The sequence below is a fragment of the Camelus dromedarius genome, chromosome 1 (assembly GCF_036321535.1).
Source record: "Camelus dromedarius isolate mCamDro1 chromosome 1, mCamDro1.pat, whole genome shotgun sequence".
Taxonomy (NCBI): Eukaryota; Metazoa; Chordata; class Mammalia; order Artiodactyla; family Camelidae; genus Camelus; species Camelus dromedarius.
Genome location: NC_087436.1, coordinates 46,158,531 through 46,699,911, shown reverse-complemented (window position 1 = coordinate 46,699,911; position 541,381 = coordinate 46,158,531). Strand labels below are relative to the sequence as shown.

General features: G+C 37.0%; 3 protein-coding genes, 1 non-coding gene and 1 pseudogene across 4 annotated transcripts; 2 read left to right on the top strand and 3 right to left on the bottom strand.

Annotated features, from left to right (window-relative positions):
* Positions 1 to 12,569: 12,569 nt before the first annotated feature.
* On the top strand, positions 12,570 to 23,430 carry OSTC (oligosaccharyltransferase complex non-catalytic subunit). Its single transcript, XM_010981059.3, has 4 exons — positions 12,570 to 12,775; positions 16,811 to 16,904; positions 18,420 to 18,617; positions 22,848 to 23,430. The coding sequence occupies exons 1-4, from the start codon at positions 12,637 to 12,639 to the stop codon at positions 22,864 to 22,866; spliced, it is 450 nt and encodes a 149-aa protein (XP_010979361.1). The 5' UTR covers positions 12,570 to 12,636; the 3' UTR covers positions 22,867 to 23,430.
* Positions 23,431 to 68,235: 44,805 nt separating this feature from the next.
* On the bottom strand, positions 68,236 to 84,457 carry ETNPPL (ethanolamine-phosphate phospho-lyase). Its single transcript, XM_031467979.2, has 13 exons — positions 84,257 to 84,457; positions 81,585 to 81,703; positions 81,156 to 81,315; positions 79,383 to 79,457; positions 77,877 to 77,967; positions 76,848 to 76,964; positions 75,275 to 75,357; positions 74,445 to 74,670; positions 73,357 to 73,511; positions 72,646 to 72,735; positions 72,278 to 72,408; positions 70,805 to 70,872; positions 68,236 to 69,443 (listed from the first exon to the last, which is right to left on the bottom strand). Exons 1-13 carry the CDS (start codon positions 84,310 to 84,312, stop codon positions 69,315 to 69,317), a joined length of 1,500 nt encoding a protein of 499 aa, XP_031323839.1. The 5' UTR covers positions 84,313 to 84,457; the 3' UTR covers positions 68,236 to 69,314.
* A 28,376-nt stretch (positions 84,458 to 112,833) lies between these two features.
* Positions 112,834 to 527,917, bottom strand: COL25A1 (collagen type XXV alpha 1 chain). The gene is made up of 37 exons (XM_010981063.3): positions 526,886 to 527,917; positions 525,754 to 525,823; positions 312,740 to 312,784; positions 310,716 to 310,723; positions 283,680 to 283,697; positions 264,294 to 264,320; positions 264,123 to 264,149; positions 232,816 to 232,887; positions 231,966 to 232,073; positions 229,605 to 229,640; positions 214,649 to 214,675; positions 212,545 to 212,589; positions 192,946 to 192,999; positions 190,955 to 190,981; positions 188,294 to 188,338; positions 180,982 to 181,014; positions 180,516 to 180,551; positions 175,795 to 175,839; positions 162,829 to 162,891; positions 158,897 to 158,965; positions 158,047 to 158,091; positions 156,446 to 156,490; positions 155,438 to 155,515; positions 149,478 to 149,501; positions 148,831 to 148,875; positions 145,331 to 145,375; positions 143,028 to 143,108; positions 142,093 to 142,155; positions 141,411 to 141,461; positions 139,293 to 139,319; positions 131,572 to 131,625; positions 126,937 to 126,990; positions 125,473 to 125,499; positions 124,464 to 124,517; positions 120,112 to 120,189; positions 118,251 to 118,289; positions 112,834 to 114,414 (listed from the first exon to the last, which is right to left on the bottom strand). The coding sequence occupies exons 1-37, from the start codon at positions 527,180 to 527,182 to the stop codon at positions 114,412 to 114,414; spliced, it is 1,965 nt and encodes a 654-aa protein (XP_010979365.1). The 5' UTR covers positions 527,183 to 527,917; the 3' UTR covers positions 112,834 to 114,411.
* TRNAG-ACC (transfer RNA glycine (anticodon ACC)) lies at positions 116,138 to 116,211 on the bottom strand. Its single transcript has one exon. It is a non-coding gene; the product is annotated as a tRNA-Gly (tRNA).
* LOC105089920 (small ribosomal subunit protein eS1-like) lies at positions 504,135 to 504,992 on the top strand (annotated as a pseudogene).
* Positions 527,918 to 541,381: the final 13,464 nt, after the last annotated feature.

The following is a 541,381-nucleotide window of genomic DNA, read 5'->3' as shown; positions in this document are numbered from 1 at the left end:
TTACATAGCAGTATACCACTAAAACAGTGGTACAGTGCAATGGTCTTTAATTTTTTTTTTTTTGCTTGCATATTCCTTAAAGAATTTTGAAAACCTCTGTAGACTCATGCACATTTTTAGATTACCACCCCAAACTTTTCATTATAAATTTAAGTCATTGCAAAGGATATAATTTCCAGCATAGTAAAGATATGAATAATTTTTTAAAAAGCTGTTCTATCGCTTTTTAAAAATATCAAGGAAACTCCAGTGCCCCTTGGGATGTCTTCAGGCAACCTTGGAGATTAAAGTATGAAGTACCATGATTTGAAGATCCCTGATACTGTAGGAACAGTATTACACTGGAAGCAAAGAGATTTGGACTACAGCACTTGTTCTGCCACTAACGACTTCTGTTATCTTAAGTCACTTACCTGCTCTGGAAGTTTGGTTTAGTGACTTTGAAAGTCTCCCATTCATGGATTCATTACTTCATTTCACTGTCCTGGTGATGAACTGGGCATCTACTAAGCTTCAGGCACTGGATGGGGCTCTGAGGGTGAGTATGATACCACCAGTGCCTTCCAGGAGCTCACAGTTTAGTTCAGCTACTCATGACTCTTGGTAGATTAGTTTAAATCAGTCTTTCAAGCTGAAATGGCACCTAGGGCATTTTGGAAATTTTGGGAGGCATTGATGCTACACTCTGTAATATATAGGGCATCCTGCTCAGCAAATCATCCTGAGTCCTAAATGACTTTCCAATACCCAACCAGATTTTCATATAGGTGGCAAATCTGTTTATTGTTATCTCAGCCTTGGTAACTCCATTTAAAAAGAATATTTTTTGCATGGTTTTAATAAATACTAAAATTTCCAGGAATGCACTATGTAAAACCAGGAAGATTATATTTTTCTTCTGAACATTATCTGGAGAAATTTAGCATTTTGGAAAAAAGAAAGAGCAAACCATAAAATTTTGAATTTCTGCAGGGTAATCTAGGATTCCCAATTTTTAGAAAAAACTACAAATTTATGGGTGAATGTGTTGATTTCTATTTTTTTTAAAAATCTTTGGTGCTAATGTTGTTTTCACAAAATCTGATTAACAGTAAATTAATTTGTCATTTAATACATAAATCTATCACATTCTGAAAAAAAGCACCATGATTTCTAAGCGCTTTGCTTTCTGAACAAGTTAGAGAACCACTATTCTGAGCAATCAGGAGACACCAAAGGCTTTAAGTACAGTGGCATTTATAAAGTTCTCTTTGATAGCATGAAGAATTGATATCAATTCATTCAACAAATAACTGCCCTGAGTGTATACCAGGCTCCATGCTGTCACAGCCTGGGGAGAATTTCTGGAGTCTCCCATCTCCCTTCCTTTGCTCCTCTTCCCACAAATGCAGGCATGTGTCTTGATGTGGGCAAAGCATAAACTCCATTACTGTCGTTATGTGGCCTTGAGAAGTTGCTTAAATTCTCTGAGTTTCTGTTTTATGAACCCCAGAAATGGGTGTACAAATACCTATCTTCCAAGGTTTATAAAGATTAAGTGTGCCTGGCGCCTAGCAGGTACTTAACAAATGTTAATTCTGGGCCCCTCTCCATGTCTCTTTAAAACCTAATCTCAGAATACACCTGCCCTCAGTCGTTGTGTGAACCATGAGTCAGTGTCTTCCCTCTAGAACTATTTACATTTTAGTTTTAGAATTTCTAACGGTGGGTTGAAAGACTGAATTCCGCTTAAAGAATTTTGAGCAAGGGAAGCTGGTAGTTCAACCTGCTGGGAGTCAGGATCGTGCACACTATTAATATAAACACAGAGCTAACAGGTCATGCCAAGGACATGGTCAGTGGTGAAGTGTGCACTGGGATTGCCACCTCTTTACAAATGGTCATCAGGGGCTCAAAGGAGGTTTGTCGTGTGAAACTTCCCTTTCTGTTTTAAAAATCTGAGCATTACCATATAGACAGAGATTCTCACACTCCAGATTCACTTAAGAATCTTCTGGGGAGATGTTTTAAATGCAGATTCTTGAGCCCCACCTAAGACTTTCTCAATCAGAATCTCTGAAAGTTGGGCCAAGAACAATGCATTTTAACAAGATCTCCTATCTGGTTCTCACAGAGATGGATTTTGGACGGTCCTTTCATAAGACCTGGAAGAAAGTACAGTTGACCCTGAACAACACAGGTTTGAACTGTGCAGGTCCACTTATTTGGAGATTTTTTTCAATAGTAAAAACTACAATACTACAGGAGCTGCAGTTGATTAAATCTGTAGGTGCACAACCAAGGATACTGATGGCTGACTGTAAGTTATGCTCAGATTTTCTTACTCCCATTTTTTCACTGTTGGCACCCCTACCCTCCTGCATTGTTCAAGGGTCAACTGTATGTACAACTGGGTATTAGACAGATAAGGGTTTAAATCTTAAGTCCACCACTAACCAATTAGGCGACTTTGAGCAAGTTTCTTACCCTCTCTAAGTCTTAATCATCTCACCTATAAATCGGAGACAATATAACTTAAGAGGTTCTTAGGATTCAATTAAATATCCCGAGTTATCCACACCACAGACTGCATGGCCTTTTCCCGCTTCAGGTACAAAAACTGCCTTCTCATATACTTATGGAGAAACAAGCCCAGTGCATCCATCCAGATGGTCATGATGGAGTCTTCTCACTTTAAATGATTAAAGACAATTGATAATGCTGGAAATAAACCAAAAAGCCAAATGATATCTTAACCTCTTCTATCATGTTTTACTCCCGTTTTCGTCTTTGTTTTTTTTTTCTCTTTGTGAGGAATTACATACATACACACTCCCTGCCTGAAAGTGCCGAGCTGTATTTGATTAGTTCTGGGCAGAAGCACGTTAGGGCATCTGAAAACCACAACTAGAGACATCTATTCTGATGGCCAAATGCTCTGGGTATTTCCTTTCAACCGAACTTGGTGGGGGGAAGTACTTTGATATAATGTACATATGGAAATATTTTACAACATTCTTAAAAAGTTAGGTATTTTATTCAGTATATATATAAAACATACTTTTCAATGTGTGCAAATATGGGTAAATCAATGTCTTAAAGGGTCCCTTGTCATTTCCAAGCTAGAATTGTTTTGTTTTGTTTTGTGAAAAGGCCAAATTGACAGCCCTGGAGACAGTGGTCTTTTCTCTGGGCTTCTGGCAGACAGCAGGAGCAGCTGCTGGTCAAACGTACCCCAGATACCTTACCTCTGGAAGGATCATTTCTGGAGGTGAGAAGGCACTTTGATTTCTTATTCACTCCAAAAAGTGTCGGCGGCGGGGATGGTGGTGTTTTGGTGAGCCAGTTACTCAAGCCTTTGGTTCTGGGGCCATTGCCACATTTCACATGTGCAACCAAATTACAATCTGCGTTCTGGTTCAGATTCTTTTGAAAAGATTAAAGCCTGTTGTTTTAAATGCCATTCCTAATCATGGGGTAACATATTCCTTGGAAAATGTTCTTCATCACAAGAATTTACTAATCATGGTTACTTTCAGAGAAAAGGAATAGAGAAGGGAAGGAGATGATAAGGGGGCGATGGCATTTGCTTTTCATGTTTTTAGCCTTTGTACTGTTTGAATTTTATAACTGAACAGGTGACCTTATCTTTTAATCAATAAAATAAATGAAGTAATTAAAAAATAGGAATCCTCTGTATGATGATGCTGTAGGCCACTTTTGTTATTTGTTCTTAAAAAATTTCTGTATTAAGAAACAAAATCTAATAAGTTTACTTTAGAAAGTTTAACTAGAAATTCTTCTCTTTTTTAAGATTTAATAATGAAAACTTGCCAGACAAGTACACATCTCTCTCTCTCTCTCTTTTTTTTTTTTTTTTTGCTTTTATAAGTCTATATTACTTGCAAAGCAACTAGATATAAAAGAAAATATCCTGGGTTTGATATTTTATTCATCTGAAAATATTGCTTTCCCAAGATTCTTCTTTCATCATTAAAAGAGTAAACCATTTGCATTTTAAAGATAGGCTTGCCAGCATGAGAAGCAGCCTTTTCCATTTGTGTAATGTTTCATTGCACTTACTTGATCATAGCATTGAGGCAAGTTTCTTTTAAATAAGTTTGCCTTTTTATTATAGGCAATATATATGGTGCGAATACAGCTTATAAATCTCAAGGTATCAAAAATACATTTTGCTGCAGCTAAAATTATACAGGGCTGTAATTTTTATAAAAGAGAACTCCTGCCCTGCTGTGGCCACAGAAAGGAATTACATAAAAACACAGTTACTGAGTTGAATTGCAACAGCTTTGCAGGGAAGCTAAAACTGTGCAGATTTACAGTTATTTTCCTTAAAAAAATTTAATGTAAAAAGGTGTGTATATATATTACATATATTTCAGAAAATTACATAGGTAATTAACTATGTATTAATTAATTAAGTTTTTAAAAATCTGGATCCCTATACTACATAGTAACCGGCTGTTCGCAGCGGCTGTCTCAAAGTCTTTACCTCCTCTCCAAACCAGCACTCACTCCAAGTGATCTAATAGTATCTGAAAGCATAGAAACCACTGGACATGAACTTCTGCAGCTCCCTTCCCCTCTTTGGCACCTCAGAATGTTAACGCTCATAAAAGCGTGGGCTTTGGACTCAGCAGGCCAGGGCTCTGCCGCTTTCTGACTTTGTCAAGCAAGTTGACCATGTTTGTCAATCTCTATAAACCTCAGTTTCCTCATCTGAAAAATGAAATCACTAACACCTATGAGATGGTTTAAATAAGACAATCTAATATAATTCCTCTGGGTAGACTCTCAGTGTTTTTTGCCTTATGCTTCTAATCTTCTTTCTGCTCTCTTTCTTTAGAAGATGGCTCAAATCTCTTCCAAGGTAAACTTCACCCCTGGTGAGCTCCATCCACACACTCTCAGCTACTTAACCTTCTTTCCTTCTGCCATCTTCAGTCCCCTCCCTCTCCGCAATTTTCTTCCCCATCTTACCCAAACGTACCCAGGTCCCACCATCTGTATGAACCTCTCTCTTGCCACCTCAGCCCTCCTCTTCCTTTCATACCCAGCTGTGTTGGGAGGGATAAATCCTATATTAATTCACTACTATTATTTTTTAAATCCGCATTCACTTTTCTCTGCACTCTGGCTTCTCCTGACACCATGGTACTGAAATTAATGAATTAATTCACCAAACATTTACGAGTATTCATCATGATACCATGTTCCAGGACTGTGCCTAGTACTAGAGTCATATCTGTCCTCAAGTCACCATAATAATATACTTACTGGCTAAAGGTGACCAATGACCAATTGTCAAACCCGGTGGCTTCTGTTCAGTTTCACTCCATGTGGCTGTGACTTACTGGAAACTCTGCCTCCTGAGCTTTCTTAGCTCCTGCTCTCCCAAGGCTCTTCTGCTCCTTTGATCTTGCTGTATCAACTTTGCAGTATCCTCTGGATCATGTGGGTGATTCCCTGGGCATCATCTTCAGCAATCTTCCCTCTCACTCTTTTAACTTTGCTCTGTGAACCTCCTATAATTACAGCCACAGTGGTGGGTATGTATGGGCATTTTTCTGAGAAGGGAGCTCATAGCTTTTATCAGCTCCCCAAGGACATCCATGACCTTCCCAAGCAAACCCCCTACCTGCTCCAGCTCATGTTTCAGCAGTTCATCCACTGACATGACTCTATCACCCAGATGCTGCTGACTCCTGGATCTCTAACCCTGGCCTTTTTCCCAATCCCACCAAGGTCCGCTCCTGGAGGGTCCTTCTAGAATAGTAGCTCTCACCAGGCAGAGGGCAGATCCTCAGCCTCCCGCTCTTTGCATCTCCCTCGGAGAAGACTTGTGTGGGATGGAGGTGATGGGCAGGGTGTGCACCGAATCACAGTCTCTGGGGGGAAGAAGCTCTTCTCCGACCTGCCTCTTGTATCCACTGAAGCATTGCTTGAGGCTCCAGGAAAAGCCTTCTTCTTTGGTCCAGCTCCTGGACATAGCTGCCCAGTTGCCTAGGGCCATTATTAAACAGTTCACTTTCATCAGAGTCCACTCTTCCCGAATAACCCAGCCTCATATCTGTTGATCAAATTCAACTGCTTCTACCTGTGAAAGGTCTTTGTAATCTATTACCACCAACCTCCCTGCTCTCCTCATTTCCTCAGGCTATCACAGACCCTCGTCGTCTCTGATCTGGACTCCCACATCAAGGTCCTAAACAGTCTATCTGCCTCACATCTTTCTGCTATCCCTCCATGTTCCAACACACAACTGCTTATTTCAATTTAAAAATAATCCTTCAATTTTTTTTATTGTCCACATAATAAAATCTAAATGCGTCATGAAAGACCCACTTAAATCAGGCTCTCTCTTTCCTTTTTGAGTCGTGTTTCTAGCCATTCTTCCTTTCCTCTCTGTCACACACAACTGTTCATCTTCCCTTGGGCTCTCTCACCTCTCTGCCATTGCTCAGACTGGTCCTCATGCCCGAAAAGCTTTTTCCTGACCCTGAAGGAATCCAGCTCCTCCTTTGATGCTCAGCTCAAACGTGACCTCCTCTGTAAGCCTGCCTTTTCCCACCTGAGAGAATGAATCACTCCAGGACTCTCAAAGCAATTGTCCAAACCTCCAGTAAGCATGCATTGCTCACTCAGCTCTGCCATTCACAGTGTGTGTGTTTCTCTCCTGATTAGAATGACAGCTTCTTGGGGGCAGGAATCAGGCACGGTTATCCTGGCAACACGGTTGCATAGAACAGTGCCTGTCTCTGCTACATGTGCCGCAAATGCTCGATGGATGAAGAAAGAAATGAATGGCGAACATTATCATCACCAGCACTACCTCCTGCCCTCATGGGTTCCCACCTCTCCTGAAGAGAAAGCAGATGCTTTCAGAAAATACCCACAACTTTCACAAAACAGGTATTAAAATATGGAAAGGATCTATGAGATAGAAAAGAAAGAAGACAGGAATGAATGAAAACAAACCAAATTTTTCTTCTGGTGCAACTGCTTAGTTCTCTCTAGTTAGCATCTTGATTGGCGTATTGAGATGTGTTCAGTTTCTTAGAAGGAGCACCCTGGATGCAAGCTGAAGGGAACTGGGGCAGGAGATGATGTCTAGACTACAAATGGTAGTGATGGAGAGGAGGGAACAAACCAAAGAAACATTAAAGAAATGCCATTGTTAAGATGACACATTGAAGGGTGAGATGGAAGAGCAAGGATTTGTTCATTGATTCATTCAACTAATAACTCCTACTATGTGCCAGCACTGTGAGAGGTGCAGGGAATTCAGTGGTGAAAAACATATTGTCCCTGACTTCCAGATGCCAAGTTTCTGATACTGCAGTGGACTGTCTGATGGTGCATAGTAGTAAACATGCAACAACTCTTACTTAGGATGGAAGCCAATTTGGGAAGCATTACTATTTATCTCTTACAGAGTACAGCAGTGAACAATACCTGGGTACAGAGACAGATATGCCGATGATGAAACACCAGAGAGAAGATATCTGTTGTGTTCCAACAAAATGTTATTTAAATTTTTGATCTTAATTACAAAAGCAATATATGTTTATTGTAGAAAAATTGGAAAATACACACAGTTCCAAGGAAGGGAAAAAGATCTGTAAACTCATCACATAGCTATTATTTGTGTCCCTTCACACTTTTTTCAATGTACAACGCTCAGAAAATGCATACAATAACCACTGTGCCAATACCCTACATAGATCTTGTGGTCTGACTTTCATCACTTTAAACCTATTGTGAACATCTGTCCATTTCAGAAAATAAAATTCTACCATATCATTTTTAATGGTTGTATAGTATTCTACCCTATGGATGCTTCATAATTCATTTCATTAATCTACTATTTTCAATTGAGTATTTTAAATGTTTTACAAGTAACTGATAATAACACTGGAAATTTATTTGGCTAGCTTAAATAAATGTCTCGAAAATGATAGTGTCTTTGGGGCCCACAGTAATTCAGAACTATGCAGTGAAGGGATTCTGGGAAATAGTTTCAGCTTAGCTAAATTGATATGATACAAATCCACCAGTCTATCCTTTGTTAACTTTGTATCCAAGTTGATCTTTTTAAAACCATATTTAATTTAATTTTCAAATAAGGTCAATAGCAACACTATACTTCTTCCTAACATAATACAATGACCTCTCATACAACTATAACATGCTCTCTCCAAAGAGAAAGCAAAGACCTTTTATCCATTTTGGGACGGTAATCATCTGTCTTTTGGATAAATCATATTCCTTCTTTGATATCCAGTATCTTAAATACTGAGAAGTTAAATGCTATCATCCAATATATTATATATGATAGGAGAATGGGAGACAAAAATAGAAAAAAATGGTTAATATATACAAAAATATTCATATCAAAATAAGAAAAAATACTCATAACTATTACAGTGCTTGTTTCTACAACTGCTCACATGGACATAGCTGGGATTTATCACTACAGTCTTCCACTACCCATTCCATCTTCCTTTTACCCTCAGAAAAAACCTCAGCTGGCAGTGGTTCCTTGCCTGCCAGACTGACCTAAACCTTATTGCATTGTTAAGTTTCCCATAGACTTGAATCACAGAATATGGAGGTACTAAGGCACCTCAGGAAACCTCCTTCATTCTGGACACACTCTTCTTTATTGTCATTTTGGGGTGATAATATAATTTCCCCTTGATTGTCAGGATCAACCCCCCTATTCAATACAGTACTCCTTACTTACTTTTTGATTCAATGGCATGAGGACACTGAAGGGGCAAGGTTACAGTCTCATCTCTATGTAATGGAACCACTGATGTGTCCCTTGGTGGAAGGATTCCTCCTTTTAGGACTAAAACTTCTAGACCAGAAGAGCCCAAAGTTGTAGGAAATGGAAGGCAAAAATTCCACTAGTGGATCACTAGAAGTAGCAGTAAGAAGAGTCACTGCCACCTTTTATACCTGATTCCTGGTTCTAAGAGAAACATCATATATTGACTAATTTACAGCACATGCTGCATCTTGGGAGACATTGTCCCAGCCCCAAAAGGTGTTGAAATTAATCTGGCATCATAACTGAATTTTCCAAAGGCCATTCCACCATTCCACACAGTTGCTTCAAAGTGATGGCACACATGCTACGACCAGTGAATTCCATGAACATGAATCCACTGCCACAGTTCATTTATTGTCAAACAAGTTCCTTGGCCAGGAACAATGCTGGTGGTACACTACAATGCTGAGTAAGGCATTCTTCAAGTCCACACAATAGTGATTTTGGTAGCAGCATTGTGGGCAAGGAAGGAAAATTTGTATCCAGTGTGAATATCTATTTAAGTAAGAACCAAGTGCCTACTGGAAGTGCTGCTATGTGATTAACCTGCTACCAAGTGGGTTGCTCACCCTCCTGGAGAATGGTGCCAGATTGTGGGCTCATTGATTTCTGTTGGTGGGTTGGACACTCAGCAGTGGCTCTAGCCAGATCAGCTATGACAAGTGAAAGTCCATGTGTAACCTCCATCTCTGCTGCCTTTGTTTGTGGACCCTTTGGCCCAGGACACAAGTGACTGGGAGGAGAGAATGACTCATGTCCACTGGATGGGTCATCTTATTCACCTGAGTATGTATATTCTTCCCTACATAGATTGCTCTTTGGTAGCTATTTACGTGGGGTACAAATAGCTTCACTTTTGTACCAGTACAGAGAGGTTTATCCACATGCCTTTCTATTGGACCTCCTCAACAACTTTCCAATCGTGTTCCTCCTGACTCCCTGGCCATCCATTCAGCCAAATGATTAGCACTGCCCATGAATCACTATAGATCTGCAACTCTGGCCATTACTCCTTCCAGGCAAAATGAAAAACCTGGTACAGTGTTAACATTCTGCCAGTTGGGAAGATACCCCCTCATCACTTGCTTCAGGTGAGGCTTCCCCCAAGTGAGGCTGTAATGCAAAGCCATTTGCTTTCAGGTAGTGTCAACACATTATGCAGAACTATCTGTAAAACAGGCGCCCATTTTTTCATCTTCAGTTAACCTATCATAGGGCACTCTCCATAATGCCATATGTATAGGCTGAGAGAGAAGAGGCCGTGTGGCAGGAATGTGGGCCATGTGCATCTGGATTGTTTCTTATGCAATTTACATGTACCTTCAGGACTGACTCGAGCCTGATCTCCTGCATAACACTTTCATTTGATGATGGAATACTGCTGTGGACACCCATGTTTATGGGTTGATAGGTCAGATGATGCCAAATTGGTGATGACCGGTCCATGTTTCATGGTAACTTGTCACCCTTGGTCAATAGCTTAGTCTGTACTAAGCAAGCCAGAGGCTAATTTCTCAAAGGAAATTATTTATCTGCAGAGGATGGCATAGGTCTGCGCTAAAACCCTATGGCTCCATGCTGTAATTCACCTAAATGGACTCATCAAAAGCTTCATAGAGCATCCTTATCTGCCACAGACAATGCAAATGATATTGGATCTGCTGAGTCATATGGTCCAAGTGACAGAGCAGTTTGCTTGGAAGGCTGGACCTATTGCATAGCCTTTGCTTGTACAGGGTCCTACTCAAAATCAGCAGGTTATTGGATTACTCACTAAATGGATTGGAATAACATGACCAAGTGAGGTATATGTTGTCTCCAAAGTCCTAAGTGTCTCCCTAAGCATTGTGCATCTTTCTAAGTGGAAGGAGGAGTTAGATGCAGCAACTATCCTTTACCTTGGAAGGAATAGCTCACATGTTACAAACTACTAGACCCCTAGAAAATTCACTGAGAAGCCCTTGATCTTTTACTGTGCTTATTTTCCATTCTTTGTCAAGTGTGTGTCTTACCAATGTATCTAGTGTTGTTGCTACTTAGATCACTAGGTCTAATCTTCATAATATTAATGCAGTGGTATAGTGTGATATCCCGTGAATGAAAAGGCAATAGAGTTTCCCACAAATCAAATTATAACATAGGGTTGGAAATTTGATATAGTCCTGAGATAGGGCTGTGAAGTTGTACTGCTGACCCTACCATTTGAAAACAAACTTCTTCTGTTGGTCTTTACCAGTGTGTAGATCAAAAAACATCTGGCAGATCAATAGCTACCTAATGACTATTGGGGATGTGATGTGCTCCAGCAATGAACCCATGTATGGAACAGCAGCTGCAGTTGGAAGCATTACATGACTAGGTTTACATTAATGCACTGCTATTCTCCAAGATCCATCTTTCTTTCACAAGGGCCAAATTGGCTAACTGAATGCAATGTGGTAGGAATGGCCACCCTGCATCTTTCAAGTCCTTGAGGGTGGCATCAACCTGTGTAGTCACTTCTGATTTATCATTTTGGAGGGAAAGGCAGTTCTGTTGGCTCCATTTAGCCTTTCCCACCACTAGAGTCCTCACTCTGTGGGTCAGAAACCAAGGTGGGGAGTCTTCTCATATCTGAGGATGTTTATTCCAATCATGCATTCCAGAGCTAATCCCAGTGTCCTCACTACCTCTGGAAGGAGAACTAAAGTGAGAGCAGTGATGAAAGGGAACTTGTTCCATGTGTTCTCTGTGGTTACAGTGGGCATGTACCTATGTTTTACTTGCAAATTTTAATTTTAAAAGTTTAAAATGACAATAATAACGACAAAATCCACAACTTAATATTGCATCTGAAAGAGTTTGTATAGATCATGAGACATAATAGTACCTCACACAGTGCCTGGCATAGAATTACCCCTCAAAAAATACTGGTTGAGCTGGGGAAAATAACATAGTCCTGCTTATAGGAAACCGAGAGGAAAACAGCATAGTTCAAGAGACTGTCATCTAAACTGCAAAATGTCTTTGGAAACAAGTCTAGGTTAAAACTGTATCTTATTATCTGACCAAAAAAAAAAAAAATTCCTCTCTACTACATACTTAAATGTAGATATAGCATTTACGAAAATAGGGGAAGACACGGGTTATTTAAAATAGTATTTTGGTCACATCAAGGTATCTGCTTTAGGCATCTTGTGGAGATGATCTGACATTTGCGATAGATCTAAACTGGGTACATATTTTTAAATTTTATAATATATTAATTTACCAATTATAAGTGACGATTGTTATCATTACTATCACCACTATTTCTTCAGGAAGGAAAAGCTCAGCAACATAGGACTTTCTCAAGCTCTTGAAAAATCCGGTAACAAAAAAGGCAGAGCTTTCCAAACGTCCCCATTCATCCTCCCGCTCTGGGAACCTAGAGCATCCCACGTCCAATCAGCTTCCAAATCCCCACCGTCGCAAGTGGGAGGGGCTCAGAAGGATTCGATTCCTCCTGCTTCTCTAGCTTGGCCACGTCTGAAGCCCTGTAGGTCCTTGAAGGTACATAAATCACCTGCTTATACATTGGCAATAACTGAGCTTCTCATTCAAATTAATATTTCGCAAGATTCAGTAGTACATAGTTTGAAGTCTCATCACTTATCTGTTTTTATAGTTTCTCCCTTTTCTTCTATCGGCATATAAGCTGCTTCCGAGCGTTGCGGACCTGCAGGTCCCTTCCCTGCGCACGCGCCGGCGAAAGGGAGGGGCGGGCCTGTTTCCGGGTGGCGCTTGGGGCTCCAGGCCGAGCTGCCCCTGCCGCCACCGACATGGAGAGTTTGTACCGAATCCCGTTCTTAGTGCTCGAATGCCCCAACCTGAAGCTGAAGAAGCCGCCCTGGGTGCACATGCCGTCGGCCATGACGGTGTACGCTCTGGTGGTGGTGTCTTACTTCCTCATCACCGGAGGTAACGGCCTGACTGGGTCCCGAGAGGCGCTGAGGCGCGGAGAGCCGGCCCGCGCCGTGGGCGCGTCTGCTCGGCTGGCTCTCAGCCCGGGAAAGCTTCGCTCTGCTCTCGATCTTTTCGGAGGATGGAGGGAAGTTCTGGGGTCCCAAGTGTTAACGGCCCAAGGGTTTACTTGCCCTGCCGCCCTGTCCTGTATCTTGAGAGGACTCGTGTTCTCACTCCCTTTGCTCTCCCTCTCCTAATCTTTTAGCCAAGCGATCCGAGTCGAATAATGTCTTTTTCAAGCCCAGATTGTTGCTCTCTTTTATTTATTTATTTTTTGCATGCCATAAGTTGTTTGACGGAGGTCCTGGGAAAGTCTTTTCTGGCCCATTCTACTTCCACAGTTGGTCGAGAGAGTGTGGGACTCTCTTACCTTCTCTTTGTCTACGGACCCTGAATCCTTGAAAGAGAGTTGACAGTCCTTAGGTTTGAGCTAACTAACCTAAGGGTTTGGTGTTGCTTTTGCCCCAGTCAACAATAAGTATGAATGGGAACTTCTGAAACCACGGTTTGGATAAATATTTGAGACTGAGGATAGATTTGCGGAAGGTTATCTTACTTCAAAGAGCGGAAGTCGAGAATTTAAAGAATAAGGAAAATAGCATTATTGTTGAACACTGCTGCACTATCATCTTATCCTGTCCCTTGCAGAAGGGGCGTCTCTTTGTATAGTGGTGAGCTGGCAATCAGGCTACAGTCTTTTCATAGCCACCACCCTTTCAGGCCGCGGTTCTGTGATTTACTCAGCTGTGTGCTACTGCACTTTTAGATTTTGGGAAGTGGGGTATTTAATTTGTCAATTATAAAAATAGATTAGGGAAAGGAAGAGCAGATGGTTTTACTTTTAAGGCAATAGTCATAGACATCTTCATTTTCATAGATGTTTTGTGAGAATAGTTGGCACTGAAGAGACAAGCGTCAGAAATTATGTGGGCTTAGTTCTAGGGTGTACCTTTGGATTTACCCTCCTCCCAAATCTAGAATAGTAACAGTTAACTTATTTAAATGAATTACATTTTAGATATTTTTTTACGTTGGTAAGATATTATCCTAGCAGTGCATTAGCATTAACATCTGCTTGGCACATTAATAGATGTTGTATTGAATAAACAAAATTTTAAGTGCATTTAAAAAAAATAAGTCTTCATCTGCTAGAAATCTTTTCTGTAACTCTACCTCTCTTGGAGCCAGGGCCTTTGCTAGAAGCTTCACAGTTTTCATTCTGGCCACTTTCCCCCTGGATTATTGTAATGGGGAGATTCTTTGCCCCAATTTCCAGGGAAAGTAAAAGGAAATCTTTTAGTGGCCAAGCTGTCTCATTCAGGGAATTGGTTTGCCACTGGAAAGGAGTCTCTTGTAAAAACTGTGGGTATACCTTTATAAATAAACAATATTTATTACTGAGAAATATTCAGCAAATAGTATACTGAGTCCTTACTAAGTTCCAGGCACTAGGTACTGGGGACAACAGTGAATGAAACAGGTAAGGGCCCTGCCCTTCTGAAGCTTATAATGTCATGGTTGAGACATGTTAAATATCACATACATTTTTTTCCATTGCGAACTTCCACAAATGCATTAAAGGAAAGGAACAAGAGGTTATGAGACAATAATGGGAGTTGGGAACATCATTTACATTGGAGTGCGGTTCTGAGGAAGTGACATGTTAGCCAAGATCAGAAAGACTGGGGGAAATGGTATGCTAGGCAGAGGGAAAAGTATGGACCTATATAGGACTGAGAGACCAGTTAGGTGAGTTTTGTGGTTCATTTATACTAGACGACGTTGGTGGCAGCAGAGATGGAGGAAAATTTAATGAAAGATATTTTGGAAGTAGTTTCAGTAGATCTTTTTATTTGTTTGTTTTTTTAATGGAGGTACTGGGGATTGAACCCAGGATCTTGTGCATGCTGAGCATGCAGTCTACCACCGAGCTACACCCTCCCCCCAAAATTCAGTAGATCTTGATGATGGATTGATTGGATGTAGGAGGAGAATGAAGTGTGAAGGAATCTTATTGGTGTCTGATTTAAGCACAAGTAGGTGGAAGTGTAATTTTCTGAGACTGAAGAAATGAAGTTTTTTTGGTGGGGAATGGTGAATCCAGATCTTTTTGGAATATATCATAGTTGGACATAGCCAAATGTAAATAGTTGGATATATCAAGTTTGCAGATAGGAGTCTAGAACTGAGAAAAGAGGTTTATGTTAGTCAATAACACATGTTTTCTGAACTCCTCACACAAGCCAGATATTGAAGAACATAGACAAATTTTCTCTTCTTAGGTAGCTTACAGCTAATTTTTAAAAATTAAGGTATAGTTGATTTACACCATTATATAAGTTTCAGGTCTACAACATAGTGAGTCACAATTTTTAAATGTCATACTCCATTTATAGTTATTATAAAATATATTATAAAATATAATTTTAATGGTGCTAACATTATTTGATAGGTGTTGGCACATTGAGAGTTATTAGAGTTGAAAGCCTGAAGGAATAAGTTCAACTGGGGAGAGAATGTAGGAAAAGAGGACAGTGGATCAAGCCCTAAGGAATGCCGTACACTTAGTGCTTCCCTAGAAGAGAAGGCTCAGTTAGAGAGGTAGCAAGAAAACATGGACAGGAGTGTCACAAAGGCCATGAGAAGCCATTTTTTTTCCTCCAAGAAAATGGCCTTAGTAAACTGGATCAAGTCCTGCTGGGAAGCTTCCTAAGATGAGAGCTGAAAAGTGTCCTTTGAATCTGACAATATGGAGGTCATTGGCCACTTTGGCAAGAGTAATATCAGTGGTGACAGAAGCCAGATTGGAGGGTGTTGAATGAAGGGTGAGAATGTGGAGACAGCAAATTTATGTTTTTGTTTTTTTCCCCTGGAAGGAAACCTGCCTATTTTTCAGAAAGGAAGCATAGAAATGGGATGTTAACCAGGAGGATCTAGAGTCAAGGGAATGTTGATGTAGGGAACAAGAGGTTGAAAATACAGGACTGAGGTATCCAAAGGAACAAAGTCTCTGAAGAGGCAAGAGGGGACCGAGTCCTGATTATTGCAAAAAGGATCCCACATTGATAAGGGGAGGGACTCTTCCTGTGTTGTAGCTGGAGGGAAGGAGGTGAGGCTGGGTGCAGATACCACTTTGTAGGTTTGGCGAGGGGGGGGGGGGATTAGGGAATCCCTATGTGATTGTTAGTCAGGGCCAAAGGAGACAGTCTTGCTATGCTTAGTGAAAGCTAGAAGTGAGGATGGTGGAAACTAGTGGAAAAGATAAAGAATAGATGTTGACAGTGGAAGACTGGGAAAACTGTTAATGTTGATGGACATTAATATTAATAATCATGATGATTACGACACAATGATGGATATCAACATTAATGATCATGAATCTCTAGTATTGCCAGTCTGCCTAATGGTGTGATTTTAAAATGTCTCATTTTACTTTTAAGCAAGATTTCTCTAGTTACCTCTCAATTTATTGAAACAAATCCAAGCATATGTGGAATATTTTCTTGAACTAAAATGAACTTAATGTTAAATCTCCTTTATTGTGGAGTCATTCTTGAGTTTAGAAACAGTTACTCTGGGGGAGGGAAATAGCTCGGTGGTAGAGCATGTCCTTAGCATGCATGAGGTCGTGGGTTCAATTCCCAGTACCTCCATTAAAAAAAAAAGAAACAGTTACTGAATAAATTTCTTTTATGAAATACCTCTTTTAGAGATAGTATTGTTTAAAAGTCATTCTCAAATACTTAGTTGAATATCATATTGTATATCAACTTTACGTCAATAAAAAAATAAATAAAATACTGAGTTGAATTTCTGAGTGGTTTATCTGAATAAATGGTTTATCAGGGATAAGCTGGGCCTCATTTGATGACAATAATACATCATTGCAGTCCTATTTAAATATAAATGAACCTTTAGAGACAGATGAAAACTGTAATTCTGTGTTATAATTGGAATCCAATCTAATATATGCTGTTGTCTTTCACACAGGAATAATTTATGATGTTATTGTCGAACCTCCAAGTGTTGGCTCTATGACGGACGAACATGGGCATCAGAGACCAGTAGCTTTCTTGGCCTACAGGTAAAAGATAACATTCTGAATGATTTGGTGCTGGGAAAGAAGATTGCCGGGGGATGCCTACCTATTTAAAAATACAGTGAGACCGCTTGGGTCCATCTGTATTTAGACAATAGCTAAATTTAAAATGCTAAATTCAGAGATTGCAGGAAGTGGACAAGAACAAGAGTAGAAGTATATTATTCATTTACTCATTCATTAGGGAATAAAATATTTCACAGTGATTGGCATGACCACGTATATAAGGGAGGGTATCAGTTTAAAATACATTTATAGATTATTCTGGGGCTCATCAAACCACTGGTACCTGTTTATTTGTAAGTCAGCCTTTATTGGAATTAGGCACGTACATTTGTTTCTATATTGTTTATGGCTGTTTACAAGCTACAGTGGTTAAGTGTGACACAAACCATATGGCCTGCAAGCCTGAGATATATACAGTCTGATTATTTAAGAAAAAATTTGTAGACCCCTGAATAAACTGTTAAATGAGAAAACTGATGTTTGAACCTTGTGTGTTCTATGTCAGCAATGAACACCATTGCAGTGTGGTTTGTTTCATCTGAGAAATGCTTGTTGTATTGCCTTCTAAAAACTTCTTGGTAATTGTCTCCCTAAATGTAGCTGTATATTTGTATTTACACTTACATTAATGGTATTCCTTGCGTAGAATATTCCTGGAAGGATTACTGTGATTCTCTGTGGAGGGGATCTCGATGCCAGGAGATCTTGTTGGTAGGGAGACCTTTGACAGTGTCATCATTTGTTTGGATTCTGGAACTGCTATATGTGTTGGATTTTCAGTTAATACAATTAGTTCTTCTTTACATATGCTGATGTATAAATCATATCTTTAATAGAGTGATTTGCTTTTTGGGGTCCATGAGCTCCAAGAATTTTGAAAGCTTTTCATCCCTAGAAAAATCAGATACATATATATGCAAAAATTTGCATATAGTTATAAGGCTTTATAGATTGCTGGAAATCTTTGTGGGGTTCATAAAGCCTCAGTTAAGAACACTTGCTTGTAAAAAACTTCCCTTTGAAACAAGAGGCTTATTTATTATCATAAAATTCAGGAAACATTTCTAACCAATTCAAAATTAATTTGAAATTGATAGTAGAAATTTAAATAGGAGAACTTTTAAAACCTAAAGTTCTGGTTAAAGGGTCATACAATAGTTGGCTTTTAATAAGTTTTAATTTTACAGAGACAGTTGCATTAGTTGAAGTTTTAAAATTAAAAACTTTTTTTGAACATAAGCTCCATGAAAACAAAGATTTTTGTCTCCTGATCATTGTTGTACCCTCTGAACCTAGAACAGTGCTTGATACGTAATAGACTCTGCATAGATGCTTGCTGAAATGATATCCAGAAATAGAAAATAGTTGTAAAGGTAAGAATAAAAAATAAGCACAAACATTTTTAGCAGGAATAGGAATTTCAATCTAGGGAAAATTTTTAAAATTTTTCTGGGAATTTGCATTTATTGTTTTGCTGTGGTCTTTCTTTTTCAGAGTGAATGGACAGTATATTATGGAAGGACTTGCATCCAGCTTCCTGTTTACAATGGGAGGTTTAGGTTTCATAATCCTGGACCGATCCAATGCACCAAACATTCCAAAACTCAATAGATTTCTTCTTCTATTCATTGGATTCGTCTGTGTCCTATTGAGTTTTTTCATGGCTAGAGTATTCATGAGAATGAAACTGCCGTAAGTTGTTAAGTACTTTGTGTAATCAGCAACTTAACCTGAAAACTGGTAAAAATAATTACCTGGATCATATAAAATCATAGGAGACTTAATTTACCCCTCATTTAAACAGATGAGGAGTTTGTGACTTGCTCAGGGTTATAGGTAGAAGTAAAATTGAGACCAATAGGTCTTCCTGACTGTTATTTCCATACATGTTCATGAGAAAATTCAGTCATTTTATTGTAGCATCAGTGACCACTGGCTGGAGATGTTTCTCCAAAGTGCTTTTTGGTTAATCTGTGACATAAGGAATTCCCATATTAATACTATTAGCGGGGAATATTTTCAAGCTATTAGTTGCTGCTGCTGTTTTTTTTTTTAAATGTTTCAATTTTTTAATTTTTTTACTTTTTAGTGAAGTACAGTCAATTACAGTGTGTCAGTTTCTGGTGTACAGCACAATGTCCCAGTCATGCATGTACATAGATATGTTTATGCTCTTTGAATATTGATGTGAGGAAAACCCATTAAGCCTTGGACAAGATGGAGAGTTACTGACTCTTCAAAAACTGAGGAAAGGATTTCATATATATAATGATTATTTTGATTCAGAAAACTTGCACCATCTTTAGAACAAAAGTAAATCGATTATATGGCAACTTTTATCATTCTATTTAAGATCATTCATTTGAAATATGGACAGATCTGATCATATTTCCCTATACTCTGATTTCACCTATGGATACATTAGTAACTACAGGAACTTTGGGCAAACATAAAAAGGTTAACTCTTAGAAAGTTTATTTTTTAGGGAATATGTTAAATATCAAGTGGGAACTATACTTTATTTATTAAAACTGATACTTTCTGATTTTATTGTAAGAGATAAGAGGGAATACAAGAATTTGTTTGAATTTCACAAGTTGACTTGTTCTGTGGCTTAAGCTGTCTGTGTCCATAACACATCTGGGATAGAGGGAACAGGCTTCCCCTGGAAAGTCAGGAGTATTTATCCTGCACTCGTGTTCCCGTCTTAGCCCTCCAGGATGGGAAAAGAGAGCAGTGTTCCTTGTCAGCTGATGATCTGTGTGGCCATGTGGCTCTTTCAGACTCTTCTGCCAATAGCTCTTATTTTTGTCCCTGGAAAAGCTTTGGCCATTTGCTAAATTGTTTGAAGACTGATTTATTCCAGCCTCCTCTTTTTGTTCCTCTTTGTTCTGCCCTTGTTGGAAAAGGTAGACTGATAGGAAGAGACTGAAGTTTTTCATAGTGAAACAAGAAAAGATATCCTCCCAGAGAGCATAAAGAGGCTATTAAAAGTTAACAACCAAAACAGAAGGAACCTTTGGAGGCATATAGCAGAGCAGAAGAAGTGGGCAGATTTGCTCACAGAACCAGATTTGTTCCCATTCTACTTAAGCTTCCTATTCTTCCTTAAGGGTTTAAGTCTTAGGATGTGTGTTTTTCTTTTAGTGCAAGCATTTGGCTTTCAGGATAACAGCTATCTGCTGCTCACAAAAAAGCTCTGAGAAGTGTTTAAATCTCTGGATTGCTTTCATCTTACTTTTGCAATTATTTACGTAAACATTTATCTTGTCCCCATCCTATAGGCCAGTGTCTGAGATTGTTAACTAAGATAACAATAAGAAAAAGAGTATACTCTCTGGGTTTTAGGTGTAGATTATGTGTAGATGTAATCAAAGCAGAACAGTAGTCTAAACAGAGAATTGCTGCTTTCTGTAACTTGTTGTGCAGCTAAATCTTAAGATTTAACTTTCTAAGAAGAAGGGATTTATGGTCCCCCTTTTTTTTTTTTTTGGAGGGGGGCTAGCGGGAGGTAATTAGGTTTATTTATTTTTTCAGTGAAGGTACTGGGGATCGAACTCAGGCCTCATGCGTCCTAAGTGTGCACTCTGTATGCATTCTATCGCTGAGCTATACCCTCCCCCACTATGGTCCCTTCTTTGGTATGATTTCTCATCTATAGCTCCTAATGCCTGGTGTCTTGGGTATGGAGTGGGGAGAAGCAATGGATAGTTTTGGAAAATAAAGGGAAGCAATAGTGTTGTATTTTCTGGAATATTTGCAGGCCTCAAAAGAGCCTAGTGTGTGGGCCTCCATATTGCACATGATAGGGGTGTGGTTAGTACCACCAGCAAGGAGGGGAAGTGTCTTTCTTTTTGTGCACACATTCTCTTTGATGTCCCAATGTATATAAGCAGTTTAATATATACGTGGAACAGCAACGACAACAAGAAGACAGTAACCAGTAACCATGAGTTTTTTCCCATCAAATAAGCGGCTAGCATCCGAGATAAAGGATGGCCATGCTAATCGATGCATCATGGTAACCTCCAGGGATGTATTCTCACAAAGAATCTGATACCATCTTTAGCAAGAGGTGCCTTTAAAAAGGAGAAAGCAGTAGCAATGGAGTGGTACTACTAGCTGTATGTTTTCTGTTGTATGCTTTTTTAAAGACCTGACATTTCCCTGAAGATACAATTGTACAAATTAAAACATGGCTTTGTTTGATGCATAAGTAGAGGTCATACACTAATTACAAGGAAGAATACCACAAACATGTAGCTGTATCAAGAGACTGATGTCCAAAAAAAAAAAAAAGAGAAAGAGACAGATGTCCAAAAGTCAGTGTTCACATATCAGCAAAAGCCGATGACAACTGTCCCTAGAGTCCTCAGGACTTTTGTTTCACTGTGGAAGCCAGCTGTTGAGTAATTTCCACTGGTGCAGGTATTAGTAGACACTGACTTAAAATCTTCTCGACCCTTTTTTCTTCTTGTTAAACCTTTTTTTTTTTTTTTTTTGTCTTGTGAAGCTTAAGTCTTAAAGTAAGCTTTTTGTGAAGTAACAGGCATTATAGTAGCATATTTATGTGGAGGTCTTCAAAGCCATTAGGTACCCTAAGAGCCTTTTTATTGTTTATTCAATTTTGAGGGGGTGAGTAGAGGTGAGAAGTACTGGATTATATCAAAGTCATCATGAAGGCGGTTGTGTGAGATGAAAGTTCTCTCTGTACTCAGAGTGTGGGTTGGCCAGGCTGATAAAGCAGAAGGAAAGGGGCTGATGAGTTCTAGGGAGATCACGTTGACTGCAGGTGGATCCGAGCCCTCCAGGGAGTCGGGGGAGTCCAGGAGCTGGAAAGGAGGAAAATCACATTGTGTCTGCTGATACGTCAGGCACTATAGTAGATCTCAACCCTCTGGAGCAGTTTGTAATCCCCACCTTAGAGATGAAGAAACTTGAGACTCTGAACTAATAATAGCTAACATTTGTCCAGTGCTTCTTACCATGAATGGCAGTTACTGTGTTAGTAGACTCTCTTATATAATCCTTCAAACCCTTTGATGTAACTCCGTTTTACAGATGAGGAAACTGAGTGAAGTCTGCCTAGGCTTACCCACAAGTTTTAGAAGCAGGGTCAAAAGCAGAGAAGTTCTAAAGGCATCAGCGGAGACAGGGTGTATTGAATCCTTTCTTAATGTGAATAGCTTTACACAATTTTTCTGTTTTTTTTCCTTGATCCTGCAGATCTTTAATTAATAATAGGTTGCAAGGATTTATTGCAAAAGAAAGGATTTGGAACTTTATAAAAGCAAACTTAATGCTTTAATTTGAAGAGGATTTCAGGGCCTAAGTTGTACATTTCGAACAAGGATCTCCTGTGTGATTAGTGTGAAGTTTGACTTGCTCAACAGCTACAGTTAACACCCCTGCCTGCTGTCAGGATATTTCCTACAGAAACAGAGGTGCAGGGCAGATGCTTCTGCACACTGTTTCTGGAGGGGTCAAGGGCTCACCTCCCAGGCATGAACAGCTTCTGATCCCCCTACCTTCTTTTTTGGTAATATTAGGGTTTGTAGGAAATCCACACCAACTTCTTCCCATAAAAATGTTTATGCAGTTGTGAGAGTCCAAAGGAAATTGATTCCAACTCTTAACTTTAACTTTCACATAACAGACATTTCCTTTACTTTTTCCCCTGCATCCTGTGTTGTTTAGCAAATTGGTTTGTAGCTTTGTCCTTTGAGGGGAAAGGGTAATGGACCCAAGGCCTAGCAATGTATATATTTATTGAGGAGGGTGGTGGGGATATGAAATACGAACCATGATGAGGTATCACAACTATATTTTCAGATTGTCATTTGATTCATCATAAAATTTGTTTGGGACAATTTGAAATGTTGCTTCCTTTTCGTTTTTTGTGTTTATAATTGTTTTTTACAGGGGCTATCTGATGGGTTAGAGTGCCTTTTGAGAAGAGAACCATGGATATTGAATTTGCTCCTGTTAATGATGTTTTAAAGGCTGTACCAATCCTCTGATACGAAATATGGAAAAGGATGAAAAGCAGCAGAAAAGAAACATCTAGTGAAAACATAGGAAGCATGGTAAAGCTTGGACTAGAAGGTCGTCTTAGTATCAAAGAGACAAGCTTATCAGTATTTCTTCCTGCTGGCCTGTACTGACATACCAACGATGTTACGCGGCATTTTCTTCTTCGTTTTTTTTTTCCCCTTAAAGAAAATATACTTCATTTCTACAGCAACAATATTGAATAAAGTGATTATTTTTACAACCCCCTTAACATTTTTTGGAGATGACATTTCTGACCTTCAGAAATTAATGTAAAATCAAGAAGCGAGAGCCCATAAGCTGAGAACTCTGGACAGCTGATCAGCTTTCCCTGTGGTGCTTTGCCTTTAAACAGAGCGTGTGGATAGCACGTCATTTCAGATATGTATGTAAGACTGTTTCCTGAACAATAAGCTGTATGAAAGGAGCAGAAATAAATAATTTTTCTAATTAACACCTTTTAAATTTGTTTTTTAATTGACTGATGGTATTATTCTTTGGTCTATAATTACTCAGTCCCATCTTGTGACTTTCTTAGCTACAGTTGGTAGCCGAAGCCTCCAAGTGTAGTGGGGAGGATGCCTTACGTGGGGAAGTTCTAATGTCCAAGCACAGGCTGCACGTCTGTGTTGTAAATGTGATAGTGTTAGATGAAAGTTCCTTTCAGGTATTCATTTTCCGTAATTACCACAACTTTGAGCACATCTAAAACCACCTCGAGCCAGTTCTTCTAGCCAGGCCTTTGAGTTCTCCCCAACTGGCCATGAACTTCACTTCTCTAGTGCCTTGATTAATTCTTTTCCTAAGATCTTTGTAGTAAAATTTTCTCTTGAGGATTTCTTTTTTTTTTTTTCTTTCTAATTACAAGACTGGTTTTGCTGTAGCTGTTCATTAAATTTAAAAAGATTCATTTATTTGGAGTACCTATTATATGCCGGGCAGTCCTGAGGGTTATGGGGATAAATAAGACAGATAAAATCTCTGCCCTCATAGAGCTTGTGTTCTTATAGGGAAGCCAGATAATTGAAAGATAAGAAATGTTTATAAAATTTCAGGTACTGATAAATACACAAGAACAAAGCAAGACTTGTTAATAGTCTGTCCTAGAGTGACTGGTGTGGGGAGAGGAGGTTGCTATGCTCCAAAGCTCTGAGCAAGGAAAACAAGGCCTATATGTATGCACCAACTTTAAGGGCTGATTTAGCTTTAATTGCATTTTTTTGTTATTTGGTCATAGTTTAAAACCTTGATTAAATCAGACGGACAGACAGTAACACAAAGGTGTTAAGGTTTCAAAAGATCTTTTCCTGAATGACTGAGCAGTAAACAGTTCCTCTTAAGCACCACCAGATGGTGGTGTTAAGGTTTGGTGTGTTTTTCTATGTCAGCAGCTCTTAAAATTTTGGTTCGGTTTTGGTTTTTGTTTTTATAGTAAAAGAAACATATCCTCACTAAATACAATGGGATATATTTAAATAATTTCGCTGGTAAAGTTGTGGTATTTTATGTGAAGAAAAAAAACCCGTACTTTGTGCTGGACTTAAAATGTTTTGGGGACACTAAGCCAAAATGTCACAGCTTGATAAAAAGCCTGCTAAGCATTTTAACAGCAGAGGTTAAATAAATGAAAGAGAGTAAATTAATGGACTAGACTGGAAACAAACTAGTCTTTGGTCTTATCACAGTGTTCTCCAGGAAATGGATATTAAAATGGACTTAGAATTGCAAAATGGCTTAGTGGAGAGAAACTCCAGGGAGAGGTAAAGGAAGGATGCAGAATTAGCCAGGAGAAGCTGTCATTCTGTGGTGCACAGCTAACAGGTGCTGTCAGCCCGATGAGGAGCTCCAGCAGAAAGAACGCCTGTCAGAAGAATAGGTTGGGTGGAAATGGCTACACCCTTGGACCACTTGCTACCTTGTCAGGTCTCTGGCCTGGTGCCATCTTGAGATTAGCATGATCTTGGCTAGAAAGCTGAGGTGAACCCTGACAAAGCTAACAACTGGAGTCTGTCAGCCAGCCCTGCTCCGTGCAGCTAGGCAGCAAGTCCACCAGGGGATCTGAGCAGCCCATCTCTGTTTGCCACAGATTTTATAAAGAAAATATCCTCTTTATAGGATTAAAATGAGAGGCAATCCTATATATCTTGCTTATGAAAGGAAGATTGTACTATGATTGTTGTTAACATTCATTTGAATTGGGAAGTGTGAGGTAACTTAGGTTCTTAGTAAATGGTACATTCCTGAAGTGTAAAGCTGGAATAAAGGTTATTTCCCCATTTTACTAGTAAGTGAATTTCTTTGTTAGAGAGCTTGAACTAGAATCCAGGTCTTCTGCAAAGCAGGCCAATTATTCACATTATATACTGCTATTTTCTGATACAGATCAGTCTTTGAATGTAGTAATAAGTATATGCTTAGTCATAAAAGATGGAATGCCAGATACTAGGTTACATCAGGAAGAAAACTGCAACCCCTGAAATTACACATGTGGAATGTATAATCTAGTGAATAGCCACTAATGCATGGATTCTGTTTGCTATAGGAGTGCGTGGGAGGGGCACCTAAACCCAGACTTGGGGTGAGGGAAGCCTTTAATTTGTTGTTGAAGCAATGACTACTTACCTGCCTAAATGTTTCAAATACAAATGCACTTTTTCCCAAGTCTCTTTTACTTGTTTTCCTTATGTACTGTAAGACTTTTTTGTGCTAAGATGTTTTTTAAAAAATAATTTTTGTTTCCTATTTTTCCCATTGTCTTTAATTAAACTTTGTTTTAAAAGTGTATTTCTTTTTTGGCGCGGTGGTAGTGGGGAGGTAATTAGGTTTATTTTTATTTTAATGGAGGTACTTGGGATTGTACCCAGCACTTTGTGAACGCCAGGCATGTGCTCTACCACTAAGCTCTACCTTCCCCACCCCAACTCCTAACACTAAGACTCCTGAGTGAGAGAAACTGGCTCATTGTCTTAAGCAAAGAGGGTAAATTATTTGGATACTGGCATGTCACAATACACAAGACAGGGATGCTGGGCAGCAGGAGTGCCAGAATTGAGGGTATGATACTGTAAGGACTCCATTGTTTATTTCTGATACAGTCTATGGGTCTGCTTCATGCTTTTTTCCCTATAAAACCAATAACTTTTATTACTCTAGTTCGGAGTAGAGGGAATCATGGCTGCCAACCTATCTTGATCATTACTTGACAGCTTCAACTTGGCTGAAGTAATGTAACTTTCTAGGAAATTTCCTTGATTCAATAATAGTTAAGGGCACCTCCTCGAATGGAAACTCCTACCTCTTCCCTTGTCTTTGGCCATTCCTCCCTAACTCACCCCTCTAGCTCTGTGGTCTGGTTCTCTTTACAAGGTTACCCAAAGCCCAATCAAGTTGCCAAGTTTACGGAATTTAGTTCATATAATTTGTTACAAAGTTTGTGAGATAACTCAAGTCCTAATTTCACTATCCACGATGAGGTGTCCTCTAACTTCCGCTGAACCTGCTAATGACAGGAATCTTTTCACCTGTCAGGGCAGCCCATGCCATCTTCAGATCTCTTTCTCTTTCAGAAAGCCATTTCCTGTTTTGCTTTAGTTCCTCGGTTTCAGGTCCACCCCTTGTGTTTACATCTAGACATATCTACCTGCACTATCTAATGGCAGCCAGCATTTCAAAGAGTAAAATGCTCTCCTGAGCTTCCATTTTTTTCAGGCTTACCACTTCTAGCGTTCAGGCTCCGAAATGTTGGGTCTGATTCCTTGATGGTCACTCCTCTCCCACTGCACTGCCGGTTGTCTATAGTCCTTTAGAAATACGTTCCCCGAGAATTTGGGAGCATTCTCACTGGTGACTTCAATAACTACATTTCACCCTAATAACTGCAAAATCTCTGCCTTATACCTTTTAGTCTTCAGTCTGTGTCTCCAACTACATAGTAGGAATTTCTACCTGTATATAATAAAGTCATCGCAAACTTTAGATTACCAAAATAAAATCCACTTTATTCCTTCCCTCAAAAATAAGTTCTTCAAAAGATTACACATTGCACTTGAGGTGCTTATACTTAGACTGATAGAGCCATTTTGGTGACTACATCCTTCTGATAAGCTGTGTTAATATCAGGGTTTCAGCAATGGTGACCATGGACCTAGATGGACAATATTATGTGTTACTGGTTGCCGTATCACCATGGACAAGTTGCTTAGATTCTCTGAGTCTCGTTTTCCTCTAAGTAAAATGCAGTTAACAATATCTACCTCATAGGGAGGTTCTGAGAATTAAATGAGATAATGCTCGGCCTCTGGAACATAATAGGTGCTCCAGGAATGTTAGCTCTGAACTTCCCTTTGGTTCTACTTCCCTTCACATTCTGTAGTTTCATTTAATGCACGATTGTACATTCTCTCCCGGAGATGGGAGTGATGGAAATGTGCACACAGGCCTGTGTGATAAATATAGTTGAAGCACGGAATGTCTGCTTTTATTATGTCCACTTAACGAAGTGTTTTTATGATTGATGTTTGCCGTTGCCTCTGGGAATGCTTTCTATGCGGCGCCCAGCAGAACGCCACCCCTGGACTGACGGCCAAGGAGCTGCCTTCCGTTAATGGACGGCATCTTCTCGTCATAAAGTCCATTTCTTCAGACGCTTCCTGTCGAGGATGAATCTTCACACATGCCATTAAGTGCTTATGTTGGCAGTTGCTCCGCTTCAGAAAAAGAATTTTCTCTTGACAGCAGAGCGTGGGCGCCAGTCTAAACACAGAGCTCTCAAGGTCCCACCAGGTTAATAGGCTGAACAGTTGTAATTCAGAGTCTTCAGAACTGTTGTACTATTTTCACTGAGATGATGGGACATTCTCTGCCAATTTTAATATCTAACTGTATCTTTTTACATCACATTTTATATTTGTATAACAGCATATTTCAACTTTTAAAAGTGCCCTCACACCTCTTACTTCATTTAATCGTAACAAGGACCCCAAGCATCTTCTGGGTCTCTTAGTGTCATAAAAAGTAGCAGGCTGAGTCAACAAGGAAGGTACCATTCTGGCTGCTTGATCTGCATTATTCCCAGTCCTCACAACATTTCAGTCTAGTCGCTAGGATCGTCTCCATTCCGCAGGGACCCGCTGGGTTGGACTAAAGCGTCGAGCTCTAAAGCCTTTGTACTTTCTCCTAGAACATTTACTTTTTGTCCTATATTTAATTTATTCTTTAAAACGCGACCTTGGTATGCATTTCCCTCCTGATTAGCCATGTGGAGCACCTTTTCATGTACCTGCTGGCAGTCTGTATGTCTTCTTTAGGAAAATATCTATTCAGTTCCTCAGCCCATTTTTAAAATCAGGTTGTTTGCTTTATTGTTGTCGAGTTGTATGAGTTCTTTGTTTATTTTGGATATTATTCCTTTATCAGATATATCATTTGCAAATATCTTTTCTCATTCAGTAGATGGCCTTGCTGTTTTGTTGATAGTTTTCCTTGCTATGAAATTTCTTTTTAGTTTGATGTAGTCCCATTTGTTCATTTTTGCTTCTGTTTTCCTTGCCTTAGGAGACATATCCAAAAAAGTATTGCTAAGACCGATGCATACTGCCTATGTTTTCTTCTAGGAATTTTACAGCTTTAGGTCTAACGTTTAAGTCTTTAATCCATTTTGATTTATTTTTGTATATGGTGTGGAAAATGATCCAGTTTGATTCTTTTGCATTCTTCTACGATTCTTTCGTAGCCATCCAGTTTTCCTAACACCCAGCAATTCCACTTCTGGGTATTTTTCCAAAGAAAATAACACTAACTCAAAAATATACATGTACCCCAATGTTCATTGCGGCATTACACAATAGGCAAGGTATGGAAGAAACTAAATGTCCATCAATAGATGAATGGATAAAGAAGATGTGGGGTGTGTGTGTGTGTGTGTGTGTGTGTGTGTGTGTATGTGTGTGTGTCTATATATATCAGCCATAAATAGAGAATGAAATTTTGTGATTTGCAACAAATAGGGGGGATTAGTAAAATAGGTGAGGGAGATTAAGAAGTACAAAATTCCAGTTACAAAATAAATGGGTCACAAGGGTGAAATGTACAGAAAGGGGAATATAGTCAGTGATATTGTAATACCTTTGTATGGTGACAGAGGTATAGACTAATGGTGGTGATTATTGTGTAATGTATAGAAATATTGAATCACTATGTTGTGCATCTGGAACTAACATAGTGTTGTAAGTCAATTATATTTCAATTAAAAAATAGTCTTTCCCATGATTTAAGAGGTTGAGATAGTGGTTACTTTGAGAGGTGGGGATACTAACCAGAAGGGAACATGCGGAGAGCTGCTTGGGTTTGCTGGTAATGTTGTTTCTTCATCTGGGCACTACTTTGGTGGGTGTGTACATTTTGGGGCAATGCATTGAGCTGTACACTTACAATCTGTGTACTTATGAATGTTACTTTCAATAAAATGTTTTTTTTAAAGCCAGCTTTTCTTTTGAAAGTATGAACTCTATCCCCCAAATCTATCACTGTTTGTTTGTTGCAATGGGCAACGTGAGCTCATGTGCGTTTTGCTCACTTACAATAAATAAATGAGAGCCAAACACACAGAATCAAGGGAAAAAATGGCTTCTTCTAAGAGTGTTGCTTAATCTTTTGGGTCATGGGCCAATTGAGGATTTGATGAAAATTATAATAAAAGAGTAATAATCAGAGCATACACATTCTGTATCCAGAGCTGTGCCAAACTCTTTGTATATATATTATTTCTTTTTATCTGTACCATAGCACTGTGAGGTATGCATTATTATTCTCATTTTACAGATGCGGGAACCAACTCTCAGAGAGATAAGCAACTAGACCAAGATCACACATGAAGGGATGCTTGATCCAAAATTCAAACCCAAGTTTCTCTGCCTCCCAAACCCATCCCCTTAACTAGTGCACACTGCATATCTCTAGACATTCTTGTCAGAAGAATGGACTCTTCCCTCCCCTCCCTGCTCCAGTACACACACGTGCACACACACACACAGACACAGAGTTTGCCTGCTGTTTCAGGGAGTTCATGAACCTTTTGAAGTACTTCATCCATAGACACAGTTTAGGAACATTTTCAGGTTGAAAAAAATGACAGAGGAAATTTTTTTAAAAAGGACTGAACCGTGGGAAAATACTCAAATCATTAACTTAATGAAGTTGTAGTTTTGATCTGTTACATTCTTTTGTTTCCCCTATAAAGCTTGATTCATGTCATTTTTCATATTAACAGTTTATTATATAATATGTAATATATTCAAAGGAATACATGACACAAACATGTGAATTGGGAAGCATAAGAAAATGAATCAAGTCACTGGGATTCATACCCAGCATAAGAATGAAAATATTACCAATGCCTTTGAGTCTACATTTGTCCTCTGTCCTTGTCCACATCTCTGCCTTCCCTGAAGAGGAACCTCCTGCTTTGAATTTTGTGTTTATCACTTCTTTGCTTTTTGAAAAACAGTATTACCACATTTGTATGACTATTTCAATGATATATCATCTAGTCTTGCTTGCTTTTGAGTTGCTGCTTAGCACATTGATAATTAAAATTATCTTTTACTATGTTTGTAACTTTAAAAAATATTCTTTCAGATATGTTATCTTTCAGTATGATCATAGCTTTAAAAACTATTTTCAACTTTATAAAATTTGATTGTCATATCTTTCAGGTGGATTGAAGCTTTCATCATTATGTGGTGACCATCTTCATATTTCATAGTGATTTTTTTGTCTCAAAGTCTACGAAGTCTCATGTTAATGTAAGTAACTCAGTTCTCTGCAGCTTAGACTTGGCGATGTATATTTATCTACCGTTTTCTTTCAGCCTTTTCTTTGCACTTACGTTTTAGGGGTGTCTGTGTAGCATGAAGCTTTATTTATTTGTGTCACTCTGATAATCTTTGTCTTTTAATGAGCAAGTTCAGCCTATTTTCAGGAATTGTGATTATTACATACTTGGACTTTTCTCTATGTCTTTACTTTGCACTATTTATCTCACTTTTTCAATGCTTCTTTTTCCTCCTCTTTCACCTTTTTTGGGTTGATAGAGTTCGTTTGTTTTTTAAATCCTTACACGGCGTATTGTAGTTTCCAAATTTGGCAGCGACAACGGCTCTTACTCCATTCATTTTGTACAAGGTGACCTTGCGAGGCCCCATGACGAGGTGGCAATGACTTCCGTAGCCCTTGCTGCTTGGCCAGCCCTGTGACTGCTTTAACCAGCAGAAGAAGGTGGAAGTGAGCCTGTGCCAGCACCGGGCGGTTTTAAGCAGCCTGGCACCTCTGGTTCCTGCCTCTGAGAATGCCAGCTCTTGGGACGCACCCTCTTGGGATGCAGTTGGGAACCCAGCTACAAGATCAGGAGAAGCCCAAGTCACACGAAGAAGCGGCCACTCCTGTCCACACCAGCTGAGCTCTGAGCTGGCCACCATCATCAATGCTAGTTCTGTGAGTCAGCCCTTGTGGACATCCAGCCCCAGCTGCCAGCTGACAGAAACTGCTAGAAACACCCCAGGGGAGAGCTGCCCACTAGCCCATTCAGCCTAGCAAACCTTGGGAAATATTAATAAGCTATTGTTTTTAGGCAATAAATTTTAAGGTGGCTTTTTCTGCAGTGTAGATGACTGGGATGGAAATGTGGCACTGGCTTTGGGACTGAGTAATGGATGGAAACAGACAGGGTCTTGAGGAGGTGGAGAATTCAGGCTAGAAAGGCTTCGAGGAGACCACAAGTGACAGGTGACAGTTCCTCAGGGAAGTGTTGACGAGGGCTTGAAGCCATTGAGAGAAATGATGTTGGAGGCTGAAAAAAGGCAGCAGGTAATGTAGAGAATAGAAAGAGCACCTAATGAACCCATGGATCTAACTGGGGCCTTTTCCAGGCAGAAACTAGAACGTGTCAACTGGCTTCTCCTAGCTCAGGTAGCATATAATGCAATGTGAGAAGAGAGAGATGAACCAAAGGAGGAATTGTTCAGTTTTTGAGCTGAGTCTAGAGAAGTAGAGAGCCCAGAATAGTCTTTCCAGATAGTAAATGAAAGCTTGTGTTTTTAAAACATAGTTTATCAAAGAAATGTTCCTCATTCTTTTTTAAAAGATTTTATTGTTAAATTAATGATTAAAAATGTAATCTTTTAAACATCATCTCTGTGTCAGAATTGACAACTGTAACTTTTAGTTGCACTGTACGTTTTCACTTTACAAAGAACTTTTATATACATTACCACAATCCTGCTACTCGATAAGTAGGAAAGCTATTGTTAGTCTACAATGTAGCAATACCCACGGCCATCCTTCCTCCTCCTCCAATTTTGGGGTTCCAACTGCGTGCCCACTGTTACGCTGTAGATAGGTGATCTCACATCCTTAGAGTGGGGTATTAATGCACAACTTAAGGATGAAGGATATTAAGCCAGAGAGGCAAATATCTCAAACCACAAAACCTCAAATTCAAACCTTAATTTGACTCTAAATCCAAACTCCTATTTCACCGTTTTCCTTGAGAAGAATAGGTTGAAATTTTAAACCAGAAAGTATCTTCAATATGTGGGCTACTTTCATCTTATAAAATCTCATACTTCTTCTCTGTCTCACAGTGAGTATTTTTCAGACTAACTCTGATTTGTAACTTTGGTAAATTATTTGACTTCGTGCATTTCTTTTAGTTAGGAATACACCAGTATTGTAACAAGCTTCTTTATTTGTAAAATAAATGGGTTGGATCAGATGATCTCTAACATCCCTCACCTTTGATACTCCTTTTGTCTCTTCTATTTTTCTGACACATGGGTTTTCTGATTGGTGTCTGGAGGACTGCAAATGAATTCTATTTGACCAGCAGATGGGGCTCTTGATACATGAATAAGAAGAAGCATTTATTGAGTGCCTACCATGTGCCAAGCCTAGGGGCCAGGCTTCAGAGTTGTTTGATGGTGTTCTTAGGCCTGTCTCAAATTCTTGTTTTCACATGTGGTAAAGCTTTCAAAGGAACACTTACCATTTTACCAAGAAGGAACTTTTCTCTGTAGAAAATTGATTAAGTGATCACTGAAAAGTCTCCCAGTGCTAAGTGCCCAGATTTGAGGCCCAAAATTAAATGACCTTAGGAGTCCACGGCTCCCTTGTGAAGGAGCTGATATGTCTGATCTTTGGTAGCTTTGAAAGATCTCCCAGGGACTCAGGAGCTAGAAATTTGGATCTTATTAAGGCTTTCATGAGCACAGATAGGATACAAACACCACAGAGAGTTCAAGAATATTTTCAATTTATACATATATTTTAATACTTAATATCCTTTATCTATAAAGGATTAATAATACTAATACCATCTTTTTTCGCCCCTAGGTACTAACTATATGATGCTTCAAAATAGGAAGTAGAATAACCCAAATGTTTCTGAAACTTTGTTTTCTCTTTGTTTTTCTTGAAGCTCTCTTCTGGTTTCCCAATATCAATCATTATTATTTTATAAAGAGCCACAGTCAATTCTAGGCAGTGTTGACACTGCACTTTCCCATTTCTGAGTAAGAGAAGTCTCAAGATAGGAGCTGCAGTGCAGCCGGCAATGCCACTTAAAACTGCATCAACGATCAAAGAAAAGTCAAATATTTAAATAACCTCTCAAAGGCAGGCCAGGACAAACCACTCACTAAGCTCGGACACGCGTCCCTGCGTGAAAGGTCACGTGCGCGCTGGGGGTAAGCGCCTCTTCTCTGCGGCATCCCGGCCTTGAGCGACCCGTGCGGGTCTCCCAACAAGCTGGTGCCATGTCGGGACCTCGTGGCTGGGCGTCCTCTGCCCTGTGCCACGCCTGGTTAGTCCTTTGAGAAGAGCAGACAGAGGTACCAGAAAAAAAAGAATACTAACTGTACCTCTGGGTCTTTGGGGTCTCACGTGTGAAGATCTGCTGTTTCTTTGCCCCCTCTTCCTCCCAAGACCTAAAATATCACATGACCCCACTGTTACTAAAGTAAGTCTTAGTGAGGAAATTGCCGATGTTTCAAGAAGGCTTGTTGTTTTCCTTGTCGTTTGAATTCGTCTTGGATCTTTTCCTCTGAGCATGTTAATCAGTGTTTCTGAGCCAACAGGGAGTAAACAAGGAAAGTGCTGATTCACTAGCCTTAGTACACACTCCATTCTTTTGGAGTTTTAACCTTTTAAATCCCTAACTCTTGTCCTGGAGAGGACTTTCTTTTACTATGAAAAGCTTTGTTGTTCCAGGAAGGGGAGGTGTGGAAAATAGCTAATATTTATTGACAGCTTACGGTGTGCCTGGCGTTGTCCCCAGCATTCTTCACATGTCACCTCACAGCAACCTCGTGACAGTGCTGTAACGTAGGACTACTTGGCCCATTTCGTAGATGAGGAAACTCAGAGAGGTCAAGTCACTCCTGAAATGTTGCACAGACAGTAGGTGATGAACCCAGAGCCTGTGCTCGTTACCACGATGGAGATTCCAGGAACGTGTCCTTATCTGACCTCAGAGAAATGGGAAACTCTTAATACTTCCTGAAAAATGAATCAACTAGATTGGAAACTGCTTGAGTTCCAGGTCTGATTTTATTTCTTATTTACTTCTTTATAAAAATTTCCACACCATATCCTATTTATATGTTCATATTCACCTGCTGCAGCGCTTAAATACATTTTGTCCATTTAGCCTCATTCATCTGTATCTGAAAAATGTACCCAGTTCTCAGCATATAAGAGGAGCTTAGTTTATGTTTAGGGGCTTAAGCAGAAATAACTTTTGGAGACTGTTTTAAAGCTTACAAAACACACGTCCATTGCTCCGCTTATTACTAATTACAGATATTTCACACGGTCTTCATCTAGCTGGAATTTAGAAAAGACTGTTCTTGTACAATTTTTATTTGACAGCATGTTAGTTAATTCTACATGAATTCTATGTACCAAGTTATATGTGTATACCTTACTTCCTTTTCATAACATAGCTTCTGCATTTCGTTTTATTAAATTCATGCCTGAGAGTGGAGTGAATCAAGACATTTGCTCACGTAGGGGGTTCATGTCTTCAGCAATGAGGAGACCTCTTAGGAACTTAGAAGAATGGGGAATGAGAGCACTCATTTAATGAATAGGAAATTCCATAATAGAGGTAATTTGTCACCTTGGATTATGAGTCAAGAAACTGCAGATGTACAACTAAAAGTTTGGGGACACCAACTCCAGTCAAGGTGGTCTAGGTGTCATCCCTGGATACTCATCCACTTGTACTGTGGCTGATCTGCAGGTGGACAAGGGAAGAAAGGGGCAGGATTGACTGAGCCCATGAAAAAAAAAATCCCCAAACCAGTTGGCAAGATTTCTCCTCTGCTGTCAAGAATATTAGAAGACTATGGCCAGCAGACTTGAATATATCTACCTATTTGGCAAGATGATTTCAATAAAGGAGAAACGTGCTTCAGACTCTTATTAGAGGGCCATTTTTAGGGTGACCCAATCACTGTAAAACTATCTCCATCTGACACACTCCTGACCGCACCTACTATGTCCAGCTTCTCTCCTAGCCAAATTTTTACATTTTAAAGTAGTATACTTGAGCACAGCTGTGTCTTTTCCAGGAAGAAAATGAGTTTCTTTACTTTTCCTCACATCCCAGGGCACACAAGATAATAAATATTTGTTCTCTGTGACTAGTCCTGGACACTGTAAAGTTAGGTTAGAATAGCATTTCAAATCTTAATAACAAGACTATTTCAGTTAACACAGGACTGTTTCAATTAACACAGTACCAACCAGGCACCTAGAACTTGAACCCCCTTGGATTTTCCCTCTGCCTCTCTTGAGGTGTTAAAGCCCACTTGGGATTTGCTTGCTTTATTTCCCCCACTGGGACTTCAAGCTCCTTGAGGCAGAACCTGGTCTCACACACTTCGCTGCAGGCAGTATAGTACTGTGTCCAGGGGTTTGAAAATCTGTGTAGAGACTGTTTTATTATTTGCTTATCTTTTCACTTTTGTTATGGAAATAAATATAGACAAAGCACAAGCAGAAGAGGAATAAATAGGGAAATAAGCCTCTCCTCACCCATTGTTCAGTCTCACCTATTATAAACTCAGGGCTAATTTTGTTTCATCGCTAGCCACCCCACTCCCCTTCTCCCATCCCAGATTGATTTGAAGTGAATCCCATATAATGAGATATGTATTTGTCTGTAAACAAATAAATCTTTTTGAATAAATAAATGTATTAGAATATAGTTAATAGGCCAGGACTACAGCATTCATTTGGGATTCCATAGACATCAGCAACCACAAATGAGAAGGAAGTCGTCTTTTTCTTTTTAATTTTCCATTTTTTATTTTTGCAAGTTTAGGAGGAATAAATAATAGCAAAGCAGATTTTTCGGGGAACTCGTCTTCTATGAGTCTAGCTCAAATACCATAAATCTGATCCTATTTAAATTCTATCACTCTTCCTCTCTTGACATGTTTACTTGCAAAAGTATTACTGCCCAACTGTAACACTTTTGTATCCAGCAACTTGTGTCCTTTGAAGGTTTTGTGTTGACGGAGACATCCCTGCAGATTTGTCCTCTGAGACAGTCTTGGCGTGACGGTTCCAACAGACTGCAAGTGGAGGGAGCCTGACACTCAGGACCTCCACGTGGGGCAAGTTTTTCCTTGTTGTTTATGAAGAGCTGATGGCTTATCTTTTGGAAAAGCATGAATCAGCTTGAGTCAGGAGGTCCTCTTAGTTCACATTACAGCCCACTGGGCCACCACTGTGCAGGATCATCCGTCTTAACTTCCTGAGGTGCTGGTGTTTCATCAGTTCAGCAGAGGTTCCCGGGCTGCACTGGCAATATGGGTCTCTTGAACCTGGCCATGGCCCCTGATCAGATATGGTTTTGGATGCAGTGATTGCCATGCTGTTCCTCTTTCAAGGATTGGGGCGGGGGGCAAAAGTTGTGCATAGCATCAGTTCCAAAGGGAACAATGACTTTATTAAAAAAAAGAAAAAGAAAGAAAAACAAAAAAAACAGGTCTGAGTCTAATTCACAGACGCAGGGGCTGAAAGGAAGTCTTTCTTCCCGGAGCCCCCCGGCCGTGGGCCGAGAGGCAGTAAAGCACAGTGGCAGAGCGTGGGGATGCTCAGGTCAGACCTCCACCACCTACTGTGTGACCTTGGGCAATTGACTTGACTCAGTGCCCAGTGTTCTTATCTGAGATCAGAGGTAATCAGAGTACGTATAGCATAGCTTGTTAGGGGATTCAATTTATTTATTCAACCAATATGTAAAGAACACCACTAATTGTCAAGTATTCTTCCAGATGCTGGTGACATAACAGTGAACAGCATAAAGAGCTCATCCTCACGGAGATTATATTCTGGAGGGGGAATCGGATCCAAACTAACAAATACATAATGTCAGGTAGAGAAGTGTTATGAAGGAAAACAAATCAGAGGAAGGATGGAGATTAAAGGAGTTAGTACAGGTGAAGCTCTCGACAAACACTAGTTATGATTGCTTCCCCTAGTCTGGGTCCAAAGGAGCTTAGCTAAGGAGGAGCTGATTGTATCTAAAGACTCTACCTGTGTGATTGTATACTTCAGAGGAAGGGAATGGTCATTCACGTCTAAGTGTGACTCTGTACTTGGCCTTGTGCTCAGCACTTTTAAATCCTTCAAACAGTACTGTCAGTTGGGTATTTTAAACCCAGTTGTTAAGAAAACTGAAGAAGATAAGGAACTTTTTTGCCCACTTCATGCACTTTCAAAGCTCTTGTAGTTTCTTCCACACCATCTTTCTCAAGGATGCTGTTTTTCATGCAACGGTTCAAAGAAACCAAAGAGCTGGAAACTCTGGGTACTGGTCAGTCCATTTGGTCTGCCATTCACACCGCCCCTCTTCTGAGGTAAGTGATTACAGGCAGTTCTTTATGCCCGGTTCTCCGTGCTCTGGGGCCTGTAGCTCAGCTGTCCTGAGCTCAACTGATCTGCAGACACTCCTTGAGCCCAAGGCAGCTATCTAGAGACTGACCAGTGGCCTATATCAAGACTAACAGAAGTGAAATATATTAGGTGGTGGAAAATGATGTAATTGGATATTTTTAACTGGTGGCTGGCAGCAGCAAGGAAGGAAGGCAGCTAAAGTCTTAATGTAAGCAGGCAGAGGGGAGGGAAACAGCAGTGGTAACCAAGCAGAGATGGCTTGATGACCCAGACTCGGGAAGTGTTGGCCTGCCCGTCTACCATGGCATCCTGAGTGGCTGCACCAGGCCCACTATTGCACTGCTAGAAGGGCTTCCTGTCCTCCTTTCCCTTGTACTTTAAGATAACTCTCTATGAACTGAAGCTGAAAGAACCAAGTGTCACTAGAGGAAGCTGGTCTACACGCAGCTGTCAATATTTTCTCTATAAATTTAGAAGCAAGTGGCGGGGGGTGCAGGAAAGACAAAGTCCTGAGCAGAGAACATGTCATTCTTTCCAACTGCCTTGTTCTAGATCAGGACAAACTCGGGGGAACCTGGTTCAATGAGGAACTACTGGGGAATCTGAAAAAATCTTCAATGCCGAGATGTGATAGCTTTTTTCTTTGGTTGGTTTTTGGTTTTTTTTAGCTGAAGTATAGCTGATTTACAAAGTTGTGTTCATTTCTGGTGTACAACATAGTGATTCAGTTATGCATATATATGCATATTCTTTTTCAGATTCTTTTCTATTACAGGTTACTGCAAGATACTGAATATAGTTCTCTGTGCTATACAGCAGGCCCTTGTTGCTTATCTGTTTTTTTTTTTACATTGAAGTATAGTTGATTTACAAAGTTGTGTCAATTTCAGGTGTACAGCAAAATGACTCAGTTTTATATATATGTATAAATCTATTCTTTTTCAGATTCTTTTCTATTTCAGGTTATTACAAGATATTGAATATAGTTCCCTGTGCTATACAGCAGGCCCTTGTTGGTTATCTATTTTATATATGTTAATCCCAAACTATTTTTTTTTTGACAAAAGGGAATTTATAGCTTTATTTGACTAGGTAATAGTTTTTACAATTGGCGTTAGATACTGGGACCTAACCATCTTTTGGCAATCGGTGTAATCATTGCCATCAAGCAAGCTAGGAAAATGTTTATATTTCTTCCTTATGTAGTTGCCCTCTTCCTCCTCTTTTTCTTCTTTTTTTTTTTGATACTGACAAGTGAAGGTTGTGCTAGACTTAATTTTTTTCTCTAGCTTTTCTTTGGTAGCTCCCTTGGACCTGATCACAGCTTTTCAAGGCCTTTATGAAAGTTTAAATGGTTTGCCCTTTTACACTTTCTCAGGGAAATGTCATATATTGTAATGTTTTGAGAGTGATTGTCTGTATGTAGGTAACACTGTGTTGATCTTAAACAAATAGATTACCAGTTATTTCTCCAGCAAAGGTAGGTTTATTTAGGGTCAGCAGAGAATTACAGTTGGAATCTGTAACCTTAATTTATCCCTCCCCCGCCTTTCCCCTTTAATAACCATAAGTTTGTTTTCTGTGTCTGAGTCTGTTTCTGCTTTGTAAATAAGTTCATTTGTATCATGGCTTTTTTTTTTCTTGTTTTAGAATCTGAGATGTGATAGGTTTTAACACCCCAACAAAGACCTGGGTTTGGAGTTTGAGTCGCAGCCCTGGAAAGCCAAGCTGAAGCCTCTTAAAAGGCAGCACTATGGTGACTCAAGGACTGCTGTGGATGTGGGAGGTGGTCAGTTGGACCTCTTGGCGCTGGTTCTCCTGGCTATACAGGCTCTTTGCAGCTAGAATGTCGAGTGGGAGGGGAATAGATCAGAACAATGTTGCCTATTTTGGGTCTGGAGAGCCCTAAGATTGGCTTGGAAAATGCAGAAAGTAGGTTGCAAGAACTGATTCATTCACTTGATATGTGTTCAAATTAGATCGTGTTGAGAGACGGGTTGACCTATGTCACCAGGCACACTTGGGGAGGGCGGTGCCCTCTCCAGATCCTGGCTTCCTCAGCAATGGGGAGGATCAAGTTTGGGCAAAGCTAGTCTTTAAAGTCACAGCTCTAACAGTTTGAGTCCAAGGTGGACAACCTACCAAGTAGGCCCCTCAGATTACTTGATCCTGTGGTACTTGATTCAGTCTGAGGATCGCCACAGAGGGGGAATTCCTGGGGATGGATCAAATGACATGAATATGAAACATACACAATTTTGTAAAAAAAAAAAAATCATTTTTAAATGGAGCACTGTTCAGGCTCAAGACATGCAGAGGTGACTCTCGTTTTGTGTCATATTAGTGGAGGGATGACCGTGTTTGGGGAGGTCTCCTGCAGTGATTCTGACGATAACGCACCTTCCCTTTTCAGCAAGCACCTTCTCACCCTTCAAAGCTCATTTTTCCCTGCAGACTCCCTTGCTCTCTGCTCAGTGTTCCCATAACCCTTTGTCCATTACTGGGCTTGTAACGTTGAGCTGAATTCATCTATAAGTCACCATCTCCTTCTCGACTTTGATCTCCTCAAAGGCAAGGACTGGGCCTTATTTATTTATTTTTGCATCCATTACACTGTGCTTGGGACTTCGTAGCTCTATAAACGTTTGTTGAATGATGAATGATATCTTACTTAAATGTTTATGCTCGGACTGACACTGAGAGTCAAACTCTAAAAGTAGAACAATCATAATACAGCCAGTTTCTTAAGAGTTTAATTAAATTGGAAGAGAAATTATTCACCAGTTGGATTTGGAAACAAAACTAAGAGACAAAAGCCAAGATTAAGACCTGATAACCTAGTAGGATATTGAAAAAGGACAAAATCTTATTTGCCTCCGATGATTAGTTGACAGCGATAAGCTTGACAAACTCCTTCTGGTGAAGAGCCAGTCCTCTCTGAGCATCCCGAGCTTCTGCAAGGAAGACGGCTGTCATCCCGGGCTGCTGTGGGGCTGGGATGAGGGTCAGCCTGCCGGGGGCTTCCTCAGCCCCACCAGCGTACCGGCACATAGGTGGTCTAATCCTCATCAAAGAGGTGCTTTGATGCCAATATTGCAATTTTATTTTCCAAACAACTTATCAATGATGGCAAGCTGATTTATCTATTTGTTTCATTCATAATTTATTCAGCAAATATTTATATAGAATGCTTATTATTTTCCAGACATTGTTCAAGGCACAGAATAAAACAGTAAACAAATAGAGGAAAAAAAAGCAGACAAGAAAAATATAAGCTCATGGAGCTTTCATTCTAGTGTGTAGGACAGATAATAAACATATGGGTAGATATAAGAAATGCTAAGGAAGAATGAAACAGAAAAGGGGACTATTAATTGGGGGGGGTGCTTATGATTTCTGATAGGACGGTCACTGACGGCCTTACTGAGAAGGCAACTCCTGAGGGAGGAAGAAGGAAGTGAGGGAGCCAGCCTTGAGGCAATTTGGGGGGAGAGTAGGAAGAGTAAGTACAAAGGTCCTGAGGTCACAGTGGGCCCAGAGAGTTCCAGGGCTCAGTAAGGAGGCCCAAGTGGCTGGAGTTGAGTGATCAAGGGGGAAAGTAGCAGGAGAGACGAGATGATGAAGACAACATAAAATTACATTACATTGGGCAGCAAGCACTTTGCTTTTACTTCAAGTAGAATAGGAGGCCCTTGGAGTGTTTTGAGCAGAAGAATGACTCAACGACAAGTTTTAACAGGATCAGTTCGGCTGCTGTGATAAGAAAATCTGGCAAAGAGTAGTTGAAGGGAGCGCAGTTGGGAGGGGAGTTGCAATAATACAGGTGAGGGATGATAGTAGCTTAGACAAAGCTGGGGCGGTGAGGGTGGGGCTAGAAGTGATATTATGTCGAAGGCAGAAACAAAGGGGGTCTGAGAATGAGCAGCTAGAACAGAGGGAAGAAAACTAGGCCAAGGGGAATTCCTGGAAGCTGAGAGAAGAAAGTATTTCAAGGAGGAGAGAGTGATGCACTGGGTCGAGTGCCTTCACTAGGTTAAGTGAGATGAGGACTGAGAAAGACCAGTAGTTTTAGCAACGAGAAGGTCCCTGTGACCTGGAGAAGAGCAGCGTCAGCAGCGTGCTGGGGCACTGGCGATGGAATAGGAGCAGGGAGACCGGACTCGCAGGCATGTGCAATATCTTTAAAGACTTTTACCAAAACAGGGTGGAGAGAAATGAGTATTAGCTAAAAGGACAAGTTGGGTTTAAAGTGTTATTTTAAGATGGGCAAATTGGCAATGTACTTAGGTGCTGATGAGAATAATTCAAAAGGAAGAGAAAGATGGATGATACAAATGTTGGAGAGGAGTTGATGGTGCAGAGTCCTAGAGTAGGTGAGAGAGGATGCCCTTAGCCAGGAGCGCAGGTGGTTCATCCATCTTAGGAAGCCGGGAGAAGGCAGAAAGTGTAGTGAAGGGGGGCACTGGAAGTTCTCTTCTGATTTCTCCAATTTCCTCAGCAAATCAGGAAGCAAGATTGTCCACTGGACGAGGATGGAGGCAGAGTTGGGGATTTCTGGGGAGAGGAGACAACATGAAACAGCCCTTCACTGGCAAAAGGAGGAACTCTCTACATGTTCGGAAGTTTGTGAAATGGAACAATCAATGGAGAGATTTAAGCATAGGTAGGATTAACAGTTATCAGTGTCATCCTGAGGGAATTCAAGCATCCGATTGAGACGGTAGTGATGGTTAAATGTTCCTTTCTCAACTCTTTAATATTTATTCTTTCAGAAACTTTGTCTGGAAGAATTGTTTTTTTAGTATTATACATAAAACCACTGGTGTGGTATTGAAACATAAGTATTTATACACTTATATAGACACATATACGCACTTATACATATACACTCTAATTTACACAAGACCTTCAGAATTCCATCTCATCAAAACAATAAAATGTTTAACAAAACTCAAAAAAAAAAAAAAAGAAAAAGTGAATTTACTACAATCTGAAAAGTTAAAATTAAGAATTCTCATCTAATAGCCTGAGGGAAATGTCTGCTATTTTACAAGCATTGGAAGTCTTCAATAATCTTGCAATAATAATTTTCATACACTCTCAGCACTCAAAGAACTGCTGGGAAATTGCCTCATTAACCTTTATAATACCCTTGTGGGGTCGGCAGGAATTTGATGAGATTTCCATTCTCTATGGTGGGCAAATGGAGACAGGGAGATTTGAAGAAAGTTGTAGACATAGCTCAAATATAAGTAAATCTTACGTTGAGTCCTGTGAGAGTCATCGGTTTAGGGGCATAAGAATGAATTAAAGTCTATTAATCACCTTAAGATGAACCCGTCGTTTTTAACTTGGATCATAGATTTCAAGAATGGAGGGTCACGTTAGAAGAAATGATGAGAGTGAAGGGAAAAGCAAAGAAAATGGATCGAGCACTTCCTATTTGGGTCTTTTATACTGTCTCCAGTCATAGGTGTTGCAGAAGCAAAGACTCATTAGAGACAGCAAGAAGTAAGAGAATAAAATGAATGCTCTGAACAAAACCAGGAATTCTGGAGTTGCTAAAATGAGAGGGAGGCATGAGAATGAGGTGAAACAGAAGAATGTTGCATGAGATATGTAACAGAAGGAAAAGGAAAAAGCTCTGAAAATCTCAAGTCTGGGAAAGCTCTGCTGACTCTAGCTCACATGATCTTGAACTGAAGTGTCGAGGGTTGGGGAGGATGGGGGGAGGTGAAAAGAATTGATAATCTCCTAAAATAGCATTCCTAGTTTGACACCCCAATGAACTTCTGTTAGTAATAAGCAGCTGCTAACATTCATTGAGAATTTACCACTTTCTAGGCCCTCTCCTTAGCACTTTACATGTATGAATTTAATTCTCATCACATATCTAGGAGGTGAGTACTACCATTATACTCATTTTGCTGATTAGCAAATTAAGGCTCAGAGATAAGTAACCTGCCCAAAGTCGGTCATTACATGGACCAGCCTAATAATCCCTTTCAGGAGTTTGTTATCTACCTGCTATGATGAGCGGCTGCATATTAGGTCCAAAATAAATACCTATTGAATGAATGAATGAATGAACCAGTAAATAAATGATCTGGCAGGGTTCAGTGCCAGGCTGAGACCCAGGCAATACTCAAAGTACCTAAGGTTCTAACTGAGGAATCTGCCCACTTTTTGATCATTTTTTTCTTTCCTATCTTCCTCTGAGTCTCCCCTTCCAACAGGACTTCAAATCCCCATTGCTTTAATCCTTTCCCCAACTCCCTGGGTGTTTCTTTCACCCACTGTTTAAGTTGTACAATCCATCAATACTCTGAATCCCCTTTCTAGTCTCTCCTTAGCTAAAAATCAAGATTGTTGATATTTTAATCCTTAATTCCTGTAGTCAAAATATGTTTACTAGAAGCGATTTTCGCTTGGTAGGAATAAATGTGGAGATCCTGGAAACATGTCTTCAACTAGGTCTTTCCTGGGGATCCTCCTTTAATGGTATTAAAACCACGGGCTCCTATCCTTATACTCTCGGGATGAGGAAAGCTTTTAATGCATGTCTTCTGTATAGAAAACCTGGAAGATAAGTGTGGAAACTTGGACCTTCCATAGGTAGGGAACTTGTCAAAATGACAGCCAGTATCCATAACACACAGCTCTTTGTTATCTTTTCTTTGCACATCTTGAAAATAATAATTGCAGTGATTTGTTGATTGCCTACTATGGCCCAGTCATTCTGCCAAGCACTTCATATTTTTTTGATCATATAATGTTCGTGACGACCCTGAGGGGTAAGAAAACAGGCTCAAGGAATTACCCTGACTCACACAATAAATAAGTGGGGAAGCCAGGATCCCAGCTTATTCCGCCTAACTCCAAAACTGGGGCTTTTTGGTACTTCCGGCCTGGACCCCATTTACTGTCTACTGGTGATAAAGATGGAAGCAGGCCTGGCCCCAGGCTCCCCACAGCCTCCCTGAGGGGACCTTCATAGTGAATGCTCTTCAGAAAGCAGTGAAAGCTTCACTCATCTGTTGCAGTAATTACAACATTTATTTTCTGGAAACTCTTCTAAGTCAAGTCCCAGAGGCCCCAGGGAGGGACACACTCCTGCTGCGGATGTCAGGCAGGGAGCGTTCGCTCTGGCCCCATGGCTACTCCTGGTCTCTGAAGTGACCCTGAGGAAACCACAGGAATGCTTCCCTTCTCAGGCCGCACCACCCTGGGTGCTGGCGAGGAGAAGAAAATAGACATTCCAGGGGTCGGGGTAGAGCTTGTGCTTAGCACGCATGAGATCCTGGGTTCAATTCCCAGTACCTCCATTAACAAAAAATAAGAATTAAAAAAATAAAAATAATTAAAAAATAAAAGTAAAATTAAAAACAAAGAAAGTAGGCATTCCCACACATTCCAGAGTCTTCCTAAACTAGAATTTTAATCCTTTTTTTGAGAGATTTCTTCTGTTTGTCCTTTCCCTTTTCTCCTCCACCAGACAGGAACTTAATAAAGGTGTGTTGGTCTCAAAATGCTCTTGAGTTGTGACCTCATTTCATAGGATGAGTTTCAAATCTCCCTCAGGGTAAGCCCTGTAAGGACAGGGACCTTGTGTTTCTTGGTCTTGCTGTATTCCTGTGCCTACCTCTGTGTCTGGTATACAGTAGAAACTCAATAAATGTTGGCTGAATGAATGAATAGGTCAAACTCCACTAAACTGAGGAAAAATAGCCAACTACCTTAACATGCTGGCCCTAGGGTATTTAGGAATTTTGCAAATACAGATTTCCAGAGTTTGCAGAAACAGAATCTGTGTAGCAGGAGCGTGGGGAATTTGTATTTTTAATAAAAACACCAGATGCTTCTTAAACTAGGTACATTTTGGAAACATGGCCCTGGGGTTTTGAATAATGTGCTTCAATATGAGTCTCAAAGAGTACTTTTAACGCTGATTTACTGAGCAACTACTACAGAATTTCTGAGTCAGTGCTAAGCATTTGTCTTTTCCTTGCTATGTAACCTGGTTTACATTCCCAGGCTGTCTTTAGGTTAATTAAGTCTTTCACTTATTTATTCATTCAACAAACACATATTGAAAGTCCATCACAGGTGAGTTGTGTCCAAATATGTTTGGTTGAAAGAAGAAATGTTCACTGAAGTTATGTCTCTGGGTCACTGTTCAGCTATTTTCACTGGCTTTGACAGGAAATTTATGGTGATGGTAGAGAATTGGGGAGGCCGGGGAGGCAGGAAGAGATGTGGCTTGGCCCTTTGTCAGTATTACGACATAGTTCTGCCCTTGGCAGTGAACAGACTCTGAGGGACTGTTCGGATTCCTTTATTGGCCACAAATGTGGTTAGATAAAATATTATGTACTGCTGGGGCTTGGTAATTACTACTTTTTCAATACAGAGATTTGGGGGGCAATGGTATATAACTTACAGGGATTTTCTCCTGCTTGTACAGAAAGAGTCACTTAATCTACAAATCTCCTTTGTTCTTGCCACGTTGCCTATGGTCTTTTCTTTAGAGATGGAATCCTTCTTGCTGGACGGTACTATTTATTAAGCCGAGGTGAAATGCCAGCTGGAGTTGCAGGCTTGACCCTCTGCAATTTTATGTGTGTTAACGGATGTTTTTATTCATGGGTGTCAAAACCAAGTTAAACAGAGTAAGTGTGTGAGCAAGAAAGCACCTTTGTGCTCTGGAGACCTGTCTTTGGGACTGGAAGCCCCTGTTGTGCTATCTGGGCCACCATGGTGGCTCTGCGGAAGGATACAGTCTTGCCGTCTACTTCCCACCGTGGACTTTGCCCTCTGCCTCTAAACCCCCATCTTCAGGGTTTCTCTTCATAGCTCTGTGACATCAAATAGGAAGAAAGGCTAACAAACAAGCCCCAAAGACATAGGAAGGGTATCCCTCAATATTTTTGACCCTTCTCTCACAGTCAACTTAATTATTACTCACTCAATTAATAATTATTTCTCAATTATTATTACTCAGTTATTACTATAGTTCCAAGTCTGTCCTTCCTTCTTCCCTCCCAACCTCTCTCTCCCCCTCTCTCTAGTAAATTTTTCTTCAGCATCTATGTTGGGAGCGCTGTGCTAGGGGAAACAGTATAGTTGGGACACTTCTCAAAAGTGGTCTGTGAACCACGTTCATCAGACTAACCTGGGGAGCTTGGGAGAAAGACTTGAGCCATCTAAACCTGTTTAATTCCATCGCTGTGTGATAGGGCCAGGGAAGGCGTTGTTAGCAGCGCCCCTGTTGGCCCTGATGCACACGAAAGTCAGGACGACTGGTGTTCAGGAAAGACACAAACGCTGCAGCTTAGGGGTTGTTTGTCCTTAGTGGAGTTACTTCACCTGACTTGTTAGCTTCCTCACCTAGAAAAACTCCACGGTCACGGTGAGGAACAGAGATAACAAATGTAAAGTACAGTTCCTGGCACACAGCGGGTGCTGAATAGATGGTCGTTCCTTACAAGGTGCTTTGGAGAATAAAAAGATCGGTCTACATAATTCTCATCACCTTGGTCTTTTCCTAAAGCCTGCCCAGTTTCCTACTGACAATGTTTCTCCTCTACGTCCGTGGTTCTCAGCCTTGGCCGCTCATTAGAACCATCTGGGATGCTGGGACATTTTAAAAACCATGATGCCAGGGCCGTAAACCAATTCCATCAGCATCTCTTGGGGGTAGGACCAGGGCGTCATGATTTTTAAAATTCCCCAGGTGATTCCATTGTGCACCTGGCCTACATCCCCTTCATCCCCTACCCTTTCCTTGCGTCCAGTAGCCCTCTTGAGCCCTCTAGTTCTTTTTTGGACAATAGCTCATGGCTGTCATGCCACCTCTAGCAATTGAGAGGAATTGCGCTTTTCTGGTTGTTTTTAAAAGGGTCAGGTTCTGGTGCCTATTATGTTTATTGTAAAAATGGGCACCATATGCTAAGACTGGGATTAGGGTCACACGATAGTGCTGGTGAGACCTGTTATTGAGCAGCCTTCAAAGAGCACGGGTGCAGGAGCTTGAAGGGAAGCAATGGGAAGAGCGGCTGTAACAGGGACAGGCACTGAGGGAAGCTGGGAGGCTCTGCTGGAAGGATTGGCAATGAAAATTCACTAAGTTTCACTGTAGAAAAAGGGAGGACTTTTCCTTTTAAATCCCCTTTCCACATTCAAACTACTTTAAGACAAAAACCAGCCAATCAACCAACTAATCAACCAGTATGGCTAAGAATGAAAAGGATTAACAGGACATCTCAGCAACTCCAGGACAGGTGTGCAGGGAGCTCCAGGGGGGGCTGGACGGGGGACTCAGCAAGCCTCACAGCTCTTTCTCTTAACCTTGTTTTTCTACTTCTTTCTCTGCCACGTCGCACTGCTCTTTCTCTGGTGGACAGATTTCTCTGCTCCTCTGGGCACAGGGCATACGACTCCCTCACAGCTCCCAAGTTGATGTGTTAAATTTCTGGCTAAACAAAGAGACTCAACCCACTCTTTGTTCCAATTCCAAATCTTGCAGCAGAGGATCTAATGGCTCTCAAGTCAGACACTTTTTTTGACCACAGGCAATTACTTTCTCTAAGGCACCAAAGCAGCTAATTTTGTGTGCAGTTGGAAATTTTCTTTCCTTCAGATGTAGGACAATTTGGCTGCCAAATGCACTTGTGACAAGTGGGGTAACAAGGTGTGTGCTCATCCTCCTCCATCACCTTATTTTTACTATGATAAATTCATACTCAGTGAGCCAGTCGGAGCAGGACACTTACCATGGTTCTTCATTACTGCTCTGATATGTGGCCACCAGTCAGAGAAATGACACAGGTTGGAGAACATACCATATTGTGACGGTCATTCATTGCAGACATAGAAGACGTGGTGTATGAGCCAGTTTGTATGCACGAGGGTGTGTGTTTAGCCACTACTTCAGTCTGTAACTTGCCGTTATACAAATTTAGATGCACAGCCCAGGTCTCCACAATTTGCTAGCTGTGAGACATCGGGTGAGTCCCAACTTCTCTAAGACCCTGTTTACTAATCTGTAAAATGAGGGCTAAAAATGGTACTTATTATCATGAGAGGATTAAATAAAAGAATTCACCTGAAGTGTAAGCAAAACGAATGGCAGGTATAGCAATCACTCAAAGTACCTTAACCATGATTGTTTTAACTTTTGTTACTAAGGGACTAACCTTGGTGCCTCACTCATAGGAGGTGCAAGGGAAATATATATAATATAAATAACACAGGTGCTCTATGGCATTATTTTAAAAGGATCTCAATTTAGAATGAATTATCCCCAAATAAAAAATTTTTCAGATAATAATAAGTTTTCTGAAAAACTCCACCACCGCTCACCACCATTTGCAGTCTGGTGGTGCAAAGGCATAGGGGTCAAAGGCTACAAGCTCCTGCTCTAGAGCCAAGGACAGAGTGAAAGGGGTGGGGAGAAAGCCCACTGCTAATTGGTGATTCCGCGGAAGGCTGGTTTAGAGATAAGAATTATTGAACCAGCTTTACTTTGCCCTACACCTAAGGTGATGAAACTGACAGATGTCATGATTTCCAGAAAGAGCAAGTGATAACCTCACTGTCCAGTCAACATTCCTTTTGTACAGGACAGAGAGCAAGTCCAAGGCTGCATGCAGGGGACTCCTGAATACATACAGGGTGTTCTCTCATCTCTGGCTGATTTGACTAGAGATTGCCCAGGAGCTGGAAGGAAATTAGCATTTTTTGATGATCTACTATGTGCTTAGCATTGTACTGTGTGCTGTTTTCAATGCTGTAAGAAGAGATAAATCTATGATGTAGGTATGAGCTCCATTTTACAGATTAACAAAGATTAATGTAATAACTAGCAAGAAGCAGAGTTAGAATTTTAAAAATATTTTTATTATGACCTATACTACAAAAAGTAAGTAATCATAAATACACATTTTAATAAATAATTATAAGGCAGACACCCATATAAGTACCATCAGGTCAGGAAATAAAACAAAGGCTCCTTATGTATCCCTTCACAATCACGGCCCTTACTTCCCTCTTAGAGGTAACCACTCCACTGACTTTCGTGGTAATCAATTCCTTGCTGCATTTTAAATTCATCAATCTCTAAACACTATAGGTTAGTTTTTTGTCAGCTTTTAACTTTATATAAATGGAAGCATATTATATGTATGTCAATTCTCCCCAAATTGATTTATCAATTCAGCAATCCCAAACAAAATTCCAAAAATTACTTTAAGAAGCTGATTCTAGAGTGTATACTGAAATACAAAGGGCCAAGAACTGGTGAGGCAGTCTAGAAGAAAAATAATAAAGTAGGAGAACCTGTCCTACCAGATACGAAAACTTAAGACCCATGCTGGTTAAGACAGTGCAGTATTGCTCCAGGGATGGACAGACAGAACAATGGGACAGAATGGAGCCTGAAACAGACTCACACTCATGTGAATACTTGATAGATGACAAGATGACACTGTAGACCACTAGAGAAATTAACATTTTCAATAAATGTTTCTTGGACAATCGGGTAATCTATGTGCGGAAAAAAACCCCATATACAGAAATCAATTCTAATTGGATTAAGTATTTAAATATGAAAGGCTATAAAGCCTTTAGAAAATATATTGAAGTATTTCTTCATGACTTCAAGGTTGGGGAGGATTTTTTAAGACACAAAAGCAGAAATAAAACTAGATTGGTTGGCCCCAAAGTCCATGCTGTTTTGACTGTAATATGCTTTGGCAGAGGAACAAATCTCTCTGTCCTGTGGCATTCCTTGATCCTGCATTTATATTTCTGGAGGAAAAGAGGGAGAGAGAGACTTGATAAAAAACTTGGAACAGCCTTAGGAATAAGGCTATTCCTTAAAAACAAATACCATCAACTTTATGCACATGTAACTAACTCCACAAAATAGTATTTCCTGACTGAATTGTGTGGACTGAATTTACTTATTTATTTTTATTTTTTTTATTTTTAATTTTTTTTGAGGGGGAAGGTAATTAGGGGTTTTTTTCTTAAGAAATTTTTTTTTTAATATAGGTACTGGTGATTGAACCCAAGACCTCGTACATGCTAAGCATGTGCTCTACCACTGAGCTATACCCTCCCCACTGGACTGAATTTAATTCTGCTCCCCAGCAGCTGCAGCTGGGTGGGGATGAGCACTGGCATGAGGTTCAAAAGGTTCTAGAGCTTGTCTCTGCTAGATACAGGGCCTAGGGTCCCCATATTTGAATGATTTGTCTTTGACTTGAGTTCACTGTGGACAATGCTATGCTTGTATAATAATGTACCAGCTGGGACAAATAGGCTATAGTGGACACTTCTGTGCCCTGCCCATGTCCCCTGGGACCTCACCATTCAAGCATGTGTGGAAGGCGTCCTCCTGCACGGACTGTGTATCTGCCTGCAGGCTCACTCTTGGTCCAAGTATGGGGCCAGCCAGTGGTATTGGCAAGTGAATCCTCCAGAAACAGGCATCAGCTAATGTTGATTGGGAATTGCAAGAGAAATAGACTTTAGCTTCCTTGTGCATTAGGGTGGGAAAAAAGAACTTTTATATACATTACCCCAATCCTGCTATTCGGTAAGTAGGAAAGTTATTGTTAGTCTACAGTGTTTTCTCACCCTCTCCCCAAGTCCCTGGTAGGATTGAGCACCAGGTGTCCAGAGTGATAACCCGCTTCATAACACATACTTGGTTAGCTGCCTTCTGTTCCCTTTCTTACTTCCCTGTTTCCCGGCTAGGACTCATTGAGATAAACTACTTGCACAAATGCTTTTATCCAGGTCTACTCCTGGGGAAACCAACTTAAGACAGGGGAGGGAGGGGACACCTTGGAGATTAGGATTTAGGCAAAAAGCCAATGACTGTCCTGAGAAATGTGGAACCAGGGATTGGAGGTCTATAACCCCGGCTCTGTGAGGACAGCAGAGGAACTGTGGTTAGAGAATGTCTACTCCCAAGCAGGAGACCCAGAATTAGCTAGGCTTTGCAGAAATTTCCATAAGGACTGATCCAAGGACACACGGAGACTGTGACAGCAAGTAGTCATGATGATCTCAGACAGAGAAAAGGAGAAAGCAGCAGCTGGGCCATCCCAGGGATGATCTGGGGGAGTAATTCAGATTGCCAGGCAACTCAGCTGTGATCTCATCCCTTTTTATACACATCCCTGTCAGGTGGACATCTTGGTGCTCTCAGCAACATCCCTTCCATGCTACATCCTTCTGGATTCACAAAAGCAGTTCCCAGTCGCCACTCTGCCAGGGTGTCTTCCACATCCAGTGAGAAAAGGAAGGATCAGGCAGGCTCCCTGCTTGATGGCCAGGAGTGCAAGCAGAGAGGGTCATCCTGGCAGCCACATCTACTCACACTTACTGAAGAGGATATTAGTCTTCTTCGACTGCAAGTAATAGAAGCAAGTAACTTGAACTAACACGAAGGGAAAGGGGGTTGGGGGTGGCAGAGACATATCATGGAATCCAAGAGCAGGAATCAGCTAAGCTCGATGAGTGACTGGAAGAAGGAACTAGAAGGCCCCAGGGTTCACTCTCTTTTCGTGTTTTTCTGCCATTATCTGCACAGCTGCTTCAGTCTGCTGACCCATGTCTCTGCCCCTTTGTGCACAGGTACATGACAGTGTGCCTCCTTTTCACATTCTGTGACATTTTCTAGACAGGCTCTTTAACATATTTACAAGTTATATTGCCTGAATTTATAAGTTATATTTCTAGCAACATAAAGAGTTTTGAATCACCACCTAATGGTTTCAAATATTGAAAGATGAGTGACTGACATAGCTGGGTTTACACCCCTGGTCCACTTACTTACAGCCAGTGGGCTAAGTTCACAGAACACCAACATGGCTACAAGGGAGCAAACTGTGTCAAGGAAAACTCCCAGAGAAGGTGAAGGGAGGTCATTGGCTTATACCCTGGACAGATCCACCTAAACACGTCTACTTCAGAGGGGGCTATATGAGCATGGGCACATCCCTTAACCTTCCTAGGTTTCCATTTTTTCCTAAATAACAAGAGTGGTTGGGACTAAACACTTTTTGCGGTCAGTTCCAGCTTCAGTTTGAGCATCTATAAGGTCAGTGGCCCTCCTTTTCACATTCTATGACATTTTCTAGATCCCAACCACCATTTCTGGTGACTATGAGGGGGACATTTTACAGAAGAGCTGCCACCTTTTAGCCAAGACTCCCCTTCCTCTCCAATTGGTCAGCATTATTTTCCTTCTGGAAACTGGGAGCAGACTAGGGAAACTAGGAAGGTGGCTCCGGGGACAGGGCAGGACGGGGCAGGCAGCCTGTTTTGAGCCCTTCTGCCTCTTTCAGTCCCTGACATCGTGTAGGAAGCAGGCGGATGATTAGAATTGATGGACCGCACTTGCTGGTGAGCTTTTCCCTTCCTTGCAGCAAGTCTTACCTTCCTGCCACGTGACAATAGATGGTTCATCCGCTTTCACTCTGAACTTGACCCTGGATAATAGGAGCAGGTAGAAAGTGGATAAATAACCTTTTCCTCAGTTGACCTCTCTCCTGGCTCTTCCCAGCCCGGTCAGTTATTTATTCACTTACATGCCCTAACGTACATCAGATTGTTTTCAAACACTGCTCACATCTAAGTCACATCACACTTGGCGCTGCTCGCACCCTGGTGCAGCTCCAGTACCACGTCTCCCCCGTCCGTCAAGCTTGGAGAAGCGTGTAGGGCACCGGAGCCCCTCCCACTCCCCGGATGGCTCCGCCCACCCCTGGATCCCGGTGCTACCCCAGGTTCCTCCCACCCCAACCAGCAGCTTCTGTCTTTTCTGGGAAATCATTTCAGCGAGTACAACCACCGCTGGCCTTCCAGATCAGAAAGTCACACGTTGCTGTGTCCCAGGATTTCCCCCAGAATTCCTGGGCCTCGCGACTGTCAGAGAATCCCTCCTGGCGCGGATGGATGAACACAGGTCCCATTTCCAAGCCCCGTGTCTGGCAACTGTTGTTAACAATAGTAATAGCAGCATACTTATAGGGCACTTCCAACTTTCACCCACTTGCCCTCTTCTAATTTTCTCAAACAACCCATGTCAGATAGAGAGATTTTATGGGTGAAGACCCCTGCCCAAGGGCTCACAGTCAGCTAGAGGTGGCAGTGGATTCCGGCTACAGAAGAGGCTGCAGATCCTCAAGATTCTCAAGGCAGTGAGCTTTCAACTTGACTCCACTCCCTGCTAATAAGCACCCAGTAGTCATTCTCTTCTCTCACATCCTCTGATCTCCCACCTCTCAGTGCAATCAAGGTTGGAGCAGGAGGAAAGCAGACTTTTTAACAATGTGTGAGGAGACAGACTCTGGAGTGACTGGAGAAAGAAAGGGAAAGCAGTTACTCTGGGGACCCACCTATTCCACACACACAGACACACACACACACACACACACACACACACACACACACACACACGAATAATGTGTGAATTACGTTGCTCTAACTACAGCTTGCTACTAATTGTCAACATAGTTATTTCTAAATAAACATTTTTTTTAAAATTAAGAGCTTTTACAAATGGGTTTTCACATGGTAGAATTCTTCAATCTTTTCTTCTTTGACTTCTGTATTGTGTAACACATTTAGAAAACTTTCTGCACTTTATGATTTTATATATATATGTATATATATATTTAAATTATCCCATAATTTTTTCTAGTTTTTTTTTTTTAACACTTTAATCTTTTACCTAAGGGAATTTAACCAAGTATGAAGTGTGGACTATGGTTCTAACTTCATTTTCCTCCAGAAGGCTGCCTAGTTAAGAAATAACCCACCACTTATGAACAGTTTAAAGACCAGATGTGTGGGGTCCTATAGTTTGTAAGTGAGTTTTTGCCTGTGTCTTGCTAGCCGTGTTTTATATTATTGCTAGGGGAGAGTAAAAAGAAAGGTTTACATACATAAAGTACTCAGGAAAAAAATTTGTTCAATATGCTTCGATATATTCATAGTTATCAAATTGTGCCTTTAGTGAGAAAATGGAGTGAGGACACAAGAATGAATAGTAACATTTCATTAAAGTAGTTAAGATGGCAGAAGTAGTGGTTAGCATATATGAAAAGTCAGCAGGAATTTTAAACCCTTAAAAAATGATATTTGGCGCTTTCTTCTGAGAGTCAGAGTAAGACAAACTGACAAATCAAGCAGAACAGCAGGACAGATAAGAGGCTGGGGAAGAAGTTGAACTCTTGGAGGGAGGCAGTTTTGTAAGGGCTTTCTTAGGTCAAAATGTGGTGGTTAAGGCCAATTCTGTTATTTTGGTGGGCTCAGAAATGCTCAGTTCCCTGCCTCATATGGATATTCATAGAAATGGAGAGAATAAAATTGAATTGGCGACGTAAGAGGGTGAAACGCTCTACCCCTTACATTCTCCTTCATTTGAGATATGTTCTCGTAGTTGTCTTTAAATATAATTATAAGTAACCTGGAGACTGCATTCCTTTTCAGTTCTACAATCGATTTTTTCCTATTTATTTATTTATTTATTTATTGACGTATAGTCAGTTTACAATGTTGTGTCAATTTCTGGTGTACTGTATAATGTTACTATTGATTTTTACCATTTATTTAATATTTGATTACACTAAATGATTTTTAGAAAAGGAGTGAGGAGCAATCTTTGGGCAAATAAAGGCAACAAGGAGTGGCCTTGACACCCTTGTAATCCCCACGAGTCCTGCAGAGACAACTCCAAGCTCCAAAAATCTAAGGAAAAGCAAGGTGCTTACCTTGCAAAAACTTCTCCAAGATCGGGACCCTAATTCTCAGCAATCTGATTGGGATTGCTGCCCCTTCAACCCTGCACCTGGAAAATGGTGTTTCTATATCTCTATTTGATATATATAATTCTAAAGTTATGTGCCCATATTTTCCTAATTATGCCAATGCCCAGGGGGGAAAAAAAGCAGATATTTTAATGAGATCAACACTCAAACTGTTCTGAATAGGATAAGAAGAATGTTGTAGTGAAAGTATTTTTCTTGTTATCCATTTATGTGTTCACATTCATACACCAAGGAGTGACTATGTGCTTGTTAGAAAATGTTAGCTTGCAAAAATAGAAAACCCAATTCGAATTAGATTAATGAACAAAAAGGATTTATTGGCTTATTTAACTGAAATGTCCAGAGGGAGAGCAGGCTTTACGGTTGATTTTTTTCAGTGGTTCAACAGTGTGCTTCTCTTCATAGAGGTATTACTTTTATCCTCACACTGGCTGAGTGTCTATAGAAGTTTTAGATTCACGTCTCAAAGCAGGAGAGCTCTTCTGTTCCAGCATTCACTCTGCTGGGAACAGCTTAAGCCAATAGTCCATGGACTGTGGGCCAAGGAATGGAAAATGCTGACTGACTACATCGACAAGTGAGTGTGTGTGTGTGTGTGTGTGTGTGTGTGTGTGTGTTGGGTATCTATTTGAAAATCCAGCACAGTGAAGATGAGGGAAGGAGAAAGACATGCTGGGTGAGCAGACAACAAACATCTAGTGTAGAAAGTGTTTTCCACTCCATAGGAGATAAAAATATGAATCAGAGCAACTAGTGCTCTCCAGGACCTCAAAGAGAAATAGCAGAGATAACATCTGTCCCCAGAATACCTACACATCAATGTGCTTTCAGTATGACCTGAATTTGATGCTGTTATCCAAGTCTCAAGAGAGACAACCATGTTACATGTAACGTGGGCACTGCCACCCTGGAATCACAGCACTTACATAATGAAAACACACACACACAAACAAACAAATGTAAAGAAAGCATTGGATAAGAAGAGGAAAAAGCCAGAACAGCAAAGATGCTAATTCCTTTTGCTTGACTGTATACTTTCATTGTTTGTTAGTAATAAGTTTCTCATTCCCCATTGAAGAAAAGAAAATGAAACATTATATTCTTCCTTCCTAGAGCTCTTTTATTTTAGGATATTCCCAGGTATTTTAGGGGTTCATTTGACTTATCTCTCACTTGGAAACTATCACTGTAGTGGACTGAATAACGGCCCCCAGGAGATGTCCTGTCCAAATCCCTGGAACTGTGAACGTTACCTTATATCCAAAGGGACTTTGCAGATGTGACTAAATTAAGGATTTTGAGATGGAGAGATTATCCTGGATGATCCAACTGGGTCTGATGTAATCACAAGGGTCCTAATAAGAGGGAGGCAAGAAGGTCAAGGAAGGAGGAGAAGGGATGACAGATATAGAAGTTGGAGGGAGGCACTTTCAAGGTGGAGGAAGTGGACCAGGAGCCAAGCAATGCAGGTGGTCTCCAAAAGCTGGAGAAGACAAGGAAACAGATTCTCCCCAAGAGCCTGCAGAAGGAACCAGCCCTGCCAATACCTTACTTTTTAACCCCTTAGGATTCACCTTAGAGTTCTGACCTCCAGAATGCTAAGAGAATGAATTTGTGTTTTAAGCCACTACATTTGTGATAATTTGTTATTGCAGCAAAGGAAACTGACAATCCGAGCACCCCTTCCCCTGCTTCCAAACTCACCTCTTTGCTCTCTACCTTGTAGTCACCTTAGAGAGATCTTTATATAAAGCAAATCTGTTTGCTTAAAGCTCTTCACAGCCCCCTCAGAGTTTAGAAGATAATGTTCAAATTTCGTTATCAATTGCCTTGGTCTCCCTTCACCACCCACACCTCTCTCCCTCCTCTTGCCCTCTCTCTTCCCTTTCTCTTTCCTTTCATTGGTTCTCACTCTAGACCTTGGGCTTTTGCAGTGCTCTTCCTTTGTCTGGAAGGGGGTGTCTCCCTTTGCTCTCTGGTAAATATTTTTCTTCCAATGTCTTCTGGACTCTGAAGACGTCAGTTCTGTCCTGGACAGAGGTGACTGCTCCCTTTTCAATGTTTCCAACACACTCCCTATGCACCTTGATGATACAGAGCACGCATTGCCCTGTGTTGTTGTGCCGGTCACATCTGCTTCTCCCCGCAGGCACGGATCCTGGGCAGCAACACCTGAAGAGTCCAGGAAATATTTGCCAAGGCATTGATGGTCCTGCCTGTGTCACCCATCCTACCTCCCAGTCTCCAGGGAGTCATGCCTTCTCTCTTTCCCCATGTAGCATAGTGCAGATGGGCTTTAAATGGTTCCTCTGAGTCGGCATTTACCAGACAGACCTACATCTTCATAGGTTTTAATAGCCCAGAAGTCATAGGCTTTCAAGCCAGAGAAAAGCTCCAGAAGAGGCAGGGGTGGGAGGCTGGTCAAAGGGTGCTCTTCGTTTGAGTGCAACTCTTGTACATATGGACACAAACACAGGAAGAGCAAGCCCAGCATGGGAATATTTTTAGAAGAAAAGAGACAAGAAATCCAAATCACTGGAAGTTACAGTTAACCTGTAGCCTTTAACTAATGATTTCAAAGTACTTTGGAGAAAACTCCTACACGAAGATGGTACTTCTCTCATTACTGTTTCTCTGCCTTCCCAGGCTCCTGTTCCCCACTCCCTCATGTCTGCTTCCTGGGATTACCCCCTAAACAAACTATCTGCCCTCAGGTTCTTCTCTCATGCTCTATTTTTAGGAAAACTCAAGCTAAAGCATTGTTTAAAACCACATGGTTACACACTGAGGAAGCTCAAGACTTTTATGGCTTAATTATGGGGATGGAGCTGAGAAACTTTCCCTGCCCCTTCATTCTGAAGCCTCACTGCTTTTTCTAATCATCTGGTAACTCTGAGAATTCTCTGCTTCTCTTTCCCCCAGCTGGCAGGGACTCCCTCTCGAGGGGCCATGTCAGCATGCACCCCCAAGTTATAACACCCAGAATCAAGCCAGATCAGATATAACACTATGGTAGGATTAGCTAATGCAAACATGCCATTTAAAAAAAAAAAAAAAGACTGTTTTCTATCACTCTTGACCTGTGACGCTTTCAAGGAGACACATGGAAACAATCACAATGAAAGGATTTCATGCACTTTTGGAGCAAAGCTTATTTATTCAAATTATCTTTATATTTGGATCCCATCATATTAGAGGACTTTAGAGAAACTCTTAGGTTTCATTTTCAGAGCTATAGATTTTTTAATTTAATAATTTATTATTATTATTATTAGGTAGAAATAAATTGACTCAGTTTGAGGGCTTAATTATAATTTTGTATTATTCACTGGAGATTTTTCCTATTGAATATGTAAATTGATTCTTTTGTTTGAGGATCCCAAAGCAGTTCTTGGTAACAATGATAAATCTTCACATTTTCATGGAAATGCCAGTTACATATAAATTACCAGCTATAGAGGCTTTACTCTTCATTCAAATGTATCAGAACCATCTTGATTTTTTTGAGTTTTACTTCCATAACTTTTGAATATCAGAGAAAAATCATCGTCTTGCTCCTTTTAAAGCCGATGCACCAGGACCTCAGTGGTTAGAGAAAAGAGGATTAAATTAACCTCGAGTTGTCATGCATCGGACTATGGACTCCAAGAGCTGGGAAGGTCCTGATTTTCTGAAGAAGGGATTTTGGCTCTTGACTCATAAGAGTCATGTGTAGTCTCAACCTGGCACTCTTTGACCTGCATAAGGGTAAGAAAACACTTAGCTCACTTGTTGGCCACAGAAACAATTGACCCTCATATTTTCTCATTAAGGCTTGATATATAAGCATAGCGTGTCTCTGAGTGTTTCTGTAGAAATAGGAGATTCTCTACCCTCCCAAATCCATTATAGGTCTGAAGCTGAGCCACTCCATGGGTACAACCATGGTGCCTGGAATCAAACACACATTGACCGCAGACCAGGAAGAAGGAGTTTGGGCTGCTTCTGCATTCTTCATATATGTTTGTCAAATATGAATATACTATTATCAATCCACATACCTTAAAAGGTATTTTTTTTACTGTGTATAAATTATACTTCACATATAATTAAACTTGAATTAAAAAAATAGATTCTTGGGAACAGGTTTCTATGAGGAAAACCTGGAATAAATGAGTTTCTTTAATTTAGAAAAGATAAATTTGGAAACAGTTTATTAATATTGGAAACCCAAATGCCAATTTTCCCCTCCACCGTAAGGGTCACTCTGTACCATTATATTTTGTAAAAAGGGAAAAACTTAGATTCAACCATGAGTAATTTACTTGGCTTCAGGATGGGGTGTGGTGGGCTTTGGCATGCCATTCCAGAAGACCCACAGAGGACAGTTACTGGTCCACCCAAGTCCATTCTTTTTAAAGGACTCTTTGCCAGGGTGACTTGTGCAGATACACTTGTTTATTCTTTTTAAGTGTCCATGAGGTACCTGCTGGAAGATAAACACACGCACGCACACACACATGCGCGCACACACATTCACACACTCTTACATGCATCTCCCAAGGACCAATATAAATTCTCAGAAATTATATGCACTTAACACATAAAAAGGACGATAATCATTTCTCTAATTGAATTCTAATTACAAGGTTTAATCTGTCCACAATAAAATTGGTTCTTAATTGCTCCATTACTGACCCCTCTAATGGCAGCTCCCTTAGCTACATGAACACCCCTCTTATTTCAAATCTTTAAGCCAATGTTTCTCATAATATGATCCTCAGAGTACCTGTATCAGAATTATCTAAGATGATTGTTAAAAATGCAGATATCTGAAAATGAATTTCTAAGGGCAGACTTCAGGATATAATAGGGAAGAAAAAGTCTTGCTCTATGTTAGACCTGTTTCTTTTACCTTTGTATTCTATTGGTTGGTAATCATAAAAGGGATGTTGCCTAGGAGCTTAAATTGTACATAGTGGCCCATCTCTGGGAACCCTGCCTCCCACGTAATGAGCATTAAGCTAAAATACCTTTCTTTAGCTCACAGGAAACATTCTGACCAGGCCCACCTGTGAATGGCTGCAGGGAGGAGGAAATTAACACATCTCTCTGGAGTCTGGCCAGGACTTTACCCCTTCCCCTTTTAGTATAAAAGAAGACTGCATTCAAACTTGGAGAGCATGGTTCTCTAGAACATTAGTCCACCATCTTCTTGGTCTACTGGCTTTCTGAATAAAATCATTATTCCTTGCCCCAAAACCTTGTCTCCCAATTTATTGGCCTGTTGTGCATAGCACAGAACGAGTAACAAAGAATCTGCATATTTTAAAAGTCTCCAGGTGATTATTATACCATCAGAATTTGAGAAAACCTGTTTTAACTGCTGTTATGAAAGGATTAATTCTTTTTTCTGTTTGTACAGGATACAAAACAAGAGCAAACTCTCCCTGCTACATTTTAATTTTGGAGGTTATCAGTCCTAGGAATGGATTGAAACCTTGAGTAGTTCATATATTCTAAAGATTTTTAATAGAGATCAATGTCCATCTTTCTGAAGTGGTATGAGGGGGCAAAGCATTAAGGGATGGCACACAACCACCCACCCACGTCTGTATATAAGGCATTGGGCTAAGGCACCGTGATCAATGATTTGTGTTAGTGGATTCTTCCTTCTGTCTATCTTTCCTTCCTTCCTTCCCTCTTTTCTTCCATTTAAGACATTTCTATGTAACCGTGTATAAATTTGAATTAACGAAACACTAAGTTTGTAATATAGCCTCATCTTTGGCTCATGCATGGCCTTTTATTTCACTCAGTTATTTAATTTGATATATTTAAATAATGCAATAAGTACCAGAAAACATAACCCTTAAATGAAAAGCTAGGACTTTGACAGTAAATGACAATTGACCGCATGGTACCTCCTATCCAACCATCCTTTGTCATCCCTCACCAGCCTCCTGTATTCATCATTACCTTGTTTTGCTTTCTGGGGTTAATGAAAAATATTGCCGTATCAGTAAACAAAGGATATTACAGTCATCAAGCTATCACATTGTGGCCGGTCAGACCACATTGTGGTCAGTGAGCCCTGAGGGAACTCAGGATGGAAACAGGATGCCTGCCACCAAGCTCTCAGCCAGTGCTGCCACTCCCAAAGGTGCACCCTGAGGAGACTAAGGATGGGAAAGCACAGGATACTGGCCCTCCCTAGATAGCTGAGGTGCATATCAAAGAAATGATTTCAATGAGCCTAAACTTTTGCATGTTCCCAGACATAGGAAAGTGCTAAATTCCTTACCTTGAGATACCTGGTTTTCTTTAATTAACAGTAATGTTTTGATGTTCCAACTAGCTGGTCTTTTGTTGCACAAACTCCTTTATTACCTGGCTCCCTCTTACCTCTTGGAGCAGTCCCTTAGAGTGATCTGAGAGGTTGTCTTGGGGCTTGAAGTCCTCAGAATGTCTGCCAAATAAAACATAATTCTCAACTTTTAAGTTGTGCTTTTTTTTTTTCAGTCAACACTAAATACTTTTTTTTTTAGTACCGTTATTTCCCCATATTGATCAGGATCAATTGCTCCCATGAGTTAAAGGAACTGCCTTCTTTGTCAGTTGATTCAGTGGCATGAAGAGAAGGGGGAGCCCAAAGTGGCCAGGTGGCACCTCCATTTCTAGGAGGGATCACTGTTGTGTCTTCTCGTGGAAGGTTTATTCCCTTTAGAACCAAAACTTCTAGACCAACAGATCCTAAGGTTGTGGAGATAGCAAGCAAAACTTTTTCTAGAGGGTCACTGTGCTTAATAGTGAGAGGAGTCACTTTCCTCTCCAGCCCTTGATCCCCAGCCCTGTGAATCCTGGCTGTGGGAGAAAGAGCACCATATATTGGTCGTGAATTTAGATCATGTACTGCATTCTGGAGGGCATCTCTCCAGCTCTACAGAGGCCACACACCATTCTTGTAAGCTAATTGCTTCCAGATGACGGAGAACGTGGGAAGACCTGTGAGCGCTATGATCCCCGGCCCTCTTCCACATTTCATGTTCTGCGGAGTGAGTTCCTCAGTCAGAATAGATGCAGTATGTGGTACCACGTCAGTTGAAAATGATTCTGTAGGTCCACAAATGATGGTAGAAACATTTCAGGCAGGAAAGGGAAATTTGTATCCAGAGTAACTGTCTCCTTCAGTAAAAACAAAGCACTACCCCTTCTATGATTAAAGCAATATAACGGAAGCAACCTGTCACGAGGTAGTTGGCTGATTCCCTGGGGAATGGTGCTGTATGGGAGTGTTAGCACACTGGGCACTCAGGAGTGGCTGCTGCCTGGTTGACCTTGGGGAGTAGAAATCCTTGTTGCTGAGTCTATGCATAACCTCCATTCCTGCTGCTAAGGCCACTTTTTTCATTACCCCATTGGGCAATAACAGGAGTGACTAGGTGATTGAGTCTGATGATCACTGGGAAGTTAGTGTTTCTATAAAAGCAATCTGTAGAATTGAAACCCTTTAGAAAAGAAGTATAAATAAAGGAGCAGTTCAGGAAGGAAAAAAAAAAAAAGAAACAAATTGGAAATCCCAAGATAGATATCATAGGTTAGGAATCTCAGGAATATCACAGAGCAACATTTTGGGACTAGTGAAGAATAAAAGCAAATAATTGAATAGATGAAAGGAACGAGTGATTAGTTCTATCTCTCAATCTTCTTTGTTTCTACCTTTTAAATTCTTTTTGCAGCAAGAAGAATATAAGTATGTGTGAGGCATCAGGGGGTCTGCTTAAAACCAGGGAGTCCTCAGGGTGTTCTGAAGGAACAAATGTTGGGGGACTGTGGCTCTCTGCAAATCGTTTTTGCTTTCTAAATCTGTATTTTCTGCTCCCACAGCCCCATTTCCACTTCAAATCCTGTGTTATTATTGCAATTTTCTTCTCTCCAGGGGATGGAAAATGCATTCTGGATTTCTACTTTCCTCGGGGTAGCAATTTATTTCAGTTCAGAGATGATATTGTTATTGGTATAAAAAGTAGCAAGGATGCATAAGCCAGCATTTGGTGGCCAATGTCCCATGATATTCAGGTCAATATTACCTAGTAGGATTATTGTGTATTTGTTACTGCATCACTTGGGTGGGTTTTCCTAATTAATATTTTTGTGTCTGTCACTGACTGATAAACTGTGTTTTGCTTTTGCTTGCTAGTAGTTCAAAGCCAATTTATCAAAATGACTCATTTCACAACATTTCACTAGCAGATTTAACCATCTATGTCATTGATTACTCTTTTATGCCTCTGACCCCAACATTTATAAATGATGTGGAGGAAAAAGCACTGGCCCAGGAGTCAGAGTTATCTTGGTGTCACTCCCAGCTTTGCCTCTAAAGATGTGGGCACCTCATCCAGTAACTCAGCATCTATGGCCTTCAGTTTATCCATCAAACAAGGAAGCTGAACCAAACACCCACCCCAAAGAAAATACTAAAAGGGTGTTTTTCAAGAAAAAAGGAAAATCATTCCAAATGGAAGGAAGAAATGAAAAGCAATAAAAAGTGTGTATATAAAGCTATATCTATATGCCTAAGATTATAGACTTAACATACAAAACAGTAACATTCAGAGGGAGACATGAAACAGAGATATTCTGAAGTCTTTGCATTGACCAGAAAGAGGATAAAAATCCCAATCAATATCGCAATGTTGGATTTTAATGAATACGGGCTTGGTTTGCCAGAATTTTGTTTAGGATTTTTGCATATATATAATATATAGTACATATATAGGATAGAATATTATATATATAATCTCTATATATAAAGTAATTCATTATGAACAAGTTGAGTTAATTTCAGGTTAGTTTCACATTTGAAAATAAATCTGTATTTATCACCTATGTAATTTTCCTGCCAAAAATGTTTAACATGAATTTAATCATGAGGAAAATTATATAAATTCAAATTGAGAGACATTCTTCAAAACGTCCAACTGGTAGGACTCTTCAAAAATATCAATGTGACAAAAGAAAAAAAAAACAAGGAAATAGTTTAGATTAAGGGGACTAAGCAGCAGTGACAACTACATGCTATGCAGAATCCTGGATAGGCGTCTGAAGATTTAAAAAAGGCTATTAGGGACATTACTGACATAATTTAAAATTTGAATATAAATTGTAGATTAGGTAATGTTATGAATTAATGTCAAATGTTCCTAATATGATCATTGATTTGTAGGAGAATGTCTTTGTTTTGGGGAAAGGCAAAGTAAAATATTTAGGATGAATTGCCTTAGTGTCACCAATTAAGTTCCAAATGGCTCAAAAGGCTTGGCCAAAGCCAAAAAGTTCATGTGTAGGTACATAGGTAGAAAAGTAAATGGGGCAAAATATTAAAAATTGGTGAATCCAGGTGAAGGATACATGGAATTTGTACTCTTATGAGAAGCTCTCCTGAAAGTTTAAAATTTTTCAAAATAAAAACGGGGGAAATTATATAGAAGATATTTAAAATACAATAAAAATGATATAACAAAATATAAAGTGGCTATTGATGTGGAGGAAATTAACAATGAAATCCAAATGATAAAGTGGCTTTAAAAAAATACGTAATGAAAGGAACTCCTCAAAGAGGACTGGAATCATTGATGGGCAGTTAGTAAGAAAGGGATCATATACTTAAAAAAGAATAAAGAGATCATTAAAATCCTCACATTGACAGAACAAAGGAGAAGATCTTATAATCATTTAAATAAATACAAACATCCTTTGGTAAAATTCATGGTCCATTGTCCATTCATGAGAAAAACTTGTAGCAAAGCAGGAACTGAAGAGATTATGCCTAATCTTATTAAGGTATTCACACACACACAGACACACACACAGTCTACAGCAAATATCGTGCTTAGCGGTAAAATGTTGAACACTTTCTCTTTGAGACACAACAATACAAGGGTGTCTGCTCCTATCAGTTTTGGTGATGCCTATATTAGATGTCCTAGCCCATGGAGTAAAACAAAAAGAAAAAACAAAAGATATAGAAATCACAAAGAAATAAATGCCACTATTCTCAGGTGATATGATTATATGTGTACAAATCCAAAAGAGTTGACAATTTGTGGAATTTGCAAGTGAGTTTAGCTAGTTTGCTGAAATCAGTTAATTATGCAAAAATCAACTGAATTCTAAACACCAAGAACAATTAGAAAATAAAAATTTTTACAAAGATACTGTTTACAGTGGCACCAAAATGTACCAAATACCTCTGAATAAAACCTAACAACATTTAGATTCAGCAAGGAGTAGATCACTTGTTTCAGAGCAATTAGGAGATGGTGTTGAATTCTCTCCTCTTCTACTTTAGCTTGACGTCTTATCTTGGAAACAGAGCTTTTCTCCTTGCTCTCCCTGAGGAAGCTGCCACTCTGATAGGGCCCTGGAATACCTTTCTGAAAGAAGGTGCAGCTGAAGCTCAGAGGTAATACTCTGCAAGAATAGGGTGCCATCCTTCAGAATGCAGTTCTATTCAGGGACCTCTGCAAGGCACTGTGTCCCAGTAGGATCCTGGATCTAACGGGTGAAAGCAGGAATGGCCCCATTGCCATCAACCACTTAGTGGAGAATTTTGTTCTTGCCATTCCCACAACTTCGAAATCTGCAGGGTTGCAGGCCCTGGTGCCCCAAAGGGTGCAGTTTTGCCAAGGGACAAAGCAGGAGTCCTATTAAAAAACAAGATACAACTGACATCTGAGCACCTTGGACTCGCTGCGTCTAGGAAGCAGCCGGTGGTCACTGTACTGGCGGGGTTAGTAGATCATGGTCAGCAGGAGGAGGTAGGGCTGCTGTTCCCCAGTGGGGGAGGGGAGGCGGGAACATGCGTGGAACTCAGACGCTATGCTAGGTGTCCCGTGGTACTCCTTGCGTAATAGAAACTGTAAACGGACAAGAGCCTCACCCCTGGCCTGAAGAGGGCCTGGCTGCCAGGGCTCACACTCCTTAGGAATGAGGGCTTGGCTCACACCACTACCAGGGCAGCCGGAAGTCAGAGCTGAGGTGAGCGGCACTTCCACAGTAGGGGAGGGTGGGGAGGATATAGCTCAAGTGGTAGAGTGCCTCCTTAACACGCACAAGATCTTGGGTTCAATTCCCAGGACTTCCTCGAAACATGAATAAATAAACCTAATTACCGCCCCCCCCCCATAGTAGAGGAGGGAGATGATGAGGACCAGTTGTGGCCCTGAGACTCTTTGAAGTGACAGGAGTCGGAGTTTGCTCCATGAACCTCACTCAGAGGAGAGAGCCATGGGAACCGAAGAGCGTCTCCCCACGACACGGGGGCAAGCGGATCCACGCGGCACCCTACGTGAGCTGTGGCAGGCCTGGGGTGGGCTGCTCAGCCCTCCCTTCAAGTGGGAACCTGTGGTGAGGAGGGCGGTCGGCTGGCAGACTCCAGCCACGGCAACTCCAAGATCCACCGAAGCTGGGTACGTCGTCCCCGGGAGCTCCCAGCCAGCGAGTCACACCTGCGCCTGCAGACCGGCCCGGCACCGGAGCTCCCCCACCTGCTGGCGGACTTCCCAGGGCTGCACCTCCGTCTGTGGCTCTCCCTCCTCAAGTCTCCTTTCTGGTTCCTCTCCTTTCACGGATGTCAGGCCGGAAGTGTGTCCTGGTGAGCCCTTTATCTTCCATAGGCATCACCCCCCCATCCATCTCTGGCACTTCTGCCTTGGTGTTAGCTGGATCTTGGGACTCTATCTTGAGTTCCAGGGGACCCAAACTGACACAGCCTCTTATTTTGACACCACAGAAATGAGGCAGCTCTCAGGAACCTCACACACAGGCCATCTCTGTTGTGTTGAGGAAGGAGTCACTTATTTCTCTCTCCTTCTTATTGTAAAAATCTAATTCTGGGGAAAGGGGAGGGAGGGATGAATTAGGAGTTTGGGATTGACAGATATACACTACTGTATCTAAAATAGAGGAACCAACAAGGACCTTCTGTATAGCACAGGGAACTGAATCGCTTTGCTGTACACCTGAAACTAACATAGTAAACCAACCACATTTCAATAAAAGTTTTAAAAATTTAAAAAACGCTAATTTTTATGTAATGAAGAAGAGTGAAGTACGTTGAAGAGAAAGCCTTACTTTTCCATTTTCTATTCCTTATACTTGGAGAACTCAGAACACAGCTCTGGGTCTTCTCCTTCCTGTCATGAACAGTAAGAGGAGACAGGCACTTTCTGAGCAGCCCCCCGGGGAACGCTCACAGGTGGGCTGAGCTGGGGCATGGCGAAAGGCCTGACTGTCTTGGAATTATCTTGTTCCCTAGGACCAAACCACAGAGACCTCTAGACTCTCTCCTCTTCGCCAGCTCCTGGGTACCAATCTCAGCGCTATCCAGTTTGGATCCACAGTCAGTTACATGTTAATAAAGAGACCTTGCATTTTTGATGGCATTTTGAGTTTATGACAAACTCAGAAAGACAGCTTTTTACGTTTAATTTTCTTCCCAACATCTTTCTCAGCTATAATGAAACAGCCACAGCAAAATTATTTCTTTTTTTTACAGAACAAAAACCAAAACACAAAGTTTAATAACTATTAGGAGAGCAACAGAGATAATGGAAAGTCAAGAAAGTCAAATTTCTTCCACTTTCTTCCGCCAAGTGGATGTTTCGTGGAACCAGCACGTTTAATGACAGGCTCGTACCGTTCAGGCTTCCTCACTTCCCTTTGCCAATCTCTGGCTAGAAATGTGTGTATCTGTGTGTGTGTGAGCGGGGTGCACAGGCGATCAACTCGATGAGAAGAGGAAGATGGTAAGTGACTTGGCAAGGCGACACCGTCTTGAGTAGCCAGAACCCAGGTCTCCTGACTGAACGGTGCTTTGGCTCCTGCTGCTGCTCCAGCCGCATGTTTGAGTGTTTCTGGGTATATTCCTGTTCCCTCCCCCCACCCCCAGCCCCAGTCCCTGCAGGACCATGAGTAACCTCGTTCCCCAACAGAAGCCCAAATTATTCACACACTTCTTCATATTTGCTGCATGTGATTTTTCCCAAATGGCTTTGATTTTGCCACTCCAACCCTAATATTCTCTGCAAGAGAAAACACTTTTCTAGTAAAATTTTTTTGGTTTACATCACCTTCTATTTTATTACAGTCCATAAATATGTATAAATTAAATCATTAAAGAATTCATATCTTATGGCACTAACTCTTCCAAGTTCAGGAACCTACTGTACTTTGCTTTTTACATTCAAACATGAGAAGTAAAACTGCCAACATTAAGTCAACATTCAATGTGACGCTGAAATTTAGTAGAATAAACAAAGTACTTTCAGGAATCTCAGCTCAGGAATTAGGCTAGAGGCTGAACTAATAATCTTGACATGGTTTGATTATCATTTGGGTTATTCTTATTACTCGTTCACCTTTTTATTTACACATCTGAGTGGAATGCAAATTCTTCCTTTAGAGGGTTCAAGAGAGCTATTAACAGAAGGGACCCTTCCATTCATTCTCTGTAACTCTGCTCATTTATGTCTCTGCACATTGCATCCTCTCATGTCTTGAGCCTCTTACTGAGCAGAGAATGTTTATCTGTGCACAATCCATTTCTCTTTCTGCTGGGATTTTCTTTGGGGTCCAGGATGCCATCGCTGAGCGATTCCAAGTGTGCTTCGTCAGACATCTGCAAGACAAGAGCACAAACTCCCGTGGGCACCCCACCTCTAACCTACCCAGCCGCCAGCTTCCACAGGGCTGACTCCCCAGGCCAACAGGCGACATGGCACACAGGAGAACACAACACAACACAGCACAACACTGTCAGCTGTTCCTCCCCAACCCTGATTGGTATCATCCAGTATCTTCCATAGAAATCTGAAATGCGATGTCAACATAAAATCTGGGACTCTAAGCCAAAATTTCAGAAACATGTGCTAACTTTGCTAACCCCAAAGTGGGACTTCCAGTGATGAACTCCCTTTTGTGTAAGCTTTGTCTAATGCTTGCTCAGTTCTGACAGCTGTGATTCCGTGCTAGACCCCACAAGTCATGCTGAGAACAGCAGACAGGAATTGATTTCTAGCACTGGTTTGTGCTGTACCAAGAGACAGAAGCATTCTGCTAGCAAATCATTTGCTTTCAAAGGGCCTAAAGTTTTTCAATCAAGAAAGGGACTCTGTTGACTACACTGGATGAGCAGGCGGGCTGGAGGCACTGAGTGTTCCTTTAAGCATCGAAGTCATAAACAAATAACAAATTATGCAACAAAGCCTCTCAAGTTTTTGCCTTGCAGTTTCTGACCCCGGGAGCGTTTTCTCACACCCTGGGCAGCTCAGGGAGAGAATGGAGAAGCCTCTGCTGGAAGCACATCAAATGCAGAAACTAGGCCACTCCGTGCCAGACAGTTCCCAGGCCCCGGCTGCCAGTCAGGGCTTATACTTCACTTCACTTCAGCACCACACTCTGGCGTTCCGGAGCCATGCTGCCGATGCTTTTGCTGATTAAAGACAGTGTGTGAGACTTCGAGGCAGGGTCAGGTGGCCCTCCGACACACAGGAAGGAACTCAGGACATTTGCTATTGTCTCTCTATATATTTTGAAGGCCCCCTTTGCAATCTTGAGGGGTCTTATTTGGTTTTGGAGTTTTTTGTTCTTGTTTTTTTGGTATGGGAATAATCCTGTACGAATGGTCCTTCGGCTTTATTCCTTTCAAGTGGTATGAGGGGGGAGGGTATATAGCTCAGTGGTAGAGCACATGCTTAGCATGCTTGAGGTCCTGGGTTCAATCCCCAGTACCTCCTCTAAAAATAAATAAATAAAACTAATTACCTCGCCATCCCCAACAACAACAAAACAGATTGTCAAGTGGTATGACACTTACCTGGAAATTTAATTCTGCGCTCAAAACTGCAACAGTAAGTCAACTCTAGCAAAGGTGCGTTTTACTCTAAAGGTCATTGTACAATTTTTAAAAATTTGCATTCTTTTTTCTTAAATTCCCCCAATTTTAAACATCTCCCTAAATATTAAGTAACAGACTCTTACCTTGGTTCTGCATGGAGTATTCTCAGTGATCACACTCTCAGTTTTATCTCTGATGGCTTCTTCTAAACCTATATCAAGGAAGATACAATGGGTAAGACAGAAAAACATAAAAATCTTAAAAAAAAAAAGCATTTTGGTAACTATAGGAATACCCTTAACAAAGAACAGAGTTGGGGGGTGGGTATAGCTCAGTGGTAGAATGCATGCTTAGCACGAACAAGGTCCTGGGTTCAATTTCCAGTATTGCCACTGAAAAAAATTTAAAAAATAAATAAACTTAAAAAATTATTATTAAAAAAAGAATAGAGAGGTACCTGTGTTTTAAAAATGTCACTATTAAAATAGCTGCTTTTAAACTTTAAAAAAATTCTTAATTGAATTACATTTTTTAAAATTGAAAAATGAATGGTAGAGATGGCTTTTATTTTTTTATTTTTTATTTTTTTTACTGGAGGTACTGCAGATTGAACCCAGGACCTCACACATGCTAAGCACACACTCTATCACTGAGCTATACTGCCTTTCCTTAGACTTTCATTGTAGCGTTTCATCATTGCTGAAGCTGTGTTAGCTCTGCTTCACTCACTTTATTCAAAAAAAGTTATTCAGTCCCACCATTAAAAATGCTCAAGCTCTGAGATGATTTTTAAGTAATAGTGACAGATTTGCACCAACCCATACTCTCTTCCGCCTGGCCTTTCACAGGACCGGAGGAAACACAGGTGTGTGAGGAACACTGGCCAGGTTAGGGTGTGAGCGTATTCTTGGTCCAAAGACAGTGATGGTACTGCTAATAACTTGGGGCTGACTCTCAAGTTTCCAAATACTAATGATCTATGTTGTATGCTGTATGGATTCCTGGCTTATCAGCCTTTTCCTAACCCCAAGAGGCTGAAGAGGAGCAGAGAAGTAGGATCTTAAAAACATAACTAAAGCAACATCAAAAATACTCTAACATTTGACAGAGCTTTATGTTTTTTCAATATGGTTTTACAAACATTGCTAACTTTACTTTCTAATCTCAATTTATGCTCATAACAGAAAAACAAATTAACCTAATCATTTAATGTAAGTAAACAAAAGATGAATTCCTATGACAGGCTATAATTCTGAATGACAAACAAAAGTCTTCAAAAATTAAATTGTAATAAGTGAAATATACACAAAGTCAAATGATTCAGCATAAAGCAAATAACTGTTAACCCACAGCCAATAATTTTTATTAATAATGTTTCATATATTTTCATGATACAAAGCTGAAGGACTACACTGCCAGCATTTGTGGTGCAGAGCACAATAAAGACAGGCAGGTTTTTTTAAAAAGTGAAAATACGTAATAATATAAATGTACACATTCATTTCCACCCTCCTTCATCTGCCACGAATAGCAAGACACACTGCTGTGCATGACCAGGGTAAGGGTTGGGCAGCAGGGGGCGGGGGAGCTTCTACTTTAAAGATCTCTGGACAGACCTGTTAGAATTCCATCAAGATGGTCCACCATAAACTTGGCATCTTCTTCAGTGAAGCACATAGGTGGTTTTATTTTAAGCACGTTTCTATAAGGTCCGTCAGCACTGAGAAGCACTCGCTTTTCTTTCATCCTAATTAGCACAGGAACATGTGCATACAAGTGATAATTAAGGTTATTTCAGAAGGATGTGAACAGCAGAGCAGTTTAGTGTTTGCATGCAAGAAGCCCACATTTACAAATTGCTCAAACTTTTTAAACTTTCCTTATTTGGGGAGATGAGAGGAAATAAAAGAAGCATTCAAGTGGGTGGGCATCTTTCAAGCCGAGATACCAAATGAGATACCAAACAGGTGAGGGGTGCATTTACTTGTAGATGATGTGTTGAGCTTCGGCTGTGGCGGGGGTCCTTTTCTGGTGGTCCTTCACTAAGTCAATTCCGATAAAAAGGCCAACACCCCTGCGGGAGGTAAAGAAAGGAAACTTGACACACTCTATCAAGCACTGCACTGTCCTCAAACTTCAGTTTGATTTGAAGCTGAATGTGATTCTCTTTAAAGCTTAATTGTTACTGATTCTAATTAATCCAAGGTACCAATCCAGTGTCTACAGGACTTCCTATAGTTTTTGAATCAAGCTAGTTTTTCCATCCATTTTTTTCTCCAGTTAATTATAAAAGAAAAAGGCTTAAAAACAACATTGTCATGTTATTTAGCGTCTCAGGACACTCGTAATGATAAATCTCTAATGTCTATACGTATACTTATATGAAAAATACCGAGTTTTCTTAGATGTCATTTTAAATAATTCTTCATAGATCATTTAGAGTTACTTTAAGTTCCTTCTTTTCATCCTTTAGCTGCTGAGATTATCCCGGCTTTATTTTTTCAAAAAAGTATAAAAGTCAGGAGAGATATATACCCAAATTTAATGGTGGGTTAGATATAGATACCTGGGTTCTGGATTAAAGATGAGGGTTGTTTTTCGCTTTTCAGTGTTTTCTACATTCAGTTTATAAGATAAAATATAATCAATTTTCATTTGGACAAATGACTACACGACAACTCCATGGTAAATCTACCTGACATCTCCTATCAAAGTGTGCTTGGCCTTCTGTTTATTCAGTAACTCAGTAAGATAATTCCCTACTCTTGTGGCGTTTCCTTGAAGGTCTTCATTTTCAATTACATCCAGGACGGCCAAACCAACAGCAGAAGATACTGGATTTCCTCCATACTGCAGAAAAAAGTTAAATGAGAAAACATAATAGTTAAATTAGTGGTATTGCTTCATTTATGAGAAATTTGGCTTATACATAAATAAAGATATAATTTTAATAAAATTTTCCCTTGTTAAGGGCACTAAGCGATTAGTTCCTTAGATTTAGAATATAGCGTGATTCTATTCATTTAGGATTGAGAATGTAATTCCAAATTATATATATATATATATATATATATATATATATATATATATATATATGCTGCATAACTGGTATGAGGGACTATTGGGGAATTTATTAGTTCATCCAAACCAAAACCAGACATTGTGTTGGGAATTAAGGATTTCAGAGTGTGGTTTAGTTAGGGGGATATGGGTTTCAGCCCTTGAATAGCTGTGTGAAAAAAGTTAAGCAATGACATTTTCTCCAAATAATTTATGTCCTTAGATTTGAATCTTACTTTTAGCTGTTACAAGCCCTAGTCTACATACTGCAAAAACGATAATAATCTTTCCAAGCTTAAGGCTTATAACTTTTGTGGGTAAAACCAAGGAAATAAAATTTCTCAAAGATAGAAATTTAGTATCTCCTATGACAGTCATGTAACATTTATAGTATTGAATCATCTAAACACTTTAGAAGGGTTTTGGGAATTTAAATGTGATACAAAACAAAAAAGATCATATCATCTGTTAATGAAATATCCTAACCTCCAGAGTTTAGCAGGGCAGCCATCTATCATTGGAACAATGAATAGAAACAGTAAAGATACACAAGGAAAAGTACAAGAATTGTGCCAGATAGAATGAAATATGGCTAGAATCAACATTTGGCTAGGGTCTTATGGTGGTTATCTGGCAATAATGAGATTTATTCTTTACTACATTGGCAAGAAGAACACACATTATTTTTCCATCTCAGCATTAAAGTAGGAGGCCCAAATTTACCGTATTGAAATACTCCATCCCAGAGTTGCTGAAGGCTTCTGCGATTTCTTTGGTTGTTACCACACATGCCATTGGGTGGCCATTGCCCATGGGTTTTCCCATTGTGACGATGTCTGGAACAAAGTCTTCACCAAGCATCTGGAAGCTCCAGAAATGTCTCCCAACTCGGCCAAAGCCTACCTGAACTTCATCCGCTATAAACACACCTCCTGCTCCGTGTACATATCTGAAAAGCAAAATGGCAGTCTAATGGCTTCAGGCTCCTGAGAGTCCCCAAACCCTCCCACAGAGATACAGATTATTGAGGACTTAAAAAAATGCTGTTCACCTGAAGTCTATAATCTTTGTTACAAACATTTCAGTGTTCAGATCCCCAATGACATCTACGTGATGCCACTGACTTTGCAATACAATCACTTCATTTCTAGATTAGATATATTCAACATTGTTTGGGTTTGTGCTGCTTAAATAAGCTCTACTGCAGTATTTCAAGTGGGAAGAGAAAGAAGTGAACAAGAAGTAGTGTTTAGCAGGGTTAATCTTCAAATTTTCACTAATTAGTAAGGCTTGGACACCAACCAATCAGAGAGATGCCAGGTGTGTAGTGGAGCAGAGTCCTGGAGGCCCCTCTGCTGGGCCATGTGCAAACCCTTTACTTGCTGGACCTTGGGAAGGAGGAGGGGTTCCAGGAGTCCTGGGGGGCAGGCACTCAAAAGTGGCTATTTACCATCCTGTCTGGAAGGACTTCAATATTTTAACAACCAGGATGGCCCTACAGAACTGTCACATTGCCTTCAGTTTGATCAAGGATGCCCAAGTCAGGTACATACTCTGCCACTTTCTGGAAGTAGCCTGCTGGAGGAATTATTTGTCCGCCACAACTCTGCATGGATTCAGCAATAAAGGCAGCAATCTATACAAGAGAAGATGGGGTCAAAGTCCATTAGGTCCCCCTCCCATATCTCCTAAAAAAGAGGACTTCTTAGAGAGCAAGTGATTTAAAAAATGGTTGGGAATGGACCTGTGGCAAGAGGCAAACTGGCAATTTGATTAAAAAGAAAAGAATAGATGTCTGTGCTGAAAAAGCAACTGATCCGAGGCATTAGTTTCCGAAATGTTAGGGTACCAATGAAACTACCACGAGAAATGGTGGAGACGGTGCCTTCCATTTCTCCGTAATTAATTTAAATGCAGTGTGTTCATTAGGATCAACTGAATAAGACTGATGTTTTGATCAGTCTTTGATATGAACTTCTAAAAAATTACCCAGGTTCTACACTTACTACTGTAGTGCCTGTTTCCTCAGCTTGCTGAATTAGGGCTGCCCGAGCCCAGAATTTGCACCAAGGAGATAGGACAGTGACTTGTGGTCACAAACCTTAATTATTATGCTGTATTTCTGGTTCTTGCCCTGAACCAGGCTTAACTTAACAGAATTAGGCAATTCAAAGTAGAACTACTTTGTTCTAGAAAGAAGAAAATAGAAAACAGGTAACGCTAAATTAAAGAGGGAAAGCATAGACACAGTATGAGGTAAGTGGTCAAGAGAACCAAGGTTCTAGTCTAAACTATGTCCATTAAGATATGCAAAACAAATGGGATGGGAAGAAAAAGAGCAAACAGTTAAGAAATGCAAAGACTCTCCAGTCATTAAGATAGAAATATTTGAATCAGAAAACACAAAGTCTTCATTTTTATCTCAGTTAAGATTTTTTATTGCCATGTTGATGCAATAAGCCAGTTTAAAGGCAAAGCATGTGTCAAATCACATTCAAACTCTGAGTAAGTAACCCCTAAATGGGCTGAATATTTAACGTTAAGCTGTAGACAGTAGGGCGAAGACTGAGAAAATGGAAACTCTTTTTCCTATTTAGGAGGATTCCGGTTTGTCTTAGAAGCAGGCCCAGGCTGGAAGAACATTTTCCTGCCTTGGCTTACTCAGGCTGCATGGCTTCAGGAAAGCTGAACCAGTTCTAGGGAGGTGTCAAGGCTCCCCGGATCTGGGAGCCTGCACTGGTCCTAAGACCCCAGGGCCACTCTGCCTCTTCCCTTTCCCACCTTGTATTAGCCCCCATGCTACTCTCAGTTGGAATTTTGTCTTTTTTAATCCTCTCCCCCATCCCTTTGGACCAGAGTCTGCCTCCCACTGGGAAGGCCAGCATTAGACCACCAGTTCTCGAACAGGCATAGTAATTGCATTTCCAGGATAAATTAAAATAGATGGTCTTAGAGGCATGAATGTAACAATGCACTTGTTGAAATATGAACCAAGTGAACGTGTAACCAGAGAAGAACAGAAAGGGGGCTGAGATCTAATCGTCTTCCACCTCTCCAACAGATCACAATGATTTCAATCCATCTTATATAAGATGTTAAAGTGTTTCCAAAGCTATAAATACAAACCTTCCTTCCACTGTTATGAGCCTCATCAATAATCTTCTTCACTTCACTTGCATAAGCGCTGGCCGGGTCTGCATGGTCTTCTCTGTATTTCCCTCTGTAAATATCTGGCGCTGGTGCCTGAAGACATCAAAAGTAATAGTGTCTCATGATTTGTCTCTTGGACAAATGAGCTTTTTAAAAAAGGCACTTCCCCGCAAGAGCGTATCAGAAAGATGACCTGGGGATTTAAGTGACTCTAGGTTCTTTTGCTCTTTTTCCTTAACATTTCTCAATTCTGTGAGAATTGATATCTTTGTCCCAAGAACAGGAGCTTAGATTTGCTCCTAGACTCTTATAAGTGAAGACTGCATCCCTGTTCACATAAGGAACAAATTCAAACAAGTGTGATTTTATTATTTGAAAATTTCAATGAAGGGGAACTACTAACTATCCTAAATTAAAAATAAACCAACACTTACTAACTATATAGCAGGCTGTACTCATTCAGAAAACTAGAGTGCTTTGGCACTAATTTCAGATCTTAAAATTTTGGAGGAAAGTATTAATAATTCTCTTTAAAAAGTCTACTGATCCTTAATTAAGCCAAATGAGTTTTACTGGTTCAACTATTTGATTGATTTCTTTATTTTATTTCATTTACGATTTACTTTACTTAATAAATCTATATAATAATTTAGCAGAGAGTAATTTAATTTTAAGACAGTCACACACACTTGATGCAACTCTGAATTTTGACCTGATTTCAGTGATAGAAAAAGTAATTAAAGATCAAGGGGCCAGAAAAATAAAATGATAGCTGTAAATAACTGCTATTGCTACGACTATACTAATTTGCCCATTATGATACTCATCGATGAATTTCAAACCACCTCCTGTCATTAACTAGCTCTTTGACTATAGCACGCCACACAACTGCTCTAGATCTGAGTTCCTTTTCACGGTTTCATTTCAATGAAAGCACTGGACTGGATTACCATTAGGCACTCTTCTAGTTCTAACATTCTAATTGTTGAATTCCAAGATACTTACCACATGCACAAATTCCTTCTTGACGTCTTTGCCCTTGCGAAATTTATATGGACTGATCTCAATTAAAGATGATAAGTGACCATGGTAAGCACTGAAAAGAAAAAAACAGTAACCAGAATCATTCACAGAAGGATGCTTTTCTGGTATATGAAAAATAGTACTGCATGTCATCCAGGGAGAATCTCAACATTGGTGCCAGATTCAACTATATGGAAGCTAATATTTCATAAGTCTGGCCATTAATTTGTCCAGCTCTCCCAATTCATGTAATAAAACACATAGAAATCCAAGTATGTACCCCCATAGACAGCTACTTTTCAGCAGGGAAAAAAACTTAATTTCTTTGGATTGTATTAGATCTGCTAAATTAGATTATCTAAATGTAAAAAAAAATTATTTTCTATAGCTTCATGAGAAACTTATCTATGTATTCTTCAAGTGTATTTGATAGTTACATTCTAGTAAGTTTTAAAAACAACTTTATATCATGGAATGGGCTGTGTTTCTGCTTGGGACGGTTTCTAAAAGATGTCCAGTTGCACATATTGGGCAAATGCAAGTTAGTCAGGAACAGGAGGAGTCTTTTCAAAAAGAAGGAAGATTGAAGGGGTGGGTATATCTCAGTGGTAGAGCATGTGCTCAGCATGTGCAAGGTCCTGAGTTCAATTCCCACTACCTCTATTAAAAACAAAACAAAACAAAACAAAACGAAAACTGAATGGTGATCAAGTGGCTAGGAAATTCCTTTCTCTCACTTAAAATACAGGTGGCTATGATATTCTCTTTTATGTGTCTTGCCCAGAGGTATATAATTGGAAGATCTGGAAAAGAAATTATAAATGGCCCATGAACAGATAAAGCAAAGAGGGAGGACTTCCCCTACTATAAATTAAAACATGCTACAAAGCCATAATAATGAAATTAGTATGGTATTGGAATAAGAACAAAGAAATGACTGGGATAGCAGGTGAACTCAGAGACACAGCCATGCATAATGGTAACACAGTGGCCTCCAGGTGGATTCAATATGAGGAGTTATTATAAAAGTAGTGGAAGAAAATGAGGAAGAACATCTTTCTGATCTGGGGGCTGGGAATGGGTGTCAAGGAGAGAGATATTAACACAACTTAGAAAATGCAAACCATGAGATGAAAATGGCAACAATTTGATTTAATCAAATGAAAGATTTTTGTTGAAGGATATCATGAAGAAAGTTAAAAGACAGATGATAGATTGTGAAAAGATATTTGAAATGCCTCAAACTAAAAGTAAAACCTGCTTCATGCAGAGCCCATGAAACCATGACCACAGCACCCAAAAGAGCCTCCAAATACTTGGGGTGTCCTCCAGGCCTGGGCTGGCCTTGAAACCTTAATACATAATAAAAACCCTTGTGCCATATACCCAGCCTCCTCCAGATGTGCTTATGGTATTAGTCAGATAGGATCAACAGACTTTCATCTCTGAAAGAGCTTCCTGCTTTGAAGCTTTGTGTCCAAGACTTACTGGTCAAGAGTGATCACGTCTTGGTGGCCTCTGAACTGCCGAGCCAGGCGTAAGGCTAAGTCATTGGCTTCAGAACTATTAAGACAGTAGAGAGATAAGGGACAATGTGACATAAGCTCTTTTAAAAATCTTTCAAAATACTATTTACCAAAGTTGAGGATTCTAATTATTTAGGGCTAGATAAAGAAATAAGTTGAGGTCCTCTCTTTCCCCTCAATCTTGCCCACCCAGATATCTCACTTCATCTTTCTAAGCCCCCTAGATGTCTTCAATAAACAGTGAGACAGAGAGAGCTCCATACAAATTTGAGGATATTATGCTTATTTTAAATTCTAGCCCAATTCAGCCACGTTGGTAGGTGACTAACTTTGAGGAGACCAGGAAGCTTGATCTCAATGGGAGGAATGGGAGTATGAGGGCCCAGTAACCTGGCTACTAAATTATGCTATCCTGACCCAGTACATGGTTAGTTCCTTATTTATAAAATGAAGATCATAATTTTTCTATCTGGATTAAGAGAGTTTAAATAATCATTTGTGGAATGTTTAGTACATCAAAAATCATACTGAGTGTTTTGCTTTTATTTACTTTCATAACTACACTGTAAGGCAAGTTTTGCCATCTCCTTTCTATGGGTGAAGAAACAGCCTCAGAGAGGTTAAGTTGCCAGAATAAGTTCTCACAGCTAAGAAGAGGTAGAGCCAGCATTCAGACTGACACCTGTTTAACCTCAAGGTTATTCCAGCCTTTATCACCTCCAGTCTTGGGTGACAGTATTCTCTAAGGCTAATCTCTCTTTGACAGTATAGGTTCTTTAGAAGTGAAAGTCAAATATTATGATATTTAATGTACTGAAAGCAAGAGTGCTTTAGAACAACACATTAGATCCTAAAATATCTTAATTCTTTACAAAGAAAAAAGAACGATCTTCTGTTTACAAATTTGGTTTTAAAATATTTCATTGAAAAGAGAAAAGTGAACCACAGAATCATGTAATAGAACATCTGCAGAATCTCTAATAGTTTTAGTACATATGTACATATGTATCATTTTAAAATGAGCTTATGCTGTATATACAGTTTTCCTCCCCGTATAACATTGCACTGTGAGCTTTTCTATAGATACAGATATTCTGTATCTATATGGATAAAGAATAATTTAAATTTACAGAATTTAAAAGTTGTGACATATCTATTCACTTAAATTTACTCCTTCCTCCCTCGTGTTTGTGTTGGGAAAATACATTTAATTGCCTAAGGAAACAAATCAATTAAAAATCTTACAAAAGTTATATAGCTTGTTTAGTAGAGTTCTTTCTTTGCTTAAATTCTTCATTTCATGCTTTGAAAGAACTATCTAGGTTCATCTAGAGTCCTTAGCTATTTACCATTTGACTAGCCAGGTTTTCTCACGTGGTTACAACCCGAGCATCTATCCTTTAGGGATACTTAAGGGTGTGCTTTCCCCATCTTTCATTAAGGAAGCCAAGGCAATTAACAGTTGAGTGGTGTGCACTTGTTAACCGTCAGGCTATTATTTTAGTCTGTGTCGAGAGCCTCGGAACATGCTGTCAGTGTCTTACTACAGCGGGCTGGCGGACCAGGGCAAGAGAACCAGAAAGGTCAGGTCCCCTACGTGGGGTCATTAGTAAATGCAAAAATCTTAGGAAACCTTTTAAAATATCTGTACCAGGAATCAAAAAGAAAAGATGTGTGAGAGAGGAGACGAAGAGGTTGGTGGGAATGAGGATGGGTGGGAAACCTCGAAACATACCCTGAATTTGTAAAATAGCAAACAGAGAGTTTGTCCGGCAGGGTTGCTGACAGGCGCTTGGCATACTCGACAACGTTGTCGTGGAGGAATCGAGAATTTGTGTTGAGCAGTTCCATCTGTCTCTGGGCAGCCTTGACCACTTCTGGGTGGCAGTGTCCCACTAAAATTTAGAAGACAAAAGCCCCCCAAATGAGTCACAATTCTAAATGCCTGGGAAGTGAGGGAGATTCTGTAGCAAAGAGGAAAAAAAAAAGTTGATCTTTCTTGTTCCTCTCCACATTTCGCTCTAGCTCGTCCCTGCCTAGGACTATGGGTCCCATTCAGCCAAGTAATGCAGCCACTGCAATTCCTGAGACAAATATTAATGGTGCCAAGCCCGGCTGACCCCCAAGATGTATTTTTCAAGGCACAACAAAGACAGTACATTACCATGGGCGACGTTGTTGATGCAATCCAAGTACTGTTCACCCTTCTCGTCAAACATGTACTGCCGCTGGGCTCGCACTATTTTGATGGGATCCGCAGCAAAGAAAACTTTGCATGACGGCCTAGAAATAAGGAAACACTTTTGTTTGGCAGGACTGCTCCGTGTTTTTACTTGTCAGTGAAGGTCACGATCAGTGGAAAATTACAATTACATAAAGGAAAGGGAAAACACAACTGAGGTGGCATACTTTTTTTTTTTTTAATTTCATATTAGCCTAGAACCTTTTACCTTAATCCCCCATCCATGACACTGCTCACATGTCATGCTTCTTGTATTAAATTTGCCATGATTTGACAACTCTTTTTGGAGATCTGTGGATCAACTCTGACAGCTGTAATTACACAAACCAATAACCAACTTGCCTCTGGGAAACTTTGTTCTACCAGGAAAAAACCCAGACTTTTTCTTTCTTTCTTTCTTTTTTTTTTTTTTAAGGCTTACTATGTGTTAAGAACTGCCAGATATTACAAGTATTATCTCATTTAATCCTCCCAACAATAATATATAATAGGAGTTATTATTATTCTTATTTTCATAAGTGAGGAAAACTGAGGTACAGAAAAATGAAGAAGCTTGATCAAGGTTACACAGAGAATAAATGAGAAAACCAGAATTGAAAGTAGACTGTCTTAAACTATAGCCCAGAATACAGCTTGCTTGCTAATCTAATCTAATCTAATCTCTCCCTCTAATCGAATTTGTAAAGAAATGAATAGGACTAAAAGCTAAATACAAATAACTCAGTCTTAAGTACCATGCAGGTGATTTTACAGATCATTTTCATGTCTTTAGACTGGTACTTGTCTTGCATCAAATGGATTTTCCATCCTTAAATAATAAAATCCAATTATTCTTCTAACCCTTTAACCCAGTCTTTTGAGCATATAATAAATCATTCATATTTTTGGTTATTTGGATGGTTGTCTGGAGTATAAATTTTAGCAACATAGAAACATCACAAAGATTTCTGAATTGGGCTCTATGCACATTTAGAAACTAAAACAAAATTTATTATTTTTATTTTGGTGATGTTGCATAACACATGCATTGGAGGTAGTTTACAAGGTAATTAGATACTTATACATTAAATGAATATGCAAATGTTTAGAAGGTATTGTGATTATTGTGACTAGGTAATCTTGAATTTTAAAACTAAGATTAAGCTAAACTAACCTAAACTAACTAAGATCAGCTAAAATGAAATTAATGTTTAATGAGATTTTCTTATTGGTTCAAATTCAGCTGTTAGTTTACACCTATAAGTTAAAATCAGAAAAACCCTGTGCTGTGAACATGGGCTGAAGACTGCAGCTTTCACCGTGTCTCCTTGTTAGTGTACTTTCCACCTCGCCACTCAGACTTCAGGTAAAATTCTTTCGGTCAGTCCTTGGCTACCTTTCCTCCTTTCACAGAATTTGTTCTGCTCACATCAGAAATCATTAGGCTTCCACTGGAATTTAATCACATAGGATTGAAAGCGAGCAGAAATGAGTGGTGATTACGTAAGGGTGAGGAGGTGATCGGGTAATGAGGAAGGAATCTGACACTATTGCCGGGTTGACAGAGATTTAACTAGCCTCCTACACCTCCTGGAACATCCTGGAACCTCCTGGGTTGACATTAGGAGATCAAGTCCTCATAAACCGCCCAGCATTGCTCCGAAGAGGCGCCAGGGTATCATTTTCTTTCTTAAGCACTACCCCTCTCCCGGCCCGCTCCCCGCAGTCCTCTCTCGGGCCCACTGCTGCAGCTCTTGTTAGTCACAGGTAAGTACTGGAGTGGCTAGGGGTCGCGCGTGGCCTCAGCTATTTACATGTAACTTTTAAAAAGCCAGATCACACGTATTAATCTCACTTGCTTGCTCTTGTGAAGTAGAATGTCATTCCTCCCTTCCTAGAAGAAATTAAAGTAGCTTGACAGAGGTCACAAGGTAACTGGACACGCTACTAGGACCACAGCCCAGGTGTCACTTCAGGTTCGGCCCTGTACTCACCAGTATATTACTAAGTCGTTTATAATACGAGCAAAACAAAGCAGACCGGAGAGAACACTTTAAACTGAAGTGAGGGCACAGATGGGCAGACCAAGGTAAGTGGCATCTCACCCTTAAGTAAGTGGTTTCAAAGTTTTTTGTTTGTTTTATTTTGTTTTGTTTTTCAAACTGGCTGGATTAACCTTTTACTTCTTAACCAGGAGTGCAAGAAGAAAAAGTTCACTTTAAACAAGAATTGTCAGAATTAGTTTTCATAGTCATCGTCAAAAATATTTCTGAGTTCATACTTTTGAAAAACTTTCTTGTTGGCGGGAGTGGGAGAGCTACCCGTGGCTCTCCTCCCGTGGCTATTTCAGCCTCACGGTCAATCCCCCCAGCGGGCCGGCAGCCCTCACCCGCTCCGGGGGCTGCAGAGCGCGCGGACCCGGCGGGAGCGGGCGGGGAGGCGGCCCCCTTGGGCGGAGGAGCGGCGGGTCTGACCGCCCGGGGGCAACCGCCCGCCCGGAGCCTCCGCGCGCCGCCGGCTCGCCCGCCGGCTCCCCGCCCCGCTTCAGCTCTCCGCCCCCTGCGCTGGTGATCCCCTCTTCTCTGTGCCTTTCCTCAGGGCTGGGGAGCCCTTACCCGATGTGCTTCCTCCTCAGCGCCAGGGTGTCTTGCTTGCTGTACAGCTCGCACATGGTGGCGGGGTGCCGGGCGCTCCGGGGGTCTCCCCTCTCCAGTCCGTGCGCCTCAGCGGCGGCCCTTTCCTCCAGTTTTCCCTTGTTGGGTTCCCTCGCCCTGGGCGTCGGAGGTCACCCGCTGCATCAAATAGCTAGGGTCATCCTCCTTTTAAACCCCAGCCCTGCCTTTGCCCTTCGCCAAGCCCCACCCTCCTCCTCCCCTCCTCCGCCCGCTGCCTGCCTGGGGAGGCTCTGGGCTAGCCACTCGTTCGCCACCCACCGCCGCCCGCAGGCTAACTGGCTCCGGTTCTTCCCTGCTGCCCACTTCCCCTCCCCATCCCTGTTACTTCTTCTAACTCGCCTTTATTTTCCTAAGTTTGCCTTGCCATGGCCTTTCTTCCTCCTCTGCCTGTGAATTCCCACCTTCCCACTTTTTCTTTTAAAAATTTCTTTCTTTTGGTGTGTATGTCCATTATTTTCTTGTAAACATTCAAACATAGGCACTCTCTGGAGATATCAGGATTTTTGTTTCCATTCTCACGTTGAGTGTAATTCCAATACCATAATCTAGTCAACAAAAGTAACAAGTCACATGCCCTAAGGGTAAATGACAGGGACTCAGCCTGCTATTTGTTGGGAGTGATAATGTATACTGTGTTTCGAACATCTGCTTTAACAATAATTGCACTTCTCGTTTCTCTGGAACTGTACGGAGTACAACACATTCACTTGCTGTATCTGGTTCAGTCCTCAAAACAACCCTGCTGGAGATGAGCGTGAGAGTTGCCATCCCCTTTAACATATGGGAACAGTGAGGATATTATACCCTGTTCGGTGATTACAGATCTACCTGGCGGTGAACTTGGAATTCGTTCCTAGGTTTCTTGGCTTCCTTTAGGATGATCTTTTCGCACTGATCAAATTTGAAGTTATTAAATATGTGGACAGAAGGAAACCTAATTAGCTATAGCATTAAATCGTACATTATTCTGATAACTAGAGATCATCTGGTTCAGCCCTTCTGTTTTGTAGGTAAGAACAACTGGGCACAGGAAAGGTAAAGTCTAATTCAAGGTCATGCAAATACTTAGCCATAGAATTTAGATCATTTCATTCTTTCTGTGTTTCAAAATGCAGCTGAGAAAGTCTAATTTACCCATAAGAATGAATGCACTTGGTAAACGTTTATAACTGACCTTTGTCTTGAATAAAGTTGTTCTTAATTAATATTAATGTCCTGCAGGAGTAGTAGAATTACACTGCCTAAGACAGGTTAAGAAATGGAGTTCTATGAGGAACAGCGTGGTGAGAATTCTAGGTGTTATCAATGAAGGGCAGCAGACACTTAGGAAACTTGCAAGAAATCCCAATCATGTAATCTTGTTCTAGTTCCATACTTGAAGGGTGTTGCCAAGGGTACATCTACTCTCAAACCACCTAGGGTTGGTGAAGTCACAGTTAGTCGTGCTCCCTCAGTAAACCTCCATGGTCACTTGTTAGTCTCGGTGCTTTAAAATATGTTCTTTAAGTAGTAATGGACTAAGAGCCTTGGGTTCTCCATCTGGTTCTCCCATAAACTAGCTAGATTTCTTGACCTTTTGGAGGCTAACCTTCTTTAAACTTTTTAATTTTTTAATTTAAAAAAACACCAATCTTTCTGTAACTCAGAGCATTACAAGTAGGGCTAAAAAGAGATCATGATTGTGGAATGTGAGTCAGGATTATTGTTAAGACTTCAATGCTCCTGTCTTCTTGGTTTTTTTCTTTTTTTCTTTTTTTTCTCCACCAGAACTTTCAGCGGGGTTGACTACTCCTTTCTCCTTGAGACACTTCCTCTTTCGATTTCTTGACACCACCATCCTTTCCTGATTTTCCTCTTCTGTCACTCAACATTTAAATGTTGGTATCTTTGAGGGAGGGATCCTAGGCTCTTTCTTTTCTCTGCACTCTTTCCCGAGGTAATCCACAATGATTTTCTTGGATTTATAATCCATCAAGATGCCAAATTTATAACTCCACCCAGATCTTTCATCTCAGTTCCAGATTCTCATATTCACTTCCTTTCTTGCCATCTCGACTTTGAGGTCCCATAGACACCACAGACTTCATGAGTCCAAAATGGAAGCTTTGAATCCACCCCCAAAACTATTACCTGCACTAAGCCCCTACCCCCATCACCAGGCACTTGTTCATTCATTCAAAATATATCAAATGCTCACTGTGTGCCAATGAATGTTTCCTGTTGCTGGAGAGAAACACTGAACTAGACTGAATGGACTAGCCCTCAGTGGCTCCTATGCTAGATTTGCACTGTCCAGTATGTAGCCACCAGCCACAGGTGATTATTAAGGACTTGAAATGCAGCTAGTCTGTAATGAGATGTCTGTTGGTATAAAATGCATATTGTAGTTTGAAGACTCAATACAAAAAGAAAAGTAAAACCTCTCATTAAGTTTTTATATTATTTGCTTATTGAAATAATATTTTGGATATTTTGGATTAAGTAAAATATCATGAAAATTAATATCACATCTTTTTAAGTGTGACTAATAGCAAATTTAAAATTACATATGTGGCTTGCATTACTTTTCCATTGGACAGCATTATTCTAGATGGACAGAGTGAGTAGAGAAACAAAAAATTAACAAAATAATGGCTTAAGTTGTTTTAATTGTTGATAAGTGCTTTGAAGGAAATAAACTGAGGGAAATGATCCCAAGCCAGAAACCTAGGAGTCTTGGATAATTCTTATTTTTTTCTCAGCTCCATCCCCATGTCAAATTATTATTATTATTATTATTATTTTCTTTTTTTTTTAGGGGAGGAGCTACTTAGGTTTATTTATTTACTTATTTTTTAAGTGGAGGTGCTGGGGATTAAACCCAGGACCTTGTGCATGCTAGGCAGGCACTCTACCACTGAGCTATCTTCTCCCATGTCGTGTCAAATTATTTTTAAGCCCTGTTGCCTCCACTTCAAAATACAATTTAAATCTATCTGGTAACACCCTATCTACTTTCAGCCTGTGTAAGCCTTCTGCCTCTCGCCCAAGACCTATGCCAGCTCGTTCTGTAACTCATTTCTTTGCTTCCCCTTCCTGCCCTGGGGAGTTGATCACATCCTCTCCCTCCTTAAAACCCATCAATGACATCCAGCTTTCTTCTCTAGGCTCATTTTGGATACTTCCTCTCCCACCCAATACACACACCATACCCGTAACCCCCCCCCCCTTTTTTAAATTTCCATGTATTTACTTTATTGAATTTGTTAACGTTATAGAGTTCTTGCAGTGCCAAACCATGCCTGAGAATTCGGAGAAAGAAACAGTACAACAGACAGCCTCACCCACCCACCATACAGTATATTAAAATTTGATTCATGTGCATTTTGATAATTTCACAATCTTTTAAAAAGTTATAACACGGGTTAGGATTTTTAAATCTCCTGCAGGTCTTCAGATTTTTAGGACAGTATGCCATTAAATAACATTTCCAGATATTCATCTCAGTTCATTCCTTAATAACATAACCGTCAACAAAATTTTGCTGGAAAAAAGCACATTACTCTTCAGGGGAAATATATGGCTCAAGTCCAACAGATTATTTAAGATTTTAGATTCCCAAATGAAGTCTTCAGTCTAACCAAGAATCCTTGGTTTCTCAATCATACAGCCTCTCCTTGGCTGGCTCAGCCACTCACCCAAACACACCAGAAGGTAGGCATCCTGCCAGCCACCTCAGATAATGCTGACGTTATTGCCCAGGCACGGCTGGCAGGCCCTGTCAGGTGGCACTGTCACCCTCCTGGGAGCGCACTGTGCCTTATATCAAGACTGAGCTCCTAGAGGAAACTGCTCCCACATGAGGATGGCTTTACTCACCCATCTGCTTCACTCTTGCCAGCAGCAAGCCTGCAGCTCCTGCTTTTGGCAAAGGGATTTATTATAGAGAAACCCAGACTCTGCATCAAGTGGTCACATGCCACTTTGAAATATTTCTATTGAACCAACAATAAAAAACTAGGAAATTACCAGACTGTCTCATTAGATGGAGAGACTTCTCAGGAATCCTGGGTAGCTTCCTGGATCCCTTTTCAGGACTAAAAATTACTGGATAATTCAAGCTGTAATTATTAAAAACAGAAGTGCTACATCACCTGTCTTTTGCCCGCAACTCTCTGAATGAACAATGTAAAGACACCCCAGAATGTTGATAACAGAGCTACGCTGGGCTGTGTCCCTTGTTCTTAATCACTTCAAAGTCTGCATTTACTTCAGTATCAGTTTAAATATTACTGTCAGCCTCAGAGTGGTCATTCTTGACTATTCTGTCTCAAATAGTTCTTAATTAATTAAAAAAAATGAATCTCTACCCTGTTCCTCAATCTTAATCCTCTGTTTGGTCTTTGTCTGTCTTGTTCATCAATGCACCCCAACACTGGCACAGCCCTTGGCATATGGTAGACTGGTAAATCTTTGTTGACTGACTGACTGACTGATTGCAAGGGGAAGCCCATTTAAAGACTGAACACCTTGTTTTGAAGGTGAAAGTTCTTATGAGACATATAGCCCTTGCCTGTTGACTGCAGATTACATTTTAACCATTTCTTTAGGAGAAAAATACTTAGACTCATTATCTTTCATGGGAAAGCAAGTTACTGTTACATAAAATATCGTTTCCCCATTGTTTGACTTATTTCACAATGTGGAATATATAATATTAACTAAGTACCAAAGGTGGTCTTTAAATACAAGACAGACATGTAAGAACACCAAAATAAAGGAAAATAAAGTCAACAGGTCACCTTGTGCAACACTGTCAAAAAAACAAAGATTTTTGATATATTTTCTCATGTCCTTCCCCATCATACGACTATTTGGTAGAAGTGGGAACCGGGGGACCTCTCCTCCCCAGAAGTTGATGTTTATTCGCTCAGTTTTGGTCCTGACCCTATTGATTGGCTCACCTGGTTGAATGGATTCTGACCCGAAGGTCACAGATTTCTCAACCATCTATGCTTGGTCAAACAAACTGGTGCATGACTGAAATGAGAAAGCATAGCCCACAAGAGTTTGGGACTTAAAGAAGTCCAGTCAATAGTTTGATGAGAAGAGTCTAACTGGCAGGTTTTAATTTTTTTGTCGGTGAGAAGCAAGAAGAGAGGAGCGCAGTGTATGCCCCAGCAGCAGAGGTTCTCCGGCTGTTGCTGAACCCAAGTTCTTGTGTCTGATGCACAGTAAGGCCAAACTGAACTGTCAGAGTTTGGAGCAAAAAAAGCTTTATTGCAAGGAGAATGGGCGGCTCATGCTTAAAAGACCCGAACTCCCTGGTAGTTTTCAGGGAAGAGTTTTTTAAAGGCAAACTTTTAGGGAGAGGGCTGCAGGATCGGTGACTCTCTTCTGATTGGGTGGTGTTTCCAGAATCTTGTGCTCAGCTTGAAGTTACCATCCTCCACCTGGGAGGAGGCCTTCGTTCCCACAGAACTCAGAAACGTGCATGAGATTGTTACATGTATCCACAGTGGGGAACTTGGTCTCTGCTTTACCGGGGCACTGTTGTTTCTTGACTGCTTTTCCTTTGTTCCTGTGTTCCTCCTTCCCTAATCAGTAACTGTTTGCATCTGCCCCTTAGGACTCAGGGAAGGCCTGCAAACAAGGAACAGGGGACAAGAAAAGGCTCTTGTACCTGGGAGTACCTAGTCCCCCTAAAACTGAACTCCTCTGCTGAGTTTATGATTAACATTTCTACCCCAAAGGTGATTCCCTTTCTTGTCCAACACATGTTCTCCTCAAGACTGAGGGATATCAAAGAAAAGTGGGGACTGAAACAGAGTAAGACCCTGTGGGGCCCTCCCGGGTACAAATCCTTTCTGTGTCTCCTGTTTCTTGCTTGTAGGAAATAGGCTTCCTTCAGTCTCCTTGACCGTCCCTGAGTTCCAAAGGGCAGATTCAAATAGTTGCTAATTAGGGAAGAGGGAGAGTGCTGAAGTAAAGGGAGAGCAGTCAAGAAACAGTAGTGCACAGCAATGCTTTTGAGTTTTCCTGTGGGCACTAAGGCCCCCTCCCTGGTGGAGGATGGTAACTTCAGGCTGAGGACAAGATTGCTGGAGCATCTCCCTGTTACCTCACCGCCAACCAGTCAGAAGAAAGTCTGTGCACAGTAGAGAATAACAAAGACTCTGACTGCCTCCCCAAATGATTTCCCCTTTAAAACTTCCATGGTCCAGTAGAATTGCAGAGTTCGTTTTTGGACATGTGTCTTCCTTCTCGCCAGGTTGCTGGCCTCCTGAGTAAAGCCACTTTTCCGTTCCAACTAACATTCGGCTCTTGAGTATTGGCTTTCTAGTGGCGAGCAGTCGAACCTGAGTTTGGTAACCGCAGAGCCTCCCAAAAGAACTCAACTATCACAGATCTTCTCCCCAGAGTTTCACAAGCAGGGATGACTGATTCTTCTCACCTGGATATGAGACCACCTGAACAGACACAGTCATAAAATTATCATAGCTGCCATTTGTTCCCCTAAGTGTCATTTACCTTTCCTAAAAGTCAGTTGTTTTCCCATAAATGTCATTTCTTCTTCTTCCTTTCCCCTGTTAAGATGGTATATAAGCTCCAAATTCTAACCACCCCTTTGAGTCACATTTTTCAGAGTGTTTCCCCATAAATGAATAAAAATTTATCTTTTATCCTATTAATCTGTCTTTTGTCAGTTTAATTTGCAAGCCTCCAATGAATGAACCTAAATGGGTAAAGAAAAAAATTTTCCCTTTCAGATAGTGTCAACTTTCGAGTTTGTCAAGATTGAAAAACTAAGACACATGGGCCAAACTGCCTATTACTTGTTTGTTTTTGTATGGCCCATGAGATTAGAGTGGCAAATATATATATACATTTGAGGTAAAGTTTATGTACAATATTATATAAGTTTCAGGTGTACAACATAGTGATTCACAGTTTTTAAAAGTTATATTCCATTTATAGTTATTATAAAATATTGGCTATATTTCCTGTGTTGTATTGTATATTTTTCTAGCTTATTTATTTTATACATAGTAGTTCATACCTCTTAGTCCCTACCCCTATCTTGCCTCTCCAACTTCCCCTCGCCCCACTGGTAACCACAACTTTGATCTCTGTATCTGTGAGTCTGTTTCCTTTTTGTTACATTCACTTGTTTGCTTTCTTTTTTACATTCCACATATAAGTGATACCATACAGTATTTGTCTTTCTCTGCGTGACTTATTCACTAAGCATAACACTCTCCAAGTCCATTCACATTGTTGCAAATGGCAAAATTTCATTCTATTTTTTATGGCTGAGTATTATTCTGTTATTTATATATATCTATCTCACATCTTATTTATCCATTCATCTATTGAGGACACTTAGGTTTCTTCCATATCTTGGCTATTATAAATAATGCTGTTATGAACATTGGCGTGCATGTATTTTTTCAAGTTAATGTTTTGATTTTCTTTTCAGATAAATACCCAGGAGTGGAATGAGGTTTTACATTTTTAAATGGTTAAAAAAAGTCAAAAGAAGAATAATATTTCACAACACATGAAAACCATGTAAAACTCAAATTTCAGTGTTCATAAAATTTGATTGGAACACAGCCTTGCTCATTTGTTTATGAATTATCTATGACCGCTTTTGCTCTGTAATGGCAGAGTTGAGTAGTTGTGGCTTACAAAGCTGAAAATATTTACTTTCTAGCCCTTTACAGAAAAAAATATGCCCACCTTGCTTTTTCCGTTTCTATGTTTTTGTCTCATCATAGCACTCCTCACTGTCTCCGCTTTTGTTGGCCTGATTTGTTGGCCCCCACTAGAATGGAAGCTTCCCAAGGACAGAGACCTCATGTCCTTGTGTTCTGCATGCCCAACACTTTAACCGTGGTACCGTACACGTAACGGTTGCTTCGTATGAAAGGGTGGATAACAGTAGACAACATTTACTGAGCACGTACTATATGCCAAGCACATGTGTTAGGTCTTTTAATCCTTACAATGGCCATAGTGGATGGATATCATTTTTACGGGCCGAATTGTGTCTCCCTCTGCCAACCCCCCACCTGGCCCCATCCAATCCATATGTTGAAGTTCTAATGCACAACACCTCAGATTGTCACTGTATTTGGAGATAGGGTCTTTAAAGAGATAAAATAAGGTCATTAGAGTGGACCTCAATCAAATATGTCTGGTATCCTTAAAAGAAGAGGCGACGAGGACACCGACATACACAGAGGGAAAAAAACGCGAAGACACAGGGAGAAGACGGCCATCTGTAAGACAAGAAGAGGCTCAAGAAGAAACCAAGCCTGCCGACACTGTGACTCAGTCTTTCAGCCCCCAGAACTGCGAGGAAGTGCATTTCTGTTGTGGAAAGCCATTCAGTCTGCAGTACTTTATTATGACAGACCTAGCAAACTAACACTCCGTAATCATTTTATTTTTCAGATGAGAAAACTGAGGAAGATTAAGTAACTTCTCTTTATAAGTAAAAGAACCAGAACTCGAACACTGGGGGACTGATTATTAAATTTGTTCTCTTACTCATTGTGCTGGGCTGCCTGGGTGTGAGTGGACTGATAGGTAACCAGATAGAGAGAGTGCAAAAAGCTTCTCTTCTACTCCACCTGGATCACATACAACTAGGCTAATTCTAAAAAGAATTTCCCAAGGACAAAATCCATATAAGGTCTTGATTTTTCCTCTGTAGGAGCTAGCAGAGATTGGGGGCAAATACCAGAGTCCCAGGTCAGCAACTGATGGGCTGGGGAGGTTCAAGGAGATCTGTAGGACCTGTATAGGATGCAGGTTGAGCTAGATTCTCACTCCATCCTTTGCTCCTCACTCCTGCTGTTCCTGGAAGTTTTGCAGGAAGGTCTGTTTCTCAGTGTATACTGCAGGGTAGCACCGGACAAACTGGCTTAATGAAAATAATCCCTCAGGAAGTTTGTGTAAAGTACAGATTCCCAGGCTCCGTTCCAGACCCACTGAAATGGAATCGCCTGCATTGGAGCTTGGGAACCTATATTTTTAACCAACATCATAGATTTTTTTAAATGTATATCAATTATATGTGAAATCTAAAAAATACAACAAACCAGTGAACATAGTAAAAAAGAAGCAGACTTACACATACAGGGAACAAACTAGTGGTTACCAGTGGGCGGGGGGAGGGGCAATGCAGGGGTGGGAGTGTGAAAGGCACAAACTGCTGGGTATAAGATAAGCTCAGGGATGTCTTGTACAACATGGGGAATATAGCTAATATTTTGTAATAACTGTACATGGAAAGTAACCTTTCAATATTTTAAAAAGTTTGTTTAAAAAAAACCCCTTAATTTGTTATATTCAGTGGGTGCTGGAAAACAAAGCCATTATTTTGAAGACTGATAAATAAAGGGCAAGAATGAAGCATTTTTCTTGCCCTTCCTTTAAGATGTGTACCTCAGGTGAATCAGACAGGTGATGGGGAAGTGTCTCTTCACAGAGGTACTCCAGCTGGTGTGCTGCTCCGGTCTCGCTCCGCCTCGGGGCGGGGGCTGGGGCACGGGAAGCTGTTTTGTTTCCTGACCACTCTCTGTACCGCATCCTGACTTCTCTTTTTTACCTGCCTGGAATCCCCAACTCCGGGTCCGATGTCTGATTGTCCTTTCTCTTCTGGGGAGCACCTGGGCGCTGAGCTGTGGCCGCGGGCTGTTGACGGGTCTTCATTCACATGGATACTTTGGATGAACCGAGCTAGGCTTCAAGGCAGAAGGACATTGCCAGCTGGGCAGCCAGTGGGCGCCGTGCAGGCAGCGGGTCATGGGAGGCTCTCCTCTGAGGGCAAGACGCGCGGCTCCCAGTCTTCCTGGACACAGGTGAAAGGTGGCATGCTCTGGGGGTGTCCCATGATCCCAGGAGTTGTTCCGCCTCCTATGCAGAGCGGGAGCCCGGAGAGGATTTCAATTCCACAAACATCGTAGATTCTTAACATCAGGCAAGTTTGAGAAACATTCTAATAGGAGACAGGCTAGAGTCACAGGGCCTTTTCAACATATCTCTGTAATTCCTAGTCTAAGAGGTGACCATCTCTCGCCTGAATGATACTAACAGCCTCTTAATTACGGCAGGCTGCAGGTTTCCTCTGGGGTCCTCCAGTGCCGGCCCTCAGAGCGGCCAGAGTGACACGTATAACTGAAAGCGGCATCACCCCACACCCTGCAAATGCTTCCTCATGATTTCCCACTCTTCTTAGGAACACGATCCACGATCCCGAGCCAAGCTTGCCGGCCCAGTGTTCCCAGCCTCATCTCTCGCGATCTCCCTGTGTTTTGCTCCGGCCAAGGCGCACTGGCCCTCCTGGGAGCCGCCTCACCTGCGGCCCCGGCCGGCAGTGGAGCCGTCCTGGCGCCCACCCTATGCCCGCCGCTCCTGCCACGCAGGTCGCAGCCCCAACGCAGCTCACTGGCGGTGGCTCCCACCCCCATCGCCCTCCCCATCCCCCCTTAGGAAATCAACGCTAGCCAGCCTGTCTTTGTTCTGTATTTTCATAGCATCCCATACTTTCCCTTTGTAGCACTTTTCACGATTGTAATCAATAAATTAGTGGGGTTAAAACTTATTTTTTCCACCCCCAGATTAAAGTTCTGTGGGCCAGAGACTGGGTCCGACCTTTTCCCACTGTATCCTTAGTGTTGAGTCCAGGGACTGGCACATAGTAGGTACTCAAAAATATTTTAAAAATAAATATCAAATTTAGTAACCAGTATAATAACAATTCAGCTACTCCCAGCACACCATTGGTACATGCTGCGTGCTCTGACTTACACCTCTGCCGTCTTCATACCAGCATGGTGGATAATATTATCTTCGTTTTCAGAGGAGGGAAGTGAGACCCAGAAGGTCCTCTGCTTGGCTCCAGGCCACAGAGCTGCTCTGGGGTGGACTCAGGCCGAGATCTAAAGTTGGTGCCCCTTCCATTCTGCCCTGCTGCTGCTGTGGTTACCTGCCTTCTTCTCAAAACTCCTCTCTTAGGAGTTTTGTGTTTATTCTCTTCTTAACACGCCAAGCCAGTCTCTGCTAACATGGACAGCACCTTGCAGGTCTGGCTGGAACGGATAGCATCAGCTGCTTTTCCTGGAGAAAGTCTGTTTGAGGGTTACAATTGAATGCAAAAAAAATTTTTTTTAAAGCCATCAATGCAGCAATATTAGGCTGGTGTCTTACTGTCCTCTAATGTGAAAAAGTTTGGAAATGTCAGTCTCTTGAGGTGACTGAGTACAGATCTACTGGATGACGCTGCAAGAATAGACAGGGGACATAGGAGTGCCAGGGCCTCCAGGCAGGCGGCCAGCAGGCAGCCTCCCTGGGAACTGGCAGGTCTTAGGAGCCGCGTGGCTGCCGGGTGCTCGGCCAATGAGATTCTTTTCTTCCAGACTTGCGGCTGAGACTGAGGGATACGGTGCTGACCAGGCAGCAGAGATTATGTAATCTGTATGTTCAATTTTTGAAAATGGAAGTAAAGGGATGTCTAGTTTGATATTATATGCTTGATACTATAAACTTCAAAAAAATTAAGTATGTTGAGGTTTTCATGACATTCTGTTTTTGTTGCCTTGAAATTCCTCCCCAGCCCACAGTTTTCTTGCTACAAAGATCTGTGGCGGGTTTTGTAGTGGGGGTGGTTGCTCCTATAAAAGCTGGAGTCATGTCTCCTCTGCAAGTGAGAGGTGCCACGCAGAGTAACATGCCTCGAGGAGCTTTCTGGATGTGAAATTGTAGGCCTCGGGGAGGGTCTTGGATCTGAGGGGTCCTGGGACTGAATTGCCTGGGAAAGTGGGAGGAATTCTTTCGGGGGTGCAGGGTTCAAGGCGTAGAGAGGAGGATGGAGAGAGAGAGGATAAGATGCAGCCCGTGTGAAGAAGAATAGGCCAAGGAAAGCTTTTTTTAAATAGCAGTGTTGTCCAGTGCATCTCCCCCTGGGGCTGAGTTCCGGAGCCGGGTCCACAGAGAAGAGTGGGAAGGAGGGTTCAGCAGAGGCAGGAACTGGAGGCAGGGATGTTGGGGTGGGGGCTGAAACAGAGCCCTGGGCCACGCCTGGGACTTCTCCCAAAACGTACAAAGGGGTTTGTAGACACGATTTCAAGGGGCAGGGGAAATCTCGGCTGACATCTGGTTTGCGTCTGTAGAGAGTTCATTTCCCAGACCTGTCTCTCGTCTTCATTTTTGGCATCTCTTTTCCTTTCAGGGAACCCGTGGTAGAAGGAAAAGGAGTTTTGGAGACAGACTGACCTGAATGTGAAACTGAGCTTTGTTTCAATTGTTTAACCCATTTGAGCCGCAATTTTGTCAGCTATAAAAAGCATCTCAGGGGACAGGATTACAGGGAGGCTTAAATTAAATGACATATCATACATGGGTTAAGAGTTTAGGTGCTGGAGTCTGGACTGCTTGGTTCAAACCCTGGCTCCCCCGTTTGCTGGTTTTGTGATTTTGGGGTAGCGTATTCAACCCCTTTTTATGAAAAGTAAGGTGAAAAGTAGGTTGTTGGGAGGATCAGATGAGATTATACAGTAAAGCACTTAGAACATTGCCTGGCATTACAGCAAGTGCTTAGTAAGTGTTAGCCATCATTGTTGTGGTTCTTATTATTATACATGTAGAATGTCTGGTCTGGAATGGACATTGATTAATGACTTTTGCTCTTTAATTTTATAGAAATACAAGATCTGAGAATTCCCATGCTACCAACCCTTCTTTTTCCCAGAGGGATTAACTAAAAGAGAATCAACTGATCACTTATATCAGTTATGAAGATTATAGACGCTTTAAACATTTTTCTCCTCACTTTATATAAAGACCTCTGGCTAAGAAAGTTGAAAATGCCGTGGATACAGAAGTGTTTTTATTTGGGAAAAAAATGCTGTCTGTCCTAAAACATATACTCAGTGTTTTCCTTCACACGTCAACAGTCCCCTTGTAATCTGACTTGCCAGTCCTCTCCCTGTGGAGACTCTGCTCTGCCTCAGATGCTCTTCAGCTTTCTTACACTTCAGTGTGTTTTCCTATTATTGCTTTTGGTTGACTGTTACCAACTTTCCATTATATTTGCCAGCACCCATCCACCTGCCAGGCTTTGAACGCCATACTAAATAAAGGGTTTTGTAAGGCACGTCCTGGAAAAGGACTCTCTCCAGCCCCCCATCACTGTGGAGCAGAAATATTTCCTGCTCCAATTGTGTTGACCCCACCTGGGATAAGCATAGCTCGGTGGGGGAATCAGACGCTGGTGGTAGAGCCTGTGAGTTCAGGGCCTGGCTCCGAGCTGTCAAATCACTTACATGTTCTCTTCTTTGGTTTCCTCAGGCAAAGCAGGGTAGCTGACTCTGGAGGGAGCGAGAGGAAATAAATTATCTACATAGTCCTGACAGATGGTAAATGTCCCACAAGTGTTGGTTTTTACTGTAAATGGCGAGGATACTTTAGTCAAGTTTTCAGGCCCCAAACCGGGCCCTTTCCCATCCCTGACTCGGGGAAGTAGTGCGATCTAGTAGCGCTGAAATCCCGGGAGGGGTTTGGAGCTGGTGGTTGGTCATACTCCCCAGCCCAGAAAAGGCACCTCCCTACACACTGTCATAAGCTTGAATAAAATGGTTCTGAGTCTCCTGACAGCAGCATCGTGACTCCTCATTACTTGGCAGCCTCAGCTCTGGCGAGATCTTCCCAGGTGAATGAACCCCTTCTGCCTGGGGCAGGATTCTAGAACCCTCATCACCTGGGGGAGAATTTATAGTCACTTTCCCCAGCTTGTCTTTATAGATTCTATAAGAGTCAGATGACAAGATCAGTGCAAAATGATCTTTAAATTGGGAAATGTTAGAAAAACATGTTCTTTTGTAACAAGTTGATGATAATGGTTATAGTAATAAATACCCAGGCTTATCTGGAGCTTGTTTTTTCTTCTTTTAGTCATAATGCTGGCAAGCTTAGCCATCTGGTTCCTTTCCTTACAGTAGTGGTAACGTTGAGCAAGGTTCTGTACACAGGAAAGGTTGTGAAATGCATGTTAGTCAAATTTTGCTAACTATTAGCCACAGTGTATGATTTGAAGGAGAAAAACAGGGATTGTGGGGGGATTATTGAGTGGAGTTAAGCTATCTGTGTGCTTTAAATTTGGATAACTTTGGAGAGTGCAGAAGGGGCTTATTTTGAGGCATTATGTTATAGATCACTGCTTTCAAGCTCAGAAATGAATGGAAGTACGTTTTCCTTTATTTCCAAATGTCTGCTCTCTTTGGAATCCTCAGTCTACCTGCTCATTTGCACCTCAGTGAACATACCGAGTACTTAGTGGAGAACACACTGTTCCCCTTAGTCTAATTGTGTTCTTCCTTGTAACATTCGTAAGTTTGAGTAGGACTACCAGCTGCTCCCTGTGCTGGGAAACCCCATGTCGAATTCCTCTGACTTTGAGGGTCGCCACCCCTGGTTTCAGGGACCAGCCCTGGGACTCAAATCCGCTCCCTTGCAGGTTCCTGCTCTGCCTATACAGTGTCCATCAGTAATGTGAATATTTCTATTTCTATCCTTGCTTATACAAAAGATTTTTATATAAAAGTCCCATATGCAGAAACAACCTCATTTGCAAGTGTACCGGAACATCTGTTTCACTCCAGTCAGAATGTCTTCATTTGCTAAGAAAAACCTGATTCAGGACTTTAAAACCATGGCTGTAATAAGAAAGCACTTTTCTTCTGTTTAAGAACTGTGAGTTCCAGAGGGGTGGGGGGCAGTTGTATAGCTCAGTGATAGAGTGCACGCTTAGCATGTGTGAGGTCCTGAGTTCAATCCCCAGTTCCTCCATTAAAAATACAAATTGAATGAAAAGATAACCATGAGTTTGAGAACTACTGAGTATTTCTTTTGGTTTCCCCCACAACACTTTGTGCCACTGTTACAGAATTTACTGTCTGCCGCCTGGAGCTTTCCAATGGGTTGATTTTGTCCGTCTAGACTGCACGTACCTTGAAGGCAAGGGGTCTTGGTTTGTTTATCTTATTCTGAGGCTTTGTGTTGTGTGCTAAAGTGTTTTTGACTTAAATATCAAGTGTGGAGATGGGGAAGGTAGATTGAGAAAGATTGAGAGAGAAAAGCAATTTTCACTTTTTGAACTTAATCAAATTATTTTATATTAATTAAAATTTTAGAACTTGCTATCTAATCAATAAAGGATTTTATAAAAGGTAATGTTACTGTTTTAAATTGTTACTGTTTAAAAAAAGAATTTAAAAATTCATTTAATTTTTTTTAATTAAAAAAATTTTGAGGGGAGAGATAATTAGGTTTAATTTTTTTAACTTTAGTTTTTAGTAAAGGTCCTAGAAATTGAACCCAGGACCTTGTACATGCTAAACATGTGCTCTATCACTGAGCTGTACTTACCCCCTTAATTCATTTAATTTTTTAAAGTCAAGAATTTATTAACACTCAGGCAATTTCTTCCTGTCAGTTTTCAAATAGATGGGCCCTTCTGGGGCAAATATTTTGTTTACAATTTATTTATTTTAACTGAAATATAAATCTTTATGGTAATTAGCCCTCAGATTTCTCATTTTTAACAAATACACATCTTTCCTTGGGTTTACTGGAAAAACCCGCTGGCCGTATATGTAAGTTTTATTCTAATACTTGTATTATTTGGATTGGGAACTTGTAGAAACATGTGGTTGGCTTATTTGTTTGTTTTTTGATGCTGATTTCTTAAAAACAAGAGGACTTTATTTGAGAGATAAAATGTGAATTAAATTTGAGGTCATCAATATAACCAGAAGAACGAGCAGTTAAAATTCTTTATCATGTGAGCTTTTAAGGAAACTGGGCCCAAGGGCATTTAAGGATACATAACTTTTCTGGGCATTCAGGGTCTGCCCTCTGTTGGTGAGATGTGCTTTAAAAAACGCCTTTATTGCTTAGAATTCTGCAAACTAGGTTGAATTAAGTTTTATTGATGAGGCATAGTTGGGAAGTTGGGTATGAATAAAGTAGAAAACACTTCACTCACTCAAAATCAGATTATAATTTTTTCTTAATCTGGGACCTGCAGTTATCACAAGAAGAAGGATTGAGGGGATGCAAAAGAAAATAGACAAATTAGGGACAATTTTCGTTTTCACATTTAGAAGAATATTCACTTCGAAATCTTGAATCAAATGAAGGATCGGACACCTTTACTGAAGCAAGAGTAACGTCCACTTCACTTTCCTCCATGTACCTGATACACTACAATTTTACATAAATATGTCTTAATTCTTTTTATAGATCTGTTCCTCCCTAATGGTAAACCCAGTGCTCTTGTTCGTTTTTAATGAGACTCTAAATATTTTGAGATACACAATTTTCTAGTTCATTGTGGAATTTAAGGCTTTCTCATTTACAATGAAGTTATAGCTTCATGAAACAAAGTTATAATATAACTTCATTAAAATATTAAAGTTTAATGGATCATTAAGCAAAAAATAAGATTCTGTGCTATTTTGTATTAATCTCTTATGTGGTCTTTTCTTTCACATTAAAATTTACTATACGTGAGAAGTCTTGGAGAAGGAAAACACATGTAATATATTACTTGTTGGAGCTAAATGAGCGGGCTCTGGACCTTCACTGGGTTTACACATTGACACATTCATAATTTAAAAACTGCCTTTAGTAATGACTATTCCAAGTTGTAAATTATCTACCTCTTTGTCCCAGTTGTTTAGCTTGTAGACTTTGGTGCAGTTTGAAGTATATGTAAATTCCTGTGTCAGCTACCTAAAAATCTGTTATTAATAAGCAAACTTAATACCAAAACCAAAGTTTCTTTATTATGAAGCCCTCTCTTAAAAAAAAAATCTAGCAGAAGCAATGCCAGCCGCTTTATTATTACAGTTTCAGCACCACCCCCAGAAAATGAAGTTTCACAGCAGTTTGCTGGGTACCATGATCTTTGGGGTAGAAAAGCCAAGCTCCCGGGATGGTGCCTGTTCTACCTGTATTCAATTTATTATTATTGTTGTTGTTGTTGTTGTTGTTGTTGTTTGTTCTACCCTCTTGTTACGGGTTGCAAAATTATGTCCCCCCAAATGGTGTTGCATTTCTGACTCCCAGTGCTCATGGGCACGGTCTTACTTGGAAATAGGGTGTTTGCAGATGATCAAGCTCAGATGAGGTCCTTAGGGTGGGCCCCAACCTCATATGATCTAATATGACCGAGTCCTTGTAAAAAGGAGAATCTGTCACAGAGACAGATGTGTAGGGAGGGAAGACCATGTGAAGACACAAGGAGAACGGCACCTGCCAGCCAAAGAACAACTGAAGATGCCAGAAACCAGGAACCCTCTGAACTGTCAACATGCCAGCTTTCTGTTTGATCTGTTTACTTTGTGGTTCCCTGCATGTACCCCAACATCCACTCACATCTTTTACCTTCCGTTTCCCCACTTCTCTGTGAATCAGGTTTTTGATTTTCTGAAAGTCTGAATGTTGCCTTGGTTAGTGCGCTGGATACACTGGAAATCATTCCTGCTTCCGTTTCACCGACACGATATTGCTTTTCCGCAGGTGTGTTCTGCTTACTTAGATTTTGTATGTGAAGGTGCCCTCAGCGCTTCAGAAAAGAAGTACAATATAAAATTTAAATGTAGTTATTCTTAGGAGACACTATACAGAAAGTGCTCTGAACCAGGGAGGACTGTTAAATGGACACTTTTACGATAATTACCACCCTCATGTGATCCATTGCCTTACGTGTGTACTTTGATTCTTGTCTTTTCCCTGGGAAAAGACTGTTGATTGAAAAGAATCTTAGAGTCATTCTATTATGAAATGTTCTAACTCAGAATATTTTAAGCATTACCTACATTTATGCTGACAGTTTTGTCATTACCTGATTCATGTCTCTTATTAGTGATTTTGGTATAAATGGTTGCATTTTCTTAGAGTAAAGTAAGTTTAACAAAAGCAGAACCTTAAATATGTAGTGTTCTTGGCTCATTTTTTTCTGTCTTAATTTTATCTTTGTATGTTTCAGAATATGAATCAGTGGCTTCTATACCACAGGATTGGTCCTTGTGTTTCCTGCTGTCCTGAGATCCCAAAGTAAACACCTATGTATTTATATACAGTATTTACATTTATACTTACATGTGTGCATTTGATGCCTGGGTCCATAGTTGCATTTGAAGTTTTTGTCAGTTTAACCACCATAATTGACTTCTTTCTGCTTTCAGATTTATTCTGGCAAAGAAATAGATTATATTTTATAGAAGGAATGGCATATTGGACTATGGCTAGCTTTTGGAAATGGAAACTCATCACGAGACAGTGACCCAATTTACTATGGGATTTGATAGGCGTGATGGAAGGACAGAAATCCTTTTTAGCAAGTAGCGTGATTATTAATTTTGGTTCTGGTCTTAGAGAGGAGTGGGGTGTGGACCCTCCAGTTCCCAACTGTTGGGAGCAGACCTTTGGGAGTCTTCCTATGAATCTAGCCACATCCCTTTTTAGCATCCCTGAGTTGTAGAGTGAGAAATGGAGTTGGTTTGGCCAAACATCTCTTCTTTGCGCCACATCGTCCCCTGAACACACCTCTAACTTTAGTTTCAGTGTTGTGGGTGTGTGTCAGGAACCAGGGTGCTTAGTTTCAAATTCTGGCTCTTCTACTTTCTAGCCATGTGAGCCTGGAGGAAATTACTTCAGGTTTCTGAGTTTTAATTTTCTAATAGGTAAATTGAGAACAATAAGTATCTAACCCACAGGGTGGTTATAAGAAATAAAGGTGATAATGTATGTGATGGTATGTGGTCCAGGCTCACTCAATGACATCAATTACTATCACTGCTTTACCTGTCGATGATGAATTCCTTTTTATAAAAAAATTTTTTTTAAAGTTTTAAGTTTTTTTGGGGGGGAGGAGGAGGTAATTAGGTTTTGATTTATTTTTAATGGAGGTACTGGGGATTGAACCCAGGACCTTGTGCATGCTAGGCATGCACTCTACCACTGAGCTATGCCTTCCCCCTCATGAATTCCTTTATGTCTTATTTCCACAGACTTTGGCAGCAGCCCTCTGTGACTGTTGAGCTGGAGTTTGGTCATAGTGCCCACAACATATAGAGCTAAGGAACCAGTTAGATTTGTGTGTGTTGGTGGATCACTTAGATTCATACCACTGGCCTCAGAGGACCTTGAACAAGAGCATTTTCTTGGTGCATTGCAGACCTATCACTTGTGTTTTTAGAAAACAGCTCAAGTGCGTGTGAGTGAGAGGCATCGCCTCTGGAGAGGAAACATCATGAGATTTACCCACTGATTTCCTGCCGAACTTCAGGTGCCGGCTGGATTTTAGTCAAAATGCAAATGTCTTTAAGAGAACACAACCATGCACTGAATTTCTGTCTGACAGAAGAAAAAGTGCTGCCGTTGTCCGTGCCAATATTTTTATGAGTTAACCTTTATGGATCATCAATAAAATTCTGTGCTATTAACTTAAGCAGGAAGAGACTAATTCCTGGAAAGCCCATTACCTTAAGCTAGGTGTTAATAATCTCTTTGTGTTTGTTAATATTACAGTACGCTGTGTCGTACCAGATTTGGAACACAAAAGCTCAGGGTTGTGTGTGTTTGGCATGTGGAACTCCTTAAAAAAGATGCTTGCACTTCTAGCTTGTCCAGTGGTTTGACTGGATTGTGCATACAGCATGGGTGAAAATGTAGCAAAATGTCTTTACTTCAGTGGTTCTTAATACAACTGTCTTTTGATGGCCTTCTCTCTAATTGCTCATTCCTGAGAGTCCCAAATCTTTCTCCTGTCAATAATTAATTTAACTATCTTTGCACAAGGAAACTTGCTAAGTATCTTGGGAGGTAGTGACATTCACTATTTTTGAACTCAACTTATTAGAGGAAAACTACCTGCAACATTATTTACAATAGTCAAGATAAAGAAACATCCTAAGTGTCCATGAGCAGATGAAGGGATAAAGAAAATGTGATATACATACATATGCACACGTGCGCGCGCACACACACACACATATATGGGGGTAGAGGAATATTATTCAGCTATTAAAAAGAAGGAAATATTGCCATTTGTTATAATATGGATGAAACTGGAGGAAATTACGCTAAGTGAAATAAGCCAGATGCAGAAAGACAAATACTGCATGATGTCACTTATATATGGACTCTAAAAAAGTTGAACTTATAAAAGCAGAGAGTAGAATGGTAGTTTCCAGGGGCTGGGGAGTGGGGGAAATGAGTGCAAAAGGTACAAAGTTTCAGTTCTGTAAGAAGAATAAGTTCTGGAGATCTAGTGTATAGTCTCATATACAGTCTAATGACAGTATTGTTATTAGTTAATAATTCTGCATTCTCACCACACACACATAAATGGTAACCACATAAGGCAATGAATATGATAATTAACTTGATTTTGGTAATCATTTCACAGTGTATACATATGTCAAAACAACATTCTGTATACTTTAAATGTATACAATTTTTATTTGTCAATTGTACCTCAGTAAACCCGGGAGCAGGGGAAGAAGACTATCTTTCTCATTAGCTTTTCTCTCCGTATATACAGATTCTCTTGTGATAGTAAAGCCATCACGGAAATGCAAGAGAAAGGATTTAGACTTTAAGAACAAATGCCTCTCTGTCTTAACACAGACTGGACCCTTCTAGTCACTGCCATCTTTCCACTAAGATAATAGAACGCAGGGCTTTTGCTCTGCAGAGAATAAGAGCTCATGTTCCCTGAGTGCTGACTCTGGACCGGCCCTGACCTGAGTGTGTGTACGTATTGACTCACTAGATACTTGCATTAACTGACACCTTGAGGTAGGTACTTGTATCATTCCCATTTTACCAGCCAGGACACTGAGATGAGATGAGTTGCCTTAGTAAGTGGTCAAACAGGGATTTAAAAACAGGCCATTTGCCTCCAGCAACTCAGTTCTTAAACACTAAACTACTTGCCTTTGGAATGCCAAGAAAGACTTTGCAAACGTTAGTTGAAAACATTCTAGAAATGATTTATTCCTAATATTACCACCTAAAGGAAAGAGCTTAAATCAGAAGAAAAATGACGAGACTTGAGAATAGACGATTCCCTAGCTCTAAACATCTCGTGGAAATACAGGTTAAAAAGGCTTTTGGAACACTGTGGGTAGTGAGGGTTTACATGCTCTGTTTCTTGGTGGTCAGACAATGTTCTAAGACTTTGGAGACTCTGGTTCTATGCTCTGCTATTAAAAACTGTGTCATTTGGGCTAATCTTTCTCTTTGAATTCTTTCCTCAAATGAAATATTAAGATACTGTTATTCATCATATTTAGTTACTATAAGAATCAGATATAATTGTTATGACAATGATTTAAAAATACAAAATGCTATGGAAATATAAGGTGGTATTATTGTTGTTTATCATCACTAGTCACACATGGAATCATGTCATCTCAAAGTTGGAAGAAATGGTAGAGGCGCCGAGTACCTCCCCCGGGGGCAGAGAGGTAAAGCCGTACCGTGGTAGAACTTTCTGGAGCTATAACGTTTGTCCTGGATTAAGATCCTTGCTCTGTCACTTATTTTCTGGATGAGCACTGATCCAACCTCTCTGAGTCTCAGCTTTTTCATTTGTAGGAAGAGGGAGAATAATGTTTACTTCTCAGCATTGTGAGGCGCAGTGTGACAGTGTGTAGCAGCAGTGTCCTGTCGCATGCTCTTTCAGGAAATCCTCAGATAGCTTAATGTTTTGAAGATAAATAGAAGTCAAGAAATATTGAAGTATTACCATGATGAGAAGAGTTTCAAGTATTCTTACTAGTATAGCATGTGAAAGGTATGAGATGTAAATGGCATTTTTATTTTGTCAAAAATATCACTGCTTGTTAACTACTTATAATTTGTACAGGCTGCAAATACTATAAATTCTGATAATTTGTCATTTCTTTAGGTTTCTCTATATACAGAATCAAATAACCTGTGAATAATGGCAGTGTAGGGGGCAGAATAACCCCCCCCAAGGATATCCGTGTCCTTATCCCTAGAGCATGCGAATATGTTAGGCCATATGCCAAAGGTGAATTAAGGTTGTAGGAAAACTGTTTGCTAATCAGCTGACTTTAAATTAGGGAGATTATCCTAGATTATCCAAGATGGTGAATGAAGTTACAAAGATCTTTAAAAGAGGAAGAGGGAGGCAGAAGAGGAAGAACCAGAGAGATGGCAGCATCAGCACTCGGCCCGATGTTGCTGGCTTTGAAGATGGAGGAAGGCAGCCATGAGCCGAGGGATGCAGGCGGCCGCTGGAAGCTGGTACTGATTCTCCTCTAGACCCTTCAAAGAGGAATGCTGCCCTGCTGACACCTTGATTTTATCACGGTGAGATCATTTTGGGCTTCTAAACTATGGAACTGTAAGATAATATATTTGTGTTGTTTCAAGTCATGAAATTTTGGTAATTTATTGCAACAGCCTTGAAAAAACAAATACAGGCAGTTTTGTTCCTTTCTTTTCAACCCTTTTACTTTATTTTTTGTTTTCTAATTGCATTGGCTGAGACATTCCATACAATAATAGGAGTAGTGATAGTAAATATTCCTTTCTTGTTTTTGATTTTAAAGGAAACATTTCTAACTTCTTGCTGTTAAGAAAGATGTTTGTAGATGGTGGTGATGGTTTCACAGGTGTATACTTATCCCCAAACTCATCAAGTTGTATATGCTAAATACGTACAGCTTTTTACAGGTTAATTGTACCTCAAAATGTTTTTTTAAAAGATGTTTGCTGTAGGTTTTTAATGTATTTATCTTTATACCAGGTTAAGGAAACTTGATTCTATTTCAATTTTTATCAGGAGTACTTACTGAATTTTCTCAAATGCTATATTTCAATTTCCCTATTCTTGTATTATGTATTACCTCCCTCCCCCTTTTTTGTATCAAGAACATAACATAATTAGGCTTTTTCCCCTTTCTTGTATTTTTGGGAAAGGTGGTGAGTCAGGGAGGAAAGTACTTTTTTAAAATCAATGAATCCTTCAGCCCTGAAAGTAGAAAAGACACCTTTACTGTTGTGGCATTCACAGAGCAGCACTAAAATTATTAGATGAATTAAAAGAAAAAATTGAGAGCTAATTATGGCAATAAATTGTGGACAGTAGATTATGGGCAGTAAGTTTAAAGCAGCAAATGGTGCAAAATATGTAGCTGAAATTAGCTAAAGATAAATTCTCTTGCCAGTTTTACTCAGTTTTTCCATTATCACTTGCTTTTGCTTATATTTGTTTTTATTTTATGATTTTCCAGAACAGTCTAGGAAAATCATAGTTATTCAACACCATATGGCTGTTTGATACTTTGCCCACCTACCAGTCATTTCAGCCACAGGTGGAGTCAACAACTATTTCTTCCACAGTCTGACAACCTCAGCATTCCTTGCTGCTCAACCTGTGACTTGATATTTAGGCTCAGTATAACTGTGGCTCACCTGCTTTTCTGGTTCTCATAGTCCAACCTCCCCTTCAGTTTGCAAGTACAAACTCATAATTTAGCCAGAAAAGTTAGCTTTGCACTCTGCTGACACACACTTCCCAAGTGGGACTTTCTTACTCTTGGATCTTGTCATTGCCTTGAAAGATGGATTTGGGTCGACATTGAAATCACATTCCAATTCCGGTTAAGAAGTGAATCCTAGTACATTTTAGGATGGCGATATGAGAGGGGGTTGGGGGAGCAATGGAGATGAAAAGGAGGAGTGGAAACAAGTGCCAAAGAGTGAGGTGTCGCCAATGAAGACAGCTTGGAATAGCGTCACTCCTTGGAGCTGCTCCTGTGATAGGAATGCCGACCAAGCAAAAAGGCGTGAGGCACGCTGGCTGCCTGCACACCCGAGCTGTGGCAGGTGTTGACTGAATTAGATCAAATAATACTCTAGAGCAGCATTTTCCAAACTGTGGTCTGTGGAGACTGTATCCTTTATCCCTTTGATGGGCATTCCAGTACATATTCTATACTTAATGATTTTATTTGTGGACTACCCATTATGATTTCATAGCACATTTGTTCTCAAGGGAATACAACTTGGTCCAAAAGAGGTAAGGAATCGCTCCCCTAGGTCATTGTTGCTATCACTATTTGATGTTGAAACTGATTTGATGTAAATGTTGTAAGAGAACAGAAAAGAACATGCCTGTAGAATTATGTTATCATTTCTGAGTCAATGGAGCAGTCATGCAAATTTTCATAAGGATTATATGCTCACTGTTGCATATTTTCACACCAGTTACTTATATTACCCTTGGATGGCTTGTTCTGTATCCCTCTGAGTAATTGCTTTCATTCACTTATTTATTCAGCAAATATTTATTGGGTGCCAACTCTTTGCTAGGCATTGTGCTGGACATTAAGAACATAAGAGCAAACAACACAGCCATACCTCTCCATGGAGCAGAACCATGAAAAAGCACTGCGATAAATGAAATCAAGATGCAAAGGGAACTCAGAAGCAGTGATGTCTAAATAGAGACACAGAAGATAGGTAGGAGTTAGAGAGGTAAAATGGGTTTTTAGGTAAAGAAGGGATGAGAAAGTGATAGAGAGAGGATCTGGAAGTGACAGAGAAGAATCTGGTTGAAGAACTGAAAAGCAAGGGCAGGTTGTCTAGCACAGGGAACTATATTCAATTTCTTGTAATGAGCTGTAATGGAAAAGGAACTGAAAAAATATATATGTATGTATGTATATGTATAACTGAATTGCTTTGCTGTACACCTGAAACTAATATTGTAAATCAACTGCATTTCAATAAAAAAAAAAAGAATAAAAAAGTTGACGAAAAAGAAGAGAAGAATAAAATTCTTTATGGGCGGTGTTTAAATCAGAGAAAACAGACCAAGGTGTTTGTGAACATCAATAAAGCTTTATAACAATACAATTCATTACCATTGTTTGGATTAATATTGTAATAATTACACACTTATTACATTATGAAAATAAGTCATAAATAGTGTAAAAATAATTCTGAAGATCAACTTCTCACAAACTAGGAACCCTGAAATCAAGTTTATAAAAGCAAATAAAAACAAATTAGAAACTGAGCAGAATGCAATTCTCTCCAAGCTGCAAATCAAAAACCACATGGGTCCTTTGATTCAGCAATGTCAGCTGGAGAAGTTACAATGAGATTGAAATAAGAAGTCAAACAGGGAGAATTCAATCTTTCAATTATTTACACTACTGAGAAAAACAGGTTTGTGCCATATTTACAGTGATAAGACACAACACATTCTTAGAATAATCAATTACATGAGACTGGCCCACAAAACGTTAAGAAAAATATGCAGTGTAATGCTTGCCAAAATATTTTTTTTGCATTTTTCTCTTATTTTGTATTTACGTGATTTTTTTGGCAATATAAAAATAGCTGCACATAGAGATGAACTTTAAAATGTAAAAAATACAAATAAAAATATAATATTTTCTAAAGGAAAATCAGATACATACATCTTTTAAAAATGTTATTAGATTGCATGAAACATTTACAACAGTAAAAAGAATATTCACATAAATGTCAATAATATGTAAGACATTCTTTTGTGAATCCAATTTATTAATATTTCTGAGATTATCCACAGCATTTTGAGAAATGTTGGTACTTTGTTATCAATAAATCAAACATAACAGATCAGGTTGAAAAAGTCTTCATATTCCCACAAGGACAGTTCTGTCTATAAGCAGCAAAGGGAATCTTATGCATTTAAATACATTTAAAAAATCAGAAATGCCATTAAAATGCTTCTGTGTTGGATTACCAAAAACAAAATCCACTAAGAATATAGGGTATCTCTGCCCTGGTATATAGTAAATTCAACCAATACAAAGATATTTCAATAAAAATGGGGAAAAGTAGGGACTGAAAGTCCTTACATTCTAAAATATAATTTAGCAGGATCATAATTGGTCAAGTATGTTAATTCCCCTAGGAATGAATTGTTTTAACAGCCAGAATCACATGTGATTGTTCTTAATTACTGTTTTTGAGAATATAAGATTAGTTTGCTTTGGATTCAACTTTCTAGAGATAGCAAGGTTTTTTTTGTTTGTTTGTTTTGGTAGAAATTAGAAAAGTTCATTTTGCATAATATTATTTATTAATCTAATGTGATTATCAAAAAATGGAGAAAAACAAGGTTTCAAATATCAATATCTGCATGTTTCTATGATAACTTACTGGAAGATATCAAAACACCACCCACCTTTCAAGTATAACTTATTTCTGGGTAAGATTATATATAGTGGCCAAAAAAATAAAAAAAAAGTATGAAAAGTGGTGTTAACTTTTTATGCTACAATATGAACATTAAAAATAAAGCCTTGGAAAATTAAGCATATTTTCTAAGTGATAAAAATATAAGATATCAGTTAATTTTTCCATAGGTACTGACATGCTTATTTGACCATTTCCAAACTAGCAGATATATATGCATAGTAGACAAAGGGCATACAGAATGAACTACTGGATGCACAAGAGTCCTTACTGTCCCAACAGAACATCATGTACAGGATTCAAGAACAGATTTTTTTTTTTGGTGGAAATTCAATACATTCTCATGTTTTCTATGAAATCAAATGAGAAATAAAAGTCCCTCAAGACTGCTTTTCATAATGAAAATGAAAACCAGAAGAAAAGCTTAGGCAAATTTATGTGTCAGGTATTCTACGAATGTGTGCAGACCTATCTGACGTTGATTTTGTCACGCTTAATCAAACCATACAAGCTAAAAGGTGAGAATGAATGTTGGAAAAGACATACGGCATATGAAATGAACTAGAAAGAAGAGGATCCACAATCCAAGTAAACACACAGCATCTACAGGTACACCGTTTTGTTTTCCTTTACATTAAGAAAGACTGGTCATTGAACCATAATTATAAATCCATGAACTTTTAAAATAAAATCACACGCTAACAGCTTAGGAATGCTATTAAACAGAGAAATGAAATTATCCATAGTAGAGTTGCATTGCCCATAAAGAAAAAGAAAAGAAATACATTAGCAAAAACATAAATGGAAAAGAATTTTAAAGCTAAAACACATATCAATTTGGCATCCTTAAAAGATGCTTATCAGACATAGGACCTGATCTTGACTTATTTCCCATGTGTTTTTCATGATTTTTTTCTTAATCTTTTATCCAATAATATAAATTAAAAGAAAGAAATCTTTAAAAAATGTATCTGCCAACACATGTATCAGCAGACACTTTCATTAGTTCACTAGGGAATTATCTGAGGATTCTCTATATTGATAACAAAATGGATGATTTAAAATATTTCAGTAACACAAGCTGAAGATTATGCATGACGGTTAAGACCTAGTAATTCCATGGAACAAAGAGGAGTATCACAGTCCTTTTGTATTCCGCAAGGAAATAAACGTAATGGAAGATTACAGCTTCCTTTAATCATGGAATAAAAGTCAATACTGTCAAATCAGTTATTGAGCAAAATCTCAATATACACATAGGACAGAACAGTATTTTTAAAGGGCTGTGTTTAAAAAATATACATATATTTTTTCACATGAAATGTTTCTCTTTTGATGATGAGGTATTCTCTTATGAAGCTGTGCACGTTTTAAATAGTGATCCATCTCAATACCTCTTTCTACTAGAGGAGTAAAAGGGAAGATAGATAGGAAGAAATATAGCCACCAGATTTTTCTCAAGACACTACTGTTTGTTTTCTTGAAGAGACTGTAGTTTTACATGCTTTAGTTCATTTTTCCAAACCATTTAAGACAAATTGTTTCAGACATTGAATAATACCTTATCCTGACCAGGTCATACAAGAGATGGGTAGAAAATGCCCTCTGTTGTTTTAAAAATGCTAAACTGGTTTTGGAGTGTGGAATGTTACTAGAAATGTTACCAATTATATTGACAGATCAGTTCAAATATCTTTCCATTGTTGAAAACTTAATGGAAACAAAAAGAAGGCATTTTGTAAAACTGAGCATTTGGTTATATGATGTGAAAGAGACCATAAGGATCTTAGGATCCTTGTCTTATAATCATATCTTAACTGTTGTCACCACAAGCCAGTGATGAGGTAATTTCCCCTCTGGTGGTGAAAACCTATACATGAAACCAGAAAATTTCCCACAAAATTGCATGAAATCAGAAATTATATTGTCCAATGGGCTGAAAGAGTGACTATTCCTCATCAGTGATGTTTCTCCTAATGTACTCCTTCCACTTAGAAGGAGTCATTTCAAAACATGCTATCAACTCTTTCCTGTGCAAAGAAATGCTCAGTCTAATACAATCAGGTAACTTTTGAGCAAGTAGTTGAAAAATATCTCTTTATGGTGACTATATTTCACAGCTTTCTGAGATCTCAGATTTGGTCTGTGCATAAGACAAAATTTAGAAATGTAAAAAAGATAAAGAAATCTAAATATAGACAAAACTTAGATCTAAATAGAACTACAAGAAATAGAAATGAATTAATACTATCAAATGTGACCAAATCTTGGCTTTATGTTAACTGATAATCACTATGCATGTTATAGTCATCATATGAAGAAAATCAAAAAGTACTGAAAAAATTGCTTAACTGGGATGCTTTACAATGACTGAACTGAAAGTGGAGCTTCTTTTATATTCTCTTTAGTTACTTAAAACAAGAAAGAAGTTAGCAGAAGTTAGCAAAAGTTAGCAAAAAATATTGACTGCTGGTACCAAGTTATTAGGATTTGAAGACTTTTCTTAAAAAATTGTTCAAAATAAATGTGATAAAAGCAGAAAAAAAATTTTTTCCTGAATATTCCTGGGACTAAAAAAGAAAAAAAAGTAATAAAAAGAATGGGAAATATCTTTCTGTTTCTAGAACTTTGTAGAAAATGTTTTACATGGGTTGGCTCTTGGAAGGAAGAGAAGCTCCCACATCAGCTTCGGTGGAGATTGTAGGGTGAGCTCTCCCATGTCTTCGGGAGAGGCCATTTCAGCCAGTCCCTTCCTGGGACGTGTTATTTCTTCAGCAACCTGAGTTTCGGTGGGATGTGTACATGCTTTGTCCTCAGGAACAGGGGCTGCCATTCCAAGAATCTCCTACCCCAAAGAAATGCTGTGTGCCTCTGTCATTTTCGAAAAGCACCCATATTAACACTTGTTGGAATTCTGTTTATTAAAAAAAGAAAAGTCTGCTGTTTCGGGTGCCCGCCTTTGTAAACCTCTTTCCCACTTGGTCACATGAGAGACAGCACAGGAGGCTGAACTGGTCCTCTTTCCTTGTCTTCGTTGCCAAAGGCAGCCCAAGGAAACCTGGCGGCAGCAACCGGCTCAACCCCTCAACATTTCAAGCAAGGAGGCCACGTGAGCCCACAGAAGTTGTAGATCTGCAGTTGGCTCTGCAACTCCCTCAAAATACAAGACCATTTGTGTGTGTGCTCTCCGCCACTTTATCTCTTTTTGGCAATAAGCCATGGTGTAACCCCCTTGAGATGACAAAAGAAATAAAAGCTCAGATGTGATCAGAGGACTCATTACGCAGCATGCTAGCATCTGAAGTTGCACAAGCAGGCTTGGCACACGGTCATGCATTTTTAGTCAGTTTCAATGGGTGCCGTGGGTGTGAATAGCAAAGGTGAGTAGGGATGTGACGGTAAACTCTATAATCAGTCAGGATAGTACATTTCCATAGCTTCGAGTCCATATTTGGTCACAATTTCATGTAAACTATCTCATGGCACTTTTTGTCCATGCAATTAACAAGCCCGAAAGTAAGAAAATAGCAAGAACAATCAAGCTCTATCACTATGTCCATATAAATACATATCTTCACACAAGATAAAGAGATACTGATCAATATTTTTTGCAGGCTTCTCACTGCTTTCACGGATTGCCCATTTTCAGATGTAAGTGAAGGAAAGATGGACATGTGTACTACTGCAAACAGGAAGAAGCAGCTATCTGTAAACATATCTCAGACTTGTAAAATCTGCAATTCAGTTTCCAACTATAAATATAAAAAGTAGACCATTATACACACAACTTCATGCTCGGAAGGTTAGATTCATCACTGCAGAGAAACAAACAACAAAAAAGACAGATATATAGAATTAGTAGTCTAGGATAAAAATTCCAAAGTAACATTTATTTTAAGAAAACTGGTAGAACCCTGAATAGAGTCTTTTTTTTTTTTTAAATCAGTGAGCCAATTGATATGTCCAATACATTACTTTTCTAAAACTCATCACATTTTTCATCCTAGGTTTAGCCCACAATTTACTTTTGCCACCGAGAAGTTTGTGGAAAGTGTTTGTCTCAGTAACTATTCTGGGAAAGCAGAAAATTAGGATTTTATCACCTATGTGTTGTAATTAAAATACATGTCCTATTCATGGCTTATGTCACCTTCTCCAAGCATTAAAACACAACTACAGAAAAGGCTGAGGAGTCTGACCTCAGTGGCATTGTTCACTTCATCGACGCCTGAAGTCTCTACTCTGCTTTAGCTCTGGTTTCCCCCTTTTGGCTGGCCATGCCCTGCTGTGAATAGCGTACAGGGTAGACCTGTCTGCCGGCTGTCAGGTCTGCAAGCTGCCTTGTAGGTTCCATGGTGATCTAAGAAACTAGAAATGTCTGGTTCCTTGTTTTGAGCTGCAATCATGATTAAGGTTTTCCTAGAACTGAAGTTAAGTCTGAAAGAACTGAGGAACGGTGGTCTTTGAGGTGTAACTTACAGAGCAGAACTTGGTGACAACTTTGACTTCTGTGCAAAGAAAAACCAGTTAGAAAAGTAGAGTGTCCAGAGGAGGAGAATGATACAGATCTCCTCATCTCCCCTGCACAACGCGGACTCACCTCCACAGTCATCTCTCAGTTCAATCATTAAAAATATTTGCTCTTCTCTCTCCAATAAAAATAGACACTATATTAAATGTACTTAAGAGGCTGGGTGCTGTGTGATCTTTAGAGACAGAGTTCTCTCAACCTTCATGCATGTCATGTCAAGGCCAGGGACTGTGTCTGTAGGAAGTAGTCCTTTCTCCAAACTCCCACTTATCTCAGATTTCAAACAGATGCATTTTTTTTTTTGAGAAACCAGTGTTTTGCAAGTAATCTACAGAATTTTAAGCTTCTCCAACCCCCCTAACCCCAGATTTTAAAACTTAATTAAAAAAATCTGTCCCCTTGCTTGTGGAAGGTACTGCTGCAAACCTGTCAGCCCTTTCTGGAAAAACAAAGTTTAGTGAAACATTAAAAAATAAGAAGTTTCACAGTATTTTTCCTATTAAATAATTTTTAATCTCTGGATGAGAATGGGTGGTAACTAATAGCCTGTATTTTCCCAACCATAAATTCTGCTCTTTCTTCACTGTATGAATTACAGTATGAATTGGTACATTATCATTCTTCAAAAATTTAGAAGACTGAACTGTATCTAGGAGGAAAAGTAATTTAAACAAAGATCAAATGGTTTTACATGGAAAAGATTATTATTGAGAGGAGCATGAGCAACAGGACTTGTTCGCTAATCACAGTGATTTTCCCTGCGGACACAATCTGAATTTCAGGTCATTTACTCCCGTGCTCTCAAGACTACTAAAAATACTGTTTGAAAGAGGAGTCCCCTAAAACAGGACTAAGTCATCTACAGGCCTTCTTTTTTCTAAATTTGTCTGTTTTTAAATGTTTTTTTAAATTCAGCTTTTTTTTTTTTTTTTTTTGGAAGGGGGAAGTAATTAGGTTTATTTATTTATTTATTTATTTATTTATTTATTTATTTATTATTTTTTAAATGGAGGTACTGGGGATTGAACCCAGGACCTTGTGCATGGTAAGCACACACTCTACCACTGAGCTATACCCCTCCCTACTCTACAGGCCTTCTATTTGAAATATCATTTAAAAATTAATTTGATTTGACTAACAGTGTGTTTGAGATACCTAAGCTGACCACATAAGAGATTTGAGAACACTTCATTTTTCTAATCGTTTCTTTCTTCTTTTTCTTCTTCTTCTTTCTTCTTTTTTTTTTTTTTTTTTTTTTTTGGCAGGTGGAGGTGTTGGGAGAGGATGAGCAGTAGGATTTGCATTAGAGTGTATTGGGGAGTGTGGTAGGCAATAGTGAAGTTTAATCACTGAGTTATTATTCTTTATATAAGAAGATGCTAGATTTTAAGAGATCTTCACTCTTATGTAGAATTCTTAAAGGGTAAATTTCTGATTTTCTGATGCTATTCATGTTATTACTAGGTTTGGCTAATTTGTGAACCCAAAAGACGATGAATCCTTTGCTTGTTGCCATTATGTTTTATGCCTTCACCAAAAGGAAGTGATCTAGAAGCAGCCAAAAACGATGTGAACCCAAGTTCTGAGTAGTGTCAGAGGCTGGATAAAGTAAGCCTTTGACATCTCCCTCTGTGTAAAGTGTGCCAATGACTGGATTAAAAAATCATTATAGTATTCAATTACAGGGCAAAGGTTAAAGAGCAGACGGTAATTCCAGCTCAGGGTGGTATTAACAATTCTGAGAACGGGGGTTATGATGGTGAAAGGATAGTTTTCTCAGGTGAAGAGGAATGTGGTGATAGGCTCATTGTCCTGAGGACCGCCTGACCTCAGCCAGGATGGAGCTAATGATCCGACAGGCTGAAAGGGGAGTGTGGGAAGCTGTTAAATAAATGACGCTACTGGGAGAGAAGGATTTGCTTTCTCTGGCCAAGTAGGGTGAGAGCAGTTAAGCAAGAGAGGGAGCTTCACAGAATCTCCACACCCACGGAGCTGATGAGAGGAGAGGCAAACAAAGAAGCCCAGCCTCTCCTCACCCTTCTGCAGTCCTACATAGCTGCGCTGCAGCTTTGCCAATGAAGCGTGCCTGTCAAAAATGACTAACTAAGCCACAAGATGTTAAAGAAAAAAATTCAAACTGATGAAAGCAGCATGGATACTTCCCCCTAGCTCATTTTCACATCAGTGGAATTCCTTTAACTTTCGGTAGCACACGCAGTCTTTTCTAATTAGGTTCTCACTGTTATTGTGTAAAGGTTTGGTATTCTCTGAACAGCGCAGCCCATACAGATCTCTTCCCTACTTAAAGTTCTGCCATTGCTTTCCAGTGTCTGCTTCTAGTTCTGTTATGTACCAGTTCTGTGCCCTTGGAAGTTCCTTAACTTCTCTGAATTTCACTTCCTTCATCAGCATCATCAAGGGTAATAATACCCTACAGGGTTATTATGAGGATCAAATAAAGGGATGTCCCCTACAGGAAAGGGCTTCTCACACAGCCTTTGTACACAGACCCTTCTCTATGAAGGATAAGTTCTTTTTCCTGCTGAATACATACACAGTGACTGTGGGTGGCCACATGTAGAGGCTAGAGTGAACCGATATCATAAAGGACACTGACTTAAATATAGCCTGATTCTCTGAAATAAATCAAGACATCATGGAAGGAAAAAAAAATCATGCCCACATTTTCTGCTTTCTGAGCTTTGTGACTAATATTGACAGGGTTCTACCATGGATTTGCACATTATTCTAAGTAATTGAGTATATATAGAAAAAGAATCACAATTAAGAATAATTTTGAACAGTAGGAGGACAAGGAGTTTGAGAGACAAGCAAACCATTGTCAAGATGCACTGCCCCTTTCCACTCCAAAGAAAGGATTAGATAGGGAACCACGAATTACTGTGTTTGCTAAGAGCTGTTTTCACTCATCAGTTTAGGAAGAAATCAGCACTAAACACCATTCAAAGATATTCTGGAGATGGAATCTTTTGCTTTTTAATACCCAAACAACTTGAAGGAATGTCAAATTCAAAAAATTCTGTTCTACATGGAAAAGGCTAGGCTGGGTGAAGAGGAAAGGGAGAGTGCTTCTTTTAGAAATAATTCTGTAAAGCCTACCTTTTGCCAACAGCCAGGCATGGGTAATCCATCCGGCCCCTATTTTAAAAAGAAGAAGAATTTCTCAGGTTCCACAAAAGTGATCATACTTCATAATTAACATGCTCAGAGGCTTAAAAATGGATTTCTACCTGTTAAGGGGCTTTAGTTATAAGCATCTTTTACTAATTATCAACTTTCAATAAATTACCCAGTAGTTAGAAATGAAGAAAATTCAAATGTTTCCCAAAGTGAGTATGCATTTTGAAAATATACAAAATACAGAATGAATTACACCTAATTTTGAAAAAGTAATTTACAAAGCCTAGTGGTCTACTTAATTGTAATTTTATATAATAAGTCTACACTATTTCTCCTAACTTCATTAAAACACATTTTACAACTATCTTTATCCAATACACTGAAATAAGTTCTCTTCCTGGTCACTGCATTCTATGGCTGTGTGCATGATAATGATGAATAATCAGTGATGAACCATTTCTATCTGAAGGTTATAGCTCTTCAAGTACCAGTATCTTTCACTTTTTTATACTGAAAGCAGATATAGTAAAACATATTAAATTGATTGATTTACAAGATAGGCAGCCAGTCAATATCTAAAATGTTATCCATAGCATTTGTCAATATTTTAATTAGAATTCTTCAGATGCCAATGAACAGATTCTGGATACATCAGAGATTCTTAAATGTTGAAAAATTTATTGTCACCTAAGGTGTGAGCACTCTTCAGATACAAATGATACAAACAAGACAGGAAGAGTTGATATATTATGAAGCATGCTTGTGTTTTCCTCCAACAAAATGACTGTAAAATATTATTCATTATCAATACCAAGCAAACAAAATAAAAGACTGGGCACATCATATTAAGATTTTCTAATTGTAATTATTGACTGAATAACATTTTTTTCTATAAATACAATCTCTTAAAAGACTTGAAAAACATAAATTTATCCTTACAGAATCATGCTTAGTACTTAAGAATAATATAAGAACATGCAGACCAAGTATAACCATCAACATAACCATAAAAAGTTTTCCTTTATACCTCAGAAAAGATGAATATACTTCCTTTTTAAGTGTTAAAAAAAAACTCTGAAATAACTTTATAAGATATTTGGGAAAAATTCAGTAATGCCAGATTGGTACAAGGGGAAGGATCACCCGGTAGAATTTTAGATTTTAGTATAAGGAGGATTCTGAGTTCATGCCAATGGAGATAGGGGAGATCTGTCTACTTCAGGAAAGTGAGTTTCAAAAGGAGAGACCATTAAATTGAAAAGGTTATGTGACAAAGAGGAGGGTTTGGGCTGCAGACTATTATTTTTAGAAGCTCCGAGAAGTTTGGTTTTCTTCCTTATGGTCTCTTAACAGCATTCCCTTGAAGGGGTTAACTCTTGCCCACAGAAGCTTACCTCTGTAGGTTTGGCTTTATTTTCAGCCTGATAGAAATTTAGTGGAAGAGGCAAAAAAGACTTTATTTCTTTTAATGAAAAAAAGGCTAAATTTAGGGGTAAAACCCAAAGTTACAGCCTAGCAGGACCTTTACATAGAAGATTTTCATGTACTTTTAATGTCATCTTGAAATAGTTATTCAATAAACTGACATTCCCAGAGCACAGACATGGCAGCCGTGTCAGCTGTGAGAACATCGTCAGTAGGTTAATTTGCAGTCACTGATGGAAACACGTGCTTGTTCTCTTCACTCTGCAGAGCCCCCGAAGGCGCTGTGCATGCACATGCATGTAGTGTGTTCATCACGTAAAGCTCGCTCCACAAGTACCACTTTACGCTGATAGAGATGAATATGTAATCAACAAAGGAACTGCATGCAGGGTGGTAGGAAAGAGAAATACTGTACCAATTGGCAAGGGGCATCCAGCCCATCCAGGCCAGGCTGGCCTGGCTCCCCTTTTTCCCCCTTAACGCCACGGAATCCCTGTTTGTAAAGATTAACTCATAATGTTACTAACAGAAGAAATCACTTAAGCACACATTCTGCTAAAGAAATAACCACTGTAACAAAAGGCTGGGAGAGGAGCAACTCTGAAGAGAAAAGTAACAGCCAGTGAAGTTGGCCAAAATAAAACAGTTTGATGGGATCCTGTAACTAGGGCTTGACCAGAAACAGGGATGGCTCTCTGGAGCGGCACAGAGGAGCCCTGGCTCCTCCTTGGATTCTGCATTCTTGTCCTGGATACACATCAATACTTGAGTGCTGACAAACTAGGCAGAGCTGGTGGCCAGAGACAAGGTCTGGAACACACCAGGATGAGCTGAGATGGATGTTTCTGGTACCTTAAAGTCTATGCTAAAAGACCCGAGTCAGAACGCCCGCTGGTACCCCCTCCAGCTTGCTCCTCTCCCAGCTCAGCCCTCCACACGTGACATCTGGAGACGGTTGCAGGAGTCAGACATACCAATGGGCAGGGTGCATCTAATCCAGGAGCACCCTGTTCTCCTTTCTCCCCTTTAGGCCCCTTTTTGCCTTTCTTTCCCTTTTCCCCCTGTGGATACAAGGGTTTAAATAAAAGACAGGTTTTATTTGAGGGGGAAGTAATGGTGATTCAAAAGATGGTTGAGCCAATAAAGTCTGGAAGAGCATTTACCACTGTTTTCTGGTTTAGGGAAGGCATGATATTATGAAAAATAACTTAGACTTTCAGAGTGGCAATGGATGCTGGGCAGCAATATGTGGAGTTTTATTAAAAGTACTTCAGATGAAAGAAGGGGAACTTAAAGGCTGATGTCAGAAAGGAAGGTCAGTGCTGACTTAGACCCCAAGGCTGTGGTCCTTGTGAATGAGGTGTTTCTGCCACCGATCTGGTGAAGATGGTGGATACCAACTGTATTGAAGACACCAGTGGCAGTTGAAGTTCAGAGGAATAACAAAGACTTCTCCCGATTTTCAATACCTGCCAACTTGCTTTTTTTCCTAATCCTATAACAGATGAAAGCTACATTGAGCTAGAGGAAGATGAAAAAATATTAATAGTTTCTATATTTTTGAAATGTATCTAAATTTATGACATAATGCTTTGTAGCTCTCATTAAAAACATGTTCAATGTGTTAAAAAAAATACACGTCTCTTTCTTTGAACATTCTTTTTAAGGAAACTGAAAGCAAATACTTTCCTTAAGTCAGATAAACAAATTTTAGAAGTGCTAAGATTTCTCAGCAATGCCAATTGGAGAAACAGACTAATCTATAAACCCGAAGATGTTCTTTAATTCACCCTTATTGATCTCATGCCAAGTGTTCACAATGGTAAATGGGTTTCCAGCATACTCACAGGTAAAAAAGCCAAAAAAAAAAAAATTCTGTTCAAGAGAGGAAAAGCAGTTTGGATTCAGTTGAGCTAACACTAAAAATGAAGTAGGCAGGATAATTACATAGTGGGAATGTAGCCATGGAAATTAGTATTTAGGAATCAAGGTAAAGGTTGTGGAAATCTGCATGGATCACAGGGATGGAGGAATTAAGGAAAGGAGGCAAAAGGAGGAGAAGGAAGGAATGCACCTCAGCTGTTTCACATTAACATAAATATCTCTGCATATTTATAGACAAGAAGTTGGTACAGTGCAGAATACAAAATACCATGCAATACATATTTAGTGTATTCATTCTGCAATCAGGATGGCAGATACAATAAAATGGAATAATTTCAGAAGCGAAATAACATGAATATTCAAAGACATACACATAACAGACATAGATGAGATATGCATTCAAATGAACGCATCCATTCTGACGGTGTGAGTGAAAGCTCCATGTTCATCTCTTGTGTGCCAAAAAGACTGCATCAGAAGGCTCGGAATCAAAACCACGTGGGTTTCTCTAATATCAGGGAAAGAGAGAATTCTGTGTGGTTTAGTTGGTCATGATCAAAAACAAAGCCCCGAGAAGCCAGGGAGAAATGAGAGCAAGTTCAGTGATAGGAAGTGAGCCGGGAGGAGCTTCCGGGGTAAATGCTCAGTCATACAAGATGAACCAACACTCTTCCTCAACAAACAGCTTCAGTGCCGTGACGTCAAACTGATTTAAACTTGTTTGGGAGGCAGTGGACTCTTCTTTGCAAGGCTGTGACTGACACCAGATGGGTTGGGTATTATTAATTTAAGACTCCATTCATTTTTGGATTGGCTAATCAACTCAGATTAATCACTCAACAGAAAAGTGGTGCCAAATGAATGCTGACTGTACAGGCTATGAGAATCATTTTTCAGTAATATTTTAGTGACCCTCAAGCTTTATGGAAAACAGACACTATTGTACAAAGAGCAATGTGTCAGTGTTATTATTCATCCGCATAGTTTTGTAACAGCTAGTGATTCCCTGTGCCAGATAAGACTATCTGTCATTGTGGGCGTGAGCACATGAGGGCTCTTGCTAATTTTTCTCTCCCATGCCAAAGAATAATATACGTAAAGTATTTACATTTGGATTTAATTTTCCTGAATATAAAACTTCTAATCATGGAATCTGAAATATGGAAATACTTTTGTGGGGGTAATTAACATTATTCTGAGGATTAAATGTATAGCTTTAGGTTTTCATAAGTTATAATACTGGTAACTTCTTTGTTTAAAAGATCATTAAAATGAATGTCTTCATAGTGGTGACATACTTTTGAGTGGATAAGGTTTTAGATGCATACAATCCATTAGGTAAATATAAAATAAATGCCTATAATTTTTTAAAAATACCTATAAAGTACACACACATCTTGGGTTAAAAGCTCACATGAATAATTTATCTCCAAACATGTATATTTTACAGTTAGAATGTACAATGACGAATAAAAGAACTTTTTTTTTTTGGTTTGTTTTTTGGGGGAATTAGATAATTAGGTTTGTTTGTTTGTTTATTTATTTACACGGAGGTACTGAGGATTGAGCCCAGGACCTCATGCATGCTAGGCACACATTCTACCACTGAGCCACACCCTCCCCACTAAAAGAACTTTTTTAATGCCTCAGTTTCCTCACCTGTGAAATGGGGACATAGCACCAACTTCAGGGAGTTGTTATGAGGATTAAAAGACTTATCATGGGTAAAATTCTTAGAAAAAACACATAATAAGTGTTCAATAAACATCATGATATTGGTGAGGATGGTGATGGTGCTTTTACATGAACACTCACATGAGCTCTCCTAGCAATGGGAAAGCTTAGTAATGTTTAAGGCCCAAAGAATACACAACAGGCTTAATCACCTTTCTTTGGCAACTCTCATTTGGCCTTGCTTTTCAACAGTTGTGAACTTCACTGTTAAAGAGAATTTATAGGGTTTTGAAAACAGTGTGTTAAGTAGAACAGGACATAAATTAATCTGAGAAATACAATCGGTTTAAATTCGAACTGTGAAAGTACATATTCAGCCACATTAAGATTTTCATTATTCTACTGAGGTGCTGAGGGTGTTTTTCCTTCTTTAGTTACGTCCAATATAAAAAATTATTCTTCAAAGACCCAAGCAAAGGGGAGCGGAAAGGAAAAAGTGATTTAAAAAATCCATAATCCAAATTTTCCTTCCAGACATAAAACCATTTTGCCCGATACTGGCTCCTCTATCCCCTGGAGCTGATGGTCTTGAGATAGAACCTGAAACCAGTCTCATAAAATACACTAATATCTTCATTTAAAAATATCTACAGTATCTGCAGGCAACAAGTCCTGATCCCTATATAATGGACTCACTGGGGTTTATCAGTCACACTGCTTGTGTTTCATTTCCCAATCAAAAAAATCAAGATACAGGACATATCCTCTGACCCTCCACTGGGGATGCTGGGAAGATAAATGAGATGCTGGCTGTACAGGGCTAGGTGAGCTCTGCCAGAAGACCGTTGCAGATCTGTGCTATTTAATTTTACTTTAATGTAATAAATGCCTCCTCCTCACCCTGATTTTCAAAACCCCCTGGAAACTACATCATTGATTGTTTGGTGTCAGGCAGCAGAAAGTTTGCAGCCCTGCTATGTGGGGATTGTGGTTTTTTTTTTTTCTTTTGTGCTAACTGTGCCCTTGTTTCTCGCCATGTAGCCTTCTTTATTCCTCTGCGAAGGCCTGGTTCCTCAGATCAGACATCAGTGTGTTTTTGGAGCACAGGATGCAGAAAGATCAGACGTATGAAAGAATTGGACAGGTTGAACAGCAAAGCAGACAGAAGCAGGAAAATCAAACAGGCACATGCTAGGATGGGGAGGTCACCTTTTCCCCCTTTTCTCCCAGATCACCCTTCTCGCCTCGTGGACCAGGGAAACCCTAAAGGATAAAAAGCAAACCAAAAAGATCTATTGATGTAACTGTGGCAAAACCACATCAAAAAAAAAAAAAAAAAAAAGTAAGATTTCATGTATCTGAATGCAAATATAAAGAAACATGGCATGCCCCTAAATCTCAAAACTTAGATGGGTGAAGTAGCACTTAGAAATAACAGTTTCCTAGCATCTCAAGTATCTATAAACAACAGATTCCTTTTTTTGCCTAAGAATAACAGGATCCTAGTTTGAATCCTGGCAAGCTTTCTGATTTGTGTGGCCGCAGACAAATAACCTCAGCATTTTAGTCCTTTGACTGTAAAATGAGGTTAATGATATCTGCTACGCACACAACTGCTGGTGTGAGTGTTAAATGCAAATGATTATATATGAAATACAGAATGACATCTGCACACAACAGGTGCCCAATAAACGGTAACTACTATTACTTTTGTAACTACGTAATACAGGATGAGAAGTAATCATCTTAAGAGAGCTTGACTTTTGATTTTCTCTATTTTTATAGAATTATGTTACTATAAGATATATAGGGACTTGATGCTAAAAAGAGAACTACTGCATAACAGCTTTGAGAATAAACATAATAAACCATTCCCTAATGGTAGCATATGATAGAGATTTCAATTTCATGCATATTTTAAAATAAGTGGTTCGATTGCTGATGTTGAGTGTCTCTAATTTGGGATAGTATTTTGAAGTGCCACACTGTCACCTGTTGGTTATTAATTTCATACCAGATAATTATGGTTTTTGCTTTTACATCTACTTCATGCAGACGCTAGTGGTGTATTTCAAATTGCTGTCCGCAGGCACAGCAGTGCATGCAGTGTGCGTAACTATGTGCACAGAAAAAAACAGAAGTATTCTTGCTCTTACTGATGATGGAGACCATCAGCATCTATTATAATGGGAAGATGTTTGTTGTACACATTACTTACATCAAGACCAGGCTCTCCATCTTTCCCCTGCCAAAGAATCATAGTAGCTACATTAGTGTTCCTAAGTTCCATGAAGAGGTTATTGTTTTATTTAAGGCTGCCTGGACATGCAACACTAGTATTAGAACAACTACTTCAGAAATGTGAGGAAGAGTCCTTACTGATTAGTAATACAAATTTCTTTCACTAAATCAAGTGAAGTGACTGTTAATGTTGCAGTTAAGGGTCATGAAAATGTTTTATTATATATCAGGTTAAGTAGTCTGATATTTTGCTGAAGTTTAATCCTTGGTATCCAAGTTATCAATCCAGGAGTACGCTGAAAACAAAAATACTGTTTAGTTAATATAAAAACACACCAGCACTAATAGAGTATGCAAATCAATGCTACTTTAGTTTGACAACTAAATCTAGTAGTTAGCTCATGACTGAGTAAAGAATGTGAAAACTGTCTATTACATATAATTTTAATTTGGCTAGATGTGTACCTTGTCTATTAATATTGAGGGTCTGAGGATCACAACCTAAAAACTGTTTGTAAGTGCACGACCCCCTATTATAAAAAGAGTAGAAAACTTTTGTGCAAGGATGATAAATTCACCCCCGTGGTGCAGATTTTCAGAGCAGTGACGAGTGTCAGCCATATAAGGGATCTACCAAAAGTTAGAGAAGTCACTTTGATTCCATCAATTAGATTTCAAAATCAGCACCTCTTTAAGCACTCAAATAATCATAGTTTATTATTTCAGTTCATAAAAACTGGCAAGTACAGGTACGTGGAAGGTAAGTAGGGGTTGAAAACATAGAGACAGTATGTGCTTCCACAGCAGACCTACCTACCCTACTGAGTCATTGAGATATTGTTCGGAAGCGAACCTGAGGCCTCAATCTGAAGCAGGTGTAACAGAATTTTCAGAAGACAGAACACTATCAACATTCTCTGCTCTGAAAGATCACTGGCCGTCACAGTCATTTAGAAAGGCCAGAAACATCAATGTCACCTTAAACGTCAAGTTGAGAAATAACTTTTATTAGCAAGAGCAGTGTTAGTAAGTAACCTGTGAGAACAGATAAAGTCTGAAGAGCTGTTTTCAATAAAGCTTGCACACCCACTGCTGGTACGGGGACCTCCCAGGAAGGGCCAGTTAGGGGTCGGACGGACGGCCTAGGGAGGGCGCGACTGACAGCCCGAATCCCGCCGTCGGGTGAGCCCTGTCTGTCTCTCGGACAAGCTCTGATTCTCAGTCTCGTGAGGTGTGTGGGTGGTGTCTGTACGCGAGCGCGACAAAGCGACACGAATATGACCCGTCTCTGAAGGACACGGTTAGGCTGGGTTGTAGAGAGTTAGTGGATGGTTCCTTGTTCCTCTAGCGGGATTAGCCTCCATGCGAGGCGAGGGTTAACTGGAGAGTGACGGGCGTCTACACATGCGGGAGGGGAAACTTCGCCAGACAGAGAACTCACCGGCAGGCCGTATGGTCCTCGGGGTCCCGGCTCGCCCGCAGCTCCCTTTTCACCCTGTGATGAAAGGCGAAAGTTCAAATTATACACAAATGCCTATATTCACACACTTTCCCTAATGGCCTGTATCTAAAACCTCTGTTTGAAGCACCATTTGATTAAAATTCTAAAGAGTCAGGCTCTTCCAGGGTCGCTGTCAGAGATACAGCAAAAGAAATCCACATTAACGTTTTTAGAGAATCACCTTTGAAAAGACCGTGGGTCAGACCACTGCTGCACAACTGTGCGAAAGGGTCTGCATATCTAGGATGCTGTGCTTGGGTTTCTTTGGTATTAGTGTGAAAATTTATTTGTTACTGCTTATTTTAAGTTACTACTCTTTTAAAAAATAGAAGAATAAACTGCTTTTTGTCCCCCTATCAAGTGTCTCCTCTTCAGCAAGCTCTTCCTTCCTTGACGGTCTCCACCCTTCACTGAGCTGTATTTTACTTCATGGTGCTCACACAGTGGGAGACACACCCACGTTTTAACTTGTTTATTCTCTGCTGAGCCCCTCCCTAGAAGATGCACATGAGGGTGCCCCAGCTCTGGCTTCCTTCCCTTCTGCCTCCCCAGTTTATAATAGTGTCTGGCACATCAGTATGTATTTGTTGCATTAATAAATTAAATCAAATCAATACAATCATGTACGTTTTGCTTCCTTTCTGAAAAAGAGGATTTCAAAATGTTTATGCCTTCTCCTCAATGCCTGATAAGGTAGGAACTGATTACTTTCATCACTCTCTTTCCATGTACCTATTCAAGTAGAATAGCTGGTCCCTGCTTAAACGATAATCTTGAATGCTTATAAAAAAGTAAATGTAATTGGAGGTGGTCCCAGGAATATGAAATAATTGTGATAATAAAGAAAGAGATGTTTGGCATTTCAAATAGTGTCTTCTGCTGCTGCCATCTCCAAAATTAAACTGTCAGTATTTAGCATGAAAACTTCAGGAGTATGATGATGTTTATAGGAGGGGCCAAACAGAAAATGTTACCTTCTTTTATCACACCTCTGAAGAAGTTTAAAGGGTCCCAAAACCTTTTCATGGGTAAAATGCCAAGTTCAGCTGTTAATTGCATGCAGATCCAAGTATTATGTGTGTTTCTCTCTCTTGCAAATTCCCATGTGAGCAAATTTCAAGTCACTGTTAACATTCTTCTTTAATCTAAATTTAGGGGTTGTTGGTGCCAATTAGCACTGTCTCTTAGAGGCACATATAATATAGGGAGATTATGGGGAATAAATACGATAAAATTTGTTGAACTTTTACTCATTATTATTTTATGTTTATTACTGAAACAGCAGGAATTGCATTTGGTAAAGTGACCAGGCTTTGAAATGCAACAGACTTACATTTGAATTCTAGTTCTGGTGCTTACTGGTTGTGTGATCTTGGGTAACTTTCTTAACCTTTCTGTGCCTGTGTTTCATTGGTTGTAAAATAAGAATAATAATACATATTCTGCAATAATTTGTCTGAAGATTAAATGTGATTATAAAATATACAATGATATGTTGCATAATAAAATGTCCATAAATAGCAGCTATCATCATTATTGTACAGTTAGAGGTCTCATATTTAATAAAAAGGGCTTGGCAACCCAAAGAGCACCAATTCAAAATAAATTTCTTTCAGTTTGGTCTGTTATTTATGATTTTTCTAAATGGTGGTGGTGCTGGTGGTGAGTGTGTGTGTGTGTGTGTGTGTGTGTGTTTGTGTGTGTAGTGGGGGGTGGGGGTTTAGAAGGAGGGTTCATAACCTGGAATCAGTCTAATCTGTAAAAACTCAATACATTAGAGTACGTCTAATTTAAAAAACCTCCACAGATTATTTTGATATACCTCCTCCCTTCTTCCTCATCTGACTGAGTGTCTCAGCTTTATTTTGTTTTTAAAATAAATATACCATAGCTTATTTGAATTAAGCTGTCACTAAAGCATTTGTCTGTGGAACTCCTCTTACAGAATTGTCCATTCCAAATAATTAAACTAATCATGACAGTTCATCTCACTCGCCACTGACTGCTTCAGAAGTGGAAATAGGACCCAATTCTGGTCCATGAGGCATCGGGGAAGTCTCTGGGACGCTTTGGGGAAAGTTTCCTCACTGCTAAGGAAGATTCAGGAGAAGACAGTCTCCATGTTTGTTTTCTGCTGAGCCCCCTCCACAGGGGATGTTTGGAACCACTGTGACCAGCTTGCCTGCTGTCAGAAGACAAAGCCAGCTCATAGAAAGGGCACAGAAACAAAGCCTAGAGATCCTCCTTTGAATATTTTGTCAGACAAAATGTACATTTCTTTATTATTTAAGCCATTTTGTGTTGGGGTTCTATCACTTAGAGCCCAAAGCATCCTAATGGTCCCAGTTCAAACGCTTTTAAGAATGAAATATTAACACAGGGCTTGGAATGTGCAACTTCTTTTCCTGGATTAATTAATTCCAAAAGACCTTTTGAGCCTCTCAAATTTAACATAAGCTATCGAGTTCCTAAGTAGTTACAAGGCCAAGATGGAGAAATCAGCTGAAGGCAGGGACCATCTGCTCTGGAGAGCTGCATACCAATGCTGTCAGTCAAGTCTTTGACAGTTCTTGAATAAAACTGTCTGTCAAATGCCTGGTTTCTTTTGGTCTGGTCTTATTTCATTCAGTCTCTTCAATTTGCACATCTACACTGAGGAATTATTCTAGAATGGCTCCCTTTCTTGATTCCTGCCTCTTTAAAATTTAAAACTTTTTCAAGAGACTCCAGATGGCACCTCAGTCAATTAACTTTGAGAATCACTCTCCAGTTTAGCTCTTAGGGTGAGGGGCACTTGGAGAGTCAGATACATGATCCAGTTAAGATGGTTAACAGGCTGCGTAAATACAAGTGTAACACTTACACTGCACCATTTGACTTAAACTATGCCTTCACAAATTCTTAGCCATTTCATTTGCTCTCCTGGTTAATCTACCCCAGGGCTGAGACCTGATACTCTTGTGACACTGTGGAGCTCTCGGAAGTAGCAGCTGATTTACCAAACGGTAAACCCTCTTGAGCCCCGGGGCCTTCTGCCAAAAGACTACTTGAGATTTGCTGCTCCATTTTTAGTACATGTGCTGGGTTTCTTGATACAATGCTTGAATGCATCAGCAGCGTGAGGCTCTTCGCTTTTCATTATTTTTAATTCAGATGATCTTTGAAGGTCTTGGTTTGACCTTAGAATTAAGACAGTTGCAGATTCAGATAATTCATTCTTTTAGAACTCACCTCTTTCCAGAAGTATTCTTGGATAAAGCCAACCTTCCTTTATCACTGAATGCACAGCTGGTACTAATTGTATTTATTTTGGCCTCCTTATCTGGTTATGTCTTGCAGATTTTTTTTCTCTGCAATTAGATTGTAACCTTTTCTAGATTCCTTTTCTAGGGAAAATAGCTGCTTCCTTTACAGTATTGAGTAAATACACACAGTGTATTAATAAAAGGTTGAGGATGACGAATCGATTATAATGATATTATTGAATTCACTGGAGCAATTAGCAAAATAGAATCCATAAATGGGTGTAGAGTGTTTCCATTTCACACTAGGAGTACACCGTGTTTTGTACATTGTAATGTGATAAATATTTACTGAATGAATGAGTTCACTTACAGTGAATGTGGAATTATGGGATTGGGATGTATGCCAAAGAAATCACCATGTGGCCCTGTATTTTCAAGCGAATTATCCCAGACTGATGAAACTCTAGTTTTACAAGACCACAAACTTGCACAATGAATCATTCCAACATTTTGAAGCCCTCACTATTAGGATAATTTCTTTACATCCTATTCTGGATGGTGGGGAAATGGCTGACACAATTCCACTCAGAAACACAAAAAACCTCCTACGTTTTCCAAGGTGAGGAAAAGAAAAAGTGGGAGAAAAACAGAGAAAGAGGGAGAGAAGTTCCAGACAGATGACCAGCTGCTGCTGCTGCTGCTGCAGTACATTTTTTTGTGGCAGATATTTATCTTCCACTCTGGATGTCTTTTTTTTCCCCCAAAGATATGGAAACATGGCCTAGCAATAGAGAGGTTTGTGAAAGGTTTTTGTTTTGTAATGCACTGAAATTATTTCCTTATGGTTAAAGAAAGACAGACTATTTTTCGGCTGAAAAAAAAAAAAAGAGCATGTGTAACTTAGGTTTTGTAATTTCCTTTAAAAAAAGTTATAACTTACTCCGAATGAATACAGTAGCTTTATATAAAAGATTATCAACCAGAAAACGTAGTCCTGGAAATTTTAGCTCCACTGACTTCAACTTTCTGGATTAAGGCCAAATGAAAATATCTTCCTTATGGGTTAAGAAGGAAGAGTCTGAGCTATTTCTTTTAGCTATGAAAATGTATGCATTGTTTTTTATTAAGGCAGCCATATTCTATTTTAATATTCTGTTGTTCTCTCAGTGTGAGGACTCTTAATAGAACCTGAGACGGTATCTATTTCTATGCACTATTAGGTGGCCCTTTATTTCTTCTGGGAAGTGAACAGTTCAGATCAACCCAAATGGAAAGGCCACATGCTGTGTTTTCTTTAGATCACAGCTTAATAACTTCAGGAGCAACTTACTCTTTCTCCTTTGGGACCTGCAGGGCCATGGGGTCCCACAGGGCCATCTGTACCCTAAAAAAGATAACAATAAGATAATATGAGACATATCCCAAGGGCTGTAAGGCAAGCAGTTATAATTTATCCTGGACTTTTTCCTGGGTGAATGATGCCTTAGAATGTCAGCAAGACAACACATCTCCTTTCAGACTGCTTTATGCTCGATTCTTTCAGGTCAGTCGTTTTCAAGAAACTCATGCAAAAGGGATGAATTATATAACTGCATATTTCAATGAAAGGCACACACACACAAAACCTGTATACCATATTTAATTAGATATTTCCTCCCTGACTAAGTGGAACATCTTCACTTTGCCTCCAAAATCTTAAGAAGAAAAATGTCATTGTCCTTCTGTCACATCATCTCTTGTTTACATCCATTCTCTGCCCCCACAGTTACCCCCACTCTTCTTGGCCACAAACACTCTGAAGCCTTGTTTTCAGCTGTTTAAGAGGCTCGAACAGTTACACAAGTCAAAAAATATTTTCGTATAAATGAGAACAGTGTTTAACTGTTTAAATTTTCTTCAGCTCTGTGGGAAGCAGCAGGGGGCTTAGAAGGAAGGATTTATTCTTACAGGTTCTGCTGCAGTGGCTCAAGTCACTGAGCTTACAAGGCACAAACCAGGCAGCTGGATGATTTAATGACACAATTGCCCTCTGGCCTCCTGGTTCAGGATTAGGATTTCTGTGGCAGACGAGGTAATAGCTGAATGAATATAATGAACACTGAGGTCCAGTGAAAATAATGACCGCCTGAAGCAGGTTTTTAGAACTGAAGAGCTTGGAATTCTTTTTTGATTTGTAAAAATGTAGCAGGGAATTCAAGTATATTTGCTCATTTTCAGGAACACTAGGCTTAGATTTGCAAATAATTTATTATGATATTTGCAAACAAAGGAAGTATCCCAGCACGAACTTTATAGTATTCCTACTTCTTTATACTATTGTTTTTTATTCTTAAAAAATTTTTTCTTGGGGGGGTAATTAGGTTTACTTATTATTATTTTTTTTTTGTGGAAGTACTGGGGATTGAACCCAGGACCTTGTGTATGTTAAGCATGAGTGCTACCACTGAGCTATACCCTCCCCTCCTTGTTTATTCTATTAGAACCTTGTGATATGAAATAATTCAGGGCTTTAAACTCTTTCTAATATTGGTGAATTATCATCATCAGTTTGATTTTTTTCACTGCTTGAGCTCAAAGTTCATCTTCAGAAGACTTCTAAATATTGAGGATCTGAAGCTGAAATGTAAGAGATGGCACTGTTAAGAACCATGGAAAAGAGACAAAATGACAGAAGACAGACAAGTCATTTTGATGAACAGAGATTTGAAAGTTAGTTCCAAGGAAGAAGTTACATTTCTAATATGCACATAAACATTAAAAGGAAAAGCAAATTCAAATAAATTCACATGACTTTAATTCCTTCAGAGGGCCCCTATCATGGAATTGCAGGAAGTGTCCATCAATTATGGAAAAACCTGTCTGGGATTCTAAGACAGTGAAGCCAATTAGACTGGTCATTCTTCCCACCTTGCAAGTTCTCCAGACTTGAACCTGGGCTTCAGAAAGATGTTCTGTAGTTTAGGCTGGACGTCAAACAGAGCTGCCACCCAGACTCTGTCTACCTTTCCCTTTTCTGTCACTATCTTTGTCCACCTTCTCCTTTCGCTCCAGTCCTGTGTAGCCCTCATCATTTGATGAGAGTCTGTCCTGAAGCACAAAATTCATAGCCACAAAACATGTTGGAGCAAGATGAGGTACTGACTCACCCGGGATCCTGGCTTCCCGTCTAAGCCAGATGCTCCCTGTGTGATTTGGTTGGTAGCAGGGTTGGTGGGTGTAACACGAATGACAAGAACAGAGATTAGTATGAGGTACCAATGAACAAATGTAACACTTCAAACAACATAATACGCAGTCACAGGGTTCTGGGATGAATATCACATTGTTACAAATTGTTAGTTTAAAAAAAAAAAAAACACATGACAATAAACACCCCACAGATGATGGCATTTTAATCACATTTCCATTCGACAAATTCTTACTGAGAAATCAAGTTAATGAGGTTTATAAAGTGGGCTTTAAAATAATTACCAGTAACAGTCTGGGTTGCTAATTTCTATATGAAATTCATTTCAAAAGACTGTTAAAATATATTTCACAATATATTTCTTTATGTTCTGAAGAAAAAATAATGGTCAGTCTCCTAGGAAAGGGCTCATTATAATCATCAATCAAGGTTAGAATTTCAGAGGAAAAGAAAAGAGCTCTAGTTTTACTTGTTAAAAGAGCATTTATGAATAACAAATGCAGAATTTTAACATGTCAGGGTGACTGTGGATTTCACATGAACAATACTCATTGTTTTCTGGGTTGCTCTTACTGTGTTCACATTAGTCACCACTAGGGGGACTTCTAGGAGCAGGAAAATGCTGGAAAAATGTCATGCATCCAAACAAAAAAATAACTGTCCCAAACAAAATTATTCCTCAGTTTACTTCAAGTAGTCAAGCATCAAAGTCTAAATGGGAAATGCTTTAAAAACCTAATGTTGTTTTCAGGCAACGAACGTTTTTCTTTACCTTGAACTCTAAGCTATGCATAACGTATGATTGATAGATGACATTTTCAATTCTTGTTTCAAGAATAAGCGCAATTACTTTTTTGACATGGCTTTTATATCTCGAAACTCGAATGTTTATTTATAGTCCTTTAAAAATGTTGATTACAGCAAGGAGTATTTAAGAAAGACAATGCACTAGTTCTATACATTTTCTTGGCAAGGTTGCCAAACTATTTCCCCATTTAATGCTTCAGATGTAGTTAATAATACAAAATGCAAGAAAAAAAATCTATTCCAGCTGCATACTCTACCAATGTTGCTATAACATATTTTTTTTTGAAGGGGGGGTACTTTAATTTTTCATTTTACAATTCCTTCTGTATAATCCTGAGTCAGATTATAACTGAAAGATACATCTTTAGTTAGCAATGATTAAAACTTTAAAAAATGTGTGTTGTTTGTTTGTTTAATGCTAGCATATATAGAGCTTTGGGCTAAATGTTGCATAAAAATTATCACTAGTCCTAGATTTGACATTAGGGCAAACTCTAAAAAATTCAGATTGAAAGTTTAAATAAAATAGAAATCCCAACTTTGTTTTGCTCTTTGATACTTTCTTCAGAGTCATCATTATTATAATATTTAAAAATAATCAGGAGATGATAAGAGTTTTGCACTGATAATATTATATTATATTTACCTGAAATGTGAATTAATGACTTACACGTTATAGAGGTTTTAATGTGTGTGACATGATCTAATTGGTGTGATTTAACCTATGCTCTAAGGCTTGTATCATTCATTCAATAAGTGAATACACATTAAGCACCCACTACATGCCTGATCTCTGTGAGGCATTTGCTATCAAGAGGAATACTTCAGTACTTAGAGTACAGTACCCATGGGAAAAATTTTAAAAAAGTGGTCACCAGCGTTTTTAAGCATAAAATATGTGTATAAACTATATTCTGTTACCAATTTCATGTCACATTTTAAAAATGTAATCTATAATGTCTTTTGCTGACTTCTGTTTGCATTCAGTGAATAGACAGCATATTAAAAGCTTGAAACTAAAACCTTCTATTTAATAATTTCAAAACATCTTTTTAGTTGTGGAAAGGAGACTAGATAAATTGTACGAAAGGTGAAAATCTCTTTTTGTTAAAAGTAAAAAAAACTCGGAACAGCTGCAAAATACTGCTTCCATACTCTCCATGATTGCCCCAAGAACCTCATAAGAGGGCATTTCCAACACAAACGACATACAACATGTAGACCACGATATGACTGATTAATGTCCGGAGCCACCGCACTGACCTCACGCTTTCAACAATGGCCAGCTGCACACCTGCCACCAACAAAGGGCTATGGTTTTTGGTATCAAAAAGAAAAAAAAAATTGGGGGAGGATTTTAAACAACCCTAAATTATAAAAACATTCGGGAGAAATGATGAAATAATCAGCACAGCACTTCTTTAAAGGGGAGGGTGATGGGAGAGACTTGTCAGCCTTAAAAGAGGAAGGTTGGCATGTATGTAATTGAAGGACAGGGCACTCGTGGCCTTGTTTGTTATGGGGTCTTCCTCTGACACAAGAGCAGACATCAGAGAAAACAAAACTGGGATGAGCTCTGCTCGAACACAATGCGTTTCCCAGTTATGGAAGTCTTAACTGTTATACAGTCACCGAGGAAACCAGAGTTTGCTCCTTAGGGTAGAAAGAAAAGTGAGATTGGCACTGAAATGGAAAGTTTTCTTTACTTACTGGAAGGCCAAGGGGTCCTCTGTCACCCTTTTGACCTGGTTCACCTTTCAATCCTTTAACACCATTTAACCCTGGTTCACCCTAAATGCAAAAGCAAATGCCAATTTTGGTTGCTATCATGGGTGTTTCAACTGCGAGAGAAGAGAGCCAGTCTCTGAAATGGTTGCAGATTCCAGTTTTAGGTAACAGCAGAGTCAGGCTAGATTTGTCTTCCATCAGTTCAAAATTAATTTAAAATATTAAAAAAATGAGCAAACAAATTGACAATTAAATAATGTTCTAGGAAGCAAAACTCCTGAGAAAAAGTGCTCCTCACAATCAAAATGTATACTGCTGAGTACCTGAATTTTTCAGTTCTATCTTAAGGAAACTGGTGGAATCCTACATTGTTCTGACCAAGCAAATCAAAGACAGTCAGAGTGGAGGATGCTCAGGGAGGTTCAGCAGGAGAGACCCGCTCTGCTGGAATGGAAAACTGGAATATGCAGGACAGGTTATATACAGATATTTTAAGCCTTTAAGCATTTTGCCCAGGGGAATGAGCCAAAAATGTAGCAGCTGATGTCTGAAGTAATGCCAGTTAGCGAATCCTCACTCACTGACATTGCCAAGTCAGGTCCCTACATGGATTAATCAATAGAATACACAACAAATAGCCAATCCTAGAAGAGAATGTGAGAGAATGTGAAGATCCACAGGACTTAAATGTGGTTTTACAAACTACATTTACAAATTGTCTGTCTGCCCAATATTAGAATAAAGGAGGTTTGAATTCAACTTAAGGTGACATTACAAACGTCCTGATAAGTGATCAAGTCTGCTGACTCTGATTTTTAAAAACCTAAGAATACAGGACACTCTCTTCTATCAGCAGCAGCAGAGAAATAGAGTTTTGTTCTCTTTTCAATTTTTAAGTACAGATGTTAATTTCATCAAGAAAATCTTGAAAGACTTGTGAAAGGAAGATGATTTCAGTCTCAAATGCCCTGTAGAGCCTTGCATGTGGGGTCTGGAGGGGAGAGAGATTATGCTTACATGGCAGGAGGGACTGCTAACCTGGGCAGTATTTCTCCCCATTTGCCTGATGATGAAAGTCAATGTGGTACCTGTCAAAGAGTCCAGGGTCCCACCTAGACCATAGCAGCACAGGAACGGGTATTTTTAATAAGCCTCTCAGGTGATTCTTCTCATCCAGAAATTTTTGGAAATCGTGAGATAGACTTATCCGTGCAACCATCCTATATATTTGAACTTTGTTTTTTGTTTGTTTGTTTTTTTTGGGGGGGGGAGGTAAATTAGGTTCATTTATTTATTTATTTTAATGGCAGTACTGGAGATTGAACCCAGGACCTCATGCATGCTAAGCACATGCTCTACCACTGAGATATACCCTCCCCCTTGAACTTTCAAAGGGGTCACAAAATAATAAACACATTGGCACGACCTAGTGGATTTTGGTGATAGGAAGTTTGCAATGCTGCCAAATGTGCTTTGGTCCATAAACTATGATTGTGGGCATGTCACAGAACTAGTGTCGATGTGAGATTAAGGCCAAGGCTCAGTAATCAACTTCAGTTACCTGGTCTAAACGAGAGTTCTGGCTTGGCAAGCATGTGGACTTTGATTCAGCAAGTGATCTTGAGATGATGGACAGGCATGGCAGCCTTGGTAAGCTATGAAACTTTTTGGTGAGGAGTCGCACACTGACGGAAGTGGGCATTAATTGAGAAGGTGAGTTTATAAACAATCAGATTCTGCGGCAAAAATTTTAAATTTCTGCTCTGGTCCCTAAATTCACATCTCAGATCTATCATTTAACTAGCAGTGTAATTCAAGGCAAATAACTTAAATTTCCTGGGCCTATAGTTTATCGTCTATAAAAATCAAGGAACTAGCATAGGTAATCTTTGAGGTGTTTTCAACTTTATAATTCTCTGTGATCTATGGTTTAAGTAACAATTGAAGTTAAGTGCAGGCAAAACAGACCACTGCATTGTAGATATCAAAAGGACCTTGGGCACCTATGAATCTAATGGTGATGGGGTAACTGAGCACAGTTTTGGTGGCTTTGATCTGAATCATTACAGTTAGTCTCGTCTTTAGTGGTGGAAGAACAGAGTCATGAACTCTTCCTTTTCTTGGATGAGTCACCTGCTTCACCTCGGAAAGGACACTCAGATTCCTGCAGTCAGACCAGTACCTCCATCACCCCTAAAGCTGGGTAGGCCAGGGGAATCCTCAGAGGAGAGAGGGGACTGCCTCTACACTTTCTGATTCTTAATGCCAACATTGCACTTATGTGTTCCCCCACCCCTCACCATTTAAATGCACCAACTCACTACTGAGGAGCTTTCAAGAGTCCTTGAACCTTGTCTAAAGCAGGCTTGAGGACTAGCTAAATTTTCCTGTTCAGAACAAAGCATCAAAACACAGGAAAACAACAACAACTGACATTTAGTGGGTGTTTATTAACAGCTGCACCAAGTATTTTGCTAAGTGTTTTATAATCATATAGTCATTAAATCATCACAACGCTCTGAGGCAAGCCACCTTGTTGTATAAATGAAGGATCAGAGAGTGTAAGTATTCTGCCCCATGTGATACTGCCTGTCAGTGGTAAAGCTGACATTAGAACATGGGTCCTCATCACATATGCTCACTGGAAGATGAAGCTCACCTTTCAGGGCTCATTTTAATCCTCCAAGATGTCCTCTTGGGCTACACAAAGGCAACAACAGGTGAAGACTATCTTCACAATACAAGCTGCACTACTTCTGACAAGGAAGGGCCAGTCTCCATAGTTCTCTTTTTAATCCAGAGTATGGAATACATGTGATGTAACCGTCTCTTCACTATAGCACACCTGATACACCCTACCCCATTCTAGACTAGTGACCTCTGGGGGAATAAAAAATTAAGACATGGGATACCGAAAGTGTTTAGACACAGCAGCGCTATATGACAAGTAAAAAGTATCAGTGAATAAAGTCTGAATATACAACTAAAGACACCATATTAAGAAAGAGAATTTGGACTAGTCTGAGGCTCTCATCAGATTCACTTCCAAATGGTTGATTCTGAGTATATTATGATTAGTAACCTAAGAAACTCACTTGGTGACAAGAAAAAAAGGCAAAATGAGGACTAATTCATCTCCAGGTGATACTACTTAAATTTGTAGTAAGTCGTTTGTTGTTGTGAGATTTAAACATCTGGATACTTAAAGGCTTAAAGATCATCAACATCACTTGACAAATAAATAAGACAGGACAGACATGCTTCCACCATGCTTCTCCATGATTAACAAGGAAACAGACATCAAACAATCAAGAGATTTGTTGAATTACCTTTGGTCCTGGAAGTCCATGGGGTCCCTGGAAATGAAAAACACAACTTTAAATTAAGAATTGATTCGCTATTTCCCAGCAGAAGTGACTATCATACAGGGTAACAAAAGAGATGTAAAATAAGAATCTTTTTGTTTGTGCTGTAGTTAGAGATAGTTGATGTTAATACCTAGTGAAAGTTCCTTCCGACTCTTGGATTGTTCTGTAATAAGAAATTCATTAATTGCAATCCTTTCTGCTAAGTACCTATGAAAGGGGGGGGGGCAATACGCCAGGGTTATATGTAAGGAAAAAAAAAACCCGAAAAAAAAGTATTTGTGAGCCCCACTACTCCTATTTTTCAAATCTCTATTTAAAAAAAACTAGGTGGAATATGTGAGATACATTACAAATTTATATGAAATAGAGGTAGGTCTTAAAAGACAGAAGTTTGCCAAAGAAAGTTCCAAAGTTTAAGTACCAGTGAAGAGGAGACTTTTTCTACTACTAACTCCTGTAGACTCAAAGTGTTCAGGAATCTAAAGGAAGAGGAAATGAGGAGATGACAGTCAAGCTTGGAACTTTGTTGCATAGTTTCTTTAATTTAAGGCTAAGGAAAGGATTCTATACAGGGGCATCAAGCATTATTATTCATAATGCATTTATTTTCACAAAGATGAATTCGTCAAGGCTCTTATAACAACCACCAATGGAAGGAAGTCATAATACATTCATGAGTCAGGGCCTTTCCCCTGCTTTTTGTGGAAAATCTAAATATAGAGACTAATTAGCCAAACTGAATTAACTAAAGGTTACTGTGGATTGCTTTAAACTTTTCAAGTCATTTAAGTAAACTATTTGGAGATAGGAGTATTTAAATACTCATCAGCAAAATCATATAACAGTAGGAAAAAGCTTTTTTATTTTTTTATCAAGGATTATGTAGATATTTGTTACATATGTCTACTTTGGAACAATATTTTCCCTTTACGTAAGTTGTGGATACACATTTTCAGGAAATGGCCATTTTATCAAGTATTCTTATTTTACTTTAGTAATGGTTTAAAATTTATTTAAACTAATTAATTTTATGATATAAATGGGTATAGCATTTTAAAATTTAACTTTCTAACTTAAAGTGGAGGGAGTATAAAAAAGCCAAAAGTATGCCATTTGCTTAATTCTTAAAGAACTGTTTAGTTTTAAGAAATAAGGTTAATTATAATTGTTTTGTGGTATGAAACAGAAATGGCAGTTAGTAAGAAACAGCTGACTGGGTCTGGGGCTATGCTCTGTGGTTTAGATGATTCCAGTGATGCTCCTTCTTGGACCACAAAAGGAGGAAAGAGTGACCCACAGTTTATTTAATCTCTGTGATTGAAGTCACGTGATTAATTGAGATTGTCTTCTAGATGAATGTGACCCTAGAGGCTGTGTGACTTGTTCCCATCCTGGCCCAGTCAAAAGCATTTGAAGCATTCTGCCTTCTACAAAGTTTTAGCTTTAACACAACTGCCATTAGGCAGACATTTGAAGAATTATGCTGGATTAGTGGCTACCTTCTTCACTGAACGTAAATTCTATGAGGACATGGTGACCGTCTTCACTGATCACCAACAGATACTTGTGTAAACATTGTATTTACCGAAGTACGTACAAGTGAAAAGAAAAAGATCCAACAATATATGTCATCTGTAGCAGTGAGCTTCAATTTTTATCATATTATTTTATAAATGTTCTTATTGAACATTTCATTAAAGGGTCTTCATCCTCAAAGTTGGTTAGAAACATTCATTAATGGCTACAGTTATTAACCTTGTTATGTTATGAATGGCCTAGAGTGGTGATTGGTTAAAACGATTTTCCAACGTTCATACTGGAAGGGTGGAGTAAAGCTTGCCAAATCTGTTTGTTTTTCTTCGACTTTCCTGTCACAAAACTACGCTCTCTCTTTCCAACGGATGTGTTTGGGGGAGTGAAAGTCAAAACTGTAAAATCAGAAAAGCGCCTCCTATCTTCTGCCCATCGCACAGAGAGTAGTACACAATACAAGCTGGCTGTTTTGAGGGGGTGTTCCTGTTTTCTCAGATAGCATGCTTTTAAATAAATGACTACAGTTTGGAGAGAAGGAAGACTTACCATGGGGCCTGGTGGGCCATGGGGACCTGGTGGGCCTGGTGGGCCTATGATCTGCATGTCCGAAAAATAAACATGGATTTGGTTACTTCATTTAGATAAGGCAATTAGGCTTGAATCTCATGCTGGGGCTCTGCTAAGGCCATTAATCGTTGTAGAGGAAGATGGATACTGGAAGAAGTGATGCATTTGATTCTCTACATTTACAAATTCCTTGGTGAGAACAAAAAAAAACTTAAAAAAATACAGTTGTTCTACAAAAGCCAGAATAAATCAAAAGCACATTAAAAGAAAAGGAAGCAACTGATTACCAAGAAACGCTATAATGCTACCACCACCATTAAACTCTCAGATATTTCACTAAACAACAACAGGACTCTGGAGGGAAAAAGAACGTAGGTTCTACAGCCACAGAGCTCCATCCGCAAGTGGCGTGGGAAAACCACTGATTTTCTCCTCAGGGTTAGACAGTCCTCTGAAAAATTGCTTCTAACTCAGACCTCAGAGACACTTTCATCTCTCGCTGTACAGGGCCGACAGATATTTCTTCTACAGTTTGACAGACCAAAAGGCTCATGGTCTTTCTACTGTTGATAAGCCATCTGGCATAGGCTGCCGCAGGTGAATAATAGGCCCATGTTAGAGTGTTTTGGGAACCATGCAAGTTCAGCCACCACGGACTTACGGAAGGACCCTGAGGACCTGGCAATCCCGAGTCGCCTTTTTCTCCTTTCATTCCATTGGCACCCTACAAATAATCATCAAGAGGTGAGCTGGTCCAGTTACTTTCAAAGTGTAAGAAACAGCTGAATTTTCTCCACAAATCCATCATCCTCTTGACATTTTTATAAAATCATGCACGTGATATGTTTTACCCCCTTGCATTTTAGCCTCAAACAGCAACCTTCCTCAGGTCCTGAGGATTGTGGGTGAGATGTGAAATAAATTAAAAAGTGAATGAAAATTAAGCTATGCCTGATTGGTTAAACTTATACAAAGCTAAATATATCAGATTATTAATGTTATATTTTTAATAGTGGTGCTCACTTTAAAAAGCAAAGGTCACTCCCTTAACTTAATGTTCACTGACATTTGTTTATACATTTCCTTGTTTTAAAAAGTGATCTAGGGCAGTGACGTTTTCTACACTTTTTTCCCCTACATTTTTCTACATGTCCCTCTCCAAATTCTCAGTAAAAATTATGGAGAAAACCATAAAAACACCATCCCATAATATTGTACACATAAAGGGAACACTTTCCCAAGTAATTTGTTTTTTAATTATTTTACGTATTTTGGTTTTTTTTAATTATGGTTTATTTTTAAATGATCAGTTACCACCACCTTATGCATACTAAGTTAATGGCCAACTATATTTATTTTGCTATCTTCTAGTGAAAATAATTGAGAAAAGCATAGATGTTTATTTTATAATTTATTTGGTTGGATGCTTTAAAATTTGTCTTAGAGGCTTAGTTGTAGTAATTAACCAATACCTCAAATATTTAAAAATAAAAATATTACATGAACCATTAGATGTGACCACAGCTAATAATACAATTATTTTCTGATTATTTAATTTATCTTAATATGAACACATCATAAAAAGTATAAACATACCGGTAATCCAGGAAGTCCAATTCCTCCTTTTTCACCTGGCATACCTGGGTCCCCCGTGTCTCCCTTGGAGCCTTTGAGTCCCTAAAAATGATTCAGTTTGCATTTAAGAGTTATACTGACCAATGATAGTTACATCCTAGGGAAAACATATTTTCAGATCAATTTTGTCATTAGGTGGGTCCTATACAGATATGATTCTGATTTTCATTTTTAGGGGGAGTTATCTCCCACAGCAGCCTTCTACATTGATCAATACTATTTCCCCTTATAAAGGAAGGGGTTACAGTCTATCACTTAGGCCATTTATGTATGAAAAACATGAACTTAGGTGTTCATGTCATTTTTCTCAATTCTATATTTTTACCTGGCAGCTAATTCTATATCACCAGTCCTGAAAACAACTTATTGGATTTAATCCTCAACAGAACAATACACATTTTGAACCCGGATCTAGCGTTATAATAACAAAGGTCCAAATAAATTTCTCCCATCTCCACCCACTAAGTCCACCCCGCATAAACGCAGGCAGAAATTCCAATCACTATCAGTTTCCCATGGTCCAATCTACAGATGGGTAGATCATTCACTGAACACAAAGGCTCAATTAATGCTTAGAAATACTTCCACTTTCCCACAGTGTTCTTATTTTGTTCTCATGACATCTCTATGAGGCGATCCAGGATGTAATTCTTTTTTCGTTTTACAGTGAGGAAATAGATGTATGTGTATTCTGAATGCAAGCAAATCTGAATTTTGTGACACTAATACTGAGATTAATTTATATGGTTGAGCATTTTCATCCAAGAAGGCTCACTGCACTATGACCAGATGGCCCATTCTTCAGCAGAGATGATCATAGCTATTTTAGTTCTAGATCTGGGGCTCCCTGGCTGCACTAACCTGTTCATCTTTTTTATACTAAAAACTACTCAAGGACAGGAGCATGTTCTTTCTTTTTACTTATGCATACTTCACAGCATCTACTTCAGAATCACCCACTAGGTGCATGAGTGGGTGGGTAGGTACCTAAATAGATAAGATGAATCTTAGGGTTAATCAGGCCCTGGTTGGTTTTAGGAAACCAGTGATAGTGATCAGCAGAATAGCCAACCCTCTGAAGAAGAAGAGCTTGTAAAGCCTATAGGAAAAAAATTAAGTTATTACATATGTAGGGACCATGTGGTATGTTAAATTATTCATAATGACTAACAGTGGGAAAGATAATACACCCAGATTTTTACATGCTAATGTGATCTCTGATGGATACAGCAGATCATCTAAAGTCGTCTTCCTTTTTAACCACCACAACTTTATTTAGTGTGACGTTATATGATTTCAACATACAGCTCTGATATTAAAGTAACCCTTCTCTTAAACTTAATCTCTTAAACTTAATTTTCTTATCTAATACTATCTCCTGAGGAGTATGTTTCACAAACCAGATCACGAATCTCCTTGATTTCTTACGATCTTCTTGATTTTAGCCATTTCTTGGGTAAATAATGGAAGCCCAGAAACATCAAATACCTTGAAACTAATCCTTGTGATTAGAATCTGAATTCTGAATACTGTCCATATTCTCCTGGTCAGATTTTTTTCTGCCAGGGGTGGGCAAACCACGGCTTACAGGCTAAATCTAGCCTGGGGATTATTTTTGTACAGCCTGAATGTTTAAAAAAATTTTAAAGTGGCATTAAAAAAATGGGATAGAGACTGTACATGGCCTGCAAAGTCTAAAATGTTTACTGTTCCTTTATAGAAGAAGTTTGCCAACCTCTGTTATCCAGGGAAACCCTTGGAGATACTAACAAATTCTGCAAAGCTACAAGGGCCCTGCTTATTTCTGTCTTTTCTAATCTAGAAAATTAGGTGTAATCTTTATTTGGAAAAAGAAAACATTGTCAAAATAACCCATATAAATAATATCTAATTTTGTAGAAACTATAGTCACGGATTTTAATCTTGAATTATTTGGATTCACTGAAATTAGGCTATCCTTACTTAATTGGTAATGATCTTACAAGCCTATTAAAAATTCACAGAGATGTCATTGGTAGATTGATGGGGAGTATTAAAACAAAATTAAAGCATCATATAGCTTGTATGTTTCGACAAAGAAAACAGATGTCTAATTTAAAACCAATTACTTTTTTAGAGTTAATGTAGTCTCTAGAAGGACAGAAAGTTAAAAAAAAGAAGAGGATACTATATATCAATACTCATGCCATTTGGGCTTCAAACCTATAATCAAAGTGGTGATAACAATGATTCTTTAAGTGACAGTATATATTTTTCAGTATTACCTGCTCTCCATCGACTCCTGGGACTCCTGGAGATCCTGGCTCTCCCTGTTAAGATAAAAATTGATAGTAGCTTCTATTTATTATTGGGAGCATAGCATACTAGACAAAAATGATGCTAGTTGGTAACAGTACAATTTAACTTTTAGCAAATGCAACATAGCCCAAGAGTGCATTCTACATCATGTCAAATAGCTATAAAAAGTGAAATAACATTTTTTGAATATCATATATAATACTACTTGTATGTAGCTAAGATCCAGTGTTTTTATTTTTTCCCCATGTGAGATGCAGGCTATAAAAAAAACTGGTAAAAAAAACTGATATCATTTGATGCCTGACCATATCCTATAGCAATAACCTATATTCCTCAGTCAGTTTTTTTCTCCTTAAAAAAAAATCTATATGATTTCTCTTATTTTCAAATTTGAGAAAAAAGCAAAACATGACAAATTAACTTTAAGGAAGAATAAAATGCAAAGCCCCATAAGTTTATAATATTTTAACTGCCATCATTTGAACAGTAAATACAAATTCATGATTGTGAATGTGCTATTTCCAGACAAGCCTCACTGAAGGAAATAATAAATCAGATAATATCTTAATCCTCATAAAATTACTTTTGGATCAATTCAATTTCCTATACTATGCTAGGAATGAACTAAATTTACTATTAATATAATGATTTATTAGAACCCTTGACAAACCCAAAATATACGGATTTATTTTTTCTTAACTGAAGATGTTCCACTGAAAACAAATTTAAACAATGTGCTAGAGATTTACTCAAACAACGAATGTCTAATTACCTTTTGGTCAGAAAGGTACTGAACAAACCAACTGCTTGAAAGGCAAGATATTATTTTATATCAATGAGTCATGTGTAGATCCCATTATAAACATTTTTGCTTCTCACCCTATGGAAACTTAGCAAAAACAGGTCTTTTGAGTGTGAATGGCCTGCCCCACAGACAGATTTCCAAGGGAGCTGACTTGAGGCTGCATTTTTCTAGAAGAGCTTGCTTGATGACGTTATAAACCACAATATTGAAATGGCTAGAGCTCCTTTCCTTGGTAAAAACTTTAAGAACTATTGGTCACAATGAAATTTGAGCCTTCCAAATGTTAAAGGAAGGCATGAGAAACAAATGAAAAAAAGAAAAAAAAGACCTTTTTAAAATTCCAGATTTCCTGCTCTTTGTGGTAACGACAACGTTTATTTTGTCACAAACAAGTCTGCTGAGGTTGAATGAAACTGGCTAAGCCTTAGGCTCATTCAGTATGAATACTTGTAAGCACTCTGGGTCCAATAATAGTTGCTTAAGTTTATACCTTCAAAATGTGACCCACAAATGTTTTAAAGAAAAATATAATTCATGAGTTATTCATTTATCCTTCACCCACCAAAAATATTGTTAAGAGTCATTTGATGTATAAGAAGTCAAGCAGTCCTTGTTTGATAAAGGAAGGAGCAACGCTAATTGAAAAGGTGCCCATTCAGTCTGAGGCTGGGAGTCCGGAGGGAGACTGGGTTTTATATTTGACTCTCGCTGCATCTGCTGACTCCTGGTCACATCTTACCTTGATTATCTCAACCTTCTCAAGGAGTGATCATGGAAAGCATAAAGGACTATACCAACTGACCCAAGATCTCAATTACACGGTCACTGCAGGGGTGTGAGGTGGGGTAGACTGATGGCACAGTGGGAAGTGGCAGGGGTAAGAGGTGAGGTAGTGGGACTAAGCCCCTCCTCCCACCCCTTTTGTCTAGACATTCATTTGGCCAATTACCCCCTGCTTCTCAGTTTCAGCTCAGTCATCCTTAACCCCAAGACTGAGAGAAGCTTCCATATGCATCTTAACCAAAGCACTCACTCTATTCATTAATAATTATGCATTTGCTTGCCTTTCTCCCTCTGTAGGCTGAAAGCTCCTTGTTGAAATGCTTTACTATTTCCTAGTATCTTTACTAGATATAGTACTTATCATGAAATAGAGACCCACAAATTAATTATTGATAAATAGAATTAATAAGTGAATAGCAATTGCATTATAAAACACAGGGGATGCAGGTTTTAATGATACAGCCTTCTTGGCTAGGTAGTCCTTCTTGCCTCTTTTGGCTCAAGTGTCTTTTGGATTTCTGTAGGCCTTTGGGCTGCAAAGAAGAGTCAAGTCCCCAAAGTTTTTGAGGTTTGTACTGAAAAAGGTACATATTTAGCATTGAGGACAATTTTGGTTCTGGAGACTTAGTCCAGTGAGTGGGAAAAAGCAAGGAACTTATGTCTTGGTTGACTCCACACAGAAGAAAAAGGAATCTGCAGATTTCCTTCTGGGTTTTCTAGCCCAGCTGACCAAGATATTAAAGAATAAGGATCCAGGCCAACTTGCTTGCCAAGAATAAAGACTGCATTTGAATGGAGCATCTTTTGGGTTATATCTCTCAGGGACTAGAATTTGGTGGAGAAATAGAAAGTAAAAAAATTCCCCCAAACTTACATTAATGCTGCACATGAAATGTGTCTGAATTAGAGTCTATGTTCTAAATATATCTCTAAATATAGCTGAAGACCTCAGTAACATTCTACTATACATTCTTTTTTATAACAGAAAAATACTTGTTTCTATATGCTAGCATTCTATTTTAAGTATCTTGAAAGAGAAAGGTACAAAAGCTGGTGTGTGTGTGTGTGTGTGTGATAGACTTGGCAAATAAACTGCTATAAGAGACATAAACAAAAGATGGATTTCAACACTATTTGAATCACCTACAAAAAAACCCCATGATGAAAGTCATATTTCAACACGTGTAGCTCTGAAAAGCCAGTCACTGGCCATGTGTTACTTGATCAAACGTGGTTGAATAATCTTTAGTTTGGAGAGATAAAGTTAATGCAACCAACAAACTTCAGATATACTCAAGTAATTCTAAGTTTCTACTGTTCAGTGTTTTTATGTTTTATTAGATGAAATTTAAATTGTGGAATAGTTGAATGTATGTAACAGGATGTGTTATAAAAATGACTGAAAATGTTTCCTAAAATTGTCATTTGTGAATGCATCATGCTAAGGCTTTTCTTTTCTTTTCTTTTCTTTTTTAATTACAAAAGAATTGAAAGAAAGGGTCTTTTTAGTGTCAGAGTAAATTTTCCTTCAATCCTCCTCTATTTAAATATTTTCCTTTTTCCATACACCACCTTTAGTGTTTCTTTACCTTTATGATTTCTGTGAAACTTGTTTTTCCCTTGTTTAATATTCTGTTTTCCTCTCTCTAAATTTAATGCCATTTCTATTTCCCTCCCTTCTTTCCTAATTTTTCTTTTTTCTGAATCCCTCTTCCTTCAGCCCAGACCTCAATTTCTATTCTAAGCTCTTTTAAGCAATATTGGTGATTTCAGCTCCTTCAGTATTTTATAAGATTGATTTTTCAAAGACACACACATTTAATATGGAATTCTCTGCACCATATGTTGTAAATGGAAACAAGTAAAATAAAGAATAACCTTTGGCCCTTGTAGTCCTTGAGGTCCAGGTGGTCCAGGGGGACCCTAAATTCAGAAAAGACAAAGTTTTAAAAAGTAGCAAGTAAATGTATTAAAATGTATGTTTTAAATAATAAGTACACTACACATCTCCCTAATTTCTATCATAATCAAATACCCTCTGGTACTGATTTTCAAAGAGGAAACATTTCACTGGTTATAGAATTATAAAAACTACCTACTTACATGCAAAAAACTGCAACACACTTAGGTCAAAATAATGCTTTAGAGTTGATCTGTAAGACAATGTAAAATTGCTGCTATGTCCCACCCTCATCTTTTCGGGTTGAATTAGCTTCCTAATATTACCTGTGTTTCTAGAAACACTTCTCCCCTCCCCTAACAAAGACTTTGATTTCCCAAACACTAAAGAACAAAGCCATATTATTAAGATAAGGCCAAAGACTTTTAAGAAAAATAACATTTTTTCCTGACTTTTCACTAAGCAAAGTGATCCAACTGGGACAAATGTTGTAAAAGGTTACTAAAATAAGAAAACATAAAATTAAATCTCAGATAAAAACAACTGCTACATTAGTACCATTATACCAGCATGCATCAACACCAAATACAGTCACAAACCACAGAAATCATGCAATAGGAGTTACCGTGACAGTTAAGGTGGTAATCCTCTGTTGGGAAAATGTATTGATAAAGACAGAGTTACCTAATTTGTGTGCCAAAGGACAAGTATACATTTCTGATATAATCAACGTTTTGACTATGTTTTGGCAAGATTGATGTCCGATAAGGAACTGACAAGATACTGAGAACATATTATCCTATCTTCAAATAAATACCACAGATTGTAAAGATTCTTTGAAAAATTATTTTTAAAATTTTAAAATCTATGGATAAAGAAAAAAGAAATGTCAAAATTTTCATTGCCCTTATTTTTTAAAATTATGTAGTAAAATAGCATATACACTAGAGGTTAGTCAATTTGTGAATTTGTGCATATTTGTGAATATCGGTTAATACCATTACTTTCCCTTCTGGTTAATACCATTACTTTCCCTTCTAATATCCCAATCCAATTTCTAATTCAAGTTGTTGATACTGTTTTTTATTTTTCTTGTAAAAAATTATCTTATGTTATCTATCTCATTTCAAACACTCGAGTTTTTAGTGACATGGTGTCATCCTTAGAAAACAATGCATTTATGCATGTATACAGATGGTTCATGTTTGTATTCTGCAATAAAATCAGCCACGGTCATTAGAGCTTCAGAGAAAACAGGGTATGAAAAAACAACCAGTGCTTCTAAGATAAAAGGCAAAATGGCCACAAACTGGGGGCAAGAATAGTTAAAAAACCAAGGCCCAGATTTTTATATCATCGTATCTATGTAACAGAAGATCCCACTTACTTTCCTTAAGGATTCACCTAGAGCAAGAGTTGAATTTATGGTTAAGAGAAGGTTACTTCTTTGCTCCTATATGGGTAGATGAGTCATTTAAAAAAGGCTATTAGAACTGTAGTGTGCACTTAAGAATTTGTTAAGGGGGTAGATCTCATGTTAAATGTCCTTAACACACAAAAAAATAAACATTAAAAAGCCTATTAGAAAATTATAGAGTAGAAATAATTTCTTTATTATTGCCTTCCAATTACATATTACATTTTTAACTAGAAAGCAAAATCATAAAACCTTAGAAAGGGAAGGGGTTTAAAATTCGAACTCTCAAAGATTTTTTACCCTGCGCCATACATGATTCATTTTCTACCTAAATACAAATCTAGTTTGTCTTTTCTAAAATTTAAGCGTAGCAACATTTTTATAATGAATTGCATAAATAAAAGAATATTATTATTGGTAACTGAAATATCTAACAGATGGAGTTTAAATAATCTTGTTAGATAAGTATATTTGTGAAATCTGAAAATTACACAGGGCAAGTTTCACACTGTTAATAGAAGAACAAATGACAGAAAACTAAGCTAACTTCTCAGAAACATAGTTTTTACTGCTATCCTGAAGAACCAGTGTGCAGACACTCAGAGACACCCTAAAGATGTTGGCTCATTCTGGACTTCTTGTATCTGATTCCTCTACATAAACTCAGCAGGATTCTCTGTTGAACTTCAGTTATGATTTGAAAACCAGAATTTTTGGTAGTGATGGAGAAAGACACGTTATTCTCCACTGAGGGGTGATGTGAAATGGGAAGCAGGAGTTAGAGCAACTGTAAATTGGTTGAGGGCTAGCAGGCTGCTTTGTGATTTTTTTTCTCTGAGATGCTTATGTGAATCTCTTTAGAATTAAAGGTTATTTTCTTTCACTTCTCATAATGATGCAAGCTTAAAATCACCCATGATTTGCACTAGAGAACAGGTTTGGTTTATATGTTATTGAGAAATTTTAAAAGCTTGAGTTAGGAAATGAAAATGTTTTAGTGCTAATTGTGGAAACGTAACCACCTTAAATAAAAATCAAAATAAATGACTTACAACAAATGTTCATGTAAATACACACATACCTCAGAGATATTGTGGGTTAGGGTTCCAAAACATCATAATAAAGTGAATATTTTAATAAAGTGAGTCACAGAAATTGTTGGTTTCCCAGTGCATATGAAAGTTATGTTTAAACTGTAGTCTACTAAGTGCAATAGCATTATGTCTAAAAAAAGTACATACCTTAATTAAAAAATACTCTACTGCTCAAGGACATATCGTACAACAGAGGGAATATAGCCAATATTTTACAGTAACTATAAATGGAGTAAACCTTTAAGAAGCGTAAGTCACTATATTGCACACCTGTAACTTATATAATACTGTATATCAACTATACTTCAATAAAAAATATTTTATTGCTAAAAAATGCTAACCATCATCTGAGCCTTCACAGAGTCATAATCTTTTTGCAATAGTAACATCAAAGATCGCTGATCACAGATCACCATAAGAAATGTAATAAAAGTTAACAAGTTTGAAATATTGTGAGAATTACCAAAATGTGACTCAGAGACATGAGGTGAGCAAATGCTGTTGGAAAAATGGGACCAACAGACTTGCTAGGTGCATGGTTACCATAAACTTTCAATTTGTTAAAAAAAAACACATTATCTTCTAAGTGCAATAAAGTGAAGCACAATGAAAGGAGATACACCCGTAACAATTTTCAATAGCGGTATCAGTGAAATTTTATGTTTTTAATGTGATATTTTTATAACTGTAATATACTTTTATTTATCTAACTACCCCAGATTCTGTTGCAGATTTTTTTTTTTTTTTAAGAGGAGGCAATAGTGAAATAAAATCAGCAAAACTGTGAATATCCATCACTGGTTAGAGAATTAGGAGAACAAATGTCTATTACTTCCTCTCAATCTAGTGGCTATTTAGCTTAATTTATTTTGTTAGGGACTCTTAATCCCCTAGACAACTATGTTGAGAAAACAAATAGTTTTGATGTGAAAAAAATTACTATAGGTATTTATTTATTTATTTATTTATTTTTCTATAAGCTATTTATAAGCACAGCATATAGTTGCCTAAGCAACCTTATAAGAATAAATCTTTAGGTTGAGATATAAACATAAACTAGTTGACAGTGATGGATACTGACTAGTTTACATTCATACAGAACTTGAGGTGAAAAAAGAAACTGAGCACATCTATCCTTTCATATCAAGATGTAAATGTGAGATTTTTTTTTTTTAAAGGTCAGTGTGCTTAGGCACATCAACAAAGAGAATTCAGAAGTTCCTAAAAATAACCCTAAGCATAATATTAGAGTTTACGGACTCTTAGAAAAAAATCTATTCCAAAAACATCCTCATTTTACAGATCAGGTCAATGAAGTATAGATATATTAAGTGATATCCCCCAAATGACTCAGCTAGTTACTAGCAGAGGGGGAATCAAAACAGATTTTGGTTTTAGACTAAGAGTAGCTTGCTTCATGCAGGGCTTTATTCATGCAAATGATGCTTTAAAACTCTTCCACAACTTCTCCAGAATGGCCATGGCCCATAACATTGGAGCAAAGCTCGGAAGGTAAGAGAGTGGATACCTCTTAAAGGTGGTAGTAAGAGTTATGGTGCCAATGGAAGCAGTTTAAGGGAAATTTACAATATTGCTAATGAAGTTGAAAGAAGTGTCCCTATACTTTTTAAGTAAGAACTTTGACAACATCGTAGGTAAACAAAACTTCTTGTTCTTTCTCTCTTTCTTTACACACACAGTTATCAACTTGTGGAGAAAGGGAACAACTTAGAAAACTGGTTCTAGAACTTGACAATAGCCCAGAGGCTACTGCTTGTGTCTAAACAAACTATACTGAGGAGTAGTAACTCAAGCTGTTGACTGAACATACTGCCCACGCAATGTTTCTCCAAGCAGTAAGCATGCTTTGCTTTGTGCTTTACCAGAAGAAAAGAGAAAGAAAAGAACAGAAAAATAGGCTAAGCTGAAAACAGATTCTGTAAAAACTACTTAATAAATGCTTTACTAGTTAAAAATGATAGTTGTAACAAAGAACCCATAGAACTATAGATCTACCATAATTAGATAATGGTAGTGAAATCATATGGATGGAAAAAAACATTCAAACAAGTGCAAAATGGAAAATATTTAAAACAACAAATATAGCTTTCAAGCAAAGAAATGAATTGTGCATATGAACTAAGTATACTCACTAACTCAACCAGTAACAGTTTAATTACTATTTAGATGTCCAGACCTGGGTGGGGCACATTGGAGGATGCAAATAAGCATAAGACATGTTTCCTGTCAACAAGTAATTTACACTCTGGTAAGGGGCAACATTGAAGTAAATTACAGTATTTAAGAATAATTAAATGTTAAACTACTGGGCCCTGACTGCTAATTGTTTAAAAGGATTAAGAACAGGAGCTCATCTGGGTGGCAGCAGGGGATTGCTGGATGGGATTTAGACGGATGAAAGAAAGAAAGAAAAAGGATGAACCAGGAAAAAAAAAAAGGGAGGATTTTTATGAATATGATAAATATAGAGAAATAAAAAAATTCTATTCAGGAAAGGCAGGATTTTAGGGCCTTGAAAATCAGATGGAGAAGTTTGGTCTCAATAGGGTAGGCAAAGGGGTCACTTAGGCTTCTGAACAGATTAGAGTCATCAAAAATAGTGATAGTTTAGGAAAATTAGCCATGAGTGATATTCAGGATAGATGAGAGGAGTAAGGAGGCACTGGGGGTAGAGGAAATGGTTAAGGGCTTATTGCAACATTAGACCTGAAATTATCAGGATGCGGACCTAGTTGGGAATGGAAAGAAGGAGGCAACCTTGACAGATACTTCAAAAAAGGCAACAGTAGCTTCTGTGAGATACAATGGATGAAGGACTAAGAATAGTTTAAAAATGACTCTGAAGTTTCCACGATAATAAATGAGAAAACTTATGGTGTCATTAACTGGTGAATTAGGAAAGGGAGTCATTTGGTAGGTGGGAAAGGTAACCAGTAAATTGTGTGTACTGGTGGAAGTTGACAAGGCAGTGTTGCACTCACAGGGGAAATATTCCTGGAAAGGTAGAGTGTCTGCAGATCAGGCCTGGAGATGATAGACTTAACACGAGAGAACACTGAGGGAGTGACTGTACCAAGAAAAGATCAGAGACTTGAGGATTCTCCCAATTAGGGAACAGGCAGAGAAACTGGGAATACTAAAACAGAGTGAATCCGTCAAAGAAGAAAATCGGAACATGAGAGTAGAGGGTACGAAAAACCAGAAAGAAAGATTCAAAAGGAAAGTGGTTAGTATAAATGTCACATAAAACTCAGGAGTGAGGAGTACAGTGGGCTTGACCTAGATGTTTATTGCTGACCTCTATAAGAGAAATTTCAACAAAATGATGATATAGGCTAGAACATAAGGATCTAAGTATGAAAAGGATGATTAGGAAGCAAAGGTGATGAGGACAAGCCACGCAGTCTATGGGTTTTTTCTTAATGAAAGAAAAAGCACTGAATGGCAGCAGTCATAAGAAGTACTTACAGAGGGTTTATTACGTGCCAGGCACTGTTCTAATACACAGTATGTATTTAGACATTTATTCCTCACAACAGCCCTATGTGTGTTTTGAGGCAGATACTGCTGTTGTCCTCATTTTCAGATGAAAAAACTGAGGCACAGTGAACTAAATAACTTGCCCTAGCTCATGCACTTAGTAAGCAAGAGATTTGAACCCAGGCAGCTCCAAGTCCAGAGCCACAGGGCTCTAAATGGCTTTGCTAGGCTCACTTTTTAAGCAAGGAGACAAAGATTGGCAAAACCAATACAAGATTTAAACCAGAAAAGACTAAAGAATAACCTGAAGGTAGAGGGGAAAGAAAAGAAAAGATTGTAAAATGCCAAGATATTAAGAGGATAAACTGGGGCAGGGAGAAGATGGGTTAAGGAGTTCAGGGAGAAGGTGTGCTTTGAGCAGTGGAGTGCCTTTGATCTGAGGTGGGGGGACGAAGCTGATATTAACACACACTACATGGGTCTCCTCAGCTTCATTGTCTCTGTGTGTGTGTGTGTGTGTGTGTGTGTGTGTGTGTGTGTGGCTGGCGGTGGGAGGGGGGAGCGGTCACTTGCCTGCAAGGCTTCGTGGAGGTTGCCATTGTAGTCTATGATCTCGGTGGCTCCCTGATCCCCCTTTTGACCAGGTGGACCCTATGAAAAAATCAACCAAGGGAAAATCATAGGGGTTAGATTAGGAAATATAAGGGACAAAAACAGAAATAGCAACATGCAGCTCTCTCTGACCATCAATTCTCAACTAATTCCCAACAGCTCCCAACTGCTTTTTAGAATAAGTAATCGTATTCAAAGTTTGTCCTTATTTCAAGGAGGCAAACTGCTTCTAACTTCCTATCTGTGGAAATTAAAGATATTAAATTGGATTTAAAAAAAGATGGTTCAATCTTGAAAACTACTTTCTGAAAATTATAATATGTAGGCTAATCTGATTTGACTTGTAAGATTTTGTTGGCTTTACCCATATTTATTAAAGCAACCCCTACCCACTTTCTCCCCATCTACAGCTCATAGAGGGCTTCCTCATTCTTCAAGAAGACAGAACACTGCATTGTAGGAAATGCTTGGCTTTCCCAACAGTAACAGAGTTCCATCACAACTGAACCAAGTAGAGAACAAATATTTTCAAGATGTCTACCTTACTCAGTAACTCTGCCACTGAATTTCCATTAGTCTTGTCCTGATTCCCTGACTGTGTTTTTAAAAGGCTGAAAATGTGGGCTATTGCTTTCTTTATAATTGGGTTAACTGAAAAATGGAAAGTTCTATTAGGTGGATGGCTGTGGGCCTGATATTGCTCATTTACCAGGGGGGAAGTAGATATAAAGAGTTCTCCAGACCTTCTTCTTATGAAGCTTATCTCATGTGTCAGAATCTACACACTCTTTGCTCTTGGTGACTACAGTGAAAAATAAGAAGAGGGGAGTAGCAGGAATAATCACAGAGGTCCACCTCCAGTGCTATTACTGGGTACCATTACTGCGAGTGCCTTGTGAAAATCCACATAGATACATACTTAAAATCTAGGCTTGTTGGAGGTGAAAAGCATAGATGAGACACACTCACCCTTGGTCCCAGGGCTCCAGAGTCCCCTTTGTCGCCACGATCACCCTTTCCCCAGTGAAAAGAGAATAAATCTAATTAGCAGTGGGGCCAACAGTCTAGAAACATCTTAAATATAAGGATGCATTCAATGGCATACAAGCAGCACCTTTAATATAAACTTCTGAAGTGGAAGATAACAACCAGAAGAAGTACAATAACCACTGACATGGCAAATGCTTCTTTAAGATGCACCTTAAAGTGAGTTAAATTTCCCCCTTCAGATGACAGAGTATCTTGAAACAACAATATATATGGTAACTTGCTTACCAGGGATCTTCAAAAGCAAAACAAGTAGTTTCTATGACACCCAAAGTAAGCTTTTACCTCTTAGATTGAGCCTTCTTCTTATCTTTATATGAAGAGATTTGGGGCAAAGGGACAAGAGTCAACAATTAATTGGGTTCTCTGAGAAGAAAAATGTAGGTAATCAGGACAGGGAAGGAATAGAGAGATCAATGGAGAGCTCATTCTAAGGAGACTTAGGAGGGAAAGGTCACCATTTGGCCTCCCTCTGATGATAAGCATCTAAGGAAAAGCTCCCTGTAGGTACAGACCTCTTAGCCCTCAGGAAGCGCTGAAGTGGACAGCAGCTACATGGACCAGGTTGGCAGGGCTGAAGGTCAAGAGCAGGGCAAACTCAGCTCTCTCTTTTTTTTCAGTGCAGTATGAAGAGTCTCTAAATCTCCATTTATGGTGCTATTGCTCCCCACCCCCACCCCTGGAAAGACACCAGGAATCGTCTAAGCCTCAAACTGCACATGCATCTCTCTGAGAACACTCAAAATTCTCAGAAGTCTAAACAGGAATTTTGGAGAAGAGATTTGAAACTGTGTAGATTTTGAAGGTTCTTTAAAATAGCCTGAAATTTATAGAGCCCTTTTCCTAAATAGAATACAAATCATTTTTATACATCTTTCTAAATATTCCTATAAACTGGATAAGGACCAATGAAGATAAGCAGGAGACGGGATTATAATTTTTTCCATCCACGTTATGCTAATAACACTGACCCTAATAATTAAATTTGCTGTGAATGGGGAGTTAATAATTTCTACTCTCAGCTTTCTCCACTTTTCCATATTATTAGCTAAAAGCATCTTAAATAACATGCTTCTGCTACTAGTACATGTATATATATGATTATAGGTACTATAGAGAGCACAATAAAGGAGAGAATTTAAATTGGTGGTGAAATTTTAATGCACCTGACTTTAAAGCAAAGCATAATTTGAACATTTATCACAAGGATAGCCAGGAAATAAAAAATAAGATTATACTATTCATAAATTAAATATTTAATTTTTTCTGAATTAGCTACTCTTATGAAACAGGAAATACAATTTCTCTTAAAGAATGGTCTGAAGCACAAGAACACAAAAACAAACAGATGAAATAAACAAATTAATTGTTTGGAGATATGGAGATATCATCATAGGGACGAAAGGACTGCAATTCCAGCGTGTGAAAGAGTTTAATCTAAAACATGATCCTCTGCGGAAGAGGCAGAGAACACAGCTCTTGAAGGCCTCCTGTTACATTAAAATGGTTACCCAGTTACTGACCTTTGACCCCTTTGGGCCTCTAGTTCCTGATTCACCTTGTTTCCCCTATTATAGAAGAACACAAAGATGAAAAAGAGAAAATGACAGAGGGAGATAAGAACAGAAAAAAGAAATTAGCAGTGACTCAGAATAGTGAAGAAAAATGGAAACACTTTAACTGCCTCAATATATGGCTGTATATAATGTAGGCTGTTGTAACATTAAACGTAAGTATTACCACCATGTCATTAGTTCATTCCCTGGTCCCTCCACCAAACTCCATTCTATTATAAGTCTGAAGACTGTCCACCCATCAGTGGATGGGAAGAGTTCTGCAAATAATTCTCATTAGTCTCAACAGTGTTTGCATAAATTTCCTTTACATCAAAGAGTAAATCATCTCCTGTGTCTCTAGGATGAGTTACTAAAATAAAGTGTTACCATATTAGTTTGCAGGATGTTTAGAGGAATAAATTGAACAGTCAAATAAATCCTTAGTGCTCATATTTTCAAGGTGTTACACACCATCAAGTTACCATGGAAACGAACACAGCACGTATCCACATTTTCCTCGGTAGGTTTTAATATACACTGAGTGGTAACGTGTTAATGTGTCAGTACCTCCCTCTATACAGTGAGATGTGTTATTAAATTTGTTGCCTGGACAGAAGAGAGTAAAGTGGAAAAGCTGAATTGTAAAATCCCTTTTAGAAAAGAAACCAATTAGTGGGCATTTCAACAAATTATTTGTGATTTTGGCTGTTTTAATACCCGTTGAGTAATTTTATTTTAGTTTCATGTTCTAAAGAAAGTAAAAGTAAGCACACTTCCAAACCAAAGAATGTTGTTTTTCAATGTAAGAATCACTGACCTTTGGTCCTGGGGCTCCAGGTTCCCCTCGATCCCCTCTTCCAGGAGGCCCTGCCTCTCCACGTTCACCCTGTCACAAATTGCAAAATAGGTCAATGGCAACTCCCCTTCCTGCCAGGGTGGTCCCTGTAGATAAATGAGTGAGCTGAATAAAATCAATGAAAGCAGAAAGTTACCATATATCTACCATGTTCTCAGCATCGCATTAATCTCAATAGGGATCATCTCACTGAATAATCAAAACAATTATTCAATGTTTGTATTTTCATTTCCATTTTATAGACAAGGAAATGGTTTGGTAAATGCCTGTCAGATACCTATGTTCTGGTAAACAGAAAGACCTTTAAAAAGAATTGATAAGGGACAGGAATGGACATAGTTCTCAGCAGCCCCCTTTTTAAGATCTATCAAGAAGAAGCATGGTGAGATGACTAACTGCCAGGCTTGTAATTTCACATCCTGGCTTTAATCTTGTTACTTACCAGTTCCTTGTTTTGGGGAAAGTTAATTAAGTTCTGAAAGCCTCAGTTTCCTCTATAAAATGGAGAAGATTATAGTACCAATTTCATAACTTAGAAACGAAAAGTGCTCAGTGTGGTACAAGATGCTTAGGTGTTAAAGCTTTTACTGTTTTTATAGCTCTGGGAAGGAAGATCACGGTCATTGCCCTCAAGGAGCTAGTGATCTAATTAGACAGATAAGATCCTCATGAACAAAACAGTTAGGAATTAAGGTGTAACGTAAGGCCATATGTGAGAGAAGAGGAAGCCCCGTAGGGTTTTCAACGGTTCATACTGACTTCTGGTTGGTCACGTCCTAAAGGATGGGTAGGGTGTATTTTATAATTACTACTGTTTATGGCTGTGTTATTTATTGATGAGTGCAGGAACTGAACAAAACACTTTAATTATCCTATTTAATCCTCAGGACAAATGAGAATGGTGTTAATATCCATAGTCTACAGATAAGGAAACTGAAGCACAGGGAGGTTAAGTAACTTTCCCAAAGACTTTAAAGTAGGAGAGCTGTAATTTAGAACTGATTGCACTCGGTTTTCAATTTTTGCATAAATGTTTTTGTCTGCAAATCTTCTGCACATCTCTTATTTTCTTAGGATAAGTTCCTAGTTGGGAAACGGCTGTGTCAATAGTATAAACATTTGAAAAGCTTGCCAAAGCGTCCTCCAGAAAGACAGTGCCATTTTGCACTCCCTGAACATAGAGTAGTGTCCAGCTTCCTGCATCATGGGTAGAATTTCAATAATCAAACCAGTTTTGATTTCAGACTGATGATGGCATGTTTACTGATAAGGGAGGCCCCCTCCTCACTGAAGGATGATTCATCTTGGAAAGGAAAAGAAAACAGGATTGGGTCTGTGGTGGGTGATGTAGGGCTCTCAATCCCAAGATCTTTATCTGTATCATGCCCACTCTGGGAAGCCTTTGTGCTTTTGCAGGGGAGGTGGGATAGGTTAGTGCCAGGATTAAAGAAGACTCAGTAGGCTTCTCGGCATGATCCAAAAGGGCGTGGGAATTGGAGAGGCTGGGAGAAAGGTGAATGACTTGGCTGGATGCAGGTGACGGAAAAGATGCTTCCAGGAGGGACTTTCCAGGGGTTAGAGACTGAAGCGCTTCTGTTGGTATATGGAATTTTTATTTAAAATATAGATACCACGTTTGGTGTGTCTCTTAATATTTTACAGAAGAATTCTAAAATGGTAACTATAATCTTATTTTAGGGAAAAATGAAAACTTTAGAAAATCATTTCTCTGTAGTAATTACCACAGGAGTGGAGTCAATAAATATTTACCTAGAAATCATTTATTAAACCACGCCCCTAATTAGTTGCTTATTACCTTCTGGAATTACATTATTTATTTACTTTTTTCTTTTCTTTCCCCCCTTTCTCACACATACTGCAATGTAAGCTTCAGTAGAGACTGGTTTTGTTGCAATTACTCTCCATTCTCAAATACCAGAAAAATGTCTAGCAAAAAATGTGTGGAATTAATGAATAAACAATATTATTCAAAGTATTCTAAATTATTTGTAATAAAGTCCTATTTCTTTAGACAGATGTAGGTTCTCCCCAGGCACTGAAACAGATGCTGAGAATACAGCAGTGCATAAAATAGATTTTTAAATACCATTAAACCATTTTCTTCATTGTGATCTCTCTTCACTGTGTTGGGGGTGAGACATACAGTTAGTTTATTTTTTAAATCTGAATTTAGTGGTACAAATTCAGACTGCCTATACAACTGGAAAAAGACTAGTATTCGGCTGAAAGAGATTTTTAATAGTCATGATTTTTCCATTATGATACCGTATTCATGACAGATAAGTAATTCGGCTGAAAATTAACTTCAAAATATTGTTAAATGGATTTCTTATTCACATGCCTTCTCATGGAAATGCAAAACAGTTACAGACAGCACAGCCTTTACTCTCATTGGAGGTTCGGAGTAGTACCTCTTATAAAAATATCTGGTCTGTAAAATCAGGTCAGGTTCTTGAAGAACAGTAATTAATGTTGATTTTATGGCTCTACATTTGGATTTTTTTTTTTTTGACAAGAAATAGTTTAAAATAAGTGAGCTAAAGAAAAGATATGTAGGGATGAACTCCGCTCTCCACGGTCTACATTTCTTCTATTTTTCTCTTGTTTAGCAAACAACATGCCACAAACATTTAGAGATCCTGTGCATGCCTGGCCCTCTCTGGCACCAACCAGGTTTCCCATTTCCTTGGACTTACTCACCACGCTGCCTTTCTTTCTCTACCTGGCTCTGAGTCTGTAAGCCTGTATAAATACAACAGTTCTGATGGAGACACAGAATGCTCATTATTCTCGTGTTCTTTCTTTTTTTTAATTCCAGAAAGTGCATTTCTTGCTTAAATCTGTTCAGGCCAAAATGGGCATTCCTCATATTTTGTTAATAAGCTTGTCAGCTCATTATGTGAAAAAGAAATTGCTTGAGAAAACAGCAATTTTGCATACGTTTGACCAAGTTTTAGTCCCCCTTAGGCCACACATAGTTTCCATTTACTAGGATTAGAGCTGTTTTCTCGTGACCAGCGGAAATGAGGACTTCTCTTCAGAACAGACCATGAACATATTTCTCTAGCTCTTGGAAATCATCCTGGCTTATTTCTGGTGAATGTAATGCACACTGAGGCAAAGACTGCTATGGTTTAAAAGTAAAAGAATGTAGTTTGATCTAATTTTGCTCCTTCTTTGATTCATGAGTCTGTCATGAATAAAGTTCCATCGTCAGAGCTGTACGTTTTTATGTCTTACTGGGTAGATAAAAAGGGAACTACGGGTCTGACTGTATCCGCAGCAACATTTTTTTTTTTATATGGCAGCATATAGATTTTGCTTTTAGGGTCCTTTCTCAGGTTGCCAAGGAGAAGATCATGAGATGGTTTTCATTATAGAACCTTTCTGTAGACGTTATTCAGGATAGATCCTTTTGGGAGGAAGCACTTAGGAATTTATATGATATCAGTACTTGCCTTTGAAATCTAGGGGTTGATGGGGGAATAGTAATAATGTTTGATTTACACGTATGTCTTAAAATTGGTAATGAGGAACAGGAGTTAATGAGTTCCACCTCTCCTCCTCAAAATTCCCTCACTTTTCCATATGGCAAGGAGACTAAATAGCACTGTACTGATTTAGGTGCAATTTGGGGACAACTGGAGAAATGAGTGTATTCTACCATACTGTTTTCTTGTCTAAGGCTTTCTGGAGTTAACTTCCTGTTACTCTATTTAATTTAGATTCCCATTTTAAATGTTAGTGATGAGTGGTAAGCTGCTTTAGTTCTCCACTAAGCAAAAATATCTGGTCACATAAATAACATAATGAACTAAAATTATATGACAAAAAATTTCAGAAGGAAAGGCAGGGGAAAACACTGTCTTTACCTTTGTTCCTGGTAATCCTGGTAAGCCTGGTTCTCCTTGAGGACCAATGAAACCTGGTTCTCCCTTGAGAAAAATGGGCATATGAGATCATTATTTATTTGACAGTAAATATGTAAAGTTAAACTGATTTCCTTTTCTTGGGATTTTACTTCTTTGATTATATACAGCTTTCTTGCTGAGACCTAGCTACTGACTATAAAATGAATCCGAATTGGTTTTGATGAGTGAAAAAACTTTGAGCAAAGCTTTGGAGAAGCTTCAGAAAGCAAAAATGACAAAGAAATCAGATAAAAGTCTTTACAATTTCCTTTCTCATCTGTTGTCCAATGCTTCTTAATATTTACCAAATTAAGATCCCTTATATTTGGCTGGATGTGGTAGGTGGCCTCTAAGAAGGGTCTCAATGATCCCACCTCCTGGTATGCATGCCCTTGCATAACCCCTCTGCTTGAGTGGGCACTGGATTTACCACCTCACCTCTAGTGAACAGAATGTGGCAGAAGTAATGGGATATCACTTCTGAGACTAAGTTATAAAAAGACTGTGGCGTCCATCTTGGGGCAGATGCTCCAGCCCAGTAGACTCTTCAGATGAGATCACAGCCATGGCTGATAGCTTGACTGCCTTATCATGGGACATACTGAGCCAGAGGCACCCAGCTGAGCCATGCTCAAATTCTTGTTCCTCCAAAACTGTGAGAGAATTGTTTTAAGCCACTGTAGTTTGGGGGTTATAGGGTGGGCAGCAATAGATAACTGATACAGTGGATGTGGCTGGGGAAGAGATTCAGGAATGCTCAGTACAGAAGGAAAAATACCTCTCCTTGCCATACTTCCAAAATCTCTTTTCTAAAGAAAACCCAGTTGTGGTAGAATAAAAAATATATTTGGTCTTGTTCCTGGTTCCTAAAACCCTTGGAATTTCCTAATAGTAAGAGTAATAGGAGCATCTTTTGTTATTCATAACAAGTCCCTTTCAAACATGCCTGAGTTTATGCTAATGGGGTGATTCTTGATGGGCCCTTAGACAGCTTCAGGATGGCAGGCTGTGGGAAGAAGGTTGAAACTTCCAGCCTTTTCCCTCCTCTTACCATCTCCAGAGAAGGGAAAGGGACTGGAAAGTGAGTTTAATCACCAATGGCCAATTATTTAATCAGTTGTGCCTACGTAATGGAACCTCCACGAACCCCTTAACCAACTAGGATTGGAGAGCTACTGAACTGGTGAACACATCCACGTGCTGGTGGGATGCTGCACCTCAACTCCACGGGGACAGAGGCTTCTGCGCTTTGAACCCTTTTGCCTTCACCCTATGTACCTCTTCATTTGGCTGTTCATCATTATTTTTTTCTAATAAACTATAATTGTAAGTATGGCATTTTCTTAAGCTCTGTGAGTCATCGCAACAAATTATCAAACTTGAATTGGGGTGGGAGTGGCTGTGAGTACCCTGGAATTTGTAGACAAGTCAGATAGAAGTGCAGGTAATGGGTAGGAGTGAGGTTAAGTCCTGAACCCTTAAACTGGTGGAATCCGACGGTAACCCTGAGTAGTTGGTGTCCCAGTAGGACTGAATTGTAGGACATGCAGTTGGAGTCAGAGAATTAGAGTTGGAGAACTGGTGTTGGAAAATACACCATGTATTCAGTGTTAAAAAACATCTGAGACCAGTGTTCACATATAAACTATAAAGTTTTATTTTCTTCTTAACTATGTGGACTCAACTGTAAAAGTCTTAACTTCCTGAAATCTATAATGAAGTTTTAAAACAAAATTAAACAAAACGTAATGGCTGTGTTCCCATATGTCTTGGGGTTTGTTTGTTTACTTGTTTTCCACTATTGGATATTTCTGGAGCAGTTGCTAATGTTGTTTGATACATTTGATTTTTTTCTAAGGTAGCTATATTTCAACATTTCTTTTTTTGGAGCTGAGCAGAAAGATACAGAGGGGATATTTAATAAGTGGAAGAATGTCATCAAACATTTTTGAAATAAGTGAGTTTTAAAAATATGCTGTATAAAACCCTGGGTATTTGGTAGGGAATGAAAGGATTTCAGCACCACAAAATGTATCCTATTGATAAATAACTCAAATGGATTTATCTCTAGCTCTGATGCTCATGGTACTGGTTTAAGAAAAAAAAAGTGTAGGGGAACTAATGCTTTAGGTTTATTGTTTGTGAAATTTTTATAATTCTATTCTATCTGTCTCTGTACTCTTCCACATAACAAGAGGAAAATCAAACAAATAATTTCGATGGCTCTCTTAATGGTCTAAAATGAAAACCAAGCACATTCAGAAAAATCTATGATGGCCATTCTACTTCTTGTAAAAAAATTTTAACTCGTTATTTTAAGCAACAACAGAAAAAATAAGAAATGTATTTATTTACAAATAAGATAGTTCTTCCAAGAAAATTGATATATGCAAATACATAGTCCCTCTCCACCCACAAGAAAAAAGCTGTATTAAAGTCAATGCGTATCATCAGTAATGACTTACTGTCATGAAAATATAATGCAAGTTAATAGGCTGAAAGTTTACAGGTAGACAAGGCTCTTGCATATCTTCAAGTAGAAACAAAATGATTTCACTGTTAGCAAAGCAAATAGAAGCACTGTTAAAGCATACTAATAGAAGAAAGAAAAAAGAGTAAATGTTGCAAAAAATGTATTTCTTATTCAGGTTAGTGTTTAGTTTATAAAAAGATGAAGCATGCAGTTTCATAATTCACAAATAAATAAATAAGGCTTTGTGATCTTGGTAGCTAGACAAAAGTGTTTTTTTCTTCCTTCTTCAAAACAGAATATATAGTAAGTTCTCCTGAGTTAAATGTAATTTCCTTTAAACAGAATGTTTGGGGTGAAAATTTTTATTTCAAAAGACAAAATTAGCAATGCATTGGACACAATAATTTTAGCACTATTAATACTGGCTAATTCTAAAGGTTTTGGGTGTGATTCGTTATGCCTTATCATGCCACTTTAAGAAAGAATCTACCATCTCCATACATTCATTTCTTATTTCAGTTTTTTTCAAGGAGGAAAATAGCATACTTCACTTTAGGATCACAGTTTTATGTTTATTTAATTCCAGGGCTCTCAATTACTTTAGAGACACTGTCTCCATCCTGTCTATATTTTGGCAGGATGTGGAGGAAATAATAATTGCTCTTTTCTGTCTCAGGGTTGAAAGACAATTATTAAAATAAATAAGGCATAAATATGTCTACTCATGGTATAGAGCTGGATGGGCTGTTTCTTACCTTCCTAGGCTTATACCAGAGGTTCTCAGAGTGCCTTTCCACTTATCCTAGTTAGTGTACAGAGGAGGAAAACTTCATTGATATAATTTCAGATTCCACATTGTACTTAATCTTTAAGTTAAAATTACCACTTGCAGAGATTGGGGTAGTATCAAAAAAAGACTATCCACAATTTTATGAAAAGGTTATTAAAATAATCTTCCCTTGTCCATTTACATATCCATAGGAGGCTAGTTTTTCTTTATATACTTCAACCAGAACAACAGACTGCAATAGATTGAATGCAGAAGCAGATATGAGAGTCCATCTGCTCTCTATTAAGCCAGACATTGGAGACACTTGAAAAAAAAAAAAAGAAAACTGTCACTCTTCCTGCTAATTTTTAAATTTGTTTTATAAAATTCAGTTATATTTCATAAAAAAAATTATTTAATTAACATATAGTGGGTTGTTTAAATTTCTCTGTCTTAATTTCTACCACAGAAATATCAATCGATATAAACTATATAAATGAAAGCTCTTTCAATCCTAATTTTTAAGTATGTAAAAGGGTTTTGAGTCAAAAATCTTTGAGAACTGTTGGTACAAAGGTACAGAATTGAATTAAAACTTGACTTTGCAAGCTGGAATCTTGAGGTGCCAAATGATGGAAGATTCTGGTGTCATTAAGGAGTGGCTTAGTCATGTCTTATTAGACAGTAATGCAAGCAAAGCACTCAGTGCCATCTCTAGAACAAAATCAGTGAACAATAAGTATTGTTATTACTGTTGCTCTTACCTTATAGGCTCAAAAATGCTAGCTATCATCATCATCATCATTATCATCATCATCATCATCATCATCATCATTAGTAGTAATATTACATCTCTGCAGCTAATTAGTGATGTCCATGGCGACTCCTTAATTCTTTACAACCTGAATGGAGCTACACTCAATACCCCTTCAACTCCTTTCAAGACGTAACTCTAAATTTTCTCATGTGAATATATCATCATTTTATGAGACAATATCCATCTGTCAGAGCATTTAGGATTGCAAAACCAAAAGTGTGTAAAGTAGAGAAATGACAGGTTTACTAAGAATGAGTTTTCTTCCTGTAAGAAAGGGAAAGGAGAAAATGATCATACCTATTAAATTTCCCTAAATAAATGTAATCCTTAAAAAGAGTCCTGCCTCTTTGACAAGGACTGATGTAGAGTTCAAAGGTCCTAGAATCTCCTAAAATGTCTAGGAGAAACCTATGACCACCTATGGTTCTAGAAATACTTTAATGTGATTAAAAAAAATAAGCAAGTGATTATTCTACTTTAGTCACAATTCTAGTTAACCAGGCTAAATGAAAGAGACTGAGTCAAAGGAAAGTATGGGGAGGCAGCTGAAATATGATTCAGACACAAGGCACTTCTAGGAAATCATCTCTGAAGTAATCAGACTATACAAAAATGAGGTTACATAACTTTTCAGGACAATAAACTGGAGGAGTAACTGTACTGGACTGTATGATGCTTCTCAAAGCTGTTTTTACATATCTAATCTTATTTAATCAATGGGAAATAGGAGATGGCTAAATTGGAAATTATTCACATGTATTGCTTGAATAGACAAGGTAGGGGATAGATGCAACAGAGGGAATTGGGACAATAATGGAGTTAAGCTCTTACGATACTTTTAATTAAGAAACAGTTTAAATCTAGCATTTTTTTCTTTTTCTTTTTTACAAGGCCATTACTTGAATTAGAAAACCCAATTATAATTTCAGTGAGCCACTGTAGGAATAACATGGGAACGTAAGGCAGAGAACTTTGAAAAGGGCAGATGCTGCCGGTCATAATCAGGGGCATATGGATTTACACAGGTAAACAGCAAGTGAAATAGCTGTACTGTTGAAGTGAAAACAATAAAATACGACATTTTCTGAACACAATATTCATCTTTTCAGTTTATGACGTGTTAGTGCTTTTTAAAAAAATGACAAACAAAAAATGTCTAAGAAAAATGCAGGAAAGACAGAGGCTTTAAACATTGGTTTGTCATGAACACCAGGGCACCCATGAATAGCATAAAAGTAAGGTGAGAGCACTGATTACTTCAGAGCCACTATAATGTTTTTCTCATTTCTATATATTTATTTCTCTCATTTCATATATATATGTGTATATGTGTGTGTATATATATATATATATGTATATATATATATATATATACATATATATTCTAAGTTTTCCTTCATCTCTCTACCTATTCACTCATTATCTCAAGGGAGATAGCATTTTAGGTTTTTACTTTTGTTATCATTGAGAAAAACACTACAAAGCAGTTGGGATTCCATTCATAGTGAAGGCAACCAACAGACAGAGTTTAAATGTCATTGCCTTCAAAGGTCAGGCTTCCACATAGGAAGAGAAAAAAGTAAAAAGAAGGAAGAGAAGGAAGAGGAGAAGGAACCGTGGAGGGATGCAGGGAGGGGCAGCAAGAAAGACGGAGAAGACAAGAGAGGAGAGAGGAAGAGGTGAGAGGAACAGCATCTTAAGGTGTTCTGTGCCTCCGCCATGACCATAACAATTCAATCCAGGATAATCTGCTATTTTTGTTGTTGTTTTGTTTTCACTTGTCCTGGGAATGTCCAATGAGATCTACCCTTGTGACAAACAGAAAAATATATACGAGGTAATACCTAACTCTTAAAATAAATACAGGGCTATGATTTAAACAGAACCTGGAAATAGAAAACATACAACTCTATTTATCAGAATCCTTAATACAATCCAAAATTTTGATTGCTGAAACACAATTCATGACTGGCACCAAATTCTGCTATCCAAACCACACACTTACCAGTGATTAAATGGTTGTCAGAGAAATAGAAATCTCAGCTCTGTTAATGCTACGGTAATACGGCATTAATGCAGTCTCAAATTTCAAAATGAAAAAAAAAATTAGTTTAACTTTCTGGTCTTGTCTTAGATATTGCACTTGATTTCTTCCTGAGTTGTTTTATGAGTTTTGTCCTCTGTTTATTCTTAACAGTAATTAATTAGCTCACCACCAATGAGTTCAAAAACTAGGTCTCAATACCAAGATTGTAACATGTTTTCCTTTGTTGAGCTGGTGGAAAAGGTGAATTATAGAGTGGCTGTGGTTTTGGCAACTAAACTGGGATTCAAGTTGGGCAGAAGAAATACACAGGATAAAGCACAATTAGGTAGGCCTGGTAATAAACTGCTGGCAGCAGCAGCCTGTGAACATCCGACACAGGCTGCTAATTTGAATGAAAGCTTTAAATAGCCAGGGCACTGAAAGGTGGACAACCAAGTCTACGAAGAATAGCTATAGCTGAAATCAAAGGCGTGTCTGTATATGACCCACTTTGGAGGGCCTAACGGCCTCACGCTGATCTTTCCAACTATAGCTAAGCACTTCGGGAGCCACGACTTTGATCTTGTAGTGCGAAGCTCAATGAAAATAAGTCACAGTAGCTAATACAGGCTACATTTGAAAAATTATCCTGTTTTTTTTTTTTTTAACTAAATATAAAGTTCCCTTATAGATTAGAGTGTCAGTATTGGAGTTTCTCTCTTTGCCTCTTTGTTTTCCTCTGCTTTCTTTCAGGAATTGGCAATATGTACATAGAGAAATGAAGTTGGCTACAAGAAGATTTAGCCATGGGAAGGTGGGATCTATTCACTCTGTTACGATAAAAGGAAGATGCCTCAAAGATAAGATTTTTGACTGAAGCCATTTTTGCTAAACTCATTTGATATTACTTTTTAAAAATTTGAACAGCCTATTGAGATAGTTTAAATTTCGTGTATTCTGGCCAAAAAGCCCTGAAAAACAAAACAAAAAACCTCCAAACAAGGCAAACAATTATCATCTTCACTAACCAAGAGGGCAAAAAACTCCTGGCCTTCTATATTACAAAAAGGCAAGGGGAAGCTAGGAAGTTCTTTAAAACCATGATCTTTTTGAAATCTAACAATGACTATCAAAGGCCTCATTAAGTCTTAGAATTCCATGATAAAATCTGGACTGATTTTTCCTCAAACCCACATTTAATACATGGCAAGAAAGCATTTCAGACGACCTTACTTTATCTTTTAAATGGCTATTGGGGTAGTTCATGCAATACTCTTTTTCCAAATACGTGAAGGATGTCCTTCATATAGGTAAGAAGAGTCAGCAAATATGTAGCTGGAATTACTAGTCAAGGTAAGAATCAAGAGACAGCCTCATGTATACAGAAATGGCTTACCAGGTGTTTCCCTCTAAACTTCCAGAACCTACCATCTGTTAAATGGAATGGTGGCCAGAAAGTCCTGATTAGCTCTTGCCCACAGAAAAATCTCTGGTTTTTCATTCATTACCATTTGTTTTATTTTTATAAGTCATTATCAATTAAAGGAGTAAAAGATGTTATTTTTTTAACCTGTCTTAAAAAACCTCTAATATACCAGCTTAAACCAAGTCATGTTTTCCATGGTATTTATTACCCCAAGCAGATCGAATTTTCACTGCCCAAAAAATAGTACAACAGAACTTGAAAAATATGTGCTGATTTGCCTGGGTGCTAAAAGCATCACCAATAATTTTGATTAATGTGTCTTGACACTGAATGCATTAGTTATACAATATTCTTCTTGCTTAAGGGATAATTAGAATTCAAGTCAGCATGATACCTACTTTTGAGGATTACAGCAAGAACATTTGTTGTAATAAGAACCTCCAGGCAGCCAGTTTTGGTAATGATTGATTTGTAAAATTATTGAGGGGGAAAAAAAAAATGAGAAAGTAGAGTCTGTCCCCAAAACACTTATTTCCCTTATGGATCACATTTGAGTATAAATTAAAACATCTTGGTGGCTATGATGAGAATGAACTACAATAGCAGGTTTATTTAAAACCCAGAAAACATAACTTTCTGATTTTTTTTTTTTCTTAACAGGATTACATCATGAAAACACACTCAGTGTATTTATTCGAGATTTCATTACGGCTGCTAAAAATCTCTGATTTCTGTTGTATGAGTTTCCTAATTGGACTCTTAAATTACTCAACTGCTCAGATGCACTTTGTGCAAGCAGGAAATAATTATAAGTAACAATAACACAATGTTATCCTTTTAACCAGTATTTCTTCCTTTTCTTTTTTCTTATAGGAAGTCATTTAACATTCTATGTTACTTCCAAAAACCTTCTTTGGCTATTTTTTAAAATGTGATTTGATGTTTTTGAGGAAGGAACCTCATCTTCAGCAGATTTAGAAGCTAAGTTTCTATAGATTACTGAACTCTATACTTAGTCCTAAGAATGCCAAAGTAATGTTTTTGCCATCTGTAAAAATATTCGTCCTTATGTGATTTAGTGTCAAGGATGATTTTATATAACGAGGTCTATAAAGAGTTAGTTGCTGTCTCCTGATCTTCAAGTTGTTGATGTGAATGTCAGATTTTCACTAATGTGGAAGTCAGAACAAAAATATCAAGTTTTGAGGGAAAATACTGTAAAAATTTCTTTCACACCTAAATGATTTTTTTCCTGATTTGATGTAATTTTTACTGTATTATGTCTCCGTATTATGTCTCCCTACTGCATTCATTTTACTGTTGATGTAAATTTTTTCCAACTTACTTTCTGAATATGATGTGATAAACTAGTAGTCAATGTTGAAAAGAGAAAAGCAAGCATTAAAAATCCATGTTTGTAAAAAATATCTTGGGCTAGGCAACACTATGACTGGGGCCTAGAGATTTCCATCACTACATGGCAAGTTTTCCTTTTGCTTTTCCTGTGAACAGTGTTGGGGAAGGAGAACTTAGTACCACATCTCCAAAACGTTGTGTTCCCTCATCCTTTGTTTCTGGAATCTATTGGGTTATCGGAAAAGGCAAATAGTGTGATGTTATGTTTCAAGAGAAATTAGGCTATCTTACTGCTTTTAAAGATAACATTCTACCATCACTGCAAAAGAGTTTTCAGAATTTACATCTATGACCCTGTGGAGTATAAATGGCTTTATGATCTCTAGGTTGAAGTTACTCACAAGAGGAAAGATTACATGGAATAGGAGCATAAACAACGTTCCTAAAGTTCTGAGTTGCTCCTACAGAAATCACAATAGCTAAGGTTTATATAGCATTTACTATAAGCTTGGCAATCTTTTAGGAGCTGCACCTATATTAATTCATTTAATCCCCACAACAATCCTCTGAGTTATGTAGAATAATAATTCCCATTTTACAAGGAAACAGGAGCACAGAGAGACTATGTAACTTACTCAATGTCATGATATAGCTTCCTGAACTGGTGCAGGATAGAACCAGGATCTACACACTGGTGGTTTCGTTCTAAAGTCAAAGCCCTTGATCATTGCTCTGCATGACCTAATTAGCAGGATAATGTAATCATAAAAGGGGTAAGCAATTTTTCAAAATGTGTGGAAAGAAAAAATGTTTGAAAATAGGATCTTGGACTCTTACTGTTTTATGTGATACCAGAAAAGCTGGTCCCAATAAGTTTTACCCATGAAAAATATATTTAAAGGCTTGTTTATAAAAATAATTTTCCCAGCTCAAATCTTATTCCAGAAGACCAGTATTTTCATGGTACATTGTGCATAATTTAATTTTCCCAGTTGAACATCTTAACACTATATGAACCATGAATACATGAAATAGGAACTCCAAATGTCTTCCACATGGCGAGAGCACTCTCCAATACTTGCTCAGGAGGCTTAAGTGTAGTCTGAAATTAAGTGATGCCCGTTCTTAGTGACTTTTATGTAGGCCTAAGGTATTAGCACTTTTGTCTGAGTGGGACCCTGAGGTGAGAGACAGATGAGTCTGTTGTCTGTATTTAGGCACTTTGCTCATTTCCGGAGAACTGTGTGGAAGGCATGTGGATGCTCATTAAGTTTCCAACCATTCTCCGAGAGCAACAGGTGGCAAATCAAAGCTTCCCGGCTATGTCATGGCTGGTTTCCTCAACGTCTTGGAAATAACGGATGGCATCTGCACACTCTCTGTAGTACCAGCCGATAAGAGGGAGATGAAGAGCAGGAGGAAGTATTTCCAAAGTGTAAACAAACACACAAGTCGGGGGAGGTTATGACTAATGCTTTTGCTATCACACATTCTAAATCCATATATGGTGGTTTCTTTTAAATACTATTACTCAGAGGGAGGGTATAGCTCAGTGGTAGAGTGTGTGCTTAGCATACATTGAGGTCCTGGGTTCAAACACCAGTTCCTCTATTAAAAAATAATAATAAGTGAATAAATAAACCTAATTACATCCCCCCCAAAACCAAATAAACATTACTCATTCAAACTATGAAATCAAGATTAATTGTCCCAGGGTTAGCTACCTAATAGAAGCAAGGTATATTAAAAGAATAAAGGCTATCCCAAATTAATGAAGCTATACCATAAATTCATAAACTTTTAACTCTACATTTTAAAATATCCAAAGACCACTAATGACTATGATGTATTCTTAAACTGTCTCCTTTACAAAATTACTCATTTATACTGAGCACCTACTATATTATAAGGCAAGCTTATCACTTACATCCTGAACTAGAGAGAGAAGACAGAGCTTATTGATTCAAAAATAGAATCTGTGATTTAAATAAAATACTGGATAGTTATCCAACAGTACTTGATAATTACATAGAAAAGTATCTCTAGTGAATGACTGAAAGGTTTCTGTCAATTGACAGCTTTTTCTCACTATAGTCACTAGTCAGATTAGAAAAACAAAGGAAAATGTCAGGTTTAAGATCTTGACAAAAATTTGTCTGGCAATTTCCTATAACCTTGGGAATAAAAACATTTACTGGGGGTGGCAAATCATCAACATCCTTCCCAATGTTGAAAAAATTCAAAACCTTCAGGCTAGTCCACAGATGACCAGGAAATGCCCTGGGACATTTTTCATGGTGGAAGACATAAAACAAAAGTAGTAAGGAGAAATAGTAGTAATTGCAATTGTTCTGTTTGTTTGTTTTGGATGGGAAAAAACCCAATACCTTCACCCTTAGGTGCTCTCTCTCACCAGGAAACCTCACGCTCAGGAGAAAGGGCAACTGGATTTCCACACCACACAGAGATTCCTGCCACATGACCAGGTGGCGGCAACACAGTGCAACTAACCTACAAGCAAGTTCTTTTAAATGCCTTCCCCCTCATTTATAATACTACCAGGTTCTTTTAAATTAGTAATGCATATAATTTTCTTAAATTTGTTTTAAAATCTGTGATTTTCCAGTTATCTGCAAAACGTTTTTTTAATGTGTGAGATTACTCAGGAACTGCTATAAACGCTACAATATGAAATCACATTAATAATGAAGTTATTTTTGCTAAATATCAAATGATAAGGAAATGACTTTGACTCTTGAGTAAACTGTTGTCATAGAGTGTACTTGTTCAATGAAGAAGCCAAAGACTAAAAATATATTAACAGAAATTGACACAACACTGGTAAACTGACTATACCTCAATAAAAAAAAAAAATAAAGAGGAAGACAGAAGACTGGTCTCTCAGAATCAGGGGAAAAAAAATATTTAGAGGACATATCCAAATATCTATGATACTAATCTGGAAACATCAAACAAAAAGCAGTATCAAAATTTCTTAGTGCCAACCTAGAAGCCATAGCTTTCATGTCTGTTAATTATAACAAATATATTCATAAAATACTACATATGATACCATTGGATGTCTGGCAAATCAATAATTTCATATCTTTATTCTAAAATCATATTAATTCATATAAACAGATACTGTTTATATTAAGCTGTATGTAATCATATTATTTCATATCACATATTTCAAACACAACCTTCATAAAGCAGTATATATAATCCTCTTACTGAAACTAGGAATATAAATTTTAGAATGGTCTAATGCATGCTAGAGATTAATTCAAAATTCTTTAAGATGACAACAATGTAAAGAAAAATCTACTTGCATTATGCTATCCTGTCAAACAGTTCTAGAGTTTAAAAAATATTTTAAAATAAGAAGCTGAATTTAAGGGGGTAACTACAGCTAAGCCAGTAGAATTTTTAAGCCTTTTTAGTTGCTACATTAAAAAACGTAAACAATTAAAAAATGTTTCTTAACATTTTTAGATGATTTAAAATATGTATAACAATGTTTTCAAACAAAGCTTTAAGCAAGTATTTCAAAAAATACAAATTTTATGGGAATAGTACGTGTCAATATAGTTTAGTAATATGATTTGTACCCTGCAGTGAGAATTACTGACAGGAAGTGGAAGCACAAAACATTTTAGAGGGATTATTATAATGGGTAAATCACAAAAACAGCTGCTTTAATGTTAGATTTATGGGGATGTTAAGATTCTAATTCTGGCCAAAATCTGATAGGATCTTAAGAGTAAGATTCAAATGTGAAGACAGGCATTCTAGACTTTAAATAATTCCTATGACTTCAAGTGAAATGACTTTTACACTTATTTAAGTGGCAGAGTAGGTTATATATGGAATAAACAGTGGATACACAGTCCAGATAGCCACGGCAAACTTTAGAAATACCTGCACTTCATTTTTAATTAAAAAGTTTAATTGATTGAGGTGGTTGGTGAGTATTTAAAGAACAGCACTCTGTTTTTAGTTTTCATTTTTCCATTTTTGTGACTCTCACAATTACAGTTCTGTGAAGCCAAGTATTTACCTTTATCCCCGGAAGTCCAGGAAGCCCAGGAAGCCCTGGTTCACCCTACGTAGGAAAATCACACAGCATTATAGAGCAATACTCACTCAGTCACAGTATCTGAGAAAAACATGGCAAATGTAGATGAATTCTTGCTGTATGTGTGTATATAAATATGTCTATTATATACATACTGTCTAGTTTCAAGACGTTTGGTGAGATTGTATAGTTCAGTCAACTCTTGATTCAGGGATTGGTTGACCATTTGGCAGATTATTCAGAATTTTCCCTTTTGCTTCCAATTCACTGCCCATTATCATCTCTACCAGAAGGTGAGAAAGAGGAGTAAAGGGAGAAGGAACTCCTATGTTTTATTACTTCCTGGCAAATGATTTGTTAAGGAGGCTGAAGCTATTTGCTGAAATGAGGATTACATGTGCATTTGAATAATGCATCCTATTCCGGTGCTCTCTTACCTCAGATAATCAAGAGTTGGCTGTATGAACAGATGGTCACATCGAAACAATATACATTAAAAGTCTTGCTCACTTAAAAGTATAATAAGATTTCTTTTCCATTCCTGAATGATGAGAAGATAAATGCATGGTTAAGATTATACTTAACTCCAGTCCGTATATCTGACAATTGTTGAGTCTGGGTAACCCTGCTTAGCAATTTAAGGGCTAATGGTACCATGCAGCTGTTTCTGAATACAGGTTTGAGATTAAGTGGGACATTTTGGGTGAGCACACTGGAGTCAAGCTAAATCTTCTCATTTTCACAGAATTGTCCACATTATTTTAAGAACAAAATATAGCGACAGGAAGTTATATTGCTTAGAAAAATCTGCTGAATTCCACTAAAGAAGCATAAAGGGATTGCTAGAGAAAATAAAAGTCCATCCAGTGTTGGACTGAGGTGACTAATATTTGTGGAAATAACATTTGAAGGTAAAAGGGTCACACTGTTTCATGATGATGTCAGTGCAATGACAATTATACCAAAAGAGATAGAAGCATCAAATTTGCAATAAAAATGGTAGAGGAGGGCACTTTTTAAATCTAAATGCTTGAACAATCCTTATTCCAAGGAAAATCTAAGATCAACTAGACATTTTATCTTTCATATTATTACTTTCAAATTGTGGAAAGCTATAATTTGCTCTGGGATTGTCACACAATGACTTCAGATATTGTTTATATTAAGCTATATGGTTAAACATAGAAAGAACAATGACTTTCCTTATGGTTTAGGTCAAAGGTGCTTCAGGAATGCAAAAGAAAAGCTATTCTGTCTGAAACTATTTAAATGAAAGTTTGCATTGGGAACAAAAAGACTAAGATGAGATTAAGCCAGAGAAGAAAGAATGAGTATTAAGAATTTGGCATTTCACTCAAAGAACACTTGTATAAGTAGGTTAAACTTTACACAGATACAGTGTAGTACATTTGATTTTTATTTTTCTTTCCCTTTTTCCTTTCAGTCAATAAATTTAGGAAGATCTAGTAAAAAGGGTTTGTATTTATACTTCACTAAAGATTCTCTTTTACTAAGAAAAAAGTATAAGGCCCTTGAAAACACTGTATGTTGCCGCAGAATATACAATCAATAAAAGTAAACATATTGGTGACAAATTTATAGTTTTGTATTGTTTTAGAAAAGCCCCCCTCCCCAACTCAATAGATTCTATTAAAACCATGTGTGGAAGGAAATATACAAGTTATAATACTATTTTCCGAAAGGAGCTTTTACTATAGCCTTCCCTCCCATCAAATTAAAAGGATCCTCTGACTACTTTAAAGTAAGATATTTATAAACATGTGCATGTTTTCTCATAATAAGAAAGATGTATAAGACATTATGGAATATTTTGTAATGTAGATTGAATACTTACAGAGATTTTGAACATTTAGCTATTCCCTACATCATATGTGTATGTATGTATGTATATGGGTTATAAATGTACTTTTTAATGAACAAATATTTCAGGAATTCCTATTCCATAGTTCTATATTTTTATAAATTTGGCTTTCCAAATTTATGTTTACTTAAAAGTTGACATAATGAGAGGTTATAAAATATTTAATGTTACCTTCTGTGAAACATTTCAGCATTTTTACAAAGATATTTCTTCTTATATAAATTCTCTGTCTCTACATTATGAAGGCTTATCTTCTAATTAAGAGATAGCTTTTCAGTGAATTTCTCCATTCTTGCCTGTTTCTTGGAACTGAGCTGAGTTCTTGGGCATCAACAGCCCAAGGTCAGATCTGGGTCATAATTAAAAATTGGTTTGTTATTCTATTCGAAGAATACTTGTCCAAGTAGATTAAACTCCACATTGATACATTATACTTCTGGTTTTCTTTTTCTTTCCCTCTCACTCTTTACTCTCCAGTATAGGAGACCCTTGTCTACTGTCAAAGTCAGTTCTCTGCTTTTACCCCATGTCCTCTTGAGAGTGCCTGTATTTCTAGATATATTTCAACTGTGCAGGTCGCTTCCAATGGGAGAATAAGACCTTTTAATGCCTCTGAAACTAAAAAAATATATTCTAAAAAGATACGGGAGAGTTAGGAAGAAAAGAATTACATGATGAAACACAATACCTATTTTATAAATCTACACACTCCCTTTACAAACATATATACCCTAACTCACGTATCAAACACACAATCTCCTGTTGAGTCTATAAAAAAGAAAAAATAATGAAATCATTCTACATTATCAATGTTACTCTAAATAACAAACTTTCATACTGCAAAATACCAGACAGTGGAGAGCTAATCAGTGCGCTTTTCGTACCGTCGGGATATTCTCTACTTTTCTGGGAATGTCCCTAACACAGGAGCAGAAGTACCAATGAACCCACAGCACAGATCTGCAATGGTGAGAAAAACGTCACAAAAGATCTCTTAAATGGATTCTGTACTCAGTTCTGCTTGTCTTTTTCCAATTGAAGTAAGCAGCAAGCAAGGAAGCACTCTACTTCTAAATCATTTATGGGGTATGTTTTGCTAAATCCAGATATTAAACAGAGGAAGACATAAATATTGTGGGAAAGTGAGATTGCGTCAAAGGGCAGAATCTGGCCTAAATATTAATGAAGATACTGCTAATTTCAGGGCACATTTTCTTTCAGATAGAATCCACGTTGTCTCCCAATATAATTTAAAAGAGGCTTTTAGTGAAATACAAAAAAAAAAAAAAAAAAAGCCAATGATTCCATATGTACACCTATAAACTTCCAGAAATGAATCTAAAATGTATTTTAAATAATCATGATAAAGTTTTATTAACCAGTTGAAAATCAATTTGGATCTTCCACTCTGAAAACCGTGGAACCTATATGAAATGATAGCAGATTTGTTTTGTTTTTTAAAAAGACATAACAGTTTTGCAGACATTTCTTTCAGCTTATCACAGATTTGGAGAGCAGTTTAAATTTAGCCTTTAATTTTTAAACACTAAGGGACTTAAAATTAGATCAACTGAGAAAATTAATTGCTCTTTCAAACCAAAGCAGATCATGGATCTCTGTGATATTGCTAATTTCAAATTTCTTACATAAAGAATCAGTAGGAAATCTCAGGAACTGAATAGCAAAATTTGCAGAGTTCTGCTGGACTCTTTGGTAAAGTCTCAACTTTACCTGAAACAGGGCCTGATGAATTATTACTCTTAGATTCTTAACTTCAAGAGAAAAAAACCTATTTTTAAATTAGAGAAACATTAAAAGAATATGAAAAATCTTCTTAAAAATTACTCTAATCCTATGTGCTTAAAGAAAGCAAGGCTCCTCTCAATGACTTCAAGAATGTGGGAATATTTTTTTATGTTATATCATATTTTAAAGTTCCAAAGTACTACTATAGGATTTATTCTCTTTCCCTTTATAAAAACCAGGGATATTCTATGTTTTTATTCATATTTTTTGCCCTATACCATCAGCTACTGCTAGACAAAGGCAGAGTCATGATCTTGAGAGATTTAACCTAATGTGGAATTCACATTTACTTGTTAGCAACAATACATCTGTTATCTAAAATCTGACTGCACAGGGCATTGATATCCAGATGCTCGACGATAAACTACTAACAGTTGTTTCCTGCTTCAGACTCAAATGAGACTATGAATCTAAACATATCCACTGCCTGTCCTCTAATTTATCACTGAAGTAAAGCACAAATGATAAAAAAAAATTAATGTATGTCTCTATGGTTTGGCTACTGTCTCCATTAAAATTTAACTTATGAACAAATCTCTTTGTACAACATAATATTCACTGCATAGGTAGATATTCACATAAAAATTATCATTAGGGAAGTGTTTGAATTGAAAGGAAGGGAATATAATTTTAAAAGAACTGTCCATCATTCCCTATTGAGGTAGTTTAGTAAGTACATCATTTCTTCTCATGAAAGATAGAAACATGCAGTGTCTTTAAACATGCAAGATAAGTTGTTGGCATTCTAACCCAAACGATCTTTGTTAGTCTCAAACAGCTCAATACGTGCAGACTTTAGTTCATTAAGCGTCTTTTCACATGTACAGAGTGTGTTTTCACTTTTGCTGTGGTCATCAACCCTTTTAAAATGCAAAACCATCAATAACATTGCATACAAAGCATGAAAATTACATCATTTTGCAATAATCGATTTCACGTTACATAGTGGATAGTAGATATAATGGAATGGTGACTATGAGACAGTACAAAGAACACACTAGGAGAGAGAGATTACCTTTTGCCCAGGACGACCAGATTCTCCGGGTTCTCCCTGGCCAAAGAAAACCAAAAATGAAAAGGACAGTCTTACAAGAATTTTCCAAAACCCTTAGGGCCCTGGGCACTTTCACAGAGATGGTTCAGCCTCCCTGATGACATGCATTTCGTGCACTTTATTCTGTTACTCTGCGTCTTACTAGACATAGGAGCATTTTTTCCCCTGCTGCAAATATACCTAAAGCTCACATACAAATCCACATTTCCATAAAAACCAATCAGAAAGGGAAGAGAAGGCAAGACCTCTCATTTAAGCCTTTGTCAGATTTCCAGCAGATGCTGCCTGTTGTTTGGAAGCTGATTATTGCAGGAGAATAGGCACAGAGTCAGAACCATCAAAGTTGGTAAATGGGAAGAGAAACAAGAGGCTTATAAAATCAAAACTGTAACTCCTGGGGTACAAACACTTGTAAGGCTATAGTTACCTTAATTCCTGCAGCAGACGATCCAGGGTCACCCTAAAATAAAACCCAGGAGAGATGATTCCACAAGTTATAGGAACAGGAAACACACAAACATACTGAGAGCCATTATGGACAGGAGCACTCAAGGAAACTCCATGACTAATGGGCAAAACACGCTCCCTAAGAATTTGTATCAATATGTCAGCTGTTAAGATGTCAACAATTCCAAGATAAACAACATATTTTCTAAAACTATGGGTTTACTTTGAATGCAAAATACATAAGGACCACATTCCTGGAAATAAATACATAAATATGGATCTAAAATTGTATTCTAAAGCAACACATTATCATTAGCAGATCTGGAATTTTAGTTTTCTCTATTTCTGGAATTTATTAATGTCACTGGCTATCATTTACTAGGAGTTCCCTGACCCTTTCTGACTTCAGAAAGTCAGGGTTCAACAGATGAAGTCAAAGGGTTAATGATGTTGAGTTGGAAAAAGCCACGCAGCCAGTCAGTTTGTTTTCCTCATGAAGCTCCATCACAGTTACGACCGGCATGTTTTTTCTAGCTCTACACTTATTTCATTGTAAGGCAGTCACTGGAAAGTTGCAGGATGATGGATGACTTGTGGGTGACAGGGACACGTGGAAGATCTGAGAGAAAATCTTGAGATGGAATCTGGTTTTCTAAAAGGCATTGTAGTCCACCCTGATTTCACGGAGGGTGACTACATTCCTAAGGCAAGTCTGTTCTAAATGTGCAGACAGGGACAAGCAGACAGGAATACAGAAGGTGGCTGACGATGTTGCTTATTTCTGAAATGAGGCCAGCCCAGGGCCTAGATTTTCAAGTCCTTTCTAGCCCTCCGCCCCACAAACATGCTTCTAGGAAAATAAAAGGGAGAATATTTAGTCATTTGAGACCGTCCAGAAAATAGAAGCAGCCAGAAGGGGGAAGGCACATATTGGGGTTTCCTCAGTGGTCCTACCTGAGCGGTGCAAGCACTCAGAGAGCTCCAGGCGATGAGTTCCTTGTGTTAGATTTAAAGAGTTTCTCATCAGTCTCTCAGAGACAGAGATAAGGCCTCAGGCCTCTGTTCATGAAGCACTTGGCCCCTCCCTCCATTCCTCTCCCCTCTTCCCTTGGCTGGCACCTTTTCTTTCTTCAGATTAAGAAAAATATTAGGGGGGGATATTAGATTTTTGATTATTCATTTTTTAGAGGAGGTACTGGGGGATTGAACCCAGGACCTCGTGCATGCTAAGCACATGCTCTAACACTGAGCTATACTCTCCCCCTTCTTTCTTCAGCTCTTAAGTGGCTTTACCTCAACTCCTCCCCGACCAACCTAGACACATGCTTTCATGTGCACATCTTACCCTGTAGCATCTGTTCATGTCCTGCAAAGCTCACTGTGTGCGTATCATGTAGGTATGTTTTCTGCCTATTCTTTTTTTGTCCCTATTAGACAATCAGCCACAATGTGGGCAGGTTCAGTGCCTATTTTTAGTCACTGTCTGAATAAAATATGCTCAATACATATATGGTGAATGAATGAACAAATCTCAAAAATAATGTTTTAAGCAGGCCACCAAGAATCAAAATGCAAAAAAAACTTTAGGAAGAAAACCAAAAAAACCTCAGGAAGGAGAAGGAAATAATAAATTAGCTTATTTGAGGAAACATACATATTCAAGTTTTGTTGACATCTGTTACTGCTATTGCCTGAGGAAAAATTAAAACATAAACATGACGAGACGTATTGAAGAGGATCCCACATACTGTCTTATTGTAAGATGACACTGGTTTCTTTTCCCCATCATTAACATTCAGTTGAGTTCTGAATGGAAAGTGAAATAAATGTGGCTAATAAAATAATACTTACTTCTATTTCTACTACATCAAGTCTGAAAGCCATCTACACCAATGAATGAAATTTGCAATATTTTGCACAAAAAGACCTTTGTTTTCATTAAAGTAATTTCGACTTTACCAACTCCCTTTTTCCATCTTATTTATACCTCACGAGATTCCCAAGAGATAGGACAGATAGTACTATTTTCACTTAATAGATGAGGAAATTGAAGCAATTTGAGGCTAAGTGAATTTTGGACTTCCTAAATTCTATTGCCATATTCTTTTTATTGGAATAAGAGAAGAATTATTGGTTTATTTTATTTTAACACCCGAGCATAATGGTGGTAGTAAAATTGTAAATAAAAGGAAGTTACTTGTATTAACTTTAGTTTAAAAACTTTTTTTTTCAGTGTTTTAATAGAAACTGACTGGATAAATCCACTAATGAGAGTAAGGACTAAATTTAGTTCTCACAGAAAGCGGACAGGAAGAAAAGGAGTTTCCTGAAAGGCTGATTTATTTGTGGAAACTGGAGCAGTTTCATTTGATGGACAACTATGAGTGATATTTCAGTTTTCTTCTCGGAAATTAGAACTGTGAAATCTCAAGGAATTTTTACAACTTTTAAATGGCAAGGCAACTGTTGGAAGACATTAATAAGTTAAACATTTAAAAGGATAATACTGCAAGTAGTGAAAATAAAATAGTCTGTGTTTATAATCCTTATTCCTTCAAAAGTGAAAATGAATACAGGATTAAAGCAGGGAAAAAACCCAACTGTGTCTCTCCAAGTATACTCTTAGCTTCATAAATCAGTTGGTTAGGAAGCAAACGTTTCCACAGGGTAAATCATAAAGCGAAAAATACTTTGAGAGGATACCTGAGGTAAATGAATTCGACTTTGCTATTGACCATTCAAGTACGGAGTTTTTGTTTTTGTCTGTGATTATTTTCAAACACAACACTTGGTATGCACTTATATGTATGTGTTAATAAAGTCTACGTGGATAAATGAAGTGAAGGTGGTGACATTTCTATCCTTCATTAATTCATTCCATAGATTTTATTGAGCTCCTGTTCTGTTCCAGCCTTGCTCTGGATACCGGGATTCTAGCAGCTAGGGGGACAAAGTGAACAATGCAGTTTCAAACCCTGCCCGTGTCCTGTGCTTCTGACACAGTCACCCCTCCGTTTCCTTGGGTTCTACATCTGCGGTTTCACCCAACCTCTGATCAAAAATGTTTGGGAAAAAAAATTCCAGAAAATTCCCAAAAGCAAAACTTGAATTTCTCCATGCCTGACAATTATTTACACAGTAGTAGGTATTATAAGTGATCTAGAGATGCTTTATAGTACAGTTGACCTTTGAACAACACAGCCTTGAACTGCAATGGTCCAATTATATGCAGATTTATTTTAATAATAAATATTACGATATCACATGATCCGCAGTTGGCTGAATTTGGCGGATGTGGAACCATAATACAGAGGAAACAGGGATATGAAGGAACCATGTATAAGGAGGGCTCATTATAAATAATACCCCGATTTTCGACTGTGGCAGAGTTTCAGTACCCCTAAGCTTCACATTGTTTAAGGGTCAACTGTATATGGGAGGATGTATGTAGGTTATATGCAAATATTATGCCATTTTATATAAGGAACTTGAGCATTGTAGGATTTTGGCATCTGTGGGAATCCTGGAGCCAATTTCCTGGGAATACCAATGGACTACTGCAATCATTTGTATATGTGTATGTATACAAATATATATATTCAAAACCATTATTGATTGAAAGCATAAAAGATACTTTCTTTTTCTTTCTTTCCATTTACAAAAAATCTGGGTTAGGAAGAAATTGTCATGTTGGGAAATTCTGTGTCACTGTATATACACAGAAAACATGCTAAACAAATGCCTGGTATAGGAAAAATTTCTACCATTCAATGAAAATAAGAAGCAGGTGAAAATAAAAAAATTATTTTTTTAAAAGGCAGTTCACTCAATAAATATTTATTATCTTCCAACTATGTGCCAGGAACTTGGATTGGTGTTGGGAATAGAACAGTTTGGTAACATACAGTCCTTGTTTGTGTATTTTTTCTTTTCCAGTGAGCTGGATGCCCAATGAAACAAGGAATTACAATAAATTGTGGTAAGGGTTATGAAAGGGATCATAAAAAGTGCTCTGGGAGCACACAGCAGGTAACCAAGCCAATCCACAGGAGACTGAAATGACTTATCAATTCAGGTTTCAGTGGACTGAAGAATAGGATTAGAATGTGAGGAAGTGGACAGAGAGCAAGAGAATTCTAAGCCAAGGGAATCAGCATGTGTGCTAAGTTGGAGAAGGCCCTGTGCCCACGGAGATAAGCCATTCTGTGTGATCTTAAGAAAAGAAGACAATTTGGCGGGTGGTTCCAAATATGGCTGTGGCTTCTGAAAGGCTCAGAGGATGCAAATCAAAGATGCTCTGTAGGTAGGTGTAAGGAAAGAAGGCAGCGTATTTATAGAAATGAAGATTGAGGGAGCAAAGAAAATGAAGACACAGACAGGTAATACCAAGAAAGTAAAGCTTCTGAACGAACAAGTAACACTGTGAATAATAGAGCGGCATTCAGCGGTTGGCACCAATACTTACTTGCAAGTTGGGGGAAACAGTTAAAGAAATCCATTTCTATATTTGTTGGTGGGATTAACACTCTAAAGAGTAGAACATAATCTTTCCATAGTAACTCCACACATGATTGAAATCAGTCTTTGGCAGGTCATTCTTAATCCTAGAGTGCATCGTAGCTGCTGGCCACAGAGAGAACCCAGCCCAGAGGTTTTTACAGTGCCACAGCATTTCCAGATGACCAGTCTGGAAAGGCTTAGGTTGTTTTACCATTTAAAGGCACTGAGTTGGATCAAAAGGAAAAAAATCCTATTAAAGTGAATCAGCCAATGACATAATTTACTACATCAATGGCAGAAAAGAAGCAATTTTTGATTTTACATCTCAGTCTTGGTAAATGATGAATGAGTTTCACATACTGAACTCAAAGGCCATGAGAAGTGTTTCCAACATGCTGGAAACAAATTATATGACAGAAGCAGGAAATATTTAAAACACATCAAAAATTATATTCCAATTACAGCATTCCCAGGGATGAATGCTACAGGTCAGATTACTTTTTATATGTTACAGATTCCTATTTACAGTTCCCTGTTTAGACCCATTGAAAGTTTATAGAAATGATTTCCATTTTAACCAAAGCATTTCTTGTACTTAATTTCAGTTTACTAATAAAACTTTTTGATAAAAAAGAAAAATAAACCAATCTAGTTGATTTCAACTTCCATGTGGTAAGAAAGCTAACATTTATTGAGAGTTTACTGTATGTGAGTTGGTATGGTAAATGATTTACATTAGTATAAAAAATAAGAATAGTATTCCTTTGAGATGAATTTAGCCTTTACAAACAAAAAAAGTTGCTTTACTGTTGCAAAACTAAAATTTTAAAATGTGTGATTAAAGAAACAATTATTGGCTAATGTTCAAAAAATGAAGCTGTAAAAATACATCTTCTAAAACATAAAATTCTCTGCACAAATCTACATAAGCATAGTTCAAATTTGGTGTATATTTTTTCCACTTGAAGAAACTGCTCTCTGTTTAGAAGATTTCTTTCCTTAAGCAGAGGCTGGCAACTATGGTCTGAGGGTCAAATCCAGCTAGCCACCTGTTTTTGTATGGCCCATGAGCTAAGAATGATTTTCACATTCTTAATGGTTAAAAAAATCAAAAGAATAATTATTTCATGACATGCGAAAACCACATGAAGTTAAAATTTCACTGTCCAGAAATAAAGTTTTATTGGAATACAGCCACTCTTGTTTGTATACATATTGTCTATGGTGGCTGTCATGCTATGATGACAGAGTTAACTAGTTGTGACAGACACCATATGGTCCACCAAACCTAAAATATTTATTTTTTAGCCCTTTACAGGAAAAGTTTACTAACTCGTGCTTTTAAGCAAAAACAAGAAAGTTAAATATACCAGTCATGTTTATAGAGCTGGGGTTTGAAATTTTGACTTCATGACTTAATACAGGTATACGACTGGTCCTGTCAGTATTAAACATATTCAAGCCATGTTGGATTGCAGTGTGATACTTAAATTTGACAGATGAATAAAATGGGTTTAAAGCAGTGGTTCTCAATGAGGGATGATTTTGTTTCCTGGGGACAACTGGCAATGTCTAGAGGTAAGGTTGATTGTCATACTCGAGGATGCTACTGGCTTCTAGTGGGCAGAGGCCAGGAAAGATGCTAGACATCTGACAGCCTCCCCAGGAAGGATTATCTGGCCCAAAATGTCAGTAGTGCTGAGGCTGAGAAGCCCTGGTCTACAAGAAACTGGGAGTCCACTCAAATTTCTAGACTGCTCTTCGAACTACAAACACAATTGCTACTTGGTGACATTAACTTATTCCTACCACCCAGGCCATATTGGTATTAATATTTATAAGAATGAGAAAGATAAATTTCTTTTTATTTTATGGGTATGTTTTTATGACTAACTATTATCCACCTGTAGTGTAATAATTTTCAAAGTAGAGTATTCTCATTCTCAATTATAAGCCTAAATGAATCACTTTTTAAAATCACTTAGTCACTTAGCTTGACTAAAATTAAAATCTGACTATACTATTTTTAATTTCTTAGAAGCTCTTTTTCTTAATTCTTAACATATAGCACAAATGAAATAAAAATTTCTTTATATGTCAGAGATGTCTGAGAAGTAAGAATCCAAGCAGAAAGCTGTGATGGACTGGGGAAAAAAGAGGAGATAGGAAGATGAACCAAAGACCACTGCAACATAAATGCCAATAATGGTTTAAAAGACAAATGATAATAATAATAATAATAATAATAATAATAATAATAATAATAATAATAATAATACAAAGGCTGACAAAATATCTGAATTTAGAGATTTCAAGTTGAGGCAACTCTTCAAGACTGCATTAGAGGCTCTAAGCGACTGACATTAACTTATTATCTAACTTTGACATCTGATCCCAATCCTCTGCAATCTTCTGTCCTAAAACTGGGACAAATGCAATCATTTTAGGAACTCAATTTTTATATCTCTGTGTATAAAGGGAGTATTCATTTACACATGAATAAGTGTCTTTTTTTCTTTGAAAGCCATATTACGGGAAATCTAACTTCACATTTTCTAGAATTTTTGACATAACACTTTACTTTTAAAATATTTAAATTTGTAGCTAGAAGCTTGTGGAATAATCATCTTTTATAAATTAGATATTTATGTTTCCTAATCCTGCAGAATTATCTCTGATCTTGTCATATTAAGCTACTACCACTCACTCTCTCAAAATCTGCCATTTTCATATACACGAAAACAATATTGCTTGCCCATACACATACTCTTTCATGTTTCACAACACTGTACCTTTTCGCCTGTGTCACCTTTGGGGCCATTCTCTCCAGCATCTCCCTAAGGAGGGAAAAAAGCAATATGTGTAAAATATATTGGTGACATTAAGCAGAAAATATGTTTCATTATTTTTTCTTCCATAGGCACTATATATCAAAATCTGTTGTACATGTCCTGTAGAGCTAATGGACTGTTACTTGACCAGCTGCCTGATATCAAAGGGTCCAAATAAATTTTATTACAATGAATGCAACTGAACAGTTTTAAAGTACTCCACAATATTAACAGAAAGCAATTTCTCTGACTTCTGATAGCTTTTTTGGCACTTAGAGCCTCCTTAACTCTATCCCTTTTCTCCTCTGCTCAGAGCTTCACTTGTAACAAAGACTTTCTCCTGACTCTCTCCTTATGCCACCATCTCTGTCTCCTTCCTCCCGCCATTCCTGCCTCCTGGACTCCTGTCCACTCCCTTCCCATAACTCTGTATAAATCCTAATCTGTCTCCTAGTCCATCTCAAATCTCCAGGCCCTCAAAGTCATGACACAGCCCTCAAAACTGGTGCATGAATATTGATTTATTTGGCCTATATGTTTTGCATTTGTGAAATAAATGTTTTCCATTTTATTAGAAAACCTAAAACAATCATAGTAAGATAAATTGAGGAGTTTATACTTCCTTTGTTATCTTTGAGAGTTTCTCTGTCTATTCCCTTCACTGAGCTCTCTTTTCTACATAAAGCAGTGCATTAAAAAAAAAAAAAAAGTCATTGTTTGTTAGCCATGTTTGCTTCCTTAAATTCTGAATTCTCGAAGTCTTACAGCATGTTCCAGTGGAAAAATCATGAACTTTGGAGCCAGAGAGACAGAGCCCAGCTCCAGTACCTACTGGGCAAATGAAATTCTTTTCCCATAAAATTTCTCACTTGTGTAATGTAAGGGCAAGAATATATTATGGGGTTTTAAGAAATAAACAATTCTTGTGTCTAAAGCAACTAGAGAAGTTATCTGACACATCCGAAGCTGTTAATGATAGCCATTAGCAATACAATGCATCATTGTTCATACATTCCATAAGCTGGGATACCCTTCTGTCTAGCTTCATAAGAGCTCACTTTTCTATCATTTAAAAATTTCCATAAAATCACAGAGACACTATTGGTATTAGTTTCCCTGGGAGAGGGAGGGATGAAGAGGGAGGGAGATTTTAACTTTTTCTCTTCATTTTCTTTTCTCATTTCAAATAAGCATGAAGCTAAGATGCTCAGGCATTCTTTTATGGTGACAGGTCCACCACCGTGGCCGGGGAGCCTGAGCCACTGTATCTGATGAGTGCCTGGAATGGGGCTGGCATTGTTCCTTTTCCCTCCTTAATTTCTACACAAAAGAGCCATCTGATGACTAATGAATTTCAAATTAATTACCATGAATTGGCTGGATGCCAAATAAATGTACTGATCACCAGTTGTGAGGGGTCTTTGAAGGCAGCCCATTAGCACACTTTAAAAAATTGCTTGGAAATCTCTTTATTAGAAAACAAAACAAACAAGACAAACATTCTTATTAGGAAAACTGGCTCAGAGTGGTCCTGAGGTGAAAGGTTTGACTGAGCTGCCCCTCTGTTTTGCTCTCCTTCCCTTTAAATGAATGTCTTTCTAGTTTTGCGTTACAAAATACAAAAATACATTTACATTCACGAAGTTTGCTGGATCTGTAGATGTACTTCTTTGGGGATTAGTGGTGATGAATACTGATTTGTCAGAAAGATCGTATCACTTATGAAGAGCATTATGTGATATCCTGGTAGTTTCCTACACAGACAGCACCCTTCTCAAACACTGTGAAAGGAAACAGCATGAGACCGTCCCCCAAAGTAGTAAGAAAGAATGTCCATCTAAGAGAAATTGAACATATGCACTCTACTACTCCTGCTGTTTCTCTTTCTGATTTTTATGGGAATTCTTTGTGGGGCAACTATCAGTATATTTGCTGCAGGTAAACATCTGTATCTCTTTAACCCAGTGACCTAAGAAGCACTAGAGAAAGACATGGATGCTTAGAAAAGTTTTGGAATGGCACTAGCAAATAGGTAGAATAGAACTTTTGCAGGCCTAGGGATTTTTGAAAGCCACTTAAAAGCCTGACATAGAATGTTTAAATTTGCTCCATTCCCCTCCATTCATTTAAATCTTTTTACCCAAACTTCTGTACTCACATACGAATTATACTATTTTCTCCTTCCACTAATTAACAATTTGAAAAAAACAGTGGTCATTATATTTATCTATATCTATATATATAGGCATACCTTGTTTTATTGTTTTGCTGTATTGCACTTTGAAGACACTGTGCTTTTTACAAATTGAAGGTTTATGGCCACTTTGCGTTGCATTATTTTTTGAATTAAGGTAAGCACATTGGTTTTTTAGACATAATGCTATTGAACACTTAACAGACTACAGCATAGGGTAAACACAACTTTTATAGGCACTGGGAAACCAAAAAATCATGTGACTTGCTTTATTGCATTATTTGCTTTATTGCAGTGGTCTGGAACCCAACCTGTAATGTCTCCAAGGTACTCCTGTATACCTCTATCTACGCGTCCATACTTGAATAAAGTTCACTTTGATACCTCTTTGGGGGAAAATAGATAAAAATACGCAGACTCACTCTCACCTTTTCTCCTAGTTCTCCAGGTTCTCCCTGGGCAAAAGAACAAAGATTGGATGATATATTAAATTATAAAATGCCTCATTAAGCAACACCAAACAAAACGAGATATTGAACATACTAGATAAATTATAAGTGACACTTTCTATTTTGGGAATGTATAGTGGCTATATAAAAGCAAATGGTAAGATGAGCTTCCTGGAGAATTGAGTATGGATATCCATAGCAAATGTAACCTTTATTCTTTGCTTTTGAGGCTAAAGAAAAATATTTAAGATTATCAGGCAACATTTGGCTTTGGGACCTACGGAGAACAATGTTGTGGCTATTCAACGTCTCGAGAGGCTTCTGAGATGACTTTTTATTCTGCCCAAAATCAGACTCAATAAGGTGAACAAGCACATCCTTCCACAAAATCTTATTCAAAGCAATCCCTGGTGCATGGATTATTTCAGGGGTCCAGAGTACCCGTGTAGTTCGCCTACCTGTCTTCCTCTGACATGACCATAAACGCTAAAGCCTGAGCTTGGGCCCCTTCCCAATGTTGCAAACTGTCTTCAACCTGTTGTTAACCAGCATGTACAAATCAGGGGTCCTTTATTAGACACTGATTCTTTCAGAAAAGATAACAGAATGGGGCAGAATCTAAGAGAGTTTAGGAGAAATGTCTTTACTCAAAATGATGACCATGACAGTATGAGGACTAAAATGCAAAATTGTGTTCTGGAAAGGATCTCATTTTCACTTTACCCGTGAAGGGACAGGGGACGGAGTCAGAGAGTTCTAAAGCAAATCACACACATTGTAATAATAATTCTCTCAAGGACAGGTTAAGAAAGCATTGTAATAAGATCAGATTGCTTTAAGAATTATTTTTAAGGTGGTTACTGTGTTTTTTAAAATTATAATCCACTCTAAAAGTCAGTTTGAAGGCAACACTCTTTTCACTCCCTGAAAGTCGGCCTGACCCTTTGGCTTTCTGAATTTCTGGTTACCTTGCACTGCTCAACATCCGTCCTGATGGTCGCTAGGCAACAGAAGAATAGTACTGAGAACATGCATTAAGCATTAACGCCTATCATTTGGCTTTTTAGCGTGGAGCTAGAGAGGGAAGAAGACAGGAAAATGGCTGTAGTCCCAGAAGGAGTATTTTCTTTCCTCTCCTGAAGGACAAAGGACAGGTCTATAAATTTTAAGTCTGTCTTAGGTGCTTGTCAATAGCAATGTGATCTGAAAAATCAGCTGACAGGCATCTGTGGGTATGGATACACACCAGCACAGCTGATGGGATTAGACGTTAGTTTTGTACTTCAAGGGATGGTCACTCATCAAAGGATTTCGGATTTGTCTGCCTGTTTGGTTTAAACTAAACTGTCACCAATCTTTTTATATTTAACAGATTCATTTGTTCTTTCAGAAACAAAGAAAACTTGGAATCCAAAAAAAAAAAAAACCCACAAATCCTCATTACATTTTTTCCCTGCTTAGTAATTCAGGCTACATCCATTTTTAAATTTCAAACATGCCACATCTTTATTATGCTTTTCATTTGATTAACTGGTTATGTTGTGTCAGTCCTGGAGGTGGCCAAATCTTGAGGAAAAGTCACAGAGGCACTGTGAACATCTTCTTCAGTATGTCTTATAAAAATCATGCAAATTTTGGCAGTATGGACATGGCCTACGTTTTAATATGCTCATTAGGTGGTAAAATGATAACAGTCATACTTTAAACATAGGCTTTCTCATATATTTAAGTATACCAGAAATAAAATTTTGGAGAATCATATCCCATTTGTTTCTCTACAATCTTAATGCTAATGAGAATTACAAACTTAATTTATTCTTTAGTCACAAAGTTTTACACTATAGAATACTACATTATTGACAAAGATTCCATTCAAGTAAAACCAGTGGGATATAAAAAAGTTGTAATAGCTTACAGCATCATGAAAACTCATGTCTCAAATGATTCTGCTTGGTTTTCTTGGTACTAACCTTTGGCCCTGGTATTCCATTCTGTCCAACTGCTCCAGGCAACCCGGGCTCACCCTCAAATTGAAAAATAGATACTACTAAATAAAATGGACAAAATCAACACATTATATAGATCATCAGAGGATATAACCATCCAATAATGCTCTGGCTGCACACAGAATATAAGTGGTTACGTTACACAAGTTAGCTTGTTTGGTCCAAAATTTCATGTGCTGGGACCAAGGGTACAGCAGGGTTAATTTCCTGTATTCAGTCTTCTCTCACTAAGAAAGGGAAAGCAAATTACCAATGGAAATTAATAGCTAGCATGGTGCTAGGGACATCAAATAAGTATTTGTTGACTTAGTAAAAGATTGAATAAAACTAATTTGGAAATTTAAGACTTTCTTGATGGAGAACTTTTAAATGATTCATCAGCTTAGGAAAATAGAGACTAAATCATTATATTTATTAGACTTCACCAAATGAGCATCTCCAAATCTAAATCTTGAAGAATATACACATCTCTGAACATGTATTTAATTCATTTAGACACATTTGACACAAAAGTGAAAAACGGCTTTGATTTCTCTTTCCAGTTTCCCTGTAAAGACAATTAAAATAAACCTCCAGATTCGTGGTTTCCATTGTCATAGAGTGACAGGCATTTGGGGAAAATACGATGGCTATTAGCTAGAAAAATTTCCTATTTCAGAAAGATGGTGATGTGCATCAGTCTTTCTAGACTCTGAACCTGCAGTTGTCTTCCAAAGAGGGAAAGTCCCCTGAAGTGCTCAGAAGTAAAGGAAAGGTAGTCTTCACCCTGACTGAAGTTAACAGTACTGTATGGTATATTTGAAAGATGCTAAGAGAGTGGATCTTAAAAGTTCTCATCACAAGGCAGAAATTTGTAACTATGTGAGATTTTGGATATTAACTAAGCTTACTGTGGTAATCATTTCATAACATATACATATGTCAAACCATTATTTTGAACACCTAAAACTAATTCAGTGTTATATGTCAATTGTAGCTCTGTACAACTAGGAGAAAAAAGAAAGACATTGTGGCTTTTAACAGTTTCATTTGGCTAAACTTACAGCAACTAGAATTTCATTTTCATTCAAAAATATTCCCAAAGCCATTTATTATGCACTTCAACTCCTAGACAAGTTTCTTTCCACTGACAGTTAAAAAGTTGCTCCTTTGTTGACTTTTAAAAATTAGACTTTATTTTTTAGAGCAGTTTTAGGTTCACAGCAAACTTAGTTGACTTTTAAGAATGCTTTCTAAGTTGCCTGGAGGGCAAGAGTTGTGACATTTTAATATTTGTGCTCTTACCTTCAAAAACATATACATTAGTAAAACAGTAACATTTCTTAAGTGCCAGGAACTTTACGTTCACTAACTCAATTCTCACAAATTTCTCTGAGGCAAGTACTATCTTTATCTCTATTTAATAGATGAAGAAACTAAGGCACAGAGAGGTAAAGTAATTTTTCCAGATTTATACAACTCTGACTTAAGAGCATTGTGCTTTTAACACAATGATGCACTGCTGGATGAATGAATGCATGTAGAAATTGGGAGTCGATGTTGAATATTTCTATCCTCATTGTCATTTGGTTTATACTCCTCATTTATAATGACCTTTCAGAATGTACAGAAACCTGAATTAAACGTAACTTACATAAAGATGATTTTTGTACACCTATCAGATAAACTAAGCAATGTGAAGCTTGCAGTGTCTTTCTAGAAGAGCAAAAAATATTTTACTATTATACTAGATTATTGTAATTGCTGAAGTCTTTACTCATGGAAGAAACTCTGCTTCATATATAAAGTTTAAAAAGTTACACTGTAATCATAACTCTTGCACGCTCCTTGGTAAAATGGCAAATATGTTGACTTGGAGTAACGATGGCCATTATAAGAAAATTTTTGATGTATCATTTGTACAAAACCAAGGGTCAGAACTCCATTGGAAATTGAATACACCCTGAAAGACGACTATCATCTACTAAGCGGCCAGAAAAAGAGCTTTCTTCAAAGAACTTGCAACAGGATGCACTAATATCATAACTCATGGTTTAATGCAAACAAGAGATGCTGCCAGGGAACAATACACACTTTGTTTAGACTTTCAAAGAATAGCTATGGTAGCCAGAGTTATTTAAAAAAAATAGTTAAGCCCCTGGAACGAGACGAAATACATGCTGAGATTTTGAAGCAAGGAAGACAAACGTTGCTTAGGTATCTGCATAACATCCTTCTTAAAATATGAACATCGAGGGACTAAAACTTGATCCTTTTTTCCCTTTGATTTCATATTTTGTTAAAATAATCTTTCAACATAAAAGGAAACAAAAAATTGCATCCATAATCCCATCACTCTATAATAACTGTTTTCATTTTGTCCTATTTCCTTCTAGTCTTTTAAATTTATGCTTACATATTTCAAGCAATTGTAAGCTTATTACATAGTTTGACATGCTGATTTTTTATTATTTTATACCACACATTTGTTTTTAGACAGTATTTGTCATTGTCTTGTGAATAGGTTATCAGCTATCAAAATCAGGCATGAACATTTTGTAGTTAATCTGTCCCAAATCACTGAATACTTAGGCTGTTTCTAATTTTTGCTACTAAAGATAAACTAAAATAAACACCTCTGTAAATATTTCTAAATTGCTTTCCAAAGGGGATCTGAATTTTATCTGCTTTTCTAGACCCTTACTCTGTTACTTTTTCACAACTTCGTCAGCATTGTATATCACAGTTTTAATTACTTTTGGGGCTACTTTAATAAGCACAAATGAGAATTTACTGGTGCTCAGTTTTACATTTATCCCTTGGAAGGTTAATAGGTAACTAGCAAGATTTTAAAGCTAAGAAGTGAGTAAGGCTGTTTCCTGAGTGAGCCCAGGGAAGATGAAAAGAAGGAAAAATGACTCAAAGCATTTTACCTTTTCAATAAATTATGTCAAGAAAAATACATTCAAATTCAGATTAGGAGGTTGTGGAACATTCTGTGATTGTTCAAATGTAGTTTCCCAGGTTGTATTAAAAGAATGTTAAATAAGAAATGCTATACAACTCTGAGTACTAGGGCCAAGCAGTGGGATTCTGGAAGACGTTAATTTATTCAACTAACATTTAGTGAAAATTTATTATATGTTTTACTTTGGGCTGAGTGTTTCATGGGACATAAAGATGAAATAGACATGATAGGTGCCTGTGCTCAGAGAGCTTATTTTTGATTGCAAAAAAAAAAAAAAAAAGATATCTGCATAAATAACTTAGGAGACATCTAAATGGGATGGAACTTTTTACTTTGAGCAAAGTTTTCTTGCACTTTATAAAGAGGCCCAATAAACAGAAATCAAAGGGAAGTCTCAGTGAAGAATGAAGCATTTGTCATGGAGGCATGAATATTTTCTGGTGTAAGAGGACAAAATATTATTATGATGCCTCTTCAAATAAAGTTACAATGATATAGTACCACACAATTTAGTAAAAATGTACACCTACAGAAAGATATATCAGAAAAGTACAGAAAAAATGAGAATTAGATTGTGTGTGTGTGGAGAGCTAGTCTCATGTTAATTGGATAATCTGTTCATCTATTTCTGAATACATCTCGTATTCACAAGTACCAAGGACATTCCAAAGATAGGAATAAAGAAAAACAGCAGTTAACCTTTTAACTACAGATAGATTGACGGGGTTTTCTGTACTATGCTTTAAATTCTAAGGCTATTCCTAGTGTATTAGTAACAAATGACAAGTTTTGCATTTAAGCTAAAAATAATTTGGACGGACTTTTAAGAATGATGCTACTGCTTTCTTTCTTTTTTTAGATCAGACATTCTTTAGAACTCTAATGTAAAACATCACTCAGGGCTCTTACAATTATTTCAGGTACTGCTATTCATGTGCAGCTTGAAAGAACACTTAAAGATAGAAAGGAATGTAGTTTTTTCACGAAATTGAGTGTTAAAGAGAAATGTCTTTAACAGTAATATTGCTCACTGTTACTTCAATCACAATTGCTTTCCATTCTGGTGATGGGAATTTAAAATGGTTTATAGCTTTAAATGTTTAGCATAGTATAATGTTATATTCACCTTGCCGATACAGATTTGTTTCTCTTAAGCACTGCATTTTCAGAAAGCACTCCTCTAAACAGAAGACGAAAATAACTACAATTGTCCCCACTTATCCTCAGTTTTTGCTTTCCTTAATTTCAGCTATCCGTGGTCAACCAAGGTCTGAAAATACTAAACAGAAAATTCCAGAAACAAAGTATTCAGAAGTTTTAAACTGTGCACAGTTTTGAGTAGCATGATGAAAACCAGTGCCACCCTGCTCCCTCCTACGCAGGACGTGATTCATCCGCCCTTTGTCCAGCATATCCTGCACGTTAGTCACTTAGTAGCCACAGCTAGGTTATCAGATGGACTGTCACAGTATCACAGTGCTTGTGTTCAAGTAATTCCTATTTCAGTTAATAATGGCCCTGAATGCTGGCAATTTGGATGTTCTCTAACTGTACCTGGTTTCTCAATTAAACTTTGTCATAGGTATGTACGTATAGGGAAAAAACATAGTATGTATAGGGTTTAGTACTGTCCTTGGTTTCAGGCATCCACTGGGGGTCTTTGAACATATTCCTGGTGGACAAGGCACGGACTGCTCTATAAGGAACATATACCAGCTGCAGACGGAAGGAGTGATACTGAGCATAATATGGTATCAGTCTTAAGGTTGTTCTCATACCTCTGGAGTGAGTGGGGTTGGTCTGTATGTATAATAAAATAGACTGAAGATGGTCGCTGATAACTCTGTAAAACACTGGGTGGACTGGGCCTTTCTTCCCGACAGCGACAGTGAGCAGAAGGATTGCAGTGGCTCGAGTGGTGAGCAGGACCGGCTGTTAGTCCCTCCTCTTTTGCAGGCGGGCATGGTGGGGAGTGGGGCGACCCTCTGTAAGGTGTCAGGGCCTCAGAGGCTTTGGCAGCTACTGGGTAAACAACCCTTGGTAGAGGAGGGGTCTCTGAAGGCAGTGAGGCACCCACAGGGGCTTTCAGATATAACTATTTGGGAAGAATCACGAAAATGGGGTTTCTGTTCTCCGTTCGTACTTATTCTCTCTCTCTACTTAAGTTGAGTTTAGGCTTTCACTCTAGCTCCATAACGGCAAGTGTGTATGAACATAAACTTGGGTGAAGGCAGGAGGCAGAAAATGACCAACATATTTTACCTTGAAATTTCTAGAAACGTAGCATTTTACCACACAAAAATATAAACTAAGAATCCTAGCCCCAAACTTAGTGTCATCAATGCCCTGGATAATCCCTTTGTCTTTTTGTGCTCCTGCACACTTCCATGAGCTCCCAGGAATACACACCCGTAGTTTAAGAAATTTGACTTAAGAGAGATCCAGATTATTCCATTAATACTACGATTTAGCTCCACCATCTTTTTAAGTTTGTGTGAGTTGGCCCGCTGAACTAATTCATCCTTAGAACAGTTTTGTCTGTATGTGTTGTCTATATACAGACGTGACATCTAAAACACAACCCACCGGTATTTTGGAGATTGCCAATCACTGCATTCAATGAGAAACAAAATCTTTGTTGATGTTACAGTTAAACATATTTAGGACTGTGCAGCTTGGTATTAAGTAGCACAAAGTAGAGGGACAAGTTGGAATCAAAAACCAGAAATCGAGCCACATAGCCTTAATAAAAGCAGAGTAGCCCACAGTAGATTCTTATACTGTATAAATAAACTGAATAATCACAAAATTGGTCATCTATTTTTTGTTGGGAATATACACCATTTTATAGATGTCTAGCACCAATGTATTTAGAATTTATATGAAAAAATGCTCTCAGTCTTACATTATTTGATTCCATTTGTTCTCTGGATGATTGTCCCACTTCTCCTTGACCTTCTGCTTCCATGCCATAAAGACTACACATGGGCTAACCCTCGAAAATGGGCAGAGTTTAAACCTGTATTGTCTAATATGGTACTACTAGCCACGTGTGGATTTTGAGCCCTGGAAATGAGGCTCATTTTTGAGATGTGATGTTTTAACATAAACTGATTTTGAAGACTTAGTTGTTAAAAAAAAAAGGTAAAATATCTCATTAATGTGAATACTATTAATCTTGAAATACTGATTTATATGATGTTGGAATGATCGTTTTAGATATACTGAGTTAAATAAAATATAGTCTTAAAATTAACATCACCTGCTTTTAAAAAAAGCTTTTAAAAAATGTGGGTACTAGAAAATTCACAGTTACATATGTGGCTTGTATTTGGAGCTTGTGTTATATTTCTATCAAACAGCATTGGTTTAAATGATGAAATTCTATAATTATTAGGAGATGTGATCAACCAAAAGCCTTTAAAAGCAGGGAAGGCACACAATCAGTATTCAAGCAGGTCAACATCCAGTGAGACTTCACCATGGAGACACCACTGTGGAGTAAACACCCACCACAGGACTCCAAGGTAGGTTAATGGGTGTGAGGTCGAGAGCAGAAGACAGCTCTGGAGTAGAGGATGTTGAGGGGCCAAGGGAGCCACAGTCGTGCAGGTTAGCAGCTGACTTTAGGGACCTCCTAACCTGTCTCCTTGTCACCCAGCCATCTCCAGCATTCTCCTAAAAACAAGTCAGTCTTAGAATTCCTTCACTCAGTTCTCTCCAAGTCTGACCCATTGCACTGAGAAGGTCAAAATCCTCAGCAGGGCCCCTGCTAGTCTGGTACCTGCTGCTTCTCTGAGCTCACCTGCTGCCACTTCTCTCTCACCCACTCCAGCCACACTGAACTCTGTTTCAAGATGCTAAGCAGGAGCCAGCCCAGGGCCTGTGCACCTGGGGTTCTCTCCCGCGGAACATCGTCCCTCAGATATCCAGGGATTTACTCTCTCACCCTCTTAGCTTTGGCTCAACTGTCCCCTTATTACAGGGGTTGCCTGGAATCCACCCTGCAACCGCCACACACACAGCACCACTCCCTATGCCCACTATCTTTGGTTTCTTTATTGCGTTAATTACCACCTAAGGCAGAATTTTTTGTTTCTTTTCTATGTCCCCCAGTAGGATTGCTAGACTTGGGAAATAAAAATGCAAGACACACAACTAAATTATAATTTCAAATAAACAAGTCATTTTTAGTTATGTATATCCCAAATATTGAATGGACATATCATATTAAAAATGATGGGTTGTTTATCTGAAATTCAAATTTGATTGGGCATTCTTTGTTTTTTTTGGCCACTCCATTTCCCAGCCCCACACCCTCTCCACCACTAGAATATGAACTTTATTTTGTTTATGCCTCTTTCCACACTACCTAGAAACCATACCTTGCACATAATAATTGTCCAGCACATCTATGTTACAGAAATGAATGAATACAGGAGAGGCAAATACATGAAGCCCTTATGGCTCTGGTGAGAGATGAAGATGGCAAGACTCCTCTACTGGGAAGTTGGAAAAGACCTATAATTTCAGTGGCAAGAGATGGTTCTGTGTCTCAGCTGTGGCAAAAGACAGTGGTGGGAAAAGAGACAGGGACCCAGGAAGAAGATGGGAGAGATGTTAACCCCGCAGTGACGCATCCAAGTCCTGCAGGTAACACCGAAACAGAATTGAAAAGCAGAGGTAAATGAAGGGTCAGGGTTCGCTGGGGGAGGAGCCTGTGAAAGGCAGGATGCTGGGAATGAGCAGAACGTTCGTTATTTCCGAGGAAAAGCCCTGAGTCATTCCAGGACTATGTCAGGGGAAGAGTGTTTGCCTAGAGGACTAAAGGTGCAACAGCTGCCCATGGGTACAGAGACCCGGCCATTATAAATATTTCCATACATTTGGTTTTCTCCCCACCTCTATCTGCCCCATGTGCCTCGGATGAAGGGTGAGCAGTAGCTGGGGCAACACTGGCTGTGTAAATGATCACGTCATCTCAAGTTCCCCACAGACCCTTTCAGAACCTACATGCGTCACCATTTACCCCATGAACTCATTTTGACACCTGCTTCTCCCTAAGCAGAAGCACTCACAAAACAGGGCAATGTTTTAGTTGAAAGGAACCAGGCCAGTCATTCTTAATAGATGAAGAAACACATTCAGAGAGGGGAATTAACTTTTTCAGAAGCAAAGAGCTGCAAAGAGGCAGATGTGACATTAGAATCCAGGTCTTCTGATTCTCTATCTTGTGTTCCTTCTGAGTAATTGCTTCTTAAAAACTCCTTCATACTAATGTTTCTTTTGCCTTTAATTTTCACATAAAATAGGAAAGCAGCTTCAGGAAGCCTCCAGTCTAATCCCAGGTTTTTCTACTTCTGGTCTTGGGACACAGCAAATTTCTTGAGCTTCTGTGGGGCATGGCTTTTATTCTATGCAGTGGGTAGGGATAGATTAAATGCTAGCCCTCTCCCAGCTCTAAAGGATTAAGATTTTGTATTATGATTATGATTATGATTAGTTGTTGTTGTTGTTGGACTAAAGATGTCTCTGGTGGCTCCTTATTCCTCAGACATCTGATTAAACTTGCCTCAAGTTCTAATTCCACAGGATCCTGAAGTCCAGGACCTGCTCTCCGGGCCTCTCTGCTCGAGTTCTTGCATCTGTACGAATCATATCTATTTGTTCCAGACCAATTCAGATGGGTCACTCAGGTCTTCACCAGTTGCATCAAGAAATCCACTCTCAAAAGTACAAAGCACTTAAAATACACCAATAGGTGATCATCCAAGCAGGTTACAGTTAAGTACATCTACACTGTAGAATGCCATGTAGCCATTAAAGTTAATGTTGATATCTATTTATCAATATAGAAGTATATCCACTACATATTCTTCAGTTAAAAAGGCAGATTACAAAAATACTTTGTATAATCTTATGCAAGTGAAAATTCAGTATCTAATCTATATTTGCACATAGGCAAAAAGAGCTATCTAAATGTCACTAAAATGTTAGCAATAGTTATCTCTAAGAAGCTGATTGTGAGTGACTTTATTTTTCTGGTTTATGCTTTATGAATTTCCCAAATTTTTTCTATAAAAATATATTACTTTTACATCAAAAAAAGAAAGAGACAAAATCCACTCTCTTCAGGCTTTTTATGAGCTCAAGGTTGAATTCTGGTGTCCATGAAAGTTGTCCCATCATGGAGCATGCAGTCTCTTGTCATGTCTGCTGTCTCCTCTCTCCCCTTCCATCTCCCCTTCCTCCTTCCTTCCCTCCTTCCTAGGCTATCCTGGGAATTTAGCTTCACTCTCTCTAATGCGGAGCAATTCGGTCATTTTTAGCTCCTCCTTGCATACTCAGCACCTAATGCTTTTTCTGTTTCATTCCTGGAGGCAGAGTCTTCATAACATGGTAAAAGAGAAACAGAAAACCCAGCCTGGGCAGTTAGGTTCGATTACGCATCAGAGAACTGGTATCCCTGCAGGGGAGGTTGGCTTCATTTATTCTATCAGCAAACTCCTTCTCTAAAATTAAAATCTCTTTGTCCACATTGGTAATATAAATAATAATTAGCAGAAAAGCAGACAGCTCTATTAGCCAGAAACTTAATGAAAATATTTCATTTCAGATAATTTACTGAAATGGGTCTTAAGCTGATTAAAGTAATATCTAACTAAACCTAATAACCAAACCTTCATTATGCTTTTTTTAAAAGTATAAATGTATAAAAATGTAAAATAAGAAAACATGATAGTTGTATCAATAATACTACAGTGTGGACTATTTCAGAAATAAGTCTGCTGGTTAATACTTCTTATCTGAGTTTTCTATACTTCTAATGTAGACAGAAATGTACAAAATATAATTTGAACAAAGAAATTCAAATGCAAAGAGATAGTTAAGCATTTAGAGGTCACAGGAAATAGCTAAGTTGAGCTTATTTGGGTGAAATTTACACAAATGAGAAGAATTACTGCCTTGAGGACATCTCCCTTAAAAAGTGAAGGTCTGGGGAGAAGTACTCATGGATGACCTCCCATCTCAACCCTCCCTGCCTCAGTCCTCCCTTCTCGTCCCAACCACAGTTCTCCGATTCATGAGGGAGGGCCTTGGGGGTTGCGTGTTGACCCCGCAGCCTGCAAGCTCTGCCCACAGCTCCCACCAGCAGCTGCTCCAGGACACCCGCAGGTGTACCAGGGCACATGCCTGCTTTGTGGTTCACCTGGGGGAAAACAGATCTGGGGGAGAGGCCAATATAGGCAGTAGAAGTGGACTCAGCACAGTGGAGGCAGGAATTCTTGGGCCCTGGGTACCTGGGCTGTGATCTAGAAGTGGGGAGCTGGGCTTTGCATGGGCATGTTTTCTTGGCCCTCTAGACTCCTCACCCCATGGGAGGGTCACACCATAAGAGGGCTTAGAGATGGCAGAAGAGGAGCAGGGCAGAGGAGGGTCTAAGGGAAACACTGTCCAGTATTTCCCTTTTAAATAATGTATAAAAGGCACAAAAGTCAGCAAAAACCAGCCAGGGAACATGATGCCACGGTGAGGTGGAGGGCTTCTCTTTTCTGTGTAGCAAAGAAATTGTTCTCTGTGTGTTCTCTTATGGAAAAAAAAGATTAAGAACAAAGACTCATGTTTTAGGAAGACAAAGTAGCAAAATGGATGAAGGACGTACGTGAAATGAAAAGTCTGTGAGGACTGGGATAAGTCAGCAACAGCACACTCGTTCAGCTCCCTTGTGCTACACGACTCTTCTAAATTAGATAATTAGTGTTTACTGCGACTTTCCGCATGACTGGGGCTGCTGGAAAAGAAACTGCAGTGGCAGCAGCTAATCAGTATCCGACATTCATTCCCCCAGCAAGGGAAGGAGGGAGAGGCGGTGACCCGTGTGTATCCAATGACAAAGACACTCAAAAGGAGTGTCGGATGTTTGCGCAAAGACCCTCATTCACTCTCTGGACGCAGACAGGAAAGAATGAAGCCCCAGGTGGATTGGCAGCCACCTTCCAACCAAGAGGAGAGGAGGTTTAGGATGGAGGCAGCAATGTGGAAGATGGAGTGAAGAGATGGAAGAACCGAGTTCTCAGTGGTGAGGTTTAGGTGCCAGGGCAACGCAAAGCTGAAGCCTGAGTCAGGGCTGGAGTTTCAAGTTACTTGGCCAATAAATACCTTTATTTAAAGACTAGTTCTGTTAAGTATTCTGTGACTTATAATGTGCCCTTGATAATATATCTATTTTTAAAGTTTAAAAACCCAGCTAATTTCTTCTTTCCTAAGGTATAGTTCCTAGTAGTAGATCTATGTATAGTTTGAATGATAAATTACTCTTTTCACATGGGAAGAGAATGTGCCTAGTTATTCATAGAAATGTTAAATAGTTATGTCTAGCTGGAAAAATTTGAAAGATCAGTGAAGAGTAGTAGAAAGAGACAAAGGTTCTTACTAACACCCACTCGTACACCCAGGTTTCTGAGTCATGGCGTTCTTAATGCCCCCAATTCAAAGAGGAAAACAGTCTGTTCTAATTTAATAATGTCTTTTAATAAACAATTACATTCATTACTTCCTTTGTTTTGTCTGATTAAACTTTAAAGTAAACATTATAATCTTCATTTGACAAATGACGATACTAAGACTCAGAGAAGGAAAGTAACTGCTCTGAGGTCATAGAAATACTGAATAGCAGAGCTGGGATCTTCTGAATTTAAAACCTACACTCCTTAACAGTTGGAGCAGACTGACTGGCTTTCAAGTTGAACTTTACCACAAGCACCTAGGTGACCCTGGACAAAATATTTATCCTCTCTGTGCCTTGGTTTCCTCATTAATAAAATGTAGATAATAGCAGGACCCACTCCACAGGATTGCTGTGAGGAATAAGGGAGGTAACAGGCACACAAAACTTAGGACAGTGCCTGACAGTAAATGCTGAATACACGTCAGTAATTATTACACATTGCACTCTTCTATTCTCTGCATCGTGCAGAGAAGACAGAGAAGAAGATCCTGAAAGAAATTCAGTTTCTCCTAAATTAACTCCACTGATGCTGTTTCACAGTTGGATAATGGTTCCTACCCCTTGGCAACTTGGCCTGGTATCAAACGGATGGAACTGGGTAACGTTAAGCTGTTCTGATTGTCACAATAAGTTATTTCATAGCAGCCTCATATTGAGTGCAAAATTCAGAATCAAGAGTGTCATTTAGAGATCAGATCTAATGATACAAGAACAGGCTTTGTGATTGATATTGACTTACTGTTTTAGTTGTCAGAAACTTGGAAAGAAAAGTAGTCCATGATGAATACAAAAACCTTACAGTGGTTCATAATATGGTGTTTTAGAAACAAAACGCTAAGACCAAGATTGTCTATGTTAATCTGTAAGTACTGCAACATAGTAATATTTCCTCTTCCCTTTGCCAACTGCCGTTAAATGTTTAAGTCTCACCTAAAATCACCTATTCAGGGAAGCATCCCTTGACCTTTCTGCACCAGGCCAGGATGCCCTGTGCTTCTCTGCTGTAGTGCTTAAAAGCACTGTCATTTAACAGATTTTTAGTATGACTGTTCATGTAATATTCCTATCCCACAGTTAGCTGAAATTCCATGAGGGCAGAGACAGCTTTAATGTCAGTGCTCAGATGGTGTCTTGGACTTAGTAGTAAGGGCTGAATAAAGATTTGTCGAATGGAAGATTGAAGAAATTGGTAGATGAATCAATGAATACATTTAAAGTAAGTTTTAAAAAAACACCAGATTTTTTTAAAATATGTAATTTAATCAGATTTAGTAAATAAATATTTTGGTGATCCTGTCTATTAAATATAGTGTCTTTTCAGTTAAAATGGAAAACAAGTGGAGTTGGTGATGTCATAATTCAAATACATTTGCTTTGTTGTTGCAACAGCCTGTGATCACTTTCCTTCCTCTCAAACCCCTTCCCTTACCAATCTCATTTCCTCAACTATTTATTCTTCCCTCCCCAATATTTGCATTTAGTAGAATGATAACTCGTATTAAATATTATAGTAACATGCCCAAATGAAGTCAGGGGGAAATAGGTTTTTTTAAAAAACCTGCTAGAATTGTTTTATTTCAAGCCAGCATTACATTACTTCTTTCAACCAACTTTTTATTCCTTTCTAAAGGAACTTAAAATTAATTATATAAAAGATATATATATATATTCACTTAATAAGTAAAATTGAGTGAAAAGTCCCTTTAAGAGTAAGCTTGTATATAAAAATACCTGATGATGTATGAATCAAACTCAGAGATCATGGGATTTTACTATATGAAACACTCTGTATATGGATGGCCAACAGGCACATGAGAAGATGCTCAACATCACTAATCATCAGGGAATTGCAAATCAAAACCACAGTGAGATATCACCTCACACCTGTCAGAATGGCTATTATCAAAAAGACACATGGTAACAAGTGCTGGTGGGGATGTGGAGAAAGGGAACACTTGCGCACTGTTGGTGGGATTGTAAATTGATGCAGCCACTACAGAAAACAGTTTGGAGGGTCCTCAAAAAATTAAAAATAGAACTGCCACATGATCCAGCAATTCCACTTCAGGGAATATAACCAAAGAAAATGAAAACTCTAACTTAAAAAGACATCTGCACCCCATGCTCACAGCAACGTTATTTACAATAGCCGAAGCATCGAAACAATTCTAGTGTCCATCCACAGATGAATGGATGAAGAAGTTGTAGTGTATTATTCAGCTATAATAAACAAGGAAATCCTGGTATCTGCGACAACATGGATGGATCTTGTGGGTGTTATGCTAAGTGGAATAAGTCAGACAGAGAAGGACAAATACTTTATGACCTTAACTTTATGTGGAATCTTAAAAAAACAAAAGAAAATGAACAAAAAACAAACAAAAACTCATAGAAAAAGGGATCAGACTTGTAGTCACTAGCGGTGGAGGACTGGGGGTTTTGTGTGTAGGGAACTGAAGGAAGGTGAGCACTTCAGGAAGATGACCTGCACCAAAGCCAAGAGCTTCCAGTTATAAGATACTAGAGATGTAATGTACACATGATGACTATAGCTACCATTGTTGCATGACAGCTATGAAAGCTGTTTATAGAATAAATCCTAAGAATTCTCATTACAAGGAGAAATTTTTTCTTTCTGTTTTACATTCTTTTTATTGTACTATATGATATGATAGATGTTAACTAAACATATTGTGGTAATCATTTCACTATATATGTAAGTCAAACCTTTATGCTATACACCTAAAAATCATACAGTGATATATGCCAACTATATCTCAATAAAACTGGATAAAAAGAATACCTAGTAATAGGAAGTGATAGTGTTTCTTCAAGAAGAAAGATATCATCCTATTACCATAGTTACTGGAGAAAAAAAGTCATGCGTTCTTAGAATTCTTATGTGTACAGTCACTAACTTTAAAAGGTAGAAAAATTAATAAAAACAGTTTAATTCTCAGCTTTAATCCCCAAAGGATTAAACTGCCGTAAGATACTTTCCCTAAACTATTAAACTCCTCTGAAATAAAAAATCAATCACTTCATTTACTCTAGATATCTTTTCTTAAAGTCAAAAGTTGGGAAGTTATAAATATATTGGGTAATAGATCACTGGGTAAGTTTAAGCTAATTAACCAGAAAATAAGAACTACAACATATTCAAATCCTTCAGGAATTTAATTCAGACTTTTTAATGATAAAGCCAAGGCAGCAAAAGAAAAGAGTGTACTTAGTGGCTAGAGAAAGTGAATCAGGAATAAAAAATACCGAGTTTATTGCACACAGCCCACCGTACAGGCTTGAATAAGCAACTTGACCTTTGGAAGTCTGAGAGCTTCCATTTATCTGCTCTCTAAATATGCTTATGATAAAAATGTCATTAGAAGTATGCTGTGAGGATTAAGGTCAGCGAAGAACTGTGAGATTCATGGGTAGGAGATGAAAAGGAACTCTAAATACCATAACTATAAACTAATAAAATTTTAATGTTACTTAAAAATCACATAGCTATCTGGGATAGATTCAAAGATGATACACTAACATCAGTATTTCATTTACATTGTATTTTGGTTTTAAATATAATGAAACTCCAGAAAGTATTTGGAAAATACATGAAAAAAGATCATCTGATATTTATCTTTTGCTTTGGAAACAAACCGTTGACTCTGGGTCCTCAGAAAAATTCTAGCTTGCTTAGACAAAATAATTTGTTTTTAATCCTGAAACTCTTTATTTAACATTAAGGATATGAACTAAGAGCTGCACAAAGTAGCCCTTTAATGTGCCTTATCGCTATTCCCAGACCTTTTCTTCTATGGTGTCTGCGCAGTGCTGGACACTGCTTGCTATTCAAATACAGGGTCATTGTAATGATTTATTCTTATGGATGCCAATTAATGTGAAAATGTGGAAAAAGCAGAAAAATGCAATGTTCTAATAACACCTACTAAGAATTAAAATTATTAAAGTTCTGATATATAGGTAGATATATGTATATATGTGATATATAACCTATATATCACATTTGTGTATATATATCATATATATCTGTATATATATATAAATACAAACAAAAATTATGGACAGCATTTAATTTTGTCAAAGGATTCTTTAGTCTAAAAAATGCTTCTACCACAAAATTATTTTAAAAGGCCACTTCTCCAGTATATCTGAGAAGTATGGTTTTAATTGACAAATATTCAGATATACATCTCAGGCACGTGCCTGTGTGTGTGTGTGTGTGAGAGAGAGAGAGACAGAGAGGGAATGAATCACAGAGCACAAATAAAATGTTTATTATACCTCTGAATCAACTAGATCTACTCATGAGAATTACAAAAGTTTTTGTGCCCAATAATACAATTAGTGAGAGGCAAAGAAAGCAATATTTCATATGTTTAGGTAAGACCTAGTTTTAAATTTGCTCTAAATGCTTTGGCTATTGGAAACAAGTCCAAATTTTGGAAACAACTGCTTTCAGAATTGGGACCAGAAGATGCTAGAAACTGGTTGAATTGGAAAAAGACATGGGTGATTTTCTGTGAGTGCACCGTATCTCTTAGAGACTTAGAAAATAAATTAGTAAAGTCCTTTCTCTCATTTAAAAATAAAGCTGCCTTGAGCCCAGGAAGGAAAAGGAACTTTCAAAAGCTGCACATAAGGTGGAAGAGCACAGAGCATCCTGACTCCGGGACAGCGCTCCTATGTGACCCCACACTGGTGACTGAGCTTTATTGTATGTAAAATTGATAAACAACAAGGCCCTACTGTACAGAACAGGGAACTAAATTCAATACCTTGTAATAGCCTATAATGAAAAAGAATATGAAAAATAATATACATATACTTATAACTGAGTCACTTTGCTGTACACCAGAAATTAACACAACACTGCAAATCAACTATAACAAAAAAAGAAAGAAATAATATGACATGTTTCTTTCTCCTTCTCTTTCCCTTATCTATTGTACTTGAATTCCAGCAACTGAGAATGGGGTGCTTGAGTGGGGAGAGAGCTAGGGGACAGAGAAATATTGCACTTCATGTGTAACTGCATATTTATTTTCTTCCAGTCATAAATTCAATTTGCTTTGCTTCCTGCCTGAGCGTAAGTCTAGGGCTCATTTGTTGAAATTCTTAAAGTGTGTTAATACTACTACAGACACTTGATAGTATTTATTGAGCGCCTATTGCATTATGTTCACTTTAGATACATTATCTAGTTAATACTCCAAAGTCTCTATTAATATTTTACTCCTGAGCCTTAGAAACATTACATAACTTGCCCAGGGGAGGACAAGGACTTGAAGAATTCTCTCTGACTGCAGAGACCATGTTCTACACCACCTTCCACTTCCACAGAAGGGTGCTTAGTAGCCCTCGATAGATTGTGAGACCAGAAGAAGCTAGACTGGAGTTTAATGCCATGTTACTGCTTATGTGAGTCTTTTTTCCTAACATGGTCTGAGGAACTGGGGGACCATTACAAAAATAAGAAATATTCAGATCAGTAATCAAGTTGACCAAAATTTAAAGGAAAATAGGGTAAAAAATGTTACCACCAAGTTATTGGCCAAAACCAATCACCAATTTTATCAATCTGAATGGATAAAAAATATTTTAATAAAAAACAAATACCATATTTGCTTAAAACCCTTTACTTTTCTTTCTTTTTTTATAATTGAGGAATCTTTTTATTTCTGGCTGTTATTTGTCATGTTTCTGATAGCTTAGAAATCATATCCTACCCTAACCATTATTTGAAAATTATCTTCAAAGCATCTAAAGTACTTCTTTGGAAAAGTGAAATTGTAACGTGCAAAAAAAAAATTTTCTCAAGACAGTTTAAGGACATCGAGGTGCTTTAAAAATTACTAATGTCATTGTAAGCTCTCTTTCTAGAAAAATAAATTCTAGAGAACCAAGGCACATTCCAAAGCTCTAAGTATAGAATGATTACTCTATTTTCAACTTTTTTTTTTTTACTACCTAGGTGTCCTGCTGTTTCACTGAATTGGACTCATGTTTTTTACACCTTATTTTCCTAAAGATGCTACAACAAATATTACAAATGTTAGATAATGGCTAGGATTAACAGAAATTCCATACACAAAGTTTTAGGTTAAATAGGAAAAACAAATCTTGAACTTCATTTTGCTGATACCTTCATAAAAGTATGAAATCATTTAGCTTCCCTTGGTTTTACAGAAAACACTTTAAAATGCCATAAAGATGTATAACAAGACATAAAACTGCAAGTATTAACTGTCTATTTCCTTGAAATATAATTTAAACTTGGTGACTAGGACAAGAAAATGTCACATTCCTTTCTCTTGCTAAGGAAATTGCATATTTCCTTTGCAAAAATAAAGAATATGCAGTCTTCATAAGTATATATGTGACAGTTTTAAAGTTGTTTTGTTTCAGGTTAAAGGTTTCTATAAATTTTCATGATTGTCTCAGTGTTGAAAAAAGAAAAGGAACAAAGAAGAAAAAGCAAAATGTTAACCTTAGGCGTACAAGGTTTGTTTTTCATCAAATGTTAAAAACAACATTTATGTTATATCCATGTTTTGTCCTTTCTAAATATCATCTTGGATTATATGATGTTCAAATCCATCATAGAATGAATACACTTTCAAATGTTTGCTTATGTTTCCCTCCATGGTCTCCAATGTTCTAAACAGAAAGTTAATCTTCTGTCTTTACCAAGATTTGTGAGGCAAATGGGTATGCGTTTCACTAAGTGGAAAATAGGGCTGTGACATGGGCATTTAACTACTGAGGAGTGCCCAGTGTTTGACTTGTGGACTACAAGCTACCTCAAGATTTGGTTGAGAATACTAATTTCACTTGGGAATGGAGGAATTCTGGAAATAGAGCATCTCTCAAAACAGAGATCAATCAAATTTCCAGAATTTCAGTAAAATGAGATGAAGGAAAATTTAATAGTAATATTAAACATGTAATAAGGGTTTTATGCCTAGTTCCTCATTTAATCCTCACATTAACCTTATTAGGTAGGGATTGCTATTGTCTCCCTTTTACAGATGAGGAAATAGAGGCTGGAGAATTCAAGGACTTCACCAAAATTCACATAGACTCTAAGTGGCAGACTCAGTAGGTTTTGAATGGTTATTGTTTACATCTCATTGCAGAAGAAAAGATGGACAGGATGGAACAGTTCACCAGGAGGTTTATTCTATCCGGAAGGGTTGGACTCCTCATGAGTTTAGAATTCAATTCAGAGTGCATGAATTTAAAGTCCTCAGGGAAAACAAGCTGATGAATCACAGGAGTTCAAAGGGCCAGTCCAAAAGCTCTGAGGGAGACAGGAAAGTCCCCAGCTCAGCTCTCTGGCTCCTGGCAAACTGGCCCAGATAGTGGCTTTGGTAGCCACCACAATGGCTTTCCTGGTCTCTGTAGAGGTTCCAGATTGAAAAGCCAATCAGCACTATCAGAGAGCACAGAATACCAGATCCACCTGTGGGATAAAGCTGGATGCTTTGTCCAACTGGTAAGTATGTTGCAAGAATAAATGTACATGGGCACCTAGATATGTCTATGTAGAGCTGTTGGCTTTTTTTTTAACTTTATTTTTCCCTTCATTATAAACAGTACAATGAAAGTGTAATACCAGAGCTTAGCAAGTCCATTTAACTCCTAATTTTGCTTAACACGGAAAAAGCCTGCTTCTGAACTCACAAGATTCTAATAGAGTCCTTCTATAGGAATAACTTTCATTAATGAAAGAAATAATACATATTACTCAGCCATAGCAAGAACAAACTAGAACACATATTATTTATTATAGTTGATAGTAAATACAGCATTTCCCATACTCCACATATATTTATGAGAAAGATAGTTATATCTCATACATAGCAAAATAAAATGGAGAAATGTCTAAGAATTTCTTGCTATTTAATGCATTAGCTTAAAAGTTAAACTAATTTGATCATTTGCACCATAATTTTCCTATATTTCAAAAGTATATGTAATATTTTTATAAGCAGATAAACTTATTGCCAACATCACTGACTAAAATAATTTTTTGATTTTTAATCCCCTCCAAATTATCAAAAATAGCATTTTTGATAGAACTCACCTTTTGCCCATTCATCCCTGGAATTCCAGGTGCTCCAATAGAACCCTAAGGAGACATGATTATATTAAATTGATATCATAATCACAAAATATTTCAATTCTAAATTTATATTGCGTTAGTTATATCAGCCATAAATTTACTTCATTAAATTGCTAAAACATGTCTGGGAGGCTATGTTTTTCAGACCTTATCTGCTGTGTTCAAGTACACAATAATGTAAGCAAACAGATTTATCAAGCTTTTCCAGAAACCATGAAGTTAAATTTAAACATATTTCTAAATATCTACTTAATCCTACTATGATTTTAAAGAAACATATCATAAATTGAGATCTGTATCTATCAAAAGGTCACATGACACTAAATTTGGGTGCTTTTAAGAATTAAATAGGCTTAGTTTCATCTGGAAAAAGCCCAACAGTAGCAGTTAACTCTTATGGTTTAAATACCATAAAATGAAAGGTAACTAAAATAACAACCGCTTGTTACATAATTAGTTAAATAAGGAACCCATGTTGTAAACTCAAATTTGTTGTATTTGAAGCATTTCTCCCAGACTCTCAGGGAGTATATTTAAACCACATGAGTGTGAATAGATCTTCCAAAGTAGACTAAAAAGGATGCTACAAATTTTAAACACTGAGTAGGAACAACACAACTTCTACACATAAAACATTATGTTAAGAGTGTGTGTGTGTGTGTGCACGCGCATACCTGCTTGGATGTGTGCACACATGCACTAGGGTGATTAGAACAGTTGGACATATGTGGTTGAACCGAGAATGAGAAAGCTAATTATTACGTGAGAAAATCTGACATTCAACTGGATACAGAAACATTAATGAATGTTTTCAAATAGTGATGTCATTTCCCTCCATACAGTTCCATTTTAGGTTCTGGGGAAACCGTTTTTAAATAGAATGTGCTTCTTTTTGGTTTAGCCCTAGAAAACAGATATTTTCTTCATAGATGTATGATATGAAATTTCTTTAATAACAATGGGAAAAAAGTTAAAATAGTAATTCTAAATTTAAAACTGTTCCCCAAAATAAAATCTGTTAAAATGTAGTCATTATATGCAAAGCAAAATCAGATGGCAAGTTCCTTAGTGCTTTCTCGGTGATTATATTGAGTGGGTCATTAAAGGACTTCCCGAAGCCTGAGGCAGTAATTTTATCCTGGTGGCATGTGGATTAGGGTAGCTTTACAATTTCACACCATGCTTAATAGAGACATTATTGCGAAGGACAACGTGTTCCTATACACAAGTTGTCTCACAATGCATTGGCTCTTACTTGGTTTGTAGGATTATGTTTCAACAGATGCCACATGCCCAAGCTTGGGGGATAAAAAGTCTCTATCTTTGATGGATTCCAAAGATAAAGAATAATCACTTTTCCACCTGTTGTAATACAATTGTTTTCTTTAGTTTTCCGCAAGTTAAATATCCTTTTTTGTCCCCCTTGTCGGGTGGGAGGTGTGATGGGGAATGGGGACTTAGTGATATTTTGCTGGCAAAGGGCCATCTTCCTGCTATTGATAGATTCACTACTATAGGACTGATGGAATTTTAGACGTGCTAGACCCTGTCCATCAGAATGCAATGGTCAATTCTGATGGCAGTGGATAATGTTGAAATGATAATCAGGAAGCCACTTTTCAGGTTACCTCAGTGAAGGAAGACACTAGCGGGCCACTTGAATACAGCCACCAAGCACAAGTATATCCTTTGTTCTGTTATGTTTAATCCTCATTTGACAATCACATATTGTGCAAGACCATGCATTTAATTTGCGATGTTGTATGACCCTTCACATTCTAAGTTTTGTCATGATGCTTTACCAGTCTTTGAATTAAAAACTCCATAACTTACAAGTTGAGCAGACAGCTTATTTTAAAGAGTGTGCTCTGGATTTATTGGACTTTCTATACTGGAATTGATTAGAAATCTAATGATTCACATTATATGATTGTATTTTTAGAAAGCAGAATGCACAAGCCAGACTGCTTCCCCGTGGCTTACAGTAGCTAATTCCATTCCCCTCTCAGGTTAGCCATTAGGAGATGGGAGTATAATTACTTTCACAGTATTGTTTATACTCTACCTTTTGTCCTGGAGGCCCCAGAGGACCCTAAAAAAAGAAAACCAATTCAATTACCATAATACCATAACCATTTAAACTCAAATGATCAATTAAAACTGTCCTATTCTGTAAGGTTCTCTTTACCACGCTGAAATATTGCTTATGTTTTGTGCATCAAGGAAAATGAAGATTTTCGGTTGGAAATACACAGTGGATCTTTTCTCTTATTCTCTTTTTTTGTTTTCATATTCTTTTTCATTATAGATTACTACAAGATATTGACTATAGTTCCCTGTGCTGTACAGTATAAACCTGTTGTCTCATTCTCTTTTGAAGAAAATTAAGCATATGCAGTAGGATTCTGATTTATCCTTTAAAAAGAGAAAGAATCTTTGCTGCTTCAGCGCATCTGTTTCTTCAAATACCTGCAAATCTATCACATCAATCTCATTTAGAAGGCTGGAGATGTTGCTGCCAGAAGCACTTAAAATGCAATGCAGTTCCCAGCAAATGGACGTGTTCTAGGACATCTGCATCTGCAAAACTTCAGTATGCAGATTTGCAAAGGAAATGATTGAATGGCATTACAAAGAAACATGTTTTGTTCTATTCTTCCTCTTAGGAAACGTGGCCAATTGACTTGCACAAAAACTTGTTTACAAATTAGGGGGTGCCAAGGTCATTTGTGACACCTAGTGTGCACCAGAAAAGGGAACAAAAGATGCTGTCAGCTGTTGCATAAACTATGACACTGGGGCCAGAGAGGGAGGGGAAGAAGAAATATAATATTTAGGAAGATGAATGGGAATATTTACATTTAAAATGAAAATGTGGCAGTTCTGAGATTTAGCAGTTTTTGACCACAAAGTCAGTGTTGGGATTCTGTTGGCTTTATTTAGAGCAAGGCACACTTTGGAAGAGTGGAAAAGAACACAAAGAGAGCTATAGTTCTGACTATTGATGTCTATTTTAAAATAAAAACATTAAGCACTTTTCTTCCAATTCTTTAAAAACTACTTTTAATTTTAGTATATTTAAACAAAGTTATAGATTCCCCATCATCCCATGTAAAAAACTCTTTATTCCATTACACTTAACTAATGGCTAACTTATTTTCCATGTGTGACATTTCAGTATAATCAGCACCTTACATTTAGACTCTGCCATAAAATAAAGTACTAGGGTGATAATTAGAGGAAGAATTGGTCATGCAACATTTTTTAAAAATTAGAAATACACAACATTTAGGAACATTCTGAGAATCTGTTCCTCATAAATTATTTCATAATCTTCACAGGAAGACTAATAATTTCCTCATATGGTCAGATTTAGGTTATTGAAAGTACACTGCACAATATCACCCTTATATATACTCCTTTTGTATTTCCTCAACCAACCACCTTCTTAATGAGCTTGTGATCCAATATATGAGTAGTCTGACTTTCTCTTCACTTATCTCACTCCTTCCATTTAAAATTCTCCCTGTTTAAGATTTTGCAGAGAAAACAGAGGCTTTCAGGTATAAATTCCCCCGACGTCATGTCTCTCATTGATTCAAACCCATGTGGACCTCCTCACTACATCAGAGGAAGAAGATGCTCTCTTTCCAGACAGGGCAAATGCATCCAGTCCACTCTGGAATTCATCTTTGCCTCCGCCCTCAGGGATCTATCTCAACCAATTATCCCTGCATCTGCATCAGAACCTTCTGCTCTCAGCTAATTCCTTCCCCTTAGCATATAAACATGTTTAATCATTTCCTCACTTGGGTAAATTGTTTGGGAAGTGAATGTTAATGCTAAGCAAAGGCAGAATTTGGAAATTGTAGTGATAGGAGATCTGAGAGTGAAGAAAAGACTTGGGTTTTATTATTGTCTATGATTCCATTTTTCCAAGCGTCTCCAGAGTATTTCACTTCTGAAAATGTTGATGTTAGAAAGGAAACCATATAACCAAAAGTACATTAATTCAGTGTTTAGACTGAGAATGTATATGTTCAATTCAAAAAGGTTTGCTTCCCATTATAAACCTAACTGTCACTTGAAAAAATATTGTTCACTAAAACTGGACATTTCATTATATTGATGTATAACCCTTGAAAGAAATATTTCAGATGAAAATAAGAGCAAATTTTAAATCAAATGTTTTAACTAGAGACAAACATCTGGTATTTTTTAATTAGGTCTTTGTTGCATGATCACAGTAAGTCAGAGATTTAGAAAGATTACTTACAACTCTGAAATCTGTGAAATTACATTAGTTGCATATTTTAACACTATATTTAATAAAAGTCAAGGGATGGCTATTAAAAAATTAATATACTATATTTATCACTGTTAGAAAACTATTGCCATTCTTTGCTAAACTCCAAAAATAAAAGCAGATTTTAAGATATAACTTTAATTTTGCATTGTGAATACACATATTGTTCATAACTATGTTGCCAAGGATATAGCCTCAGCTACCAAAAATGTGCATATGCTCCTTTGATCCCACTGGCAGGAAAGATGGTAGCAAGCCAAAGACAGTGTCAGCCATTACTAGGAAGGAACTGGGAAAAAAGTGATGTTGAACATAAGGCACAGACATACATTCGAGTTAAAGCACAGACACACACAAACACACACACACACACACTCACTCACTCACTCTCTCTCTCCCCAAAGGGCTATTTTACTAATCAATATTTTGCTTAAATGTATTTTTTTTGAGTATCCACTGATTAATAATCCCATTATATATCTGTGACATTGCAGTCATTAGATTTAAGCTTACAAATGAAAGCTTCACAGATCAAAAATTGATTTTAAGGTTAGAATTGTCACTACCAGTTGGTTAAGATACCTACATTTGATTAGTTTTCAGTTTCTAGTACAAATACAAATTTATAAAATAATGGGCAAATGCCACAGAACCATTCACTGGCTTATCTAATCTTAATCGTGTATTTTCATCTTAATCTTATATTCTATCTTATCTTAATCTTATATTCTCAGCCTGAATAGTGACTTGAATGAAGAATGTCATAAACTCATTATTCACCAGTCAAGCTAGTGCTTCTTATTATTCTTAAAATTAAAACCAATTGTTCTTGTGTTCTAATATTCTAAAATAATTCTGTTATTGTTATCCCCATGCCTTAAAAAGTTTGAATCAAATAGTTTTTCCAACCAAAGAGTCAATCTTTTTAGTCCATTTTTATCAATCAATGAATTGTTCTTTCTTAGGTATTCTCTTGACGGGCACTTTTATATCTGCATATTCTTTGTATACAACCAATTAAGATGAGAATAATCTGGTCTCCTTTATTTTATGTAATCATTTCTTTGTATATGTCTTAGGACTGAGAACTGTGTAACATATAAAATCTCACCATATTAAACTAAATTTCTTTCAGTTTAACTCCATAAGTGTTAAACTACCATTTAAACCATGAAATATACTCATTTCAGTATAGGTCCTGGGAAATGTAGAATGTATTAACTTTTTCATTAAAGGTTTTTTGCATAATGGCAATAACTTTCTTCAAAAGATAAAATCCAGATGAGCCACTGAAAAATTCTAAGTGTGTAGTAACATCCCTTATCTGCAGATAAAATTTTACATCTAAGATTTCATGATCTCTCAGAAAAGACCATGGAGAGCTATAGAAAGTTAAAAGTTGGAAACAAGTAAGAAATCATACAGTGCACTGATTTCCTTTCCTGTCTTCCCCTGCCCCTGCTGGATTTCATTTCTAAACATCATGTAAAATATTGTGTAGAATATGACAAGCAAGTAAGTTAAAGAAATATGAGAGTTCCTATTTGGTGATCGCCTTTATGAAAGGCGTGTTACTCGGGCCTGAGAGCGATCCTTCCTTCACGCCTCCTACTCCGGGTCCACCAGATCCTGTACTTACTCAGCATATGTCTCTGATCCAGCCCTCTTGTTCAGCTGAATTGCTGTGCTCTTGTTCAGCTGCATTGCTGTGCTCTTGTTCAAACTCTCTTTCTCACGGAAGCTAATGTGACACCCAGCTAAAAAGCCACTGTGTTTTGAGTCCTCTTAAGTCCTTTCTGCACAGTGCTGCCTGAGAGAGCTTTCTAAAAGACTAATCTCTAAAAGACATACCCTTCCTGGGCTGGAAAATCCTTCCACAGCTTTCCATGGCTTCTGAGAAAAGCCCGAGCTCTTGCAGTAGTTATGGTTCGCCGCATAAGACACCTCTGCCCCTCTGCCCCTCTGACAGTCTGTCCCTTTAGTAGGCTTTTCCTGTCTAGTCCTCCCTCCTCCACCCACTCCATAACTCAGAGCTCAGTGCCCCTGCCCCTGGGGTTAGGTCCCCCTCTTTTGTTCTCCAAAGCACCCCTATGACAGCACTTCTTTCCCAGAATTTACCAACAGTTTTGTGATTGTCGGGTTACTTCTTTCTGTACCCTAAACATCTTTTCTCATGTACTGGAGCTGGCATAGAGTAATTGCTCAGTGAATCCTTTTGGGGTCGTTTATGAATTCACCCACTTAGTTTATTGAATGCCCATTGAATTTCAGGCAATGTTTTAGGCACTGGGGATACAGTAGTGAACAAAATAAATAAAAAGCATGCCCTCCTGGACATCCTATTCTAGTGAATGGGGAAAGACAGTGAAAAAATAAAATAAACAAGTAAAATATAAAGTTGTGTCAGGTGGCACATGGGGGTAGGGACTGGGAGTAGATGTGGCGATATTTTAAATTAGGGGCTCACTGAGGGCTTTAGGATAAAAGTGACTCCTGGATAGAGCTCTGAAAGAGGTCAGGCAGAGAGCCGGACATATAGAAGGGGGAAGAATGCTCCAGGCAAGGGAACAGCAAGTGCGAAGGCCAAGAGGCAGGCACATGCTGAGTGTGTTCAAAGAGCACAGAGGACGCAACAGGTAGATATTAGAAGATGGGCATGTGGAGAGGGAAGGGCGATAGTAGAATGGCCTCGTAGGTGCTTGTAGGCACAATGGTGCTGACTTTGAGTATGATAAAAATTATAGGAATGAATAATGAACACATAGAGTAAATCAAGATTTTCCTCAAACCTTAGACAGTGGTGTCTCAAGATAGGAATGACAAGATTTTTCATGAGCATTCACTTGAGTCATCCTAGAGCTACTGTCCTATCCTAAAGGCCTCGAGATTATCTCTCAGTACAAGAGCCAGTGGAGGAATTCAGTTCAGGACTTCTGTATTAAAACAGCAAAGCAGAAATCATCTTAGTTACATGGTCTCATTAACACGGAGCGTGTTGTAGATGTGGATGTAGGTCTAAGGTTTCTAATGCAGTTCAGAAAGCCATTATGAAAAAAGTAGGTCGAATTATCAATCCATGTTAATCTTCAAAGCAGGCAGTTAGGAAATGGATGTTGCTATAACCATTATGCATTGGCTACACTTCCCAGTTTGTAAAAATAACATTTTTTAATTAAAAAAAAAGTCTTTTGCTTGATAGATCATGGAATGGGAAAAAATAATGAATTTTTCTGACACTACTGATGTTAGCACAAATTTGATTGAGGTATTAATTACTTAAACAGGATGCAGAGTTTCTAAATGATGTGCTTTAGGGCGCCTCTTGGGAGGTGTTTTAAGGCAAGTTCTGGTTTGTCTGCTATTAGGAAATGATGCTCGTGTGAGCAGGGGGCGGACATAGTTCCTGTTCTGTCCCTGATGGCTAACAGTAAAATTTGAAGCTGTGAAAGCTGCTGGTCACTTCTGCATACAAGAATATACAACCAGCTTCTGTAATAAAAGACACAGGGAACGAAAAAGAGGTGGCCCATCTGTGAAGGTGAAAATAAAAGCCCCAATCTATTAAGCCATTTAAAATTATTTCCTTTCTGAGTTAAGAATTTTTCCATGATTTAATAAAAGCTAGGCAAAATGAAGAAAATACTTTTAAAAGTCTGTTTCTATGGGGAAAAATGATAACACATGTAATCTAACTTATTGGAGTCATAAAATGTGAGTATCAGACTTTCTCAAGGGTTTGGTGCAACAGACTTTAATTACAACTTTTTGAAAGCTATTAACCTTGTCACAAGATCAGAAAATACATAAACTTGGTTTATAAAGAGTAAGAGGAAATTTGAAATAAAGACTGGAAATTTGTCTTACTTAAGAAAGATTCATTTAAGATGTACTTATATAAAATTCCATGTTCTCCTTGGATGTTTGATGAGGGAAGGTCAAGAAATATAAACTCTAGCCCCTATTATATGTATGTCTGGAGTATAATTCAACAATGTTTTACAAGATTCAGATTTCATAGCTTAAGTGTGTGGAAATGCTAAACTAGCAACTATTGGGAAATGTTTAGAATATAAGAGAGTGTGCTGACATGTTTTCAGTGTAAAAGCCCATGATTTAGTTGAACGGGGTATGAAGGAACACAGCATAAACAAGAAAAGAGTGGGATCGTGCTGAGACGGGAGAGCCTCATCTCTGGTTTCGAGTCTTCTATGAACTCTGTCTTCAGTCACCCTGAAGCATCTGTATTTTCCCAACCAGTCTCAAATTAATCTCCATGTAAAGGTCTTAATCATTCTTCGAGGCTCAGTGGCCATAACTCACTTCCTTTGTGAACCTTCTCCACTGCACCCAGACAGGGCTTGTTTTTGTCCTCCATGTTTCTCAAGCACATTTTTAACTGGCTGTATTTTAATATATTTGCATATTTATAAAATCTGCTTGACTAGGCAGCAGATTCTTCAAGCCATATATTTTACATCCTCAGCACCTAGGTCAGTGCCTAGCAAATAAATAATTATGACTACATTAAAACAATGAATTATTGAATATGAAAATTACTCAATTCTTTCTGAATTTCCTCCATTGTTTTGCCACTCAAACTGTCATACTTCTCATCACTGGAAGGAGTTCCTACTTTTGAGATGGTTATTTCTGTTTAAGTATTTGGGATTTTTTTTGTTGTTCTTGTTGTTTCAATAAGATCACTCCATAATTTCTATTATTTGAAGAAGTTCCTCTAAAACAGGTCTCCTTTAGAGATTGTCAGTTAGATGACACATTATTATGTTAATTCACGAATACTTGATGAAAGAAGTTTTAAATGCAGTAATTTTTTTTTAAAAGAATAAATTCTTTTTGACTTTTTTATCTCATGTGCTGACTTTCGGGGAAAATATTAAACCCAGATGATTTATTTGTTGGTATTTCTCAAAATCATGCTCTGACCTCTTTAAGAGAGGTCTCTTAACATTCAGGAAATTAAAGAAGCTATTCATTTTTCTTACCACTTGACAAAACCAGGACCCCAGACTAAATTTTGGACATTAACTACCACCAGCAGATTAAAGACAGATCTAGGTATTTGAGAATCTATGTTCCGATTAGGTCCCCAAACAGATACTCTGTCACCTCTCACCAGATATCCAGGGCTGAAATTAGCTCACTCCATCCCTTCTAAATATTTAATAAATTGTTTCTCACTGCTGCATCCAAAATGGAAATGATCCGGAAAGTAAGAAAAATTAACAGGCTTTCTCTGCCCTCTGTGATTAAGCATGCTTCCCCTAGCGCGCCATAAAGGAAATAAATTTGTGGTTTGCAAAGGTCTATCACCCTACATGATGCTCAGTAAAACATATTTCTATTGAAGAAAGTGTAAGTGCTTTTCCTATTTTAAATCAGTAATGCTAAGAAACATTAGCTACTAAAATGTAAATATCCCACAACAGGTAGAAGGAAGACTGAAATTTAGGACCATAACATACACTTATTTACTATTTAGATCTGTTTTCTATCTAGACCAGCACCAACAGAACTTTCTGGAATAATGGAAATGGTCTGTATTGCTCAATCCAGTATGGTAGCCACTAACCACATGTGGTTTATTGAGCACTTGAAATGTGGCTAGTGCGATTGCTAGGAACTAGATTTTAGATTTTGTTTAATTTTATTTAATTTCAGTTTGAATGGCCATGTGGGGCTAATGGCTACTATACTGAAAAGTGTAGATGTAGGAGCTCTAGTCTGAAGAATGCATAAGGCTACAGGCAGGTGAACTGGACCCCATTCTGCCACTGACTACTTTGTGAGCTTGACCAAGTTATTTATTCACTTTGATGCTGTTTCTTTATCTGTGAAGTGACTAACTAGATGATTCCTAAGATTTTTTCTAAATCTTTTACACTTTACTGTAGAAATAGCCACAGAGTGTGACTAAAAATTGACACACTTTTCCACTGTCCCCATGAAAATCAGTCTCTTAGTTACACCGTATATATTCATAACACACTTATACTTTAAATAATCTATAATACGTGAATGACTATACAAAGATGCAGAAGAAAAGGGAGTTCTGTAATTGGATTTATCCTGCCTAATCCTACTCCTGGTGTGCAATGATACTGGATGAGAGAAAATATAAACCGGATTTCCTTGCATTAGTACCTGATGTATTGATTTATTGATTCGTGTCATTCAGTTATTCAGTTTACTGAATACACTAAGAACCAAACACAATATATGATGTGATAAATGCTGCGGAGGAGAGGAGAAGACAGCTTCTATCTTAGCTTGGAAGAGTCTGCATATCTGTGAATGAGTGTATGTGAAGCTTTTTCCAAGGATGTGATCAAAATAGAAGTCTATTTTTTTGAGTCCCTGTAGACACATGGCCCAGTACTGTCCTTAGCCCTGACAAGAGGGCTCTTGCTTTGGGGCCCATGCTTTAGGGCACTCTTCCTTGGCTGCATTCCTCCTCCTGTGGGAGCCCACCCCCACCTGAGACTGTGCTTTGGGCATGAAGGACCCTGGAATGCATTACCCCAGTGACCGGAACTCACTTCAAAGACTGTGAGTTGCCTTTTTCCCAGGTTTGTTCTTCTGAAGGAGAACCACACTGCAGGTGTGCAGGACAATAAACTGGAAGATGGGGCAAAGAGGTGGGCATTTTGAAGCGTGTGGATGGAGTTGGATCCTGTGAGCATCCCAAACGTCTACATGAGAGCTCGAGTCTCACAGAGATGTGGGTTGGAGGGAGGTGTGAGGGACCAACGGAGCAGGCCACAGCCAGAAGCTGGGCTGGTTTAAGGCTCTCTTCACAGAGCCACACTCTGGTCTGGATCTCCAAGGAGTGCAACCATTCTGCATTTGAACTTTCTGAGTCATTATGAGGACATGTCTCATGGTTATCCTTGTGAGGACATATCCTCAAGGTTAGAGGAAAGAATGTATTTTACGTACCATTTAATTCATTTGGTTTATGCCTTTTGAATATTTAGACTTACTGTATAAAGATTTCCATTTGTACTCTTGCCCTGAAATTTGTACATTTGCCCTTAATCTGCAGGTATAAGGACTAACACAGACCCAGCTTTATTTTGAAAAGTTTCTTCTTAATCTAGTGAAAAGATACGAGAATTTGGTAAAAGAGATTAATTACAATTTCATTAATATTCTTATACATAAGTGACATATTTTGCATTAGTTTAGCTACAGTAAGTTGGATTCTGTTAAAAGAAATAATAATTAGAGACATTGGTTATAGATTTGAAAGAGACAATTTTTAAGTCTTTCTTGCATTAAAACTTAATTATGACTGTATTCATTGCATCTAATTATTTATAGAATATAGTGGTGTACATATATAACATGGACAAATGACTATCTAATATATGTCTATGCTTTTATAATGAAAATATAGTTGGATAACAAGACTTTAGAGCTGGACAGGGCTCAGGTGTCATTTAGTCTCACCACTTTTATACATGAGGAATCTAAGGCCTAGATATATTAATATGTCTAATATGATATAGCTTATTAGACCTTTGACTGAAACCAGTGAAAAATATTAAAAATAGAGCTTATCCACAGCCTGGAAGTTGGTAAGAAAAACAAAATGAGTTAGGGAAGACTACAGACAGTCATCTATTCAGCCTTTTAGACTCTCTTTTCATATTTGTGTTACTTGACTGTGTTCTTAAATTGGTCCTGACAATGCTCCCCACAAGTCAGCTTTTTATTTCTGAAAGACTAAATCAACTTTAAAGGAAAGTCAAGTGCTCCTCTCTGTCCCCATACTAACGCGACCTTGAGACACCACTACAGAAGTTCACGTGCACACAGGAATCCACCAGAGCTGAGCAACGGGACGGGGCAGTGGGAGAGCAGCAGAAGGGGAGGCGTTATTCTCCACTTGGAAAACCAAGTATTGGAGGCTCTAGACAAAAGCACAAGCAGATCTGAAGGGCTCCGTTGATGCGGCCGTTACATGTGCTTCATGGACAACCAGACTAAGTGAGGATAATGCAGCACCAGAACGCTTGCCAGGGCGTCCCAGCGGGCAGCGCGCACAACTCAGTTAACGTAGTTTTAACAAACAAGATTTCATTGTTAAAATCTAGTCTAATAACGAAATATCCTAAGATAATTTGGGCTGTTTTGGTTATTTGTGATTTGAAGTTTTGTTTTCTCCGCCAGATTAAAGTCACAAAGGGAAGCCTGCTGTTGTCTCCGATGTCTGCCATCCTGCTGATTAATATGGCTGGCAGAGCAAAGCACAGTTAAGTAAAATCATTAGTTTTATCAAATCTCTGGGCTAGCAATGCATTATAACTAAATATGATAAAGTAAATCTTCATATATTGGTTAATTCAATTTTATCTTAAATGAAGCAGAAGCAACTATTTATGCTTATGTTATTAGCTAACATAAAATACATTATATTCACTTGACCCAAATGTATTCAATGTGTTTGCAGGCAAAATCAAAACAAACTAAAAAACATCTCTAACCTCTTTGGACACAATCCAAATTTCACTTTAAGGAGCAATAACAGAAGCATTTTTCTGAGTTTTGAACTCTCAGACACCACCAGGGCCCAATGAGTGACAATTTAAGTACTCATAATTCAGAAAGAGACGTATGGATTTGCTATGGAGTTTGCATATATTTGGGGGGAGGGAGAGGAAGGAAGGGTTTCAGAGTAGGGAAAGTGATACGGTCTATGAAATCTTGGTTATAGACACTTTGGGTGAAAAAATAATTTCCAGGAAAGTTGGATTAGTTGGTATGTTGAATATATATCATCTATGTTTTATGCTTTGGGGAATTTCTACTAATTTGTCAAAGAAAGAAACAGTAAGAACATGAAAAGGAAAGATACTTTCAAAAATACTATTTTAACAACTATTAACAGCTTTAGCAGCATCATTATCACAAAAGTGGAGGTAGGGATAAAAAAAATACTATTTTAACAACTATTAAAATTTCTGAAGAGCTGAAAAATAAAGATCATTCCTGCTAGGGTTCAGAACTTTAGCAGTTCCAGTTGTGGGTTAGTTCTTGGTTTGACTTTTGAGTCAACTTTTATAAGCCAGAGCAATTCTCTCCTGATTTAGATGGAGTCCAGTTTATTTTAGCTCAAGATTCTGCCTTTTAAAATCTCCTCCAGAACTTCTCAGAAAACCTGAAGGTCTTGTTTACGGAATAGAGGCACAGCAGGATTAAATAAATGTGAAACTGCTTGAGAGGCAGGACCTCTTTTTCATTCTATCAGGGATGCTGCTAATCTTCAGATGACTATTTTTGCAGTATAAAATACACAGCCTGGATTATGAAAACTAATTCCCCACCGGACACACTCATAAACAGTTTTGTCAGAGCTAATTTTAGATCATTCCTAGTTTTTTCCATCATTAGAGACAATTTAAATTTTAAAGCATTCTCCAGTGCCTCTCAAGATCCTCAAGTAAGCAAACACTCCTCCACAACACAAACCAATAAATGTAATGGGTTTTGTACATCATGGAAAAGATGAGAGCAGTGATGCTTATTATTTTTCTTCCCTTGTTCGAATTGGTGGATGAACAGAGGTGCGATATGAAAAGCTGATAATGTAAGATGATGTGATATACAGAAAGCCAAAACGATGGCAACAAACAGGACAAAAGGAATAAGCTGCACTACCAGTCGCAGTATTTGACACACTCTAATTTAATTGACAGATATTATCACACTGCTGCCGGCCCTTATAGAGGTCTTTCAGCACACCAGTTTACGCCATCTGGTGTTTCTGTCTTAACAGCGATAGTTCTCATTTATGGAAGTCTTCGTTCCACAAAGCATTTTCATATTTTTATTATTTCACTTGCTTCTCACCATATTGCAGGTGAGATAGGTAGAAGAGGAATTACTGCCTATATTTTATAGATCAGTAAAAAGGATCACAGAGTATAGTCACAAACTCCTAAATTGTTCTGAGGCCAGGATTACTGATACAATGTACTTTTCTTTCTACCAGACTTAGAGCCAAAACACACACCCCCACAGACACACAAACACACACGTAATATTTGAAAGAAAAAAGAAAATTTCTAAGAAAAATTTTCTCCTCCTAACAGCTGTGACTATATTTGCAGTATCTTCCTGTCTCTGAGATGGGTTAAAATATACAGGTGCTATTTAAGTTAACAAACATAGTGATATTTTTAAAATGATACTTTTTAAAATAATAGAAATATTTCACTTTAAGCAAATATAATATATAAAAACTCAGTTTTGCTGGAAAGAGAAATTAGGGGATTACATTGCTTTACAAAAAGACTCTGAATAGGACTGCTTTAATAGCAAAATTCCCCAGCACATTTAAGATATGTTGATTTATGAAAATCTGATTCATATAGAACTTTACAGGAATACATCTGTTATATAAATCTGTGCTCACCTGTAATTTATTCTAGAGGGAATAATTGAGTGATGATAATAATAACATACTCATGTAGTTCTTCATTATATATTTTAAAGTGCTTTCTCCTAATTTATTGCATTTGTCTTTGGCAGCCGTATAAGGGAGGCAGAGAGGGTATTACTATCCTTTCTTTACAGATGAGAAATTGAGAGGTTAAGTGACTTGCCCAAGGTCAGACAGACTATTCATTCATTTACTGCTATTTGAGTGATGTAGTTTTAACAGGGTAGTCAAGGAAGTAAGGTTCTTCCTCTTAATTTTTTTTTAACCAGCTGTGAAGGCTATTAAAACAGAGGTGGATGATCTCACAAATATAATGTTAAACGAAAGAAGCCAGACACAAAAGTTACATGTATGATTCTATTAATATAAAATTCAAATGCACGCAAAATTAATCTACATTGGCAAAGGCAGAAGAGGGGGTAGTGACGGAGGGTGGGATAAAGGGGGTTTCCTAGGATATGATAACTTTCTATTTCTTGATCTGGTTTGTGGTTACAGTTATGCTCACTGTGAAAATTCACTAAGACGTATACTTATGATTTGTCTACTTTTCTTTATATACGTTACAAATTTTCTTTTAAAAAAGAATTTTTTATATAATTAAAAACAGTAGAGTGCACTTTAGAAGATCATTACATTACATAGCCTTTGAACATTTGTGATTTCAATTGAGTTTCTTAGCTGCATTTTTTGAAATGAGAGTATGAACTAAATCTGACTAGTTTAAAGGGAGAAGAAAAAGTTTAGAGAAAAAATATCCAGGATCATCTTTACCTGAAAAGTTGCTATATGAAATGGGAAATTGGAGCAAACTAAGATAATAAGATAATTCATTTAGGACTAGGTGGACTCTGCATGCCTGGGAACGAACGAGGGCTCCTGAGAATCCCAAGTAGCCTTCAGTGTAAGGAAGTATGGGAGGAATATGGTTTGACCATTATCCACGATAGAAACTACAGGTGCATTCAAATGCTTAAAGCAATTTCAAAATTTATATTGTCATTCTCCCAAAATCCTCCACCCACTATGATCCTATAACCCTGAGAGCTAATGCTGTACTTGTATGTGAAGTTACCACGGATGACGGATTTAATTTTCACATATGGTCCTTCTGTTATTCTTTTTCTTTCATTTTATTCTTTTAAAAGAGAATCCATTATAGCACCCCTGATTATCTCTGTCAAATATCTATCTTGATACTACAGGTCAGGAACAGAGAACTTCCAAGCGGTAGGTCAGGTTGGGTCCCAGGATGCTTTCATTCCACCAGTGACGTTTCGAGGGGAGCTACCCTACAGCTAAGACTGCAGCCTGCTGAGTGTCTCCCCAGGAGGGCTGTTGAAGGCATCCTGTGCGGGGAGAAGCCTTTGACATTTAACCCAAACACACATTTGTTTTAATTCCTGACTGACTAGCGTGTTCCTGTGCATTCATTTCACTAGGACTAGCTAACTATTTTTTAAAAATAAATTTTATATCCTGAACACCTGCAGGCTGCATGCCACGCATCGTGTGGAATGGATGTGATCAAGCCAGTTGTGATCACTGCATCCAGACAGAGTGTGAGATATAGCTGTCCTCTGGAATTCGGGTTATTAGATAGGATCACTCTGTGTTCCCCAATATTGTTTATGGCATGAAGAAAGGTGGCCCCAGAGACAGAGGGGAAGAGACAGGGAGAAGTTGGTGGAAGGAATTCTACTCTTTGGGGCTCAGTCAGCTGCCCCAACTTCTCTTTCACTGGCAAAGGACACACAATCCTGAGGAGCTGGGACCTGCAGGTCTACGGGAAAGCCCAAGAGGACTCACTTGATGATTTTTTGTAATGACAGGGATCAAGAAGGCACAACTGTTTCTCTCTGGCTGTAGACCTTCAGCAAAAGAAAAAGAAGATGTGCTGTACTAATGCACAGGTAGTCACTCCTGGATCCTTTGAAAACTCATTTTTGTTTAAGCTAATAGGCTTATCCCTGAATTTGTAGCAGAGTCTTCCTCAGAGTCTCTCTGTTACTCACTCCACCTGGAACCTCTTTCTGTTTCCTTCCTGTATCAGTTCTGCAGATGCATTGTCATGTGATCCTTACCATATGATGGACAGGCCCTATCATTTTTAAACTTTAACTAATTCTCATTCTTTTTGTCATAGGTCACACGACAGACACATTTATTACACAAAATCTTGACCACAGTTTTGAGTAACTTGTCTTTCTATTCATTTCAGTGTAGAACAAGATAAATTGAAATACTTGCCATCAAGCCTTGTTCTCCTGGTTTCCCTGGTTCACCCTTAAAAAAGAATAGTGATAATTTTATTAGTGCTGTAAACAGTAAAAACCAATTTCAATCTTTTTTTTTCCTTTTTCAAAATATCCACTTGGGTTCATGAACGTCAAATATATACTTTTCAGGCTAACTAGAGGAATGCAAACGCAATGAAAATTAGAGCGAGCTGATGTTCTTTCTCCAAATGCATTTTATAAAATTTTAGGATTTAACAAAATGAGTTCAGATTACAGTAGAGATTTAAGAATTATGCTAAGAAGCTATTTTAAATAAAGCTAGTAGGAGATAGTATATTGGAAATCAACAAATGGTCCTAGAAAATTAATAATGATAATTACAGTAACATTTCATTATTATGTTCTGTTTATGATGACATAAAGATGATGACATGTTCTTTTTATGAGAAATCAGAACTACCACATTACAGGAGAGAGAGATAATTGCTCTTAGTGCAGGAATTAAATAATAAAATGAGCAGAGATTGATCTTGAACTTTGATCCTCCTGGATTAACAATGGTTGAAGTAACATGTTTTATTAACATTGATAGAGAAAATTCTGCCATGCCATATTGCTATACTAATTCCTAACACTCAGATTAATACAGAATTCATATCATGTTTCACTGTCATCTTATTATAATGGTAGCCATTGGCTTCAGATATTTTTTGGAAAAACTATGCTTGTAATGCCAATACATACAGATGTTGCTGGACTTTATAAATAAGTACTTCTCAGTTTATTTTTATAGAATCTTTTTCTAGTGGTTGTGATAGTGCATACAAATTAACTCTAAGACCATAAATCCAGTTCAAATTATATCTGTGGAATTAAAAAATATTCACGAACCTTTTTAGAGTCATTTCTCACTTAAATGAATAAACTCTATTCCTTTGAAGGGTGGTATAATATTTGGATGTGTTACAGTTTGTCATACCTTTTACCTTTGTTTCTTAAAAGTAATTTATGCCTTGAATTTCCTGTGAGGTATACAATGCCCAAGGATCTGACTGATTTTGTACCATCACAGTGGTTTAACTATTCTTATTTGAAGAAACACTCATTCTATCTTTGTTGGCAACCAGCAATCAACTGGAGAGCTTTAAGTGTCCTTGAAGCTACAGCTTTCTCTGTCTCTTGGGGTCTCATCCTGAGAAAATGTGAGACCCTAGAAGGCAGTTTTAGGATGAACCCACTACCTTGGATAGTCCAGTGAAATCAGTCCTAACAACCAGCAGATCATGTGGAAAGTCAATTCCTTATTTCACATGACGAATTTACGGCAGCTTTAAGGGTGGGTGGGGAAGGGGCTTATAAAAAGTTTTGTCTCAGAAAAGTTTTGAAGTACCCTATATACTTAGAAAAGAATCACTCAAAATACATAAATATAGGAATATAAAATGAAATATACCAAAACATTAATGACTATGGCTGATTTTTTTTTCTTTTCTAGTTGTCTTTATTTTCAAATTTTTCTACTTTGTAGATAAATAATTTCACTACTACTTTTGTATTACAAAAACACTACTGAAAATCATTTAAGTTAAAGCAATACATTAAATAATTTAATTCAGCAATAAACCTGAATTTCAAGTCCTAAAGTCATAATTGAAGTGTACAAATTTTTGACATTTTCCATGTATTTCTTTAAATTGCTGAGTTGCCTCCAACAAACCAAACCATTTATCTAGTGTCCTCTGTTGCTCTATTATTGACACTTGGCCAATCTTAGTAACTAAGTAACTTGAATCTAAGCGCTGAGATCACTTTTAAGTCATTTCTATTAATAAACTTCACATATAAAGGACAAATGATATTCAAACCATACCCATTGATGTTTTAACCATTAATTTTACTGTTTTATCAGCAATTTAGAGGGTCAAGTTACTTACAAGGGATTACATAGTAGAAAGACTTACCTCTTTTACTTTCCATAAATTGCATGGGACTATATTGTCTCTGTTATTGATCCTTTGGAAAATGTTATCAGTCTCCCACCTAGTTTTACACCAAAGGCACTGAGGTACACTATGGTACTCAGGTCACAAGTGAGACCAGTCACCTCCAGTGGAAGACTTCTTGATCCTGACCTGGAAACCAGGTCAGTTGCTGTCTCCAGGCCTCTCTTTGTGGTTGGCGTGGGTGCCCCGTGGGGTGGGTGGTAAAGCAGAATCCTTCTGGCAGTGCCCTCTGTGCTTGGGGACTTTCTTATCATCCCACTTCCCTCAACCCACTCCACTCTGCCTCACCCCCCCCAACTCCATCCCAATTCTCAGCACTTAAAATGAAACAAAACCCATGAGAACAACTGATTCAAAAAGCAACTCACAGGCACTCCTGGCATTCCGCGGGGGCCGTCCTTCCCTGTGTCCCCAGGAGGCCCTCTAGGGCCTGGAGGGCCTGGAGGGCCTGGGGGCCCCGCCTGTCCTTGGTCGCCCTACAGTGGAGGAGGGGACAGACCAACAATAACCATGAAAGGTAAAGACCCAGGTCTTCTTTCCAGCACTTTAAACTGTATTATCTAATCCACATTTACACGATGAAAAGAACCAGAACAACCAGAAACGTAAAGGCTGTAGGCAATTTGCTTGCCAGCGGGGAGCAAATAAATATTCATGCTGGTGAGCGGGGCAGACGCTGTTAAAATCAAAGCCGCTCAGAAACCAGCTCTTGGAAACAGTGTGTGTGTTATCATCACACTCAGAGCTGGTAGAAAACTTTTGCATAACTTTATCCATGACAATGCTGCATCAGTTATATTCATCTTGCTTAGTAAAGTGGCTGCATTTATAGTCGGACAAATATTTACTTTTTCATAACCTATAAAATTAAGCATACAAGGCTCTTGTCATGCTGCGTAATAATTTATAAATTACCGAAGCTAGAGAGCTTAGAGACTGGATCTATCACTGGATATAACTTTAAAGCTTTTTTTTTGTTTTTGGTTTGTTTAAGAAAAAATTAGATAGGCTTTCTCTACCTATTGATTTTGATATTTTCATATATATTTCAAACAGTTGCAGCTCATTAGACATAATTTTGCTCTAGGATATTTTAAGATAAATGCCCACTGCCCACACCCCATCCCTCCCCATGAGAGGTAAATGGCAAAGCAACAGTATACAGAGTAAAAATTGAATGCAAAGGAGAAATCAGACTCGAGCAAGAATAAGCACTACCTTAATCAGGCGGCGTTTAATGAGCTGCTGATCAGCAGAGAGAAACCCATGATTGATTTTAGGAAACACCATCTGATCAGTCAGGTGAGGTCAAAGGTTGGAGTTCAGAGATGAGAGAGTTGAAGAATAGGCATCAGAAGGCCCCAAGAAAGAAATAAAGATACACATTAGACTTGTAATAACCATCAAACAAAACAGAACTGGCACTTGTGTCTGACATCAGACCCTCTGGCTCTTCTTGAAAGGAATACAAACCTTGAAACGGGAAGGTGGAACCAGATTTTTAGTTAGAAATGAATCTTTTTTGCTGTGGGTGTTGGGCCTTTTTAGTGCCATGTATTAAAGAAGCAGGTAACCTTGCATCACCCGCCTCCTGCACTCTGAGCAGAAAGTCCAGAGACAAAGCGCCAGTTCAATTTCCGTCAGCTCGTCAACCAGCATAATAGGGCACGAACGCCATGGCCATTTTATTGATGCTGAATTCCAGAGTACTTAGGATTACTTAATCGACTGAAAAATATCACAGAGCACTACCATGCATGCCAATTAAGCCACCACGGCGTGGCACAGTCCTAGAGAGCTTGCCCGCCGTACCTCATTGCTCCTGCTTGACTTCAACATCCTCCTCTCTTAATATGCTCAGGATTCTTCTTCTTAATATGCATTTGACCTCATCCATGTAGCTAAGGTCCTAAGTGCCCAATAGCCTGATGTTCTGCGTGAGGAAAGGGAGTGACTGGACTCTGCAAGCCAATTTGGCTATTCTTGCTCACTCTTATGCTGATTGCGGGCTCGGACCGAGCGGGCATGGGTGCCAACCACAAACCTTGACGGTGAGGATCTGATTACTGTGCAGAGCAGCAACTGTGGGGAAGCCTGGCAGACCCTATGGACACAGCACAGCACCAAAACAACACGACACAAAACGTCACACAGACATTCCACTGGCGGACAAACAAAACAAGCATGTACCTAATGCCACCCCATCCCGGCTCTAAGTCCTGCCTCGTTTGACACACCCTAAACAAAACCAGACGCATGAAGCCCCCAAGCCAAACGCATTCCTTTTAGGGAATGATCAGGCCGAGAACTCAGGTACATCGGGCTCCATGCATAGACCCTTAAGATTTCTGGACTCTTACAAACAAAATGTTAGTACAAAATGGAGATAACTGCAGACTCTGTTATAAACACAACACTGTAATTTCCCTCTCTTCAGATTCTGTTTACGACTCAGGACATACAATACATGTGTTAAATCTTTTTCTGGACAACAGTGAACAGAATTTTGCAGTCAGATCAGACGTATTCCTCAGAAGAAATGCAGTATGCCTCATAAAATAGAATTTTACCACCCACACATCAAAATTTCTCTCTCCAATCATGTGATGATTCTCAGGTCTTTCCTGTTTCAGGAATTCCTGCAGAGGTGGCAGATGGAAACCTGTCTCTTATAACATGCGGATTCCATGTCAGAGGGATTTATGGTCATACTCTGCAGTAATCACTTGTGTCACGTAACTTTTCTGAAAGAACTTGACAGTTCACACACCCCCTTGAAGCAGAAAAGTGGTTTAGAATTTCCTCACCGAGGAGAAAAGGGGAGAGATGGTACTTCCCCAGCTTGTACTAACTCATCCCCACAGGCATTATCAATCGCGTGGGTCAGAGAGAGAAATTTTGCCTGTGTTCTTTCTTTTCCAACAACGTGTGATTATCAGAGCCTTTTCTTCCCATTTTTTTCCCAAACTGAATACGTTTACCGTACAAAAAACCAAATAGCAACCACAGCAATACATGACCTCGAGTGTCTGCAGGCTTCCCTCCTGTGTTTTCTCCTCCTCGCTTTCCTTCCCCCTTTCCCTCTCAAATTTTGAGGATATATTTAGAAAAAGCCAGAAATTTTCTTGTCTTTAAATTTTATTAGTTCTAGTGTATTTTTCTCCCTTTTTGCCCCTTATTAGGGATATATTTTTCTTTTTAAGAGAGCCAAGAAAATTATGTTTGTAGTTGGAGGCACCTCTTCAGCCACAATGCCTTTGACTCTTGTTCTTTAGAGCTGGGACTTCTCAGGAGGCAAAGCTGAGGGAATCTCAACCCTTTTGCCAAATCCTTTCTGATAAGGCTATGAAGAGGCCGGACAGTTTTGAGGTGACCTGTACCCTCTTTTTCTTCTCCCCAAGCAAAAGTGCCTTAAACATTGACTCTCCACCAATTCAGAAACGCTGCAAGTTGGAAAACAGATGTGTACAATTTGCTTTTGTTTTACTATGGAATATGAGTTTAAAATGTTATTAGATGGTGATGTGCCAGCATCTTTCCATCTGTGACTCATTAGCCCTATATTACACAGTCAGAATTTTATATATAAACCTCATATTTATGTAACAAAGAACAAAAACAGATACAAACAAGAAGTCTATGAGGGATCAGAATCTTGATTAGTGGCGATAAATCAGTGTCACTTGAAACAGGATTATCTAACAAAAATCATTTAAAAGTAAAAACCTTTTAACAGCACACATGGCAGGCCTTACAAAAGTTTTGCAATTTGCATGTATAAATAAGTCACTTCTCGTACTCATATCTGAGCATGACCAGCTTGCTGTTTGATCATACCTTCTGAATGCTCACATACACATCCAAAAAACCCCATGAAGTTTAAGAATTTAGTTTGGCTTCCAGTGTTAATGAGACCTAAGGAGAGAAGTGGGTAGGTAATGCTCATCTCAGATAGATCTTTTTTCTCAAACAGAAAATCTCTGTTTGAGGAAGCTGATTTTATAGTCCTCAATCATCTTAACTGTGGACATGTTACCAGTTAGGTGCTTAGAGAAACATTCTAAAGATTCATTAGTGAGCTAGCCAAAAAGACTTCAGGAGTTTACATGCAGCAAAGTAGAAAGAGGACAGCTGGACAAATTCTTCTAAATTCTAACAAAAATCCCATGGCCTGGGTGGCAATATCCTAAGACTCTGTGCTTTTTCAAACTAGGGTAATGTTTGAACAAGGGCATATGCCAGTGTCCTGGGGAGCGTTTAAACACAATAATAAATATGGTACCTCTTCCTTAAGAGTCCATTTTTTTTTCAATAGAGGTCCTGGGGATTAAACCCAGGACCTTGTGCATGGTAAGCATGCGCCCTGCCACTGAGCTATACTCACCTCCCTGGAGTCCATTTTAATTGATGATACATAACTTGAAGCCTTTTTTTATATAAAGCAAACATTGACATAACTTGGGGTAGAATGCAAAACTTGCACAAACCTTTAAAAATGTTACTGTTTGATGGTGGTGGAGAACCTCACCTCACAGGGGCTACCTCCAGATCGCACAGAGACACTGAACCGACTCTGCTCCCTGCAGGTGGTCTTTGGAGGGTAAGCTTGAAAAGCATCGGTGCTGAGAACTTGTCTGTGTGTCTAGGCTCTGCGTGGCCATAACTGCCAGGCTGCCCTCGCTGTTCACGCAGGGAGTGAGCTTTTTCATTAACCATGCCATTTTTCCCAGTATCATTTGTCATAGTCCTTTCTAAATAAATGGAGTGGACATATTTCACTTGGTTTTACATCTCGGAAAACTTGCCTGGTACACAGATGGTTCGAGTGGGTGTGGAAAAAAAAAATTGTCTCCAGAAAAACACGGAGACAGAGTCCAGGAATAAGCTATGTATGTATTTTCACCCCCAAATATTTTGAGTTCTTAAGAAACTGGATATACAAGAGGATAAAACTGCTTTATCCTTAGCATGAAGACCCAGATAACTTCACGAATCCTCCCCACATTCTGTGAAGTAGGTAACCATCCAGGACCAGTGTTTTAACATCATTACAGGAGGAACTCTATCTCCCTTCACTGCCTTTTGGAAGGAAAGATGCTGGCCTACCCCAAAGGGACATTGAACAAATAAATAATTCCTAAGAAATGCTTCTAACTACTTGGGACCATAAATTAAAGATGTTATCGTCATTTTTATTGTATACTCAGTAATGATGAGTGTTATATGATTACATTATAGTGAGAAAATTTCATGTTTTGTCAAAAATATTCAATAGGGCACTGAGAGAGCCAGAAACTTAATCCAGGAGTTCTAATTCCAGACGTTGTCATCATGAAATTTATGTGTTTATAATTTCTTTCTATTTGTTTTATAGCTTAAACACTAGAAAGCTTAAAAATTGACTAACATACAACAATATTTAAGAAGTATTTACTGAATGCCTTCTGTGCAGGCTTTACTGGGCCAGGCCCTGGGGATTGAACGGTGAGCTAGACCCCTAGCTCACAGGGTTTAACGTGTGGTGGGGAGAAGGTTAAAATAAGCAGGCAGTAACGATCATTAGTGACCCCATTATGCTGGAGAAGGGCAAGGGCTGCACAGAAATAAAGCATGCACCTAGCGTGAGGTTCCAAGAGCCCTGGAAGACCCCCTAGCCGGGCGAACGAGGGGATGCGGGCCAGCACAGCAACAGTAGAACCAAAGAAAGACCATTCAGGAAAAGGTTACAGTAGTCTAGCTGAGGGACCGTGTCCTAGAACTAGGGGAGGACAGATGCATAGTTTCCTGCGGTATTAAGGAGGTAGGATTCACGGGACTTGCAGCTTGGCTGGGAACATAAGGGAGGAAGAGGAGCAGAGAGCAGTCCCAGGTTTCTAGCTTGAACAGTGGAAGGATGGTAGGGGAACACTAGTACGCAGGGGGCTTTCTGGGGGCAGGCGGGTGGTTTCAGATGATGAATTCAGTTAGCTTGCTGAATGTGAGGTGTTTATGGACAGCCAAGGGGCCACCATTGGATATGCGTTTAAAAAGTCAGGAGAGAGGTGGGAGCCACAAATCACGGGGCCGCATGGAGTCACCTCGGGAGGCTGTAGAGAGAACAGACCTAGGAGGGGACCCCTGGAAAGACTCTGACTTAAGGGATGAGCAGAGGAAGAGGCAACTACAAAAAGGGTTAATAAAAAGTGGCTGTAGAAACAGGAAGAATGCCAACTCTCCTCACAAAAATTCTACACAGGCGAATGACTCAAAATGTTAGACACATACTTGACTTCACTGTTTATTGCACCATTAATTGTGCTGAATAAATGTACATAAATGACCCAGAGTAAGAAAGGGCAAACAATGGCCAATGTCACTGATAATGGATGCTCACTAATAAGCATGTGGGAGTGTCCCTGAGGTGGTAGAGGTCTGGAGGAAAAAATAAACAATCATTTTAATCACAAAGGTGGTTAAGGGGCCCCAACGGCAAATCGTATTGGAAGAAAAGATACGTGTTATGCTGAGAAATAAGAATCCTGAGTTTCTCCATAATATAAACAGTATCATAATTCTGTTTGCCCAAAATATATCATGCATTGCAATACAGTCATTACAGTGAGTATGTGTGCAGCATAAATAAAGACGAATATTCCTAGAAGTTGATAAAATGATTTCTAACTAAGAGAGACCAGATGGGGAAATATTCAAATAGAATGCAAAAATATTTAGGTAAAAGAATAACTTTAGTTTAACAGCAGGAACTCTTAGAAGGCTAAATAAGGGGAAAAAATTAAGAGAAAGAGAAAGAAATTTGCTGCTAAATCATTCCATATTGCAGTAGATGGTATAATCTATCTGAATAGAAAAATCAACTGTAAGAAGCTAAATAGCTAAACGAATCCTTTGAACAACCAAATAATATGAGCAGTGGAGCCTGTGAGAATCAGAATTTATAGCTGACTGAAAAATGCTGTCTTATGATGATTATGGAAGGAATAAACTCTCTAGTTAAATAAAATACTTGGCTCAAAAAGTTAATTTTTCTTTTTTATAGATACTTGAAAGTCCCATGCTGTTGTGTTCTATCATGAATGTTAACCCCAGTCACTCCAGGAATTACCTTTTTATATGTAAATGATAAAGGTGAATTCATAAATAATTGCGGAGAGAAAGAGAACAATGCAATCTCTACAGAGACAAAGTCACGTCATTAAATACTATATCTACTGTAATGCTAAGGAAGCAAAGGCAAACTGCAAAGGACCCATGCTACAAATAAGCAGAAAGATGGTGGATAAACTCCACCGCTGACAAGTTAAAGAATTAGAAAAACTACATGAATTACACATACTGAGAAAGGCTCTCCCTGTTACATACGATCTAAGAAGGGATTCTAGGGGGGGGGGGGTGTCAGGTTTCCTAAGGATGTACAGCTAAGAAATGCCAACAAAAGATGTGACCCCGAGAAAAGAAGTAGGATTCCTGGAGAAGTACTGCCCCAGCCTGATGGAACCAGAGTAGTGTAGGTGTGGGATAGAAGGAAGAAAAATAAAACAACCTCGCAGTATGGGAGATTGTGCAAAAATAACATTATTTCAATTTTATGTATATAGACTTTGCTATCTTTGGACCAGTCTTGTCTTAGGGTTTCTTAATAATAATGAGAAAACAAATAGTGATGATGATGGTACTGATAGTGGTCAACAGTCATATGACACTTACTATGTGCCTGGTATAGTTCCAAGAGCTTTATAAATGTTAACTCTTTTGATCCTGACAACAACTATTTGACAGATGAGGAATTGGAGGCACAAAGAGGTTATGGGTTTCACACACCTAACTGTAAGTAGCAGAGTCAAGATTCACAACCTGGCCATCTGCTCCAGAGTCCACCTTCTTAGCCATTAGGTTTTCCATAAATCCTTCATGGTCTCTGAATTTCATTCCTATTTATTCATTCACTTATTCAAGAAGAATTTATACTACTATAAGAATTTATGTTAACTATAAAAAGGGAATATTTGGACATTGAGATCAGAAAGCCTTATCCCAGGCTTCATGGAGCTTAGACTATAACTGAGAAAGGCAGACATTAAACAAGCAATTACAAATGTGACTGGGATCTCTTTTCATATACCTATCTATGCTTTTTCTCTCATACTCTTCCATTTCCTTTGCCTCTCAATCAAGCTCTTTGTTGGCCGTCTGCTATTGCCTCAGAAAAGGTATGAGACGGCAGGATGGAAAACAAAACTTGTTTGCTGACATAGCTAGAAACCAAAAATATCTAGGAAAGTATGTCCCCAAACTGAAAGAGAGGAAAGAAATCTGTGGTCTCCAAGAGCAGAGGGAGCCTAAACCCTACTTTCCAGTAGCACCTTCCAGGAAGACAATATCTCAAAGAAGAAATGGCTATGTGACATGTCTAGATGCACAGGATCAGGGGCAGCCTTACAAATGTGTTCTCAGTATGAAGTGTAGCACAGAAACAGCAGAGAGTTCCCCATGTCCCAGAGATGCAGCAGTGACACACTGTCTCTGAAGGGCCATGCAGGTTAGCCAGGCCATGCTGCCTTCTCAGCAGCAAACTGTGTGGACTGGCAACAGAAGACCGGGTGCCTCTCTATTCCCACCTCCTGACCTTTTGATGCTACAAGACCCCAGGAATGTGAATCGATCCAAAAGGAGGAAGAAAGTGTGGAAATCCCAAGAAGACTGATGTTTGTTGTTTTGTCAGCTCAGAAGAATGGAGGTTTAGATTCAGAAGTCAAATTGCTATAGAAAATTAAATCATATTTCTTACTCATCTGAGTTCTTGGACTGGGAATCATATTCCCAATGTGAACACGATGACTGTTAACAAGACAAAAGCTATGAGAGTGCACAGCAAGGAGACCTGACCGAGGTCAGCCGGTCCGGGAGGACTTCTCCAGGGAAGTGATGTTTAAGTGGAGACCTGCAGAACAAAGTAGCTGATAGTGCCTGCCAGTCTCAGACAGCATGACGCCTTCCTTCCTGACAGTATCATCAATGTGAATACTGGAACCAAAGAGAAAGTGTATTTTTCTTTTCCAAAGAAATGCTGAATCAAAACCTGTACACAAAGATTGAGTCCTGTTCAAGGTGTGCCCTTGAGGTCTAGACCTTATTCTCCACTTGGGGAAGGTTAGAATAAGGGCAATGGCAATGACTTTGGGGCGTGGGATTCCCATGGGAGGTTAGATTTATGAGATCAAGAGAGATTAACTAAGACATTCACTCCTTCATCTAACTAACGACTCTTAAATACATACTATAATCCAAAAGGAGTGAAAGAAGCTGTAGGGGTTTAAACCTAGTGGGAGGAGAGGTTATCATACGAATAGCAATTCAAATGGAAAATAAATTAGTGCTGTATTTAGAGGTGCAGGCAGTATGCTTTTAAAGCACCTTCTGACTGGGGAAAGGAGCAAGGCTTCTATAAAGATGGGATGTGAGACGGGCAAGGAAGGAGGAAAAGGATGACAGTATCTGAGGTGGGATGTGGACTTGGGGGTCTCTGGAGGAAGGCATTCCAGTCTGAAGTGTAGTGAGCAAGGAGGTGGAAGGTATACGTGGAAATTGTTGGTAAGTTGAGCTGGGTTGGAGTGAAGCACATAGATTTTAGGGAAGAGCCTAGAAAAATTGATAGGGTATGGATGTGGGAGGTCTTCCAAGAAGCCTACAGGGGGAAGTAGTGGGAAACCATGAAGATGTTGACACAACGAAGGTGCCATGGAACGCCTGGGTGTGAGGACCACAACCCTGGCAAGACTATGAAGAACAGATTAGAAATCAAGATGTAGTCCATGATCCTTTATCTGCAATTCCAAAAGCCAAACACCCTGAAAATAAAATCTTTCTTCATAAGTTTCACTAAAGATTTTTCTAACTTAGGAGCAAATTCATTTGGTGGCAAACAACATATTTGAACAGATGTGAGGCTATTTATGGTCACTAATAATCCTTCTTAGTGTGGACACGCATGTGTTTCACTGAAGAAATTGATGGTTTGATTACAGGGTGCCTCAGGCCTCTCTAAGTCTGTCAGACAATACGTGGTGTATGAACAATATTAACTTTCTAATGCCTACACTCTAAATTCTGAAACATATTTGACTTTGAGGGTTTCAAGAAAAGATTGTAAGCTTGTTCCAAAGTTGATGAGAAAGATCCCTTAAACAGAATTAAAAATTATAGAAAGAGTAGTAAGTTTTGAAGTTAAGGCAAGGAATTTTATTTTGAACAATGAAACTTGTTACTATAGGCCATGTGGCAAATGGCCTCTCTAAATACATGGTAATCTGAATTATACATTATAATTTATGGTAGTTTATAGTAGTTATAAATAAATTTCAATTTATGATTTCAATTTTATATATTAATCAGAACTAGCCTAATCAGCTATTATCAAGTGTCTTTTAATTAATTGCTTTAATGAATAAGCACCTTGTAATCAGCATATATGTTTTGCAAGTAAATGCAAAAACAGACCCATGAAAATTTTGTTCTTTTAAGAAATTTAAAAACATCTAAGGGGGGAGGGTGTAGCTCAAGTGGTAAAGCACATGCTTAGCATGCATGAGGTTCTGGGTTCAATCCCCAGCACCTCCTCTAATAGTAAATAAATAAGGAAACCTAATTACCTCCACCCACCAAAAAAAAAAAAAAAAAAAAAAAAAAAAAAAAATGAATGAGTGAATGAATAAATAAAATTCTTTAAAAAAAATCTGTAAGTCTTGTTTAGTACATCAATTTGATTACTAAACCCTGCATAATACTTTGCTTAACAACCCCCCTTTAAAAAATAAATCATGCAAAAGCAAGCTTTAATTCCACCCATCTGATTTTCATGCAATTTGCATCTGAAATACAAATTCTGAATTTTGAAGCCCAAACGAATAGTCTTTTAATTCTCCAGGAATCTTCCCTCAAAGATGGTACAGTATCATGATAACATACAATACAATAATATTTTGCACCTATACTTCTATAAAACCAAGGGTGCTTTCTAGTTGAGGCTGCCAGGTCAAGGGCTTACCTCACTTTGAATATACTCTACTCATTTTCTGGAAGGAAGGAGTCTACATCTGGGTGAGGAGGCACAGTAGGAACAGGAAAGAATAGCACGAAGCAAACAGGGGATTCATTTGCTGACAAGGGCACCATATACTGAAGGGGAAATCGGCATTTGTCCTGTGACATAAGCTCAACTTTTTTGCCTTCTTAATTCTGGGAGAAAAGTGGAAGTACCCTGGCATTCCCTAGAGACCCTTTTTAGTGTTTGGGTTAATGGATATTTGCTAAACTTCCTTTGTATGATATTAAATTGAGTTGACTCTAAAATTCCTTGGGCATGCTCCCTGGTTGTTAGCCTCCCTTCTCCTTCTACAGAAGAGGCAGGTGGCTGGAAGCCAGCCTATAAAGAGCTGGTGAGAGTCCCCTTGGCCTCACCTATAACAAGTGCACAGTGATCCTTGTATTTCCTAATCTACCTCTGAAGTTCACCCTCCCCCATGAATAAACTTGATCCCATAGGAAACACCTGATAGCCCTCTGGGACAATGGAAGTCTTCAAAAATGAACTTTGCAACAAAAGATAAAGGAGTGTTCGGAAGAGTTCACCAGAGAGTAATGTTACTTGGAGTAGTACCACTCCAGGTACCTTCCTCCACTGGTTAACTGGTTCTATTCTCTAATGCCCCCCTTTAGTCCATATGCTAAATTTTAATGTTTTCCCAGCGTCTGTTCAACTACACAAAACTAAAACAGCCTGTGGCTTGACAGCATCCCTGAAATTTTGCATGTTTTCACATGAAACTAAAATATTGATTGCAATTTAGGACACGTTTGAATGCCGTATAATTATCTTTATGTTTTATGTCATTTGTTGCATATGGAGTGAACTCAAATGGTGACAAGGACCAGGCAGATAACATAAATAAGGGAGCAGGTTTAAGACAAAAGGAAGTGGGGAGATTTGGCTGAATAGGATTCAAGCTGGGGCTAAACGAAAACAAGGACTCGATTTATTTGGCCACAGGAGAGAGCCTATCTGGTACTGCTACATCTTCACAAGCTTCAAGAGAAGCCAGAAATCTGAGGGTTTTGTTTTGTTTTGTTTTGTTTTGTTTTGTTTTGTTTTGTTTTGTTTTTTAAATGACTGCTTCATATTTTAAACATTTGCTACCAATTCAAATTTACTTTATTTTTTTTTATTTTTTGGCAGAATTTTTTATTTTTGGGGAATTAGGTTTATTCATTTATTTATTCTTAGAGGAGGTACTGGGGATTGAACCCAGGACCTCATGCATGCTCGGCTTGAGCTCTACTACTTGATCTATGCCCTCCCCCCTTCAAATTTACTTTAAAACATTTTATAGTCCAAATGAAAATACATTTGAGGGGACAATTTGGCCCACAGGGCCCCAGGTAAAGATCTCTGATCTAGCGCTTCTGAATGCTTAACTAGAAACAAGATAAGTGTGGAAGGGCTTTGCTTCGGAAAGGAAGTCATGCAGTTAGTTCATTGCAGGAAGTTTATTTTGTTGCCGTAACATTTGAAAAAAAGGGCTACAAGTTCTCATTGCATCAATCACCTGTTGTAATTCAGACCACTGGTTCTTCAATCATAAAACCTTCAAAATACAATTGTTATACAGGACTTCCAGAGGGAAGGACAGAACAGGGTGTAATTCCTTCTTGAAAAGGAAGTACTCCATCCCATAGTGATGCATCCGTTCGGGAGAGTCCCATGATTTGAGCCCCTAATGAAAGAGGCTGTTGTAATCTATGTCAGAATTATGGTTTCTTTGGGAATCTCAGAACAGAATTTCCTGACTTCTGTACAATTAAATCTAAACTTTATAATGATATGGATATTAGAAATCATAATATGAACTTTCTACTTTTTGGTTTTCATTTCCTGGCTGTGGTTGGTGATGATGTTATTGAATGAAATGCGATACATTTTTAATATTAAGTTGTAACATACTAGGATGTTTATTATATTTACTCTTTAAAAGTGATATTCATTTGCACATCTAATTTACCTGAAATAACTACACTGACGAAATTCAGACTCTTTTTTTATATCAAATTGCCCTTTATACCTCCCAATTTCAAATAATTAGTTGATAATAAGCCAATCAGAAATGTTAAGAGTAAATATTAACTTGTCTTGGACAGTTACTGAAAATGAGAGCTCAAAATAAGCTGTAATTAAAATTTCTGGTAGGATCAATTCTCTCTTTATTTAAGTGTACTTGGTATTCCATGTATCAGAGGAACTTGCCACATATAACAAAAGCAAGATTTTTTCTTTCTATGATTCTAAGAATTAACTCAAAGTGTTACATTGTCCTTTAACTTAGTAAATATTAAATAAAATGTTTGCCTTATTTATTAGAAAATAATAGTAAAAAAGAGAGAACAGTGAATAACTGTATTCTGTGTTTGAACCCATGAAATGATGGTATTATACATAAGCAAAATCAAGAAAAAATATTTCTCTGATGTCTTACAAGATAAAAGTAATAGTCCAGTTTCCAAAATAAAAACAGTTTTATTTTTAATTCAGTGGGTCTCCAATTTCAGTACCCATAAAGAATAAAGTTTAGATTTTAAAAACCAGGGAGCATCTGGTATACTCAGATAAGTAACCAGTTCTACCACCTCATCAGCCTCAACTTTTATGATTCCCATATGTGACTAAAAAAATACAAGATGTATGCCTATCATATCATTATTGAAATTGAATTACTTAGTTACTCATAAGGCACTGTCAGCTCTTCTCCTCGTGTGCTATGGAGTATCAGCAATTATGGAACAAAAAGTGAAGAGGAATAATATACCATTTTCCAGCTTTGGGATGAAGCTTCGCAACATTACCTACAGTTGAGGTGAAGCTTCCTAAATATTAACAGTACGACTGTCCATGTTTCTTAACTTGTGAAACGTTTGGAAAAATTGTTAAATGTTGGGAAAATGCCATGAAACAAATATGACTAAGAAAAAAATTATTTTCAAAGAAATTGCTCGAGTTGACTTTTGTATAAGGACTCATTAACAAATTTGTGAATTATCAGGGCCTTAATTTCCCTTCTACTCTCCTATTTTTTGCAGGATTTCCTTTGTTTTGACTATCATACCTAAGTGTAAGGAAGGGAAGGAAAAAGGACATGACAGTTAAAGTAAGGATTAACATAGAAGAGTGGCCTGGAACAGTAAGGTCTGTGTCAGGAATACTAAGGCCACCTTGGGGTCTCGGGGAAAACACGAAGGCCAAGAAGAGCATTTGCTGTTAGAATCAGAAAGAGAAGAATAAAAGAATAGGCCTTCCTCCCCGCTTCGGTCAGCTGAGAGTACAGTGTTAATAACTGACAGAAGAAGTCAACAGCAGCCAGTTCCTATTTAGTTTCTAATTAATTCTCTGTCAAACAAAACAAACATAAATATTTGGATTAAAAATGGCACAAACATTAGTATAAAATGCCAAGGGAAGAGACTATAAGTGAAAACTTATCTTAAGTTTTAGATAAATTAGTTTGAAGAAATGACTTTCAAAATACTGAGCATCTAAGTTAGAAGAAATAGTTTCAAAATACTAAGCATTTGACAAAAAAATTTACCAAACCATTCAGATTGTTTTTCAGAAACTGTAGAAAGCAAGAGAAATAATAAAAGGAAAAAAACAAAAGAGAAGGCTAATCTTGCAAAATATGGACAATTTGGTAGAATTTTATTGATTTAAGAGTAGAAAAGATTATTAAAAGGTTTGTTAGTGAAAATTTAGAAAAGTGCAGTTTAAAAATACAATCTTACTGCCTTTTTAAAAAGGGTTATTAGCAGATGGATGTACATATATAACTGGATATCAGCAAGAGGTATGTCAATCTTATATTATTCTTAGATACCAAATTGAGAAATAGGAACTGAAAGCTAATAAAAAGGGGGATTTATAACTGGTTGAACAATTTACCTTAGTAATACTGCTTAACTGGTCCTACAATTCATGTTCAGTTTTATTCCACTCAACATTGTATCATGGTTTGAATTAGTTTTCTCAAACTTTGGGTCTGAGAATGGTTTCTCCTGATGTGTGTATATGTTTCTATACTATGGCTCAAATCTTTAGAAAATGGGACAGAAGAGAGATGTAATAATTGCTGGGTGGCAAAATCAGACTCCAGAGAGGCTCTCAACAGGATGGAGTATAGTAATAATGTGGGAATAAAAGTAAAGGCCAGTGTTTGAATCCAATAAACAAGCCATCTAGATACACAACTGAGGAGCTAAGGGCTAGTAACAATGGGAAAAAAAGACTTCAGAATTTAAGTTGATAATAAACGCATGACATGATTGCCAATGTGGTTTAAAGCTAATCTAATTCCAGGCAATATTAACATAAACAGAAGCATAAGCAGTTAGGTTCTGTCTCACTTAGGCCAGCCTACACCTGAATTAATATGTTTAATTTCTGAGAGTTACCCTTTAAGGAGGACATAGATAGAAACATACATAGAGGACAACCAGGAGAGAACGAAGATACAAAAGTGTCACTTGAAGAGGGAGGGTAATAGCTCAGTGGTAGAGCACATGTTTAGCATGGTTCAATCCCCAGTACTTTCATCAAAAAAAAACCAAGTGTCACACGTGGAATGGATGAAGGAGCTGGGGTGGGAGCGGGAGGAAGTGAGCTGGGATGGGAGAGCTAATTTGAAGAGGCTCAGAACTGCCTGGGAGCATTACCACCACCACCATCACAGGGAGTGTCCAGGCTTACGCTGTACCATTGTTTGTTGAGGGAAGTAAGTTTTGGACAAGCAGGGCTTTAGGGTTCATTCCAACCCTGAACCTCATTCAGTGTTTCTATAAAATTACGAAAGGGTTGTCATGTGGAAGAGGAATGGACTAAGACTGAATGACAGGAAGTAGAGAACAGCAGGTGTTAATTCAAAAGAAGGAACAATAAATATTTGTTGAATGAATGAATGATTATATTACTTTGTAATATTTAGAACTGTCCATAATTAGAATAGTCTGCTTTTCAAGAGAGTGAGTTCCTTGCCACCAAAGGTGTTTGAACAAAACTCAGGAACCATGAACTTAGGATACCCTGAATGAGTTTTTAGTCAACTGGCTGGCTATAAAATGGGTTTATTTTGCAGTTATAAGAGAAAATTTAATAGAGCAGTAAGTGAATTTCTCTTACCCATATCATCTCCTCCCTCACCACCCTTTTAGAATAGGACAATCAAGATTTATCAGAAACCCTTTCTGACATTGCCAAAAGATTTTATAATTCTAATGAAAAGTTAATTTTTCACTCCTATATTATCCAACAGCTAAAAACACTATAAGAAAAAAAATGTTTCCAATGCATACAACTCTTTTGCATAAAAGGAAATATGATCTACTTTATGGGATCCTTTTTATGATAAATTTTTTTTAATTCTTTGAACAACACCCTCAAATTCTGTATTTGTTACACTCAGAGAAATCAGTTTTCAATTTATTTTTACATCAAGGAGGATACAGAGAACAAAGGATCAAATAATACTGACTCAAATTAATTCTTTTTCTTAAGATATGTCAGCATAACTATAAAGGACAAATCCAAACAATTTGTTAACTTATTTTTTTTATTGGTGCTCCATAAGGGCAATTTCCTTAGAAAGGTTTATAAGGGGAGATGTTTCCATTAATCTAACCATACAACCAGAACAACAAAAACCCAGAAGAAATACAGAGTGCCTTAAAGTATGAATGTTTCTAGAAGTATACTGACTAGTATTATAAAGGAAATTATTTGGGTTCAATAAAAACATATGGAACTAAATTTGTATTATGATTCTAAATATCTATGAACTTTGGCTATAACCTGTATAGATGTCTAAGCTAGATCATCTTAATTAATAAACCAACATACTACATGCTTTTAAGAAAAACCTAGAGGAAATTCTGAAATTAGGGGCTATATTTTTCCTCAAAGGAGTGACTCTGAAGAGCAAGACTTTAACAAGCCTTCAATGTCTGTGCTGTTTCTAATTTTAAACATATATAACTAAAGGGCTAAAATGTATCTTTTAAATATTATTTGCATGTTATTGAATTGCTATTCTATTCTATATACAATGGGGTAACTTTTCAAAAATTCTGTTATTTACAATTCATATTTCATAAAAATAGCATCAATTATATTGACATCTTGATATAAAACTATCAAGTTTGAACTAGTCCTAATTTATCCTTTGAACAGACTTGGTGTACTAATAAAAAAAAATCCTACAATACCACAGATTGACAATCACCAGTGCAAGAAGAATTCTATGTAATTTTAAAACAAATTATATGTAAATTAAATTAAAGACAATAATCTAGTCTTCTTCCTAGAAGATAAATGATTTGTCATTGTTGTTTTGTTACCTGGGTCCGCATATTTTGATGGACTTTGTCATCATAATATCAGAAGCAAAATTATCTTAATCTCTGTAATTCACACACTGGAAACTCCAGTGCTGACAGGGACTGTGCACTTATGTAAATAACTGAAGTGGGCTGCGGGGGGTCACTGTGTGTAATGTGGAATGTATGCCCCATCTAAAGCAGATAGATTCCATCCATCTTCAGTCAACTGAAATTATAAAGAATATGTACCCAATGGTGTCAGGGCCTCTGATTTTCCAAGAGGAACTAAAAAAATAAGATTTTGTATGAAACTGCCCAATATTAAAGTATTAGCAAGTAATTTGGTTGAGCCAAATAAAATGTGTCTACTATTGGAAACTGTCCACAGGCTACCAGTTTGTAGCTTCAAATTTGCCTTGTGAGAATTATTGATTCAAACAAAACAGAGAAGGAAGACTGTACAAAATAGTGTATGACATTTCAAAAATAAGGAAAAATTAAGACATTGACTTCCTTTCCCCAGCTACAAGCGAGGGAGTTATTCTCTACCCTCAACAGAAATCCCACATAAGTTGTGACAGTTTCTCAAACTACAGGCCTGTTGGCACATGCCATTTGACACATTCTAAAAATCTTGAGTTATTATAACAGTTACTATATAAAATTCTGGGTAGATACCATGACTCAAACTTTGCATTCTTCTCTGACACATTTTATTAGAACGACAGGGCTCCAAAGTGTAAGTAATAACAAAGACCAGTATAGAGTTACAGCATTAATATTCAACATTGTACTGGTGACATAGAAAGCTTTTCCCATTTCGATTTTGTTTGACTTTTCTGCCTAAAAGTGTAAAATGAAAGCTGAAGTTGTAAATCCCTACATTAATTTTCTGAACAAATCCAAAATGTCTAATAGATCTCTGAATACTCCCTTCTTCCTGTTACTCCTCAAAATTCATTTCCTTTTACAATATTATTGAATAATTGTGAGTGACTATGAAACAAAAGGTTATGAGACTGAAAAGTAATTTTATAATGAGCCAAAAAGTAACAAAAATGGTTTTATAATGTTATACTCTAGAATTTCCTAACACTAAAGATTCTTTAGAAACTTCACTTTGTCAAAGTAGGAATAATTTATGTTTATCTATGCCAAAAATGACAGTAGTGTGTGTAAGAGGTGAAGTTCTTAATTTAAACACAGTAGTTACCTACTTGGCAAAGAAAAAATAACGTTATAAAAAAAGGTTAAGTATTCCTTACTATTATTTTCATTATCAAGCTTATTGTGATTGTCATAGAGATTATAAATTCTTTAAACAAGACATAATATCAAAGAAATTAAAAATAATAAAAATGGTCAAATTATAGCTAGCAGTTTTTGGCCAGATGATGTGTCCCATGCTGTGCTAATCATCAGCCTTGCTAATGAAGACAAAAGAGTTTCCGATTTTCAAAACATCTGATGAAACTATGTTAATGATTTACAATCTTTCCAGCATTTACCTTCTCAAAGAACTTATCTCAGTAGGATAAGAGTAAATTAAAAGTAAGGAAGAATCAAGGCTGAAAAGTTACAAGGTGCTGCTATGACTTATCTTAAATGCCAGGAACATGTTCGAGTCCCTTCCATATGGAAAAGTTTATAATCCGAAAAGAAAATTCTGGTGCTGGCATTCTAGAAACTTCTGGCTTCCTCAGCCACTAAGAAATATAAAGAAATAAGATAGCTAGTAAGTGGTAATGAGTTCTAAACTAGGTCTCAAACTTTTCTCTGATATTCAAGTTGAGACAAGTATTTGCCCCTCAAAGGTGATTGTTGAAAAGCTTACTCAGTAAGTCAGAGCCAATCTGATATGATAGTCAAGGACCGTCACCGTGATCATTTCCATCTAACTTTGCTAAGGAACATTGAAAATGGTGTTCCCTGCAGGCAAAGTCATACACAAAGAAAAATTAAGCACTAAATTTTTAAAAGTTAATCCCTATTCTCTTTAAACAATTCTGAAATTCCGTACTGAACACAAAAATGCTTTTTAAATGAACAGTTAAGGAAGATATGTCAACTTTATCCCCCTCCCAAAACTTAACAAATTGCTTTGAATATTTACCCATCTTTTCTTAATAGGAGGCAGAGTATAAACAAGAGAAGGTTGGTTCACGTTGGAACCTGTTTAGGTCTTGTAGACATGAATACTAATCTATACCTATGGAGAACTCTTTCATTAAGACAGTATACAGAGTGTAATTGTAAGCCAACATCCACACACATATGTGTATATATCTATCTCTAGAGATAGAATAATTCCTGTTGAGGAGAATGGTATATGTACTAACATCTACATACAGAATGATATACTGTATAATATTTTCAGCAATTGTTTGTGAAAAAAGCAAGTGTTTGATGTGAGAAACCACTTGTAAATCTGGAAAAAGACAAAACAACACAACCCATGTAACTTAGAACTAGGTGTGTTTTGGAAGACTCTCTGGTGTGTTCTGGGTTTCGGCATAGCTCCTTCAGTCACATCCTGCATTCCGTACTTTCTACTTCACCAGTGAAAGAACTTCCTTTCAGCAATCCAGACATCTCACATGGTGATGTCCTCCTCTAAGTCACGATAGGGTCAAGACTTGGGTGTGATATTTCAAAGTTGGGCCACAATTTCAATAGTCTAGAAAAACAGATTAACTCAACTTCTAAAAATAAGCCTGATGAAAGGCCCAAAGAATAAAGCTATTTTAAAAAACAATTGAACGTATTCTTAATTAAAAATCTGGTGGTGTCTCCTGTAGCCTTTTTTCTCACCTGCCAATAAACTTGAAATATTCAGGCTGATGTGTTCTTTTGAAGACATGGTGAATGAGGCAAGAATTGCCACCTGTTGTCCCCTTGTACTTCCTAGGGTTATACTTAGTTCCTGCTAGTTCACATCACATCACATAGGCTTCGAGCCAGAACAGCAGTGACACTCTGCAGCGTCAATTTCTCTCTCCTCTTGCTTACTCACCACCATTTCCCTAACTTAATTCTTGATTCTAAAGAATTCCTTCAGGCCTATAGCTAACTATAGTTTCTGTCATAGCAAGAGAGCCTGATGCTCCTAGTTCTTTGGTATTTTGAGTGCCTTCATTGGAGGGTTTTGATATCATCTTCTCTGTCACTTGGACTTCTTTTTTTTTTTCTTATCAACAGATTCATACTGAACTACAAGGTAATAAAATATGGTAAGAATGCCCAGAAGTTTCCTTGGTATGTGGAATATAAAAACAATAGTGCTGCATTGTTATTATTAGTATTATCATTCAAAAGTCTACTTGTGCTAGTAAAATAATAGTGGTCAGCAAGGGTTCCTCTGAATACCAACATTTTTCAGACAAAATTTAACTAACTTCTAAGGAATGAAAATCAAAGCTTCCTGACTCCCTCCAAAGCTGCTTTAGAACAGCATGTGAAGTAGGACGGTGCCACTGACGTCTTTCTCCTACAAAGCCAGTCCTGTTTGCCACTTGTGATTTACAGGCTCTGTCTGCTACAAGGAACTGCTGGACACATTAGTGCAGGTATGCTTATGAAAGGATGCTGCTGTCTGGCACTAAATGACTTTCCAGAGACCCATATCATTCAGACCTGCAGGAACTGTTCTCCCAGAGCATGATCTGTCAATGCATAAGCCATTATTCCACTCATTCTAAAGGGATGAATCAAAAATCCAGTCTTGCATTCTAGTCCCTTCTGCAAATCCTGATGTACCATCAAAAATCTGCTGTTTCATACTTTCTTGATTCCTATTTGGTTAATCCACCTCATTAACATTTTGTTGCAACTATAATTCTGCATTTGGGAGTGATAGAAAAAGAATGGTGGTAATTGTGTTGGATTTTGTTGGCATAAATTGCATAGAAATTGCTGTATTTCCTATTAGCAGTATGCTTATTATTTATAGATATTACCAACTATAGGATGTTGGATTTTTTTGAGGCATTTCAAATACAGATTTTAATATATTCACTTAAAGGCTTATTTCCTCTTTCTTATATAAAGTCACCAACCCCACATCTGTCTTTCCCTCCACATTTTATTATACGTTTCAGTTGCAGGCAAAAATGCAAATCATAGCTCCACATCATATGGATTAATAAACCTAACTGAATTCATGCGTAAACTATCTTGTTTAAGTATGAGACAAGAGAACAAAATTGTCTGTATAGCTTTGTGTTTGAGAAAAGATCATTATTTTACTAAGGAATTATTTATTTAGAAAACATTTCACAGATAGTAGCACTTGCAAAATTCAAACAAAGAAATATAAATGGAGTAATATTAAATATATATACATATTTTACCTAAAATCTTTCATTCCACTCATTTTCAAGAAAAATATGAAATGGTGTACATTAGCCTGAAAAAACTATAAGGTATATATCCAGATATATAAATCACACACAAAAAAGTGAAATAAGTAAAAAGAACAGTGTAATTGAAATGAGAAATGAGTACAAAAGTGTGGACAAATGAAATCTTTCCCTTATTTCATAAAATATAATGAGTAGCTATTTTTAACATGAAGGTCAGTCCATTAAAAAGATTAAAAGGAAATCCAGCCACTATTTAAACTAGCTGGCATCATTCTCCAGAATTCTTTGTCAGAGGATATGGTTGGGGTTGGATCTTGGTTTTATTTTAATATATCTAAGGTCATTAATAGAATTTTCAGTTGAGGGTTCAAATTTCAGGCTTCTGCCTATTGTGTGTGTGTTTTTCTTTTTTAAATATAAGGGTTTTGTGAAATGTTCACTCTAACTTCCAAATACTTTGTATAAAAGCTTATCCTGCTGGATTACTATATGTGTAGATTCCCTTATATAATACTTTACATTAGACAAAAATGTCAAGATTTAAAGTGATGTAAAATAGGTAGAGTCACTTCCTCAACTTTTTGTAATATCTCTTTTTCTTTTCCTTACTGGGTTCATCTATACAACCAATAATTGAGATATAATTTGCAACACCGAATTCCAAGGGAAGTATTGTCTACACATCAATGGTTGTTTGCAAAAATAAACTATTTTTAAAATTAACCCACATTAGGACAAATTTATAAATGCTCCTGGCTCTTAGTGGTTTGAAGTATGACAGAACACTCAAAAGAGAACGTTGATTATGAACTATAACAAGAACATTTGCAAATTTTAACGAGCTTGCTGTTTCCATGCCAACTTCTGCTGAATCTGGAAATCATTAAAATAATTTTCTCACAATTTAGTTCTTTCCATTGTGTTATAGCCATTCCCTTTTCACAGGCAATACATTCAGCACCAAATGAGTAGTGTATTCATTAGGGCTAAAGAGAAAGGCAAGGGTTAAGTAAATAAGAACATCAAATTAATATCCAGACCTAAATGCTTTAGCAGAGCCAAAGAATCTGTTTAATCATTCAAGTCAACAAAGGTTAAGATAATAAAATAAACTTCTAAATGCTTTCCTTTTCTGGAACTTAATCTGTCTTGCCGAAGATGTTTTTAAGATGCTATCAGTTTTGGATAGTCCCAGCTGTTATGAAAATTTACTTGCATATACTGGAAAGAGAAAAGAATTTTATGAAAGTATTTAAGCAGAGCTCCTGGGTGGCTTACTGAAACTGTGAGAGCTCAGGACTCATTTAAAACCAGCTGTTGTCTGATGATGTTGAGACCAATAACCACTAAATCTTTTATCAGGCCTCTGTGTTATTTGGCAAGGTGATGGTAGCCAACTGATTAGAAGATTAATTTATGGTCAGAAGATAACTTCATGATGTTTGTTCATCTTATTGCCTAAGTTTGATTAACAAATTTACCACAATTTCTGAACAACATGATATTCTAATTTAAAAAGACAGTATTAAACATGAAAATAGCTTTGCTTATTTTTAAGGCTATGTTTTTAAGTCACTAGGATAGAGAAAAGAAATCTTAGCCATTAACATTAAAGCCCAGGGCTGTGGTTCATGATGAGAGCAGAGGCCCTTATGAACTAGGCAACAAGTCCTCTTTCATTAAGAAGAGAGTGGTCGTAGCAATGGGTGCAGATGACAATGGGAAAATCCTGAAAAGTTCTGAGCGGTTTACACTTGACATTCTGGTTCTGCTACGAATCAAGAAATGTACTTCAATCTTTTGCAATGAGAAGCTCAGAATAAATGTAAAATCAACAAAATACCTTGTAGACCATGTAAATGACAGCATTATGAACAGCAGAAAACAGACTTTATTCATCTGATTATCCTAAAGAAAAAAATCACTAATAGCAAATATACCAGGATCTTGATATTTTACACTTTTCAAATTGGTGCCCTTGAGGGGAAACATGAAACTGTATTATAACAAGCTAATCAGGTGTTCTGATGTGCCTTGGACAAGAATCAGCATTGCCCTGTCTCCCTACGCTCAATGTAGAGAGGTTCTAGGGTGTTACTAACCAGTATTCATCCATTCTTTTGTTTGCTGGAGGGTTGACAGTGCATGAATTGTAAAGACTATGACTTTCATGATTGCAAGGAAAATGATTCACCTATTTTTGTTTGTGCTCCTCAGACTTTCCAAGCTGATTCAGAGGCACAGAATCTTAAAGTTGAGAAGGGTCCTACCAGCCATCTGGAGGCAGCCTGGCATTGTGGAAAGAGGGCAGCTTGACATTTGTGCTTGAGTCCCAGCATTGTCTTTTGGTAAATGTGTGTGAAAGAACTAGAATAAGTTACTTAACCTGCATGACCTCAATCCTCATCAGAAAAAAAAAATTGGTCATGTTAGAATGTGTGGTACTATCTCATTTTTGAGTTACTTTTGAGGATAAAAGAGGGAGCCCATGGGAAATGTAATTTGTAAGTACTGAGGCTCAAATCTTGGCTCTGCCACTGACTGGCTGTTTTTTGGACAAAATATTTAAATTTCTTAAATCTTGGTTTCCTCATCTATTAAATGGAAATAATAAAAGTATCTATTTCATAGAGCTATTGAAATAATACACCTCTTCATAGAGTGGCTGGAGTTCATATTTAAGGACTCACAAAGAATTATTTATTGCTATTATTGATGTTATAAACTGAGCCATGGAAATTTTGGTAACCTCTTGTGTTCCACAGTGAGGTTGATGACTATACTAACTACCTTACTGATAGAGAAGCAGCATGATCCCCTGGGAGAAGCACAAACCAGAGGCTGAGAGAGCTGGGCTTGAATCCCATTCTACCACTTAACAACTTAGGTGAACTTGGGCAAGTTACTTTACTCCAGATTCTTCATGTGAAACTTGAGAAGAATAACTAGTTATGATCTATTGAGGGCTTATCACAGATTTTTCATGCATTATTTTATTTAATCCTTCTCATAACCATAAAGACAGAGAATGACAGAGTTAGAATTTGATCCCTGTCCAGCCTGACCCCAGCCCATGTGGATATAATCATCTCACTCTATTGCATTCACTTTTCCTATTTTTCTTCCCTAATAAGCTACTTTGCTCAACTGTTGTAAGGCTTACGGATGATGTGGGTAACTTACCTAGAAAGATGTTCTGCAAGTTGTAAGACTCTCAGTAATTAGTAATTATAATTATTTTGTGAGGTATTGCTTCTCAGTCCAACTTTTGTTCAGCCTAGGAATCCCCCTACAACTCCCTTACGGCGGGTCTCCAATCTCTGCTTGAATACAGAGTAAAGCCTTAGCCTCAAAATTCTGAAATACAAATCTATGAGGATGAAATGAGAAAACATGGTAACTGACAGCACAGAAAAAGCACCCTCCTGACCATACAGCCAAAAGGCCGAACTGCTGAAGTGCAGTGTTTGATGGCAAAAACGAATCGAAGATTAATGGCAAATCTGTAACGATGTCTCCCTAAGAATCAAGGACAGAAGTGCAATTCTCATGTCAGGATGCATTCATCTACAGAACTCTAACACTCAGTGTCTTGTAGAATAAAAGCAAATGATATCTATGGTTGTTATATTATACCTAAAATTGTAGGCTTGAAATTGGTTCAATGTATACTGACAGAAAGCTCATGCCAAAAAAGTTAGCCATTTCTTCTGCATTAAATCATATGCTATCAACAATATTCAAAGATAGTCAACTTTCCTATTATTTACATTTTAACTTCTTGCCATCTGACTTACACTCTCACGGCTGAACACAATGCATCCGTTAATATCCCAAGACTCCAGAACATCAAATCCAAGAGCTTTTTATAGGTCCCATCCCTGTGAATTTCTTTTTATTAAGAACATTTTGTTGACCACCCTCACTTTTTTTTCAGTTGATCTGCTTTATTGTTCAAACATGGCAGTGTCCTGTTTTTTACTTTGAATGCTCACTCTCTTTTCTGACTCTCCTTTTCATCCTACTCCCTAAATGTGGATATTTCTAAAGTGGTTCTATCTTCACTCTTTCACCCTCCATTCTTCTACTCCTATGGTTTCAATTCTTACTCTGTGACAGTTCAGCTATGTAACTGTTACCTCCAGGTGTGACACCACCTCAGAATTCTAGTCTCGGGTTTCCAACTGTCTGCTTCGTGAATCCAATGCAATAATTCATCAAGATCACAAATTCAACTTAACTAAAATTCAACTTATCATTTATCTTTCTAACTCTCTTCTAACCAATAAATAATCAAGCCAGAAATCTCACCTCTATCTTCTTTTTCGACTTCAGCCCCTACATCCAAATAGCTATAAGACTTGTATTGAATTTTCATCTCAGTATCTTTTTTTTTAACATTTTTTATTGATTTATAATCATTTTACAATGTTGTGTCAAATTCCAGTGTTCAGCACAATTTTTCAGTTATTCATGGACATATACACACTCATTGTCACATTTTTTTCTCTGTGAGTTATCATAACATTTTATGTATATTTCCCTGTGCTATACAGTGTAGTCTATTCTACAATTTTGAAATCCCAGTCTATCCCTTCCCACCCTCCACCCTCCTGGTAACCACAAGTCTGTATTCTCTGTCTGTGAGTCTATTTCTGTCCTTTATTTACGCTTTGTTTTTGTTTGTTTGTTTGTTTTTGTTTTTGTATTTTAGATTCCACATATGAGCGATCTCATATGGTATTTTTCTTTCTCTTTCTGGCTTACTTCACTTAGAATGACATTCTCCAGGAGCATCCATGTTGCTGCAAATGGCATTATGTTGTTGGTTTTTATGGCTGAGTAGTATTCCATTGTATAAATATACCACCTCTTCTTTATCAAGTCATCCATTGATGTACATTTAGGCTTCTCCATGTCTTGGCTATTGTAAATAGTGCTGCTATGAACATTGGGCTGCAGGTGTCATCCTGAAGTAGGGTTCCTTCTATATAAATGCCCAGGAGCGGGATTCCTGGGTCATACGGTAAGTCTATTCCTAGTCTTTTGAGGAATCTCCATACTGTTTTCCACAGTGGCTGTACCAAACTTCATTCCCACCAGCAGTGTAGGAGGGTTCCCCTTTCTCCACAGCCTCTCCAGCATTTGTCATTTGTGGATTTTTGAATGATGGCCATTCTGACTGGTGTGAGGTGATACCTCATTGTAGTTTTGATTTGCATTTCTCTGATAATTAGTGATATGGAGCATTTTTTCATGTGCCCATTAATTATTTGTATGTCTTCCTTGGAGAATTGCTTGTTTAGGTCTTTTGCCCATTTTTGGATTGGGTTGTTTGGTTGTTTCTTATTAAGTCATATGAGCTGCTTATATATTCTGGAGATCAAGCCTTTGTCTGTTTCATTTGCAAAAATTTTCTCCCATTCCATAGGTTGTCTTTTTGTTTTACTTATGGTTTCCTTTGCTGTGCAGAAGCTTGTAAGTTTCATTAGGTCCCATTTGTTTATTCTTGCTCTTATTTCTATTGCTTGAGTAGACTGTTCTAGGAGAACATTTTTGAGATGTATGTCAGATAATGTTTTGCCTATATTTTCTTCTAGTAGGTTTATTGTATCTTGTCTTATGTTCAAGTCTTTGATCTATTTTAAGTTTATTTTTGTGTATGGTATAAGGGAGTGTTCTAGCTTCATCGCTTTACATGCTGCTGTCCAGTTTTCCCAACACCATTTGCTGAAGAGACTGTCTTTATTCCATTGATTAGTTGATCAAAAGTTTGTGGTTTCATTTCTGGGCTCTCTATCCTGTTCCATTGGTCTATATGTCTGTTTTTGTACCAATACCATGCTGTCTTGATGACTGTAGCTCTATAGTATTGTCTGAAGTCTGGAAGAGTTATTCCTCCAGCCTCTTTCTTTCTCTTCAGTAACGCTTTGGTGATTCTAGATCCTTGATGGTTCCATATGAATTTTATTATGATTTGTTCTAGTTCTGTGAAATATGTCCTGGGTAATTTGATAGGGATTGCATTAAATCTGTAGATTGCCTTGGGTAGTGTGACCATTTTAACAATATTGATTCTTCCAATCCAAGAGCATGGGATATCTTTCTAGTTTTTAAAGTCTTCTTTAATTTCCTTCATCAATGGCTTATAGTTTTCTGTGTATAATTCTTTCACCTCCTTGATTAGATTTATTCCTAGGTATTTCATTACTTTGGGTGCTATTGTAAAGGGGATTGTTTCTTTACTTTCTTTTTCTGTTGATTCATCGTTAGTGAAAAGAAATGCAACTGAGTTTTGAACGTTAATCTTGTAATCTGCTACTTTGCTGAATTCTTCGATCAGCTCTAGTAGTTTTTGTGTGGACCTTTTAGGGTTTTCTACATATAGTAACATGTCGTTGGCATATAGCGACACTTTTACCTCTTCTTTTCCAATTTGAATCCCTTTTATTTCTCTCTCTTGCCTGATTGCTGTGGCTAGGACTTTCAAGACTATGTTGAATAGGAGTGGTGATAGTGGGCATCCTTGTCTTTCCTTTTCTTTTTTTTTTTTTAAATTTAATGTGGTCATGACTCCACCCATGGTCACAGATTCTGGATGTAAATCCAAGAGAGATCAAATTCATCTCTCACCTTCCACTTCAAGATTTCACTTTTATCGATTTCTCCTCTATTAGTCCCTGTTTCTCCCTCTTTGCCCAGGTTTTTGCTTGGTATTTGTGGTGAACCCTATTGGTGAGATGATCCAACTTCCCTTCTCAACACCATTTAAAACATAGAGCTTTTTTCTAATGTTTTGGTGACCCTTTTGGAACTTCTGCTTGGCTCACCAATTTAGTCCCTCTCCACTGCTGAGCTTCTCATTCTGCCACTGAACTTTCTGCTCAGTATGGCTTGCACCTCCATGATACCTGATGCTCCAGGTTGAGCCAGCTCATCCCCTCTGCTCACCTCTCCACTGAGGACTGGATATTATCCTTATAGCCCAGACTTTCATGACCTTGTCCAGATGACTGACATAGTTTTCTGCCCTATTTGGTATCCCTGCTTTCAGTCTCTTTGAACTTCTTTCCATATTGGACACTATTACAGTATAGATTTTCATAAAGAACATTTGGTAATAACACCAAGTAGTCTGGTGGTAGTATACAGCAAATTATATACTAAACAATCTTCAGTTGTTCCTTATTGTCCGCCACACAAGAACTTCAAAATGTTCCATAACTTCAATAAAAAATTTCAGCCATATATGATACAATTTTTCTATATTTAACCCATTTCCTTGGCAAATGCAATATTATTGTCCTTCATTTTATCTTTTAAAGATTACCCATTTATCAAATCCTAGCTCAAGTGTTACCTTTTCTACAGTCTCCAGTGATTATTTAAAATGGAAGTATGTTCACTTATCTAGCATCTCTTAGAGCTATTTAAGGCATATAACATACAACCACATAGTTTTCTTATTCAGGCACCCGTGAGATTATCAGCTCCTTGAGAGAAATAATAATGAAATAATATTTTATTTTATTCAACAAACATTTATTGACTCCTCACTGTTCTAGGTGTTGGAGGCTTGAACAAGACAAAGTCCTTGCTCTCATGGAGTTAAGTTCTGAGGAGTAGAATGTTTTACAGATAAGAAGCAAGTAAATAAATAAATAAAATAGGATAATCTCAGATTTAGATTGGGTTTAGAATAAGGAAGTTTTCACCAAGGATGTATTTAGGATAAAATCTCAATGATAAGAAGAACCCAATCACAAGAAGACTAGAAAAGAACAAATGGAAAGTCATCAAGTTGGGAGTGTGCTGTATTTAAAGAACACCTGGAGGACAATGTGGCTGGAGTGCAGTGGGTGGAGGGGAAGACTAGTGTGATATGAGGGAGAGGTAGGCAAGGACCGGATCTTGAAGGTTCTTGGAGACCAAGCAAAGTGGTTTGGATTTCATTCTAAGGTTTAAATCAGAGAGTAACATAATCTGATTTATAGCATAAAATGTTCTCTGGCTGCTGTTTAGGAAATGGACTGTACAGGATAAGAGTGGAAGCAAGATGAATTGGGAGACTACTGCAGTGATCAAGAGCATGAGATATTACTAGGCTGAATTTGGTGGTGGTAGAAGAGAGAAAGAGAAATGAACACATTTATATATAGTCTCTGCAGTATTAAGCATGGTATCTGGAACATGGTAGATGCTCAATATATATGGATAGGGGAGGGTACAGCTCAGTGGTAGAGTGTGTGCTTAGCATGCACGAGGTCCTAGGTTCAATCCCCAGTACTTCCATTAAAAATAAATAAATAAATAAATAAACCTAATTATGTCCCTCCAATAAAACAAACCAAATATATATATGGATAAATATATGTCCCAGTGTTTCCAGATAATTTCATCTTCTTAATTTCTATATTATCTTCAAATTTTTCCTCCTTTGATTCACATATTATGGCTTAATATATTCCTGTCTGGCATTTGGGCATGCAAAAATTCAAAAAGGATCTCACATTCAAGAAAACAGTATAGATCCCATAATGGAAAGCCAGCTAACAAAGAATTGAAATGATTGAAGATCAAATTGTTAATTATGAAAAGAAATAAATTACTTGGAACAAATGATAAAAAGTGGAATTCAAAATCTATGATAGGGTGAAAATAGACAGGGTATTTAAACACAAAGATCTACATTTGAAAAAAGAAAGCCTCTGTCAGCATCAGCTGGAATAGTGTGCCCATGGAGGATGTGGGTAAAGTTAATTTTTATTAAAATTGAAGAGTTTTCCAGTTCTAACTAACTTATGACTTTTCTGGAAATATAAAATCTTCATTTTCTATCTTGGTATGTGAATTTCCTAATAAGTAGCTAACAATCCTTGTATTAAAATTCTAAGATCACTGTGATCTGCCTTGTTTCTAAATTAAGAATCTGAGAAAAGATAGGCAATTCGATAAGTTTTCATTCTCACATTCACATGTACTTCCCATGACATTTAAATTTTTATCCATAAAGATTCATCCGGCATTATTAATTCAATCCAAATTCTTTCAATACAAAGAAAAATCCAGAAGAAAATGGTATCAATTTTTGTCACTTCCATCTGAAATGCTAAGTGGCCCCTGAATCGTGTGAAAGTTGGCCCCAGTCAGTGTGAAAACTGGCTGAAATCTATATGAAAGGCAGTCTGGGTTTGTTAAAGTAGTTCATGAACTTTGGCCAAACTTGCGAAGAACCTGGTCCAAGTTTTAGTTTGTAATGCAACATGAAACCAGGTGAATTTCACATGGTTTCGGGTTTCATCCTAAAAATTTGGCCTCGCTTTATAATCAATCATCACTTTTTGGAACGATGAAAGCCAACACACCTTTTTGAAAATGAGAATTGCATGCATACTGATGACAGCTAAGCTGTGAACCACCCCTTGACTTCCTTTGCCAAAAGAAGATTTCTCAGAATGGAAACAGTTTCCCTCTTACCTGGAAAGGGCAAGTTGAATGATTTTGATATTGCATGTAGAAAGAAATGATACTCAGTACATGGAGACATGCCATGTGAAGTAATTACCACATACAGAGTAAGTGGCTACATTCTAACCATTTAAGGTTATGATCATTCTATTCTATTTGCATCCATGACAGATATCATAATGTTTAATCTTCTTGACCACTGAGATGAGCTTTTAACTAGTCATCAGATAGAATAACTACCACAGGAAACAGAATGCTCTGAGGCATAATCATTATTTCTATTTGAAGAAAAGAATAGAAAGGAAAGTAAATCACAGCATAACTTTCACCTAGTTGAATAAACATGAGGGATAAGACTTTAAACTTTTCAAGTTTGCACTGACTACATCTTTTGCAACAAAACCTCTATTACAGTGTAAATGAATTCAGTAATTAACCCCACAGAGTGCATTTTACAAAAAGCATACACAGGGCCTGTTTTCAACCTGAAAGTTTTAAATGTGCTTTTCCACTATAAAAAATGACCCTCTTCAACCAAATACTCGCTTTTGTGCATAGTGACATGAGAAAATTGAGAGGTATGTCTGCACGGAGCCACTACATCATTGGAACAGTATGTCTGAACATTTGGGTAATAAGGCACAGATGTGAAGCAGAGGACTTGGCACTACCAAGGTAATAACAAAGCATTCACCATTGTGTTATAATGGTTAAAAGAGCCACAGTTGAGAAGAATAAAAGAATGCCCCTCCTCTTTGGAATACTAAATTATATTATACCTTTTATCTGCTTAAAAATCTACAAAGAATTAAAAATTCAAAAAAATATTATTCAAACTTATGATGAAAAATTAAAATATAAAATGCATTAATATTTTTTGTCTATAATACAACATATTTATGCAATAGCACATAAAGTTTAACTGCAGAAAAATTCAATAGGAGTCCACATGACCTCTATATTACAAAACAGAGCGTACAAATCTGAAGGACCCAACAGCCAATGGAAAGGTGATTGTTGTTGACTTTTAGTAGTGATTCTGGCCCTTAATGAGTAGGGCTAATTATTGCAGAGTCTCTTGTTTACAGGTATCAAGTTAAGATAATGCAACAAGATATAAACATTAGTTATAATTAAGACTATTTCAGTTATAAGTGGTATTGTATTTTTGTCAGCCATTACTAAACCACATGACAAAACACAGTTGTGAAGCCAGGGCTATTTTAATGCAATGAGTTTGGAGCTGAAAAGTAATTTTCTGCCCAGGACTGGAAGAGTACAACTTACCCGAGGTCCCTGATCACCTTGTTCTCCCTGTAGAGTTGGAAAATGAGAAGATAGTTTTAGCACAAAGTCTGTAGGTAATGCTCATTAAAAAGATAAAAATATTACATAGTATAAGTCATGCCAGTATGGATTTCCACTAACTTAATTTGTTTCTGCTACATATTTTCTTACCTTATCACCTTTTGGACCAGGAGGGCCCTGAAATAAAGAGAAAAAAATTTTTAGTAAATTGAAAAAACATTGTAGCTTGAATAGATTAGCTAAGACTGGTCACAAGATTCATACAAAGGACACAGGTTTACAGCTGTCAATGAAGTTTCTCAAGGAATTTTAGGTTCTAAACTATAATATGGTTACAATGTGAAAATGGTATTACATATGTGTGTGTGTGTATATATATACACACATATATAAGCATAAAAGTATATGTGTCATAAGTATATATCACGCTGAATTGATTTTCACAAACTGAACACACTTAATGCAGGTAGAACCCCACTAAAGAAACCCAGAAGCTCCTGTTGTGCCATTTCCTTGTCACTACCCACCACCAACAGCAATCACTATTCTGACAGAATAGATTAGTTTACCTGCATTTGTACTTTATATAAGTGTACTAATACAAGTGGAACCATCCATCATGTGTCTAGTCTCTTCTGCTTAGCATGTGTGAAATTCATGCCAAATTTTGTGTGTGGTTTTAGTAGTCTACCGTGTGAGTGAAGCATTGTTTATTTATCCTACTGTTGATGGCTGTTTGTTTCCAGGAGTTTTAAGGTCTTGATTATACAAATAGTGCTGCTAAAAACATCCCAGGGATATCCTTTGGTGAAAAATTGTATACATTTCTGTCGGGTGTATATCTAGGAGTGGAACTGCTATGTTATAGAGAATACACATACATTGAGATTTAGTAGATTTTGCCAAATAGTTTTTCAGTGTGGTTCTAGCAATTATACTCCCATCAGCAATGTATGAGAATTTTCAGTTTCCCTATATCATCACCAGTACTTGGTATTTTCCATCTTTTTCATTTTAGACTTTCTGGTGGGAGGTGTAGTAATTTCACATTGTGTTTTAATTTGTACTTCTCCAATAATTAAGCTGAACTCTTTTTAAATAAATGTCCTGGCCATTTTGCATCCCATAAAGTATCTGTTCATATCATTTTCTATTGAGTTGCCCTATTATTTACTAGGGTTCTTTATATATTATACATTGTATTGATAGGTAGATAGATGAAAGTTTCTTACATATTCTGAATGAGTCTTTTGTTACAAAAGTATATTTATTGCAAATATATTCTCCCATTCTGCATATTGTGTTTACATTCTCTTAAAGGTGTTTCTGATGAACAGAAGTTCTCAAGCTCAATTTAACATTTTTTCTCCTTATAGTTACCTCTTTTATTGTTCCACTTAAGAAATCTTTGCCTGCTCCAAGGTCATAAAGAGGTTCTTCTATGTTTATTCTAAAAGTTAAAAGCTTTATTATTTTATCTTTCATATTTAGATTTGAATTCATGGAGAATTGATTTTGGGTAGGATGTGAGGTCGAAGTCAAGATGCTTTGTCTTCCCATGTGGATATCAAATTAACCCAACACCATTTATTGAAAATGCTTCTTTTCCTCATCATAGTACACCGTACCTTTGTCATAAATCAGATGACCTTTCATAAGTGGATCTTTTAAGGAATTGCTATTTTGTTGGGCAGCTTTCTATTCTTGAGCCATAGTAAGATTTTCTTTGTCTTTGGACAGAAATAGTAGCAGAAAATATGAACTCTAGAGGCATCAATATATTTTTTTCTGGCTCTTGAAGATGAAGTCATGTCTCAGGGCTCAGCCTACCTGAGGAATTGGAGCCTTTCAGAGTTACCTTCAATCTCTCACCTTCGTCTTTGGCAGGGTCGGGGGACAAGGACAAGTCTAGACAGGAGTAAAGCCAAGGTCCTAGCAAAGTACTGCTTCTGAGTTCCCAGTGGAGAGTGCTTTGTCACTTCAGGTGGGAATGTAGGAGTGCTCCACCTACCAAAACATCTGCTGCTAATACCAGCTACAGAGGAACTGTACCAAATTCCCATTCTCGGTTGCAGCATGTCTGGTAACAGTTGTGAGGTTATCATGATATTAATAATAGCGACAACATCATGTCATATTTTGTGTATTTTGCCATCAACTAAGAACTTTCACCTGTTACTGCATTTAATCTTCTCCCAAACTAATGAGGAAATTATTATGATATTCCTTTTATAGATGCCAGAAATAAAACTCAAAGATTATCAAGGTTAGGCCTCTTGTAAGTGAGTTAGCCAGGACTCTAACCTCATCGGTGTGACTGAGTGCAGTCTAAGGGATGCTAAGTGCTGGGATGCAGTTCCAGAACTAGATGCTCAGAGAGGCTGCTATCCGTGTACCTCGTGCCTGCTCTCAAATGCCCCCTGGTTGCATTTTTCATGGTGTCATGGACAGTGGCCTCAAGATCGCAAGTTCAAAATCAGAGAAAGAGGAATTATAGAGAATCTGGGAGACAGAGAGGGGGCTAGGGTAATGGAATCAACTAGACAAACTCTTTTCTTTCTTACCCTCCAAAATAATTTTGCCATTAAAAAAAGGGAAGCTAAGAAAATGATTTTTCTTAACATTTTTATTAATGTTTTCAGTGAATCAAGTAGTGAGTAATGAGTAGTCTGCACACCTCTGTAAAATTGTTTAGGAAATTTATTTGATCATTTTTAACACACACAAAATGCTCACAAATGCCCTACAAGTAGGATTTTATTTTAGGTGGGGCAGAGGAAACCCGAAGAAAAGAAGGAGAGGATACTAACCCTCAAGTTTAAGAAATACAATGGTGATTCCAGTCTTGATTTAATTAAGTAGCATGTTGTTTAACTCTAATTAGATTTTTATATACATTTGGTGAATGCCTATAAAGAGTTTGGCAATGTTCTATGCACTGGTGGAGGATATGGTGGGATATGCTGATTTAGAAAAACTAAACAGTCTGTTCTGGAAAAGCTAACGTCAGACACTTCTATATACTAGTGTTAAGAAAAATGACGCCTAGAAAATCCAGCTACTGTAAGGTCACTCACAGTTACTGTGGACCTGTCCCCAGCTTCCCCTCCCTGGAAAAGCTTCTCCTCTTAACATTTTGTTTTTGCTGGTGAGATTTCAGAGGCCAAGCTTCTTATTGTATCAGTCCTCTGAAGGCACTTAGTTAGGTGATATGGAATGTTTGAGGTCAAAGCTTTTACGAAACTATTTTAAGGAGGACAGAGAGGAATCTTTTCCCCACAGTCCCATCACTAATGCCAAAGCATTAGTCCACTAGAGCCCTAAGACAGCTTGCCATAAGCAAGGACGCTTAATTCATGAACACATGAAAATCTGCATTTGCAATTGAGCAATAAAGACTGCTGCTTCAAAAGGGGGTGTTTCTGAGCAGACAGAATGGCGTCCTGGCACCTGCCAGCCCAAGAGAGAACGGAAGCAGAGGTCAGCCTCCATTCACAGCTGTGGCGGCTGCTTAGGACACTCCAGACCGCACTTGTGCTCTCGGGATTAATGGCAGGTGTTTTCTTCTGCTCTGACTGAAATCCCACTCTTTTTTCAAACTGGACCCTCTTCACTGCAAATATGGGTTGAACATGTAGAAAAATGTTACCTTAATAAACACAGTATTTCAAAATTTAGGAGCCATGATTCTTTTTCAGTCAAAATATTATAATCAAAAAAAGGTATCTTTGATTATTAACTTTTAAACTTAAAGCTGGGTCATGATTTAAGTTACTTTCTTTGTCTTGCAAGAAAACCACCCCCCTATGCTTGGGATAGGCAGCTATACAAATTAATGAATTATTTGAATTAGAGAGTATTTAACAATGGTGTTTTGCTGCTTCCAACTACACCAAGCTAACAATCTAATATTTAGTGGACATATATGTTGTTCAGGTATTAGTGTCAATGGCTGGTTGGTAACTATTTGAAAATAAAAGCCCGTTGCTAAAACTGGGTTGAGATCAGTGGGAAAGAAATATGGTAAAATTACTGGTTATAAATATGTGAATAGTGAGTCAGAGTTTCGTAGAAGGCTTCTTTTGGGATTCCTGTCCTTCTTGTCTGGTCTAGTATGTTGCAGTCAGATATTTTATAATGTCCACTTTCATAAATAAATAAGACTATTTGAAATTATATTTCTAATTAGTTTTATGTAATTAGCTCTAATCACACACAATTTGAAGGTGCTAACAAAGTCTTTATTATTAGTGTTGTTACTCAGTAGTTGGAGCGCTTCTTTTAGAGCATTGTTAGAGTGTTATTCATTTACTACCAATGTATTTACAAATTTCACTGGCAAATTTCAAATTAACTCCTATTCAAATGACTTCAAGTACAGAACTTACAGTAACTGCCTATTTGTAACAAGCCTTTAACATGGGTCTGTAACAATTTAAGTCTCCCAAATTCTATTTCTGTCCAAATAACTAAGGTTTTAGCTCTTTTTCCATGCTCTATTATCTATTTCAATTAAATGATAAAAGCAAATTAAAAGCACAATGAATAAGAGGCACAATAAATGCAATTCAGGAAAATACTGGATTTCAATCTACATAAAAGTTATTGAAATATAGCTGGAAAGGACAGATATATTCATAGGAGTTGGATATCTCAGTAAAGGTCTTTTATTCACAAGAACCGTAAATTTTGCTTCCTTTGAACTGGCAAAAGCTAAAGAGGGAATGATTTTTAAAAGACAGCAATCAAAAAACAAAGTTCAATTTGCTAGAGGTAGAAAAATGGGAAAGGAGCAAACCTTGGAAATTCTTGGCAGCCACAGCTGTTGAAATAAGAATAGGGTCATCATTTCTATCCCAGAAAAGTGTAGATCATTTTTATTTCTGAAATCTAACAAACCTTTTTCTGATTAATCTTTTCATAACTATAGAATTATAAAGACAAGCTAGTTTCATTTTCTAAGCATTTATGGCCAAATATGAGCCAGGCGGTGTGCTCTGAGTCTGGAGGACAGACATGCAAATATAATTACAACTAGTGGAGTAAATGCCGTGTGGTGGGAGTACAGAGAGGAATAAAGGTAGGAGAGCTGGAGTTACAAAGATGACATTGGAACTGGCTCTTGAAAGTTGTCCAGGGATAAGGGGGACTGGGGAGGAGTGAGGCAGTTCAGGCAGAAGGAATGAACATGCAGATGTGTGGAAGGCGTCCTGGATCAGAGAAAGATGAGGAGTTCAGAGTGGTCAGAACATATGTGGTGTGGAGAGTCGTGATGGGGAATAGCAGGAAAGAGAGATTTGGGAAGACTGGCTAACAATACCCAGGTCCCTGGGCTGGATTCTGTTGGCAATTTAACAAGGAGGTTGTGAGATCAAGTGTGCTTTATGGAACTCTGAGAGCATGGAATGCTGCTCTTCTTCAGAAGTTGTTGCCTTGGTCCAAGAACGAGGTGGCAAAGATCTGAATTAAGATCACAACAGTGGAGACACAGGGAAAGCCCTAGATTTAGGAGGCATTTCTGAGGCAGAACGAACAAGACTGGCTACCTGATTGAATATGGGGGCCATTGACAGATGATCAACATAGTTTAAGAAGTCCTATTCATTTGAACCTCACAATTCAGTGCAATTGAATAAAAGTGTTGGCCTAAGCTGGTTCAACCCTGGTAAACACAGTAGCTCCAGAGCCCAGTGTAAAATCTAGTTTTAGGGATGCGTTTCAAATCCAAACAGAGGGCTGGCAGATTTGGCTGACCTAATCAGAAATAGCTGAGAGAGAGAGAGAGAGAGAGACTGAGAGAGAGGAGAGAGAATTCTCTGTCATCACTCTTGGGTAAAAGCAGCATGGATGATGTACGCTCGCCATGCTGTGCTGCCACCACACACAGGCCATCCTTCTATGTTAACTTATGAACAAAGTACATTTCCCTCACTCTACTTTTTCCACTGTAAACTGAACATGGACTTACTATATTTTAAAAGCTATAATTTCCTTCTTCTTTTAAAGATAAGGAAGTCAGAGTGTGCTGCACAGCTGTCCTCTGGGAGCCCAGCACAACCTCAGAGGTCACTGCATGTTTGATGTCCATGTGCCCAGGCACTCTTGCAAACATTGCTTTATCAAAGTTCACAGTCTCCCAGGGAGGAAGGAAACACGAACTATCCAGTGTTCTCTTGTTCAAGTACGATATAAGCCTCAATTCTGCTGATTGTAAGATTTCCGTCTTCTCCCTGACTCTACCACTAACTTGGCCCACTGTGCCAATTGAGATAGATACTCAAACCGTACAGGCATGAAGAAACTGAATTTGGTATTGTGGTTCTTAGCATGTATTGGACACTACACAAAATCATATTGCAAATAGTATTAATCATGGAAAAATCTAGTATTTACATGTGGATAAATCTACCTTGTTACTGAATAAAATGTTTTATGCATTTAGCATAGGTTCACCTCTAACTAAAATGTGAACGTGTATTCTTCGAAGTATACACCTCAACACTGAACTCATATACATCATTTTCTGCTTTACTAGCATAATATATTTTTAGGGACATTTCCTCCTCAAATCATCAATCTTTTTTTTGTTTGTTTCATAGACTCCCAACTTTGCAAATAACTTCAGCTAGTAATTTGGAAGTTTAAAACCTTTTATGGAAAATCTGATGTAAAAATGTAGGCATTCCTATATACAGGCATAGGTCACTCTGTGTGTGTGTGTGTGTGTATGTGTAGATTTATGTATAATCTCTTTTAAAATGCTTCAGAAAAGAGTAAAAATAATAAGGAAAAGTATAATTTGGGGGAGTTACTTAAAAATAAAGTTCATAAAATGAATTATATTGGTGATTAAGAGCTCAAAGTTTGAAGTAAAACAGATCCAGACTGAAATCTTGGTTGTGATCACCTGTGTGATCTTTAGCAGGTTCATTAAGCTCTTTGAGCCTCAGTTTCTTCATCTGTAAAATGGGGAAAACAATGCTTACTGTTTAGCTAAAATGGAACACTGTCCACAAAGAAACTTGTAGAATGCCTGATTTACCGATGGTAATGATTATGAAGCACACACTCAATATTTTAAATATTTAAATCATGGAAAACACAAAATAAAATTTATTTTTCAAATACTTGACCTGAGGATTAAGAAAGTAAACATATTGATTTCCTAAACTCAAAAGGCAATGTGGTGAGAAATGTATGAGGTGAATGATCAAAAACTTTTAGAGAATACACAGGTTTAATATAATTTACTTCAGTGTTCAAGGACTATTCCCAAACAAAACAAAGCAAGACAAAAACACTTCATTGTCCTTTTAGTCACATCACTTTAATGACAAAACAAGACTAAACTTTAGGCCTTAGAACTATCTAGTCATCCCTGGCATATAGTAGGTGCTCAATTCTTGCCGAACTGAAACACCCAGAAAGAGAAGAATGCCATAAAACTCAGTGTTCAAAGCAGCAACATACAAAAGAATTATACAAGAACCAGATTCAGTGTTGCTGCAGAAGAACCGTGTTTATTATAGTGTCAAACTCTGCTAAGCCAGGGAAGGGAATTATAGCTATAAACAGATTTATAGCTTCAGACTTTACACCTTCCGTTTTGTATTGAAGATTAAAAGAAATCCAGCAGAAAAGGGGGTCGGTATAAACACAAACTTAAAATCTGAAAACCAGCCCCACTTATTGCAAAACTAATTTTTACAGCTCTTATTTTCTAGACATTTTCTGTAGTAAGATTGTAACTATAAGTTCTCTTGTGATGTCAGTTTGAGCCTTGGACAAGGGACTATATGTACCCATGATCAGTCTTAAATCATAAGCAGCTGCCATAAGGAAACAATTAGTGAGGGCTAGCACTAAAAGAAAGTTTAGAAAAACCAAACATTAAAAAAGGTCTCTCAAAAGTAAGGCTGATGTAGCTCAATGGAGTTAAGGGCTTATAAAACAGCAGGAATCAGGGAAGCTCACTCTGGCTTTCTTTTCTAACACAATACAAATTAAATACAGCCAAATTACGGCTCCTGCCAATCAAAACCAAGAGGTCCCTTCTTTGTAGAACCATTCCTTACATCTAAATATTTTAAGAGATTGCTAAAACTATTTTTTTGTTGTTTAACTTTGCTTTTTAAAAAAAAAAAACTTATTTTTAAGAGGTCAAATAAAATGAACTCCATGGTGAAAGACTTGGAATCCTAAACATTCCTTGTGTTGAAAGAAAGTATCAACTTGCTCTCTAAATGCCCACAGTAGCCCCTGTGACTTTACAGCTAATGGTGTAAACTATCCTACAATACCCTTAGTGTCCTCAATATAATTCAAATGTATTCAGAGGTACAGTCATCTTTAAACGATGGGTTTAATTTGCAATTGTCTATTTCTGCATTTTTCCTAATATAGTGTCCCCAAATAATTTTGCCCACATTATTTAAGAAAGCCTGGTTTGAAGGTTACTTTGATTCTATGTTCACTGGTAGTATCTTATAGAGCAATATTGGTTTTGCGAATGACAACTGAACACAACCCAGGGATGAGGATTAGGATATCCCTTTGAGTCTAAGGGGATAGGCAGATGGAATGGAAAAAACAAGGGCTAGGTTTGTCTGTAGTTCTCGAGCTCCCTGTGTAAATTAGAAGCCTGATCTCCCTCTTCCTCAGCTGATGACTAAACAGATCAAAAGCTTTTAATGCAGGCTTCTACAACCACCATGCTCTCCATCTCCAGATTTTCCTGTATCCTTACCTCCTCTCTCGTGGGACTGGAGGTAATGTTGGTACATACCACCCCACCTCGCCCTGCTCTTTATCATTGTTCTCACTTGTCTCTTCAACAATTACGGGCCCCTTGGATTCTTCCCCCTGGTCTCCAAACATGTTCATTCACTCCCCACTAAAGTCAAAGGGAAGAAAAGTTGTCTTTGCCCTCTATACCCTCATTCTAAGTTCCTAACTTCTTACCATCTCCATTAAACTTCAAATAATAGACTGGTCATAGAAAGAACAGAAATTGAATTTGAGCAAAGAGGAAGGAGGTAGCAGAGTAGAAGTCCTATTTTTACATTCTGGTTTGGGGAAAAATAAAGTAACATGAGTTGAAATACATATTGGTCTTGAGGGCATTTCTTTCCATTAGGAAGAAGAAAGCTGAGCTATGGCAAGGGAAACTGCTGAGCCAGTGGACGGGGCTCTGGAAAGGAGTTACCCTGGGCTAAAATAAAACTAAATAAACTAGAGCTTGGAGGAGGGAGGGCTGACAAAGCCCATAAATGTCAGGATTGCCCAAATTTGTGTCTAAACCTTTTGTCTTTTCACTTTACTCCCTTCATCAGCTATCAAATATACTATTTGGCTTTAATTATTACCTGACTTATGTCCTAAATTCTTTTCCAGGCTGCAGTCCTGCATTTACAACTGCTTACCAGATGTCTAAGCCAAGATACGCCATCATCAGCTCAAACTTCCCAGTTTCTACTGCAAGCTAATCATGCTTCTGACTTCCATATTTTTGTTTAACACACTGCTGCTCCTCCAAGCCTAAAGCCTCAATGTTATGTCTGGTTCAGTAAATGGAATCCTATGCAAGTCCTATAGATTTTATTCTCCCTCAAATCCCTTGAATCTATCTTTCCATGTTTGTTGCTAGCACCCTTGTTCCTGGAAAACAAGAATAGCCCACCATCCTCTTTCGTCTTCCCTTACTCAACTCCATCCTACATACTTCTTGTCAGGCTATGTTTTCTAAAGCGCATTTTTGTATATCATTCTTCAGCTTAAAAAATGTCAAGGGCTCATTTGTAATCTGCAATGAAAAAGTTGTTACAGGCCATGATCCTCCATGGATGCAACAGCTAATAGGTGACACGTTGTGGGAAATCTGCCTGTGTCCAATGTCCTCTATAATATGCTTCTAACTTTCCTTTTTTGCCTTATCTCTAACCCACTCCTGCCTCCTTCCTCATAAGGATCCTCTCCTCCAGTCAGCCTTGAACACCAGCTGTTGTCAGAATTCCCCTCATCACTTTCTGTATCTTTGCTCATGTCATTCTTTCTGCAGAATAAACATCATCAATTATCATTTTGCTTGGAATAATTTTAGCACACTTTTCTTGAAACATCTTACCTAGCAACCTGAGCTACGGAGCTAATTGGAAAAAACCACAGTAAGAACTTGAGTTTCTGAGAGAAATATTAGTCCCTGCAGTAAAAGCCCCATCTCCACCTCCTATACAATCCCTATCATTACTGCCAGTCACTGCTGACTCACCTCAGTGACCTCTCTGGCCTAAGCTTTACTTGACTCTCTTCTGGGTATGTTTTTTCCTCATTTTTGAACTCCTTAAGCACTTGTAGCTCTTTATAAAAAATTAGTGCATGCTTGCTAGGTTTAAGATGTATGCTTCACACTGAACTACCAGGAGCCTTGAGGGCAGGAAGAGAGGTGAGGTATACGTAAGAGAGGGAAAGGTAATAAGCACCAACGTTGGAGGCTTTAATATGTACTAGCACGTGATCTTTGGCAGGTCACTTAACCTCTCTGAGCCTCAGTTTCCACCTCTGTAAGATGGAAAAAACAATGCTTACCTCACATGGGAATAGTAGGATGTAATTAAAAGAACATATGGTCTTCTATAAATATTATTTCCCTTCCCCTCTTTTCTTCCTAATTTAAATGTGTAGCCTTGTACCTTATACATGGTATGTGTCCAATAAATTTATTAGCGTATTTCCCACAACAGAGGTTTCTAACAAGACATCAGGGCTAAAATTAATATTCCCCGAATAGCCTGTAGACAATCAAAAATTCAGACATTTTATGTCCAACACACTCCCAATTAATGCTTATGAGGATTTATTTGACTTGGGCTTGAAATTGTGCCTTTCAAGGTTACTACCATTTCTCATTTGTTGACTCAGATGACTCTAGTTCAGAAGAGTACAGACTAATAGCAAAAGGAATCAACAACTTCACACAATCTCTTCAAGATGAAATGAATGCTATTCAATGAAAGATTTTTTTCTCACATTGCAAACGCGGGCAGATAATTTTGGCTCCTTTCTCCCTTCTGCCTGTGACTCCAAACTTTTAGAAAAGGAGTACTCTAATTTCACTCTCCCGACCTTTTCAACACTGAGTTACTCCTGAAACCACGGCAATACTGCTTTGAAACCACAGATGACTAAAGTTACTCACTGACCTCCCGATTGCAAACCCAATGACAAGAGTTCACATGCGGACCACTCTTCCTTCAGCTTCTTGGCAAAGCTTCCTGGGTCTTCCACTGTCTGATAGGGCTTTTTTTCCTCTTCCTCTCCTGTACTTCATAACTAACCTGCCCCACTACCGCCCCACGACTTCTCTTCCCCTGGGCATCTCACCCATTGCCACAGTTTCAGCTACTACCTATCTGTCCACCCTATGCCCAGCTGTGGCTGCCCTCCAGGACAACGCCTTCTGCCGCCCACACATTTCCTCCTGGATGTACAGCTCTCATCTCAGATCATGACGCCCACCACTAAAACGCTGGTTAGTTTTCTTCAGACTAAACTGCAGGCACTTCATTCAGAGTTCTGATGACCCAAACTGAGACTTTGTACTAATTAGATAAGGAGGCTTTCCTCCAGGCAGATGCAGCCCCCAAGAGGGCACACAGCCTTGGCAAGTGAAGCATGAGCTTCACTTTGAGACCACACCGGCCCCTTGGCCGAGTAGCCTTGTGCAGTGCACAACCTGCACAAATGTAAATGGTGGCCCTGAGTTTGTTGCAAGGAGTAACATTTCTTTCAGGAACTCAAAACCTCACTGTGTTAATTTTTCTTTTACAGATAGCTCCATAGCTCAGGTTGCCAGGTAAGAAGTTTCAGGGAAGCTGTGCCATAACTATTTTAAGCAAAATGATAATTGATGATATTTATTCAACTATATCAATTGAAGATGTATCACCTTTGATTTATCTTTAATTCCATGTATTTTTTTAGAAAAATATTTCCTGAATGTAAATTACTGTGATAGATTCTGCCTGGTTTAAGATCTCAAATAATTAATACTGAATGAACTGACTGTAAAAAACAAACCTGAAATGCAAAGACTTACATTAACTTAGGCGGTAGTGAGGTCTCCTACAGTCATTGTTAAGACTAGGTTTATATGCGGTTTGGATAAAAGAGAAAAAATAGAATAAAATGTTTCTGGAGCTATCCTTCTACCTACTATTTTATAGCATTCCACTGTTTTAATCTCTACATGAACAAAGGAATATATTTTGTATTAAAAATGTGGTATCAATTGAAATATGACTGGAGATATTTAGGGAGAAAATAAATTTAGCCAATTAAGAATTCTGCTGGATATCAAAATTACCAAAGAAATCCATAAGAACATTATTTGTGAAATTACATGTCCATATATAATAAATTTGAGAAAATTTGTAAACAAAATTTTAAAATTTGAAACACTTCAAACTGAATTAGTTTGAATTCACTGAAGAACAATATTTCTAACTAAAACTCTGATATCTTTAAAGAGAATAAGATACACATACAAATGTGCACATAAATGTTTGTTTTAGATAGAGAATCTATACAATAAGTATAAGAGTGATAACACTTTTTCATGAATTTCTTAATTTTAAGATTGAATTACTTATCCTAAATCTCTGTATGTTCTGAGGCCATTATTCTATAGGCTATCTATCCAGCAGAAGAAATATTACTATAAGGTAATATGTCTTCATGGCTCTGTCTCAGTGTGAATGCATATGTGAGAAGGTATGTATGTAGGTGTTTATATGTGCATGAATACATGTTTAACAATAACACCTTTGTGTGCCATACCCTGTTCCAAGTGCTTCATTAAGTCATGTATTAAGTCAAACCATCCATCCTTATTTTATATTGAAAAACTGAAGGAAAAAAATAACTTGCCCAAAGTCATACAGCTTCCAAGTGGTAGACCAGCATTTAAGCCCCAGTGTCCACACGTGGAGCCCACCCTGCCTTAACCCTATCCAATGTATTCCATATACTGCCTTAAAAATGAACTCTTAAAAGCTGATATTTTCAGTTGTTTCAGTCATTTCATCACCAAATGAATATAAAATTATCTTTAAATCTGAATTGTTAAATATATACATTTACTCATCAAAACCTTGTGCATTTTCTATATATCAACACTATTTAAAAACTGAGATACAAAAATGAGTTAGTTTGGGAATGATAACATCTTCCACATACGCTGATCAATGTCAGATTAATTATTCATGAAAGACTGTATGTTATTCACCTCTATTCAGATAGAATTTAAAGGAATATATTTGATAGAAAACAAAGCACAAAAAATTGGCAATAGAAGGTCTTCAATTAATTTCAGTAGAAAAGAATTCTAAGCTAAAATTAAACTTTGAGATAATGTTATACCAACCATTTCAATATACAAATGACCATGTAAAAATAAAGAAATATGGATTATAGTAAAATAAATAAGCTGTTCTATTGTGTGTACTCTTTAAGATAGAAGCTATTTGGAGTACAGTGGAGTCTTTTATATCATGTTAACCATTTACTTAATAAAATACAAAAAAAAAAACCCAAAACGTTAAGACATTAATAATCATTCTCCTCATCATATAACCACCACATCAATTATTTATATGATATACAGAGAATGATAATACTTTATTAAGTCTGACACAATTTATTCAGGATGGAATACATTACTAGTTTAATATGGCAGTTCTATTATGTGGTAAGTAAAATAAGGACTTTCTTTACACACACACACACACACACACACAGGCACACGCACATACACATGCACACACCGACACATGCATTTTAAATTTCTTGGAGAGTGTATTTGTCCTCTCCTTGCCCCCAAGTCAGATTATATGGATCTGACAAAGGCTGGACTGGAGCACAAACATGAAATATGGGAATTGCTAAAGTGTTAGGTTAGAAGGAGCTTAATATATAATTTAAAACATATGAACGGAAAGTTAAATACTGCCACCAAATGTATTTTTTTCAGGAATAATTCCTTATAAGGCACACAGAGCTTGTTTTTTGTAAATTTTAGTAAAATGTTGTGAAATGGCAACAACAATATCAGAACAACAACAAAGTAAAAAAGGATTTGGGGAAAAAGGCAAAGTGATATGGTCCACTTCTTCTCAAGTGCATCTGAACAAGTACAAATGAAAGCCACACGCCTCCATGTGCAGTTGTCTGATGGTATTTGCTTGTGGTTTTTCTCTTGCATTTTTTTCTCACTGAGTAATACAGAATTACACCACACACACAACTTTAGTCCTCCAAATTCCTAAGGGAATTATACCTCCTTTATGTTCACATACAACGCCAAAGGGGAGTTATGAGGAGGACTTTAAAACTCTAAAACTTTCATGCAAAAGAAAATGCCCTTGGTATGGAAGGGGTACCTTTCACTTAATATAATGGTTCCACTATTTCATTATCCTGATATACTTATGGAGCTATTTAGGGCAAAGAGAAGGCCAATATATTTTTATAAAGTGTACAAAATTGAACCCTGAGAAGGTTTTTTAAAAACTAGCTTTTATAATTTGTATTAAATTATCTATTAGTGGAGGAATATTATTGCATAAGCAATTGGCGTTACACACAACCACTACAAACTACTTTCTATAGTTGTCTTGACTGTTAAAAATCAAATCCAAACTTTGAACCCTACAAATAACTTGTTACAAAATAAAGTAACATATCATAGGTATGACCCTGGGCTTAGGCTATCTGTTTATTTTCACCAAAGATTAAATATATATGAATAAACTACTATAATGAAGGGAAACAAAGGTATCCAAACCCTCCAAACCATGTGGATGTGAGACATTGACATTAATAAATGTTCAGTAAAATCTCAGAGCTTAGAAACCTCAGAACTGTTTTACTTGGCATTACTGATGACACATGGTATTACTGACTGGCATTTAGAATTATTAAAAGCTGATAATTTTCTCTCCTTTTCAGCTTCCCTTTCCTTAAGATTTTGTATGTACTATACGCAACTCAACAAGATTTGTTGAAATTCTGCTACAGACAAGGAACTGAGTTAGGTGTTGTGGAGGATACTAAAGATTAAAGAAAGCATAGATCCCACTCTTGAAGGTCATGAAAGCTAGTAGTAAAGAGAGAAAGGATGTTTATAAATAGCTATGATACAATAGAAAGAGGAAAAGGGAGGGAGGAAATTAATGTTTACTGAGTGCCTGCCACATACTAGACACTGTGTTAGAAGTTATACATGTATTATCTCATTTTAATCCTCACACCATCTGTTGAAATAAGACATTATTATCTTTGCTTTTACAGATGGGGAAAATGAGACTCAGAGTGATTGAATAACTTGCCCAGGATCACAAAGCTTGTAAGTGGAACAGCTAGAATTTGACTTACAGTCTGTCTGGCTTTGCTGTCTATGCCCCCTCTATTTTAAGTGTAAAGTAATATAAAAAGCTGTACAGATAAAGTGCTGTGGGGATACAGCAACAGGGAGAAATTACACTCAGCTCAGGGAGACTGATGGCATCCTGATGGAAGAAGCGACATGTAAGTATGAAGGGCTATTATATTTGGATGTGTGGAAACTGAGCATGACTAGGGGCTAGGCAGGAAGCAGTTCTGGAGAAAAGAGTAGTTTAAGAAAAGACAAATGAAGAAAAACAGATTTGAAGAGAAAAAAATTAACTGGTTTGATTTGGTTTGGATGAAACACTGTGTCCAGAAAGAACATTAATAAAAAATTGGTGGGAGATAGTGCTACAAAAACAGACCAAATCAAAGGATTTGAATGTCAGACAAGGAGCTGGATTTTATTTCCCTCTAAATGGTAATCATATTGAGGTTCAAAGTTTGGAGGGGTCAGAAGAATGACAATCAGAACCATGATAGAAAAACTTTACCTGGAAGACATAGATAGGTTGATACTGGTTGATGCTACATTCAATCCCAACCCTTGACATCTCCATTATAGAGACAGGAAAAAGCTAAATGTTCACTTTCCTGACTCAGCTCCTCTACAGCAGTGACTGGCCAGGCAACAGGCAAGTCTTCCATGGTGTGCAGAACAGCAATGGGAAGTCAGAGTCAAAAGAAAGAAACATGGAGTCCTTTCAAGTAGGCAATGGGCTAGAAGCATCTAATTGTTCTGTCAGTCAGTAGCAAGGCTGCACAGAGCATGCACACCATGACTCTAATACTGGACAGTAGAGAGCAAAGAGAAAAAGAGGACCTGGGATGAAGACAGTAATGCAGAAAGGGAGTGGAGGCATGGGGAGCCAGGAAAGGACTCAGTCACCAGAACAGGGGTGCCTGGATCTGGGCAGAAACCCGATGACTGGAACTAAGGCACGGTGCCAGTACCACACTTAGAGCAGTGGCACTGAGGCTGGGTCACCAGCATGTGAGAAAAAGGGATCCTTAAATGCCTCATGTCTAAGGTCCCAACAGAACCTGAGGGTTAAGCAGATGTGCAGACGCAGAGCAGGGCTTGCAGGAGGCTTAAAGTCACCCTCAGAATGGTGGGCCTGCAACTGTACTTTACTACCAACATGAAAACTATTAAAAGAGCAGAGACTGAGTCTGTCTTGTTCACCACAATTTTACAACCTTATCGTTGTGTCTTGTACCTAAGAGGGGCAAAATAGATACTTGAGTTATTAGACTGAATTATGTTAATATGAATTAATGAAAAAAATATCAGGGTGACTTTCATTTCAATAGATTAATTTTGACCCATCCCCCTGAATAATTCTCATTACCTCTAGGTTGAAATACAAATGCTCATCTGTGTTTTTTCTAATTCTTTCTTCTTTCTTCCCTTACATACTCTTTGTTGTCTCCCGTTATTTTTTCTCTTTTTACTCAACCATTTTTTCAGGTCTCTGTGATATTATTCACTCTAATGCATCCTGTTTCTTCTCTAAGAATTTGATTTCCTTTGACTGGTGGATTCACAGCAATATCCTCTCCATTCATTCCCCTGCCTCTTTTCCCATCTTAACCACAGATGCCAGCATTGCCTTTTTTTCTTTCTAATACCCTTTCACCACTGCATTTCCCTTATCAAGAACCATTTTCTCACCAATTTAGGTAAGGGCTTAGATTTACCTGTCTTCCCTAAGGCCTATTTTCATAGTTAATTTCATACCATCGCTGCAACAGGGTTCACTTTCCAGTTTTTGCAATTATTTTTTTAAACAATTTAAGCCATCTTCAGCTTTAGAAAGATGGTCAGAACTCCTTGATTATTAGACATTTTCCCCTTTTACCACTGGTCTGCAAAATAACATCCTATTAATCTGGAATCCTATTGATCTACCTATCCTTCCTAAATCCACTGTTTTCATTTTGTGTGACATGAGGAAGGCATTTTGAAAGAAATGATCTTGTGAATTGGGTATCCATTAAAGGCAAACTCGTAGCCAAAATGAAGGAATACCAGAGCAGGTCACCTTTTGAAAATGACAGCCCTATCCCTCTTGAAAGCTTCCAAAACGTTCAAGTATAGGCAGTTAGGTAGACGATTTTTCTGAAGAGCCATAGTAAACATAAGACCTGAAGTGAAGGTACTCTGAAGTGCCATGATATACTTTCAAATCTTAGCTGCAGTGATTCATCTACAATGTTCCCGATTCTGACCACTCTGGGCTTCCTCTGCTGGTTTGTTGTCTTTCTTCTGCTCATTCACTGTGGCTGTGTACTCAAGATTTATTATGATCATGTTCTTCTTTTTACAGTTATCCTCTTCAATATCTCATTGACGAATGTACTTGTAAAGCATTTTGTCCAGTGTTCCAAGTCTTTCTATCCATATCTGAATTTTCCACTAGGTTTTATCTATAGGACACTTGCACTTGGACGTTGTAGTAGATATACATGCCAGCCCACACCACTGCCTCCTTCCAAGACAGTGCTAGAATACGGGTCGCAGATGATCCTATGGCTTCCTGCATTCCTCAAGCAGCTGGAACGTGCTGTACCTTCTGGGGCAAGCCAGAAGTGCCAGGGAGTCCACACTCAGGCATGACTCTCAACAATGAAGAATGGGAAATCAGTGGATAAACGCATCAATTTCCGTGCCTCTCAGTGGGGAAATTCTGAGGCATGCTCTATGCTGTCTCTTGTGGGTTCCTCATATGTTCCACATATATATAGGTTCTCATAGGTTCTGTGTATATAGATATATATACACATAAATACAGAATAAGAAGAGATTTATAAATATATCCTATATATCTAGATCTAGATCTAGGATAATAATATTTCCATGGCTGTTGTAAGCATTAAATCAAGTAAAGCATGCAAAGCACCTTTTACTTTCATTCATCTCATTACAATGTAGCAGTTTGAAATTTAGGGAATAGGCTATAACTTTTTCTTGTTTTTTTTTTTTCCTCTCCAATTATTACCTTGAGGCAACTTAGACTGTAAGAGTGAAAATTATAAATAATGAGAGTATTCTCTGACATGAATATAAATTAACTACTTGTGAAGCTATTCCTCTTGAGTAGTATGAAGAGGACTGCTCTGCTGAAGAAAGTAGAGGTTTCTGTTTGTTCCATTAAACTTCCTTATATTCAGAGCTCATAAAAACTATAAATAATACTATCATGGTCTAGTATGAGAATTAGCATGCAATAGACAATTTAGAATATTGACTAACAAGGAGATCATGAAAATCACTTATTTATAAGACAATCTGGGACAGAAATAGCATTCAGCGTACTGAGGGGAAAGAGATACAAGGGGCACTCAATAAATAATTATGTTATTTATAGGCATTATGGTGTTAAAGGTAAAACATTAATAACAGTATTTCCTTCTCTCTAGCTTCCTACTGACTACAATAGGTATTAATATTGAGTTTCTTAGTTTTTACTGAATCTCCACTTTTGACAACTCCCTTCTTTTGTACTTTCAGCTCGATACACATTCCTCCCCTTCTTGTATTTCCTCATTTTCTTCAATATGACTTAGGGCTCGAAAGATTGTCCGCTGACTGGCTTCACATTTAATTATAAATCATGTCTTCAGCAGTTAGTTCATGCTGAAAATGTAGAATGGATTCAATATCTGTCTATAATGAACCACAAGTAGCTGGTAGGACTACAATCTAAATAATCAGTCTGTGTGGATTTACAACAACATGACTAGTACAAGATTAATCAGTGCCTAATGCAAACCAGTTCATACTTGACGTCTACTGCTAAGCCATTTTATCTTTCATTAAAGTCTTGTGGCACTGTTTCAGATCAGTTAAGAGTTTTATTTTATATGACAGTACATTGTCACACTTGCCACCTGGTCCAACAGCTGACGTGGCTCACAAAACCCTGAAGAGGCCCCAGAGCTTTACTCATGGGGAAGATTTGGTCTCCTGTGTGGTGTCATGATTACTGGTTCATAGCTTTTTTATATCCTTTGAAAAAAAATTGCAGTAAAACCTCCACACTGAGAAAATCCTAAATTGGAACTAATCTGTTAAGAAAAGAGTTCACTTACCTGCAGACCGGGCTGACCCTGAAATTTAAAAAAAAGAGAAAAGGAAAACAATTACGAAATTGTTTTCTTAAGTGAATATTTTCATTCCCAAAACTTCAACTAGTTCTGAACATCTTTTCAAAATATTTCTGAAGATAATAATACCTAATTACTGACAAACTTCACTTTGTGTTTTTTAAAAAAATTATACTATATCTTAATATTTTTACTCTTATCCTATTTTTTGAAAATCTTGACACTAGGATCTGTTATATGTAACTCCAAAATGACTCAAGGGTTTTAGTATGTTCTGGAATTAAAATGGAGAAGGAGAAGGCAAAAGGTGAAATACACTTCACATTATCATGATGAGTGGGTTACATCATCTGTGCTATAGCACAGATTATTATTATGAGCTACATATTCAGAGATGGCACAGAGTTAAGAAAAAAAGAGGCAGATATTTTAGTTTCAGAATTCAGTAGCTCTTTGAATTTCTCACTATTTCAATAGTATTTTATTGATTTTTAAAAATAAACATATATCTTGTACTCTGCAGAATTCAACCTAAGGGCATTTCCAAAGGATATAAGAGGTCTTTGGCTCAATTACAGCGCATCATAACTCCTCACACAATCAATAGATTACGTAACCTCTGGTCAATCTGATTCATTTTAAATGTCACTTTCTTGTTGCTTAAGCTGATAAAAATTTCAAAGCAGCAGTAATTGCAAATGCTTCTCACAAATGCAAATCACCTGTGAATAAAAGTATTGATTACGTATAACCTTCTTAAAATCTCCAATTGGGTTTTGTGTAAGATGAGATGAAAGAAAAAGTTCACACTGAGTTAGAGAAACTTAAAAAATAAATAACGTATAATCTCACTGTATCAGCTGCATGCCACTGGGTATTACATGAAAGCATGGCGCTAATACAGCTCCCAGAGAAGACCCTCTCTCTCTTTCTCTCTCAGCCCCTCTCCAGGCTTGGAATTTCTCTAGGTACTTGTTCTCTGACTGGGGAGAGAACAAATGATTTTCAAGAGCTTTGTCTGAAAATGTGGGTGGCTTGGTTTTATCTAGTCAAACCAGGATTACACACCCAACTTCTGTACTCTTAAGTGATGGGGAGGGAGAAAGAGAACACCATTCATTAATTTCTTACTGCATTCCAGGAAGTTTTAGATACATTCCTCCATTTATTCCTTATACCTACTCTGCATTTTATAAGTGAAATAACTGAGGCTCATAGAAATAAGCTAAAAATCACAGTCTATGGATAGAAAAGCCAGAATTTAAACCCAAAACTGATTCCAAAGTTCATGCATTTTCCACCAAGTTATTCTGCCTTTCACTCTGGAAGTTTAAGCTCACAGCTATATGCATACTCACTCAGATCAACAACGGTAGCAGAGCACTCTTATTTTTTTAAAAAAATGAAGTATAGTTGATTTACAACGTTGTGTTTGTTTCTATTGTACAGCATAGTGATTCAGTTATATATATTTATATTCTTTTTCATACTCTTTTCCATTATAAATTATTACAAGTTATTGAATATAGTTCCCGGTGCTCTATAGTAGGACCTTGTTGTTTATCTCTTTTATATATAGTAGTGTGCATCTGCTAATCCCAAACTCCCAATTTATCCTTCCATTCCTCTTTACCCTTTGGTAACCGTAAGTTTGCTTTCTATGTCTGTGAGTCTCTTTCTGTTTTATAAATAAGTTCATTTGTGTCATTTTTTAGATCCCATGTATAAGTGGTCTCATATGATATCTGTCTCTGTCTGTAGCAGAGCACTCTTCATGTGAGTCGACACTAAACTTCCCAACCACTCCCAAGCTTCAACAGTGTGAATCTCTGCTTCTAGATGCAGACCTAGGACCATCAGGCATCCAGCCTCTTAACTGACACCTGTATAGAAACCAGGTCAGCAAAGATTCTAGAGGGTAACAGACAGCCCTGACATCAGCCCTAAGCATGGAGAGCCTCAAAGTACTGGGCTGTTCACCTACATGTAAATCTGGATCTTCCCAGATCCACATAATGGATGAAATTACAGTGTGTGCTCACTCTCACTTGCATTCTCGCTCTGTCTCTGGATGCTTTAAGCTTCTCTTTCTGAAGTTTTAAACTAACACATACTCAGGAATGCAAACATACATCTTTCATAGAAACTCAAAATACATCTCCTATATACTTTTTTTTTGTGGAAACTAAAATGTAGAATTCTCTAAGATCAGAAAGAATCTCTTCAAAAGAATATATTTGAGCATCATTGCTGAGACATTTTGATTCCTATGGTTGTTTTACAAATTACAGGCTTTTTCTGTTTATCTTCAATATGTGGCATTTCTGCCATTACACTGAACAAATGATTTTAGCACAATGTGCGTATAAATTTGTATGTTATTATATACCAATATACATTGCATTATGAATTTTATGTTAGTGATAGTGTGAACAAATAGTAAATAATGGTAAGATTAAAAAGTCGACTTCTACATCGGCATTGGAAAGTATATAGTACCAGGGACTCAGATTACCCTAACCTGTGGTATGAATTTCAGGTGTGCATGATGTGTGCGCAGGCAGGTGCATATGTGTAGGGTGGGGAACATGAAACAGAGAGACGGAAGTAGGTTGGTAGAGAGGCTTCCCAGAAAACGATGCATACAACATGACAAGTTTGGTAACTCTCCTTAAAACGTGGATTACACAATGGAAACCTTACAAATCTTACACAAGATTCCAGGATTGCTGACCCCAAGTCTTCTCACTCAATGTGATGTAACAAACTATTCACTAGCAGACCCCTAGAATACCTGTAAGAAAACAGTCTAGCAGCTGCAGCCTTGTAGTTCTGGAAATAGAGCCATCTGCCAAGTAGGAGAAATGATCAAAGGAGAGGTTTCCGTGGGCATGGCAGAGTCAGCTTCCCCGACGGGAGTGCAGAGCATAGAAGGTGAAGTGAAGAGAGCCCAAGAAGAGCATCTCAGGAACTCCCTGGTGACCGAGGGCACTGTGTGAGGAAGACCTCCCCACAGACAAATCACCTAAAGAAGTATCTCAGAATTGCTCTAAGTTGTCTCTGAATAGTTCATTGTGAAAAATAAGTATTTTCATTCATTAATGGATATTTTTCAAATCTATTCTAATGTATACATAGTGAACATTATTAGTAGTCAAAAGGAAAACCTAATTTCTTTGGGTTTTCTAAAATACATTCTAAATTAGTAGTAATAAATTATGATTAAGGTTCACAAAATACAGCTCAAGTTGAATTTTTAAAAATGGAATTTTTGAAAAGGAACTTTTCCCCAAGCAGATCACCAAAACATTTCTATAAATAAAAACCTGAGTCTAGTACAATCAGGAGCCATGCCAAGGGAAATAATTAAATCACAGAAACAGTGAAATTTGAACATACATGTAAAGATGGAGAAGGCTGAATACTCCGAGTTGCTGATTTACTGTAGTCAACAGCTCGATGCAATGCCCTCCAGGCAGCTAAGGCACCAGTGTGAAGAAAAAGAAACAGCAGGAGGAGCTGACTTTAAAACGTGGTAATCAGAACAGTGTGGTGGAAAACAATCAGCCAGTAGCTGATGTTTGACAGCGAAGTGTTCAAAGAAAGCTGAAAGTTTCGTGAGGCAAGTAAACCACAATGCAACATGATAAATGAGATGACATGGCACTGGAGTGTGTATTGTTCCTTGAGGCAATTAAAGAGCAATGTGAGCCATTCTTTGTTAAGTTGTTATCACAAGTATGGTTGCCAGAAAGTGCCAACACTCTTCTCTAAATCGACAAAGTCATTTAGATTTCTGACTGAGGCAATTAGTTTCACTACATGATACTTTTTTATGGCTCGTAATTCTGTGTCATTCCTTGTCAGATGGGACAAATGCTGCTTTTCTATGAGCACACGCACAGAAACGCATGCAAAATTTGTACTTTTAAAATACGGCCTTACTTTGAAATACTGATTAGGATAGCAGACCCACATATATCTTTACGGCGATAAATAGTAAATAAAATCACTTTCATTTTCAAAAACTTGAGGGAATATTAGTATTGTTTATGCAACTCTAAAAGGTGCTACCTCTGCTTCGAGGTAATTGGAAAGAAATCACTTCAATAACTTAGAAACTCATCGTTAAGAAACCCAAGCTTGATCACCACTTTTAGTACCCTCAAATTCAGATTCATTTCACTGTCTTGAATTGAAAAAAAAAAAACTTCAATAAATAATTTTTATGCTGTGCATTTTAGAACACTTACAGTCTAAAAAGATCATTTGAAGATGATCACTGTAACTTCATTGTCTCTTGAAAACTCTCCAGTCCACACATGTGGATGTCAAGCTTATTTTCCTCTTCAGGAGAAAATAGCACCTGAAGCAAGCATCCAGCCATAAAAAAGCTTTAGAGCAGCATCACAGGAACTGTGAGTAGGGGTAGGACTGTTCTGCTGGCAGAGGTTCTGAGGACCCACAGGAATCCTATTATAGAGCCATCTCAATGGGTTCCCCTAACCTTTCAAGAGTTGCAGTTTGACCTCAAGTCTGTGTGATTAAGTAGAACGGATGCAGTCTCTGCAGCACCAGGAAGCAGGAATCTTGCTCATCCTCCCTACACTGTGAATCTATTCACGTTTAACTCCCAATATCCCAGTGCCCAAGTTATAACGTGTTTCAGAAACAGTAGCTGAATTGCTGAAAGGTGAGAATATTTTGACTGCTCCAAAGATGGTTTACAATATTTTTAGAGAACCATTAGAAAGTTGACCACCTTTACATTACAGGGTAATATTTTTAAAATGTAGCTTCTCAGTCTAACCCAGAACAAGTTCTATTGGTTTCTATTCACTGCAGAATAAACACATCTACGTCAAAGAGGAAGTCTCCTCCCTCAATGGAATCTTCTTCAGATAATAGAGTGGAACCAAGGCAGAAGCTTGCAGAGGTGTCAGAGGAGGATTCAGATACCTATATGCATGCCTCAGAACAAAAAGCATGCGAGTGCTATCCTGAAGAAAAACCACTCCCTAGTTTGATTAAGCCTCCATACCTATTTAATGTGAGAATATTATATCAAATTGCTTTGTAAATTATAAAATGCTATACAATTTGAGCATGGCAATTTTAAAGTAGGCTATAAAACCAACACCAACAATTCATTTAACTAATTCAAATTTAGATAAAAGTGTCTATTAGTTTTAAAAACAAATTAATATGTAAATGATAAAGTACAGAGAAAAGCAATTGAATAAACAAAGCATTACAGATTATGTGTATTAATTAAAAAATGGCTTTGCAAAGACTGCATAATCTCTCAGTGTCTACAGCTGCTCATTGCTTCCAAGGATTCTTATATGCTTGGCTGAAATAAATGTTATTCATAATTTATATTGCCTGTTGTGTCACTCCATAGGATAGATATTAATAATTCTTACCTTAGCCACAGTCACATAATATAACTTAGATAAGAGTATTTCAATTTAAGGTTTTCTTTTGAAAAATACTTAATCCTCAGTAGTTTTAATTCTGGGGAGGAAAAGTCATACTCTTCTTGAGAGGACAATAAATAGTTATAGTCTCAAGCATGATGAATATGTCTTTTTGTTTTTTAATTATTTGAAAGAGAAAGAGAGCAAGAACACAGAGATGGTTTTGTTGGGCTCAATGTAAAGAAAACAAAAATTCATTCAAAACTTGGAAGATTTCTTTCATATTTGCCTTTCATAAATAAATAATATGATGTATTTAGAGATTTACTCATATTTAAGCAGATTAACAGTTATCATTCCCACAATAACTTTGAAACGTTATTATATTTTCTAATACAATACTATATTTATCTTTTCTTTCTTATGATTAAATGTTCATAACGGGTACGTAAAAAAAGTAGTTTTATTATGTGCTTTTTTGTCATTAAATTTTCACATACAGAGCATAAGAAAGATAAAGACTCTATGCATTAATTTACATCATTAAAATGTATTGGATGCCTAATAGTCCACTGAGGGTGATTTAGATATTTGCTATTATAAACAATGTTTACAGCTTTCTATGTAAATATTTGACTATATCTGATTATTTCCTATTGATATAACACTGAAAATGCAGTGCAATTCCAATTATAAACTTCATCTATTTTATTTATATCATAGTATATAAAACACAGAATATTTATTTTCTAGGATCTAATTCTACATATGTATATGTATGTATTTAATTAGATATATATTTGTAAATCTATAGGAAGAGAGAAAAAAAGAAGAAAAGAAAGGAAGAAGGGAGGGAGGAAGGGAAAGGAAAGGGAGAGAGAGGAGGAGAAAATTAGTACACGAAAATACCGGTTATCTCTGGGTGGTGGAATTGTGAGCAATTATTTCTATCTTTAGAGTTTTCCATACTCCACAAAATTTTATTAGGTCCACATCTTGATTAAAAAAAATACTTAGCATGATTCCTGAATGCACTGCAGAAAACTTCTAAGCAGAAACTTAATTAAGTCTTAAACTTTTTCCATACTAGATTCATTCATGCAGAGATCTAGGTCAGTGATTTAGAATTCCATTTTCCAACTTTCTCCCAATTCAGGGTGTTTTTAATTACTTGGAAGAATGTTGAACAATTCTTAAAACTATTCTTTGAAATTCAATAAGTAAAGGTTTTAATTCACCTTCTGTGTGTGCCCCACATCATTTCTAGGAACAGATTCGGGTAGAGACAGAGGCAGAAGAGTTCTAGAGTCAAGTACTGAGTATAGGAAGTCATGGCTCCACATGGACCAGGGATCCCTGTTCAGTAGAGCTTGTTGGAAACTTTGCTGTTTTGCAGGCTGAAATATTTGGGTTTGGGGATTTAGCTGTATTATTCTACAGAGTCATTTAAAGAACTTATGCTTTTGGATATAAATATGTATCAAACTTCTAAAATATACTACATATCCAAGTCTTTTCACCAGCTGGCATGGAATCAGGAAGGTGTAAATAAATGACAAGTTTACAAACATGTGTTTAATAGGATACAATAAATACATGGAATACATGTGAATAGAGACACCTGCTCAACTTCCACAGTTTTGAAAACACATACATGTCTTTTAAAGAATGCAAAGGCAATTTTTATTGTCCAGCCAATTTTTCTTAAATTGTATACAATGAATAATTTGTTTTCTGCCATATTTATTAACATCTTTGAAAGAGAGCTATTTTGATTGCACCAGATAAATAGTGGAAGCCAATTTGCAAATATCTCTGAGTCTGATTAAATTTATACAAGTGCCCAAGTCCAATTTTCTAAATATCGTGCAAAAAGATAAACTTGACAGTATTCTCTGCAGTTGTATTAGACGTTTGCATTAATAAATGCATGCCAACAGAGTCAATTAATTGATCATGCACGAGTTGCATAATGCTTTTTGCTCTGGTGAGATAGAACCCTAAAAGTGAAAACCTATTTCAAAATTGGGGAGGAGAAGCTCTGCAAGCAGGGAGGCTGATGTGCTTTAGGGACCAAGATGTTTGGGGCTGCATCATAGCAACTATCCCTTACTGACCACCACAAGACACCAAGAGCTTTACAAATGACATCTCCGTTACAACAACTCTACAAATTAGGGGCCATTTCCATCATTTTGTAGTTGAGCAAACCAAATTTCAGGGAAGTGAGGTAATGTTCCCAGTCACAGTTTCTAAAATGTGAAGCTGGAATCTGGACATGAGGTTGTCTGTCTTGAACACTTTTTTGCTCTCACTTGTATCACGCTGGTGGTTGAAATCATGGTGAGATTATTCAAGAGAAGCAAATAGCAATCATTCTTAACCTTCTTCTGAATTGGTTAAAAGCTGTAGCTGCTCTAGCTAGAGACTTCTATATATCAAACAATATTTTGCACACACACAAAAAAACCCCTCAAGTCCATCTGTGGGTTCTCTAGCAAATCATCCATCCCAGCTAAGAGCCCCTGGGTAGACAAATACAAACATTTTAGGGGCAACAGAAGAAGAGTGTCCCCAATAGGAAACTGAGGAGGAAAATAATTAGAAACAACAACAAACTCGAGTTTATAAAGCCAAAGAGTAGAGAGAATTTTGAAAAGAGAAATTAAAATGAGGACTACAAAGAATCCATTGCATTTAACCATTAGGAAGTTAGAATCTTTACTCTAATTGTTTGAGCAGTGGGTGAGAACATTAAGAATAAGCTCCAGAGGTGGCAAGCAGGTGTCACCCGAAGTGGCAAGTCTGGTTGCCAATGGCCACTTGGAATAATGTGTGAAAAGAAGGTTCTGAGGCTGGGTTAGAGATTTCAGGGAAGGGCGCTGGGATTAATCAGCAATGTCTACAGAAGGCAAAAAGTGGAAAGCCTGTGTACCAATTCTCTGCCAGCCTCAGTAGACAGTTATTTTGAGTGACTATGTGTAAAGAGGAGAAAAGAAACAGGATAGTAGCTAAAAGGGATACAGAGTTGGAGAGAAGTTTTTTTGTTTGTTTTTGCAGTAAGGTGGAAAGGACTTGAAAATGTTTGCAAACTGGCAGAAAACTGTTAGCTGAAAAGAAAGAAACTGGCTTGTAGAGCAAAATCAATGTATAGGAGAACACAAAAGGAAGTGCTGTCAGAGAATCAGGGTGAAGAGAAAGGGCATCCTCTTGTCTAAGAAGAGGAGAAAGGAAGTGAGGATAGATGTAGATACATTTGGATCCACAGAGGCAGAAGATGGAAGTGTTCCAAGCCCTAAATCTCAAGGCATCCTGAAGTAGAAGTCTGCTGAATGCAGGATGGAGGTGGGAAAAGTAAGATTGATTGTTTATTCATTTGTTCAATCAGTGTTTGTTAAGCCACTCCAGTGTGCCAGGCATTCTTCAAATCCTAGGAATATGGGTAATGTAATTAGTAAAACAAAATCCCTGCTAACAAAGTCCCATCTACTTGTTGGAGGAGACAGACTGTAAGAGAGAATGTTTATAACCACATGGCAGGTGGTAATAATGGCTAAAAAGGAAAATAGATAAGGATAAGGAAACTAGAATAGGAGGGCACTGTTTTATAGGATGGTCATGGGAGGAATAGAGGGGAAACGAACAGCAAGAGGAATGGCCCATAAAGAGACAGGGTGTTACCGTAACGGACAATGTGTCTGGACTGTAGGGAGCGATGGGAAAGGGGTAAAGTGTGGAGTCATGGAGATGGAGGAGGCAGATCTTATAGAACTTTGTAAGTCATGATGAGAACTTGGTTTTCAATTGAGGTGAGACAGAAAGCCATTGAGAGGAGATTTTGTACAGAGAATTGACATAATCTGAATTATATTTGAAAAGGATCGTGTCCATTGTGGGGAAAAGGGTGTAAGAAGGCAAGAGCATAAGCCTGGTAGGAAGTTAGGAGGCTTTTGTAACATTCAAGTAAAAGGTCAATGATGCGATGGGCCAGGATAGTAGCGGTGGAGAAGGTAAAAATGGTTAGATTCTGCATATACTTTGTTTCAACAAGAAGGGAGCAACTGGCTGTGTTGAATATTGTCCACCAAAATTTGAACGGAACCCTGACCCCTAAATTTGTCATGGTGAAGGTACTCAGTGACCCTGACAAGAACGATTCCAGCAGAGTGAGTGTCAAAAGAGGGAGAAAACAGTGTCTGGTGACTGTGGACAATTCTTTCCAGGAGTTTTGCTGTGAAGGGCAGTGGGAGTAAATAAAAGCAACAGTGTCTGGGGAAAGATATGGAGTCAAGGACGTTGTTTTTTTTCCTTAAGATGGAAGATATTATAACCTTATGCTATGTTAATAGAATTATCCAATAGAAAGGGAAAAATCGATGATATAGGAGAGAGGCAATTGCAAGTGCAATGACCTTGAGCAAGGAAGAAGAGATTGCCTCAACTGCACAAGTGAAGGGACAGTTCACTCCTTGTAGCAGAAGGAAAGGAGGGTACAGATCTGAGTAACTTATCAGATTTGGTGGTGGGAGCGTATAGAAGTTATAGTCTTTTAAAAATTTTTAATTGAGGTGTAGTTGATTTACAATATTGTGTTAGTTTCTGTTGTACGGCAAAGTGATTCAGTTATACATGTATATATTATTTTTCATATTCTTTTCCATTATGGTTTATTACAGGATATTGAGTTTAGTTCCCTGTGCTATCCAGTAAGACCTCGCTACTTAGACGTTATAGTCTGATGACTTCTATTGTCTCAGAGAGATAAGAAACAATACTTTCGAAAAGTTAAGTGGGAAAGAGATGCTGGAGGATTCAAGAGCAAGAAAAAGGTCTGAAATAGCTAAGAAAGGGACAGAGTGACTGGGTCATGGACACGGAAAGCACTATGCATCCTCTTGAGATGAGTGGTGGTGAGTTTAAAATGAGACCAGTTAGCAGAGTTGTTTTTCTCTATCCAAATTCAGCAGTGTGGGTGCAGGTTCAGAGCTGAGGGTGAGTTGGATTTAAGTAGGTTTGCGGCCTCCCCAGGCCAGGACAGAAGGAGAGAGGGAGAAGGCAGTTACAGAAATGTACACATGTAAAAGCATGAATACCGTGATGGAGCAATGGAGCCCCTTAATCTGTTAAGGAGGGAAGTGAGGATACAGGAGGTTTGTGGGACAGTGTTTTCTATTTCTTTGTCAGATAAATTTTTTATTCTATCCACATTATGTCTGGTGTGATCAATTATCATATTTTTAACCAGTGATGTTTTAACAGTTTTTGAATCATACTTTTAGCTTATTTTCATTATGTTCCTATCTCTTTAGGCTTCGTTGCAGGAATTCAATTTCAATAGCATATACTTGAACAATAATAAAGATAATATATCCATATTTACTCAATTAGGACTCAAAAATCATTGAAAGCATAGAGTAATGATGCAAACTACGTTGCCTACAATACTCTGAATTTCCCCAATCCTTCTTGTCTTTAGAAATTGTTCATGAGGAGCTGTCACGGAATTGCCATGAGTCACCCATTCCTACGTTTTCTGCAACAAGGCCAAAGAAACTTTACCAAGTCACAGAACTTTAAGGGGTACAGTGGTTGGTAAACAAAGTGCCGCTGCAATGCTAGAGGAAGAAATATGGCACTTAGAGGACTCAGGCAGTTCCAGCAGGATGGACTGACCCGATTTTAAAACTGCATTTTTGCTCCATCAAAGGTAAAGACATCTAGTTTTGCCCAAATCCAGGCTCAGTTAGACTTGGCAGTCAAAGCCCTTGGCTCAGCTCTGAAGAGCCCCTTGGCCACTGTGACCTCCCCACAGTGGCTCCAGCCTCCCGACCCCTCCCACAGGCTTGCTCCTGCCATCTGCTCAGCCCGGTGCCCTCCCGCCCCTTCCACGGGTCGAAATCCCATCCAAGCTTTAGGGCTTTAATCTCTTTCACAGAGATTTGCCTGCTTTCCCACAGCAGATACGAACTTTATTTCTTCTGAGTGGCCGCAGATCGTTTTCTTAATTCTTTTATGATGTTACATTCCGCCTTAAATTACAGCTAGCGGTGCCTTACCCCTCCTATTCAATGGTATGCTCCTTGAACTGCTAACACTTACACGCTGTTACACTACGCCAGGCACTGCGCTCTTGGTCTTGCAGACGTTAGTAGGTATCTGTATCAGCTCCACTGTAGAGTTGTGAAAACCGAGACAAGAGAGGGTAAGTGACTTGCCCGAGGTCACACAGCTAGTTAGTGGAAACACTGAAATATTAATTCGGATCTGTCTTATTCCAGACAGATAGTTTTGACTATTACGCTATATTGCACCTTGGACTGTGGAAGGTATATTATATATATATTTTAAAAATTCATCTTTATACGAATGTTTATTCAATCAACCTACTAAATGCCAAGGCACTGTGATGGTGCTAGAGGAACAAGGGAAAATAAGGCATGGACCCTTCAGTGGGGGAACTTGCAGTCACAAGTGACACAGAGAAGTTACTACATTTTCAGATTCCCATGTTTTATTGGGCTTTTTCTTCCCAAGCAGCTGGAAGACCTTCTCACAAAGGCTTAAATGATAAAAAACAACAACAACAACAAAAAAAAAACTACTTAAAATCCTCTCTTCTCACTGCAGTAAAAATGATTGTATTGAAAAATAAACTACCTTAATTTATTTTAACAGATAACATTATGCAGTTAAGTGATGCTGGGACTAAATTAGAGGCTGTAATGTTATCAAGAGCTTCCTGAATACATTTCATTTCTTCTATAATAGAAATGTTCTCAGTTGAGGCAGAGAATGTAACTTAGCATTTTTAGAGCCACTGGCTAAATTACCTCTATTGATGAGGCTCGGCACGTTCTTTCTGAATGATTCTAAATAACTGCTGAGGGATAAAAGATAGCGTTCCTCGGGCTATAGCTGCAGCATGCCAGGAGCCTACTGGGGAGAGAACAAAGCACGAGTCCCCATGCATAAATGGTTCTGTGTCCTGCCTGGAGCACGCCAACTGGCCGTCCTTGAAACTGTATAAATGAAAGGATGGAGGCCCAGGTAGACGTTTGTATTAATAATTGGTGTGCATGAAGTAAATTAAGCTAACCCACCAGGTCCTTCCTAAAGAGGTGGAGAGGCAATACAAATCTCCAGAAATAGTCTACTAAAGCCATCTTTTCAAAGCTTTTGACAAACTGCAAACCTCAGCCATTTATTACTTTTCGTATTGAAAGGAGAGTTTAGGGAGAAGTTTCAGTTAAGCTCACACACATGCACACGCACACACATGCACATACACAGTACAGGTATATGAAGCATGAACCAGGACATGAGAGTTATGTAGCACTGTCCTTATTCACAGAGGAAATCAGGGCCCTGGTTCTGCCATTAAGCTGAGAGAGGATTTTTCACTGATGTCAGAAGGCAGGTGTAGTGTGGTTCCGGGTTCCTTTAGCTCCCGTGTCTACTCCCCCATGAACCATCTGTACCACAATGGAACCTGGTCCCCTTGGGACAGTCATGTTGCGACTGCCCACAGGCACAGCGAAAGGCGGTCCCAATCAGAAGAGAGAGCTCAAGCAACTCAACCAAACCATAATTCACATTTTCAAATTTTTGAAGGAAACAACACATTTGAAACTTCTTTGCCTTGTGAACCCAGAGAAGAGAGTTTTAACCTGCCTATTTCCAGGTGTGGACATTTCCCAGGTTTCTAAATTCTTTAGTATCTCACTTTCATCAAGAGCCCAAAGTAGTAAAGAATAATGAGAAATATTAAAGCCATTTCACAATGTGGTAGAATCATGTTTTCTTCTAACGTTTGTAGGAAAAAAACATAATCTGTTTTTGCAGCAATAGCCTTTACAACAAACACACATATCATTCAGTAGTATGTCATTCCATAATGAATTTTTATTCTTTCACTTGCACAAATATTAACCTTGTCTAAATAATATTTGAACCCAAAAGAGCAAGAAAAAGTAAAGTTCATAAATTCTGCCAATTATTCAAATACTTCCATTCAATAGTAAGTAGATTCTCAAAATTTCTCTTAACCCTATTTTCATTTAAATTAAGGTAAAAACATAAGCAATGAAAGATTGACAAAGTTTTGAAATTTAACTCAAGTCATTGAAAGATAATATTATTTAAAAATAGAAAACGGATTTCCTTCTTGGTGTTATTCTATTTCTTAACCACACATGAATTTAAAAAACAAAAATGTAAAACTTCATGGCTGACTGAAACCTGAAAGACATCTTTACCTGCAAGTTCTTATTTCTCTTAAGAAACTGAAACCTCTCTGTGCTGAAACAGAAAGCACGTGGCTAATTCATCTTGAGCATCACTCAAGAAATACATTTGATGTTGGTTTGTGCCATGATGAGGGGAACACAATAAACTGTGAAAAGTGTCATTTCTGGAAAATTAGTTAGCTATAGATCAGCAAGGGACTAATCTTTGTAACAGATGTGACATGATGGCTTTGATAAATTGAACCTTTAAAAATATGGAGCATGTTAAAAGACATTCCCTTAGAAATAAATTAACTTAGGTAGAACATATTGTATACCATCATTCATAAGTTCATTTTCATCACTGCAGAATAGTTCTGTGTCAATGAGTGACAATGTCGTCCTTCAAATTCCTGTTTGGGTTTCACTTTTTGTCAATTAATTTAAAAAGTAAAGAGAAGGCTTGGACTTTATCTCTGAGGTTCCCACTAACTAAAATTCTATAATTTTCGTATTTTATGCACTCTGAAACTGTTCATAATTTGAAGATTAAAATCTCAGGGAAAGATCTTTCTTCTAAAAATACTTTGTTTTTCTATTTAACAGAAAAGTTTGAGCTATAAGACATTCTGAATGAAAAGTCAATACCTTGGTCAATTGTTAGAGATGCCCTATTTGTAAATTTGTTAGAAAGAAATTAAAAGCCTATATATGCCAAATATTGGAAATTTAATACTTCACTGTGGGGCTTTCAGTATCTCATTATATATATATTTGGATGTTAGACAAGGAACTAGTTTTAGTAAGTACAAATATTCATTTACTGGGCTTCATATGATGATGCCTTTGTTGGATAAAACCAAACATTCAACTACCTTTGGTTACAGTTTAAAAGTAAGAAGTTTGAAGATCTGTAATTTAAGATACTATTTAGATACCATTCTTGGTAACCTAAGGTATTTAAAAGGCTAGCCAGCACAGGGTGAGACAAGGAGGGAACAAATACATAACAAAAGAAATGTCATTTTCTAAGAGATTTATCATGCTGATTTTAATAGTAAGCCACCTGCTGCAGCTACTGTAGGCGAGCAAAGCAGGATACAGCAAGGAAACATTTCACACCTGCAATGCTGCTGACTTCCAGTCCCCAGACAGAAACATTCTGATATAACCATCCCCTCTGACTGTTATCAAAACTCTTCTCCAAAGAAATTCTTATATTGTCCGTGGAGTCTAATCTACTGACAATAGAATAAGGATATTATAAATAACTGGAAGTACGAGAGTAGGTCACACCTTGGTAATCACTGTACTTTAGGGCAATAGGTTGAGTTCCTACTACTACAGACAGATAATTCAGGTCAATTTTCAATAATTTACATAAATGCAAGCTTTCTATTTAATTTATTTTTAACAGAACACAAGCCTAGAAAATGATCCAGGTGCTCTAGTTATTAGAGTTTTTAGAAAGTATTGGAAGCTATAGAAATGAGTAAGAATGAAATTGCCTACTCTTTAATGATACTTTTTAATGACAAAATAAAAGCTTCCCTGCCCTACAATGATTAATAGGACAAGGTTTCCCAATCCAAATTCATTTGCCTTGTGGTTTGGATTAAATATACACACATAGGAAACATCATATTATAGGAATATATAATTTCTGTACTGAATTTCTTACAAATTATGATTTTTGATAGAAAGTCAAGCAACTTTCCATTTTGTTCAAAATGTTCCAACAATCTGAAATTGCCATCAATTTGTTTATGCTCTTCAAAGTCTTTCCCCCTAAACTCTATTAACATCACCAAACTAAAGCTAAAATAAGTATTTTTTCCTTCTAAATGGGGAAGTTAATGCCTATGGGAAAATAACATTCTTAACAAATAAAACCCAGGGGATCTAGTCAGGCAAAGGAATAAATCCTCATCTTTCACACAACTTTCAAACTGGTAAACAATACAAGAATCCAAAAATAGTTTCTTTTCAACTCATGCGTGTAAGGTACAAAGTAAGTTTGTATGCAATGGCAAAGCAAGATCAACTTTCCAGACATGAAGATTCAATGATTAGAGGCTTAACTTTAATATGCAAACTAGAGGGTTGGATGGAGATGGAGGGGGTCCATCAGGGCAAATAATCCACACAACTGGAAGTGGAAGTTTAGGTCATTTCCTATCGGAGGATACGTAGGGCATATGGATAATGGTCAGACTACCTGAAGGGAAACCACAAGCTGATTAGTTCCACTCCAAGGGATGGTTTTTAAAAACCAGCTCTTATTCTTTACCATTGATTAGGAGTCTAAATGAAAGGCTATATATGGTGAAAGACATACACGTTCAGCCTTTACAACAGAAGGGCAATAAATTATCCAGGCTGCCTGCAGAGAACCCTCTAATCCACGCTTTCAATTTTCACTCTCACCTGTGAAAAAGTCTGAAACTGTATGCCAATTGGTTGTTAATAATGTGCTCTGGGAGGGAGCAAGTTGAAATTGTTCCCCAAACTGCAAATCAAGAGACTAAGTATGTGTGTCTACTGCTGTTGAATGAAATGATATGTCAGAACAAAAGACTGTGTCTGCTGTAGTTCAGGACGAAAGTATGCTTTCATGTGTCCTCTAAAATCCATGGCTCTGGGCAGCACAAAGCTCTGGGGTGCTTATATTTCTACTCCCAGAGGACAATCCTAACAGAGATGTAGCTAACGGAAGCTTCCAAAGGGAAGTTTGTGATATGAAATTTAAAATAATTGTTTTTAAATTTGTAGTTTTCAGATTGGGTTTCTACTGTGCCTGCCAAACATTCTCCTTTCTTTTCTGTGGGTTAGCTACACAAATATGGATTTCATCTGTTTATTAATAGAAGGAAGTGGTGACTCAGCTGCTTTGTGTAGATTCCTCAGTGTTCTATGTCTACTCTCCTGGCACAGGACACTGTAAAATGTGACCGGTCAAAAGCTAGGAGGAAGAGAGATCACAGTGGGGCTGTGATTCGGAAGAGCAAGCCTCCTGCCTCTGGATTGGTCTGCAGCCCAGGCTGCCTCTCCTGGACCTCCTGACTCCTGCTCTGCTCAGTCCCTGGCCAGCCCGTGCTGCTCCATTTTCGTCCTTTCCCTCAATGTGGATGAGGGCTCTGGGCAGCAGAAATGTTATCACCAAATGCTTTCCTTAACATAGCTTCTGAATGCCAGTGTTGCTCATAGGCGTTTCATCCTCAAATGTGTCAAGTAGGAGACTCTCTTTCTTTTTTTCTCTAAAAGTTTTCAGGCCTGTATTTATTTACTACAGAAAGAACAAATATAAGCATTCTAGAACTTAGTGCTGCCCACGTACCACTTGTGAGCCATGAAATTCAAATACATCACTTCCTTTTTCTCTTATAGCTAGTAAGCAAACCAGAGCAATCCTCTTAGCCCTGCCTCCTTCACAGGATTGCTGCAATAAATGATCTATATGAAAGGGCTTTTGATCTCTAACTTCCGATCAAATATATTACAAAATTATTAGCCAAGAATGCTTGTCAAGTGAAGGATGTGTATTTACACATTGCAGCCAAAGGTTTAAGGCTAGATACAGAACATAAAAACTGAATCAAGGAAAGGGACAAAGGAGAAAGGATTTATAGAGAAGAAAGGAGACAGCAATAAAGGATGAGTGTGAGGGGATACCCGCTCATGCTTGGCAGGGATCTGAAGAAGTGCTTATTTGAAAACAACACTGAGATGGTTAATTTTGTGTCGACATGGCTAAGCTATGTTGCCTGGTTGTTTAATTCAAAAGCTACTCAAGATGTTGCTGTAACAACATTTTACAGATGTGGTTGACATTTACAATCAGTTGACTCTAAGTAAAGCAGATTACCCTCAATAATATGGGGTGGCTTCATCCAAGCAGATGAAGAGAGGAAAGTAATTTTGCCTCAAGACTGTAATACAGAAACTCTGTCTCAGTTTCCAGCCCACTGGCCTGCCCTACAGATTTCAAACTTACCAGCCCCCAACATCGTGTGAGCCAATTCCCTAAAATAAAGCTCTCTCTCTGCAACTATCTATTGGTTTTGCTTCTCTGGAGAATGCTAACTGATGCAATCACCGAAGTTGTCTTTACTGGAAAATCCAGTGGATTCTTTTCAGTCTTTCTCTTGTTTGCCATTTTGCAGGAGCATCTACACTCCAGCTACACCGGCAATACAGAGTAGAGAGAATATTGCCCCAAGTGAATAATCATTTTTGATCCCAGAAAGAAGAGTTTGGTATCTTTCCAAGTCAATAAACATCTCCACTTAGATATCTTACCAGTAACTCAAACTCAAAATACTCCACACTTAAATCTTTCCCCCGCTAAAAGTCTTCTTTTTCAAATTGCTGCTCCTGCAGCGTCCAACTCTATCTTCACTGTAGACTCATTCTTCCCTTCTCCTCTGGTTTACTCCTCATATCCACTCTATAAACCCTATAACATTTACTTGGTAACTTTTCTCAGATGGAGCCCATTTTGGGCATGCCTTTAGTCCAGCCCAGACTATCTTCATGTTTCCTCCAGCAGCTATCCTCCAAATCACTCTCAGACCAATCAGTCTAAATAGGCGTTCATTTATTGCTTTCTGACTGCCCACTGTTTTTCCTATTACAAGTAAAATTTAAACTGCTCAGACTGGCAATCAAGGCTCATCATGTGGAATCCTGATCAATCTCCCAGGATAACTTTTACTTCTTCTATCAGGAGTCTTCCACTCCAGACATCTTGGCCTCTCCAGTGGCTGCATACCATCTCTCAGGCCATCCTCTTCCTCTTCACTGATCCAGTTATTTCCCATGGCTCAAGTCTCAGCTCGAGTTCCAATTTTCCTAGCCAATCATATGTTTAATGAAACTTCCTCTTTCTGAACCAGTGCTGTGACTATCTGGCTCATTCATTTGACATTTAAGCATAACATGACTTGTATTACTAATAAATAGTAAACATAGGTGAAGACTTCCCTCTTCAACCAGATTGGAAGCTGTCTGAGACAGAGACTATATATAATATATATATATTTTAATAATTTAAGAAATGAAAGAAAGGAGAGAGGGAAAAACTAAATGGGAGACCTCCCTTTTTGCTCACAAGCTGCAAGGTGCAACTTGTCATTGTGTGCACCTTTCATTCAAATGCTAGACTTCTTAGTTCTCACTGTGGGAATAATCAAAAGAGACGTTTCAATAAAATGTGCTGTTCTGAGGATGCATGCATTTTCCAGTGGTGGTTGATTTGTTTTACATCCTTTTTACCTACCCTGGCTACCACAGTCAAGGAACAAAGCAATGTTAATTAATGTGCATGAGGATGCTCTGAAAAACAGCACCAGGGCCCTTTTTATTGCAAATACAGCAGGCACATCTCAGTCTTTATCCTATTTGCCAACTGGCAGTATTTGACACTATTTCCCACTCTCTACATTTTGAGACTTTTTCCTCCTAGTCTCCCATGACAGTAATGTTCCCTAATTCTTCTTCTACCTCTCCACACTCTTCATTTCAGTTTCCCTTAAGGGCTCCAATTTTTCCACCTACTTCCTAAATGATAAACTCTTAAGTGGGAGTTGGGGTGGTGGATAGGAAGGTTCATCTCAATGAGATGAATAGCCTGATCTGCTAATCACTTCAACAACCTACCTCAGATCCAGAAGCATCTGGATCCACTCCCCATCCAAATCTGGATGATCTATCCCTCTATTGTTCTCCCATTGTACTTTGACACATCCTGAGCATACTTCACACATAAGATTGCTTTTGTTTTGTTTCATTTTGTTCCCACTAGACTTTAAAGTCTTTGAAGACAGTGGCTGTTTACTTGCTATTTAACCCCATCATATATAGCAGAGGGCATGGTACATATAAGACACTCAATATAAGTTTGATGAATAAATCAGTGAATGAATGGGCGCTACTTTAAATAACTGTATGAACTAATTATTAACCCTTTAAAATCCCTCCTGAGTCTACGTCCCATGATTCCATCCTTTATTCATTTCCTTAAGCATACAGAAATACTTTCTAATAACACATTCTACAGAAACACAATATACATAGAATTTTTTTGAGACTAAGAGTATTAGCAAATAAGAAAACAAGAAGTTTTATTTTATTTAACCCTAAGTAAAACTTAAGAAAGCACTAGGACTGTGAAGATAAAAAGTGTATTAGAAATATCTTTCATAATGACTGAAAAAATAACCCAGTAAGAACATCTTGGTAACCTGGGACACTTTAGATTCCAGGGTTTGTTGTCTTTTTTAATTACATCAAAGCAAGAACTAAAGTTAATTTAATAACTAAAGGAGGGAATTATTTCTATATTATAGTCCAGGACCCAATTCAAATCAGACAAGTCACTTACCTAACTTAGGCCAAATGTAGGCCAATGACATGGTGACCACATGATCAGAAATTAAGCAGCAGTCACTCATTGTGTAAGAGGAGATCATAGCATTTTAAGTAGCTAGTTTGGAAGAATGGGGACAGTGAGGTCTTCTCTGCAATCATGTACTGTTAAAGATTACTAAATGCTTAGCCATTCATGAGGAAACAATAATGTACACTTAAGCCACTCATTTGACCTTGTTCAAAACATTAATATTCAGAAATGTGTCCAAACTGCTTCCTCATAGCACTTTATTTTAGAGTGGTTTTCTCGACTATGCCTAGTTATTGCCTCACAAACTCACAGAAGTCATATAATTACTTCTCTAATTTGTCCCATAAGGCATTACAGCTCTGCATAAGCAGACAGTGCTAGGAATTCAGCCACACAACTAAGTATTTTGGTCAGAAGAAAGTCAAGCAGGAAGAAGTGACATGACACCCCATTTGTTTGTAGACTGGATATTAGAAAAATATGCAGGTATCCAATCAGCAACCCAAAGACTTTAAAACCGAGAGGTTCCTTTTTAATAATTCTGACTGCCTAGTGCTACCTGTTTTGTTACTGTTTTAGTCTAAAAAGAAATACTTCCTAAGCTCACCCTTATTTCATTCTCTAAGAATCTTTGGAAGAGAGAGGATACATCCCTAAACTCTTACTTTTTGGGTTTAATCAGGTTTCCCACCACAAGAATGGCAGTTGCTCACTCTTCAAGCCTTATAAAAGTGGCTCTCAAAGTATGTCATTTTTTCACAAAAGCACTACTAAAAAGTAAACTTTCATGTGAGACAACTGGGAATATGAAACAAGACAGGTAACCAGAATTGTTCCTAGTTGAGAAAGTCATCCTGGGACAAGGTAATGAAGTTACTGAGTGGCATGAGAAACAGTAAGAAGAAAGAGAAAGACACAACAGTGTCTGTTGGTGCTTAAAGATATTATAAGTGCTTAAAGATAAAAACCTTTCATTATCAATAAAATTATGAAGTAACCTAGGAAGGCCTGGGGCTCATGGCCAGGTAGTAACACCCTGTTCTTCTTACAAAACACCCCCTAACTTTTATGTTGCTCTTTTGAAAAAACAGTTCTCTTCCTTTTTCTTTTTCTGTTCAAAGTTTCTAGTGATAATAGTTTTGATGAAATTTGTCTTCTCTAAAATTTTGCAATAGGACAAAGGTCACATTATTCCCCAAGTGACATACCTATGTACATCTCTCCAGGGATTTCTAGTTCTTTCTATTTCTTAAGGAATTGTTTCCAGACAGAGCCGCAGGGATTGGCTGTTCACCAACTCTGCTTACTTTTCCTTCTGAGCCCACAGCTACATTTCTCTTTCACCCTTGCAGTTTGGTGTGAAAATGTGACTTGACATTTGCCAAAGGAATGTGGTCAGAAGTGATATAAACCATAAAATCTTGTACTCCTAGCACTGATGGAAAAAAAATCCTCCCACCTGACCATTATCTTTATTTCTCTTATCTGATGGCTGAATGCCTCTGCCCAGGGTAACCTCAGAGCACACATATGAAAGATGGAGAGTCTCTGTGAGTCTGGATCCCTTCAAGAACCCTTGCCCTTCACCATGTATAAGAAATAAATATCTCTTGTGGTAAGCCACTAACATCTCAGAGTTTGTCTGTTATAACAGCTAACATTATTCTAAAACAGATGGTATCCAGAAATAGACCACAAGAAAAAATAATCTTGCAAAAAATATATTGTCAATATTTTTGTATATCTTGTTCTTCTCCTCCTTTTTTTTTCTCTTGTTTTACTTTAACACCTTTATTTATCTCAATTTTGGGGTTCTTTACTCATTACTCTGCCCTGTCAAGAATTCCAAAGTTCTGCTCTCTGGCACTAAATCTATGTAAACAATATCAGAGGAAGCATCGAAACAAATAGCCACTGAACACACGCTCCCTCTTCAAACATGGCAGCTTGAACCACTCAAAACAGAAGACATGAAAAGACACTGGAGAATCTATTCTACGTAAGAATTATGGTTATGTCTCTTTTTCTACCTTTTGTTACAGGAGACAGACCTGTGCGTAGGGTCCCAAAATGAACTACCCATCTGTGACAGCCTATGGTAACCTTATTATAACTCTGTCCCCAAACAGCCATTAAACACAAATTAATTCTCCAGGTTTGTTTAGTCTGTTTATTTGGTTTGTTACAGTAACCAGATCTGAATTTATTGAGCCATCCTGGCATTCTGTAGTGATATCATTTCCTACAAGATAAGTGATTTGTGCCCTGTGTCAGCAATGATATCCCATTATCATAGAAAAAATAAGTGTAACCCCACATTCAGAAGTATCCTCTTTGAGCCCAAATAAAAATCAAAATATTTTAATAATTAAGCAAGACTATAACAAAAGCAATTAAAGGAACATTTGCTGAAAAACACCATTACAATTTCATGGTCAGTTTTCTCAGCCCAAGAGCCAAAGCTCACACCTCCACACAATTTACTGCTGTTAGATGAGAATTAGATGATTTATAAGTTTGTTTTGAGTAAGCAGTGGTAAGAAAGAGAACATATAAGATATAAGATCTCCAGATAACTAAGAAAAGCCTAAAGTGAACCTTCGATAATAGAAGGTAGGAGATGACACAACAAAGAAGATACCTGCAAAGAAGGTGGTGACACTTAAAGCTTACTTGTCTAAAAAATATCTTGTAGGAATATGGGGGGAGATGGGCTTTGAAGAGCAGCAGACCTGGCTTCAAGTTCTGATTCTGCCTCCTACTAAATACAATTCTTGGGCTAACTTACTTGACCTGCTTAACCTTCGGTTTCCTCCTCTGTAAAATGCGTATAATATATCCAGTTCACAGGCCTGGTATGAGAATTAGTATATAAAATGACACATCTTAGGCAGTTACTGCAAATTGTAGTTATTAATATATCTGGAAAAGACTTACTATTGACTTAAAAGTCATACTGTTCATTTCAATAAGAAGTTAACAATATCAGAGTTTCTCATCTAAAAGTTCTACAGAGACTTCTTTTCCTAATTCATCTACCACATTGGCAGAAAGAGCATTGTAAGCTTAACTTGGCTAAGGCTGCTTCACTCATCTGTCAGCAAGATTCTGGGCTTCAAATCGAGCTGACAATGGTTGAAGGTGGATGGAACAGAACAGGCTGCCCAACGGCATCGTATTTCACACCTCGGAGGGTTCTACACTACCAACAATAACATCATATCTCTGTCAGTCAAGCACAATTATAGGGCTCAATAGATTGATTCAAATAAAAAGCCAGGTAAAACAGATCTCCTGACTCTGTTGTGGCTACAGTTATAGGACTTATTCGATTCTGTTACCTATGAATATTAGAATGGTACCTCCTTTGGGGACAAAAGGACAGAGAGAGTGCATCCCTCGCCGACTCTTAAAAAGGTTAAAACTAATGCAACATTTCCTACTTCTAAAAATCCTGAAGCCATTTTGTAACTTTTGCTCATGCTCTTTTCATGTTTTTGAAACACAAATGTGTTTTTAAGATATCTAGAATAGAAGGTACAATTTCACGCCATCTGGAGTCAGGTAACACAACAATCAGGCAAATCATCTGAGCAAATACATTTGTGAAATCCAAGCTAGGCGCACAAAGCACTTGCATGGATTTCTTTAGAGAAGTGTTTTAATACGTATTACTTTTATGAGAAAGAAAATAGAAAAAAAATACCTGATATTCACATAGAAATAAATTACATACATTATCATAAAATTGCTCCATTGTGGCCATTTACGGCAAAGCCTCCTGTGGTAGCAATACCTTTTTGTCAAAATGGATAAGGCTGAGTAATAAGCTGAACAGCTTCCTAAAGAGTAAATCGATATGTGTGATCTAATTCAAGTTGTATTTCAAGTTTTAAATTATAAATGATCTCAATATGCGAGACACAGAAACTGACAACAGTAACAATGTAGCTACAAATAATTCTAGTGTGATACAGCCAAGTTTTCCAAAATATATCAAATAAAGATGTAAATGTAAGGTTCCTAAATTACATTTTATTATTAAGTGTTTTTCCTTCTTTAATCTTATTTGAGAGTATTACTTCAGGAGGAAAATGAAAAAAGGTGACTCTCAGTGACCAAAGAGATCTGCTATTGTCCCTCAGGGAAAACCAGTCTTTCATTGGTTTGTTTGTTGTAATGAGTGCCCTAATGCTGTCTTTTGCACTATTGAGCACATTTCACAACAAAGTGAAAGTGAATGACAAGAAAATATACATCAGGACAACAAGGTTATACTTCACAATCTTTCTGCACATGTGAAACCACAAGACCACAGAAGCTCATGGTTGGAAGGAAGTTGGCAAGATTTACTTGATACAGATTCTATGCCATGGATTGCTCATCAGAAGCAAGACTATTTAACTTCTTAGACTACCTTTGTACATTTACATTTAATTTACAGAATGGAGGCAAGGGCAATGGCCATTTAAAATGGCCACATAAGCGTTGATAAGCCAAGAACCATGACATATCTTGTAGAGATAAACATTTTTGCTAAACATAAACTTAGGGAAATAAAATTTTCTAAAAATAAAACTATAGAAACATTCCCATTTTAGTTTATGGGGAAACAGTGGAAGGAAAAATACACATAAAATTAAATGATGCTAAAAATAAGAGGACTACAGTCACTGAAAGTTACAATTGTCAAAAATTGGATATTGCATCTAAATAAATATAAAATTGATCAATCTATTTAATCATAATAACACCACAGTTTATTCATTTCTATTCAGATGCAAGAAATATAGTGGAAATATTTTATGAAGCCACCTACTCTAAAGCAAGGTTCTATGAAAAGCAAATACTTCTTGAAAATCATATACAGAGGTCTAGAAACTGAAGGCTTAAGAGGATTTCAATACAAAGTATTTCATCCAGAAGGGCTCCCATGATGTACGTGGGGTCACAAGAACCATGGTAAGATTCCATTGTATTAGTAAAGGTAGCACAATCAATATAAATTTTTTCTCTTTTTCACAATCAATGATTTTTTACCTTAACAAATGTGAGCAACCTGAATTATCTTTTAGTCAGTATTAAAACTCATAATTAAAGCTTATTTCTTGGATTTGATGCAATTTGCTAAACACATTATAACTTCCTTAAAATGCAATTGAAATGCTATATTACTAATTCTTGTTGTATAAATTAGCCATTTTACATTTTTTTGTCATGCTTTTACTATATGTAATTATTTATATCAAGAAATATGATTTGATATTGAATCACTATGTTGTACCCCTGAAGCTAATGTAATATTATAAATTAACTATACTTCAATCAAAAAAAAAAAAAAGAAAGAAATACGATTTGACCCATGATCTGCCAAATCTGTGCAACATCTATCCATGTTATAATATACTTATGATTTCAAGGATGATGGATAATGTGGTAAGCAGAAGGCATTTAGAATCACATATACCTAACTGAATTTCAACTCTGCAAAGTCTCTTTAGCTGTGTAACCATTGATAATTAGCATCTTTGAGCCTCAGTTTTCACATTGAACAATGGGAATGGTAGTATCAGAAGGTTGTTGTGAGACAAAATAAATATACATGTACGTAAAGTGCCTGGAATATTGCTTAGGGGCATAAAACATATTAGTCCTCTTTTTTAATATCCAATAAAAAATGCAGAACAACTGAAATCTTCTATGTAGAGAACCTGCACTAATAGATGCCCCCCCCAAAAGCAAGAGCCATATGGTTGTCTAAACTTGTGAAGGGCCAGAGAGGAAATACTAGAATCCTGAACATCATCATAAGACAGAAATGGATTTAACTACCTCTTGGCCTGCCTAATACTTACATCCACAAAAAGAAGCCTCAAACACTCTATTCTGGATGTAATCTCTAGAGTTTCCTCTGAGTAGTGGTGGTTTGTTTCCAGTTTTAAAAACAGAGGCTTAAATATGAAGTCAAAGAATAAGGCCCCTAGACCTGGGGCATGCCACCTGCCTAGCATTAAGCAAGAGCTGAAAGTCAGTTACAGAAGCAAAGTCATTTCCAACATGATTTATGTTCCATCCTTGAATGTGGCAGGAAGACTGCGAAAGATATTTGGAAGCCAATGCTTCCTCTGAATAAAGTAAACGAGTATATGCTAAGCCCCTCTCCCTCATGCTGGCCTGTTAGATAAGTTGCCAATATGGAATCTGTGAACCCTGGAGCAAACTGGCTATTTGGGATGAGAAAATATCTTAAGGCCAATGATCATCGCTACCGTAAACATATAGTGCACAGTGCAGCACTGGGGTCAGACAACAGATATCCAGGATATTACTCAAAAACACATCTAACTCAAAGCTGACAAGATAATCTGTTCCTGTGAGTGCAAAGCAGACTGGAATGTTGCAGCTATGACCTATTCAAGGAAAGAAAAAAGTGCAGCTCTCCAAGGGATCCAACTCAAGCTCTTTATGCAGGCAAAACTCCAAGGGACTTCAAAGGGAGTGTTGCTTATGGAGGGAGTGCTGGACCAAGCCCACTGGGGGTATCACTTCCATGATCATGTTGCCATCTACATTTGATAGACTGGCAAATGCAAATATTTCAGATACAAGCTTAAACAGATGAAAAAAGAAGTGTGAAAGATCTCGGAGGTTTGCTCCCAAAGAAACCTCAGAATTCCAAGAAAAGAATTTAATATCAGGAGCTTCATAAGTTATTCCAAAATTCCCAAGAGAGTAATTTGTTTGTGATCGTATTAAAAATAGAAGTTTTTTTTAAATTGATACATACTGTACTCCAACATATCAAATGACCACAAAATAGTGTATTCAAAAAATAATTCCCCAAAGTCAAATACTCTTAAAAGGTCAGCAACATTTTCATAATTGGAATATAACCATATTTTGATGTTTTAACAAAGTTTTAACATACGTGATCCTGATTAACGTAGAAGAGCCAAAATGCAGCAAATATACTTACAGGAGGACCTAGGGTGGGGGGTGGGTAGAAAGAATAAGAAAAAAGGGAGAGATAAATTAGTGAATATGCAAAATAGTAAGATGAAATAAAAGACTACAGCATCATCATAATCATCAGCACAGTACAGGGAATACACAGGTAGCTTAAGAATTCAGTGATTCTTAACCTTTTTTGGATCATGTGCCCTGTAAGACCATATCAGAAAAATGCATTTACGTCTGTGTGCACACAAAACTTTACATAAAACTTCAGGGAATAATCAGATTCCCTGAAACCTGTATATGAATTAATGCGAGGTTCATATATCTTAAGCAAAGACTGTCTACTTCATATACCTAAAAATTTAGATAAAATATGAATCAGGAGGATCTTTGGGCATTTATAATAGACTAATTACAGACAATTGATATATAACTTTCTTGAGTTTGGTAAAATGGCTAAATCAGAAATGTGCCCATTATTTGTTCTAAGAATGTTTCTCATTTGGTAGTATTGTCAATATAGAAGAGATTAAGTCCTGATGTTTGTATATTTTTCTTTAAAACTATGTATTCTCATCAAAACACAAAGGCAAAGTCTAAGAAAATTTCAATATTTTACACACCATATGCTCAATTAAAACACCAGTTTTCAGTAGCCAGGAAGTTGGGAATTGACTCATATTTTCTATAAAACTTTGCATAAGTACAAACTTTTCCCATTTTTTTCTCCAGCCTCTTTCTTTTGACACAAATATCAATTCAGTGATTATTTGGGTCCACCAATGTTTTGTCATTTCCATTTCCTCAAAACAAATTTATAAAGCATCCTCTATTATAAAACTTTGCGATTCATGAACAGGATTCCTATACAACTTTCCAATTATTTAGATGCAATAGGGTTTAAAGATAACTTTTGAGAATTCTATTAAAGGAATTAAGTAGCTACACTTTCATAAAATCTTTTTACTTTGACATCATTTTTCCAAAAGGGAGGGAAACTGAGACAAAATAACCCAATCTGCTGTCTGCTCTTTTTGATAGGTTAGTATTTCTACTGTTTTAACCCTCAGTAATTGATTTTTTTTCTAATACTGATAAACACTTGTAGAAAATACTGGGAAATAACATTTCTTAGCTCTAGACTCAAACCTTAAATTACCTTCCTCTTATTTTGCAAGGAAGAATTAATGGTCTGATAAGAGTTCATATGGTCATTTACATTTTTGGAGTCTTAGACTTTATAAAACTAGTAAAGCTGAAAGTGAACACATTCATTTGAATATCTTGGTTTCAAAGGAATAGTTTTTATTTGACTTTACATATAGGGACTTGGCCTGAAAGCAAAATCTCACTGAAATGGGTGTTAGACAATTGGTTGTGTTTCAAGTTCTACTCATAAAAAATTTTGTGGCCCTGGCTGAACCACCTGACTGCTCTAGGCCACCATCTCCTCAACCACAAAATGAAAAAGCTGGATTGATTACTCAGGCTCCTGTCATCACTAAAATTTTATGGTTATACAAGAGGAATCTAAATTCTCCAATTTTGAAAAGAAAGAGTAAAAGAATGACAAAATTGTACCAGGTGGAAAAAATAATAATAAAATGTTTCCAAGACATGTGCCCCAGTATTCCAAGGTAGATGTTTTCACAGAGACCCTGCAATTACTGACCACATACGTACATGGAAAGATGGGTGATGTTGTCACACTGCGTGTGGCTAAGAAACCCTCCACACTACACTGAAAGGACAGATTGACCTTGACACCATAAATAAGCCAAAACTGGGTGTTAGAGGTTATTAAACTTAATTAATAATTCTTTGCAAACTATAATTTGATGGAAATAAGAGAAAGATTTTAAAAAATCACAAACAACTTTCTAGGTGTAGCAGAGAAGATTTAAACACCACACACACAGACACATACTTGTGAGCGCATACAGACAACATCCAACAAGACAACATAATCATTAATTAGGAGGAACAGATGTGGGAACCTGCTCAGAACATGAAGGACACAGAACAGCTGAACGAGAGACTTACCAGACTCTCCTCTTCGGCCCCTCTTACCTCGTTTCCCCGGAGGGCCTGAAATACAAAGAATAATTTTTGGTTCCAAAATACCTAGTAAATGATTTCTATATTGTTTTTTCACTGTTTTTAGCTAACAAGAAAAAGGACCAGGTATTTGTAAAGGCCAACATCTTCTTTGGTATTTCAGCATAACTCTCAATCTTCATTTAATTACAAAAGCTGTACTAGATCTCTGATCATCTAGCGTTACTCAGAAACACTAAAGATTCAAAATTTTGGTCACCCTGCCTGGATCTCACTAATAAGAAAGGCTTTGCTAAGTAAATTGGTGGTACTGAGATTTCATGTTTCTTAGGAACATTTCTTTTCTGAAGGTTTCCATATATTAATAATTAAAAAGACTAAGTACAAATGATTATAGTTTCTCTTCAGTCAGGTCCATCATGAGTCCCTTGAAAATATTTAGTTGGCAGTTAGTAGATGTATATATTCATAATGGAAATAATCTTTACAAATATTTCTGTTTTATTAAATGTGAATTTTCATATACTGGAATTTCTTTAATTGAAAATCAGCTGGGTTAAAATCACAACCCTTTTAAGTGGAAGGTGTTTAGGTAGTTAACTACTGGTCTCATTTTTCTGAAGGGCTAGCTTATTTTTGTCATTCAATAATGTTTAGTCTTCATGATGATCCTGTTTTAAAAATGGAGAAAAGCATTTTTTTAGTGAGTTGCCTATGAAGACCACCAAGCTAGTGTGTATCAGACTTAGCACAAGTTTCTAGACATTCATGGCTTTCAAGCCATTATTCTCCATTATATAATTTCTGCTCTCGTTTCCTTGGGTAAGAATAGCTCCCACTGAAGTATGATCCCAGCAAACAGAACAGAATAATTAGCTCACAATGAGAACCGAGGTCTTATTATATTTGCTGGAAAAAAGAGGCCAAGGAAAATACAGAACTGCCTGGTTTTGAAGAATGAGTTGCAAAGTTGGACTGATGACTTCCAAACTCCTAGAAAATTCAAGGCACAACAGCACGGACTGAGCACCCAGTTGACCTCAGTATGATCCTGAACTACTGATTTCCACACGGAAATAAAAAACATCAGTGGGCCAATTCAGTTTTCCCTCAAATCCTTAAACAGAGTAAGTCTACCCATCCGTGTTTTGTAAAAGGTTAAAAACAATTAAGCAATAAAATCAATTGAAAATATTAGGAGAAGCAGCTTTGTAGCAGAGTCCAAGATCGTCATCTGAAATTTTAGATTTCCTTCTGTATTATGGAATAAAGAGAGATTTTCATTATATTCAAGGTATCCTTGGCCAGATTGTGAGCAGAAATACAATCATATAAATAGGTAAATAAACCCATGGCGTCCTAATAGGTATGAAAAATATTTATGCACATGCTCAAACACACACATAGAAATATATATTGATATATTCCAATATACAATATACAATGTCCTTAAGATTAGGAATCAGTTTTTTTTAATTACAAAATTACTTAAACTAAGAAGTATTTAGCAACTATTAGATACTTATGATGTCTGTGGTCTGCATAGTAGGAGTTATAGGTCATGTATATCTGCCCTGAAGCAAAGAAGTTAAAAAGATTAAAATAATATGCATGAAAAATTTGTTAGTAGTATGTTGTGGAGCTGGCACAAGGAGTGTATGCTCTGATTTGCTCCTTCTACTCTAAACACACAGTTATAAAAAGAGGAAATTCTTTGTAAGTATTTGTATTCAGAAAAGAAATGGGCATGTCCACTGACCAGAAATGGACCAGACAGGCAAGTGGAGAGCAGAGATATACCATAAGCCTGCTGGCCTCTGGTTCTAGAAGTAGGAATGATGGCCATGGGTTTTATCCCTGAAGAATAAACACTCGAAAGTTCACTAATCAGAACCAAACTCACTTCCGAAGGCTGGGGGCCTGCAAATGCTGAAGAGAAGTTAGATCTCTGGCTTAAAGGCTGAGGAGTATAGATATAATCTCTGAATTGGAAAAAGAAGCAAGCATCCAATGGTTTGATGCCTAATTCTGCGATATTCCCCATGTAAATCTGGGACAGGGGTATTGAAATGCCATTTTAAGACAAGTCTGGTCTTGAAGGCTGAGAGGTCAGCTAAAGACAAACATAAAATGATTAGGGAAGAAAGGTAGACACACACAGATAGAAAACTACACACACACGCACACACACACACACAAACAAAACCTCCGACTCATAATGAATATAGAAACCAAAATTCTAAAACGTATGGAGAAAACTAATGCTAAGAAAGGCAGCACTCAATAATAAGATCATGAATTCTTTCCAGGTAAATTAATTAAAGAAATCATCAGACAAATGTTAGTATGTTAATTATGCTTTAAGAAATAAATGAAGAAGTAACATCTGTTAAAGGGTGTGATTTTAATGCAAACAAACAAATAAAAAAACAGGTAAATTTGAAAGAGAATCCTTTAGAAATCTTGAAAATGGTCATTGAGATAGAAAAAAAAGGATACACCAATTAAATGCTAGCCTGGATGTGGCTGAAGAAGGAATCGATGTGGAAGCTGTAGGATGTAGCCCAGAGAGACAGATTCAACATCTATCTATGTATCTAACTATTGAACTATCTTCTCATCTATGTTAAGAAGAAAAATTTTACTTATATTAAAAAGAGAATCTGAAAGAAATGATAGAGAAGCCTTTGTTTAAGAGGTAATAGATGAGAATTTTCTAGAATTGAACATAGGAGCCCTAAGACTGAACTTATACTCCAAGTGGCAAGTAAAAATAAATCACACTTAAACACACAGGAGGAGAAACATAGAAATGGTCAAGGTCAATGAGAAAATGTTAGGAACTACCAAAGGGAAATTACAATGGAGGGTACCTAAACTGACTGCTGTCTCATCCACAACAAAGATGCCAGAAGGGCCCAGTCCTGATTTTTATGACGAGTGTTAGAAGCCTATAATTATATTTGTTTATTGGAATTAGTTTATTTGTCACTGTCCCTCTGAAGAATATTCCTTTTAAATAGTAGAAATCATCAAGTAAAAACAATGGATTGCATAAATGTTTAAAAATATTTTGAAATAAACATAAAAAATATTTAAAAGATAGCAGATCATGAAAAATAATCAGAGAAGCAATGATATCTTCTGAAGAAATCAAGAAACAAAATTAAAATATTTCTGAACATGTCTGCTTTAAATATTCAATTAGAAGACTTAAAGAAATGGATCAAATGGTGTGGGAAATTTGCTTGTTATATTGAGAACTGAGAAGAAATAAAATCTAAGGAAACTGAAGAGATATTTGGCAAGACAAAATTTTCTGAAGAATTTCATAGTATTTGAGAGAAAAAATGAAGCTAAACTAAGTTGTGAGACGATGAGAACCTAAACTCTATTGGATTTACAAAGAATACACCTGATTTGAGAAGAGCATGTTCTAACTGCTATTAGAAACAGAAGACTGGAGAGAGCATTATACGAGAGCTTGTGAACTAGTACATTATACAAAACTCACAGTTTCACAGAGATTAAAGGTTTTGCTTGCAAAGAGAATGAACAGAAGTTTTGAAGATGTCTACCTGCAGATGAGACAATTTGATACTGCTTTTGAATCTAAAGGCAGAAAAAATTTTAAAATGATATACATGGGATGAATTTGACCATGGACAGCTGGCAGATCACCAGAGTGAAAAATAAGAGAAGTCAAGCGATAGATGTTTCTCAGACAAAACTGATGTTAACAATAATTAACAGTTGAAAAAGACAGTGACCGTTTCTGTTCCAAATTGAGTGATGTGTCAGCCAGGCATGAGCTGTAAGAACAAATATAGAAGCTGGAACCTAACTCTTATTCACTAAACTTGGCCAGATCCTTGTAGCAGAAATTCTAAAGGAATTCTCTTAGCAGAAAGGCATGACTCTGCAAAAGAAGCTGGTTCAAGAATATGAATGGGAAGAGAAAAAGCAGAAGCTATCAGCAACAGAGGAAGTGAAAACTTACAAGCAGAGAATTCATGAACGAAAGAATAAATTATAGAAAACAGAGGGAGGCTGTAAAACCAGATTGCTCTTCATGATGAGAAAATTCATGACAACTGATACTGTTCATGCTTCAGAAAGAGTTTTCGCTTGAAAGATGGTGCAAATTGTCAGCCTGAGACAGAAATTAGTAAAAATTAGCCATAATGGCAATGCTTTAAAGACCAGCGTTGACAACCTCAACTGCAGCAGATCAAGGTCATCAAAACACATCATAGCAAGGGCTCTTAAGCCAAGCCAGTTCTTTTGGCCCACAACCAACACTGTTGGAGCACTCTATTTCTCACTAATGATGTACCTACCTGTGATAAGGCTAGCCTCTAAGGTCAGAAACGTGCCGAGATAAACATATGCCTATACATAGGTCTTCTCATGATCTTGAGGGTGAGTAGTTATTGCAGGTATCTGGAATACCCTTATCTGGTTTATCATATAATTTACCAAACCCTGTCAATTCTCTTATGACTTGGATCTGTTCACTGTCCACTCCTACAAGTATTTCAAAGTGAGCTTAAACATAACTTTTCTGGGTACTCTGAGAAGAGATTTCTTTTCACTAGGATTCTGTTTGTATTTTTAAAATGTGTTCACCTCTTACACACATCTGCAACTAAACACACAGGAAATATTTAAGAAAAGTTTCAGGATTCATAATTGGCTGGGTATTTTGTTTTGTTTTTACCTCTTGCTTTCTATTTCAGCATACTTTTTTGGCTGTGTCAGCTGTTTTGGAGAGAAGAAATAAGGTGGACAGAAACAAAGGGAAGAAATCAATGAAAAATGAATTAAAGACTTAACTATAAAAGCTGAAACCATAAAACTCCTAGAAGAAAACATAGGGAAAAAATTCCTTGAGTGGTTGACAGGGGCTGAGCGAAAATGGAGAGGTGATGGTCTAGGGTATAAAGTTTTAATTATGCAAGGTAAATATATTCTAGAGATCTACTATACAGCATAGAACCTTTAGCTAACAATACTATACTCAATACTTAAAGCTTGCTAAGAGGGTACATCTTATATTGAGTGTTCTTATTTCACAATAATAATAATAATAAAGGAGGTGGGAGGAAACTTTCAGAGATGAGGGGTGTATCGATGCCTTGATGATGGTGATGGTTTCACAAATGTATACCTATCCCAAACTTATCTAGTTGTATGTATTAAATATGTACAGCTTTTTACATGTCAATTGTACTTCAATAAAATGCTTTAAAACAAAGAAAAGGCTCATGGCTTGGGTGACTGTGCTTAGGTGTGCTGTCATAAAAATCCAAGAACAGGGAGAAATGTAGCCATCTCATTACACAAATGACCTAATGGTCACTAACGACATGGGTCATCAGGGAATTAATTCCTGACTGAATTTCCATGAAGGAGGTAATGAATGCATATGAAAGCACAAACTAGGAGCTCAATAAATATTAGTTCCCTCTTTTGCTTTATTTATATTCTCTTTTTTTATATTCAGTCATTAAGTGATCATAATATATTTGGGTATTTGATAAGAAATGTTAAATATGTATGGGAATAAAACAGAGAGATGAACATCACCTTCCAATGGTCGTATCAAAGAGGCAGTTTAATATAGTGAAAAGAATATGGAATAAAGAGTTAAAAGACTTAAAGGTTTTCACGAATGTGTGAAGTGAGCCAACTTCCAATTAACCTCTTTGACTTTGGTCTGCCAGGAAATCTGGTAAATCGTACTAGCTCTACCAGGTTTATATGATTATCGTGAGGATGAAAACTGTAAAGTGCTATATACATTATGTGAACTGACCGTTTCCTTCATTTTTCATTATTGCAGCAAAGCTTATAAACTATTTCCATGCTATATTACTGCCATACTGTCAATGAAAATAAGATTCTAAACAATTTTACACATCCTAATAAAAAGCTAAAATTTCTTAGTCAGAAGTTTCATCTCCAGAGGACATCAGAGAAAATACCATAAATATTGCAAACAACAGTAAATATTCCAAAAAGCAAATGTTGTCCCTTGGTATTCACAAGGGAAAGGGTTCCAGGACCAAAATCTTCGAATCCTCAAGTTTCCTATGTGAAATGGTATAGTATTTGCATATAACTCAGGCACATTCTCCTGCATACTTTAAAATCATCTCTGGAGTACTTTTAATACCCAATACAATGTAAATGCTATGTAAATAGTTGCCGGTGTATGGCAACTTCAAGTATTGCTTTTAGGAAATTTCTGAAATTTTTTTTCCTAATCTTTCCCGTCCGTGGTTGTTTGAATCCACAGAACCCATGATATGAAGCACTGACTGTAAGCTTCTCAATTCTGGAGGCAGAAAAATGGAAATGATAAGGCAAAGGAAAGAGCAGGAGACTGAGCTTGTGGTCAGGGAGGGAAAGAGTGAGTAAGAAGCAGTGAGCAGATGGAGAAGCCCCTGGGCAGATAGATGCTGGGGTAGGGAGCCCCAGAGGTGAGTGTATGCAAAGCTCAGATGCCCCTCCACACTAACTGATCCCAGGAATGAGTGTCCAACAGCTGCAGATGGCTCTGGGGAGGGAGGAACCTGTCTGGGCGCAGAGGAGACTGCAGATCATCCTTTCTGAACCACCTATTGTCCCCCAGTGTCCAGCTATGTTCAGAAGACTAAGCCAGGTTTACCTTCAGATCTTCCGGATTAACCTTACAAGTAGACACAGATTAATTTCAGAGCCTTCCCCAAAGTCCTCCCACCTGCTTACTCGCTTAATGACTAAAATTCTTTCAACATAGACCAAAGCTTTGCATTCCACAATTAGAAGTAAAAGTCTTAAACAGCAAATGCCTGGTAGAAGTAGAATATTACCTAAAATTTACTTTCACCATACTCATAAATAGAACATCCCCAGGAGGTAATACAGGTCAAAGGTTGTCACCCTGTGCTTCATACTGACTATCAGAGCAGCTCCAATTTGTCTTATTTGCAGTAAAAGTTTGCTGGCTAAAATAACTTTATAAATCATATTCCTGCAGACATAAAATTAAGGACAAGAGAGGTGGAAACAATCTGCGGAAGGTCCCACACAGCAGCTGCCAACTTCCTGATTCCAAACTCAGTGCTCTTTGAATCACCATGTTTCCCTTCCTTTTTGAACTCACACTGCATGCGAGTTCCTGATAGACTGGATACAACCAGAGCGAACTTTCCGAACTGCTTCATTCTATCAATGGCCTGCCTCCTATTCTCCCAACAGGCTACTTAGGCAGATGTATTATTACTCGCTACAGTCTCCCACTAGACTGTAAGCTCTTGAGGGTAGGATTATCTTGTTCATCCTTACGTCTCTAGCAACTGGCACAGGGCTTATCACTTGATGAACCTTTGTAGAATTCAGCCTACTGGCTATTTGATGCATACCAACGTTATTTCATACCACATTTATTTTTCAAAGAAATAATTTTTCTTATTCAGGAGATTCATTTCCCAAGATATTTTAAATCAGCATGTACTGCACTATAATATGCAGCCTTGTTTATTTTAAATATCTTTTGTGTGTGTGTTTTTGTTTCAAACTTCCTCAAGTTTCTAATCTCTGTGGAATGTCAGTTTATAAAAGAAAGTTAATCATAATAAATAATAGGTAATAATTTAAGTTTACAATAGCCAAGCTCCATAACTCTCACTACAGAGTATTTTCCAGATATATAGCATTTATTTTAAAGGCAATGAATTCCACTGAAACGTTGTAAAAAGTATTTCCCCCTCTTTTTTTAACAACACAAGATATAATTACAAATGTTTCAGGGATTCTATTCTTACAAGTTACCAGAGTAAAACAAAATATAAAAATGAACAGTTAGTTAGCAAAAATAGTTCATTAGTATTTTAGTTATAAACAACAAATATGAAGTTGCTAAATTTTTGTTTTCATACCCTGACCAGGCCATATCATAATTTTAACAGACTATGAATATCTATAATGTACTGGCACCCTAAGATTAGTTGTTAAAGTTGTTTTGTCAAATTCTAGAGGGGATTTTTAAAAATCAAATTAAAAAACCAAATTTTTAAGATAACTATATAAATGTTTCTTTCATAAACATGCTTATTTTCTAGCTTTTATACCAAGAACTATTTGATAATTCCAAGTAAAACTTATGAGGCATAAAGTACATGCAGAAAATGTGTTCAATTAATGAGGATAAAACAGTGTGACTCAGGGAAGGTATAAAAAGAGAAAAAGAACTTTCTGCAGTGGCTAATAGTTTGAGTACATTAACAGTGTGCACATGAGGCCATCTAAAGCCAGCTGGGTGGACTTGTATGGGTACACCAGTTTAAACGTAAAACACATATGTGCACAACTTGTTTTATTGTGCTTCGTTTTATTATCCTTCACAGATATTATGTTTTTTACAAATTGAAAATTTGTGGCAACCTTGTGTCAAGCAAGTCTGTCAGCACCATTTTTCCAACAGCATTTGCCTACTTCATGTCTCTGTCTCACATTTTGGTGATTCTTGCAATATTTCAAACTTTTTCATTATGTTTGCTATGGTGATCTCTGGTCAGTGATTTTGATGTTACTTCTGCAACTCGCTTTTTGAAGGCTCAGATGATGGTTAGCATTTTTTGGCAATAAAGTATTTTTTAATTAAGGTCTGTACGTTGTTTTCTTTAGACATAATGCTATTGCACACTTAATAGACTACAGTATAGCATAAATGTAACTTTTATATGCACAGGAAAACCAGCAAGTTTGTGTGACTCTTTTTAATGTGATATTCGATTTACTGCAGTGGTCTGGAACCAAACCTGCCGTGTCTCTGAGGTGTGCCTGTATTTACTTGGGGTAGTAGCCAAAACAGTTAAAAGCCACAGTTTAGAAGAAAATAGGCTAGTTATTCCAGAATATACTTCTCATTAGGAGAGTTCTTAAGCAGCAAGGCATGCCCTTCTGGCAAAGTATGTTTCTATCTTTCCAATGAAATACATTGAGAGCAGGACTCTCATTCTAGCTACTTCTGTATTTTTCCAATTTTAAATAAAGGGAAATTTCAATAATTGTTATTAAAATATTTTAAATGAGTCAAAGTTACTTACATCAAATTGTGGTGGTGATTCTAATTCTTGACATTACTTGATCATTAGAGGTTTTTTTTTAATTGAAATATAGTTGGTTTACAATGCTTCAGGTGTGGAGCAAAGTGATTCAGTTATGTATATATATTCTTTTTCAGATTCTTTTCTATTATAGGTTATTACAAGATATTGAATATAGTTCCTCATGCTATACAATAGATCCTTGTTGTAGGGTAATTTTTAAATTGGTCGAGTTTCTCCTCCTCATGAAGACAGGGTCAAAATTGCCTTTTAAACCTTCTCCTTCTTTCCAGTTATGTCATTGTTAAGTTCAGTTCTTGCTTGTGCCAAGCTTAGATGAAGCATTTCATGTTTACCCAAGAATTAATTGATATTTGTAAATTTTATAATTTGGGGGAAATGACCATATTTATGAGATAATTGGAGACTCTCACAAGAACATACTGGGAAACTATTGCACTTAAACAGTATAAGAAAGGGATATTCAAACCGAGGGGGGTGAAACATTTTCTGGGTTTTGTGTAGATGCTTTGTTTCCAGAAATGGAATTCTAGCATATATGGAGTTGTCTTTATTGCTGTTTTCAATATTTAAATAATAAATATAGTAGAATATTCAGTAGAAACTGGTCAAGACTACAAATAGCCAGTGTTGCAGTTCATTGACTTTAATGAGGTCTGATGTTGCACAGTTGTTATTTCTATCATTCTTCTCCCACACATAAAGTGTTTCATTATTATGGCACTAGAATGTTTTACCCCATGATTCTACAGGGGATTTGTCATGACAGCATTTTAAAAAATTTCTACTTGCAAAGGAGGGGGCTGCAAGATGTTAGAGAGCAGGGGCTGGGAAATAGGAAAGATGTGTTTTTTTTGTGTGAGATTATCTGCTATACAATGAGTGGTTATTACATATACAATGTCATATATTAACATGAAAATAAAGTTCAATTCCCAAGCTTGCAAAAAAATTTAAATGAGCTCTCCAGAGTCCATGTTTGTAATGGAATGTAGAGTGGTAAACAGATCTTTTAAAGATAAAGAAAATTCTTAATCTAGCCCCCCAAAATGACAAGATCAATGGTTGAGTGTAGTTTGTCACATGCTCAATAAATTTAAATAATGTTAATTCTTAGTTTATCAGGGATTGAAACAATCTTCCTTTTGGGAAATGGAAAAGAAAGTGGGCTAATGGAAACCGGGAAATGTTTTCATTAATGGCTTTGCAATGTCGCATGATTTTGCCAAATAGTTGATGGATGACTTAAACACAGCAGCAGCACATACACCATTACACACATGTAAACAGCCCACATGTCTTTAAGCTGATACTAAATTAATTGTTGATGTCTACTACCAAAATTAGTCACCAATAGGAAAAATAACCATAACAGAACTGGCTTAACACTGAAAATTAGTGATGGAGAATGAATAAACAAAAAGTCAAAATAGGAATAGGAGTACTTCAGAGGGAAAGGGCACATGGGGGTCTAAATCTGATGAAACAAGCATGAAGGCACTAAAGCAATTACAACAGGAAAGATAAAATAGGAGGCTGTCCATGGAAGTCAGCAAACCTGATCACATAATGCCATGGGGGAAAAAACACAAAATACTTGGATATAATAAAAAAGATAATAATGACAGTTAATATTTATGAGTGTTCATCACCCACCTGGCATGGGGTAAGCACTGCCCAAGCATCATTTTATTTATTTATACTAATTGTGCTATAGCAATACAGTTTTGGAAGGTGATGTACAAAGAGGTTAAGTGACTTGCTCAACACACCTCGTTAGGTGGTGGGTTAGGAATTTATAACCAGAGAGTCTGACTCCCAAATTGAGAACTCCAAAACTAAAGACTGGCTTGTTTACCAAGCACACTATGGATCATTCTATTTTCTAATACAAACCCATAGGGCTGCCATTAAGGAAAATAGGAGCTTTAATAAACTTGGAAAGAAGAGGTTCACGAGCATCTCTGAAAGCCTCTGTTTACAGTTACAGTTTATAGACTTATTTTTGCCTTCTCATTTTCAGTGTAAAGTAATCATGAGAAATTACTGGCTCAAAGTTGATAAACCTTGATTTTATAAAATTAAAAAGGAACTATGCTCTCTCCATACACTGAAAACATTCATGGTTAACCTAGTGGGATGTGACTAGCACATATTTATGTATATGCTCAGTTAATACACTCTTATACAATGCATGCTAGTTTTTTAAAAAAAATTTATTGATGGTAAGAACACTTAACATGAGATCTACCCTCTTGACAAAGATTTAAGTGTACAACACAGTCTTGTTAACTATAGCATGCACACCAGTTCTAATAAGTCGTTCACACATAAATATTTAGAATGAGACAACTAAGAAACATATTGAATCTTTTAGAAATAAGGGATAGTTTCTATTGTGCTCACTATTACATTCTCAGTACTTGGCACATAATTAAATGTTAGTTAAATGGATGACTATGTGTTTTAAAAGTGGGAATAACTGTTTTACAGTATTTCTTCTGGTTGAAAAAAACAGCACAGTACAATTTTTAAAACAGCCTATAGAAACACAACTGGCCCCAAATGGAGTTGCTTATGCCAAACCCCAGATCACCAAACTGAGACATATTATTTTAATATATTTTCATTGTGCAATGTCCCTGATCAATAAGCTTCCATATAAATATGGAAAAAAATATATTTGCCTGAAAGACAAGGTTTTCCTACTAGTGAAACTGAGCCAGGACCCTATGTGTTCCTTCTGGGTACAAAAGCCCCTCCATGTTCCCCATCTCTTGTTTATAGAAAAAGACTTTAGTCTCCTAGGCCTTCCCTGAGTTCCAAAGAACAGACTCAAGTAGTTACTAATTAGGGAAGTAAGGGAATGCAGAAAAAAAGGAAAAGCAAATACTTCAGTGATTAAACAGAGTGCTAGTTCCTTCTCAAGGGATATACATAACAATCTAACATATATCTTTGAGCTGTTCTGCAGAAACAAAGACCCTCACTTAGATGGAGGATGAGACAACATGCAGACTACAAGCACTAGATCCCAGACTGGCTGGAACCAGAATATTGATGATTTAGATTCTTGAACTATCACCCTGATACCTCACCACCAACCAATCAGAAGAAAGTGCTCAAGCTGCAACTCTCCTCCCAAATGTTGCCCTTAAAAACCTTCCCTGAAATCCACTCAGGAGTCTGGGTCTTTTGAGCATGAGCTGCCCATTCTCCTTGCTTGGCACCCTGCAATATATGCTATACTGACAACCTGGTGTCAGTAGATTGGCTTTGCTGTGCTGTGGGTGAGCAGACCCAAGTTTGGTTTGGTAACACTAAGAAAACCTAGTCCCATTATTACTCAACCCCAAGTCTCCATCCTACATAAGAATCTCCTTTGCCTAATCCCTGGTCTTTCATCATTCTTATTGTTTCATTATTTAAATTTAATTTCAAGAAGACATAATATAGGGCTATCCTTTTTTCCCTTGTCATGTATTTGGCCCATTGTTCGCTAATCTTTTTTCCAACATACCCATGAATTGATTCTGTTGTAATATAAATTTTGCCTTGCAATATTACTATCAGCTTAATAATCATTTTAACAGAGTTGTTAAAAGTTTCACAATTCTTTAAAAAGTGTGTAATAAAATACATTATTCTTGGTTTCCTAAAGCAATAGGAATGGCATTTCATACTTCATACCATACTTAAAGGAGGAACAGCTATTTGCCTATATAAGGAAATAATTTGCTCAATGTTATGATGTATTTGAAAGGTCATGCATATGAAAAGTGCTCTACTAAATGTCAAATTATCTTGTTAAACTAACTGAGAACAAAAAGCATTGCCAGTTAGGGTAATGGCTGGCCTCCCATAGAAATGCTAATACAGGTGATCTTCACCAGAAAATCAAGTCCCATTTGGCCATTAAAAAAGATACTTGAAATCTCCCAACCACCCCACAGAGTTTCATTGCCTCCTTCAAAGTAAACACAGTTGTTTCCTTACAGTTAAATCTCAGATTCATCCTGACAAGCAAATTCCCTGGAATACAAAAACGGTATGGGCAGATTTCTATGAATAAAATGTTTCCCCATATGATTTCATAATAAATCTGGCACTTTACTGCTGCTATTTCCATCACACGAGAAGCAAACATTTTCCAATGAAACTGCAGAAGGGCCAGTCCAAGACATACGATTTTAACTTTGGAAGTTGAATTTATTTTCTATGCTGTATATGAGCTAACACAAAGTTTAAAAAATAGAAAGCCTTTTATTTTGGTAGACACACACTCTTAGGTCCTTAAGTAATAAAGAAAAACATACACCAAAATCTTACTGGCTTCCTATCTGGCATCTTTTCTAATTAAGAAGGGAACCTTGGAGCATGCCAAGGTTTGGATGTGCCAGTACATAATATGCCTGAGACCTGACTACAAATGCCAACTATCCTTAAAGGGCTTATGAAAGACCCCAGAAAAAGTAGACCAGGAATCCTGGAACTATCAGGGGTAAAAGTTCAAGACTCACAACTTTAGAATATGAGGGACAGGGTAATTTCAAAGTAGAATTTGAGTTCTTTTATTTTGCAACTAGTTCTCCTAAGAGCTTTTCATAGGACAGAACAGTTTTAAAATATGGCATTTTATTTTGATACCAGGTAACATTAGAGGGAAAGCCTTCAAGGAAAATATTAACTGTAGTAATACAGAAGGAACCATGATGCTCAGAAATAAAATTGGTAGTATGAAATCTATTTTATGCTCCCTAGTAAAACGCCCTTATTTTTTTAATGTGCCAATAAATGGGCTCCTTAGGTGTCTTTCAAAACACAAAAGAAGGTGTCCTGAATAAGACAATTGTACAATATAATTAAAATAAATTTCTTACACAAAGACCTTTGTGTAAAATCTTCAATAGAATAAATTTTCATTTAGAGTGATTCTCCATATGTATATTTGAATGTGAACAAAAATAAGGAGATTGGGATCTTAATCAGTTTTGACACTACCTATATTCCATCCACAGGCATATTTCTGAATATGTATGAATTAATCAGGTCATCTATCATTAATCATTCTTCATATTCAGCCTCCTCATTACACAATCATTGTTAAGAAATTCTTAAGCTCTACTGGTAAGCTTTGAAGTTAGTTGTTAATATTCAAGGTGAAAAAGGATTCCTATAAATAAAATAAATCTCTAGATACCTGATTTGAGTTGATTGTTCTCTGAATATTTTTGCTGAAATATAGATGGGCATTTCCAAAACAGTTGCTAACTTTTAAAACATTTTAAGTTAAAGAATAGGTAAGAATGTCTTACACTATCAGCACTGTGTATGTATGGTTTCTTCCTGAAAAGATCTCATGAGCTTGTTAAAAATACAAGGCCTAAAACAAAAACAACTAAAGAACAATGTTAGCCAGTATACAATACAGTGTTACACTGTATATGGCATTGATTATACCGCAGAAGCTCACAGAAGAGAATTGGGAGAAGCTTCTCAAAGAGATGAAACGTTAGCCTGACTTAAAAGAGTAGTTAAAAAAAGGATAAGGCAGGTGAGAGAGTAAGCCAGGAATAAACAGCCACGTGCACTGCAGCTAACCATGAGGTCACCTTCATGGAACATGAATCTTTGTTTGAAACAAGGTTGGGTAAGTAAGGTGAGTCTAGGTTATAGAAGAACTCAAAGGACAGGAGAAGTTAGGAAATTTTCCAATAGATAATAGGAGGCCATTATAAACTGAGTAGCAACTTACTGACACGAAGAAAGTGGTATATATTTTGGGAAGACTAACCTGGCAGAAGTTAGCAAAGTCAATTTGGATCTCTCACAAAAGCTGTGACATAAAGTTAAGGAGTACAGTGATGGTAGAGACAAAAATTAGATACTAAAATTAATCTGATAAACAGACTTAAGCTTGGAGGCTTAATCAGATGTAGGGGATGAATAGGAGAGGTTGAAAGTAAAAAATGGCTCCAAGGATTTAAGCCTTATAGAATAAAAAACTGATGGTACTATATATATATATATATTAGTGGGTAGATAAAACAAAATGTTCTTCTGTCATTAACACAATAGTCAGATGTCAGTCTTGGGCCTTGGAAAAAGTATCAGAATATTGGCATGTTAATATGAGTTAGAGTCTCTGCAAAGTCTTTGTTTCTTCTTTCAAGATGTGATGCACAGATCTTTACAATTGAAGGTGCAAACACAAAAACTAGGAAAAGTTTGCTCTTGTATTTGGACACTGATAGTATTCAAGGTGAGTTTCACAGACATAATGAAAAATTCCACCCAAGTAAAACAGATAATTACTTGATGATGATATTACAGAATCTATAGCAACAAATTGCAAAACTGAGGCCAAACTTATTAAATAGTGCTATTTGTATCTTTCTATTGATTCCTTTTGGAATCTGTGAAATTCTTTTCAATATTTCTATTCACATACAGTGAGTTAATTCAGGATTTCCATCAGTGGACCATTGATCTGAATCATCCCTGAAATAAAGAGTTAGCAGGACAAGATAGCAGGATTGAGAACCACAGACCTCCTATATCTTGTTGTCATGAAGTTCTGCAGGATCTTAGACTTCTAACAAGAAAAGACTGTACCAGAGTACCTTCCAGCAATATGCTTCTATGGGAAACAACAGAAAATAATTCATTTCCTAACAAGTCTCCACAACTGCTCTCTAGTACCCACAGAAGTAGTAACTCTAGGTGCACCAAAGTAAATAAAAGAATGCCAGTTAAGTCAATTGATTGCACATCAAATAGGTAGGCACGTCACTGAGTGGGTATAGTAAGAGCAGCCACTGCCATCCTAATCTGTATCAGAGTGTGGAGGTCCTGTCGCGGGGAGGTAAAGGGAGGTAAGGCAGAGGGAAAGCCGTGCTGTATCAACTGCAGTGTAGGCAGGTCAACCAGACCCCACAATTCTTTGGCCTTTCAGAATTGTGGTAAGAACCAGGCAGTGTTAATGAATGAGAGCAACGTGGTCTGCTTCTTTCAGGCTCAGCTAACCCCTAGGACTGATGGCTGCAGCTGAGAAATTCCACAGGGATTGAGGAGGGGAAGTGCCCAGGGCATGATGCAGGCACACAAATCCCTCTGGAGTCCTAACCATTCTGCCTGAGTACACACAATCATGAAGCAGTTGTTTGATCTTGCTACACACCCTGACTCCCTTGCGAAGAAATGTTCGGAAGTAAGACCACGCCCATTCGACTGCGACAGAAGTTGTAATAAATCTATAATAAATCAATAGCCAGTCTTTGTTCAACTTTGTCAACTATAATCTAATCAGATAAGTTCTACATTTAGGAAGAATGTAGAGAACTGTCTTCTATAGCCACCTAACAGAAACATTTTGTTGCAATGTAAAATACTCATGCAATAGCCTAAATAATGCCAAAATGCTTGTAAATACCTTTTTGTGCTTTACAGATGTGTGTGTATGTCTAAAGAATACATTTTTCTCAGTTTTATTCCTTGCTTTTATTCTATTGGATGAGATAACCAAAAATGTCTAATATTAATTTAGAAGAAATCATACGAAGATTACTGAATAACCTCTATTTTTATTTAAAGACTATCTTCAGTTTGGTCATTAAGCCTAGATTTTTGAGCCAAGATTGACAAGGCCTTCTTTATGATGATAGATTAAAGTATTCACTGTATGGCAAGGTTTTTCATTTCACTGCAGCCACCAATGATGAAATGCAATATGGTGAGATTAAAAGTAGTACATAACTACCCTTTTGTAACAGTAATATCTTTGGTGAACCCACACATGCTATCAGTCATTTAAATCCAGAACCTCAAGCTGAGCAGAATCCCATCAAAGTCTCTCCATGTCCCACCTGCCCAAGGGTGATACATACATCATTTGAAGCAAAGCTTAGTGACAGCTGCAGAAATGTACTCAATGAATTTAAAATAGACAGCAATCTAGAATAATAGTGCTGGAATTATCTGAACATTCGTTTTTAAATGAGTTGTAACACTCCTGATCTGGAGCTGATTTGCATCTGGTATACATCAGCACTACCACACTGGCTATTAGTCAGTTTTGAAGCAATCTTCCTGCCCCCTCACCCGGCCCCCTCGCCAAGCACCTCTCCTCGTAATACCCTGGCCATCCTGACCTCTTCCTTGAAGCCCTCTGGATCTCCACACAAAATGGAGGAAAGACCTAGCCCAGCAGGAGATCTCGCAAACTCTGTTCCAGCACTGAGGCTGCTATCTATTCTGATTCGTTGATGCCTGTACCATACTGCTTGATCGGTATTTTGAATAACACCTTGCCCACCTCCATCACCATTATTGCACTTGCTGTGTGGTATCACAATTACTCCTGTACAAATTGCTTCCATCTATTATTCTCAGGCACTTGAGGGCAGGGAATCAGTCTAACTCATTTCTGAGCCCTCATGCCTAGGAGAATGACTCATATTAATAGATGTGTGGTGAGTTTATGAATGAATAAGATGCAAAAATCAAATTTCATCGTGTCACTTTGAGAATATAACATTCACAGATATATAATTCTCATTCTTACACAGTCTTCGTAATTTCTTTTAGGGATTTTCACAAAGGCAAAGACATTTGTGCCTTTAAATTTTCTTTGACTTTCACATAGAAAGGCAGCAACGATGAACTAAAAATCCCAAGAGAGAACTCTTTTGAGTTAGTTGTGCTTTTTATCTTATTCCCGCAACTTTCCAGGAAGTATAATAAGGTTTATAAAAGGTAGCCTGAGTACAAAAATAAAAAAAAAAGTAAAGCCTCTTTTACCTGATTCAGTATAGAAATCATCTTCAGAACTTGCATTATTCAAATACTCATACTTTTGGAATGTGTACAATTCCTGAGCGACTCCACCTTGCTCCTGGGCCCCCTCTTCCCTACTTTAATAAGCAGCTCATCATCTAAACATAGTGTAACTCTTTGACTTTTGGGGGGAAAATATTGAAAAAAATTTTTATCTTCACAACACTTTAAAATTAGAGTCATATAATTTTTTTTTTAATGCTTTGGTGCCAGACAGGAACCCAAATTCTGTTTCATCACATTGGGGAACATTTAGGATATCAGGACACACAGTGGAAAAATCTCTTTACAGAAGAATATATTCTACACTTCCTGGTGAACAATTTTTGTTTTCTTTTCCAGGGAGTAGTTGATGTGCTATGTTTAGGCCACACATGAAAGTAATATCTCCCTCATGAGACTGATTTTGGCTTATGCTGATTTTTTGAGGCCAAGATTATGGTAATGATTTAAGGGAGAAAGAAGCAAAACAGAATAGAAGGAGAAGATGGAAGAAGAGGTAAAAAAAATGTCCCAATCGAATTCAACATAATTAAATGACATCTTAGGAAACTGAGAGGAGAGTCAAATCTCAAATAAAACTGAAGACACTAGGATAGGGTCTTCATCAAGTAAACACTACTCTGTATTCTTTAGCCTGGTGCACCACAGTAATGTCAGAAGAGTTCAACAATAATCTAAAACCCCAAACTTGTCTTCTAAGTTTAGGTCCTATTCTACGAAATACCCAAGAGTCTACTGGGGCACGTGCCGCTGATTTCGGTGGCTCCTCCAAGGCCAGCTGTGCATATCTTCAGTAGCTTGGAAGCTGGCCAGTGCAGTAAGCCCCATGCTGGACTTGGGAAACTAATCTGCTCTATTATTGCTTTTTCAAAGGTGGGAAACCTGCCCTTTTCTTTTATCAATGTCTTCCTAATGACATATTAAAGGCTCCCCAAACTCAACACAGCATTTAGATCATTGTATTTGAGTGAAAAGATAAATTCAATGAAGAAATACTGGTAATGGGTAAATAGGATATTTAGTCTAAGGGTCTGGTGCACATGCAACAGATTTATCATTCTTGACAGCCAGTCTAAAAGGGAACGAGGGATGGGGAGGGAGGGAGGGAGGGAGAGATGGAAGGAAGGAAGGAAGGAAGGAAGGAAGGAAGGAAGGAAGGAAGGAAGGAAGGAAGGAAGAAGGAAGGAAGGAAGGAAAAGAGAACTTAGTGCAAACCAAAACAAGCATGCTTTTGGGGTTCTATGAAAAGTGAAATCTATCTATGGCTCTATTTTCTGGGGAAAAAGCAAGAGAATTGGGGTTGTCTAGGAGATGTGGAAGCTTCTGGCTTCTAAGCATTTGAAAACTCATTTTATTTATTCACTTATAAAATAGGCATGGTGCTGCTTACCTTAAACAGTTAAAATTTAAAAGATGCCGTTAAAAAAAATAAAAGCAAGATAGGCAATTTAGAAAAAATTTTAAAGCAAATTAAAAAAACTCTCATTTCCCTAAGACGATTATTGTTTAGCTTCAGTGTATTTTCATGGCCGTACGTTTGATAGGCTTGTTTTACATACATAACATTTTAAATCTTTATTTCTTAATCTCATATAAGAAGCACTTTCCATATTGCATCAGTCCTCAAAATCATTATCTTTAATCATATTTGGTTAAGTAGATGTTTCATTTTAGAGTAAATTACATAATCTTTGATCCTGTTAAACATTTTGGTTGCCCACACATTTTAACTGCTATTAACAATGCATCATGATGAACATCTTTGTGCATATGATTTGTGATGGTCTGAATGTTTGCATCCTCCTAAATTTCATACATTGAAATCCTAAGCGGCAAGATGAACGTATTAGGAGGTGGGGCCTTTGGGAGGTGGAGGCTTCATGAATGGGATTAGGGCCTTTATACAAGAGGCTCCAGAGAGATCCCTTGCCCCTTGTACCATGTGAGGACACAGTGAGAAGTCAGTAGTCTGCAGTTAGGGAGAGGGTCTTCACCAGAACCCAGCCATGCTGATGCCATGATCTTGGACTTCTAGTCTCCAGAATTGTGAAAAATATATTTCTGTTGTCTATAATCTAATCAATCTATAGTATTTTGTTATAGCAGCCTGAATAGACCAGTTGGGTTTTTTCCCCTTAACAGGGATTATTTCCTTGGGACGTAGTCTTAGAAATATGGCTCCTGAGCTAAGGAAGTCAAAGATCCTTTTTGTAGAAATTGACCAGAACAGTATGATAGTTCAGGTCTTCATATCTGTGCCAGCACTATATAATGCCATTAATTTTGAAATTTCTAAGTTAATAAAGAAAGATATTACTTCAGTTTAACTCACATTTGTTTCATTACTAACAAGGGTAAACATCTTTTATTTACTAGTTAAATCTCCTCTTTCATAAAGTTAGTTTTTGTCTTTTATATGGGTGAATTTTGAGAGAGAGCAAAACAATGAGAGTTCTTTGTGTTATTTTCAAAATCAGTATTTGAGGTTATTACTACCACTAAAGTTTTACTTCCAGACTAAAGCATAATCCAGTCATATTACAAGAATCCCAGATTTTGGAACATCACACTTCGTCAATTAGAGGATCAATAAGAGTCTATCAAATTTGGTGGTTGATAGTAATTTCACCATTTCCCTCCTGATCCTGAGGTCGATAATATAGACTCACCCACATTCTCAGCTTGCAAAACCCTCTGAAAGTTTTATGTCTAATTTCTGAAAGCTTCTGATTACTCTGAAATGACAGGCACCATGACCACTACAGATCTCCAACCTCACCAAGATGTCTTATTTCTCAATAAAAAATGTTGCAATCTATACTACAGCTGCCAAGCTATTCCTCGCCCAGATGTGCTAAATCAGTTACATAACTCTATAGGGGGCCCACATAAAACTTTACACTCCTCAGCACCACCCCATTTCAACCCCCAACATGAGCTGCCCTGCTCTGCAAGACAGTGTAGAGTTTAATGGTTAATTCCATTCCTCTATTGTGGTGTTCTGGCCTGGGGCTGATACCTGCAATCTGGTTTTATCAGGTTGGGGCTTTTCTCTGAGGACAGATTTACCATGAATCACTATGCTTCCAGATGGGATCACTCTGTTGTGATACACACAATCTGGTCTATCTCAGAGAACTTCTGATAAATTATGTGTGTGTGTGTCTGGTAGATGGCAGAAGCGGGGGAGTGGTTTAGGAAGAAAAGAAACCAAGACCTGGGCCTCTTCCCTTAGAATAAACAAACTCCTTACACAGCTTTTAACTCCTGAACATAGTTTCTGCTGCCAATCTTGTATTAAAATCCTTCTAGGGTTTGGAAATCACTCTACAGAGATAACCTTCATGTGTGCATTGTGAGATGATTAGATCTATCAGACCAAGGAGTCCAAAGGACAAAACCCATTTCCATTCTTTGGGCTGACTCCTCCACCTGATGTGTATTTATTCAAAAAGAACAACACAACTGCAGTAGATCTTCTTTAGTGAATGTCCCCTGGAATTTTGGCTTCATAATATAGCATTTCATTGTCTGTTGCTAGATATTTAAGGTGTAGCTCTGCATCACAACAAAATATATGCGTTAGAATATTGCAGCTTTATCTGTTTTTGTGGTCTACTGATAATCCATGTTCTTCTGTTCATTCTAGCATCGCTTTATGTGCTTCAAGATGCTATCATATCTTTCTTGGTTGCTTTCTGTCAAGGCTAAAAACATTCAGTTCTTTAATGTCTTCTCATAGTTCCTATCTTCAAGCCTTTATTACTTTGCTGTTCACCCTTTGATTCTACTAATTTTTAGTGTCATTTTCATGACACACAATAGCCACAACTAAAAATAGTAGTTTAATATATAGAAAGAAAAACCAAAACAATTTCATTTTGCTGAGACACTAATCATTCAGCCTAAGATGTGGACCAACCAAACAGGGTCAACAGTCAATATTTATGTAGCTCTTTGGACTGATTGAAAGATGAATCAAAGTAGCTCCACAGAATAAGACCAGATCTAGACACTCCCATCCCTTACCCTCATACACAGAGTATTACCACCTTTTTTTGCTTTGAAGAGGAAATAGGCAACTACTCAAAAATTTCTATTGCTGTCACACAGCAAAACGTACATCATATGTACCAAATGATATAAAATGTTAAACAGGATTAGCTAACATATAAAATCCAAAGTGTTCTCCCAAGCTACTTAAATTGCATCCAAATCTAATTTACAGGTAGATGGATTCCTGACGATGTGACTTAGTTTAAGTAATGAAATTCACATAAGATCCAAAGGGAATTCTGTGTATTATTCTCATTAAATATGAGAATATGATTAAATGATTTACACTACAATAGTGCCATCATTCAGGCATTCAATGGAACCATATATTTCAAGAAAATCACAAATGTTTCATTTAATAAAACCATGCTTGTTTTAGCAAATTTTAATAAAGTTACTAGAGTGCCATTGCTACTACTCAGGCCCTAGTAAAGCACAAAATTCTTTCTTAATAAGACTGAAAGGGGTATGCACATGACTAAAAAACTGGTGACCCCAACTCATACACTTCTACCCAAAATAGTTCCCTAAGACCAAAATACTAAAGTGAGGTAGGCCTTTTCTTATATGTATCCCTAACAAAAAAGGCAAAAAGACAAAACAAAATATAATTTCTCATCAAAACAGGCGATTGAGTTTCTCAGATGATTGAGTTTCTCAGTAGATACAGACAGACCCTCTAAAGGCTGGTAACATATATCATCTTACAGTTTTATGATGGGAATATGATAGTCAAATATCAATTCAAAATCCAGAAGACACCAGCATTTACAGAGTGCTAGTGTCTATGGTGGCAGTCCTAATAACCAGAACAGAATATCATTATTAGCTCCATTGTTTTGTTCTTTGAAACCTAATTTTCAAGTGATTTATAGACACTTTCTATCCTATTGTAAAATACTGAGCTACTAGATTAGTTGTCTGTATATACTTTGAAACGGGAAACATTTTGGATGTATATACTAGATGCACATTCATTTAGGTATACATACTAACACATAAAGAAGAAATTTTAAGTTATTCCATAAATTTCAGAGTAAAGTCAAGGTATGACCAGAATCGTGTTTGAAAGGGGAAATAGTCATAAGAACTAGCATTATGTGATCTGAAAAAAAGACAGAACGAAAAAATAGACAAAAGATGAAAGTATTAAAACCTCATTTTTTATGTATTTTATGTATTAGATCTTCTCCATAATATTGCGGCAGAACACATATTTTTATTATATTTTCCCTCAAAAGCTTTCATTAACATAGAAAAATACAGTCCCAAAGGAAAAACAGTGAACAAAATATGTAATAAAAAATATATTAAGAATGTTAATGTGTTTCACTTTCTGTGTATATTTTACCTTTCACATAATCCATTCAGACTTAGTCAAATCAACAATCTTCAGGATCTTGAAGGCCCATTTAAATGCCAAAACATCACATGCTTGCTGGGAGTACTAAAAGTGTAAAACTTAGAGGCTTAAACAGTCACAATAAATATGTCTCTATACTTTGCATTTAGCAGAATTTCCTAGATGGAAGGGTCACATAGATATGATTCTTCAGGTATTTTACCTATGTAAGCAATATCTGCTTTATACATCACATTGAAATTATAACTTTCTCTTTAAGTGGAACTAGCTCTCTTGTCTCACTATCAGCTCTAACTGACCCTAGTAACTTGTTTACTTATTAATCAATCAGCATTTATTGAGTCTTTATTATGTGCCTAACCCTGTGTTCTACAGACTCCTGAGGAAATGATGAAAAAATTTTACATATCATTCCTAGAGATAAAATTTTTTCTTTTTTTTTTACATGTTTGCTAAATTTAAACCACAGAACCACACATACTATGCTCACTTCAAGGAATCCATCTTTAAAAGTAACTGGTAACACCTTTCGGGGCTTCAGTGAAGCTGGAAGAAGTGAGTGCACCTTAAACACTTTGCTGGCGTCTGTGGACATGGCCATGGCCATGGCTGCTCCAGTCATCTGCTCCTGCATCACCTGTGATTGGGCAGCAGCATTATCTTGGCCCCAAATCAGAGAGCAGATGCTCCGAAGCCCATGTGTATTATACTAATAAATAGAGCCAGAGGATCCTGCAATGATGCTATTATTATGTTTAGAGTAAATCATCAGATAAGCTAATTGGTACATTACCACATATGAAATGAACAGTTTGATGAGTGAATAGGGGCCAAATAAAAATGGAAAACCAAATCAGGAAGCATTACAGTCATGTAAAAGAGAAATTTTAAAACAATACATTTTTAGAACAGAAATGTAGTAGAGAGCAAGAGATGGTGTAATCAATATATACGGCAATACTTAAGCACAAGGCCAAGCCATTTCTCTGGAGAACAAGGGATAAACTATCAGCTTGTGGAATTTCTTTCCAGATTTATATTTCCATAATTCCATAAAAAAACAAAACTAGCCTCCCACTTCTTGCCTATTCCCCACCTCCCACCAAGAAACAAAAGCAGCAGCATTATCTTTAAACAGTTCAGCTAACACTGACAGCCACTACCGTGTCTAGCAGTCACTGGGCCTAAAGGCAGCTTGAGGATTTTAAACAGCCCCCCGGCCTGTATTAGAACCCTGCTGAACACCAGCCCCAGGACAATGAGCAGCCATTGATACATGATGTCAACTGTCTGAAGGGTAAGATTAAAACCATTTTAAAACGGAAACAGACAAAAAAGGCAAACTCCCTCAAGCATTTTCAAACTACATCATAATCAATGTTGTTGAAAGCTGTACTGAGATCAAGTGCCGAAGGATAAGACGGAGGAGAAAGCAAAATCCTCCATGTGAGGAAGTCATTTATTACGCTGACAAGGGTAGTCTCCCCACTCATTGTGTGTTAGGTGACCGAAATTTTCACATTTAGAGTAGTTTGGTAGATACATATTCAACTCTTTGGCCATCACCCGTAGAAGGTAATTCTGGCAGGGAAAGACGATGGATGTGGTCTGATCATAGCACATGGTGGTGAGGTGTTTTATCTTTTCTTCTTGGCTGATCCTGGAATGTCACTGTTTCTAGGGTCTTTCCAGAGAACCTCTTGATTTTTTTGTCCCCTAAGAAGCTTTTGCAATCTTTGAGTTTCTTTTTTAAACTAATTTTCTGTGAATTTTCCTATACCCTCCAAAACTCAGAGAAACATTGAAATACTACCACCCATGACTCATTTTCTGGAACATGATAAAAGTTTTTGTTTGCTTTGCTTCTAAAACAAGAATCAGGGTTTGTGCTACTATTTTAAAGTAGCCTGATATTTATGATTCTCCTTCAGAGTGTCTATCATGGTGTAATTAAATCAATCATGCTGGTTTGAAGAATTTTAGCATTACTTTATGTAATTTTTAAGATTATCTACTTATCATGTATTGCCAGACACTCTCAAATCTGCATTTTTTTAACTGAATAAAAGAAAAGACATGAAGCACTTGCATCATCAGAATGGTCAAGTAGGCTTTTCTCAAAAACAAAAAAACTAATAAAGCAACTTTAAAAAAAAAGTATTTATCATAAAGCTGCTTTTCACAGCTTTCCAGCATCAGATTAAAAATAGACATATACTGAAATAGAGTAGATCAAGATTCAGGCGGATTCTGGCAAAAAAGACACCATTTAACCACAACCCCATTCATATGTGTAAGTAGGGCTTATTAACATGTGGAAGAGTTATTTTCAAGTGAAATTTTAAAATCCATAGGGGAAGAAACTTAACTAGCAGAATCACAAGGCAGGAGTGTAGTGCAGGCTGTGTTGTGGTGGGAGCAGCACATTGCACAGTGTCTGCAACTCAGCACCACAGGCCACTTTGTGCGGAACCCTGTGCGGAAATCCTGGGGGCAATTTTCCTATGGGCCCTTGGCATAAGTCCGAAACACCCCCCTGGTGTTTGCAGCAGCTGTAACAAGCTGGCTCCTAGGGACAGTTCTGAAGGTGAGTGTTTGTGGAAGACAAGCCCACAGGGCTTTTGAAACCTGATTTTTGTTTCTGCTACTGCATGGCACACCAAATGCAGAAGGCAAGAAGGAAAACATGCATGTTTTCACTGGCACGTTTACAGAGGCTTGTGGTCAGAGGGATCTTACGATTTCTGCTGATGCTCCTGGAAACAGATTGATGATCTAGGTTACTGTGTCTTTTTTTTTTTTTTTTTTCATCAGGAGGTGAATGAAAAGAATGGTGTTAAATGAGACAGATCATCCTGAAATACGGTTTCATAATAATTTTGAGACTCAGACTGAACTAAAGAAAAACCTCATAATCTTTTAGGTGGATTTTCTTCTACCCAAGACTTTCACTTGTTTTCGTTTTTTCTTGGTGTCCTGACAGCTTCCCCTGCTAGTCAGCTGAATGCTCTCATTGTTCTATTTTGGAAAGTATTCCCCATTATTCACTATTAATCCACTTTAACTGTATAATACAGCGTTTAGTATGTACTAACTGAAAACTTTCTTCATAATGTTTTGGGGAATCCTTTTGGATTGACTCATACATTCATTCAACAACGGCAAAAATGTTGGCACTTTCTGGGTTAGGTACTTACTGTGCTAAGTGCAGGGGAGTGAAAAGCTGAAAAATAACACATTTCCTTATCCGTAGGAGGATCCCAGTATGTAAAGGGAGATGCATAAACAACTAATATGATAAGATGATGGTAATAGCCATAAAAAATTCAAGTTTGAGAGCTAAAAGGTGCACACAATATAAGGATTTAATTCTGCCCTATTGTGGCAGTGGCTAGGCAAAGCCTATGTCACTTTCCACTGCAAAAAAAATAAGACAAAAGATTTTTATTTATTTAGAGCAGAGTTTTCTGCCTTTTGGAGCTGACACACCAATTTTTGTGTCACATGCTTCCAATCTTCCCAAAAAAGTTTTGTTTTACATTTCCAAGAGTTGAAGTTAGCTATAGCTGGTAGTTTTGTGATCATTATTACATCTAAAGAAATAACTAGAGACAAGAGAGGGGCAACGTGGACTAGGAATCAATGATACAGAATTCAAGCTCAGATCACAAAAGGGATAGAAATGGGAAGTGAGTCAGAGGACTTTCTTCCTAGTCAGTATAAAGAAAGCTGTTTATACTCACAGCAGGGGAGAACTTGCTTTACTCAAGAAAACTGGACCATGCCAGCTCGTCATCACGAAATTGTGTTGTCATCATCACCACCACCACATTAACAATAACCAACACCTGTATAGCGCAAGTCACTCCTCCAGGCAGTGTGCTGTTACAAATAACAACTCACTTAATCCTCACCTCAGCTTTGCCATAGGTACTATTGTTATCTCCTCTTTACAGATAAGAAAACCGAGGCAAAGGGAAGTCAAGTAACTTCTGAACTACTTAGTAATTAGCAGAGCTGGGAAATGAGCCCAGGCAGTCTGGCTCCAGAGTTCTAGCTCTTAACTACTATACTAAACTGTTTCTTTATAGATTCTTAAAGTACTATAAAATAAATATAGTAATATAGTATTTGCCTCAGAGAGTTAATCCCAATAGGGAAAAAATGTAAATTTATACAAAAGAAGCAAGGGATAAATCACCTCTGGGACTCCCTGAGTCTGTGATACCCTTACACAAATGCATCCCACTGCAAAAGATGGTCAATTTTTTCCCAAAACTCATCTATTTTTCTCACCTAATTAAACAGAATTTTTAGGATTAATCTTTTAAAATGTTATTCATTAAACTTACCTTAAGGACAGTGAGGAACAGCCATATTTTTTGTGTAACTATCAAAAGATGTCAAACCCAGAGTTCCAATGACTATCACACTGGATTCTTACATGTTTTATGTTCTTTAGACATCTCAAAGTCAAACTCCCTCCTATTTATTACTATTCTTTCACAACTGTACTAATAGATTTCACCTCTTAAATTTTATGACTATTTCCTAAATATTTCCCTTCCTTCTCATCCTCATGAAAGTGTTCTCTTTTTAGCTTTCGACTCCCACTTGATTTATTGAAATAAACTTCCTTAAATTACTGAGCTCTTCTTATATGCTATTCATTGTGCTAGAAGCATAATATATTTTACCTCATTTGATCCTCATGAAAGTTCTGAGCAGAGTAATAGTATTCACAGTGAACAGGTAAGGAAAAGTTCCAGAGAGGTTAAGTAACTTCCCAAGGTCACATGATGGGTGAGTGGTACAGCAGGGAGAACTCAAAACCGTTTCATGTATGTTCCATATTTTTCCCAAGACACCATCTTATTTTATTGAGCATCTCCTCTGTCTCATACGTACGAATTGATTATTACATTTGGGGGCCAAATAGGAAAAATGGACAGAGTCCTTCCAATCTACTATTTCATTACAGCTTAGCTTTCAATATTCCGTCACCCACCGGATTTTTTGCCTCATATCAAATAAATATATTCTGAATCATCTATTCAGGAAAAAAAACTTGAGTAGACGTCTTCAGATTTGAAAGATAGAAACTAATTCCATTTGTTTTCATTTCTTACTGTTATAAAATTTAGTAAGCATTAGTGATGAACCCAAACAAATCTAACTATACCATGTTTTCAGGGTTGATATTTTAAACAAAATAATGTTTTTTCCTGAAGAAAAGAATCTCTCATGGAATACTATTGGATGAGAAATACAATACAATCAGAGAAGGAAATTTATGAAAATGGTAGTATATAAAACAAGTCTTACACAGCCATTTCTAAAATAAAACTTCCTAAAGGAAACAAGCAGTTAAAAAATCTGATATTGTAATGAAAATTTAATAGGGTTTTCAAACAAAGACACATTCATCTTTTTCAGGACACTTTGAGAAACAAATCCAAGCATTTGCCTAGGAAATCTAGTCTAAGAATTCTTGATATTGTTAACTCTAAAATAGTTATCCATTTGACTTATTGATATACATTAGTTTGTTCAGTTACTGTTTCTAAAAGTCAAAAAATGTAATTGTGACAAACTAAAAAGAAAGTCTAAAAAATGAAAAATAACTTCTAAAGACAAGTATAACAATTTGGATTGCTCCATATATTTCAGACTGCTCCATTCCTTCTTTAGCTACATATTCAGTATGATCAAAACATAGCAACACCAAAATTTTCACACTAAAATAAAATATTTTTATGCAGTACTTTTACACAGAGTAGACAGATTTCTGTAGTAACCTCCCAGAAGGATATAAAAAAAGGGACCAAAAAAGACTACTTTCATCTTCCCAGTTTTTCAAGTTGGTTTCCTTTCCATTTTCTCTTCTCCCTCTTATCTATTCTTTTAAATTCAGCAATAGAAAAATGATTTAAATTGAAGGGGAAAAGACATGTATTTTTTTAAGAGACAAGAACAACCCAGCTACCCATATTTCAAGAGTCATCTTAAGTGTCAGAAACTTTCCAAGCTTCTTCCTGAAGACCCTGCCCCCAAGTAGAACAGAGTTCCCTTGTTTCATGTCCTCCTGAAATCATGTACTTTGTCTTAGAGGCTACAACAGATTACTGCATTAATTTGTTTAATCTGTCTCCATTACAGGACTAGAAGGTTCCTGAGGGCAAAAGACACATCTTATTCAGCTCTGATTCCTTGGTGCCTAGTACAGAGTTTGGAAGGGATTTAATTAACTAACATTTGATGAAAAAAAAAACCTATGCGAAAGTAAAAAAGGAATACAATATAGGTATGCCTTTTCCTAATTAAGGCCATAGTGTTAATATTTTTCCTGCAAAGTTGAAATTTAAAAACCAAAACTGTAATGAAGTTACCTGCTTAAAATTATCCTCAAAAAGAAAAAAAAATCAGCAATATAAGGCAGAAAAATATATTTTCTACTGAAAATTCTCAAGCTATGATAATTCTTGGTGCCTCATATGGCTGAAGCATGTTTATTTTCATATCACATACTTCTTCTCTCTAACACTACAGGGGAGTTCTAAACTGCTTTTTAAATTAAATTGAATTCCTTGAGAAATGATTCTGGAATGTTAGTATATAAGCAATGGTATACCAAGAACCACATACCAGGTTTTTATGCCCAGTCTCCAAGCCCATATTCCATTATGTCTTGTGGGCCCAGCATGATTTATTTATAATGCAATACCAATCTCTCACTTTGTATGTATCAGCAGTTTTCACATCTGAGAGCTACCTGGTTGATTATCAGAATGTTTTGTTTCACTTTGTCTTGTTTTCTGGGACATATTGCTTGATGAACCTCTGTTTTCTCAAACAGGAATCAATAATACTTTAAAATGTGCCTTTTTTCTTCCTTGCATTTTGATTTTTACCCTGATAATTCCAAAAAGAGCTCTCTCAATATTCACCAATAACTTTCCAAACTCAATGTCCTGTTTCTTTTTTTAACGCTAGACATCACAGCAGCATTTGATATTTCTCCTTCTGGCCATCCTGGTTCTCATCCCATTCCTTTCTGAACTCTGCTTCTCAGTCCTCTTTGATATCACTGTGCCTATTCTCCACATTGCAGTCCTTGTCCCATTGCCTTCTCTGTCTTCTCTCTCATCCTCTGCATCCTGGGTTCCATCACCTCTTCTTGACCCAGTCCTGCATTTCAAGTGCCAGCCCTGGGCCCCATACAAGATGCAAGCCTGCATTTCTAACTGTCTTATATGTCTACCTAGATAACCTTCAAACTCCTCAAATACAAATTTCCTGAAACAGAACTTATCTTCCCCTCAGATATACCCCTTGGATTTCATTTGTTAACAGCCATACTATACCCTCTTTCTCTCAGGTTCCAACCTTATAAATGTTGGCTACTCTCTTTCTTTCTTGTCTATTCTGCAATATATCGTGCACCAATTCTTTCTTCTGATTCCGCTTACTTCACCTCAGTTTAAATCTTCAATTCCATCCACCTGGACAACTGTAAAATTCCAAGTGAACTCCTAGCTTCTTTCCCCTCTCCAAGATAATAAATACATTGCTCTTAAATTAATCTTCCTTAAGGACATCTCTGGTTATATATTTCTACTGCACCAAAGCCATCAAGGGATAAAATGCAAAAACTTCAGCATTCAGGGTCCGCTGCAATGTTTATGATTTTCCAACTTTCTCACCCTCTGTTCCCTTTGGGGTATTTGGCATTTCAGCAAAACCGACTTGCTAAAGCTTCTCTGTGCATGCTCCAAGTGAATGTGTACATCTTTGCACTGCCAACACCAAGAATATTGCCAAGCACATAAAAATGCTCAATAAAAATTTGCTAAGAGAATACATGAGAACACATAAGAGTCCCTTACTCTGAAAACATATCCAGTATATTTTATAAGGATGAGGTAGAAGCTATTATAAACTTTACTAAATGCAGAGAGTAGAGTAAGCTAAAGGAGTAATGGGAGTGGAAGCTACTAAGGAAGCCCAGGAGGACCCTCCCTCTAAAGATATCATTAGCTGGAAAGCATGAGTTTTTCAGACTTAATGTAAAAGGGCAAATGGTAACTTGCCAAAGAAGCTCCCAGTACTACACAGTTTTTAGAAGAAATACAGTTCTTGCTGTTCTTTACTTACTTGAAAACGGGTGTGACCTATCAGAGTCATTTGTCAAGGACTGAACAGTTGCAGCATAACAAATTTGAACCTTTCACTATGAATAATGCATAATTAACATACTACACAAAGGATGCTGAATGCTCAACTCAGAAACATTCTGGTACCGAAAGGAAAAAAAAAAAAAAGAATCTTACTTGGTAAATTAAAACATATGTTGCATGTTTGACTCTCAACATTCATAGAACTGAAGGAATAGATGTCAATTTGTCTAATAATGATGATAAAGTTGGAAGAATTTTTTTGGGGGGGAAGGTATCCTTTAAATGACTATATTCCAGATAACCTCTCTCCTTTCTATACTTTGATATAGGTTTTGTGATGAGATCTTTGTAATAGGATTTGAACCACAGAACACTGAAAATATTAAAAAATAAATAGAGAATTTGTGTGGGCTCCTCTCTAATTGGTGATCTTGATTCTGTCTTTATAATAAATGAGGTCTTAATTGTCTAAATAAGAGGGCAATGTTATACCCTGCCCTATGCTTGACTGTTGGAATTATTTCTGGGCTATTAATTATTCATCATCTGCACCTGGCTATGCAAATAAAATTCTTGTTAACTCTTCTCGGAAGAGTTCCCTCTTACTCACAGGAGCCTAGGAAAGCTGCTTTATCAAAAGATCAGGATTTCTTTACACAACTTAAATGAGAGAGTTGACCATCTCTTGAAAGTACCCAAAGAATAATCAAAATACCACAAATATGGAGAATCCAAACAAACAATGCTTCAGCCAGGTGATTAAGGTCAATAACAGTCACAAATCATGTAGATAATAAGTACCCTTGATACCATGTGAGGAAAATGGTATTTTACTTCTGTGATCGTCCTCCTCCAAATCCATAACCCTAGTCCAATCATGAAAAACCTCTGAAAAACCCCAACTGAAGGACATTCTACAAAATACCTGATCAGTAAGTAATCCTCAAAACAGTCAAAGGTTATCAAAAACAAAGAAAGTCTGAGAAAGTTGAAAGGATTCCACAGTTGAAAGGACTCTAAAGAGATACAAAGACTAAATGTGACAGGGTATTATAGATGAGATCCTGGAACAAGAAAAAGACATTAGCTAAAAACTAAGGAAATGGAAGCAACGTATGGACTTCAGTTAACATTGCTGTATCAATATTGATCATTAATTGTAACAAATGTACCATGCTAATATAAGATGTTAATAAATAGAGGGAACTTGTGAAGTGTGGTTGGGGTATATAGAAACTATCTGTACTCAGTTGTTCTGTAAATATCTAAAACCATTCTGAAAAATAAGCTTATTAATTAAATAAAAATACTACAAAGAAGTTCTCTGATAGGGTCTCCGGCACAGGGGGCTGTATATATGGTTCAGCTGGGCAAGGTGGTGGGAAGGAAGGACAAGAAAAGGGTCTGACAGACAGTGGATAACAGGACACCTGCTGCCACCTAGCTGGTGTGGAATTCCTCCTATTCAGAATGCGTGTGAGTATAATGAGGGCTGAATATGGACTTGACTATCAACCACCCAGAGGGTGGGCAAAATGTTCCAAGAAGCTAGGGGAATCACAACACTGGAGTAATCCAAGAGCCATGGCTGAATCCCAGCCTTCAATAATGCTACTGTTAGTATTCATGCTACAGCATTTTTTTTTTTTTATTTTAGTGAAAACAAAAACCAAAAACCAAAAGTCTCTTTGAGGAAAACAGCATATACCGGATGATTAAGGTCAATATCAGCAGTCAGAAATCATGTAGATAGTAAGTACCTTAGCATCCTTAGGTTTCATAACACCCTGTGACTGGACAGAGCAAATAAAGGGTCTGCCCCTAAACATAAATGTAACCACACTACCTATCCCCTGACCCCTCCCTTCTAACACCAAAATGGCAACAAAACGCCTAACTTATGCCCTGAAGTCTAACAGCATTCTCCGAAGTGATCCATGTACTACCCTTGCCTGAAAGATAGAAGAGGACTGGGACTCATGCACACACTAGGGGAGAGACTCATCTACCATGTGCAAGGCCCCTGTTTCACATATGGTGACTTTCCGCTCTTTTTGACCACTCCAGGTTTAAGATCATTTAATACATTACGGACTGTGCTCGTTGCTAAACTTCTAGGAAAGTATGTTACTTTTATTCTACCTTCTTTATTTTAAAAAGCTCTGTTATTAAATACAGGCTTTGAAGTATATACATTAGGATTTATATTCCTCAAAAATTTATTGTTTTCTGCATACTATGTCTTACCTGTATTTTTTCTTGAATAATTAGAATTCCCCAAATAGTTAAATATTGGGTCAAATAGCTGCAGTGCACTGAGATACACATTGTTCTCTGATTATTATTTAAGCCTCATTTCATACACTATTCATATCCTTATATTTAAAAACACACACACAACTTGACTGGCATCCAAAAAGTTAGTACAAGAGTTATTTAATACTCTGAAGTTTCTGGGGTAATGAGTAGACTCTAAGTTTCTTTTTTCTTAATTGAAAATACATTTTTACAAGAAACTTATTAAAATTTGAAATAGGATTAAAAAATAATCGACATGCATGGAAAGGCATAGTTTATGCTGCTTATCTTAGTATTAGATAAATGCTTTGTAAGTCTTAATCTTTTAATTTTGTCTGATACTTGAGAACGATAGTTAACACAGTTGAGGGTCTGTCTCAGTTGAGTTTAATTTCTGAAGAGTACCTTATACAGTGCTCTACATAGGTGTTCACCAAAACACTATTCTACAGATACAAAGAGAAGATGATGTATAAACTAGAGAATACGCCCTTAAAAGAAAACTTTAGATTTTAATCATAAAAACACCTATTAAAAGGCATTTGGGGACAATGAGGTATATCATGCAATTTAGATAAAGTATCACAGGTATTTTATGTAATCCATAATTATCAAAGTTAGTGCTAATATCTGTGACTTTGTTTTCTAGATTTTGTAACTTCATTATTCTTTAAGTTTCAAAAATAAGCAACAGGTATGCACTGTTAAAGACATTTTTTTCCCCAATCTCCCTACGTAAAAGGTTAAGATGAAGGTCCCAAATGAGGGTTAAATGTAAACAAAAGTAAACTAAAAAATCTTTCATCTTCTCAGCTTCATGAGTCTACATTTCTAATATCATTAGATGACAAAAAATAATTCTGAATGTGATAAAAATTGGAATAGTTACGGCTCCACAATGAGAGTCAGGCATTAAGGCACAATTTAAGGTTCCAATGCCAACTGTGGCCAAACAAAGTCAAAATCAGCCATTCTGAGATCTTAACCACATATAAGTGCACAAACCAGTTCAAGTTTTAAAAGTCCACATGAAACCATAAATTCTTAAAACTTGCTAGTAGTCAGAGGACTGGGTTGTTTTCAATCCATAAATATAAGAAAATTCCTAGCCTGCTAATAAATATTTCACCATGAAGATGATTCATAATGAAGAAATTATTAAACAAGATCAAAGTTTACTTTCCCAATTTTATTGATCCAAAAATACAGCATTCAAACTGCATAAGTGAGAAAACTTTGCATTGTCAGATTTTATGGGGAGGATCAAGATGAAAGACATTTTACATTGGTAAATGATTTTGCCATTTCATGAAAATGCTACTACTTTTAGTAAATTTTGTAATAGCTCATATTTATTGTCCATAATATTCCAGGGACTGTGCTAAGTTTCATATTCATTATCTACAGAAATCACAAAATGTATGCCAGTTCAGTCTCCCCTACCCTCTAGAAACAGAAATAATGAATCCAAAGATAAGAAAGCATTGAGGTACATTTTAAGAGAACTACTCAATTTTTAAAGTACCTCATTTTAACTTTGCCATAATCCCACAAATGAGGACAGACCAAGTATCTTTTCCCCATGCTAAGGATGAGTAAATACTTCTTGATAGATGAATTCCTCACTAGATCTTGAGGGCAGATCCAAGACTAGAATCCAGTTCTTTTTTAATCTAAATTGCATTAAGATGTGAAAATTAAATCTACTATAAAAACAATAGTGACCATCAACAGGTTGTTTTGTTTTGTTTTGTTTTAGTTCTCAGGATATTCAAGGAATAGATTTGAGATGTTTGTTCTTTCAGTGAACCCACTGGGTACTACCATCATCACAAGCATCATACTGTACTAAAACGGCTGGTTTACTGTCTGCCTCCCCTGTAAATCTGTAAACTTCTGGGAAGCAGGGACCTTGTTCTATTCAACTTCTGGGAAGCAGGGACCTTGTTCCATTCAACTTGGCCTCATGAAACTCAACAATTCTTTACCAATAAAAAGTTTCAGAGAGGACTGAAAAGGGAGCTGTGCCTGGCACCTGAAGAAGATGGCTGGACAGGCACAGTGGGAGACTCGGCAGCAGTAGTTCGAGGAAATCTTAAACCAAAGAAGACCCGAATTAACTTCCCAGGAAAATCTGACAGACCAGTCAAATTGGAGACATAAGCTAAAAAAGTTACAAATAAAGAGTCATTCAATCATCCCGGCAGGAAGACTAGATCATTACTAAGAGAGAAAGAAAAATCAGACTGACCTCACCCTTCTCCATGACAAAACTCAGTAATAAGAGATAATGGAGTCATGTCTACAAAAACCCAGGAAAGAAATGTTCTTTCAGTGAAACAACTTCAACCCATTTAGGACGGGTCAGTTTTATTTCTGATCTTCAGTTGCTTCCTTACTTCACAGGATGTAAGGAAGGTACATGGCAGCACCTCTTTTTAATAAATACTAGCTTCTTTTCCTTTCTACGAAGTGAAGAATTCAAAAGCACTAGGAAGTAATTTCTCACATATAGTTGTACTGATTTTATTTACTCTGTTCTTTCATAAAAAAATGCAAAGATAAACTTCACCTCATTAAATGAATTATCATGAACAGTGAGGTCAGATCTACTAGAGGCATTTAGTGCAGTTACATCTACCATGTGACTTATTTGAATATATTTTAGAACAATAATTTCCCAAAGATTCAATTGAACTGACAAAAATATGAAGCACTAAGTTTGAGTTTACAAAATTTTCTGCACAAAATTTGAGTTTATAAAATTCATTACATATAAATGTAAAACACTTCTATTTCAGAATAAAGTGAAGTTATTCTTTAAGCAAATTTCTTTTTCTCTAAATAGAGTTTAAGTTCAAATTAGTACAGACGAACTACAAAAAATATAAGGAGCTGATAATTTTATATAATTCCTTTTCTAACAAGCCTTTGATATTTTTATCCACGAAAGCTTAATCTGAGTCTTTATCTTCTACTATTTCCTTGTTAACAAGTTTTCTTTATTTTTCTTCTACATTCTATCCTCACATAATAATTTTTTTCCCTTTGGTAAATGACTTTGCATCTTAATTAAACACAGAGGAAGGTATCTATCATCAGTCATTTCATTACATTTATCAAAAATTCAAGAAGCTGTTAGGAAACCCTGAAAGTGTTTTCAGAAAGAAATTTAAAAATATACAGTTCTAGAATTTATAGCAACCAGAACTAAACAAACTGCTTGCAAGTGCTGAAATGAAGTTATGTCTAAATGTCTGATGAAAGATAATATAAGTAAGCACTATTTTTTAAAAAACAAAATCTTTTTACTCCTTATGTTTCATATGCTTACTCTTAGTCAGAAGGCCAAGTAGAATTTGTCAGTTTTAAATTCCACTTGAAAGTTTACTTTCTGAATTAACACCATCGAGAACGACAGTGAGTCGTATGACATGATGTAACAGCAAAGGAAACTCTTCTGGACTCAACCTTAGTGATGGACATCTTTAAAGGATTAATGCACATCACCAAAGTTAAATGAAGGTTGCTAATATTTACAGCCTGGATTGAACAGAGTTTTGTTGTTGTTGTTGTTTCATGAAATGGCCTGAGGAAAGTCCTCTCTTCAGTGAATATATATATAGTGTGTGTGTGTGTGTGTGTGTGTGTGTATGTGTGTACAGGCACAGAATCTAAATGTGTCAAGTTTCTTCCATTTTTCCCCCACTATAAAGTGCAAAATACAAATTTGGCAACATCCCCTGAAAGACAAAGAATTATATAAAAAGGAAGCTGGTAAAAGCATTTTTTTTTAATGTTTCAGGATAAAGTCGAACCCTCAGCCTGGCTTCTAATAATCTGGCTCACAGTCTCAATTTCTACTTTGTTTGCTTTGATTCTCCTTTCTGTAACCTCTTAAATACAGTTCGACTCATTTCCCTCTTCCTCTAAAAGGTGTTTTTGTTTTTGCTCTTCCTCTAAAAGGTGTTTTTGCTCCTGAATACTCTCTCTTCTTTTGGTCCCTCCAAATCCCATCACTCTTTAAGATGCAAATTAAACTTATTTCATCAAGGAGGTCTTCCTCAGTGCAAAGTACTTTTTCTGCCCTCAAACTCTACAGTAATTGTCTATACAATTATCACGCACTTCTTTCTGAGGTGTCCTATATTGTTGCTGATAAATTATTTTAATCCCAATTGTTTTTGCTTGTGTATGTGAGTCCATCCTGTACTTTAATACATATCCACAACACTTAACACAGAGTTCACAATATAGTGCTCAAGAGCATATATCACTTCCTGAGAGCTCTTTCAGAAGCCAGCCAAAGCATTTCCAGGACAATTCTTGCCTTTCCTGCATAATGGCTCATATGTCTGACTAATAACTCTCTGGGTGAAAAAAAGCCCTGTGCAATACTGTCGTCCTTAACACTAGACTCACAGGGAATCCATTTTAACCTGAAATAGGCCAGGACATATCACCACTTATTTTGAAGAGTCTGGCTGCTCTGCATGAACACACAAGTGCAGGAGTAAGTTTTCCAAGATTCATTGAGATGTGAGCCTGAGCTGTATAACTCAGATTAGAACCAAGCTGAAGGAGCTGCAGACTCTTAAAACATTTATGACATGTTGGTCAGGAGCAATGGATGACAGCCCAAAGAAACAGTAATGTGATACTGAGCTTTTCACCTTGAGGTGACTGGTTAAAACTCAGCTTGGGATCACGAAAAATTTATAGCACTCTAATGCAATAAAGAAAGCTATTTGTGACCCAGGGAAAGTGACCATAAGACAAGGGCTACTACCACTGGTCCACAGTGAGATCTGAGACAAAGGCACACAGCCTGAAAAGAAGTTAAAACATACATATGCACATATGCTTACACACACATATCACACCACACACACACACACACACACACACACACACACACACAGACAGTGGAATAAATATTGCTTTCAGCAAAGAATAGACTTCCTTTGGGAAAATGAAGATTTATTCCCTTACCCTCTTACTCTTTTAGAAGCTACCTTGAATTTTAAAGTATTAAATGATGGGTAAAATGGAACTGCTAAAACTTGTTCCCCTTACTGTCAATTAAAAACTTAGATAAGAATTTGATAACTGCATAGGTAAATAATGATATTTATGAGAGTATTCTAATTCTTCCTATATTCATAGCATTTTTATTAATTTCCAAGATTTCTTGGAGGTAACTACGTTGTATGAAAAAGAGTATACAACTTGGTATGAGGAGATTTAGTTCGAGTCTCCACCCAACTAAGGTTAGATGACCTTGAGCATCTCATTCAATCTGTATGAGCCCCAGACTGCTTATTTATAGAAGGAGATGACAATAAACTATGATCACAGGAGGTCAGAAAGTTGAAGGTTAAATGAAATATTGTTAGAAAAAAAAATTGTTAACTCTGACAACTACTTCACAAATTAATCCGAAATCACAGTCACTTTTTTATCCTTACTGGGGAAAGTTACACTGAACGCTGGTCAAATTTCCTACTCTGGGTCTGAATAAAAGAAGAAACATTAGACTTGAGTGATTTTCCAAGCATTTGAATGCAGAGCTTGAATGATAAGTTAAAAGGGAACTATCAAGCATGACTTTAATAATGCTTTGAAAAAGATAAACTGAAGTTAAAAATTATATCCCCGTACCCCCCACCAAGACAAGATAGAGTTTCCAACCCTTTTGTGGATTACAACTAAAAAGTCCTCTGACATATCGACTAAGTTAATCCTTCCTCTTAAAAGATACACACAGTCAAACATATACATACACAAACACACAGCTGTCTTCTAAGGACCATGTTTGAAGAAAAATTTCCAGAACTAATGACAATTCTGTAAAATTATGTCTGAGACAAAGCATATCAGGACCAAAACTTTTAATAGCATATTTTTGCATCAATTACTCATGTAATCTAGATGATAATATTTTGATTACTTCAAAGTTATTATCAAAAGACTTTAGCTTTTTCTAAATCCAGAGGAACTCTTAACTGATTTCTTTCAATGTATCTCACTGCAAAAATGTTTTTAACTTAAGAAACTTTAGTTGGAAGACATCCATAACAAATCAAAGGAGGCATAATTTTAAAGGCCCTATTTTTTTTTAATATTATGTGTCTAGTCAAATTCAGCACACTGCCTGGAAGTGCCTCAATAAATATTGAATAAATGAAACAATAAATTAATGAAACAATGAATGAATGAATGAATGAATGAATGAACGAATGAATAATGACTAAAGTTTTGTCTTCCAGAGTTTTGAAAACCTTTCTACTTATATATAATACCCTTCCAGTGGGGGACAGTGAGCTCTTACTTTCTCAATTGACAGTTGCATAAAAATAAAAAGGAAATCCATCCAAACCACAGGCACATGTTGGATAAGAGATAATATCTAAGGCTGACTAGTCAAACAAGTCCTCATTCAGATTTTGCCAGAAGAACTGAGGTTTCACAAAGCAAACTCTTGAATTTAATTTTCCTCATTTCCATTACATTTGCTTGGCACAGACACTGAACTCCATCAAAAGAGAACCATTAAATACATCACCATAATCCTCTTGAACATTCAAGTTCACTTTGTGCCATGATTTTTTTTATCCTTTCCTTCCTTTAAAAAAAAAACTTTTAAAAATGATTCCTTAAAAATAATGTGTCTTTATATTTACTAAGTTAGTAATCTTCAATTCTTTTCCTTGTCACTGCAACTTTCTTTCAGACTTAGCGTGATTCATATGCATACCTAGTACTTGACATAAGGTTCTTGTGTTTGGTAGTTGACTGTCAACTTAATCAAATCATTTACATCACACCGCATTAAGATACTACATTTTGGCAATACACTTCATGCCACATGTCTGAAAACTTTAGGATTTTAGACATTCATCAGTGGAAATGTGGATTGTTGATGATTAGTTTGCAAATCCTCCTCTGAAAGTCAAAATAAGCCTTCCTTTAAGTCATCTGATGAGTTTCAAAGACTACATTTGAAAACAGGTTTTTCAAAAACTACAGAAGTTAAAGCAGAGACTTATAACAATTACACAAGAACAAATCAGCTTAAAAACATGCTAATCATGCACTTGAATCATTGGCCCATATTTCTTATCTAATTTTTTCAGGTTTTCAAAGGAATATCATTCACTTCATTCCCATATAGTCAACCAGCACCATTCATTGTTGATGTGGCAAAACATTATTCCAAATAAAATTGTTTTTAGCTTGAATATTTTTTGTAGTACACTGGAAATTTCAAGCACATGAAACAAAAAGAATTACTCAACTATGCAAAGTGATTTATTAAAATTTCTGATATTCCTCAAATCCTAATTCTTTAAATGATAATTAATAGACATACTATCATTAAACTGATTCTAACTCAGTGAATCATTAAATCAGAATCAGTAAATCATTATACTGATGCTAATCACTCAGCTAAGTGACTCTAGTGCACTCGGAATCCATTCCATTGTATGGTCAGAACACCAAATACACACTTTCTAAAGGCTCAACTTCCATTAGACAAAATAAGTAAATAATGTATTTCTCTTCTAAAAATATGCTAGTGGGTTTTTTTTTTAACCTAGGAAGAGTAAAAATTTGGTGCTCAGATATGCTTTGAGGAACAAAGAAAACTCACCTCATTATTCTTCATTGGAAGAGGGCATAACAATGTAAAACCAAAATGCCAAGAAATGGATTGAGATTGTGGATTCTCTTTGACTTATCTTCCCAAGTGCACAATACAGGACTGCAGCACACGGATGGCCAATATGTCCAGGCCCAAAGGCTTCATACTATGAGGTCCTACAGAGACAATGCATGAGCTGCTTATGCTCTCTTTGGAAAGCTTGGAGGATCCTAAACCAAGTCTTCCCAGACTGTGAAAATCAGCTGCCCTTCTGAAAAGCCTTTAAAGTCTTCTTCTGGATAAGAAAACTGTAAAATGAACCACGATGGGGTGGGAGACCAGGGTATTTGTAAAACAAGGCCTAGCTGGACTTAACAAGCTGAACTTCATATTTATCAAAGGCTCTTATCTAGGACATGGGAGAGGAGATCAAGTTATCACATTATACTTGGCAACCCCTGCTGGGCATGTCCACATGCACAGAATGAATCAAGTAGAGATAGCAATAGAAATGATTTACCAAAAGTACTCATTTGGTCCTTGCATACCTAAAGATTTATATTTGTCTAGAGGTTGAAGACGAATTCATCAACTGAGTGGAGGCTTAGGAAATTTAAACAGAGTAAACGTGTTTGGAATTGGAATGAAGGGTTAGGAAGCTCTAGAAAACAACTGATAGACGACATGACAGCAAATGAACGTTGTCATTATCACTTGACATTTCATGCGTGTTTTCCTCATACACAGCAAAACAGCGTACTGACTGTAAACAAATTTGCCCTATTATCATTTTCTCAGCAGAGAATAGAACTTGTCCATCTAGTTCTCTACTAAGAGACTTCCTTTGTCATACTATTATTGTTATTATTATTAAAAGTTCTATACATTTAAAATTCTATTTGCCAACTGGTTAAACTAATAGAAGCCTTTTACAAGTTCAGATTCTTCTATTTTTAATTTTACAGAAGCACACCAACCAGAAAACAGGCCTGTGACAGAATGGCACTCAGCTGCACAGCCCTAGCAAACAGCTCTTTTTCCTGCCTAATTATGGGAGCAGTTGCCAAAGGTAAACCATGTTCACTGGAAGTATATCATTGCTTAAAGAAGCAATAAGTTTCACTTTTAAATATGTAAATAACAATCTCTTGAAATACTGGAGCAAGAACTTTCACTGGGGACTGACGACATATTGTGAAAGTCTCTGCTTCAGTATCGCTATCTGAATGCACGTTCGTGGAGGCCTTTTTGTTGCTCTAGACAGTACTTTTGTGACTTTTCATCAATATTATATATTTCCTGAAAGCCTTCTTGATTTATGGTGTGCTACTTTTCTTTAAGCAGACACAGAAGTGCTAAATAACTTATGCTGATACCTAGTTTCTAAGATCAAGCTGTCTTGCAGATAAGCAGCTGTGAGCCGCAGGAAGACCCTGGGTAATCTGATGCAAAACCTGATGGTTAAGCAGAGGTGCTCTAAAATACAGGAAGACTGGAGACCAAGAATCCATACCTCTGGACAAGTGAGTGTTTCTGTTTGTGATACTAGCACTTGCTTTAAGTGAGAAGCCCCATAATCCAGGCAGCTGTAACATTTTGGATAAGATGATAAAGCAACCTGTCCTATTTAGTTAAGTAAATATTTTCCTATTTGGCAAATGCAAAATGTTTTAAGTATAATTCAAACATCTTTGATATTGCGAATCATTTTCACTCTCTAAATAATAACTAAATCTTCCTATTCTCAGAGAAAAACAAAACAAAACTTATCTTAAATCTTTAAGGTCATCATCACTCTTTTTTACTTACAATCGTTTTCTTTACTAATTTATACAACTGTACTGTCTAGGTCAGATAATTCAAACTGATAGCAAGAAATTTAACTCATCAAGAAGCTTAAAAAACAAAAGGACCTCTACATCCCAACCTACTTCAAGCACAGGACATTTATATAATCAATGTTATTCACAAAATTTGAGAGATTAGAATACCAAATGAAATAATGTAGAGGCTGTATTAGCTAGTGATGAAAAGCATGGATTTTGATATCAGACTGCCTTGATTCATTTCTTGCTTGAGTACTTATCAGTTCTGTGATACTGGAAAGGTTACTCAACCAGTGAAAACTCAGTCTCTTTATCTGTAAAATGGGTGTGATAACATAAACTACTTCAAAGGAGGTAGTCCGTGTAAGGCACTCTGGGTATTCAGGGCTCACAGTGAATGCATGATGAATGTTAGCTCTATTATTATTTTACACTATTTTCTAATAATCTAAATATCTTTAATAAGATGCTTTCCTTTAAGAGGTTTTGCATACAGTAAAAAAAAATATAGTCAAGTCAAAACTTCCAACCTGAATCTTTTGTAGAATTTTATAGAAAGATAGTCAGAAGAATAATTGCTTTGCTTGGGAAAGGTAGATTTAACAATAAATAAGGAACTAGAAATCTATGTTAACATTTAACATTAGTTAAAATTGTCTTGGAAAAGCCAGCATTAAGCAGATTTCCAACTAAAGTACTTGAATTTCTAGACAAGAGGCAAAAATATTTAATGTTATATGCAGCTATTTTTTAATATAAAAGAGAAATATGGCAAAAATACAGTATTCTATTTTTACCAAAATTTCTGTTTAACTTTCATGAAAGTGAGAAAAATTCAAGAAATTATGAGAGCGTAAAAGAAGCATGCACGATAAAGGAATATGTGGGAGGGGGCTGAAATGCAGCTTATACAATCACATCTATGATGGCAAATACTATTTACAACAAAATTTATGTTTAATGAGATTTAAATTATATGCAGCCACCTAAAAGTTGACTAAGGAAAATGGAAAATATTGGAAAATGAAGGTGGCTGCTTATTTTCCCTCTAGCATTTCTAAACCTAAAGAAATAAAAATGTTTATAAAAATCTCTTTAATACCTTTAACACTTTTAACACCTTTAACACCAAGTTTATCTTCTCCAGAGAAAAATATTAGCCTTTCATAATTCTACTAGTCATGAATTCCATATAAATAACCCTGGGAAGATTTGTTTCACAGGGTGCAGAGTTTCAGTTGTAATACTGGAGAAGGATGTTGCATGCTATACACTGTATAGCTACCTCTGGTCTCAAAATTCTAGAGTCAGCACTAAGGAAATTAAAGTGACTACTTCCGAGGGGCTTTAAATGAAGCCCTAAGTGGACCGTAAGAGGAATGGGAGACAACTTATAATTTCCTTTTTAAAGTGTGATGAGAGTATATTGTTTATGTCACAAAATTGCCCTGGATGATTTGAGGATACTTCAAAATAGAATTCCAAAGGAGTCAGGAAGAGCCACAAATATTTAACATATTTTGTCAAACACTATGTGACTTAGCCATAATAATGATTGAAAAGGGAGAGGTTTAGGAGGAATGCACAGGTAAAGTCAAACCCCTGATGACTACAGGTGAGAGAAGGGCTAGGTGAGTGAATAAAAGTGCAGTAAGCAGCAAAGTTTGCTAAAAATGGTAAATAGTTTTGATGCCCCAAACCTAAGCTTATCTGACCTCTTGGAAGATAAAGTTGAAAAGAAATTGTTTGTAAAAGAACAGTGTGCTTCAGGGGTGGAGGGGATATTCCTTAATATAGAGATTGAAGATACACAACAATGTAAAAAGTGCATGAAAGGAAAACAATCTTTCTCAGTATAACCACTTTGTTTGCAGAAGCTAATACAACCTTCCTGCTTTCCCATAATACTCATCAATTCCCTTTCTCCAGAAACAAGCCTAGGTGTTTCTTGAATTCATCTATGCGCTCCTCCAACTGCCTTTCCCAGTAATTCACTCCATATGCTGATCATCTTGTTCATGACATACTCTGCCCAGCATGGAAGGCAGACAAAGGCTGCTCTTCAGGCTGACATCTGGCTGTCTCTTTCACAGAGCTGAGACCCTTTCAATGCTTCTCTTAGGTTTCCCCTTCACACACCCTGAACTGATTGAGCTACTGCTGAAAAGTTCTTCTTTATCCCTTGTGAAAACCCACAAGCAAAAGTTCAGTAAACATCATTCTATAAATAAATAACCCATTACACATTATCCAGGCTATCATTTTTATAAAAAGCTTAAAGAATAACATGAAATACTCTGCATTTCTATTTTTGTGATAGTTTGTTCCTTTTGGGAATTAATTTCTTTAGGAGAGCATTTTCCATTACACAGAGCTGCAGCATGATTATCATGTTTGCCCTCTAGAAATCAATGTCACATTTAATTATTCTAATTCCATTTATTTCAAACAAGCTCAAACATGTATAAAACTTTTAACTTTAAATGCATGCATGCATATGTGTATTTATGCATAAAATGGGATATGTAAAACTATAAATGTATAAATAATTATTTACACAGGTGGATAAACCTGTATTTAATTACCTTATGGGGTTTTTTTTCCCTTAAACTTTGTGTAATTTAAAAATATATTGTCTAATTTTCAGAAATCTTTCTTTTATTAATTTCTGATTTCATTCCACGATGGTCAAAGAATATACTCTGTATGGTTTCAATCCTCTTATACTTATTGAACCTTGTTTAATGGCTCAGAGTATATTCTACCTGGTGAGTGTTCTGCTGATGGGTAGAATGTTCTATAAATATCAATAAAATCAAGTTGGTTGACAGTGTTTTTCAGGTCTTCTTCCTCCTTAATGATTTCCTGCCTACCTGTTCTATCAATTTCTGAGAAAGGAGTGTTGAAATCTTTAAAATTGTAGAATTTTTCTATTTTTCTCTTGGTAGTTCTATCAATTTTTGCCTCATATACTTAGAAGTTATGTTACTAGTTGTATATACTTTCAGAATTTTATGTTCTTTTGATGAATTGATCCTTTTATCATTGTGAAATATCTCTCTGTATTGCTGATAATCTTCCTTGTTTGAAAGCTTATTTTGTGTGATATTAAAATAGCCACTCCAGCTTTCTTTATACTTCTAATAAATTTCTGAACATACACATGGTTGAGTCTTGCTATTTATCAAATATGATAATATCTGCCTTTTAACTGGGGGTGTTTAGACTCTTTATATTTAATGTTATTATCATTATGTTTGGGTTTAAATCTACCATTTTGCTAGGCATTTGAGTAAAAACTTACAAGTCATGTAAATATTGAACTCTCACACTAGTTTGGTAACAGCACTACCATTCAAGAAACAAAAGATCCCTTAACACAAAGGACTTTAATTAAGAGCCATAGAAATAAACTGACAATCTGAAACTCCCATTCTAGTCCCCAGAGAGTAGAGATCTAATTCCATTAACTTCAATTAAGTTCATACATCACTATGCAAAACAAGTAAGAGACCATGATCAAAATATTTGTTATCATAGAAAGTTCATTTTCTTATCACCCAATTATACTTTTTGAATGATGACTTCACAATCAAATTTGCATGACAAAATGTTAACTCTAGCCAAATTCAGCAGGACTTTGTAATCTACCTTTCTTTTGGCATGATCATCAAATGCTTTTATTTTCTCCCTCACTTTATATTATGCACTCAAAGTCTGTGCTAGTCAATTGTTTCATCATTAAAACAAAAATTAATTTCTCACCTCCCTTTTAAGATCACACCTAAAGTCATACAATCAGGCCTGTAAAGTACCAATATTTTTATTTGCATACATAATCACATATCCACTTTCTCTTAAAATAGCAAACAAATTTCATAGTAACTGCTCTTCCAAAAACACACACAAAAAAACTCCCCAGAACTGTGGTATTGAAATACCATTTCCCACTGAAAGGAACCATAATTCCTTGGAGAAATGTCTGAATTCAGGTCTTGGATAAGAAATGATCAAGAGGAACCTGTAGCATTCTGTCATACTATGTAGCAAGGAAGTTGTCAAGACCAGCACAGTTCTGTCAAAGGGCTCAGAAGCCAACTTGGATAAAAGATGGGGCAATTTAAGCACTAATGGTGGTAATAACTACAAAGTATTGACATATTAAATTCATGAGCTTTTAATGACATTAAAATACACACACACTGATCATTTTGGGCAGATGCTAAGAATCCATTCATTATTTTGAACACTGATAAATAAAGGGAAAGAACTGGGCATGAAGCCTTCCTTTTCTATAAAACTGTAGCTCAGTGCAATTCAAACAGATGATGATAGGAAGTTTCTCTTTCTAGATATATTCCAGCTAATAAGTGAAAAAGAAAGACTAAAATTAGAAAATCACTTTTTGCAACCCCTAATGAATTGACAGTTCCAATGAATGTTCATCAAAGTCAAATGAGAGAGAGAGCAAAGATTAGACATTATTTATCTCCCAGCAGAAGCCCCAAACTCCCATTATGACACAGTCTTGCCAAAACATGAACTTAATTCTGATCAAGCCTCTAGCTCTATCAATTTGAAGGCAATACAGGGAACAGAGGGACACATTAAAAGACACCTTTGGGAATGCAGTAACAAAATCCAGACTGTGGGAAACTACAGGACAAATTACCTAATTTCTTCACAACAGCAGCAAAGAAAACAAGAGATAGAGAGGCAAACTACAGATGAAGAAAAATTTAAGAGCCATATCACCATCTGTGAAAAGGTTGGATCCTAGTTCGGACAAAAGAAATGCTAAAAAGTTATTTTAAAAAATCAAGGAAATGAAAATACTTGTGACTATTTGGTGATATTAAGAAATGACTGCTATTTATCGGGTGTGATGATGGTATTGTGGTTACAGCAAAGAAAGCGTCCTAAACTCTTAGAAATACATACTGAAATATCTGTATATGAAATAATATTTTATCTTGAATTTTTTTCAAAATAAGCCTGGCAGTGGGAGAAAGTGGGTAGGAATAGAGGCCATATATGGATCATTGTTCAGGCTGATTGAGGATAAATTAATTTCATTAAGCTATTCTCAATACTTTTGCATTTTGTTCGTAATTGTCCATGACAAAAAAAAAATTCTAAAATAAAAATCCTGCTCCTTATTTTATTCAAACTAAATGGTAAAGAAATTGGAAGAAACTCATAAATAATTTTATTTATAATAATCTAATAATATGTAACAAAAAATGGAGAGCTATGAAAAGGTGAAATGGAGAGCTATGAAAATAAGTCTTCACTATTTGGAAATATGCCATTTTCCCTATTTTAAAGAGTGTAAAATGACCCTAGGAAGAGCTCTGGTACTTGTCTTTAAGGCTGGTTTTCTCAAGGAAACAGAAGGCAACGATATTAAATAAAACCCCAAATCCTTTCAGCAAATTTTAATGTACCAAGCAGCAGCTTCTCCTTTTAAATACACTTCAGCTTCTTCCAAAAAACCTATCAATTTTATTTGTTTATTGAATATGGTCAATTCTAGAAGAAATATCTAGAGTAAAATTTCTGTCAAAACTAGACTATATACATATATACATATGTGTATATATACATATATACATATATACATATACATATACATATATATATATATATACATATATATATATATATCAAAAAAAACTACCTTACTCTATAACAATCCTAATTACCAATTTTATTCAAGAATATATTATTACCCAGGGTGTCAGACATGATCTGCTATCGCATTTAATAAATGAACTGCTTGGAACTTCTACATTTTTAGTGAGAGTGATACCTCTTATACAATTGGGATGAGAACACAGGAGAAGGGGCATTCTTAATCTCCATATATAAAACATAAATTTCTAACAAGCAATGAATTAAACAATGTTATCTTTCTTCTCTGTCTCCCCAGTTCCATCCCAGAATTTCCTATTAAATATTATTGTTATGGTGACATATGACATATTTTTTAAATTTTGAGAAAGATGGGCAGTGAAATTCTACTTCAATTCTTCATTCCCCATCTTTCACACAAACTATACCTACTTGAAATCAATAAATTGACATTCATATTTACTTTGAGAGTGCAAAGGGTATTTTTTTCTTTACCTTAAAATGTGTCCCCAGAAAGGGGAAATCTAGGAAATTCTGAAACTTATTTTATAAGAGACTGACCATAAAAATGGGTGTGCTTTTCCATCACAGCCACTTTATAGCATTATTCATAACACATGAATATCTTGAAGAGGTATTCAGCTATTTCAGAAGCCACAGAAAATCAATAAATAAAAAATGCTATCCAGGAAGGGTAAGGCTAAAACCATTTGTCCCTATGCCTTATCAACAGTGGACAGAATATACTAAATAGTAGAAATTAAAGGTTCTCATCAAAATGGAGCAAAATTTCAGACCAACAATCACTTTGGGGCGGTATGCATGTATAATTCTCAATATCCATTTAAAATTTAGTAAGTGCTCCGACAAAAGTTTTTTCTTAATTTAGTTTAGTGTAAACATTAATGATAGAGTCAGTAGTGATATTAAAGAAGTGTTACTAAAAACACTTTTCCCCATGAAATTTCCAAAGAAAGACTTTTTTTCTAGGTTTCCAAATGTACCTCAGTGAGGTCTCCAAGAGGTATTTCCCACGAAGTCTATTATTTGCAGATTTCCCCCTCTATTTCACCTCAAAGATAACTAGATATTTTAAAGTTCAGACTCCAGTGTAAAAATTCAGTAGTGAGTAATCTATATTATAGTTCCCTTGAGCTAATATAAAATTTTTCATCCATTTCTACTGAGGAAAGAAAACTAACCATTTGTCATTTAGCAAGATATTAATTTGTTTTCACTGTTGACAAGTGAGACATGGAAATGTTGTGGGTAGGGAGAGAAAAACAGAAGAGATGAAGGTCAGGTATCCCTCCCCTTCCATCACGCAACTTCACCTAAAATAAATGGACAAAAGAGAGGTACCAGCACCTATTCAGAGAATAATGCTGGTATCTCTAAAATCATAGTAACAAGTATCAGAAACTGATGGACTTCATACAAAGCTGAGCTGTCAATACGACTACAAATGACTTATTAAAACAAAGACATACTCCAAGATAAATCCAAGCTTTTTGTTCTTTTTCTCATTGTGGGTGTCTCATGGGACAAATTGCTTACTATTGAGCAGAGAAAGGGATCAATGCATAACAACATTTTTTTCTTAAATTCCTTTAACTTTGAATTCTGTGTAATCAACTCTTCCCACTTTTTTGTTTTTAAAATACAAATCTGAAAAGTGTCAGCTTAAGTTTTCAACATGCCTTAAAAACTTACTTATGTACATGGCCAATTTTCATAAAATCTACCTTACATGAGAAAACAGATGATTATTTATAGAATATGGTAGGAAACTTATTAAAAAATATTACATTTTAGGTTTAAAAATGCCAACTTTTGTCTTTGGACAGAGAAATGAAATACTGTGCTTAGGTTATATTTATTTCTATGCAGACTCTAAATCATAACATACATACATATGCATAAATTATAGAAATATTTAAATATATACATATGGTAGTAAAAAGGCCAAATAATTATTTCTGAGATATATATATATATATACACCTTGAATAATATGAGAAGATACAGAGAGACTGTGTATGTGCTATAGATTCAGAGAACAAATAATTGCTGGGGAAAGCTTTTCCTTTAAAGTTTTGCATGAATTCATCATCATTCAGGGTGGAAGAAAGTAGTAGCTACTGATCATCGGAAGCATCAAAGATCAACCCAGATCCATGCCTTCTGTATTTCTTGTCCTTCTATTCATACTATATTGCTTCCTTTAAGGTATCCATTGCAAGAGACCCCTGGTTCTACCATTCAGTGGTGACAGTGTGCTACTGAGAATGCTGAGGACCCCCATCACAAAGGCCAGGGGCACTGCAAGCCCTGTTACAGGAGCACTGAGAGATTCAAATGAGCACCCACTGCATTTTTCCCTTCTCTATTCTTGCCAACCTTTAGTTACTTGTTATTTATTTTCTGTTGACCCAAAACAATTAGCACCATTCAACTTTGGTCCTTTCTGTTACAATATAAATAACTCCCTTTCAGTCCTCCATCCTTCATTATGATAGTTTAAAAAAATTAAAATAGTACTCATTACTATTTCTTCTTATATTAACAAGTGGCCATGCTTCCTATCACTCTTGAATCATCTCAAGGCTGGAGAAAACCAGGTTCTCCTAAAAAGGTACCAAATCAGTGATTTGCGATCTGTCCCCTTGGCTTGATATTCAGCTGGTACTTTTCCAGGAAGCCTCACTCTCTCTACTGTTTATGCTTTTGCGGTCACCTTGAAATTTCTTTACTCTTGGTTTCCATAATCCCATTCTGTGATTTACAGACTTCACTTTTTCTCACTGTCCCTGGAATGTTAATGTTTCTCAAAGTTCATATCCTTTACACTCATCTCTGTTAACTGTTTTTCTTGTGGGAGTTTACCAGCCTCTATGTCTCAACCTAAATATTCATGCCTCCCAAATACATAGCTTTAACTCACATATCATTGCTGATCACCAGGTAAATATTACCAATTTCACCTGGGCATATTCTCCAAATGCCTCAAATGTAATTTGCACAAAACTGAATTTTTCAAACTATTCCTTCACTGCTCCCCATTCCTTGCCTTAAACTCACATTCCCCCAACTTACCCTACTTTGTTTCATCCTCTAACTTCAATCAAGAGTAATGGCACCACTGTCTACTGAGAGATTGGGTATTTATCCTTGATCCTTACCTCAGTTGTCACCTCATACATCTGATAAATCTTTCAAACCAATAGAGTCTGGATAACATATATTTCCCTCCCCCTTTCCCTTTCAGTCTCAGTTTGGCCCTTCATCTGCTCTTGTCTATACTACTGCAAGAGCATTCTACCTGGTTTCCATGACTCCAATCTCATCTCCCTGAAATTTGCTTCCACATCAGTTTGAGTGGCCTTTCTAAAATTTAAAGCTAGTAACATTTATTCTTCAAGGATCCCTTCTATATAGGATCAGTTCAGAACTTCCATTGGCACACTTGGAAGTTCAGTCTTTCCCTGGCCACTGTTCCATATTTTTGTCCAACCTTTCCTTGTACATCTACATGTGGAATCTTTATTCAGCCATAAATTGTGTTTCCTCAATGTACTGTGCTGTATTTTTGCAACTACTGTTCATTCTGTGTGGAATGTCTTCCTTTCTACTTCTCTGCATTCAGAAGGAATCAACTGCTTTGCAAGGGTAAGAGTCAGAATCCAGTCCAGGAAAATAGATTCTAGATGATGCTATGTCACAGTCACTCTTCAGTCGTCTTTAGCCTGCTTTGAAGTTCCAATAAATCCTCCTGGTGTCTCTTTCATTTTCAGTCCTCTGTCTTTGTTTGGTTCCTTTACAAATTCTTCAGCCCTCTACCCTCCACCTCACTTCCTATGTCACAGCTTGTTTATGTTTGTCTGGCTGAGTAATAAGCCAGTAATGTGCCCTCTCTGTCTGGGCTATGGAATCCTTCCTCTGGAACTTCTCTGACGAACATTCTGCTAGGTATAGCCCAGAGATTCCAGCCTAGATGTGGCCTCATCCAGTGGAGAAATGGCTAGATCTCCTGGCAAAATTCTTAGCCTTTAAGGCTCAGCTCAAACATTATACTCCTTTGTGAAGTTATTCCCGACCTTCCCAGTGTCATTAACTCTTAGGCTTTGAATAAATTCCATTATATAGCTTTCATATTGTTATAACTAAGTGTTTACCTTTTTCCTTCATTAGGCTATATGCTCCTTAAAGGAAGGATGTAGTATTTATTTCATATCAACGATACCAGATGATGCCAGGAATATAGTAGATGCATAATATTTAATCACATGATTGAAAAAAGACTTTTCAGTGTCATTTTTCTACAGTAAATATTCCCTTAAGACTAAAGAAATTCATGTTTCAATACACTGAAAGAATCTTGTATTTAATCTTTGAGACTAAGATTGTGGTTCCCATAGGTTTCTGTTTATTCTCTCCAGCTTCTGTTTGTCTGTTTTTCTCTTACTCCCTTTTGCCTAATCTTTTGTCTTCATCTGCACTAAATAAATATTTATTTATTAAAGAAATGGTAAAGAAATGACTGAAATGGTTTAGTAGTACAAATTAAATCATCTCACTATATCCCCATCCTCTTATGAATAAGCATGGACAATCATCTCTGTTGGATCTTCAGGAAGAGCTTCAGGATATTTAAATGAGGCCCATTCTCCCATCCCATTCTGTAGTGATCTATTTACTGTCATGGGAAGTAGATGGGATTAAAGATGGTGACTTAAGGTACATTAAGGCAATATATTCTTTAAAGCTTGCCTGTTCATAATAAATTTGGTGAACTATGGAGTGAAAATTTCCTTTACCCCAAATTCCTCTGTTTGCAAATTATGCTCATTTGCTTTTTAGAATATGTGATTTTATGAAAGATTAGGGAAAACTGCTGTTTGCTAACATCAAACTTTTCACAGCAAGGTGGCTAAGAGCACAGGCTAAGACGAGGTAGACTGCTCGGGTTTGGATTTCAGGCCATGACTCCTTAGCTATATGTGGCAGACTTTGGCTACCTTTCCAGCAGCCATAGCCCCCTGCCCACTAATCTGTGCTTAAAAAGTCCCATTTAGTTCACTTTCCACTGAGGGTCTATTTTCATGCGAAGTTGAGCCCCTGTCCTCCAGGGAGTAAACCTTCACCGGATTAAGCCAATCCTGTGATAGTTGTCTCCTTTCCTGGTGACTGGTTTAAGCCTGAGCATATAGTGTGATTCTAGCCAAAAAAACCTCAGTAGAAGACTGCCTGTAGAGTTTCTGGCAAGGGATTTATATTTCTTAAGTAGAGAGAGAAGAAAAGGGCTTCTCTCTTTTTCTTTCTGTTTGGTGACAAAGTTTTCTGCCTATGATGTCTGAAAATATAGCAACCATTTTAAAGGGCAGCTGGTTTAGGGGGACAAGACAATTTGCTAAGGACAGACCACAAAGTAGAAAGATGGAAACAAAATGGGACTTTGATGATGTTATTGAGTTAATCAACCCCAGAGTAGCTCTACCTCTGGGCTTCTAGTTTGGTAAGATAATAAATGTCCTGATTGTTTTCTTTTCTTTTACTTATTATCAAAAGCATACAAACTGAAATGCTGTGTGACCTTAGGAAAGTTTCTTAACTTCTCTGTGCTTCATTTTCCACTTTTGTAAAAGGTAAATAAGTTAATTAATCCTCACAGGATTCTTGTGAAGACTAAATAAAATGATATATGTAAAATACTGAAAAAAGTTTCTATTTATAAAAATTAAATAATGCTTAACTTTAATTTTTTGTCATTATTACTATTCATGAATTTGATTATGAAACTTTAGAATTTTTTCTTCCCTGTTGCTTTCAAAGGTTATCTAAAGAGATGAATAAATTACAAAAGCCAACATTTCTATTTTGCTATGCTAACTATTAAAAAAGCCAATTTTATTTTTATCCCTTGAGTATCTTTTCTCAGTCTATATTAAATTTTAAATTAACACTAATACACAAATATTTCCTTATTAAAAAACTATTCTCAAAAAAAAAAGAAAAATGAGCATAGTCCCAAAGAAAGTCAATTTTATATTTAATATAACCTGAAAAAATCGTATCATTACAGAGCAAAGAAAAATGAGTAAGTATATGATATACACTACTCCATCACATTTCTACAAAAGTTTTTCTATTCTCTATGTAGTGTTATTTCTGTTCTTATCCCAGATCTCTTAGAGGTGGAATCTTGCCAAGAATGCAGAAGTCTGTTGAACTCTGTAGCAGTTTTACAAAATTGGCAAATGTCCACAAAAACTTGAAGAAGGACCACCAAATTCAGCTGACTTTGAACTAAAGACCCCCATATGGTCAAGTGAAAATCTAATTGTTATGGGGAAAACCAGAGAACTGAATCAGCAGTGGTGGCATAGAAGCACTTCTTCAATTTCTTTGATAAGTGAAGAATAAGAAGGGCTTCTATACTAGAGAGAGAAAAACAAACAACAGTTTTAGTAGCGCTGGGGCAAATGTGAGTAATCTTCTCTTCTGATGTATTTCCCTGATCTTTTAGAAAAAAAAAAAGGTCTCTCAACAGCACAGGAAGAAAACTGCTTCTTTAACCCCCTGATGACAGAAACAAATTGTTTTGCAGCTTTGGGAAGAGATTTGTCACAAATGTGCAAAGCAGATCCTGTATCCTGGACACTATGCAGAGATGTAATATCACATTTTTAGAGAATTCCAAAGTGATCCCCTAATAACACAAGAGATTTTTTTTAACGTAAAGCTCTGTCTTGATGGTTTAGCATGTATGGATTGTGTGTGTGTGTGTGAGAGAGAGAGAGAGAGAGAGCGATTGAGTGTAACTTCTGGTTTAAGTGTTATTGTCATTTTGCTGTAATTCTCAAAGTATCCAGGAGACTTATTTTTATAGCAGTATGGTTTTTGAAAATGCTTACTCTGTTGTTGTTTAATGGACATGTTTAATGTTTAAAGCCAAGTATACTTAAAACTAAATAGCTATTTATGGTAAATTATGCAGTACAGAAGTCTTCATGACTGAGCTAGCCATTCTATGAATCACTCCTTTAATGTTATTTCCATACATGAAAGTGTTCTTACAGTAACCTTTCATGAGCACTTCATATGCATCTAAATAAGTACAACATGTGTAGTGCAAAAAGTAGGAGCTGTAAATAACAGAGAGAATTAGAATCCAAATTCTGGCTCTGCCATTTAGTAGAAATGAAATAGAAAAAAAATTATTCAACATCACTTAGTGTCTAGGTTCTTGATTACAAAATGAAGATGATAAAAACCAATCTTAAAGGATCATCATGAGCATAAAATGAGAAAATATATTAAGCACCTAGCAGAAGATCTAGAAAATAATAGATGACCAATAATTGCCAATGTTCATTCCTCACACACACACACAAATGATAGTAGTTCAAGAATAAGATCCAAATATATTCAGAAATGAAAAGGGTCTTCCTACAGGAATTGTGAGACACTTAGTACAACAGATACTAACTAATTTATGTAAAATATATAAACAATAAGTTCTGTATAGCACAGGGAACTATATTCAATATCTTGTAGTAACTTATGGTGAAAAAGAATATGACAACAAATATATATATGTTCATGTATGACTGAAGCATTATGCTGTACACCAGAAATTGACACCACATTGTAAAATGACTGTATTTCAATAAAATGTATATATACAAAAAGAAAAAAAAGTAAGCTCTGCATACATCATCCAGGTACAACAGAAAAACCCAAATGAATACTCAAATAAGTATCCAAAAGTAATATTCTTTGGAGTTCATTAAATATTAACTGGTCATCTACTATGCGCTGGTAACATAGACATAAATGGCATTAGTTCCTAAGATCATTGGGCTCACAAATTAGGAGAGAGATTTACAAAACTGTATATGTGCAAAGACAGATAATCATATGTAAGTATGATTGCAGGACAGACATTCAATCCAGACTTGAAGGAGAGGGTAGAATTGGAAAGCTTCCCAAAGGATATGACATCTGAGCTGAGTTTTGATGGATAAGGAGTTATGCAGGTGTGGAAGGTGATGGAGAGTGAGGTTGAGAGGTGGAATGTGACATCTAGGCTATGGGAGCAGTGTGTGAAAGTCAGGGAGACATGGGAAAGCAATCTGTATCCTGGGAATTCAAAGTGCCTCAGAAAAGCTGGAGCATAGGACTCAAAACACATTTACCAATGTACTTTTTGGCAGGTACTAGAGTGTGAAGTCGCCAGTGCTAGATAACAGGGTCTTTTCTTTATGCAAGGCATGCACAGCACTGGTAGCAAATGAAAGTGGCAATCCAAATGCTCTAAAATTACCCTTGAATTTAAATTGTGGTAGTACTGCATCATCAGGACCACCCAATTTTTGATCTTCTAAAGGAAGAAGTAGCTATATATTTAAGGCATAAGAAAATTGCCATCATAGTAAAGAACAACTCCAATAAAGTATTTGTTCAGGCAAAATCAAACTGCAGTCAAATTAGACACCTAGACCACTAATTGTTAGAACAGTAAGAAGCAGGATGTTACAAAAAAATTTGGAATATAGGCATCCAATGAAATACATGTAAAATAGAAAAAAATGCATTGAAATGGTTTTGGTCCAAAAGCAAATTCACATGTTTAAATAAGATTCAAAATAAGGTAAAACAATCCTATAATATTTAGAATCAAAAGTATACATCAAAAGTTTTCTTATAAATCATCTTATCCAGTAGATTTCAAATAGCAACTCAACGAATACCTACACCCAAATTCTGTGGGATTTGCTTAAACAAAAACAAAACATTTGATCTCTATATTTTTCTCCTTTCCATTTCCAGAGATTATTGTAGATCAAAACTCAGAATTTGAGATGGCATATGTGACAGGAAAGAGTAACTTCAAGACCATGCCAAGACAGCTAGGAAGCAGCCATCAAGTGGCAGGTAATCCATAAACCTGCTACTTCGAAAAGAGCGTGGTGATGGACCCATTCTTTGTGCAATACTGACCTCTGAGAGTGAAATGGTAGTATGAGTGTGGTGGGCATGGGAATCTGTAGGTTGGGTTATATTTAGGGAAATATATTTGGTTAGTATGACTCTTTACTGCTCTTTAACAAAAATCCCTTTTATATTTGGGAAAGGTGTCCGTGCGGTGATGTGTATGGGCATGTGAGTCTGTGTGAGCCAGTAGTTGGCCACTTGACAATCATAAAGAACGCAGAAGCAGAGCAATACTTTGTATTAGCAGGGAGACCTAAAAAGGACACAGAATTAAGCAGAAAAGCCCACCTAGACCCCCCTGCTGGAGCTTCACCACTTCCCATACTATTTCCTCTCCCATGCAAAACTGAATATTTCAGGCTGTGGGAACTGCTGTAGGATTCACGATCTCAAAGGCTTTCTTGTGTAGAAAGGAAGAAAAATCCTAAGGACACCAAAGTGCATGTGGTGGGATTGAGTGGGGGCAGGTAGAGAGTCAAAATGTAAGTTTTTGAAGACTTTGTCAAAAGTCAGAGTAGGTTTCAAGTCACACAGCAAAACTAGAAAACAAAATGGGTAGGGCTTAACATTTTTAGCTCTTTTCATCTGAACTAAAGAGACAGTCATAACATCAATTTTATATCTATTTTTTCTATGTTCTAACTTCCATCAGTTATTCCTATTCCTTGGGTAATGTTGATGAAAGCTGTAGAATGGTATGTGGAGACATGAGGGGGTTCCAGCAGAGAGACGGGTAAGATATTAAACAATAAAAAGAATTGTGGCTTTTCTTACAAAAAACCCTTCCTGAGGCCAGGGTAGGATAATTGCATCAAGGAATCACTAGTTCCAGAATTCTAACTCCTAATGTGTCAATGTGAGCAGTAGCCCCAGCAGCACTTAGATCTGCAAAAAGAGCACGAGATCTGCTGCCAAGATGATGTCTCAACAGTACACATGAAATCCCCTCTGCTTAACATGTATCTTAGAGATGGTGACCTTTGGGTTACATACAAAAAGATAAGAGATAGTTGATCTGACTGAAGTTGGGACAAATTCCACTTACATATTTCAGTTGTTGTAGATTCATTGTCGAGACTTGCAACAATGGAAATGACACACTTTAAGACAGATGAAGGGAAAAAAAACACAGAATTTCAACAGCAGAAAGGGATCGTAGAAAAATTAATGGAAGTATAGACATATATCTAGTCATTCATTTAAAAGCATTTATTGAGAACCAACTATAGTAGGATGCAGTGTGATAATCATGAAGGGGATATATAAAGGTGAATTAGGTATTATTTGTGCTTTCAAGAAATATAAGTAACTTCCAGTTTCCAGTTCAGCATATAAAAAGGCTTAGCAGTTACTACCCTGTCTCAAAAAGAAGTAAAAAGCTTTAAACAAATTGAAAAATCAGTAACTCTTTAAAAATCTTTCAGAGAAGTGAGGTCACAGGAAAAACTGCTACCACCAAATTGGAGAGACAGGTAGATAACAGAGCATCACAACTTTCACAATTTACTAGAGCAGAAACCCACAAGTGGAAACCACCACCAGAACTAGTGCCAAGGTAGGGAATTCTAAAGTAAAATTGATGGATTGCTGGAGGCTTGGGGTGGACAAGTCTGAGAGTTAAAAAGTCCACGGGGACTCAGTCACATGGACACCCACTCACTTCTGTGAGTTTTATCTCCAGGAGTTCTACCAGGTCCTTACGGTGAGTATTGGAGAAAAATCCTCTCATGCTTCTAGCAGTGGGAGAGGAAAAGGAACCATTTTGAAATATGCCAGAGCATTCTGTTCTTCTTAATAAGGTCTGTCCTCAGAAGAAATAATCTTACTACAGCAAAATTTGTTGGGGCTACATCAGAGACTAACTAATGCAGAGGAAGGAAAATCCCCAACTCCAGCCCCATCTAGCCATCCTCTCCTATCTAACAGCGGGGGAAGAAAAACAGACAATCTCTGGTGAATTGACAGTTCAGGGGCAGAGGCTCACCAGAAGACTGAGATCTAATCATAGGACTACAGAATGCTTTCCCTCCCCCTACATCTTACTGCCATATTCCTAAAGTTCTATTTGCCACACTTCCTTTTCCCCAATACATCATGTCCACATTCCAACAAAAAATTACAAGGCATACTAAAAGGCAAAAAATACAGCTTGACGAGAATAAACAAGCATCAGAACCAGAATCAGATATGGCAGGGATGTTAGAATTATCAGGCCAGGAATTTTTTTTTTTAACTATGACTAATATGCTAAGGACTTTAATAGAAAAAGTACACAACATGCAAAAATAGACAGATAATGCAAGCAGAGAGATGGAAATTCTAAGCAAGAATCAAAAGGAAGTGCTAGAGTTCAAAAACACTGTAACAGAAATGAAGAATGCCTTTGAAAGGCTCAATAGTAGACTGGACATGGCTGAGGAAAAGAATTTCCTGAGCTTGAGAATACGACAATAGAATTTCTAAAACTGAAAAGCAAAGCAAGAAAAGTTTTCTTTTTTAAAGAAAGAACAAAATATCCAAGAACTAAGTGGTAATTACAAAAAGTGTAACACATGTCTAATGGGAATATTAGAAGGAAAAGGAAAAGAAGCAATATTTAAAGTAATAACAATGGAGCATTTCCTCAAGTTAAAGTCAGACACCAAACCACAGATCCAGGAAGCTCAGAGAACACGAAAAAGATAAATGATCAAAAGATCTACACCTAGGCATATCATTTTCAAACTTTGGAAAATCAAAGATTAAAAGAAATCTTGAAAAAGCCAAGGGTACGGGTGAGGAAAACACCGTATCTATAGAGGAACAATGACAAAAATTATATCCAGCTTCTCCTCAGAAACCATGCAAGAAAGAAGAAAGTAGAGTGAAATACTTACAGTGTGGAGAATTTTGTACCCTTTGAAATTATGCTTCAAGACTGAATTGACCCACCAACTACAATAGGATGCAATGTGTTATAGTATATAGTATATAGATGTGATATAGTGATATAGTATATAGAATTCTATACTCTGTGAAATTATCCTTCAAAAGTGATAGAGAAATAAAGACTATCTCAGAAAAAAAAATTGAGGAAATTTGTCGCCAATAGACCTGTCTTGCAAGAAATGGTAAAATAAGTTCTACAGAGAGAAGGAAAATTAAATATTTCAGAAATTCGGGTCTACAATAAAAAAGGAAGAGCATCAGAGAAGGAATAAGTGCAGGTACAATTAAAACTTTTATTTTTCTTATGCTTAATTGATCTAACAGATAGCAGCTTGTTTAAAAATAATGACTACAATATGTTCAAGTATGTATGATTATGTACATATGGACATTATATATGTTTATGTATAATTGAATTGAGTGACAACAAAGATACAAGGTATGGAAGAAAGGAATTAAGATTATTCTGTTAATATGAAGTATTTATACTACTCATGAAACAGTAAAGTGCTCTTTGAAGGAAGATTTGGATTAGTTATGAATGTATATTGTGAACTCTAGGGCAACTACTAAAAAAGAAGTAAAAAAAAGAACTATAATTAATATGCTAAGAAAGGAGAGAAAATATAATCATACAAAAGCTCAATTGACACCTAAGAAGCAGAAAAAGCACAGATGATAAAAATAAGAGCAAAAAACAAGCACAACACATCTAAAACAGTAGCAAATATGGTAGATATGAATCCAACTATATCAATACTCACATCAAATTTCAGTTACGTAAACACCTATAATCATAAAACAAGGCTCAACTACATGTTATCTATAAGAAACCCACTTTTAATAAAAAGGTACATAGATTAAAAATAAGTGGATGGAGAAAGATATACCTTGCTAACACTAATCAAAAGAAAGTTGGAGTAACCGTATTAATTTCAGACAGAGCAGGCTTCAGAGCAAGGAAAGTTACCCGGGATAAGGAGGTGCATTACACAATGATAAAGGGGTAAATACTCCAAGAAGACATAACAACCCTTGCACATAACAAAAGAGTATCAAATCGTGTGAGGCAAAAATTGATAGAGCTGCAAGGAGAAATAGATGAATCCGCTATTATAATTGGAGATTTCAACACCCCTTCTTTTAAAATGGATAGATCCAGCAGGAAAAAAATCAGTAAGGACACAGCTGAATTTAACAGCGCCATCAATCAGCTTCATATAATTGACATCTATGGATGTCTATTTTATCCAACAACAGCACGTTGAGCTGTCCATCACTATGAACGTTCATCATCCTCAAGTGACGAAGATAGTTATCTGCAATTAGCATTGCAGACTCTCTAAGTCAATGAAAGAGAAAGCAAATATTCTTATAATTAAGCCCACTATTTAGAGGCCATAAAACTTCTTCTCAGAGATTCCAATGATATTTATTTGACAACTTTCAAAGGCAGAGCAGAGTATAACGACTGATGTGCGAGGTGTCTAACTTTTCTCTGTTAACGAGAACTTTAATAAGATGTCTTCCCTCCTCATAAAAGGAACAGAAGCTAGAAAAATAAGGATCCAATGTTAGTGATACCAGATTTACTGCCTCAAACCATAGACATTTTCCTTTAAGTTTAAATCTAGAGATTTTTGCTTAACACAGCAAAATCATATCAGTCTATAAATTGTGTCCTTCTAAGTGAAAACTCATTTTTCATTATTTTCACAATATGATCTATATTAAGCCAACAAATAAGTTCCTAGTCCATATTAATAAAGTTTGTTGAATGGATGAATAAATGATTAAGCTGCTATGATTAAATTACGGGCAAAAACAGGGCTCATGTAAATCAATAAGTATATGGAAATACAGACAATAAAGTATATCAAACTTCTCCCTAACAAAATATGTATATAGTAAGATGTTTACTTGGGGGCCAAAGATTAAGAAATAAAGCATTTCACAATTACAAAGAAAAAATATTCTGTTGATGACATTGAAATTGAAAACTGAAATTATTTCCACATTTGTGTAGAGAACCATGATATATTTATAATTATTCTAAAGCATTTGATGGGGCCAGCTGTTGTTCTTGGATATGGGCCTGGGCCCTAAAGCCATCATGGATTACTTCTGTCTCCCTAGGACTTCTTCATTTTCAACCCCCTGCATCTCCTGATCCTTGCTCATGGCCTCTGACACACAAAGGCAAACAAACAGCAAGGTAAGTTTATACAAGTTGAAGGACCAATATATAACATCTACATGCTGCTTCAACACACTCTCCCCAGTCCCAGAGTTTACACTGATAACTTTACATTAAAAATTCAGAATATGCTTGATACATGAAGAAAAAGAAATTCACAAAATGCAAAACTAGACATACAAGAGGGAAAACACGTTCTATGATCATTTTTATCATGCTGTTTCAGGCATTGACATTGACTTTAAAACTTATCGGATCAGCATTTTACTTTGGGCAAGATGGTATTTTTCTTTTTTATAGTCTCTGCTCCTGATTTAATCAGTGTTTAATTTTATGCAGCAAGATAGTTACTCAGATTCCACTCCCACTCCCATCTCCCATATATTTCTTAGCATTTTATCCTGACTTAAATTGAAGGTTTTAATTAATGTCCTAAAATGTAATGTTAAATTACACCATGCAATTATGTGGGCGAAGTACTCAGTGGAGGCTAGACATTATTAGCTATAATCATTCTCTAAAATAAAAGTCTAAAATATATGATTTTGTGAAATTTTCTGTTCCAGCTACAACCTTTCCTTAATGATACATTCATTTTATTTTTCTATTCTAAAATTTTTTAAAGAGAAAAATCACATAAACTCACAAAGAAAAACTTCAAAAAACTGAAATGTTTTCTTTATTTTCTTTCCAGAGTCTAATCTTGTATTGCTGGTAGAGAATAAATGGTTATCATACCTTTTAAAAAAAAAAAAAAAAGGTATGTTAACATTTGAAAAGTAATCAGGTTTCCCTTCTACAGCAGATACTCAACAATAATTGCAAAATGGTCTTTTTTTTAACATTTTTTATTGATTTATAATCATTTTACAATGTTGTGTCAAATTCCAGTGTTCAGCACAATTTTTCAGTTATTCATGGACATATACACACTCATTGTCACATTTTTTTCTCTGTGAGTTATCATAATATTTTGTGTATATTTCCCTGTGCTATACAGTGTAGTCTATTCTACAATTTTGAAATCCCAGTCTATCCCTTCCCACCCTCCACCCTCCTGGTAACCACAAGTCTGTATTCTCTGTCTGTGAGTCTATTTCTGTCCTTTATTTATGCTTTGTTTTTGTTTGTTTGTTTGTTTTTGTTTTTTAGATTCCACATATGAGCGATCTCATATGGTATTTTTCTTTCTCTTTCTGGCTTACTTCACTTAGAATGACATTCTCCAGGAGCATCCATGTTGCTGCAAATGGCATTATGTTGTTGGTTTTTATGGCTGAGTAGTATTCCATTGTATAAATATACCACCTCTTCTTTATCCAGTCACCTGTTGATGGACATTTAGGCTGTTTCCATGTTTTGGCTATTGTAAATAGTGCTGCTATGAACATTGGGGTGCAGGTGTCATCCTGAAGTAGATTTCCTTCTGGATACAAGCCCAGGAGCGGGATTCCTGGGTCATATGGTAAGTCTATTCCTAGTCTTTTGAGGAATCTCCACACTGTTTTCCATAGTGGCTGCACCAAACTGCATTCCCACCAGCAATGTAGGAGGGTTCCCCTTTCTCCACAGCCTCTCCATCATTTGTCATTTGTGGATTTTTGAATGACGGCCATTCTGACTGGTGTGAGGTGATACCTCATTGTAGTTTTGATTTGCATTTCTCTGATAATTAGTGATATGGAGCATTTTTTCATGTGCTTTTTGATCATTTGTATGTCTTCCTTGGAGAATTGCTTGTTTAGGTCTTCTGCCCATTTTTGGATTGGGTTGTTTATTTTTCTCTTATTGAGTCGTATGAGCTGCTTACATATTCTGGAGATCAAGCCTTTGTCGGTTTCACTTGCAAAAATTTTCTCCCATTCCGTAGGTTTTCTTCTTGTTTTATTTCTGGTTTCCTTTGCTGTGCAGAAGCTTGTAAGTTTCATTAGGTCCCATTTGTTTATTCTTGCTTTTATTTCTTCTAGGAGAAAATTTTTGAGATGTATGTCAGATAATGTTTTGCCTATGTTTTCCTCTAGGAGGTTTATTGTATCTTGTCTTATGTTTAAGTCTTTAATCCATTTTGAGTTGATTTTTGTATATGGTGTAAGGGAGTGTTCTAGCTTCATTGTTTTACATGCTGCTGTCCAGTTTTCCCAACACCATTTGCTGAAGAGACTGTCTTAATTCCAATGTATATTCTTGCCTCCTTTGTCAAAGATGAGTTGACCAAAAGTTTGTGGGTTCATTTCTGGCCTCTTTATTCTGTTCCATTGGTCTATATGTCTGTTTTGGTACCAATACCATGCTGTCTTGATGACTGTAGCTCTATAGTATTGTCTGAAGTCTGGGAGAGTTATTCCTCCAGCCTCTTTCTTTCTCTTCAGTAATGCTTTGGCAATTCTAGGTCTTTGATGGTTCCATATGAATTTTATTATGATTTTTTCTAGTTCTGTGAAATATGTCCTGGGTAATTGGATAGGGATTGCATTAAATCTGTAGATTGCCTTGGGCAGTGTGACCATTTTAACAATATTGACTCTTCCAATCCAAGAGCATGGAATATCTTTCCATTTTTTAAAGTCTTCTTTAATTTCCTTCATCAATGGTTTATAGTTTTCTGTGTATAATTCTTTCACCTCCTTGGTTAGATTTATTCCCAGATATTTTATTACTTTGGGTGCTATTTTAAAGGGGATTGTTTCTTTACTTTCTTCTTCTGTTGATTTATCGTTAGTGTAAAGAAATGCAACTGATTTTTGAACTTTAATTTTGTAACCTGCTACCTTGCTGAATTCTTCAATCAGCTCTAGTAGCTTTTGTGTGGACCTTTTAGGGTTTTCTATATATAGTAACATGTCATCAGCATATAATGACACTTTTACCTCTTCTTTTCCAATTTGGATCCCTTTTATTTCTTTCTCTTGCCTGACTGCTGTGGCTAGGACTTCCAGGACTATGTTGAATAGGAGTGGTGATAGTGGGCATCCTTGTCTTGTCCCAGATTTTAGTGGGAAGCTTTTGAGTTTTTCACCATTGAGTACTATGCTGGCTGTAGGTTTGTCATATATAGCTTTTATTATGTTGAGATATGTTCCCTCTATACCCACTTTGGCGAGAGTTTTTATCATAAATGGGTGTTGAATTTTATCAAATGCTTTTTTTGCATCAATTGAGATGATCATGAGGTTTTTGTCCTTTCTCTTGTTGATGTGATGTATTACACTGATTGATTTGCGTATGTTGAACCAGCCTTGTGTCCCCAGGATGAACCCCACTTGGTCATGATGTATAATCTTTTTTATGTGTTGTTGGATTCTATTTGCTAAAATTTTGGTGAGGATTTTGGCGTCTATGTTCATCAGTGATATTGGCCTATAATTCTCTTTTTTTGTAGTGTCTTTGCCTGGCTTTGGTATCAGGGTGATGGTGGCTTCATAGAATGAGTTTGGGTGTATTTCCTCCTTTTCAATCATCTGGAAGATTTTGAGAAGGACTGGTATGAGTTCTTCTTTGTATGTTTGGTAGAATTCCCTGGTGAAGCCGTCCGGTCCTGGACTTTTATTTGTACGGAGGTTTTTAATTGCTATTTCTATTTCCTTTCTAGTGATCGGATTGTTCAAGTGTTCAGATTCTTCTTGATTCAGTTTTGGTGGACAGTATGTTTCCAGAAACTTGTCCATCTCCTCTAGGTTATCCAGTTTGGTTCCATATAGTTTTTCGTAATATTCTCGTATGATATTCTGTATTTCTATTTTGTTTGTTGTAATTTCTCCATTTTCCTTTCTTATTTTGCTAATTTGTGCTCTCTCTTTTTTCTTCTTTGTGAGTTTGGCCAGAGGTTTGTCGATTTTATTTACTTTTTCAAAAAACCAGCTTTTGGTTTGGTTGAGTTTTTCTATGGTCTTGTTAATCTCTATTGTATTTAATTCCTCTCTGATCTTTATTATTTCCTTCCTTCTGCTGCTTTTTGGGGCTTTTTGTTCTTCTTTTTCTAATTCATTCAGGTGGTGGGTTAAATTGTTTATTTGAGATTGTTCTTCTTTTTTGAGGAAGGCCTCTATTGCTATAAACTTCCCTCTTAGCACTGCCTTTGCTGTGTCCCATAGGTTTTGAGTGGTTGTGCTTTCATTATCATTTGTCTCAAGGTATTTTTTAATTTCAGCTTTGATTTCCTCATTGATCCATTGTTTTTTCAATAACATATTGTTTAATCTCCATGCTTTCCTTTTTTTCTCCTTTGTTTCTCTGTTGTTGATTTCCAGTTTCATGGCATTGTGGTCAGTAAAGATGCTTGAGATAATTTCTATCTTCTTAAAATTGTTGAGGTTTCTTTTGTGCCCAAGTACATGATCGATCCTGGAAAATGTTCCATGTGCACTTGAAAAGAATGTATATCCTATTTTTGGGGGGTGTAATGCTCTGAAAATATCCACCAAATCTAGTTTTTCTATTGTAGTATTTAATTTCTCTGTTGCCTTGTTTATTTTCTGTCTGGAAGATCTGTCTAGTGATGTTAATGCAGTGTTAAAATCTCCAACTATGATTGTATTCCCATCAATATCCCCCTTTATCTCTGTTAGTAATTCTTGTATGTACTTAGGTGCTCCTATATTGGGTGCATATATATTAACGAGTGTAATATCCTCATCTTGTATCACTCCTTTAATCATTATAAAATCTCCTTCTTTATCTTTCTTTATGGCCTTTGTTTTAAAGTCTATTTTGTCTGAAATCAGTACTGCAACACCTGCTTTTTTGGCTTTTCCATTTGCATGGAATATCCTTTTCCATCCTTTCACTCTCAATCTATATGTGTCCTTCTCCCTAAAGTGGGTCTCTTGTATGCAGCATATTGAAGGTTCTTGCTTTATTATCCAGTCTGCCACTCTGTGTCTTTTGACTGGAGCATTTAGTCCATTAACATTTACAGTAATTAATGATAGATGTGTGTTCATTGCCATTTTGAACTTATCTTTGCAGTTGAATTGGTATATCCTCTTTGTTCCTTTCTTCTTCCTTTTGTGGTTTGGTAATTTTCCTTTGTATTATCATGGATTTTATTTAATTTTTGTGACTCCTTTGTAAATTTTTGGCTTGTGGTTACCCTTTTTTGTAAATCTACCAACCCATTACTATAACTGTTTTTATTAAACTGATAGTAACATGATCTCAAACCCATCCTACTGTTAAAAAAATTTAAAAAAGAAAGAAAAAATATTCTATATTTCCCTGCCTCCCTCTCCCACTCTCAGTAATTTGTATGTCTTCTTTTATAATTTCATGTTTACTTTATTTGTAATTCATGAGTTACCACCTTTCCAGTTGTGTATTTCTCATTTCTGTAGCATCCTGCTGCTTTTCTATTTAGAATAGCCCTTTCAATATTTCTTTTAGCATGGGTTTAGTGTTGCTAAACTCCTGCAGCTTTTTTTTGTCTGTGAAACTCTTTATTTCTCCTTCTATCCTCAAGGATAGCCTTGCTGGATAAAGGATCCTAGGCTGCATCTTTTTTTCATTCAGGGCTTTGAATATATCTTGCCACTCCCTTCTGGCCTGTAGTGTTTGTGTAGAGAAATCAGCTGAGAGCCTTATAGGGGTTCCCTTGTAACTTACTCTTTGCTTTTCTCTTGCTGCCTTTAGAATCATTTCTTTATCCTTGACTCTGGCCATCTTGATTATGATATGTCTTGGTGTGGGTCTATTTGGGTTCTTCCTATTTGGGACCCTCTAAGCTTCCTGTACTTGGATATTTGATTCCTTCTTTAAGTTTGGGAAGTTTTCAGTCATGAGCAAAATGGTCTTTATCAACTTGAATTGTTCTAATTTCTGAAGAGGAAGAATCATGCTCAAAATCAAACAAGCAAAACACAGATTTTTATAGCCAAATATTTCAGTTCTATTAATTCATTCTCTTCTTTGAACAGAAAAACATATCAAAAGATTAAAAACATTATTTTTATTCTCGCTTTTATTATAATTGGAAATTTCCCGATAAATACATTTAACTGTGTTTGATACTTGGCTGAGTGTCCTGAAAGCTTGAAGTAGCCTATTTGTTTATCATGTTTGCTTAATATTTACAGAATTTTTAAAAACAAAGAAAATTCTTTTTTTCCCCCTAGAATAACAAGAAGAAGAAATCAAACAGAAGTATTCTGACATGTAATTCCACCTAACAGGACTCTACTTTTCCAACAGAACCTATGTCTGCAGATAGGAAACTGTTTCCTAACAGCTTTCAAAGGGATGTTTAAACTTAAACTTTATTCCTACAAAGCATATGTGGAAGGAAAGCAGGTAGCAAATTGCTATCCCTTAGGGGGAAAAATCATGATATGACATCACTGATGATTACAAAGATTTTTTTCAAGTCAGTTGCTGTAATCTAGGTAGGCCATTCAATACACAGATTTATCCCCAGTGAAAGGAAAAATAGCTTTCTCAGGAAGTAACACTTCTAAATTAGAGGAACTTTGGGCTAAGTACAGCTGGCAGGGTGCTGAACATCCAATTTCTTTCAATGGGTATATTTTCATGCTCAGTCTGAAGCTGCCTTGAATGAATCTTCAAAAAAATTGAGACTAAAATAGGCAATTTCAATACATCTTCTTAAACAAAGTGTTTCTGGAGTATAAAACTCAATATTTCATTTCATTTCACTATGAAATTATTAATCCTATGGTTTTTGTGCCCATGATCACTGGTTGAGAACGTTAGTAGTTGTTAGAAAAGGTACTTCATCATTGTTATTGTTGTCATCATTATCAATTTTCAGCACTTGGAATCAGTAATCAATGTCCATTAAAGAGTTAACTGGAGATGGAACAGCTTTGGTAGGAAACAAGTGACAGTTGTCCCACTTTTGAAGCCCCAGAGGGCTGATAAGATGAAAATTGCAATTGATAGTAGATCTAAACATAGAAAGAATGAGTAACTGAACATAACCTTTGTTCAAAAAAACTACTTGTGCCATTTCTTTGGTAAGATGATAAAGTAAGCAATATTTGTGACTTAAAAAAATACTACTGTGGACAAAAAAATGTTGCCCACTATCAAGCCATCAGCCACTGCAGCCGCCCTTGGACAGTCTGCCCTGAGAGGAATTCAGGATGGAGAAAAACAGGACACTGGACCTAGATAGTTAAGATGCATATCAAAGGAATAATTTCAATGAGTTCAGACTTTTGCATTTTCCCACACATAGAAAAGCACTAAAATCATTAACTTGTGATTAGCAGTAATCTTTTTGATGTTTGACTACATGTTTTTTTCAGCAAAATTTCCTGTATATCCTGGCTCCTCCCTTACCTCTTTAGAACAGTCTCTCAGTGCTAACTGAGAGGCTGTATTTCAGGCTACAGTCTCAGTAAGGTCTCCAAATAAAACATAACTCTCAATTGTTAGGTTATGCGTTTTTTCCCCAGTGGATACTACCTATTAATGGTTCCTCTTTTGAAGGAAACAAAATGGTGGGAAGAAATTCACATAATAACTCCAATTCATTTTCCAACACAAAGTCTTCTTCTCATTCACCAAGCTCTGTAATGAGATCATTTATGTTTTGTCATGCTATAGTATTCTTTTTTAGGAAGAAAATGTGCATGCAGAAAAGTTTCATTATTTTGCTAATTGAAATGAAGAGGTCAAAAAATCTAGAATTTTTTCATAAGTCTTGTGGTAAACAAGAAACGTAAAGCACACAAATGAAAAACATACTTTCTTGATAAATTCTGACATCCTTTCTAAAACAAGACAAATTGACTCATTAGAGGCCAATTTACTTCATTTTGTATACACCTTCTTTTAAGTCGATTCTTTCAAGGAATCAGAACATATTTGCAAACAGTAAGATTCATATCTTAAGTTTATCTCTGGAAACAAGAAGGTAGAACAAAACTCCCTAGCTTGATCTGCTCTGATTTGCGACAAGAATTCAAGAATATTTCATCGCCATATCACCATGTCCTGTACTGACAGTAAAAACAAACACAATAATGACATTAGAATGTAATATAAACTCAAATCAGTGCACAGTTTAATAATGTTTCAAAGTACTGCAGCTCTTCTTGTTTCAAGGGCAAAAGAAACTAAACTGTACCAGATATCTGCTACAGTCTAACTGTCTACTGCATTTATTTCAATTAAATGACTTGATAACTTTCATTTTATAAGCTATGGGATTCTACCTCACAGGATACTTCTCTCTTCCTTTCTCTTTTACATTCTCACTTTCCCAGCTCATTTTTTCATCCATTAAAGAATTAGACGAGAGTGATAAGAGAAATGGAGAAAGAGAGAAAAGCTTCAAAGTACAGAATAAGAATCACTCATGATCAGGCAGAACATTTCATTGGTGCAGCATATTATTTCCTAGCCATAAAATATTCTAAAGTGCTTTGATACATTTGCACATTAGGACCATGCTTTCATTCCTGAGTATGTGCTGCTTAAATTAAACATTTATGAGGCATAATGAAACCTCAAGATTGCTTAATCATATTTGGTCCATTATTCTTTCCAGTTCTCAAAGAGAGGATTAGTTATTGATGCGTAAGTAAGTTCTAGTTGAAGCAGTATGCTAAAGTAGGAAAATCATTGATTTTGGATCCAGACATATGTGGCACAGAAACATAGCTCCATCATTCATTATTTGGGTGACCTCAAGTAAGTTACTCTCTAAGCCTTAAATTCCTCACTGGTAAAAGAAAAAAAAAAAAAAATAGGACAGTAAAACCAGCCTCCGAGGGCTGGTATGAGGACTAAGTGAACTAAAAATCACTTGGTACTTAGTAATCAGTAAATGTTAGTTCCTTTTATGTGAGACATTATGTATTTATATTATATACCTATATGCAAGATGGATCTAGTTAGTAAAGAAATATTATTAAACATGATGGTGTTGTGGTGACCATAATCAGCTTTTGAGTAGGGAACAGTGTAGATTGATCCTTTCCACACCACAGACTTAAACACAACTCCCAGACAACTGTGTAAACAAAAGGTAGGTATGGTAACACACATACTCTACGTTATTCAGGTTAAGTGATTTTAAACCTTGTATAAAATAAACTTAAATAGTATTGAAATTGTCAAAAAACAATAAGAAATGACAAAATTATTCCCTGATATGCCTCCTCCAGTATCTAAAGATATGTTGTATTCTATTCTAACAACTGAGTCCCCACCTCTCCAATCTATCTCTGCCAATAAATCATGGTAGGGACTTAGCTTTGCAGTTGGCTCTATACCAAATGGTATTTGGCTTCTCTGTGCCTGAAACATACTGAATATCTGTGGCTAAGAGCTTAGCCTTGGCCAGGGAACATCCAGCCTAGCCTGACAGTGAAGCTAGTTCTGGGAACTGGGCATGATGAAGCTGCTACTAGCTTGCTGTGCATCCCTGAGCAGATCAGTGACTTTACATTAGTGTAGGACTAAAACAAGGGCCCATGGTACGTACACTGCAGGAAACCTCAAAACGGTGATTCAGGGGACTGTCTGCCTTCTAATCACCAAAACCTCTTTTGGAGAAGAGAGGATTAGAGAAGCTGTATCCAAGTTCCCTTCTGGCTTGTCTGCCCCAGACCAGTATTACTTTTTGAACTTTAAAATCATTGTAAGAAGCACACTGTGCTATAACTACATGTGAAACTGGGAACAGGGAGAGCAGAGGATTTCCAAATTGGGAGAGTATAAAATACAGATTCCAAGGCTAAGGGAGCTTGGAGGTGCACATTTTATGAAAACTCTTCAGATGATTTTTGATGTACAACCAAGTTTGGGAATAAGTGAAATAAAGCATGTTTTTATTTAGTTGTATCTTCCCCTCCTTTTTTTTTTTTTTTTTTTTTTTTGCTTTGTTCGGAATTGTGATGAAATACACATAATATCTTAACCATTTTTAAGTATATAGCTCAGTGGCATTAAGTCCATTCACATTTTTGTGCAATCATTACCACCATCCATCTCCAGAACTCTTTTCATCTAGCAAAACTGAAACTCTATATGCATTAAACAGTAACTCCCTTTTCCCCCTATTTAGTTGTACTATTTTATTTTGTCAAATATTTTATATAATTTTTGTGTAATTTTTCACTCAAATCCCAATTGCTGTGCTCAAATCTAACATATATTATATAATAACTTCTTATTTTCTTCAAAACTAAAAAATAAAATGTTCTAGAGAAATGACACAAAAATTTTTCAGAGAGGACAATTTATGATTAACATAGGTGAAATATGAGTTAAATGGTGATCATATGATGTGACGACACTGACACCTGGGCTAAGCTGGGTTTTGATTTGTGAAATTTGTCCCATTCCCTTGACAGATGTCAAATGTTATCTTTTCACCTGTACCATGTGGCATTTCTGCTAATAAACCACACCATATTTTTCCATTCCTGCTGGACTGTCATACTAAAATGACAAGTTATGGGAGATTGTACAGAGTTGGCTAAGTTTATTAAGCCCTTCAGGGAAAGTCTCTGAATTGTCCCTATCTCTTACAAACATAACGTTTTTTAAGGATTAAAAAACAAACAAACATGGATGAGATGAGAGAACAGAAAATACCTTGGCTTCACAAAGCAATTAATTTTTTATTAAAGCCATCTTTCCACAGACATACACAATAATCAGTAAAATCTCTCTAGACCACAGAGACTAAGATAGGCCATAATGATGAAGAAAATTAAAGTTAAGAACAGAAGTACCTAAATCTTAATTTTATTTCCACCTAGTATTTAGTTATATAATATTATGTAGCTCTGTACACTGTAATAGGCACTAAAATTTCACATAAAAGACATATAACGTTCCTGCTTTCAAAATACTTAAAATTTAGTTGAGAAAACAGAGCATACACTAATAATAATAATAATAATAATAATAATAATAATAATAATAATAGTCTATACACAGATGTCAAAATAAATGGCACAGAAAAAATATGTAAGAATTCATGCCAGGAAGATACTAGGATAGGATAAAGTGATCGTTCAAGTATGATGTCCAGGAAGCAAGAATTGTGCTGAATCCAGTAGGATGAATGTTATTTTTAAAGCTGAAAGGATGAAGGAGAGAAGCAAATAAGAAAGTAAGCTTGAGCAAAATCCTGGATATGAGAAATAAAATGTTGTGTTCAAGCAAACAAGAAGGAGAATCTGGTTTTCATTGGTGGTCTTAATTTAGAGGAACCATGGGGGAAAGCATTGGTGATTTCAACGGGGTTAATATGTGGACAAAGGAGAAAAACCTCAAAAAATAGTTGAAATATTTATACTTTATCCTGTACGCTAGTGGTCATCAAATATTTTTTAACATGCACCCCTTTCAAGTTGGAACCTGCATTCATAATATATTTATATTTACTTATAAATTGTATATTAGTGAGCCATTAGTTTATAATTCATATACAAAAATAGACTTAAAAATAATATAAAAAGCACTAAAAATAATTTAAAGTATCTTGCTAATCATGATAGTTTCATACCATCATGACTTAATATCTCAAGGCACAAAAGCTCTGGGGATGAGTTGCAGCATAATGGTAGCAAATGAAAGTTCATATTTCACTTGATCTTAGCCAAAAGGCTGAAAAGTGATGGAAGTCCCTATTTGTAACAATCTTTTGGCTTATTTTAGATTATTTGGCAATAAAATCTGATTAGACAATCACATTTAACCTTATATAACAAAGAGGTCTTAAGAGGAGATAGGTGGCTGTGCTGTTTTTAAAGACTTAGTATGAAAAAAAGAATGAGAACATCTCAGTAAAGTTTTTTGAGGGGCAAGGGGGAGTGGTAATTAGGTTCATTTATTTATTTGTTTATTCTTAATGGAGGTACTGGGGATTGAACTCAGGACCTTGTGCATACTAAGCATGTGGTCTACCATGGAGCTATACCACTCCCCTTCTCAGTAATGTTTTTGATGGTTGAAAAGAATATTTTGGATACACTAGGTTAAATAAAATATGCTATTAAAATTAATTCCATCTGTTTCTTTTTACCTTTTTAAGTGTAGCTATCAGGAAATTTTAAGTTGCACAGGTGGTTAGCATTGTATTTTCAATGGACAGTGCTGCTCTACTGCCTTACTGATACTAGGTGCCTGAATTGTGAAAGATGACTGAAAGCAAGATTATTCCGAATAAAATGTTAAATATACTGCTGTATTTTTTTACAATTTTATTGAGTTATAGTCATTTCACAATGTTGTGTCAAATTCCAGCGTAGAGCACAATTTTTCAGTTATATATATACTGCTGTATTCACTGTCTGAATTAATCAGATTATCTTTGGTAGGCATATATTTTGTTTTTTAATACCACATATTTTACGAGTATTTAATGGGAATATACACAGAAAAAAAGATGAGGGGAGTCTATAATAAGAACAGTACAGGGAGATGAAAGATAGAGCCAATGAGGGCAGTAAAATCCTTCTTACACATCATCATCCAGATATAATCTGTATTTGGGAGATGAAGAGTGGGGTGCACATGGAAAGGCAAGACAGCACATACCAAGGCAAATCCATCACAGAAGCCAGCTTTCCTCACCTGCACCTTCACCAGGAGCTCAGCCAGAGTGTGTGAATAGTGGCCACGCAAAGCCAGACACATTGCAGTGCCAGATGGGGAGCACATGACTCTGCCGGACAATGTCAGCACATGTGCCAGTGACATCATTTAATGGAAGACAAAGAGACAGAGTGATGCCTCCAGCTCTCCCTTAGTACCAAGCCACCATGGGATCAGATAGGAAGGAGCACTATCTTTTGAAAGAGATAAAGATCACTAATTAAGTTCATCAGAACTAGATTTGGAGACCAATAGTGCTGAAAAGTGTCAGTGAGTTTTTAAGATTAAAAAAACCAGATCTAAAAAAAGAAAAAAGAAGTTGGGTAAAGAGATGGATAGTTCACAAATACATTGATAAACAGAGTCAGATAGAGAAACAACAGTTGGTGCTCATTCGAGCAGCAGTATGTCAGGAAGGAAAAGTCATTAGATTTTAAATAGTCTACAGTCTCTCTCTCTCTCTAGTTTTAGTTTCTTATTGCAATTTTGCTCCCAGATTCTGAAGAAAAATTTTCAAAGAGGCTACTTCCAACACTCTTGGAAGAACTAACTTCTTGTAACCTAATGCTGTTGGATCGGCTATGACTGGTAGGTATGAAATAAGGGTGTTATCTCAAATTTGCTATTACCCACTTTCATTCTTGACAATATGTAAAAGAATTTTAATTTAAATAAAATCTCAAAAAGTTTGGTAATTTGACTCAATAGCCATATTTTAAATAAATCGTATCACATTAATTTAATCCTAGAATCTGTTTTTTTCAAGTAAAAGAAGAAATTTTGATTAGCTATTAGGAAAACCTATGGAGCCAAAATAAAGATTCTGATATGTTGGAGTGCATTTGGGGGGGTTATTCATTATCCTCTTAAAATAAGGAATTAATGATATACGGGTTTTGTTTTTTTTTTTTCATTTTTAGGCAATGTGAGAGTGGAAACGAAAACTTTAAAATCCTCTTCTAATAACATAATTCTTTAAACCTTCCAGGATCTGCCATTACTTTGTTGAAATATGCTCTGTTTTGATTTTTCCACTTGAAAATACTGAATAGTAGTATTTAGAGCTGTGAGGATTAATTCATGGTGAAATATCATGCCACAAAAATAAGAGTATTAGTGTTACATGTTCATTTACATTTTTCCTAATGAAATACTTGATTTGTAGACCTGACTTTTTCCTCCTGAAAATGACTATATTCTCCATTGTTTAGAAAGACAAATTTTAATAAAGAGCCCATTTATAATATTAATTAGAACAGCATCTACCATTAGGCTAGAGCCATGGACCTATCAACATGTCTGTTCTACAATCTTACTTTCAAAGACATAATTCCTCTCTCTCTTGACATGATATTTAGAATAAAATATCCATAAGTAAACTAATTTTACAACCTTAATTTGTGTGAATGTTGGAGAAATAATACATCTTGTAATTATATGATATTAAAGAAAGGTTTATTGCTGTGACCGGAGTAATGGAAGTTAAAATTTAACTGAAACACTAGATCCTATTTTAATATTACTTTTTACTATCATCCAATACTAATTAGTATTTGCTATTATGACTTACAGGGTTTTTTTCATAACTCCACCTAATAAATGCTTGCCCATGAGGAAATGTTGAAGGAAAAAATATCCAAAGTACAAATTAAGAAAATAATTGGCAAAGATTCAATTAGTCACCAAGAAAAAGCCTAACTTGTTTAATGTTTATCAGGAAAGTCTCTTCTTATCGAAATGTTTATATAACTATCAATGTTTGTTAAAATATTAACCTGTATTAGCAAAATAATGTAAAATCTACATAGACAGGAATGTTTTTACCTTTTTAAAAAATTACTGCTATAGAAATCTGTGTGCAGAGTGATGGTTGGCACACAGTAGGTATACAATACATTTTTTAAGTGAAAAAATGGGTAAACTGCTTAAATCTATTAATCACCTTTTCCTTCAACAAACATTTATGAACATGTAGAGATACAATGTAGAACCTACAGCTAAAAATGAACAAAGCATGGTCTTTAACCTCAAGAAACTCAGCCAATGGAAAGAAAATAAAAATATAGTAACAGTGAACTATGGCATGTGCGATGATTTCAATTTTCACAGAATTCTATGTGCACACACTGAACACATAGAACACGTTGATCTTGGGAAGACTGTGGGGAGAGAGATGAGAGTCAGGAAATGTTTTTTGAAAGATATGAGCATTAAATGATGAGTAACTGTCAGCCAAATAAAGGAAAGAATACTTCAGATAAAGGGAAGCATGAAGATGAGAAAAAGAGATGCTCAGAGAGGACAAGTTCCACAAGGCTATGGATTAAATGAGAGGCAGAGAGCTGGAAAGGAAGACAGAAGCAGGACTGTAGCACTTGTTTTTATTTTCTTATGGGTAATGGCGAGCCTTTAAAAGTCTTAAGCGGAGATGATAGGTTTTTATATTAGATAATTACCGTGGCAACTATGTAAAAGATAGGTTAGACTGAAGGTGAAATGGTATTCCAGTCATCAAGTAGAGACTAAGGGCTTGAACTAAAACAGAAGCTTCTGCTAGCAAGAGAGCATCTAATTCCCACAATGCTTAGGACAGCAATTCTCAATCTCTGGAGACTATTAGAACCATGCAGAGGCCTGTTTCAAACTACCTGTGGCCCCTCCCCTCCCTCTAAGGAATTCCCCCAAGGAGTGCACTCCCATTTCAAATGAGAATCACTGATACTGTGACCTATTATTAGTGACATCTATAAGCATGTCATAACTTTTAGGTGTTTGGGTGAGAAAAAGGTTGAGAACCACATATTTAGAAGGTAAAAATCACCTGGACTTGGTAATTAAATAATTTCATGAAAGAGTGGACAATGGAAGCTAGAATCATTGTGTGAACTGGGTGGCTGTGATAGAGCCATCAACTAAGACAAGCAAGATGGTGCAGAGAAGCAAGTTTAGAGTTTGAGGTGCTTGCACAACATTTGGGTGGAAAGGTCAGTAGAGGTTGGAAATAAAAGTATGAGAAGAATCTCAGCTGGAGACTTGAAGTCGTCAGGATATAGACAGCAGATACGATGCAAGTAAAGGAATCTTCTGTAGACCAAGAAGAAATGGAGAGTCAAAATAGAACTTGTAGAGTCCTCCTTAAAGAGTAGGCAAAGAGGAGCTCAGCAAGACAGCTGAGAAGAAATTGCAATTAAATAAATAAAACAGAAGAAGAAAAAGGGAGAAAAGAAGTAGAACCACCACCACCACCAAGAGAGTGCTCCTGAAACACCCAAGGAAGGAGAGTTTCAAAAAAGAGGTGGTGATCAAGAGTGAAATGCAGCAGGAAATTTCAACTAGATGAGCATCCAAAGCCCCCTGCATAGGGCCGTAAGCTAGTGTTGTGAGCTTTGCCAGAAGAAATTTCTCTGTGAAGACATGGAGGTAGGAGATGGGTTATATGGGACTGAGGAATGAGTAGGAATTGAAGAAATGACTAAGGTACAGAGAGACTACTCTTTGAAGAAGTTAAAATCCATTAATTCTTTCTTGCTGCACTGCTTAGTATTGTGTTCACTCACTAAAAAGAATCTGTGCTCATTTTTTTAATTAAAAAAGAAATGCATAATCCCATAAATTTGTCCCAATTGTGAAGCCAGGAAATACAAACCATTACATCCACATTTTCAATGCAAAAATTTTAAAACCACTTAAGACTCTACCCAGACTGGAAGCAAATATACCATGCTCAAACTAAATTCTTTTTGATTCTTGGCATAGCTGGCTATCAACTTTGAAAACAAGTGAGGACAGTTTAAGTCAAATCAAGGACTGGTTTCTGCCAAACAGTTGAAGCTTTTTTTACTTAATCTTTTCCTCTGAATTCCAATTTAAATCTGCATCACAGGTCTACATATTAGGTCATAAAAATGAGAGAAGAAAATAGACTAAAGTTATATAAAATATAAACTGGATTTTTTTAGCAACAAACTTGAGATATAGCTTAATAAAATGTATTCAGAGGAAGTTACACTTAGTGGCTTCCTGATAGATCCATATATATGGCACCATAAACTTGCTGATCACATTGACCATCTCTTATGCATCTTGGTATTCAATTGGTTATTCATTCAACAAATATTAGTAAGTATCTAGTATTGTGCCAGGCAGAAGCCCTATTGTTAAGGATATAGCTTATAGTTGGCAGAAATGGCACACTATTAAAAATTCAATAATCTTAAAGTCTGACACATGTTAAAATTGAAGATGGAGCAAGAGTTCTTACTTTAATTTGGGGAATTGGGGAATTGGGAAACAGTAGTCAGGAAATGCTTCCTGAGGAAGTGTACTTAAGCTGGAATCTACAGACACATGCGAGTTAGCCAAGCAAAGAGGAGACAGTCTAGAGGCAAGAGAGAGCATGGAGCATTTCAGAAATGAAGGAAGTTTGATTTGGCTGAAGTCTAGTGTGAATGGAAACCTGGCACGGCACACAGCTGCAGAGCCAGGTAGTTAGGGTCCAGATGAGGTAAGCCACGTGTGGTAGGCAGCCTCTGACAAGGCCACAAAGTTCCTCAGCTGTGTAGCTTTCAGCTCTTGAATATGAACTGAATTACTGCTTCACTTTTAATGAATAGTGTACAGGCATAGCCCAAAGATACTGCAGGTTCGGTTCCAGACAGCCGTAATAAAGCAAATGTGCAATAAAGTAAGTCACACAAATTTTTTGGTTTCTCAGTGCATATAAAAGTTATATTTACACGATACTATAGGGCATTAAGTGTGCAATAGCATTATGTCTAAAAAAACAATTGTACATACCTTAATTTAAAAATTCTTCATCGCTAAAAAAATGCTAACCATCATCTGAGCCTTCAGTGAGTCTTAATCTTTTTGCTGGTAGAGGGTTTGAAATATTGCAAGAATTACCAAAATGTGAAAAAGAGACACAAAGTAAGTAAATGCTGTTGGAAAAATGCACCAGTAGACTTGCTTGATGCAGGGTTGCCATGAACCTTCAATTTGTAAAAACCAAAGTATCTCGAAGCTCAATAGAATGAGATATGGCTATACAGCAAAAGCAATGGGCTGTTGCTTCCAAGACTAGGTTGTGGCTTCTGTTTTAGGTGCTGCCTCTCCCTCTAGGTCACTCAACCATCTCTCACTCTGAAGGAAAACCATGTGCCATGTCATGAAGCAGTCCTTTGGAGAGGCCCTCATGTCCTCTGAGGCTCACATGAGTGAGCTTGGAAGTAAATTCTCCAAGTTGTGTCTTGAAACGACTGCAGCCCTGGCTGGCACCTTGATTGTGACTCGTGAGAGACCATGAATCAGTATCACCCACACCTGGACACCTGGCCCAGAGAAACTGTGAGATAATAAATGTGTGTTCCTTCTAGCCAGTAAGCTTTGGGGTAATTTGCTAACACAGTAATAGATAGCTACTATACCATGTTAAAAAATTGGGTTGAGCATTAATCTAATGGAATGAGAATTTGTTAAAGAATTTTAAGCAGGAAAGAACATTAAACATGTCCCTTTTTGCAATTTTAGACATTCGGTAAAATTGTCACAATAAGCCTGAAAGAATAACCTAGAACCATCCATGAAAATAAGCATTTAAACAAATAACAGTTTCTGCTACAAAATTCTAGTTCTAAAGTTCAATATCCTGTATAAAACACTCACCTCACTATTCAAATTAATCAGTCAACAATCAACCTATTTCTTAAAAACTGGAGAATCTCCCCCTTCCTCTTCAGATCCACTGGCTCACTGGCTTAATTTAGGCCTCTGTCATCTGCTACCTAGACCACTGGCAATATCCTTCTAACCATTTCCCCATCTAGAATCTGATGCCCTTCCAATCCATTTCCAAACTACCAGCAAAAAAGGGTAGCCTAAAGGGGTTTTAAAAGGGAGGGTTAATCACAGGCTAATCACATTATACTTCATCAGATTATAGGAAATAATTTGATCTGCTCTGGAAGTCATACATATGCTTCAGTGACATGGCCCCTGCCTCTTCTGCATCAACTCCAAAATCACAACTTGTTACAATACTCCAAATTTAGTAGGCGCTCAAAAAAAAATCTGCTTAGTATAATTTTTCCTCAAATTAAAAGAGCTGAACTCATTAATCAATAAGCACATTTGTCCTACGTGCATCTGAAAGAAAAAGCCACATGCTGAAGCACTTTTGATTGTTATCACTGCTTTCAAATATATGCTCCAATTTAGAGAATTTAAAATACTGGGAGGGGAAAAAAAAGCTATTTCATTCTTTTTGATCAGTGAAGCCAAACACGTTTGGGAAAAAATTTCAGACTCACATCTCATCAGAAAGCTATTCCATTTACCAGCTTGACACTTCTGTGTAGCACTTCACAACACAGGATAAGTCCATGGCCCACTTGGGGAGACACTATTTTGTAAGTATTCAGAAAGGAGGCAAGATTAGTACCTCAGGAGTCATTAGCATTTCCAAAAGCATTATATGAATTGTTCCTGTGTGAGACATTTGATTGTAAAAAGGAAACTGGTAATTAATGCAGTCATTTTAACTGCATGATTGTTTCAAGTAATATTGATGCCATAAAATCCTTTAGCCAAGTAACAAACTGTTAAGTGAATATGGAAAATTCCAATAATCAAGAAAGCAAAGGTCTCTTTCTCCTCTAAAATCCAACAACCCTATCTATGCAATAAAAGTTAACAGAAGCGTTCAACTAAAATCTTAGCTTTTATTTATCTAAATGATGTAGCCATGAAGTTTAATGAAAAAATACACGCATTTATTCTTAAAGTTGCCTTTCACTGAGCAAAACTCTAATCCTTTACTTCATTCCTTCTATAACATTTGACAAGATCAAATATTAAAATTCAGAGGTACCATCATGGTAGAAAGTGAAAAATATATTTTTAAAATCATTTTGTTTTTTTCCAAATATGAATTAACCTTACATCCTACAGTAATACTAATTAGTCTGTAAGGTAATTCTGCAAATTGACACTCTTTTTTTTTTTTTAATTTAAGTATGTAAGTCAAGACCAATGTCAAAAAATCTTTTGTAACTTATTAAGTAAATAATCAAATAAATTCTTCATTAACATTCTGAAATATTAACATCAAAAGGAAATGTTCATCCTGCTGTAAATCCAGTTTAGAATGACTGTTAAAAAATCTTTTGCGTTTTTTTTCTAATCAGGATTAGAATAACCATGATGTAGTTAAGACAACCGTAAACATACATTTTTCTAACATTTTGAGAAACTGTCATTAAGTAATAACACCCCTATAAATACCATGTAACAAGAAAAATCCATTTATGTCTTATTTGCAATTTACACTTCACTTAGATGGTTCAGAATCATAAAAGCATCCATGGAGAGAGATTTAAAAATCATTATATGACAATATTTGTTTAATAGAAAGTGATGGCTTAAATGCTACAATATGTTTCTTGAATATCTTCACATTAAATAGTAATTGAACAAAAAGCCCCCTGGTTCTGCTCAAGGGCAAGTCCCACAAAGCTCCTCATTATTGGAATTTCCAACTTGGAAGCCAAACTAAATAACAAGGAGTAATTTGCCAATTAGAACTTCCTGCTCTTTTCTCTTTATTCCTTAAACACCATTCAGGGGCTGAAGCGGTCAAACACTTTTAGCTTCAAAACAGCAACTGAAAGGATTTAATTTGTGTCTCTCCAAGGTGAAGCTGTCAAGAGGCAGCCGTGATGCAGTCCATGTCCCCCTCCAGCAATTTCCCTTCAAGACAGAGAAGTTGGTTTCCATTCTTGCAGAATATGGAGTTTCCTTTTCTCATTTCCCATTATTTCATTTCAATTAATGACCTCCAAATTTTATACTTGCGTAACTACTGGGCTGAAGAAGGTTGAGCCAATGTGTCCCTGGAATCTGCTAATGTCTTCAGACCAAACCTGTGTATATACCGGAAATAAAGAACTTCAGAGAGGCCTAACACAGACTGGAATGAGGACCAGGAAAACTGTGTTAAGCCTCAAACTGTGTGGCCCTAGACAGGATCACAGTACTCTGTTATTAGTGTAAGCCATGGCAAGAGAGAGGGTAGAATAACCTGCACTTAGAAATCCTTGGCAATATTTGCATTTCTTACCTGCATTTTCCTAATTATAATCCGAGTCTACATCTTAGCTTATTATTCAATTTTAAATGTCCAATGATGAACAGAATTTAGATGCAGGCTTCTAAATTGCAAACATATTCACAGATTAACACTAAATCAGTGAAATCCGGTCCTCTTTTCCAACCTAAGGAGACCTGACATGAGGCTCTGGGCTTACCCATTGAAGACCCACTAACATTAGAAAAAGAGTCTTCACTTCGCTCACTGTGAGCCTGTACAAGACCCCAAGGGAATTGCTCACTCCTCTGAGTCCTGCACCAGGAAAACTGGTTAAGGAGAAACTGCTTTCAAATGTTTGTTTGCAGACAGTATTTGTAATTAGGGTTTTTTTCCTCCTTTAATCCATCCTGTATTAAATCTGTACTGATAATCCATTGAAAAATGCAGTAGAGTATTACTATTTGTATATTTTAAAAAATCAGTCTTACAATGAGAATGTGTTACCTCTATCAATGGATTGCTTGAAAGGTTATCCAGGTTGCAAGAAGTTATTTTTATCATAGTAGATAGCAGGTCAAGAACTCTGAGCTAAGAGGTGACAAAGATTCTTCTCATAACCAAACTTAAGGCAAGCTCTTCTGACCTCTTTTTCCAGTAGGCCTCAACTTTGGGGTTCCATGTTCTTCTCTGCATTGTCCCATTTTAGCAAGAATCATGCTAAATTGGCTTAGCCAGAATCCCCCATCTTTGATATCTGATCACCTTCAATATCTGATCTGCCAGGCGATGTGGGATCACTCAGCCCTGCCTTTAACAAGAATCTTGTTTGTTCACTTGAGCCAGAACTCCTCTTAAGCCTGAGGTTTCTTAGTAATTTCTACCTGGTGGCTTCCACTCTGCACCTTGGCTATAAGTCCCCACTTTTCCTTGTTGTGCATGGAGCTGACTCCAATCTCTCTCCCACTGCAAAACTCCATTGCAGTGGTCCTAATACATATCTCAATAGTCTCCTGAATAAAGTCTGTCCTACAGTTTTTAACAGTGTCATGAATATTTTTTTCTTTAACAGAGGTCAGAAGACACGAATCCTTTTTAAACTGGTTGTTAGGACAAGCTTCCTCACTTCCTAGGCAGTTTTAAAAGCGTATGGGAGTGTAAATTAAAGTGAAAATAAACACTGTAGAGATAAGGTATCAAGAAATACAAAAAAAAAAAAAAAAAAAAAAAGCTTTTGCCTCGTTGCATCCGAGGAAGCAAGACGGGTCACCAGCAGCTGTACTGGAGCCACCCTAGAAAATTCGGCCAGTGTTCTCGCTCTTGCCGCGTCTGCTCAAACCGGCACGATCTGATCCGGAAATATGTGCCGCCAGTGTTTCCGCCAGTACGCGAAGGATATCAGCTTCATCAAGTTGGATTAAGTGAACGTCCTTGAATGGATAGTCCAGCACATCTACCTTATGCAGAAACAATGCTAATTCCTTGTATATAAAATAAAAATTTCAATTATGAGTGATTTAATTAAAAAAAATACAAAAAAAAAATTGAACTTCATACCAGTTCTTACTATTACTGTTCTACTACGGGAATGTTTCAGTTCAAACAAACTAGATCAACAGAAATTTATAGTAACAGAATTTAAAACTTTAGCAAATCTTAATGATCATTTAGTTCTTAAACCAAACCACATAATTTTCCAGATAAAAAATTGAAGTTACAGAAATGATTTAATAACAATATTTTAAAATTCTAAGAGGTTGATTTTACTTATACATTTTTTGTAATTAATCCTAAGTATTACTTAACATGCAAAAAAGAGTAGCTTATTGTTACCTTTATAAAAGAACTTCAAAATCAATTTATTTGAAACAAATTTCTATTCTACAATCTTGCCAGATGCCCAAATTAGAAAAAACGAAAGTCTCTTGGATGCCTATTTATCTGTCACCACTCATAAAATGTCTCCTGAGTCTGTCACTTGGTCTCTACTCACACTGCCCCTGCTCTTCCAGGAGCTCACCAGCTATATCCCTGCCACCATCTTGCCTGGTTCCAATGCATCCTCCATACTGTTGCAATAATTATTTCTCATCTACAGTTTTGATCTTGTCATTCCCTTACTTTCCAAGCTTTGGTGGCCCCTTATCACCCCCCTGCAGCATGGTATTCAAGGACATTCTACACTCTTGCTTTGACCTTTGACCAGTTTCCTCTGCTGCCCCTCCTCCACCCACACTTGGGGGTGAAGCTGCACCAGCCTTCACCATTTCACAGATACTCATGCCCCCATGTCTTGGCTAATGCTTCTCACTCTTTTGGAATCTTCTTCCCACCCACTTCTCTTCTCCCCCTTCTCTACCTTGCATATTTTCATACATCTTCACTTCACCTCCTCTTTGAAGTCTTTCTTCAAAAACACACAAAATAAATCAATTGATTACTCCCTCACAACAGTTTATTATAACAGCACATTTATTTGTATTATCATATCTGCCCCTCTGAAATAGCTTCAACCTCAACTTCCACATACACTCCAAAAGCATCAGCTCCCTATTTATTTTTGTAGCCTTCCTTTCCAGCACAGTGCTTGTATACAGAAAGTATTCTATAAATGTAGAATCACTTTGGCAATAAATTCATTAATTGTCAATAGACAGTGACCATGTGTCATTTCAGAAATTATTTCCTACTGGGACATTTGCCATCATTATACAGAAGTTAAAAAATACTGAATAATTTAATATATATTAAATTTCAGCAATTAAATATTGAAATATATGGAAAACTACACTATTCTTAAATGTTCATCAATTGATATTAATTGAGCCAACTGAAGTGCATGACAGTGCTGTGCACTGAGGTGATTTTAAATATCATTAATAAAATATAATCTCTGCCCAGGGGAACTTACAATCTAAAAATTATGACATTGGCAACATACACAGTTCTGATTGTAAGCCATAAGCCATATGTTATGTCACTGAGGTTGGGAGTTGCTAAGTACAAATGAGTCTACAAAACACAGAAAATCAGACATCTATATGGATGTTGAATTGAGATCATTGTGAAGTATCTGGCTCAGTGCTACCTATATTTTATTTTATTTGCAGCTTCTTTCTTAAATAATTAGGATTTTAATGGATGTAATGTATACATTTATGAAAAATGATGTGAAGCATATAATAGCCCACTGTTCTACAGGATTAGATGGATGATAATGTAGATACATATAAACGATCAAGAGGCTATTTCTGGTTTTCACACTTAATGAAAGGTTTTGGATTGATTGTTTGCTGGAAATAATTTTATATGAACATCTAATGAACGTGTAATGTAAACACACACACTCAGTCTCTAATTTATCTAAGCTACTTCAAAAACATTGGTTACTATTACTTTGAAATAAGGAAAGTACAGACACACAGAGGCCACTGCAATACTATGAATGATCACATTCTGATCTATTTTTCTGTGACTTTTCTAAAAGCCGTCAAGCCCCATTGCGATTCTTAAAATGAGAATCTATTAGGCTTCTTAAGTTTCTAAGGTCTTTGGCAGTTCTCTCCTGTCTAGTTAATCAAGTAATACCTCCTAAGGGTACTTATGAGATGAGCAAAAACTGTGGTCATAATTTCTAGACTGTCAAGAAAATGGAAATTTATACTTTGAATAAACCCCAGGGATGTTACATAGCAAGAAGTTCTATTTCAGCCTGGGAGTTAAAAAAAAAAGAAGAAGAAGAAATACAGAGATGTGGTGAAAAGTTTCTTGCAGCTATCTAATTTATTTTAACAGCATGTTTCAAAAATAATTATCATTAATAGAATCAACAGTTATGAAAGATAGGAAAATTGCCTCTAAAGTGAGTGTATGAAACAACTATTTTATAAGAATTAAACTTGATACTGGGGCCTTTATGTCTAGTGACAAATTTCCACACTGGAATATATTATATACACATTTATATTCTTCCCATTTTGCTGTCTGAATGATTAATTTTAGATCTCAAGATGATCTATACACCAAAATGTCACTGAGTTTCTTGAGAAACTCTTCACTTTTTTTAAATTGATGCATAATTGACTTACAATATTTTATCAGTTTCAGGTTTACAACATAGTGATTCAGTATTTTTATACATTACAAATGATCATCACAATAAGTCTAGTTACAATCTGTCACCATACAAAACTATCACAATATTAGTGACTATATTTTCTATGCTGTACATTACATGCCTGTGACTTATTTACTTTAATTATAAGTTTGTACCTCTCAATCTCTTTTATCTATTACACCTACCCTCTACCCTCTCCCCTTTGGCAACTACCAGTTTGTTCTCTGTATCTATGAGTGTGTTTCTGTTTTGTTATGTTTATTCATTTGTTTTGTTTTTTAGATTTCACATATAAGTGAAATCATACAATTGTTTACTCTTGAGATTGTATTTCTTGACTGAAGCTTTGAAATTGCAAATTATGCTCTCTGTTCATTTATTAATTTAATATTTCCAATTGTGCTAGCTCTGCAAATGCAAGGGGAAACTGTTATTAAATATTAATCCCTGCTTTCTTGACTTCTATTTTGGTTGGTTGAAAATTAATTAGATATGACCTGCAAAAAGACAAATTTGAAATCTTTTCAAAAGGTTTTTAACTTGGCATAAGTAGTTTCTAAGAATGCCAATAGATGTTATTATTTAGTACTTAGTAAAAAATAATATATTGTTTTCACAACATGGTGAATATACAAAATGCCACTGGACTATATGCATTAAAATGATTAATTTTTTCTTATGTGAATTTTATCTCAGTGAAAAAATATATGAATGTTAACAGGGGTCAATTCTATCCCACTGAAATTTACTTACAAATTAATAAAAGTTCTAATGAATGATGTCTTCCTAATTATAAAGAACCTTCTAGAATTGCTATTTCAAGTCTCTACTCAGACACACTAGACAGTTGGCATTTGCTTCATCAACTCTTCTGTAATAATATAAATTACCTTAACTACTGAGTAACCACAGAAAAAATATTTTATATCCATTAGAGTCTCAGTATTACTGTTTTACTAAAATTTGTTGGTGAAGTAATTTATGTAAGATAGATATAGATATTTTTCCCAGTAACCTGATTTTTTAAAAATTCTTAATTCTCCTGAAAAACAAAATCTAGCAACAACATCAAAAATTCTTTAGTTAGTATCAACCGGTTCCAAGAAGCTCTAGGAATCCTAGATATATTGGAAATAAAATCTCGAACTCTTGGGATAAACAAACCAACATTCTCTGACTTACCTTTCAATTACTTCAAAGTTGGCTAATCTCTCATTGATTCTTAGAATCTTTAATGTTTCTAAACTTGCTCTGGACATATGACTATGCTCTTATCTGATCTAACTATGACAGGCAATATAGGCCAAGACTTTAAAAATGATTCCTATCTGGCAGATAATGCTAACTCGGCCTGCACAAGAAGGTATTCATTACAATGAATTGTCTGTACTGAAAATTCTGACATCTAGGCTGGTTTTTAAACTTCCACTTAACTGAATGTTTGACTAGATCTAGCCCAATATTCCCTAATGATGTTCCTAGATGAAACATATGTGTTTAGAAGAACTGCAGTTTCAAGTTTACCAATTCTCTATATGAATAGGTAATTTTGAGAGAAAGTATGACTTTTAAATCAAAAGGAAGTGAGGAATTAAAATCCCGAAGTGTGTCAACTTAAGCAAAGTATACCAAAAGTTTCTCTTTTAAATTAACTTCTCTACTCTTGAGATTTCAATCAGAGGAAATCCATTCTATCTTTTAGATACTGTCCTTCTTTAGTGGACAGGAGAAGGACCTGGCAAATGTATCATTAACCAGCAAGGGGAAAAAGATGATCCTATTATACCCTCTCTTAGTCTCTATATTTATCCTCCGTATACTTAGATCTTTCTGACCACAAAGGAAACCGATATTACCCAAGGTATTTAAAGCAAGGCAGAGAAGATGTTCATGATGTTAAGTATATTCATAATATTAAAGTTCCCCTTCTTAAGCAACTCTGGTCAAGGGAGCAGAAATCTAATCAAACTTTACAGTACTTAAAGATAAGAGTCACTTGGCACTCTGGTTTCCACTATTAGAAACAATTCTTTTTCTTCTTCTACAAGAACACCACAGAAACCAAGAAAGAGAAACAGACAAGTTGTCTGACCTCCCTTGTTATCCCTCAGGCAATTGGGGAAAAGCAACACATACCTCGGTTTCCAATTTATCATTCAATTTTCACAGTCATAAATTACTTCTCAGGCTTTAAAACAACAGGATTCTAAAAGGACACTGTAAGGCACTTAAATTCCAGTAACTGAACTCAGATGTATGAGACAATTTAAAATCTTTATAAAAACTTCCTGTTTCAGAATTCCCCAAAATGGAATCCTAGAAAATCTGTGCACCAAAATGCTACAGAAATAAGGTTAAAATTAATGCACCAAACATATCTCTAAAAAGTCTTGGTTCCTGGTAGACAATCAATAAATCTTTTCAAGGTGTCTTAGGTTATACCCTGTCTTTGCTAATCAATTAATTTTGGTTGTGAATGTTCAATATCAATTATTATCACCTAATCTATCACAGATTATCAACAGACCAACAGAACAATTCAGTTGTTGAAAGTTCTATTTTGTTCACTCAAGCTGAATGAATTTTCCTAAGACGTCAGTACATTCAGGAGGTTGGTTAAGCCAGGCACCATCACATAAGTATGCTAGATATGATACATAAACAGGAAAATTAGCAAATGCTTTTGAACAAACTGAATCACAGCAAACAAAAGGCAAAGGCAAAGAGGACAAAGCAGAAACAAGGTGCTTAAAGAAAAACCATTGTTTTGGCACTGGTCCAGAAGAAAAACAAAAACTGTCTAATAGGTACACAGTCAGAGTAGGGCCATTTGTCAAGAGTCTGTAGGAACAAACTCTAAGTGGCTGTCTTACATGTCTCAAGAGGTAGAACTGAGCTGATGCTGTCAACTGCCGGTGCTGTAGTTCCAATCTCAGGAGCTCTAATTTGACCCTCCTGAGAAAGAATTCCAATTAGAAACATATAAAGGAAGCCATTTAGACATGGTGCTTTGGGACAAGTCTGACCCAGTGTGTCAATGTCAACTGAAACAAAAAACTAAAGGAACTTTCTCAAGCATGTTGTCTATTCTAGATAAAAGCTAAGGACCTTTGAGACCCAGCTTTTGAAGTAGGCCTCCCCGGACTAGAATGAGGACAACTAAAATACTGAAAGCTGGCTTGCCTTTTTTTTTTTTTTTTTTGCCATGTCTGCCTGGTATGCCTTATAAAAACTGAGGAGTACCACAGCAAGCTATGTGTCATATTCTAGCAAAATTAGCTAGTTAAAAATGTTTAATTCTTAATGGTCAAACAGCAAGCTATGAAGAGTATTTATCTGTAAGTGATTTTAAATCTGGCTTCCCATGTAGACTTGCCATCACTGACAATTCCTTTTGGAATTGCCTCAAATCTCTACTATGTTGGTATTACATCAACTACAAGGCAAACTTATCTGTAGAGATACAAAAACTAGGGTCTGTTTGGGGATTTAAGAGGGTAAGAGGTATGGGAAAAAAAGGATAATTTAGGATTTCAACTGTAAATCACACAGAAACAAGAAAATAGCATGAAACAAAATAAAAATTCACTCTGTTTTATCCAGTTTTTATTGCCAGTGAACCATAGATCAAGGGTTCTTGCAGTCCAGCAAGCCTTTGAACCTCCTAAGATTACATGCAAAAAATTTTGCAGATGCACTTTTCTCTGTGTATAGGCACCATAGCTTTCACCAGGTTCTCAAAGGAGTCTGTGACCCATTAAATTTAGGAGCCACTGCTCTTATTTACTCTGCTTTGCATGTGGATTCTAGCTACCTCTGATAATATCTGGAGCACCTGTTTCATTTTCAACCTAAGCTTGACAAAAGCAAAAGCATCTGGCAGACAAGTGCACAAGATCTAGTGCAAGATCATGAGCCTACAGTCAATTTTCTTACACGTAGCTCCTGAATTTGAAGAACTTAAAGGGCACTGCCAGGGAGGGCAAAGTGATTAGAGGAAACGAGGAGCCATATATTATGGATATTCCCAGTTGATGAAGAAATCGAGATGAAAGTTCACAACATGAATTTTCACTCAATAAAAATTACTGGGATTTTTAAAAAGCCCCTTTCTTCGAGATCAAGTCTCAACTGAAAATATAAGTTAAGACAACTAAAATCCAAAGAGCATACTCCAGCAAGATCATAACCATTTTCAATTAACTCAGCTCAGGAAACTGTCCTTGGCAGATGACCTCCAGAGTATAGTGCAGAGAGTCAAGGTGTTCCATAATTTAGTCAACGAAACAAGTCGTGGTGCTTCCTGTGGGGTTTCTCCAATATATTCACCTGTACTATTTCATAACTCCTCAAGGGAATCTTGAAGACAGTATGTACAACGTGTTTTAACTTCCCTAAAGAAAGGTGGCCATAAATTCCAAACCATTTTAATACTCTTGCTGCTCCTGATATATACTCTTACTTATAATCTGCTGAAGCAAAATAAAACCATTGCTGCAATTTTATTTCATATTTATTTTAAAATCACAAATCCTGTCTTGTTAAGAATTTCAAAGGCTACTGGTAACAAGACAACCATGTAGTATATAAAAAATACATCTTTTATAAGTCCCGCAGCCTGTTCCTGCCCAGGAGGAGCAGTCGCTGACACCTGAAGCCAGCCTGTTGGCACTGAGCACACAGTCCCATGGCCACTGCTGCTGAGCATGGCGTGGAGCGTCGTGCCTTGCCCGGCACCAAAGCACACACAGGATCAAAGGCATGCACATAACTGGCATGCCATCATCTACAGCGCTAAAGCCCCTGAATGCTTCTATATAAAATTACATGGATGTTGACAAACCACCTGTTGGACTAAAGGAAAAAATAAATTGTGCACCACTTTTCCCTATATGCTCATATAAAATTTATTCTTTGATTTTTTTCAATGCATATATTCTATTTTAAATGCCTTGCAATATCCAGCCTATGGAAAGTCATGACCATTTAATTTAAGAAAAAAAAAAAAAGAAAGAAAGACAGAAAAACAAGTTTTAAGTTCCTGCTTATCAAAATGCTTTAAAGCTGGCAGGGAGAGGGGAGGTGGGGCAGGGGAACTATCCTTGTTATTTACCAATCTGTGTGCCTTCCTGTGCTTGGCAATGTTTTAAAGTTAATGGAAAAAAAACACACAGATGAATTTTTTTCAATGGCATCACTAACTCTCCCCACTAAGAGTTTCTAGGAAATACTACCAGAAAGCTGCATTATGCTATACTGCATAGTCTTCTATTTAGAATATGTTGAATATATAGCACAATGGTAATAAGGCAAGGCAGAAATAAACAGAAAAGACAATTAAAAGTAGATGTTTTTTCACAATTACTGGAATTAAATGTAATCAGTGGATTCATAGAGGTATGTACATGGTGTTATGCTTCAGTGATTTTTGGAAGGCTTTACAGGGAACAAGCTTTAGAATTCTGAAGAGAATACTCTAAGTTCTAAAGTTTTAATATGATTTTCTGGTAGGCAATATCGTCACCTGGTTCAAAATTCAAAAGGAACAAGGGGTGATATGGCGGAAATTCCCCTGCCACACCTATCCCTAGTCACCTAGTTGCTCTCCCTATAAACATCGAGTGTTAACACAAAGGTTTCTTGTAAGACCCAAATACTGATTCTCTGCTTGATAAAGACTTAGGCTACCAACAACATTCTCGTAAGTCTATGGTATTTTATTATATATTGGTATAGTATGCATTTTATTGTATGATTAAAAGCAACTCTGTCATGTATTAATTAGCTAGATAATTTTCATAATGTATATGGATATCAAATCATTGTGATACACACTTTAAATAGCTTACAATTTTGTCAACTTTATCTCAATAAAGCTGAACGAAAAAAAAATGCAACTCTGTAATAAGTGAAACAATCCAGAAAAATAGACTTCTAGTGTTACAAAATATCAAGTAAAAAATCTTTATTACGTGCTAAAATTTCTTACAGTACTCCAAAATAGAGAGGAAGATAATGAACAGAAACAAAATAAAAGAAAATATAAAATACATTCTAGATGAAAAAAGAAAATGGCAAGAATGTCGTAAAAAGTATTCTCTACTATATGAGGCTTTAAATCTAAAGATACTCTTACAAGTCCAACTGAGTATATTACTCAAGTGGCTCTTACTACAATCTAACCTAATGTTTCTAATGCTAATAGTGGGGATTCTGGTGACAATTTTTAGAAGAAATAAAATATATAATTTATAAAATGAGTCAGTTCTCACTTTTCTTCATTCTAGAGACATGCATGAGAACACCAAAGTGTGATGGAGAATCCTCTGCTTCCACTTCTCTCACCATCAGCACCAGCTCATCATCCTTTGCTGGGTCCTTCCCTCCACTGCACTAGCTCCCCTCAGGCTTTCTTCTAAACAAATACAATGGCTAACAGTTAAGTAATGGGATAGTATGAAGCAGGGTGTGCAGTACAGAATAGATGAGTGAAAAAGAAAGAGCTATGGAAAGCATTCACTGTGAAGAAAAGGATCAGGAAAAGTACCTAATCTTAGGTATTCCAAATTCATAAGGCAGGGTTCTGGATCTGGGGGTGGAATGATTGCTGGTTTGCTGTATTATCAACATTGGGAACTAGTGTAGCATTTTGAAAGTGAGGAGTGGAATCCTCAAGAACAGAAGAAATATTGGTAGGCTAACTGAGAGGGCCATGAAAGGAAGTCATCAGAAACAAACAGAACAAGCTACATAAAATAACGCAATCAGAACAAAGAGACTGGTAGCAAAGTAGGAATTAAAATTGATTACCAAAGTATAAATGGAAATAAATAGTTAAAATCATGCACTTTCAAAGTGGTCAAAGTGTCAAATAACAAAAAAAAATTGTGAATAAACCAATTTATCTTAGAATTTGTAAATTAAAAACAAACAAAAAGACATCAGGCTGGAGTGGGAAGAGTGTAATAAAATCACGACTACAGTTTAAACACAAGGGTTAAAATCCATGTTGGTTGTTCTAACTAAAGAAATTTACATTGTTTTTCTTAACTTAGGGTCAAGATGTGTCCATGAATAAGTAAAGGTCTAAGTGAAAGTGTAATTCTGATGCTCATCTCAGAGATCCCTGAAAATTGAGCATATGTGTAAAGTCAAAGAGAAGAAAAGAACAGCTTGTTGGTTCATTTTTAGAAATGTTTGAATCACTAAAATGAAGTCAAACAAACATTTTAAGTTATGTTTATAAATAGAGCAAACTATTAGAAGAAAATAAAACTGCTTTGGAAATTGGCCATAATTAACCTAAAATAATAAATATTATCATGAGTTTATGTTAGTCAGTTTTAAGGATGTAGAAGGCAAATTGTCTTCAAATTGAAGGTAAAGGAAAGCAGAGGAGATGTCTGCTTATTTCATATTTTTTTAATCTAAGTTTGCCTTGCTGCAGTTGATCATGGATAAGCCACCTCCGCCCAAAAGTTCCCTTGTGACCAGGCTCTGTCCATCTGCACAATTTAACACATTTGCTCTAATTACTGCAAGAGTGGCTTATTGTTGGTCCAACAGACAGCCTGTGAGCCAGAGGTCAGCAGGAAGAGCTGTATGACCCAACCACTGGCCCCAAGGGACAGCCAGTGACCTGTTGGCCTGACCTGTAAGTGAGGAAAGAACTAAAAATTCTCATTGGGATTCACTGTTTTTCAAACTCTGCATTTCAAAAAAGTTTTTATGTAAGTGTACCCCCAAATCCTTTTACCATTCTCCATACTATATAAGTGGCTGATTTCCTTTCATTACAATAAATCATTTTATTATATAAACTTAAATATTGTTAGACTCTGGACATTTTATGCAATAGGTGAGAAATATTTATAATATTTTACATATTTCAACTCCTTTATATGGTTTGCAACTAGAGCATGTTTAGTGCTTCTCAATTAGGGTAATTTTGCCCCCGGGGGATATTTGAAAAACTCCGGAAACATTGCTTCTCATGAATGAAGGGTGCTACTGGCTTCTAGTGGTTAGAGGCCAAGGACTTCTGCTAAACATTTTACCATGCACAGCCCTTCCAAAACAAAGAATTACCCAATCCAAAATGTCAATAGAGACAATGTAGTTCTAGTTGACAGAAAATCATATTAGTTCTTGTTATCTGATTTGCCTTACAATATGGTAAATCAATTCTCTTTTTCTTTAGCCCTAACTATCTATATCAAGTAATAGTATATCATACCTATAACAGAATTACCTGGATTGATGTTTAAATATAAGCTTCCTGAACTCTTGACACTGAATTCGCATTGTTCGGGAAGGGATAAGGGAATTTGTATGTATAGCCAGACCCTACTGCTCCTGCACTCTAAATTTTAAAATCAAATATTTTCTCCGTTTTATATAATAATTTCTTTTCCACACAAATTCCAAAAGTTATGGTCCATTTCCTTACACAATTCAGAAAAAAAAATCATTATTCCAGTTACTACATTAATATTAATATTTTAAAGTTATACTGAAGCTAGAAAAGTTGTTGGAGTTCACTTATAAAACTTATTTTATAGATGGGAAAATTAAGATGAGAAGTGCCTGAGGTCACAGACCAGTTAGTGACCTAACTAGGGATCTTATGTTAACCAGGATAAAGTATGAAGAAGTTGTTCACTTCAAACCTCAGGCAACAGGTACCATTTTAGTGAACCTTCTCTCTATAGGGCCCTGAAGTTTCCTAGTGGAATCTGCTAGTCATTCCAATACTTTTGTCCAAGACTGCACATGGGGTCAGGAAAGCAATGTTGAATAGAGAACTTTGAAAAGCACTTGAGAACACTTTTAAGACACTACAGAATTCAGTTCAAATTAGCATAACATAGCGCAGTTGATATAAACAAAGGCAATTGAAGATATAGCAAAGGAAAGGTATATTAGGAGAGGCTTCTTGTAGAAGGTGAGTCTTTAATCAGAGTCTGAAAGATGAACAGGAGAGAAATTAACTAGGAAGTGGTAGAAGATATTTTTATTCAAGGACTGGTATAAGCAAAAGCCCCAAATTAGAAATTAGCGAATCAAATTGAGAAGATTGCAAATAGTTTTAGGTTTCTGGACCAGGGAGACCATATTGTTGCGGAATCGGAGATGAATTTGTTGAGATTAGCAAGGCAATGGATAGAAGGGAAAAGAATTGTCAAAAACCTCTAAGTGCCAAGCTGTATGGATTCTCAGGACACCTGCAATTACTATATATCACCCTGTTTTGTTTCCAACATGGTACTTATTATTCCATGAAATGATCGTATTTATTTGTTTACTTGACTTTGTTGGCCTCCCAAAGTGCAATGCAAATTCAATGCACTGAGAGTTTGGATTGCAATGAGGAATGTCTAGAATCGAGGAGACCACTTTAATATGAGTTGGCCTGTGAAAGCTATGGAAATCAGAATGGGCATGACTAAAAAGAATTAGATGAAAGCATCAAGTTTACTGCACTCAGTTTGTGTGCCCTCATCCCCTCCTCCCACCCACCACCCAATCTGAACATTGCTCTCTGGCCAGAGCAGCCTCAGCAGCCACAATTCCAGAGGTCTTGGAGCCAGATCATAGCCACAGCTGATGCACCTGCTCAGATGCAGTGGCCCCTCAAGGCCCTGTCTGACAGAGACTGGCTGGACCAAAGTCACAGGGAACTTGGTATCACGGTGACTGCCTGGAAATGTCAGTGACACAACCTGGAAGGGCAGAGGAATTAGTACCCTGCTCCCTGGGGGTGTGAAATTTAATTTTAACTAATTTTAAAGAAGGGAGCCAGTGGATAGATTCTTCTCTATTCCTCTCCCTGAGAGACTATTCTGACATGCAGTAGCTCATATGTCCTCTCAGATGATGACCCATGAGACTGAGCAATTTTTGGGAAGCTTGTTAGAAAGCTGTGGCCAGGATGGAAATGCACCCCCTTGTACCTTCCACGCTACCTGCCTTGCTCTGCTTTTCCCCTCACTTCTGCTTCCCTGCACTTGCACTCCACAGTAAAACGCTAACATGTAAGCCTCTCACTCAGGCTGTTTCCTGGCCATCCTTGGCTAAGACAAAAGGTATCCTATCTAGTAAATGAAATGCAACCCAAGCACTTAGCTGTATTGATTTCCAGTCTATTTGAGTAAATCCAGCAAGGCTTAGAGATGTGTAAAATGTTATTAAGTTGGTGGCATTCACTTTAAATTGCCGGTCCATCAGCCTAAAATTATTTCCACCAGATACTGTTGCCTTTGCTACAGCCATGTAGCAATCAGTTCTGCAGAGTGTTTTGTTTATACCACTGGAGGATATGCAAGACGGGATATGAAAGAACTAAGGGTGAGAGAGAGGTGGGCTAGCAACATACAGAAGGGAAGCAGTGGGGAAATTGAAGTAGACTAATTGCAGAAGATCAACTATGTCCCCTTTGCAGGAAATTCTGCTACGAGTGCTGCACAGCAGCCTTTGGAAGCCTAAACAGCATAAATGGCTAAAGGTGTTTTCTGATGAATAAGGCTTTACTTCCTTGGCAGGTAACCGAAGTCTGACTTTGGGAACAGGAACACCTGGAAGCCAGCTCAGCTCTTGAACTACTCCAAATACCTCATATCGGGTTCATTATGAGAAGCCACCTGTGTCTCTGTTCATCAAATCCTACCAGTTTCTGGTTCTGATCTGTTGCAATACACCAAAGAGTCATTTCTAATTATAAAAGTAAAATAAATAACTCATGGGGATTTCCTGACCCTTCAGCTTAGAGCCAAAGTGAAATTGATGAGCCAAAGTCTATGTTGATGATCACAGAATTGCAAATTGCTTCAACACTTCTGCTAAGTAATTACCTAATCCAAGTAGTAAAACCTAAGTAATATGGATTCATGAGTGGTACAGCTCAGTTTTAATTAGTGAAAATTATGAATTGCAAAATGTTTTCTTAGGAAATGCTTGTGGAAGAGAATGCTCTGTATTCACCAAACTCTGTTTTCTTTTTTCTTGGGCACATAATGGAATGTGGACAGAAGTAATATGGACCACTTTTAGCCCTGGCTTATACAAAACGCCCTCTATGCAAATCCTCCATGATTTTGCTCTTTCCTTAGCCACTGTGTGATAAGAAAGGAAGACAAGGCCCTGAAGGGATGTTAGCCCAGGGACAATGAAAGGATCCTGAATTCTTGAATGAATGAAAGTAGAGACATCTCTTCCACCTCTACACTTCCATTCCCCAGATTGGAATATGACCTGAGCAAGAAATACAATTTTTCATGTTAAGAGATTGGATTTGGGGCAAATTGTCAGTTAAAACAGTGAGCCTACTGTGACTAGTTCAATACAGTTTTAGATTTGTAATTTAACCTAGATTAACAACATTCATTTAATCATTTACTTAACAAGGATTATTCATCTTATTCATTCATCTATTTAACAGGTCTTTAGGAATCATGTTTTAATGAGTAATTGTGCAAATCAGTTTCTCTAAATGGTTCTACCTCATATGTGGATGCTTTTTGCTCTCTTAAATATTTTAAGCATTTCCACAACAACTTGGTTTATGATATTATCAATATGAAACTTTCAGCCCAGTCTCTATGTGCATAATCACAATTAGGTCCTGTTTGATAGACTAGCATTTTCCTGCTCTTTAATAATTCATTTCTTACTAAGCCTGATTGGATGGCTTAGAGAAATGGGACCCCTGAACCCTTTAGTTCCACTTCATTCTGTGGTTTTAGACTCCATACCTGAACTAAGAGAGGCATCTTTCAAACGTTTGCAATAAAAACTAGAAAAACAACGTATGATGGTAGTCATGTAACACCGTCTGCAGCTAGAACAAGACTGTACATTCTCTGAATTAACGAAAATAAGAATTCAAGTATATACATTAAGTTTAGCTTAATTTCAATAATTAATAAACAAGAAACAGCAACTTTAAAAAACTTTAAAGTTTCATAACTTTCAAGCAGAACATGTACAGTTGTCACAAAGCCACTATGCATTAGGCTGAGTCAGAAAACAACTTCTCAACTCTAACAACAGTCCCCAAACAGGGTCATCTCTAATAATTTCCAACCATCAGCATAAAAAAAGAAAACCAAGAGAACATGAAGAAAAATTAAAGTTAAAGCATAGGCGTTAATTTTAAAGATCTTTAAAGGGAATTTCAAATACTCTGTTAAAAAAATAACAAAGATTAGTAGTCACAATATTGTAAAAAACTAGTGAGAAAAATTACAATTCACGGTAAGTATATGTTATTTCCATAATGTTCGAAATTTTAAACATAAATTTAATGTAGTATAAACATTGTGTTAACACAGGGTTGCTACTAGAAGAGGGCTTGTACATGAACAGCCCTCTTCTCGTGACTACATGCATGTTACTCAATATTGGTGTTTCTTGAACTGAAGCATCTTCAGCATCTGAAAGCATCTGGAATTTCAACATTAATACTTCTGATTTCTTAGGCCTTTGCTTTAAAAGGATGACAATTTTGATTTTAGATTTCCATTTTCACTTTTTAAAAACTTGGGACAACAAATGAAATTAGATAAAATTTTCTGTTTAACAAGTGACACACATAGTACCTGAATTTCAAATCAGTGCAGTTCAAATCAATGTGAGCTATCTATGAGTGTGTGAAAGTGTGTGTATTTTTAGTCACAACTTACAAGATAAGCTAAAGGTATTCAGTGGCATATTCCAGATTCCCCAACGGACAACAAACATATTTCATTTGGCATGTCTGTTAGATCAATTATCCCAATCTCCTTCCTTCCATCATTATGCTTCAAAAAACTCTATGCTTTCCTTTTAAATACAGCTGGGACTCATTAGCTCCTTTCTGCCAATCTAACTATCATTCTGTCACTTTTCCTTCTTTCTCTTTATGTCCTCGACCAAGTAAGTGTCATTTTCCTGCTTTCATTTTGGCTGGGAACTCAACTGAATCAGCTTTCCAACAAATCTGGTGTGTAGAATTCCAATCTTCCCTATTACTTTTGGCTCACAAATAAAAACAATTAAGCCATCTTCTAGTGGTGCTCTGACTCTGCTGTTTATTTGGGTTCCGCATTCAGAGTTGGAACAGGTGCCATTTCTTCCTAGGGCCTAAACATCAAAATATTTGTGAAATGGGCTTTGCACTCTACTGATCTGTATCAAGTCAGTCACAGTGAAGCATATTTCCAATGAAAATATTTCCTGGTGCTGTGAGAACACAAGTCTTATTAAGGCTCTAATTGTCTCTCTTGGCCCTTGTTTTTGTCTCTGAAAAGTAATGTCAAGTAATGATCTAATTAATATGAATCAAATATGCAAATTATAGCTTGTGACAAATGGCTTTTTCCAAGAATTCTTAATTCCTTCTTTTTAATTGCTGAGTGATATTAGACATTTCTACTGAATTTGATATATCTGACAGTGTCCTTTCATTCCAGTGAGTGACTGGGAAATCCGCAAGAATAAAGTTATTTATAAGTAGTAGGAAAGTATTACATAAATAATGCACCTCTGAAATTGGAAAATGAATTTTAATCAAACTTCTATTAAATGGATATGTTTAATGAAGTCTGTTAGTAATTTTTTTAAACAAATATACTCCTCTTGAATTTCATAAACTGGAAGGAAAATGAAAACTTTGCCCTGTTAGACAAAAGTTTGTAAGGGCAACAAAAAAACCCTATAGGAATTTGTATAACATCTTAAGTAGGTTTAAATAATCCTTGAAATTGAACCAGAAGTACATTTTATAAAACTCATCTTTCTCTCTCAAGAGTCCCATTCAAGATAACATGTGTGCAAATCCTAGCCAATATATGGCTGCAAAGTGAGGCAGGGGACACATCAAGAGTGGAGCCAAGGTTTCCCTGAGTTATGCCCCATAACTCCTCTATATTTTCGATCACTAATTCCACCTATGGAGCACTAAATAAAGTCTTTTTGCCCACAGCTTACTGAATGGACGAAGAACAAGTTTGAGAACATTCAAGAAAAACAAATATTTATTGTATCAGGCACTGTTCTAAAAATGTATCATCATAATGTTTTTAGCATTTTAAGAAAAGTGTCAGTATAATTATGTTTGTAAGGATAACTGACGTGATGAGATTTTACCCTGTCCTCTACTTTCTAAGGCCAGCTTCTCTTCTTTTTCTCTCTCCCTCCTACTTTCCTTTTGAGACATATTTAATGTACATTAGCTTGGAGCTGGGCACCCTGTGGACAACATGGATACAGGCTCTGACAGTCTCGTAGAAAAGGCCATCACTGAAAAAGCAGAAGTGAAAGAAGTCAAAGATATTGTGGAGCAAATAACAGAGGGAGCTCTCTACAGTGACACAACTCACCAACAATTTCAGATAGATGGGGATGGAAGGTTGACGGATGATTTCTAGAACTAGAGAAACAATTTAGACAAAACTGTTCATCTTGCCCTCCATTCATATATATCCTCAACTCTTTAATCCGGTCAGCTTGGGCAGAGAGAGCACGGAGTAACAGCAACTAGCCAAGCTTTCAGATTGCCATTTCTGAGGATACCAAGAAAGATGAACTAGGAATTGAGAATCCAACTCTCCCACAGTGGTTCATCATTTCTTCAGAAGGAGGCTCTGCATCTTGATGAAATATTAAATGAATCATGACCATCCCTTGGCCAGTATTGTTTTCCAGGTTATTGTGAAATTTCAGTGATATCCCTCTGAACTCTCCCTCCACATTCTTGCTTTCTATCCTGGCTTTAAAATGTTGAGGATTTTAAGTAAATTTACTACAGCCCTCTCACCATCATGACTGAAGAAATACTACCAAATAAATTAATTAAAGAGCAAAAGCAAGTACCAGTAAGAGTGGGCCTTTTTGCTGGTTCACTTTGCGATGCAACATAGTTCTCTTGCTTTGCAGTTTCTCTATAAATTAAGGTTCTTTCTTTTAGTTACAAATAGGAAGAGATAATTATTTTATCATGCCAACGCATTTCACTTCATGCAGCTTACACACAAACAATGCTCAGTCATAAATGAGTCACACATTTATATTTTTATTTATAGTATATCTTTTGCTGAAATCAAAATATACCTATGAAGTTCTAGTTCCTGTTGACATATAATGACTCTCAGGAGCTGTTATATATCATATTAAAGTTTCCTTGCAGGGGATGCTTTTTCAGGGCTGTGCCAAAAGTTTAATCTGGAACCAGACAAAACTAAACCAAGCTGTGATCCAAACTACTCTAAATTTTGACTCAGAAAGCATTACAAGCTTATAAAATAAATGAAATATTAACCATTGTGGAGAGAATCAAGTATTTTTATAAACTATATTTCTTTAAATCTCTTGATAACCTCTTGATAAGAATTCGTTGGAATGTCCAAGCTTGCCCTTCTCCATCCCCACACCTGGGGTGCTGAGCCCTGCCCTGGGGACCTCTCACCTGCACTACTGCATGTGTCTTAGGCTACTCTTCCCCAAGTTCTCCCTCATTGTACCATTCTAAAAGCCACCTCGCTAAAAATCTGACAATGTCATCCTCCTTTTTAAAAGCCTCCATGTGCTTCCCACTCCGTAAGGGATACATTTTAATTCTTTAACTTGGCATAAATTTCCTTATACAAATTTATTCCTACATTACCTCTCCAGCCTCATCTACTATTCCACTTCATTCACTCAGCCTGTCAAGCTACACGCAACACCTCACTTCTGCCCATATGTGCTCCTTGGTAAATCCTGTCCTGTACATGCTGTTTACTTTCCTTAAAATTTCCTTTCCCTCCATTCTCAGCCTTCTTTGATTTAGCCAGGAATAATTAGCAACATTGTCACAGTAATCTGTTCACCTTTATTATAACACTTACTCACATTCGTCTATATTCCCACCTCCATCACTTGTTGTAGCCTTAATACTCTTTGAGTGCAAAGACCATGTCTTGATTATCCTAATGTGAGTGCATATATACCCATATCTCTATCTATAGCCACCTATCACCTACCTGATGCTTAATATACTCAATGACAGCTGGAAAATGAATTTTCTCAATGCATACTTAGACTGAGCTGAATCATTTTGGCTAAGTTGTTCAGATTCTACTACAGCTCCAGGGATTTTAACTGAGACTAAATAGTCCAAATTAATCTAACAACTTGTTTCCATCATAATATAATGAAGCATAGCTTTTCTTCAACTAATTTATTTGGATTTATTTTTAAAAGTTTACCTAAAGTCATATGAATGTTTTTCCCCTTCCAAAAGGGGAAGAAACAAAAAAGACAAAAAAAATTTTTTTAATTTTCTTATTACAGAGCAATGTCTCTTTGCAATACATTGTTATACTAATATTGTCTAATTAACCACAAGTTACAGTATTCAATATTTAAAATTCTATGACTTATTTGAAAATAATATAGCTTCATATATTCATCTATATCAAAGTATATTATATATGAATTAACCTCCATATTAATTGTGCAAATCAATAAAATAAATTTTAAAATAAAAAGTTTGGTGTTTCTAGCTATGAACATTAGTTCAAAGGAAAATAAATGTCATAGAACTAATCTGAACAGAAGGTGTACTCCATAACATTTTCTAAATCAATACTTTATTTTCCACAGGAAAAAATGCAGGTAAGGAGGAAATTAAACAGTGTTCTATTTTTTTTTTTTGTTGATATTTTATTTATTAGGGAGAAGAAACAATTCCTTAATAGGAAAGATGAAAATTACAGATAAAATTTTGCATATATGCTAAAAAGTGTAGTTCTTAAAATAGGAAATCCACACCAGGTCCTTCTAAAAACATTTTATAATAAGTCTTCACAAGCTGTTTTGTTTAGTTAAAGTAGAGAGCTGAATTTACTACAGTTCATTGCAGGCTATGAAATTCGCATCTTTTTTAGGTGTTTCAAAACCCATATCCAGTGAGAATTCTTGCTACTGCCAGGGGTTGGGAAGAAGGGGAAACGGGGTGATATTGGTCAAGGGGTACAATGTTTCAGTTATGCAAGATGAATAATTTCTGGAGATCTGATGTACAACATGGTGACAATAATTAACAATACTGTATTGTATACTTGTAATTTGCTAAGAGGATAGATCTTAAAATAAAATCTTCTCAACACACACACATGACTATGCTGAGGTCACGAAAATAAAGATAGTTTCCCCTCAAGGGATTAGAATCTGACAAAACAGCTCCAGGCATTTGAAGGCCTAATATGTCCTTCAGGGTCCCTGAAGCTTCAGTGCTGGAAGCCGGAGTCTATGTAGGGACTGAGCAACTGAGCTCACTGAGAACATTCTCTGGCACTTAAACCTCCCTTTGCTTCTCTCTGCAACCACTGTTCAGCAAATACTTATTGTGTGAGGCCTGTGCTAAGGGGTGGGAATTAAAAACAGTAAACAATATAGTTACAGTGTTTGCCATCAAAAAGTTCATAGTCTAGCAGAGGAAATAGATACGTAAAGAAGTAAATACAATAAAATGTGATAAAATAGAATAGAGGATGAACAGGGCACTCGGTAAGGACACAGCACCAAGGGGTGGGAGCAGAGGGTAGGAAAGCCATCCCTGAGGCAGTAAGTAATGCCTAAGTTGGGACCTGGAGATGAATCTGATCGATTTAAGCCTTTCTACAAATCCATGTCCTGACCACAATCTGATCCTACTTGCCTCCTGTAGGTCTAAGTGTCCTGCCTGCAGGACCATAATCCATCTTGATTATAATCCATCTTGATTATACCACTTTGCCACAAACTATTTCAATTCTCCAACTAATGACTGGACTTCTTTTGGTCCTATTAGAACATTAAAATCTAGAAGCCCTCTCTGAGACCAACACTTAAGAGTTTTTTGTTGTTTTTAATGCAATTCAGTTGAGTAAACAGCATCCCTGCATTTCTTAAGGCTGAAAGTAGCAATACAGTGTTTTGTGGGCCTTGAAATCAGCCATCCCTCCTCCTGTAAAGCACTCACTGTACCTACACTGAAAAGGAAAATAAATCAAATCTATATAGTGGAAAGATCATTATGAGGTAAACAGTAAACATGACTGGTCAACAATATACAAACACAAGATATTATGAAAATACTTAAAATAAAATGTCATTCTTAGGCACTGAAAATGCCTTAGGTTGTAAATAAACATTCTACCTAGTAGCTTTCAATGTGGAAAAGCTTGATCCTTAAGAAGGTACTGCTAGAAGTTGCTGGGGTTCTTAAAATTGAACATGGTAAAAACCATGCAGTGAGATGAGAGATTTTTTTTTTAATAAAATAAATGTCCTTCTTTTAGTTCTATCTAACTGATATATTACAGGAAATACTATTTTGAGTATATTAATAAGTTGCATTAAAGAAATATATAATTGTATTTAAGGGCATGCAAAGTTACACTCTTTTTTAGTAAGAAATTTGAAGTGATTGTTTCCATACAAGCCTCTTCTATGACCCAAACGACAAGCCAAAGCTAGCAAAAATATTGATGCAAAAACTTTCAATTACAAATCTTCCTTGATGTACGATGGGGGTTATGTACTGCTAAAACCATGGTAAACTGAAAATATCATGAGCTGACAATGCACTAACACACCTAACAGACTGAACATCACAGCATAGCCTCACCTACCTTAAATGTGCTCAGAACACTACAGTAGCCTACAGTTGGGTAAAATCATCTAACACAAAGCCTATTTTATAAAAACGTGTTGAATATCTTGTGTAATTTACTGAATTCTGTATTGAAAGTGAAAAACAGGATGGCTGTGTGGGTGCATAATGGTTGTAAGTCTGTCAGTAGTTTACCCTGTTGAACACGTGCCTGACTGGGAGCTGTGGCTGCTGACACCATCAAGCATCTCAAGAGAGTATCATATACATATGACTAGCCCAGAAAAAGATCAAAATTCAAAGTTCAGATCCCAGTTTTTACTGAATGTGTATTGCTTTTGCACCATCATAAAGTCAAAAATCGTAAAGTTGAACCATCATAAGTCAGGGATCATCTGTATAGAAATTCTCATGGAGGAAGAACTCACTTTGTTACCAAAAATGACAATAGTTACAGTAGGTTTTAAATAAATCATTTACAAACTCAAAAATATAATTATTGTCAGATACAATTCTTGCATATACTGAATAGCTTAAATTTTCTAATTTCATAAGTTTTAAAGCTAGATGCTGAGAGAGGTGCTAGAACTTGTAAAACATAACCCTTGGGCCACTTTCTAAATTCTGTCCATAGACTACAAGTAAAAATTTATCACCCCTGAGTCTCTGACGTTTATGAGAAATGAATACAGTTCTGTACCTAAAAATGTTAAAACCCTGCAAATCACAAGTAACAAGTGAGATCACAAGAACTAAAATTAAGGCCCAATATTACAAGCTGCCCTGACATTTGGTGAAACTGGGAGGGCCTCAAGTGGTCTAATTGCAAGCTCCCCTCCCCACCCTGCTCCCACAGGTAAAGTCCCCTAGCCAGCAACCCTTTTTATCAAGGGGACCCTACTTATCCATGAGCAGAGGGTTTCAGTTCCCTGTCAGTCTATAGAATTTTTCAAGCAAGCCAATCATATCCTCCATGGGAACCAAGGGCACCCCACCCTCTTGATACTATGAAGTCTGCCTTTCACAGCCTTTGGTTATGCAAACTCTGTGTGACCTGGCATAGCATGTGGTGTCCTCCTCCCCCAGCTATGAGAATATGTGACTAGGAAACTGTTGTCCATTGCCTCTGTCCAATGTCAGGTGTTGTGAGTTCAGCCATCCCTGTAAATCTAGGGCAGGAATCCTTCCTTCACCAATGGGGTGGAAAGGAAGCAAGTAAAACAACAACTTTATTGGTTGTTCTAATACATTGGTTGTTTCTTTTTTTTCATATAAACCATCATTTTAATTGAGTGTTAAGCTTTATTACCAGAAAAGGAAATGGAAGCTTCCAGGGGTCTCTACTCATGGTCAAAGTCATGAAAAAATGACATCGAGTTTCTAGCATTACAAAGCAAATATCAAATCTAAACCTGGGTTTTTATGCAGCTAGTACATTTTAATCTGAAAATTGGGGCTTTGAGAATGAATCTTCACCACTTAATGAATATTCCATGAAGTAATCATTATTAACCAACTTTAACTAGTTTATGTTAGTGTAGGTCCAGGGGAATCTTGTCTAATTAAACCACCAGATTGGGTGAATATACATTATTCCAGTAAGAGTTCTTCATACAAAATATATAATTGTGATTATACCTTAAAAACATGTGACTTTTTTTCTCCTCATACTTTTTAAGATTAAATATTTCCCTGCTGGTACATAAAGTCAATTTACCCAAGTATTCACAAATGTTATTTATTTGTTTATCCCATTATATTTAATTTTTACAAATAATCAGTCTCAATTTTTTTGAGAATAAAATACTTCAACATCCATTGAACTTGTAGCCATTCAATAGGTAGATCTAAAGCCACACAAAATGCCATGGTAAAGCTAAAAGTTCAGGTCAAACCTGTCTAATGAAGACCCACAGATGTGCAGCTGCATTTAATAAGTTTTTTCCTTCATCCTTATATGGGGCCCACGGTATCAGCATTTTATAACTCATTTTAAATTATTTTTACCTTATATTTCATGACTACCAAATGTCTTTTCCAGCAAGAGTCAATCCCTATATTGAAAATGTTGTTTAATAGAACTGCATTAGAGAATAGTATAACAGATCACAAACATTTGAAAAGTTCTACTAATTGTCATACAGCCATTCATCTATTCAACATTTATTAGACAACTGCCAGGGCCATCCACTGAAACTACAAATATAAAATATATAGCCCTGTCCTCAAGGAGTTCGCACAGAATCTAGAGAAGGGACTTGACTCATCAGAGAAGATGATCCAGGGAAAGTGCTGATAATTAATGCTTCTCCCAGAGACGAGGAAGGGTCAATAAATACAGGCTGAAGTGAAAAAAATAAAAGTAAAAATGGGAAAGTTCCTATAAATAAAGTGTTGAGTGAATTAAGATAGACTGAGAATGGTACAGTGGGTTGAATTGTGGCCCCCAAGTCCTAACCCTAGTACCCATGAATGAGACTTTGTTTGGAAAAAAAGATCTTTGCAGCTGTAATTAATGAAGAGTCTCAAAAGCATCCTGGATTAACCAAGTGGGCTCTAAGTTTAATGACAAGTGTCTTTATAGTAAGAGGAGAAGGCCATGTGAAGACAGCCAGAGACTGGAGTTATTCTGCCACAAGCCAGGAAACACCTAGAAGCTGGAAAAGGCAAAGTAGGATTTTCCCTCAGAGTTCAGAGGCAGCATTGCCCTGCTGACACCTAGATTTTGGATTGCTGTCCTCCAGAATTATGAGGGAATAAATTTCTGTTTTCAGCTGTCAAGTTTGCAGTAACTTGCAACAAGAGCCCTGGGAAATCAGTACAGGTTGGGTATCTGTAGTTGGATTTCCTGGTCTGAGAACAAATAACAGACACAAATATGCAGACAAACAAAATCAAGTTCCCAAATTGGAAAATAACATTCTCCTTCATAATGACAAGAGATGGGAAGGAGAGGGGTCCACATCGTCCTGAATCAGAAGCCCCATCTGTCACTGTCTCACTATGTCACTTGGACACATTCCTCTCAGAGCTTCGATTTCATTGTCTGTAGAGTGAGTGAGATGGAGGTAAAAATTGTTAAGGTTTAAAAATGTAGTGTAAATAAAACTTGAAAAACAGCCTGGAGAACCACTCACCCATCACAGCACTTGGGGGTTGCCGGTAAAAATGTACATTCAAAAACATTAAACGGAGGGTCTTGTGTTATTCCAGGGACCACAGTAGGCTGCAAAGCTCTATTCCCGCAGGGTTCCTCCAGGACTGGCCCTCATCTCCAGACCCTGCTCCTCCATTTTGATGCTGAACCTTTAGGCCCAGTGGCGCGGGCACCACCTGCCATCCATACAGCCGACACTCTTCCCAGCCAAGACGAATCCCAGGCCAAGTTTATCTTGTGAGTTAACAGGAGGCGACAAGCCTGGCAGGACATGAATTCTCCCTGCATGATTGATTCAGCCTGGCCGGCCAGCTCCATGCTAATGAGGATGTGCCAGAGCCCACAACAAAAACAGTTTTGAATAATTTAAAACTTTAGAGCATGATTTGCCAGATAATGGGATTCATTGTGTAATTATGGCCCCAATTAAATCTGCTTCTGGGGGTGCCCTCCTCAACAAACATCAGTGACTACAAGCTGCCCGTTATCAAAATTAACCATATAAACAAGGCAAAAGAGCAGAGACATGTTAATCTTGTGAGGCAAGACTCGGTGGGTAAAGCTGACCTGAGCTATCACGAACCACTGCTTCCTAAAGAACTGAGTAGTGTTTCAAAGGTAGTGCTTTAAAATGGGTAAATGAATTAAACACAAGCAAAATATCTATTTTTGTCCATTATACTAGGCTTAATATAGACTGATCTTACAATTTCTGGGGACCTAACTTCTTGCCCTAATTCAGTTATCTATTTAAATAAGTTTCTTTTTACCATTCTGGCAGTTTATGTTCCCTCCTTATACATCCCCATGCCAGTGATTCAAATACAGTATAACAAATTCAAATACCTGAAACATTCCTTAAAAGAGGGAATTGTCAAGTACCTTTTTCCCAAGGAAATGAAATTCCAAAACTTTCTCAACTACGTTAGGTAAGGGTTAACTTAACAATGGGCCCACGAGCTGTTGTTGTTTTAGCCTGAATATTGCGGAATTAAGGGGGAAAATAACAATAACCAGAACTTTTCACTTAGACAGAGCATCGTGCTGTAGAAAGAACACTGAACTAAACGTGGTGCCAATCAATTCAGATTGACATTTGACCTTGTATTTGTTAACTATGTTGTGGCTGTGACAAACGAATCTCTCTAGGCCTCAGTTTCTTCACCTCAAAAAATAGATTTTATAATACCTAGCCAACCTTTGAGATTCAAATCTAATGGAATATTATATAGAGCTTTCCATAACAACAGGCCTTAATAGGAGACAGTAGGGGGTCACTCAAGCAGGTAACATTAAGAAATATACTTAATGAAGCAATATCAGACTTTCATTTTTTAAAAGGTGAGGGGAAAGTTGTCTGAAAATGTTTTTCCAAGTTTTGTCTGCCACTGAGGAAGAATTCAGAAAATCATATCCCCACTTCCTGATCTGAAGGCACAGCAAGTCATCTGCCACTAATGACAAGAGGACCTTCAAGGTGACAGTCACCACCTGTGTCCCACTCTATTAAATCAACATCTCTGAGATTCTTCTGAACTGGCAAGAGCTGCACATCCTCTACTGAGTCACAGACAGCCTCCCAAGCAACCTGCCTGAACTGTCCTCGCCTCCCCGCCCGCTGCACCTGACACAGCAACTGTTTGGGCAGCTCCCACAAGAGCTGCTGATTTCAAAGCCTGTCCCGTCCAACTATGCATGTCCATCCCATCCTGTGACACACAGTCATCTGAGACCCCAGATACGCATTCATGATCCTAAACATTTGCTCCTCACTTCAATTTCTCTGAATTTCAGAAACCAAACTCCCTGTTAGAAACGTCCCCGGCTAGGGTAAAGAAAGGTAGCTTCCATGTGAGTATGTAGTAATTTTATCTCAATTTGTTTCACAAATCTCATTCTTTGAAATAACCAGTCACAAAAGCATTTAACCAACACTTTCTGTGCTATAAACCTATAAATGTATTTTTTTCAGATCTTCCACAAAACCAAATTTTAAGTTTTAAAGTTGTATTTTTGTTAATTCAGTCTTCTTTAGAGTTTGGAAACTTGGAAACTTACTAGAAAAGTTTATCAGACTGTTGCTTTATTTTTAAATAGAGGTCTAGAAAGTTCTCTGTATGTTTCTTATTATTTAATCAACAATTAAAAGTTAATGACAAAATGCATTGCATCTGAAATCAAAAGGGATTTTCCATGAGCAATGACTGTAAAATCAGCCCATTATGAAGAGATTTACATACTTTAATTATTGTGTTCCAAGGCTTCTGTCAAACAGATGCTGCAATGCAGTAAGCACCATGCAGTTTTAGTAAAATGTGAACTTTCTGTGCTTAGTGCATGTTGTTAGAAGGATAAACATGTTAAGATAGGAACATGCCTTGTTAGAGTGAGGCCTTCACTTTGGTGCAAATGTTTAATATCTTACTCTCAAAATTTATTTAGAGAGAAATGTAGGAAGATTAAAATATAGATAAATTGATTGTAGATCTCAAGTTAATTAGTAAATACCCACAAATGACCATAACATTAGATCTCTAGCAACAATGCCAAAGCGACCTCAAAATACAAAGCTAAATTATGAGATAAATTTAACTTTGAAGCCCGAATAAGGAGTCAAATGCATAAGTGTTCAGCCTTTTACTACTCTAGCTCTGATGACCAGATATAAAGAAAAACCAGAATGACAGTAAAATGTAACCATACTTTTTTTTCACATATTTAAATTATATGGAAAAAGCATGCTGGTCAAGTTACTTAACCTCTCTTTGCTTCAGTCTTCTTATCTGTGAAATGGGGCTAATAGTAGTACTTATTGCACAGAATTACAATTAAACAAGCTAACACATGACAAGTACTTAGAATAGAGCCTGGCACAGATGGTGATGGTGATGATTACATATAGGGCTTTCAGAATTCAGAGATTCTTTTAAAAATCTCTTATATTAAGAAGGTTTCCACTTCCACTGAGAAGTTTGTAAAACTTTTACAAACTTTAAATTTCTATTTTTGAAGTTTAAAGATCCCTTTGAAATAATGTCATAAATGGCCACAATTTCAGAAAATAAAAGCAGTCTTTGCAAATTACTTAAATTTTCAATGAAAAAATTAAAAGCTGGTTGTCTAATTTTTTAGTGTTTGTAAAAATGCTACTAAAATAATACTTTGATACACATGGTCGTAACATTTCTAGAAATTTTTTTCATAAGGAAAGAGAACCGAACATATATTATCATAACTCCCAACGTTAATATCATCATGCAATACAAGTTTCCATAAAGGTCTTTCCAAAGGTCTGTATTGAAGGATGCAAGTTCTGTACATTAGGAATCACTTCCTCATTGAGTTCCAGGCCATTAAATCACAACAATCTTGGAAATAAATCCTTAAATCTTTTCACCAGCCCACCAAGTTTTTGCCAGCCCCTCTAACTTTATATTAATCCTTTGTTTCTTGAATTTTGTATGTGTTTGGGGGTGGGAGTCGGGGACAGAATCTCTTTAAGAACCTAACAAAAATTATAAAACTTCTCCCCAGAAAATTAGCATACACATATCATTTTACATTCAAATTCCAGGGGCTTCACAGACCAGAGTTCCATCCATAAAACTCCCTACTCCAAATGGTGACTGTTTGATTTCACCATGAAATTAAATAAATTTAATAATTCATAAAAACATCACTTACCCAAATGAAATATAGATTATATTAAATAATATAAATGTAATCTCTATAGAGAGAGATTATATTATTACCTATATTAAAATACTGTGATCTATATTTTGAAAGTAAAAATTAATTGCTAATTGTTCAAACAGGATGCACCGTACTACTTTCAAGGTAGCTTGCTATTGTTTTAAATTATTTGTATAAAGTACAGAGCAGGATGTATGGGCAAGAGGGTAAGTTTTGTTCAACACTAAGCAAAAGGAACCCGAAAGAGTGAACTACGGCATGATTATAGTGATCCCAACAGCCATATATAATAGTGTTTGAATAAAGATGGCTTTCATTTAAAAAAAAAATCAATATAACTGTTTAAAAATAAAACATTTGATAAACAAGGTAAAAGATTGGGCAATGTTTTTGGTGCATAGGTGCTATGGCATTTTTCCAACATTCTAACAGAGTGCTAAAGCACTAAGAATGCCCAGGTAACAGCTGAAAACAAAACTCATTTAGATAGCCCTATGTAAACTTTATAAAAACTTTCCTATTAAGCAAAACTGAGATTCTAGAGATTTAGAGTTCCCTCACTTCATGGGCAAGTGACTAAAGTCACACACAACATAAGGCCATTGGAATCAGAAGCAGATTTAGAGCCCTGGTGCCTACCCCAGCAGGTGTTAGGATAAATTGCAAACTGGCAGCCTGAGAACTTTTTGTACTATAATACAGAAAAGGTTTCCTATTAGCCCTTCAAGCTTCAAGCTGCTTTTCTGAGAACAATAGAGGTCACAGCATTAAAAAAAAAACAGAACCAGCCTAGCTTTATCAAAATCCTTTTTGTCCCCATTTCACTGTTCATTATACTGCAACCTTTTTACATGGTGTCAGGAATATTTAAAACAAGGATTGGCCTAGTTACTTTCATTACATGCAACTGTTAAAACCATCATGTATTAATCTTGTAGGACTATTAACCCAAGTAATATGGTGAGAGAGGGAGAAGCGCCTCACCACTCCCATACCTGCAAACATATTACAGGAGACTTTAAAATAAATTAACCAGACCAGATTGTTCTCCATTCCCCCGCATCCTGATCATACAATATCAAGGACTCTGATTCTTTGCACCCATACCCACCTGCCATAAATCTAGAAAGGAGAGAAAGAGAAGAGAATGTAAGGCAAGAGTGAGAGAGAAAAACTGATGAAGTTTGTACCAGTACCAAATGCTGAACAGAAGTCAAGCTCCAAGGTTTCCACTCATCAACCACATCTCAAGTCCCAGAAGCAAAGAACAAACATTTGTTTGGTAATTAGTGGGACAAATGCAAAGACTTTTATTTCATTTTGCAGGCCTCACTTTTCTGTGCTTTTCTCTTTCTTTTTGCCCTACTCCAAGTGATTTCAAGTCTTATAGGTCACTTTAAGGGTGGCTCAGAGATACAGCAAGCACAGTTTTTCATCTTTATATTGATGAACTGTATGAGGCATTTCAGATTCTCTAGAGCATCTCAAAAACATGTGAAACTCTAGTGTGAAAAATAGTATGCACTTTAAAGCATTCTTTGTTGCTAGAAATAAATGCTGAGCCTAAAAGCAAAAAACTTCAAGAAGGGCACAACACATGCCGGTCTGCACATCTCGCTTGCTGTTTTTTAATAAGACAGTGAGAAAATTCAGAATAGCATTGTGATTTAGTGTCCAAGCTGAAAAGGTGAAGATTATATTAATTTTTAAACTTAAAGTATTTATGAAGCCCATATTACTAATACCTTGAAAACACACAGCAGCTTTAAAAAATGACTGAGCTCAGGAAACTCTTTCAAACGTTTTTTCACAAGTTTCCTTTGAAGCTCATTTCATGAAGAAAATGCTGCTGTCTAAAGTTCTTCAGGTTGGAGAATACAATGTTGTTATTGTCTTGCACCAGAGCTAGGGAAAGCATATATTAGTTTTTTCAGCTCTAGGTTTCCATGACTGAGCAAGCATATGGCTTTGTTCCAGATAGAAGTTATCAAGGAATTTTGCTTACAAAGAAGTGTTAAACTCAGTATTTTAATTAATATTCATATTTACTTAAATGAAGCAATGGAGTCTATTGGTGGGGATTAACCCTCTCTCTCATAAACCCAAAATCCTCTAGAGAATTCTACTCTGGGAAGAGAGTGAGATGCATTAACACTCCATTAATATCTTCCTTGGAAACATTCTTTTTAACATTTATCTCTTCATCATTTCCTGAATCTGTAATGAAATGCTTGTGCTGGCATCTAACAAAAGGATTGTGTCCAGAGCCTAATGAAGTGTTAGACACCAAGGTAAGAAGCAAGTCTGGCTGCACTGGCTCATAGTGGCGGATACAATGGTACTTTCTAGGCTATATTTAGCTCCACAGTCATGGTCAGTAGCCTTAAGACATAAGGTACGATCTGAAAGAACTTCAAGTTCCAAAGCTGCCTGAACAGGCCAATCAGAGTTCTATTTTCTAAGTCATAAGCCAGACACTGAGGTAATTTCCATTTGTACACCCTTTCCTAAAGAGAGAGACCTCCTGAAAGTGACATTCTGTAATGTCAGAATTTCAAGATGGAAGAGATCTCTCAGGTCACATATAGCAGCTTCCTGTCCTTTTCTTGAAACCCTACAATATTCTTGCCAAGGGGTCCTTGTTCAGAGACGAGGAACTCACCACCTCATGAGAAAATTCATTCCTTATTCAAATGGCTCAAACTGTTCCACAGTTCTTTCTTTAGTTGAGATTAAATCTTTCTCCCATAAAACCCCATCTCTTGGTCCCGATTCTGCCCTCTGGGGCCCCCAGAAGATGAGTCAGTGGAAAATCTTCACTGGTATAAACAGATTTGAAATTCAAAGATTTGTAGAGAAAAAGAAAGTGTTATAAACAGTCAAGAATCTTAAGACCAAAGAAAGTCATTAAAATTAAAATTAAAAGCCATTAAAAAAAAGTATATGTAGCTTTGCTGCTTCCCTAATTATATACTCATAATATAACAGCTTTACTTCTCCTAAGATTATTCATATCATAAGACAGTCTAAACTCTAGGAAATATTTGCTTTACTTGGACAAGGCAAACTGAATCTTTGGGCTATCCTAAATCTATGGGCTAAAAATAATAATCATTTTCTTATATTGAGCATTTGAACATACAAACAACACTGTGCTAAGTGCATTATACAATAGGCCTAAAGAATTATCACTCCCATTTCACAAATGAGAAAACTAAGAAAGATTAAATAATGTATCCATAGTCACATAGGTACAAAGTAGAGGAGCCACAGGTTCAAATCTAGATCTGTCTAATACCAAACCTAAGTTTCTTCTCTCTTGCCTATGATTTAGATAAAGAATTTATATAGCTTTCCTCCACTATAATTAGGAAACACTACAGGTCTGTTATGGATTGAATGTTTGTGTTCCCCGCCAAATTCAATACGAAGCTCTAAACCCCAGTGTGGCTGTATTTGGGGATAAGGCCTCTAAGGAAGTAATTAAGGTTAAATAAGGTCATAAGGGTGGGGCCCTAAACTAATAGTGTTAGTGTCCTTATAAGAAGGGACACCAGAGGGCTCATTCTCTCTCTGTCATCATGTGAGGACACAGCAAGAAGGTGGCTATCTGCAAGACAGAAAGACACCACTCATCAGAAACCAACCCTGACAAACCTTGATCTGAGACTTCTAGCCTCTAACTGTGAGAAAGTTAATTTATGTTATTTAAGCCACCCAGTCTATAGTGTTTTGTTACGGCAGCCTAAGCAGATTAATGCAAGGTCTTTCTTCCATTTGTCATAATCTACCAAATATGTGAGAGAAGAGCATCTTTCTCAACAGAACCTTGGTTATTATGCCAGCCTTCAAATGGCTGCGATCTGGTGGAACAAAAGACAGCCACACTGCAGTCTCCTCCCCATGGCCCACAAGCTGTCACTTTAGAGAAATCACTTCAATTCTTCATCATTAAGTCTTCTCAGAAAACTGAAAGATTTCACTCCTTTGTCCTATATGTATGAAAACAAAAAATTTTCTAATCTCTATTCATTTACCCTGATCATTTTTGCATATTGATTCCATTTTCCTCTTTTCTCAAATATTTCTTATGTCTTTGGATTTTTAAGGTAAAAAAATTGAAGAAACACTTGATATAAATGGTCAAAATTTTCAGAGAGAAAAAGGATCTCTGGCTCCAAAGTTAATTTTGTTTGAGAATGCATGCCATACCTCATATTTTATATTATTGCATGATGCCTATAAAAACATCCCAACACAATTTTTAAAAAAGCATCCCAAGAATGTTCTAGTAGATTCAGGAATTCTTGAAAATGCAAAAAAAAATAAAAAAGCTCACCAAAGACAATGGAGGCCCTTCTGTGGTAACCCTTTCAAGTGGTCCTCTCCAGAAGGGTAGCTCATTCCATAGTCCAACAAATTACACATGGTTACTACACCCAGGAGACAATAAAACGTAGACTTCTCCACCTGGGGATAATTCTGGGGCCCTCTAAACAAATGTGGGAAGAAGAACCATTTACATAATGTTTGCTTTCTAGATGTAAATAATCTGCTCCCAGGAGCTGATTTGATTAGAGAATGTTTCTGAAAAGATCCAAAGTCATGTATTCAACATCACTGTATGATTTGCAGCCTTTTGTGGCCAAAACTTAGATTCAAAACTGTGTTCATCCATCTCACAAATTCAAACTATTGATGGTCTATGGAAAGTGATATGAAAAAATAAAGAATGGGCCAATGCAATTTTACCATTGTTACAGGGAAAAACTCTTAAGGGTATGATGCTAGGAAATCACCATAGTTATTTGTATATACCAAAAAAGGCAAATTTATAAAAATTACTTTCAAAATACTTGAAAGAAAAGAGACACTATAGAAAGAAATTACTGCAGTGGATACCACCTTTTTTAAATACTAGCATACAAAGTTCTATGTTTCTGTGTGTGTGTACTCTCTCTCTAGATAAACATATTTAACAAACTTTTCCATCCTGTCTTCTTCTCAGTTAAAGACTCCTCCAGGTTTCTTTACTTCTATTTAGATTAGTAATAAAATTCAAAAAGCCTGAATTTGGGATTTTAGGATAAAAAGTTCAGATTTCTACCTTTGACACTAACCAGGTATAAAACTTAGGACAAGTTACTCAACTTCTCTGTGCCTCAGTTTTCTCACCTGTAAGCCTCTGAAAAGAATATTTGCTTCATAGAATTAGTGGGAAAACTAAATGAGTTAATACAGAGAAATATTTTAAATAGTACCTGGCACACTGTAAGAGCTACAGTATTTAGCACTATTAATTCATACATTTACATCATGGCACAGCTTCGAAATGAAGCTACTGTATAATTCTATATAATTATGTTTTTTCTACCCTCTGTGATTGGCATCTTCATTTGATTATAGTGATATAATGTGGCAAAGCCAACTGCAATGGAGAAATGTGGTCATTTTTCTAAAACCAGCTGAACTCCTTGCCCAAGCTACAGTGGCATGATGTCTTCCCTTTCATTCTACAGCAAGTAAAGTACATCAACAGAAGAAAAAATGATATAAGGATTAAAAACATCTTTTCTCCTTCTTCCTACTTAAAATTATATTTGATTAAGCAGCCCCTGAAGCAATATTTTCCAACTTCATGATAAAGCATTATGGAGACAGCCTCCCAAAAGGAAAAAAGTCACATAATAAAAAATGAGAGTAATGGGAGACCTATGACAAGAACCTGGAATAACTTGCCACTAATTACAAAGCCAATGAAACAAATCAGGAATCACAATCAATAGATCATAACTGCAGCATCAACTCTAATGTGGGATTATAGAGCCCATGGTCCTCCCCTACCATCTCTTCTTCAATTCACAAACACAAGAGCTACAACAAAAAAAACTCCTACTTGCTTCTCAAGCCAGCTAGAATACTGCCCTATCCTGTTCTCTTCTCACTAACTTACCTTCCATAATATACTGAGCTAACTCACCTTCCATAATAGACTGAGCTACAAATAATTGGGCAACAAGATTGGGAACAAGGGGTGCACTATCTCTAAAAGCAATGCACTCCATATTGTAGTTTTTCATGATTCCATTTAGAGAAATGTGGGATGAGGGGAAAAAACAAGAGAAGACATCATTTTAGCCCAGCTGAGCTCTACTAGATAAAAGTCAATCAGACATGAAAAACTGAGCAAGAAGATATATGTATCAAACTTCCAGGGAGTTGTAGATTTGAGAGTGGGATCACACCCAAGTGGTCCAAGAATGGGGCCAGAGGCAACTCACTGGCAATCATCAATCATAGGCTGATCTCTCATCTCAAGACTACACACATTGAAAAACAAACAAACAAACAAACAAAAAATCCAGTATGTAACCTATGGAGAAAGGTACGGCAAAACAAAGCAAGGAGACATCTCAACATATTTACTGTAGGAAATCCTCCATCTGACACAAGATGGCATGCCTTCCATGAAAGAAGAGAAATCCCAAAGAGAATAGGGTGTGATTAAAAGATCATAGAATGAACTAAAAAGTAATCATGATAAATAGATGAAGATTGTACACGTCTGTGTGTGTATGTGTAGAAAGAGAGAAAAAGAGGTTATCTGGTTAATGAATATCACACACAACTTTTATTCTTTTTTTCAGTTAACATTAAATGAATGTTTCTCCCACATCAATAAATTCTCTTTCAAAACAGGTTTCTTAAAAGATGTATAATATTACACCATGTATGTGTTCTATCATGTATGATTCTCTTACTGTTGGATATTTAGGGTTTTTTTATTTTCCAATTTTAAAGCATATTGAGCATCCCTTGTACTTACAATTTTCATAAGATTTTTGATTATTTCTTTAAGATAAATTTCCACAAGTAAGATTGCTGAATCAATGGATTTTTTTGCCTTTTTAAGTTTCTTGACACATATTAACAAATTGATTTCAGGAAGTTTATTGCAGTTTGCTCTTCTATCAGCAAGATTTGTGGTTATCCATTTACCAAATCTACTTCAGTCTTGTATCTACTTTTCAATCTTAAATTTTCATATTTAAAAGTATTATGTTGGATAAAAATGTTCACTAATTAGGTTGGGCACTTGTGCTGAATTTGTCTATTTGTCATCTTCTGTTAATTGCTTGCAATTGCCTCTGCTAGTTTTTCCCTAAGAGTGTTGTGAAAAATACAGAAAAAAAATTCATTGGTCTCTGCCCCCAGTTCATGGCACAGACCCCTAAAATCTTTGTGATATCCTAAGTGATAAGGGTATCAGAAGCAACTTTTGTTCTCATAGGTTGTTCTTTGACCCCAGTTCCTGACACAGGGCTCCTGAAACACTTGCAGTTTCCTGGTTGTTTGGAGTGTCTTTTGTTCTAATGAGGCAACGCTGGGTGGGCTCCTGGACAGGAGCTGGTCACTGGAAAGAACAAGCTTGATTAGGAGCTTGGAATTTTCAGCCTTGCCCCCTGTTCTCTTGAGAAGGGAGGACTGAAAATTGAGTTAATTATTGATCATACCTATGTGATGAAGCCTCCATAAAAATCCCAATAGCATGGGGTTCAGAGAGCCTCCAGATTGGTAAGCATATCCACATACCAGGAGGGTAATGCTTCAGGACAGAAGCTACGTTCAGGACTCTCCCAGACCTATGCCCTATTCATCTGGCTGTTCATCTGTATCCTTTATCCTATCCTTTAATAAACTGGTAAACACACGTGTTTCCCTGAGTTCTCTGAGCTGCTCTAGCAAATTAATCAAACCTAAAGAGGGGGTCTAGGGAACCTCAGATTTACAGCTGATCAGAAGCACTGAAGCACAGGTGACAATCTGGACTCATGACTGGCATCTGAAGGAGGTACAGTCTCAGAAGACTGAGCCCTTAGCCTGTGGGATCTGACACTATCTCCAGGTAGTTAAGATCAGAATGGGGTTAATTTGTAGGACAATCAGCTAGTGTTGCAGAGAATTACTGGGTGGTGTGTGAGGAAAACCCCCACCCATTTGGTGACCAGAAGGGTCAAAAGTGAAATTTTCTGTGTGATAGTAAAGGAGACACACAGGAGAAAAACACAGGAGGGAAAGACTGTAGGCTTTTTAAAACAGGTGTTGATATTCTTTTCAGTTAAAAGAGCTTTTTCAGATTAAGTTTAAAAACCTTAATATTGATGGGATTTTTTTTCTCCCACCAAATATCTGTCCTTTGTCTTTCATTTTATTTGTGGTATTGTTTTAATAAGTGGTATTTCAAAATTCCATGTTAAAAAACTAACAAAGCAGGAATAAAATAAATTGAGCATAAAGGCAATAAAGAGAAAAATTTACACTTCATAAACTATAATCAGTGATATGAAAGAGAAATTTCAGATGTTCTCTATTAATACAGAAGAAAATAAGCAAAGAAAAAAATGAGAGAGAAGATGACATGTTTGTAGACGAAAGAATGGAGAGACATCCAATTATTGCGGTATTTCATCAAAGCAGCTGGAATGGAAACAATAATAAAAGACAAATCAAAGAAAAACTTTCTTAGACTGAAACAAATCACAGATATTCAAATGAATGGGCGCACCACATTTCCAGGAAAATCTATGGAAAGAGACCAATGCTAAAAAACATACTGACAAATATTTCAATCACAAGAAGAAGGAAAATATTCACTAAGCATTCAAATAGAGAAGGGAGAGAGGGAGGAGAAAGGGAGGAAGGAAGGAAAGAAGGTAGGAAGGAAGGAAGGGGCAGAAGGCAGATACACACATACAGCCCAAATATATATCCACACTCTTAAGATCTAGGCAATTCCAATGTGGAGATCACCTGATTCTCTCTGGAACATTAACAATGCAACTTTGGCTGAAGCAGGTGAGAGACTGAAGTCATAAGTAGGATAGCAGGTCGGTCAGTGTTTAAGAGAAATTCACGTGTGTTATTAGCAAACTTAATGATATGATTGGGTACAATGAAAATTTTTTACATAATTTAGTTTTTATAGGCCTGAAATTATCTGAGCAGCTGGTTCAATGTCTCTTTGAAGAAAATATGAAATAGATGGATATAATAGAAATTGATTAGTTATTTAGGAGAGACTAAATATTCTAAATCTTGCAATTTCATTACTCTTTTATAATCCATATCTTTTTCCTTTTATTAGCCTATAGATTTTAATACTTACTAATAAAATTGGGCACAACATCAAACCTGACATTTAGAGCTGCAGAGAGCCATCTTTCATTTGCTGTTTCACATAAGGAAGCAAAATGGTGATCCAAAATAAGACTTGGAGAATGGCTTTAATTTATGAGTTCTGAAACCATTTTGCATCTGTTGCAAAAAGCATATCACCGTCCTGGGCTATAGTCGTGTTATTTTTAAGAGAAGATAGCAAATTGCTTCAGTGTTTTCTTACAAGGTTGCTAATATACACCAGATCGCTATCCTAAAGCATGCAGCTTGTGGGAATGATATAAAGAAAGCAGTATTTTAAATAAGCCACAAACCATGCTCCTTGGTTTTGTTTGCATTGGTTCCACACATTAGGAAAACAATTGGTTTCACAATAAATTCAGTGATGAAGTAAATTATGCATTTGCCCATCAGGTTGGTGAAAACACATTCTTGTGGGAAACCAAAAAGGACAATGCAAAAGGGAGAAGAGAATTTGTGTTCATTGACCAGGGTGACAAATTCAAACAGCTGAGGCCATGAACCCCAAACTCTCATTTTCATTCCCTTGCATGCCTTAGAGATTTGGTACTTGTCACCCACAAGAAAGGGACACACGAAACACAGAAAGCTCAGCAGCTGCTCAAAAAGATCGAGGGCTTAGGAGGCCACGTTCCTGGAGCTGCTTGCTGGGACCAACCACCTTTGGCTTTGAGTACTCCTCTAATTTCCACAGGGAATGCTTTCTGCCTTATGAGTCTCCATACATTTTGGGTTAATAAACCAATATTTATTGTCCAAAAAATTACAGTTTAAATCATTTACTGAATGCTAACAGCAATGAAAACTATGAGAAGCACTTCAACATGCAGTAATATTCAGCTTTAAAAAAATATACACCCCAAATTGTTGACAGGAAAAGTATCTGAGGACCCCCAAGTGTGACTTTCTATTCTACCAACTATATGAAAGCACTGGGGGAAACACAAGATTCAGTCTCTGTGCTTAAGGAATTTACACACTGGTACCAAAGAGAAGAGTCATATAAATGACTACAATCCAAGGAGAATGTGGCAACTTTTCTAAGAAAAACGAAATTAAGTGCAGTGGGAATGGTGATGAGAGAGGAATTAATTCCGACAGGGAGAGTTACATATGTTAAGTAGCCATTTAAGCTGATTCTTAAAAGGTGGGTAGGATTAGAAATAGAGAGGGACAGCCAGGAGAAATAGAGAATCTGCCTGGGACATAGTGGTAATTTAGCTTGACTAGAACAGAGGGTACGTGGAGGAACAGTGGCACCCAAACCTGGAAAGCAGACATGGCCAGATGGTGGATAACCACATATGTCAGGCGAAGAATGATCATGGTGTCACTGATGACAAAAATCTTTGCTTTAGAAAGATTAATCAAAGGATAAAGTATAGTAAAGTGGTAAAAGAATAAAGGCAGAAATATTGGGCGTAAAGAGGGTAGTAAAATAAACTTTGCAAAAGCCTAGCCAAGAAGAAATAAGTTGACTTAAGGTTTATTAATAGGAATGGGCAGTGTTATGGGTTGAGTTGCATGGCTCCCCAAAATCATGTGTTGATGTCCTAAATCCCAATACTTCAGAATGTCACTGTACTTGGAAATAGGGTCTTTAAAGAGGAAATTCAGTTAAAATGAGGTCATTAGGGTGGGCCCTAATCCAATATGACTGGTATCTTATAATAGGAGAAAATTTTGAGACACACAGAGGGAAGAACATGTGAAGACCCAGGAAGAGGATGGCCATCTACAAGCAAAGGAAAGAGGTCTCAGAAGACACCAATCCTAAAGACATCTTGATCTCAGACTTCTAGCCCTCAGAATTGTGAAAAAATAAATTTCTGTTGCTTAAGCCAAGAAATCTGAGGTTCTTTATTATGGCAGCCTTAGCAAATGAATGCTGGCAGGAAGAGCAGATGCGAGAGATTTGGGGATGGACCAATTAAGATCTGTGGGAAACAACCAGAAGGAAAAAAGGGAGAGGAGTAAAAGCTGACAAGAGGTGAGTTCAGGAGGCCAGAAAATACAAGAAATAGTAGAAATTTAGGAAACTAGAAGAAGGTGCTTTGAGGAAAAATGATCATTCAGTTTGAAAAATATAAAGTGAGAATTCCAACAAGATGTGTAAGTTGGGTAATGACAAATGAAACAGAAGAGCTCAGGAAAGAGCTAAAATTACATCTTTTCAAGATACTATTAAGAAATGGAAAAAGAAAATTTAGCTGAAGATTGAAGGCAGTGACTGGAAACATTTTGAAAGTTTTATGGTGGTACTCCTATAAAGTTGTGACTCTCCAATGAACAAGTTGTTCATACAAATCTTGTATGCCAAGCACTATGTTCTATGCATCTGTTTATTCCAAGAAGCCTGCATAGCATTGAAGACATAAGTGGTTAATAAATTTATATGCAGAATGAAAAAAGGCCCAAGGGATAGTAATTTGTGGCCACCACTATAGAAAGGCAAAGGATGACACATCTTAAGAAAAAGCTTTGAATTAAGAACTTGATCCTTAGGGAGTAGTGGCAGAAGTGGCTTCATAGTCTGGAATATGGAAGGTAAAAAAGGAGTTGGAAGCTAAGGAATTGGAAATAGCCTATAAGTATATAAAATGCCTTTTAAAAATTTAACAATGGAAAAAAGACAGATGGTATGGTAGCTTTAAGAAGTCAGATCAAAGTCTTTCTTAAGATAAAATCAACTTGATCCCTTTTTATATCTACGGGGAGATACCACTGAAAAGGGTGAGAGGAAGTACTTGAAGAACAAAGATATTAATTAATGAAGATAATCTTTAATTAATACCTTTCTCTTTCCTCAAAAATTAGACTATTTGTGTCAAATGAGCAATTTGTTCTAATAACTAACTGCTAAAGTATTTCAGCTATATCTAGTTAGTTTATTATCAGAATCCTTAATGACAAGATCTCAAATATTTGATCAAGACAGAATAATTTTGCTAGCAGGAAAGCCATGACTCCTCATCCTGCTAGACATTTCCATGAACAGTAAAAAGAGAATGTTTTGACAAAAATCAATGTAAAAATGGATATTTGCACGTGTATCTTATCTCTTTTAAGGCCAGAGTTTACATAAGTTTTTTATAATGTCACACCCACACAGCACTAATCACAGTGTATCACATATCATAAGTGCTCAATAAAAACCTACAAATCAATTAATCTGGAAATTTAAAAAAAATCCCATTTATAATTGCATCAAAAAGAGTAAAATACCTAAGAATAAATTTAACCAAGGTGAAAAATCTGTACTCTGAAAACTATAAGACATTGATGAAAGAAATTAATGAAGAGACAAATGAATGGAAAGATATTCCATGTTCACAGATTGGAAGAATTAATATTGTTAAAATGTCCATACTATCCAAAGCAATCTAGAGATTCAGTGCAATCCCTAGAAAGATTCCAATGGCATTTTTCAAAGAAATAGAACAAACAATCCCAAATTTTGTATGAAACGACAAAAGACCCTGAATAGACAAAGCAATCCTAAGAAATGTGAACAAAGCTGAAATCACTCTTCCTGATTTCAAACTATATTACAAAGCTATGATATCGGCATGAAAATAGGCACATATATCAGTGGAACAGAATAGAGAGTCCCCAGATAAACCCACACATACATGGTCAATTAATTTACAGCAAAAGAGCCAAAAATATACAATGAGGAAAGGACAGTCTCTTCAATAAATGATGTTAGACAGCCAAATACAAGAAAACTGAAACTGGACCCCTATCTTATACTATGCACAAAAATCTACACAAAATGGATTAAAGACTTGAACGTAAGACCTGAAACTGTAAAACTCCTAGAAGAAAACATAGACCACAAGCTCCTTGACATAAGTCTTGGCAATGATTTTTAAGATGTGACACAAAAAGCAAAAGCAACAAAAGTATGCACACACACACACGCGCACACGCACACACACACACACACAAATTTGGGGAAGCCACTATTGAAAACACTACGAAAGTTCCTCAAAAAATTAAAAATAAAACTATATGATCCAGCAATTCCACTTCTGGGTATTTACCCAAAGGAAACCAAATTACTATCTCAAAAAGATATCTGCACCACCATATTCACTGCAGCACTATTTACAATAGCTAAGACATGGACACAACTTAAGTATCCATCAATTGATGAATGAATAAAGAAAATGTGGTATACCTGTACAGTGGAGTATTATTCAGCCATAAAAAGAGGGAAATTCTGCCATTTGAGAACACATGGATGGATCTTGAGGGCATCTTATGCTCAGTGAAATAAATCAGATCAAGAAAGACAAAGATTCTATGATCTCACTTATACAGGGACTCTTAAAAAAAAAAAAAAACTCACAGATACAGAGAACAGATTTGTAGTTCCCAGAAGCAGAGTGTGGCTGAAATGGATGAATATCAACAAAAAGTACAAACTTACAGTTATAAATAATTTCTAGGGATGTAATATACTGTATGGTGAGTATAGTTAACACTGTATTGTATATTTAAAAGTTGCTAAAAGAGTAGATGTTATGAGTTTTCACCACAAGAAAAACAATCTGTAATGAGGTGTGGTAATGAATGGTAACTAAACTTATTTCTCTCTCTCTCTCTCTCTCTCTCTCTCTTTCTATCTCTCTATCTAATTATTTTGTACACCTAAAACTAATATAACATTATATATCAATTGTATCTCAATTAAAATATCAATTACTCTTTTATCCCAACTGATTTTAGGAGAAGCCTAACTTTAGGTAAAGTTCACTAATTCATTGCAACAATTTACACTGAGCTTTCATGCCAAGAACTATTCTAGAGCCTGAGCATAAGTGATGAATAAAGAAGATGTCATCATTACTCCATGGAGCATACAGAAGGAGTGAGAGGAGGAGAAAGTTATACAATCAGGCAATTACAAACCTAATCAAGCAACAGATTGGGATGAATTACTTTATAAACTTCTTACTCTGATTCCTTTAATCCATTCTATCTGTATGCTCCATTCTCATCAAGAGTATGACAATGAGCAATAACCCTTGTGGTAGGCTGCATTGTGGGCCTCAATTCTTTACCACTCTCTATATCCATGTACTTTCAATTCCTCCAGTAGAGAGAATGAAAATACTTCTCTGCTCCCTGACTCTGGATTTATCCATGTGACACTCTTTGAGCAATAGACCACTAGTGGGTATAATGAGACCCCCCCCCCCACCATTTAAACCACTGATGTGCACATGCATGATTGAGCTTGCCCCCTAACACTCTACTATTGCCATAAGAAGAACATGCCAGGTGAAGCCCACTGTCCCAGTAGGAGAAGAGAGACTTGTGGAGCAGAGCAGCCCCAGATGAGCCCAGTCTAGATCTCCTAGATCTCCATGTGACCCACAGACGTATGAACTTAATAAATGCTTTTTGTTTAATGTCATTGAAATAGTTTGGCTGCTTGTTACATGGCATTATTGTAACAATAACTGATACAAATTTATGCACACTTATCTTACTAGATCCGAACCCTCTGTTCATCTGATACAACAGAATAGGCACTACACAAAGAGTAAAAACATGTAGTAGGATGTGCCTGGACATATAGTTAGGTGTCCCAAAATCAACAGTGAGAAACTAAAACCCATTAATATGAATTGCATAAATGAAAGAACCAAGTAGAACATCCGTCCACTTCTCATTACCAGACTTCTTATCCTGACCAAAGTGAAGTTCATGACTCAGCCCTAAGACCTTGCTAAAATTTACTGTTTCCTAGACTGTCATATTGAACAGATCATGACATACAGAAGCCAAGGAAAACAAATGAAATTCGTGTTTAACTGGGTCCCATATGCTGTGATATTTTCAAACCCACATGCATCCACAAAGAAGCACTCAGAATGTTTGATTCTGAAGATGAATCCATAACAAGAATAGAGCACAGAACAAAAATCAATTCAACAAGTCATCCCATATGTTTTTCATTTTCTGGTATTCCTAAAAGGAAGTGAATGTGGTATAGTGTACTTGGCTCCCAGCATAGAGACTTCCAGCCTTTCTTTTTAATTTCATATTTACAGAGAGCCCTGTATTACCCTCTGTCCTGGCCCTAAAATAGCAACAGCAGTGAAGGAAAATCCACCAAGGAGTAAATGTTTTATCTTTCCTAGTGTAATGGGTTTGGACTCATGCTCCATGCCTGATACAAAGATGTTCTCTATGTATTGTACTCAGGTTGCTGGGATCTGCTTGAGAAAAGATAATGTACCTTCATTACAGGGAGATGAGACTTCTGGCAAATCACTATTGCCATGCTTATGGGAAACTCAGACAGCCTTCTTTCTTCTTTAAGTCCAAAGCAACATTTAGTGATATGTACACAGTATGGGTGCCTAGTTAATCTTAGTTATTTAAATTTTAAAAAGACATTTTTCTCATAGTTAGGAATGTGTAAACATATGAGTATTATATTTACTATAACATATACATATGTATGTGTAAGTGTATGTATATTATACATACATATTTAGCATACAAATATATTCAAATATAGTTGTAATCACAGACACAAATCATATATCCTCACTCACAGTTCCACTGGGATTCTATACTGTGAATATGACAGCATTCTCCATTTCTAATCTTTCAAGAGGTTTTTTAAATTTGTCCTCAGAAATATGGAGTCTTTTATTTATAAAAATTTTGTGCAGTTCATGGGTAAAGTGAAGCTATTTCAAAGCGTTCTTCTGCACATAAGGAACTAAGAACAGACGAATGTATTTCATCTTATAAATCTGATATATCAAAACTACTACCTCTGTAATAAATTTAACAAGAAAGCTATGGTTCTCCTAAGCAGAACAGAAAATCAGTAAATTGCTAAGACATTTTTTATCAATGTGCAAATACTGATCAGTGCCAGAGTTATCTTAGAGAAGCTAGTCTTTAACCTGATTATCATAAAATGTTAAAATACAAAGACTTTTAGATGGATAGCATTGCTATTTCTTATTACTCATAGCCCATTTAAAATCTATTAACCAAATATAAGTAAATCCTTACAAACACATATATTTAGTAAAACTATATGCTCAAATATTAAATATTTAAAGTCACATGGAAATATTTTAAAACTTTACATTAAAATTTGCAAGGATTCGTGAGAAACACATAAAGCTACAAGCCTGTATCCTATTTTCATAAAACCAATATTATACAGGCTGTTTCTCAACCTTTATTCCATTTAAAATGCAGGCCAGCATCTTAATTCAGAATGCTCAACATCAACTAATAAGTTCTAAGACTTAATACCTGACAATATGCTGACTATTACTACAGGTTCAAGGTGACTGATTCAACAGATTAATAAGTTACTCATTCTGTCAAAATATTTTGTATTTCAGTAAATTAAATAAACATGTATCAGTGGAATGCCACTCTAGTATTAACTAAAATTATTCATAATGTGCATGAAACTTTAACTTGTTCCCAGTGTTAGACACATGCAACATATTTTCTCGTTAATAAAAATCTATTTTAAACAAGCTCTGATCCTTGATAACAGGATTTTTAAATTCTTCTTGGAATGTATGTCTTAAAATTAATTTTTCCTTGTACTTTTACATTAACTGTTTGCTTTTACTTTAAACCTTTTCCATTTTATCTTTCTCCAGTTGTTTCAAAAATGAGTGTGGGTCTCGAGTCAATGCTTACTTCTGTTGTAGACTTTTTAACCCAACACAACACTGGCCAGGAAGGCTCTTTTGAGAAATAACTCATTTCTTCTCAGCTCCCTGAAAAGTCAAGTCTACTTTTTTAACCACATCAGATTTTACCTACTCACACACACACACAACTGATATGTAATATTAACGCTATGCACTTAGTCAGGCGAAAACCAATGTTTAAAACACATTGTGTTTTATCTCTCTGGCAGGCTTCTTGACATCTGATTTCATTCTTTTGAAATGCTCCAAAGGAACTTTATTTATATTGTAGCAAAAGACTCCTTTTACTCTCTTAAGTTCACTGATAGCCAGGTAAAACTCACTGAATAATCAAGTCCTACAAAGAGACTGTACAGGACATTAAGGAAATGGATGTCACCCAACAGTAAAAACACCCTGATTGCATTCTATGCTGGCACTGGAGCTTCACTTTTTAACAGACACAGCAAAGTGTTGCAGATAAATCTGTTTCAGCTGTGATGAGAAAAATGTTTCAAAATCCATAAACTTACTACACCTGCCTTGCCCATACTTAAAATGGTTTACAATTTAAATCCTTATTAATGCTACAAATGTCTAGGATGCTTCCCTGAAGACTTCTAATAAGTACATTTGTGAAGAATCTGTCAGATTCATGAGATTATGCAGGTACTTGAAACTAGGATAATAAAGCATAGCTCTTGTTTGAACACTAAACACTTCCCCATACAGCATTTATAAATTGCAATTGGGAACTGAATCTATGCTAAACCAAATGTGCATGGTCACTTGTACAAAGAAAATGTTTCCTGTTGGAATAATAGGGAATGTTTTAAACTGTGACTGTACAGTTAAAAGGAGCTGAACTATTAGCTTGAGAATTTGGTCACATCTTTGTTTCATCTATTTTCTTCCTTTATAGAGCATGCTGTTGTTTAAAAGAATTATCTAGAATTTTTAAAGAATGAAAAGGGTCTTTAGTCAACTAATACTAAGAAAAATGTTAATTTTATTTAACAAAGTTAGTTAGTTATTTCAAACTTTAATTTTAGGTAATTTGTAAAAATCCAATGCATTCCTTTCATGTTTCTATCACCATATTGTGTACTTCTGGGACACAGTTGGAATGTCATTTCTGAAAATGACATTGTAACTGTAAATGAGCTATAATTCAATCATATTTTCCCCTTAGAAGCAAGTTGTAATATAGGATTATTTTCCTGAAGAAAAGTCCATTGCCCAACTTTTTACAGAAATGAACATAAATGTTAGCTTTTTGATAACATTAACTCAATATAGTAATGCACAGTATACTCCTTATGGTAGTCATAAGGGATGTTTGTGAATACTCTGGTTAGATCTCCTTCCTGGCATGTGTTAAGATTGTACTTCCCACCCCTGGGAAGACAACATGATCTTGTGACTTGATTTGACCAATGAAATGAGAGTGAAAGTGACTGAAAGTCACTTGCAGTTGGAAGCTTACACAGCCAGTGTTTAATTTACCATTCTCTTTTCCCTCTGCCAGAGTGACTAGCAATGCTCAGGAAGAGAGCTGCTCTATAAGCCGGGATCCTGGAGTAAAAGTGAACTGCAGCAAAATCCCCAGCTGACCTATTACATGATATACACAGAGTGTCAGCAAGAAATGCACCTTAGTGATTTCAAGCTCTGAGATTTGGGTATTGCAGGTTATGAAGAACAACCTCACCTAAACTAATTGATATACATGTTTATATATTAAAGTGTAAAGCTTTCTAAAAGACATCTAAATCATTCAGTAACCAATCACATAGATGGCTAATTTTGAAGCAGCAATATATTAAATGGTAACCTCATTGTATCTAAAATTCCTTTTCCATCTTGAATCTTCAATCTCTCTCTCCAGTGGCTCCTCTGACCCAGCAATCAGACATGCTAAAACTTCACTGCTGATGAGATACCTCCTTCAGTGTTGCCATGCCTTTCAGTTAACTTCTCTTCTCTCTTCTTTTCACTGTCAACATTTCTGAAAGCGTTGTCTATAATCATTACTTCCACTCCCTATTTTACCTTATGCATCCTAACTTCCACTCCTTATACTTTGAGGGAAAAAATCCTATCAATGAACTTACAATTATCGAATACATAGCTCTTTGCTTGGTCCTCATCTTTTCAACTTTTCTTTCACATTCAATGCTGATTACAACTCTTGGTCCTTGCAATTCCTCCTTTTATTTCTATGATATTATATTATTTTGGCTCTCCTCTGAGAAGCATCTTCTCAGTCTCTTTGTTGGTTCTTGTTACTCCTCTATTTCTCTATGTATAAGTATTCCCTTTTCAAATCTTTCATCTCTTTTCCATCTCTCCCTTAACAACATCATTCACTTGTACTGCTTCAACTGTCATTAATACACAGAAAATTCCAAAAATCCTCTATCTTCAATTTGTTTTCTGCGTATTCAGTTACCTGATATATATCTCCTCCTGGCCACACCACTAGAACCACAAAAATAAATACTTTTTAATAACTTTGCAAAAATATTATATTTTTGAGTATATATTTCTCCTCTTGTCTTTTCCTTCTCCATTAATATACTCAACAAATCTCAACAATTTAGAGTGATCTTTAATTACTTCCTCTTCCTCACCGACCACAATCAGTTTCTAAATCCTATCTGTACTCAGTACTAATTTAACACAAGACTACTATGAAAAAAAGGCTACATTTTCTGTTGGTATGATTTGGTTCAGTAATTTATCACAAAGAACAGAGTAAATACTAAAGAGAAATTGAATACTATAATGTGTAAAAATAATTATATGCCACAACCAAGTGGGATTTACTCCAGCTATACAAGACTGGTTCAATATTCAAAAACCAATTAATGTAGCCCATCACATCAACAGGCTAAGGAAGAAAATTCCTATGATCACATCAATAGACGCAGAAAAAGCATCTGACAAAATCCAGCATCTATTCATCATAAAAGTTCACAAAAAACTAGGAGGAGAGGAGACCTTCCTCAACTTGACAATAACATCTACTAAAAAAAACTAACATCATATTTAATGGTGAGAAACTAGAAGCTTTCTAATACTAGGACAATGCAAGAATGTCCCTTCTTAATACTCCCATTCAACATCATACTGAAAGTCCTAGCTAATGCAACAAGAAAAGGATATAAAAAGTATATAGATTTTTCACAGATGGCAAGTTGTTAATGTAGAAAATCCCAAAGAACTGGGGGGGGGGGGGAATTCTGGAACTAGTAAGCAATTATAGCAAGATTGCAGGATACAAAGTTAGCACACAAACACAGTTGCTTTCCTATGTACCAGCGATGAACAATTGGGAGTTTGTTCACTACCTTCTCTTGGAGTTACATAGTACTTCTGATTCTACCATGACTGATAAATTTGATTTTGTAACACAGAATAGATACGTTAAGTAAATTCTTAGTACTACCTCCAAACTTTGCTATCTTAGTGCATGTGTTGGAGAGAAGCGGTGGGTGTAAAGGAATTTCTTTATCAGGCAATGATTATTGCAATGTAAAGTATCAAGGAGCACAGCAAAGCAATGGACTTATATTTGTCATGTAATATAAGAAATACATAATTCATTATCCTAATGATTGTTACTTCATGAATCTCAAATGAGTTAAAGATAATCTATGGGAGAAAATGTATTCATCAGCAATATTGTCCAGAGAGCACACAGGATAGCATTTAACTCTAAAACAATCATAAAGTTGATATATCTTAAAATAGATTAAAAATTTTCAACAATATGTTTCTGTGCTTGAAGACTGCTGGGTTTTCCTCAGCATGCATTCTCTCCTTCTTGATTTAGTATCAGCCCTCCACATTTCAGCCAAGCATACGGCTGCCTGGCTAAAGACCGCATGTCCCAGACTCTCCTGAAACTAGATGTGTCCACAGGAATAAGTTTTGGCCAAGGGATTGTGGGTAGACTTTGATATGTAGGACTTCTGGTTTGTACACTGCCCCACCCCCCCATATACTGGAATACCGACATGGTAAGGGAAAATAAGAAGAGTCATCATGGACCATAAAATGAAAGGCTCCTCATTGAATATAGAAGACAGAGGATCTTGGGTTCCTGATACTGTCAGCCTGCCAGACCACCCTGACCACTTACTCTGAATTACAAGAGAGGATAAAATCTTCTATCTTGATTGTCACTGTATTTTTAGATTCTTCGTTGCCTTAGAAAATCTCCTATTCTACCTAATAAAGTTCCATCTAACACCTTCCTCAAATATACTTCAGGGGCTCTTGACAACATACTTAATTTACCAAACACCTTCTTTTTTCTGAAGAATCCAATTCACTTCCCATAATTTTACATCATTTTTCTTCACAGCATCTCTGATGTAATACAGCAACAATGCTTTGCATTTGGCTCAACCCCCAGACTCCATGACCAAGGTGTTCATGTCAGGCTGCTTTCTACCCTGGAAAATAACATCTGGTTCTGTTTCATTACTGCTGTACAAGTTAAATTTCCAGTTTGCAAGGACCAAGAACAAGATTATTTTAACCCATTTTCCAGACAAATTCATTTTCACTCATAGCCCTTTCAATTCACCAAAAACAGGCATAATATATAAAGTGATTTAATAGATAGCAGCTTATGGCTTTTCCCTAAAGTTATCTTAGGGCACAAAATGGTTAACATCTTTCTACTGTACACAGCTCACTGATAATAAATAGATTCCTCATGTAATAAAGAGTATTTTAGAGTATTTTCATCTATTTGGAAAGCAAAACACTACAAAACATAAACATTCTGTGACTCTCTGGTTTCCCGTGGCACCCCACTTCTCTCTCCATAAGAGTGGATAATTACACTTGCCACAAACTATTTCATGCTGATGTTATGAAGATAAATGAGATAACCTATATATGAAAGCATTTTGTGGTCCTAGGAAGAATAAATGCACCTAAATCCAAGATGGTATAATTCTTCATAATGTTTTCCAGGGACTTTCTGAACAGCTCCAGAGAGGTCATTAACCACAACAAACTTTTGGCACCGAAGGACCACCTTTCTAAAAAAAAATTTCATCCCCTGCACCTGACAACACTTTTCCATTAATTGGGGGTAAGTCCAGATGCTGTTCTGTTTGGTCATCTCCAATGCTCTAAAAGGATCCAGATTTCTCACTTCAATTTCTTGCACCAATGAAATGAACAAAAAGCCTTCTAAATCACAGGGGTTTCAGTTGACAGGTTAACAGTGAGACCCATTTCAATCAACTTCAAATGCAAAGCAGATTTGGCAAGAACCAGGGAGGGGATAAGTGGGAAAAGGAAAGCCTCAGTGGCAGTCTGACAACTCCCTCATGTCTACTGTCTGGTGTAATACATCAGCAACCCCTGAAGACCCATCCAATCAGCTGAACTTGGCCTCAAACTCAACCAAATGGGGTTCTTTTAGTTAAAATTCCTTAGTTGTGTACAGAAATCTGATTTAGGCATCTAATTTCTGCAGAGAATTTAGAAATAAAATTTATTATTGCAAACAAAAAAGCCAGAATTTTACCAATTCAACCCATAAATTATAGCCCTTAACCTGAAATCTAACACATTAGTGACCCTAGTTAACATCCTGTTTACCTTCACATTGGGGTTCACTAATAGACTTCTTCGCTTTTCTGTGAAGCTCCAAGTATTTCTGCCTACCCTATACTGTTTTAGGAAGTTGCCAAACAAAGAAATCGGCAATGAGTATGCCAGCTGCCAGTGGACCTCACTGTATGTATATGTGATACGGCAGAGTCAAGGCCTCCCATATCAGGTCATCAGTTAGCTCTGGGGGCTGGAGAGGGAGGCTTTAACATCTTGGCAGTCTTCCTGGAGCATAGTTGTAGTGACGTAAGGTAATATCAGAGTCTGAGTGAATTGTGAGAGGATCATTCTAGGTCCTCAGTACAGTTCCATTCTCACTGCTGATGGCTTGTCCCTGAGGCTTCTATCTCTTACAAAATACTTAGGATATAGCTCAGGTGCTGAATATCACTTTTCATTGAAATTTCTCAGAATGCTACTTTTCTAGTGGATGGTTTTTCCTTGAGGGAACATTAGTGAAAAAATAGCAGCTTATCTGTTTAGATAACGCAGAAGAAAACAGAAAACAGAAAAAAAAAAAAAAAACAGGCTAACTGTTGTTTTGAAATAAGCACTAAACATCGCCCAGTAACTCACGACATTTTCCTAACTTCATTTATGTTGAATTAGTGATTACTAACCATATTTGCTATGGTTCATTAAAGGGAAACTTCAGGATGTTGAAAAAGTTAGAAACAAAAGAAAGTGAATATTTAATTGACAATCATTCAAATAGACCTATAGAGTGAGTAATGTTTTGCAGATCAGTCCTACCCACACGGCGTTACCAGTAACAGTAGCAGAACTTCCTCTATTAAAGAACAGCTTTCCAACATGACATCATGACACCATTTACTAAGACATTCTTAAACTTCTTCCAGAATCACTGAAACACCTTGCCTAGCCTTTCTAAAGCAGGCTCATTTGTAATCACTGCTTTTCCCAGTGATCATGAACTAGGTGTCTTGCAGCTTAAAAGATCAAAATAGAAAGAGATTATACGTGTGTACCCTTTATGTGTGTACCCTCAGCTAATTAGAGCATAACATCCACTAATGTGAAAATCATACACCTGGGAGAGCTAAAGTGTCCCTAACAGCTCTGAAGCGGACCTTTCGTTTACCATGCATCAGTCTGGGAAAAATCGCTCTGACTGGAGAAATGAGTTCCTCCAGCTCTTCTGCTTCTGAACACAGGTAACTCAGTACACCAAAAATAATAAAATCACTTAGTATACTACGTTCTTGTGGTCTACATGCATTCATTCAGCAAACATATACAGAGGCATTTCTTCTTAGCAGACACTGTTCCACATCCTGAAGCTACAGCCTCTACCTCACTCTGCCTAGCAGACGGTGCAGAACCCTATAGTCAAAATTTTTTCCCAAGGGAAAAAAATATTAGTGCATAGGAAAAATTTACATTTTTAGATCTCAATCAGGTAGTTTAAAAACAGGAGTTTTTCTCAAAAGGTAATCAGCCTAGTGATTTTAGATTTTTTTTTAAATCCAATATACTGTTCTATAAAAAGACTATTAATTTTACTGAAGACACTACAAAGAACCATATTATGGAGGAAAGTGATAACTCAAATATTTCTGCTTCTGTTTTGGAGAGAAAGAGGCACACATATATCATGAGTCTGCATGGCTTTCCTTCATCATATCACATTGGAATTCCTGAGTTCTGCACTACAGACATGATAGAATCGTCTCACACGGAATTCAAGGTGCCCTGAGCAAGGTCATTTCCTTCTCCATCTTCTCGCTTTTCATTAAGCACACAAACACAAACCAGACTATTCTTACACTTTCTACCTCCTGCTCCTAGCACTGACCTGAGAAAATAGGTAGCATATAATAAGCAGCAGTTAACTGAATGATATATTTTACTATTGCAGTATTGATTATACTCAGTGAGTATGCCTTCAATTTTTATGATGAAGAATGTTAAACAGGAAGGAGGGTGTAGCTCAAGTGGTAGACCACATGCTTAGCATGCACGAGGTCGAGTTCAATCCCCAGTATCTCTATTGAAAAGCCAAATAAGTAAAGAAACCTAATCACCTTTCCCCTGCAAAAAAAAAAAAAAAAAAAAGAATGTTAAATAAGGGCATCTTTTTTGCAGATCCCCTTCCTCTAGACATCTGTTGTTAAAGATCAATGACTTATTCATATTTTCAAATAATTTAACAACCTAAGTGAGAGTTCTATGCAAGAAAGGATGGACAGAAAAACAATGGGTGTCAGTTGCTCCATGCATATTCAGAATAAGCTCATATCTGTTCCTGTTTCCAAAAGCAGGTGAAGCTAATCACAAAACAATACTGAATGGTAGAGATGTTATTATACCGAATAGCTGATAGATTATGCCAGAAAAAATGAGACGTCCTGATATGTTCACATTCAACTTGATGATCCAGTGAACTCCTAAGAGTATTTTATTCAATAAAAATAGAGGCAGCATTAAAATGTAAAATAAAGCAGAAAAGATTAACCGATAAGCTCTATTTCTTTCCAGATATGTGGTGGTAAACTTTGATGTCTTCGGGGGAAAATATTTCATTTAAAATCCATAAAATAGAATAGAAAGTGTTTATCAGTAATAACATTAATAACTGTCCTTTGCTTTCTTTCAACTACCTTGGTAAATAAAACACAATTATTATCCTTGCGATACAAACTATGAACATTTCTACATAATGTGTCTATCTCACCGAAAAGATTATATGATATTTCCACTCTTTACTAATACTAATCTTTCAACAGAAACACTTGCTCTCAAAAATAAGTATTCAAGCACAATATTTGTGCCTTGTTATATATTAATTTTACTGTAGTTTAGTGATGAAACAATTTCAGGAAGGAAAGAGACAGGGAGCAACATAAAGAAGAGAAGCCTCAAAAAAACCACTTTAAGAGCTGAAAGTTCTCTAATAGCATAATCATCAAAACAAATTGCAAGCCACATAATATGATCGTTAGAAAACTCCATTTTATATTGAATAACTATAATATTTTGTACCAAATTTTCACAATTTTAATTTTTAAAAAGTGTACAATCTCTGTCTCTGTTCTTTCCACAAAGGGATCTTTCTTTGCTTAAAATTTAAAAATTCACTTCCATTCCAAAAGAGCTCATAATCTAACCACGTTCAATATACAAGCTGTCTCTATTTGGTTGCTGCTCACCCTATGAAACACTGCACAGTGACGTCTACCTGCAACGTGACAGGTGAGTTGAACCAGCACAGGTCAATAGATAAAACTGCAACATGACATAATTTTGTCTCCCACTGTCTCTTTAGAATTTGTACAGTGGGTGAAATTCTTCCCTTGCCCTGGATTAAAACTCAGACAATCATGACCTTTTTGCTAATTCTTAGGTTAAAAAAATGCCTGTATTTTCCTTAAGTTGAAAAATATCTCAATCTGGTACCTAGAAAGTCAGTCACACACTATTTAGGCTACCAGCCTCACTCCATGGTCCAGCGATCCCACCACCCCAGGATACAGCCTACCATCTGGGGGAGGAGGGGGACTTCTCTCTTTCTAGCTCATCTCCTGTCTTACATGACAGCTCCTCATTCTGACTCTTCCAGAATTGGGTGGGAGATGGATGATCCTAATTATGGAGTGAGAAAAGGTATGGGTGGCACGAACATTCTTATGTAACTGACATCGCACTCTATTAACCTGGAAGACATTTAAAAGCTTTTACTTTTGCAGGGTGCTTATGTGAATTTTTAGAGATACCTTCATTGCTGGGATCCTGACCTTGCCAAATATATTTCTAATCTGGTTGTTTGCTTTACCTCTTTCCAAGCTCCAAGAAATCCAAGGATTCAACAAGAGCTTCTACCTGCTATGGTCTGTTTAGAACCCCAGGCAACCACGTTGAATGATATTTCCTATTATTTCACAATGGCATGCAGTCTGACCTGAGGAGTACTGTAGTAGAAAGAACATGGGCTTTCATATCCTAAAGACCTACATTTTGAATTCTAGACTCTTTATTTCCTGACAGTTTGCCCTTAAAGAGATCAATTAACCTCTCTGAGCCTCAGTTTCCTTGTCTATAAAATAATACTCAAATTTTAATGTTCTTAATGACAATTTTCATGACTCATAGGGCATTAATAATAGGAAGACCAATCAAGAGAATAAGGAAGAATGGTGTTCTGGTTATCTACTGCTGCAAAGCAGACTACCTGTAAACTTAGTGACTTAAAAGAACAATTTATTATTCTGTCTCATGGTTCTGGAGGCTTGGCTGGGTGGTTCTCTTACATGGTTGTAGATGATGGCCGGGACTACAGCCATTTGAAGGCTTGACTGGGCTGGACATCCAAGATGGCCCACTCATCCGGCTAACAGCTGGACTGGCAACAGGAGCACTTACACACAGATCCTCTGCATGGCTTGGCATTCTCACAACATGGAGGCAGAGTTCCAAAAGGGAACATCCCAAGAGCCAGCATTCTAAAAGCCTAGGAAGAGGTTGCACACCTTCATAGAACCTCAGAAGTTCCATAACACAACTTCTGCCATGTTCTATTAATCAAGAGATGATCAAAGCCAGCGCAGATTAAGAGGGAAGAGAATTAGATTCCACTTCTTGACATGAAGAATGGAATATTATACTGGGAGAGAAGGAATAGTTTTCAAACTATCTGCCACAAATAGATAGAGAAGAAAGTGGGAAGCCAAAGAAGGAGGGAAAAAAATGCACTCTAGAGTTCCCTAAAATGAGGTGCACAAACCGAGGCATGTGAGGATAAAATAATATAACTGCTTAATTTTTTAATCTTTTACTTTCTTGGTTTCTATTTTTTATAAAGGAGACAAAATATTAGTAGTCTGGTGTACAAATGATACATGCTCAAAACTTTTCATTAACAGAGAGGGAGGCAAAGAAGATCTGTCCTCTGCTTCAGGAATGACAGAGTATAAGAATTAGTGACATAGTCTCTACTTAACATTCTTCACCATATGGAGAAGGCAGTAGAAGAAATATTTTTTTACAAATAATTATAGAGATGTATAATAGAAAATATTTTGAAACCACTGACAAAAGGTGGCCTGTTTCTGCCTGGAAATAGTAATGACTTCAAATTGACTACAGGGGACTCATGTGTCGGTATGTACATAAAAACAAAAATACTCAAAAGCTATAGTGGATTTCTAGAATGCTAACTGTCAGATCATGATATCTGTTGACTTGATTCCATTGTTTTGAGGTGTGACGAACAGATTCCAATCTTGAGTTTACAGAAATGCCAAAGTACCTATATTTTTACTGAGATAGTGACAGTCTTCTCTACTCACTATAAGACATGTGGTGGGTAAATTACAGATATCTGTAAATCATCTGACACTCGTCCCATCAAGAGGTGAGGACTATGTTCCCTCCCCTTAAATCTGAGTGGGCTCTGTGACTAACTGCCTAATAGAATATAGCACAAGAGACATTGAGCCAGTTTCCAGACCCACGACTTAATAGGCTGGCAGCTTCTATTTCCTGTCTTTTCAAATACTTGCTCTTGGAATCCAGCTGCCATGCTGTTAAAGAAGCCCAAACAGCCCAACAAGGAGGTTCATGTGGAAAGGAAATGAGAACCCTGGCCAGCAACTCCAGTTAACCTCCCAGCAACAGTCACTACCAGCTTGCGAGTCATATGAGTGAATCTTCTTTGAAATGGATTCTGAAGCCTCATTTGAGCCCTCCCAGTGGACTCCACATGGAATAAAGATAAGCTCAGTCCAAACTGCTGATCTGTAAGCACATTAAATGATTGTTGCTATTTGGGGGGTGGCTTATTCCACAAAAATAGATAACCAGAACAATGTCCTAACTTTAGCTGTCCAAATGGTGAGCTTACTTTAATGCTGCCTTTGTCCCTCAATAAATTAAAGACAATGAGTTTCATCTAACATGAGAATCCACCATCTTATTTTATGGCAAGCAACGCAGCAGAACTCTGTTATAACATGGCATTCTATCACATAGACAGGATACTCTGCACGATAATCTTCATCCCTGAAAGTAACCCTACATCACACATGAGAAGCTGATGTCCCACAGTCAAGATGGATTAGCCTCAAGCCATCCTCATTCTTTTGCCTGGATTCTCCCTGTAATCAGTAACACATCTTGGTGAGGCTGCTGATCTGTGATTAAAGGGACAGTGTGTGGTCATGAAAGAGAATAAAACTTCAGATTCAGAGGAACTAAATTTGTTTCCTCAGCCTCATAAATGGTGCACTTTAACCAACCTAATCCCAAGCCAAAAAAAAAAAAAAAAAGGAACAGCAAAATATATCAAAAATTTCATAATATTAATTATGCTGTTTCACGTAACAGCATTAAAATGAGATTCCATTGTAGTAAACCAAAAAATTCTACATGTATATAGCATTATTCCCTGACTTTATAATTAATATTTCCTATACATAGTCTACAGGAAACTGGGAGTGGCCAGGAAATCAATCTACATTGTGTGTAAGACCACTAAGACTAAGAAAAGTCCTAGATTATCAACTTTGTTAGAAAAACCAATAAACAGTAGTTTTACAATTATTAAAATGTATGCTTTTTATTTTCTAACAACAGAACTTTGACAGTCTCAGTTTGGATATTAAAAAAAAAAAAATCTGTAAAACAAGTGACATGTTGGATGAGGGCCAAGTGGGGAAAAAAAGGTATCAACCTGAGATAAAACACGCCACAAAAGGGAAGCAAGGAAGCATCTACCCTTGGCTTCAGTAAAGCTGGAGAGCTTCAGAACGGATGATGTTAGTCTGTCAAAGATGTCAGGTAGGACCCTTACTAAGTGCTCAGTGAATGCCACGGCTGCCCTTGGATCTTAGCACAGCTGACATTTCACTGGTGAGAAAGATCTTGTTGGGTTCCATTCTGGTTTAATCTGGTTTTCAGACTCGTAACAGATGCATTCCATAATTTTTGTTTTAACATGATATACAAGAAAATCTAAATGTACAATCTGCCTGTGTGTCTGGAGATTTTTCTCTTAGCTTGATGCATTGCCTTTTGATGAACATTCAGCTCAGCAAATTTTATTTCTGTACACTAAGGAATTTTATAGTTCTAAAAGAGCTTTTAAATCCTCTGGCAGAGATTCATTTATCTTAGTAAAACAATAGCTGGCAGATATACACAGTCTACAGGAAATCAGGGTAACAACTTGGGTCATTTTTTTAGGTGAGCTACTCAGCAAACTTTGATTTGTCTTCTATGAAATGAAGATTTGTTTTCTTAAATGAAAGTACATGATTTCTTTTTATTTTATATTCTAAAAGTCAATAAACAAATCGTCAAATAAAATCTGGTCTCTACCAGCTTTCATATTTCACATCTGGGCTATGCAGCTCACAATATTTTCCACTATAATACTGCTGTAAAAATAACCCTAAAACATATTAAACTAAGGAAAACAATATAGTTTATCTGGCATCAGCCATCAGCACTCATACTAAAAATTTCCTTACTCCCTATAATTTTGATATATGGCCTTTAGTCAATAAGCTATGAATATTTAGGAAATGCCTTTTAAATAACTAATGAAATTACATTCAATTCTTTTGCTTAGAGATCAGCAGAAAATATGTAAATAAAGTCAGATTTACACTGACTTTTCCCCATATATCAACCAGCTGCTGGTTCTTTGTTATCCAAGAATAATTTCCACATTATATCAGGATTTTGAGGGGCAGTGCTCTAACACAGAGTTCCATGAGGGCAGAACTGCCTTTTTCTTGTTCTTGTTCACATTTTGCATCTTCTGCCCCTGGCACAGCTCCTGGCACACTGAATACACATAAGGCTTATTAGTTGAATGAATACAGCAAGAGACACTCCTCAAAGCCATTTTTCCCACCTTCTAAAATCAAATGTATATTTGACCACTGTAAGGAATTATTTCTAGGAAGATCTGTTTAATATATTACATGAGTGAGTCAACACATTGGGTTATTGACAACCAGGAACAGGTTGAGATATATTTGTTCATCAGAGTAGATAGCTGGCACTGGCCCTGACCATGCTGTCTGGAATGTAGCTCCCACACACGTGCCATGCTTATCTACCTCCATATCTCTTGATCCTCTTTCTATGCTTTACTTATCTTTGTAACAGTTATTATGAAAAATGTTTTATATTTTTAGTGTCTTTATTGTCTGTCAACTCCTAATAGAATGTAAGTGCATGAGGGTAGGGACTTTATATCACTCTATCCTGTATTCCCAGTGTCTATGACAGTGCCTGACACACAGCAGATTTCGTTTCATTTGTTGGATGGATGGATGGATGGATGGATGGATGGAACAAACAAGATTCAAAGAGAACAGAAAATAAACAACTGAATGGGCTTCCATGGAAGAGTGTAGGAAATTAAAGATAATATTTGGATGTTCTGAGTTGAATTGTGTCCCCCCCTAAAAAAGATGTTCAAGCCCTCATCACTGATACCAGTGAATGCAGTCTTATTTGGAAATGGGGTATTTTGCAAATATAATCAAATGAAGATGAAGTCATACTGGCAATGAGTGTGTATATGTCCATGAATAACTGAAAAATTGTGCCAAACACTGGAATTTGACACAACATTGTAAAATGATTATAAATCAATAAAAAATGTTAAAAAAAAAAAAAGATGAAGTCATACCGGATTAGAGTGAGCTCTAGGCCAACATGATCGCCATCCTAATAAAAGAAGAGAATTTGAGACACTGATACACACAGAGGGAAGTCATCCACGTAAAGACAAAGGCATTGATTGGAGTTAGGCTGCCACATGCCAAGGAACATCTGGACCAAAAGCTGAAAAAGGCAAGGAAGGATCCCCACCACCACCCAGAGGCTCCAAAGGGAGCACGACCTTGCCAACATCTTGATTTCTGACTTCCAGCTAAAGAACTGGGAGAGAATAAATTTCTGTTGTTTTAAGCCCATAGTCTGTGGTGTTTTGTTACAGCAGCCCCAAGAAACTAATATAACTGGGTATATCAAAGAGAAATGGAAAATACTAAACACAAACTTTGCCAACCTAAGACATTTTCCCTTACATTGAACCAAAATAACTAATAAAATATGTACCAGGAATTTTAAAAAGTAAATTCTGAGAGCAACAGGGTAAATTACTCTTTTTAAAAATTAGTAGTTTTTCTTGGTTTACTAATTTAATCTCTCAGTTAAAAAATCTAATTTTTACTGCAAATGTTTTATTTGTGGTTCCTGAGATCTTAAGAAATAGAAAAGTCTGACAATGAAGTTCAAATTATCAATGAGCTAATATTTAACTCAGATGACAAAATGTAACTTTTCAGACTGCAGATATCTAATTATTGCTACTTTTATCATGTTGTTAGTTTCACTACATTGCTGTTATGAATGTTTCAAAAAAGAAACCCTCAACTTGGCGATATGTTATATTTCATTGAAATTATTTTCAATTAAATCTTAGAAAGCTTTTGCCAGACTAATAAATCCAAATATTATTTTTCAAGCTACTTACTATAAAAATACTTGGTCTCTACATTTAATCTTTTTAAAAGCTAAAATATAACCTTAAATAGATAAATTGAGAGGTGGTTAGCTTTACAAAAGATGATTTGTTTTACAATAGTAATCTCTGAGTGGTAAACTCCACTGATATATTTTAAATTATTCTATTTATAAAAATTTAACTTGCAACTTTCATGAAAATCACTACTGTATGTAGCAAGGTACAAACATGAAACGTACACATGTTCAAGTCAGTCCGTTGCCATTACCAGACCCATTATGCAGATGGAAGAGATAACTCAAGCTCATGAAGAGAAAATCAAGATTGAAATGAGAAACTAGAGACCTAGGTTTCTGGGCCCATTTAGCTCTAGCTGATGAGGTCCTTGAGTTTACTTTTATCATCAGCTTCTTCAAATCCATCGAGGGTGTTTGGAGAAGTGAATTTTAATTAGTTGAATAAAATCCCATATAGTCTAATAGTTCCAAGATATTGCTAACAAAAGGGCAGGGGAATATGCAAACTTTCTTTTATTTAGATTTTTCACAGATTGATGTTTCTAATAGGAAAAAAGTTAACTTACCTTCACATTCCATTTTCACTTTTCCCAAATCCACACAAAATCTGAATACCTGATGGAATTTTGCCAATAGCCTTAGCATGTCATGACATGAAAGTATTAGAGGTTAAGTTAGATAGAGTCTATAACTGACACTGATTTTAGTAAGCCTAACAGACAAAGAAGGGAAAAGGTGGCAGACTGCAAAAGTGATACCAAAATTTTGGCAACTGAATCAAATAGATGTGGCTTGTTTTATAGTTTGTGCAGGACCCAGATAAGATAACATTTCATAAAAAGGAAATTCTGGGAAATAATAGTAAATTTGCGATTTGAGTGTGTGGGGTTTATAGAAAGGGCAATGGAGAATTTCTTTATGTAAGTTTTACTTCTCTTTTGGAAATTATACTAGATTTTTAAATAAATGTTCTTCTGAGAGCTATGAAAGTTCTCTCAACCTCTCTCAAGTTTTGTTAATATTAGAATTACTCCATATGTCTCTTCAGTTATACAGTATTACCTTTTTGACTACTAAAGCTATCTGCTGGTTTTTATCTTAGTGTTAAGGTGCTTATTGTTTCTGGTTGTTGGAGGGGAATGTTTATTCTTTCTTTTTTATTTCTTACAAAATTTAACATCTTAATTCTCTAATTCACTACAAGCAAATAGTTTACCCTTCTATTTAATTATTCAATTAAAAAAGCTTTGGCACTTGTAGAGTGAGGTTAAGGTATAGCACATGTAACTAAAATATTAACCAGAAAAGAAATATACACTAGATGGAAAGGTTACAGTAAAGAAAAAATTCAAGAATTTAAACTAACAAAAACTATACTACTTCAAATGAATATTATACTTGTGGAAATTTCAAGTTAGTTTACCAACAAATGAATTATAGAACTAGAAATATAATGGGTGTGTAATTCAAATTCTGTCTTTTGCTAGACACAAACAACTTCAATTCAAATTAGTATTTTTCCTCTGAATATAAGAAACATCTAAATAGATTAATTTAGTCATTTACTGCAAGGAAGACAAAGATTATTTGACTTATGGAAACAAAAAATTAGTTTCAGCTGAGACATAAAAATTTTGGTATAGTAATAACAAAGAAACTGCCAATGGAAATGATTTATCAACTGAATGAAAGGAAAGGAGGCTTTATTATGAAACGTCTTTAAGAAAAATCTCTCTCAGTTTTCCATTTAACTGGAACAAATTAGATAAAGTCTAGATTTTAAAAAGGGTATGAGACTTACATTTATAGTCAACTGATTTTTGACATGGGTGCCAAGACCATTTAATGACAAGACATTTAAAGAGAAGACAGTCTTTTCAATAAATGTTGCTGTAACAACTGGATGCCCACATGCAAAAAAATGAAGATGAACCTCTACCTCCCACTATATGCCAAAAATAATTCAAAATGGCTTACAGACCTAAATGTAAGAACTAAAAACTATAAAACTCATAGAAGAAGAAAAAAAAGCAATTCTTCATGACCTTAGATTAGACAACATTTTTAATATAATATCAAAAGCAAAAAAGACAAAAGAAAATATAGATTAATTAGACATCATTAAAAAAAATAAAAACAAACCTGTGACTCAAAGAACACCATTAGAAAATGAAAAGACAACCCACAGAATCAGAGAAATGTTAGGTGTTGTTTCTGGTTGTTGGAGGGAAAATCATGCATCTGATAAAAGATTTGTATCCACAATAAAGAACCTTTAAATCTCAACAATAAAAAGATAATCAAATTTTTTTAAATGGGCAAAGAATTTGAATAGATATTTCTACAAAGACATTATATACATAAACAGTTAAGTGCATGAGAAGATGCTTACTGACAAAGAACTCTATTTTCTTTCAAGCAAAATAATCACAATTGATGTGGAGTTCTCTCTTGTGCTTGGAAGTGGGCTTCCTAGCTATACTTTGCCACCATGATTTAAAAAAAAAAAAAGGAACATTTAGCGTGGTTTGTACATAAAATGACTGTAACAATCAGTCCTCTTTACATTCTTTGAAATGAGATTTAGATTTTCTTTGGCCATGTTTTAAGGCTAATTCTCTTTGTTCCTTTGACTATGTAACCATTGATGTAATATTTCTTTGAAACATACAACAGATATAATAATGTAATAACTAATATTTTTAAGCACTTACAATGTGTTAGATACACTTGTAAGACCTTTTTTTGGATTAGATTCTTAAACCTCAAAAACCACCTTAAAAGAAAGATACTAATATATGAATTTAGCAGATAGAAACACTGAAGCTTTGAAATGTGTAATGCAATGGTCTCAAGGATGTCACCTTGGCTATGGGTAGGATGTGACAAGCCAGAAGGTTAGTCATGTTAAAGTCACGTGTGATCTGTCCACATTCCCAGAGCCAGCAAGTGGTGGAGCCAGCTTTGTACTCCAGAGCTTGAGCTCTTAGGCACTGCTCTACATCATCTTCATCTCCTCTTTTTGGAGATATGTGTTTTTCCCAAACTTGGCTTACTCATATAGATAACTGACAGAAGTGCCATAGCTTAAGTAAAAGTGGTGCGGTAAAATCATTTCTCAGTTGCCAATAATGATGAAAACGACACTCATCTTTAGGATAAATCCTGTAATGTAGGTCGTTCTGTTTGACAAGATGTGATTTGGAGGCTCCATAATACTGTGTAGATTAGGAGACGTGATTTATTGTACTATAGTGGAAAGTGTTACTAAATATGAAAGTTCTGCAGAATCAATTGCCTTTGGTTTTTGTTTTTTTGGTTTTTTTGGCTTTTGAACGAAACTTACTCTCTATGACAGCCAAATAAGGGAAGCCCCATGAAGGTTCCAAACTTTATCCAAACCCAGGACAATCCAGCCTCTGTCTAAATTTTGCCTCCACCCATTTCAGATTTTGATATAATTCATCATTCTGCCATGTCTTTGTTCAAGTTACACAGTCTGTATTCTCTCAGCTCTTAGGCTAGAAACCACGTAAGTCTCTTAACTTCAGGAAAATGTTGGGTACATATTCTTACTCTCTGAAATACTTTTCAACTTTTACTGGTTTGAACCTAAAACATATATCACTAATTTTCACCTTCACTTTAAAAAAAAATTACTCTTTAAACACATATTCTGAATATGTAAGCACCAGATTTACCCAGGAAAAAAAATCACCAAATTATCAACATTTTCACAAGAGTTTTTAATCTAGTGAGATTATATTGATCTCTACAATTTAAATCTAAAATAGATCTGGATTTAAAACCAAAATGATTATTCTTCCTCCTTTATAATATTCTCTACCTACTATGTTCATAGCTAGAATATAAGACTCTAGATGCCCAACTAGACTTCTGTAATCTATGGATCTCAACAATGTCAACCTAGTCATAGGTGAAATCTGACTAATCAGTTATAAATTCTAGAAATTAGTCAGGGGCAAACAAACCTAAACTTATATGAGTGAGATAATATAAACTTTTCCTTGGCAAGTTGTCTAGTTGGAATCCTTCAAGTAAAAAAGCAAATAAGCCAGTCTAGTTTATTTATAGAGTTTCAAATCACAATGAGATAGAACTAGAAGGCACTGTACAGATAATCTACAAGTGTGTTGTTTTACAGGTGATAAAATTGAGGCCACAGAAGACTCTGACTGACATATGATTAGATTTCTGGGTTCTTTTATTTCTAGCCTAATGTACTATCTACTGTTTCTCACTTCTCAGAAGCCTGTATCTTGAGGCAGTTGGTCACACAGAGGATGAGGTTTTATGTTTGGGTTTTTTTTTAAGGTAAAAGAAAGACTAGGAACAAATCATTTAAGTCTTTTAATTACTAGTTTTTAACCTTACTATCCATTCCATGCTACCTGCCTCTTCCTTCTATTCTCCTTCCGCCCTTTAACCTCCCGCACCACAACTCTCTGTGCCATCCCCCCAAAAAGGAAACATAAAGCTGGGTATGAGTTTTTAATTACTCTTTTTACCTCTCCTATACTACGTCTTTATTTTCACCAATTCCTGTCTGTCATTCTCAATGAGCTTGAGAGACTCCTCGAACATCTTAATATAAGCAGCCTCCTAGGACTTGGAGAGTTTAGTTTAGCTCAGCCTGAAGGAAAAGGCCAATAATTCCTTGATGTCCATGCTATAGCTATAATTTTAGTTTTTTCTTCAGATTTCCTTCTATATGACATAAAATTATAAAATGTCAATTTAGCTTCTAATAAATCAACTTCTTTTGATACTCTGTTTTGAAAAAGTTGTGTTAAAATCAAAATGTTTGTATGTTCATTTCTAGACTTTTATAATCTCCTGAAAAACAAGTCATGTTTATTTGTACTGTGCTCACTAATGCAATGGAAAATATATATATATTATTTGTTTTTTAATTAGAAAGCAGACTAGAAGGTACCATATGTCATTTGTAGCCTTACTTCTAATCTAATAAAGGCAACAGACCCATATCATAGCCACCAATTGTTTTGAGTTCTCAATCAATTGAGTCTCTGTATATTCTATAAGGGAAAAATTCATCAAAATCATACTGTGAGAAGAATCTCTGTTTTCTGGAAGACATTTAGTGTGATGTCAGCAACATGAACTGTAGTTCTTTTATTGGTTCATTACATTTTATTTTAAAGATGAACTGATTTTGCTCTTCAGTGAGCCTATATTTCTGAACCTGAAGATTCCTTGAGATTAGGCAGACATTTAGTTCACATCTAGTTAGTTTACTTTAGGTATTTGTGGCTTATCTCAACTGATGAGATATTCAGAAGTAACTCTACAAAACAGATTTTTTTGAACAAAAGCAACTCAACTGGATACAAAGCCTGTCTTAAAGGTTTTTCATCTGCGTCTGTGAATCTGTTTTTCATTTGTAAATAGAATTTGTATCATATTTTTTTTAGATTCCACACATAAGTGATATATGATATTTGTCTTTCTCTGTCTGACTTACTTCACTTAATATGATAATCTCTAGGTCCATCCATGTTGCTGCTGATGGCATTATTTCATTCTTTTTATGGATGAGTAATATTCCATTACACACACAAACACACACACACACACAACACACTTACACACCACATCTCCTTTTTCCATTCATTGGTTGACGGACATTTATGTTACTTTCATGTCTTGGCTATTGTAAATAGTGCTGCTATGAATATTGGGGTGCATGTATCTATTTGAACTATAGTTTTCTCTAGATATGGGATTGCTGGATCATAGAGTTAGTCTTCTTTCAGTTTTTTAAGAAACCTCCATAGTGTCCTCCATAGTGGTTGTACCAATTTACATTCCCACCAGCAGTACAGAAGGTTCCTTTTTCTCCACAGCCTCTCCAGCCTAAATAATTCTTTATTCTTTAACCTCAATTCTAATACTTCTCAAAACTTGAAACAATTATATTTTTAAAAAGCTGATTTTCAGAGAACCTTGATAAACTAAAAACTCAACTTTATAAGCTTTGGGCCTCTACTAAGTATTTATAAGAATTTATTTCTCAATAATTAATATTAAGCTATTTAACAATCAATTTAACAATTACTACAAAGAAAAACATTTTAATATGATAACTTATAAATTCCACTCCCTTTACGTTAATGCTAAATGTACAATTTAGAAGCCTTATTCACACACCTAGTCAACTATTTCTTCAGTGACCCAAGAGAGTTTTAAAAGGTTATATTGTCTTTGCAGCTATAAACCAGACCTATTCCCAAAGGAGACTGTCAGTCCTGGGCTCAGGATGAAGTAAATCTACATTGCTGAATGGAAAAGCTGCATTGTTGCTTTCTGTTTTGCATTGTTTTAAATAACTCCCTGACTAAACACTCTCTACAAATCTAATTTATTATTTCAATAACTCTGTCTTGCATAGACCTGGAAAGAAATATGATTAGTTTAATTAATTAAATAAAAATGATTAACACTAATAAACTAATTTAAAAGTGAGTGGTTGCATGTATATGAGCATGTGGGCACATGCAGGTTGTATTCAGAGGCCTAAATGGTACCACAGAACCTAATCCTCTTGATTCAGTTGATATACATAAACCAACTCAAATAGACCAAGGATTAATTCTTGGAGTGATACTTCAGTATCTTTTCTTAAAGGTGCTTTAGGTCCACACATTATCAAGAAATGCTTCTTTATTCCCAGGCTAAATCTCCTCATGCTGTAATTTTTAATTTTATGTCATCTACAGAAATAAAAATGTAAACGTTATATTATTATAGATATTTGCATATTTCTAATCTGTATCAGCCTATTAATCAGGCCACCATAGCAGACCTTACCCAAAATAATTTTTATTCTAATACATCAACCAGACAGTCTCACAACCAGATAGTCTTCAATCTTATTCTTAAACTGCCCTTAGAAATTTAGGGTACATTTTTACATGAAAATGTCAGACATTATTATTACATTCCAGATTCACCAACAGAACTGCACTAAAAGTGATTCTGTGTCCTAAACACTGACTTTAAAACCCTAAATCTCCACAGTTTTGGAGTAGGGGGAAATTGGTTGATGAGCGTTTTTAACAGTTAGCAGCACCCAGAACCAAGGCAGAAAAGAGTTCTGAGAGAAAGGGTGTAGGGCACGTCTCTCCCACCTCCAGCTCGATCTTAATTAATGAGGAAATTAAATTATATCTTTATTTGGGTGAAAATGATGATTCTCTTCCTATAACACTGTAAGCACCTTAGCAGACTCAAAACTCCTCAGAGCACAGGAAACTGTGTCTTATCTGTTGTATTTATTCATCAGCCTATCGTCTTACTCATCAGCCTATCGTCTTGCATCTAGTAGGGCCTCAGTAAAGGTATGACATGATGTAGTCCTCCATATTTATTACTAAATAATGTCTTTTACAGCCAGGTGTAGGATACCAACTAGTTTGTGACTAGTGCTGAGTGTAAGAAGTTTGTATAAATAAGGATATACAGGTTACATACCTAGGAAGTACATCTATAGCTATTAAGTTTGAAATATACATCTCAGAATTTATATTGTCCTCTTCCAAGTAAAAATCTTAAGGTGTTATATTGATATTCACTTCATTATTCTAAACATATTCTAAACTCCTGTTTGGGAATTTTTAATATTTTTGATGTCTTCAAGTTTTTTCTTATCCTTTAAGAGTGCTAATGACTTTTAGTAATATTCACAGTTATTCTGAGCCAGGACTTGTGATAACAGTGATGAGCCTGATGGATTTGTATTTAAAAAGAAAGAAAGAGAAGGACGAGGAGGGATAAGAAATCCAACTGGTGTAGGGGAGTTATCAATCAGGTTCTGAGAAACTCTGAAATATTAAAAAAAAAAGTCACTGGCATTGCCCACTAAAATATGTGCGGAAGGACATGTGGAAGACCATATATGGAGGTACCTTGAGTGACTGCACTTAAAGAGACAAGACTTCACATTTCTAAGTTTGGCATATATGTTTGAATATTAGTCACCTTAATTTAACATATCATCCTAGAGTTTATCTTTATTTTCACGTATTAGGTTTACCTAATTTGGGCTATATTTGTACTCTTTAGAGATTAAAAAAAAAATCTACTTCAGGCAAAGAATGTAAATTACTTGACTAAAATATGATAGTAATTCTGGTTTTTCACCAACTCAGTAGGAGAGTGATTCTCTCAAACTGTAGTATACCCAGCATGGTTTTTTTTAAAAATACAGATACATGGGCAATATTCTCAGAAAATCTAATAAAATCAATTTAGATTGAGTCCCTAGGAAATCTGCAAACTCTATAACCCCCCAGCTAATCAAGATGCAGGTGATCTTGGAACCACACTTTGAGGAAAACAGCAGTCAGCTCTCAGGAAGGTTGGATTCTCCAATCATATGACCACATCAGTAGGTGTCTGACAACTACTTCTAAAATAGTCCACAAAGAATTGTTAAAAGATAAACTGAGGCATATTAAAATTTTTAAGTTTATTTGAGCAAAAATCAATTCTAATTGAGCCAAACTGGAAGTGGTTAGGTTAGGTTAGTGCGTAAAACAGGACCCTTATTGAGAGCCTTACAGAGAAAAGGTAGAAGTGAAGCAAGGAAATTACTGACCGACTACAGCTTAAAGTCTACTTGGTTATTTGTGATCGGTTGTCCTTAGGCTTTGACTTCGTAACCTTGAGGTATTCACGGGCTTAGACTTTGGTTTGCTTAGGTAAGCAGCCCACAGCATCAGAGCCACTTTGTTTTAATTAATTTAACAGAACAGTTTTCAGTAAAATAAATATTTAATATTAACTTGCCCATAGAAAAATAGCAGAGATTCATGAAAAGCACCACTCAATCCCTACCTAATATACTAAACTAATGTGTTCAGTATTAATCAAGCCTCATCTCCTAACAATTCCAAGAAAAAGCTCAGGACTTCCCTTGTTTCTTAGGCCATCAGAGCAGGTGGAATTGAGTTTTACCAAGGCTTTTCCTATAATGTGAAAACTTGCTATAGCATTCTATGGATCCCTTTCTTAACCAGAGACCAAATATACTAGGACCATGATCCTTTTATGTGCAGGGTCCACCAGAATTTGTAGCATTGGAATTCCTGAGAGTTCAGTAGCTGAGTAGGATGTAAAGAAGATTTTCTTTCTCTTTGTTTATGAATAGCCTATCTTGGGGTTACCTGCATCATTCTTTAAACAAAATCCCTTTTTAAAAGCCTACCTGCATAACTAACTAAAATGTCATTTTTGTATAATTATACAGTAATTTACAGTATAGGTCTAAAGAAGTAGTAAAATTTGAAAGTGAGAATGAATAAAATTATATAAGAGTAATACATACGTCTTAAGGAAAATCCCAGGAGAAGCATCTGGCAAAAATATACAATCACTTTAAATTGTGGGGTTGCCCCCTTCCCCTAAGAAAAATTGATTTTAAAGTAGCTACATTTGAAAAAATCTTCCTAATTATTTTTGAGCCATTTTATTGTGACTCTGACTATAGTCTATTGTCATTTTCAGTAGTTAAGTTTGATAAAGTCTCCACAAACATTACATTAGCAAATTCTGAAGCGTTGCTCTTAAGGGAAATACAAAGTTAGGTTCCTGTGAGCCTCTGATGCACATCATTTTCATGAACTATTCAATACATAACCTTGTTTTATGAGTGTTTCTGTTTAAAGGTATCTTATTTAATAGATATTTCTGATTCATTAATGTCAAACACATGGGCAACAAAACTATTACTCAAGACTAAGTAAAGCTAGACTACAATAATTTCTCCATAGGGCAAATCATAGCCTTCTTATGCTGAGGAACACTAGACAGCACTTCAGCACTATACTTTGGGGGCCATATCAAACAGTGAAACAACCAACGAAAAGCACAAAAATACAGACAAACAAACAAAAATGTGGCTCTAAATAAACTGCAAAAGAAAACCTTTTGCTGTTTAAGAGCAGAACCAAGAAGGCCAAGTATCACCTTACTGGACTTCAGCTGGTAATGTGAGTGCTGGGCGACTCAAATTTTTCATCACTCTGTGCATGTCTGTGTAAAACTGCAAAAGTGCCACAGTATTGATTTGAAGGTTACAAATAAATTTTTGCAAGTAGGTGAAATGCAAATACAGAATCTATAAATAATAAGGATCTACTGTATTTTTACTATTAAGGTGAAAGTCCTTACCTTAGGTTTGATATATACACAACAGCATTTCTAAGTTCCTTTTTCAATGATATAATACTGTACTAAAATACATTATTGCACCATAAATGGTGTTATTTATAACATTTTCAATGATTTATCTTTCTTGCCTCAGGACAATCAACAGTTACGGCATCTAATCAAAAATTTCTCAGTCTTAATTACATGTGTATTTAACATTGTTTAAGTGCCTAGAAGAGGCTATAAAATTTACCAGAGATATGCCAAACACAGGCTGTTTAAATTGTCAAAAAGGGGAGCATCTTCACCAAACTCAGTATGCCAATCCAAAGGTTCTATTTCAAAAGCACTAATTAAAAAAAATTTAAAGATAGAAAAAGTACATTCAAACAGACTACTTAAATCAGTGGCATAGAGAAGAAATTGAGGTTAGATAACACAGAAATATATTTCTACTACCAAAAATACAAACTCAAAAATGTTGATAAAAATTAAACATTAATCAGTAAAATTACTCATGGTCAGTGAGAGTTATTCAATATAACTACTGTTATTACAAATTGATTACCCTGTAGTCTTCAAAAACCACTCATAATCCAGTCTCATGATATGTGAAAAACTAATCGATACCTCTTGGAATTGTACAATGTAGACGTTCCAAGATTTAGCTATTATTTCATTCAACTTCCTCATTTTACACATAAGACTTTAGTGACCACCAGTTCAGCTTAAGCCAGTCTCAAGCTGCACCACATTCTTGTTTGTGGAGTGTGATATTATATATCAAAGAGGGCAAAATTTCACAGAGAAATCCAGGAAAGACAACTGCAGGAAGACAGTGGTTCTTTTTACATGACATGAGGTGTGTGGTCAGGGAGGTGATAAAAGAAGTCTATTTGAATGGGCACTGTAGCTCTGCTTACTTTATTCTTATACTATGAATTCTATCCTGATGATCCAGACTAAATGAGATTTTCTAGACAGGTTGATTAGCATTTATTGAAGTAGTTGTCTCTCTATGGTTGAAACGCAACATGACAGAATGAAAAAGCATGGCCTTGCAATTCAGACAGACCTGGTTTAAACCTTAGCTCTCCCAGGTACGAATTGTGTGATTAGGCAAATGAGAAACTTGATGAGATTATTTCCTTAAGTGCAAAATAAGGAAATTAGATCCTTAACCAAAATGTTGTGCTGTGAAAAGTACACAGGTTAAAGTATAAAAAGCATCTAACATAGAACTTAGTTATATATAATTACTAAACACATGATTGTTCTTTGGCATAGAATAATTAATGTCAAAGAATTCTGAAGTCATCACCTCAATTTCTTGGGTTAGCCCAGATGTTACTAAAAATCCAAGTATGATTGCTGTTGATTTCAAAAGTCACCCAGTTCTAAACACAATCAATCTGTAGAGTAAGTGTATATAAAGAAAGAAATGTACCTTCAAGCCATAAGTACAAACATCAATACTTTATCAGTAAGCCAAACATGAGCAAGAGAACATATCATAATCCACGCTGACAATTTTCCCCTATGTGTTTCTGAAACAGTATACTCAGAACCCATTATACCAACTGATTTTCTAAAATGCACACAGGAAAAGAAGTGAGATGATTACTGTTTTAGTCAATAAAAATTACAAGATGACTTCAGATATTGGATCCAAGAATGTTGGTGCTAAGCAACACTCCTGTAATTTGGCTGAAATTTGGATTCACTTTTTACACATATAGAATGAGTAAAACTTTGTCTTCAACAGAAGGACTTTCAGACTGAATTATCCTATTAGTTGTGTCCTCATTTCAATGCGCTCATGTAGCTATAAAGGACATCAAGAACCTTAGTCCATAATTCCCTAATGTAAGACTGCATTCTCCTTTAGCACAAAAAAAGTCCATTCAATTGTTCTGCAGTTACATCCATAGTATTTTTTTTTCCTGAGTGATATACATAGGTAACCTCTGTGACAAATCATGTAATTTGGTCTAGACCAGTGAACAATACATTATAAATCAGTGTCTCATTTTGCTGTAATTGCCTCCTTAAAATAGCTGCAACGAGATCAATGTCTCAGATTCTGTTTTATCATACACACAGTCTTAAAAGCATCAATGACAAAATGCTAACTGACTAAGGCAGAAGAGCAGCTGGTTCCATGGCTCCATGAAAAGAATGTTCTGAAAACAGTTCAAGAATGTTTGATGCACTTCACAAGGATTCTGTTCTAAAATTTCAAAGCCACATTAAAAAGTGATAATTGCTATCTGCAGTGGAAAAGAGGAAGTCCAAAATGTTGGAATGAGACCAAATGTTAGCAACAACTATCTTTGGGTACTTAATGAATTTTGCCTTCTTCCTTCCTATCAAATATGGCTTTAACCTACATATTATGAATTGAAGGACTCGGGGCTGTTTTTGTTTCTTTAAGGGAGACACAGCTTTTCCATGTTAATCAGCTGTAGAACATTCCAATTCACTTAGCAAGAGAAAGGAATGTGCTGCCTAATGAAAATATAATCACTCTCATCATTAAGTACTTAATAAATGTATTACCTATAGTTTTATTTTGAGGCTGCTAAATCCATGTTCTCTTTCTCTTGTTCTTTCTTTGTCCCTACATGTTAATTACACTGGGTTTCTTTCTATAGTACCCAGACTGCCGTCTTTATTCTGGTTCTACTAGTCCAAAACTATCTCACCTTATGAACATCAGGAAACAGAGACTAAAAGACAGTCTGTGGATATTTTTCTTTTCTTGACTATTGAAAGAAATAATACTTAAGTCCATTTGCTGAAGGAAACTCTCACTGAATGAGCACTGAACAAACACTGGAAGAAATTATTCAAACACTTACTCATAAGCTATGTGTGTGATCTTTAGTAATGTGATTCATATTTTTGAGATTCAATTTATTCATCAGATAGGAGACAGGTAATGATTATAGTAACATTGGTCCACTTCACAAAGATATTGTGAAGAATGACTAATAAATGAGCCATCTGACATTACTATATAGAACATGAAGCTCCATTACTCATGCTGCGATGTTCTGCAGTGGGTAATTATAAGCTTCTAGGGGCCAAAGAACATAATGTACCATACTTAATACCACTTGATAGGTACAACCCTGTCACCCTTCTCCAGCTACTGAATAATTTCATGCTCTTCAGATCACAGCTACTGCTTCCAAACATAACAATGGTCCCCAACTTGAGTAACAGAAATGCAACAGAACCTACCTACTTACTCCTTACAGACTTTTTCTTAATGTTCCATTCATTGCCCCACACTGTCCCTTGAAGCAACCTCATACAAATCTTACTGTAGTACAGAAAATTAAAAAGTGAATAGAAGTCTATATAGACAAATTTTTTAAATTAATCTTAGTATGGCTAAAGTAAACATTCTTCCCACATCAAAATGCATCTTTGCATAAATAAAGACGAAGTCAAAAACAGAAGACAAAGCTTGGGCAAGAATTCTCAATCATTGTCTCCAGTCCTCCCTTTCCCAGCTGCTTTTATCTTTCAAGACTATGCCTTCCCCTTATTTAAAGTTATTCTCCAGAAGTAACTCTGCTAGCAATGTGGTTGACTCTCCAACTTTCATTCCACTCCAAATGTTTAAATCAAGCCAACTATGAGAATTTTCTCCCCTTTGCCAGCAATTAACATGTCTCAGGCAAGAGTTAGTCTATGTCATTCTGGTTTGCTCAGAGAAGGTAGTTCTGTCCCCGCACCCTCCGATTCCACCCTCCCACCCCAAGGAATGTGTTGTCCCAGTTGCTGCTGGCAGCCATCTTAGATTACGAGAGAAACTTGTCTCAAAATAGAGACTTATTGGTTCAAGGCATTTAAGGAAATCTCTGCACAGTCATTAGCTGACAGTTAAGCTAACTGAGCAGAGACTTCAAAGAGTACAGACCTTACAGAATTCATTCAGTAAAATCATAAAACAATCAAGGTATAGGTGAAACTCAGTCTATGCCACAGACTGTGCAAATAGGTCTCAATGTGACCCTCTTGTGTGGCACAGATTTTGCAGGGAGTTCAGGTGTAATCTCCTCTATGGCAAAGATATTTATTATTTATGGCAAAGTTACTTCTAAGTATAATATGCGACTTGGCACCGATTGGGCAGTCAGCTATAGGTATAACCTTCTCTGTGTGCTTAAATATGTAACATTGATTTCTTGTATATTCCTTACACTTTGTAGTTATTTCATTTGTATTCTTCATAAAATTGCTTGAAGATAAAGAGTTATAGCCTACTGCAAAATAATAACAGCTCAACAAAATCACCAACGTACAAAAATTTGGAATATAAAACTTTGGAGAAATTTTGCCAAACATTTCTTCACTTTTGTAATATCGCTTAAATGAGAAGTTCCAATATGTATTTAAAACATCTAACTTAAAAAATTCTATGTTACACAAAATTTTTCAAGAATACATCTGATGAATAAAGCAAGATACACTTAAGAAACTAAGATAGAGTTTGTCTATGTAATAGCTATTCTGAATTTTCTTGTTTACCAGGCAGCAGAAGCAATAGAATCTAGCAGAGAATATTAGTCTTGAATTGGAGGAAACTCAGTCATTCACCAAACTGGAGTCTTCTCCAGTTCATTCTTAAAAGCTCTCATACAACTTACGGGTATAACCGTAAATGGCCACTTCCCTCATTCAATACTTCAGGAAATGAATAAATTATGTTCAGTCTATATGACTGGCACAAAATATAGTTGACTGCTAAATATTATTTATATTGAAAAAGTTATCCTAATCTAAGAAGGGCATTTTAACTCTGTCTCTCCTCCAAACAACTATTTTCTAGAAGTACCTTGTTATCTATTGTCTTACAACACTTTAAAATAAACTTGTTTGTTTTGAGAACATTCTTTGGTTTAATACTTCTCTCTGATGATTTATATTTTCCAAATATCAATGTATAGTGCATGTTAAAATCTACTAATATTAATCCTTTTGATTATATTTGTTTCTCAACAGGAACTGATATGAAAGATAACCAGAATGCAGTGGGCTCTTTTTGTCCCTCAAAAATAGTTTTCTTGAGTATAGAAGGAAAATTTTCTAGGAACACTGCTATATGGTTTTAAATTATGTAGAGTGATTACTGAAAATGAAAGAATGACTTCAAAGTGTTAGAAACATGTAATATTAAAGCTGATAAAGAAGTTTGTTTAACGACAGCTATACTTCCAGTTGGTCAGTTGAACATGCTAAATAACTGAGTGTCATCTGAATCAATTATGTACAAAAGATGTAATTTACAATAGACTTTATTTTATTAAAATTCTATATATATATCAGCATCCCAGTAGCAGCTCTTTGCTCTTCTTCATGGATCACCAGAAAGGAAATATAAAAAATTTCTTATGTGATCTACATATTACAAAAAAATAAGTGCTGAGGCATGACTGTTCAAATAAATGGCACAACCAAGGAAATAGAAAGCAAGGTCAATTCATCTGTCAACAGAGATGAATAAAACATCTTATGCCAGAAGCATTTTGAAAAATTCTCTTTCAGAACCCAACATATTGTGGGGAAATTAGGTTTCACCCAGACGGAACTTTTCAAATGCAAGGTTTACAATGGTATAAGCCTTCAACCAAGGCAGTAAAAAGAGAAATAAAAATTATATAAGTAAACAAGGGAGTCATCCTAAGGATTATTTAAAGCCAAGACTGGCAAATTCCCATTCATATTAATGCTCAGAATGTACACTGATAAAGGGATGGTTTGATGGCAATCTTTGAACCAACTATTCTGGAATCCATCCCATCATTGCTAAAAGAAAATATGGCATCCTTAAACTTTCAGGAACATGCTTCTCATTATATCTATCTAAAATCTGCCATCTTTCAAAGGCCATTATGAGGACCACCATCTCCATCAGACCCACCTTCAACCCTGCCCTCCACCTTGGCCCAAGTGATTTTCTCCAATCCTTCAATTCCACATATAAGTCCATATACATCTTTCTTGCAGTACACTAGTATTTTGCTTTGTATAGTCAAAAGCACAGTGGTATCACAGTTATGAACAGACTCTACAGGCAGGCAGACTTGAGTTCAAACCCTGAGACTGTCACTTGAGCTAATGGTTTAATCTATGTTTCAATTTATTGAGCTATAAAATATAGAAGATAATTAAGTTAGATAAGAGTTAAGTTAGATAATACATTTGTCTGCCCAATAATGTGGCAGTCCAGTAAGTTCAACTACTGCTACTAAATTGTGATCACTTGCACATCTTCTTATCTCATATTAATTATAAATCTTTTCTGAAATGATACAGAGTAACAATAATTTCCTGAGAGTCCTTAATGGCTTTTCCTAAAATCGATGTTATTATTTCTTAATTTGAATGGAGATCCATTCTTCCAGAACACTACACAATGCCTCCCACATTTATTTGCTGTAACTGTTCACTATCTTAGTATTCATCTCACTAGCCTTTCAGCAGAATACAGAGACAAAAGAAAGGAAGACCTTTCTGCAACTCAGTGTTTTTGTTTACTTGTTTGTTTGTTTTTAATCTATAAATTTAAAGGACTGAGCTGTACAATCTCTAAGATGTCTTACAATTCTCACATTCTAGAAATCTGTAATATCCATTAAAGCCAAATCATTCTTGCTCTGTGTTGAAGCTACTCCTTTTAAGCTTTGCCAGCTTTCTTTGCTTTCTCATTTAAATGACCTCTTTCTTTCCAAAATGTCATCTATGTGGTCTATATTTTCTGGAGTGCCATGTTTCTTCATTTTCATCTTCTTTGCCTAATCCCTAAAATAACAGATACCTTGTTTTAATCATGAAGATCTATTGATGAAAATTATATTAAATCATATATACACTAGGGAAGCTGGTCTTATTTTCTCGATGGTTTCTATACACCATCTTTTAATCACCTGTTATCTACTTAATGGGAGACCTTTAGAGGAAACAGGTCACATGCTAACTCAAATCTATGAAATATTTGTCTAGCAGAAAATATTTGGCCTGTGGAATAAACACCACCAGTTTTCACCTTGGCACCCGTTTAGTCCTCAAGTCCTTTTGAGCTTACAGATGGTCCTAATTAAAAACAAGTAGTTTCTAATTTACGACACAGGAAACATTTAGAATTTGTTGCTGAAGTAGAGTTAGTGGAACCTGGTAACCCCAACCTTACCCCCAGACAACTACCTCCATGACTTTAATTCATTTGTACAGATTCCTGATATGTTCATAAGTCTTTTTTATTGCAAGTATAATACACTTCTATTGCACTTTAAAAAAAAAGTTGACATAAAGACACCATATCAAGTCTTGACTTTTTTCCACCTCGTGTCCTTTAGTTGTGTCAAGCTTGTAATGGGAGCTGAATACAAAGACTGAGAGCCCTGGGTCTGGAATATTAATGGATGATGGGCTTCATCTTTCATAGAGACCACATTCTCTATCTGTGATAATCAGTGTCCTGAGCTTTCATAAAGTGGAATACTGCTTGCTTTGCACATGCTTGTATGCTTGTCATCCTGCTTTTCCTACAAAAACTCCAATAGCTGCTGTGTTTCACAGCCACATTTCCTCAGCTTTATATCATTTGTGTAATAAGTCATTTTCCACCAACAATTTTTCTAGTAGTCTATTCTGCTTGAAAGTCTTTAGCCTCATTTTTAAAAGGCAAACCTTGACCTTGGAATAATGAATGTTCTTAATCCATATGCACTCCCCTTCACTCCCTGCAATAAACACACACACCAACACACAATTTGTCAAAGTTTTCCAAGAGGTGGGGGGGTGGGGTTGAAGGTCAAATTAAGAATGGTAGTTTTATGGTCTGGGAGACTAGCCAATATTAGCGTGCATAAAATGGAGCTTGAACTGGACAAGGCTTATAGCATAAAGCCAGTAGACCAGAAGTCACATACTATATTTGAATTGTTCCTTTGTTACTTAAAATCCACATTCTATGGAAAAGTTACCTGGATATTGACATTATTTGAATCTAGACACACTCTTTCATAAAAACAAATGGAAGTGATCAGCGTTTTTATTTCATGAAAACTTTCTTAACTCTTAATTGCACAGTTTGAGAGGTTCTTAACACAAAATAATTATTCATTGTTAACCTAGCAAATATATTTGTATTTCTTTCATTAACCTAAAAGAAGTTTTCTCTAAGTACTTTTTGATACCTTTAAATTTTTCGATTTTTCAATATTAACTATCCTACTTAAAATATTCCTTCAATAGTCATAAATGAAATAAAAATTTTCAATGTAGGAGGAGGAAGAAAATAGGAGTTAGAAGGAATGTCACCTTAAAATTAAGCCTTCATCTCTTTTTGACCCCATGAGTCTTCACGCCATCAACACACGTGGAAAAAATTGTTCCGTGAACTTGAAAGGAAAAGGTCTAGGAACCAACTCTGCCTCTGGGATGAAAGAGGCCTCTGAGTGCAGCTGTAACTTTGCCAAAAGCTTTGTAGGACCAGATAGATAGTTACTCTTTATTCTAAAAAGAACAGTTTTTTAAAACCTGTACCCAATTTGTAGGGTTCAAATTTAACTCTACTAAAGTGGAGAGGAGCCACAAAGATGATTAAAGGGTTGGAAAGTAATATCTATGAGGAAAGATTAAAGGAACTGAGATTATTGCGCCTGGTGAAGGGAAGACTGATGGATGATTTAATAACATTCTTAAAGTATTTGATCAGTTATTCCAGTGACCAGCTGTTCTCTATCTACAATGTGGACAGAACCAAAGGAGACAGCCTTAAATTCCAATATGAAGAAGGACTCAGGTTAGATCGAAGAAAGATGTCTCGGAGAGTGGCGTTGTTTAATGTTGGAATGGACTATCATCTCTAAAAGTCTTCAAGTCTGACACAAATGACCATCTCTTGAGTTGGGAGTTGTGGTGCTAATGGAAGGCAGAAGGATAAATCCTCTCATGTCCCTTTTATACCTATAAAACTGATGACTTTGAGTCACAGTCTCTCATATCTATTTTAAATCACAATGAACTGTGTAAAAAATTACTGGAGGCAGTGAAGTTAGAAGTCAAAGTCAAAAGAGATGTGCGAGATAAAGCCTCTTTCCTACATAAAGGTTCTCAGAACTTACACAAAGCAGCCCAAGACTACAGTAAACCCCTTTTCTTGACTTTATAATCATATTAAAATACTATCCTCTTTACCTATCCTGGAATAGGCAGGAGAATATAAGAAGAAAAGAAACAAAAGCAGACTTGTTTCCTCATCATGAAAAATAGCCCAAACGTAGACACTGAACTCCCTGTCATGGTAAACTAGGTGTGCACAATGGAAAAGCATAGTGTCTATATGGTGGATTATCTTTTCCTTTTTTTCCAGTATCTCAGTATCCACTGAAATATTAGGAAAAGCAGGATAATAATATCTTTACAGTTTATAGAATTTATCAGAGAAATTGCTGTGTCACCCTGTAGACCTTACTCTGTGTTTCATTTAAATTTATTCACAAGATCCACTGTTCCCTTTCTGTTGCTGTAATTTGCAATAATTTTAGGGGACTTTACAACGTGAATAAAAAGGAATTGAAGCATCTGCAATTCAAGGCACTTAAGCCTTAATTCACAGACAGCAGCCCTGAGAATAATTACCAGGGCCTAGTCATTTTCTGCTACACTGCACATGAACGGCATGCTATCACTTTAAAAAAAGTGAGATACTGTATTTTTAGAATTGTTATCATTCCTCACTTGAGTGATTCAATAACTGCAGGACTTCACTATATGGTCCCCAAAAGAGTTTACATAACTAAACAAATACAATTTTAGGCATGCAAAATTAAGTGTCTTGGACAGTGTGTTGCTTTGCGGACTATTTGATAAGGGGAATGAAACAAATCTTTTAAAATTGTCTTCTCAGGAATTCTTAAGCCTATGATAATATAATATACAAATAAATGTGTGGGCTTTGAGAAAAATGTTTTGTCTTGATTTGTCCATTTATATCTTTACACTTTATAATCTTTTTTCAAATAGCTATAAACTCCAAATCACTTAATAACCTAGACAGCTTATGTTATCTGATTTTAAAAATGAAACCTCAGACTTTCTCAGTATGGCACTAAAATTGATACAGATAAGGCAAAAATTTTAATTTCAGCTACTGTCATATCTTAGGAAGAAGCTGTGATCATATTATATAATTTACTTATGAGAGTGAAGGGGGTTCTATTAGTAATTAAACCAGAATAGCAGGCAAAAACCAGAACTGTCCTAGGTAAACCAGGAAATAGGGACATCCTTCTCATAGACCAACATGATCCTGTATGTTACAACCAAAGGTAGAAGCCTGCAAGATCTCCAGGGACTTCGCCCTCTGGGTTGGGACTAATATGTATGAGATAATTAACTGGCATGAAGGAGCAGAAAGAAAGTTTATTTCAAAGGTGAAAGCATCTACTGAAAGCCCACTCCAGAGAAGCCAGCAATGATAGAGGCCCAACCTGCAATAACAGAGATGTTCTACCATATGTGTGGAGCGTAGTGATGGTCAAAGAAAAGGCAGAAAACACTCAGACAAGCAGAGAACACAACCAGCAAGCAGCAGGTTTGACTAGAAATCAAGTGCTGGTTCCATTCACCCAATCACTGTGCAGACATTAAGTGAACACCAGTAGGATTAACCGTGGCTGCAGGGACCGAGGAGCTAGAGCACAGTGGAGGTCACTAGGACAGGGTACTGGGCAAAAACACAGCAGACGATAATTACCAAAACTACAGCACAAAGCAAGAATTAAATTTAAAAGAAAAACATAAAGAAGCCTTATGTTGAGAACTATGCCCAAGGTGGGAGGGGAGGTATGCAGAGTCGGCTTGAGCTATTGTTTTTTGTTTTAATAGGTGATCACCTAGTTGTGTTTTATTAAGTAACAAAAAATTGTTTGCTGAAAAAGCATCAAGTAATACCCAAAATGAAAATATTAACGACAATAAGAGCATCCCAAGTAGCAGGAAATCATTTTTAAGCAGGAAGATAGACATTATCACAGGCAGGTATTTCAAATTCCCTAAGTCTGCTGAAGCCACTTTTTAAAACAGTGGTGATTAATAAAAGTCAGTGTTCAGATTTTCCTTAACATAGTGCATGCAATTACTCATATCTTATTATTAAATTAAGCAGAGATAGTAAATGCAACTGATAAACCTGTATAGTGAGCATAATGGGAGAGCTAGAAAATTGCTAGTTCCAGCAGCAAGCAAATCGTTAAAGTAAAATCATTTTCATTTACACCAATGAAATTCTGACCACTGGATATTCAAACAACGTAAGGGAAGTAAACAGTACTCTAACTGGTGATGACTGAGTACTCCATTATATCTCAAGGCACTCTTGTTTCTCAGAAATGACTTGAGATCATACTGGGTAAACCTTCTTAATACATTCATTATAATTAGTACATCTACATATCTGTATCTTTATGCTAAATCAAAATATGTCTGAATAAACACTCAACAATCTTAAAATTATATAAATATTTTAGAATTAAATTGTATTCTTGTATTCCAATTTAATTCTAGAGTTGACTCTATTATGCTCACTTTTCTCTATATATGAGCCTATCCTCTTTCTCCTATTTGTTCTCTCCTCTCTCTCTGTTAAACTTCTTTATTAATATATTTATTCATTTTATAAACTTAAGTCATCTAGGAAGAGGCCTTTGTTTTGGGGTTTGTGAGGGTACAAAGATGAAACCACATATGAGTCTTACCTTTTAAAATCTTACATGAAAAAATGCACAGAAATAAAAACTGGAGTGCAAGACATATTATAATAACTGCCATTAAAAAGAAACAGAAACAAACAAAGTAAATAAATGAACAAACCAAACCAACCAACCAAACACCTAGATACAGAGAACAGAGAAAACAGTGATTACCAGAGATGGAGGGAGTGAAAGGGCAAAAATGGGTAAAGGTGATCAATGTATGGTGATGGATGGAAACACTGTGGTGTAACAGTTCACACACTGTGGTGTATACAGACATTAAAATACAATGTTGTACACATGAAACTTATATTATAAACCAATGTTACCTCAATTTTTTAAAATTACTTTTAAAAAAAAGAAACAGAATAGGTGCTGTAAGGGTTCCAGATGATGAAGAAATTATTTCTAAATTAGGAAACCTGCCTTTGAAATGGGATCTAAAAGATGGAAATAAAGGAGAAGAATGTAATCAAAGCCCTAAATAAGAAGGTTTGATGTTTGTGTGTTTGAGAAATTTTAAATGTCCGGATCAGCTGGAGCATATGGAACAGAGGAAAGGAAGTAATTAGAGATAAACCTGGAAAGGTGGAAAGGAGTCAGGTCGTGGGAGGCTCTCAATGTCAGGTAAGGAAAGATGTGGCAAAGGAAGTCAGTTAATGTCTTTTTAATTTTATTTATTGGGGGGAGGGGTAATTAGGTTGGTTTATTTATTTATCTATTTATTTTTAACAGAGGTATCTATTTATTTTTAACAGAGGGATTGAACCCAGGACCTTGTGCATGCTAAGCACACACTCTACCACAGCTATATCCTCTCCACCTCAGTTAATGTTTTTATGTGACAAAGCAGACAGCGATCACAACCAGCTAAAAGACTGTTGCAGGAGCCTGAATCAGGGTAGATGTAATACTGTTTAGGTACAACTGCAGGGACTTTAAAATCAACAAACAGGAGAATCACAAGAAAGGAAGACTTGAATGTTCTCAATAATAAGCAAACTAGTAGGTAGATAACAGAACAGATATAGCAGATGAAGCTAATCTTAGACATGCTAAGTGTGAAGTAAAACTAAGGCATTCTGTGTGGATAGCCACCAGGTAGGTAAAACATGGGGCTTCAGCTCAAAAGATCAGAACTGAAAGAAAAGATATGGGATTCACCTGAACAGATGCCACCAAGAGAAAAAATATAAAGACATAAGAGACAAGACCCAAGTAAAAAAAAATCATGAGATACTTTTAGCCAGCAAAAGAAATGAGGATCTAGAATAGAAAAATCAGAGAAAGAAAAGAATCAAAAGAGTTGTCTGTCATGGAAGCCAAGGAAAAGGAAGTTCACAGAAGGAGACGTAATCAAATGCTAAAAGAGTTGAAAAGAATGAGAACTGAGAACAGGCCATCTTGTTCCACAGTCAAGATAATATATAAGAACGTTTTACCTTCTACACAGCCCTATATAAATTTATTGTTATGATTATAATTACTTATTCTCTAGTTCTTAGCCAGTGTAATTTGAAACCTTTTATTCTACATCTATCTTGTTCAGAGTTGTGATTAGTCAAAAGGTGATTAATATTTCCTTTTTTCAGACTCTCATAATTTCTATCAATAAACATATATTCAACTATGGCAAAGGTTTATTTTGCTAACATGTGTGTCTGGAATATATCTTGATCCTACATGGAGGATCAAATCTTTATCTGTTATCCAGGCAGTTGTGTTGAACAAGTCCTCTGCCCTACCTACTCATTCGATTAGCAGCAGTGAAGACACATGAATCTAGAATTGCATTGTACTAAGTTCTGCACTCTGCTTGCCTCTATAAACACAGCATTTCAGAGCTTCTCCAAGCAAAAATCATCAGCATCTCCCTATCTTTATTACTGTCTTGAAATTAAGCATCCATCAATTTCTACCCATGAGATGCAATAAAGCCAAACCAGAGCACTAGTCACCTCCCAGCAGCTGGGCTACTCCTCTCATTCCCTGCAGACGATCATCTGTTTGTCAGAAATCAATCCCCATCTCTGGCGAACAGCTGATTAGTGAGGGGTGGGTAAAATAACCACCAAGCAGCTGCACCATTTTTCAGGGACAAAGCTTGATGGTTAATGAAGATGAATGTAGGGAAACTAAGCAGTTAAAGCCCTTGAAAAGTGCAGAGGCACTGTTCAAGTCAGCATCTGGGCAAAAATTTTCCAATTACTTTTCTGACAGTATTCATATAAGGAAAACAGTTAGCTAGTGGCATACAGTCAACCTTGTGGTTCATGCACTTATTCAGTATCAGTTATTGAACACCTAGGGGTGCCAGACATTGTAGTAAGAACTAGATATTTTAACCATCTTAACTAACTGATATACATGGTATAAACTGTTCAGAAATATCTTCCTTTTGTTCAAATCTAGGCTCACCTTTAAGATCCCAGCTCAAATGCCAGCTCCTATAGGAAGGTTTCCTTGAGTCTCCTAGGCAAAAGTAGTAACTCTTTTCTCTAAATTCTCACAGCACTCTATTTGGACCTCTTTTATGGAACATAATTCCCATTGTAATTATTTCTCTGATAGACTATAAGTAACTTGAAGCCAAGAGTCACGTCACCCTAACATCCTCATCATCTTCTTATCCCTCAGGGCATAATGCAGTTCCTTGCACAATAAATGTATCAGTGAGCTACCTGCTGCCCACCTTGGCCCAACACAAATTATTAGATAGTTGGGGAGAAAACTTGTCTTATTCTCTACAGGCAAAAATAATCTTAAAATCTAGAGGGAGAGACAAAATTTAAAAGATTATATATTTATGTGCATATATGTGCAATACAGTAGTCATAATTTTAATGCCAATGATACTAAATCTACCGCACTTTGATCAAGATGAAATTTAACTTCACTTTTGCATCTGTTAAAGGAAATGTTCATCAAAAAGAAAAAAATTATCAAAGTAAATATGCATGACCTACTTAAACTTCCTAGGTGAACTGTTTTCAAGTACTTTAGAACATTAATTACTTGAGTCTTATATGTTCATTGATCAGGCCCAATAAGATTTCTACTTCCCTCTATCCATAAAACATTTGTTAGCAAGAAAATTGGGTTACTGTGTGCACTTGAAATAAAGTTTTAAATTTATGCTTATTTATAAATAATCTATAATTCATGTAGGTTGCTAAATTGTGCACACTTCCTTCAAATGCCCTAAATAGTGAGAAAAAGTTTAAAGTTTTGGAAATACACTAAAGCATTTATGGGCTACACCAAGTAAGTAAATGAGAGATGGAAATTAAAACCCATTTCCTTTCTCAAGAAGCTGGGTATGGTATAGTGGAAAGGATAATAGGTTAGAAGTTTAGAGACCTGGATTCAACAAGGTGCTATGTATATATATTCATATGTTTATATTATATATGTGAAGGTATGTATGTGTGTATATATTATATTACATTATATTGAATCTGTCCCCCTTATTTTCACCAACCCTAGATCATAAGCTCCTTGAACACAGAAATTATGTTATATTCATCTTTCTATCCTCTACAATGTCTATACAAGTGCCTTATGTGTAGTAGATAGTAAATAAAATTTTGTTATATTGAGCTGAATTGAAAGAATTACTTTAATAAGCTTGCCTGTTACAATATTTTTATCAATACTTGAAAATGAGTCATTGCCCAGCAGAGATTTTTCTAATTTTTTGATAGGTTTTCCAAACCAATAATTATATTAATTCTTTGAAATGAATTTTATATATCTCTAGATATCTCTTGAGAAGAAAGGAAAGGGAAAATTAGCATTTCTTGAGCTTCTACCGTACATCAAGCACTGTGCTAAGTGTTTATGCAGAATTCTCTGAGTTTCAAAGAGCACTAATGCAAATACAAACCTTGCAAAATCTCACTCTTTAGGGATGAATTGGAGTCACTGGGCAAAGAAAATGCTATCTTTTTCTATGAGGTGAAACGTGGTTGTTGAACTAATGGGGAAAAAAAAGTATCTTCTTTAGGTGGAAAAAAAATCTCTTCTCAATGAAATTTTTACTTGATGGGAGAGCTCTGTTACTTGGAAAGAAAAAAAAATACGAGTTTTGCAATTTTTCAAGAATTCTGAGCTTAGCCATAATGAAAAATTATTTTACTCATAAATAGTATCCTTATAACATTTGAACTCATATATTTCGAGTAACTTCATCTTATACTACAATTTAACTTAAAAATAAAACTTAAAGCACCAAACCAAAAAAATACCACATTGTTAAAACAAACCCAGAGTCCACTGAGATTGAAAATTGGTGCAAAGCTCACAGGCCTTGTGGTTTGGGTGATTTCCAAATTTATTTTAACTTCTTGCTCCAAAGCCATGGTTCTCCTCCCAGGCAGAGTATCTTCAAATGGGAAAGAGGGTGAATGTGGTTGGGAAGGCTACCTAGAGAATTCTTACATGCAGCCCCTTCCATCCCCTCAACTATACACCCCCCACCAAAATAGGAACCACTGCTCATTCATTCATTCAAATAATCTTTATTATTATGTACCAGACTGTTTTTTAAAAGCTTTATACCTTTTTTCTGTTTTTTTTTTCCCTAAACCAAGAAAGCAGAAGTGAGAAGCTGATAAAAAATCAAAACAGCAACAACAAATAAATTCTTCATTAAAATGACTGATAACTTCAAAATATTGATGCTTTCTGACAATCTCATATATATTTACCTCAAAACAAATGCCACATCTGTTATACACTCTAACCAAACTTACTTTGAGTTTTGGACATATCCATTCTGCTCTTTTACCTTTACTAAGTTAAAATAAGTCACAACTGGGCTTTAGAACAGAGCACACCAAGTTTCCACATTGTCTGTTCATCAATTTTAATCTCACCTCCTCTCACAGAAACCTGAAGGTTTTTGGAAAAGAGCCACATAGAGAAACTATACACAGACATGAACATTTTAAGCACTGTCACATGCATTTGTGTGTGTGTGTGTGTGTGTGTGTGTGTGTGTGTGTGTGTGTGTTGGTATGCATTTAAATTAGGCAGGAAAGCAAAAGAGTTCACCATATTGTATAGTATCGGAAGGCCACTTCTGGTACCATATTTCCAATAATTCTCAAAATAAAATAAAATTTGATCATCAGCTAAATGGTAAGGTTTTTTTTCATTCAGAAAATGTGTAGACAGTAAAATTAATTTTTGCAGATCAAATCCATCTTGGGTGAATGTGTACAATTGCAACTAGCTTGATCACAAACAACTTTTGAGGCATCTTCTCAAACTGGAGTTCACATTCCTCAGTGGGATATCAGTGCACAGGGTACCAACATGATGCATACTCCCAAAGCATTCAGTTCATGTGAATAGTTGAGGGATAGCTGAATTTTTGTAATCCTAAGTTTTTTCCATTTATTTTTAAAAAAACATGGAATAGAAAAAGCAGTCAGGAATAACTAAAGAAGACTGCAGAAGTTTTAGTTCCAAGTCTATAAATACTCCAAAACTTTTTTTTTACCAATTTCTCAATTTTTTTCCAATTTCTCAGAAGCTTCACTTCTAGACCAGTGTTTGGCTGATATAATGTTAATGCTCATGGGGGGTTTGTGGCAGAGTGGCGAGAATACTGGGAATTCAGAGACCTAAGTTTGACATCTGACTTGCCAGCATCATATGGGAATCTTGGGCAAGTCCCTTTCAATCCTTAGGCCTCAGTTCTTTCCTCTCTAAAAGGGTGTGCACTAGATCATACCTAAATCATCTTCCTACTCTACATTCTGAAATTATTTTTAATATTTTACCCTTGAGACACTGGAGTCCACAGAAGTTAACTGAAACAGGGAAAAGTCTCCTGTGGGTCATTTCCAAATCCCTAGTAAGAGCTTAGCTAACGTGACCACGCTGACTAGTTCCCCTGCAGCAAATACTACCAGGCTCAGCTATCTACAAAGGAAGTGCTTCATATCGTCCTGTCTGAAGTCAGTTTTTTGCTGAGATACTTTCTCTTCACAACAGCATGTTCAATCAAATGAAATTCCTATTCTAATTGCTACATAAAAGAACAACCATTATATCATTCATAACATCTGTACAAATAAAATTTCTAGATAGGTAAAGGGTTTGGAAAACTCTCTATTTCACATATCATGTTTCCACAGCCTGTCTTCATACTGCTCTTAAGAATCCAATTTGAAGATAAATTTTCACCCCCAGTCTGAAATGTAATTTCACATAAAACCAGTTTATTATTACATTTCTTTGTAGTTCCTATCTTATATTTTTAAAGTATTAACTCATTCCACATTTAAAACAGAAAGGCAATCACTGTGCTATTTAACCATGAAAGATGATAATGCACAGCTTAACATCTGGCAGGCAAAAGAAAATCATGGCTATTCCCCCTAACGTCAAAAGCGCCCCCACCAGGGAAACAACTTGAACTGAGGGGAAATATCTGAATAGGAGCAACGGGAACAAAAGGAACAAATAACATTTGGTAAGGGACTACCATGTTTTGAGCCTTTTTCCTGGACTTATTTAGTGCTCATAATAACTCTGTAAGGTAGATATCGTTCCCATTTGTAAATGAGCAAGCTAAGATCCAAGATACTGCTATTCAACAGCTAATGTGTAGTTGGGATTCAGGCCCAGCTCTGTCTCCCTCCATGAGGTTACACTGTCTCTGCATTATAGGTCATTGGACGGCATACCCACTCTATAATGAAGCGGGCATGGAAAAGAAAAAGAAATGAGTTCTAGACTGAGACGCTGAAGATGGTGCACTGCAGGGAAAAAAACTCTGAAGGAGGAAGTAGCTAAGAGGAGAACCAAGATTTAACAAGAGTTACCAGCATAAAGAAGGAAAGAGAATTGAAGAAGGTTGGTTGAAATATTAAGCATTTGGAAGTTGGTTATATATGAGGACAGACTACCTTTTGATGATATCACCATTAACCTAAGTAAAACAGCTGTAAGTCATCACGGACACCATCTTCCCCTCACCAGTTGGTCACAGAGCCCAGTTGGATCCTCCTTTCTGGCAGTCCTCTCCATTCTTCCTGCCCCCACCCAACCTCAGGCCCTTGTAATTTCACAGTTGAAACCTGCAGTAGTTGGGTCTCACATCTTCCAGTCTGTGTTCTGTAAACTTTCTATAGCTTAATCTCTCCAAAACTCTGACACAGAAACCAAAATCGTTTTCCACTAACCATACAACATTCATCCTCATATTCTGTTCTGTTACCTATATGCAGTCTTATATTTAACTGCTCCCCATTATGCTGTCCATCTTAAACTTCTAGGTCAATTATATCTCAGTAAAACTGGAACAAATTTAAAGTTTTAAGAGTTGAAAAAAATAAACGCATAAATATATGAACTGCTCCCCAATTTGGCCCTAGTCAACCTTGTGCACTCTGTGACCATTATACTAGCTGTTGGACTTTGGGCAAGTTAATCTACCTGTGCCTACAGTTTATCATCTGTAAAATGGGGGTAAATAATATAAAAAAACAGTACTTGACTCATATAATTATTTTGAAAATAAAATGAGCTAATGTATGTAAAGCACTTGAAACAGAGGCTGCACTGCTCAGTAAGTCTTTAATAAACATTAACAATCATTATTATCATTTTAAATGATTGTTTTTATTACCTTTCAGCCAAACATTGTATAAACCACAACACAAATATTACTAACAGTATTAACAGTAATGAAAATAATAATGGCATTGGAGACATTAAAATTTGAACACATGATAATCTGGCTCTAGAGTTATGCTTTAAACACTATGTTGCAATGCGATGAAGAAATAATCAGATAAAATATAACCCCAAGCATGTGTTCTTGCTATTTCTGCTATCTGAAGGATCCTCTCATTCTTAAATTATCAAATTCTTAAATATAATCATTAAAAATCCAGTCCAGTTAGGGCCCTTTTCAAGATATCTTCTCTGAGTTTTCTAGCCAAAAGTTATGGTTTAACAATTTTTAATTCCATCTGCACTTTTATCTTATTTTTAATTATAATTTTAATTATAATTATTTTTAATTATAAAATTTTTAATTTTAATTATAATTTTTAATTATAAATTTTAATTATAATTATAACCCACTATATTTTCATATTACTTGAAAAGTTTACAAATCACTTTCAAACACATCAACTTCTTATGTTGTATCTCCCTGGCTAAGGTTCTTGAGGGCAGGGGTGGGGACTTAAACTTCTGAGCCACTTCAGTATACACTAGGTACAGTGCCTGTCAAAGGACAGATCCCTGTACATATCGGTGTAGGAGTCAGTGGTTACCCACGTGCAAGCAGTTTCAACAAAGTGACTGAGAAAAAAATTAACTTGCACAATGAGAAAAATCAATCAAGGTGTTCAGAGACTAAATCCTGTTTTTACTTTAAGAAATAGTTTTCTAATTTCAAAACAATCAATTTTCATTTGAAATGCCTGTGGCTGCAAAGTATCATCTGATTCTCCTAAACATACTGTTGATACTTCTTGATTACTAGAAAAATGGGGCTTCATTGCCATGATGACTAAAAGAAATACCTGTAGACAGGCACTACAATTATGTCACTGGGGCTAACGACATTTTCCTCTCCTACATTTTTATTTTGATTTAATATATAAAGCCCAAAGGTTATGTTGATTAATTTCAATTTCAGAAGGCATTGTCCTAGTTCTGTTGCATTAGGAATGCCACATTAAACTATAAAAAAGGATCTTCCAAATGGTTTTGAACAATCCCCCAAAGACTGCAGTTAGGATTACCAAAAGCATCAATTCAAATGTGAGGCATATATTTATTTTTATACGGCCAAATATTTACATTTATATAAACAATCTTTGATGTGTATGCAGGCAGAGAACTACTATCTACTTCCATTTTTTATAGCTATCTCTGACATCTTTCTCCATTTAACCCCATTAAAGTAATGCTAGTTTCAAAACAACAGTAAAAGAAAAACAGAAAGGAAAAGACAAACGATACAGCCAGAGGCTGCCTTATCATTCATGCGTTGCTTGCACTGAAGGAAGAGTTTTGAAGATAAAGATTTGGTGTGTGACTAACAAGAGATGAATGAACATCTTCTGAAATTTTCCCTTGGAGAACTAAAATTTCAATTTATGACTCAAGGGTGCAGCTGCATCAGGTACAAAGCAAGAACAGGTGAAAAAACCTCTTCTTCATTCAATCCAGTTCCTTATACAAAGATTCCTACATTGTCAACATCAACATCGTAAATATGTTTCCTTTGAACTGCTGGATATCATACTTTAAACACTTAAAAATATCATTTTATTCAATGAGTGTAGAGCAACAGAGGACAAGAGAAAATAAATTTTCCTAATAAATTGATTCCTTAACTTGGAGAGAGCTACATAGCAAAGTGAACAGGGAACACAGTCGATCCAATTTAAAGAATTGGGTAAAACAGGGAAGGAAAAAAGGTTTTGAAACTGAAAAAGTAAGTAAATATTTCTACTTTTATAGATAACCAATATTGCTTTGAACATATCCTATCCCCTCCAAACGTCTTATCTTAAAGTTATACTATTTTTTAAATGTCTGATTATAAGAAAGAAGTATATGAAATAGGTAGAAGTATTATAGAAATCATGGTATATCTTTACCATATAAATATTGAGAATAACATTTATAAAGATTTTTAAGAACATGGAAAATGTTTATTGAATAATGTTAAGTGAAAAAATAGAATAAAACATCTATAGCACATCCTCTCAACTATGTAAAAACATTTAACATTTTTTTAAAAAGGAAATGATAAAACATTAACAGCCATTGTCTTGGGTTGGTAGAACTATCTTTCCTATAATTTCTTATATTCTACAATTTCCCCCAACAAGCTTATAGTATTACCTTCATAACTGGGGTCAGGGTTGGAAATCAACACTAAAAGAAAAAGATTTTCAAAATTTGGTTCAAACATAAAGTACTAACCCAATTCATTTCTGTATCTAAATGCCATCTGTAAATTTATAAAGAATGATACAAACTATTGTTATAACTGTTACCATTGCAAAAATAAAGCAACCAAGGGAGATTTACTATGAAAACTAGGAGGTAATACAAACCATAAAAATGTTTAAGCAGCCTTATTTCAAATTATAGTATTTCAAAGTATCTTTAACTCCTTAAAGTCAAAAACAGCATTCCTCAATGCCAATATCATTTTATGTTTATTACACATTACCATGCCATCATTTAAGACATGAGTGTTCAATTTAGTTCAGAACTGAGATACAACTACATGAAATAAGCAACAATGCAAAAAGATAAACGATTCAAGGCTGTATCGGAGGTCAATATGAAGAAGAAATTAGTATGGCTAGTCTGTCAGGAAGGCTTTGTTAGAGAGGTGGGAAAGGGGAAAATAAAGCAGTGTTTGTTAAAATAGGATCTGAGGATTATCTGTAATTGAACCACTGAGCAAACTAATTTAAAACTGTTAACCAGATAGTGATTAGAATTAACAACGCTATACTGTATATTTGAAAGTTGCTAAGAGAATAGATTCTTACAAGTTCTCATCACAAGAAAACAAATGTTTTTTAAATAGCACTCCTCACAGTGTACAGTTTAATGTTGACACATTATGCATGCTAAATAAGTATTTCTTGAATGGAAATCAGCTTTTAATATAAAGAAATTAACTATGTTCCCTTCTAATAGGTAGCAATGCCCCTTGAGCATCTCTGAAGTGTCTGTCATTGCAAATCATCATTAACATAATAATAGTATAATCATCTAATATTCTGATACACAGTAATTTTAAGTATCCTGGGCTCATGTTATTTCCCTCTTGTTCTCCTATAACAAGGCCTTTTTGATCAACCTGCGGATGAACAGTAAGAGAACATGCCTTTAAGTTTAGCCTGATCTGAATTTCTGACTGTACATCTTCAGAGCATTTCCCCCCTTTTCCCATGCATTTACCTACTCTGTTCTTAAATACATGATATAATGCAAGCTCTAAAACTCTCCCATCCTAGCCATAACCAAGTTTACCTATTGAAAAAAAGGTCGTTTTTTGTACTAATAACTACTGTAGGCCAGGAAGACCCATTTCTTTCAGTTTATTAGCAAAAGTTATTAATTAAAAAAAAAAGTCATTAAACTTGCAAAGTGTGTATTCCTTCCTTTAGAGTTTCTTTGATCATAATTAAGCCCAATATGGACAAAATTCCAAAATAGATATATATTTTTAAGCTCTTTGTGACAATAGCATTTTATCAGAAGGAATGATTTTCTGGCAATTTGTCCATCAAAACCTTTTAGACTAAGGGCAATATTTTTTAAATCACAAATTATGAAATCCTTTACAATATATCATGCAGAGATTTGCTGGAGATATATTTCAAAAGAACACAATAATGAGCCTTAAGAGCAATAATCCTTTCATTGTATTCAGTACTAATCAAGTTTTGATTAATCCTGGTTTATGACATAAAGGATGGCATACTCAGAAAGTTTCAAATACTAGCAATAAAAATAATTAAGGATTAGAAAATAAGATATGATATGAAAAAGAGGGAGGGAACCTTGGATATTGGAGGAAAACAGAAAAACTTGGTAATAACATAAGTAGGTTATAGATCTCTTAATTTCACCTAAGAAAGATCAGAAATGAGTTTATATTGCAGCAAAAAGAAATTCAGGTTAGATACTAGAAAGAACTGTCTAATTTGAGGTATGTTGGTCCCTGTAATCCATTACTGTGGAAAACTACAGACTCCTCCAGTGGAAGTTGTTATGAGATTGATGGATAGGTTGATAATCTACACATTGTTTAAAACAAAGTCCTCTCTACCTGTGGAATTTTATACTATATTCCTGCCTTATTTTCCTGCACCAAGCCCTGTGTGTCTACAACTAACATTTTCTAAATTTTCTTCTTTCATGCTACTCTGAGAATGTACTTTGCAGAGTAACATAAGAGCTATTGTGCTCTATCAAGAAAAAAAAGTACACCTCAATCATTCATTCATGAAATATATATTTGCTAAGTGTCCTCTATAGGCCAAACACCATGAGAAACCCTTGGCATGCAATGATGGGCAAGAGAAAGTCCCTTCCAACATGTATTTTAAAGTCAAATGGAACAGACAAACCATCTAACAAGCAATAACAAAAAAGGATTATTAAGTGCAGAAAAAAAGTTTAAGTACTGAGTTCTATGGAATCCAGACAGAAACACGTAAGAAGGAAAACAAGCTCCAGGAAGAAAGTGAAGTTTAAGCTGGAACTGCAGGCTGAGGAGGGTGAAGAGTCTCCCATGACATCATGAGCAAAGGCAGGTCCAGAAGGTTGAAAGAGAGCACACAATAGGAGAGAACAGAAGATAGTGCAGTGTGGCACAAGGGCAACCAGAAGGGGGAGTGATGAGGCTAGAAAGCTGATGGAGGAGGCCCCATCAAAGTTCCTGTTGAACATGCTCACATGCTTGGGATTTACCAGATTTCACCTTAGAAGGAGTACTCTGGCTACGGTGTGGAAAACGGACTGGAGGAGAGCAATAACGGAGTAAGGGAAACAAGGTAGTAGGCTGTTACCCTCACCCAAGGAAAGATATTGGTAAGCAGGATGAGAGAAGTAGCAGAAGGAGCAAAGAAGAACAGACAGACCTGAGAAATTAAGGGAGAAAACAGGACTCAGTAGATGAAAAATTATAGAGAGTGTAGAAAGAGTCAAGAATAGTTCTCAAGTGTCTTGTTTGGACAGTGAGTGCCATTCACTAAGAGAGGTACAGAGGGAGGAACAAATTAGGTTTTATTTATTTCTTATGTATTAGGGAATAATAAATTCACTGGAGCTACTTTGAGTTTGAGATGCCCAACTAGCAATCAGGCTTATCAAACTCCTCGAAAGAGATTTCAAATGAAATCCAGCAACATATGGTTTCTGCCTCTGATGTTAAGTAATTAATGAATTGTATTATATTTTATAGAGAACAACATCACCTTTGTTGAAGGAATTAAATGTTTTCCAACTTAGAAACAGTCTTGCTAAAAGACAGGTTAATAGGTGTATACCATAATTTCTAGTTAATCTATTCATAATGTCTTTTTTTAATAAAAAAAAAAATTGAAAGCAAGTTCAGGTTCAAGTCCATGAATCACACTCTTGTTCAGACATTTCTGACATTTCCAATTTTAACTATGTCACTAAGATTGAAAAAGTCATGATTTAGTAAGCTGAGCAGTGCTCACTGATCATCTGGGATTTAATTAGAAAATCCTCAAGTTTTCAGGGCAAACCATGAGCTATATCAGTTCAACTCTCCTGCTCAAATCTATTAACCTATTTATTAAAGTTAGAGAACCGAGACACTGCAAGGTACTCTGCATGGGCTAAAACTCTGGACTAATGATCATATCTGTAATAAACACACTGAACTGAAGGCCAAGGGACAATTTAAACAGCACTGCTTTCTTTAACAAACCAAGAATGCTTTCTTTTCAGTATTTCTTTTCAACTAATCGTTAAATTTTCTTGTAATCTTTTTATTAAAATGACCTATAATTAAGGCAATAGATACCTATTCCTACATGTAATTTCTTGATGTAATAACAGTATATACTAAAGAGGAGCAGGAAGTGTTTGCATTTTCAAATTACTTGAACCATAAAAGGAATTAAAGGTATAACAAAGAATACGAATGAATGTCAGGGTTCTTCCATAGAAGAAGAGCCATTGTTGTGGCTCTATGCTACATACCACCAGACCTTCTTAAATTTTACTTTCAGAATAATTCATCTGCTTTTTCTAATCATCTGCCTACTAAAAGGTTGTTAAAAACAGGCAACATTAAGAAGAAAGTACTCAGAAAATCAACCTAAAAAAATAAAAGAATTAAATGATGTATCAAATTTTACTGGAATACTTGTTTAAAATGACAGAAACTACAACCAAGCCATATCAGTGAATACAGCCCTTTTTCTGTGTTCCTCTAATATTAACATAATGCTTTTCCACACTCCTAGTCTCCCAGATATGTTTCTGTTTCCTACCCATCCTCCCTGCTACTATTACTACCTCCAAACATTTCCTCTGCTAAAATTTTTTTAACAGTCTCTGTTTTTGGAGTAGTTGGTATAACGGTTAAGAGCTAAAAGCTTGGACTCCAGAATAAGACAGCGCTAACCTCCGCTTTATAAGTCATATGATTTGTGGAAGTTATTTAACCTTTTGGGGGCTTATTTATCCTATCTGTAAAACTGAGATAATAGGTTATTGTAAGGATTAACGAGACATTAAACGAAAAAGACTTAACACTTGGTACTTGAAATAATGCATATTAGCTATTACTTGTGTCATTTGCTTGGAAGGCTACGGAAGAGCAGCCGAGGAAGTAGACAAGCTACAATTATTCTCTGGAAATAAAGAAGTGAAGATAAATGACCTTCAGAAACCCACACATGACAATGGAGTGTTTCAAAGAAAGAATGCCAATATTAAGCTTGTGCCTTAAGCATGAATTCCAGTATTCTAAAAACGCCCCATTGACCCCAAAATATACTCTATAGCTTGCTAATGTTGTTGGCACTAAATTTATCAAGATATGGAGACCAGGAGAGAATGTATTAATAATCTAGGACTTTATTTCATAAATAAATGGTTGCCTCCTGAGCAGTCAGCATGACTCCCTCAGTCTGTAACATTTACACCAATACACTACCATCTAAAAAGGCATTCTCTGGGGGGGTAGGTGGAATATATATATATATATATATATTAAATGGGTATTCACTGTAGGAGAGAGGAGAAAGATTATTCTCAACCACAGGAAAAATGACATAAAGTGTGGATACAAATCTTTTCCTGTAGAGTTGAGTTACATGTTTCCTTCATGTGAAAACCAAGTAGCAATTATAGTTATAAACTAAACCCATGACTTTTATTGTGTCAGCCTTTTGGGAGTCTTCTGAGAGCCTTTACTCTTGTACTTCAAGCTTATTCTGCATTATGTCTTAATTAGATTAAACTGCATCACTTGAATCTGAGATCATCCTAAGTCACATGGTGGAGAAGCTAATGCTGAGCTACAGCTCTTTAAAATCAGATGGGAAAAGTCTACAAGGTTTTTTGTAGGTCTGTTAAAAATTGTCAATTTAGTCACCTTTCCAAATATACTATCAGAAACCCCCACTTATTTAGCATTATTGGTGGCAAATACAAGCACAGATTCTCATTTCTATAAATGGCAAAATAAGAAGGCCTAATACATCAGGTTAAATCCCGTATTTACCCACTATTTGAATAAAAGTTTTCCAAAATCATAGTAAACAAAAAACATTTTCACATTCAAAACATTAAATCTTCTTCCCTATTCAACTGTATTTACAAGGATCCAGGGATCTAAAAAAGAAAAACAAATCAAAGAAACTAGAAAATAACCCAATTTTTAAAAACTGTTCAATGTCCCTGATCAAGCTAAACAAAACTCCATTGTCAGTTTTCAGCATAATAATCAACCAATATATTTTAACTCTTTGTTTTGTTTTGTTTTGTTTTTAATTTAGTCAGTACAGCTTTGTATATGCCCCTTATGGATAACACAGTATAAGACAGCCTAGAAGAGCTTTAATCAAACCTGACTTCATCTGAGGTTTGGATTAGCCCACATTGTCTTATCTTACCTATGACATCCATTCAGCCAGATCATTTTGTTAATATGGAAAAATTGTGCGTTGTGGGAAAGATTATTTGGGGGAAAATCTAAAACTTTAAAATGTGGAACTTAATTCACCATAAAATCTGGACTGCAAGTAAATCATCCCATTGATTAAAATTCACCTTTAAAAATTTTTTTAAAGAAAGGTGTGAATATCTGAAATATATTACAAAGAGAACACTGTTTTTACAAAACCCAATTATTTTTGCCCCAGGTAATAGTACAAGAGGTAATAGTACAAGAGGTAATAGCATTAAGAGATTTGGGTGACCAAAGGACATCTGTCTGCAGTTATTTGAGCTTTTTTCCCCCTTTGTTTTGTTTTCATTTCAAGGAAATGTTACAATTAGGGAACATATTTATGCACATTTAATCATGATGCTTGTATTTTATGTTGCAAATTACTGCTGTTATGAGGTCGAAAAGTGGTGACCACTGTCCAAATTAATAAAGCATATGGAACATATATACTTGCATGCATAAGCCTCACAAGAAATAGGTTAGTATGCTTTCTTCTGACTAGATGAGCAGTTTTCTAGAGAAAAAGACCTCTTTTATCTTTATATTCTTGTACAGTTAACCTGTGTAACTTATTCAAAACCAACAACATATTCTAAAGTGAAATAAGTAGAGCCAAAGACATGCACAAATGTAATACTGTTGTTCATGAAACAAAAAGATTACAAGCCAATCATGATAAACTAATATGAATGAACCCATAAAGGTTATTTGCTAAATAGGACTACTTCCACCACGCAGGGGGGATAAAAGCTGGCCTCACAGGTGTGAGTTGGCTCAACAGAAGGACAAGCTCTGCGGCCTCTGAGATCCGAAGATCCCTTGCTGTGGAGACCACCTCCTCCTGGTTCCCTCCCTCACAGTGACTCACCCTTGCTACTCCTTTGTCCCTCCATATAAATCTGTAAAGCCTTGAGGGGCAGGACCCTCTCCTGGACCCTTCCCCTGTAGGAGGCAGTCCAGCCCTGCTTCATGACAGCTCAGGCGTTTTGAGCTACTTCTTCACTCTCGAGCTTTTTCTCAATTATCCCTATTCCACATTTATACTACACAACTCCAACAATTTATGTGACCAGGCCCTTTTTGCAGAAAATTACACCGGTTCATTTACTCTGTAAATATCTATCAAGACTCTTCCATGTGTCAGGCCATGTTTGATGCACTGAAAAATCTACGGCATAGCATTCTTTCAATAAGCACTAGCATTTAAAGACCAAAGGCATCTAAGACTTAGCCAGCACAATTATATTCCATTTATTGAACACCTTCCTATGTGCCAGCATTACGCTAGAAGCCTACCATGTGTTGTTTCTAATTCTTAATGGAGATTAATATATCTCTTTTAAGGATGAGAAAACTGAGGCTGGATAGATACCAGTCATTTGCCCCAGGTCAAGCAGTTGATGAGTAGATAAATCAGCATTAGGGCCAGCTCTATCTGGTTCCAAAGCCTGAGTTCTGCCCACTGGCTACACCACTGCTGCCTCAGTGGAAAATAACCAACATCCTTTTTTGCATTAATTTAGAATACAGTGCTAGTTTTCTTTTTTATTATTATTTTTACTCAAAAACACTTACATGCAACATTCCTAATAACAGAAAAGCAAGGGCGAAATGTAAATTTAGTGAATGCAAATAAAATAATGTTAGCTGTTAAAGGAAACTGGGAGAGAAAATGTCAGATTTTATAGTGTACTACATGCTATTTTATCTAGCTGAAAATGGTATTATTTCCTCTGGCCTTCTTTTCTCTGTGGCTTTAAATAAGCGGCTATTAAAAAGAATAGTCTTTCCCTCGCTAAAATAAATTAGGTGAATATAGCTCTTTCACTTGTGTGATGAAACATTCCCAGGAGACCAACTATGTCAACTTCTACCTTGTCTTCACAGTAATGTGAAAATCCTGTCTACCATCTTGGATTTGGTCTTGTGAGGCCTAAATTTTCAAAGCCTCTGTAATTCATTATATTAAATATTATTGAGTACCAGTTGCATGCCATGAACTATGCAGAAGAGAAATTTGACCAGCACCTTTCCAGGGAGTTCATTATATAAAAAACTTCAACCCTGGTCACCATAGTTATTTTTCATACTGATGAGTTACTTTTTACTTCAAATTTTAAGATGGAGCTGAGAACCTGCAGAGAATATATACAACTTTTACAGTATTCATGCTAAACTTTTTCAAAGAATTGGCAGGGGAAAAAAAATCCGAAATCCTCTCAAAATTCTATCAATGTTTTCATTTTAAACACTTTTTTTCTGGAAATTCTCACTTAACTTAGCATGCAGTGCATTTTTGTAAATTTTTTAAAAGTTGAGTTAAGAATCCAGAAGTCTCTTTCCAGCTGCATCACAATAAAATAGAGGGGGCTGAAGTTTTTCATTAATGTGTGCAACAGTGCGCAAATGAACCACCACTTTCTATGTGCCATTACTAAAATACATCAAATTATTACTGCCCTTACATGGCCAAATTTTAAAGCAAGAATATACCTTGGAAGTCATTTAATCCAACTCCATTATTCAAAGGATATAGAATAAAAAAGTTAATTATGAGAGCATTATCTAGGATTAGCCATATAATCATTTTTGTAATATGAGTTCATTGATATTTGTATTTGTTTCCCAACTCTTCCTAAAGCTCTTTGAAAGCAGGGGGTTTTCCATCAAACATACATTGAGCATGTGCTATGAGGGAGGCACCGTGCAGGCCAGACAGGCCCAACAACAAATACTTGAGATGGGACGAGGTATTACTATGAGAGTGCTATAGCGAGTCCTCAATAGAGCTTCTACCTTGTCTGGAAGATCTGGGAGGAGGCATATCATCTAAACAGACATTTGAGCAGGTCTTGAAGGGTGAGCAGGCATATACCAGGCAGAGGAGAATGGAGAACATTCCACTGGATTACTTCCTTTGGAACCGGCTCCCCAACCCATCAGCCCACTAAAAGAACCCATGCTTACCAGAGTCTCAATTTACACAAGAACAAAGATTATTGCAGTTGTCCAAATTACTAAATAGAAGTCTTCCAACAAAAGGTAACAAGATTTTTTTTAACTAAAAGTGAACTGACTATGTAAGAAATAAATCTCCAGGTTTTTATTAAACTAAATGCTAATCACTGAAATTTTAAATTTACCTCAAATTAGCCAAGTGCCACACAGAATCTTATATAGTCATGTGGAAGAACTAAATTGGCACTGAACTACATCAGCAAATTGGGCCACTGAATGATTATTAATATACAGAAAATTAATGTAACCTTTCCATTTCTTGCTTGCCAGAAGATAATAAAAGGCCAAGGTTTCAAAATAATGTGTTTTCATATGATTATTACTTCTGAATAGACATAATTAGTTGGTTGAAAGCAATTATGTTTGAGCCAAAGGTTTCCAATATTATCAAAAGTAGTAAAGGCCATCCTTCTCAGTGCGTCAGCAATCCTACTTAAAGGAAATAATTACTCTTTGCGTCAGCAGGAGACCCATCCTAGTAATTAGAAAAAGAAAAGGCTAACACCTCCACCTTGGGCAGGTGGCATTACCTCTGGGTCTCAGTTTTCTTCTATGCAAATTGTGACAGTAATGCCTGTCATATCTGCTGTCCAGGGTGTTATAGAGATCAAATGACTGTAAAAATAAAGAATTGTTAAAGGACATTTCTTCTTCACATGGCAAAAAGTAGGACTGCCTGACACACAAACCTGACTCCTCTTTCCTCTGAATAGCATATACAGTCAGTACCACACACCTTAAAAAATCAATCATGTATTATGTTTCTTTGTATATACATTACAGGGTTCCAAATTTTTCAAAGCATCTTTTATTTTCCTGTCAATCAAATGTTCTATTTATTTTTTTGTTAAAAAAAAATCTTGTAAATCAAAATTTAATTAAAAATCTGCTGAGAGATGAAATTTAAATAATTTAACAGGATTCTAATAAATTAAACAGCTATTCTATTTAGCTTTAGACTGATTTACAGAGGGAGAAATCATTTCCATAGATTAGTCGACAACTATGGAAAGCAGATTATTATCTTCCATTTAGTGAACACATAAAGATTCTTTCATCTAACATTATATATTAATATTGTTGAATATGTGGGAAATATGCCAAATCCTAAGGGAGAGAGGAATCACCTAAAGATGCTAAAAATTATCTCACCAATTTATTTCTGTTAAAATAGTTTAAGAATTCAGAGAAATATATAACACTATCTTTTTTTATAGTTAAATTAAGTACTTAAGACTTGAAAATATAAATAGAAAAATCATATTCTATATATAACTGAAAAATAACTACTAAATTCAGCAAGTAAAACTGGTACAATAGATATTTAAGTAGGTTGGTACAGTACATATGGTTATAATACTTACAAATTGTCTGGAACCATTATACTGTGTATCTTATATAATACACAGATGATTAACTTTATGAAACTTTTCAGCATGTGTTAGCACAGTAAAAACCATTGATTATATTTTACCACAAATAATTGAGACCCAGAGTTATTGATTATTGAACTTTCTTTTGATTGTGTTTAAAATACAAAATTAGGTTTTACACAGAAGGGACATGTATCTACAATGGCCCTCTTCATGGAGCCAATGTTTTACTAAATACCTTTTTGTCACTCTACAAAAGGGCAGGCTTAGCATCCCAACAAAACAGCTGAAAAGACAGTAGCAACGAGTAAATGTCCCCCTGCTGGGTCTATAAAAAGTGTATGTTCCCATCGTGAAGAAGGCGGGCATGTGGCGTGGTTGGGAAGCAACGACTGGCGCTATTGTGCATTGTGTACAATCTCAAGTGGAGAAAATCATCTGTCCTTTTGCCCTGAAAAAGGACCCCTGTGAGCCTCTTCTCATGGACCATTATGGTTTCCTTCAACCCTAACACTACACGGGCTTTGAACGGATGGCTGCCTGTCACAAAAGTTCATCACAAGCCACTTTTCCCCAGAGGTTTCATAGGGTTTAGTCTGAGGTGACCAACCATGGCTTAACAAAAAGATTAGTGTGTCTGGGCACAAAGCAAGACAGAGATATGAGTGACCCTCTTTGTAACATCTTGCCACACAGAATAGAGAACAGTGAATGTAGTCAACTGTAGAATATGCAGACGTGTCTGAGGGAGAAGAAAAGAGGATTGGAGAGGGCATCTGTCTTCACTTGGAAACAAGTGCTCTTTAATGCCAAAAGGCATTTTCCCAGAGTCTTAGTAATTGTTTCCTTCACTCTTTATATAAGAAATATTAATAGAAATGACAATTTCTCTTCAACTCCAGGCAAAATTAAGAATATAGCACAATGTTAGGTTTCTCTCTGTAAAGTTTTTTTTAGAAGGCAATCACTTGATAGAGCTGCAGAACTGTAACAGGCCCTGGGGGTGATCTACTCACCACCCTGATGCCAGAGCAGTAAAAGCCTTCCTAGAAAATCTTTGCTGGGAAGTCATGTGAGTGTTTTTCCTTCCTCTCAACTTCCCTCCACTGGGCAAACACCCACACAATGTTCAGTGTTAAGCTCAAAGACAATCTCTTCTACAGTCTTCCCTGGCTCACGCTTCTCCATCTGTACTGCTCTCATAGAACAGATAACATTTCATTGTGCTTATTACACATGTGTCTCCTTTTACTAGACTGTGAGCTCTCATGGATAAAGATTATGTCATATTATTTTGTACACCTAAGACAGAGTTTGACACATAGTATGCATTTAATAACTATTCGTACTGTAATTCTTGAACTCTCCCAATGAAGGACAGCCCACCACATCAAAAGGAAGCCATTTTTAAATAATCTTGTTGGAGGAGGAGGGACACCAAGATTCATTCCCTGTTACCTTCTGCCCAGATTCAAGTTCTGCCCTGCAGGTCTAAGCAGACATGGTCCACCACACATCCGATGACAACTGCTCCGCTTTCCTCAACATCTCTACCACCATCTTTAGCCCTTGTCTTTTTCAAGCTAAATGTTCCCATTTTCTTCAGCTGTTATTACAGATAAATTTTAGATGTTTTTCATCCTCATTGCTTTTCTCTAGAACTGCTCTAATTTGTCAGTATTTCCTTTAGAGCTAAACAAAATGCTGTGTGTGTGGTTCAAACTGTGCATCACACAGTAGAACTACCACCTACTTGCTCCAGGCATAGTGCTGTCACTAATGCAGCATTTTAGGTCCCCCTTCGCCTTCTCCTTGGTATCCTTCCACCCATGCTTCTGAAAGGGATGATTGAAAACTTCAGTGGGATTAGGACCCCTGTTCTCTCAGTGACAATATATTTAACCAAACCGACAGAAAACCCCTGTGTAAAGTCCATCATCATCCACACGTTCGTACTAATTTAGAACTTTCCTTAAAGCCCAAGTTGCTTCAAGTAATTAGCCTGATTGAAAGACGAGAGGCAGGAGTAGGGCAAGAGAGGGAGGAGGGGAAATCTTAGTGATTTCTTCAGTTTTGAAACAGAATTTTTTAAAAATTTCTCCTCTCAAAGTATCTAGCAACTAACTTGGATTTTTCCTGCATGTAAACATCAGAGCAATGTCCCAAGAAAATCTGCTTTCCTAAACTTAAACAACAAATGAGTCTTTATTGAAAATATTAACACATAGATAGATCACAGAGAAATTCCACTCAATAGTAAATACCTTGGAACCATCTTTCACAGAACTTAGATTATATAGCATTTCCATGTATCTGATTCTGCTTGTACAACCCAATATTTGAGTTTTCTGGCCAAATTAATACACCTTATTATTATGATGTCACACCATGACTTGCATGTAAATATTTTCTCAAATGTAATAATGTGCCATTATTTTAATGAACTTGAATTGAATCAGCACATCAGTTCAGGCCACCTCTCTGCAGCACAGTAATAGAACTTGATCTATGTAATTTCAAACCCTGTACAATCTGCTAGTCAGACAGCATGCAACTATGGGGCTTATAAATGTACAATGATTATACCATCTATCTAGCATTCATATTTCATATATGTTGAAATGGTATATTGAAATAAGAAACATTTGGCAGTTTCATCAAAGAAAAAGGCTGGTTGGCTTAAACTATTAATTTTTATTGAATTTAGTCCTGTAATTCCTTGGGTTTTTTTTTTTATGTTTTTCTTATGAAAGGTATATTTGTACAGCTGAATGGCCATTTACTGGTTCCTGCAGTATTCCGAAGAATTAAATATACTACCAAATACATGAGAAATGCATTTCTTATAAAATTTACAATATGCTACACTGAGTACTTAGGTCTGGCTAACTGTGAAAAATTGCTTTCTGTTAATGATGTAGTTAAAATAAAAATATTTTCCCCATGGAACACCTTTCAGTTTCAATTCTGTCCACGAAGAATTGGTGACCTGGACAAAAGGTTCACCTCCCTTGAAGAACTCTCTTGACAAATGGTTTTTCTTAAGAAAGTAAACTAATCCTCCAATTTGTTACAACTGGATTAATATTTGAGTTCAAATTCTGCTTTAATTATATCTGTAAGACTTTTGTAGTCAAGGACCAAGAAATGCAGTTGATTTAGTGTTTAGCCATAAGGAATGTAACTTTATGATTTTTTTAAAAATACACCTCTCTCATAATTAGAAGCACACTATGATTTCTTGAAAAGTAAAAAAGTATATAAGAACAAACAACCTAATATAAAAGATACTTCATAAAACAAGTTTTCTACAGACCAGACGAGTTCTGAAAATTCTACAATTAAGGGTACAAACATGAGTAGTCAGCTCTAATAAAGAAATCTCAATCTAATGATTCTAAGGATACTGAAGGATGGGCAGGTTGTAGCAGCTCACAAAGGGTCTACATCATCATTTGAGGAAGCTAGGGTTCCTAGCATTCATCCACAAACTGATCTGCACCCCTAGTTTCAGAGCAAACATATTCTCAGAAGCCGTCAGAGCAGAGCCAATGCAAGAACACTTCACTATTTGGTGATAATCCTTTTAATAGCTTGAATAATCACACTGAGATTCAAGTATTTGCCTTGGTCTTAAACTGGTGCCTTCCATACAAGTGAATGCTAACTCCCTCGGTCTCCTTTAGGACCAAAGAAAACATAAAAATATTAAGCACTTCAACAGGACTGAACAAGGAAGATGAAAATATGGAGCAAAATTTTCACTATTCCCTTCTCTTCACCAAAGTGCTTTACTATATGTTTAAAAGAGGTTTTAAGATGAGAAACAACCCAAATGTTCATCCATTAACAGTATTTTTTTAATTACACATCTATTCAGTGGAATTCTATTCAGCTGTTAAAGCAACAAAGGATGACAGTATCACCTATAAAATATTCTTGCCATAAATGCTTAACCTGAATCATATCAATTTTATAGTAAACACTCCCTTTTGGATCTCCAAGCAGCACTGTGACAGTTGGCAAGAACAGGAGCCTTATGGGAGGTAGCAAAGAGGGAGCCAAAAAGAAAATGGTTGGTCTGCTTTCTAAGAAAGATTGCTAGGATGTGAAAGCACTAGCTATGAGAACTATTGGAAAAACACTAGTCACAAGAACTCAAGGAACCAAAATTGACCTGATGGCCTCAAGGGTCATGTTTTTGAAATGAGCCTTGCTGATATGCAGAATTATAAAGTTGCATTTAGAAAATTCAAGATAATTACTGAGGATGTTCAGGGGAGAAAAATTGCATGACTAACTTCTGTGGTATGGATCTTACTTATGAAAAATTGTACTCTATGGTCAGAAAAATGGCAGACCATGATTGAAGTTTATGTTGATGTCAAGGCTACTGATAATTATTTACTTCATATAATCTGTGTTGTCTTTACTAAAAGTCTCAAAATCAGAGTCAGAAGATCTCTTATGTTAAGCACCAGTAAAGTCTGCCAAATCTGGAAGAAGATGATGGAAATCATGACCCAAGAGGTGCAGACAAATGACTTAATAAGTCGCCAAGAAATTGACTCTGGAGAGCACTGGAAAAGGCAAAGAAAAGCCTTCCCAATTTATTTCTCAACTCGTAATGCCTTCTTTAGAGAAGTTAAAGTGCTGAAGAATGATAAGTTTGAATTGGAAAAACTCATGGAGCTTCATCGTGAAGGTAGTAGTTCTGGAAATGCTCCTGGGAATGAGGCAGGTGCTAAAGTTGAGTGAGCTGATGGATACAAGCCACAAGTGCAAGAATCTGCTTAAAATTCAGACTTAATGGTGACAAATAAAAAGTCTTATTTCTGGGGAAAAAAGTTTACAGGAAACACAAGAAATAGAGTGAAACAAGTGAAATAACACTATGAAAAAGAAACATAAATTTGGAATGTGGGATATTCTATAGGACAACTGGCCTGGTCTCTTCAAAAAGTTTTTTTTTTTTTTTAAGTCAGGGAAGAAAATATTCTACCCTAAAAGGAACTAAAGAGGCATAGCAACCAAATGCAATGCATAAATCTTAAATTGATTTTAGTTTGGGGGAGAAAAACTTAGCTATAAAAGACATTCTCAATGTGAAACAATGGTCATCATGAAGAAAAAAATAGAATTGATCCTAACATACAACAGTAAGGAAATATTTAAAATAATTATAGTACTTTCACTATATAAACTATTTGTTAATAACAATAATAATCACAACTACTCTCAAAATATAGACTAATATAGTTTAGAATAAATGATATTTTTATAATATAACAGATTGACATGAAAAAACTCAAGATATTTTGACCCCTCCCAAAAAATTGGGGAAATTTAAATATAATATATGGATATTTAATGACATTAGAAAAGTATTAATTTTCTTAGGTATGATAACAGTGTTGTGGTTAGCTTTTTATTCTTAGAACATTTATGCTGAAATATTTAGTGGTGAAGTGTCATGATGTCTACAACTCACATTCAAATGGTTCAACAAAACATGCACGTGTATGTAGAGATGTAAATGTGTAGACAGGTAAAGAAAGCACATATAGGAAAAAATCAGACTTGGAATATTAAACATGAAAAGAAATTAATTCATTGAAACAGTACCAGAAAACATTTTATGATATTTATCTGTAGGAGCTCCACCTTCATCCAAAATGGTGTACAGAAGTGCTTTTCTAAATAAACATAATTAACTATGAATTATAACATACTAGTCACCATTCACCAGTTTTCAAAAAATAAAACTATATTTTAAACTAAAACTGTTAATTAACTTGATTGTGGTAATCATTTCACAATGCATTCATATATTAAAACGTCACATTGTACATCTTAAAAAAAAATCACCGTGCAAGCTAAATGTGTATTTTTTTCCTCAGTCATACCTCAGTAAAGCTGAAAAACCTAAAGCTTTCCAAGACATTGCTTAATTTTTCTTTTGTTATTAAGTATGAAATCAAGCAACTATAGAGTATAAGGTTGTTATGAATTGAGTTTATGTTATGACCTGAAAATTGCTATCTTGAACAAATCCCCGACATCAGCTTGCTATGTTTTTAAAATTCCTCTCTTTTCCAAAAACAGTAAAGAAAACCTAGATTGCAAATAAATAAGGTATTTTTAGAAGTGGGAGGGATGGGAAGAGCAGTTATTTTGGCATTTTAGGTGCCTTTTTACTCAAGCAGTAGAAATTCTAACTTTTCAAGGAAGTGTTAGATAATTAGATAAACGGGGACACAGGCAGATAAGGTGGAGGAGAGGGAAGATGGTCTGGAAGATGGCGTCATGCCCGCCTCCAGCATAAGGGGACTTTACTTCTTCTAAATGAGTGTCAGCTAAAAAACAAACAAACAAACAAAGAAAACCGGTTAAAACCCGACAGCCACGACTCCTCGGTAGGGAGAAGGACTTGACCGGACAGGACCCAGTGCTCACTGTAGTATAATTAACATTGTTAAACCCCCTCCATGGGTTTTTCTGTATACTCCATGAGTAAGGACATGCACAAAGGGGACAAACATGACTAAGCATTCCAGGGGCAAGGGCCATCAGTCAATTAAAAGACCACCTCTAAGCAAGGATATAAGAGAAAGGGAAGACAAAGACCACCGCGATTCCCCCTTGGATCAGCCCGCCTCCCGTCCTCGGAGGTGTACTTAGAAATCCTTTAAAGTCTTTTGCTACACAGCGTACTTCGTCTCCCTTCTGTAATCTTATCTTTCAGGTAAAATAAGGACTGGGGTCTTTTCTTTCCTATTGGGTAACAGAAGGACTAACACTCCATATCTCAAGCTGCCTTTAGAATGTTTAAGTGGCCAGATGGTCTGTTCTGGAAGGCACGTGGATGTGAGTTGGTTGTGACCTAAAGGGACAACTTAATGGTGGTTAACAACTAATAATCTACACAAAGCATATTTTTACACACAGAAAGCGCAATAGCATTCAAGAACAGGAAAAGCCACTTCCAAGTTCTTAATGGTTATGTAATGATTATTAATCTGTTTTTTCCCCAAAATACTGGTTTAAAAGATTATGTCCTGCTAGTTAATAAGGAGCAACACTATAGTAAAGAGAGCTACAGAGGGTGTTTTCTTTTTAAGATTATAGCTGTATTTTGCAGCAATATAAGCCCATTTGCTAGTCCCCCTACTAAACTTAATTTTTTGAAAACATTTCCCCTCCTTGAAAACCCCTAGAACAGAGACTGTTCTTTCGAAGCTAGTCAAATGCATTATCGTTAATATAATCATGAATTCTCCTCGCTGAGTTTACAGAACATGTCAATATGCCATCTTACAGACAGCAGAAAACCAACCTAATGGGGAAACTGAGAAGTCACACAGTTAAATTATGTTTTTGCTTCAAGAATGTTTTTTGAAACTAGTTCATGGCTCCTTGAAATCGTGTTTTCATATGAAGACTAAAATTCATACTAAGCAATTCTTCAGCTACTCCAAAAATACAGTAGAATGTTGATAGATTTCTGGCTGCATTTTAAATCTATCTCTCCAGTGAATAAGAGTAGCAAAAACCAAAGTTTCTGTAAAGTCTTCAGGGCAAAACTTCAAGAACAGCCAAGTGCTTCAGAAATCATTATTATAATCAGAATACTCTTTTGTACTTAGAAGACTACAATACTTTTTTTTCCCTCTACAGCACAAAAACTGAACCAGAGTTAAAGAGTGAGAAAATGAACAGACTTTGGAAGGAACCGTGAGAAGATTTCACTTAACTATAGATTCAAGAACAGTTTAAAATATTTTAAAATATCAATTGTTAATTCCTTATACTATGGTTGTATCACGCCCCTTTCAAGAGTTCCCTACCTTGCCAGTGAAGGTGAGAGGTCAGTACTTTCATTCACTTTCTTATGTGCAATTTGTATGCATTATGGGATGTAGAAATGTTTGTAATATTTGATTCATCAATTCCATTTATAGGTAACTAAGCAATACACACAAAGACATACACATAGATTATTCACTGTGAAGTTACTTATAAAAGCATTAAAAGTAGGCATAAAAAGGCATTAAAGAGAGAAATAGTTAAATTATGAAAAATCCATATGAATATCATGCAAAAATTTAACATGGTTTTATAATGAGTGTGTACTACCTTTATAAGAAACTATTTTGCAGGGGAGGGTATAGGTCAGTGGTAAAGTGCATGCTTAGCATGCACAAAGTCCTAGGTTCAATCCCTAGTACCACTATTAAAAAACAAAGCTAAAAAAATAAATCTAATTACCCCCCCAAAAAAAACAAAAAAAGAAACTATTTTTTCTACCTTTACAAGAAAAAGAATTTAAGTTTGCTGATACAGTTTGATGTCTTGACAACATTCATTTAAGCTATATATTATTAAGCTGCCTGATTCATACTCTACATAAAAGGCTTTGATATAACTTAAATACTTATTGTATCTCATATCTAGTTATATTATTTAAGTTCTATTATTGTTATTCTATTCATGGTGGATCATTGAAGAAACAAAGGATGAAGATCGTATGTTTAAGAAAATATAAATATTATAATGTTTTTAATCAACATAAGAACAGTTTGCACAGACATAGAGAACAAATTTATGGTTACCAGCGGTTAAAGGGGGTGAGAAGGGATAAATTGAAAATTCGAAAACTGCACCTCTTGGGAGTGATGGAAATGTTAGTTATCTTGATAATGGTAGCAGTGTCACTGCTGTATACATCCAACAAAATTCATCAAAGTGTGCATCTGAAATATGTGCAGTTTACTATACAGGAACCATACCACAATAAAGGTGTTAAAAAAAAAACTTTCATATATAAGAATAGTCTGAATACCCTGAAATATGTCACAAAGAAAACTAAACAACTTTAACTGAGGATAATTGTATTAATGAGGAAAAATATTATATGAAATAAAAGGTATTCAATTTTTCTCCAAAAAATAAAAGGAGCATCTCTGTGTATAGCTGAATTAGACGCATGCTACCAAGAAGTTCAGCCTTCAGATCAGACTAAGTAGCACCCAAATATTGGTTTTTGTTTGGCAAAGTGCTTTAAAAAGTAATTTGAACACTTTTAGGTAGGTCTTACACTCCCTCCTGATGACAGGAGTCTCCAGTCTAGTAAACGTCACACACACATTTGTATTTGCTTTCTGTCTTTAGACTTGAGCCCTCCCTGGAGTATCTATCCCCAGTTACACTATATTTTGCCCTCCTTCTTCTCCTCCATCTCCTCCTTCCTACAAAGTCAGGAACTCTACTTCTACAAGTTGGGAGCCACTTTCCTAATTAACCTTGGACCATTTCAGCTAAAGTTCTGAAAACTTCCAAACTACTTCTCCATATTTTGCCCTGGTGGAAAACATTTATCAACTCAAAGAACAATTTTCTCTTAGACATATTATTTTACCTAAACAGAAAAAACAGTACCATGACCATAATTGTTTAAAACATGATACATTATATTCACCATTTTGAAGATTCACAATGCACAAATCCTACAGTAAATAAATCTGCTTGTATTGGTTTAACCCAGCGCACCTCTAACTTGTCTTGAAACTTTCTTCCTCAGAACATTTGTTAACATGAAAAAGAAATGGTGTTCTAAGGAACACAACTGGACGCATTGCAATAAATAAAAGACAACTGAGTGGATAGATCACTGGTAGAAAGACAATTCCAAAGGTGCTCGTAAATAAATTAATGGGAACCAAAAGGGAAAGACTTCTGGAAAGCCACTTGATTCTGTCCTGAGCTCTTGTAAGTTCAGGCATTTCATCACAAAATCAGAAGAAAACAATGTTGGTCACTTCATCAAATTTCCAAATAATATGAAGCCAAGAGGAGTTGGAAATGTATGGAAAAAATCATGATCCCAACAAATCGTGACAAGGCTGGAGTTGGGGTCTATTAAAATAGATGAAAATTTAGTGAAAATAAGTATAAAGTCTTCATTTGCCTCCCCTCTCCCCCCCCAAAAAACAAAACTGTACAATCCAGAGTGAGGAAACAAGACTTTACAGCTGCATATATGAAAAATACTTAGGGGTTTTCATCAGTGTCAGTCAATAGACTTATGGAGCCAGCAAGAAAATTACTGTAATTTTAGGCTGCATTAGTTAGAAGTAGAGAAGAACTAGAGAAGTTCTCTTCACTGTCCCTCTCATATATGCCCCCCACGCCCCATCTGGGGCTTTATTCAAATCAATGTGCAACATGTTAAGAAAGAAGTAGACAAATTGTAATGCCTGAATGAGCCAAGGGCATTTATTCCAAAAATAAAAACCTTAGTAAGAAATATAATAGGTGATTTCTAGTATTTGAAGAGTTGTCATGTGACAGAGGTATTTGATTTATTTTATGACACAGGGCAGGGATGGTGTACAGAATCAAATGGTAGATGCCCAGAAGAAGATGAATTTCAACCTAACAAAAAGAAGCTTTTTTAACAGACCAGTTCAAAGATTGAGTGGTCTATTCAAGAGATCATCATAAGTTAATGACCACAGAGCCAGAATGTCACTGAGGGAATTCAAGTACCATGAGCAATGTAAGTCTGGATAACCTTTAAAGACCTTCCCAACATTGAGATTCTAAAATCCTATCAGAGACAGGATTACTACTTGGAGACATTACCACGAACAACGCAACACACTCTATATGGAATCGGGGATATCAGTGCCAGCAGGTACTGGAAGCTAACTTGAGGGATCCGATTGTCATTTTTCAGAATTTTGTGAGCCCAGTGTTAAACACAGTCATTGTTTAAATTTCAATTATATAACAGTACAATGAAATAAATTATATTAAAAACAAAGCTGGTAAACACTCAAATTTATCACTTCCTAATGTCACTTTGTTAAGCTGCAATTGACACTTGTAGGATATTCACACCTTGAAAATCTGCAAATGCTACAAATCAGGGCTATCAGGGCATTTGCTTTTTGAGAGCAGTTGTTCATATTTATCATCGGCATATCACATCAGTAATAATATTTCATCAACATGTATGTATTAAGCTCCCATATATACAGACTGTGTGGAATAGAAGTATAAAATCAAAGCAATCTTCCTCGAGAAACAGGAAAATCAGAAATAGGAAGCAATATTTGGACTTTTAAAAGTGATTTGCCTACTTATTGAATATATTATGGTACATTTATATAATAGAATACAGTCTTTAAAAAGAATGATGTAAATCCATTTGTATTGGAAAGATACACAAGAAACTACTCGCAGTAGACTCCTCTGGGAAGAGATATCGTGTACCACTTTTTCTTAAGGTTTTTTAAAATTTATTGTATTTTTAGGTTTGGGAGAGGAGAGGTAATTAGGTTTGTTTGTTTGTTTGTTTTGCATATAATTGACACATTTATTATCAAGAAATTTTAGTAGGTTTTTAAAAAGACTGTTTTGATTTTACAAGACTGAAAGATGACAATCCAAGATGGCTTTGTAGTCTTCATGAGTTGGTGAGGTGAATTTCATGATGGGTAACTGTACAGCTGCTTCTATTTATTGGCAGTACCCAGGACCTCATGCATGCCAAGCACACGCTTTACCACTGAGCTATCCCTCCTCCTCCTGGTATACCACTTTTAATACAAATGTTGGCTTTTTTGTCATATGCCTGTATTATTTTAATAACGATAACGACAAAGCTGTAACCAAACACAAAGAAAAGAGGTCAACCTTGGGCTGACCTTGACCACAAGGTCAAAAAGAGAAGCAGCCACAAGGAGAGAGAGGAGAGGAGAGTGGCCTTGACAAAAGTTGTAGAAGCAGAGATAAAGTTCTTCAGCTCAGAGGGCACTGCACTGGACGCCTCCTGCTAAGGGGATGACGATTCGTCCTGACTGTTCCGATCACCTTCCACCTCCTGTTCTTCCAGAGGGCCAGCTGCAGAGTTGATATTCCTGCCTTCCTCACTCACTGGGTATCCTGAAAAGAGGTTCGCATCTCGCAGTGATCTTGACCCCTGGGGGACATTTGACAGTGCTAAGCCATCTTTTTGCTGTGGAAACTGAATGCAACAGGTATCCAGTGAAAGGAGGCCAGGTATGTTGCTAAACATATTACAATGCATAGAAGTGCCCCCACAACAAAGAATTATCCAGCCCAAGGTGTCAACAGTGACAAAGCTGAGACTCCATGCACCACTGTTATTTAAAGCTACCTAAGTGGAGCTCTGTTCTTTAAAACCCAAGACAGTCTAGCCAAGACCCAGAGATTCTGTCTTCATTAGAAAACATGACCATAGAATCTGAACGGACATTTAAGAAAGCCTGCTGGTCTCCTTAAAAATAAATGCCATGGATCAATATCACTAATTATCAGAGAAATGCAAATCAAAACTACAATGAGGTATCACCTCACACCAGTCAGAATGGCCGTCATTCAAAAATCCACAAATGACAAATGCTGGAGAGGCTGTGGAGAAAGGGGAACCCTCCTACACTGCTGGTGGGAATGCAGTTTGGTGCAGCCACTATGGAAAACAGTGTGGAGATTCCTCAAAAGACTAGGAATAGACTTACCATATGACCCAGGAATCCCACTCCTGGGCTTGTATCCAGAAGGAAATCTACTTCAGGATGACACCTGCACCCCAATGTTCATAGCAGCACTATTTACAATAGCCAAAACATGGAAACAGCCTAAACGTCCATCAACAGGTGACTGGATAAAGAAGAGGTGGTATATTTATACAATGGAATACTACTCAGCCATAAAAACCGACAACATAATGCCATTTGCAGCAACATGGATGCTCCTGGAGAATGTCATTCTAAGTGAAGTAAGCCAGAAAGAGAAAGAAAAATACCATATGAGATCGCTCATATGTGGAATCTAAAAAACAAAAACAAAAACAAACAAACAAACAAAAACAAAGCGTAAATAAAGGACAGAAATAGACTCACAGACAGAGAATACAGACTTGTGGTTACCAGGGGGGTGGAGGGTGGGAAGGGATAGACTGGGATTTCAAAATTGTAGAATAGACTACACTGTATAGCACAGGGAAATATACATAAAATGTTATGATAACTCACAGAGAAAAAAATGTGACAATGAGTGTGTATATGTCCATGAATAACTGAAAAATTGTGCTGAACACTGGAATTTGACACAACATTGTAAAATGATTATAAATCAATAAAAAATGTTAAATAAATAAATAAATAAATAAATAAATAAATACCATGGAAAGTAGCCTGGAGAGGGGTTAAAAATGTTACACCTGACCTAACAACTGACAGAGATCATTTATTTTTGGAAAAACCATGTAAGTGGTATGTCACAAACATTTCCACAAAGTATCACAATACTCATTAGAGAACTCGATTTTCTAGAAAAAAGTTTTTTAAAAATTCAAATATCAACTTCTGTAATAACATGTTGCTATTTTTGAAATCATGAAAAGTAAATGAACTGGAATTGAGTTCAAATACCAATTATCATTGTAGTTTTAAACCCATTAAAAGTGGATACAGTTGGCTACAGGCTATATACTTTTGTAGTTTTTACTTCTCTTGCAGTCCAGTCTGCATATCTGACACCATTATTACTTCATAAGAACTTAGCAGCCTACTTATTTCTTTAAATACTAAGGCATATGGCGCTGGGTCTTATCCATAATAAATCACAATAAATATTTTATTAATTGAATAAAAGGGTTGTAAACAGATTACTACACACATGACCACTTCACCTTTGCCAGAGTTGGCTGGAGTTAAGTAATACCAGAGATCAGTTACTACCCACAATATAGAAATTTTAGATACTAATATCCCAAATATTTAATATTTATAATTAACTCTCTCCTCATATGGCAATATGAGACTACCAGAACAAAAGGTACTTCCGAAGAAGGTAAATATTTCCCTGCAAAAATACTCACCAATGACCGTGTAGTTTCAATGTATCCCCACCTACCCTCGGCCCTATTCTAACATACTTTCTTCCTAGAATGTATGGGCAGGGCCATTATCTAGCTTCAGCCATTCTTCTGCCAAAATCCCAGTGGGCTCAGACAACTGAAACAGGTAGGATCAGAGAAGAGTATCCATATACCTGGGCAGCTGAGGGCTGAGCTGTTTGGGATGCTAGTAAAGCGAACATTGTGGGTAGGTAGCGGGAGAAGGAGATCAAACAAGACAGGGACCAATGGGAGAGGTAACTGGCCAAGAATAGGCGAATAAATCTTAGAGTATGGACCAAAAGCAAGTCGTCTGAAGTGGTAACACATGAATGAATATGATGGGAACTGGGTGAAAGTGTCCAATTAAAAGCCAGACTAGTAGATAAGATAAATGAAGCCAAAGCCAAGATGGACAAAAGAGCAGCACAGAATCCCAGAGGCAGCCACATGCTCAAACTAGGCAAATGTGGCCTATGTAAATAATGTAAGGGCCTGGCACAGCACCCCAAAACACAGGGGCAAGGTCAGCATTTTTTCTTTTATGTTAGGAACTACTCACTGATACCCAGACACAGGAAACTGAGTCTTCTAAGAGTGGTCTCTACCTTAGACAAATTTTCAGTGCTACCATCTTAAAGGCCACTTATGTAAATCACGTCAGTAATACAGGCACAGCTATCAGCACTACCCTCAAGGGTCTAGTATATAAAGTATATAAAGCCAACTGAAAGGAACTGTCCTTTAAATAATTTTAGCAACAATAAGAAAATTGAGTACCACATAACCCACAAGATAAGAACCTGGATAAAGACAGAAAATAAACAACCATTACTATACTGAAGAGTAAAAAATAAAATTAAAAAAAAATTGGTAGCATATGACACAGTTAAACTAAAGTGGGGACTTAAAAATTTTGCAAATGAGAAAAATGATGTATCATACACATATCTAGGGGATAAATGTTACTGATTACAAAATTCCTCTATCTGGGATTTCTTTTTGAGGATTGAGGCTGAAAGCAAAGGTTTTCTGCTCAAACAGATGAAAGCTTAAAAGAATAAAATACATTCTGAGTCTAATGTGTCAGGGGCTCATACACAGAAAATAGAAGGTATACTTCAGATCTCTCAATTCAAGGATACTTTTTGCCATAAAAATAACTTTCTTTTTAATATTCCAAAAATGGTAACATAAATTTTGCCACCAACACATAGCAGGCCTCATACAGAACTTGATTACAGAACCAAAGCAATATTCATGAAAGTATCCTCAGAAGTAGCTGAAATTCAGTGTTTAACTATGTACAGAAAGAAACTATATACAAGAACATAAAGCCCTGGTTTCTTTACAGATGTGATTTCTTAACGTTGGAGTTCTTCGTTTATGAAAAACTTCCAGATGCATAACATGTATAGTAGGACTAAGCCACGCCGTCAAGCTCGCTGCTTAAACTCCTGGGCAGTCGTCAGTCTGTAGGGTTCTGACAGTAAATTTAGGGGATACAGTTGGTTCGGTTAAACCTCTTTTTTGCAGCTTACAATAGCTTTGGCTGGCATATATGATCTTTCCAGCCTTTAGTATATGTACAATCTAGCTTTGCTGCTTTACTAATAATTGTCTTCCCTCAAAAGGCAAAGTAACTAAAGTAATTTTAAAAAGAAAAATCATTTTATTCTTCCAGACTTCCTGGAAATCCATAGTTTAAGACTGTGTATTAAGGAGGAAATTAATTGCTTGTCAAAACTCAGTAACTTGTACAGTTGTCATTCTATTATCTGCCCAATAAGACAGTCAAGGCAGGTGCTGCACTTGGCCAAACTACCGTCTACAACTATACAGTAAACAGCATCGCTGTTGACAGTGGACGTTCATTCCAGTGGGAGGAAGAGTATTGTCTTTCAAACTTCCTTTTGCAGTACTTCTTACAGTATGGCTGTACCCAGATTTACACTTTCACTCTGAAAGGTACTACATATATCCCTTCAGTATTAGCTAAAGTGCTGTTAGTTCCTGAAAATTTTTCCTACTATTATTTAAACACACGTGCACAATTCATAAATTCACATTGTACTGTCAATTTAAATTTCAATAGATAAACATCATCAGTTTAACAGAAATAAGAATCAGATCAGTAAGAAAGTCTCAAAGATCTTAGAAGTATCTTTAACAACAACTTTCTCATATTATAAATTTTCTATATGAAAAGCATAATTTGGGGATAGTTATTTTTTGTATACTACTTCACAAACCAAGTATTAACTATTAGTTTAAAAATCTATTGCTTTAAATAAATATATAAAAAGGCAATGGACTGCTGTAACTTGGTGAGGAAGCCCCACATTAGTATCTAAAATTAAAGACTAAGTAAAAATACAAAGAAATTTGAAAAAAAAAACACAAAAACTGTCATAAAAAACAAGAGCAATATTGTGACTTGAAAGCTTTAAAAATAAGTTAACTTTAAGAAAAAGGATGAAGTGAGATACTGATTTCCTGATGCACAGTACCATGCTCAGTTACACAGTGCACTTTTCCAGCTTTCCAGCACTACTTCTATTATATCTCCTTTGCTGGACTATTACAACTCATTAAAGAACAATACTATATCAGCAGTCATTTCTGGATTCCATTCATTTTAATAAATAATTTTGCTTCCATCATTCCTTGTAATGTTTCTAGTTACAGAATTTTGGAGATGAGTTCTGTATTGGCAAGCATACAGTATCTCTAAAGACAGAGGAAATGGAATCACACTGGGGACTGAACTTTCAGTAATTTTATAACAGTTTCCTGTGGAGTCCTGAAGTTCTTCGGAGATACCTCAGGGGCCATCATGGGGGAGTGGGGTGAGCAGCAGAAAGAAAGAAAGAACATGTAGGGCTTTGGCCTCTGCCCCTCTGACCTCCGAGGTCAATCATTGTGTGTGTAGCTAACTTTGTAACCAGTTTCATATAATGGCTTTTCTCATAAGATTTCATTTTTTTCTAAAGGTTGAGCCTCTTTGAGAAACGTTGGAAAACCCTTGAACACTTGACCGCTAAGATTTGTATTAGCTTTAATACGTTTTGGCTGACAAAGCCCTCAGAGAAAATGTTTTAAAAGGCATGGGGATAAGGATATTAGTGTATGTAAAGAGATAAACCACAATAAAAATTCTCAACCAAGTCAAGTTGACAGATCTTCATTATGATCATTATTAGCTTTTATAGCTAACTTTCTATAGAGAACTCTACCACAAGCCCTAGAGATACACAGATACAAACCAGAACCCCGGACGTGGAGCTCACAAATGAGATTGGTAGAAATGGACTCCCAACCCACTCCCTCAGGAAATGGAATGCCATTACTCTGTGAGACCTCTTAGCAGCTAGTATCAGGATCTGCCCACGAGGGCCACCTGATCCTTAACATACTTAACTCACTTGACCCTCAACCAGATTGATAACCATTCTCAGATAGGCAGCTATTAGCTTGTGTTCATTCAAATTTCATCGGCTCTGACCTTGAGCCCTAATTTTTTCAGTAAAAAATGATTTTTAATATTCCAGAATTTGCTGGCAAGGGCCTAAAATTTGCCAGCATTTCTAGCCTGACTTTAAAGTCAAAAGGTTGGTTTTCATGCATGGTTTATGGAAATGTTTTTATCTTATGATCATATCATGTACATCTTAAAAATGCCAGCTGGATTCTGGAACCCCTGAGACAAATCGGAGTTTCATAATTCCTAGAAAGATAATATAAACCACTTACCTTTAATAACTGCCCAAATTGAACTAAGATACAGGAATGTTGAGAAAGAACTGGGTCAATTTTCCAGGCATATTTAGTTCTAGCATTTTAAGGATCAAAAATAATACCACTTTTCTGACCCTGTAATAGAGACTCCTATGGAAGGAGATTCCTATAAGATTTTTCTCTCCCATTAGCTACTACAAGAGCAAAAGAGGATGCTGGAGACAGAGCTATAATGGAGAATCCCTCTGACTCTTTAACAATTGTCCAGACTTATATTATAATAGAAACTCTAAAAGCTACCAAGCTTGCTAAATATGATGGTAAAGAGGTATTATTCCAAGAGATTACAGGATGTGAGTGGCTTTTCCTCCCCTTTTTCACTTTCCTTACATGTGAACTCTAAATTAAGAAATTTTACTTTTGTCAAAAACAAGTATACTTCTAGTTAGACATATTCTGACTCTTAATATTACCATAATATACAAGCTAGTGCTGGCTACAATTCATCAAATTTACTCAGCCACTTAGCCTAAATGTGAGAACCTTTTTAAAATATCTGCTGACAACATTTAAAATACAAGAATAAAAATTTTATGTACATAATCCAGAAGCCTGGATTTCTAAATTATGAATATCCAAGTGAACAGTTTTTGGCATTCCTGGCAATTCAGACTATCCAATTAGACTAAGGAACACAGTATGAGAAAAATTAAGAATGCATTCCAGCTATGAAATTATGTGGTGACTGAAGTTGAAATGGAGACTCCAGATGAAATTATGTCAAAAGCATGATAATGATGCCAAATGATTCTTGATTTTGAGAAATTTCAAAATATAAGCACAAAATCCCCCAACTGGTAAATTCAATTACTTTTAGTTAATTTCTTCTAGCTACTGGAATACCAGCCTCAAGTTCATATATGTGAATTTATCCACTAAATAACTGCACTTTTGACTAATAAAAATGTGAAATTTATTAAACTATTTTAAATATCTTAAAGCTGATAGTATATTCTAGTCTTCAAATATAGACGGAAGAAATTACTTGCTCCCTCATTTAAACTTTTCCATAGCAAACAGAAGTCAAGAGATAGAAGTTGTCTAGGAATTCAATTGAGAAGGAGCAGACAGAACAGAGGAAGTCCCACCATTCAGCTCAGTTCCTCCTCCTTGTGGTCACGAAGGGAAGATGCCTGCCATCTGGTGGCATTTCTTCAAGGAATCCTATCATTTAAACGACACAGAACAGTCATGTGAAGGAATATATGACGCCAATGAAAAGTGCTCAATTTTAATTTGTAAGTGAACTCCACTTACTTCTGCTTCCCACTCTCCTGCATCTCCTCCTTTTTAAAAGTTGATTGAAAAATATTTTTTAATTATAAGGTTGCTGAACACATCCCCAATGAAACAGTAACTGTGCATGTCTAAGAATTCAGTATGCGGGTGTGTCACAGTCATTTTTAACACAAATTCCAAAAAAAACTGTTAAATATCACGGTGCATTAAACCACGGCATGGAACTTCACCCGTACTGGCAAACCAGGGAGGGTGGAGATGTTTCTATGCTTAGCGGTCACTTACTGGGCTATTGCCTGCAGCCCAGACTGACTCATATATTGTTTTCACATCCTCAGCTTCCAACCACCAAGTGGTATTTAGAAAGTGGAAGGATGGTATAAAAATGCTTTTTCATAATAGGTTTTGGATGATTTCCACTCAAGACAACATAGATTGATATTATTTGATGAGAACCTCATGAGGTTCCCCCTGCAGCACACAGCACCCCCCCCCCCGAACTGTAAGACAGTCCTAATTCTGGCATGTTTCCCTACCAGTTGTCAATTACCTAATCTTGTTGATGAGAGGATGCCCTTCTCCACTCCTAGACCTAATTTTGACATTCAAATACTCTTTTTTAATATGCTATGTAGTTGATTTTGCACAGTTACAAACCAATCAGAAGCACAATAGGTTATTAAGGCCCTGAGAGGCTACTTGCATCTATACATCCTTCAAATGAGCTAGAAAAAATTAATCCCTACGCAGAATTTATGCCCTTCTCTTCAATAATTCCCAGCTCAGGAAAAACAGAATTACTAAGGTAAGAAAGAGAAAAGAGTACTTCAAGGATTTGCTTCTTAGTAATTTTCAGACAAGAGATACAGAAGAGAAGCTAAGATACAAGAACACTGCTTCAAGAGGTAATTTGTCCCCAGTCCTTTGGGTGACAGGGCATTTTGCCAGTTGTCACTACTGAACCAACTAAAAGTGTTACACCCAAACTGCTGTACTCATTAGGACTGAAACCATTTAACATGAAGGCTTTGAGGCACTCAGATGCCACACTGTATTGTCTGGCTTTACAAGAGGAGGGGACTGCCTGCTATTCTCATTTAAATAACACTTATGGCATTTTATTTTGCTTTCTTTTTGCAACCCGTTTCTGACAATTCTTTACCTTACATAATTGAAAATCTATACATATGTCCTTACTTGGTGCACTCTTTCCATTCATTGGGTAGCTGGTTAGGAAAAATGTACAGTGTAATTGAAAAACCATGTTAGTAGGAAATATGAGTTTTATATGATAAAGTAAATTTATGTTAGCAAGGTAATTTAAAGGTCTTCTCATATAATTGGAAAGGGTACACAACCTTAAAGCTACAGTTAAAATTTAATTCCACCATCAATGGAGAAGATGCCACAAAACCAGTTACCAGAGGCTGTGTCACTCATATTTATGAATCAGAGATACTTCTACTTGCCTACATTTGAACTTACTTTGTATATAATCACTATCAGAGACTTGGAGGGTGTGGAAGGACCTCAGAAATTATACAGTATGTCTTTCTATCTCTAATTAAGCTCTCTGAGCAGATGACTAGATGTGCTACTTTCGTCATCATCTGTGAAGGCTGAGGACCAGGTCTGGTGGAAATGTTCAGTCCCACCATGCAGGAAGCTTCAACTCTTATTCAACCTGAATCTCCCTGTTTGCAGAAGTAATGTAGAAAAACAGGTCACCATCCTATCTACACAATCTTTTATATATTAGAACCACTTTTTATTTCAGTTGGGTATCAGTGTATGCAAACCAAGTATCAGTGTACCTTCATTTGGCCATAAATTCTTGGAAAACCAAAAGCCAGGTGAGGCTATGCAGATCAGCTTTTATCCATGGCTAGAGCTTTCATATGTTATCAGAAGCCAGATTTTCTCATGTTAATGATTTTCTCCTTCTATGAATTTCTTTCCCCCTCGCCCTCTACCAAATAAAGAAAAAAAAAATCCATAGTATTTACAGTATGGAAGAAGCTTTGGTCATGCACTCCAAAGCATACTATACTTTTTCTCGGTTGTACTTCTCATGCCTGTAAATTCATGTCATTTTAAAATGTCTGTCATCCTCATTGAAATGTAAGCACCAAGAGGGCAGATGCCAAGTCTGCCTTATTCATCAGCATTTTCCCCGTATCTAGATATTTAGCACACAATAGGCTCTTCATACCTGGAGAACAGACAAGTGCCCTTCAAAATCACTCTAACCCAACACTCCTATATTAGGGATATGAAAATAGAGTCTGTAAAAGTCATTCTTGTAAATGATTTCCCCAAGATTGTTAATGGCAAAGCCAGGATTAGAACTCTGGATTCTTTTTTTTTTTTTTTTTTTTTGCACTATTTTTACCAAAATTTTATTTGTTGTAAGAGAAAATCAATATACCTTATTCAAAAATAAGATTTAAGAATAGATTAAATACACTCTTTGGGACTCCCCCAAATTTCACTCATTTGTCAGACATAATATCTTCAGGATTTTTTGTTGAACTGATTCATAGATCTATAGTCTATCACTCCAATGACACTCAAGCAAGCCCTTGATCAGGAAAAGTTCTTTATCTGAATGTAACAGGGTCTATCATTAAAGCAGTCTTATTAGTCGATCCTGATTGCTCCTCCAGAAATGCTGTCATGGAAGAAAGCCCACTATTGGTCATCATAACTGGAACTACAGATTCTTTATTGCCCATTCACATTCTCTGTCCCTTACGCCACAGAGGTTCTTATATTTCATACCCTGGGCAGGCAACACTACTCATGAGTAAGGTACAGAAAACTCTATGATCTTAAACATCTTTTGGTTGGCTGCCTGGTTCCCAGTGTTCCTTATCAGCTGGATCATAGAAACCTTCCCATAAATATGCCTACTTTGTATGTACTTTATGTAGGACTCCAAGAACAGAACCCAAAACGGAATTCTACAGCCACAGGAAAGAGCCAATTTATTCTCTCCTACAAAAGACAAGTTTTAGAGAGGCCAAGCCACAGATGCCAGCTGGATTTCCACAGTTCAGCTACTGCTAAATCAAATATTCTGCTAAATAGAACTCTAATTTGTATGGTTTTTTTTTTAATTTTATTTTGAGGTTTCTTTAAAGCAAATATTCAAAAAATAGAGCTTCTCCTGAGCACACAAAAAAAGTAAATGTGAATTTTGGGGAATGATGATGTGATCTAAAATTGTAGTGATGGTTGCCCAGCTCCATTTTTTTTCACTCTTTAAATCATAGATTTAAATATTATAAAATATACTTTAAGAAAGCTGTTAAAAATAAGTGTGAAAATGAGTCAGACAACTAAAGTACTTCTTTTCAAAAACATCTGGTATCAAAACTGTAAAGACACTCTTTATCCCTTTATACTCTTTTAGTGTAGGTTCTATCTACTTCGATTATGGTTTACCTACAAGGTCAAAAGTTCTTCCAACAATTTTGGTAAAAATAATTTAGTAGACTAATACAAATATCTGTAAAGAACCCATCTTCATTGATGTAGCACCAAGAGATACTGACTTACTTGATTATCTGCATGAATGATCTACAGATATAGTTGTTTAATTAAGCACAGCATTCTAGTCCAGAACCTACTATCAACTAGCCATGGAGCTTTGAGCAAGTTATGCATCTCCAAGTCTCAGTTTTCCCACCTATATCATGTGTCCCCATGGACCAGATTGGCGTTAAGTAACACATAAGATTTTAAAAAGAATAGTAACTGCTATTACCCAATAAATAGCTATTACTATGCCAGACGTTAGGTCAAGTATCAACCTATGATGAGGAAGGTAGCATTAGCCATGTTTTTGCAGATGAGGAAACTGGAACCCAGAGATGTTTAATAGTGTGACCAAGGTCACACAGTTATTTAGTATCAGACCCAGGATTTCAGTCCAGAACTGTCCAGCTCCAAAACCTATACTCTCTATTCCTCCTCAGACTTCGGGCTTTTGATTCTGACAGATGTGGAAATGAATCTGACCTTGTCTTTACTATGTTAAGTTAGTCACCTCCTCTGAGTCCAGCTTCTCCAGCTGTAACATGAGATTACCAATACTTAACTCTCAGGGTTGTTGTGAAGATTAAACGAGAGAATACTTCCCTTATAATGAAAAACCATTCAATAATAGCCTTCCTTATACCTCTCCCACAAAAGTTCTTTCTAGTGTTTAAAAAAAAACTTTCAATTCTATGATTTCCTTGTAGCCTACCTGGATAAACCTCACTGGGACTGAGTTCTATCAAAAGCAATTAAAGTGAACACAAACAACACAGCATTCGGCCTTTGCTATCAGTCCTTGGCTCTGTGATGGAGACTGTCAACAGGAGTGTCAACTTCAAGGGGTGGGCATCTGTCCACAGGAACTGGGCTGAGGTAACAAACTTGTCTCACTCTGCCCTACAAACAGATGTCTGGGTGACAACTCTTAGTCACTGCGAACCAGGGTGAAACCTAAACCAGGTGGGAAGTGCTATATCTCCTTTCTAATCCTCTTGGCCAGCCCATTCATTCCCTAAAACAATACCTCACCGACCACAATTCAAAATAGCTGGTTTTCCCCAGGATACTATTTTCAACATGATGCCTTAATTTTGATATTGTCTAATTATTCCACAAGCAGAATAGAGTGTTTCTATGCTAGAGATCTGTCAGCAAGAAACCTGTTTGATTCTGTGTGTTGGAATGTGCACCTTCAAAAGTATACCTCGAGAGTAACCTGGTGAAAACTGGTGTAATGTGGAGCTCTAGTGGTGGCAAGAAAGTAAAGCAGCCATTAGCCAGAGCCAACAAAAAAAACGAGGAAATCACCATTTATTTATTTATTTGTTATTATGGTGAAATCAACATTTATTATTAAATTAATATATTAAGAAGAAAATGGAAGATATTTTGGAAGATTTAACATGAAGTGAACTCTAAATGTAAAGACTTTCCTACAGATTACAAATTAGACCTCACCAACCAGCTTACATCAAACATCATAAAGCAGTTAAATCCCCCAAAAAACTAAGCTCGGTGCCATGGCTGTCACTTTTCTACTCTTTATCAAGTTCACTAAGAATCCTATTAATTAACCCTAGTTATTTTTCACACAGCTAGCAAGAGTATTGTATACAGAAAATGCTGGATTCTAAGTGGTATGATCAGTGAAGTCCCCTACCAACTGTCTTGGGAATTTAAATAATCCCTGCAGGCTGATGAGGTTGTTGCGAGTTAATTCCCACACTGGAAAAGTGCCTTCCTTAAATTTCTGACTTCTGAGGTCTTTCCCAACCTAAAACAGCTAAGAATGAAACCTATAATTTCAAACATTAACTCTGTCTTCCTGTTACCTAATGTATATGTGTTCTCAACTGAAAGGGCTTCATTAAAAAAAAAAAAATACTGTTCCATTATGGTCATCAATGTAACAGAACATAAATATGATGTACAACCAGGAGCTGACATTTGAAATTTCTAAACATGGTGCCTAGTTTAGCTGTGTCAAAACAAATTATCATGAGGAAAAAAAAAAAAAACTAAGAATGTAAAAATAAATAAACAAAGGAATTAGTCTTTCCATGCAGTATAAGTATCTAAATATCACGTTCTTGAACATGAAAAAAAAAATGTAAGACACTTACTTTTCTATACATGATAGTAAAAGAAACCAAAATGTTCATAAACACATTAACAACATTTATCTGAAACAACAATCTCAAGACTCATTGGAGTTTTTCATGACCTATTAGTTGAATCCACTAGACACTTTCCAATGGACATATTCCAAGGGCTTCTAAATTTGAGGCCCGTAGATGACCAACTACCAAGCCTCAGAGGTCTGTGAAGGAAGATATCATGGTTACCCAGGGGTTTTTATTCATTGATGTCTCTCTTACCCATGCTTTTACTAGTATGCTGTCATCATATAGTTCCCTAAAGCTACACAGAAAAATGGTAAAAAAAAAAAAAAAAATATATATATATATATATATATATAAGCCTTTTCTGAGAAGTCATCGAGAATGCAATAGTTTGTAATGAGAAGCTCAACATAAAGAACTAATTTCCTTTCAATCCACATCTTTAGCTACAGAATAGGAGAGAGAACCTTTCTGATAGAAAATAAAAGCACTTCAAGAAGTGAAGGTGGCTTACTAACACAATCATATGTCAAAAACAACAAATAGAAACCTGCACTAATGCAACCACTAAGCGATTCAGAAACTAACATGTTCTGCAGTCTTTTTCACCACACACATTAAAATTGAATAAAATTGAAGAATAATTTTCAATCTATGAATCTAAGAACGTTGTCTTTGGACAACACCTTGCCTGTATTTTCTTTGGTGATTATCTCTATCTTCTTTGCTTTCCCTTAACAGACCTTGGTATGCTTCTTAAAATAATATTTGGGGCTTTATTTGCCATTCTTTTACTCAGACATGTTGGTTTTATTAAAGTAAGTTGGGTCTGCATTCTTTCTTTACTATTATTACAGGCAGACTTGACAGACACAGGACCTTTGTTTTAAAATGCTCTGCTATGGAGGAACCCTTGTTAAGTAAGTTCCATTTTACCTGCCGGGCAGTTGCACTCTGAAGGTGCTTCTCTTGCAATTCTTATTTTAGCCATATGTTCATAGGATTTCTGTAGGAAAAGAAGAGATATTAACAATCATCAGTAGCATTAGAGAAATGGATTCTTTAGGGACTCTCTGGCCATATGCTTGATTTACTAGCCTACATAACTAATGTTTACATATGTACTTGGACTTTAGTCAAAAGGTAACAGTACCCAAGCCCTAAAAAAAGAAAATGACCATTGACATGATATCAAGACTGCTGGACATCTTTCTCCATTCTTCAACTACCACCACTCTCTGTCTCAGCTCAAGCATATGCAGTCAATGCGAAAAACCAGCATGAACATATTGCAGATCTAGGTAAGCTATAGGTTTTAAAACAACCAATATTTTATACATAAAGGTCAACTGCTTATCATGCAACTACTGCCAAATAGCTTCTCCATTCGAAGGGCAAGTTCCAGAAAACACCCTAACTGTAGTCTAAAGCACCCCTGGTTTTGATGAACATAACATAGATTCTTTTCAACTCTCAACTCCAATGGCTCTGCATTCACAAATACCCCTGCCACTGTATCCTTTACAAAAATTAAAGCTATTGTTTTTTTTCTTTTTAAACGTTGAATATGAAAACATTCAGTGTGCGAAATAATTCATCTGAAATCATTGCAAAGTTATTTCACTTTTAAAAGTGATTACCATTTGTCTATTGATAACACCTATGGCTCTAACCTTCTTACACCCTATGAAGGATATAACAGATGTTATCTCTGCAAGGAATATTCTCCACAACACTGGAAAAAACTCACACATGATTCCAGAAGCTAAAAAGAGGTAAACCACCACCCTGACATTCTGGCCACCCTTCCCTTCCCCCTTTTAGGCCTCCATATGTGTCTATCATGCAAACATTAAGAAAAGTAAGGGAAGATGACAGAGACAGAAAGGGTGATACCAAAGGATGTGCATATACAAATACATGCTACAGTGAGCACAGATGGCCTAGCACATGTATGTACACACAGCCATACCAAGTATGCATACAGTAGGGTAGAGGCTGGTCATGTACACAGAATCACGCCTGTAAAAGATGTTATCCACCTGCAAAATACCCCAAGCTTTCACACCTGAGCCAGAAGTCGCTCCACTTTCTCTTGCACCACAGCTTTGAGCTGATCCAGGCAATCAGGCAGCAGACGGATGGAAGGGTCCCCCTTGGCGGATTCGAGAGCTGCGATCCTCGCCTGGAGGTGGCTGGTTTTCACCCCCAGGTACAGACAAGACATCACGGCCACCACTGACAGGAGGACTGCCAGGGCCGCGCAAGAGGGCACCGTCCCGGCACAACGCTGAGGGGATGCGCTCGGGTCCTCGGAGCTCGGCTCCCGCCCCCCTCCTTTCCCTGCGTGCTTCTTCACCAGCATCGTGGCGGGGTCGGCTGTCTGGGCTTTGCCTCCTACCCTCTACCACCTCCAATAATCTTAAAAGAAAGAAAAAAGACGATTCCTCCAAAGTTCAGTCCAAGTGGCTGCACAACTAGTTGGGAGAGTGGGAGCCGGGGCGCGGAGACTGACCGTCGCTTTCCTCAGCGCCGAGACCGGCAGACGTGGACCATCCTCCGCTTTCTTTTCCCCTTCCCAGCTGCGAGTGAAAAAGCACCCTCAGTCCCAGACTGATGGCAGCAAGGTAAAAATCGGAATGAAACCCTCCCGGGTGTTCCTCCTGGCCCCTCAGAGGACGCACACCTCTTCAGAGGTCCCCAGAGCGGCCGCGCGGGGTCCAAGGGACAGCGGCCGAGGGGCTGTGAGGGGCCGCCGCTCGCCCTCTCCACAGAGCACCGGACCTGTTGCGCCTCTGTCAGCCTGCCTTATTTCTGCCTATTCGGTGTTTTTTCGCACACCGACCTGTGTTTCCCACCTGGCTGCAGTTCCCGGCAAAAATGCTGAGAGAGACCGCCAGAGCGCAGTGCAAAAGGGGTGGCCGAGGGGGAGAGGACAGAGGAAAACGAAACACCCAAGGAGAAAATGCGAGTCGCGAAACCGAAGCCGCGGCTGCCCGAAGTATCTCCGCAGCCTCGCGTGTGCGAGCCTTAAATACCCTTCGAGATGCTCGTGTGTGAGTGTGTGTGTGTGTGAGAGAGTGTGTGAGTGCGCGCGCGCTCGGAGCGCGGCGTCCCTCCCCCGACCCCCTCCCGGCGCCCGGCCTCCAGCCCGCGCTCCCGCCGCAGAGCGCCCCCCTTCCGAAGCCCAGGCAGAGGCCCGCCTCATTAGCATAATATATTCACCTTCGCCCAGCCCGCGGGCCGGGCCTGGGAGACCCCCCGAGGGGCGGGGAGCTTGGGTGGGAGCTGAGCCGGAGGTCTTTCATTAGCATAATATATGCGAATAGCTGGAGTGGCCACTGCGATTGGAAAGGAGCTTGGCGACCCCCCCCCCTCCACGGAGTAACTTCAGCGTCCCCTAAGGCCACTTCTCCCGCCTGGGCCAGGGGCCGAAGCGGGGTCTGCCGTGGGGAGGCGGCAACGCTGGCTAGTTCTGACTCGGCCCAGCGGCCCCTCTATATCCCGGTTAAATATGGAGAAATGGCCTCCAGGAGGGAAGAGAGAGAGCAGAAAGCTCTAGCGCTCCAGGTCTTCACTCTAGAGGCGGGGGCTCTTGCCATCTCGCTCTGGTGTAGCCCTTTCCCCTCCTCCCTCACCTTCCCACATGCCCAGATGCCAAATGTCTGGCTGACGCCTGAGGTACGTCTCCCCACTTCCCTTCTCTTCCCACGGCCGCGCTGCAGTCTCCGACTGGGGGAAGTTTGCTCTCCCCTCCCCCGGTTTCCTTCTGTCTGACGGGGCTGAGTCTCCTCCCCGCTCTGTGTTCCTAGTCTGTACTAGGGTGCTAATGCATTTTCCTGATTCCCTGTTTTGTGGGACTGAAGAAGGGAGTGTTGAGGTACACACATTTCTCGGGATTTCGGAAAGGACTGAAGAATGAGGTCAATTTTTCCTCTTACCTGACTCTCCTCATGTTTCTCCCTCAGGATCAAATTACAAGTTCCCTAATGGGATTTTTGAAAGTACGTAAAAAGTAACATTCTACATCTAATTGACTTTGAAGAAAAAAAAAATCTCACCTCTTAATCCAAAGAAGTCCTCCTTATCTCCTTCTCACAAGAAATATCATCTATTTTTCCTCTCCTTAATCAAGCTAACCTTAAGTTGTTGCTCATTAATATAAACAATCAACAAAATACTACACTAAACTGATCTTTCATAAACATAAACGGGTATTGCTAGGTATGAAGCAGAGTAAAGATGTTTCAACATCTCTTGATAGAGGACACAAGTTTGAAAAAATTAGGGGATGAAATAGACACAGATCGGAGGAAAATGGTGATTATTTTAATAAAATCAAAAGCCTAATCCCTTATATTTGCATTACACAGTTCACAAGACAGATCCCAGATGGGCAACTTGGCATCATCTGAGAACTCATGCAAAATTCTAATTCTAGGCCCCATCCAACATCTACTGACTCAGAAACACAGCAATCTGTATTTTAACACATCCTCCTAAAGATTTTGAGGACCATTAAAATTTGAGATCACTAGGGTAACACTTCACAAAATATTTTCAAATGCATTTTTTCATTGGAACCTCATAACCCTGTGATGCAAGTAAGTAATTAGCATATATATATAAAGAAACAATTTTCAAGTCACATTCAATTGTAATTAAATGTATTTCCAATTATAGCACCAGAGTGGGTACAAATTTTGTAATATGTCAACACTTTCTGATTTTCCAATTACCTCTCTAAACATTTCTTAGTTTCCTTTGCAGGCTTTTCCTCGGCCTATCCTTTAAATGTTGGTGCTCCTCAGGACTCTATCTTATGACATCTTCTCTTCTAACTCCATACACTCTCTCCAGTAGTGCTGTCAATTACTGTCCTTACACTGATGAGTCATAAACCCATATTGCAAGCCTAAACCCCTCTCCTGAGCCATATAGCTGTTCCACTCGGATGTCCTATAAAAGTTCCAACTTGACCTGCATCTTATATCCAAACTCAGCTCTTCCTTCTTTATTTTCCATTTCAGTAAATGGAGTTGCCATGCAGCCAGCATTCACAAGCCAAAATGCCCAGTAATAACCTTCAACTTCTCCCATGCCCTCCTCTCTCCATCTACATAAATTCCTTCAATACTTTCTATTGTCCTGAGGGTAGAAATTGTTTCCTACAAGTCACCACTTGGGGTCTGTCATCTCACCTTCCTCCTTTCTCACCTTTTCCCTCACACTCTCCACACCAGTTCCTCTAATGAAAGTCTGGAAACAAAAAGTATGAAGAACTCTTCTTTGGGGTAAGGCACCACTTTCTTAAATTTTAGTATAAAGACCATTTTCTATGCTGATTGATGCTGAACAGTAGGTCACACATTTAATTTGTGGTTTTGTTAATTTTTAAAAAAATTTTGGGGGAAGTAATTAGGTTTACTTATTTATTTGTTTATTTTTAATGGAGGCACTGGGTGTTGAACTCAGGACCTTGTGCATGTTTAGCACACACTCTACCACTGAGCTATACCCTCCTCCAACACATTTAATTTGGATGATACCATTTTCTTATATCATCTTTGTGGAAATTGGCCATGAGAAGGTACATTAACAACTCTTGCCGGCTCTCAGGAATGCCAGCTCTTAGTAGATAGAATTGGAATTTTGTGGATTTGGGATCTTTATCCAGAGGATTAGTTTTTACTTTATTTCTTTGGTGGGCACAATACCCTAGAAATGTACTAGTCATTAGTGCTAGGCTCTCAAATCCCAGTAGAGTCTTTGCATTAAGCACAGAGAATGTGAGGATCAAGAAGGCTCTGGGCATTTGAACCCATGGTATTCTGTAGATTCATCAGAGCACAGTTGTTGTTTTGGTTCCTATGTGAAGAAGGATTCAAAAAAGTGAAAATAGCACTAAAAATGGTAGAGTCTAGCTAACTCGATTTTATCAATTGGATGAAATCAATGATATCAATAGCAGTAAAAGGCAAGCAGCTGGTTGTAGAAAGGTATGTGATTGCAGGACTAATGGACTCCCAAAGATGTCTACATTCTAGTCCTCAAAACTAGTAATGGGGAATGTTACTTTACTTGACAAGGTGGATTTGCAGATGTGATTAAGGATCTTGAGATGAGGAGGGCCCAATGTAACCACAAGGGTCCTTATAAGAGGGAAGCAGGATTTTAGAGTAAGAGGAGATGATGACAGAAGCAGAGGTCAGAGTGATGAGAATACTAGTTTTAAAGATGGAAGCCAAAGAATATGGGCAGTCTCTCGAAGCTTAAAAAGTCAAGGAACAAATGCTCCCCTAGAGCCACTGGAAGGAATGCAGCTTTGCCCATTCTTTGATTTTAGGTCTTCTAACCATCAGAACTATAACTAATAAGTTTGTGTTGTTTTACTCACTCAGTTTGTGGTAATCCGTTACAACAGCATTGAAAATGAATGGAATCAGAGTCACAAGTCTTCATCTGCTACAGCATCACGAGTGGTATTGTAACCCCCATAATGCCCTGAAACTCAAGCAGACCCTGTAATAACAATCCCTGTTTCTCAAATGTTTACGCATTCCTATTTTACTGACATGCCCACTGGGAAAGAATTGGGGAGATATGCCTTCTCCCATGTCATGTAAAATTAGTATACCTTCTATTGAGGTATATAGAACTGAATAAAACATGTTCTCTTTCCTTGATGCCTCCCATTGGTGCAACTGAAAAACATTAAACTAAGTCAAGCTGTCCAGTCACTCTCATCTCCTCCTACTAGTACTAGCCTAGCCAGGATCTTGACCCAGGACTCAGCGTTACGGCTAGAACTCCTGTCCCCAGTCTCCAGGTTCTCCCCCCCACCCACCCCCAAAAAGAAATCAACAGAGACTTCTGACAGAGATACATGGCAGAAAGTTAAAGTGAGAAAGAACATGACTGGGAGAAAAACAGGATAAAGAGAAAAAATGAAGAAGATAGAAGAAAGAACTTTTCAAGTAGCTTAAAGTGTTATTTTTTTAAAGGCATAATCCACACCTATAAGCCTCTAAGAGTCTTATCAACAGAGGATATAGAGGTAAACTAACACACACTTGAAATTTTGATGTCTTATGTGCATTTAGAAAGATCCTCTGACCAAAATAAGTAGCTGGGATAATCATGTTATACTGCTGTTAGATATTAATTACGTGACAGAAAAATATTTGTTTGGTTAGAAAATATCTTTTAGCACCATTAATTTTTGAGGTTAGTTTCATAAAACCACAATTTTAACCAAAGTTCACCCTCAGAGTTATCAAACAGAAGCAAATGTATGAGGGGAATTTGTGGCCATTTGTGTACACTCACAACCACCAACTATGTCCTCTCGGTACCTTAATGAAGAAAATGGTAGAATAAATTGTGTGCCATATTGAGCATTTGAGCATGCTATTTCATAAACTTCAGGTGAGAATGTGCTCCCAGGGAAACATCTTTTAAGAAGACAAAGTTTCCCAAATAGAATGGAGTAAGCAGTAAAGTGAACTTAAAAGATGCAGCAGTAAAGTGAACTTAAAAGTCCCAGAGCCAGGCAAATTTCAATAAATCACAAACAAATTAGAAATACCTTCAGAAGGAGAAGAGCAGAAAAGAAGAATTTGGCTCTTAGTGACAGGCTGAAAAATTCCCTTTCAGGCAGATCAAGAAATGATCTCATTTACACAAGCCTGGTTAAGCAAGGGGCTTATAACTGTATGAACCCAATAATCTGGATAATACACGTCTTCCAAAATCCCATTCCTCTCTGCAGAGTCAGTTTTATGTTTGTTTGTTTGTTTGTTGTGTTGTTTTGTTTGAAGGGAGGGAGGAGGTGAATTTTTTCTTAAACCTTAGATTATTAATTGGGTTATAACCTCATTTAAGAGATTTTTCCCCAAATTTGCCAATTATATTGCTAAGTCTAAGAAGCAACATTTCATTGAACTCTCCAAATCAACTTTTTTTTATAGTGCTAAGTAGACAGAACATGTTTGTAACATTGATTCAGATCATGGTTACAAGTACTCCAAGACCAGACTGTCTGGGTTCATAATCCAGCTCTGCTATTTTATAGCTGTGTGGCTTTGGTAAATTATTTAACTTTTCTGTGCCTCAGTTTTCTCATCTATAAAACAAAGATAATAATTCTTACCCAGAAAGTCTTTTGCAGTCAATAAATGGGATGAGATATGTAAAGCTTTACAATGCCTGGTAGATGTTAGAGGCAATATAAATTTTATATTTTAATGGTGCTATTATTATTATTACTTTAAAATCTTCTGATCCATAGACATAGAAGGGCAAGAAAATGTACATTCTTATACCATGGGACACCTGTACATCCTAGTTATGACTTTAGTCCTAATCTGGTTTGTAAGAACAGAACAGCATGAGGGCAACCTTTCAGCTATTGAATGATTTGAAGAATCATCCTTACCCCAGGCACCCACTGATGTGTTTTATGTCATTTTAAAATAGTTTTGCCTGTTCTGAAACTCCATATAAATAGAAGAACAGGGTATGTATTCTTATGTATCTGGCTTCCTTTGTTCAACGTAATGTTTTTGAGATTTATCCATAGTGTTTACATAATGCTATTTTGTTTTTTTATTGTAGAGTAATACTCCATTGTATACAATTTGTTCATGTATTGACATGTTTGTGGACATTTGAATTGTTTCCAGTTTTTTACTATATAAATGAAGCTTATGTGAATCTTCATATGCAAGTTTTTTATTTTTTATATTGTAAAAACCGTAAGTAATAACTGTTTTCACTTAGAGATGGCTAGGATAATTTCCATGAGAAAGAACAAAAGGAGGTATCTATCAGATACCAAAATATATTATGAAGATATAGCAATCAACACAATTTGGTATTGCTCTAGGGACAGAAATTAAACCAAAGAAACAGAATAAAAAGACCAGAAACAAACCCACCCATAGGCATTAATATGGGAAAGAAATGACATTAAAGAGCAGTGAGTTGGGGGAAGGTATAGCTCAGTGGTAGAGTGTGTGCCTAGCATGCACGAGGTCCTGGGTTCAATCCCCAGTACCTCAATTAAAAATAAATAAATAAACCTAATTACCTCCCCTCCCCACCAAAAAAAAAAAAAAAGTAGTGAGGAAAAGATGAGCTTTTAAATCAGTTATGCTGGGACAATTGTGTATTCACAAAGAAAAAAATAAAATTGAATCCTTTCTTCATAAAATTAAAAGGAGATGGCTTATAAACCTAAGTATAAAACATAGTAACATACAGCATTTAGAAGATAATATAGGAGAATATCTTCATGACCTTAGATTAAGGCAGGGTTTTTTAAATAAGACACATAAGGCTCTGGCCATAGAGGAAATGATTGATAAATTGGGATACATTAAATTAAGAATATTAGTTTCTTTAAAAAAAAAAAAAAGAAAACAAATCTTAAAATGAGTGAAAGGACAAGCCACTTAATGAGGAAAGATATTTGCAAACTATAGAACTGAAAAAAATCTTACAATCTATAATATATAAGAACTCCTAAATATATAGATATATTTCCTAAGAAAAATCCAGACAACTCAATAGAAAAGTGAGCAAAAGCTTGAATAAGCATTACTACAAGAAGAAAACTTAAAATAGCCAATAAACATTTTAAAATGGAGCTCAGCCTCAAATAATCAGAAAAATTCATATTGAAACCACCACATTATATAACTATTCACCTACCATGGCAAAATGAAAGAGACAGAAAATAACAAATCTAATAAATGTGGAACAACTGGAACTCTCACACTGCTGGTTGAAAAGTAAATTTACATAAGTACCTTGGAAAATTGGCACTATCTGTAAATCTGAGCATATGCAAACCCTCTGTAGAAGGGTTTTTTAAGAGAATGACAGTGAAAGTCTGAGGGCCTAAAAAGCTCTATTAGAAGAAGATGCCAAATGGCCTTATAGGGACTTCAGATGAGGACTTAAAAAAGGTAAGAAAAATGTCATTGGAAACTATAAGGAAACAGATTTTTACTACATAGGGGCAGGCATTGCAACACTATTGCCTGTAGTAATGTGGAAAGTAGAAAAGTGTATGTAATGAACTGTGTGTCGTAGACAAGAGGACTCCATTTAGAGCATTGAAGGTGCCAACAGGTTTCTTTTTATTGTATGTAGTAAAATGTAAAAGGAGATAGATAAGCTACAGAAAAGACTCTTAGAGAAAAAGAAGCCAGGAATTGTTGGGATTGAAATTTCCCATCTTCTTCAGATGACAATTGATGATAATATTCACAAATGGCTTTTGGACAAGATCAAATCCAGAGACTTTCAGAAAAAACAGAAAATCTGAGGATGTAACTGTAAAATCTGTCGTTAAGATCTCTGAAATATCTAAAGTGATACCTCAGAAAAAATTTTAATCAAACTACAGAGCATAGAAGAAGCTTAAGGATGCTGTCCCTCAGTAGTGTCAGCAGAAACCCAAAGAAGAATAAGGCTTATCTCAGCAAAGTGAACCCCAATAATATTTATAAGAGATCAACAGGCTTTTAGCGCAAATTGTACTGGCAAAAACATCAACTTGATCTGAAAGAAAAGATAGTACAAAAGGAGAAGAGACCTTTGGACTCTGAAACCTCTGCAGGCAGGAAGCAGGCTAAAAAAAACTGTACTAACACAGGATATCTTTCATGGCAAAGAAGAAATAATTTACACCACAGAACCAAAGGGTCAGAAGGCAAAGCCCAGAGTCATGGAGAATCATTCCCAGGAAGGAATCAGCCTCAGCTCTAATTGAATGACTTTTAACATTTGCCCACCTGAATTTCAGAAGCTCTGTGGACCAGTGACTCCTGGTGTAGATGAAGTGGATCTTCCTGCCCCACTTAAGATTTCAGATGATGGTAGTGCCAGACAATCTTTTAAAAGAAATTTCATGAGAGATCTAGAACCAGAAGTACTCAAGTAATCTGTTCCCAAATTCCTAACCCACAAAAACTATGGGATAATAAATGTTCATTGTTTTAAGCCACTTGTAGACATAGATAATACACCGCATGTTGAATATGATGCTTAACTTCTTTTGCATTTCTTTAATTTTACCACATGCCTATATATTCATAAACAATATTATTTAGCTTTATATGTTTTAAACTTTATATAAATGTACTATTTTTATAAATGTTTTCCTTTTTTTCTCAACATTGTATTTGAGGGATTTGTTCCAGTTGTAACTCTGGTCAAACATTTTTACTAATCTACACATACCATGACTATACCACATGTATCTGTCTATTCTGTTGATAGAACTTTGGGTGTCTCTGATTTTTTTTCTTATTTTTCTTATTTCAAGCAATGCAATTACAAGCATTTTTCTGTACATCTACTTTTACACAAGTGCAAGAATTTCTTTAGGCTATTATATTAGTTATCTTTTGCTGTGCAACAAATTATCATAAAACCTAGAAGCTTAAAAGAACACAATTTTATTATTTCACAGTCTCTGTGGAACAGAAATTTGGGAATGGCTTAGCTGGATGGCTTTTGCACGAAGTTGCAGTTAAGATGTCAGCTGAGGCTATAATCATCTGAAGGCTTGACTGGAGCTGGAGAATCTTCTTCCAAGATGGCTCATTCACATGGCTATTGGTAAGAATTGCTTTTGTTTGACTTTTTTCAGGAGACCTCAGTTTCTCGCCACTTGGGTCTCTCTAAAAGGCTGCTTAAGCGTCCTTATGACATGGCAGCTGGCTTCCCCACAGAGCAAATGATCTAAGAGAGAGGGTCATGCGTTCTATGACCTAGTCTTGGAAGTTACACACTGTCATCTCCATCATATCTATTAATTGGAAGTGAGTCTCTAAGTCCAGCCCTTACTCAAGGAATGGAGATTTAAGCCCCATCTAGGGGTACCAAAGAATTTATTAACATATTTTAAAATCATCAAAGCTATATTCCTACTTCATACAGGATGTATACATCATCAGCTTTGCTAGATAATGCCAAATTACTCTCCAAAACTATTGTACCAATTTAAATACCCAGCATTAATACATATGGTTTCCCTCTCTCCATATCCTCACCAAAATGAGTACTGTAAAACTTTTTTTTATTTGCTTATCTTCACATATTCTAATTTATGTTAGTTGACATTTCAGCAAGACTAGCTAAATTTACTCAATTACAGCACTTAATGCATTACATTAAGCAAAGACCGGAAGATGATGATAGAGTGAGACATGTGGATATCTGGAGGGAAAGTGTTGCAGAAAGTGGGAATAGGCTCAGGCCCCCAAGAGGGTGTGTACACGGTGTGTTTGAGGAAAAGCAAGGAGGTCAACGCAGCAGGAATAGAGTAACAAGGGGAGAGAAGGATGGATGATGTTAGAGGGATGACGGGTTAGAGGGCAGATCATAAAGGACCTTCTAGATCTTCATAGAAAGTTCTGTTGCACAATAGAAATACATATTTGGGAGTCATCTGTTTATAAGTCATTGGTTCTCAACCTTGGCTACACACAAAAATCACCTAAACTGTCTGGAGCCTTGATTCTGTCATTTGAATTCCTTGGGTCTACTTAATGTTCCCTCAGGGCCTCTTCTCCACTTAATCTCTTTGTATGGTCTTTTCACATGGCCTCTCAAGCAGAGTAGCTGGGCTTCTTCTCAAGGAGCAGTGTCTTTTCCACCACATGTCAGTGGTTAAAGCAAGTCCCATAGCTAACACTATTTCAAGGAGGATGGGGGCACTACACGAAGGCATGAATTCTGGAAGCATGATTCACTGGGGGCCATCAGTATAACAGACTACCACATGAAGAAAGTATAGACACTAGGGGTTTGAAGGGCAATGAAAAGATGCTAAGATGGATGGATTGTAGATCCCAGTAGAAGATTTACTGGAATTAGTCAATTTGAAACTATAAGATGAAAAATTAACAGGTAGCAACTAAGAATGGATACAAGGAAAGTAGTAAAGTTATTGATGATGGCAATGTCTGGGGCAGTGTTTCTCAATGCTCTCATCACAGTAGAAATAATGATGCTCAGGTCATCTCCCAGGAGATTTTGATATAATTATGCTGGAGGACTGTCACTGGTAGCACTGAAAAGCTCCCCAGCTAATTCTAATTGAGGACTTCAGATCTAGAATATGGCATTGGAGGCAAAAGAACTGAGGTAAGCTGTACAACAAGATCATTAGGTTAAATAAAAAACTGAGACATCAGGATACTGGAATAATTATCTGCATGGACATTGATGTCATTAAAAGATTCGAAAGGAGTAGTGATAGAAAGTGGTGAGCCCAAGGCTAAAATATTCAAGGAAAGAAGGTGAGTAGCTCCAGGTTTCCAGTTTGTGCAAGAGGGATGCTAACCCTGGCATAAATGGGGAAGTATGGCAAAATAAAAACAAAAACAACTTATTAGGGGAAAATTTATATTTTTAGGAAAAAAAGGTATAATATCACTTAGACAATTGGATAGCCACATGAAAAGAATAAAATTGAACCCTTCTTCACACTTTATTATAAAAATTAACCCAAAATAATGAAAGACCTAAATCTATGAAGTCCTTAGAAGAACCACGGGAGTAAATCTTCATGACTTCAGTTTGGACAATGATTTCTTAGATACAACATCAAATTGTACAAGAAACAAAAGAAAAAACTGGTAAATTGGGCTTCATCAAAATGTAAAGCTTTTGTGTTTCAAAGATCAAGAATGTGAAAAGACACAAAATGGTAGAAAGTATTTGCAAATCATGTATCTGGTGAGGGACTTTCATTTAGAAAATACAAAGAACTCTTACACCTCAATAATAAGAAGACAAAGAACCCAATTTTAAAATGGGCAAAGGATCTGAAGAGACATTTTTCCGAAGAAGATATTCAAGTTGCTGATAAGTAAGTGAAAAGATGCACAGTGTCTTAGCCATCAGAGAAACATGACTCAGTACCCCCAACTTGATGTGTTTGACATGCTGTTCCAACATCACTAAATAATTATTATTAAAAGCAAAAGTGCTTGTTAGTGAAAAGCAATAATAATTTTTCCTTGAGTATGTTGACATTGCAAAGAATATCTGAGGTCTCACTTTTTGAGATGCCATTTACTATACTTAACAAGGGATATTTAGCTCATTGTTAACATGATGCACGTGTTTTTACTCTTGTCACTGACGTGTCTGGATCTAAGACACATGATTATGTAAATTCCTAGAAGTTAGTATTAGATGAAAATCTTTGCAAGTAGATACAGTGTGGCATTGGGAGTGGGGGGTAGTCTGGTAGTGGGCTCTGGGCAAAGATCCAGGTAGGCTATATATTTTAATCACCTCCTTTATTAAGTTTTCCAGGCCACCTATTATAAAGGCCTCTATTACACATCTTGCGCCTGAATAGGAACTTTGTCTGGGGAATCCAAGTCTTATAATAAGACTGATGTAAAGTACAATTTTATCAACATCAGTTGGCTACTCTCATGTTATCATAGCAACAAGTCCAACTCAGGCAACTTTACACAAACTCAGCTTCCCAGAGTTCCTAGAATGACTGATTGTTTCTTTTCAGTAACTTTTTTTTAACCTTACTAACACTTTTTTAATGACAACAGATGGTAAATTTATACAAATTACAGACTAGATATAATAAACATAAAACCTATCCAGAAAACAGAAAAATGTCACTTACAAAAGTAAATCTGATTCAAGTGGCTAAAGAACTCAAGCCCCACATTTTGATAATTATATGCAGCTTTCAAAGTAGTGCATCTGAACCCTCCCCTAGTCAGGGCACTATTCAAAACTATAGCATATTCAGTGACTCTAGTGATCAGCAACCTGCTGTGAGTCCTACAATTGAGCACCAGGTGGGGTCTTGTGGGCAGAGGTCTGTCCACAACTACCTCCCCCTCAATCACACAGACACACATATACACGTACACACATGACCTACCCCTTGGCCCCCAGAGCCCGGAGATGCACACCCAAAGGCATGATAGGCCCTTTGGAGGAGAAGCCCAAGGAAGAAGCCCATGGAGGCTTGGGAAATGGGCTTTGGATCATTTGATAGGGAATCCCACTGTTCAGTATCGTGAGCATGGTTGGCAGGGTGTGGGGAGAGTACAGAACCAGCTGTGCACAGTGCATGCTCTTGGCCCAGTGGACCTTCGCTCTGAGGAGGATGCACACAGAGGCTCTCAAAAGGTGAGGCCCAGAGAATAAGAAGAGTATTGCCTCAGGCTAGTGTTCAGCACACTTTAGAGAGCTTTAACAGTTCCATTGACCACAGGTTCAAGAGTCATTTCACTTAGGATTAGCCTTATCAGAGTGAGTTACAAAGGAAGGAAGTTACAAGGGTTAAGAAGTGAAGTTACCAACCTGTCCCAGGGCAAAGGGCATGTCCCATGAGGTTTCCGACCTCAGATGTTTCTGAGCTTGTACTCTTGTCTCTCTAAAACCTAAAGCTCTTTCCCAAGAAAGGTCACATATCTAATGTTGGGTGCAGGGAAAGCAGGACATGGGCAGAGTCCCTGCCAAGGGGCAGTGGGTGAGTCTCCTAAATCTCCATCTTTTCTCCAGTCCTACCCTACTTATACATCTCTTCCTCCTCCTCTCTGTCACCTCCTATTCATGGCAAAGTCCCCCAGAATAAAAGATGTATCAGTTCACCAACGTGTGGGCTTACACTCTCTCTGTTCTCGCAAAGTAAGTCCTCACTATCTTAAGTCTCTGATGCTCTTAATAAGATGTTTTCTATGTTTTCCCCAGATATTTTAGTTTATTTTACAAGAAAGTAGGGCTGACTATAGCTGAAAGTGGAAATCCCAAAATGGCTTTGAGATATTTGTTTTTTGTCAAATTGTGTTTTTAGCGAATGGACCCCACGTAGAGCTTCAAGTTTCCCTTGATTAGCTTTGAGAACGCATGATTTAACAGACACTTGTTTAACCCTCACTCATTGAGTGTTCCTCTATTTAAACCATTATAGAAAACCACGGAGAGGATACCAGATTGAAAAAGATGCAAGTTGTGCCATTAAAAGAACGTATCACCTTGAGGGGGGAAGTCAGATGTGTGTAAATAATAAAGGAGTGAAGGAGGAAGGTGACGTACAGAAAATGAACTGAGTCTGGAAGTTCCAAGCCTCAAGATTACAAATTGAAATAGAAATGTCATGTTTTGTGAGGACTATAAATCAAAGGTCTCAAAATGGTAGGCCACAGACTGAATTCAGCCCACAATCGTATTTGGTTTGGCCCACACAGCATTTTAAAAATAGGAGCCTTCCCATTTTTAAAAATCTGTATTTCCATCTTCTGAAAACTCAGAAGATCTGGCAACGGTTCTCATTGCCAACTGGCAATCGTCAGCCGGAGCTCAGTAGACGGCGGGTCCTGGGGGAGAGCTTAATTTCTTCACTTCGTCACATTTCCCATCAGTCCCCCGCCATCACCCTTCACACCCTGCATGTTTCACTTTCTCAGTCTAATGAAAAACGCTGTATAAATGCAGCTTCCAGCCCTTTGCCTTGCAATGAGATGGCGAATTTTAGGCCTTCAAATCTACACCCCCTATACAC

Coding starts and splice junctions, on each gene's coding strand:
- OSTC (XM_010981059.3), top strand. CDS start 12,637: ATGGAGAGTTTGTACCGAATCCCGTTCTTAGTGCTCGAATGCCCCAAC. Junction 12,776..16,810: donor TTACTTCCTCATCACCGGAG/GTAACGGCCTGA, acceptor TCTTTCACACAG/GAATAATTTATGATGTTATT. Junction 16,905..18,419: donor GTAGCTTTCTTGGCCTACAG/GTAAAAGATAAC, acceptor TTTCTTTTTCAG/AGTGAATGGACAGTATATTA.
- COL25A1 (XM_010981063.3), bottom strand. CDS start 527,182: ATGCTGGTGAAGAAGCACGCAGGGAAAGGAGGGGGGCGGGAGCCGAGC. Junction 232,888..264,122: donor AAGGTGATCAGGGACCTCGG/GTAAGTTGTACT, acceptor CTGACTGATCAG/ATGGTGTTTCCTAAAATCAA. Junction 162,892..175,794: donor CTGGACTTCCGGGGATAAAG/GTAAATACTTGG, acceptor ATTTTTCTCAAG/GGAGAACCAGGTTTCATTGG.
- ETNPPL (XM_031467979.2), bottom strand. CDS start 84,312: ATGTGCGAGCTGTACAGCAAGCAAGACACCCTGGCGCTGAGGAGGAAG. Junction 72,736..73,356: donor ACTTTGATAGGAGATGTCAG/GTAGATTTACCA, acceptor TACCTCCCGCAG/GGGTGTTGGCCTTTTTATCG. Junction 72,409..72,645: donor GCTCAACACATCATCTACAA/GTAAATGCACCC, acceptor TGTGCTAATTAG/GATGAAAGAAAAGCGAGTGC.